Source organism: Ranitomeya imitator, chromosome 6 (assembly GCF_032444005.1).
Source record: "Ranitomeya imitator isolate aRanImi1 chromosome 6, aRanImi1.pri, whole genome shotgun sequence".
NCBI classification, from domain to species: Eukaryota; Metazoa; Chordata; class Amphibia; order Anura; family Dendrobatidae; genus Ranitomeya; species Ranitomeya imitator.
The window spans coordinates 106,419,889-106,996,604 of NC_091287.1; the positions used below are offsets into that span (position 1 = coordinate 106,419,889).

General features: G+C 43.4%; 1 protein-coding gene and 1 long non-coding RNA gene across 2 annotated transcripts; one reads left to right on the forward strand and one right to left on the reverse strand.

The window, feature by feature from the left end:
• Nucleotides 1-163,860: 163,860 nt before the first annotated feature.
• Nucleotides 163,861-475,718, forward strand: LOC138642070 (ubiquitin-conjugating enzyme E2 E2). Its single transcript, XM_069729987.1, has 6 exons — nt 163,861-163,949; nt 190,916-191,100; nt 235,741-235,791; nt 428,559-428,691; nt 447,733-447,880; nt 475,035-475,718. Exons 2-6 carry the CDS (start codon nt 190,925-190,927, stop codon nt 475,130-475,132), a joined length of 606 nt encoding a protein of 201 aa, XP_069586088.1. The 5' UTR covers nt 163,861-163,949; nt 190,916-190,924; the 3' UTR covers nt 475,133-475,718.
• LOC138642071 (uncharacterized) lies at nt 170,720-267,813 on the reverse strand. The gene is made up of 3 exons (XR_011313992.1): nt 267,596-267,813; nt 246,406-246,601; nt 170,720-170,837 (listed from the first exon to the last, which is right to left on the reverse strand). It is a non-coding gene; the product is annotated as an uncharacterized lncRNA (long non-coding RNA).
• Nucleotides 475,719-576,716: the final 100,998 nt, after the last annotated feature.

The window sequence follows — 576,716 nt, forward strand, 5'->3', positions numbered from 1 at the left end:
ACGTGCATTTGTGTAACGAGGGGGGGTGGGTGAGGTCTAAGTATATCAACACTTTTTATGAAGTAGATTTATTAGGCAATTTGTTTTCCTCAGTTAAAAGGGACCAAATAAGAAATTTAACTCACTGGGCCAAGAAATATCTGAGGTTTTATAGACTGATGAGATGAGAGTGATACTTGACAAACCAGATGGATGTGCCCATGACTGGGTCCACAGACCTCCACTTCGAATCAGACGCCAACAAGGTGGAGGTGGGATCCTGCTATTGGCTGGAATTATTACAGATGAGCTTGATGGACATTTTCAGGTTGAAGGTGGTCTCAAAATCAACTCCCACACCTACAGCCAGTTTTTAAAAGACACTTTCTTCAAGCAGAAAAAAAACATGATTTTTATTTATAACAATGCTCCATCAAATGCATCAAAGTCTGCACTGCTTGACTGCTAGTAAAGGCCTTAAGGATGAAAACATAATGGCATGGAGCCTTCCTCACGTGACTTAAACCCTATAGAGCACTTGTAGGCCCTTCTGAAATGGGAGATTTAAAGGGAACCTATCACCCTCCCCCCCCCAGGCATTTGTAACTAAAAGAGCCACCTTGTGCTGCACTAATGCTGCATTCTGACAAGGTGGCTCTTTTAGTTCGGGTCCCTGGCACTGCTGCAATAATCACTTTTGAAATTTGTCCCTCATACCTGTGAAACCGTCCGTGGGGCAGGTCTTTCCCCCTAATCCAGACCCCTCACACCCGTCACTCATGGCCTATGCATGCCGGGCGCCACCTACTCTTCTTTCAGTGGCGTCCCCGGCACCTGTGCTGTAAGTTCGAAGGGCAGCGCAACTGCCCATAACAGCGCAGGCGCCGGGAACGCTAATGAAGGAAGAGGAGGCTGCGCCCGGCGCGCAGAGACCATGAGTGACGTGTGTGAGGCGTCTGGATTGGGGGGAAAGACCTGCCCCCGGACGATTTCACAGGTATGAGGGACAAATTTCAAAAGCGATTATTGCAGAAGTGCCAGGGGCCCGGACTAAAAGAGCCACCTTGTCAGAATGCAGCATTAGTGCTGCAGAAGGTAGCTGTTTTAGTTACAAACACCTGGGGGGGTGACAGGTTCCCTTTAAGGTGAAGAAAAACAGTCACCTCTCTGGAAAGTGTCTGGGAGGGAGACTGTGGTTGATGCTGCCCAAACAGTTTATCGCAAACAGATAAAAAAAAACCTGAAACTCCATGAATGGAAGGCTTGTGACTGCAATTGAAAAGAAGGTTGGCTAAATTTATATTTAAAAAAAAAAATGTCAGAAATTGTATTTTTGTACATTTTGAGTTGTATGGTTATGATTCTCACTTTTACAGATGAAAACAAACATAGAAAGGAAAATCATGCCTGCACACGTTCAGCATTAAATTAATGTACAGGTGCACAAATCTGCTATCATTATTATTATTTTTTATTATTATAGCACCATTTATTCCATAGCACTTTACCTGTGAGAAGGGGTATACATAATAAAAAACAAATACAATAATCTTAATCAATGCAAGTCACGACTGGTACATAAGGAGAGAGGACCCTGCCCGCGATGGCTCACAATCTACAAGGGATGTGTGAGAATACAGTAGGTGAGGATAGAGCTGGTTGTGCAGCGGTTTGTTCTATCGGTGGTTACTGCAGGTTGTAGGCTTGTCTGAAGAGGTAGGTCTTCAGGTTCTTTTTGAAGGTTTCCAGGTTAGGCGAGAGTCTGATATATTGGGGTAGAGAGTTCCAGAGTATGGGGGATGCGTGGGAGAAATCTTGTATGCGATTGTATATAAATATATACATACATTACACACTGTGACCCCTTAATGACCACCAATACCTCTTTTTACTGACCTGAGATATAAGAGACTAGCATCCCCATACAGCTGATAATCCAGCAGCTGTCGGCTGTACACTACAGCTGACAGCTTGCTATATCAGCCACGATCAGTGTTGGCACTGTCAATACCGTATTTTTCGGACTATAATACGCATCAGACCATAAGACACACCTAGGTTTTAGAGAATGAAATTAGGAAAAAAATTGAAGCAAAAAAATTGTCAATTCTGTACTCAATATCCTCTATCCTGGTATACAGTGGGTACGGAAAGTATTCAGACCCCTTTAAATTTTTCACTCCTTGTTTCATTGCAGCCATTTGGTAAATTCAAAAAAGTTCATTTTTTTCACATTAATGTACACTCTGCACCCCATCTTGACTGAAAAATAAACAGAAATGTAGAAATTTTTGCAAATTTAATAAAAAAGAAAAGCTGAAATATCACATGGTCATAAGTATTCAGACCTTTGCTCAGACACTCATATTTACATTACATTCTGTCCATTTCCTTGTGATCCTCCTTGAGATGGTTCTACTCCTTCATTGGAGTCCAACTGTGTTTAATTAAAATGATAGGACTTGATTTGGAAAGGCACAAACCTGTCCGTATAAGACCTAACAGCTCACAGTGCATGTCAGTCCAAATATGAATCATGAGGTCAAAGCAACTGACCAAGGAGCTCAGAGACAAAATTCTGGCAAGGCACAGATCTGGCTAAGGTTACAACACAATTTCTGCATTACTCAAGGTTTCTAAGAGCACAGTGGCCTCCATAATCCTTAAATGGAAGAAGTTTGGGACCACCAGAAGTCTTCCTAGACCTGGCCGTCCAGCCAAACTGAGCAATCATGGGAAAAGAGCCTTAGTGAGAGAGGTAAAGAAGAACCCCAAGATTACTGTGGCTGAGCTCCAGAGATGCAGTAGGGAGATGGGAGAAAGTTCCACAAAGTCAACTATCACTGCAGCCCTCCACCAGTCGGGCCTTTATGGCAGAGTGGCCCAACTGAAGCCTCTTCTCAGTGCAAGACATATGAAAGCCCGCATAGCATTTGCTAAGTGACACATGAAGGACCCCCGTCACGTAATCGGGGTCAGCGATGCATCAGCATGACAACCAGAGGTCTATTGAAGACCTCTATGCTTTTTGATGCCGGATTGCTCTGAGCGCCACCCTGTGGCCGGCGATCATGGCAACGCTGCAATTCTACTACATAGGATCTGGGCATCAATCCTATGTAGAGCCGATCGAGTTGTGCCAGCTTCTAACCTCCCATGAAGGCTATTGAAGCATGACAAAAGTAAAAAAAAATTTAAAAAAATATGAAAAAAATAAAAACAATATAGGGCCGGGATCACACATATGCGAGATACGGCCGAGTTTCACAGGTGAAAACCCAGCTCTGGCGCCGGCACTCCGGAGCGGAGCGTGCAGCTCCATGTATTGCCGTGCGGCGCACGCTCCACTCCAGAGTGCCGGCGCCAGAGCTGGGTTTTCACCTGTGAGACTCGGCCGTATCTCGCGTATGTGTGATCCCGGCCTAAAAGTATAAATCATCCCCCATTCGCCCCATTCAAAATAAAACAATAAAAAAAAAAAAAACCTACACATTTGGTATCGCCGCTTTCAGAATTGCCCGATCTATCAATGAAATAAAGGATTAACCGGATCACTAAATCAGCAACAAAAAAATTCGAAACCCCAGAATTTCATTTTTTTGCTCGCCATGACATTGCATTAAAATGCAATAACAGGCGATCAAAAGAATGTATCTGCACCAAAATGGTAACATTAAAAATGTCAGCTTGGCACGCAAAAAAATAAGCCCTCGCCCTACCTCAGATCACGAAAAATGGAGACGCTACAGGTATCGGAAAATTGCGCAATTTTTTTTTTTTTTAGCAAAGTTTGGAATTTTTTATTACCACTTAGATAAAAAATAACCTAGACACATCTGGTGTCTATTAACTCATAATAACCTGGAGAATAAAAATTGCAGGTCAGTTTTACCTTTTAGTGTACCTAGCAAAAAAGCCAAACAAAAAACAAGTGTGGGGTTGCACTTTTTTTGCAATTTCACCGCACTTGGAATTTTTTCCCCGTTTTCTAGTCCACGACATGCTAAAACCAATCATGTCGTTCAAAAGTACAACTTGTCCCGCAAAAAATAAGTCCTCACATGGCCATACTGACGGAAAAGTTAAAAAGTTATGGCTCTGGGAAGGAGGGGAGCGAAAAACGCAAAACTGAAAAAAGCTGCGGTCATGAAGGGGTTAATGAGAAAAAAATAACTTTTTTGAATTTACCAAATGGCTGCAATGAAGGAAAGAGTGAAAAATTTTAAGAGGTCTGAATACTTTCCGTACCCACTGTATATGGTCCGCTCATCCCCATTCTGATACACATGATACCCTAATCCTTATCTTGGTATGCATGGCCCCCTCATCCCTATCTTGGTATGCATGGTCACATCCTTATCCTGGTATGATTGGCACCATCCCGGTACTGGTATGCATGGTCCCATACCCGGCCCTAGTGTGGTTGGCCTTATCCTTATCGTGGTATGATTTGCCCCATCACAGTCCTGGTTTGATTGGTCCCATCCTTATTCTGGTATGATTGTCCCCATCCTAGTCCTGGTTTGATTGGTACCATACTTAGTCTAGTATAACTGACCCCATCCCATTCCTGGTATGATTGGTCCCATCCTTATTCTGGTATAATTGGCCCCATCCCGTTCCTGGTGTGATTGATCCCATCCTTATTCTGGTATGATTGTCTCCATCAAGGTCCTGGTATGATTGGTCCCATCCTTATTCTGGTATGATTGCCCCCATCAAGGTCCTGGTATGATTGGTCCCATCCTTATTCTGGTATGATTGCCCCCATCAAGGTCCTGGTATGATTGGTCTCATCCTTATTCTGGTATGATTGGTCCCATCCTTATTCTGGTATGATTGCCCTCATCAAGGTCCCGGTATGATTGGTCTCATCCTTATTCTGGTATGATTGGTCCCATCCTTATTTTGGTATGATTGCCCTCATCAAGGTCCTGGTATGATTGGTCCCATCCTTATTCTGGTATTATTGCCCCATCAAGGTCCTGGTATGATTGGTCCCATCCTTATTCTGGTATGATTGACCCCATCATGGTCCTGGTATGATTGGTCCCATCTTTTTCTGGTATAAATGGCCCCATCCTGTTCCTTGTATGATTGGTCTTATCCTTTTTCTTTGATAATTGGCCCCATCCCATTCCTGGTATGCATGGCCCCATCAGGAAAAATTAAAAAAAATGCTCTGATGCCAGCAGCAAGCATTAATTGTAAGCATCACACAGCAGGGACATCATACGCTGCTCCCAAGCAGAGCACAGCTGCCAGAATACTCACAGGGACCGTTCATCGCTGAGAGCAGTGAGTATCCATTCCTCCTCAGTAGTGCGCAGTGTCAGCCAGCGGCTTCCTGCTGCTGCAGTGGTCACGTGTGCCGATACTTAAGAGAAATGAATATTCAGAATATTCATTTCTCTTAAGTACTGGCACACATAACCTCTGACAGCAGCAGTCTTTGGCTGACACTGCGCACTACTGAAGAGGAATGGACACTCACCGCTCTCTGCGATGAATGGTCCCGGTGAGTATTCCGGCAGCTGCTTGCACTGGAGCAGGACACTGTGATGGAGGGAAGGAAGGTAAGTGTAATGTTTTTTTTTTTTAATCTTAACTGATGGGACCAATCATACCAGCAACAGGATGGGGCCAATCATACCAGAATGCCAGAAAGAAATGCATATTCATTGCCCTCCACATCCATGGGTGTGAAATGCAGTGCATATTCATTTCTCTTTAGCAGCGAGCACAGGAGTTAGCCAGAGCTGCCGGCTCCAGCCTCCTGTTACCCAATGCTCTGCCGAAACTGCTCCCCACCACAGCCAGAGTCCTTACATCTGGACTATAAGACGCACCCCCCATTTTTCTCCACATCTTGGGAGGAAAAAAGTGCATCTTATAGTCCAAAAAATACGGTATCTGCTTAACCCTTTAGATCAGGGGTGTCAAACTGCATTCCTCGAGGGCTGCAAACAGGTCATGTTTTCAGGTTTTCCTTGCATTGCACAGGTGATAATTGAATCACCTGCAGAGAATGATTCCAGCACCTTGTGCAATGCTAAGAAAATCTTGAAAACATGCATGGTTTGAGGCCCTCGAGGAATGCAGTTTGACACCCCTGCTTTAGATGCTGCTGTCTATAGTCACTACATCATATAAATGGTTAACAGAGTGTTGGGGCTTCCTCTTTATCCCCATCGGCACCCTGAGATCATGATTGTGTGGTTCTGATGTTTACCATGGCACTTCACGAAATGGTTGCCTTAGAGTCTGCCGGCTACAGTGACCTGTTCAGAAGTAAGTTACATTTAGGTTCCAAAATATACTTTTTCATTCATGTCATGTCACTTTGTATTAATTCCTGAAAAGCCTCCAAATAGTTACCGTATATACTCGAGTATAAGCCGAGACCCCTAATTTTGCCACAAAAAACTGGGAAAACTTAATCACTCGAGTATAAGCCTAGGGTGGAAAATGCAGCAGCTACCGGTAAATTTCAAAAATAAAAATAGATACCAATAAAAGTAAAATTAATTAAGACATCAGTAGTTTAAGTGTTTTTGAATATCCATATTGAATCAGGAGCCCCATATAATGCTCCATAAAGTTTATGATGGGCCCCATAAGATGCTCCATATTAAAATATGCCCCATATAATGCTGCACAAATGTTGATTATGACCCCACAAGATGCTCCATACAGACATTTGCCCCATAGAATGCTGCACAAATGTTGATTATGGCCCCATAAGATGCTCCATACAGACATTTCTCTCATGTAATGCTCCACAAATGCTGATTATGGCCCCATAAGATGCTCCATAGAGACATTTGTCCCATATAATGCTGCACATGGCCCCATAAGATGCTCTATTGAGATATTTGCCCCATATAATGCTGCACATGGCCCCAAACAGATATTTGCCCCATATAATGCTGCACATGGCTCCATAAGATGCTCCATACAGATATTTGCCCCATATAATGCTGCACATGGCCCATTACAGATATTTGCCCCATATGTTGTTGCTGCGATAAAAAATAAAAAATTACATACTCACCTCTCAGGCCCCCGGCACTTGCTATATTCACCGGTTAAACCGACGGCCACCGCTGTGTCTTCCCCGTCCTCTGCACTGACGTTCAGGCAGAGGATGGCGCGCACACTAATCGCGTCACCGCACCCAGAGGATGGGGAAGACGCAGCGGCGGCCGTCGGTGGAACGGGGAACAGGTGAATATAACGCACTGTGCTATACTCACCTGCTCCGGGCGCGGTGCAGTCCCTGGTTCTCTGGGCACCGGCAGCTTCTTCCTGCATTGAGCAGTCACATGGTACCGCTCATTACAGTAATGAATATGTGGCTCCACCCCTGGGAGTGGAGCCGGGTCCATATTCATTACTGAGCGGTACCATGTGACCGCTCTCTACAGGAAGAATCTGCCAGCACCCGGAGAACCAGGGACCGCGCCAGGAGCAGGTGAGTATTATTAGACAGCTGCCGCTCCCCCTCCCCTGCCGACCCCTGGGTATGACTCGAGTATGAGCCGAGAGGGGCAATTTCAGCCTAAAAAATGGGCTGAAGTTCTCGGCTTATACTCGAGTATATACAGTAATATACTACCTGACAGCAGTTTTCAATTTGTCAGGGGGTGCTGTTTTTAAAATGGCATTACTTTTGGAGGTTTTCCAATATTTAGGACCCCAAAGTCACTTCAAACTGGAATAGGCCCCTAGAAAAATTAATTTTGTAAATTTCCTTGAAAAAAGAAAAAAAATGCTGCTACAATTTTAAACCTCCTAAAAGGCTGACAAAATAAAATAACATTTTACAAATGCTGCTGATGTAAAGCAGACATGTGGGAAATACTATTTATTAATGTTTTTCTGTGGTATGATTATCTTGGTAAAAGGGATAATCATTCAAAGTTTGAAAATTGAAAATTTTTTTTACATCTTTGTAAAATTTCTGATTTTTTTTATAAATAGACACAAACATATTGACATAAATTTACCATTATCATAAATTATAATGTATCACAAAAAAAATCTCAAAATGACTGGAATTTGTTGAAGCGTTCCCGAGTTATTACCACATAAAGTGACATTGGTCAGATTTAAAAAATGTGGGCAAGTCACTAAGCGGTTAATGAACACATGAAGTCCTCTACTGCTGTAAACTTTTAAAACATAAGGTATTTATTAGTGTGTTATTTTTTAATCAAAGATCGCAAAAGCTATCCAACCACATCAAGGTGTATCTAAATATGGATGATACCTATCACTATTGTCCTTACTTTAAGTTTTTAATGTTTAGAGCAATAGCAGAGATCATGCATTCATTAACCACGTTGTGCTGATGCATAGGGAATGCATATGTCTGTATATTGGCCACATAGCGTACTGTGCACCTGTACATTAATGTAATACATAAGGTGTGGGGGCCCTATTTTTAATTTTTTGTAGTACATATTTTGGTGGTCGAGGTCCCTTCCAGGACTCAGCACCATTATCCATTCATCTTTCCCACATAAGGTTTTAATTGTGAGTTATGCCTGGTCCCTTTCACTTCCCCAGTTCAGATGAGGCCTAGCTTCGTAGATGGAGAGGTAGAACGTTAGTCAAAGGCACCATCCATATTTAGGCACACCTTGATGTAGTTGTATGGCTTTTGAATGCTTTGATCAAAAACACTAAGTAACTTACTTTTTGAACGTTTACAGCAATGGCAGAGTTCCTGTATGCACAGTGTATGTATAAGGAAATAAACAATTGACATGGGAAAATTTATATTTTTCATTTAGTTGCATAATAAATCTGCACACTAATAGATATTCTCCTAAGACAAAACCTCACTTTATCTTTCCTAAATTTTCACGTTTAAGATTTATGAACATTTTGGATTGACCAATAGCACTGTAGTTGTTCAATGATGAAATTAATCAAATATAGAAATTGCCTAATAATTGTGTACATAGTGTAATTGCATCTTTATTGGTGATAACTTACTTATCTACTGGTGAGAATTAAAGAAGTTCATGAAATCATATTAGATTTGCTGTAGTTATCGATGATTTCTATGCCCAGGAGCTCTTGTTTCAACTAATGCGCCCCTGCCTTGGAGGACTTAATAAAGACAATAGAAAGCTTGGTTAAAGGGAACCTGTCACCCCGAAAATCGCGGGTGAGGTAAGCCCACCGGCATCAGGGGCTTATCGACAGCATTCTGTAATGCTGTAGATAAGCCCCCGATGTAACCTGAAAAGGGAGAAAAAGGCGTTATATTATACTCACCCAGGGGCGGTCCCGCTGCTGGTCAGGTTGGATGGGCGTCTCCGGTCCGCTGCGGCGCCTCCTATCTTCTTTCCATGACGTCCTCTTCTGATCTTCAGCCACGGCTCCGGCGCAGGCGCACTTTGCTCTGCCCTGTTGAGGGCAGACAAAGTACTGCAGTGCACAGGCGCCGGGCCTCTGACCTTTCCGGCGCCTGCGCACTGCAGTACTATCCTCTGCCCTCAAGAGGGCAGAGCAAAGTGCGCCTGCGCCGGAGCCGTGGCTGAAGATCAGAAGAGGACGTCATGGAAAGAAGATGGGAGGCGCTGGAGCGGACCGGAGACGCCCATCCGACCTGACCAGCAGCGGGACCGCCCCTGGGTGAGTAGAATCTAACGTCTTTTTCTCCTTTTTCAGGTAACATCGGGGGCTTATCTACAGCATTACAGAATGCTGTAGATAAGCCCCTGATGCCGGTGGGCTTACCTCACCCGCGATTTTCGGGGTGACAGGTGCCCTTTAAGCTGGCACACAGCTAGCTGCAAAAAGGGCCTGATTATACAAAGTGGGACCCTGGGCAAAAGGTAAAAGTGAGGTCCCAAATGCTAATATATCACACAGAAACACACAAAATGAGTTCAGGCTGTTAACCCCTAAGGCTACTTTCACACATCAGGTTTTTTGCATCAGGCACAATCCGACGAATTTTTAAAAAAACGGATCTGCTTTTTTTGCGCCGGATCCGTTTTTTTCTCATAGAGTTGTATTAGCGCCGGATTGCGCCTGAAGTCCCAACGTTTCATCCATTTTTGCCGGATCCGTCAAAAATAATTTTTCCGGCGGACGGAGAAAACATCCAGAGCAACATTTTTTCTGTCCGGCGGGAAACCGCACAACGACTGATCTGGCCAAAAACGTATGAAACGCAGGTTTAAATGGCCGAATCCGGCGACCGGATCCAGTTTTTAACAAAAATCATGCATTTTCCATTCTCTCTCTCTTCCGCCCCGGAACAGGAAGTCACTGTATTCCAGGGTGAAAAACAAAAAACCGATCAGCACAAAAACGGATCCGTCGCATCAGTTTTTTATTATTTGCGATGGATCTGTTTTTTATAAAATTAGCAGGATTGTTTCTGAAACAAAAAACCTGATGTGAAAGTAGCCTCAAGGTACCTTCACACATAACGATATCGTTAACGATATCGTTGCTTTTTGTGACGTAGCAACGATATCGTTAAGGAAGTCATTATGTGTGACAGCGACCAACGATCAGGCCCCTGCTGGGAGATCGTTGGTCGCTGAGGAAAGTCCAGAACTTTATTTCGTTGCTGGATCTCCCGCTGACATCGCTGGATCGGTGTGTGTGATGCCGATCCAGCGATGTCTTCACTGGTAACCAGGGTAAACATCGGGTTACTAAGCGCAGGGCCGCGCTTAGTAACCCGATGTTTACCCTGGTTACCAGCGTAAACGTTAAAAAAACAAACACTACATACTTACCTTCAGCTGTCTGTCCCCGGCGCTCTGCTTCTCTGTACTCCTCCTGCATCCTGTGTCAGCGCCGGCCAGCCAGAAAGCACAGCGGTGACGTCACCGCTCTGCTTTCCGGCTGACCGGCGCTGACAGTGCAGAGGAAAGCAGAGCGCCGGAGGACAGACAGCTGAAGGTAAGTATGTAGTGTTTGTTTTTTTAACGTTTACGCTGGTAACCATGGTAAACATCGGGTTACTAAGCGCGGCCCTGCGCTTAGTAACCCAATGTTTACCCTGGTTACCGGGGACCTCGGGATCGTTGGTCGCTGGAGAGCTGTCTGTGTGACAGCTCTCCAGCGACCAAACAGCGACGCTGCAGCGATCGACATCGTTGTCGGTATCGCTGCAGCGTCGCTTAGTGTGAAGGTACCTTTAGTGACAGAATCAATTTGGTATTTAATGACGCAGCCAATTTTTACAATTCAGACCACTGTCACTTAATGAGGTTATAGCTCTGGAACGGTTCAACATATCCCACTGATTCTGACAATGTTTATTCGTGACATATTGTACTTCAGGTTAGTCATAAAATTTCTTCAATATAACTTGCGATTATTTATAAAAAAAAACAGACATTTGGCAAAAATTTTGAAAATTTAGCAATTTTCAAAATTAATTTTTTTAAAAACTTAAATCAGAGTGATGTCACACAAAATAGTTAATAAATAACATTTACCACATGTTTACTTTACATCAGCACAATTTTGGAAACATAATTTTTTTTCTGGTTAAGACGTTATAAGGGTTATAAGCGATTTCTTATTTTTCCAACAAAATAAAGAAAATACCCAAAAGTGAGGCCATTCTAAAAACTGCACCCCTCAAGGAGCGCAAAGCCACATTCAATAAGTTTATTAACCCTTCAGGTGCTTCATGAGAACTAAAGCAATGTTGAAGGAAAACATTAACATTTTATATTTTTCACAAAAATTTACTTTGAAACCAATTTTTCTTATTTTCACAAGGGTATCTGTTATGCTCACGCCCTGATTGGGTGGCGTGAGCGAGGGGATTGTGGCCCCACTGTGCCACAAACCAGACTACCCTGGAAGGTGCGTGACTAAGCAGCTACCTTCGTGTTCGATGGAGCCTCTGATGGTGAGGTCAGGCTTGTGCGGTAGGTAGCTGTCATGTACCATTCCAGGGCGGTGTCTGGCTGTGGCAGCTGATACAACTGAGGGACTGAACACTATTAACAGGTGAGAGCAGGTATGGATGAGCACGACTGGCACTCTGGCGGGCACGGCTGGCACTACTGGTACTCTGGCAGGTACGCGGGCATGGCTGGTACTCTAGGTAAGCAGGCTGGCACTCTGGTAGGTAAGCGAGCACTCTGGCAGGCAGACGGCATGTCTGGCACTCTGGCAGGCAGGCGAGTACGGCTGACACGAAGGCAGGTGGGCATGGCTAGCACTCAGGCAGGCAGGTGGGCATGGCTGGCACTCAAGCAGGCAGGTGGGCACGGCTGGCACTCAAGCAGGCAGGCGGGCACGGCTGGCACTCTGGGCAGGCAGGCAGGCATGGCTGGCACTCTGGGCAGGAGGTCGGGCATGGCTAGCGGGACTGGAACTGGCTCGGGTAGGACAGGAACATAGGCAGGTACGTGTGGGATAAGGGAACAGGTAAGGACCAGTTCAGACTAGAGGCATAAAGGAACAGGTAAGAACTAGTTCAGGCTGTAGGGACAAGGACGCACAGGGCGTGGAGCAGGAGCTAAGTCGCCGGATACAGCGAGCAGGACAGAGCTGCAGGAGGCAAGACGGGAGTAGAGCAGAGCCACAGATAGCGGTGAACAGAGTAGAGCCACAGGTAGCGGCAAGCAGAGCAGAGCCCCGGGTAGCGGCGAGCAGGGCAGAGCCACGGGTAGTGGCGAGCAGGGCAGAACCATGGGTAGCAGCAAACAGAGCAGAACCGCAGGATGCGGAGCAAAGAGCAGAGCCACAGGTTGCATAGCTAAGAGCAGAGCTGTAGTTTGTGAGGCAAAGAGCAGAGGCAAAGGTAGCGGAGAGCAGAGCTGCAGGTAGCGGCGAGCAGAGCCGCAGGTAGCGGTGAGCAGAGCCGCAGGTTGCGGAGCAAAGAGCAGAGCCGCAGGTTGTGGAGCAAAAAGCAGAGCCGCAGGTTGCAGAGGAAAGAGCAGAGCTGCAGGTTGCAGAGCAAAGAGCAGAGCCGCAGGATGCAGAGAAAAGAGCGGAAGAAGTGAACACAAAGAAACACACGGCGGGATAGGAAAGGTTACAGACAGGGATACAAACGGACACAGATAAAGGACTTAATTCAGACAAGGTCAGGTATGGGATAAGGTACAGGAACAAAGATACAGACCAAGGTATGCAGCCTCCTGGGAAGGCAGAAATGAGAGACACATAACACAGGTACAGGCCAGGGTATGAAGCCCCACTGGGTCGCTGAAACGAGAGATAAAGCAAGACTGGACTTGGCAACTCAGTAGCAAGACACTAACTGAGGAAGTACATTGCTCAGGCATCCTCCTAGGGGTGGAGAAGCCTTAAGTACCTGAGGCCTCTTGGCAATTGGTTGGGGACACCTTAGGAAGGTGCACATAGTCACTATAAGAAATAGGAAGTGCCGAGGCCGCCACCCTAAGCATACAGCCAGGAAGTATGCAACAAGCAAGGACATGAGGCCCAGAGCATGGAGCCGGCAGAGGTCAGAACTCACAGAATGGCCCGGAGTGGTGAGTAAGAGGGGAGATGGGAAGCCATTCAGTGATGCCGGCAGGGATGTTACAGTATCAGGAGAAAAAAGACCACAATATTTGTTGTGCAATTTCTCCTGAGTACGCCGATACCCCATATGTGGAGAAAAGCAACTGTTTGGGTGCATAGCAGGGCTCAGAAGGGAGGGAGAACTGTTTGACTTTTTGAACGCAAAATTGGCTGGAATCAATGATGGTGCCATGTTGCATTTGGAGACCCCCTGATGTACCAAAACAGTGTAAACCCCCAATTCTAACTCCAACCCTAACCCCAACACACCCCTAACCCTAATCCCAACCCTAACCATAACCCTAACCACAACTCTAAACCCAACACACCCCTAACCCTAATCCCAACCCTAGCCACAAACCTAACCCTAATCCCAACCCTAATCATAATCCCAACCCTAACCCAAGCCCCAACCCTAACCCTAACTTTAAACCCAACCCTAACCCTAATTTTAGCCCCAACCCTAACCCTAACATTAGTCCCAGCCCTAACCCTAACATTAGCCCCAAACCTAACCCTAAATTTATCGCCAACCCTAACCCTAACTTTAGCCCCAACTTACTTTAGCCCAACACTAATCCTAATGGGAAAATGGAAATAAATACATTTTCTTTATTATATTATTTTTCTCTAATTTAGGGAGTGATAAAGGGGGGTTTGATTTGCTATTTTTTTTATTTTGATCACTGTGATAGGGTCTATCACAGTGACCAAAATCAACCAATAGGAAAAAACTCCTATTGTTGCTGGGTGCCGGTAGGCACATCTCGGCGGGCGCACTGTGCATGTGCCTGCCATTTTCTCCTGGAAGAAGACACCGGCAGCCCGGGGGTCTTCACGGGGGGATGCTGAAGGATCCAAGGACAATGGAGGTATCAGGAGCATCGGGGGACCCTACTTCTCTCTTCTTTGATGTGCAATCACATCAGAGGAGAGAGAAATTAATTGGAAAATCTGACTTTCTTTGCGGTCGCCGTTATACCATTAATAATGGCGATTGCAACACCGAGGTTGGTAAAACCAAATCATGTTTTCTGGGGTCTCAGCTACCCCCGGTAGCCGATACTTCAGGAGAAATTCTGACTCTGGGGGGCACTATACCCTTTTTCCTCAGTGCCGTAAGGGCGCTGTTGTTTATGTGCCCTTAACTGCCACTGTTAAAAGGCATATCGGCGGTCATTGAGGGGTTAAACGAGCATTATTGGCTGCATTGAAGTTGTTCGGCACTTATTTACCATCCACCTCTTAACACAGGCTGACAAAGAATGATGGGGACAAATTGATTCATTTTGCTCCTATTATTATCTTCATGTTATCAGCAGCATATCTCCTGTTTACATAAAGGGATGTGCTGCCAAAAACAAACATTTTTGTTCTGGCATAAACAATCCAAGAATGGGTGCTTGGTGATTAAGTGGGCCTCAGAGTCCCTGCACTACTATTTGCTCAGGCGCCAGTTTCAGTTGATCGGCAGTTTTCCCCTTTACCTATCCACCAAGATTTATTATACAGTGTGGATAAAATCCGGGATGAGGAAGTGGAACAGCTGGTAGTGCCCCAATGCTACTGTTGGGCGGTGTTCGAAATGGCTCAAACCCACATGCTGGGAGGGCACTTGGGGCCAAAAAGACGCAGGAGAGCATACTGCAGTGTTTTTTTGGGCCTGGGGTCTACACAGAGCTCCAAAGGTACTGTGACACATGTCCGGAGTGCCAACTAACCTCACCCATCGCAAACTACTGGTGTCCATTGGCACCTCTGCCCAACATAAAGGTACCATTTGAGCGCATAGCAATGGATCTAGTGGGACCTATAGTGAAGTCTGCCAATGGCCATCAACATATTTTTGTCATAGTGGACTATACCATGCAGTATCCAGAGGCGATACCTATCTGCCACAGCTCGGCAAAACTAACCCTGCAAGCTGTTTGCCATGTTTTGTCGCCTTGGGTTACCAAAGGAGATCCTCACAGATCAGGGGACTCCTTTTATGTCCAAGGTGACCAAAAAGCTATGTAAGCTGCTCCGGATCAAACAGCTACGCATGTCAATGTACTACCCACAAACTGACCGGTTAGTAGAGAGACTTAATAAGACCCTTAAATCCATGCTTAAAAAGGTAGTCTCCAAGGATCGGAGAGACTGGGACATGTTATTGCCCCATCTAATGTTCGCTATCCTTGAGGTGCCACAGGCATCCACAGGTTTCTCACTGTTTGGGCTATTGTATGGCAGGCATCCAAGGGGACTGCTCCACATAGCTAAGGAGACATGGGAACAGGAGCCTACTCCCCATTGGAGTGGGATTGAGCATGTGGCAAGTATGCAGGATTGAATTGCGGCAGTCAGGCCCACAGTAAAGGAGCATCTGATGGATGCCCAGGCCGCGCAAAGCCGCACGTATAATAAAAGAGCCACGGTTAGGTTCTTTAAAGAAGGGGACCAGGTGTTGGTACTAGTACCCACCACAGAAAGTAAACTCGTGGCCAAGTGGCAAGGGCCATATGAGATACAGGGGGAAGGTGGGAGAAGTAAATTATAGAGTGTTCCAACCTGGATAGAGGAAACCCGAACTGTACCATGTAAACCTGCTTAAAGCTTGGAAGGAACAGGATTGTTTGCTCAAAGAGGTGACAATGGTCGTACCAACGGGGAACCCTCTGGCACCGGCCAAGGATGCAGCCGTGGGTCAGTTTAAATTAAATCATGCTCTCATCAAACAACAGCTACGGGAGGCTCGGGCTCTGGTGCAATAGAATATGGATGTATTCTCCAAGCTGCCGGGGCGGACCTCGGTGATCCAGCATGACATAGTCACCGAGCCCTGGGTAAGGGTACGAATGAAATTGTACCGTGTGCCAGAAGCCCAGAGGCAAGCCATCACCGCCAAATTGAAGCATATGCTTCAGTTGGGAGTCATCAAGGAGTCTCAGAGTGGGCAAGCCCCATTGTGCTAATACCAAAGCCAGACGGGTCATTACGATTCTGTAATGACTTCAGAAAATTAAATGAGGTGTCAAAATTTGACCTCTATCCAGTGGCCCGGGTGGACGACCTCATTAAGAGACTGTGGGAGGCCCGGTACTTCACTATGCTCGATCTCACCAAAGGTTACTGGCAGATCCCATAACAGAATCGGCGAAAGAATAGACCACTTTCATAACGCCAGAGGGTCTCTATCACTATGTCGTCTTGCCTTTTGGATTACATGGGGCTTCGGCCACATTCCTGAGGCTGATGGACATAGTGTTAGAGCCTTATAGGAAATATGCGTTGGCATATTAAGATGACATAGTCATCTTTTGTACCAACTGGGATACCCACCTGTCCCAGGTACAAGCAGTGCTGGATTCTCTCAGAAATGTGGGATTAACAGTGAACCCGAAGAAATGTGCGATAGGACTCACGGAAGCTCGGTACTTAGGATACGTGATTGGCCATGGTTTTATCAAACCCCAAATAAACAAGATCAAGGCCATCTAAAACTAGCCCAAGTCGTTAAGTACCAAACAGGTAAGGGCATTCCCCGGCATCATTGGGTTCTTCCACCAGTTCATACCCAATTTTGCTGGGAGATCGGCACCCATAGCTGACCTGTTAAAAGGTAAAAAGTCGGTTATTGTCCGGTGGAATCCTCAAGCTGAGGAAGCATTCCAGTCCCCGAAGTCAGCGTTGTGCAGACAGCCGGTCCCCATCAGCCCCAACTTCAGGAAAACCTTCTTCATACAAATGGATGCCTTAGAGATAAGCCTAGGAGTGGTACTGTTGCAAGAGGTGAACGGGGATGAACACCCAATCACCTATTTGAGCAGAAAAATAACCCCGGTGGAGAAAAATTATAGGGTAGTGGAGAAGTGGTGCTTGGCGATTAAGTGGGTCTTGGAGTCCCTACACTACTATTTGCTCGGGTGTCAGTTTCTGTTGAAAACGGACCATTCACCCCTCCTCTGATTGAGCAATGCAAAAGAGAGGAATGCTCGAGTCACCAGATGGTTCCTGTCCCTGCCAAACTTTAGTTTCTCAGTGGAACATCAGGTGGGGAAGTCGCAGGGAAATGCGGATGCCCTGTCACGGGCCCCCTGTATGGTGACAAGTGTTCAACCCCACAAGTTTGAACAAGGGGGGTATGGGAGGCAGTGACCAGTGCTATGTGTGAGGGTTGCTGTGTGTCTCCCAGGATGCGCACAGAAGCATATTGAGGCAGCGGGAGTGCATTGCAGTCACAGGCATAGCTGTGATTGCTGTGCAAAATAAAAGTAAGTGTTGGTCTTGGGCAAGCTACTTGCCCAAGGCAGATTTAAGAAAACCTGCCATGGGCTTTTATTTTTGGAGCAAACTCCATAATGGTAATGGGGCTGACCGCTTTCTCTCAGCCATCTTACAAGTGGCTTATGGCCACAGGTTCCTTGTGAAAAACCCTGCAGCAAAGAGTCAAGTGTGTCAGTCTTGATTTGCAAACTGCAGAGCAGGTGGCTCTGCAAAACTTCACCCTGTGTGCAGTGACATGAAGCCAAGTGGAGCCAAAAGGTCTGGCACCCCTTAGCATACACGGCGGTGCAGTCGCCCATGGTAACGGGTCTCAGATATGGACTGTCTTGTTTCTTGGCTGCAATCCAGAGGATACCATTTGCTTTCTGTTTGTGAGTATACTGAACAATAAAAGAGACTTTGCTTGGAACTTTCCTGTGGTCACTGCCTGTCTGTCACACTGCAGCAATCCTGCTGCACTACATTGTATGCAGAGGTAGAGAAAAAGTCACATCATTGTGATAGGGCATGTGACAGAGCAGGCAGGGACAGCAGGCCGATGAACAATCCAACAACTTTTATTGAGACGGGAAAATATAACACCAAACATAGATTCGTTAGCGTCTGCAAGGAGGCGACACAAAAGGGACAAATTCGGAGGCCCCACCCAGTAATCCAACACTAAGTATTATGCAACAACAGTCTCGAGATTCGGTCCTCAAATCCAGCAGGGTGATGAGACAACACAATCCACATGGCAAATGATCTCCAATCTCCAAACACGGCATAGGTCCTGGCCACAGCTGCAGATCCTCGCCCTTCCCAAGACACAACATCAACTAACGCAACATGTTGCTTATTGTCCAACCTCTCTTGGGATCAGCCCCCTTGTTGGGCAGAGATACTAGCACCCTCCCCCTGAAACATAGCTCCAAGGATTAAGAATGTTCCAGAAACCCTGTCTGCAGGTTTGTGTATTCCTGGATGCCCCTGCAGAGAGGAACAAAGATAAACATGACCCCAGCAGATGCAGGACAAGAAATTCTACTGTAGGCCTGATTTCAATATGGTCCATGTGTACAGGCTGGGGGGTGACACGCTGATACAATTAAACATCGGCAAATAACACATACATATTTTGCATCCCTGTAATCGTAACAATCCACACAAGACAGCGATCAGATTATTTACAGGGATTGGTAAATGACGTAAATAATGAATGCTGCAGTTTTTTCTACTGCTTTTTTTTCCTGCGCTTTTTCTGCAGGTGTCTGCACCACATGACACTTTAACAATCTTCTATAATTATTGCCTGTTTGCTGCGTTCATTTTATACTTGTTTCCCCATATTTGATATGGTTTTGGTGCAGATATAAAGCAGAGTTTTTAACACTTTAAGGCCGGACTCACACTACCGTATAATACGGACGAGTGCTATGCGATAAAAAAATCGCATAGCACTCGGACCAGTATTCCTCTATGGGGCAGCTCACATCACCGTTTTTTTCCTCGGCCGTTTTCAGTGTGCATGCTGCGATTGTCACCGACACTCGGCCTAGTCTCGGCTCACTCGCACACATATAAGCCTATGGGTGCGAGTGAGACAAAGCACATCACTCCGATATCATCTGAGTGATGTGCGTTATACGCTGACCCCGGCAATGGAGGAGATGGAGAAATTAGTTTCTCCGCCTCCTCCGCAGCTGTGCTCCAATCTGCTCTGTGCGAGAGGCTCGGAGCACAGATGCATGACACTCGGCTCCCGCTCGCAGCAGAGCAGGAGCCGAGGGTCATTAGCATAGGCTTATATGTGTGCGAGTGAGACAAAGCACATCACTCCGATATCATCTGAGTGATGTGCGTTATACGCTGACCCCGGCAATGGAGGAGATGGAGAAATTAGTTTCTACTGGTGAGAATTAAAGAAGTTCATGAAATCATATTAGATCTGCTGTAGTTATCGATGATTTCTATGCCCAGGAGCTCTTGTTTCAACTAATGCGCCCCTGCCTTGGAGGACTTAATAAAGACAATAGAAAGCTTGGTTAAAGGGAACCTGTCACCCCGAAAATCGCGGGTGAGGTAAGCCCACCGGCATCAGGGGCTTATCGACAGCATTCTGGCCGTGGCTGAAGATCAGAAGAGGACGTCATGGAAAGAAGATGGGAGGCGCCGGAGCGGACCGGAGACGCCCATCCGACCTGACCAGCAGCGGGACCGCCCCTGGGTGAGTAGAATCTAACGTCTTTTTCTCCTTTTTCAGGTAACATCGGGGGCTTATCTATTGTATTGTATCATACAATTAGGTTCTGTAGAAGGACGTAGATCTGGGGATTTATTATGATGGAATATAGGCTGAACTGGATGGACAAATGTCTTTTTTCGGCCTTACTAACTATGTTACTATGTTACTATGTTACAGCATTACAGAATGCTGTAGATAAGCCCCTGATGCCGGTGGGATTTTCGGGGTGACAGGTGCCCTTTAAGCTGGCACACAGCTAGCTGCAAAAAGGGCCTGATTATACAAAGTGGGACCCTGGGCAAAAGGTAAAAGTGAGGTCCCAAATGCTAATATATCACACAGAAACACACAAAATGAGTTCAGGCTGTTAACCCCTAAGGCTACTTTCACACATCAGGTTTTTTGCATCAGGCACAATCCGACGAATTTTTAAAAAAACGGATCTGCTTTTTTTGCGCCGGATCCGTTTTTTTCTCATAGAGTTGTATTAGCGCCGGATTGCGCCTGATGTCCCAACGTTTCATCCATTTTTGCCGGATCCGTCAAAAATAATTTTTCCGGCGGACGGAGAAAACATCCAGAGCAACGTTTTTTCTGTCCGGCGGGAAACCGCACAACGACTGATCTGGCCAAAAACGTATGAAACGCAGGTTTAAATGGCCGAATCCGGCGACCGGATCCAGTTTTTAACAAAAATCATGCATTTTCCATTCTCTCTCTCTTCCGCCCCGGAACAGGAAGTCACTGTATTCCAGGGTGAAAAACAAAAAACCGATCCAGCACAAAAACGGATCCGTCGCATCAGTTTTTTATTATTTGCGATGGATCTGTTTTTTATAAAATTAGCAGGATTGTTTCTGAAACAAAAAACCTGATGTGAAAGTAGCCTCAAGGTACCTTCACACATAACGATATCGTTAACGATATCGTTGCTTTTTGTGACGTAGCAACGATATCGTTAAGGAAGTCATTATGTGTGACAGCGACCAACGATCAGGCCCCTGCTGGGAGATCGTTGGTCGCTGAGGAAAGTCCAGAACTTTATTTCGTCGCTGGATCTCCCGCTGACATCGCTGGATCGGCGTGTGTGATGCCGATCCAGCGATGTCTTCACTGGTAACCAGGGTAAACATCGGGTTACTAAGCGCAGGGCCGCGCTTAGTAACCCGATGTTTACCCTGGTTACCAGCGTAAACGTTAAAAAAACAAACACTACATACTTACCTTCAGCTGTCTGTCCCCGGCGCTCTGCTTCTCTGCACTCCTCCTGCATCCTGTGTCAGCGCCGGCCAGCCAGAAAGCACAGCGGTGACGTCACCGCTCTGCTTTCCGGCTGACCGGCGCTGACAGTGCAGAGGAAAGCAGAGCGCCGGAGGACAGACAGCTGAAGGTAAGTATGTAGTGTTTGTTTTTTTAACGTTTACGCTGGTAACCATGGTAAACATCGGGTTACTAAGCGCGGCCCTGCGCTTAGTAACCCAATGTTTACCCTGGTTACCGGGGACCTCGGGATCGTTGGTCGCTGGAGAGCTGTCTGTGTGACAGCTCTCCAGCGACCAAACAGCGACGCTGCAGCGATCGACATCATTGTCGGTATTGCTGCAGCGTCGCTTAGTGTGAAGGTACCTTTAGTGACAGAATCAATTTGGTATTTAATGACGCAGCCAATTTTTACAATTCAGACCACTGTCACTTAATGAGGTTATAGCTCTGGAACGGTTCAACATATCCCACTGATTCTGATAATGTTTATTCGTGACATATTGTACTTCAGGTTAGTCATAAAATTTCTTCAATATAACTTGCGATTATTTATAAAAAAAAAACAGATATTTGGCAAAAATTTTTAAAATTTAGCAATTTTCAAAATTAATTTTTTTAAAAACTTAAATCAGAGTGATGTCACACAAAATAGTTAATAAATAACATTTACCACATGTTTACTTTACATCAGCACAATTTTGGAAACATAATTTTTTTTCTGGTTAAGACGTTATAAGGGTTATAAGCGATTTCTTATTTTTCCAACAAAATAAAGAAAATACCCAAAAGTGAGGCCATTCTAAAAACTGCACCCCTCAAGGAGCGCAAAACCACATTCAATAAGTTTATTAACCCTTCAGGTGCTTCACGAGAACTAAAGCAATGTTGAAGGAAAACATTAACATTTTATATTTTTCACAAAAATTTACTTTGAAACCAATTTTTCTTATTTTCACAAGGGTATCTGTTATGCTCACGCCCTGATTGGGTGGCGTGAGCGAGGGGATTGTGGCCCCACTGTGCCACAAACCAGACTACCCTGGAAGGTGCGTGACTAAGCAGCTACCTTCGTGTTCGATGGAGCCTCTGATGGTGAGGTCAGGCTTGTGCGATAGGTAGCTGTCATGTACCATTCCAGGGCGGTGTCTGGCTGTGGCAGCTGATACAACTGAGGGACTGAAAACTATTAACAGGTGAGAGCAGGTATGGACGAGCACGACTGGCACTCTGGCGGGCACGGCTGGCACTACTAGTACTCTGGCAGGTACGCGGGCATGGCTGGTACTCTAGGTAAGCAGGCTGGCACTCTGGTAGGTAAGCGAGCACTCTGGCAGGCAGACGGCATGTCTGGCACTCTGGCAGGCAGGCGAGTACGGCTGACACGAAGGCAGGTGGGCATGGCTAGCACTCAGGCAGGCAGGTGGGCATGGCTGGCACTCAAGCAGGCAGGTGGGCACGGCTGGCACTCAAGCAGGCAGGCGGGCACGGCTGGCACTCTGGGCAGGCAGGCAGGCATGGCTGGCACTCTGGGCAGGAGGTCGGGCATGGCTAGCGGGACTGGAACTGGCTCGGGTAGGACAGGAACATAGGCAGGTACGTGTGGGATAAGGGAACAGGTAAGGACCAGTTCAGACTAGAGGCATAAAGGAACAGGTAAGAACTAGTTCAGGCTGTAGGGACAAGGACGCACAGGGCGTGGAGCAGGAGCTAAGTCGCCGGATACAGCGAGCAGGACAGAGCTGCAGGAGGCAAGACGGGAGTAGAGCAGAGCCACAGATAGCGGTGAACAGAGTAGAGCCACAGGTAGCGGCAAGCAGAGCAGAGCCCCGGGTAGCGGCGAGCAGGGCAGAGCCACGGGTAGTGGCGAGCAGGGCAGAACCATGGGTAGCAGCAAACAGAGCAGAACCGCAGGATGCGGAGCAAAGAGCAGAGCCACAGGTTGCATAGCTAAGAGCAGAGCTGTAGTTTGTGAGGCAAAGAGCAGAGGCAAAGGTAGCGGAGAGCAGAGCTGCAGGTAGCGGCGAGCAGAGCCGCAGGTAGCGGTGAGCAGAGCCGTAGGTTGCGGAGCAAAGAGCAGAGCCGCAGGTTGTGGAGCAAAAAGCAGAGCCGCAGGTTGCAGAGGAAAGAGCGGAAGAAGTGAACACAAGGAAACACACGGCAGGATAGGAAAGGTTACAGACAGGGATACAAACGGACACAGATAAAGGACTTAATTCAGACAAGGTCAGGTATGGGATAAGGTACAGGAACAAAGATACAGACCAAGGTATGCAGCCTCCTGGGAAGGCAGAAATGAGAGACACATAACACAGGTACAGGCCAGGGTATGAAGCCCCACTGGGTCGCTGAAACGAGAGATAAAGCAAGACTGGACTTGACAACTCAGTAGCAAGACACTAACTGAGGAAGTACATTGCTCAGGCATCCTCCTAGGGGTGGAGAAGCCTTAAGTACCTGAGGCCTCTTGGCAATTGGTTGGGGACACCTTAGGAAGGTGCACATAGTCACTATAAGAAATAGGAAGTGCCGAGGCCGCCGCCGTAAGCATACAGCCAGGAAGTATGCAACAAGCAAGGACATGAGGCCCAGAGCATGGAGCCGGCAGAGGTCAGAACTCACAGAATGGCCCGGAGTGGTGAGTAAGAGGGGAGATGGGAAGCCATTCAGTGATGCCGGCAGGGATGTTACAGTATCAGGAGAAAAAAGACCACAATATTTGTTGTGCAATTTCTCCTGAGTACGCCGATACCCCATATGTAGAGAAAAGCAACTGTTTGGGTGCATAGCAGGGCTCAGAAGGGAGGGAGAACTGTTTGACTTTTTGAACGCAAAATTGGCTGGAATCAATGATGGTGCCATGTTGCATTTGGAGACCCCCTGATGTACCAAAACAGTGTAAACCCCCAATTCTAACTCCAACCCTAACCCCAACACACCCCTAACCCTAATCCCAACCCTAACCATAACCCTAACCACAACTCTAAACCCAACACACCCCTAACCCTAATCCCAACCCTAACCACAAACCTAACCCTAATCCCAACCCTAACCCTAATCATAATCCCAACCCTAACCCAAGCCCCAACCCTAACTTTAAACCCAACCCTAACCCTAATTTTAGCCCCAACCCTAACCCTAACATTAGTCCCAGCCCTAACCCTAACATTAGCCCCAAACCTAACCCTAAATTTATCGCCAACCCTAACCTTAACTTTAGCCCCAACTTACTTTAGCCCAACACTAATCCTAATGGGAAAATGGAAATAAATACATTTTCTTTATTATATTATTTTTCTCTAATTAAGGGAGTGATAAAGGGGGGTTTGATTTGCTATTTTTTTTATTTTGATCACTGTGATAGGGTCTATCACAGTGACCAAAATCAACCAATAGGAAAAAACTCCTATTGTTGCTGGGTGCCAGTAGGCACATCTCGGCGGGCACACTGTGCATGTGCCTGCCATTTTCTCCTGGAAGAAGACACCGGCAGCCCGGGGGTCTTCACGGGGGGATGCTGAAGGATCCAAGGACAATGGAGGTATCAGGAGCATCGGGGGACCCTACTTCTCTCTTCTTTGATGTGCAATCACATCAGAGGAGAGAGAAATTAATTGGAAAATCTGACTTTTTTTGCGGTCGCCGTTATACCATTAATAATGGCGATTGCAACACCGAGGTTGGTAAAACCAAATCATGTTTTCTGGGGTCTCAGCTACCCCCGGTAGCCGATACTTCAGGAGAAATTCTGACTCTGGGGGGCACTATACCCTTTTTCCTCAGTGCCGTAAGGGCGCTGTTGTTTATGTGCCCTTAACTGCCACTGTTAAAAGGCATATCGGCGGTCATTGAGGGGTTAAACGAGCATTATTGGCTGCATTGAAGTTGTTCGGCACTTATTTACCATCCACCTCTTAACACAGGCTGACAAAGAATGATGGGGACAAATTGATTCATTCTGCTCCTATTATTATCTTCATGTTATCAGCAGCATATCTCCTGTTTACATAAAGGGATGTGCTGCCAAAAACAAACATTTTTGTTCTGGCATAAACAATCCAAGAATGGGTGCTTGGTGATTAAGTGGGCCTCAGAGTCCCTGCACTACTATTTGCTCAGGCGCCAGTTTCAGTTGATCGGCAGTTTACCCCCTTACCTATCCACCAAGATTTATTATACAGTGTGGATAAAATCCGGGATGAGGAAGTGGAACAGCTGGTAGTGCCCCAATGCTACTGTTGGGCGGTGTTCGAAATGGCTCAAACCCACATGCTGGGAGGGCACTTGGGGCCAAAAAGACGCAGGAGAGCATACTGCAGTGTTTTTTTGGGCCTGGGGTCTACACAGAGCTCCAAAGGTACTGTGACACATGTCCGGAGTGCCAACTAACCTCACCCATCGCAAACTACTGGTGTCCATTGGCACCTCTGCCCAACATAAAGGTACCATTTGAGCGCATAGCAATGGATCTAGTGGGACCTATAGTGAAGTCTGCCAATGGCCATCAACATATTTTTGTCATAGTGGACTATACCATGCAGTATCCAGAGGCGATACCTATCTGCCACAGCTCGGCAAAACTAACCCTGCAAGCTGTTTGCCATGTTTTGTCGCCTTGGGTTACCAAAGGAGATCCTCACAGATCAGGGGACTCCTTTTATGTCCAAGGTGACCAAAAAGCTATGTAAGCTGCTCCGGATCAAACAGCTACGCATATCAATGTACTACCCACAAACTGACCGGTTAGTAGAGAGACTTAATAAGACCCTTAAATCCATGCTTAAAAAGGTAGTCTCCAAGGATCGGAGAGACTGGGACATGTTATTGCCCCATCTAATGTTCGCTATCCTTGAGGTGCCACAGGCATCCACAGGTTTCTCACTGTTTGGGCTATTGTATGGCAGGCATCCAAGGGGACTGCTCCACATAGCTAAGGAGACATGGGAACAGGAGCCTACTCCCCATTGGAGTGGGATTGAGCATGTGGCAAGTATGCAGGATTGAATTGCGGCAGTCAGGCCCATAGTAAAGGAGCATCTGATGGATGCCCAGGCCGCGCAAAGCCGCACGTATAATAAAATAGCCACGGTTAGGTTCTTTAAAGAAGGGGACCAGGTGTTGGTACTAGTACCCACCACAGAAAGTAAACTCGTGGCCAAGTGGCATGGGCCATATGAGATACAGGGGGAAGGTGGGAGAAGTAAATTATAGAGTGTTCCAACCTGGATAGAGGAAACCCGAACTGTACCATGTAAACCTGCTTAAAGCTTGGAAGGAACAGGATTGTTTGCTCAAAGAGGTGACAATGGTCGTACCAACGGGGAACCCTCTGGCACCGGCCAAGGATGCAGCCGTGGGTCAGTTTAAATTAAATCATGCTCTCACCAAACAACAGCTACGGGAGGCTCGGGCTCTGGTGCAATAGAATATGGATGTATTCTCCAAGCTGCCGGGGCGGACCTCGGTGATCCAGCATGACATAGTCACCGAGCCCTGGGTAAGGGTACGAATGAAATTGTACCGTGTGCCAGAAGCCCAGAGGCAAGCCATCACCGCCAAATTGAAGCATATGCTTCAGTTGGGAGTCATCAAGGAGTCTCAGAGTGGGCAAGCCCCATTGTGCTAATACCAAAGCCAGACGGGTCATTACGATTCTGTAATGACTTCAGAAAATTAAATGAGGTGTCAAAATTTGACCTCTATCCAGTGGCCCGGGTGGACGACCTCATTAAGAGACTGTGGGAGGCCCGGTACTTCACTATGCTCGATCTCACCAAAGGTTACTGGCAGATCCCATAACAGAATCGGCGAAAGAATAGACCACTTTCATAACGCCAGAGGGTCTCTATCACTATGTCGTCTTGCCTTTTGGATTACATGGGGCTTCGGCCACATTCCTGAGGCTGATGGACATAGTGTTAGAGCCTTATAGGAAATATGCGTTGGCATATTAAGATGACATAGTCATCTTTTGTACCAACTGGGATACCCACCTGTCCCAGGTACAAGCAGTGCTGGATTCTCTCAGAAATGTGGGATTAACAGTGAACCCGAAGAAATGTGCGATAGGACTCACGGAAGCTCGGTACTTAGGATACGTGATTGGCCATGGTTTTATCAAACCCCAAATAAACAAGATCAAGGCCATCTAAAACTAGCCCAAGTCGTTAAGTACCAAACAGGTAAGGGCATTCCCCGGCATCATTGGGTTCTTCCACCAGTTCATACCCAATTTTGCTGGGAGATCGGCACCCATAGCTGACCTGTTAAAAGGTAAAAAGTCGGTTATTGTCCGGTGGAATCCTCAAGCTGAGGAAGCATTCCAGTCCCCGAAGTCAGCGTTGTGCAGACAGCCGGTCCCCATCAGCCCCAACTTCAGGAAAACCTTCTTCATACAAATGGATGCCTTAGAGATAAGCCTAGGAGTGGTACTGTTGCAAGAGGTGAACGGGGATGAACACCCAATCACCTATTTGAGCAGAAAAATAACCCCGGTGGAGAAAAATTATAGGGTAGTGGAGAAGTGGTGCTTGGCGATTAAGTGGGTCTTGGAGTCCCTACACTACTATTTGCTCGGGTGTCAGTTTCTGTTGAAAACGGACCATTCACCCCTCCTCTGATTGAGCAATGCAAAAGAGAGGAATGCTCGAGTCACCAGATGGTTCCTGTCCCTGCCAAACTTTAGTTTCTCAGTGGAACATCAGGTGGGGAAGTCGCAGGGAAATGCGGATGCCCTGTCACGGGCCCCCTGTATGGTGACAAGTGTTCAACCCCACAAGTTTGAACAAGGGGGGTATGGGAGGCAGTGACCAGTGCTATGTGTGAGGGTTGCTGTGTGTCTCCCAGGATGCGCACAGAAGCATATTGAGGCAGCGGGAGTGCATTGCAGTCACAGGCATAGCTGTGATTGCTGTGCAAAATAAAAGTAAGTGTTGGTCTTGGGCAAGCTACTTGCCCAAGGCAGATTTAAGAAAACCTGCCATGGGCTTTTATTTTTGGAGCAAACTCCATAATGGTAATGGGGCTGACCGCTTTCTCTCAGCCATCTTACAAGTGGCTTATGGCCACAGGTTCCTTGTGAAAAACCCTGCAGCAAAGAGTCAAGTGTGTCAGTCTTGGTTTGCAAACTGCAGAGCAGGTGGCTCTGCAAAACTTCACCCTGTGTGCAGTGACATGAAGCCAAGTGGAGCCAAAAGGTCTGGCACCCCTTAGCATACACGGCGGTGCACGCGCCCATGGTAACGGGTCTCAGATATGGACTGTCTTGTTTCTTGGCTGCAATCCAGAGGATACCATTTGCTTTCTGTTTGTGAGTATACTGAACAATAAAAGAGACTTTGCTTGGAACTTTCCTGTGGTCACTGCCTGTCTGTCACACTGCAGCAATCCTGCTGCACTACATTGTATGCAGAGGTAGAGAAAAAGTCACATCATTGTGATAGGGCATGTGACAGAGCAGGCAGGGACAGCAGGCCGATGAACAATCCAACAACTTTTATTGAGACGGGAAAATATAACACCAAACATAGATTCGTTAGCGTCTGCAAGGACAAAAGGGACAAATTCGGAGGCCCCACCCAGTAATCCAACACTAAGTATTATGCAACAACAGTCTCGAGATTCGGTCCTCAAATCCAGCAGGGTGATGAGACAACACAATCCACATGGCAAATGATCTCCAATCTCCAAACACGGCATAGGTCCTGGCCACAGCTGCAGATCCTCACCCTTCCCAAGACACAACATCAACTAACGCAACATGTTGCTTATTGTCCAACCTCTCTTGGGATCAGCCCCCTTGTTGGGCAGAGATACTAGCACCCTCCCCCTGAAACATAGCTCCAAGGATTAAGAATGTTCCAGAAACCCTGTCTGCAGGTTTGTGTATTCCTGGATGCCCCTGCAGAGAGGAACAAAGATAAACATGACCCCAGCAGATGCAGGACAAGAAATTCTACTGTAGGCCTGATTTCAATATGGTCCATGTGTACAGGCTGGGGGGTGACACGCTGATACAATTAAACATCGGCAAATAACACATACATATTTTGCATCCCTGTAATCGTAACAATCCACACAAGACAGCGATCAGATTATTTACAGGGATTGGTAAATGACGTAAATAATGAATGCTGCAGTTTTTTCTACTGCTTTTTTTTCCTGCGCTTTTTCTGCAGGTGTCTGCACCACATGACACTTTAACAATCTTCTATAATTATTGCCTGTTTGCTGCGTTCATTTTATACTTGTTTCCCCATATTTGATATGGTTTTGGTGCAGATATAAAGCAGAGTTTTTAACACTTTAAGGCCGGACTCACACTACCGTATAATACGGACGAGTGCTATGCGATAAAAAAATCGCATAGCACTCGGACCAGTATTCCTCTATGGGGCAGCTCACATCACCGTTTTTTTCCTCGGCCGTTTTCAGTGTGCATGCTGCGATTGTCACCGACACTCGGCCTAGTCTCGGCTCACTCGCACACATATAAGCCTATGGGTGCGAGTGAGACAAAGCACATCACTCCGATATCATCTGAGTGATGTGCGTTATACGCTGACCCCGGCAATGGAGGAGATGGAGAAATTAGTTTCTCCGCCTCCTCCGCAGCTGTGCTCCAATCTGCTCTGTGCGAGAGGCTCGGAGCACAGATGCATGACACTCGGCTCCCGCTCGCAGCAGAGCAGGAGCCGAGGGTCATTAGCATATTGCATCTGATGGTCTCGCATCAGATGCAATACGCTAGTGTAACTCCAGCCTAATAGTGCAGAAAAGCTTTGATTCTGCACTTACAAAGGCAACAGCAATTTTTTTCATATGTTTTTTTCAGAAAAAGCCTTTAGAGAAAAAAATGCACCAAAACCGCATTTTTCTGATGCTTTTTTTTTTGCACAGAAGTTCTGCTGTGTTTAACTGTCCAAGCAAAAGACCCTGCTGAACTGTGCAGTTTTGCTGCTTTTTTCCTCCGGAGGCTTCTACAGTATATGGAGTTTAACAAAACACGTGTAAAAAAAAAACTGCAGCTACTTTATTAAATGCAGAACCAAAGCTTTTCTGTACTATAAAAAAAACACATTAAAAACGCAGCTTTACATCTGCACCAAAAACGCATCAAGAGGAACTGGCCTAAAATATAGTAGTTTGGTGCGGACACCTGCAGAAAACAAAAAAACACACTATTTATGCTATGTGTGATCACGGCTTTACAGACACACACAAAAAAACAGGCGTTGTATAGTGAAGCTACATAAAGATGAGAAAGTTCTCACGGCTCCAACTGTGAATGAAAGAACAAAAAATAAATCCACAGATCCCAACTAGAGATGAGCAGGATGCACAGATGACATCACGCCAGCCCTGGCTCATCAAAAGCCGCATCGGGGACGCCAGAAGGTAAGAGAGTCATGGTGGTCACCTGTCCAGCCGCCAGGCAGAACTGACCGGAATGCTGGACCAGAGTCCCGTGAATCGATGCCCTCATCTTTAGTCCCAACTGTTATGAATACAGCAGACAATCCTAGATCTGGGTCTACACTCTGCAGTCTCGAGCATTTGCTGAATTTACCTCACTGCTAGCGCCCCACTGACATCTTCTCTTGCCAGGGTAGAAAATAATGGTAAATGGGTGTGGAATGGGGTGTGGCCAGGGCTGTGGCCAGATTTTACTGTGGAGCGCTACATGCGATGTATTATTTTTCCCTCTTTCTATTCGTCAAAAGTTGGGGGGTATGGCTAATATCGTTTTTTGCTTTGTAGATGTTTATAGTGAACTCATCAATTATGATTTTTAAAAAGTAAAACTTGTTTTCTACAAATATATTCCAGTTACCCTCTGGAGTAATTTTAGGTATTTCAGAATTTATTTTGGAGGGGTAAATTTTGCGAGATTTTAGTGGAAAATGTGACTCTTTGCTCTAAAAATGTGTGTAAAAAACACAAATAAAGAGCATTTTTGATTGTGCGGTGCAAAATTCATGAACCATGTCTTCCGTTTTGAAGAATGTGATACAAGAAAGCATTAAAGAATAACACAATACGAAAAAATGACTTTAAAAAAAATACAAATTATGAATCGAGCCCTGTATTATTTTCAATAAGCAAGGAGGACCAAAAAGAATAGCAGCGATCGCCCTATTGCTAATATTCCTTCAGAGTAGGCATGTTGCTCTTTTTTTAAACTAAATAAGTGCAGTACTCTTTAAAAATGCTGGGCACAATGACCCTAATTCATCAAAGTGTTTGTACTATACATTATACGTAATTAAGTTTGAGAATTTTGTGACTTTTAGCGTTTTTTTGGCTAGTTTTGTCCAGATCTGAGAAAATGGGTAGGGCTGGGGTGGGATTAGGGCAAGACAGGGTGTGGCAATTTCATGTCTAGCTGTGGCTCATCTTACACCACAAATCCACAAGTCCACAACTGACATAAAATTTGTGGGGAGCCACAAGGATAAATCAGGTGCCACAGACTCCTCATGAATCGGGGCCTTTATATTTATGTTAACAGTTGTGTTGGGGACAGGATTGTGTGCTACTTACTAATATACATGAATTTCAGGTTGTCTTCCTTTTTGAAGCATCACTCCTTGTTAGTAATTTACTAATTTGTTGTAAATACGAGACCATTTTTTGATATTGTCTAAAACATAAAAATAACTAGACACTAGCATTTGTTTCAGTCCCATTATAAGAGCAGAAAACAAAATGAATAATTGTAAATACGAGACCATTTTTTGATATTGTCTAAAACATAAAAATAACTAGACACTAGCATTTGTTTCAGTCCCATTATAAGAGCAGAAAACAAAATGAATAACAGTGCTGCATCCATTACATGGAAGACACCATGGGCACTCGTTGGAACCTATTGACATTAATAGAATCTGCTGGGTTTCCATTGCAGTGTCTCTAATTTTACACGAAATAAAAAATGCAAACCATGCTACATTCTTTTTCCTAGTATTTTGTTTGCTGGACTTTGTCTCCAAGGGAAATGTGAACCTAGCCTTAGGCATCTCTCTATCTCACATGGCTGAGAGCCACTTGTCCCCCTAAGAAACTAGGCGCGGGGGTTGCTTAACTAGTTAGCATGCCGGAGTCTCGTTTATTATCGCAATTAACCAGACATATCGCTCCACCAACTAAGAAAGGCCATACAACAGCACCCATCCAGCCTTAGGTATGGTAAATATCAGTAGTAATTATGGTACACAACCGAGCATGAAATGTGTCTGTTCTGTTGAATAGCTATCATTACCGCCTAAATAAACTATAAATTGCTAACATTTAACAAATACTTGTCAGTTACCCCAGAATTGTTTTATACTTTGTATTGTTTTAAAACCACAGATCAAAACGAATGAAGAGGCTTTGTCTCACGGAGCGACAGAAGACATTCTATGCTTTAATATGAAAAGAACAATTAAAGAAACAATTGAAAAGCAATTAAGAATAATGATTACATTAATTGCAGAACTCTTCACATGGCATAGTCCAAATGAGCTTACTAACAGTATAATGTGCAGTCAGTGCCAGGAGCGGGCCTTAATAAAGCTGTTAAATGTGTTGTGAGCAGAGAAGGCAGTTGGCAAAAAACAACATATTGTTCCTGAATATACTTCTGTGGATCATCATAGTAAAGAAAACCTAGACCTCACCTCTGATATATGTGGCGCCCCAGGGTCCTGGTCATCACAGTGGCATTGCTTTCCTCATGGGGAGAGTGATGTTACGTTTGGAGGCAAGAAGGGATAACTGTAACCAGGTAAACACAAGCATGCAACACATTCACACTCCAGGCCACCAGGGGGAGCTTTTGATCCTATTTAATAGGTGACTCCCCATATATAAGTTTTTGGAGGGAAAGTCAGTCAGTTCCAGGAAGGTCCAGTCAGTTCCTGTCAGAGAGACAGAGGGAAAAGAGCAGAACTGTTCCTGCCAGGAAACAGACTGGATCAGTCTGAGGCAGAAGAGGGTTTACGGAGCTGTGTAGCCGCAGTGCAGCAGTTCCTGGAAAGAGATAGACAGAAAGCCGAATAGATTGCGGAAAGCGTGCAGGAGAGAGAAGCACAGGAGAGGATTCTATTGGGAGACCAGCCATGAGCAGGCTGCCTCCATCTGAGGCGCAGAGACCGGTAGCTGGAACACTGAGGTTGTAAAGCCCTCTACGACTTACAACAGAGACGGGCAGGACAGCTGAACTTCACGTTACCTGTCCGCCTTAATACCCAGAAGACACGGTGACATCTTTAGAGCCCAGGGCATGCTAGAGTCCCTATAAACAGACTCAAGTCACCAGTCATGCAGGTTATGTCCTATCCTATACGGGGGACAGAGAGAGAACATCTGTGAGGACCTTATCTGAAGCCATAGGCAGTAAGGGACTACAACACTACAGTGCTGGAGGAAGGCTTTGATTTCCACCTGGATAAGGGGACTCCTAACTTGTCTCCAAGCCGGCCGGACCCTGCCTGCCCTGTGATCTGGTGCCCTGGACTGTAGCTGCCTGAAGTCTTCAGTAAACAAGGTAAAGAGACTGCAAACCTGTGTCCTCGTTCTTTACTGCACCATTCACCATCTTCCATCTACACCCCAGGAGTCCTGGGGATATACTTCACTTGTGGGAAAGTATACCATCTAGCTGCCATAACAGCACCCCAGAGGACCCCTTAAAGCAGCATCAGTCCCCACTGACAGAATACCACAGGTGGCGTCATGAACATAAACTTTATTCCCTTTAAAGACCTTCCCCTTTTACATGGGCATCCTGGGCTACAGACCGGGTCACCACCGTGACATCCCCCTGTGAAATACCAGACCCGGTACCGAGTACCCCACGGCCCTGGTAGGGCAACTCATATACATGCCTCCACATTGAAATTGCAAGGAAGGAAAAGTTATGAAAAGTACAGGATAGATAGACATGTTAATGATAAGCAAATTATTTAAAAAATGGAAACAATTTTCAAAACAACTCAATTTATTTAATATTGAGTATGAACACCACATGAGGAAATATATGAACTCATATGAACTCGAGCCTGGAAACTTTTCAGAATATTTTCCCACACTCGAGTTCATATGAGTTCATCCAGCAGAGGGCGCATCACCACGACTCGAGGTAACTACAGTACATTCCCCTGCATTCCATTCATTCACCAAGTTTTACAGTCAGGGGCGGCTGCATTAGCAGAGCTCCTGGGTGTAAAATGATTTAAACCCTTCAGATGGATTTACAGCGTGGGACAAGACTGTAACGACGGAAGGTATAGAATATTGTTGTTTGTTTTTTTCTAACTTTGTTTCAGGTGACAAGGGTCTTCAGGTGGATTAAGAGTATAATAAAATATTAAAACACCATGTGTCTTTATTTCATTAAAATACTTTTTAATAATGTGTGTGTGTCTTATTAACCATTTCGTACTATTGGATTAATAATGGATAAGTGTCATAATTGATGCCTCTCCATTATTAACCTTGCTTAATGTCACCTTACAATAGCAAGGTGACATTAACCCTTCATTACCCCATATCCCACTGCTACACAGGAGTGGGAAGAGAGTGGCCAAGTGCCAGAATAGGCGCATCTTACAGATGTGCCTTTTCTGGGGTGGCTGGGGGCAGATGTTTTTTCAGCTGGGGGGGGGGGGGGCAATAACCATGGTCCCTCTCTAGGCTATTAATATCTGCCCTCAGTTACTGGCTTTCCCATTCTGGCGGAGAAAATTGCACGGGAGCCCACGCCAATTTTTTCCGGGATTTAACCCTGTAATTTAACACAAAGACACTTCTTACATTGCTAAAGAGGAATATGTAATAAAAGAAGGGATATGAGATGGTTTACTGTATGTAAACCATGTCTCATATCCTGTCGGGTTTGTGAAGGAGATAGGAAAAGCCGGCAAGTAAATTACCGGTTTTTCTGCCATCTAGCGCTGAATTAAATATAAATATATATATATATATATATATGTGTGTGTGTCTCACTGACATATATATATACAGTGGGGCAAAAAAGTATTTAGTCAGTCAGCAATAGTGCAAGTTCCACCACTTAAAAAGATGAGAGGCGTCTGTAATTTACATCATAGGTAGACCTCAACTATGGGAGACAAACTGAGAAAAAAAAATCCAGAAAATCACATTGTCTGTTTTTCTAACATTTGATTTGCATATTATGGTGGAAAATAAGTATTTGGTCAGAAACAAACAATCAAGATTTCTGGCTCTCACAGACCTGTAACTTCTTCTTTAAGAGTCTCCTCTTTCCTCCACTCATTACCTGTAGTAATGGCACCTGTTTAAACTTGTTATCAGTATAAAAAGACACCTGTGCACACCCTCAAACAGTCTGACTCCAAACTCCACTGTGGTGAAGACCAAAAAGCTGTCAAAGGACACCAGAAACAAAATTGTAGCCCTGCACCAGGCTGGGAAGACTGAATCTGCAATAGCCAACCAGCTTGGAGTGAAGAAATCAACAGTGGGAGCAATAATTAGAAAATGGAAGACATACAAGACCACTGATAATCTCCCTCGATCTGGGGCTCCACGCAAAATCCCACCCCGTGGGGTCAGAATGATCACAAGAACGGTGAGCAAAAATCCCAGAACCACGAGGGGGGACCTAGTGAATGAACTGCAGAGAGCTGGGACCAATGTAACAAGGCCTACCATAAGTAACACACTACGCCACCATGGACTCAGATCCTGCAGTGCCAGACGTGTCCCACTGCTTAAGCCAGTACATGTCCGGGCCCGTCTGAAGTTTGCTAGAGAGCATTTGGATGATCCAGAGGAGTTTTGGGAGAATGTCCTATGGTCTGATGAAACCAAACTGGAATTGTTTGGTAGAAACACAACTTGTCGTGTTTGGAGGAAAAAGAATACTGAGTTGCATCCATCAAACACCATACCTACTGTAAAGCATGGTGGTGGAAACATCATGCTTTGGGGCTGTTTCTCTGCAAAGGGGCCAGGATCACTGATCCGGGTACATGAAAGAATGAATGGGGCCATGTATCGTGAGATCTTGAGTGCAAACCTCCTTCCATCAGCAAGGGCATTGAAGATGAAACGTGGCTGGGTCTTTCAACATGACAATGATCCAAAGCACACCGCCAGGGCAACGAAGGAGTGGCTTCGTAAGAAGCATTTCAAGGTCCTGGAGTGGCCTAGCCAGTCTCCAGATCTCAACCCTATAGAAAACCTTTGGAGGGAGTTGAAAGTCCGTGTTGCCAAGCGAAAAGCCAAAAACATCACTGCTCTAGAGGAGATCTGCATGGAGGAATGGGCCAACATACCAACAAGAGTGTGTGGCAACCTTGTGAAGACTTACAGAAAACGTTTGACCTCTGTCATTGCCAACAAAGGATATATTACAAAGTATTGAGATGAAATTTTGTTTCTGACCAAATACTTATTTTCCACCATAATATGCAAATAAAATGTTAAAAAAACAGACAATGTGATTTTCTGGATTTTTTTTTCTCAGTTTGTCTCCCATAGTTGAGGTCTAGCTATGATGTAAATTACAGACGCCTCTCATCTTTTTAAGTGGTGGAACTTGCACAATTGCTGACTGACTAAATACTTTTTTGCCCCACTGTATATATATACCTATACTATGTGTACACATTTATTCTACCTATTCTATTCTATTCTGTCACTGTGATTTTACTGTACACCGCGCTGAATTGCCAGCTTTTCTATAGAACACGGCTGCGTATTTCTCACAAGTCACACGCATGGTCCGTAATTTTCTCGCCCCCATAGACTTTCATTGGCGTATTTTTTGCGCAATACGCTGACAAGCTGACGGATGCGTAATATACGACAGATAGGAGCTGCCCCATAGAGAATCATTGGGCCGTGTGCAATGCGTATTTTCTGGATGTATTTTCTGCTCTCATACGTCCGTAAAACTCGCTAGTGTGACGCCGGCCTTATAAGTTGAATATAACGCTGAACATTCTTCCCTACTCGCGCTGATCGCAGGCAAAGCAGGGGAGAACGATATAAGCGATCTTCAGCACCCGGCGCCTGGGAACAGCGTAACTGTACTGTTGCTTCCCAGGCGCCAGTACGCATGGATGTCATCCGTGTGTCATCAGTGTGCACGTGTACGATATGTTTTGTGGCCCGTGTGGCTGTTAAAAAATGAGCATGTCCGTGTATTTTGCCCACGGACACACTGTCTGTGGAAACACACTGACATGTGCACAGATCCATTCACTTGAATGAGTCTATGTGTGTGTGTCTCCAGTACGTGCGAAAACTGTCACCATATGTACGGGGCACACTGACATCTGAAACAGGCTAAAATGAGCCTTTATAATTTTTGACACATTTTTTTTTTAAATACATTTTTGATTTTGTTTTCTCAGAGCTGTGACATTTTTCACTACAACTTTTTAATATATTGTATGTTTTAAACAGAAATCAAACAGATTTATTTGCTTTCTGTTTATACCCAAAGGCTGAAAACACTGCAGACATTATTCTTAGTACAGTTGAGAGGCAATTACAGATATATTCAGTCTAGACAATTCTCAGGGTGTTAAGCAGAGAGGACTAAAGGCTGCTGAATTCTACTTAAACTAATATAGCAAACTGCGAAAAATAGAAGTATTTGTATTGTTTTTCTATTTTGCTGGCAAAAGAATTATTCAGACCAGGAGTCAGCAACCTCGGGCATTTCAGCTGTTGTGATGCTACAACTCCTGGCAAGCCAAAAGGAAGGCTGCCAGGGCACAGGGGAAGTTGTAGTTTAGCAACAACTCGAAAGTTGCTGGTTGTAAACTCCTGGTCTACACTGTAGAAAATACTATTATGTGAGAAGAATTAGGTCTATACATATTTTCAGCTCATGGAATGTGCAAACAAATTTTGCTATTCACTGATAGCAAGCAGAGGTCATGCAATATGTAAGGAATCAAAAAACAAAAAATATTAGAAAACTAAACAAATTTGGTAACGTAATGTCTGTCAGAGGCCTACAAAACACTACGTTGGACAGGCTTGGTGCTGGTCAGTCCGTCTGGCAGATTCCAGAACAACACCAGTCTTCGCTTTTTAACCCTTGTTCAGGGATCTGGAGTTACAACCAGGGTCAACTGGATTGCTTCCATTGAAGGGCTGGCCGGAGGAGCAAGCCAGAAGCAAGAGAAGTTAAAGAAGCTGGGTCAGTATCAGGAGGGCAGTCAAAGTACAAAATAAGAAGACAAAGAATAGTCAGATAACAAGAATTCTATAAGCAAGCAAGAGCAGATAGCATAAGACAGAGCCAGAGAAGAGAAACTTTAACTGGCAGTGAGAGTCAGAGGTGCAGGCGTTTAAATAAATGGCAGCTCCGCCCAGGACTCACAGAAAGGGTCCAGGAATTAAACCCATAGCTCCCTGACTGAGCAGCTCCAACAGACCCAGGAATTAAACATGACTGCTGTGGCGGCACCCAGGGTCGCCTGCAACAAATGTGACCAAAGTGGAAACAGGTTATAGGCCCTGACCTGGATGTTACATATGATAGTTATTAAAAGAAATATAAATTCAAATAAAAAAATATTTAAAGGGAATCTGTCACTTAAATTAATGCTACCTGAACCGAGGCCACTATGAATCAGAGTCTAGCTGTATGATTGCAGCAAGGCAAGTCTTAGGCCACGCTCCCACTTGCGAAGTAATCGGACTAGTGCAATACGATAAAAAATCTTAACCTATTGGGAAGCTCATATCTGCAATTATTTTCTCATGCTGATTCAATTGCATCTGTGAATCAGATCACACGCACCCATGTAAGTATGTGGGTGAATGGGAAACATTGCACTGCCCTCAGATATCACGCAAGTGCAATGTGATTCCCACCAACGCCGGCAGCTGGGGAGATGGAGCAAATAATTTCTCTGTCTCCTGCGAAGATGTGCTGCGATATTCCCATATGAGAGGATCGGAGCACAGAGCACTGACACTTGGCTCATGCTCGCCGCAGAGCAGGAGCCGAGTGTCGTTAGCATATCATATCCGATTCTCTCATATCCAATGTGATACACTAGTGTGTCGCTGGCCTAACTCTGGAATGCTGAAGTGTTACAGAGAAAAGACATTTTGAAAGTCTGGAGAGACCTGACTAGTCTGGTGTAGGGCCCGGCCACCCTGGCCAGCTTTTTCCTGTCCCAATTCAGTTAAATTTAACAGTTTTGCTCCATGACAGTATATTGGGAGAAATCTGGCAATCAACTGGAAAAATGTTTTACCTGAAATAACAGAGCATTTAAGAGAAAGACAAAGCAGGCTACAGTCACGTAGCCGGGCTTTGATAATATCAGGTTCCCTTTCATTCAAATATTTTGCCATGGCTGATGCCCCCCAGTGTGCTACATCTATATGCACAATGGTTTGTGATTATATTTTAACTAGACGGTGGCCCGATTCTAACGCATCGAGTATTCAAGAATATGTATACAGTTTATTTATGAAGATTTAAGAATAATGCAATGAATACACAGGATTTTCCAGGTAAAATATATACATTATGAGTGAAACGGTGTTTAAATCCTGCGCCAATATCACTGATTGGTCGCGGCCGGCCGAGCGCGACCAATCAGTGCAGCGGGGTTTAAATCTCGAGCCAATATCGCTGATTGGTTGTGGCCGGCCGGGCGCAATTTGAAGCATGGTTCAAATCCTGGGCCAATTCGCGGCCAGACTGTGGCTGTCGCTGATTGCTCACGGCCGGCCATGACCAATCAGCGAAGCGTGGTTCAAATCCCATGCCAATTCGCGGCCGGACTGCGCCAATATCGCTGATTGGTCGCAGCCGGCCGGGCGCAACCAATCAGCGAAGCGTAGTTCAAATCCCGTGCCAATTCGTGTCCGGACTGCGCCTGTCACTGATTGGTCGCGGGCAGCTGGCGAGACCAATCAGCAACACGGGGTTTCCGTTACAGACAAACATACAGAATTAGACGACTATATAGTAGACTAGATGGTGGCCCGATTCTAACGCATCGGGTATTCTAGAATATGTATGCAGTTTATTTATAATAATAATAATAATAATAATAATAATAATTTTATTTATATAGCGCCAACATATTCCGCAGAGCTTTACAAATTATAGAGGGGACTTGTACAGACAATTGACATTACAGCATAACAGAAATCACAGTTCAAAATAGATACCAAGAGGAATGAAGGCCCTGCTCGCAAGCTTACAAACTATGAGGAAAAGGGGAGACACGAGAGGTGGATGGTAACAATTGCTTTAGTTATTCGGACCAGCCATAGTGTAAGGCTCAGGTGTTCATGTAAAGCTGCATGAACCAGTTAACTGCCTAAGTATGTAGCAGTACAGACACAGAGGGCTATTAACTGCATAAAGTGTATGAGAACATGTTGCGAGGAACCTGATTATGTTTTTTTTTTTTTGAATGGGCCACACAGGGATAGTTAGGTTAATGCGTTGAGGTGGTAGACCAATCTGAACAAATTAGTTTTTAGGGCAGGCTTAAAACTGTGGGGATTGGGGATTAATCATATTAACCTAGAATCGGCACAGCACGTGTAAAGTCCTAGAGACGGGAATGGGAGGTTCTGATTATTGAGGATACTAACCTGAGGTCATTAGCGGAGCGGAGGGCACGGGTAGGGTGGTAGACTGAGACCAGAGAGGAGATATAGGGTGGTGCTGAGCCATGGAGTGCTTTGTGGATGAGGGTAGTAGTTTTGTACTGGATTTATGAAGTTTTCAGAATAATGCAATTTAAACACAGGATTCGTCCGGCTGGGCGCGACCAATTAGCGAAGCGTGGTTCAAATTCTGCGCCAATTCGCGGCCGGACTGCGCCTGTTGCATGGCTGGCCGAGCGTGACCAATCAGTGAATCCAGGGCCTGCTCCAGATTTTTGAGGGCCCCAGGTGAAAGAATCTCAGTGAGCCCCCCTCTTTAACACATACCACGATTCATGATGCACAGATACAGCAGAGAAATATAGCACAGCCAAGTAGCATATAACACAGCCCACATAGCATATAACACAGCCCACGTAGCATATAGCACAGCCACGTAGTATATAGCACAGGCCACGTAGTATATAACACAGCCCATGTAGCATATAGCACAGCCCACATAGCATATAATACAGCCCACGTAATATATAGCACAGCCCACGCAGTGCATAACACAGCCCACGTAGTATATAGCACAGCCCACGTAGTATATAACACAGCCCATGTAGTATATAACACAGGCCACGTAGTATATAACACAGCCCACGTAGCATATAGCACAGCCCACATAGCATATAGCACAGCCATATAGCACATAACAGCCACGTAGTATATAACAGCCCACATAGCATATAACACAGCCCATATAGTATATAGCACAGCCGACATAGTATATAGCACAGCCCACGTAGTAGATAGCACAGCCCACGCAGTGTATAACACAGCTCACGTAGTATATAGCACGGCCCACGTAGTATATAACACAGCCCACATAGTATATAACACAGGCCACGTAGTATATAACACAGCCCACGTAGCATATAGCACAGCCCACATAGCATATAGCACAGCCACATAGCATATAACACAGCCACGTAATATATAACAGCCCACGTAACATATAACACAGCCCACATAGTATATAGCACAGCCCATGTAGTATATAGCACAGCCCACGTAGTATATAGCACAGCCCACGCAGTGTATAACACAGCCCACGTAGTATATAGCATGGCCCATGTAGTATATAACACAGCCCACGTAGTATATAACACAGGCGATGTAGTATATAACACAGCCACGTAGTATATAGCACAGCCACGTAGTATATTGCCCAGCCACGTATATTGCACAGCTACGTAGTATATGGCACAGCCCACATAGTATATAACACAGACACATAGTATATAGCACAGCCCACGTAGTATATAGCACAGCCCACACAGTATATAGCACAGCCCACGAAGTATATAACACAGGCCACGTAGTATACAGCACAGCTCAAGCAGTATATAACACAGCCACTTAGTATATTGCCCAGCCATGTAATATATTGCACAGCCACATAGCATATAGCACAGCCCACGTAGTATATAGCACAGAGACAGTATATAACACAGCCCATGCAGTATACTGTATAACACAGCCCATGCAGTATATAACACAGCCCACGTGGTATCTAACACAGCCCATGTAGTATATAACAATGTTTCAAAAAAAAGAATTAAAATAAAAAATAGCTATATACTCACCTTCTGGAGGCTCCCGGAACCAGGACAGGCATTTAGCGATGCTCCTCGCGACGCTCTGGTCCCAAGAATGCCTTGCGGTCTCACGAGATGATGACGTAGTGGTCTCGCATGGACCGGAGCATCACGAGGAGCGGGAAAGGCACTGGAAGGTGAGAATAAAATGATTTTTTATTTTTTTTATTATTTTTAACATTAGATCATTTTACTATTGATGCTACACAGGTAGCATCAATAGTAAAAAGTTGGTCACACAGGGTTAATAGCAGCGTTAACAGATTGCGTTACACCGTGGCATAACACGGTGTAATGCAGCCATTAACCCTGTGTGAACGCTGACTGGAGGGGAGTATGGAGGGGGCACTGACGGAGAGTAGGAAGGGGCGAATTCACGGCCGGACTGCCGGCCGCAACCAATCAGTGACGCAGGATTTCCATTACAGACAGACAGGAAGTACCCCTTAGATGATTATATAGATAGATACCCGATGCGTTAGAGTCGGGCCACCATCTAGTATTCATATAAACATTGATGCTTACATTTATGTTTTAACCCATTAGACACACTGCCATTTCTTCTGTCTTTATTTTAAGAGTCTAAACTTTATAAGTCATCTATCGCTAGATGACAGCTTGTTTTCTTATAGTTTTCAAAGACACCATTTACCGTATTTTACCATATGATAAACTTAAAAAAGGGGAAAATATTTATTATCTCCCTTATACACTGTCCTCCATGTTGTTCTTTCCCTCACAGACTGTCCTCCATGCTATTCTCTCCCTCGCACACTGTCCTCCATGTTATTCTCTCCTTCACAGACTGTCCTCCATGTTATGCTCTCCCTCACAGACTGTCCTCCATGTTATTCTCTCCTTCACAGACTGTCCTCCATGTTATTCTCTCCTTCACAGACTGTCCTCAATGTTATTCTCTCCCTCACAGACTGTCCTCCATGTCATTCTCTCCCTCACAAACTGTCCTCCATGTTATTTTCTCCTTCACACACTGTCCTCCATATTATTCTCTCCCTCACAGACTGTCCTCCATGTTATTCTCTCCCTCACAGACTCTCCTCCATGTAATTCTCTCCCTCACAGACTGTTCGCCATGTTATTCTCTCCCTCACAGACTGTCCTTCATGTTATTCTCGTTTTAGTATATGTATGTAGTTTATTTATGGCCGGCCGGGTGCGACCAATCAGCAACTCGGGATTTCGGTTACAAACAGGCCCTTAGACAAATATCTATATAGACTAGATGGTGGCACGATTCTAACGCATCGGGTATTCTAGAATCTGTATGTAGATTATTTACAAAGTTTTCAGAATAATGCAATTTACACACAGGATTCAGCCGGCCGGCCGCGGGCAGTTAGCGAAGCATGGTTCAAATTGCCACGTAGTACAATGCCCAGCCATGTAGTTTATTGCACAGCCATGTAGTATGTAGCACAGCCCACGTAGTATATTGCCCAGCCATGTAGTATATTGCTCAGCCACATAGTATATAGCACAGCCACATAGTATATTGCCCAGCCGCGTAGTATATTGCACAGAAACGTAGTATATAGCACAGACACCTAGTATATTGCCCAGCCACGTAATATATTGCTCAGCCACGTAGTATATTGCTCAGCCACGTACTATATTGCCCAGCCACGTAGTATGTAGCACAGACACATAGTATATTGCCCAGCCACATAATATATTGCACAGCCACGTAGTATATAGCACAGAGACGTAGTATATAACACAACCCATGCAGTATATAACACAGGCCACGTAGTATATAGCACAGCGATGTAGTATATTGCCCAGCCACATAATATATATCACAGCCACATAGTATGTAGCACAGCCACGTAATATATTGCGCAACCACGTAGTATATTGCACAGCCACGTAGTATATAGCACAGAGACGTAGTATATGACACAACCCATGCAGTATATAACACAGGTTACATAGTATATAGCACAGCGATGTAGTATATAGCACAGACACATAGTATATTGCCCAGCCACGTAATATATTGCCCAGCCACATAGTATATTGCCCAGCCACGTAGTATATAGCACAGACACGTAGTATATAGCACAAACACATAGTATATTGTCCAGCCAAGTAATATATTGCTCAGCCATGTAGTATATTGCCAGCCACGTAGTATATTTCTCAGCCACGTAGTATATTGCCCAGCCATGTAGTATATACCACAGACACGCAGAATATTGCCCAGCCACGTAATATATTGCACAGCCACGTAATTTATTGCACAGCCACGTAATATATTGCACAGCCACATAGTATATAGCACAGAGACGTAGTATATAACACTGCCCATGCAGTATATAACACAGGCCACGTAGTATATAGCACAGCGAAGTAGTATATTGCCCAGCGACGTAATATATACCACAGCCACATAGTAGATAGCACAGCCACGTAATATATTGCGCAGTCACGTAGTATATTGCACAGCCACATAGTATATAGCACAGCCACTTAGTATATAGCACAGCCACTTAGTATATAGCACAGAGACATAGTATGCCCATGCAGTATAGAGCACAGCGATGTAGTTTATTGCCCAGCCACGTAATATATTGCCCAGACACATAATATATTGCCCAGCCACGTAGTATATAGCACAGTCCACATAGTATATAGCACAGAGATGTAGTGTATAGCACACCCCACGCAGTATCTAACACAGCCCACGTAGTATATAGTAATGTGGGCACCATATCCCTGATAAAAAAGAATTAAAATAAAAAATTGTGATATACCTACCCTCCGTCAGCCCCCGGATCCAGCCGAGGCATTTACCGATGCTTCTCGCGACACTCCGGTCCCAAGAGTGCATTGCGGTCTTGCAAGACTGCTATTTCATCATCTCGCGAGACCGCAATGCATGGACCGGTCACCGAAGCATCGCGAGGAGCGGAAAAGGCGCCGGAAGGTGAGTATATGATGATTTTTTTTTATTATTATTATTTTTAACATTAGATCTTTTTACTATTGATGATGCATACGCAGCATCAATAGTAAAAAGTTGGTCACACAGGGTTAATAGCAGCGTTAACGGAGTGCGTTACACCGCGGCAAAACGCGGTCCGTTAACACTGCCATTAACCCTTTGTGAGCGCTGACTGGAGGGGAGTATGGAGCGGGCACTGACTGCGGGGAGTAAGGAGCCGCCATTTTGCCGCTGGACTGTGCCCGTCGCTGATTGGCTGTGGCTGTTTTGCCGCAACCAATCAGTGACTTGGGATTTTCGTGACAGACAGACAGAAGGACAGACAGAAAGACGGAAGTGACCCTTAGGGTATGTGTCCACTTTCAGGATGGCCGGCGGTATCGTCGGAGCGGCTTTGCTGCTCTGCGGTAAGCCCCGCCCCCTTTCTGAGACGCGATGATGCCGGATGTGTTCATAGCATACATCCGGCATCATCGCACCCATCGCATAGGGCCCTGTGCTATATCTTGCGGCGACGCAGCGTCGCCGCAAGATATACAGACATGCTGCGATCTGAAAAGACACGCAGCATGTCCGGAGTCGCAGGGCCGCCGCGTGCGTGTTACCACGCATAGTGGAGACGGGATTTCATTAAATCTCCTCCACTATGCTGTAACATCTGGACGCTGCGTGTCTGACTCTGCGGCTCTATGCAGCATCAGACATGCAGCGTTTCCTGCACGTGGAAACATACCCTTAGACAATTATATAGTAGATAATCAAGAAAAAAAAATGACTATTTTGTAGTGATGTTTTGTGAGAATTATCTACACATTTCTCATTGCTACATACGCAAAGTGATCTTCTGTTTTTCTCAAACCGATCTTTCAAAGAATGTCTCGCATTACGTTGCATTGCACATTCTAGGCTAATTACAGTCATTAGGTCATTGCCACATTTTTCCGTCTTAGGCCGGCGTCACACTTGCGAGTTTTACGGACGTAAGAGCGCAGAAACTACGTCCGTAAAACTCGCAAAAAATACGGCACAATTATTCTCTATGCCCCTGCTCCTATCTGCCGTATTAAACTGATCAGTATTATATGGCTTTCTACGGCCGTAGAAAATCGCAGCATGCTGCGTTTGTCACCGTATTGCGCAAATAAAACGTCAATGAAAGTCTATGGAAGCCCCAAAAATACGGATTCCACATGGACCAGCAGTGTGACTTGTGAGGAATACGCAGCGCTGTTAGAGAGAAAAGCCGGTAATTCAATTACCGGCTTTTGCTTTCTCCTTCCTAAACCCGACATGATATGAGACCTGGTTTACATACAGTAAACCATCTCATATCACCATTTTTTTTTGCATATTCCACACTACTAATGTTAGTAGTGTGTATGTGCAAAATTTGGCCGTTGTAGCTAGTAAAATAAAGGGTTAAATTGCGGAAAAAATTGGCGTGGGCTCCCGCACAATTTTCTCCGCCAGAGTAGTAAAGCCAGTGACTGAGGGCAGATATTAATAGCCTGGAGAGGGTCCATGGTTATTGCCCCCCCCTGGCCAAAAACATCTGCCCCCAGCCACCCCAGAAAAGGCACATCTGGAAGATGCGCCTATTCTAGCACTTGGCCACTCTCTTCCCATTCCCGTGTAGCGGTGGGATATGGGGTAATGAAGGGTTAATGCCACCTTGCTATTGTAAGGTGACATTAAGCCAAATTAATAATGGAGAGGCGTCAAATATGACACCTATCCATTATTAATCTAATACTAGTAAAGGGTTAACAAAAAACACACACACATTATTAAAAATTAATTTATTGAAAAAATCACAAAGGCTGTTGTATTAATTTATTCTACTCTCAATCCACTCACTGAAGACCCTCGATCTGTAAATTAAAAAAAAATAATAAACCAACAATATACATACCTTCCGAGGATCTGTAAGGTCCAACGATGTAGATCCATCTGAAGGGGTTAAAATATTTTGCAGACACGAGCTCCGCTAATGCAGGCTGATCATTTCTGCAAAACCCCGGCGAATGAAGCTAAATATAGATCAATGAGCTATATTTAGCTTCATTTGCGGTGAGGCGCCCTCTGCTGGCTGTCCTCATATGAACTCAAGCAAGGGAGCTTTCTAGGAAAGTTCCCACGATCTAGGAACAGCCAGCAGAGGGCGCCTCACCGCAAATGAAGCTAAATATAGCTCATTGATCTATATTTAGCTTCATTCGCCGGGGTTTTGCAGAAATGAGCAGCCTGCATTAGCGGAGCTAGTGTCTGCAAAATATTTTAACCCCTTCAGATGGATCTACATCGTTGGACCTTACAGATCCTCGGAAGGTATGTATATTGTTGGTTTATTTTTTTTTTTTAATTTACAGATCGAGGGTCTTCAGTGAGTGGATTGAGAGTAGAATAAATTAATACAACAGCCTTTGTGATTTTTTCAATAAATTCATTTTTAATAATGTGTGTGTGTTTTTTTAACCCTTTACTAGTATTAGATTAATAATGGATAGGTGTCATATTTGACGCCTCTCCATTATTAATTTGGCTTAATGTCACCTTACAATAGCAAGGTGGCATTAACCCTTCATTACCCCATATCCCACCGCTACACGGGAATGGGAAGAGAGTGGCCAAGTGCCAGAATAGGCGCATCTTCCAGATGTGCCTTTTCTGGGGTGGCTGGGGGCAGATGTTTTTAGCCAGGGGGGGGGCCAATAACCATGGTCCCTCTCCAGGCTACTAATATCTGCCCTCAGTCACTGGCTTTACTACTCTGGCGGAGAAAATTGCGCGGGAGCCCACGCCAATTTTTTCCACCATTTAACCCTTTAATTTACTAGCTAGAATGGCCAAATTTTGCATAGACACACTACTGACATTAGTAGTGTGGAATATGCCAAAAAAAATGGTGATATGAGATGGTTTACTGTATGTAAACCAGGTCTCATATCATGTCGGGTTTAGGAAGGAGAAAGCAAAAGCCGGTAATTGAATTACCGGCTTTCTGCTATCTCGCGCTGTATGAAGCAATAATATATATACATATATGTTTCTACTGACATATATATATATATATATATATAGAGAGAGACAGTATATATGTTTTGTTTTTTTTTAACACATGGATCCCTTGTATAGCGGTATGTCGGTTTTGCAAGCCTGCGCTAAAAACACGCATTACGGCTGCCATACGGATTACATATTGAGGATGCCATGCGCAAAAAACGGTGACACACCCTGCCTACGGAGGAGCTACGGACCACTATTTTCGGGACTTTTCAGCGTATTACGGCCGTAATATACGGACCGTATTTTCATACGCTGTGTGTGACGCCGGCCTCAGGGACACTTACCGCATCTCGAAACAGTTTCTCTTTCACTTTAAGCCATCTGAGAATCTAAATCGTATAGTAGCTGCATAAAATTATCAGGTGAACAGATGAATATTACTGCAATTAGATATGCTGTGTTTTTACAGACAGCGACACAAAAGTAATTTGAGTTTAAAACGTGTGACATATGCTAATTTAGGAGACATTTGGCTAACAGTAGATCTTCAAATCTCACTCTTAGACCGGCGTCACACTGGCTTTAAAAACGGCCGAGTGCAATGCGATAAAAAATCGCATTGCACTCAGACCAATGTTAAGCTATGGGGCATTCCCAGCAGCCGACTTTTTGTCGGCCGTTTTCCTCGGTCTGAGACAATCGCAGCATGCTGCGATTGTCTTGGACCGAGGAAAACTCTCGGCTCACTCGCACCCATATAAGCCTATGGGTGCGAGTGAGACAGCACACACCACTCAGATATCATCTGAGTGATGTGCGCTATAAGCGGACCCCAGCAATGGAGGAGATGGAGAAATTCATTTCTCCGCCTCCTCCGCAGCTGTGCTCCGATCCTCCCTGTGCGAGAGAATCGGGGCACAGACGCATGACACTTGGCTCCTGCTCTGCTGCGAGCAGGAGCCGAGTGTCATTAGCATATCGCATCCGATGATCTCGTATCGGATGCGATGCGCCAGTGTGACGCCGGCCTTACTGAACAAATGTGTATTAACCTGTCTCATATTTCTTAGTTCTGAGAAGTTGAATAATTCTGTCCTCTGATAGATTGCTGATCCAAGTTTAATTTGCTTTACAAGACTAAAACACATATAGATTGTTTATGTGCGTTAATTTTAATAAAGCACAATTTTCTACCAAGTATAACTATGAAAATATTAACAAAAATGAAAATGTATCAATTTAAATAAGTAAAACACTAATATATACATAGATATTTACGGTACTATGTCATGTATTCAGCATTGAGCTTGTTTCTAAAACTGGCATCAAATTTACCTGCATTTTTGCAGGTAAAGACGTTTTGCCTTCACCTACTACTACTAAGATCAACTTCGTCAAGACGACTCATAGTATGTTGCATATTTTAGCTTTCAGTAGACTCATTCAGCAGTCAGACATTGTGGGAGAATGAACTGTTTTGCGTGGGACATACAGCAGGCTTTATCTACTTCATAACAACATGAACAAATATGGGAAGAAAGCTGCTACAAACAAACGAAAAAGTTCACACAGTAGACTATTAAACTACATTGCAGCATCTGCTGTTAGCTCAAGATACTTGCTCCAGCATAAGCATATAAACTTGTAATTCAACAACCTACTCAACAGCTTAAGGTACCTTCACACTAAACAACTTCACAACGATATCACTTGCGATCCGTGATGTTGCAGCGTCCTGGCTAGCGATATCGTTGTGTTTGACAGGCAGCAGCGATCAGGCCCCTGCTGTGCCATCGTTGGTCGCTGCAGAAAGTCCAGAACTTTATTTCGTCGCTGGACTCCCTGCAGACATCGCTGAATCGGCGTGTGTGACGCCGATCCAGCGATGTCTTCACTGGTAACCAGGGTAAACATCGGGTTGCTAAGCGCACTTAGTAACCCGATGTTTACCCTGGTTACCATCGTAAAAGTAAAAAAAAAAAACACTACATACTTACCTTCTGCTGTCTGTCCCCGGCGCTCTGCTTCTCTGCACTCCTCCTGCATCCTGTGTCAGCATCGGCCAGCCGGAAAGCAGAGCGGTGACGTCACCGCTCTGCTTTCCGGCCGCTGTGCTCACAGTCAGTGCAGGAAAGCACAGCGCCGGGGACAGACAGCGGAAGGTAAGTATGTAGTGTTTGTTTTTTTTACTTTTACGATGGTAACCATGGTAAACATCAGGTTACTAAGCGCGGCCCTGCGCTTAGTAACCCGATGTTTACCCTGGTTACCGGCATCGTCGGTCGCTGGAGAGCTGTCTGTGTGACAGCTCTCCAGCGACCAAACAGCGACGCTGCAGCGATCGACATCGTTGTCGGTATCGCTGCAGCGTCGCATAGTGTGAAGGTACCTTAAGGCCGGAGAACATTAGCCTATCTTATCTGATGTGAAAACATTGGATGGGATATGCTAATGATTCTCAGCCTCTGCTCTGCTGCGAGCGTGAGTCGTGTGTCAGTGCTCTGTGCTTCGATCCTCTCGCATCAGAGAATTGGAGCACAGCAGAGTAGGAGACGGAGAAATTAATTTCTCCATCTACTCTGTTGCGAGCATCACAACTGCACTCGGGTGATACTTGAGTGCAGAGCAATGTTTTATAGACTTATATGGGGGCATGTGATCCAAATTTCACATGCAATTGAAACATGCTGTATTTTTTTTCAGTCCAATCTCGATCCAATTGGAGCAGGAAAAATAATCTCATTAAGAACACAAGCCTAGGATTAAATTGGTAGGAATGCAATTGATGATTTTTAATCGGATTGCATTCGTCCGATATAATTGAAAGTGGGAGTGAGCACTAAGGCTGAATAAATTAGGCTCAGCCTTTTCTTCAGTCCAAAATGTCTATCTTTTCAGTCAATGGCTTTGCAAAATAATATCCACAGTCATGACCTCAGCTAAGCAAAATTGTAAACACTGAAGTAATTTTTCGTAAAGATCCCTCCAAAAAGTGATCATTATTATTATTTTATTATTATTTATTTATATAGCACCATTAATTCCATGGTGCTGTACATGAGAAAGGAGTTACATACAGGGTTATAGATATCGATTACAGTAAGCAGGTTTACATTGACAGACTGGTACAGAGGGGAGATCATCACATCTATATGTTTAATTCTTGGGTTGACTCTTCCCATTAGTGAAAGTGCTGACATCCTTGGCTACTATGAATAAACTTCTTCCTTCTGAGGTCTGAGATTTGTCTTCCCATAATGTTGGTTCATACAGTTGTGCTCAAAAGGTTACAAAGCCGGCAGAATTTTTGCTTTCTTGGCCTTTTCTTTCAGGGAATATGAATGATAACACCAACACTTTTTCTCCACTCATGGTTAGTGGTCGGTTAAAGCCATTTATTGTCAAACTACTGTTTTCTCTTTTTTAATCATAATGACAACCCAAAACATCCAAATGACCCTGATCAAATATTCACATACTCTGGTGATTTTTCCCTGATAACATGCACAGAAGTTGACACAAATGGGATTGAATGGCTACTAAAGGTAACATCCTCACCTGTGACCTGCTTGCTTGTAATCAGTGTGTGCATAAAAGCTGAGTGAATTTCAGGGATCCAGACAGACTCCTGAATCTTTCATCCAGCCACTGACATTTCTGGATTGTGAGTCATGGGGAAAGCAAAAGAATTGTCAACGGATCTGCGGGAAAAGGTAGTTGAACTATATAAAACAGGAAAAGGATACAAAAGGATATCCAAGGAATTGATAATGCCAGTCAGCAGCATTTAAACTGTGATAAACAAGTGGAAAATCAGGGGCTCTGTCAAAACAAAACCAAGGTCAGGTAGACCAACAAAAATGTCATCCACAACTGCCAGGAAAACTGTTCGGGAGGCAAAGAAAAACCCACAAATAACATCAGCTGAAATACAGGATTCTCTGAAAACTAGCGGTGTGGTTGTTTCAAGATGCACAATAAGGAGGCACTTGAAGAAAAATCGTCTGCATGGTCGAGTCACCAAAAGAAAGCCAATACTGCACAAATGCCACAAAGCATCTCGCCTACAATATGCAACATAGCACAGAGACAAGCCTCAAAACTTCTGGAACAAGGTAATTTGGAGTGATGAAACCAAAATTGAACTTTTTGGCCACAACCATAAACATTACATTTGGAGAGAGGTCAATGAGGCCTATGATGAAAGGAACACAATTCCTATTGTAAAGCACAGAGGTGGATCTCTGTTTTAAGGATGTGTGAGCTACAAAGGCACAGGAAACTTGGTCACAGTTGAAGGAAAGATGAATGCAGCACATTATCAGCAAATACTGGAGGCAAATTTGCACTTATCAGCCTGGAAGCTGCGCATGGGACCTACTTGGATGTTCCAACATGACAACGATCCAAAACACAAGGCTACGTCGACCTGTCAATGGCTACAGCAGAACAAAGTGAAGGTTCTGGAGTAGCCATCTCAATCTCCTGACCTCAGTATCATTGAGCCACTCTGCGGAGATCTCAAGAGCGCAGATCATGTTAGACAGCCCAGGAATTTACAGGAACTGGTGGCTTTTTGCCAAGAATAGTGGCAGCTTTACATCTGAGAAAATAAAGAACCTCATCCACAACTACCATAAAAGACTTCAAGATGTAATTCATGTTAGAGGGGGCAATACACGGTATTAAGAAATGGGGTATGTGAACTTTTCATCAGGGTCATTTGGATGTTTTGGGTTGTCATTATCATTTAAAAAGAGAAAACACAGTAGTTTGACAATAAATAGCTTCACCTAACCAGTAACCAGTGGATAAAAAGTTTTGTGGTTATCATTCATATTCTCTGGAAATCCAAGAAAGAAAAAATTCTGCCGAGGTATGTAAACATTTGAGCACTTGTGAAAAGCAGTAGTGTATGAATTCAACATAATCTACAATGCCATACACCTTCAGATTATTATTTATTGTTAAGGGTATCATTATTCTTATTCAGTCTTTATCCTTTTGTGCATTGCACATTATGTGTAGATTTCTGTGCATAATAAATATATCAAAATAAAATAATCGTGACATTAATATGAACCATAGCACACTTCAATATTTGAAAAGGAGTGAATGGCAAGTAACAATTCATCAATCTTTAATGCCTGGTATTGCTGAGATGCATTATTCCCACTGACTCACTTTTTCCTATCTGCCTAAGGCGGATTATTAACCCATTCTCAACTTTCAGTTTAAAATTGGAAAATTGGTACAAATCATAAGACATAAATGTTTTATATATTGAGTCAGTGCCAAAGTTATCAAATAACTTATTATGTATGATGACTCATATCATCACAGCCCCTTAATATTGGGCATATTATCAAGTGTTGAAAAAATAATTGTATGCTTTTTTGCATGTAGAATACCGGCATCACTGATTTCTATCCTTGTTTAAACCTTACATGAGACTAGGTTACAGAGGCACTCCAAAAACGGACAGCTGCAGACAGTATATTAGTAAGGGTACGCGCCCACGATCAGGAAAAGAGCATTTGTACTGCTTCCAAACTGCTGCATTCTACAGTACAAGATGGGATTTATATAAATCCCATGCCCACTGTGCATTTATTTAAAGCTACATAAACTCAGCCGCGGTGCGGGTTTACGAGCTGCAGCATGTCAATTTCTGTAGAGGAGACTAACGCTGTGTATTTTGACCAATAGAATTATTATTATTATTATTTATTATTATAGCGCCATTTATTCCATGGCGCTTTACATGTGAGGATGTCATTACATGCGGTAAATCCACGTGTACTAAATAACAAGTGCGGTAATTAGAACGCAGCGTTTTGGACGCAGCGAAAATACGCTGCTTCCAAAACGCTACTATTCCTGATCGTGGGCACATAGTCTTATGTGCATGTAAACTGCACATAATTAGTAAGCAGGGAATATGGCCAAAATATGTCTGCAAAGAAAGAAATTGTCACAGCAGAAACATTTTTGTCTCGTTCTTTGGAGGACTTACTTTGATTGAACCATCCAAGTGAATTGCCTCGTAAGGAGAAAAAAAACCTAACTTACAAAGGGAGCTGAGAATTTTTACAGAAAAATGTGTACATATTCAGGGCTGGCTCCAGGTATTTGTGTGCCCCGGGAGACAGAGTCTCAGTGGACCCCTTTACCACATATCATGATGCACAGATACGGCAGAAAAATATAGGTATAGTACAATGCCAAAGATTTCACTTACTTATTACATTACATGAATGATATCTATTGTACATTCTACAATAGCTCAGAAACTAGACAGTATGGTCCTCCATACAGTATTATGGGCACCATATAGCGCTCCATACAGTATAGTGAGCCCCATATATTCTTCCATACTTTATACTAAGCCACATATATTGCTCCATAGAGTATTATGGGCACCACATTGTGCTCCATACAGAATAATGAGCCCCATATAATGATCCATACAGTATAGGATTGGCCCCATATATTGCTCCTGCATACAGAATGGGCCCCATATAATGCTCCATACAGTATATGATGGGCCCCATATATTGCTCCATACAGAATGGGCCTCATATAATGATTGCTGCAGAATGGGCCCCATAAATAGTGGGCCCCATATAATGTTCTATATATAATGTGCCCCTATGATGCTCAATATATAATGGGCCCCATATGATGCTCCATATATAATGGGCCTCTTATGATGCTCCATATATAATGGGCCCAAAATGATGCTCCATATAAAATGGGCCCCATATGAAGCTCCATATAAAATGGGCCCCATATGAAGCTCCATATAAAATGGGCCCCATATGATGCTCCATATATAATGGGCCCATATATGATGCTTCAGTGTATGATGGGCCCATATAATGCTACATATATAATGGACCCAATATATGATGCTCCAGTGTATAAAGGGCCCCATATATAATGCTCCAGTGTACAATGGGCCCCATATATAATGCTCCAGTGTATAATGGGCCGCATATATGATGGTCCAGTGCATGAGTGGCCCCATGTATGATGCTCCAATGTATGAGGGGCCCATATATTGTTCCAGACATAGAAAAATAAAAATGAAACGCTCACATCTCCATGCTGGCCGCTGCACTGCTCCAGACTGCTCGGTGTCTGCATCTTCCGGCTGTCTGCACTGTGACTGTTCAGGCAGAGGACACACAGACGTGATGTCACATCGCACCCTCTCACTTGAACATCAGAGTGCAGAGGGCCGGAAGGTGCAGCAGTGGTGGAGAGGTAAGTATCGCAAGGTCCGAGGCCCTGAACGCTGGCACTGACACAGGTACCAGGGCTCCATATTGCACCGGTGTCCCTGACAGAGAGTGGGCTCCCCACCTGCTCAGGGCCCCCGGTACTTGCCAGGTGCATCGGGTGCTGATGCCAGCCCTGTAAATATTGTACAGTTTTATTCACTCAGCTGCGGTTGAGGCAGGCACAGGAAAACGGTTTCATTAAAATGTTCAGACAGGATTATTAAGACTGCATAATCTACTCATGAAACCAAACAAAAAAACAGCCTTTTCTGGCAAAAAGTGAAAACACAAAGTTAATAGTCCTTACAGGATTGCGAGTTCGCCTGCTCAGGTTACTGTCCAAGTTCTTAAGGCGGAGGACAGACCAACATACAGGAGATCCACACATCTCCAGGCCCAGACACTGAATGAGACACTTGGTCTCCATTTTATCTGCTAAACCATGCCCCTGAGGTGGGAATATGTGAGCAGCCACTCCAACCCATCTCTTTGAATGTAAAACTCGACCCTGATACGCCTTGTTAACTCTCTCAGCACTATACATGCTGGAGCATGCTTTTCCAGGCTTACATTAACTAAACTACCAACCTCGATGAAACATATCTTCTCTGAAGATATCTGATTGTTTAGTCTGACGACCAAAGTCCTTATGATAACACTAAATTAGCAGAAAAGCAGGAGGTATTGCCATGGGGATACATGCATGAAATCTCTTCTCAGATGATGCCAGCAACTCAGGACACACAAAACATAAAAAATGAGAAACGCGTGGAGACATCTTGTATTATCTAATAGTTCTGTTATATGGTAATAATTATTATTATATTATAAATGCAGGATGGCAAGGCAATAATAATCTGACACGATAATACTTAGTCCCCATTACATCATTAAATACTCTTCCTATTTAATAACATTTCAATACGTTAACAACAACAGTGCTCACATGTTACAGTCTGGCCAGTTAGCGTTCTCCCTTCCTTTAGCTATTACTAGGTTATAGAGTAAAAGGGACAGTACTTTCTATCTTTATAGATAGAGGATTTCGACTGAGGAGTGTTATCTATCCTTTTCTATAGTATCGGGAAATTATAGTGTATGGAGACCTTTCTATTGTGAGTGGAATAATATTGAATTTTATATTTTAAAAGTTATAGTAAAATCGACTTTTACTAATATTGTTTTTTTTTTCACTTTTATCTGAGATATTTTCAGTATTTGATGGATAGTATACAGTATATCCTGCAGCACATGCTCCTTCAGTGATAAAAGTATCTAAGTAGGCAATAAGTAACTAAATGTCCTATTTCGAATTTAGGAAATGAACGTTGACCTTTGGTTGTTTTTGGCCATACAGAAAAATGGGTCTTATCATTAATTACAAGAGTTTGCGTCACCCTAAAGGGTTTGATTGTGTAAGGGACTAAATAACAGAGAACCCGAGTTCTTCACAATTATGATATCAAGCCTATAAAACATCAGAAGTAACGTTGCTGAAAAGGACACTTCTAATTACATACAATAGACAACATTGGTACAAGATGCTCATCCTGAATGATCTGTCATAATGTGTGAAAATGACAACCATTAAATCCAAAGTGCTTCACAGACATCATAACTGCTGTCCCCAATGGGGCTCACAATCTAAATTCTCCATCAGTATGTCTTTGGAGTATGAGAGGAAACTGGAGAAGACCCATGCAAACACGGGGAGAACTGTTATGATCCGGTGACCTTGGAGCCGCATGAAACTTTCTCTGGAGTAGGTGGAACCTGTACTGACCGCAAATCCTGAACTGACACCGCAACTAGAAGTAGCCGTGGGGTGTGCCTGACAAACCCTAGACACCTCGACACAGCCGGAGGACTAAATACCCCTATAGATGGAAATAGGAATTCTACCTTGCCTCAGAGCAGAACCCCAAAGTATAGGCAGCCCCCCACAAATATTGACTGTGAGAAGGAGAGGAAAGACACACGCAGGCAGAAAACAGGATTTAGCAAAAGAGGCCACTCTAGCTAAAAAGGAGAGGATAGGACAGAATACTAAGCGGTCAGTATTAAAACCCTTCCAAAAATATCCACAGCAGATAATACAAAAAATTCCACCATCTAACTAAAGACGTGGAACGTATATCTGCAACTCCTGAGAATCCAACAAGACTGAGAAAATACTGACACAATCTAAGCTGGACAAGAAAAAAAACAAATGAATAGCACTGAATTATCAAGCACACAGCCTGTGTGCCACAGAAACAAAACCAGACACTTATCTTTGCTGATTTGGCAGCAAGGCAGGAGGAACCAGACAGAGGTCTAAAACCTCCCAGCAACCATGGACAACTGGCAAGGACTAATGAATCCTGCAAACCTAAATACCCCAGTCAGAACTGCAATTAGCAGATACACCTGACCAGGACTGCAATCCAGGGACAACTGCATTACCACCTACAACCACCGGAGGGAGCCCAAAAGCAGAATTCACAACAGAGAACAAACAAACTCCTTGGAGATGTTGCCCTTGGCGTGATTTGAACCCAGGACTCCAGTGCTGCCAGACTGCAGTGCTAACCACTGAGCCATCATGCTGCCCATATGATCTATATGTCCACTGCAAATGGGATTATTTTAACAGTGACAGTCCCTTTTTATATTACATCTAAATGCCACTATGTCCATCACCCGGAACATGTATCTCTTAGCTGTGTCCATCAGACAAGCCATTTAAGTAAATTCAGAGATTCGTTATGTACTACAGCATTCAGAGAAGTTCTAGATCTACTGCAGAGAAAACAATGATTTACATCTCTGGAATCAGGATCTCTTCCCCTACCTTATGCTGCTCTCAGATGGGATAAATAATAATAATTATAATAATAATAATAATTTTATTTATATAGCGCCAACATATTCCGCAGCGCTTTACAAATTATAGAGGGGACTTGTACAGACAATAGACATTACAGCATAACAGAAATACAGTTCAAAACAGATACCAGGAGGAGTGAGGGCCCTGCTCGCAAGCTTACAAACTATGGGGAAAAGGGGAGACACGAGAGGTGGATGGTAACAATTGCTTTAGTTATTCGGACCAGCTATAGTGTAAGGCTCAGGTGTTCATGTAAAGCTGCATGAACCAGTTACCTGCCTAAGTATGTAGCAGTACAGACACAGAGGGCTAATACTGCATAAAGTGTATGAAAACATGATGCGAGGAACCTTTTTTTTTTTTTTTTTTATTATAAATAGGCCACACAGGGATCGTTAGGTTAATGCATTGAGGCGGTAGGCCAGTCTGAACAAATGAGTTTTTAGGGCACGCTTAAAACTGTGGGGATTGGGGATTAATCGTATTAACCTAGGTAGTGCATTCCAAAGAATCGGCGCAGCACGTGTAAAGTCTTGGAGACGGGAGTGGGAGGTTCTGATTATTGAGGATGCTAACCTGAGGTCATTAGCGGAGCGGAGGGCACGGGTAGGGTGGTAGACTGATACCAGGGAGGAGATGTAGGGTGGTGCTGAGCCATGGAGTGCTTTGTGGATGAGGGTAGTAGTTTTGTACTGGATTCTGGAGTGGATGGGTAGCCAGTGTAATGACTGGCACAGGGTAGAGGCATCGGTGTAACGGTTGGTGAGGAATATGATCCTGGCTGCAGCATTCAGGACAGATTGGAGCGGGGAGAGTTTTGCAAGAGGGAGACCGATTAGTAGAGAGTTACAATAGTCCAGACGAGAATGAATAAGTGAAACAGTCAGAGTTTTTGCAGAGTCGAAATTAAGAAAAGGGCGAATTCTAGAAATGTTTTTGAGATGCAGGTAAGAAGAGCGAGCCAGTGATCGGATGTAGGGGGTGAATGAAAGGTCAGAATCAAGGATGACCCCAAGGCAGCGGGCATGTTGCTTTGGAGTAATGGTGGAACCGCACACGGAGATGGCAATGTCAGGCAAAGGTAGGTTAGTAGAGGGAGAGAACACGAGGAGTTCAGTTTTTGACAGGTTTAGTTTCAGATAGAGGGAGGACATGATGTTAGAGACAGCGGTAAGACAATGAATAGTAAAAACCTGTTGACAGATTCTATTTAAACGTATCCACATTTAGCCTAATTTCTCCACCCAAGCCTCCAGCCTCCACAAATCCTTCTGTAATATTATATTATCTTACATTACTAAAATGTCAGGTTCCTTTTTATTCCTTTTTAGATATATAACTTAATCTCTCAATGGTAAAAAGGAAAGATGCGCTTGGAAGACTTCAGCAATGGACAAATGCCCAAAGGACCTGAGAAGACAATTTTTCATGTTAGTTTCTGACAAAACAGTCACCATTCACAGATCAAAGGAATGGCAGACATTTTCACAACCTTGTCTGTGTAAATCATACATACTCAGATGGAATAAGACAAGAAGAAGTGTGATTTACTGCCTCATAAGTGTAACCCCCAGGTGGTCACAAGGTGCTGGAGCAGTGGAGAATAACTTTCCGTAAGACTAAAAGCCATAACGTTTATTCCTTGGAGATTTTCTTAGAAAATGTTAAAGCAGTCTAACACTGCAGGATGCAGCGCACACATTACAATAGTAGGGGCGTCCTAAGTAGCCATGGTGTTTTCACTAGCTGTGAGAGGCGTTTCATAGATTTTCTTTTCTTGGAGCTCAGCCATTGTACACACATTTGTTGGATAACATTTCATAGAGACGTTAAAGATAATTAACTCCATGAGATATTGCTGAGGGAGTTCCGGGAGAATACACTGTTTAGTGTAAAAAGCAATTCTACCAAGAATATACAGATTCATTTTTTTTACAGAAATCCCCTTGAACACATCAAAACCAGATTATATAGTAAACTATAGTGCGATTCATGTAAATATAGTTTTCACATGTTGCAGAATAAATCCACAGCTTGCTCTGTTCTATTGCAAAAACATGGGGGATTTTATTATGGATTCCACTCCGGCTATTTGAATAGGAGAAATCTGCATTAAGAAAAATGTGTCAGCTCCAAAATCTGTATTGAGGTAATCTCCAGACCTTGCACTAAGGGCTCTTACCCATTTGCGAGAAAAACGGACGAGTGCAATCCGATAAAAAATTGGATTGCACTCGGACCAATGTTATTCAATGGGTGACATCTCATCTGCGATTTTTTCTCAGCTGAAAACTGAGAAAAAAATTGCAGCATGCTGTGATTTGCTGCGTATCTCAGAAGAAACTCGCCAATGCAAGTCAATGGATGCGAGAAAAAAACTCACAGCACTCGTCCATCTATTATGCACCAGTGTCCTTTGAAAAGCTTGTAATTCATGTGCTGCATTAAGTAAAATCACACTGACAGATTAGAATAGATAGAATAGAAATATACACATAGGATACATAAACTGTATATATATATATATATATATATATATATATATATATATATACAGTTAGGTCCATATATATTTGGACAGAGACAACATTTTTCTAATTATGGTTATAGCCATTACCACAATGACTTTTAAACAAAACAATTCAGATGCAGTTGAAGTTCAGACTTTCAGCTTTCATTTGAGGGTATCCACATTAAAATTGGATGAAGGGTTTAGGAGTTTAAGCTCCTTAACATGTGCCACCCTGTTTTTAAAGGGACCAAAAGTAATTTGACAGATTCAATAATTTTAAATTAAATGTTCATTTTTAGTACTTGGGTTGAAACCCCTTGTTGGCAATGACTGCCTGAAGTGTTGAACTCATGGACATCACCAGACGCTGTGTTTCATCCTTTTTGAAGCTTTTCCAGGCCTTCACTGCGGTGGTTTTCAGTTGCTGTTTGTTCGTGGGCCTTTCTGTCTGAAGTTTAGTCTTTAACAAGTGAAATGCTGCTCAATTGGGTTGAGATCAGGTGACTGACTTGGCCATTCAAAAATATTCCACTTCTTTGCTTTAATAAACTCCTGGGTTGCTTTGGCTTTATGTTTTGGGTCATTGTCCGTCTGTAGTATGAAACGACGACCAATCAGTTTTGCTGCATTTGGCTGGATCTGAGCCCACAGTATGTCTCTGAATACCTCAGAATTCATTCGGCTGCTTCTGTCCTGTGTCACATCATCAATAAACACTAGTGACCCAGTGCCACTGGCAGCCATGCATGCCCGAGCCATCACACTGCCTCCCCCGTGTTTTACAGATGATGTGGTATGCTTTGGATCATGAGCTGTACCACGCCTTTGCCATACTTTTCTCTTTCCATCATTCTGGTAGAGGTTGATGTTGGTTTCATCTGTCCAAAGAATGTTCTTCCAGAACTGTGCTGGCTTTTTTAAATGTTTTTTAGCAAAGTCCATTCTAGCCTTCTTATTCTTGATTAGTATGAGTTGCTTGCACCGTGCAGTGAACCCTCTGTATTTACTTTCATGCAGTCTTCCCTTTATGGTAGATTTGGATATTGATACCCCTACCTCCTGGGGAGTGTTGTTCACTTGGTTGGCTGATGTGAAGGGGTTTCTCTTTACCATGGAAATTATTCTGCGATCATCCACCACTGTTGTCTTCTGTGGGCGCACAGGTCTTTTTGCATTGATGAGTTCACCAGTGCTTTATTTCTTTCTCAGGATGTACCAAACTGTAGATTTTGCCACTCCTAATATTGCAGCAATTTCTCGGATGGGTTGTTTCTGTTTTCGCAGCTTAAGGATGGCTTGTTTCACCTGCATGGAGAGCTCCTTTGACCACATGTTTACTTCACAGCAAAACCTTCCAAATGCATGCACCACACCTCAAATCAACTCCAGGCCTTTTATCTGCTTAATTGAGAATGACATAACGAAGGGATTGCCCACACCTGTCCATGAAATAGCCTTGGAGTCAATTGTCCAATTACTTTTGGTCCCTTTAAAAACAGGGTGGCACATGTTAAGGAGCTGAAACTCCTAAACCCTTCATCCAATTTTAATGTGGATACCCTCAAATGAAAGCTGAAAGTCTGAACTTCAACTGCATCTGAATTGTTTTGTTTAAAATTCATTGTGGTAATGTCTATAACCAAAATTAGAAAAATGTTGTCTCTGTCCAAATATATATGGACCTAACTGTACATGTCAGTAACACACATATATATATATATATATATATATATATATATATATATATATATATATATATACAGTATATATGCATATATATATGTATTTATATTGCACAGAAAGATAGATAGTAGAAAAGCTGGTAATTCATCTGCTGGCTTCTGTACAATCACTGCAGGAGCTGACAGGATAGAAGAGATGGATTAGATACAGTAAATACATATAAAATAGGTAGATATATAGATGTCAGTGACAAATACAATTAGTACAGTGTGTGTGCCAATTACTGGACATGTATTTAATTAATAAAAGATTATTTATTGGAAAAAATAGAGTGGGCTCCCACACAATTTTCAAAACTAGCAGAGAGAAAGCCAGTGACTGGGGGCAGAAATTTATAGCCTGGGAAGGGGGTAATACCCATGGAGCTTCCCAGGCTATTAATAGAAGCTCACAGCTGTATACTTAGCCTTTACTGGCTATTAAAATGGGGACCCTCAAAAAAATGATGTGGGGTTGCCCCATAATTAATAACCAGCAAAGGCTATGCAGACAGCTGTGGGCTAATATTACTAGCCTAGGAAGGGGCCATGGATATTGCCTCTCCGGCTAAAAACATCAGCACTCAGCCGCCCCAGAAAAGGCAAATCTCTAAGATGCGCCGATTCCGGCTCTTCGCCTCACTCTTGCCACTTGCCCTGTAGCGGTGGCAAGTGGAGTAATAGTTGTGGGGTTGATGTCTCCCTTGTATTGAAAGGTGATAACAAAGCCCACGGTTTAATTATGGAGAGGTGTCAATAAGACACCTATTCATTACTAATCCTATAGTTGGTACATGTTAAATAAAGACACAGCCAGAATAAAGTCTTTTAATGAAATAAAACACAACACAGTTTCCCCATTTTTATTGTACTCCTAATCAATGTGACGCCCTTGATCTCCTGTAATAAAAGTAAAATAATTAATCAACAATATACCCATACCTGTCCTTTGTTGTGTCTCACGCCACAATACATAACTGGGGTATATACAGTTTTCAACCAGAACGATGCCAAGATGCGACCGCCCCAGCTGAAAACCACAAGGTGAAAGAGGAGTTGCTGCCAGCACAGCTTCAGTGACTAGCGGTGCCATCACTGAAGCTTCATTCCCTCACAGCCTGACCTGCGTTGAACTCTGGAGCATGGGAAAATGAACTGGCATTTAGGTGGTCTACACTTTCAGTGGACAGCCAACTTCGCTTATCTGTCAGGACACCAGCAGCAGTGCTCAAGACACGTTCTGAGAGAACGCTGGCTGCTGGGCATGATTAAACCTTCAAGGCGAGCTCAGGCCACTCATCTATTTTTGAAGACCAAAATGTGAAAGGTTCCAAACCCTCCCTGATGGTATTGTTATTCAGTTTAGATACTCCTGCACCATCCTCTCCATTCGTTCACCACGTGTAAGACTTGGAATCTGTTGTGCTGGTGCATGAGCTAAAAAATTGTCAAAGGACTCACAGAAATTGCTTCTTTCACATACACTACTGAAGCTGCTGCTGCAGCTGCTGTTTTGGGGTGGACGAATTGACATGCCAGAGGTTGGAAGTTTAGAGCTGTGATGCGCACTGTGTGCCTCACTGCTATCTTGGGGAAAATCTCTCTTAAGGTTGTGTAAAAGCGTACTTCGATACTCCAGCATTCGCGGGTCCCTTTTCAAGTCATCGTGTGAGGATGGGCTGCACAAGACTGGAGAAGATGGAAGTCTGCAGAGACGAGCTGTGAATGCAAAAACTCATTGTGGCGTCTGGACAAGATGAAGAAGAAAAGAAAGAAAAGAAGAAAAGAAAGAATGACTCCAATCAGAGACAACATCATCTATAAAATATTTGAAGGGTTTCTGAGGGATGTTATTCTGGATTATCTCAATGAGAATAACTGTTTAACTCCATATCAGCATGGGTTTATGAGAAATCGCTCCTGTCAAACCAATCTAATCAGTTTTTATGAAGAGGTAAGCTATAGGCTGGACCACGGTGAGTCATTGGACGTGGTATATCTCGATTTTTCCAAAGCGTTTGATACCGTGCCGCACAAGAGGTTGGTACACAAAATGAGAATGCTTGGTCTGGGGGAAAATGTGTGTAAATGGGTTAGTAACTGGCTTAGTGATAGAAAGCAGAGGGTGGTTATAAATGGTATAGTCTCTAACTGGGTCGCTGTGACCAGTGGGGTACCGCAGGGGTCAGTATTGGGACCTGTTCTCTTCAACATATTCATTAATGATCTGGTAGAAGGTTTACACAGTAAAATATCGATATTTGCAGATGATACAAAACTATGTAAAGCAGTTAATACAAGAGAAGATAGTATTCTGCTACAGATGGATCTGGATAAGTTGGAAACTTGGGCTGAAAGGTGGCAGATGAGGTTTAACAATGATAAATGTAAGGTTATACACATGGGAAGAAGTAATCAATATCACCATTACACACTGAATGGGAAACCACTGGGTAAATCTGACAGGGAGAAGGACTTGGGGATCCTAGTTAATGATAAACTTACCTGGAGCAGCCAGTGCCAGGCAGCAGCTGCCAAGGCAAACAGGATCATGGGGTGCATTAAAAGAGGTCTGGATACACATGATGAGAGCATTATACTGCCTCTGTACAAATCCCTAGTTAGACCGCACATGGAGTACTGTGTCCAGTTTTGGTCACCGGTGCTCAGGAAGGATATAATGGAACTAGAGAGAGTACAAAGGAGGGCAACAAAATTAATAAAGGGGATGGGAGAACTACAATACCCAGATAGATTAGCGAAATTAGGATTATTTAGTCTAGAAAAAAGACGACTGAGGGGCGATCTAATAACCATGTATAAGTATATAAGGGGACAATACAAATATCTCGCTGAGGATCTGTTTATACCAAGGAAGGTGACGGGCAAAAGGGGGCATTCTTTGCGTCTGGAGGAGAGAAGGTTTTTCCACCAACATAGAAGAGGATTCTTTACTGTTAGGGCAGTGAGAATCTGGAATTGCTTGCCTGAGGAGGTGGTGATGGCGAACTCAGTCGAGGGGTTCAAGAGAGGCCTGGATGTCTTCCTGGAGCAGAACAATATTGTATCATACAATTAGGTTCTGTAGAAGGACGTAGATCTGGGGATTTATTATGATGGAATATAGGCTGAACTGGATGGACAAATGTCTTTTTTCGGCCTTACTAACTATGTTACTATGTTACTATAAGGTACCTGTGCTCTGCCCATTCATGAGCAGCAAGATAAATTCATAGAATAGTACCAGTTACAACTTTTAGAGGTCATTAGTTAGCCATTCATCCTGTTTCTACATACATGAGTATTTTCTCCTTTAAAGGGACACTCTCACCTGAATTTGGAGGGAACAATCTTCAGCCATGGAGGCGGGGTTTTTGGGTGTTTGATTCACCCTTTCCTTACCCACTGGCTGCATGCTGGCTGCAATATTGGATTGAAGTTCATTCTCTGTCCCCCGTAGAACACGCCTGCGCAAGGCAAGATTGCCTTGTGCAGGCATGTACTACGGAGGACAGAGAATGAACTTCATTCAAATATTGCAGCCAGCATGCAGCCAGCGGGTAAGGAAAGGGTGAATCAAACACCCAAAAACCCCGCCTCCATGGCTGAAGATTGTTCCCTCCAAATTCAGGTGAGAGTGTCCCTTTAAGTAAGCCGTGTGTTCGGGTTAGAACCGCCCCCTCATCTCTCCGAGGAGAAAGAGTTTTGCAGACATATTTTGCTGGGCTTTCTGAAGAGCTACACGTGTGTTCCTTATAGAGAAAAAGAAAATGACGAACGGCTTCACAGGAGCGCCAAGCTGGTGTTAGGGGTTGTTAAAACTGAAGATACGCTGCAGTTCCAGCAGGATGCCTCGTAAGAAGATAAAACAAGAAGGGACAAAAAAAGGTCATAGGAGCGCATGCGAGACGGTGAGTTGATATAAAATCTTAATTTATTAGTTTCCACAACGCATTTCAACAGAATAGCTCCGTCTTCCTCAGGTAACAGTACTGCCACCTGAGGAAGACAGAGCTATTCCGTTGAAACGTGTTGTGGAAACTAATAAATGAAGATTTTATATCGACTCAACATCTCGCATGCGCTCCTATGACCGTTTTTTTTGTTCCACACGTGTGTTCCTGGCTCTCTCTCTCTTCAATATTATCACTAATCCTTACCAGTGGTTCCTGGTAAGAGTCTAATGCATTTGCATTTATGTGTTTGTGTTAGTATCTGTACATGCCAGCCATTGTGCAGCCACCATGTAGTGTATATTGTGCTCTGTGTCCTTACAATGCTCTTTGCACTGCATACAGATAGATCCATTTCTGTATAGAATAGAGTGGTGCTAGCAGCATGAACTTTGCCATAAAAGCTTTTCTGTGTTGTACTGTTACTGTGCAGCCTCTGTAATGTGCCAGTACTGATACCCTGTTTATTTATTTGTAGTTTTTGCCAATATCATCCACTATTATCATCCACCATTATTGCTCACCGTTTTCGTCCACATCATCATCTCAATAAATATAGACTTAAGAATCCATACAGTCTGTTTACTGGGAAGTGGATGAGGGTTTAACCGTATGCTGAAATCCACACAGCATCATACGTGGAGGGAGGCAGAACAACCTGAATGTAAATGTTTTTTTCTGATCCTGACTGATTCTCATATGTTTATGTTAGGAGCATTAAAGGAGTTGTCCATTTTTGTGATGAGTCTGCAGTCATTCTATGTGACTGCAGAATTCTGAATTCTCACAGTGCTCACTGCAGGCTGTCAGGATTGTCTCATGCCAGCGATTTGCATACATGCATTCATGTGCCGACAAGACATGGGTGGCCTGACTGAATGAAAATGAATGGAGCAAGGCCGGACATATCTAGTCGGAATGTGGTCAGAACTTGAAATATACAAATCGCATACTTGTGCTCACGCTCTTCAGACAAGGAAGAATCCTAAAAGTGTGCAGTGCATGCGCTGTGAGAATTCAAAAGCCTGCAATCACATAGAGCAGGGGTGTCAAACTGCATTCCTCGAGGGCTGCAAACAGGTCATGTTTTCAGGATTTCCTTGTACTGCACAGGTGATAATTTAATCACCAACTCATTATTTGTGTAGGTGATTAAATTATCACCTGTGCAGTACAAGGAATCCTGAAAACATGACCTGTTTGCAGCCCTCGAGGAATGCAGTTTGACACCCCTGACATAGAGTGCAGACTTTCATCTCAAACCTGGAAGAGCCCTTTAATTGTAAAAGGAAACCCTGTATTTTGCACTCTGAGAAAACACTGCTGTGTATTCCTCAATCCAGTAAATCTTACAAAAAAAGCAGGCAATTCATATAAAGGAGAAAAAAGCCTCCAATTACACTCTCAATAGAAATTTCTGTGATCTGTCTTTACAACACAATAACGAGCCCTGATAATAATCTGAGTCATTTTCATGACCAACCTTTTTCTAGCTTCCAGTGCTCTTCTTGCCAGCAATCCTTGCCTGGTTTGTCTTACTCATTGTGACAAGCTGATGAGAATGAGATCATGGTTACTGCTCTTGTGCTAATCCCCTTTTACCATAATACAGACACTAAAAGATTTACAGTGGCTATAGCCATTTCCTGAACATTATACACGCCATGCCAGAATTTCACTGATCACAAGAATGTTGTTGAGTCCAAGCCTGAAAATCATATCAGCTTCACCTTCCAGTGATCTATGCATGCTCAGAAGATATTTAAGGGAATTGTCTGGTTTAGAAAATCCATTTTCAAATACCTAGAGAATTTTGAGACAGTCAAAAGGGTTCCCTCGTTCAGGACCTTCATCAATTAGTCAAAGCACAAAGCAGCTACAATATGCTTAATTTTTCCTGTGGTTGCTCTGCAAGAGTCACGGGGAAATGTCACTTGCTGACAAGTTTCCCAATAGGTTATAGCTGATCAATACAGGTACCATATCCAAACATGTTGTGATCAGCTTAATATTAGGGGATCATTCTAACAAAATTAGATTGTTACAGGCCCCTACTTAATGAAATGTGGAAGCGTCGCTTACAATGTGCAGTGATTCCAATATTAATAAGCATCATAAAAATATCTTGTCCACATCTACCTTTTAAATACACTAGCAACAAATCACCAAAGCCAATTTGTAATGTACATGTAATACTGGATTCGCACCCTCAATAAATAGTCTTAAACCCAGAAAAAAAACCAAAAGGTGCTACAAGAAGTCTCACGTAGAAAAAAATGCTTTATTGGTATAAAGACAATATTTCAATAACAGCATTTTGATAAAGAGGCAGAATGACTGGATGGAGGGCCACATACGTTACACCCTATATACAGCTCTGGCAAAAATTAATAGACGACCACATCAAAAACCTGTCATGGGCAGCCCAATCTCTAGACCTGAACCTCGCTGAAAACCTCTGGAATGTAATCAAGAGGATGATGGATAATCACAAGCCATCAAACAAAGAAGAACTGCTTACATTTTTGCGCCAGGAGCAGTGTGAAAGACTGGTTGAAAGCATGCCAAGACGCCTGAAAGCTGTGATTAAAAATCATGGTTATTCCACAAAATATTGATTTCTGAACTCATCCTGAGTTAAAACATTAGTATTGTTGTTTCTTAATGATTATGAACTTGTTTTATTTGCATTATTTGAGGTCTGAAAGCACTGGGGGTATTTTTTATTTTGATCATTTCTCCTTTTCAGAAAAAAAAATACAACATTTACTGCTAGGAAATTCAGAGACATGTTGTCAGAAGTTAATAAAATAAAAGAACAATTTACATTTTACTCAAAAATATACCTATAAAGAGAAAAATCAGACAAACTGAACATTTTGCAGTGGTCTCTTAATTCTTGCCAGAGCAGTATATTAGGTATATTAGTGCCTAAAATATAAATCACAGTAGATGGTGTAACACAAAGCACATTTATAAAAATCACTTATACAATCTAATGTAATGGTTGAAAGACCTGGTTGTAATGTAACCCTGGCGCCCCAACACACATTTCACCCTAGCTTTGTCAGGGGGTGTCACTCATAATCTAAATTCCCTATCAACATGTCTTTGGAATTAGGGAGGAAACTAGAGTAGACCTACCAAACATAGGGAGAATATAAAAACTCCTTGGAGATGTTGTCCTTGGTGGGATTTGAATCCAGGACCCCAGCTCTTCAGTGCTAACCACTGAGCCACTGTGCTGCCCTGTTCACAAGCTAAATTCCCTATCAGTATGTCTTTGGAACGTGGGAGGAAGGACACTGTACACAAAATGAAAAAAATGCTTACATCAGTCTGTGTCTTTGCTAGAGGTCAAAATCCTAATAGTTTCCCTATAATTTAATTTTTTTTGAGCATTTACATGCTTTATGAATTGGGTCTATATTATACTGTATCTATGATAAGTCATTCATCTATGATACTGATATTATTTTTGGGAACAATGTTTTGCTTTTTATTGCATTGGAACTTTACGGATAGTGAGAAGCAAAGTAAACAAAGAAGAGCCCTGAAAACCCATTAAACGGCTGACTGATGGATAGGACAACAGTTTTAAAAACCTGGATATACCTTTTAATCCTATTACCAATAATGTGATTTATAATGTTTATAGTGTAATCTAAGGTTCATTAAGGAACGGCAGTGTTATTTAACATGACGATACCATGGAAACCGAAAAGGTCTCATGAGAGGCACTGGGTTCTTTTAAGGGCTCACTCACATTAGTGTATGAAACATAACTCTGATGTTGCTCCTGAAAAGTTGAAAGAGTGGAATTTGCATGGTTCAATTTATGTCATGCGAGTCTTATGCGAGTGTGCGATTTTTTTCCTCACCTAGCATTTATATGACATGCTTATGCAATCCATATGAGATCTCTATGTGATGCGTTTTCCTGCATCTTGTCTCAAAATAAAAAAGCCTATTACAAATTGTGTTTTGTGATTGGTAACCCTATAAAAAGAGCCTAGGAATGTCCAAATGCTGAGCACATCCATATTTTTTGGTGCACAACTAAAGCACTTTGCTGCTGCAGCGGCTGTTAGGGACTTTCCTACCCAGAGATAGGGTGTAAAATAATCATGAGGATGGTCTGAGTGCTCGAAGTCCACAGATGGGTGTTGTGCTCACAGCCCAACACCATGCATGACGACTGGCATTTGCCACAAAACACGGGATAGGCAAATTTGCAACTGGCGCCCTGTGCTCTTCACAGATGAAAGCAGGTTCACACTGAGCACATATGACAGATGTGACAGAGTCTGGAGATGCCGTGGACAGCGATCTGCAGCCTGCAACATCCTTCAGCATGACCGGTTTGGCAGTGGGTCAGTAATAGTGTGGGGTGGCATTTCTTTAGAGGGCCGCACAGCCCTCCATGTGCTCACCACAGGTAGCCTGACTGCCATTAGGTACCAAGATGAGATCCTCAGACCCTTTGTGAGACCATATGCTGGTGCGGTTGGCCCTGGGTTCCTCTTAATGCAGGACAATGCCAGACCTCATGTGGATGGAGTGTGTCAGCAGTTCCTGCAAGGTGAAAGCATTGAAGCTATGGACTGGCCCGCACGTTCCCCAGACCTGAATCTGATTGAACACATCTGGGACATCATGTCTCGCACCATCCACCAACGTCACATTGCACCACAGACTGTCCAGGAGTTGGCGAATGCTTAAGTCCAGGTCTGGGAGGAGATTCCTCAGGAGACCATTCGCCGCCTCATCAAGAGCATGCCCAGGCATGTGGAGGCTGCACACACTGCTGAACATCATTTCCTTGTCTTGTGGCATTTCCAATGAAGTTGGATTAGCCTGTAATTTGATTTTCCAGTTTGATTTTGAGTATCATTCCAAATCCAGACCTCCTTGGGATATTCATTTTGACTTACATCGATCATGTTTTATTGTTCTCAACACATTCCACTATGTAATGAATAAAGATTTGCAATTAAAATATTTCAGTCAGTGATATCTAGGATGTGGTATTTTAGTGTTCTCTTTTTTTTGAGCAGTGTAAATATATATATATATATATATATATATATATATATATATACAGTACAGATTAAAAGTTCAGACACACCTTCTCATTTAAAGATTTTTCTGTATTTTCATGACTATGAAAATTGTACATTGACACTGAAGGCATAAAAACTATGAACTAACACATGTGGAATTATATACTTAACAAAAAAGTGTGAAACAACTGAAATTATGTCTTAAATTCTAGGTTCTTCAAAGTAGCCACCTTTTGCTTTGATGACTGCTTTGCACACTCTTGGCATTCTCTTGATGAGCTTCAAGAGGTAGTCACCAGGAATGGTTTTCACTTCACAGGTGTGCCCTGTCAGGTTTAATAAGTGGGATTTCTTGCCTTATAAATGGGCTTGGGACCATCAGTTGTGTTGAGCAGAAGTCTGGTGGATACACAGCTGATAATCCTACTGAATAGACTGTTAGAATTTGTATTATGGCAAGAAAAAAGCAGCTAAGTAAAGAAAAACTAGTGGCCATCATTACTTTAAGAAATGATGGTCAGTCAGTCCGAAAAATTGGGAAAACTTTGAAAGTGTCCCCAAGTGCTCTGGCAAAAACCATAAAGCGCTATAAAGAAACTGGCTCACATGAGGACCGCCCCAGGAAAGGAAAACCAGAGTCACCTCTGCTTCTGAGGATAAGTTTATCCGAGTCACCAGCCGCAGAAATCGCAGGTTAACAGCATCCCAGATTAGAGACCAGGTCAATGCCACACAGAGTTCTAGCAGCAGACACATCTCTACAACAACTGTTAAGAGGAGACTTTGTTCAGCAGGCCTTCATGGTAAAATAGCTGCTAGAAAACCACTCCTAAGGACAGGCAACAAGCAGAAGAGACTTGTTTGGGCTAAAGAACACAAGGAATGAACATTAGACCAGTGGAAATCTGTGCTTTGGTCTGATGAGTCCAAATTTGAGATCTTTGGTTCCAACCACCGTGTCTTTGGGTGATGCAGAAAAGGTGAACGGATGGACTATACATGCCTGGTTCCCACCATGAAGCATGGAGGAGGAGGTGTGGGGGTGTTTTGCTGGTGACACTGTTGGAGATTTATTCAAAATTGAAGGCATACTGAACCAGCATGGCTACCACAGCATCTTGCAGCGCCATGCTATTCATCCGGTTTGCGTTTAGTTGGACCATCATTTATTTTTCAGCATGACAATGACCCCAAACACACTTCCAGGCTGTGTAAGGGCTATTTGACCAAGAAGGAGAGTGATGGGGTGCTACGTCAGATGACCTGGCCTCCACAGTCACCAGACTTGAACCCAATCGAGATGGTTTGGGGTGAGTTGGACCGCAGAGTGAAGGCAAAGGGGCCAACAAGTGCTAAGCATCTCTGGGAACTCCTTCAAGATTGTTGGAAGACCATTTCCGGTGACTACCTCTTGAAGCTCATCAAGAGAATGCCAAGAGTGTGCAAAGCAGCCATCAAAGCAAAAGGTGGCTACTTTGAAGAAGCTAGAATATAAGACATAATTTCAGTTGTTTCACACTTTTTTGTTAAGTATATAATTCCACAAGTTTTAATTCATAGTTTTGATGCCTTCAGTGTCAATGTACAATTTTCATAGTCATGACAATACAGAAAAACTTTTAAATGAGGTGTGTCCAAACTTTTGGTCTGTACTGTGTATATATATATATATATATACTAGATGGTGGCCCAATTCTAACGTATCGGGTATTCTAAGATATGTATAGTAGTATATAGCACAGCCACGTAGTATATAGCACAGCCACATGGTATATAACACAGATACGTAGTATATAACACAGCCACGTAGTATATAACACAGACAGCCACATAGTATATAGCACAGCCACATAGTATATAGCACAGCTACATAGTATATAGCACAGCCACGTAGTATATAGCAGCCACATAGTATATAGCACAGCCCACATAACACAGACAGCCCCATAGTATATAGCACAGCCACGTAGTATATAGCAGCTACATAGTATATAGCAGCCACGTAGTATATAACACAGCCCACATAATATATAGCACAGCCCACGTAATATATAGCACAGCCCACGCAGTATATAGCACAGGCCACGTAGTATATAACACAGCCCACGCAGTATATAACACTGCCCACATAGTATATAGCAGCCAGGCAGTATATAACACAGCCCACATAATATATAGCACAGCCCACGTAGTATATAACACAGCCCACATAGTATATAACCCAGCCCACGCAGTATATAACACAGCCCACGTAGTATATAGCAGAGTGGGCACCATATCCCTGTTAAAAAAAAAAATTAAAATAAAAAATAGTTTTATACTCACCCTCCGGCATCCACCGAAGCTGTCCCGATGTGCGCGATGCTGCCGCCAGCTTCCGTTCCCAATGATGCATTGCGAAATTACCCAGATGACTTAGCGGTCTCGCGAGACCGCTAAGTCATCTGGGTAATTTCGCAATGCATCACTGGGAATGGAAGCTGGCGGCAGCATCGCGTGCATCGGTGGACGGCGGAAGGTGAGAATAGCACAATTTTTTATTTTTTTAAATTATTTTTAACATTATATCTTTTTACTATTGATGCTGCATAGGCAGCATCAATAGTAAAAAGGTGGTCCGGGATGGGGCGACACACTGGCGCTGACTGGAGCGGAGTAGGGAGGGAGCACTGACTTGAGGAGAGTAGGGAGGGGCCAATTCGCGGCCGGACTAAGCCTGTCGCTGATCAGCAACGCGGGATTTCTGTTACAGACAGAAAGACAGACAGACAAACCGACGGAAGTACCCCTTAGACAATTATATAGATAGATATACAGCTCTGGCAAGAATTAAAAGACCACTGAAAAATGTTCAGTTTGTCTGATTTTTCGCTTTATAGGTATATTTTTGAGTAAAATGTAAATTGTTCTTTTCTAATATATAATTGCCTAGAATACTACTTCCTGCAATTTGTGCCAACTTCCGTGGCTTTGTCCGGAGCTAATGTCCGGAGCTAATGTCCGGAGCTAATGTCCGGAGATAAGTGACGTCAACAGTGTCCAGTGTCTGATTGGTTGCCGCCTGCTGCGAGCGACCAATCAGAAACGTGCCGTACTGTGACACACTCCGCCCGCCATTTTGGTGTGATTTTTGAAATTTTACCTCACAGAAAGTTTCTACTGCGTGGAGGCGGGCCCAGTGACGTTGGTCTTCAAGCTCCTGCCGAATTTCGTCAAAAAAATGATAATATCATTTACCAAAACTATATATATTTAGTTGTGAAGTGGTTCAGTGACATTTTCACACCAATTTTGAACTTTTGTTTGGTGTTTTCTCCATATACTGCCTATTATTTTTGTTCTTTCTTACTATTATTTATTAATTGTATTATTCTTACATTTGAATAAATAAAGTATATATGGATTCTAGACTCCCGATTCTTTAGAATCGGGCTGCCATCTAGTATTCTATAAACTTCTGACAACATGTCTCTGAATTTCCAAGCAATACATTTTGTATTTTTTATCTGAAAAGGAGAAATGGTCAAAAAGTAAAAACCAAACAAAACAGTGTTTCAGACCACAAATAATGCAAAGAAAACAAGCTCATAATCATTTAGAAACAACAATACTAATGTTTTAACTCAGGAAGAGTTCAGAAATCAATATTTTGAGGAATAACCATGATTTTTAATTCAAAACAGTCAGAAATGGTGCACTCCTTAGTCAAGAGGATGGTGCACGAAGGAAAAAGTTTAATATAAGAGTGATAACCCTCGGCACTCAGTCACAGAGAAATTCAAGTTTCAAAAGATTTCAAATTTAATGAACAGCCAACATAATTGGATATCAGACATATTTCCATCCGACGTTTCGGCACCATTGCCTTTATCAAGGAAGTCTATAAACATTCAAACACAAATGAACAACATATGATTAACATCATCATACAGAATTGATCCTAAAACTGGATGCAAACAAAGAAAAAGGCAAATCCATAATAAGAAATTAAAATCTAAGATACCAACAGTGGCTGTAAATTTTCAAATAGACAAATTAAATCAAATGTCAGAGAGAGGTAATAAGATTAGCACCCAAAACTAGTCTTTGTAATTATAGGAAAAGACCAGAAGAGCAAGAGTAAAAAAATAGATACTAAAGTAAGTGAGCTTAGGAGGTATGAGATTAGGAAACAGTAATCAATAAAACTAAATTAAAAATTTAAAAAAGTAAAAAAATGAAACATAAAAAAGATCCCAGTATCATGATCCAGAAATACATACCAAAAAATAATTACCAGAAAAATGCATGCCCAACAATACCCTTCAAAAGGGAATGGAGAACCACCAGATAAGCAAACGAAAAACAAAAACAAAAGAAAAATAATGCCAAACCACCAAGAGGTAGTTAAACAACATGCATAAATACCTGTGCAGAATATATGATGAATTTTCAATACAGTTTGGTACGAATCATGCCAATAAGCATTAGGTGGAGACAGCCCTAGAACCCCATATAGGAAGATATAATATAACAATAGCATTATCATATCTAGATAGATAAAATATTAAGCAAGTGTAGCTGATGTGCTCCTACACTCATAAAGGCTCTGAATAAAGTGCTAAGCTATGAAAAACTAAGGAGCGTAATACAGTCATCCATAGACCCTTGAAGGCAGCAACTGGAGGGCTTCATTAAAATATAATTCAATGTGTAGTTGATGTACTACTACACTCATAAAGGCTTGGGACAAAGTGTAAAGCCAGGAAAAAACTAAAAGTAGAGTCATCCAGTCATCCAAAGACCGTTGAATGCAACATCTGGCGGGCCTCATTTAAATATCGAAGATTACAATCACTTTATGTGCTGCTGTCATCTGGTGGTGTGGAGAAGTTGGGGCTAATCCAAGCTTTGTTCATTTTTTATCAGAGTGAGCTTGTAAGCACTTTCTTTTGACAGCCTGTCTGTTTTGACCTCCCCCTCAGTGGCACTAAAAACAAGCTCAGACAAGACACTAGTGGCAGTGCAGCACAACACCTCCAAGGCATAGTGGGACAATTCATGCCAGGTGTCCAGCTTTGAGACCCAATACCTGAAGGTCACAGAGGAATTAGGGAGTATGATGGTTTTGTCAGCCAGGTATTGCTTGACCATTTTTAAAAACTTTTCCCTCGTCAAAAATTCCAAGCCATCAGGGTCTGGACGCTGGGATGGTGTCATGGAATTGGCCCAGGCCTTTGACAGTATACCCCTGCTTCTACTGTGTGTCTCTCTCGCCTCTCCTCTTTGGTTGGGCAAGGAAGCTTGCCCCCTGCCGCCAGTGTTGTCTGATGGGAAATTTTAAAACATATTTTCCACAATCGCCTTCTGCTATAGAACCATTTTAGTAGACCTCTCCGACTCAGAAAAGACAGATGCAAGGGTCTCCTTGTAGCATGGGTAGGTTGAACAGCAATTACTCTTTTTTGGCCAAGATGAATGTAACGCCAAGGTCACGGTAAAGTCACTTCAGCAAATACTTCCCTGTCTCCTCCATGATGTCTGCTCTCCATCTCCTCCTCCTCTTCTCCTCATTCCTCTCCTCAACCTATCCATGTGGGAGATACGAGAGGAAGCTTGTGTGCGTACTAGCTTCTGTTGTGCCATCAACCAGCTTCTGTTCCTCCTCCTCAGCCTCCATGTCCTCACTGTTACCCAATCCACACTGAGGAGATGAGATGAGGCTGGGATGGGTGCTAGCTCCATGTCTCATGTATTCCTCCATCTCCACCTGTTCGACATGCAAAGCTTCATGCTTAATTTTTCAGCACAGACTGCTTAAGTAAGCACAGAAGCGGGATTGTTGCACTGATGCTGGTGTCATCGCCACCCACCATCTTTGTGGAGTCCTCAAATTCTTGCAGAACTGCACAAATGTCAGACATCCATGCCCATTCTTCAGTTATTATGTGAGGAGGCTGACCAGAATACCAACAGCATGTTGAAGCTGGTATTACACAACTGGCTTCTGCTGCTCACAAACCCTTGCCAGCGTGTGCAGTGTAGAGTTCCAGTATGTGGGCACGTCACTACCAGTCAGTAAGCTGGCATTTGCATGTGCTGCTATAGCACTGCCAGAGCAGTGGCAGTTGTAGCTGACTTGCAGAAATGGCAGCTGACGTGGCGTACCTTGAAAAGAAGTTCTGGCTAATATGGATAAGTTGTCAAAAACTACCAAGTTGAGCACGTGGGCCAAGCATGGCACGTGTGTAAGCTTGCAAAGCTTCACTACCGCCACCAGGATACACCCATTATGACACAAAACCATGCCTGGTTGTAGGTTCAACGGCGAGAGCCACAGATCTGTCTGGTCTGTTATTCCTTTCAATAACTGTGCTGTGTTATGTGGCTGGTCTCCTAAACAAATTAGCTTCAGCGGAGCATGTTGCAGCTTCACTGAGGCAGTGCTGCAGATCTTCCAGCTGATATGTTCTCAGAGATAGCACATCGGAGATGGAGGATGAGGAGGAGCAAACCAACAAAATTTCACATAAAGCAGGTTTTACAGTATACAGTGGGTACAGAACGTATTCAGACCCGTTTAAATTTTTCACTGTTTGTTTTATTGCAGCCATTTGGTAAATTGAAAAAAGTTTATTTGTCTCACATTAAAGGGAACCTGTCACCCCGAAAATCGCGGGTAAGGTAAGCCCACCGGCATCAGGTGCTTATCTACAGCATTCTGTAATGCTGTAGATAAGCCCCCAATGTTACCTGAAAGAGGAGAAAAAAACGTTAGATTATACTCACCCAGGGGCGGTCCCACTGCTGGTCAGGTCGGATGGGCGTCTCCGGTCCGCTGCGGCGCCTCCTCCCATCTTCATTACAAGACGTCCTCTTCTGATCTTCAGCCACGGCTCCGGCGCAGGCGTAATTTGCTCTGCCCTGTTGAGGGCAGACAAAGTACTGCAATGCGCAGGCGCCGGGCCTCTGACCTATCCAGCGCCTGCGCACTGCAGTACTATCCTCTGCCCTCAAGAGGGCAGAGCAAAGTACGCCTGCACCGGAGCCGTGGCTGAAGATCAGAAGAGGACGTCTTGTAATGAAGATGGGAGGCGCCGCAGCGGACCGGAGACGCCCATCCGACCTGACCAGCAGCGGGACCGCCCCTGGGTGAGTATAATATAACGTCTTTTTCTCCTCTTTCAGGTAACATCGGGGGCTTATCTACAGCATTACAGAATGCTGTATCTGGAGGGTTCCTTTGTTCTAATTCTGCAAAGACAATATGACGAATGAAAAAAGGTACCGTATATACTCAAATATAAGCCCATTTTTTTGGGCTGCAAGTCCCCCTCTCGGCTTACATTTGAGTCATACCCAGTGGTCGACAGGGGAGGGAGAGCGGGGGGCTGTCTAATTATACTCACCTGCTCCTGCCGCGGTCCCTGCAAGTCCCTGCTTCCCGGTGCCCCAGCTTCTTCCTGTACTGAGCGGTCACATGGTACCACTCATTACAGTAATGAATATGCTGCTCCACCTCCCATAGGGGTGGAGCTGCATATTCATTACTGTAATGAGCGGTAACGGTGACCACTCAGTACAGGAAGAAGCTGCCGGCGACTGAGAAGTAGGGACTGCACAGCGACAGGAGAGCAGGTGAGTATAACGGGGAGCGCAGGGCTGCGCGATATTCACCTGCTTCCTGTTCTGGGTGCAGCTCCATCTTCAGCGTCTTTTGCAGTGACGCTCAGGTCAGAGGGCGCGGTGACGTGGTTAGTGAGCGCCCTCTGCCTGAACGTCAGTGCAGAAGATGCTGAAGACGGAGCGGCGCCGGAACGAGGAGCAGGTGAATATTGAAAGTGCCGGGGGCCTGAGTGACGGAGAGGTGAATATGCGATTTTTTTTTTTTATCGCAGCAACAGCAAATGGGGCAAGTGTCTGTATGGGGCCATAATTAACGTTTGGGCAGTACTATTTGGGGCAAGTGTCTGTATGGGGCCATAACGTTTGTGCAGCACTATATGGAGCAAGTATCTGTATGGAGCCATAATTAACGTTTTGGCAGTACTATATGGGGTAAGTGTCTGTATGGGGCCATAACGTTTGTGCAGCACCATATGGGGCAAGTGTCTGTATGGGGCCATAACGTTTGTGCAGTACTATATGGGGCAAGTGTCTGTATGGGGCCATAACGTTTGTGCAGCACTATATGGGGCAAGTGTCTGTATGGGGCCATAACGTTTGTGCAGTACTATATGGGGAAAGTGTCTGTATGGGGCCATAACGTTTGTGCAGCACTATATAGGGCAAGTGTCTGTATGGGGCGGTAACGTTTGTGCAGTACTATATGGGGCAAGTATCTGTATGGGGCCATAAGGTTTGTGCAGCAATATATGGGGCAAGTGTCTGTATGGGGCTATAACGTTTGTGCAGCACTATATGGGGCAAGTGTCTGTATGGGGCATCTTATGGGGCCATAATCAACATTTGTGCAGCATTATATGGGGCAAATGTGTCTATGGAGCATCTTATGGGGCCATCATAAACTTTATGGAGCATTATATGGGGCTCCTGATTCAATATGGATATTCAAAAACACTTAACCTACTGATGTCTCAATTAATTTTACTTTTATTGGTACCTATTTTTACTTTTGACATTTACCAGGAGCTGCTGCATCTCCCACCCTAGGCTTATACTCGAGTCATTAAGTTTTCCCTGTTTTTTTGTGGCAAAATTAGGGGGGTCGGCTTATACTCGGGTCAGTTTATACTCGAGTATATACGGTGAATTTGTGCTCCAGTTGTAGATCCTTCTCTTCTGTGCCTTGTTGTTTGACCAAACAGTAGTGTACAACCAAATATTGAGGATTGTTAGGCTATGTGCACACGTTGTGGATTTTGATGCGTTTCCGCAGCGTTTTTGGATGCGCGGAATTGCCTCAAATCCGCAGTGCATAGTGCACACAATGTTAATCAATGGGAAATACAAAAATGCTGTGCACATGCTGTGAAAAAAACCGCGCGGAATCGCAGCTTTTTATTTTCCGCAGCATGTCAATTCTTTTCACGTATCTGCAGTATTTCTGCACCCAATGACTTCAATTGATTCAGTCAAATCTACAGCAAAACCGCAGGATCTGTGGTTCTGCTGCGGAGTTGCCTGCGAGAAACGCTGCAGATCGGGAGGGGGAAGAGTGTGTGGGCGGAGACTATGTGTGTGGGCGGAGACTGTGTGTGGGGGAAGATGTGCGTGTCTGTGTGCGGGTGTTTATGTGTATCTGTGTGTGTCTACAGGGCGGCTGTGCTGGGCTGTGCGGGGGTCTGTGGAGCTGTGCTGGGGTCTGTGGGGTTGTGCTGGGGGTCTGCGGGGCTGTGTCAGGCTGTGTGGGGGGTCTGCGGGTCTGTGCCGGGTTGTGCAGAGGTTTGTGTGCAGGGGTCTGTGGGGCTGTGCTTGGATGTGTGGGGGTCTGCGGAGCTGTGTGTGGATGTGCGGGGGTCTGCAGAGGTGTGGGGGGTCTGCGGGGCTGTGTTGGTGTGCATTGGTGTGTGCGGGGCTGGGTGTGTGCGGTGTCTCCAAAGCCCTTGATCACCTGTAATAAATATAAAAATAATAAACCAACAGTATACTCCCTGATCCGTAATAATCCACGTAATAACGATTGTCCCATGACGATCTCCCATGGAGAGCTGTCACATCAGCAGATTCGACCACTCTCCAGGGGTTCCGGCAATACAATGACGGAAGGTATCCTTCCGCACTGTATCCCTCCGCCGCTGTGAGTACATTATAGTTCATACTGACACTTGCGGCACAGCTGTGTGGGAAAATTCTCATACAGCAGTACCGTAAAGTGAGAGCAATGAACTAATTGAACCCTCAGTGATAACACTGCAGGAGCCATTGTCTCCTGTCAGTGTGGCCAGGGGGGCCAATATCCGTGGGCCCTTCCTAGGCTATGAATATCAGCCTACAGCTGTCTGGGTAGCCTTTCTGGCTATAAATTATGACCCCACGTCATTTTTTGGGGGGGAGTCCCCCTATTCTAATAGCCAGTAAAGGCTAAATATACAGCTGCGGGCTGATATTCATAGCCTGGGAAGATCCATGGGTATTAACCTCTTCCCAGGCTAGAAACATCGGCCCCCAGTTGCTGGGTTTCCCACTCTGGACTTGAAAATTGCACAGGAGGCCACGCAATTTTTTTGCCATTTTTTAAAATTAAACAGATATTGCGTTTAAGGCCGGGTCACACTTGCGAGAAACTCGCACGAGTCTTGCACCTCAATACCCGCCGGCACTCAGGACCAGAGTGTGTGGCTGCATGTATTTCTATGTAGCTGAACACTCCGGTCCCAGTGCCGGGTATTGAGGTGCGAGACTCGTGCGAGTTTCTCGCAAGTGTGACCCCGGCCTAACGCAGATTTTGTGTGTGTGTCTTTATTTAACTCTTTATGTACCATTTTATTATGTTTATTACTAAACATCGGGCTTGGTATTATCTATCTATCTATCTATAGATATATCTATCTATAGATATATCGATCTATAGATCGATATATCTATCTTTAGATAGATATATCTATAGATATAGATATATCTATAGATATATAGATATATCTATAGATAGATGGTTAGATATATCTATAGATAGATAAATAGATATATCTATAGATAGATAGATAGATGGAAAGATATATCTATAGATAGATAAATAGATCTATCTATAGATAGATCTATAGATAAAGAGCAAAAAATTGGAACAGCACACATATAAAAGTACTATGGGTGCAGGGCCTCTCAGCAAGGAGTCCCCTCCATGCAAAAGGAAAGGCTCATTGTAGCCACCAGGGCTATTAAAGTCTTTTTTGCCCCTTTTGAGTCCCTTTTCTATTTTTGAAAATACTGGGGTGCTGCCTCTTTTTTTCTGAATCTAGATCGATAGATACATAGATCTAGAGATAGAGCTATCTATCTATCTATCTATCTATCTATCTATCTATCTAGCTGTGTCTGTAAACATTATTCTTCAATGTAGTATGTAAATGAAGCAGTTGGACAAGAAATGACATCACAATTCTTTTTTTTTGTTCAATAATAGATCTTTATTTAGCTTTCAAAAACGCATACAAATCCACACAAAAACCGCCTCAAAAACACACCAAAAACGCGTCGATTTTTAGCTGCGTTTTCTGGCAAGAGATGCAGATTCTGTGTGGAAAAATCCGCAGGCAAATCCGCAACGTGTGCACAAAGCCTTATACTCTGGAGAAATTGACTAATAAATTACAGGTTACATTGTGTCTTATTACTTCTTGTAGAAAAGAAAGACACTGAGCTAAACCTGACTTTTATTGTAACAGTAGCAAACAAAAATGTTCATTTTCATAGACCAATTATAAATAAATCTGTGAAACACCCATGTAGTAAAAATATTAAATACAATAAACCCCTAGATTAATTCCTTGAGGGGTGTAGTTATAAAAGTATTGTGAGTTCTGGGGGTTATCCCTATACTAATAACTCTTGGATTCTGCAAATGCAATATGGCGAATGAACACCAATTCAGAAAAATTTGCACTCCAAAATATAAATGGCCATCCTCTTCTAAGCCGTGCTGTGTGCCAAAATAGTAGTCTAGGACCACATATAAGGTACTGCCATACTAGGCAGAAATTATGTAACAAATTGTGTTTTTTTTTCTCCTGAATTACTACTTTGAAATGAAAAACGTGAGGCATATTAATTGAAAAATATAGAATTTTTCACTTTTCCTTTCTAGTTTTCGTTAGTTTATGTAAAGCACTTGAAGGGTTAACAAATTTCCTAAATACCATAAGGGGTATTCTTTATAAAATTGGGTGGCTACCAATATATTGTGGGTTTTTTTTTTTTAAATGGTCTCAACAGTTCTGATGCTTTCATAAAGGTGTGTAAAGTGTAGACATAGGCCTAGGTGGTAAGTATGGACTATGAACGTATACAACTTACATTTTTGCAAGTTGTGGTATTTTTCATTTTCGGCTCCGGCGCAGGCGTACTTTGCTCTGCCCTCTTGAGGGCAGAGGATAGTACTGCAGTGCGCAGGCGCCGGAAAGGTCAGAGGCCCGGCGCCTGCGCACTGCAGTACTTTGTCTGCCCACAACAGGGCAGAGCAAAGTACACCTGCGCCGGAGCCGTGGCTGAAGATCAGAAGAGGACGTCATGGAAAGAAGATAGGAGGTGCCGGAGCGGACCGGAGACGCCCATCCGACCTGACCAGCAGCGGGACCGCCCCTGGGTGAGTATAATCTAACGTCTTTTTCTCCTTTTTCAGGTAACATCGGGGGCTTATCTACAGCATTACAGAATGCTGCAGATAAGCCCCTGATGCCGGTGGGATTACCTCACCCGCAATTTTCGGGGTGACAGGTTCCCTTTAACTCTATCATTGTGTGAAGGGATAGAAGGGATTCTCGGCTTTGTTTTTCTAGATTCAAACTGCTTCCAGCATTACATTCTGTATGAATGTCTATACAATTTCATGCTAAACTATGTAAAATTAAGGGCATTCAGCATGGTAAATGTTTTCTTGCATCTATTTCTTTTGAACGGCAAGCAGTCAGGGCCAAAAGTTTTGAGACTGACAAATTTAGGTTCGTTGCATTAGCATTTTAGCTCTTTTAAGCAGATGTTTCTATGGTTACTGAAGTACAATTATAAGCAATTTATATGTTTTTAGATGGTCATTAACACCGACATAAAAGTTTGTGCAAAGACTCAATATTTACAGTGTTGATCTTTATTTTTCAAGACTTCTGAACTTTGCCCTGGCAGCTGGATATCAGCTTCTGGCTCAAATCCTAACTGTTGACACCCCATTCTTCCCTAATCAGTGCTTGGAGTTTATCATAATTTCTGTAGTTTTTTCATTGGAGTTAAGATCTGGGGAGTTTTCTGGTCATGGATCCAAAATTTCAATGTTTCATTGACCAAACCTCTTAATTATCACTTCTGCCTAGTGACATGGTTATGTTGGAAAAAGCCTTGTCTATCACCAAATTGCTTCTGGATAATTAGAAGTTGCTCTTTTAGGATGTTTACATCCCATTCATTATTCGTGGCAGTGATCTTAAGTAAAATTGTACGTGGGCCCTCTGTCTTGTAGGAAAAGCAACCACATGCATAAATAATCTCAAAATGCTTTACTGTTGGCAAAATACGGGATTCATGGTAGAGCTCATCTTTTCCTTTCTGGACAGCCATTCTTATATATGTCCCAAACAGTCTGAAGGGGGCTTCATCAGAGAAAATAACAGCAGGAAGCGCAGAGTTTGGACTGTCGAAGAACGTGGTAAAGTTATGTTTCCTGATGAATCCTCCTTCAGACTGTTTAGGACATCTGGAAGAATGACTTTTCCCGAGAAGAAAAAATGAGCACTACTATGAATCTGTAATGAGCAGGGTGCTGGAACCACTGTGTCGGGGCCCAAGAAAAGCCTGGAGGAGCATAACTAGGAACCTCACCAAATCCGACTTTGGATATACAGCAGCCCACAATAAAAAAAAACACACAGAAATGGAACTTGATTTAAGTTGGTAAAAATGCAGCACATAAACGCATGTTCACTTTGGCCATAAAGCATACAAAACCTACAAGAAGCAAAATAAACGTAACCCCTACTGTAACTAAATAAGTAAAAAGCAAAAATGCATTTAAATAACACAGGGTTCTTAGTAATAATGTTTTTGATAAAAAAAATAGCATAAAAGCCATCCCCCCCGTCGACAAGGTGACCCTGATTGGGATGGTCCTACACTGTCTAATATGAAAAACCTTACCATGTGTCAGAGTTGACCTTAATGTGTGCATAAGGGCAGATAAAAGGACCGGGTCCCGATCTGTGGACAGCAGTCTAGGCAAGGTTTAAATGATATTTCCAGCTCTGGAGAGATGGAGGCCAAAACCCCGCTTTCTTAGAATGCAAAAACAGAAAGAAAAAAACACAGAAATTAAGCTTGATTTAAGTTGGTATACATGTTCACTTTGGCCATAAAGCATACACAATGTACAAGAAGGCTTTTGTTTGCCCTTATTCACACATTGAGGTCAACTCTGACACATGGTAAGGTTATTAATATTAGACAGCATAGGACTGTCCCAATCAGGGTCACCTTGTTGACGGTGGGATGGCTTTTATTCTATTTTTGATCAAGAGTGTTAGGAGCAAACTTACAATGTTGATCAGGCACCTCCCACCAGGTGAAGGTGCCTTAAATAATAATTGTTCCCCAGTGATTGGCTGTGGACACTTTAAGATGGCGTGTGCTGTCCCGGATCACACTCTAAGCTCAGCGCTAGCGGATCTGCAAGCAGTGCGCAGACCCCAGGCAGTCATTTGAGGATGAGGATGGGGCGTGGGACCGCACAGGTGAGTATGTCAGACATACTGATAGGGAATTTAGATTGTGAGCCCCATCGGGGACAGTGATGATAATGTGTGCAAACTGTAAAGCGCTGTGGAATATGTTAGTGCTATATAAAAATAAAGATTATTATTATATTAGTATTTCTGCTTGGGGAGGGGGCAGAGTGCAGAGACACTGAAGCCATTACAGGCAAATCAGGAGAAGGAGGGGGAGGTTCGGGGCTGCGGCAGTGAGAATGTCAGCGTCTCTGCTGAGGAAGAGGGTGCAGAGTCACTGGCATTACAGAATACTGTGTCATGCTAACAGTAAAGCATACTGAGACCATTCAGGTTGTATTTCATCCAAGGAAGTGATCTCACTCACAATTTTTGCCTAAACACATTGCAAGGATGACACCTGAGAGATCAAAAAGATCCCACCGCTGCCACCAATTGTCAAAGATCACAGCCTGGGGAGTCATGCTAAACCACCCTGCTGTTACCTTTGTGGCACAAACAGCCCTCTGCTGCCCCCTATCATCAGGACAATTACTTTATTGGCCGACGATTAACTAATGGAGCTGCGGCTGTTACCACTAATAGGCCGGTTATTGGAGAACTAACAGTGAGCGTATGGTATATACACCACCGATTCCAATGTATGGAATATACACTGCTCAAAAAAATAAAGGGAACACTTAAACAACAGAATATAACTACAAGTAAATCAAACTTCTGTGAAATCAAACTGTCCAATTAGGAAGCAACACTGTTTGACAATCAATTTCACAAGCTGTTTGGCAAATAGAATAGACATCAGATGGAAATTATTGGCAATTATCAAGAAACACTCAATAAAGGAGTGAGAACCACTCCTTTATTGAGTGTGTCTTGATAATTGCCAATAATTTCCATCTGATGTCTATTCTATTTGCCAAACAGCTTGTGAAATTGATGAAGTTGCAGAACGCAGGTGGGGACCACAGACCACATCTCATTACCAATGCTTTCTGGCTGAAGTTTTGGTCACTTTTGAATGTTGGTTGTGGTTTCACACTTGTGGTAGCATGAGACGGACTCTACAACCCACACAAGTGGCTCAGGTAGTGCAGCTCATCCAGGATGGCACATTAATGCGAGCTGTGGCAAGAAGGTTTGCTATGTCTGTCAGTGTAGTGTCCAGAGGCTGGAGGCACTACCAGGATATAGGCCAGTACACCAGGAGATATGGAGGGGGCCATAGGAAGACAACAACCCAGCAGCAGGACCGCTACCTCTGCCTTTGTGCAAGGAGGAACAGGAGGGGCACTGCCAGAGCCCTGCAAAATGACCTCCAGCAGGCCATAAGTGTGCATGTGTCTGCACAAACGATTGGAAACCAACTCCATGAGGATCGTCTGAGTGCCTGATGTCCACAGGTGGGGGTTGTGCTCACAGCCCAACACCGTGCAGTGTTATGATTAGGCAATTCAGTACCACAGTGAACATAGAGGTCAGAGCACATACAGTGATCTGACAATAATCCAAAAACATAGAACGAGCTCTGAGACGTGGGAACTCTGTTGACCGCAATCCCTAATCCTATCCAACAACACTAGAGGCAGCCGTGGATTGCGCCTAACGCTACCTATGCAACTCGGCACAGCCTGAGAAACTAGCTAGCCTGAAGATAGAAAATAAGCCTACCTTGCCTCAGAGAAATACCCCAAAGGAAAAGGCAGCCCCCCACATATAATGACTGTGAGTAAGATGAAAAGACAAACGTAGAGATGAAATAGATTTAGCAAAGTGAGGCCCGACTTTCTGAACAGAGCGAGGATAGGAAAGGTAACTTTGCGGTCAACACAAAACCCTAAAAACCACGCAAAGGGGGCAAAAAGACCCTCCGTACCGAACTAACGGCACGGTGGTACACCCTCTGCGTCCCAGAGCTTCCAGCAAACAAATAGATAAGCTGGACAGAAGAAAAGCAAACAAAATAGCAAAAGAAAACTTAGCTATGCAGAGCAGCAGGCCACAGGAACGATCCAGGAGGAAAACAAGTCCAATACTGGAACATTGACAGGAAGCCAGGATCAAAGCACTAGGTGGAGTTAAGTAGAGCAGCACCTAACGACCTCACCACATCACCTGAGGGAGGAAACTCAGAAGCCGCAGTACCACTTCCCTCCACCAACGGAAGCTTACAGAGAGAATCAGCCGAAGTACCACTTGTGACCACAGGAGGGAGCTCTGCCACAGAATTCACAACAGTACCCTCCCCTTGAGGAGGGGTCACCGAACCCTCACCAGAGCCCCCAGGACGACCAGGATGAGCCACATGAAAGGCACGAACAAGATCGGGAGCATGGACATCAGAGGCAAAGACCCAGGAATTATCTTCCTGAGCATAACCCTTCCACTTAACCAGATACTGGAGTTTCCGTCTTGAAACACGAGAATCCAAAATCTTCTCCACAATATACTCCAACTCCCCCTCCACCAAAACCGGGGCAGGAGGGTCAACAGAAGGAACCATAGGTGCCACGTATCTCCGCAACAATGACCTATGGAATACGTTATGTATGGAAAAAGAATCTGGAAGGGTCAGACGAAAAGACACAGGATTAAGAACCTCAGAAATCCTATACGGACCAATGAAACGAGGTTTAAACTTAGGAGAGGAAACCTTCATAGGAATATGATGAGAAGATAACCAAACCAGATCCCCAACACGAAGTCGGGGACCCACACAGTGTCTGCGATTAGCAAAACGTTGAGCCTTCTCCTGGGACAAGGTCAAATTGTCCACTACCTGAGTCCAAATCTGCTGCAACCTGTCCACCACAGTATCCACACCAGGACAGTCCGAAGACTCAACCTGTCCTGACGAGAAACGAGGATGGAACCCAGAGTTGCAGAAAAATGGCGAAACCAAGGTAGCCGAGCTAGCCCGATTATTAAGGGCGAACTCAGCCAAAGGCAAAAAGGACACCCAGTCATCCTGATCAGCAGAAACAAAACATCTCAGATATGTTTCCAAGGTCTGATTGGTTCGTTCGGTCTGGCCATTAGTCTGAGGATGGAAAGCCGAGGAAAAAGACAAGTCAATGCCCATCCTACCACAAAAGGCTCGCCAAAACCTCGAAACAAACTGGGAACCTCTGTCAGAAACGATATTCTCTGGAATGCCATGTAAACGAACCACATGCTGGAAGAACAATGGCACCAAATCAGAGGAGGAAGGCAATTTAGACAAGGGTACCAAATGGACCATCTTAGAAAAGCGATCACAGACCACCCAAATGACTGACATCTTTTGAGAAACGGGAAGATCTGAAATGAAATCCATAGAGATATGTGTCCAAGGCCTCTTCGGGACTGGCAAGGGCAAAAGCAACCCACTGGCACGAGAACAGCAGGGCTTAGCCCGAGCACAAATCCCATAGGACTGCACAAAAGTACGCACATCCCGCGACAGAGATGGCCACCAAAAGGATCTAGCCACTAACTCTCTAGTACCAAAGATTCCAGGATGACCAGCCAAGACCGAACAATGAACCTCAGAGATAACTTTATTCGTCCACCTATCAGGGACAAACAGTTTCTCCGCTGGACAACGATCAGGTTTATTAGCCTGAAATTTTTGCAGCACTCGCCGCAAATCAGGGGAGATGGCAGACACAATTACTCCCTCTTTGAGGATACCCGCCGGCTCAGATACACCCGGAGAGTCGGGCACAAAACTCCTAGACAGAGCATCCGCCTTCACATTTTTAGAGCCCGGAAGGTATGAAATCACAAAGTCAAAACGGGCAAAAAACAACGACCAACGACCTTGTCTAGGTTTCAACCGCTTGGCGGACTTGAGATAAGTCAAGTTCTTATGATCAGTCAAGACCACCACGCGATGCTTAGCTCCTTCAAGCCAATGACGCCACTCCTCGAATGCCGACTTCATGGCCAGCAACTCTCGGTTGCCCACATCATAATTTCGCTCAGCAGGCGAAAACTTCCTGGAAAAGAAGGCGCACGGTTTCATCACTGAGCAATCAGAACCTCTCTGCGACAAAACAGCCCCTGCTCCAATCTCAGAAGCATCAACCTCGACCTGGAACGGAAGCGAAACATTTGGTTGACACAACACAGGGGCAGAAGAAAAACGACGCTTCAACTCTTGAAAAGCTTCCACAGCAGCAGAAGACCAATTGACTACATCAGCACCCTTCTTGGTCAAATCGTTCAATGGTTTAGCAATACTAGAAAAATTGCAGATGAAGCGACGATAAAAATTAGCAAAGCCCAGGAACTTTTGCAGACTTTTCAGAGATGTTGGCTGAGTCCAATCATGGATGGCTTGGACCTTAACAGGATCCATCTCGATAGTAGAAGGGGAGAAGATGAACCCCAAAAATGAAACCTTCTGCACACCAAAGAGACACTTTGATCCCTTCACAAACAAAGAATTAGCACGCAGGACCTGAAAAACCGTTCTGACCTGCTTCACATGAGACTCCCAATCATCCGAGAAGATCAAAATGTCATCCAAGTACACAATCAGGAATTTATCCAGGTACTCTCGGAAGATGTCATGCATAAAGGACTGAAACACTGATGGAGCATTGGCAAGTCCGAATGGCATTACTAGATACTCAAAATGACCCTCGGGCGTATTAAATGCAGTTTTCCATTCATCGCCTCACTTAATTCGCACAAGATTATACGCACCACGAAGATCTATCTTGGTGAACCAACTAGCCCCCTTAATCCGAGCAAACAAATCAGATAACAACGGCAAGGGGTACTGAAATTTAACCGTGATCTTATTTAGAAGGCGGTAATCTATACAAGGTCTCAGCGAACCATCCTTCTTGGCTACAAAAAAGAACCCTGCTCCTAATGGCGACGATGACGGGAGAATATGCCCCTTCTCCAGGGACTCCTTCACATAACTGCGCATAGCGGCATGCTCAGGCACAGATAAATTAAACAATCGGCCTTTTGGGAACTTACTACCAGGAATCAAATTGATAGCACAATCACAATCCCTATGCGGAGGTAGGGCATCGGACTTGGGCTCATCAAATACATCCCGGTAATCAGACAAGAACTCTGGAACCTCAGAAGGGGTGGATGACGAAATTGACAGAAATGGAACATCACCATGTACCCCTTGACAACCCCAGCTGGACACCGACATGGATTTCCAATCTAATACTGGATTATGGACTTGTAGCCATGGCAACCCCAACACGACCACATCATGCAGATTATGCAACACCAGAAAGCGAATAACCTCCTGATGTGCAGGAGCCATGCACATGGTCAGCTGGGTCCAGTACTGAGGCTTATTCTTGGCCAAAGGCGTAGCATCAATTCCTCTCAATGGAATAGGACACTGCAAGGGCTCCAAGAAAAACCCACAATGCTTAGCATACTCCAACTCCATCAAATTCAGGGCAGCGCCTGAATCCACAAATGCCGTGACAGAATACGATGACAAAGAGCAGATCAAGGTAACGGACAGAAGAAATTTTGACTGTACTGTACAAATGGTGGCAAACCTAGCGAACCGCTTAGTGCGCTTAGGACAATCAGAGATAGCATGAGTGGAATCACCACAGTAGAAACACAGCCCCTTCAGACGTCTGTGTTCTTGCCGTTCAACTCTGGTCAAAGTCCTATCGCACTGCATAGGCTCAGGTTTAAGCTCAGGTAATACCGCCAAATGGTGCACAGATTTACGCTCACGCAAGCGTCGACCAATCTGAATGGCCAAAGACATAGACTCATTCAAACCAGCAGGCATAGGAAATCCCACCATGACATCCTTAAGGGCTTCAGAGAGACCCTTTCTGAACATAGCTGCCAGCGCAGATTCATTCCATTGAGTGAGCACGGACCACTTTCTAAATTTCTGACAATATAACTCTATCTCATCCTGACCCTGACAAAGAGCCAGCAAATTTTTTTCTGCCTGATCCACAGAATTAGGCTCATCGTACAGCAATCCGAGCGCCAGGAAAAACGCATCGATATTACTTAATGCAGGATCTCCTGGCGCAAGAGAAAATGCCCAGTCCTGAGGGTCGCCACGCAAAAAAGAAATAATGATCAAAACCTGTTGAACTGGATCACCAGAGGAGCGAGGTTTCAAGGCCAGAAATTGTTTACAATTATTTTTGAAACTCAGAAACTTAGTTCTATCACCAAAAAACAAATCAGGAATAGGAATTCTTGGTTCTAACATAGATTTCTGATCAATAGTGTTTTGAATCTTTTGTACTCTTGCCGAGAGCTGATCCACACATGAAGACAGACTTCTAATGTCCATTGCTACACCTGTGTCCTGAACCACCCAAATGTCTAGGGGAAAAAAAAGGCAAAACACAGTGCAGAGAAAAAAAATGGTCTCAGAACTTCTTTTTTCCCTCTATTGAGAATCATTAGTACTTGGGCTTCCTGTACTGTTATGATTAGGCAATTCAGTACCACAGTGAACATAGAGGTCAGAGCACATACAGTGATCTGACAATAATCCAAAAACATAGAACGAGCTCTGAGACGTGGGAACTCTGTTGACCGCAAACCCTAATCCTATCCAACAACACTAGAGGCAGCCGTGGATTGCGCCTAACGCTACCTATGCAACTCGGCACAGCCTGAGAAACTAGCTAGCCTGAAGATAGAAAATAAGCCTACCTTGCCTCAGAGAAATACCCCAAAGGAAAAGGCAGCCCCCCACATATAATGACTGTGAGTAAGATGAAAAGACAAACGTAGAGATGAAATAGATTTAGCAAAGTGAGGCCCGACTTTCTGAACAGAGCGAGGATAGGAAAGGTAACTTTGCGGTCAACACAAAACCCTAAAAACCACGCAAAGGGGGCAAAAAGACCCTCCGTACCGAACTAACGGCACGGTGGTACACCCTCTGCGTCCCAGAGCTTCCAGCAAACAAATAGATAAGCTGGACAGAAGAAAAGCAAACAAAATAGCAAAAGAAAACTTAGCTATGCAGAGCAGCAGGCCACAGGAACGATCCAGGAGGAAAACAAGTCCAATACTGGAACATTGACAGGAAGCCAGGATCAAAGCACTAGGTGGAGTTAAGTAGAGCAGCACCTAACGACCTCACCACATCACCTGAGGGAGGAAACTCAGAAGCCGCAGTACCACTTCCCTCCACCAACGGAAGCTTACAGAGAGAATCAGCCGAAGTACCACTTGTGACCACAGGAGGGAGCTCTGCCACAGAATTCACAACAGTGCAGGACGCTTGGCATTTGCCACAGAACACCAGGATTGGCAAATTCCTCACTGGCACCCTGTGCTCTTCACAGATGAAAGCAGGTTCACACTGAGCACATGTGACAGACGTGACAGAGTCTGGAGACGCCATGGAGAGCGATCTGCTGCCTGCAACATCCTTCAGCATGACCGGTTTGGCAGTAGGTCAGTAATTGTGTGGGGTGGCATTTCTTTGGACGGCCGCACAGCCCTCCATGTTCTCACCGGAGGTAGCCTGACTGCCATTAGGTACCAAGATGAGATCCTCAGACCCCTTTATAGACCATATGCTGCTGCGGTTGGCCCTGGGTTCCTCCTAATGCAGGGCAATGCCAGACCTCATGTGGCTGGAGTGTGTCAGCAGTTCCTGCAAGGCGAAGGCAGTGAATCTATGGACTGGCCCACCCGTTCCCAGGCCTGAATTTGATTGAACACATCTGGGACATCATGTCTCGCGCCATGTACCAATGTCACATTGCTCCACAGACTGTCTAGGAGTTGGCAAATGCTTTAGTCAAGGTCTGGGAGGAGATCCCTCAGGAGACCATCTGCCACCTCATCAGAAGCATACCCAGGCATTGTAGAGAGGTCATACAGGCACATGGAGGCCACACACACTACTGAGCATCATTTCTTTGTCTTGAGACATTTCCACTGAAGTTGAATCAGCCTGTAAGTTCATTTCCACTTTGATTTTGAGCATCATTCCAACTCCAGACCTCCTTGGGATATTAGCTGTGATTTACGTTGATAATTTTTAGGTTTTATTGTTCTCAACACATTCTACTATGTAATGAATAAAGATTTACAACTGGAATATTTCATTCAGTGATATCTAGGAAGTGGGATTTTAGTGTTCCCTTTATTTTTTTGAGCAGTGTATTTTCCTTCAACAAACTGTGCAATTTCATAATGTTTTATTATACTACTGAGATCATTCTCTGCTGTTCCTCCTAGAAATGCATAAATAAATTGACAACTGGGAGATGCATGTTGGGTTTTTATCCCTAAACAGTCTGGTACAGTCCAGTCAGTGTCCATCTGTGTAGAGACACATCCTCCCTCCCCAATGACTAGAGGAAATTGTAACACCTTGATGTCAATTTATCCAAAAATTTAAAGGAGGAATTACAAAGATATAAACAATAAATTATAGAAAAGATGCTCTAGAATACTATTTCATTGGGAATACAAGTGTTTAGTGAAAAGGGCATGTCAGGGGAGCTGGTGATTTCTCTTATGGAATATGATTGTATTTCCTGCGCCATGCAGAAAGGATCTTGCTTAATTTATTTGCATACAATTCTTTGATCGCCCGCTCACCTTCTGAACTATATTGCACAACTTTGTGTGAGAGATGTTAACAATGACTCCAGGTTTCAGCAGGTTTATGTTTTTGTTCTCTCTACACTTTTTTTGTGCGTTGTTCTCCAGATTTGGCACAGCAAACATAACAGGTGTGAAAGAAATGTAGATTACAGTACACAGCATTGAGTTCTCCTGGATTTTTCCTGCTGTGAATTATTGTTCTTTGAACTGATGTGATGAATAGGATGTTAAAATCCCATTTGAATTATGATTTCTAAGTATACTGGTTTTACTGCCTTTGACAAAATAAAGAAAAACTATGATGGAGTGCACTTACCACTGAAATGTAATTCTTTGCTGTGATTTAATGTGGATGTGTCAGGCTCAGAATGTTGTATATCTTATAAATCGATCATCTATTTTCTGTTTTGTCGCTGAGCCATCGGATGGATTCACAGATATGACTGCTGAATGATAAATCTGTTAGTAAATAAATCATTATGGAGTGGAGCCATGCTTTTATTCATCGAGATTTTTAAGAATTCCTCATAAACCGAACAAAAGCCCTATGTATCGATAAAATTATGGAAGCCATTAGGGAAACCCTTCATTTACGCTTACAAGAATCACTGCCAGCAGCTGTAGATGTGTATTAGATGTAGCGCAGACCAGAATTGAGTGTAACTGGTATTTTGGGGTGACTTATTCTTGTTTCAAAATGCATGCATATTTTCTGTGCCTATGCCTGCTGAGTAAGGGTAGGTGCCCACGATCAGTAAACGCTGCAGGTTGGATGCTGCGTACATGTGCAGCATCCAACCCACAGCATAGTGGATGGGATTTCAAGAAATTCACTGCCCAATATGTGTCCAGAGACTCCCTCGGCTCAACCGCGGAGACGGACATGTGGCGCGTCTTTCCAGACCACAGTATGTCAATTTCTCTTGCGGAGACGCTAGTCAGCATAAGAAAAGTTTCACCAACAGAATATGTTGGACATGGTGAATCCGCATGGTTCAGTGAACACATGTGGATTCATCTGTGTTCAATAGCTGTCAGCGATTTGAATGCAACGAACATGCGATCGTGTGCACCCGGCCTAAGGAGACTTCACCTGGTGTGAGAATCGTGTTGGGTCACCCTCGTATCCCACAGCATGCAGTCTCACAGACACAGAGATGAGGAGTGGAGCAGTATCTACATCACTAGCCCCCATTGCATCTTACTGTACGAGTTTACATGATCTGACATCCATTCTGCAGCTCAATTCATGGCTCTATTCCTTGGCATTGACAGAAAAACCCTAAAGCTAAATATAAAGCAGTTACTCTAGTCCAGTGTTTCCTAAACCCCGTCCTCATGGCCCCCAACACACCATGTTTACAGGATTTCTTTAGAATTGAACGGGTGAGAGAACCTGTGGCAATTTCCGATGCCTTAATAATAACTCCACCTGTGCAAGACTAACCCCTTTGGGGTTTTGAGGACTGGAGTTTGGGAAACACTGTTCTTGTGAAACTACAAATCCATTAAGTTTTGTTTTCTTTCATTTGAGAAGGATCCATTTTTTGCTCACAGGATCTGTGTCAAATGGAAGGTAATTATCCTTCAGTTAACGGATCCATTGTCTATAGACAATATATATACAATATGTACAACTTTTTTAGCTAACAGATTTCTAAGCTGGAACCATTCTAATGAATGACTACTGGAGATGTGAACATAGCCTGTCATTATGTAGCCACAGTTTTATTGATCCCTTAGCACTTGAAAAAATGTCCATATATTTGGGGTTCGCCTCCTTTAGACCAATAGCAGTCAACCTGCAGACTAACAGGGAGAGCTAATCTCTTACTGTATATTACAAAGATTTGGTGTTCTGCATTTATATATTTTACTCACTTTTAGGCTGCTGTCACACTATCAGTATTTGGTCAGTATTTTACATCAGTATTTGTAAGCCAAAACAAGGAGTGGAACAATTAGAGGAAAAGTATAATAGAAACATATGCACCACTTCTGTATTTATCACCCACTCCTGGTCTTGGCTTACAAATACTGATGTAAAATACTGACCAAATACTGCTAGTGTGACGGCAGCCTTATAGCGATGAAAACCACTTTACCAAGGATGTGTGTCATCCAGGTAATAAAGAAGAAGTATGTAAGTTGTTTTAAAATCATACATTTTTATTTTACAATAACATATAAAAATTCATTAAAACTGACAAATAGACATAGAAAGGTGCTGGAAATGAAAAGGAAACAATTGCCAACATTGTGCTAGATATTCAGAAGCAGTCTAGGTAGATAGGGAGATGCTAGACATTTCTTGCTGTGATCAGCTTCATGCTCTTCATTGTAACCCCTCCCTAGTTAGACACTGTTTTAATGTGGCTGACAGTCATAGAGATTTTGGACAATAGTAAAGTGCTAATGCTAAAGTGCATGAAGTGCCTTTCTGATTAATGAATAAGTGGACTGTCTCATAGTTCAGGAAAAGTTTCCATTATCTGCCTGAGATGAGCTGCTATGCACACGATGGTGTCCCGCGCATTTCATTACGCTTATTCATTTTGCTCTGCTTCTTCTCTTAAGGTACCGTCACACTTAGCGACGCTGCAGCGATACCGACAATGATCCGGATCGCTGCAGCGTCGCTGTTTGGTCGCTGGAGAGCTGTCACACAGACAGCTCTCCAGCGACCAACGATCCCGAGGTCCCCGGTATCCAGGGTAAACATCGGGTAACTAAGCGCAGGGCCGCGCTTAGTAACCCGATGTTTACCCTGGTTACCAGCGTAAAAAAACAAACAGTACATACTTACATTCAGCTGTCTGTCCCTTGCCGTCTGGTTCCTGCACTGACTGCTGGCCGTAAAGTGAAAGTGAAAGCACAGCACAGGGGTGAGTCACACAGCGGTGACTCACCGCTGTGGCTGTGCTCTGCTTTCACTTTATGGCCAGCAGTCAGTGCAGGAACCAGACGGCAAGGGACAGACAGCTGAATGTAAGTATGTACTGTTTGTTTTTTTTACGCTGGTAACCAGGGTAAACATCGGGTTACTAAGCGCGGCCCTGCGCTTAGTTACCCGATGTTTACCCTGGTTACCAGTGAAGACATCGCTGAATTGGTGTCACACACGCCGATTCAGCGATGTCTACGGGGAGTCCAGCGACGAAATAAAGTTCTGGACTTTCTTCCCCGACCAGCGATCTCCCAGCAGGGGCCTGATCGCTGCTGCCTGTCACACTGGACGATATCGCTAGCGAGGACGCTGCAACGTCACGGATCGCTAGCGATATCGTCTAGTGTGACAGTACCTTTACTGTATATTACAAAGCTTTGGTGCTCTGCATTTATATATTTTACTCACTTATATAGCGCCATTAATTCTGCAGTGCTTTACAGACATTATCGGCAATATCCCCATTGGGGTTCACAATCTAGATCAGTGTTTCTCAACTGCAGTCCTCAAGACCCCACAACAGGTCATGTTTTCGGGATTTCCTTAGTATTGCACAGGTGATAATTTCATCACTTGCTCAAGCATTAATTCCATTGCCTATGTAATACTATGGAAATCCTGAAAACATGACCTGTTGTGGGGTCTTGAGGACTGGAGTTGAGAAACACTGATCTAGATTCACTATCAGTATGTCTCTGTATTGTGGGAGGAAACTGGAGAACCTGGAGGAAGCCCACACAAACATGAGAAGAACCTAGAAACTCCTTGCATCCCTGTGTTTCTTCTGCATGTGCTAGTGACAGGCCTATATAATTTGTTCTGTCTCATATAAAGCAGTGTATTCCTCCATAGACAAAGTGGGATATGTACACAAGCCTCGAGTTACTGAGTTTTGCAACAAATGTTTACTGCATCAAATAGGATCAGGTTTAGGATAGGTCAGATAAAACAGTTATGCCATAAGATAAAGAAAAGAGTGTGGTTCATTGCATTCAATTTTTCCATAACAAGTATGCTTTGACTGTCTGTTTTTCTGAATGGATGTTGTTTAGCAGGGTCATTAGCCTATTAAATTTGGGTCATGCAATAAAAAAATTAACTGCCAAAGCATGTTTGTTTGTCTTTTTGTTGTTTTTTTTTTGCAAAAAAAGACATGCAAAAAACTTTCTGCCAAAAATTGACAGTGGCATATAAAGATAGTTTTGCAGCAGAGAATTGTTTAAACCAAACACAGGCGCTCTTGGGGTGGACAAACATGTAAGTGCACCTTCTCTCCTACTTGTTTTCCATCTGTCTCCCATCGCTGGTATTGCAGGCAGATGCCAGCTGTCTAACACAATTGGCCTTTGCCAGTTTTGGTGCAGGCTCAGCTATTGAGCCTGCTATAGAAACTTGACATAGAATTTACAGTATCTATATGGTAAAGGTTAAAAGAAACTTTCCAGTTGTTATGAGTAAGTCTTAAATGGATTCTGGCAGTTTTAATTTGTAAATAACATAGTATAGAGCAGTGTTCCCCAACTCCAGTCCTCAAGAGCCATCAACAGGTCATGTTTACAGGATGTTCTTAGTATTCCCACATCTTCCTCCCCCTCCACGCACATGACAGATGATTTAATCTATCGTCCGGAAGCGCATTATTCATGTGTCATCGTGATGTCTGGGGGTCGCCCATGGCTGTCATTCATAGGAAATTATGATTTCTGCTATACCTAGGAGTGCTGATACAGTTATGTATAGCACAGGCGCTCAGACAATCACAGCCTCAAGTCCCTTAAGGGGGCTAACACAAACAGTAAAAAGTGAGAAAAAAGTTTTAAAAAATATTCAAAAATAAAAAAACACAGAAGTTCAAATCACCCCCATTAATAAACTATTATATCATCAGGTCAGTTTTACCATATAGTGTATACAGTAAATAAAAAGCCCAAATAATCATTGAGGAATTGCACTTTTTTGCAAATTCAATGCACTTGGAATTTTTTTCCCCATTTTCCAGTGAATCACATGATAAAATGAATGTTGTCATTCAAAAGTACAACCTGTCCTGCAAAACACAAGCCCTTATACAGCTATGGAGACAGAAACATAAAAAAGTTACAGCTCTTGGAAGAGGGAGAGGTAAAAACGAAGGGGCAAAAATGGAAACTTGCAAAGTCATGAAGGCGTTAATCACAGGTTAGGACCGCCTCTTTGACTTTTAAAACCAGCTGATATTTCAAAGAATTAAATATAAGATATACTGAATCCTTTCCCACAAGCTTAAAGCATCCCTACACTATTGTTTTCCCACATGATCTGACGGGGTGTGAAGCTCCTGCACACGGGGTCTTGTTCTAATTATCTGAACCCATGCATAATATGGCACAGTTTCCATGGTAACTGTACCACCCAGCGTGCGGCAGCGTTGCACCACGCCAGATGGAGAGATTGCCTGTGAGAACAAAAGTGTAGGTACATTATATACATCAATCTGTTCAGCGCCTCCTGCTCTTTATCATTCTCCTGGCAAATCAAACTGCATGTTCAATGTCATACCGTTGTGGTCAACATTGTTAGCACTCTTGATTTTTCATTATAAAAAATGCTGATATCTTCATACAAATTATAAATCATTGGAATATTTTAATAGTATGTCCACACATATTCAACACAAAAATGAGGACCTGTTACCATAAAAGCAGTTATTTAAAGGGAACCTGTCACCTAAATTTGGCGGGACTGGTTTTGGGTCATATGGGCGGAGTTTTTGGGTGTTTGATTCACCCTTTCCTTACCCGCTGTCTGCATGCTGGCTGCAATATTGGATTGAAGTTCACTCTCTGTCCTCCGTAGTACACGCCTGTGCAAGGCAAGATTACCTTGCGCAGGCGTGTACTATGGAGGACAGAGAATGAACTTCAATCCAATATTGCAGCCAGCATGCAGACAGCGGGTAAGGAAAGGGTGAATCAAACACCCAAAAACTCCGCCCATATGACCCAAAACCAGTCCCGCCAATTTCAGGTGACAGAGTCCCTTTAAATCAGGGGTCCCCAACTCCAGTCCTCAAGGCCCACCAACATGTCATGTTTTCAGGATTTCCTTAGTCTTGCCCAGGTAATAGTTGCATCACCTGTGCAATGCAGAGGAAATCCTGAAAACATGACCTGTTGGTGGGCCTTGAGGACTGGAGTTGGGGACCCCTGATTTAAAGAATAGAAAAAATAAATAAAAAAGAAACATTATATATGGCATCAGCAGGATTCAAAGCACCTTTCCCCAATACTTGGTTGTACAACATTTGGCAACAGTAAGGACAGCGTCACACTAGCAGTATTTGGTCAGTATTTTACATCAGTATTTGTAAGCCAAAACCAGGAGTGGGTGATAAATGCAGAAGTGGTGCATATGTTTCTATTATACTTTTCCCCTATTTGTTCCACTCCTGGTTTTGGCTTACAAATACTGAGGTAAAATACCGACCACATACTGCTAGTGTGACGGCAGCCTTCCACTGACATTATCTCAATCTCTTGTTTGTTGCACGGCTCCTTTTCTCAATAGCAGATTTTTACCCTCCATAGATTTTCAATTGGATTGAGATCAGGGCTCTTTGCTGGCTGCTTAAAACAGTCTATATGTCTCTTCTTATGGCTTATTCAGATGTCAGTTTTTCTCATACAAGTTATATCCATGTTTCTTACGCATTGAACTCGTACCTATTAGTCTATGGAGCTGTTTACATGTCTGTGTATGGTTGCAGCCCGAGTGGTCCGCACTAGAGAAGAGCTGATTTTATCAAATTCAGGTTTCCTGGTTTTGCTGAACTTTCAGCCCCCCCCCCCCACCAAAAAAAAAAAAATCAATTTACAGCGTATAAATTCACGCAAATTTCAATATAGGAAAAGTTTGTAATTGCTCAAAATATACACGTGGGAGGGAGGAAAGAACCTAGCTGGCGATAAGAGCTTACACTTTATAGGAGAGAGACAAAAAAGGAAGAGAACCTTCCTGACCATAAGAGCTTATACTTTATAGGAAAGAGAACCCTGCTGACCATAAGAGCTTACACTTTATAGGAGAGAGAGAACCCCACTGACCATAAGAGCTTACACTTTATAGGAGAGAGAGAACCCCGCTGACCATAAGAGCTTACACTTTATAGGAGAGAGAACCCCGCTGACCATAAGAGCTTACACTTTATAGGAAAGAGAACCGCGCTGACCATAAGAGCTTACACTTTATAGGAGAGAGAATCCCGCTGACCATAAGAGCCTACACTTCATAGGAGAGAGAATCCCGCTGACCATAAGAGCCTACACTTCATAGGAGAGAGAATCCCGCTGACTATAAGAGCTTACACTTCATAGGAGAGGGAATCCCGCTGACCATAAGAGCTCATACTTAATAGGAAAGAGAACCCCACTGACCATAAGAGCTTACACTTTATAGGAGAGAGAATCCCGCTGACCATAAGAGCTCATACTTAATAGGAAAGAGAACCCCACTGACCATAAGAGCTTACACTTTATAGGAGAGAGAATCCCGCTGACAATAAGAGCTCATACTTTATAGGAAAGAGAACCCTGCTGACCATAAGAGCTCATACTTTATAGGAGAGAGAATCCCGCTGACCATAAGAGTTCATACTTTATAGGACAGAGAACCCCGCTGACCATAAGAGCTTACACTTTATAGGAGAGAGAATCCCGCTGACCATAAGAGCTCATACTTTATAGGACAGAGAACCCCGCTGACCATAAGAGCTCATACTTTATAGGAGAGAGAATCCCGCTGACCATAAGAGCTCATACTTTATAGGAGAGAGAATCCCGCCGACCATAAGAACTCATACTTTATAGGAGAGAGAATCCCGCTGACCATAAGAGCTCATACTTTATAGGACAGAGAACCCCGCTGACCATAAGAGCTCATACTTTATAGGAAAGAGAACCCCGCTGACCATAAGAGCTTACACTTCATAGGAGAGAGAATCCCGCTGACCATAAGAGCTCATACTTTATAGGAAAGAGAACCCCACTGACCATAAGAGCTTACACTTTATAGGAGAGAGAATCCCGCTGACCATAAGAGCTCATACTTTATAGGAAAGAGAACCCCGCTGACCATAAGAGCTTACACTTTATAGGAGAGAGAGAGAACCCCGCTGCCCATAAGAGCTCATACTTTATAGGACAGAGAACCCCGCTGACCATAAGAGCTCATACTTTATAGGAGAGAGAACCCCGCTGATCATAAGAGCTCATACTTTATAGGAAAGAGAACCCCGCTGACCATAAGAGCTTAAACTTTATAGGAGAGAGAGAACCCCGCTGACCATAAGAGCTTACACTTTATAGGAAAGAGAATCCCGCTGACCATAAGAGCTTACACTTCATAGGAGAGAGAATCCCGCTGACCATAAGAGCTCATACTTTATAGGAAAGAGAACCCCACTGACCATAAGAGCTTACACTTTATAGGAGAGAGAATCCCGCTGACCATAAGAGCTCATACTTTATAGGAAAGAGAACCCCGCTGACCATAAGAGCTTACACTTTATAGGAGAGAGAGAACCCCGCTGACCATAAGAGCTCATACTTTATAGGAGAGAGAATCCCGCTGACCATAAGAGCTCATACTTTATAGGACAGAGAACCCCGCTGACCATAAGAGCTTACACTTTATAGGAGAGAGAATCCCGCTGACCATAAGAGCTCATACTTTATAGGACAGAGAACCCCGCTGACCATAAGAGCTCATACTTTATAGGAGAGAGAATCCCGCTGACCATAAGAGCTCATACTTTATAGGAGAGAGAATCCCGCTGACCATAAGAGCTTACACTTTATAGGAGAGAGAGAGAACCCCGCTGCCCATAAGAGCTCAGACTTTATAGGACAGAGAACCCCGCTGACCCTAAGAGCTCATACTTTATAGGAGAGAGAATCCCGCTGACCATAAGAGCTCATACTTTATAGGACAGAGAACCCCGCTGACCATAAGAGCTCATACTTTATAGGAAAGAGAACCCCGCTGACCATAAGAGCTTAAACTTTATAGGAGAGAGAGAACCCCGCTGACCATAAGAGCTTACACTTTATAGGAAAGAGAATCCCGCTGACCATAAGAGCTTACACTTCATAGGAGAGAGAATCCCGATGACCATAAGAGCTCATACTTTATAGTAAAGAGAACCCCACTGACCATAAGAGCTTACACTTTATAGGAGAGAGAATCCCGCTGACCATAAGAGCTCATACTTTATAGGAAAGAGAACCCCGCTGACCATAAGAGCTTACACTTTATAGGAGAGAGAGAACCCCGCTGACCATAAGAGCTCATACTTTATAGGAGAGAGAATCCCGCTGACCATAAGAGCTCATACTTTATAGGACAGAGAACCCCGCTGACCATAAGAGCTTACACTTTATAGGAGAGAGAATCCCGCTGACCATAAGAGCTCATACTTTATAGGACAGAGAACCCCGCTGACCATAAGAGCTCATACTTTATAGGAGAGAGAATCCCGCTGACCATAAGAGCTCATACTTTATAGGAGAGAGAATCCCGCTGACCATAAGAGCTTACACTTTATAGGAGAGAGAGAGAACCCCGCTGACCATAAGAGCTCAGACTTTATAGGACAGAGAACCCCGCTGACCCTAAGAGCTCATACTTTATAGGAGAGAGAATCCCGCTGACCATAAGAGCTCATACTTTATAGGACAGAGAACCCCGCTGACCATAGGAGCTCATACTTTATAGGAAAGAGAACCCCGCTGACCATAAGAGCTTACACTTTATAGGAGAGAGAATCCCGCTGACCATAAGAGCTCATACTTTATAGGACAGAGAACCCCGCTGACCATAAGAGCTTACACTTTATAGGAGAGAGAGAGAACCCCGCTGACCATAAGAGCTCATACTTTATAGGACAGAGAACCCCGCTGACCATAAGAGCTCACACTTTATAGGAAAGAGAACCCCGCTGACCATAAGAGCTTACACTTTATAGGAGAGAGAATCCCGCTGACCATAAGAGCTCATACTTTATAGGAAAGAGAACCCCGCTGACCATAAGAGCTTACACTTTATAGGAGAGAGAGAGAACCCCGCTGACCATAAGAGCTCATACTTTATAGGACAGAGAACCTCGCTGACCATAAGAGCTCATACTTTATAGGAAAGAGAACCCCGCTGACCATAAGAGCTTACACTTTATAGGAGAACCCCGCTGACCATAAGAGCTTACACTTTATAGGAGAGAGAGAGAACCCTGCTGACCATAAGAGCTTATACTTTATAGGAAAGAGAACCCTGCTGACCATAAGAGCTTACACTTTATAGGAGAGAACCCCACTGACCATAAGAGCTTACACTTTATAGGAGAGAGAGAACCCCGCTTACCATAAGAGCTTACACTTTATAGGAAAGAGAACCCTGCTGACCATAAGAGCTTACACTTTATAGCAGAGAGAAAGAACCCCGCTGACCATAAGAGCTTACACTTTATAGGAAAGAGAACCGCGCTGACCATAAGAGCTTACACTTTATAGGAGAGAGAAAGGAAGAGAACCCTGCTGACCATAAGAGCTCATACTTTATAGGAAAGAGAACCCCGCTGACCATAAGAGCTAACACTTCATAGGAGAGAGAACCCCACTGACCATAAGAGCTCATACTTTATAGGAAAGAGAACCCCGCTGACCATAAGAGCTTACACTTCATAGGTATAGAGAGAGAGAACCCCGCTGACCATAAGAGCTCATACTTTATAGGAAAGAGAACCCCGCTGACCATAAGAGCTTACACTTTATAAGAGAGAAAGGAAGAGAATTCTGCTGACCATAAGAGCTCATACTTTATAGGAAAGAGAACCCTGCTGACCATAAGAGCTTACACTTTATAGGAGAGAGAGAGGGAGAGAACCGCGCTGACCTTAAGAGCTTACACTTTACTTTATAGGAGAGAGAACCCCGCTGACCTTAAGAGCTTACACTTTACTTTATAGGAGAGAGAACCCTGCTGACCATAAGAGCTTACACTTTATAGGAGAAAGGAAGAGAACCCCGCGTTGCTTGCTCTTATTCCTGTCCACGATTTTTTTATTGCTTTTTGATGGAATAAAGATTACTTTGAAAATTTTACCAGAAGCTGGAACATTTTTTCTTCTTGTTGCAATTGCTACACATGAGTGGTCCGCTCGTGATTCTGTGGATGTTGGACTCCTATAAACTTCAACAGTGAGCTAGCATTATCCTTTCTGTTTTCTAGCTTTATTGCTACATGGCTAATGGAGGAAGAAGAGTTGGTATGAGGAGAGTTTAAAAAGTTATTAGCGACTGTTGCTTGGCTTGTACGCATGGTAATTCCTTATCCTTCTCTATTTTGGTTCATTCCCCTACCTTCACACCCCAGTGCATTCCTCTGTTATATGTGAGTGAATATTTTGTATGCCTGGAGTTTTCTGTTAAACCTTGTTTGTGTTGCCTTGTTTGTCGGGTTAGTGTACAATGGTGCACAGTAGCACCTTCTGTTTCCTGGGTGGAGAAGAGTACAGACGGAGGGCTAACTCAGGAGATAAGGCAAGGGCGGAGGCCCCAGAATCTTCACCATTTGAAGTATCCTGGGGAGTAAGGTGAGCTAGGGCGTCCCCTGGTGTTAGGGATAGGGAAGGAGCTCCTGGTCCCGGGTCACTGTCGTGACAGCATGTAGACAGAGACAGACCCCACACTACACATAGAGGGCATGTAGACAGAGACAGACCCCGCACTAGACATAGCATGTAGACAGAGAAAGACCCCACACTACACATAGAGAGCATGTAGAGAGTGACAGTCTCTGCACTACACATTGAACACAGGTAGAAAGTGACAGACTCCATACTATACATGGAAGACCAATGGAAAAGTTACAGATTACAAGGTACACATGGAGGACAGTTAGAGAGTGACAGAGACGGTAGGTATAAAGTGACAGACCCAGAACTGAACTACACATGGAGGGAAGGCAGAAAAAGACAGACCCTGCAATACATATGGATGGCATGTAGGGTATGACAGATGCAGTGCTCATGTGATAACCCAGCTCCGTCGTTCCAATTACTGCAGGGTAGAACTTTTGTGCCATGAAATCTTGTTTGCTGTTTCTGTTGTGAAACCTTGGTCACTGCGAGTGAAGTCACAACAGTCTTGGAGGGTTCAGATGTTCGTCTCTTATGGTGTGTGTGGAGTGTGGCTGCAAGAATTGGACTATATGCTGTGAACAGTGAGTGGGAGTAGTTAGTGTACAGAGTGATGGCTTCCACTTTTCATTAAACCTCGGTGGACGATGTTATACTATTAATATACTATATTACAACAATTATAAACACCTGGTGCTGCATAGTATTGTATATTATCAGTGTTATAATTATGTTTTTATACGCAGGATCAAATTTATCATTAACTGAAGAATTATAATTCCCAGAATGTCATTTCTGTAGTAAAATTATTTGCTGTTACTTATAGTTCCGTCACAAAAAAAGAAGAGGGTTGCATGTGCTGTCCTGATCATTGACTGCACTAAATAAATGGTAATGAATTCCCTGATCTTGTATCACACTCTAACAGAAGAGAGCGGTAAAGTTACGATAAAGCATGCCTATAATGTATTCAGAATGTGTGTAAAACACATACTTAATGTAGTGCAGAGCACTATAGACAATTTATTGGCACAAGTATTGAAGTAAATTAAACCAAACATACCAGAGAAGTCATACAGTTTATAATTAACAAACTCCAACAACAATTCACACAATAGCATAAGCCTGCAGCTATTGTATTTGCCAACAAAAATAACCCACAGTTCTGGCATATGTAGCTTAGGATCTTGACATTTGGGGTCATATATTCTCACATTTGGCACAACAAACGTTTCTGAATGGACCTTCATCTGCTTTATATTAGAAGACTGAAAAGTTATGGATTAAAAAAAGACAATGGTTCAAAAAGTTTAATAAAGTTTTCCATTTTCCATCAATATTAGATCAGTGGGATCCAACTGCAGCTGCAGTGCAAGTTATTGAAGCAAGGTCTCATTCATTTCCACAAGATAACAATGCAAAACCCAGCACCGCACCTACTAAGGGCTCATGCAAAGGTCTGTGGATCTCGGACTGATCACAGTCCGCAATGTATGGACTGGTCAAAGGTTTCCTGACTCGAGCGTGACAGCCTCATAGAAAAATTTGAAGCTGTTATGCTCTGGCCGGGAAACCCGTGATCAGCCTGTGCACTGTGGTCTGTGATCAAACCGAATTGAACTGAGCAGGTGGACTGCAAGATATCAACAATAAGGAGACTACAATACAACCACATCAAGCTGAGGATAGCCGAGGGTGTGAAATGTCATACCCCACTGCTCTAATAATGATGAGATAAACTATGGACATGTCATCAATATTGTAAACTGAGAAAACCCCTATAACCTCTTACCAATCAATTACACATCATCCAATGTCATATTCATTAGCTTAATTACCCTTTTATGTCATGAGATTGTTAACACTTTGGATTAGGCCTTCATATCTGCTTGGCAATGTACAGTGGCATGTAAAAGTTTGGGCACCTCAGGTCAAAATTACGGTTATTGTGAACAGATAAGCAAGTTTAAGATGAAATGATCTCTAAAAGGCCTAAAGTTAAAGAAGGCACATTTCCTTTGTATTTTAGGCCAAAAAATATATATTTTCATTCTTACAAAAAGGAAAATGGACAAAATTTTGGGCACCCTAAATGTTTAGTGACTAGTAGAACGCCCTTTTGCAAGTATAACAGCTCATACAATAAATGCTTTTTGTAGACAGACCAGAGTCTTTCAATTCTTGTTTGAGGGATTTTCATCCATTCTTCCTTGGAAAATTATTCCAGTTTTGTGAGATTCCTGGGTCGTCTTGCATGCACTGCTACCTTGAGTTCTAGCCACAAATTTTCAATGCTGTTCAGATCAGGGGACTGTGAGGGCTATTGTAAAACCTTTAGCTTGTGCCTTCTGAGGTAGTCTATTGTGGATTTTGACGTGTGTTTAGAATCATTATCCATTTGTCGAAGCCATGCTCTTTTCAAATTCAGCTTTTTTACAGATGGCGTTATGTTTGCATCAAGAACTTGTTGAAATTTTATTGAATGTATTCTTCCCTCTGCCAGTGAAATTTTCCCTGTGCCACTGGCTGCAATACAACCCCAAAGCATGAATGATCCACCCCCATGCACAACGGTTTCGAAATTCTGTGCATTTTTTTCTCCACACATACCTTTGATCATTGTGGCTTAAGATTTCTATTTTAAACAGCATCATGCTTGTTTAGATGTTCTTTTGCATACTTCTGTCTCTGAATTTTAAGGTGAGGATGCTGGAGAGGTTTTCTTCTGATGACTTTTCCACGAAAGCCATATTTGTGCAGGTGTCTCTGAACAGTAGAGCAATGTATCACAACTCCAGAGTCTGCTAAATCTTTCTGAAGGTCTTTTACAGTCAAGCAGAGGTTCTGATTTGCCTCTCTAGCGATCGTATGAGTAGATGTCACTGAAATTTTGCTTGGTCTTCCAGACCTTGTTTTGAACTCCACTGTTCAGTTTAGAACTGAGGAAAGGGCAACTTGAAAATGCTTTGCCATTTTCTTATAGCCTTCTCTTGCTTTGTGGGACGCCACCATTTTTATTTTCAAAGTGTTAGGCAGCTGCTTAGAAGAACCCATAGCTGTTGTTTTTGGCACAAGGCTAGAGGAAGCTGTGTTTTTTTAAACTGGGAAATTTGCATCACCTGGCCTTTCCTAATGATGATAGTGAACAAGCCATAACCCTTTACAGGCTAATTGAGGTCTGAAACCTTGGTTGAAAATATCTGAGTACTCTAATCTCCAAGGGTGCCCAAACTTTTGCATTAGCCCATTTTCCTTCTTGTAATTTTTAACATGCAAAAGATGAATATGTATATATGTGTATATATACATCTACTATATAATTGTCTAAGGGTCACTTCCGTCTTTCTTTCTTTCTGTCTGTCTTTCTGTCTGTCACGGAAATCCCAAGTCGCTGATTGGTCGCTGTCAAACGGCCACGACCAATCAGCGACGGGCACAGTGCGGCCGCGAAATGGCCGCTCCCTACTCCCCTGCCGTCAGCGCCCGCTCCATACTCCCCTCCAGTCAGCGCTCACACAGGGTTAATGGCAGCATTAATGGACTGCGCTATGCCGCAGTGTAACGCAGTCCGTTAACGCTGCCATTAAACCTGTGTGACCAACTTTTTACTATTGATGCTGCCTATGCAGCATCAATAGTAAAAAGATCTAATGTTAAAAATTATTTTAAAAAATTAACCCCTTCCCGACCTTTGACGCCACGTAGGCGTCATGAAAGTCGGTGCCAATCCGACCTATGACGCCTATGTGGCGTCATGGAAAGATCGCGTCCCTGCAGATCGGGTGAAAGGGTTAACGCCCATTTCACCCGATCTGCAGGGACAGGGGGAGTGGTAGTTTAGCCCAGGGGGGGGCTTCAACCCCCCCCCGTGGCTACGATCGCTCTGATTGGCTGTTGAAAGTGAAACTGCCAATCAGAGCGATTTGTAATATTTCACCTATTAAAACTGGTGAAATATTACAATCCAGCCATGGCCGATGCTGCAATATCATTGGCCATGACTGGAAACACTAATGTGCCCCCACCCCACCCCACCGATCGCCCCCCCCCCCAAGCCACCAATCTGTCTGGTACACTGCTCCGGCTCCCCTCCGTCCTGTGCTTCGCTCCCCCCGTGCTCTTGTCCGCTCCCCCTGTGCTCCAATCACCCCCCCCCCCATGCTCTGATCCAACCCCCCTGCGCTCCGATCCACCCCCCGGTGCTCCGATCCACCCCCCGTGCTGCGATCCACCCCCCGTGCTGCGATCCACCCCCCCATGCTCCGATCCAGTCCCCCGTGCCCCCCCCCACCCCATCATACTTACCGATCCTCCCGGGGTCCGTCCGTCTTCTCCCTGGGCGCCGCCATCTTCCAAAATGGTCGGGCGCATGCGCAGTGCGCCCGCCGAATCTGCCGGCTGGCAGATTCGTTCCAAAGTGCATTTTGATCACTGAGATATAACCTATCACAGTGATCAAAATAAGAAGAATATTAAATGACCCCCCCCCCCTCCCTTTGTCACCCCCATAGGTAGGGACAATAAAAAAATAAAGAAAAATTTTTTTTTTCCACTAAGGTTAGAATAGGGTTAGGGTTAGGGTTAGAGTTAGGGTTTCGATATGTGCACACGTATTCTGGTCCTCTGCGGATTTTTCCGCTGCGGATTTCATAAATCCGCAGTGCTAAACCGCTGCGGATTTATGGCGGATTTACCGCGGTTTTTCTGCACATTTCACTGCAGTTTTACAACTGCGATTTTCTATTGGAGCAGTTGTAAAACCGCTGTGGAATCCGCAGAAAGAAGCGACATGCTGCGGAATGTAAACCGCTGCGTTTCCGTGTAGTTTTTCTGCAGCATGTGTACAGCGATTTTTGTTTCCCATAGGTTGACATTGAACTGTAAGCTCATGGGAAACTGCTGCGGATCCGCAGCGTTTTCCGCAGCGTGTGCACATACCTTTAGAATTAGGCTATGTGCACACGGTGCGGATGTGGCTGCGGATCTGCAGCGGATTGGCCGCTGCGGATTCGCAGCAGTGTTCCATCAGGTTTACAGTACCATGTAAACCTATGGAAAACCAAATCCGCTGTGCCCATGGTGCGGAAAATACAACGCGGAAACGCTGCGTTGTATTTTCCGCAGCATGTCAATTCTTTGTGCGGATTCCGCAGCGTTTTACACCTGTTCCTCAATAGGAATCCACAGGTGAAATCCGCACAAAAAACACTGGAAATCCGCGGTAAATCTGCAGGTAAAACGCAGTGCCTTTTACCCGCGGATTTTTCAAAAATGATGCTGAAAAATCTCACACGAATCCGCAACGTGGGCACATAGCCTTAGGGTTAGGGTTGGAATTAGGGTTGTGGTTAGGGTTGTGATTAGGGTTATGGCTACAGTTGGGATTAGGGTTAGGGGTGTGTTGGGGTTAGTGTTGGAGGTAGAATTGAGGGGTTTCCACTGTTTAGGCACATCAGGGGTCTCCAAACGCAACATGGCGCCACCATTGATTCCAGCCAATCTTGTATTCAAAAAGTCAAATGGTGCTCCCTCACTTCCGAGCCCCGACGTGTGCCCAAACAGTGGTTTACCCCCACATATGGGGTACCAGCATACTCAGGACAAACTGCGCAACAATTATTGGGGTCCAATTTCTCCTGTTACCCTTGTGAAAATAAATAATTGCTTGCTAAAACATCATTTTTGAGGAAAGAAAAATGATTTTTTATTTTCACGGCTCTGCGTTGTAAACGTCTGTGAAGCACTTGGAGGTTCAAAGTGCTCACCACATATCTAGATAAGTTCCTTGGGGGGTCTTGTTTCTAAAATGGGGTCACTTGTGGGGGGTTTCTACTGTTTAGGCACACCAGGGGCTCTGTAAATGCAACGTGACGCCCGCAGACCATTCCATCAAAGTCTGCATTTCAAAAGTCACTACTTCACTTCTGAGCCCCGACGTGTGCCCAAACAGTTGTTTACCCCCACACATGGGGTATCAGCGTACTCAGGAGAAACTGGACAACAACTTTAGGGGTCCAATTTCTCCTGTAACCCTTGGGAAAATAAAAAATTCTGGGCTAAATAATTATTTTTGAGGAAAGAAAACGTATTTATCATTTTCACGGCTCTGCATTATAAACTTCTGTGAAGCACTTGGGGGTTTAAAGTGCTCACCACACATCTAGATCAGTTCCTTTCGAGGTCTAGTTTCCAAAATGGGGTCACTTGTGGGGGGTTTCTACTGTTTAGCCACATCAGGGGTTCTGCAAACGCAACGTGACGCCCGCAGAGCATTCCATCAAAGTCTGCATTTCAAAACGTCACTACTTCACTTCCGAGCCCCGGCATGTGCCCAAACAGTAGTTTACCCCCACATATGGGGTATCACCGTACTCAGGAGAAACTGGACAACAAATATTGGGGTCAAATTTCTCCTGTTACCCTTGGGAAAATTAAAAAATTCTGGGCTAAATAATTATTTTTGAGGAAAGAAAACGTATCTATTATTTTCACGGCTCTGCGTTATAAACTTCTGTGAAGCACTTGGGGGTTCAAAGTGCTCACCACACATCTAGATAAGTTCCTTTCGGGGTCTAGTTTCCAAAATGGGGTCACTTATGGGGGGTTTCTACTGTTTAGCCACATCAGGGTCTCTGCAAACGCAACGTGATGCCCGCAGAGCATTCCATCAAAGTCTGCATTTCAAAACATCACTACTTCACTTCCGAGCCCTGACATGTGCTCAAACAGTGGTTTACCCCCACATATGGGGTATCAGCGTACTCAGGAGCAACTGGACAACAACTTTTGGGGTCAAATTTCTCCTGTTACCCTTGGAAAAATAAAAAATTGCAGGCTAAAAAACCATTTTTGAGAAAATAATTTTTTTTTTTTATTTTCATGGCTCTGCGTTATAAACTTCTGTGAAGCACTTGGGGGTTCAAAGTCCTCACCACACATCTAGATTAGTTCCTTTGGGGGTCTAGTTTCCAAAATGGGGTCATTTGTGGGAGATCTCCAATGTTTAGTCACACAGGGGCTCTCCAAACGTGACATGGTGTCCGCTAATGATTGGAGCTAATTTTCCATTTAAAAAGCCAAATGGCGTGCCTTCTCTTCCGAGCCCTGCCGTGCGCCCAAACAGTGGTTTACCCCCACATATGGGGTATCAGCGTACTCAGAACTGGACAACAACATTTGGGGTCCAATTTCTCCTATTACCCTTGGCAAAATAGGAAATTCCAGGCTAAAAAATCATTTTTGAGGAAAGAAAAATTATTTTTTATTTTCATGGCTCTGCGTTATAAACTTCTGTGAAGCACCTGGGGGTTTAAAGTACTCAATATGCATCTAGATAAGTTTCTTGGGGGGTCTAGTTTCCAAAATGGGGTCACTTGTGGGGGAGCTCCAATGTTTAGGCACACAGGGGCTCTCCAAACGCGACATGGTGTCCGCTAACAATTGGAGCTAATTTTCCATTCAAAAAGTCAAATGGCGCGCCTTCCCTTCCGAGCCCTGCCGTGTGCCCAAACAGTGGTTTACCCCCACATATGAGGTATCTGCGTACTCAGGAGAAATTGCCCAACAAATTTTATGATCCATTTTATCCCATTGCCCATGTGAAAATTAAAAAATTGAGGCGCAAAGAAATTTTTTGTGAAAAAAAAGTACTTTTTCATTTTTACAGATCAATTTGTGAAGCACCTGAGGATTTAAAGTGCTTACTAGGCATCTAGATAAGTTCCTTTGGGGGTCTAGTTTCCAAAATGGGGTCACTTGGGGGGGGACACGGGGGCTTTCCAAACGTGACATGGTGTCCGCTAAAGAGTGGAGCCAATTTTTCATTCAAAAAGTCAAATGGTGCTCCTTCCCTTCCAAGCCCTGCCGTGCGCCCAAACAGTGGTTTACCCCCACATGTGAGGTATCAGCGTACTCAGGACAAATTGGACAACAACTTTCGTGGTTCAGTTTCTCCTTTTACCATTGGGAAATTTAAAAAATTGTTGCTAAAAGATAATTTTTGTGACTAAAAAGTTAAATGTTCATTTTTTCCTTCCATGTTGCTTCTGCTGCTGTGAAGCACCTGAAGGGTTAATAAACTTCTTGAATGTGGTTTTGAGCACCTTGAGGGGTGAATTTTTTAGAATGGTGTCACTTTTGGGTATTTTCAGCCATATAGACCCCTCAAACTGACTTCAAATGTGAGGTGGTCCCTAAAAAAAATGGTTTTGTAAATTTTGTTGTAAAAATGAGAAATCGCTGGTCAAATTTTAACCCTTATAACTTCCTAGCAAAAAAAAATGTTGTTTCCAAAATTGTGCTGATGTAAAGTATACATGTGGGAAATGTTATTTATTAACTACTTTGTGTCACATAACTCCCTGGTTTAACAGAATAAAAATTTAAAATGTGAAAATTGCAAAATTTTTAAAATTTTCGCCAAATTTCCGTTTTTATCACAAATAAACGCAGAATTTATTGACCACTGACATGAAGCCCAATATGTCACAAAAAACAGTCTCAGAACCGCTAGGATCCGTTGAAGCGTTCCTGAGTTATTACCTCATAAAGGAACACTGGTTAGAATTGCAAAAAACGGCCAGGTCATTAAGGTCAAAATAGGCTGGGTCATGAAGGGGTTAAAAATCATTATATACTTACCTTCCGGGGCCTTTCTTGCTCCTCGCGATGGTCCGGTCCATGCATTGTAGTCTCGCGAGATGAAGGGCTGTGTTATACGCTACTTGGCTGTGCTATATACTACGTGTCTGCTATTTACTACGTGGGCTGTGCTAAATACTACGTGGCTGGACAATATTCTACGTGGCTGGGCAATATACTACGTGGCTGTGTTATATTCTACGTGGGCTGTGCGATGCGAAGAAAAAAAGATATTGCTACCAGCTGCATCCTACGCTGGTCGCCACATCGTCAAAACGACGCATGCGGAAGCATCCGCATAGAGCTGCACGACCTGCGTACCTAATGTTAAAGATAGGTACGCAGGCCGCATGCAGGCCATATTCAGAAGTAGGCTGAGCTAGCGGCGGAGGTGCGGCTGAGGGTGGGGCTTCACAGAGGAATTCCGCAGCCCTCCGCAGCTCCTCAAAACCCTAATGTGAAACCGGCCTAATACAGTGATCACCGGTGACATTATGCACAGGAGCTCTGCATATAGTTTATAATGTAAAGGTAATACAGTGATCACTGGTGACATTGTACACTGGACCGCTGTATATAGTATACAGTGTATAGTGTGGGTGTACAGGTAACAAACTGACACACCAGTGACTTCTCTAGGTGAAGTCCTTCATCTTCGCTTTTAATCTTCATCCACCACAGACTGCCGTCACTTCTTCCAGCCAGGGCTCGTCTCTGCAGGGAATAACACAGTCATCTCGACCACCGCTTGCAGAACACATTACTTATTTTTTTCCCAAATTCTAAACTACACAGATGAAGAAAAAAAGCGACAGTGTTGCTCTGCACAGTAACAGGACCGCCCCATTTAAAACAGTATCATCAGGAAATAAAATAAATACATCATTGCAGTAATAATATGCCTTAAGTAGCCTCTATGGTAATAATATCCCCCATCCTGGCCCCCATGTGTCTCATTCCTGGCTCCAGCCATATGTTCTCCTATCCTGCCCCATGTGATGTCCCATCCTGCTCCATATGATCTCCCCATCCTGCCACATCTGTCCCATGATCCTGCCCCATCCGTCCCATGATCCTGCCCGAACTGTCCCATGATCCTGCCCCATCTGTCCCATGATCCTGCCCCATCTGTCCTATGATCCTGCTACATCTGTCCCATGATCCTACCCCATCTGTCTCCATCATATCCATTCTGCCCCATGATCCTACACCATGTCTCCATCCTGTCCCATCTGTCTCATGATCTTGACTCATGATCCTACCCCAGCTGTCCCATGATCCTGCTCCATCTTATCCATCCTGCCCCATGATCCTGGACCATGTGTCTCCATCCTGCCCCATCGGTTTTCATCCTGCCCCATGATCCTGCATAATCTGTCTCCATCCAGCCCCATCTGTCTTCATCCTGCCCCCTGTGTCTCCATTCTGCCCCGTGTCTCCATTTTACCCCATGTTTCCAATCCTGCCCCCGTGTCTCCAATCCTGCCCCCGTGTCTCCAATCCTGTTCCATGTCTCCATTCTGCCCCCCATGTCTCAATTCTGCCCCCTTGTCTCCATTCAGCCCCCGTGTCTCCATTCTGCCCCGTATCTCTAGCCTGCCCCCGTTCCTCCATTCTGTCCTGGATAGAATGGAGACACATGGTCCATGTGTATTATCCTGCCAGTGAAACATAGTGCAGCTTGCCGCTTTCAATAAAAATAAAAAAAAACTTTCCTCTTACCTAGCAGCGCTCCTGTGGCGATGATCCCTCCCGGCGTTTCAATTGCGCATTGACGTGCGCACTGACGTCAGCTGCCAGCCTCTGATTGGCTGGCTTCTTTAACTATTGCCATGCGGGCGCACGTAGACACGTACAAACACCCATTATAATCTATGAGGCAGCACACAAGTGTATATTTTTTTCTGGTGGCACAGATGACAATGTGTACTACACATGGATGACAAAGTGTGACATCCGTGTGACTTGTACTGGAATAGAAAGCAGAATAGAAATTACAGATATTAAGGCGTTAAAGATGTGCAATGATTATGGATAGATAGATATCCGTGAGACATATACCATATTTTGCGGATTATAAGACACACCGGATTATAAGACGCAACCCAAATTTTGAGGAGAAAATAGGAAAAAAACCTTCTATTCATATAATTACAATGCCTTGTAATGTTTTCATATCCTGTTCTGTCCAGATGTCACCGTATAGCAGAATTCCAAGCGGAGGAAGTTCACCAACCGCCATATTGGGACACCCAAGTGATAGGTGTCTCAATATGGAAACTGCTGCTGGTACCAACCTATTGCGTGGTACCACCAGCGGAACACCGTTGCACCACACACACACACACACTCTATATGCCATACGTGCCACACACACACTCACTTTCACACACTCACACTCTCACGCAACCTCTTGCGCAGTACCACCAGTGGAACACCATTGTGAAAACGCTGTCGCCGGGATCAGCTGAATGATTCACGGACTGCCGCCATCTTTGTACAGCAGGAGTGCATGCTCAGTTAATGTGACCGCCGCTATCTGTCTGCATAAAGATGGCGGCGGTCTGCTTTACTGCGCCTGCGTGAATTACGCACAGGTGCAGTGAATCATCTGCAGATGCGCGACGTGTCTACAGGCAGAGGAAGCCGGTCACATTCAAGGCGTTTCCCACAAACGAAAGTTCATTTTAAAAATTGACTGTGTCTGACCGTGTACGGAGCATTCCACATCACCTGAGCAGAGGAGGAAGCAAAAGACCATACTGACATTACAGCAGGATTATAATAGGGTAAATCTGGGCGGTAACCCAGGGCCCAGTGGTGTGGGGGGGCCCTGGGCTACTGCTCAGATTGCCCGCCGCCATCAGGGCATTACTGCCCTGACTGGTGTATGGGCCCAGTGGGCAGAGGGGGCCCGCATCGGGCCCCGTCTCATCTGCTCAGCGGGCCCCTACCGGCGGTGCGGCACTTAAACGCTATTGATGTGCGGGCGTGCGCCCGCACAACAATAGTTAACAGCCGCCAACCAATCGGAGGCAGGCAGCTGACGTCAGCCACAGCGCGCACGTTGCTGGCGTCTGATGTCATTGTCAGTCACCGGTGAGTGCGTGCTTCAGCTGCGAGGAGAGAGCTTCGCTGCTGGAGCGCGGACAGGTGAGGAGAACTCGTTTTTTTTCATTGCTTTTTTTTATTGCGAACAGGCGGCAATCCGGGGGTCCGGGCCAGTATGCTGGACACTGGGGGCAGAGATGATGGACACACTGGAGGCAATATACTGGACACACTTTGGGCAGGATGCTGGGCACACTGGGGGCAATATGCTGGACACACTGAGGCAGAATGCTGGACACACTGGGGGCAATATGCTGGACACACTGGGGGCAATATGCTGGACACACTGGGGGCAGAATGCTGGACACACTGGGGGCAGGATGTTGGACACACTGGGGCAATATGCTGCACACACTGGGGGCAATATGTTGAACACACTGGGGGCAATATGCTGGACACACTGGGGCAGATTGCTGGACACACTGGGGGCAATATGCTGGAGACACTGGGGCAGATTGCTGGACATACTGAGGGCAATATGCTGGAGACACTGGGGGCAATATGCTGGACACACTGGGGGCAATATGCTGGACACACTGGGGTAGGACTGGAGGCATGGGTAGAATGTGGATACGGGGCATGATTGGAGAGACGGGGCAGAATGAAAGACATGGGGCAGGAATGGAGATAGATCGGGTAGGATCATGGGGCAGGATGGATACTATGGAGACAGATGGGGCAGGATGGGGAGATCATATGGGGCAGAATCATCTCATGAGGGCAGGATGGGAGAACACATGGCTGGAGCCAGGAATGAGATACACGGGGCCAGGATGGGGGATATTATTATTACCATAGGGGCTAACTAAGGGATATTATTACTGCAGTGATGTATTTATTTTATCTTTTGAGGACACTGTTTTAAATGGGGGGGGGGGCGGTCCTGTTACTGTATAGAATGACACTATGTTGCCTCTTTTTCTTCATGTGGTGTAATGTAGAAGTTGGGAAAAATTAAGTAATGTGTTCTGCAAGCGGAGCTCGAGATAACTGTGTTAATTCCTGAAGAGACGAGCTCTGGCTGGATGAAGTGATGGCGGTCTGTGCTGGATGAAAGATGAAGGACTTCACCTAGAGACGTCACTGGTGAGTCAGTGTTACCTATACACTGACACTATACACTGTATACTATATACTGAACTAAAGGGTAAATTGACTAGATCAATGGATGTTTGACAGGTTATAGTTTCACACAGCAACTATTTTTCGGGAATAATCTGGTTCAGGTATATGATGACCCCACCGTATGACCCCATCGCATGACCCTGTCACATGGCCCCATCACTTGACCCCATTACATTACCCCGTCACATGACCGGGGGGCCAACAGTGTTTGAACAGCCCGCGGCCCTGGCTACCCTTAATCCACCCCTGCCTGCAGCCGGTAAGGTATATCCGCATTATAAGACGCACCCCCATTTTCCCCCAAAATTTTTGGGGAAAAAGTGTGTTTTATGATCCAGAAAATACGGTAATTAGTGCCGTGCATGTGTTGGTTACTGTACTGTCATGATCCCAATGGCAGGGGATCACTAAAGGACAAGCACAGATACAAACAAGCTCTAGGGCGATGGAACCTGAGCTGACCGCGACCCTGAACCTAACACACAAATAAAAGTAGCCGGGGAACGTGCCTACGATGATCCTAGACGTCTCGCTCCAGCCGAAGATCTAACTTCCCTTATTAGAAGAAACACAGACCTCTCTTGCCTCCAGAGAAATCCCCTACAGAAATAGCAGCCCCCCACATATAATGACGGTGAAATGAGAGGAAAGCACATACGCAGTATGAAAACAGTTTCAGCAAAATGAGGCCCGCTAAAGCTAGATAGCAGAGGATACAAAAGTGAACTGCGCGGTCAGCGAAAAACCCTTCAAAAAACCATCCTGAAATTACTTGAACTCATGTGCCAACTCATGGTACATGAGGAGCAATTTCAGCCCACTAGAGCAACCAGCAGCAAGAATCACATATCTGCAGGCTGGACTAAAAACCAAATAAAGCAAAACACCAAAACAGGAAAATCCAAACTTAGCTTGACCAGAAGGTTCTAGGAGCAGGGAGCAGAGGTAACAAGACACACTGGATACATTGATAACCGGCGAGGAAATGCCAGCAAAGCCAGGTTAAATAGGAAACTCCCATATGCTGATGGAACAGGTGGAACCCAGAAACCCAGGAAAGACAAGTCACCCAGTACCATCAGTAACCACCAGAGGGAGCCCAAAAACAGAACTCACAACAGTACCCCCCCCTTGAGGAGGGGTCACCGAACCCTCACGAGAACCACCAGGGCGACCAGGATGAGCCCTATGAAAAGCGCGAACCAAATCATCAGCATGAACATCCGAGGCAACCACCCAAGAATTATCCTCCTGACCATAACCCTTCCACTTGACCAAATACTGGAGTTTCCGTCTGGAAACACGAGAATCCAAGATCTTCTCCACAACATACTCCAATTCTCCCTCCACCAGCACTGGAGCAGGAGGCTCAAGCGAAGGAACAACAGGTACCTCATACTTCCGCAACAACGACCGATGGAACACATTATGAATAGCAAACGATGCCGGGAGATCCAAACGAAACGACACAGGGTTAAGAATTTCCAAGATCCTATAGGGACCGATGAACCGAGGCTTGAACTTAGGAGAAGAGACCTTCATAGGAACAAAACGAGAAGACAACCACACCAAGTCACCAACAAGAAGTCGAGGACCCACGCGGCGACGGCGATTAGCAAACTGCTGAGCCTTCTCCTGGGACAACTTCAAATTGTCCACCACATGACTCCAAATCCGATGCAACCTATCCACCACCATGTCCACTCCAGGACAATCAGAAGGTTCCACCTGACCAGAGGAAAAACGAGGATGAAACCCCGAATTACAAAAGAAAGGAGAAACCAAGGTAGCAGAACTAGCCCGATTATTAAGGGCAAACTCGGCCAGCGGCAAAAAGGTAACCCAGTCATCCTGATCAGCAGAAACAAAACACCTTAAATAAGTTTCCAAGGTCTGATTAGTTCGTTCAGTCTGGCCATTCGTCTGAGGATGGAATGCAGATGAAAAGGACAAATCAATGCCCATCTTAGCACAGAACGTCCGCCAAAATCTAGACACAAACTGGGATCCCCTGTCAGAAACGATGTTCTCAGGAATCCCATGCAAACGAACCACATTCTGAAAAAACAGAGGGACCAACTCAGAGGAGGAAGGCAACTTAGGCAAGGGTACCAGATGAACCATTTTAGAAAAGCGATCACACACAACCCAGATGACGGACATTTTTTGAGAGACAGGGAGATCCGAAATAAAGTCCATGGAAATGTGCGTCCAAGGCCTCTTCGGGATAGGCAAAGGTGACAACAATCCACTGGCCCGAGAACAGCAAGGCTTAGCCCGAGCACAAACCTCACAAGACTGCACAAAAGAACGCACATCCCTCGACAAGGAAGGCCACCAAAAAGACCTGGCCACCAAGTCTCTAGTACCAAATATTCCAGGATGACCTGCCAACGCAGAAGAATGGACCTCGGAGATGACTCTACTGGTCCAATTATCCGGAACAAACAGTCTCTCAGGCGGACAACGATCAGGTTTACCCGCCTGAAACTCCTGCAAAGCACGTCGCAAGTCTGGGGAGACAGCAGACAAAATCACCCCATCCCTAAGGATACCAGAGGGCTCAGAATTTCCAAGGGAGTCAGGCACAAAACTCCTAGAAAGAGCATCCGCCTTCACATTCTTTGAACCTGGCAGGTATGAAACCACAAAATTGAAACGAGAGAAAAACAGTGACCAACGAGCCTGTCTAGGATTCAGACGCCTGGCAGACTCAAGGTAAATCAAATTTTTGTGATCAGTCAAGACCACCACACGATGTCTAGCACCCTCTAGCCAATGACGCCACTCCTCAAATGCCCACTTCATGGCCAAAAGTTCCCGATTACCAACATCATAATTCCGCTCAGCCGGCGAAAACTTTCTAGAAAAAAACGCGCATGGCTTCATCACTGAGCCATCGGAGCTTCTCTGTGACAAAACCGCCCCCGCTCCAATCTCGGAAGCATCAACCTCAACCTGAAAAGGGAGCGAAACATCTGGCTGACGCAACACAGGAGCAGAAGAAAACCGGCGCTTAAGTTCCTGAAAGGCCTCCACAGCCGCAGGAGACCAATTAGCAACATCAGCACCCTTCTTAGTCAAATCCGTCAAAGGCTTAACAACACTAGAAAAATTAGTTATAAAACGACGATAGAAATTAGCAAAGCCCAAGAACTTCTGTAGACTCTTAAGAGATGTAGGCTGCGTCCAGTCACAAATAGCCTGAACCTTGACGGGATCCATCTCAATAGTAGAAGGGGAAAAAATATACCCCAAGAAAGAAATCTTCTGGACTCCAAAGAGACACTTTGAGCCTTTTACAAACAAGGAATTGGCCCGCAGGACCTGAAACACCTTCCTGACCTGCTGAACATGAGACTCCCAGTCATCAGAAAAAACCAAAATATCATCCAAATACACAATCATAAATTTATCCAGATATTCACGGAAAATATCGTGCATAAAGGACTGGAAGACTGAAGGAGCATTAGAAAGTCCAAAAGGCATTACCAAATACTCAAAATGGCCCTCAGGCGTATTAAATGCGGTTTTCCACTCATCACCTTGCTTTATTCGTATAAGATTATACGCACCCCGAAGATCAATCTAAGTGAACCATTTAGCCCCCTTAATGCGAGCAAACAAATCAGTCAACAATGGCAAAGGATACTGATATTTTACGGTAATCTTATTCAAAAGACGATAATCTATACAAGGCCTCAAGGAACCATCTTTTTTGGCCACGAAAAAAAAACCTGCTCCCAAAAGGGGACAAAGATGGACGGATATGTCCCTTTTCCAAGGACTCCTTAACATAATCCCGCATAGCAGTATGCTCTGGCACTGACAGATTGAACAAACGACCTTTAGGAAATTTACTGCCTGGAATTAAATTTATAGCACAATCGCAATCCCTGTGAGGAGGAAGCGAATCACCTCCTGATGAACGGGAGTCATACGCATGGTCACTTGTGTCCAGTACTGAGGTTTATTCATAGCCAAAGGTGTAGAGTCAATTCCCTTCAAAGGAATAGGGACTTCCAGATGCTCCAGACTAAACCCACAGCGATTGGCAAATGACCAATCCATAAGACTCAGGGCAGCGCCTGAATCCACATAGGCATCGACGGAAATGGATGATAATGAACAAATCAGAGTCACAGACAGAATGAACTTAGACTGTAAAGTACTAATGGCAACAGACTTACCAACCTTTTTTGTGCGTTTAGAGCATGCTGATATAACATGAGCTGAATCACCACAATAAAAGCACAACCCTTTTTTCCGCCTATACTTTTGCCGTTCACTTCTGGACTGAATTCTATCACATTGCATTATCTCAGGTGACGGTTCAGACGACACCGCCAAATGATGCACAGGTTTGCGCTCCCGTAAACGCCGATCAATCTGAACAGCCATAGTCATAGACTCATTCAGACCAGCAGGCGCAGGGAACCCCACCATAACATCTTTAATGGCCTCAGAAAGGCCATTTCTGAACTTTGCAGCCAGAGCGCACTCATTCCACTGAGTAAGCACCGACCACTTCCGAAATTTTTGACAATAAATTTCTGCTTCATCTTGCCCCTGAGAGAGGGCCAACAAAGCTTTTTCAGCCTGAATCTCTTGGTTAGGTTCCTCATAGAGCAAACCCAATGCCAGAAAAAACGCATCCGCATTAAGCAACGCAGGGTCCCCTGGTGCCAATGCAAATGCCCAATCCTGAGGGTCACCCCGCAGGAAAGATATAATTATCTTGACTTGCTGAGCAGGATCTCCAGAGGAGCGAGATTTCAAAGAAATAAACAACTTGCAATTGTTCCTAAAATTCAGAAAACGAGATCTATCTCCAGAAAAAAACTCTGGGACAGGAATTCTAGGTTCAGACATAGGAGCATGTACAACAAAATCCTGTATATTTTGAACCTTAGTGGCAAGATTATTCAGGCTGGAAGCCAAACTCTGGACGTCCATGATAAACAGCTGGGATCAGAGCCATTCAAAGATTAAGAGGAGGAGGAAGTAGCCAGGCTGCAATAAGGCTAGGCAGCAAACTCTGAGGGAAAGAGAAAGAAAAGAAAAAAAAAAAAAAAAAAAAAACTTCCTCAGACTACTTATCCTCCTACTTCAGCCAATACAATTAACACTTTTTGGGCCGGTTATACTGTCATGATCCCAATGGCAGGGGATCACTAAAGGACAAGCACAGATACAAACAAGCTCTAGGGCGATGGAACCTGAGCTGACCGCGACCCTGAACCTAACACACAAATAAAAGTAGTCGGGGAACGTGCCTACGATGATCCTAGACGTCTCGCTCCAGCCGAAGATCTAACTTCCCTTATTAGAAGAAACACAGACCTCTCTTGCCTCCAGAGAAATCCCCTACAGAAATAGCAGCCCCCCACATATAATGACGGTGAAATGAGAGGAAAGCACATACGCAGTATGAAAACAGTTTCAGCAAAATGAGGCCCGCTAAAGCTAGATAGCAGAGGATACAAAAGTGAACTGCGCGGTCAGCGAAAAACCCTTCAAAAAACCATCCTGAAATTACTTGAACTCATGTGCCAACTCATGGTACATGAGGAGCAATTTCAGCCCACTAGAGCAACCAGCAGCAAGAATCACATATCTGCAGGCTGGACTAAAAACCAAATAAAGCAAAACACCAAAACAGGAAAATCCAAACTTAGCTTGACCAGAAGGTTCTAGGAGCAGGGAGCAGAGGTAACAAGACACACTGGATACATTGATAACTGGCGAGGAAATGCCAGCAAAGCCAGGTTAAATAGGAAACTCCCATATGCTGATGGAACAGGTGGAACCCAGAAACCCAGGAAAGACAAGTCACCCAGTACCATCAGTAACCACCAGAGGGAGCCCAAAAACAGAACTCACAACACTGTACATGTATTAAGCTAATAAATTAATGAAAAAATGATGTGGGGGTCACGCTTATATTTGTAAACCAGGAAAGGTAAAGCAGACAGCTTTGAGCTGATATTATCAGGCTGGGAAGGTACCTGGTTATTGGATCCTTACCATTATAAAAATACCAGCCTGAGGCCACCCCAGAAGTGGCGCATCACATTAGAATCTCCAATCCTGGAGCTTTGCCTCAGCTCTTCCTATTTGCCCTGGTGCGGTGACAGTGTAATGGTAGTTAGGGTTGAGGTCAGCTGTGATTTGTCAAAAATCACAGCTGGCACCAAGGCCTGGTGTTAGTAATGGACTGGTGTCTATCAGACACTCCATTACTAACCCAGTAATTAAAGATAAAAAAAATCACACAAAACATACTTTCCTGGTTCACCATGCAGGTCTGACTTAGTCCACAAATGAAATATAACAGCTAAATCCAAAGTTCATTGCTCCCTGCTGATTCTCCTGGATCTCTCTGCCGCATTTGACACTGTGGATCACCAGCTCCTCCTCACTATGCTCCACTCTATAGGCCTCAAGGACACAACCCTCTCCTGGTTCTCCTCCTACCTTTCTGACGGCTCCTTCACTGAATCTTTTGCCGGCTCCTCTTCCTCGCCCCCTTACTATCGAGGTTCCGCCGGGCTCAGTCCTAGGCTCCCTCCTCTTCTCTCTATACACTGCCCCTATTGGACAAACAATCAGCAGATTTGGGTTCCAGTATCATCTCTATGCTGACAACACCCAATTATACACTTCTTCCCCTGACATCACCCCTACCCTAATTCAAAATACCAAGGATTGTCTGTCTGCTGTCTCTAACATCATGTCCTCCCTCTATCTGAAACTAAATCTCTCCAAACGAAACTTCTTGTGTTTCTCCCTTTTACTAACCTCACTCTACCCAACATCGAAATTACCCCGGAGTGTTCAACCATAATTCCAGAGCAGCATGCCCACTCTCTTGGGGTCATATTTGACACCGAACTTTCTTTTACTCCCTATATCCGATCACTCACTCGCTCTTGTCACCTGCATCTTAAAAACATCTCCAGAATCTGACCTTTTCTCACCTTTGAAACTGCTAAGACTCTTACTGTCGCTCTTATTCATTCTCGTCTTGACTACTGCAACTCTCTTCTGATCGGTCTCCCTCTTACCAAACTTTCTCCTCTCCAATCCATCTTGAATGCGGCAGCCAGGGTCATATTTCTGTCCAGCCGCTTCACCGATGCCTCCATCTTGTACCAATCATTACAATGGCTACCCATTCGCTACAGGGTCCAGTATAAACTCATCTCTCTCACCCACAAAGTTCTCCACAGTTCTGCACCGTCTTATATCTCCTCTCTCAGCTCTGTCTATCGCCCTACACATGCCCTCCGTCCTACAAATGACCTAAGACTAACATCCCCCGTAATCCAAACCTCGCACCTCCGTCTCCAAGACTTCTCTTGTGCTGCGCCAGCTCTCTGGAATGTACTTCCCCAGACGATCAGACTGATACCTTTCCTGGACCTATTCAAGCGCGCTTTGAAAACCCATCTTTTCAAACAAGCCTACCACATCTACTTCTCAGTAAACTAATATAGAACCAGAAACACACGGGCTACTTGCACATTGAACAAGTCTGTAGGAACCTGTTCACACACCACCAAGAAACTTGAAGACACAACAGAGCACAGTGAGGTCAAAAATACTCTGTTGTAAAAAAAAATCACATTAATAAGCAAGTGCTAGTCAAAAATGGAAAAAAACAGGGTATTTAGTTGATACGTTCTTTTACAACAGAGTATTTTTGACCTCACTGTGCTCTTTTGTGTCTTCAAGTTTCTTGGTGGTGTGTGAACAGGTTCCTACAGACTTGCCCAATGTGCAAGAAGCCCATGTGTTTCTGGTTCTATAATTCTCTTGTTTCTACAAGACTAGAGAGTCCACCACTCCTTATGGGTCATTTGCATCAAAGCTGTTCCATCCAGCATGTCCACATGGATATTCCCTCTCTGAACCCTGCTTATACAGTTACTATACAGATGATCAGGTTTTTAAATACATCAGATAGGGATTATATACATTAGTTAGGACTGCTCTATATGGGTATACCTTGACGATTGGTGGAGCAGCTTAGTATACATTTTTTTGCAAAGAAACGTATCAACTAAATACCCTGTTTTTTCCATCTTTTGACTAGCACTTGCTTATTACTTACTTATTACTTATTTTTTTTACAACAGAGTATTTTTGACCTCACTGTGCTCTTTTGTGTCTACTCAGTAAACTAACTTTGACCTGTTCCCTCCTACCAAATATTATTCTGAATCTGCACCCTACTATTCATCTGTTTCCACACCCTCCATGCACATGATAACTGCCCTTGATACTTGACTATTGCACTTAAACACACGGGCTGGTGACCGGATCATGCAGCTTTATATGAAAATCCCTAACTATCTATATAGTCGTCTAAGGCTACTTTCACACTTGTGTTGTGTGACGTACGTCGCAATGCGTCGTTTTGGGGAAAAAACGCATCCTGCAAAGTTGCCTGCAGGATGCGTTTTTTCTCCATAGACTTGCATTAGCGACGCACTGCGACGTATGGCCACACGTCGCATCCGTCGTGCGACGGATGCGTCTTGTTTTGGTGGTCCGTCAGCACAAAAAAAGTTACATGTAACTTAATTTGTGCGTCGCATCCGCCATTTTCGACTGCGCATGCGCGGCCGATACTCCGCCCCCTCCTCCCCAGACATTACAATGGAGCAGCGGATGTGTTGAAAAACTGCATCCGCTGCCCCCGTTGTTCATTTATTTCACAACGTGCGTCGGTACGTCGGCCCGATGCATAGCGACGGGCCCGTACCGACACAAGTGTGAAAGTAGCCTAAGGGTCACTTCCGTCTGTTTGTCTGTCATGGAAATCCCACATCGCTGATCAGTGACGGGCACAGTCTGGCCGCGAATTCGCACCTTCCTACTCTCCGTCAGTGTCCCCTCCAGTCAGCGCTCACACAGGGTTAATGGCTGCGTTACACCGTGTTATGCCGCAGTGTAACGCAGTCCGTTAACGCTGCTATTAACCCTGTGTGACCAACTTTTACTATTGATGCTGCCTATGCAGCATCAATAGTAAAAAAGATCTAATGTTGAAAATAATAAAAAAAATAAAAAATCATTATATACTCACCTTCCGGTGCCTTTCCCGCTCCTCGCAACGCTCCAGTCCCAAGAATGCATTGCGGTCTCACGAGATGATGATGTGGCTTGATCTATATACTACGAGGGCTGTGCTATAAACTACGTGGATGTGCAATATACTACGTGGCTGTTCTATACATTACGTGGCTGTGCTATATACTATGTGGCTGTGTTATATACCACGTGGGCTGTGCTATATACTACGTGGCTGTGCAATATATGTGGCTGGGCAATATACTACATGGCTGTGCTACATACTATGTGGCTGTGTTATATACTACGTGGGCTGTGTTATATACTGCATGGGCTCTGCTATAGACTATGTGGGCTGTGCTATATACTATGTGGGCTGTGCTATACACTGCATGGGCTGTGCTATATACTACATGGCTGTGTTATATACTGCGTGTGCTGTGCTATATACTATGTGGCTGTGTTATATACTACGTGACTGTGTTATATACTACATGGCCTGTGCTATATACTACGTGGGCTGTGCTATACACTGCATGGGCTGTGCTATATACTATGTGGCTGTGTTATATACTACGTTGCTGTGTTATATACTAAGTGGCCTGTGCTATATACTATGTGGCTGGGCAATATACTACGTGGCTGTGGTATATACTACGTGGGGTGTGTTATATACTATGTGGGCTGTGTTATATACTGTGTGGGCTGTGCTATATACTACGTGGCCTGTGCTATATATTATGTGGCCGGTGCTTTAAACTGTTGTGAATTCTGTGGCAGAGCTCCCTCCTGTGGTCACAAGTGGTACTTCGGCTGATTCTCTCTGTAAGCTTCCGTTGGTGGAGGGAAGTGGTACTGCGGCTTCTGAGTTTCCTCCCTCAGGTGATGTGGTGAGGTCGTTAGGTGCTGCTCTACTTAACTCCACCTAGTGCTTTGATCCTGGCTTCCTGTCAATGCTCCAGTATTGGACTTGTTTTCCTCCTGGATCGTTCCTGTGGCCTGCTGCTCTGCATAGCTAAGTTTTCCTTGCTATTTTGTTTGCTTTTCTTCTGTCCAGCTTATCTATTTGTTTGCTGGAAGCTCTGGGACGCAGAGGGTGTACCTCCGTGCCGTTAGTTCGGTACGGAGGGTCTTTTTGCCCCCTTTGCGTGGTTTTTAGGGTTTTGTGTTGACCGCAAAGTTACCTTTCCTATCCTCGCTCTGTACAGAAAGTCGGGCCTCACTTTGCTAAATCTATTTCATCTCTACGTTTGTCTTTTCATCTTACTCACAGTCATTATATGTGGGGGGCTGCCTTTTCCTTTGGGGTATTTCTCTGAGGCAAGGTAGGCTTATTTTCTATCTTCAGGCTAGCTAGTTTCTCAGGCTGTGCCGAGTTGCATAGGTAGCGTTAGGCGCAATCCACGGCTGCCTCTAGTGTTGTTGGATAGGATTAGGGATTGCGGTCAACAGAGTTCCCACGTCTCAGAGCTCGTTCTATGTTTTTGGATTATTGTCAGATCACTGTATGTGCTCTGACCTCTATGTTCACTGTGGTACTGAGTTGCCTGATCATAACAGTACAGGAAGCCAAAGTACTAATGATTCTCAATAGAGGGAAAAAAGAAGTTCTGAGACCATTTTTTTTTCTCTGCACTGTGTTTTGCCTTTTTTTTCCCCTAGACATTTGGGTGGTTCAGGACACAGGTGTAGCAATGGACATTAGAAGTCTGTCTTCATGTGTGGATCAGCTCTCGGCAAGAGTACAAAAGATTCAAGACACTATTGATCAGAAATCTATGTTAGAACCAAGAATTCCTATTCCTGATTTGTTTTTTGGTGATAGAACTAAGTTTCTGAGTTTCAAAAATAATTGTAAACTATTTCTGGCCTTGAAACCTCGCTCCTCTGGTGATCCAGTTCAACAGGTTTTGATCATTATTTCTTTTTTGCATGGCGACCCTCAGGACTGGGCATTTTCTCTTGCGCCAGGAGATCCTGCATTAAGTAATATCGATGCGTTTTTCCTGGCGCTCGGATTGCTGTACGATGAGCCTAATTCTGTGGATCAGGCAGAAAAAAAATTTGCTGGCTCTTTGTCAGGGTCAGGATGAGATAGAGTTATATTGTCAGAAATTTAGAAAGTGGTCCGTGCTCACTCAATGGAATGAATCTGCGCTGGCAGCTATGTTCAGAAAGGGTCTCTCTGAAGCCCTTAAGGATGTCATGGTGGGATTTCCTATGCCTGCTGGTTTGAATGAGTATTTAAGTAAATAGGGCAGCACACTGCAGCGCCAAAACATGCAAACTTGAAAACACAAAATTTGAACTGCATTACTGCACTGAAAATATGAAAAATGAGAGCTTTTAGCGCATAAAAATGGCCAATTTTATGTGTACCTCGTAGCCACGATAAGGCATCTCTCTTATACGAGGCCCTACGCTTGACCTACCTCTCTGAGAATAAACGTCTCCATCTGAATGGGTACATGTGAAACCTCTCCTTGGACTCAAATTCTCTCTCACTGTGGAGGGGTATTGGACCTATTATAATTAAAACACCTGAAGCTAGGAGGCGGGGAGTGCACGATCAGAAGGCTAGAGAATACATTTCAAAAAACCTGATCTGCACATCCAAACATAGACACAGTGTGAACAGGTGCTGAACCCAGAGTCGCCAACTCGTATATATTTAAGTAAATAGGGCAGCACACTGCAGCGCCAAAACATGCAAACTTGAAAACACAAAATTTGAACTGCATTACTGCACTGAAAATATGAAAAATGAGAGCTTTTAGCGCATAAAAATGGCCAATTTTATGTGTACCTCGTAGCCACGATAAGGCATCTCTCTTATACGAGGCCCTACGCTTGACCTACCTCTCTGAGAATAAACGTCTCCATCTGAATGGGTACATGTGAAACCTCTCCTTGGACTCAAATTCTCTCTCACTGTGGAGGGGTATTGGACCTATTATAATTAAAACACCTGAAGCTAGGAGGCGGGGAGTGCACGATCAGAAGGCTAGAGAATACATTTCAAAAAACCTGATCTGCACATCCAAACATAGACACAGTGTGAACAGGTGCTGAACCCAGAGTCGCCAACTCGTATATATTTAAGTAAATAGGGCAGCACACTGCAGCGCCAAAACATGCAAACTTGAAAACACAAAATTTGAACTGCATTACTGCACTGAAAATATGAAAAATGAGAGCTTTTAGCGCATAAAAATGGCCAATTTTATGTGTACCTCGTAGCCACGATAAGGCATCTCTCTTATACGAGGCCCTACGCTTGACCTACCTCTCTGAGAATAAACGTCTCCATCTGAATGGGTACATGTGAAACCTCTCCTTGGACTCAAATTCTCTCTCACTGTGGAGGGGTATTGGACCTATTATAATTAAAACACCTGAAGCTAGGAGGCGGGGAGTGCACGATCAGAAGGCTAGAGAATACATTTCAAAAAACCTGATCTGCACATCCAAACATAGACACAGTGTGAACAGGTGCTGAACCCAGAGTCGCCAACTCGTATATATTTAAGTAAATAGGGCAGCACACTGCAGCGCCAAAACATGCAAACTTGAAAACACAAAATTTGAACTGCATTACTGCACTGAAAATATGAAAAATGAGAGCTTTTAGCGCATAAAAATGGCCAATTTTATGTGTACCTCGTAGCCACGATAAGGCATCTCTCTTATACGAGGCCCTACGCTTGACCTACCTCTCTGAGAATAAACGTCTCCATCTGAATGGGTACATGTGAAACCTCTCCTTGGACTCAAATTCTCTCTCACTGTGGAGGGGTATTGGACCTATTATAATTAAAACACCTGAAGCTAGGAGGCGGGGAGTGCACGATCAGAAGGCTAGAGAATACATTTCAAAAAACCTGATCTGCACATCCAAACATAGACACAGTGTGAACAGGTGCTGAACCCAGAGTCGCCAACTCGTATATATTTAAGTAAATAGGGCAGCACACTGCAGCGCCAAAACATGCAAACTTGAAAACACAAAATTTGAACTGCATTACTGCACTGAAAATATGAAAAATGAGAGCTTTTAGCGCATAAAAATGGCCAATTTTATGTGTACCTCGTAGCCACGATAAGGCATCTCTCTTATACGAGGCCCTACGCTTGACCTACCTCTCTGAGAATAAACGTCTCCATCTGAATGGGTACATGTGAAACCTCTCCTTGGACTCAAATTCTCTCTCACTGTGGAGGGGTATTGGACCTATTATAATTAAAACACCTGAAGCTAGGAGGCGGGGAGTGCACGATCAGAAGGCTAGAGAATACATTTCAAAAAACCTGATCTGCACATCCAAACATAGACACAGTGTGAACAGGTGCTGAACCCAGAGTCGCCAACTCGTATATATTTAAGTAAATAGGGCAGCACACTGCAGCGCCAAAACATGCAAACTTGAAAACACAAAATTTGAACTGCATTACTGCACTGAAAATATGAAAAATGAGAGCTTTTAGCGCATAAAAATGGCCAATTTTATGTGTACCTCGTAGCCACGATAAGGCATCTCTCTTATACGAGGCCCTACGCTTGACCTACCTCTCTGAGAATAAACGTCTCCATCTGAATGGGTACATGTGAAACCTCTCCTTGGACTCAAATTCTCTCTCACTGTGGAGGGGTATTGGACCTATTATAATTAAAACACCTGAAGCTAGGAGGCGGGGAGTGCACGATCAGAAGGCTAGAGAATACATTTCAAAAAACCTGATCTGCACATCCAAACATAGACACAGTGTGAACAGGTGCTGAACCCAGAGTCGCCAACTCGTATATATTTAAGTAAATAGGGCAGCACACTGCAGCGCCAAAACATGCAAACTTGAAAACACAAAATTTGAACTGCATTACTGCACTGAAAATATGAAAAATGAGAGCTTTTAGCGCATAAAAATGGCCAATTTTATGTGTACCTCGTAGCCACGATAAGGCATCTCTCTTATACGAGGCCCTACGCTTGACCTACCTCTCTGAGAATAAACGTCTCCAACGTCTGCATGTTTTGGCGCTGCAGTGTGCTGCCCTATTTACTTAAATATATACGAGTTGGCGACTCTGGGTTCAGCACCTGTTCACACTGTGTCTATGTTTGGATGTGCAGATCAGGTTTTTTGAAATGTATTCTCTAGCCTTCTGATCGTGCACTCCCCGCCTCCTAGCTTCAGGTGTTTTAATTATAATAGGTCCAATACCCCTCCACAGTGAGAGAGAATTTGAGTCCAAGGAGAGGTTTCACATGTACCCATTCAGATGGAGACGTTTATTCTCAGAGAGGTAGGTCAAGCGTAGGGCCTCGTATAAGAGAGATGCCTTATCGTGGCTACGAGGTACACATAAAATTGGCCATTTTTATGCGCTAAAAGCTCTCATTTTTCATATTTTCAGTGCAGTAATGCAGTTCAAATTTTGTGTTTTCAAGTTTGCATGTTTTGGCGCTGCAGTGTGCTGCCCTATTTACTTAAATATATACGAGTTGGCGACTCTGGGTTCAGCACCTGTTCACACTGTGTCTATGTTTGGATGTGCAGATCAGGTTTTTTGAAATGTATTCTCTAGCCTTCTGATCGTGCACTCCCCGCCTCCTAGCTTCAGGTGTTTTAATTATAATAGGTCCAATACCCCTCCACAGTGAGAGAGAATTTGAGTCCAAGGAGAGGTTTCACATGTACCCATTCAGATGGAGACGTTTATTCTCAGAGAGGTAGGTCAAGCGTAGGGCCTCGTATAAGAGAGATGCCTTATCGTGGCTACGTGGTACACATAAAATTGGCCATTTTTATGCGCTAAAAGCTCTCATTTTTCATATTTTCAGTGCAGTAATGCAGTTCAAATTTTGTGTTTTCAAGTTTGCATGTTTTGGCGCTGCAGTGTGCTGCCCTATTTACTTAAATATATACGAGTTGGCGACTCTGGGTTCAGCACCTGTTCACACTGTGTCTATGTTTGGATGTGCAGGTCAGGTTTTTTGAAATGTATTCTCTAGCCTTCTGATCGTGCACTCCCCGCCTCCTAGCTTCAGGTGTTTTAATTATAATAGGTCCAATACCCCTCCACAGTGAGAGAGAATTTGAGTCCAAGGAGAGGTTTCACATGTACCCATTCAGATGGAGACGTTTATTCTCAGAGAGGTAGGTCAAGCGTAGGGCCTCGTATAAGAGAGATGCCTTATCGTGGCTACGAGGTACACATAAAATTGGCCATTTTTATGCGCTAAAAGCTCTCATTTTTCATATTTTCAGTGCAGTAATGCAGTTCAAATTTTGTGTTTTCAAGTTTGCATGTTTTGGCGCTGCAGTGTGCTGCCCTATTTACTTAAATATATACGAGTTGGCGACTCTGGGTTCAGCACCTGTTCACACTGTGTCTATGTTTGGATGTGCAGATCAGGTTTTTTGAAATGTATTCTCTAGCCTTCTGATCGTGCACTCCCCGCCTCCTAGCTTCAGGTGTTTTAATTATAATAGGTCCAATACCCCTCCACAGTGAGAGAGAATTTGAGTCCAAGGAGAGGTTTCACATGTACCCATTCAGATGGAGACGTTTATTCTCAGAGAGGTAGGTCAAGCGTAGGGCCTCGTATAAGAGAGATGCCTTATCGTGGCTACGAGGTACACATAAAATTGGCCATTTTTATGCGCTAAAAGCTCTCATTTTTCATATTTTCAGTGCAGTAATGCAGTTCAAATTTTGTGTTTTCAAGTTTGCATGTTTTGGCGCTGCAGTGTGCTGCCCTATTTACTTAAATATATACGAGTTGGCGACTCTGGGTTCAGCACCTGTTCACACTGTGTCTATGTTTGGATGTGCAGATCAGGTTTTTTGAAATGTATTCTCTAGCCTTCTGATCGTGCACTCCCCGCCTCCTAGCTTCAGGTGTTTTAATTATAATAGGTCCAATACCCCTCCACAGTGAGAGAGAATTTGAGTCCAAGGAGAGGTTTCACATGTACCCATTCAGATGGAGACGTTTATTCTCAGAGAGGTAGGTCAAGCGTAGGGCCTCGTATAAGAGAGATGCCTTATCGTGGCTACGAGGTACACATAAAATTGGCCATTTTTATGCGCTAAAAGCTCTCATTTTTCATATTTTCAGTGCAGTAATGCAGTTCAAATTTTGTGTTTTCAAGTTTGCATGTTTTGGCGCTGCAGTGTGCTGCCCTATTTACTTAAATATATACGAGTTGGCGACTCTGGGTTCAGCACCTGTTCACACTGTGTCTATGTTTGGATGTGCAGATCAGGTTTTTTGAAATGTATTCTCTAGCCTTCTGATCGTGCACTCCCCGCCTCCTAGCTTCAGGTGTTTTAATTATAATAGGTCCAATACCCCTCCACAGTGAGAGAGAATTTGAGTCCAAGGAGAGGTTTCACATGTACCCATTCAGATGGAGACGTTTATTCTCAGAGAGGTAGGTCAAGCGTAGGGCCTCGTATAAGAGAGATGCCTTATCGTGGCTACGAGGTACACATAAAATTGGCCATTTTTATGCGCTAAAAGCTCTCATTTTTCATATTTTCAGTGCAGTAATGCAGTTCAAATTTTGTGTTTTCAAGTTTGCATGTTTTGGCGCTGCAGTGTGCTGCCCTATTTACTTAAATATATACGAGTTGGCGACTCTGGGTTCAGCACCTGTTCACACTGTGTCTATGTTTGGATGTGCAGATCAGGTTTTTTGAAATGTATTCTCTAGCCTTCTGATCGTGCACTCCCCGCCTCCTAGCTTCAGGTGTTTTAATTATAATAGGTCCAATACCCCTCCACAGTGAGAGAGAATTTGAGTCCAAGGAGAGGTTTCACATGTACCCATTCAGATGGAGACGTTTATTCTCAGAGAGGTAGGTCAAGCGTAGGGCCTCGTATAAGAGAGATGCCTTATCGTGGCTACGAGGTACACATAAAATTGGCCATTTTTATGCGCTAAAAGCTCTCATTTTTCATATTTTCAGTGCAGTAATGCAGTTCAAATTTTGTGTTTTCAAGTTTGCATGTTTTGGCGCTGCAGTGTGCTGCCCTATTTACTTAAATATATACGAGTTGGCGACTCTGGGTTCAGCACCTGTTCACACTGTGTCTATGTTTGGATGTGCAGATCAGGTTTTTTGAAATGTATTCTCTAGCCTTCTGATCGTGCACTCCCCGCCTCCTAGCTTCAGGTGTTTTAATTATAATAGGTCCAATACCCCTCCACAGTGAGAGAGAATTTGAGTCCAAGGAGAGGTTTCACATGTACCCATTCAGATGGAGACGTTTATTCTCAGAGAGGTAGGTCAAGCGTAGGGCCTCGTATAAGAGAGATGCCTTATCGTGGCTACGAGGTACACATAAAATTGGCCATTTTTATGCGCTAAAAGCTCTCATTTTTCATATTTTCAGTGCAGTAATGCAGTTCAAATTTTGTGTTTTCAAGTTTGCATGTTTTGGCGCTGCAGTGTGCTGCCCTATTTACTTAAATATATACGAGTTGGCGACTCTGGGTTCAGCACCTGTTCACACTGTGTCTATGTTTGGATGTGCAGATCAGGTTTTTTGAAATGTATTCTCTAGCCTTCTGATCGTGCACTCCCCGCCTCCTAGCTTCAGGTGTTTTAATTATAATAGGTCCAATACCCCTCCACAGTGAGAGAGAATTTGAGTCCAAGGAGAGGTTTCACATGTACCCATTCAGATGGAGACGTTTATTCTCAGAGAGGTAGGTCAAGCGTAGGGCCTCGTATAAGAGAGATGCCTTATCGTGGCTACGAGGTACACATAAAATTGGCCATTTTTATGCGCTAAAAGCTCTCATTTTTCATATTTTCAGTGCAGTAATGCAGTTCAAATTTTGTGTTTTCAAGTTTGCATGTTTTGGCGCTGCAGTGTGCTGCCCTATTTACTTAAATATATACGAGTTGGCGACTCTGGGTTCAGCACCTGTTCACACTGTGTCTATGTTTGGATGTGCAGATCAGGTTTTTTGAAATGCTGGTTTGAATGAGTCTATGTCTTTGGCCATTCAGATTGGTCGACGCTTGCGTGAGCGTAAATCTGTGCACCATTTGGCGGTATTACCTGAGCTTAAACCTGAGCCTATGCAGTGCGATAGGACTTTGAACAGAGTTGAACGGCAAGAACACAGACGTCTGAATGGGCTGTGTTTCTACTGTGGTGATTCCACTCATGCTATCTCTGATTGTCCTAAGCGCACTAAGCGGTTCGCTAGGTCTGCCACCATTGGTACAGTACAGTCAAAATTTCTTCTGTCCGTTACCTTGATCTGCTCTTTGTCATCGTATTCTGTCATGGCATTTGTGGATTCAGGCGCTGCCCTGAATTTGATGGACTTGGAGTATGCTAAGCATTGTGAGTTTTTCTTGGAGCCCTTGCAGTGTCCTATTCCATTGAGAGGAATTGATGCTACGCCTTTGGCCAAGAATAAGCCTCAGTACTGGACCCAGCTGACCATGTGCATGGCTCCTGCACATCAGGAGGTTATTCGCTTTCTGGTGTTGCATAATCTGCATGATGTGGTCGTGTTGGGGTTGTCATGGCTACAAGTCCATAATCCAGTATTAGATTGGAAATCCATGTCGGTGTCCAGCTGGGGTTGTCAGGGGGTACATGGTGATGTTCCATTTCTGTCAATTTCGTCATCCACCCCTTCTGAGGTTCCAGAGTTCTTGTCTGATTACCGGGATGTATTTGATGAGCCCAAGTCCGATGCCCTACCTCCGCATAGGGATTGTGATTGTGCTATCAATTTGATTCCTGGTAGTAAGTTCCCAAAAGGCCGATTGTTTAATTTATCTGTGCCTGAGCACGCCGCTATGCGCAGTTATGTGAAGGAGTCCCTGGAGAAGGGGCATATTCGCCCGTCATCGTCGCCATTAGGAGCAGGGTTCTTTTTTGTAGCCAAGAAGGATGGTTCGCTGAGACCTTGTATAGATTACCGCCTTCTAAATAAGATCACGGTTAAATTTCAGTACCCCTTGCCGTTGTTATCTGATTTGTTTGCTCGGATTAAGGGGGCTAGTTGGTTCACCAACATAGATCTTCGTGGTGCGTATAATCTTCTGCGAATTAAGCGAGGCGATGAATGGAAAACTGCATTTAATACGCCCGAGGGTCATTTTGAGTATCTAGTAATGCCATTCGGACTTGCCAATGCTCCATCAGTGTTTCAGTCCTTTATGCATGACATCTTCCGAGAGTACCTGGATAAATTCCTGATTGTGTACTTGGATGACATTTTGATCTTCTCGGATGATTGGGAGTCTCATGTGAAGCAGGTCAGAACGGTTTTTCAGGTCCTGCGTGCTAATTCTTTGTTTGTGAAGGGATCAAAGTGTCTCTTTGGTGTGCAGAAGGTTTCATTTTTGGGGTTCATCTTCTCCCCTTCTACTATCGAGATGGATCCTGTTAAGGTCCAAGCCATCCATGATTAGACTCAGCCGACATCTCTGAAAAGTCTGCAAAAGTTCCTGGGCTTTGCTAATTTTTATCGTCGCTTCATCTGCAATTTTTCTAGTATTGCTAAACCATTGACCGATTTGACCAAGAAGGGTGCTGATGTAGTCAATTGGTCTTCTGCTGCTGTGGAAGCTTTTCAAGAGTTGAAGCGTCGTTTTTCTTCTGCCCCTGTGTTGTGTCAACCAGATGTTTCGCTTCCGTTCCAGGTCGAGGTTGATGCTTCTGAGATTGGAGCAGGGGCTGTTTTGTCACAGAGAGGTTCTGATTGCTCGGTGATGAAACCGTGCGCCTTCTTTTCCAGGAAGTTTTCGCCTGCTAAGCGAAATTATGATGTGGGCAACCGAGAGTTGCTGGCCATGAAGTGGGCATTCGAGGAGTGGCGTCATTGGCTTGAAGGAGCTAAGCATCGCGTGGTGGTCTTGACTGATCATAAGAACTTGACTTATCTCGAGTCCGCCAAGCGGTTGAAACCTAGACAAGGTCGTTGGTCGTTGTTTTTTGCCCGTTTTGACTTTGTGATTTCATACCTTCCGGGCTCTAAAAATGTGAAGGCGGATGCTCTGTCTAGGAGTTTTGTGCCCGACTCTCCGGGTGTATCTGAGCCGGCGGGTATCCTCAAAGAGGGAGTAATTGTGTCTGCCATCTCCCCTGATTTGCGGCGAGTGCTGCAAAAATTTCAGGCTAATAAACCTGATCGTTGTCCAGCGGAGAAACTGTTTGTCCCTGATAGGTGGACGAATAAAGTTATCTCTGAGGTTCATTGTTCGGTCTTGGCTGGTCATCCTGGAATCTTTGGTACTAGAGAGTTAGTGGCTAGATCCTTTTGGTGGCCATCTCTGTCGCGGGATGTGCGTACTTTTGTGCAGTCCTGTGGGATTTGTGCTCGGGCTAAGCCCTGCTGTTCTCGTGCCAGTGGGTTGCTTTTGCCCTTGCCAGTCCCGAAGAGGCCTTGGACACATATCTCTATGGATTTTATTTCAGATCTTCCCGTTTCTCAAAAGATGTCAGTCATTTGGGTGGTCTGTGATCGCTTTTCTAAGATGGTCCATTTGGTACCCTTGTCTAAATTGCCTTCCTCCTCTGATTTGGTGCCATTGTTCTTCCAGCATGTGGTTCGTTTACATGGCATTCCAGAGAATATCGTTTCTGACAGAGGTTCCCAGTTTGTTTCGAGGTTTTGGCGAGCCTTTTGTGGTAGGATGGGCATTGACTTGTCTTTTTCCTCGGCTTTCCATCCTCAGACTAATGGCCAGACCGAACGAACCAATCAGACCTTGGAAACATATCTGAGATGTTTTGTTTCTGCTGATCAGGATGACTGGGTGTCCTTTTTGCCTTTGGCTGAGTTCGCCCTTAATAATCGGGCTAGCTCGGCTACTTTGGTTTCGCCATTTTTCTGCAACTCTGGGTTCCATCCTCGTTTCTCGTCAGGACAGGTTGAGTCTTCGGACTGTCCTGGTGTGGATACTGTGGTGGACAGGTTGCAGCAGATTTGGACTCAGGTAGTGGACAATTTGACCTTATCCCAGGAGAAGGCTCAACGTTTTGCTAATCGCAGACGCTGTGTGGGTCCCCGACTTCGTGTTGGGGATCTGGTTTGGTTATCTTCTCGTCATATTCCTATGAAGGTTTCCTCTCCTAAGTTTAAACCTCGTTTCATTGGTCCGTATAGGATTTCTGAGGTTCTTAATCCTGTGTCTTTTCGTCTGACCCTTCCAGATTCTTTTTCCATACATAACGTATTCCATAGGTCATTGTTGCGGAGATACGTGGCACCTATAGTTCCTTCTGTTGACCCTCCTGCCCCGGTTTTGGTGGAGGGGGAGTTGGAGTATATTGTGGAGAAGATTTTGGATTCTCGTGTTTCAAGACGGAAACTCCAGTATCTGGTTAAGTGGAAGGGTTATGCTCAGGAAGATAATTCCTGGGTCTTTGCCTCTGATGTCCATGCTCCCGATCTTGTTCGTGCCTTTCATGTGGCTCATCCTGGTCGGCCTGGGGGCTCTGGTGAGGGTTCGGTGACCCCTCCTCAAGGGGGGGGGGGTACTGTTGTGAATTCTGTGGCAGAGCTCCCTCCTGTGGTCACAAGTGGTACTTCGGCTGATTCTCTCTGTAAGCTTCCATTGGTGGAGGAAGTGGTACTGCAGCTTCTGAGTTTCCTCCCTCAGGTGATGTGGTGAGGTCGTTAGGTGCTGCTCTACTTAACTCCACCTAGTGCTTTGATCCTGGCTTCCTGTCAATGTTCCAGTATTGGACTTGTTTTCCTCCTGGATCGTTCCTGTGGCCTGCTGCTCTTCATAGCTAAGTTTTCCTTGCTATTTTGTTTGCTTTTCTTCTGTCCAGCTTATCTATTTGTTTGCTGGAAGCTTTGGGACGCAGAGGGTGTACCTCTGTGCCGTTAGTTCGGTACGGAGGGTCTTTTTGCCCCCTTTGCGTGGTTTTTAGGGTTTTGTGTTGATTGCAAAGTTACCTTTCCTATCCTCGCTCTGTTCAGAAAGTCGGGCCTCACTTTGCTAAATCTATTTCATCTCTACGTTTGTCTTTTCATCTTACTCACAGTCATTATATGTGGGGGGCTGCCTTTTCCTTTGGGGTATTTCTCTGAGGCAAGGTAGGCTTATTTTCTATCTTCAGGCTAGCTAGTTTCTCAGGCTGTGCCGAGTTGCATAGGTAGCGTTAGGCGCAATCCACGGCTGCCTCTAGTGTTGTTGGATAGGATTAGGGATTGCCGTCAACAGAGTGCCCACGTCTCAGAGCTCGTTCTATGTTTTTGGATTATTGTCAGATCACTGTATGTGCTCTGACCTCTATGTTCACTGTGGTACTGAGTTGCCTAATCATAACATTAAACTATGTGGATGTGCAGTATACTACGTGGCTGTGCTATATATTACTATATATACTCTGTGGCTGTGTTATATATACTATGTGGCTGTGCAATATATGTGGCTGGGCAATATACTACGTGGCTGTGCTATATACTACATGGCTGTGTTATATACTACATGGCTGTGCAATATACGTGGCTGGGCAATATACTATGTGGCTGTGCTATATACTATGTGGCTGTGTTATATACTATGCGGCTGGGCAATATACGTGGCTTGGCAATACACTATGTGGCTGTGCTATATACTACGTGGCTGTTATATACTACGCGGCTGTGCAATATACGTGGCTGAGCAATACACTACGTGGCTGTGCTATATACGTTTCTGTGTTATATAATTTGTGGGCTGCGTTATATACTGCGTGGGCTGTGCTATATACTACGTGGCAGTGTTATATACTGCGTGGGCTGTGCTATATACTACGTGGCTGTGTTATATACTACATGGCTGTGTTATATACTATGTGGCCTGTGCTATATACTACGTGGCCTGTGCTATAAACTATGTGGATGTGCAATATACTATGTGGCTGTGTTATATATACTACGTGGCTGTGCAATATATGTGGCTGGGCAATAAACTACGTGGCTGTGCTATATACTATGTGGCTGTGTTATATACTACGTGGCTGTGCAATATACGTGACTGGGCAATAAACTACGTGGCTGTGCTATATACTATGTGGCTGTGTTATATACTGCGTGGCTGTGCAATATACGTGACTGGGCAATATACTACGTGGCTGTGCTATATACTACGTTTCTGTGTTATATACTTTGTGGGCTGTTATATACTGCGTGGGCTGTGCTATATACTACGTGGCTGTGTTATATACTACGTGGCTTGTGCTATATACTATGTGGGCTGTGCTATATACTACGTGGGCTGTGCTATAAACTACGTGGATGTGCAATATACTTACGTGGCTGTGCTATATTACGTGGCTGTGCTATATACTATGTGGCTGTGCTGTATACTTTGTGGGCTGTGTTATATGCTATGTGGGCTGTTATATACTACTTGGCTGTGTTATATGCTACATGGCTGTGCTATATGCTACGTGGTCTGTGCTATATGCTACGTGGGTTGTGTTTTATACTACGTGGCTGTGTTATATACTGCGTGGCTGTGCAATATACGTGACTGGGCAATATACTACATGGCTGTGCTATATACTACTTTTCTGTGTTATATACTTTGTGGGCTGTGTGATACACTGCGTGGGCTGTGCTATATACTAGGTGGCAGTGTTATATACTGCGTGGGCTGTGCTATATACTACGTGGCTGTGTTATATACTACGTGGCTGTGTTATATACTACGTGGCTGTATTATATACAACGTGGCTGTGTTATATACTATGTGGCTGTGTTATATACTATGTGGGCTGTGCTATATACTACGTGGGATGTGCTATAAACTACGTGAATGTGCTATATACTATGTGGCTGTGCTGTATACTTTGTGGGCTGTGTTATATGCTATGTGGGCTGTTATATACTAATTGGCTGTGTTATATGCTACATGGCTGTGCTATATGCTATGTGGGCTGTGCTATATGCTACGTGGGTCATGTTTTATACTACGTGGCTGTGTTATATACTGCGTGGCTGTGCTATATACGTGACTGGGCAATATACTACGCGGCTGTGCTATATACTACATTTCTGTGTTAGATACTTTGTGGGCTGTGTTATATACTGCGTGGACTGTGCTATATACTACGTGGCAGTGCTATATACTGCGTGGGCTGTGCTATATACTACGTGGCTGTGTTATATACTACGTGGCCTGTGCTATATACAACGTGGGCTGTGCTATATACTATGTGGGCTGTGCTATAAACTACGTGGATGTGCAATATACTTACGTGGCTGTGCTATATACTACGTGGCTGTGCTATATACTATGTGACTGTGCTGTATACTTTGTTGGCTGTGTTATATGCTATGTGGGCTGTTATATACTACTTGGCTGCGTTATATGCTACATGGCTGTGCTATATGCTACGTGGGCTGTGCTATATGCTACGTGGGTTGTGTTTAATACTACGTGGCCTGTGTTGTATGCTATATGCTGCATGGGCTGTGTTATATACTATGTGGGCTGTGTTATATGCTACGTGGCTGTGCTATATTTCTCTATATCTGTGCATCATGAATCGTGGTATGTGTTAAAGAGGAGGGCCCACTGAGACTCTTTGGCCCAGGGCCCTCAAAAACCTGGAGCAGGCCCTAGCTTCACTGATTGGTCACGCCCAGCCACGAACAATCAGTAACAGGTGCAGTCCGGCCGACAATTGGCGCAGAATTTGAACCACGCTTCGCTAATTGGTTGTGCCCGGCCGGCCGAATCCTGTCTATAAATTGCATAATTCTGAAAACTTCATAAACTACATACATATTCTAGAATACCCGATTCATTAGAATCGGGCCACCATCTAGTTTATTATAATTGCCAGACCTGAAATAACAAGCACTTTTCACCTATTCTGAAATACTATACTGTAAACTATACTGTAAGCTTGCGAGCAGGGATCTCACCCCTAATGTCACTGTTTAAATTGTCCTAACTTGTATTGAATTTATTGTCTGTACATGTCCCCGCTTAATTGTAAAGTGCTGCGGAATATGTTGGCGCTATACAAATAAAAATTATTATTATATAAATAAAAATTATTATTATTATTATTATTATTATTGTTAAATGAAAACCTGAAAAACAGAAAAAGGGAGAAATGAAAACAAGACACTGTCCCTCGATCAACAATTAATTTAAAAAAAAAATAACCCTATTCACAGTCGCCGAGTATAATTTTTTTCATATATTAGCTTAATACATGTACAGTAAAACACACACCAACAAAGAAATGCAAGGCACTAATTATATATCTCACAGATTTCTATATACCTCATATCTAACCCTTTAGGAGGTTTGGCTGCCTCCAGCCTAACTCTGCACTCCTCCCATTGACATGCAGGTGATCAAAATCCGTTCTACTTGCCCATTTGAACTGTAGAATCATAGCCCATGAGAGACATGTTTATCCATTTAACTGTAGGTTGATAGCCTAAGAATTACATGTACAGTAGAATAGGACCCATCAGAGGGAGGTCACCTTGCCATGGTTCATGGGCACACATGAATTGGACAACTTATGTGCTAAGAACCTTAATTTTTGTAAGTACATATTTTTGAGTAGCAACATAATCTAGATTTAATGTTTTCAGATAGCTTGGCTTATGCAGAGCACTGCTGTGTTCTTTTTCTACTCCATATCTATCTATTTATCTATCATCTAATTGGCACATATCATATTTATCTCTATCTTTACACATCTTTTATACCTTAACAGCTGTAATATCTATTCTGCAGAATATTCCGACCTGACATTGAAATTCTATTCTAAGGAGGATAAGTCATTATTATTGTATGCCCAGAGAAGCTTTAAGCAGCTTTCTTCATTAATACGATGCAGCATGTGACAGAGAAAAATGTACGGAAAACGTACAAGTGTATTTTCATGTAATACTGTGAATATAATGAAAAAGGAATGAATATTAAAAATTGGGATATCTGCTTGATTTGATTGCCTGCTACTATATCTTAGTAATGGACTACATCAGGGTTGTCAAATGTCCAGGAATGTCTGAACGGCCCATAAGAAAAAAAAATGATGCTTCTGTGATTGTTTTTGCAGCTGGAGTAATCTGCTTAGATTATTATACCTGTAATTATTACCATTTTACACATCAGGGTGAGTGCTGCTAATGTGTAAATATCAGAATTATGGCCTGTAGACATGTCACTTAAAGGGAATCTGTCACCTCATTTTGCGCCTAAAACTGCGGCCACCGCCATCAGGGGCTTATCTACAGCATTCTGTAATGCTGTAGATAAGCCCCGATGTAACCTGAAAGATAAGAAAAACAAGTTAGATTATACTCACCCTGGGGCGGTCCGGTCCAATGGACGTTGCGGTCCGGCGCCTCCCATCTTCACACAATGTCGTCATCCTCCTTGCTTCTGTTGTGGCTCCTGCGCAGGTGTACTGATTTGCCCTGTTGGGGGCAGAGCAAAGTACGGCAGGGCGCAGGCGCCGGCAAAGCTGAGGGGCCCAGCGCCTGCGCACTGCAGTACTTTACACTGCCCTCAACAGGGCAAATCAGTACGCCTGCACAGGAGCCACAACACGAAGCAAGGAGGATGACGACATCGTGTGAAGATGGGAGGCGCCGGACCAGGACCCACGACGCCCATCGGACCCGGACCGCCCCTGGGTCAGATAAAGCAACATGGCTGCCATTACTAGCAGTATGTGGCCAGTGTTTTATATCAGTATTTGTAAACCAAAACAAGGAGTGGAACAATTAGAGGTAAATTATGATATTAACATAAAAACTAGCACCTCTGCCTTTATCACCCACTCCTGGTTTTGGATTACAAAAACTGATATTAAATACAGATCAAATACTGTCAGTTTTAGGACAACCTTGGTTTGGAGAGGAAAAAGATAGGAGACATGGTCAACACAACCAACACTAAAGTTTATTAATGTGAATATTATTATCATTGTAGAAAATTACTGGTACAGATATAATTACAACAGGACATTTACACAACATAGTCCTGCCATGACACACGTCCAATATCTGAATAAAAAAAGTCAGCAAATTCGTCCCGCATGTGACCAACGGCTGCAGTTGACCGCAGCGGGTGATGCTGGAAATCGGGCAGTGGGTGTGCAACTGGTTCATCCAGTTCAATGTTGGGTCGCTCCTTAGTCATTATGTAATTGTGGAGAACCACACAGGCTTTGACCACCTCGTCGACTGTTTCCACTTTTAGATTTATGGTTGATGCAAGAATGCGCCATTTAGCGACCAGAATGCCAAAGGTACATTCTACTGTTCTTCGGGCCCTGGTCAGTCTGTAGTTAAAGATCCTTCTAGTGTGGTTCAAGTCCCGACTGGAATAGGGCTTCAGTAGGTTTTCACACATCTGGAAGGCCTCATCCCCAATCATAACAAATGGCAGCGGTGGACCTTGACTGTTGGGGAGAGGCTGTGGCGGGGGAAAATTGAAACTTTTGCCATACACACGCCGGTCCATATCCGAGTTCTTGAAAGTCTGGGAATCGTTGCCACGGCCAAAAGCTCCAATGTCCACGGCGATGAAGCGACAGTCCGCATCAGCTATTGCCATGAGCACAACAGAAAAATATTTCTTATAGTTAAAAAACTCCGATCCTGTTCTGGCAGGTTTGATAATGCGGATGTGCTTTCCATCCACCGCTCCTAAACAGTTGGGGAAATCACACACATTCCAGAATTTTTCTGCTATTTCACGCCACATGTCCGCGGTGGGTACGGGTATAAACTCATCCCGGAGTACATTCCACAAAGCCCGACAGGTGTCCACAACTATTCCGGACAGGGTGGATATTCGAAGCCGGTATTGGAAGTGGAGGGATGATAAACTCTCTCCTGTGGCCAGAAATCTGGAAGAAAAACACACACAAAAAAAACCATTACAATCTATTCTTTTTATGGCGTGGTTACAATAAAAAAAAAAAGGAAAATACACAAAAAATACATGTCAGAAAAACCTAAATTTGGACTGTCATTGGTTTAGATTTTGAACGTACCTTAATGTCACCAGCAGACGTTCCTCGGGTGGAATCGCTCTACGGAGCTGGGTGTCCTGTCGCCGTATGGCTCCTTGGACACGAGAAAGCAAATCCCGGAACGAGTCTTGCGACATTCGCGTGTACTCCTGGAATTTCTCCAGGTTGGCATTCAGCTCGGCATAGAGCGTGATAGGCTCCACGGCTCTCACGTAGTTCAATAATGGGGTGCCTCCAAAAACGCCTATGTTTTCTCCTTCTCCATCTTTCGCGATTTCTGTCTTGCTCCCAAGCAAAAGCACAGGCAAGAAACAGCTTGAAGCTGAAATCCAGGTTGAAATAAAAGCTCTCCATGCGAAGATCCATCATGACACAGGATACAGTAGCAAACTGTTAAAATTTCAGTAGCCCTAGGGTCTATATATAGAGATCCCATCATATACGCCCTCTCTAGTCCCATTGGCGGTGTCTGGTTATCTTGATTTTTCTCTTGTGAAATTTCTGTTCTTGCGCACCAAAAACGCAAACGCAGGAAAAAACGCATGTAAACGCATACAAACGCGACGTTTTTTAGCCGCATGCTTCAACGCATGCATCTAAAAAACGCAGCGTTTGTACGTGTTTACATGCGTTTTTTCCACCACTTGCGGATGCATTTAAAACGCTGCAGATTTAAACGCAAATGTGAAACCAGCCTTAAAGGGAACCTGTCACCCCCAAAATCGAGGGTGAGCTAAGCCCACCAGCATCAGGGGCATATCTACAGCATTCTGGAATGCTGTAGATAAGCCCCTGATGTAACCTGAAAGATGAGAAAAAGAGGTTAGATTATACTCAACTGGGCGGGCGGTTCGATTCGATGGGCTTCACGGTCCAGTCCGGGGCCTCCCATCTTCTTAGGATGACGTCTTCTTCTTGTCTTCATGCTGCGGCTCCGGAGCAGGCGTATTTTGTCTGCCCTGTTGAGGACAGAGCAAAGTACTGCAGTGCGCAGGCACTGGGCCTCTCTGACCTTTCCCGGCGCCTGTGCATTGCAGTACTTTACTGTACCCTCAACAGGGCAGACAAAGTACGCCTGCGCCGGAGCCACAGCGTGAAGACAAGAAGAGGACATCATCGTAAGAAGATGGGAGGCCCCGGACCGCGATGCCCGTCGGACCGGACCGCAGCGGGACCGCCCCTGGGTGAGTATAATCTAACCTCTTTTTCTCATCTTTCAGGATAGATCGAGGGCTTATCTACAGCATTACAGAATGCTGTAGATAAGCCCCTGATGCCGGTGGGCTCAGCTCACCCTCGATTTTGGGGGTGACAGGTTCCCTTTAAAGGCACTTGATGGCTGATTAACTCTTCCATCTGTGGTGAAAGATGTGGGCTCCAGCGTCAGAGCCCATATTAAAGGCAGGGATGCGACCTTTGACGTAAATATACGTCAAAGGTCATGAATGGGTTAAACAGAGGGCAGGTGTGCACAGGTGACTTATAATTAGTGTTGGGATTCACCCATGGCAATGGGGAGGTAATGGTAGACTGGGAATGCACCACCAGGAATTCATTCGAAAAGAGAGGCAGAGACCGCTTGCAATGTATGCAATATGACCCCAGATGACGTCATCAGTCAGGGAAATCCGGAAGAAGAGGACTTGTACAGCTTGTAGTAACACAGCAGCGGAGACATCTTGGAGCAGGGCATGCATAGGGAGAAATGTTATCTAACTGCCCAAATTACAGGGACTGCTATAGAGGCGATACTTAGCACAAAAGCAAGTGGTAAAAAGGTAATAAATAACCATACAGGCTCACAAAGGGGAGGATGAAACCAAAACCAGGGAATCACCATGGTATAACCCAGTGAGCGTAAACCTCATAGTGCTCCATGGGCAATAAGGAGGAAAACAAAGATTCATATACATGGACAGGAGCCCCCCTAAACACTCTGGACCATACCCCAGACACAATTCTGTTATACCACATATATAAAAATATGAAGTGTATCGATATATAGGGTAGTCCAAAAGTAGGTGGACAGTATGTGTAATAGGGTTATGAAGGGGGAGATTTATCAAACATGGTGTAAAGGGAAACTGACACAGTTGCCCTTATCAACCAATCAGATTCCACTTTTCATTCTTCACAGACTCTTATCGTCCACGTCTAATTCATGGTTTATTGGAGGATGATCCAGACAGGCGGCTGCAATTTAGTGAGATTATGCTTAACGAAATTGAAGAAAATCCAGTAATTTTAGATAACATTATGTGGAGTGATGAAGCTTCTTTCAAATTATCTGGCCATAATAACAGACATAATTGTATTTACTGATATAATGAGAACATGCATTTAACATTAGAGCAACAACTAAATGAGCCTGGTGTCAATGTTTGGGGTGGTATTTCAAGTTTTGGTGTTTTTGGACCATTTTTTTTTTTGATGGAACAGTTACAGGAGATAAGTATCTCGAAATTCTAATGAATCAAGTTGTTCCCCAGTTACAGCAACAGCCTAATTCAAATGACCTTTATTTCCAACAAGATGGGGCCCCTCCACATTAATCAAGAGTGCGAGTATCTTGATGAAACTTTTCCTAATAAATTGATTGGCCGAAGAGGCCCACTTGATTGGCCGACACGTTCACCAGACTTGACCCCAATGGATTTTTTCTTTCGGCGAGTACTCAAGGACAAAGTTTATAGTCAAAAACCAAAAAGTGTCAGTGATTTGAAAGATTATATAAGAGATGCATTTCAAGAAATACCCAAAGAGACTTGTGCAAAAATGTTTGTCGAAGCCTAAGAGGCAGACTTCAAAGATGTGCAAATTGTGATAGAAAACAGTTTGAGCACCTCCGTTGATAAAATTTAAGGGCTTTTGTATTATTGTTCAGAAAAGAATGTAATTGTCAATGTTATGCTTGTGTTAGTAAATATAATTCTATATATTGCATACTCGAGTATAAGTCCCCCTCTCGGCTTATACTCGAGTCATACCCAGGGGTCAGCAGGGGAGGGGGAGTGGGGGCTGTCTAAGCATACTCACCTGCTCCTGGCACGGTCCCTGCAGGTCCCTGTTTGCCCGACGCCCCAGCTTCTCCCTGTACTGAGTGGTCACTTAGGACCGCTCATTTCAGTAATGAATATGCAGCTCCACCTCCCATAGGGGTGGAGCCGCATATTCATTACTGTACTGATCGGTAACGGTGACCGCTCAGTACCGGAAGAAGCTGCGGTGCTGGGCAAACAGGGACTGCACCGCACCAGGAGCAGGTGAGTATAATGGGGAGGGGAGCGCTGCGCGATATTCACCTGCTCCTCGGTCCGGTGCCGCTCTGTCTTCAGCATCTTCTGCAGTGACACTCAGGTCAGAGGGCGCGATGACAAGGTTAGTGCGTGCCCTCTGCCTGAACATCAGTACAGAAGACGCTGAAGATGGAGCGGCGCCGAAACGAAGTCAGGTGAATATAGAAAGTGCCGGGGGCCTGAGCAACGGAGAGGTGAGTATGTGATTTTTTTTATCGCAGCAACAGCAAATGGGGCAAGTGTCTGTATGGAGCATCTTATGAGGCAATAACGTTTGTGCAGCATTATATGGGGCAAGTGTCTGTATGGGGCCATAATCAACGTTTGTGCATTACCATATAGGGCAAATGTCTGTATGGAGCATCTTATGGGGCCATAATCAACATTTGTGCAGCACTATATGGGGCAACGGCAGAACGGTGGCACAGTGGTTAGCACAGCAGCCTTGCAGTGCTGGAGTCCTGGGTTCAAACCCCACCAAGGACAACATCTGCAAAGAGTTTGTATGTTCTCTCCGTGTTTGCGTGGGTTTCCTCCGGGTACTCCGGTTTCCTCCCACATTCCAAAGACATACTGATAGGGAATTTAGATTGTGAGCCCCAACGGGGACAGCGACGATAATGTGTGCAATCTGTAAAGCGCTGCGGAATAAAAATAATAAAATAAAGATTATTATTATTATTATATGGGGCAAATGTCTGTATGGAGTATCTTATGGGGCCATAATCAAGGTTTGTGCAGCACTATATGGGGCAAATATCTTTATGGAGCATCTTATGGGGCCATAATCAACATTTGTGCAGCATTATATTGGGCAAATGTGTCTATGGAGCATCTTATGTAGCCATTATTAACCTTTATGCAGGATTATATGGGGAATCTATATATATAATTGTCTAAGGGTTTTTCCGTCTGTCTGTCTGTCTGTCCTGGAAATCCCGCGTCTCTGATTGGTCGAGGCCATCGTCACCATGGCAACCATTATGACATCATCATCACCATGGCAACCGTTATGACATCATCATCGCCATGGCAACCATTATGACATCATCAGCACCATGGCAACCATTGTGACATCATCGACGGGCACAGTATCGACGTAGAAACCCGCGTCTCTGATTGGTCGAGGGACATGCATATTCTAGAATACCTGATGCGTTAGAATCGGGCCACAATCTAGTATTTAAATATGGAGCATCTTATGGGGCCATCATAAACTTTATGGAGCATTATATGCGGCTCCTGATTCAATTTGAGCCTGTTTCAGAAGAAGAAGTTTCCAAGCTCCTCACTTCTGCTCAGCCTACAACCTGCAACAGTGACCCTATTCCTTCACCTCTCCTGCAGTCTCTCTCACCAGTGGTCACCACTCACCTGACTAAAATATTTAACATCTCTCTTTCTTCAGGTATCTTTCCCTCCTCATTTAAACATGCCATCATTACCCCTTTACTTAAAAAGCCATCCCTGGACCAGAACTGCACTGCTAACTACAGACCTGTCTCTAACCTTTCCTTCATCTCTAAACTCCTGGAACGCTTGGTCCACTCCCGTCTAATCCGCTATCTCTCGGATAACTCTCTTCTCGACCCCTTACAATCTGGTTTAAGCTCTTTACACTCCACTGAAACTGCCCTCACTAAAGTCTCTATTGATCTAATAAGAGCTAAATCCAAAGGTCATTGCTCTCTGCTGATTCTCCTGGATCTATCTGCTGCATTTGACACTGTGGATCATCAGCTCCTTCTCACTATGCTCCGCTCCATAGGTCTCAAAGACACAGCCCTCTCCTGGTTCTCCTCCTACCTCTCTGACCGCTCCTTCACTGTATCTTTTGCTGGCTTTTCTTCCTCTCCTCGACCCCTTACTATCGGGGTTCCACAGGGCTCAGTCCTGGGCCCCCTCCTCTTCTCTCTATACACTGCCCCTATTGGACAAACAATCAGCAGATTTGGGTTCCAGTATCATCTCTATGCTGACGACACCCAATTATACACTTCTTCCCCTGACATCACCCCTACCCTAATTCAAAATACCAAGGATTGTCTGTCTGCTGTCTCTAACATCATGTCCTCCTTCTATCTGAAACTAAATCTCTCCAAAACGTAACTTCTTGTGTTTCTCCCTTCTACTAACCTCACTCTACCCAACATCGAAATTACCCTGGAGGGTTCATCCATAACTCCCAAGCAGCATGCCCGCTGTCTTGGGGTCATATTCGATACCGAACTTTCCTTTACTCCCTATATCCGATCACTCACTCGCTCTTGTCACCTGCATCTTAAAAACATCTCCAGAATCTGACCTTTTCTCACCTTTGAAACTGCTAAGACTCTTACTGTCACTCTTATTCATTCTCGTCTGGACTACTGCAACTCTCTTCTGATCGGTCTCCCTCTTACCAAACTTGCTCCTCTCCAATCCATCTTGAATGCGGCAGCCAGGGTCATATTTCTGTCCAGCCGCTTCACTGATGCCTCCATATTGTGCCAGTCATTACAATGGCTACCCATTCGCTACAGGGTCCAGTATAAACTCATCTCTCTCACCCACAAAGCTCTCCACAGTTCTGCACCGCCTTATATCTCCTCTTTCATCTTTGTCCATCACCCTACACGTGCCCTCCGTTGTACAAATGACCTAAGACTAACATCCCCTGTAATCCGAACCTCGCACCTCCGTCTCCAAGACTTCTCTCGTGCTGCGCCAGCTCACTGGAATGCACTTCCCCAGATGATCAGACAGATACCTAGCCCCGACCTATTCAAGCGCGCTTTAAAAACCCATCTCTTCAAACAAGCCTACCACATCAACTACTCAGTAAACTAACTTTGTCCTGTTCCCTCCTTCCAAATATTATCTGCATGTGAATCTGCACCCTACTATTCATCTGTCTCCACAACCTCCATGCACACGATTATTGCACTTGATACTTGACTATTGCACTTAAACACACGGGCTGATGACTGGATCATGCAGCTTTATATGAAAAATCCCTATTTATTATAATTGCCAGACCCGAAATAACAAGCACTTTTCACCTATTGTGTCTCCCCCATTTCTATAGATTGCAAGCTTGCGAGCAGGGACCTCACCCCTAATGTCACTGTTTAAATTGTCTTAACTAGTACTGAATTTATTGTCTGTACATGTCCCCGCTTAATTGTAAAGTGCTGCGGAATATGTTGGCGCTATATAAATAAAAATTATTATTATTATTATTATTATTAATAATATGGATATTCAAAAACACTTAACCTACTGATGTCTCAATTAATTTTATTTTTATTAGTATCTATTTTTACTTTTGACATTTACTGGTAGCTGCTGCATTTTCCACCCTAGGCTTATACTCGAGTCATTAAGTTTTCCCAGTTTTTTGTGGAAAAAGTAGGGGGGTCGGCTAATACTCGGGTCGGTTTATGCTCGAGTATATAAGGTAAGTCAAAATAAATGTTCTGTCCACCTACTTTTGGACCACCCTGTATACTTATATAAAAATTTATTAATGAATGGTCTCCTCAAACAGTTGGATAAAACCCAGCAAACCACTAAAAAAAGGCCTCATTATTAAAAACAAGCAATGTAATCTCTTATAGGGAAAATGGCATTCCAGGGTGAATCATACACGGTGAGTAAAAGTGTTATCTATGAAAAAATATAAAAAATAATATAATAAATGAACACACAGCTACCCTGTGAGAAGAGGGCACACCAAGATAAAACGCAGGGCAATGCAGACCTCGCAACACCCTCGAAACACATTCTGAAATAGTATGGAGTTTAAAGTCTACAAACCAACGTTACAAGGAAATGACAAAGTCGGAGTCACGTTATAAAGTGTCTAATAGAATGTAGTAATATCACTGGAGTCACATTCTGCCCTAATACACAGACTCCTGGGAGTTACATTTAGGAGGAGGAGGATTAGGGCTCTGTCTCCTTAGAGGATCATGAATAAGACGTGTCCATTCGCTGCCAGATGCAGACATTCCCACACATGTTTTCCTCCAGGTCACAATTGCATTTTCTCCTTTTCGTCTCCTCCAGATCAGAACGAAGTTTCTTAGTCTTTCTTATCCCGTGCATCAATGGATTCCTTAAGGCTGTGTGCGCACGTTGAGGTTTTTTCACTATAAAAACGCGATAAAAACGCATAAAAAACGCATATATATGCATCCTATCAATTAGAATGCATTCTGCAATTTTTGTGCACATGATGCATTTTTTTCCGCGAAAAAAATGCATTACGGTAAAAAACGCAGCATGTTCATTTATTTTGCGTTTTTTTCGCGTTTTTCCCGCTATATAATGCATTGGGAAAGCTCTGGAAAAAAAACGCAAAAAAAAGTGGTAAAAACACGAAAAAAACGCATGTAGATTTCTTGCAGAAAATGTCCGGTTTTCTTCAGGAATTTTCTGCAAGAAATTCTTACGTGTGCACATACCCTAACTGCAGTCCGGTCCTCAGACGACAAAACACTAATGAGATGCGACTCCTGTCACTCACAGCACATGGCAGACCCTGGATTTCCTGTTGCATGAATTCTACATTTTATTGTTATTAATGTCATCTATATAAAGTTCGTATTTTTATTCCAAAATCTTTAGATTACAATGCACCTTGTGGTAAAACGCCTTTAGCTTCTTAAAGGGAATCTGTCACCCCTTTTTTTCGATTTCAGATAAAAATATGGTTCAACTGTGCCTGAGCTCTGCTTTACAGCAGTACCTTTCATATCCCCCGATTCCCCACCTTTGCTGAGAAAATACCTTTGTAATCTCTCCCTTTTCGTTTGTAAATTACCCTGCTCTGGTCCGATGGGCGGAGCCTATTCACCATTTCTCCCCACCTCCTGCCTTGCTCCAGGCTCTTTTTTCCTGCGTTGGCGTTGTTTTCCGGTGCCTGTGCATGGAAGTGGCCTTTCGCACTTGCGCAGTATGTTTTGCCCAACAGAGGGCAAAGCATAAAAAACATTATTGCATATGCGCCATTTTACATTACGTTCTGTGCCATGCAAGGGGGCATAGAACGTAATGAAAAATGTGGGCGCATGCACAATAGTGATTTTATGCTTTGACCACAGTTGGGCAAAGCATACTGCGCAGGCGCTAGAGGCCAATTCAATGAGGACGCGCAGAAACTGTACAGGATCTGAGCTATTCACAGATCTCGTTGCGTCGAGAACGCCGAGGAGCGGGGGGAGAAATGGAGAATAGGCCCCACCCATTGGACCGGGGTAATTTGCATACGAAAACGGAGAGATTACAAAGGTTAAAAAGGGGTGACAGAATCCCTTAAAGTGCCGAGAAAGATAAACGTAGGCACTCAACTTACTGTAAGTGAAGTTTTTGTAGTTTTTTGCAGTCATCAAAATTAAACGTTTCGGCCTCAATGCCTGGCCTTCTTCAGTAACTACATATGAGAAAAAGTGTATTTACAAAAATTATAAACAAACAAACCGTTAGGCCATGTTCACACTTTGCGGTTTTTACCGCGATTTTGCCGCTGCGGGTCCGCTGCAGTTTCCATTGCGTTTACAGTAACATGTAAACCCTATGGAAACCGCAAACTGCTGTGCAAATGCTGCGGGAAAAACCGTGCGGGAACGCAGCGGTTTACAACCCGCAGCATGTCACTTCTTTGTGCAGAATCGCAGCGATTCTGCACCTATAGGAATGCATTGATCCGCTTACTTCCCGTATGGGGCTGTGCCCACCATGCGGGAAGTAAGCGGCTAATGTGCAGCTGGTACCCGGGGTGGAGGAGATGAGACTCACCTCCAGGCCCCGGGAACCATATTTGTGCAAAAAAAAAAGAATTAAAATAAAAAATAATGCTATACTCACCTCTCAGCGCTGCACGCGGCTGTCCGGTCTCAGGTTTGCTATGCGACCAGGACCTGCGGTGACGTCGCGGTCACATGATGTCATGAAGGTCCTTCTCGCACAGCATCTTTGGAACCGGACCGCCGCCTGCAGCGCCGAGGAGATCGGGACGTCAGAGGGTGAGTATATCATTATTTTATTATTTTTAACATTACTATTGATGCTGCATATTGCTGCATATGCGGCATCAATAGTAGGAGTAAATCCCGCAGCGGAACCCGCAACACAAACCGCGATAAATCTGCAGGGATAACTGCAGCGGGTTTGCCCTGCAGATTTCGCTGCGGGAAAACCCGCGGGAGAACCCGCAGCCCCCTTCCTAGGTGTGAACATAGCCTTAGACAACCGAAGTCTAAACAGTGTACAACAAAATATAAAAATAAATAAATAAGGTATATACAAATTAGAGAGAGATATATGTGGCCAAATAGAAGATATAAGATACATGAAGAACAGGGAAAAAATGTATTCTTGCTCAGAAAACCTAGTGTAAAGATGAAAAAAATGTTTTTTTCAGCTAGAGCCTATAGTGACACCAAATGGACAGAGTTATAGTCGCGAAGTAGACCGGATGAATAGATAGATGCATGCATCTATAGATCTATCTATATGTAGATCTATCTATCCATCTCATCCATCTATCTGTCTATCTGTGTGTGTAATGGAGTGTGGGTTGGACAAATGTAAAAGAGGATGTTGGACAATAATGACATCACAAATCTTTTTTTTTTGTTCAATAATACATCTTTATTTAGCTTTCAAAAACGCATACAAAAAAGCATTAAAAAACGCACAAACCGCATAAAAAAACGCGCAAAAACCGCACCAAAATCTGCATCAAAAACGCATCAAAACTGCACCAAGAAATGAATCAAAAATGCACAAAAACTGCATCAAAAACGGAATCAAAACCGCACCAAAAACTACATTAAAACAGCGCAAAAACCGCACCAAAAAATGCATCAAAACTGCCAAAAAACTACATCAAAAATGCATCAAAACTGCACCAAAAGCTGAATCAAAAACGCATCAAAACTGCACCAAAAACTGAATCAAAACCGTGCAAAAACTGCACCAAAAAAGCACCAAAAAACCGTACCAAAAACTGCATAAAAACCGCACCAAAAACTGCATCAAAAAACGAATCTAAACCGCGCAAAAACGCATCAAAACTGCATCAAAAGCTGAATCAAAAACGCATCAAAACTGCACCAGAAACGGAATCAAAACCGCACCAAAAAAGTATCAAAACCGCCACAAAACTTCATCAAAAACGCATCAAAACTGCACCAAAAAGCTGAATTAAAAACGCATCAAAACTGCATCAAAAACGGAATCAAAACCGCACCAAAAAGCGCATCAAAATTGCACTAAAACTGCATTAAAAAAAGCATCAAAATGTGCAAAAAAATCGCAAAAAAGCAGCTGCGTTTTCTGCCAGGAGATGCAAATTTTGTGCAGAAAAGTCAGCACCCAAATCTGCAATGTGTGCACACAGCTTAAAACTGACCTGCCATTATGATTCTCCAGGTGATTACGAGTTCATAGACATCCAACATGTCTAGGTTATTTTTAATCTAAGTGGTGAAAAAAAATTCCAAACTTTGCTAAAAAATAAATAAAATAATTGCGCCGTTTTCTGATACCCGTAGCGTCTATATTTTCGGAGATATTGGGTTGGATGAGGGCTAATTTTTTGCATGCTGAGCTGACGTTTTTAATGATACCACTTTTGTGCAGATATGTTCTTTTAATCGCCCATTATTGCATTTTAATTTTTGAATTTGTTTTTTTTTCTCGCTACGCCGTTTAGCGATCAGGTTAATCCTTTTTATTTTTATTGAAAACAGCTGACATTTGCGGCATTGAAGTGGGCTCACCACCGGAGCCCACTTCAAAGCAGGGGATACTGCCAGCTGACGTACTATTCCGTCAGCTAGCAGAAAGGGGTTAATGAACAATATGTTTCAGTTAAAAAAAAAATGAAAAAAAAAATGTTGTGGGCTCCCGTACATTTTTCTGCGGCAGAGGGGGAAAGCCGACGGCCGGGGCCAATATTTGTAGCCTGGGAAGGGGTTAATACCCATGGCCCCTCTCTAGGCTATGAATATCAGCCTGCAGCTGTCTGCGTAGCCTTTACTGGCTAGTAAACTAGGGGTACCCCACAAAAAAATGATGTGGGGGTCCCCTATATTTTACAGCCAGAAAGGCTACACAGACAGCTGCGGGTTGATATTCATAGCCAAGAGAGGGGCCATGGATATTGCTCCCTCCCGGCTACAAATACCACCCTACAGCCGCCCCAGAAATGGCGCTTCTGGAAGATGCGCCAATTCCGGCACTTAGCCCCTCTCTTCCCACTCCCGAGTAACGGTGGGATATGGGGTAATAAAGGGTTAATGCCACCTTGCTATTGTAAGGTGACAGTAAGCCCGGTTAATAATGGAGAGGCGTCAATAAGACGTCTATCAATTATTAATCCTAGAGTAGTGAAAGAGTTAAAAACAAAATAAAGACACAGCCAGAAAAAAGTATTTTATTATTTTTAATTTAACCATACTTACCATACTTCAGTGCTTGCAAAAAACATAAAATAATAAACCGTATACTCCCTGTCCGACGCAGTCCAATTAATAACGAGTGTCCCAGGACGATCTCCCCTATAGAACAGTGACATCGGGTGATATCACTGCTCTATAGGGCCTTCAGTGACACACTGACAGGACACAAGGGCTCCTGCAGTGCATCACTGAGGTTACCTTAGTTCACTGGTCTCACTTTATGCCATTGCTGCGTGGGAACTTTCTCACACAGCAGTGCCAGAAGTGAGACTAGGGATTATTTTCTCACAGGGGCGTAGGAATACATTGTGGGGAATACATTGTGGAAGGATACCTTCCATCATTGTATTCCTGGAGCCCCTGGAGAGCGGTCACATCAGCTGATGCTGCTGCTCTCCACGGGAGATGATCGTGGGACTCTTGTGGATTTCTGCAGATCAGGAAGTATATTGTTTGTTTGTTATGTTAATATTTTTTACAGGTGACACTGGCTTCGGGGATCAAAGTGACAAGTGATGCTGAGTATGTACTCTATGTTATATGTACTGTATGTCTATATGTATGTATTGTTTATAATGTATGAATGTATTGTATGTAGTATGTATGTACTGTATGTGGCATGTTGCATGTCTTATGTTGCATGTTGTATGTCACATGTTGCCCGTCGCATGTTGCACGTAGCATGTTGCATGTCACATGTTGCATGTCACATGGCGCATGCTGCATGTCGCATGATGCATGTGGCATGTCGCACATCATATTTTGCATGTCACATGTCGCATATCGCATGTCACATGTTGCATGTCACATGTCACATGTTGCATATCGCATGTTGCACGTCACATGTTGCATGCTGCATGTTGCATATCACATGTTACATGTAGCATGCTGCATGTCACATGTTGCATATCGCATGTCACGTGTTGCACATCACATGTCGCATGCTGCATGTCGCAGGTTATATGTTGCATGTTGCATGTCACATGTTGCATATCGCATGTCACATGTTGCATATCGCATGTCACGTGTTGCACATCACATGTCGCATGCTGCATGTCGCAGGTTATATGTTGCATGTCGCATGTCACATGTTGCACGTCGCATGGTGTATGTTGTATGTCTGTATGTACTGTATGTTGTATGTACTGTATATGTGTATGTGTTTGGTTTTTTTTTACATTCCACACATTAGCCGGATGATGGGACTACTACTGTCCCATCATTGGCTAATGTGTCAATCACTGTCACTGTAGCAGGCATAGCCCGATGGGACTTGTAGTCCCCTTGGACTATGCCTGCACACAGAGACACACACACCAATGACCCCCCCGCCCGAAGCAGACCCCAGCACAGCCAACAGACCCACCGCACACACCCGCAGACCCCAACACTGCCCGACGCCTGCACATCCCAGTGCAGCCACACCGCCCGGCACCCGCATGTCCCGGCGCAACTGCGCCGCCTGGCGCCCGCACATCCCGACGCAGCCGCACCGCCCGGCACCTGCACATCCCAACGCAACCATGCAGACCCCCCCTGTGCCTGCACATCCCAGCACAGCCCCGCCCATCACAGCACAGCGTGCACATCCCTGCCGAGCCCCACCCTGCCGCCAGCACAGCCCTGCAGCCCCCAGCGCCGCCCACAGTCCGGTCACTCTTGATGAGTGACCGCTGTCTGTGGAGGCTGGATCACGCCTGCTGCTGACGTCACGTCAATTTCCAGAGTCTGGAAATTGACGTGACGTCGGCGGAAATTAGCGGCGGCTGCAGCCTGGGGGTCACGTGACCCGGACTCAGCCACCGGCATAGCGCCACTCACAGGTGAAAACGGCAACATAAGGTATTTGCAAAATTCATTAGGGGCCCCGGGGGAATGCATTGGGGGGTTAATTGAAAGTAGTGGACAACCCCTTTAAGGCTCCGGAGGGTTTGTGGTAAAATGCTGGTATAGAAAAGGTGCACACAGAGTAACGGTGTAAAGATGAGTAGGTGGACAATGTCACAAAATGTCACTCAGTATAAACGACTCTGCAAAGAAGGACACATACATTAGTGTCATGCTGCATGCATAATACAGTAAACTATTAAGAAGGCACATTATAATGGTATATTCACGCTGTATGAACAAAATTCAAACGAGATTAGACATAGAACAATGTATATACTAAGGACACTTGATTAGGGCACCTGAGGGATTTTATTCATAAACGGGGAATGCAGGATCATAAGAGAACAATCTGTCGTAGGTAAATTAAACAAATGACAAGAGATCATAATCCCTGTTTAACCCCCGAGGGTGCAAAGTATTCAGTGTATGTATTCAGTATGCCTGTCTTTGTTTCAATAATCTAATACGATCCCCACCTCGCCTAGGGGTAGAAACTTGTACTATGATCTGGAACCTCAGTTGTGAGACTTTATGATTATGATCAGCGAAGTGTTTGGGAATGGGTAGTAAGAGATTTCTACACCTAATAGTGGACTTGTGCTTCGATATCCGATCTTTTATAGGCTGAGTGGTTTCGCCTACATAACCAAGGCCACATGGGCATTTGATTAGGTATACAACATAAGGAGTGTCACATGTGTAGTAATCCTTAATCTTAAACTGTTTACCAGAATAGGGGTGAAAAATGGTGTTACGCTTCTGTACGTTGCCACACTGATTACAGTGTAGGCAAGGGAACGTGCCGCACCTAGGCGGATGTAGTGTCAATTGACGTGACGGTAAAGAGTCTCTTCCAAGATCAGCTCTTACCAATTTATCTTTTATGTTGGGCACCCTTTTGAAGCAGGGGAGAAACGGTGAATTAAACTCAGGAATATTGGGGTGAGCCTCACCAAGAAGATGCCAATGGCGACATATAGTCCTATGGAGAATGTTTGCGAAGGGGTGTACGAACGGAATACGATTGTCTATTTTAACTCTTATCCGTTGACTCTGCAGGAGTCAAGAATATGGTCAGGGTGACCTCTCTCCCGGAACCTAGTGTGTAGTTCGCTTCGACGTTGCTCGCGTACTGTGTCGTCAGAAACAATGCGATCTACTCTCTGTGTTTGAGACTTCGGAATTGATTTTTTGACAGGATTGGGGTGAAAGCTTTGGTAATGCAACAAGCTGTTGCGATCAGTGCTTTTGATATATAGATCTGTGAAGAGACATCCTTCATCATCATCAGCCGGCACACTTCCTTTGGTAAGTTATACCACTATCACTCACTGTGATTGTACAGTTATCGCTTACCCTAGCATCCGGAACCTGGATTAAAGGACCCGCTACATTATTTACGTTAATTTTCAGATACCATATTTATATTGGACAATCCAATCTGGACAGCATATCTCTGAGCAGTTTTCACTGGTAATATTACCATGTTCTATGCGGCCACGTTTGCACCATCTATTTGTACAAGCCGCCACTTACCATTCTTGTATCTTTCACCATTACAGCACTAGTGCCGCTGACCTTGCACCACGTTCATTAGACGCTTTTTTGTCTCCTCTATGGAACTGGTAGGTTCCGAGTACAATGGTTTCTCTTACTTTTATCCGGTCTACCTCGCGACTATAACTCTGTCCATTTGGTCTCACTATTGGATCTAGCTTAAAAAAATTTTCTGCATCTTTACACTAGGTTTTCTGAGCAAGAATACGTTTTTTCCCTGTTCTTCATGTATCTTATATCTACTATTTGGCCACATATATCTCTCTCGTATATACCTTATTTATTTTTATAATTTGTTGTACACTGTTTACACGTCGGTTGTCCAACGGTTTGTTTGTTTGTTTATAATTTTTCTAAATACACTTTTCCTCATATGTAGTTACTGAAGAAGGCCAGGCACTGAGGCCGAAACGTTTAATTTTGATGACTACAAAAACTTCACTTAAGTTGAGTGCCTAAGTTTATCTTTCTCTATATATGGTTTTGGACCATATTTGGATAGTGCATGCGGTTTCCTCTCATCCCTTTAAGTGCTGACATAACACAGAAACCCCAACCTTACATCCTGGACTGGCGCAGCCAGTGTCGGACTGGTGTGCCAAGGTTCCACCAGTAACACTGACTTTGGGGGTCCACTAGCATACAAATATTACACTACCCTCGCTCACAAATTTGGCTATATCTCTATATAATAATAAACTGGGTAGTTTGATTAATGAATGATGAGATGCTGCTTTTTTCTCTACAGAATCAATAGAATTATGCCAAGTACTGCTCATACAGTGGGGTTGGGGGCCCAGATCTGCACAGGGGCCCACCGGGGGGTTCCCCTGTTACCTTATAGTCCAGCTCCTGAGCAGTGTTGCTGTGATACCTGGTCACGTGATTTCTTCAGCTAATCAGCAATCACTGTTCGTCTGCAGTCTTGGTAAGTCCAAGCGCTGCAGCCAATCATTAGGGTGTCATGTGACAGCTGACATCACAGAAGCAGCACAGTTCTGGGAGTTACGTGTTTTCTTATGCTAAATGGACACTTAAGCAGTTAATCAGGGGTTGCTCACTTTAATGAAGAATGCAGCTTACAATTTTAGATTTTTTCTATTACTATTTTCCGTCTCTGAGCTTTATCCATTGGCACCGACTTTCCCCCTCCGGGTAGCCTACATGCAGTACGTACCCCCAACCATCACATGCAGCCCCCGCCGGCCCACTGCGCACGCGCGAGCAATTCTCGCGTCACCAGTAATTACTGAAGAAGCGAGACTTCCCTGCGCATGCGCGGTTCGCTGCTGGGGATGCGCCGGGAAGTGTCGAGTCCCCAGCAGTGATCGGCGGTGAGCACGGTGAGTTCCCGAGAGGCGCTGGGACTTGTGGTTCCCCTGAGCCTAGCCAGCAGCCCAGAGCTAAATACAGTCGTGTGGTGATCCACTGAGACGTGCTGAGCGCATTGTCATTGGCTGGCAGTGTGTGATCCATCAATGTCACGTTGGACGGATCCCCGCACTGTGTCCTGGATCCCGGCTTCTGTACAGTTCTAGAATGTGGCCGATGGTCGCACGCTGCATGTTTGTGTGTGATCGTGTGTCAGATGAGTGCGCTCCCTCCTGTGTCATCGCCACAACTCCCGGCGCCACCGCTCGCCCTGCCGGAGCGGATCGCAGCGCTGTGCTCTGGGGTTTCCATTGCTCGGGGGCACTTTCTCCCCTGCTGCACAACCTCCAGTGATGGGGCTGCTGGGACCCCAGGGCAAGTGCTCCAGGGGGCCCCATAATCCGCCATTTATACTTGTGACAAATTATTTAAAAATTCCATTGTAATCCAGAGTATTCTCCTCCGGATTCCCTGTGTGCAGTCTGTACAGGCCGTGTAGCTGTATTCACATGGTGCTCCGAGCAGCAGGAGCCGCCTTCCCACTGGTGGCCCAAACTAAAGCATCCTCTGTGGATCTCAGTGGATCAGTCCATGTGCCGTACACACACAGGGGCCATATGGTACGTGCCGTCCAACGTGGCGGGGACGCATGCCATACACACGGGTAGGGGCCATATAACACACACCGTACACACGTGGAGGGGACGCATGCCATACACACGGGTAGGGGCCATATAACACACACCGTACACACGTGGAGGGGACGCATGCCATACACACGGGTAGGGGCCATATAACACACACCGTACACACGTGGAGGGGACGCATGCCATACACACGGGTAGGGGCCATATAACACACGCCGTACACACGTGGAGGGGACGCATGCCATACACACGGGTAGGGGCCATATAACACACACCGTACACACGTGGCGGGGACGCATGCCATACACACGGGTAGGGGCCATATAACACACACCGTACACACGTGGAGGGGACGCATGCCATACACACGGGTAGGGGCCATATAACACACACCGTACACACGTGGAGGGGACGCATGCCATACACACGGGTAGGGGCCATATAGCACACACCATACACACGTGGAGGGGACGCATGCCATACACACGGGTAGGGGCCATATAACACACACCGTACACACGTGGAGGGGACGCATGCCATACACACGGGTAGGGGCCATATAACACACACCGTACACACGTGGAGGGGACGCATGCCATACACACGGGTAGGGGCCATATAACACACACCGTACACACGTGGAGGGGACGCATGACATACACACGGGTAGGGGCCATATAACACACACCGTACACACGTGGAGGGGACGCATGCCATACACACGGGTAGGGGCCATATAACACACACCGTACACACGTGGAGGGGACGCATGCCATACACACGGGTAGGGGCCATATAACACACGCCGTACACACGTGGAGGGGACGCATGCCATACACACGGGTAGGGGCCATATAACACACACCGTACACACGTGGAGGGGACGCATGCCATACACACGGGTAGGGGCCATATAACACACGCCGTCCAACGTGGCGGGGACGCATGCCATACACACGGGTAGGGGGCCATATAACACACACCGTACACACGTGGAGGGGACGCATGCCATACACACGGGTAGGGGCCATATAACACACACCGTACACACGTGGAGGGGACGCATGACATACACACGGGTAGGGGCCATATAACACACACCGTACACACGTGGAGGGGACGCATGCCATACACACGGGTAGGGGGCCATATAACACACGCCGTAGACACGTGGAGGGGACGCATGCCATACACACGGGTAGGGGCCATATAACACACGCCGTACACACGTGGAGGGGACGCATGCCATACACACGGGTAGGGGCCATATAACACACGCCGTACACACGTGGAGGGGACGCATGACATACATACACGGGTAGGGGCCATATAACACACGCCGTACACACGTGGAGGGGACGCATGCCATACACACGGGTAGGGGCCATATAACACACACCGTACACACGTGGAGGGGACGCATGCCATACACACGGGTAGGGGCCATATAACACACACCGTACACACGTGGAGGGGACGCATGCCATACACACGGGTAGGGGGCCATATAACACACACCGTACACACGTGGAGGGGACGCATGCCATACACACGGGTAGGGGGCCATATAACACACACCGTACACACGTGGAGGGGACGCATGCCATACACACGGGTAGGGGCCATATAACACACACCGTACACACGTGGAGGGGACGCATGACATACACACGGGTAGGGGCCATATAGCACACACCGTACACACGTGGAGGGGACGCATGCCATACACACGGGTAGGGGCCATATAACACACGCCGTACACACGTGGAGGGGACGCATGACATACATACACAGGTAGGGGCCATATAACACACGCCGTACACACGTGGAGGGGACGCATGCCATACACACGGGTAGGGGCCATATAACACACACCGTACACACGTGGAGGGGACGCATGCCATACTCACGGGTAGGGGCCATATAACACACACCGTACACACGTGGAGGGGACGCATGCCATACACACGGGTAGGGGCCATATAACACACACCGTACACACGTGGAGGGGACGCATGACATACACACGGGTAGGGGCCATATAACACACACCGTACACACGTGGAGGGGACGCATGCCATACACACGGGTAGGGGCCATATAACACACACCGTACACACGTGGAGGGGACGCATGACATACACACGGGTAGGGGCCATATAGCACACACCGTACACACGTGGAGGGGACGCATGCCATACACACGGGTAGGGGCCATATAGCACACACCGTACACACGTGGAGGGGACGCATGCCATACACACGGGTAGGGGCCATATAACACACACCGTACACACGTGGAGGGGACGCATGCCATACACACGGGTAGGGGCCATATAACACACGCCGTACACACGTGGAGGGGACGCATGACATACACACGGGTAGGGGCCATATAGCACACACCGTACACACGTGGAGGGGACGCATGCCATACACACGGGTAGGGGCCATATAGCACACACCGTACACACGTGGAGGGGACGCATGCCATACACACGGGTAGGGGCCATATAGCACACACCGTACACACGTGGAGGGGACGCATGCCATACACACGGGTAGGGGCCATATAGCACACACCGTACACACGTGGAGGGGACGCATGACATACACACGGGTAGGGGCCATATAACACACGCCGTACACACGTGGAGGGGACGCATGCCATACACACGGGTAGGGGCCATATAACACACGCCGTACACACGTGGAGGGGACGCATGACATACACACGGGTAGGGGCCATATAACACACACCGTACACACGTGGAGGGGACGCATGACATACACACGGGTAGGGGCCATATAGCACACACCGTACACACGTGGAGGGGACGCATGCCATACACACGGGTAGGGGCCATATAGCACACACCGTACACACGTGGAGGGGACGCATGCCATACACACGGGTAGGGGCCATATAACACACGCCGTACACACGTGGAGGGGACGCATGACATACACACGGGTAGGGGCCATACACACGTGTAAGGGCCATATAACACACGCCGTACACATGTGGAGGGGACGCATGCCATACACACGGGTAGGGGCCATATAACACACGCCGTACACACGTGGAGGGGACGCATGACATACACACGGGTAGGGGCCATACACACGTGTAAGGGCCATATAACACACGCCGTACACGTGGAGGGGCCGCATGCCATACACACCTGTGGGGGCCATACGATGCGTGCCATACACATGGGTAGGGGCCATACGACACGAGCCGTACAAACGTGGACGGGCCATATAACACGCCGTACACACGTGGAGGGGACGCATGCCATACACACGTGTGGGGGCCATATGATGCGTGCTGTACACACGTGGAGGGGACGCATGCCATACACACGGGTAGGAGCCATAGGACACGTGCCGTACACACGTGGAGGGGCCATATGACACACGCCGTACACACGTGGAGGGGACTCATGCCATACACACATGTAGGGGCCATATGACACGCGCTGTACACACGTGGAGGGGATGCATGCCATACACACGTGTAGGGGCCTTACGACGCGTGCCGTACACACGTGGAGGGGCCATATGATGCGTGTCGTCCACACACTTAGGGGCCACATGCCGTACACGTGAAAGGGCCATATGATGCGTGTCGTCCACATACTTGGGGGCCACATGCCGTACACACGTGGAAGGGCCATATGACACGCGCTGTACACACGTGGAGGGGATGCATGCCATATACACATGGAGGGGCCATATGATGCGTGTCGTCCACACACTTAGGGGCCACATGCCATACACACGTGGAATGGCCATATGGTGCGTGTCGTCCACACACTTAGGGGCCACATGCCGTACACACGTGGAAGGGCCATATAACACGCGCTGTACACACGTGGAGGGGATGCATGCCATATACACATGGAGGGGCCATATGATGCGTGTCGTCCACACACTTAGGGGCCACATGCCGTACACACGTGGAATGGCCATATGATGCGTGTCGTCCACACACTTAGGGGCCACATGCCGTACACACGTGGAATGGCCATATGATGCGTGTCGTCCACACACTTAGGGGCCACATGCCGTACACACGTGGAAGGGCCATATAACACGCGCTGTACACACGTGGAGGGGATGCATGCCATATACACATGGAGGGGCCATATGATGCGTGTCGTCCACACACTTAGGGGCCGCATGCGGTACACACGTGGAGGGGCCATATAATGCATGCTGTCCACACACGGAGGGGCCGCGTGAGGCATGTCATAAACACACAGAGGGGTCACAGGCCGTTTGACGTATGCCATACACATACATAGTGGTCGTATGATGTGTGTTGTCCACACACGGAGGGGCTGCATGATGCATGCCATGCACATATGGAGGGGCCGCATACCATACACACATGGAGGGTCTGTATGACGCCGTATGACGTGTACCGTACACTCGTGGGGCAGGGGACCATAATCATATGTGCCGTACACACGAGGGGCATATCACGTGTGCCGTACACTGGGGTAGGGGCTGTGTCACCCGTGTCGTCCGTCGGGGACCTGTATCATGCGTGCTATACACACGGAGCTATTTCATGTGCCACTGGTAATAACGAACGTCCTAGACAGATGAAGTTTGGGTGTCGTGATCTAATCAAGTGGTGGCCCGAGATCTGCATTGTCTGATCCACTCACAGTATGGAGCCCCTGTGATCGTTCTCATCATTGTCTACCATCAGTACCCCCCCCCATCAATCCACAGAAAGGGATACTGGTTCAGTACTGAAGCCCCTTCACTGCTCTTTCCCTCACATCAGTGGGCGCTTCTAATCATCTGTGCAATGAAAAAGTTTGAAGGAATATAGTGCAAAATCAGAGATGCAATGCTTTTAAAGAGGTTTGTCTGGCTTTGAGGACAATTTTCTTTTTTTTCTACTAAGGCTACTTTCACACTTGCGTCGTTTGCTGTATGTCGCAATGCGTCGTTTTGGAGAAAAAACACATCCTGCAAAGTTGCCCGCAGGATGCATTTTTTCTCCATAGACTTGCATTAGGCTACGTTCACATTTGCGTTGTTGGGCGCAGCGTCGTCGGCGCAACCAACGTAAAACACAACGCTGCGTTTTTTGACGCATGCGTTGCCATAAACTAGTAATGTTCTTGGATTTTGGTGCAGGGAAAATGCTACAAGTAGCGTCTTCCGCTCCCTGTCTGGTGCGTCAAATTGACGCATGCTTCGTAAAACGCAATACAACGCATACCGGCGCATGTCCATGCGCCCCCCATGTTAAAGATAGGGGAGCATAACGCATTCGTCGGTATGCGTCGACGACGCTGCGCCCAACAACGCAAATGTGAACGTAGCCTTAGCGACGCATTGCGACGTATGGCCACACGTCGCATCCGTCGTGCGACGGATGTGTCGTGTTTTGGCGGACCGTCGGCACAAAAAAAGTTACATGTTCATTTACAAAGTTACATGTTCATTTATTTCACAACGTGCGTCGGTTTGTCGGCCCGACACATAGCGACGGGCCCGTACCGACGCAATTGTGAAAGTAGCCTTAATTGCATGTATTTGGGGTTAAAAATCATTGGGTTTTATTAAAAAATTTGCACTGTTTGCCTTCTATAATCCCTGTGTGAGGCCACATTCACACCTCAGTATGTGGTCAGTATTTTACCTCAGTATTTGTAATCCAAAACCAGGAGTGGCACAATCAGAGGAAAAGTAGAATAGAAACACGTCACCACTTCTGGATTTATCACCCACTCCTGGTTTTGGCTTACAAATACTGAGGTAAAAAACTGACCAAACACTGAACGTGTGAACATGGCCTACGGCTGCCGTCACACTATCAGTATTTGGTCAGTATTTTACCTCAGTATTTGTAAGCCAAAACCAGGAGTGGAACAATCAGAGGAAAAGTAGAATAGAAACACGTCACCACTTCTGGATTTATCACCCACTCCTGATTTTTGCTTACAAATACTGAGGTAAAATACTGGCCAAATACTGAACATGTGAACGTGGCCTTACTCTGTATATTGCTGACTGCAAAATGGGTTACCTGAGAAGCGTCAGTGAGCTTGTTCTGATGGCCTGATAGGAGAATTTGCAATTCATTTATCTGTCATTTCTGAGCTCCTGATTTATGGCCACTGAAATCATCAAAGTTGATTGTAGAGGAAACTGAATCTGTGACAGCCAAACGGTGCAACGTGTTTACTGAAAAATAATAGAAACAAATATTTTTAGCCCAAAATACATGCAGTTAAGTAAAAAAATATTAAATTATTGCCAAAGGTGGATAATCCCTAATTCTCACTATCATTCATGGACCTAGAAGTCTGACCCTACTGATCACAAAGCGATGGCATGTCCTAGCTGTGACTTACCACATGGCACAAAATGTGTCCAGCAGTTCCTGATTTGTGGCACATTTGCTTAGTGTCGCCCCTTGGGGTCAGTTTTGTTTGACATTGCGTGCCACATGGGAGGTTCGCTGCTGCATCTGTGGTGCCACATTGATGCCCATGATGTGAGTCCTGTTAATCTTTCCACCAGTATGAACAGGACTGAGGTGGGAGGAGGGGAAGAGAAAAATATATATCTTCTCTGCTTTAAGGGATTCTCCCTAAGTGACATTCTCTCCTACCTGGACCCTGTAGCACAGTCACATCATCTCATTTTCCTACCAATCCACCATTCCCCTCATTGCAAACTTGGAGATTTGTAGTAACAAAGCACCGTAAGTCTCCGATGACTTTCCAGGTTAACAGTATAGTGGTTGTGACATTTGTAAGTTCTCCCCCCCCTTGTAATGTGAGACTTTAAACCATGATGCCAGTGAATGCAAACCATTGTAAACAGCCATGATAACTGGCAGGAAGTCCAGAAAAATGTCTGCCCCCCTGATCACTACTCTGTCTGACAAATCTCCCATTCTGAGACCCTCCAGGATGTTTTTAGGCCATGTGCACACGTTGCGGATTAGGCTTAGGAATTTCTGGTGTGGATTCTGCCTCTCCTGGCAGAAAACGCACCTGCGGTTCCGCAGCGTTTTTTGTGCGGTTCCGCAGCGTTTTTTGTGCGTTTTTGCTGCGGTTTTCTTGCGGATTTGCTGCATTTTTTACCCCTGCGGTATTCTATAATGGAATGGGTACAAAAATTTTCCGCAAAGTGAGCACAGCATTTTTTTTTTCTCATTGATTTACATTGCACTGTAAATCAATTGCGGATCTGCAGCGTTTCTGCGCCGCAGACAATCCGCAACGTGTGCACATACCCTAATACATCTGTGCATAATATTAGCAGCGCTGTGTGCCACATTCACTGTTGTGAGGCTCTTCTCTTTTTAGGTTCCGTGCCCCTTTAAGGAGCATGTAGAGCTGCATGGTATAAGAGTGGTCCTACCAGCCCGGTGCAGTTACTGGCATGCTGCGTGGTTACCAGGGTTGTGATCGCTGACCTGATAACTTGCTCGAAAAATCCGACTGATTCATCTCTATGACAACTACATGGAGCGCACATTCGGATTTTGCATAATTTGTAGGGGCGTCATTATTTACATCCTCTGTTCTCACTTTATTCTTTCCTTTTTATAGTTCCTCTTGTCAGACTCTTGGATTCATCAAATTCTAGTTAGTTACGTGACCAATATTGTTCAGAGAAGCCACACAGGCTGTAATAGGATCAGTCACCCGCAGTTATATGGATGTTCCAGGACCCACATGGCTTTTTCTAAAAGGGTCTGTCTACTTTTACGATCTCTCTCCAATGTCCCCTAGATGTTTTATTGTCTTATGCTTCTTACTGCCTATCTCACCACCCGTTGGCGGGCACTTTTCGTCTGACTGCAATATTCCTCACGCAGACTTTTTAACTAGCGCTGGCTCATCTGGCAAAGCAGGGCTGTGGAGTCGGTAAGCCAAACCTCCGACTCCTCAATTTCCATGACTCCGACTCCACCAAAATGGGCTCCGACTCCACAGCCCTGCGGCAAAGCTGCCGTGTCTCATCCCTTCCACTCCGACTCATCATTTATGACTTCCTGTGCACAGGTCTAAAAGGGATTGTCCAGCCTAGAGCACATCACCGATCCACAGTATCGGTGGGTGACGCACTTCTGAAACCGCAACAGATTGTCAGATCGGTGAAATTTTATCCCCAACAGGGAATTTTTATTCCTGTGCCGCGGCTGGTCAGATGCCCGGCTGCCTCTCCTTTCATTCTCTATGGGACTGACCGAAAAAGCCGAGCACAGCACTAGGAGCCCAATAGAGAGTGACTAGAGCGCAGGTCACATGGACTCCCTGCCGCTCCATTCTAAGGGTGCTTTCACATTGCCTTTAGTTACACGCTCGGTGGTCCTGTTTTTTGCAAAACAAGATTTGCACGTTTTGCAGGGAGAGTGGGGGTTTGGACGCACCGTGCGTGTGACTAAACGCAATGCGAGAGCACCCTAACAGGAATCTACTATATAATTGTCTAAGGGTCACTTCCGTCTGTCTGTCTTTCTGTCACGGATATTCATTGGTCGCGGCCTCTGTCTGTCAAGGAAATCCAAGTCGCTGTTTGGTTTCGGCAAAACAGCCACGACCAATCAGCGACGGGCACAGTCCGGAAGAAAATGGCCGCTCCTTACTCCCCGCAGTCAGTGCCCGGCACCCGCATACTCCCCTCCAGCCACCGCTCACACAGGGTTAATGCCGGCGATAACGCTTACCGCTGCTATTAACCCTGTGTCCCCCCAACTTTTTACTATTGATGCTGCCTATGCGGCATCAATAGTAAAAAAAAATGTAATGTTAAAAATAATTATAAAAAAAAAACCTGCTATACTCACCCTCCGTTGTCCGACGATCCGCTCGCGCCTGCCGCCGTCTTCCGTTCCCGGCGATGCATTGCGAAATTACCCAGAAGACTTAGCGGTCTCGCGAGACCGCTAAGTCATCTGTTTAATTTTGCAATGCATCCTGGGAACGGAAGATGGCGGCAGCCACGCGCATATCGCCGGAGCTTTGGTGGATCCCAAGGGGTGAGTATATAACTATTTTTTATTTTAATTATTTTTTTTTAACAGGGATATGGTGCCCACACTGCTGTATACTACGTGGGCTGTTACATGCCGCTTGGCTGCTATATACTACATAGACAGTGTTATGTACTATGTAGGCTGTGTGATATACTCCGTGGCCACTGTTACATACTGTGTGGGCAGTGTTATATACTACGTGACTGGGCAATATACTACGTGGCTGGGCAATATACTACGTGACTGGGCAATATACTACGTGGCTCTGTGCTGTATACTACGTGACTGGGCAATATACTACGTGACTGGGCAATATACTACGTGACTGGGCAATATAGTACGTGGCTGGGCAATATACTACGTGACTGGGCAATATACTACGTGGCTGGGCAATATACTACGTGACTGGGCAATATACTACGTGACTGGGCAATATACTACGTGACTGGGCAATATAGTACGTGACTGGGCAATATACTACGTGACTGGGCAATATACTACGTGGCTGGGCAATATACTACGTGACTGGGCAATATACTACGTGGCTGGGCAATATACTACGTGGCTGGGCAATATACTACGTAGCTGGGTAATATACTACGTGGCTGGGCAATATACTACGTGGCTGGGCAATATACTACGTGGCTGGGCAATATACTACGTAGCTGGGTAATATACTACGTGGCTGGGCAATATACTACGTGGCTGGGCAATATACTACGTGACTGGGCAATATACTACGTGACTGGGCAATATACTACGTGACTGGGCAATATAGTACGTGACTGGGCAATATAGTACGTGGCTGGGCAATATACTACGTGACTGGGCAATATAGTACGTGACTGGGCAATATACTACGTGACTGGGCAATATACTACGTGGCTGGGCAATATACTACGTGACTGGGCAATATACTACGTGACTGGGCAATATACTACGTGGCTGGGCAATATACTACGTAGCTGGGTAATATACTACGTGGCTGGGCAATATACTACGTGGCTGGGCAATATACTACGTGGCTGGGCAATATACTACGTGGCTGGGCAATATACTACGTGGCTGGGCAATATACTACGTGGCTGGGCAATATACTACGTAGCTGGGTAATATACTACGTGGCTGGGCAATATACTACGTAGCTGGGTAATATACTACGTGGCTGGGCAATATACTACGTGACTGGGCAATATACTACGTGGACATGCATATTCTAGAATCCCCGATGCGTTAGAATCGGGCCACCATCTAGTAAGGAATAAGAGTCCCCAGTTCCCCCACCAAGTAATATGTTATCAGCAACAGGATGAGGTTATATCTTTAACTGCTCCTTTAAAAAGGACCTTTCACTTGATTTTTTTCTTGGTCACGTAATTTGCATCCGTCTAAGAACACGTTCACACGATCAGCATTTGGTCAGTATTTTACCTCAGTATTTGTAAGCCAAGTCCAGCAGTGGGTGATAAATACAGAAGTGGTGACGTGTTTCTATTATACTTTTCCTCCGATTGTTCCTCACCTGGTTTACTGATGTAAAATACTGACCAAATACTGAACATGTGAACGTGGCCTTCAACTGAGACCTGCTTCCAATTGATGCTGCCCCACTGATTCTGGAGCAGTTTTTCTTCTGTGCCTCCTTCCCAAATTTATGCCCCCGGAAATAAAGCACATTGTCCAATCCTGAGGGGCTGGATAAGATTTCTAACGATTGATTGACAAAAGAAGGCTGCAGTTTGTCTTAGTTTTTTTTATAGTAACGACCTATAAAAGAGAAATGTGCCTGGATATTGCAGTGCACCCACGTTCAGTTGTGGAAGTGTGACAGAGTCGATGGCCACAGCAGGTACGAGATGTTAAAGGGGTGTTCCCATCTCCAAGATCCTATTCCCAGTGTGTAGTAGGTGTACTAATATTAGCAGATACCTCCAATTAGAAATGTAGTCTAGTTTTTCTGATTCACTGTCTCTTTCCCCATGTGCAGGCTTTGCAGGACCTTGGGTATTCGTGGTTTCGACCGCTAGCAACTAGATAACTGTCACCGTATCAGTGGTCGTAACCATGGTTACCTAAGGTCCTGCACATGAGGAAACAGACATAGCTAATCAGAAGAACTGTATTACATTTCTATATTGGGATAGGATCTTGGAGATGGAAATACTCCTTTAAGGATTGATGCCTCCGAGTCCAGTGGAGCCAGGTGGGGAGGAAAGCCTGTTCTGCTCAGGGAGTTCTGTGACGACTGTGATTTCATTAGTGATTTGTTATTTATGGCATATCCAGCTATTATTGAGCATTATGCTAAAAAACTCAGAAACGCTCTTAAACACAATAGTTGTTTTGTCAGATGAAATCGACTTGTTAGAACGCTGCATCCGTAGATATGTCCGAGTGTTCTCTTCACAGCTATTGTGAGTCTTTTTGTCCAGTTGCTCTCCAGTCATTGTCTCACGATTGCTCATTTATTACAGTCGTTTGCCGCTTCATACATTGTAGTCATGACTTTGTCACTCTTTGATGTTTTGCTTGTCAGGTTGTAAATCAGTCTTGTCAAACTCCTGAGAAATCCTGAGGAGATTTTCTGGATGTTTCCTAATGACTTTATATATCTGATATTCTTTAAGAATGTGCAGCTTGCAGGATATTACCTGAAGGTGACTACTGTCCTTAAGTGCTAGAAACACATACTGCAGCCATGTACAAATACAGTGGGGGAAAGAGTAAGTGAACCCACAGGAATAACCTATTGTTCTGCAGGATTACTATTAAAATGCTGTGTCACAGTTATACATAGGCACAGTCTAATGAACCTCATAATCAACTCATTCACACTGTTCATTTTTTTTATTAAACGCTTTGGGTGAGAATCCACATTGGAGGGAGATAAAGTAAGTGAACCCTGATTGAAATAGCCTGGAAATCCTCTATTTGCTGCAAATAAGATTTACAAAACATTGGAGAGTAATTTTGCACTATTCTTCACTTAATCAGCACTTCTAAGATGTCTTTTGTGCCTATCCATTTGTCTAAACAGGCAGCCGATCTTCCTCTGAATGAGAAAAGTGCTCGTTCGTCGGGTGAAATGATTTTTAAGCTTGCTTATCATTTCCCAGCAACACATTGTCTTATGTCCTATCATCTGCCGAGAACAATGATCATCTATGCGCACAGAATGATCACGTTACCGATCGTTCTGTGCACCTGGAAGTGATGTAGGCCTGCCTAAACAGGCTATTAAACGATAATTGGCTCCATGTAGCTGATCAACAGTTGTTTAAGGCCGGCGTCACACTAGGCGTATGAAAATACGGTCCATTTTTTACGGCCGTAATACGCAAAAGTGTTCCCAAAATAGTGATCCGTATGTCATCCGTAGGCAGGGTGTGGCTGCGTATTTTGCGCATGTCAACCTCCGTATGTAATCCGTATGGCATCCGTACTGCGAGATTTTCTCGCCGGCTTGCAAAACGGAGATACAATGGATCCATGGGCTCAAATATTCGTTAAAACACATATACAGTCTATATATATATATATATATATGTCAGTGATATATATATATATATATACCGTATTTATTTCATACAGCGCTAGATAGCAGAAAAGCCGGTAATTCAATTGCCGGCTTTTCCTATCTCCTTCTCAAACCCGACATGATATGAGACATGGTTTACATACAGTAAACCTTTTCATATCCCTTTTTTTTTGTTTGCATATTCCTCACTGCTAATGTTCATGTGTATGTGCAAAATTTGGGGACTCTAGCTGTTAAAATAAAGGGTTAAATTGTGGACAAAAATGGCGTGGGCTCCCGCGCAATTTTCTCTGCCAGAATGGTAAAGCCAGTGACTGAGGGCAGATATTAATAGCCTAGAGAGGGACCATGGTTATTGGCCCCCCCCCCCCCCCCCGGCTAAAAACATCTGCCCCCAGCCACCCCAGAAAAGGCACATCTGGAAGATGCGCCTATTCTGGCACTTGGCCACTCTCTTCCCACTCCCGTGTAGAGGTGGGCTATGGGGTAATGAAGGGTTAATGCCACCTTGCTATTGTAAGGTGACATTAAGCCAGGTTAATAATAGAGAGGTGTCAATAAGACACCTATCCATTATTAATCCAATAGTAGTAAATGGTTTATAAAACACACAAACATTATGGAAAAAGTATTTTAATGAAATAAAGACACAGGGTGTTGTAATAGTTTATTATACTCTCAATCCAATTGAAGACCCTCGTTCTGTAAAAAAGAAAAAATAAACAACCAACAATATCCCATACCTTCCGTCGTTCAGTCTTGTCCCACGATGTAAATTTCTGAAGGGGTTAAATAATTTTACAAGCAGAAGCCTGCTAATGCAGCCGCCCCTGCCTGTAAAAACCCGGGGAATGAATGGAAACAAAGTTAAAATAAAAAAACAACAATATCCCATACTCCGGGCCTGTGCGCACCGGGCGCCGCCTCATCAGCGCTGTTTTCAAATGAGCCGGCGCCTGCGCTCTTTTCTCATGCCTTGGGCATGCGCAGTGAGCGCTGCCCGTCATCTGTTCTCATTTGCAGTCTAGCTGACTGCGCCTGTGCGGCCGCCCTGCTTGAATAAATCAGAAGACACTGCGGGGTGGGATGTCTGGCAGGGCGGCCGCACAGGCGCAGTCAGCTAGACTGCAAGTGAGGACAGAGGACGGGCAGCGCTCACTGCGCATACCCAAGGCATGAGAAAAGAGCGCAGGCGCCGGCTCATTTGCAAACCGCTGAGGAGGCGGCGCCCGGTGCGCACAGGCCCGAAGTGACGGCTGTGCTGCGTCTGATTAGCAAGGAAAGACCCGCCTCCGGGAACATTTCAGGGTAAGAGGGGGCACATTTTATAAGTGATTATTTCAGCGTGTGCAGGGAGCATAACTAAAAGAGCCACCTTGTCAGAATGCAGCATTTGTGCTGCACAAGTGGCTCTTTTAGTTACAAACGCCTAAGGGGGGTGACAGGTTCCCTTTAAGCTATAATTGGCAATGACTTCTTCATATATAAAGTCAATTACGTCGTTCCACCCTAGCTAGTGAGGCATGGAGCAGTGATCTGGTTACTGTATTAGTAATGCTTTGTGACTCCGAGAAAGTACCAGAAATCACAAGAGCGCTTGCAGGGTGGGGAAGACTATTCTTTTTAAATTAATATTTGACGTAATTTGGTATTTAAAAATGAAATATGTTTATTTTGTAGTAGTTATTGCTGCCTGATATTTTACATTTTGACAACTTGCGTTATATTACTATTCTTGATGGTAAGAGCTGTTAATATAAATCTTACTTTAATGAGCCAAGAGCATGCTTTCCCTACCTCTTAGATGAACTTCCAAGGACATCAAAAGTGCTTAATGTCTTTTTAGATAAAACGAAACCTGCATTGAAATGCAATGACTCTCAGTTAGTGATCCTTCCACGTAAAAGTGATAATATATCATTAAAAATACATCAGTAATGTCTCACTTCACCCTATGTCAAGTCATTATAGGGCGATAAGGACAGTTTTTAGAAACTGTTCTTGAAAAATCTCATAGATCAAACCTCTATGATCGGGCTGCTATTATTACATGTATCATAATAAATTAGATTTAAGAATCAGTGGGTTCCCTGAACAGACTTTCGGCATTTTTTTTTTGCTTTCAAAGTTCAGATTCTTTTAGTCTGAAAATATGTTCTGAAACATCTCTGCAGAGTTGTCCTGTGGATGGCCCGGTTCATTGTGTTAGTAGGAAATGGAATTAAATGGATTTTCCCAGAATTGATACTTATTCCTTCTCCACTTAGTGGTAGTGGTAATAGTGTGATTTAGCCTGACCCTTGGAACGCCCACTGTTCACGAGAATAGGGGTCCCAAGCCCTCGCCTCTTTCTATACACTGCATGTGATGAGGAGGACGTACATGGAGCTACCATTCAAAGTCTACAATGCGTCACTGCCCGAGTGCAGTGTTCTCAAAGGCGTATTCCCACAATTGAAAGTTATCTCCTTTAGGCTACTTTCACACTAGCGTCGGATTCGGCCCGTCGCATTGCGTCGGGCCGAGATTCCGACGCTAGTGTTTGTTGTGCCAAACAACGGGTGCAGCGGATGCATTTCTCCGGCGCATCCGCTGCCCCATTGTGAGGTGCGGGGAGGTGGGGGCGGAGTTCCGGCCTCGCATGCGCGGTCGGAAAAAGCGGTCCGTCGGCTGCAAAAAATGTTACATTTAACGTTTTTTGCTCCCGGCAGTCCGCCACAACACGGCACAACCGACGTGTGTCAATACGTCGGTAATGTAACTCTATGGGGCAAAAACGCATCCTGCAAACAACTTTGCAGGATGCGTTTTTTCCCCTAAATGACGCATTGCGACGTATTAAAAAAACCGCTAGTGTGAAAGTAGCCTTACTGACCGCTAGCACTGGTTAAAAATGGTGGTAGGCGAAAAAACCACTTCCAGTTGCAGTGTTCCCTCAGCTTGTGAGCTCACTCGTCTGGGTTTCATTTGGGTTCCACTTCCTGGCCAGCTCCTGCGGCCGCACCTGTAACAGGGGTACGTTTCTCCTCCGCAACGATAGCACTTAAGCATCCATAACTGCCTCTGAGCTGCTGTAGCCGAGGGTATAAACTTTGCCTTTCTTGCCAGTGCCAACAATTAGGGCAAAGGAGGAATTGGGCCACCCTTCCGATAAGTTGTTCTCCCTGACCACCACAGAGAAAGCATGCGTGACTGGTAGAGGCCTGGCCTCTTCTGCTCAGAGAGTGGGGTTCTGGAGCAGTTAGAAGGGCAGTACATGTGGTCAGTAACCCCCACTACATAGTCACCAGGCTCCTGCACTGGTCAGGTGTCAGGGACTAGACCCTTGGTTCACATCCTAGCTCTCTGACTGCTACCTCACTGTATTATTTGCCGACTGTTCTTCCTCTAATATTCCCCTTACTATCGGGGTTCCTCAATTCTCAGTCCTAGGCCACCTTTTCTTCTCTTTACACAATGTCCCTATTTTGTTGGAGTGATCAGGAGGATTTAGTGGTGGGACTCATCACTCCCACTCCCTCTCCAGTAGGGGTAGTACCGGAGGCTTTGCCAGCTCAGCTGAGAGAGGTCAACTCATTACAGACGCTGAAAAGGCTGAAGGAAAAGATTCAGAGAGAGAGTCAGCTTCAGGATTGATATGGTGTACTTCTGCGAAGGATATGCCCGGCAGTTAAATGTGCTAAACGCTGAGTTTAGGTATGTTGTATTAGTTAGCTTGTAGCCGGGCAAGTCTTTGTTGTTTTTTTTCAGATACTTTATTGTTTACCGCATTTCGGCTGCAAATAAAGCCCCATGCTTTCCTTGTATGGACTCTGCCTGCCTATGTCACTGCCACGCTGCCCGCCATCGCGCGTTACTATATATATATATATATACACTGTATATAATATACCCTGTGTAGGTTATTTTTAGTCCTTTATAAAGTTTATTATTGGCAGGGAGAATATTTTTTTTTCCAGGGTCTCTTAAAGGCCGTTTATGGATGATAACTTCCATTCTTGGGAATACCACTTTAAGTGATCTGTGCTGTTAGTTATGCAAATACGTGCCATTGGTTATATAGGGGTCAATCTTGGTTCAGAAAAGTTCTGCATGCAGTACGTTTTTCGTTTGTGGGGAGTGTCAAACGGATTGTCACCAGGGGGTGGGAGCTGCACTCACTCGAATGCAGTGTCTATCGCCCCTCCTGGAACAGGATGTAATCAGGGAGCAGCACTGCAGTTACTCACTACTGCTTCTTGATCCGCCTCCCTCTGAAGATGTCGTGGATCCACGGTGATAGAAGCTGTGGAAGAGGTGAGTGCAGCGCTTGCACTCTGCTTCTGTCTCCACCACCACAGCTTCTAACTGTGAAAGAAGACGTCAAGGGGCGGTGATAGAAGTAGTGACATCGGCGCTGCCCACCGCTTCTAGCACCGTCCTCGAATAGTCACCAAGGGTTGGTGATAGAAGCAATAAGTAACATCAGCGCCTCTCCCTGATGACATCTCATTTTAGGGAATTCTAGAAGCTGTAGAGCGGTGCTTATGTCACTTACTGCTTCTATCTCCGGCCCCTGACGACATCTTCTTTCACAGAAGATGTACCGGCGGAGACCGAAGCAGAGTGCGGGTGCTGCGCTCACATCTCCCATGTCTTTTTTCGCAATGACGATGGATCCAGGACACCTTTAGAGGGTGGTGATACGAGGAACTAAGTACCGTAAGTAACTGCAGTGTTGCCCCATGATGATGTCTTGTTCAAGGAGGGGCGATAGATGCTGCAGGAAAGCGAGTGCAGCCCCAGCCTACTGCGATGTGCCACGTGTGACTCCTCGCAAAAGAAATGTCTCAGGAAGTGCAGTAAAAAAAGACCCAGGGAGAAGTGTAGGGTATCTTATGATAAGGCTAATGTAGTTAGGGTGTAAAGATAGATATTTAGAAAGGGTGTTTTAGTTGCTGGACCACCCCTTTAAAAAAGATTGCAACTGGATCAGTTTTTTTTTTTTAAATATTGAGACCTAGAAAATGGATCCGGAAATAGACAGCTGTTTTGCTTCCATTTTTAACTAATCCATTTTTGTTTTTTTTGCTTACTGGATCTGTTTCATGCAGATAATTGCTGGACAATGTGAACTTGTGACTGTTGCAGCCAGTTACTGTAGCAGGAAACAGTGCACGATGGCAGCAGCGAAGAAAGCAGATGTGCTGCTGCAAAGTGACAGCTTCAGACAGACGCTTTGCTCTCATCAGTCAGAGTTTTAATACTCCTTCCACGCTGTTAAACTTTACTACCACTATCTAAATTCTTCACCAACGTCCATAACTCGCTTTCCTTACCGATCTGCGACGGCGTTTAAAGTTATATTGCCCAGAAATATTGTAGGGTGCCATAGACCAATGCTTCTGCGTGTGTGCGATATAAAATCTCAGCCTTTCTGCTGGCCCTCCTGGGCCGTCTGATTTATGGCTCATGATCCAGGGCTGCGGTTTATGGGCAGCACCACAAGCTGCAAATCTCGCCTAAAAATGTGCGTCTTGTATGAAGGCAACATTCCATTATTTATTCTCTATTTGTGTATTTCTAAGCACAAGAGCTATGATTTTTATAAAGCCATTATGTTCCAGTAACTTCTAATGTCTTTCCTCGGAGAGAGCGATTTTACTTATTTTACGACACAACTCCAGTGGAGTGTGACTTGAAGGAAATCCTTTTTTTTTTTTTTTCTTTTACAGTTGCAAACCCAAAACCGTTACAAATCGACCTCCACAGTTAGAAAGACATAAAGATAAGGCGTTTAAAAGATACTCTGTTCTCAAATGACTCAATTACATACTAATGAAAAAGGGGTGGTGAAAAGGAGACAAAGATTTCACAGTGCAAACTGGATACATTATTTAAAGGGAATGTGCAGGTTTTGCTGTGGAATCTGAGAGCGGCATGATGTAGGGGCAGAGACCCTGATTCCAGCAATGCATCACTGGGCTGCTTGATGCAATTTTGATACAATTCCTGTTTTCTCTGCTGTAGATGTAGCAGTGCTCAGAATGCTGAGCTTTGTAGAACTCCGACCACACCACTATTTGGCAGCTTTCTGTGTATACTGTACATTCTCAGGAAGCTGCCAATCAGTGGTGAGGGCAGGGTTACACAGGTTAGCTAGTCTGCGTGGCACATGACAACTAGTCCTGCAGTAATTCCTGATAAAACACTGATTGTTTTTAAACTAAGCAAGCTGCTGAGCAAGTGACACATCCCTGGAATCAGGATCTCTGTCCCTACATTATGCTGCTCTCAGATTAAATAGCAATTGCCCGCTGAGAGAATCCTTTAATGTCTTAGACCTAATGAGGGGATTTTACATTGAAAATCTAAGGGCCCCTTTCCACTTGCGAGGAAAACGGCTGAGTGCAATCCGATAAAAAATCGGATTGCACTCGGCCCAATGTTATTCAATAGGTGACATTCCATTTGCGATTTTTTTTTTTTTTTTTTTTTCTCATCCGAAATCGGACTGAGAAAAATCTGTGTCGGCTGAGAAAAAAATCGCAGCATGCTGCGTATTGCTGCGATTCTCTGACGAGACTCGCCAATGCAAGTCAATGGGTATGAGAAAAAAAACGCACAGCACTCGCACCATGCGTATGACATCCGTTTTTTACGGATACCTTACCATTCTGTGGCACAGAACACTGTAAATAGTCCTGTAAATGACTGTATAAAAATAGTTGCAGAGAAATAAAACGGATTGCATACGGATGTCATACGGATGTAAAACGGATAGTGCGATTAAAAAATCGCATTGAACTCGCATAACAAATGCATGACAAACGCATACTTTTCATCCCTTTTTTCGGTCCAGATTACGGACCGTTTTTTTGCTCACAAGTGGAAAAGGGCCCTAAGGGCTTGTTTTCACTTGTGAGGAACACGTCCGTGTCTCGCATGTGGAAACAAAGCTCTGGCGCCGGCACTTCGGAGCGGAGCGTGCGGCTCCATGTGTTCCTATGCGGCCGCACGCTCCGCTCCACAGTGCCGGCGCCAGAGCTTCGTTTCCACATGCGAGACACGGACGTGTTCCTCACAAGTGAAAACAAGCCCTTATAGTCATAAAATCCTCATATCATCATCTGCAGGACCGCTGTGACCTGTGATTAGCTGCAGTGGTTAGATGATTACAGGCTGCAGCTGTCCTGCTGCTCTGGTGGAACAGTGAAGTTTCTTTTTCCTGTGTCGGCACAAACCATGGAGCGGATTGTGCTGGTTCTGACATGTGAATATCACTTTATTTATTCCATCTTCCTGCCCCTCGGGAACTTTGTTTCTTTGCCTGGACAGCCCCTTTAATACGAGCATATAATGAAATAGTTCTTAAATCCAAGTGTATTCAGTTAACACCCACCCTGCCTGACGGACAGCTGCAGCTTGTACTCAGCAGTGAGAGATCTCCGCAGTAAGTGGAGGAGCTGTCAGTCAAGCTAGGCTGGTGAAGATTAAGATGAACTTTCATGAATGATTATACAGCCATTCTGTCCTGGATTGGATTATACTAGTAAATACAACAACCTCATCAGGTCTATTTATGTGTGCAGTAGGTATTGTAAATTCTTATCACAGATCTGCTTTTGGGACATCACTTCTTATTACTCAACAAAGGATGTCCTGGCACTAGGAGAGCTAGAGAAAATTGGTCTGCCACTTAAAACTACTGAATCTGAGAGCTGCATAATGTAGCAGCAGAGACCTTGAATACAGCGATGTATCACTTGGGCTGCTTAGTGTCATTTTTATAGAATCATTCCTTTATCAGATTATCACTACTTGGCCAGTTGGCCTGCTGCCAGGTAGCCAACCACACCCCCACCATTGATTGGCAGCTTTCTGGCTATGAACAGCGTACACAAAAAGCTGCCAATCAGGGGTGTGGGCCGGGTTATACAGAGCTCAGCATTCAGAAAACTTGTAGATCGTCTTTAATCAAAACTGCAGCACCCAGTAAAGTAAGTGATACATCGCTGGAATCAGGGTCTCTGCCCCTACATTATCCTACTCTCAGATGGGGTAGCAAAAACATGGTGACAGACTCCCTTTTAGACAAAAAGGACGATTAATCATTCTCTAGCACATTGGAAAGCTGAACTCAGTGTGAACTGGCACCGATGGTTTTTCCCCACTCAGAAGTGTCTGATAGGTTCATTTTCCACCTCTAGGACCTGAACCTGGATCCAGAATAGGGATTTCCTGACCGCTGATGTCTTTGACTTTGTTCACTTGTTAATTTTAGTAAACATGTTCATTTTTCCAGAATATGACAATTTTCAAGCATCTCTTTTTTTTTTTGTAACTTTGCATTGTGCTGTTCCTCTATTATTCCTCCTGCAAGCTTCTGAATAAACTGACACTTGGATGTAACTGTGTCCCTACTACAAACTAGGCTATGTTCACACGTTGCATTTTCCCTGAGTTTTTTTTATTGCAAGTTAAGGCTATATGCACACGTGGATTTACTGCGGATCCTCAGCGTTTTTTTCCCGCACAGAAACGCTGCAGATCCGCAAGTGATTTACAGTGCAATGTAAATCAATGGAAAAAAAATGCTGTGCTAATGGTGCGGAAAATCCTGCGGATTTAAAGAAGGAGCACGTCATTTATTTGTGCGGATCTGCAGCGTTTTTGTACCCATTCCATTATAGAAATCCGCAGGGGTAAAAACGCATGAAATCCGCATCTGCATTTTCTACCAAGAGATGCAGAATCTGCACAAAAAATTCCAGAGGCAAATCCGTATCGTGTGCACAGAGCCTTAACCTGCTTACAAAAAGTAGTTTTTGCTGCTTTTTCGTTAGGTAACATTTGTCTCTTGTGCGTGCTTATAAAGATTAGTGCATAAAAACAAAAATCTGATTCAACTTCATCAGGTTTTGGCACCAAAAATGCAGCAAAACCTGATACCTGCGTTTTTTGCACTACCCATAGCTTTCACTGGGTGAAATGCTGATAAAAGTGGCATTCTGCAAAAACACAGCTCTTTGGCAAAAGTCAGGAAAAAAAAAACAAGCTGTGCATGAGATTTCTGGAATTGCATAAACTTTGCTGGTAATGTGAAAGCAGATGAAAATTTGCATAAAAAACAAAACAAACAAAACGCTGCAAAAAGCAACTTGTGAACTCTGTCCAAGAAGTGTTCAGACTGCCTGCAGACTCGCCCCATTGAATGTTCCCTGGGGAAATACCCAGCAGGAATAATACAGGCTGAGAGTATTGTGCACCATTTCTACTCCTTTTAGAGACTTTTAAAAAGTTTTATTTTCCATTAGAGGGAATGTATGTACCGTACTTATTTCTCCCCAATAGTGAATGTTATACACCTCATCTGAATGTGTTGTGTTTGGCACATAAGAAAGCTGAAGGAGCATAAAACAGCTGAAAAAGGTGTGCGATATGGGGCAAAGCCAAGGGAGGAGCTGGGAACTCCGCAGATCTGGAGAGGGGTCACATACAAGAGCTGGGGAAGGTGGGACCTGGCACCTACAAGAGCTGGGACGGGCGTTCTGGAACAGAAGAGTTGGAAGTACAATGGTCTAGAATAGCGCAGAGCTGGAACATGTAATAGACCGTGATATTGGCCCCCACCCTCACTCACGAATACAGCTTGATCGTTAAATTGTACCTAACCCCTTAAGAACCAGGGGTATTTCCGTTTTTTGTGTTTCCATTTTTTTTTTTTTGCTCCCCTTCTTCCCAGAACCATAACTTACCTATGTTATTTTTTGGTCAATGGCCATGTGAGCCCTTGTTTTCTACGGGACGAGTTGTACTTTTGAACAACACCATTGACTTTACCAGATCGTGTACTGGGAAAATGGGAAAAAAAATGTTAAAGTGCGGTGAAATTGCAAAAAAGTGCAATTCCACAATATATATGTTTTTTTTTGTACAATGTTCACTAAATGCTAAGACTGACCTGCCAATATGATTCTCCAGGTCAATACGAGTTGATGCCAAACATTTCTAGGTTCTTTTTTAAGTGGTAAAAAAAAAATACAAAGTATGTCCAAAAAAAAAAAAAAAAAAAGTCGCCATATTCTGAGACCCATAGCATCTCCATTTTTCAGGATCTGGGGTCGAGTGAGGGCTTGTTTTTTGTGCGTCGAGCTGATGTTTTTATTGATACCATTTTGGTGCAGATACGTTCTTTTGATCGCTTGTTATTGTATTTTATTGCAATGTTGCAGCGATTAAAAAACCCTTATTTTGGCTTTTTGATTTTTTTTTCTCGCTACGCCATTCGGCGATTGGACTAATTCTTTTCGTATATTGATAGATCAAGCGATTGTGAACGCTATTATATCATATGTGTGTATTTTTAAATTTTTTTAATTGTGTTATTTTGAATGGGGCGAATCGTGGGTGATTTGAAGTTTTATTTTTTTATTATTTTAATATTTTTAAAAACTTTTTTTACTTGCTTCAACAGTCTCCATGGGAGACAAGAAGCTGTGGTTATCCAATTACCTGTGCTGCATAGAGCAGGAACACAGCCCTACTCAGTGTTGCAGAAATGCTCACTTGCTATGAGCGTTATCATGCCAACCCATCGGCGGCCTGCGGTCATGTGACACGTGCACCAATGGGCGGGGTTAATGACGCGCTTCCTGCGCGTGCATGTTACATGCCGGCTATCAGTTTGACAGCGGCATTTAACATGTTAACAGCCGCGGGTGGATCACAATTCTACCCGCGGCTGTTAGGGGCACCTGAGAGCTGATCAGATCACCTGTCATGGGTCAGAAAAGGTGCGGGCTCATCACCGGAACCTGCACCAAACGGGGAGGCGTCCAATGTCGAATATATCCGTCATTGGATGTTAAGGGGTTAAAGACCCCCTTCTGAAGCCAATACAACCCATAACTAGTAATTTACTAGTATTTTGCCATATAAAACCTTGTGTAGGCTGCCGATGAGCTGACAGAGAAGCCTCAGGGGTATTCAATTTCCCCTAATTCCCTACTTTATTATCAGAGTTTCCGCTTCCAAAGGGACCAAACAGGGAACTGCTATTTATGCACATCGTCGTCCATTAGTGAAGGGTGAACCTACAATTCTGCATCTAGCAATCAAACACATAGCCCAGATGAGAAAACCTATGCAGAGACCTATAAATATACATTGTCTGTGCTGATCCTCCGTAAACAGTACATAACACGGTGCCTCCACCATTTCCCCTCCACGATCTAATGAAGGAGGATGATTTCCTGCCAGGGTGATATTCGGGGCTGCGGCTGCATTAGAATTTACCATAGTGAGCCGGAGAGATAACTACGGTATCGCAATCTCTTAACAGCTTGAATAATGAGAGGACAGGAGTAGGATGACTGTCATTACGTCTCCGAGAATGCTCGCTTGCAATACAAAGGTGATTTTTTTTTTTTTTGTTTCATAGGATTGGTGAGTTAAAGGAACTGTCCAGGATGAGAAAAACAAGGCTGTCCTTGATTTGTGTCTGGAATTGCATATTATCGCCATTAGGCTACTTTCACACTAGCGTTGTACTCGGCCCGTCGCAGTGCGTCGGGTCGACGTACCGACGCATACTGTGGAAGCGCCGCACAACGGGGGCAGCGGATGCATTTTTCCAACGCATCCGCTGCCCCATTCTGAGCTGCGGGGAGGAGGGGGCGGAGTTCCGGCCGCGCATGCGCGGTTGGAAATGGCGAACACAACGCACCAAAAAACGTTACATGCAACGTTTTTTGGTGCCGACGGTCCGCCACAACACGACGCAACCGTCGCACGACGGTTGCGACGTGTGGCAAAGCGTCGCTAATGTTAGTCTATGGAGAAAAAATGCATCCTACAAGTAATTTTGCAGGATGCGTTTTTTCTCCAAAACGACGCATTGGGACGTGCGTCATACGACGCTAGTGTGAAAGTAGCCTTAAAGGGAATGTGTCAGTAGGTTTTTGCTTTGTAATCTGAGGGCAGCATAAGGTAGGGGTTAAAACACTGAATTCAGCGATGTATCACAGGTCAAGCTGTGTGCTGTTTACTTAGACGGAAGGTTTAATCACTTGATTAAGATTGCTGGGACTAGCAGGCACATGCTTCCAAGTCTGACTCCGCCCCCTTCTGTAATAAGCAGCTCGCTTTCTATAGACTGTGTACACTGAGAGCCTGGTGTGGGCGGGGGCAACTTTCTCAGCTCTGTTGCATTACTAAATCTAAAAACTTGTCAGACCTGCTGCACCCAGTAAACTAAGTGATATATGGTTGGATACAGCTTCTCTTTTCCTGCATCATGCTGCTGTCAGATGAGGTAGTAAAAAAACTTGTGACAAATTCCCCCTAAAGTCAATGGATCTGAACTGCAATACCACAAATCGTGGAAGAACAGTGGCGCTCTTTGTAGAAGACCGATAGCAGCCCTGCTTTTGTAATCCTGGATTGTGTCTCCTTAACCCTTTAAATCTGTGCAGTGACACAGAGGAGTAGTAGCATAGGAGTATTTGGTGAATGTAGTGGTTGAGAAGCAGCAGACAAATCCCCATCTTCATAATAAGTAATCAGCAGCCACCAGATCACACTATTCCAACCCCCCTTTAGCATATATTCTTTTCACCATCATTATACTCTTAATATAAAAAATGTGCAATGTTAAATTACTTATGTTATAATGTTCTTACGATACAGGACGGAGTTGCATTCACTATTTTGATATTTTCCAGAGTTCTTTTGAATTTGCATCATAAATCCAAAACAAAGCCATTATGATGTATCAGCTCATACAAAAAAAAATCAGAGCGTCACTTTGGGTGATAACATCAGGGCTATTGAGATGGATGGAAAGAAAGGTTCTCACCTTGTCAGGTTGTGATACGCCACAACTGCATTGTGCTTAATGGGACTGTTCAAACCAAGTACAAGCACACGGTGCACCCTTGGTGTGGCCAAACATTGAAGTGCACCCTTGGTGTGGCCAAACATTGAAGTGCACCTTCCTCCTTATTTGTTTTCTATCTAGCTCTGGCCTTTTTCTGGCTCTATAAAAGACATGGAGGGACAGAAGTAGGTGGAAATCTGGAGCTTAAAATTTGGCCACTCCAAGGGTGCCTTGAGTGCCTGAGCTTGGTTTGAACAGTTATTTTGTGCTGTCCCTTTAAAGTCTGTTTTCAGCAATTCTATAGCCTGTGTGCCCATATTAATAGTTTGGTGACTGATTGTCTTTAGGATCAGGCATTTAGAAATGTGAAATATTAATTATTTATTTGGCAAAAAACCCCAAAACAAATAGTCCAAACAGGGTTCTAGCACTTCATAACGAAGAATAGATTTTATTATCTAGAAAATATCTGTTTTCAGAGGCATTCCCATTCATCAGATAACAATAAACCATTTTTGTATTGTGTGTTTATTTTGTTATACAAATAATATTTCACAAAGCTGAGCTATTAGTGATACATGCTCAAAAGCATTGTAGACTGACGCTAGTAGGAACCAGCAGAAAGTAATGCGATGGGTATAGTTTTATGTGTTTTAAGCTATTGGTGTTTTTTTCATTGTGTTTATCAACTATATTTTATTGTAATCTGCCTGAAAATGAAATTGAAAAATTGAACATGAAAACTGAAGGCATTACGGTTGCAGTGCAGATACAAATAAAAGTTAACTGAGCTGTTTTATGCCCCTCTTGTTTATCAGAACACATTTACGTTTGTTTTCTGTTGTGAATATTTTATGTATTTTACCTTGTAGAACCTGAAAATGTCAACCGAAGGTCAAAGGGTGGATGATAGCCCAAGCACTAGTGGAGGAAGCTCTGACGGAGACCAACGGGAAGGTGTTCAAAATGAGCAAGAGCGGGAAAAGGTTCAACCCAAGAAGAAAGAAGGGAAGATATCCAGCAAAACAGCTGCCAAACTGTCCACGAGTGCCAAAAGGTGAGCTATTCCTCAGTAATCCTACCACTGTACGGTATAGTCAGACATTGGAGATCACACATAAGAATCTCCGTTAATGTACAGTGACTGTTACTTTTCCATTGGGCAGAGATAAAGGTTCGTCAGTGAAGACCGTCAATAGTCTTAATTGAAGAACCTTTATCTCTATAGCTTAAAACTCATCTGCAAATTGAGTTGTGTTTTTTTGTTGTTATTATTATTATTATTATTTATTTAGACATTGTTGTTATATTACTTATACAGGTTGCCTGGTAGGAATGACATTACTGTTCCCACAAGGATTATTATTTGTATGAAGGTTAAATATCTGCTCATATAGGCAACTTTGCCCCTTAGGTGACTTGCACAGTTAAGTGACAAGCCCTGTGGTTGTGCCATCAGGAGAGAAAGGAGCACTTTTGCTGATGCAGTGATATATTATAATAATTTTACATCGTATAATGTTTCATTTCCAAGTCCTTTAATTTGCATGTTCGGGGTGACTTTACCAGGAGTCACTTTCTCTCGCTGTGTATCCCTCATCTGACAGACACTTGACCACCAGCAGATTTAAAAGATAATTACCATATATACTCGAGTATAAGCTGAACCGAGTATAAGCCGACCCCCTTAATTTTGCCACGAAAAACTCCCTATGGGAGTGGAGTCCATATTCATTACTGTAATGAGCGATACCATGTGACCGCTCACTACAGGAACAAGCTGTCAGCTCCAGGGAACAGACGTGTAGGGACCGCGCCAGGAGCAGGTGAGTATAACGCAGTGCGCGATATTCACCTGCTCCCCGTTCCACCGCCGGCGCCACTGCATCTTCCCCGTCTTCTGCACTGGCGCTCAGGTCAGAGGGCGCAATGACTCTGTTAGTGCGCGCCGGGGAATATTAGACAGCTGCTGCTCCCCATCCCCTGCCGACCCCTGGGTATGACTTGAGTATAAGCCGAGAGGGGCAATTTCAGCCTAAAAAAATGGGCTGAAATTCTCGGCTTATACTCGAGTATATACAGTATCTTACAATTTTTTTTTTTTCTTAAATTACATTTTTAACCCTTATTTGAATGGGTTCTAAAACTCATTTCCTGAGACAGCATATCTTTATTTATTCCATACTTATTTTTTGGTATTTTTTTTTCTTGATGCACACAAATCTTTTATTCAACTCTGGTGAATGTGTACTTTTTAATTAATTTTCTTTATCATTTTCCTTTTTACGATAATTACCCAACATTGTAAAAGTTTTCTTCAGGTGAAAATGAGAAAGTTTCTATATTAGTTTAGGTTGTGGTCAGTAGAAATGCTTGGGTTCATTGGAGACCTGCTGGGGTCCCACCAATCTTAAAAATAACAGTGAAATGCTGTGTCCAGTTGATGGTTTTTCTCAACACGTTGGAGATCCAGGGAGCTGGCTTTTGACTTAGAGGGCCAGGATCGCTCTTGTGCATGGAAATAACAGTAGAGGTCCTGCAGAGCTAAACCCACCTTGAAAGCCCTTTCATTTTAAGGATCAGTGGGAGTCACATCCTAATGTATATACTAACCATCACTTGATGAAATTAGTATAATCTATTTCCTTTTGAGGCCAAGCTTACACGCCCAAGTATGGACCGCAATGTTGAGACCGGCTGTGGGTCACTTGCCCAGAGCTCCACAACTTCATAGACTATGGGTTTATTGAGTTTGGGAAAGGAGAACTGTGACCAGCCCGGAAATCACGGTCTGTACTTGGGCTGTGAATGTTCAACTTGTGAAACCGGTCAAACTTTTATCTGAAGTCTAAAATGTTATGATTGACTGTTAACTTGAAATCTAGATTTTAGAAGAGGGACAAGGAATGAGACCATTATCCACCATGTCCTCCATATTAATGATTTCTCCTTAAGAAACGTTGATTTAACATGGGGTAATTAGGAGGTAGGTTATGTCACCATGACGTTAAGGAGTAGAGTAGGATAATGACATGGGGTAATTAGAAGGTAGGTTATGTCACCATGCCGTTAAGGATTAGGGTAGGATAATAACCTGGGATAATTAGGAGGTAGGTTATGTCACCATGACGTTAAGGAGTAGAGTAGGATAATGACATGGGGTAATTAGAAGGTAGGTTATGTCACCATGCCGTTAAGGAGTAGGGTAGGATAATAACCTGGGATAATTAGGAGGTAGGTTAGGGTAGGATAATAACCTGGGATAATTAGGAGGTAGGTTAGGGTAGGATAATAACCTGGGATAATTAGGAGGTAGGTTATGTCACCATGACGTTAAGGAGTAGAGTAGGATAATGACATGGGGTAATTAGGAGGTAGGTTATGTCACCATGCCGTTAAGGAGTAGAGTAGGATAATGACATGGGGTAATTAGGAGGTAGGTTATGTCACCATGACGTTAAGGAGTAGAGTAGGATAATGACATGGGGTAATTAGGAGGTAGGTTATGTCACCATGCCGTTAAGGAGTAGAGTAGGATGATTACAACGAGGCTTCTCAGACGTCAGATATTCGGGTGGGGAGCATGTGAAATGATGGACCTGGCTGTCTGCTCTTGGTAACTGCTCTTCTATACCCATGGTAGTAAATAACCCCCACACTGTTGATTTATAGGGAAATACTAGGAGGGAGCAGATGTTCTCATGGAGTCTTCAGGGTGTGTGCTGGCTGATCTGAATGTTTAGCAACTCGCTAGAAACACCAGGGGATTTTGCATTTTCAGTGAAGCGGCCTGCTGCAGTGTAACCATTACTGGCAAATGTATAATGTCAGAGCAGCAAGAACGTTCTCCAAGTGTTATCTCGTACACTTGGCGCAACAAGAGCGTGCGCAGGAATACAGACTCCTTTTATTGTAATTAACTGAGGAGGCTTTTGTAAAATAAAAAGTAAAAATAAAACCAAAAGCAGCATAAAAAATACAATTGTCTTTACATCGTTTCAATGCATGCTTTGCTATGAGCGCAGAAGTGTAATATGGTTTATGTTTTCAAGATGTATGGGCTAGATTTATTTAAATTGTTTCATCAGTCTTTTTTCATCGATGCTATATTTTAGTTAGTGTTACATTGTCTATTTCCTAAATTTAATTTACCATACTCATTTTTTTATTTAATGCTTATCTGTGCTTGTCTACTGCCTGCAAAGCCACTTCATATTATATCTTAATGGAACGCTAAACCTAGAAATTAATGTTTACATCAAACAAGAAATATGTGTCCTCACTCTTAGTCTGTAGCAATTTCTGCAAGATCCTTAAAGGCCAGGGTTTGCTCGAAAGTCTGCAGTCACTCTATGCGACTACAGACCTTTAAATCCTCACAATGTGCTCTGAGTATTCTCCCGTACTTGCGTCAGTCACGTGTCCGCAAGTACAGTATTTATGCATACTTACAACCACATTCCCACTAGACGTGTGTGGTCTCACACGTCTAGTCGGTATGTCGCCGCGAGTATGCATATCTTATATTTGCAGTCATATGACCGCGCACTCATGTTGCAGGCATGGGAGAATACTGACATTAAGCGCTGTGAGAATTCACAAGTCTGCAGTCACATCGAGTGACTACAAACTTTCATGCCAAACCTGGACAACCCCTTTTAAACAGTTGGTCCCAATTCATCATTTGCATTTTTTTTTTTTTTAGTTTTGTGCATTTTCTAGTTTTCTTTTAAGTCAGAGGACATGTGCGTGGGTTGTTATGTGGTCGTCTTTGTTGTAGTTGTACCATTCTAAGTAGACGCAGACTGGTAGCCGGTACGAAGTGAGGGGTGGACAGTTGGAATTGAGACATACCGGTATCTCCATATACTTGTTTGCCGGAGGACACAAGAACAACCCTCATTAATTTCAAAAGTGAGTCTATGGTTATAACTAGTGTTGAGCATTCCGATACCGCAAGTATCGGGTATCGGCCGATACTTGCGGTATCGGAATTCCGATACCGAGATCCGATACTTTTGTGGTATCGGGTATCGGTATCGGATACATAGAGATGTGTAAAATAAAGAATTAAAATAAAAAATATTGATATATTTACCTCTCCGGCGGCCCCTGAACTCAGCGCGGGTAACCGGCAGGCTTCTTTGTTCAAAATCAGCGCTTTTAGGACCTGAGAATCACGTCCCGGCTTCTGATTGGTCGCGGGCCGCCCATTTTAAAAATGAGCGCGTTAATAGCTTGCGGTGACGTCGCGGCTTGTGATTGGTCGCGGCTACGCGACCAATCACAAGCCGCTACGTATTTGAAAGCCATTAACGCGCTCATTTTTAAAAATGAGCGCGTTAATAGCTTGCGGTGGCGTCGCGGCTTGTGATTGGTCGCGTGCCGGTCACATGGGCGGCCCGCGACCAATCAGAAGCCGGGACGTGTTTCTCAGGTCCTAAAAGTGCTGATTTTGAACAAAGAAGCCTGCCGGTTACCCGCGCTGAGTTCAGGGGCCGCCGGAGAGGTAAATATATCAATATTTTTTATTTTAATTCTTTATTTTACACATCCCTATGGATCCCAGGGCCTGAAGGAGAGTTTCCTCTCCTTCAGACCCTGGGAACCATGAGAATACCTTCCGATACTTGATGTCCCATTGACTTGTATTGGTATCGGATATCGGTATCGGCGATATCCGATATTTTTCGGGTATCGGCCGATACTATCCGATACCGATACTTTCAAGTATCGGACGGTATCGCTCAACACTAGTTATAACTTTCGGCCCCATTAGGCTACGTTCACATGTTGCGGATTTTCCACGCACATTTTCCAATGGCAAATCCACAGTGTAATACAGTAACGGCAATGTATATATGTAACAACTCTGATATTTTCTGTATGGAAATTGACTTTCAGTATGAACCTTACTAATATATAAGTATTAGTGATGAGTGAGTGTACTCGTTGCACCGGTTTTGCCGAGCACGCTCGGGTGACCTCCGAGTATTTATGACTGCTCGGAGATTGTTTTAATCACGGCAGCAAATAAATTTACAGCTAATAGCCAGGCTGAGTACATGTGGGGGTTGCCTGGTTGCTAGGGAATCCCCACATGTAATCAAGCAGACTAGTAGCTGTAAATCATTCAGCTACCCCAATGAAAACTACATCTCCGAGCAGTCATAAATACTCGGAGGTCACCCGAGCAACGAGTACACTCGCTCATCACTAATAAGTATCATAGGTTCTTCTCTCGGACTTGTTAGTGCACCTTTCACCACGTTCTCCTGTGGCCGTCGCTCATGGAGGAGCATCTGACCAGTCTAATCCAGCAGAAACACACTGTACATGGGAAACCTGTATTTCTATTGGAGGAGGCTGATGGACAGGTTCGGTCACATGCTCCTCTCTCGGCAGCCATTTTGAGCAGAGTAGCTGCCTGTACAGGCCTATGCTGCCTGTAGGGAAGACTGCACAAATAAATCTGTAACACTTCACAAAGGAGGATAGCCTGTAATACTTATATTAATAATCATGTCCCCAACACACTTGTTAAAATAAAGCGGAAAGCCCCTTGAAGTTCAAAGATGTCATCTATGACAGCAATGGCCACCTGCCCTCACACAGCAACTGAATTAGGACATTGTATGCTTTACCTGCCTGTTTCAGGCACAAATCTTTATAAGCCATTTTCATAGATGAGCCAGTTAGACTTTTGTGGTGAACATGTAGGTTTTATAGTGTTTTGACAATATAGTTGTCCTCATAAACTGTTAATCCCATGGACAGGAGATCGTACGTGTCCCCCTATGTCAATGTATGCTGTCCACGTAATGTCAGTGTATCCTGTCCCCCTATGTCAGTGTATCCTGTCCACCTATGTCAGTGTATCCTGTCCCCCTATGTCAGTGTATCCTGTCCACCTATGTCAGTGTATCCTGTCCCCCTATGTCAGTGTATCCTGTCCCCATATGTCAGTGTATCCTGTCCCCCTATGTCAGTGTATCCTGTCCCCCTATGTCAGTGTATCCTGTCCCCCTATGTCAGTGTATCCTGTCCCCCTATGTCAGTGTATCCTGTCCACCTATGTCAGTGTATCCTGTCCCCCTATGTCAGTGTATCCTGTCCCCCTATGTCAGTGTATCCTGTCCCCCTATGTCAGTGTATCCTGTCCCCCTATGTCAGTGTATCCTGTCCCCCTATGTCAGTGTATCCTGTCCCCCTATGTCAGTGTATCCTGTCCACCTATGTCAGTGTATCCTGTCCCCCTATGTCAGTGTATCCTGTCCCCATATGTCAGTGTATCCTGTCCCCCTATGTCAGTGTATCCTGTCCCCCTATGTCAGTGTATCCTGTCCCCCTATGTCAGTGTATCCTGTCCACCTATGTCAGTGTATCCTGTCCACCTATGTCAGTGTATCCTGTCCCCCTATGTCAGTGTATCCTGTCCACCTATGTCAGTGTATCCTGTCCCCCTATGTCAGTGTATCCTGTCCCCATATGTCAGTGTATCCTGTCCCCCTATGTCAGTGTATCCTGTCCCCCTATGTCAGTGTATCCTGTCCACCTATGTCAGTGTATCCTGCCCACCTATGACAGTGTATCCTGTCCCCCTATGTCAATGTATCTTGTCCCCCTATGTCAGTGTATCCTGTCCACCTATGTCAGTGTGTCCTGTCCACCTATGTCAGTGTGTCCTGTCCACCTATGTCAGTGTGTCCTGTCCACCTATGTCAGTGTATCCTGTCCCCCTATGTCAGTGTATCCTGTCCACCTATGTCAGTGTGTCTTGCTCACCCTTGTCAGTGTACCTCGTCCACCTATGTCAGTGTATCCTGTCCACCTATGTCAGTGTATCCTGTCCACCTATGTCAGTGTGTCTTGCCCACCCTTGTCAGTGTACCTCGTCCACCTATGTCAGTGTATCCTGTCCACCTATGTCAGTGTGTCCTGTCCACCTATGTCAGTGTATCCTGCCCACCTATGACAGTGTATCCTGTCCCCCTATGTCAATGTATCTTGTCCCCCTATGTCAGTGTATCCTGTCCACCTATGTCAGTGTATCCTGTCCACCTATGTCAGTGTATCCTGTCCACCTATGTCAGTGTATCCTGTCCCCCTATGTCAGTGTATCCTGTCCACCTATGTCAGTGTATCCTGTCCCCCTATGTCAGTGTATCCTGTCCCCATATGTCAGTGTATCCTGTCCCCCCTATGTCAGTGTATCCTGTCCCCCTATGTCAGTGTATCCTGTCCACCTATGTCAGTGTATCCTGCCCACCTATGACAGTGTATCCTGTCCCCCTATGTCAATGTATCTTGTCCCCCTATGTCAGTGTATCCTGTCCACCTATGTCAGTGTGTCCTGTCCACCTATGTCAGTGTGTCCTGTCCACCTATGTCAGTGTGTCCTGTCCACCTATGTCAGTGTATCCTGTCCCCCTATGTCAGTGTATCCTGTCCACCTATGTCAGTGTGTCTTGCTCACCCTTGTCAGTGTACCTCGTCCACCTATGTCAGTGTATCCTGTCCACCTATGTCAGTGTATCCTGTCCACCTATGTCAGTGTGTCTTGCCCACCCTTGTCAGTGTACCTCGTCCACCTATGTCAGTGTATCCTGTCCACCTATGTCAGTGTGTCCTGTCCACCTATGTCAGTGTATCCTGCCCACCTATGACAGTGTATCCTGTCCCCCTATGTCAATGTATCTTGTCCCCCTATGTCAGTGTATCCTGTCCCCCTATGTCAGTGTATCCTGTCCACCTATGTCAGTGTATCCTGTCCACCTATGTCAGTGTATCCTGTCCCCCTATGTCAGTGTATCCTGTCCACCTATGTCAGTGTATCCTGTCCCCCTATGTCAGTGTATCCTGTCCCCATATGTCAGTGTATCCTGTCCCCCTATGTCAGTGTATCCTGTCCCCCTATGTCAGTGTATCCTGTCCACCTATGTCAGTGTATCCTGCCCACCTATGACAGTGTATCCTGTCCCCCTATGTCAATGTATCTTGTCCCCCTATGTCAGTGTATCCTGTCCACCTATGTCAGTGTGTCCTGTCCACCTATGTCAGTGTGTCCTGTCCACCTATGTCAGTGTGTCCTGTCCACCTATGTCAGTGTATCCTGTCCCCCTATGTCAGTGTATCCTGTCCACCTATGTCAGTGTGTCTTGCTCACCCTTGTCAGTGTACCTCGTCCACCTATGTCAGTGTATCCTGTCCACCTATGTCAGTGTATCCTGTCCACCTATGTCAGTGTGTCTTGCCCACCCTTGTCAGTGTACCTCGTCCACCTATGTCAGTGTATCCTGTCCACCTATGTCAGTGTGTCCTGTCCACCTATGTCAGTGTGTCCTGTCCACCTATGTCAGTGTATCCTGCCCACCTATGACAGTGTATCCTGTCCCCCTATGTCAATGTATCTTGTCCCCCTATGTCAGTGTATCCTGTCCACCTATGTCAGTGTGTCCTGTCCACCTATGTCAGTGTGTCCTGTCCACCTATGTCAGTGTGTCCTGTCCACCTATGTCAGTGTATCCTGTCCACCTATGTCAGTGTGTCCTGTCCCCCTATGTCAGTGTATCCTGTCCACCTATGTCAGTGTATCCTGTCCACCTATGTCAGTGTGTCTTGCCCACCCTTGTCAGTGTACCTCGTCCACCTATGTCAGTGTATCCTGTCCACCTATGTCAGTGTGTCCTGTCCACCTATGTCAGTGTATCCTGTCCACCTATGTCAGTGTGTCTTGCCCACCCTTGTCAGTGTACCTCGTCCACCTATGTCAGTGTGTCCTGTCCCCCTATGTCAGTGTATCTTGTCCCCCTATGTCAGTGTATCCTGTCCACCTATGTCAGTGTGTCCTGTCCACCTATGTCAGTGTGTCCTGTCCACCTATGTCAGTGTGTCCTGTCCACCTATGTCAGTGTATCCTGTCCACCTATGTCAGTGTATCCTGTCCACCTATGTCAGTGTGTCTTGCCCACCCTTGTCAGTGTACCTCGTCCACCTATGTCAGTGTATCCTGTCCACCTATGTCAGTGTGTCCTGTCCACCTATGTCAGTGTATCCTGTCCACCTATGTCAGTGTGTCTTGCCCACCCTTGTCAGTGTACCTCGTCCACCTATGTCAGTGTGTCCTGTCCCCCTATGTCAGTGTATCTTGTCCCCCTATGTCAGTGTATCCTGTCCACCTATGTCAGTGTGTCCTGTCCACCTATGTCAGTGTGTCCTGTCCACCTATGTCAGTGTGTCCTGTCCACCTATGTCAGTGTATCCTGTCCACCTATGTCAGTGTGTCCTGTCCCCCTATGTCAGTGTATCCTGTCCACCTATGTCAGTGTATCCTGTCCACCTATGTCAGTGTGTCTTGCCCACCCTTGTCAGTGTACCTCGTCCACCTATGTCAGTGTATCCTGTCCACCTATGTCAGTGTGTCCTGTCCACCTATGTCAGTGTATCCTGTCCACCTATGTCAGTGTGTCTTGCCCACCCTTGTCAGTGTACCTCGTCCACCTATGTCAGTGTATCCTGTCCACCTATGTCAGTGTGTCCTGTCCACCTATGTCAGTGTATCCTGTCCACCTATGTCAGTGTGTCTTGCCCACCCTTGTCAGTGTACCTCGTCCACCTATGTCAGTGTGTCCTGTCCCCCTATGTCAGTGTATCTTGTCCCCCTATGTCAGTGTATCCTGTCCACCTATGTCAGTGTATCTTGTCCCCCTATGTCAGTGTGTCCTGTCCCCCTATGTCAGTGTATCTTGTCCCCCTATGTCAGTGTATCCTGTCCACCTATGTCAGTGTGTCCTGTCCACCTATGTCAGTGTGTCCTGTCCACCTATGTCAGTGTGTCCTGTCCACCTATGTCAGTGTATCCTGTCCACCTATGTCAGTGTATCCTGTCCACCTATGTCAGTGTGTCTTGCCCACCCTTGTCAGTGTACCTCGTCCACCTATGTCAGTGTATCCTGTCCACCTATGTCAGTGTGTCCTGTCCACCTATGTCAGTGTATCCTGTCCACCTATGTCAGTGTGTCTTGCCCACCCTTGTCAGTGTACCTCGTCCACCTATGTCAGTGTGTCCTGTCCCCCTATGTCAGTGTATCTTGTCCCCCTATGTCAGTGTATCCTGTCCACCTATGTCAGTGTGTCCTGTCCACCTATGTCAGTGTGTCTTGCCCACCTGTCAGTGTATCTTGCCCACCTATGTCAGTGTGTCTTGCCCACCCTTGTCAGTGTACCTCGTCCACCTATGTCAGTATATCTTGTATGTGCCACATTTATGTGTTCTATCCTCACAGAAGTAGGCCCCAAAGCATCTCTGGTGAGTTGTCATTCATCACACAGCTGCGGCACCTATGAATTGTGTCTCTCCCGGCCGCTGGCTTACTAGTCGCAGCTGTACAGCGCGCTAATGTCTCACAGTAGGGTTTTATCATACAAATGCTGGAGCAGATGTGTGAGGGGTCAGTGCTGGAAGACATCTTGTCTGTAGTATCAGAGACATTTATCATGGGGTATACAAAGTGTAAAAAATGACCATGGATTTTGTTTAGTGGCAGAACTTGTCACAGCTGCTGTATTCATAGGCCTCACTCAGACGTCCGTGAGTTTTCTTGTACATTGAAGCATGGACAGATTTTCATCAGTGTTTTGGATCAGGATTTCATCAGTGTTTGGTCATCGTGTCCGCTTTACCTCAGTGATTTTCTAGTATGCAAAATAAGTAAGTGAATAAATTGCAGAGCTTTTACCAAGTGCAATTTTAAAAACAGACACCCCACGGATGGCCTCCGTGTGCGTTCTGTGCTTTTCACAGACCCTTGTACAGGTGATTTTGATCTGGGACTCGGATCAAGAATGATTTTCTTTTTGCGGACACACGGTATATAGAAAGCACGGACGTGTGAACAGCGCCATAATGGGTGCTTGTTCCATCCGTGAAAAGCATGGATAGATTAGGACACGTATGTGAAAAACGGACTCCTGAATGAATCATTGTGCTATTTTAAGATAAACCTCTCCTCCCCGACATATACAAAGAAGATGTTGTTTATCATAAAACATGATTATTTTTGAAAGGCAGCATGAAAGACATAGTCAGAACAGGCTAAAAACTATTAAAAAGTACCCAAAATTGTACACCAGGAAGCTTGGGCCTTGATAAGCTGTGCCCTTAATAATAATAGCGATAAACGTAAAACTACTGATCAAAGTAGATCAATATATAAAAGTAGCGGAGGGATAGTCCATGCATATTGCCAATAAACATGGCTTCCTCAGGGACTTGCATGGTATTCTGTTATAGGCTTTCTTATATATTGATTACGGTAGCTAGCCGCAGTCTTTAGTGATGAGCAAACATGCTCTAATAAGGTGTTATCCCAGCATGCTCCGGTGCTACCCAAGTGATTTTGGCATATTTGAATAATATGTTTGAGCCCCTGCGTCTTCTTGTCTCGCGGCTGTTCGACACCTGCAACACATGCAGGGATTACCTAACAAACAGGCAATGTGTTGCTGCTGTCGAGCAACCAGGAAACATGAATCCGCAGGGACTCGAACCTATTTTTCAAACACGCCAAAGTCACTGGCTAGCACCCGAGCATGCTCAGATGTCTCCTTATCTAACCACATTCGCTCATCACTAGTAGTTTTATCTTCAGTGTATCCTGGCTTATACTCGCTGTGTGGTTTTAGTACTAGTTTTTTAGCTTTTTCTGTCGGTTTTCTTCTAACTGACCTTAGGATGTCATTCAGACATCCTTGAATCACATGTGCTTTTCACTGCTAAATCTCGTACCCATTATAGTCTCTGGCTGTTTACCGTATTTTTTTGTGGACCACGTGGTCTGGAATTATTAACGGAGACGCATCTGTTTTTGATTGGCGCCATATACCATAATTAGCCATACAAGTCTATGGGTACAGAAAAGATCCCTGATAGCCAGCTATGTTATCCGTGTGCTGTCCATTTAGTGTCTGTGATTAACATTGTACTGCATAGAAGAAGCTTTGCAATTTATTTTTTATACTAGAAAACCAATGATGAAATTCTGATGGTTAAAACTGAAATGCTGATGAATATTGAATAAAAAACATTGATGGAAATCAAAGCGTATTTTGCTTATCAGAAACATCAGTGACATCTGACTGAGGCTTTAAGAGGTTGTCCCAACTCGGGACATTTATGGCATATCTGCATAACGCTTAATGTCTTGCAGATTTGGCTGGACATGCACCTTTCCCTCTGATCATTTGCATGGTAGCTCTGAAATCTGTAAAAAATACGCGTTCTGTGATTTAAAAAAAAAAAAATCTCCTAAAGAATTGAATAGAGAGAGAGCTTAGGCATGGCCTTCTCTCCATTCCCGGTGGTGCCGGATATTGCACTGTGTTCAGGTATAATGTGGGAAAATCTAAAATATCACCTTTGTTAATAAATGTAGGACGTTTCATTTTTCTTCAATTCTTCCTTCTATGTACAGAATATGGTTTGGATATGATGCACTAATAACAAACTGAGGATTGCTAGACAACATATTTAAAAATCTATAATATATATATATATATGTGTGTGTGTATATATATATACCCCGTATAAGCTGTGATTTTCTTCCCTTTTTTTAGGCTAAAAGTGCCCCTCTCGGCTTATACTCGAGTCATTGTCCCAAGGGGTCGGCGGGGAGGAGCGTCGGCTGTCACATCATACTCACCTGCTCCCGGCACGGTCCCTGCTTCTCAGATTGTCTCTGACGCCGGCAGCCTGTTCCTGTGTTCAGCGGTCACGTGGTACCGCTCATTAAAGTAATGAATATGGACGCGACTCCACTCCTATAGAGGTGGAGCGCATATTCATTACTTTAATGAGCGGTACCATGTGACCGCTGAACACAGGAACAAGCTGCCAGCGCCAGAGACCATTGCATTGGAGATGCAGGGACCTTGCCAGGATGGCGAGTATGACGGGGGGAGGGTGAACCATGCGATATTCACCTGTCCCCGTTCCACCACTGTGCTCTGTCTTCCGCGTCCTCTGGCTGTGACGTTCAGGTCAGAGGGCGCGATGACGTGGTTATTGCGCGCCCTCTGCCTGAACAGTCACTGCAGAGACCCAGAAGACACAGCGGCGCGTGGCAGTGGAACGGGGACAGGTGAATATCGCAAGTGCCGGGGGCTTGAGCAATGAGAGGTGAGTATGTCATTTTTTTTTTTTTAATCGCAGCAGCAGCATACGGGGCATAATATGCTATGGAGCACCTTATGTGGCCATCAACCTTTGTGCAGCATTATATGGGGCATAATCTATGGAGCATCTTATGGGGCCATCAACCTTTGTGCAGCATTATATGGGGCATAATATTCTATGGAGCATCTTATTGGGACATCAAACTTTGTGCAGCATTATATGGGGCATATTCTATGGAGCATCTTATGGGGCTATCAACCTTTGTGCAACATTATATGGGGCATAATATTCTATGGAGCATCTTATGGGGCCATCAACCTTTGTGCAGCATTATATGGGGCATATTCTATGGAGCATCTTATGGGGCTATCAACCTTTGTGCAGCATTATATGGGGCATAATATTCTATGGAGCATCTTATGGGGCCATCAACCTTTGTGCAGCATTATATGGGGCATAATCTATGGAGCATCTTATGGGGCCATCATTAACCTTTTATGCATCATTATATGGGGCATATTTTAATATGGAGCAACTTATGGGGCCCATCATGAACTTTATGGAGCATTATATGGGGTGTATTTTGTATGGAGCATCTGATGAGGTCCATCATGAACTGTATGGAGCATTATATGGGGCTCCTGATTCAATATGGATATTCAAAAACACTTAACCTACTGATGTCTCAATTAATTTTACTTATATTGGTATATTTTTTTATTTTTGAAATTTACCAGTTACTGCTGCATTTCCCTCCCTAGGCTTATACTCGAGTCAATAAGTTTTCCCAGTTTTTTGTGGCAAAATTAGGGGTCTCGGCTTATACTCGAGTATATACGGTATGTATTTAGAATTCTAAAAAATCTAATTCAGCAGAAAAAAGCTCCACAAGTATTACTAGAATTATTTATTATTCCTGATATATGGAAATCTTCACCGCACTCTTTGCACACTGTTTGCCTCCTTCTCGCTGATGTGATGATGATGTGATTGATTAGAAAGAAAATTCTGTGGGCAACACTGCACAGAGCAGCTGGGAGCATAGACCGCTACCTGCTGTGCCATTGTCTCTTCATTTATCATCCTTCATATGTTGTTGGATTCCTCCAGGCAGCGGCTGTATGCTACCGAGATTTTTTCATGTGCGGCTATAAATGCCATTTATATATCGTACCATGTATGCTATTGTCCAGGTGAACGTGTATCTATCTGGCTAAGTAACATCTTTTGTATAACAATCTATTGTTTTCATAACAATTTGTATATGTACATATATCTGCATCTTTCTGATTTTATGTCTAGATAGAATGATCTAGATACACATTGTTATGAGTTATTGATTATTACAAAATGGTTTAAAAAAGAGGAGTCCATTATAAGCAAAATCATGATTGTTCTTGTTTCTTACTTTTTCATCAATTGTTTGCTTTTAATCCCTTTTCTGCCGTTTATAGACAAGTTTATTACTATTTAATGGAGCTTGCAAGTATTTCCATACACTGCAAGCTGCACTGTTCCCTTCTTCCCCAAATCTATCAGTGTAGCTTTGTCGGGTGCCTCTCCTCTCAGTTTGTGACTGCACACTTTTGAACATGGTAATAGTTTTGATCAGTGTTGGAACCAATGGAGATGCCAGTTTTCCGCCACCCCTTTCTGTAATCCTGTTGTTCTCTCATTCTGATAGGGAATCTGCCTTTAGCCGACAGCTGCCGATCCCAGTTAGTAAATGAAGCGTTAGGCCATCGGTCTAAGAAAGCAGCAGTGGTCCCCTTGACAATGACCCGTAAACCTTAAAACTCGGAGGAAGACATACAGTGACATGTCAGGCTATGTGCATACGTTCAGGTTTTTTTCGCGGTAAAAACGCTATAAAAACTCATTAAAAATTCATTAAAAACACATACATTATGCATTCTATAATTTAGAATGCATTCTGCATGTTTTGTGCACATTGATGCGTTTTCTTCCGCTTAAAAAACGCATCGCGGTAAAAAAAATGAGCATGTTCATTATTGTTGCGGATTTTCGTTGTTTTTCCCGCAATTCTATGCATTTGGGAAAAAAACGCGCAAAAAACACGTCAAAAACCGGGACAAAAACGCATGCGGATTTCTGGCAGAAATGTCCGGTTTTTGTCAGGAAAATTTCTGCAAGAAATCCTGACGTGCACATACCCTCAAAGTTTGGGCACCCCTGGTCAATAATACTATTATTGGGAACAGTTAAGCAAGTTGAAGATGAAATAATCTGTAAAAGGACTAAAATTAAAGATGGCACATATTCTTTGCATTTTAGGGAAGAAAAAAAAAAAATAAAAAAATATATATATATAGACATTTTTTAAAATTGGAAAAAAAAAGGAAATGGACCAGTGCAAAAGTTTGGGCACCCTGCAGGGAAGATTTTCTTTTGATGACTCTTCCATGAAGGCCATATTTCTGCAATTGTCTCTGAACAGTAGAACAATGTACCACAACTCCGGAGTCTGCTAAATCTTTCTGAAAGTGTTTTGCAGTCAAGCGGATGTTCTGATTTTGCCTCTCTATTAATCCTACGAGCAACTCTCACTGAAATTTTGCTTGGTCTTCCAGACCTTATCTTGACCTCTAATGTTCTGGTTAGCTGCCATTTCTTAATTATGTTTTGAACTGAGGAAAAGGAAACTTGAAAACGCTTTGCTATCTTCTTATAGCCTTCTCCTGCTTTGTGGGCCTCCACCATTTTCATTTTCAGAGTGCTATGCACCTGCTTAAAATAACCCATGGCTGCTGTTTTTGGCACAAGGTTAGAGTAGTCTGGGTTTTTATAAAGCTGGGAAGCTTACATCACCTGGCCTTTCCTAATGATGATAGTGAACAAGCCATAACCCTTTACAGGCTAATTGAGGTCTGAAACCTTGGTCAAAGTTATCTGAGCACACAGATCTTCAAGGGTGCCCAATCTTTTGCATTGTCCCATTTTCCTTTTTGTAGTTTTTAAAATGTAGATCACTTCAACTTGTTTATCTGTTCACAATAAAAGTAATTTTGAAAAGGGGTGCCCAAACCTATACATGCTACCTTAGGCTACTGTCACACATCAGGTTTTTGCTGTCAGGCTCAATCCGGCTAAATTTAAAAAAAAAAAAACGAATGTTGCCGCCGGATCCGGTTTCTTTCCCATAGACTTGTATTAGTGCCGGATTGCGCCAGATGACATTGCATTTTGTCCAGTTTTCGCCGGCAAATCTGCCGGTTTCAGTTTCTGGAAAAAACGTCCATAGCAACGTCTTTTGTCTCCGGCGACAAAGCCGGAAGTGCCGGCGCTTCCGGCTGTTTGCTAGAATGGAAGCCTATGGGAGCCGGAAGGTGCCGGAGCTGGAAAATGATGGATTCCGGCGCCGGATTCCGTTTTTTAAACTGAGCATGCTCCAAATTTTAATTATCCGGATATGCAAGTTGGATCCATCGAAATAATGGATCTGTCGCATCAGCTTTTCACAATCTGCGCCGGATCCGTTTTTTCCAACATTCGCCGGATTGTGCCTGATGCAAAAAACCTGATGTGTGAAAGTGGAAAAGGGAGGCAGACAGAAAAAAGTAAATAAATCATACATTGTACTTATTTTCACCTAGTCAATTTAACTTTACCCACTTCACAACATGGGAGTAAAATTACTCTTTGCCTTCTTGGAGAAGCTTGTAGTGCGCCACCACTAAATGAAGCGGGCTCAGCTCCTGAGCCTGTGGGGGACGGCTGAGTCATCGAGCGAGCGCAGGAGAGGGACAGCTGCACAGTTTAGCCTTAGATGATGCTGTCAATCATGACAGTGGCATTTTGGAGGTTAGGTACAATGGGAGGATTTATCTCCCGATGTCAGTCACCCTCCCTCGATCACGCGGCACCGATTAGTTGTAATAGTCTGTAGTGTGAAGGGGCAGAAAGAGTCGAAAATGCAGCTCAGCTTCAGCAAGGAATAGTTACCAAATTGGCATTGAAATAAAATTGGAAAAACCTCCTGAAGAGCCCCTTAGTTAGCTGTCTCCCAACATTTGGCTGTGACATTCTAGAATAATTCCTCTGAAATCTGAGGCTGGAGGGTTCGTAGGAGTCCAGCACAGTTCTGGGATCACAGCATTACTTTTATTGCTCCCATTAGTTATGCTTCTGGAGGATTTTTCCTTTTGATACCGACTCTCTTGTTCCCATTATCTATTTTGTGCGGACAATAGCGTAGTTAATGCATGTACAGAAGTGTACTACACGGACTAGCAACATGAATATTACATGGGCACATGTGTCAAGCACAGACACGGTTCATTTAAAGTAGTAATTAATATTTTAGGATGGATATGTATGATGTTTGCAGAGTGTTTAATGGATGCTTTAATGGATGTCCCTTATAAAGGTGCACAAACACTCTGTCCATTGTTGAAGGCGCCCGTACACCTTAGATAACTGTCAGCCGAACACTTGTTCAGCCAATGACTCTCTCCCCATCCTCCCCCATACACAATGTGGCCCATTCAGATAACCTTACTGTGGCCGTCATAAAATCATACGTTCTCATTAAATAAGCCAATCAGCAGCTGTTTACACAGGCCGACCAGAATTCTCTGCCCCAGAACAGTCGTTAATACAATTGTTCTGTGCACATTGAGCAATCATCATTATTGGCATCACTTCACGTTGTTTACACAGGACAGTATGCTGTTGAGAACAGTGACTTAATGGCCGGCAGGAACTCTTCAATCTCCCAATGACAGGACATTTTGCTCGTCCCTCGGCTGATGACCTGGCATGTTTACACAATCCGATGTCAGAGCACCATGCTGCTTCCAGCAATGCCTTACTAGGCTACTTGCTTTGGTTTTGATCCAATCATTGTTATCTGCTGCAGATCTAGCAGCTGCAGGTCCTTCTCACAAAATTAGAATATCATCAAAAAATTAATTTATTTCAGTTCTTCAATGCAAAAAGTGAAACTCATACATAATATATAGTCATTACAAACAGAGTGATCTATTTCAAGTGTTTATTTATGTTAATGTTGATGATTATGGCTTACAGCCAATGAAAACCGAAAAGTCATTATCTCAGTAAATTAGAATACTTTATAACACCAGCTTCAAAAATGATTTTAAAACCCGAAATGTTGGCCTATTGAAATGAATGTTCAGTTATGCACTCAATACTTGGTCGGGGCTCCTTTTGCATCAATTACTGCATCAATGCGGCATGGCATGGAGGCAATCAGCCTGAGGCACTGCTGAGGTGTTATGGAAGCCCAGGTTGCTTTGATAGTAGCCTTCAGCTTGTCTGCATTGTTGGGTCTGGTGTCTTATCTTCCTCTTCACAATACCCCATAGACTCTCTATGGGGTTAAGGTCCAATCAAGCACCGTGATACTGTTGCTTTTAAATCAGGTATTGGTACTTTTGGCAGTGTGGACAGGAGCCATGTCCTGCTGGAGAATGAAATTCCCATCTCCAAAAAGCTTGTCGGCAGAGGGAAGCATGAAGTGCTCTAAAATTTCCTGTAGACGTCTATGCTGACTTTGGTCTTGATAAAGCACAGTGGACCTACACCAGCAGATGACATGGCTCCCCAAACCATCACTGATTGTGGAAACCTCACACTAGACCTCAAGCAGCTTGGATTGTGGCCTCTCCACTCTTCCTCCAGACTCTGGGACCTTGATTTCCAAATGAAATGCAAAATTTACTCTTGTTTTAAAACAACATCTTGGACCACTGAGCAACAGTCCAGTTCTTTCTCCTTGGCCCAGGTAAGATGCTTCTGGCATTGTGTATTGGTCATGAGTGGCTTGACACAAGGAATGCAACACCTGTAGCCCATGTCCTGGATACCTCTGTGTGTGGTGGCTCTTGAAGCAATGACTCCAGCAGCAGTCCGCTCCTTGTGAATCGCCCCCAAATTTTTGAATGGCCTTTTCTTAACAATTCTTTCAAGGCTGCGGTTATCCCAGTTGCTTGCGCACCTTTTTCTACCACACTTTTTCCTTCCACTCAACTCTCCATTAATATGCTTGGATACAGCACTCTGTCTTACACTCCTTGTGGAGTGTGTGAAGGACTGCCTTCTGGGCATCTGTCAAGTCAGCAGTCTTCCCCATGATTGTGGAGCCTACAGAAACAGACTGAGGGAACTTTCTTAAATGCCTAGGAACAGCTTGTTTACATGTTAGCCAGCTTGTTTACATGTGGGGATTCCCTAGCACCCAGGCAACCCCTACATGTACTTATGCTGGCTAACAGATGTACCGTATATACTCGAGTATATGCCGAGATTTTCAGCCCAAAATTTTGGGCTGAAAGTGCCCCTCTCGGCTTATACTCGAGTCACGGTGGGCGGCAGGGTCGGCGGGTGAGGGGGAGAGGGCGCTGAGGCATACTCACCTAGTGCCGGCAGTCCTGGCGCTCCCCCTGCCCGTCACACGGTCTTCGGCGCTGCAGTTCTTCTCCTCTTCAGCGGTCATGTGGGACCGCTCATTAGAGAAATGAATACGCGGCTCCACCTCCCATAGGGGTGGCGCCACATATTCATTTCTCTAATCAGCGGTGCCGGTGACCGCTGATAGAGGAAGAGGCTGCGGCACCGAAGACCGTGTGACAGGCAGAGGGAGCGGGACGCCGGGAGCAGGTAAGTATGTCATATTCACCTGTCCCCGTTCCACACGCCGGGCGCCGCTCCATCTTCCCGGCGTCTCTCTGCTCTGACTGTGCAGGTCAGAGGGCGTGATGACACGTATAGTGTGCGCGGCGCCCTCTGCCTGATCAGTCAGTGCGGAGAGACGCCGGGAGCTGCAAGCAAGAAAGGTGAGTATGGCATTTGTTTTTATTGCAGCAGCAGCAGCAGCAATGGCACAGCTTTCTATGGCACATCAATGGGGCAATACTGAACGGCGCAGAGCACTATATGGCAGCTATGGGGCAATACTGAACGGCGCAGAGCACTATATGGCAGCTATGGGGCAATACTGAACGGTGCAGAGCACTATATGGCAGCTATGGGGCAATAATGAACGGTGCAGAGCACTATATGGCAACTATGGGGCAATAATGAACGGCGCAGAGCACTATATGGCAGCTATGGGGCAATACTGAACGGCGCAGAGCACTATATGGCACAGCTATGGGGCAATACTGAACGGTGCAGAGCACTATATGGCAGCTATTGGGCATTAATGAACGGTGCAGAGCACTATATGGCACAGCTATGGGGCAATACTGAACGGCGCAGAGCACTATATGGCAGCTATGGGGCAATAATGAACGGTGCAGAGCACTATATGGCAGCCATGGGGCAATACTGAACGGCGCAGAACACTATATGGCAGCTATGGGGCAATACTGAACGGCGCAGAGCACTATATGGCAGCTATGGGGCAATAATGAACGGCGCAGAGCACTATATGGCAGCTATGGGGCAATAATGAACGGCGCAGAGCACTATATGGCACAGCTATGGGGCAATACTGAACGGCGCAGAGCACTATATGGCACAGCTATGGGGCAATAATGAACGGCGCAAAGCACTATATGGCAGCTGTGGGGCAATAATGAACGGTGCAGAGCACTATATGGCACAGCTTTATATGGCACATCTATGGGGCAATAATGAACGGTGCAGAGCACTATATGGCACAGCTTTATATGGCACATCTATGGGGCAATAATGAACGGTGCCGATCACTATATGGCACCGCTTTATATGGCACATCTATGGGGCAATAATGAACAGTATGGAGCATTACATGTGGCACAGCTTTATATGCAGCATCTTATGGGGCCATAATGAAAGGTATGGAGCATCTATTTTTATTTTTGAAATTCACCGGTAGCTGCTGCGTTTCCTACCCTAGGCTTATACTCGAGTCAATAAGTTTTCCCAGTTTTTTGTGGCAAAATTAGGGGGGTCGGCTTATACTCGGGTCGGCTTATACTCGAGCATATACGGTAAATCATTTAGCTGCGGCAAGAATAACTAATTCTCCGAGCACTAAAAGCATGCTCGGGAAATCTCGAGTAACGAGTATATTCGCTCATCACTACTAGGAAGCCTTTGCAGGTGTTTTGTGTTAATTATTCTAATTTACTGAGATAATGACTTTTGGGTTTTCATTGGTTGTAAGCCATAATCATCAACATCAACAGAAATAAACACTTGGAATAGATCACTCTGTAATGACTCTATATAACATGAGTTTCACTTTTTGTATTGAAGAACTGAAATTAACTTTTTGATGATTTTCTAATTTTGTGAGGAGCACCTGTATCTGAATGCTGAGCTCTGTTTAACCCTGTGCACACCGCTGATTGACTGTTTTCTGTGTACTATGCGCATAGACTGGGAACTGAAAATTAGTGGTGGGATTATACAGAGCTCATGAATATGTAGGACTACATGGCAGCAGGTTTACTAGTCCTCTAGTGATAATCTCCTGCTGATAAATCAGTGATTTTATAAACACTATAGTAAGGAGCCCAGGAAGTCACTAGATTCAGGGGCTCTGTCTCCACATTATGTTGCTCCTTGATTAAAGAGGACCTTTCACAACTTTTGAGTAACTGAATTGATCATAGTAGCAGGAATGTAGATAAAAACACTTTCCCGTTTTTTAATTTTTATACTCTGTTGCAGAGACACAGGGCACCGAAATTACTGGCATGTAATGTGTTAAATTCTTTAGCATTCAGCTGGGCGTTTTATTTCTTTAGGCTCTGTGGATGTGTACTTTCATCCCACTATGACACCCACAGAGCTGAAAGAAATGAAACCACAGGTTGAAAGATAAAGAATTTAACTCACTCAGCGCCAGTAATTATGGGGCTCCTTATCCCTTCAACGGAGCGGAGAAAATAAAAATGGAGGCAAGTGTTTGTATCTCCATTCCTGCTACTATGTACATTGTATTTGGTCAAAAGTTGTGAAAGGTCCTCTGTAAGTGGCCAAGTCCTGGTGCCAGATTGCCGGTAAGCAGCTATCGGACTCCTCGCAGGCACCGTCTCCCTGGACCGTCCTGTGGTCTTTCCTCTTATTTCTATGGAGACCTTTGTTGTGTTTGTGGTGTTTCCGCTTATAGTGTAACTACACTTATAGATATTGTTTGATCTGTTGTAGTACTGATGATCGGTGGGGTCCTGAAAGGTCATGGCTGCATACAGAAAGGCTATAGATCTGTACATAGGTCTGCTTATGTGCATGCATAGCAGATCGCTACTGCTGTATTGGGACACAGCCCCCATTGATGAACAATACTTAGTTATTCCTACTTAGAAGTTATCACTTAACATTGGGATTGGTGATTTTTTTTTTTTTATTGTTGGGGGTCTGACTGCTGGCTCTGCAGAATGAAAGCTCTGAATGGAGCAATGGTAGACATTTACACCACCACTCCATTCATTCTCTATGGAACGTCCGGAGATAGCCAAGTACATCACTCCACTATGTCCTGCTGGCCCCTAGAGATTGAACTAAGTTTTGGTGTGCGTATTCGGCCACCGAAACTTTCAATTGGGGCTGAGCCCCGTTATCGGTATCTGTGCCAGTACAAGTGGTTGGATCCTCACAAATCAGCAAATTACAGCATATCCAATGTATGGGTGATCATTTGTAAATGTGGGAATGTCCCTTACAACAATATATTAGCGACAATATAATTATGCTTTCAAGGGAATCAGTCAGCAGGTTTTTGCTATATAATGTGAGGACAGCATGAGTAGGGGCTGATTCCAGCGATATGTCACTTAATAGACTGTGTGCTGTTGTTTCAATAATGAGTGTTTTATCAGCAATAGATTATCACTGTCCTGATTTTTGCCCGCTTGAGACCTGGTCTAACCACATCCCCGCCACTGCTTAGTCATTATATAATGTATACAGATTTCTCGAGCATTTTTTAGTGCTTGGAGTTTTAGTTTTTAGCACCGCAGCTGAATGATTTACATCTGTTAGCCAGCATAAGTACATGTGGGGGTTGCCTGGTTGCTACGGAATCCCCACATGTACTTATGCTGGCTAACAGATGTAAATCATGCAAATGCGGCGCTAAAAACTAAATTTCCGCGCACTAAAAAATACTCGGAGGACACTCGAGCGTGCTCAGGAAATCTCGAGTAACGAGTATATTCGCTCATCACTAGCTAAATACTCTGTGTGACGACTGCTGCACCCAGTAAACTAAGTGACACACTGCAATCAGGGTCTCTTTCCCTACATTATGCTGCTCTCAGATGAGGAGGCAAAAACCTAGTAAGAGATTCCCGTTAAATCATGAATGGCCCCAGGATGATGTGGTCTCACATGTGAACCATTACTGCTAGCCCTTCAGGTTATCTCTTTTTTTCTCAGTAGGAAGTGGTTTAGTGTTTTCTTTTTATTTTCATTTTGAACATTTTTTTACTTTTACAATGAAATAATAATAATTTACTACTGATGACCTCATGACCTCTTGAGTGTTAGAATATGTTCTCTGTCAAGGAAGATTGAACTTGATGGACCTATATCTTATTTATACCTACAGTATGTAACTATGAACCTTAAAGGAAACCTGTCACATCCATAAATGCTATTTACCTGCAAATATAGGAGGAATCTATAGGTGAATCGCCTGATTTCTGGAGCAATGGCTGGAGGCAGAGAATGTAGTTATTCTCCATGTTTAAATGTTACATACCGGCAGATTAACCCTATATCTGCAGGTACCGTATATACTCGAGTATAAGCCGACCCGAGTATAAGCCGACCGCCCCCCTAATTTTGCCACCAAAAACTGGGAAAACGTAATGACTCGAGTATAAGCCTAGGGTGGGAAATGCAGCAGCTACCGGTAAATGTCAAAAGTAAAAATAGATACAAATAAAAGTAAAATTAATTGAGACATCAGTAGGTTAAGTGTTTTTGAATATCCATATTGAATCAGGAGCCCCATATAATGCTCCATACAGTTTATGATGGCCCCATAAGATGCTCCATATTAAAATATGCCCCATATAATGCTGCACAAATGCTGATTATGGCCCCATAAGATGCTCCATACAGACATTTTCCCCGTATAATGCTCCACAAATGTGGATTATGGCCACATAAGATGTTCCATACAGATATTTGCCCCATATAATGCTGCACATGGCCCCATAAGATGCCCCATACAGATATTTGCCCCATATAATGCTGCACATGGCCACATAAGATGACCCATACAGATATGTGCCCCCATATAATGCTGCACATGGCCACATAAGATGACCCATACAGATATGTGCCCCCATATCATGCTGCACATGGCCCCATACAGATGCTCCATACAGATATTTTCCCCCATATCATGCTGCACATGACCACATAAGATGCCCCATAGAGATATTTGCCCCATATAACGCTGCACATGGCCACATAAGATGCCCCATACAGATATTTGCCCCATATAATGCTGCACATGACCACATAAGATGCCCCATACAGATATTTGCCCCATATAACGCTGCACATGGCCACATAAGATGCTCCATAGAGATATTTGCCCCATATAACGCTGCACATGGCCACATAAGATGCTCCATAGAGATATTTGCCCCATATAACGCTGCACATGGCCACATAAGATGCCCCATACAGATATTTGCCCCATATAACGCTGCACATGGCCACATAAGATGCCCCATACAGATATTTGCCCCATATAATGCTGCACATGGCCGGATAAGATGCTCCATACAGATATTTGACCCATAAGCTATTGCTGCGATTAAAAAAATTACATACTCACCTCTCAGGCCCCCGGCACTTACTATACTCACCTTTCCCGTTCCACTGCTGAGCACCGCTGTGTCTTCCCATCCTCTGCACCGACGTTCAGGAAGAGGGCGGCGCGCACTAATCGCGTCACCGCGCCCTCTGACCTGAGCGTCACTGCGGAAGACACAGCGGCGCCGACGGTGGAACGAGGAGCAGGTGAATATCGCGCACTGCCCCCGTCATACTCACCTGTTTCTGGTGCCGTCGCTGCAGGTCTGTTCCCCGGTGCCGCATTTTCTTCCTGTAGTGAGCGGTCACTCTTACCGCTCATTACAGTAATGAATATGCGGCTCCACCTCTATGGGAGGTTGAGCCGCATATTCATTAACCATTACTGTAATGAGCGGTACCATGTAATTCCGCAATAAAAAATACTCACTTTGCTCAAAGATTAGAATAATGCTTTATTTGTCTCCGCTGGCAGTGCTGACCTCTGCACTAAGCACCCACATGACGTGTTGTCACTAGTGATGAGCGAGCGTGCTCGGATAAGGTGTTATCTACATAGTAACATAGTAACATAGTTAGTAAGGCCGAAAAAAGACATTTGTCCATCCAGTTCAGCCTATATTCCATCATAATAAATACCCAGATCTACGTCCTTCTACAGAACCTAATAATTGTATGATACAATATTGTTCTGCTCCAGGAAGACATCCAGGCCTCTCTTGAACCCCTCGACTGAGTTCGCCATCACCACCTCCTCAGGCAAGCAATTCCAGATTCTCACTGCCCTAACAGTAAAGAATCCTCTTCTATGTTGGTGGAAAAACCTTCTCTCCTCCAGACGCAAAGAATGCCCCCTTGTGCCCGTCACCTTCCTTGGTATAAACAGATCCTCAGCGAGATATTTGTATTGTCCTCTTATATACTTATGCATGGTTATTAGATCGCCCCTCAGTCGTCTTTTTTCTAGACTAAATAATCCTAATTTCGCTAATCTATCTGGGTATTGTAGTTCTCCCATCCCCTTTATTAATTTTGTTGCCCTCCTTTGTACTCTCTCTAGTTCCATTATATCCTTCCTGAGCACCGGTGCCCAAAACTGGACACAGTACTCCATGTGCGGTCTAACTAGGGATTTGTACAGAGGCAGTATAATGCTCTCATCATGTGTATCCAGACCTCTTTTAATGCACCCCATGATCCTGTTTGCCTTGGCAGCTGCTGCCTGGCACTGGCTGCTCCAGGTAAGTTTATCATTAACTAGGATCCCCAAGTCCTTCTCCCTGTCAGATTTACCCAGTGGTTTCCCATTCAGTGTGTAATGGTGATATTGATTCCTTCTTCCCATGTGTATAACCTTACATTTATCATTGTTAAACCTCATCTGCCACCTTTCAGCCCAAGTTTCCAACTTATCCAGATCCATCTGTAGCAGAATACTATCTTCTCTTGTATTAACTGCTTTACATAGTTTTGTATCATCTGCAAATATCGATATTTTACTGTGTAAACCTTCTACCAGATCATTAATGAATATGTTGAAGAGAACAGGTCCCAATACTGACCCCTGCGGTACCCCACTGGTCACAGCGACCCAGTTAGAGACTATACCATTTATAACCACCCTCTGCTTTCTATCACTAAGCCAGTTACTAACCCATTTACACACATTTTCCCCCAGACCAAGCATTCTCATTTTGTGTACCAACCTCTTGTGCGGCACGGTATCAAACGCTTTGGAAAAATCGAGATATACCACGTCCAATGACTCACCGTGGTCCAGCCTATAGCTTACCTCTTCATAAAAACTGATTAGATTGGTTTGACAGGAGCGATTTCTCATAAACCCATGCTGATATGGAGTTAAACAGTTATTCTCATTGAGATAATCCAGAATAACATCCCTCAGAAACCCTTCAAATATTTTACCAACAATAGAGGTTAGACTTACTGGCCTATAATTTCCAGGTTCACTTTTAGAGCCCTTTTTGAATATTGGCACCACATTTGCTATGCGCCAGTCCTGCGGAACAGACCCTGTCGCTATAGAGTCACTAAAAATAAGAAATAATGGTTTATCTATTACATTACTTAGTTCTCTTAGTACTCGTGGGTGTATGCCATCCGGACCCGGAGATTTATCTATTTTAATCTTATTTAGCCGGTTTCGCACCTCTTCTTGGGTTAGATTGGTGACCCTTAATATAGGGTTTTCATTGTTTCTTGGGATTTCACCTAGCATTTCATTTTCCACCGTGAATACCGTGGAGAAGAAGGTGTTTAATATGTTAGCTTTTTCCTCGTCATCTACAACCATTCTTTCCTCACTATTTTTTAAGGGGCCTACATTTTCAGTTTTTATTCTTTTACTATTGATATAGTTGAAGAACAGTTTGGGATTAGTTTTACTCTCCTTAGCAATGTGCTTCTCTGTTTCCTTTTTGGCAGCTTTAATTAGTTTTTTAGATAAAGTATTTTTCTCCCTATAGTTTTTTAGAGCTTCAATGGTGCCATCCTGCTTTAGTAGTGCAAATGCTTTCTTTTTACTGTTAATTGCCTGTCTTACTTCTTTGTTTAGCCACATTGGGTTTTTCCTATTTCTAGTCCTTTTATTCCCATAAGGTATAAACCGCTTACACTGCCTATTTAGGATGTTCTTAAACATTTCCCATTTATTATCTGTATTCTTATTTCTGAGGATATTGTCCCAGTCTACCAGATTAAGGGCATCTCTAAGCTGTTCAAACTTTGCCTTCCTAAAGTTCAATGTTTTTGTGACTCCCTGACAAGTCCCCCTAGTGAAAGACAAGTGAAACTGCACAATATTGTGGTCGCTATTTCCTAAATGCCCAACCACCTGCAGATTTGTTATTCTGTCAGGTCTATTAGATAGTATTAGGTCTAAAAGTGCTGCTCCTCTGGTTGGATTCTGCACCAATTGTGAAAGATAATTTTTCTTGGTTATTAGCAGAAACCTGTTGCCTTTATGGGTTTCACAGGTTTCTGTTTCCCAGTTAATATCCGGGTAGTTAAAGTCCCCCATAACCAGGACCTCATTATGGGTTGCAGCTTCATCTATCTGCTTTAGAAGTAGACTTTCCATGGTTTCTGTTATATCTGATCATGCTCGTGTGCTAACTGAGGGTCTTAGGCGTACTCGAAAAATCTGTTCTAGTCCCCATGGCCGCATATCTCTCGGCTGTTCGACAGGTGGAACGCGTTGTTTATTAGCCAATCTCTGCATGTGTTGCTGCTGTTGAACATCCACGAGACATGCAGCAGTGGGGCCTCAAACAGATTTTTTGAGCATGCTGAAGACCTTTGGTTAGCACACAAGCATGCTCAGATAACACCTTGCTCGCTCATCACTAATGGTCACCTGTGACTTCTGCAGACATATAGCTGTGATCAAGCGTATGAAGGCCAATGGAGGTGTTTGTTTTTTTATCTTTATTTTTATCACTTTCGTTAGCAGCTAATCTGTGGCAAAATTTGTGCGATTTGGTGTGAATTGGTCACTGTGTAATTTTCTGCTTCGCTTACGGATTTATTGAGAAACGTGTCAGCTGATAATCCAGTATATCCGTGAAATATTGAGCATTTTTGGCATTTTCATGCTGTAATTAAGGGCGCACATGTAATTTGTTGCAATATCTCATTTAAAACGCTACATTTCTGATGCAGGAGAGTGAACATTTGATGAGGTTTTTTTTTGTAACTCGGAGAAAACTTTTTCCAAAGTTTTTTGAGGTGTATTTTTTTTTATATTTCCTATAACTTTTTCCTGAAGCTGTAAAAAAAAAAAAGAGAAAAAAAAAAACTTTAATCATACGAAATACAAGTGGATTTTCCATTGAACAAATTTTGAAGAGTGTTCTGGTCATTTTTGGGGGGATTTTGGAGCAGATTAGCTTTACATTCGTTCTCTAACAACTCCGTGTAAGCCGAGCCTAGAGACCCATGAGCGTGACATGGCCGCGGTGCAGAGGGTCAGACCCTGGTGATTGCAGTCCGCTTCTCTCCATTTCTGGGCCATGCACGGTAATGAATATCCTACCATTCCTGAACCCAGCAGATAAACATATGGTGTGCGACTGCCATGTTGCTCTGACTGGGGGGATATTTCACCCAATATTGGAATTTGTATTGAATTTTACAATAATAATAATAATAATTTTTATTTATATAGCGCCAACATATTCCGCAGCGCTTTACAAATTATAGAGGGGACTTGTACAGACAATAGACATTACAGCATAACAGAAATACAGTTCAAAACAGATACCAGGAGGAATAAGGGCCCTGCTCGCAAGCTTACAGACTATGAGGAAAAGGGGAGACACGAGAGGTGGATGGTAACAATTGCTTTAGTTATTCGGACCAGCCATAGTGTAAGGCTCGGGTGTTCATGTAAAGCTGCATGAACCAGTTAACTGCCTAAGTATGTAGCAGTACAGACACAGAGGGCTAATACTGCATAAAGTGTATGAGAACACTTTTTTTATTTTTTTTATAAATAGGCCACACAGGGATCGTTAGGTTAATGCATTGAGGCGGTAGGCCAGTCTGAACAAATGAGTTTTTAGGGTACGCTTAAAACTGTGGGGATTGGGGATTAATTGTATTAACCTAGGTAGTGCATTCCAAAGAATCGGCGCAGCACGTGTAAAGTCTTGGAGACGGGAGTGGGAGGTTCTGATTATTGAGGATGCTAACCTGAGGTCATTACGGATACAATTTGTATCCGTATAAAAGCAGACTGGAGGTGTTAGTTGGAAACGCGTCCCCTTTCTACACCGTGGTTTAGATTTTGCTCCTTTCTATCTTCACCATTGCGAAAACAGAACTGAAATATACATTTCTGTGAGATGAAGCGAGACGTGAAAATAATCTAATTGTGTTTTGTCCAAATAAATCCATTCAACATCTTCGTTTAACCCCTTCATGACCGGGGGATTTTTCGTTTTTCCGTGTTCGTTTTTCGCTCCCCTCCTTCCCAGAGCCATAACTTTTTTATTTTTCCGTCAATTTGGCCATGTGAGGGCTTATTTTTTGCGGGACGAGTTGTACTTTTGAACGACATCATTGGTTTTAGCATGTCGTGTACTAGAAAACGGGAAAAAAATTCCAAGTGCGGTGAAATTGCAAAAAAAGTGCAATCCCACATTGGTTTTTTGTTTGGCTTTTTTGCTAGGTTCACTAAATACTAAAAATGACCTGCCATTATGATTCTCCAGGTCATTACGAGTTCATAGACACCAAACATGACTAGGTTATTTTTTATCTAAGTGGTGAAAAAAAATTCCAAACTTTGCTAAAAAAAAAAAAAAAAAATTGGGCCATTTTCCGATACTCGTAGCGTCTCCATTTTTCATCATCTGGGGTCGGTTGAGGGCTTATTTTTTGCGTGCCGAGATGACGTTTTTAATGATAGCATTTCGGTGCAGATACGTTCTTTTGATCGCCCGTTATTGCATTTTAACGCAATGTCGCGGCGACCAAAAAAAACGTAATTCTGGCGTTTCGAATTTTTTTCCCGCTACGCTGTTTAGCGATCAGGTTAATACTTTTTTTTAATTGATAGATCGGGCGATTCTGAGCGCGGCGATGCCAAATATGCGTAGATTTGATATTTTTTTTATTGATTTATTTTGATTGGGGCGAAAGGGGGGTGATTTAAATTTTTATGTTTTTTTTATTTTTTTCACATTTTTTTAAACTTTTTTTTTTTTTTAACTTTTGCCATGCTTCAATAGCCTCCATGGGAGGCTAGAAGCAGGCACAGCACGATCGGCTCTGCTACATAGCAGCGATCTGCTGATCGCTGCTATGTAGCAGAATTGCACGTGTGCTGTGAGCGCCGACCACAGGGTGGCGCTCACAGCGACGGGTAATCAGTAACCATAGAGGTCTCAAGGACCTCTATGGTTACCATTCACAAGCATCGCCGACCCCCGATCATGTGACGGGGGTCGGCGATGACGTCATTTCCGGCCGCCCGGCCGGAAGCGGTAGTTAAATGCCGCTGTCTGCGTTTGACAGCGGCATTTAACTAGTTAATAGGTGCGGGCAGATCGCGATTCTGCCCGCGCCTATTACGGGCACATGTCAGCTGTTCAAAACAGCTGACATGTCCCGGCTTTGGTGCGGGCTCACCGCGGAGCCCTGCATCAAAGCAGGGGAGCCGGCATCGGACGGTATAGTACGTCCGATGCCGGTAAGGGGTTAATAAATGTGAAATCTCAGTATCAATATGTATAGATTACTTTTCATGTATTAATATGTAACCGTCACAGCTTTGTGTCTCTGCCTAATGTTACAGGGCAGCCAGGCATAGCCCCCCATTTGGATAAGCCACTATGCCTCTTTCGGTGGGGGTTGGATTCCCACCAATTAAACACTTTTGGTCTGTTTTAAAGGATTTTGTACTAAGATGTAAAGTTATCCCTTCTCCTTTTTACTGGAAGCAGAATGATGTAAGTGCAGAGACCTTGATTCCAGTGATGTGTCACTTACTGGGCTCCTTGCCGCAGATTTGATAAAATCCCTCTTTTCTCTGCTGCAGATCTAGCAGTTCTCTGAATGCTGAGCTCTGTATAACCCCACCCACACCACTGATTGGCTTCTTTCTGAGTACACTGTGCATAGGCAGAAAGCTACCAATTGGGGCTGAGTCTCGTTACACAGAGCTGTTGAATATGGAGGACTACATGACAGTAGGTTCGCTAGTCCTCTACTGATAATTTCCTGATGATAAAACAGTGATTTTATTAAAGCTACAACAAGCAGCCCAGTAAGGGACACATCGCTGGAATCAGAGTCTATGCCCCTACATTATGCTACTTTCAGATTATGTGACAACATTCTGGTGAGAGATTTATTAGACTTAAAGAGTAACCATCGTTTTAATTTTATAAATCAATAGTACACATGAAAATAACATCCTTTATAATATATCTTATCAGAGAAATCTGCTTCTTTCTCCACCAAGACTGAGCATTCATTTTCTAAGTTCTCAATTAAAAATTCTCATTTTCCTTGTTAAGGCTGTGTGCACACTTTGCAGTTTTTTCGTGGTTTTCCCCGATAAAAACGCTATAAAACCGCAAAAAAAGCCGCATACAATAAGCATCCCATCATTTAGAATGAATTCCGCATGTTTTGTGCACGATGCGTTTTTTTTCAGCGAAAAAAACGCATCGCGGTAAAAACCACAGCATGTTGATTAATTTTGCAGGTTTTTTTTTTGCGGATTTCCCACTACAAAATGCATTGGGAAATGTCCAGAAAAAAACATGGCAAAACCGTGGCAAAACGCATGTGGTTTTCTTGCGGATTTCTTGCAGAAAATGTCCGTTTTTTTTCTCAGGAATTTTCTGCGAGAAATCCTGAACGTGTGCACATAGCCTAAATCTGTGTTCCTTGATGTCAGATTTTGACATTACTGAGATAGGAGATGGCACTTGGTGCTGATAAGATTCTATGTAGGGAAGAGGCGCAGGAAGGAGCAAGGAGCAGAGCTCCTCTCCCCTCCGCAATGTAACAACATCCTGTCTTCACGGAACACAGATTTTACATTTTGAAATGATCAGTTTTGGTTGAGAAAGAAGCAGATTTCTCTGATAAGATATCTTATACAGATTCTTATTTTCCTGTGTACGATTGATTTGTAAAATAAGAATTAAAACAAAGGTTACACTTTAAATGAAGGGGATAGAAGTTGAATCTTTGCCCACAAACCTCTATCACGTTCATCTCGTTCTATTCTACAATGGGATATAACGACAGATAGCGTTGTGCACCGCTGCGTCGGCAACGCACGCAAAAGCGCGGAAAAACGCTGCGTTTTGCGACGCATGCGTCGTTTTTTGCCGAAAATCGGACGCAAGAAAAATGCAACTTGTTGCGTTTTCTTGGTCCGACGCTTGCGGCAAAAAAGACGCATGCGTCGCACAACGCAACAAACAAAAACGCATGCGTCCCCCATGTTAAATATAGGGGCGCATGACGCGTGCGTCGCCCGACGCTAACCCGACGCACACTAGCATAACGCTAGTGTGAACGTAGCCTTAGTGAGTCACTGTGAGCAGACATCGAGAGTCCAATATTTATTCAGACCTGCAGTATAAATATACCTACACATTACATCTGATAAATATTTGCAGGCTCCCGATCACCGGCTTTGTAGCCAATACTGTACACAGAGCGATGCCTGAGCATTGGGGTAATGTACTCCAGCTGTTCTACGTTCCCCATAAACATTATTTATTTAAATGATAGCTTTTATACTGCCGCATTTTCTTTTTTTTTTTTGCTACTCTCCAATAGATCAAATTACAGCACTTAAAATGACATTTCCACTGCTCCGTAACAACATAAACAGACTAAGTGATACGACAAATGTCAATTTCGGCTTCATTGCACTAAATAAAGTATATCCCACTGTTCTGGCCGTGGAGTCGGAGTCCCAGTCGGTGTCTATTGTGGTGGGGTCGGTATAAAATAGACCGACTCCTAAAATGTATAATAAATTGGGTGCAGTAGTACAGTGCAGGATTATTTATTTTTTCATAATTTGAGAAAGTTATGAAATGTCCTATTTGTCTGTTTTGTTTCTGATCTAAGATCTCGGCTTTTTGTTGAGATGAATCTGTGCTGCACTTTATGCACATGCTCAGTAGTGACCAGCGCTGGGGAGTCGGAGGTTTGGTTTACGGACTCCACAGCTTTGGTTCTAGGAAGCTAATGCATAACCCAGAACAGAGCAGTGAATGCTACCATCCAAATAGTGCATACAACTTTTATTAGATGGATATAACATGTTCAATAAATATCAACGAGTAAAAACATTTTAAACAGAGGTGCCTCATAGAGCTGGGAAGCGGTGAAAGCCCGAGGGTGTAGATCAGGGGTGGGGAACATCAGGCCAGTGGGCTGTTTATGGTCCACGATGACCTTTTCACCAGTTGCCGGGCAGATACCTGGCGTCCACAGTGCTTGGGCTGGCAGCTGTGTTTTGATGGCTGCCGGCCCTTTAATTTCTTTTTGCTCTGCGAGCATGCGTACACAGCGTTCACAACTGAAAGCTGTGGCGTGTGCAATGAAAGATTGTCCTCAAGCTGGTCAGTGCCAGCATCTGGATGCACTTTGTGGGTGGAGTTAGCGCGTGATGCACTCATGTCCCACAGTAGAAGATGGCAGTGTCTCCTGTGATGTCTATGCCTCAGCTCCATGTCTGCTGTTATGTATAATAATAATTTTATTTTTATATAGCGCAAACATATTCCGCAGCGCTTTACATTTTTGCACACATTATCATCACTGTCCTCGATGGGGCTCACAATCTAAATTCCCTATCAGTATGTCTTTGGAATGTGGAAGGAAACCGGAGTGCCCGGAGGAAACCCACGCAAACACGGAGAGAACATGCAAACTCTTTGCAGATGTTGTCCTTGGCGGGGTTTGAACCCAGGACTCCAGTGCTGCAAGGCTACTGTGCTAACCACTGCGCCACCGTGTCGCCCATATATACTGCAGCCCCAAAGTTTCATGTGTTGTCTAACTTCATGCCTCGTATGATATTTATACCACCGCCCTATGTCTCCTGTTATGTCTATGCCGCAACCCCATGTCTCTTGTGATATATATATATATATATATATATATATATATATATACACACACCGCAGCCCCATGTCTCCTGTGACGTATGTACAGCAGATTCAGTGTCTCCTATGTGATGTATATACAGTAGTCTGTGTCTCCTATGTTTTGTAGACAGCAGTCTCGGTGCCTCCTATGTTATGTATACTGCAGATCTCCCACTTCTTGAGTTCTCTAAATCAATGTAATGTGATCAGTGATGGATTTCCCAATGTGAAGTGTTGTGGATTCTGTTTTTGGGCTCCCTCTGGTGGTTACAGATGGTACTGGGTGACTTGTGTTCTCTGCGGTCTCTGGTGTCCACCTGTTCTATTAGGATATGGGAGTTTCCTATTTAACCTGGCTTTCTTGTCATTTCCTCGCCGGCGATCAATGTAATCAGTGTGTCTTGTTACCTCTGCTTTTCCGCGTATAATCTTGTGCGGATTAAGCAGGGTGATGAGTGGAAAACCGCATTTAATACGCCTGAGGGCCATTTTGAGTATTTGGTGATGCCTTTTGGACTTTCTAATGCTCCTTCTGTCTTCCAGTCCTTTATGCACGATATTTTCCGTGAATATCTGGATAAATTTATGATTGTGTATTTGGATGATGTTTTGGTTTTTTCTGATGACTGGGAGTCCCATGTTCAGCAGGTCAGGAAGGTGTTTCAGGTCCTGCGGGCCAATTCTTTGTTTGTAAAGGGTTCTAAATGTCTCTTTGGAGTCCAGAAGATTTCTTTTTTGGGGTATATTTTTTCCCCTTCTACTATTGAGATGGATCCCGTCAAGGTTCAAGCTATTTGTGACTGGACGCAGCCTACATCTCTTAAGAGTCTACAGAAGTTCTTGGCTTTGCTAATTTCTATCGTCGTTTCATAACTAATTTTTCTAGTGTTGTTAAGCCTTTGACGGATCTGACTAAGAAGGGTGCTGATGTTGCTGATTGGTCTCCTGCGGCTGTGGAGGCCTTTCAGGAACTTAAGCGCCGGTTTTCTTCTGCTCCTGTGTTGCGTCAGCCAGATGTTTCGCTTCCTTTTCAGGTTGAGGTTGATGCTTCTGAGATTGGAGCGGGGGCGGTTTTGTCACAGAGAAGCTCCGATTGCTCGGTGATGAAGCCATGTGCGTTCTTTTCTAGAAAGTTTTCGCCCACTGAGCGGAATTATGATGTTGGTAATCGGGAGCTTTTGGCCATGAAGTGGGCATTTGAGGAGTGGCGTCATTGGCTTGAGGGTGCTAGACATCGTGTGGTGGTCTTGACTGATCACAAAAATCTGATTTACCTTGAGTCTGCCAAGCGTCTGAATCCTAGACAGGCTCGTTGGTCACTGTTTTTCTCCCGTTTCGATTTTGTGGTTTCATACCTGCCAGGTTCAAAGAATGTGAAGGCGGATGCTCTTTCTAGGAGTTTTGTGCCTGATTCCCCTGGAAATTCTGAGCCCACTGGTATCCTTAGGGATGGGGTGATTTTGTCGGCTGTCTTCCCAGACTTGCGACGTGCTTTGCAGGAGTTTAAGGCGGATAAACCTGATCGTTGTCCGCCTGAGAGACTGTTTGTTCCAGATAATTGGACCAGTAGAGTCATCTCCGAGGTCCATTCTTCTGCGTTGGCAGGTCATCCTGGAATATTTGGTACTAGAGACTTGGTGGCCAGGTCTTTTTGGTGGCCTTCCTTGTCGAGGGATGTGCGTTCTTTTGTGCAGTCTTGTGAAGTTTGCGCTCGGGCTAAGCCTTGCTGTTCTCGGGCCAGTGGATTGTTGTCACCTTTGCCTATCCCGAAGAGGCCTTGGACGCACATTTCCATGGACTTTATTTCGGATCTCCCTGTCTCTCAAAAAATGTCCGTCATCTGGGTTGTGTGTGACCGCTTTTCTAAGATGGTTCATCTGGTCCCCTTGCCTAAGTTACCTTCCTCCTCTGAGTTGGTCCCTCTGTTTTTTCAGAACGTGGTTCGTTTGCATGGGATTCCGGAGAACATCGTTTCTGACAGGGGATCCCAGTTTGTGTCTAGATTTTGGCGGACGTTCTGTGCTAAGATGGGCATTGATTTGTCCTTTTCGTCTGCATTCCATCCTCAGACAAATGGCCAGACGGAACGAACTAATCAGACCTTGGAAACTTATTTAAGGTGTTTTGTTTCTGCTGATCAAGATGACTGGGTTACCTTTTTGCCGCTTGCTGAATTTGCCCTTAATAATCGGGCTAGTTCTGCTACCTTGGTTTCTCCTTTCTTTTGTAATTCGGGGTTTCATCCTCGTTTTTCCTCTGGTCAGGTGGAGCCTTCTGATTGTCCTGGAGTGGACATGGTGGTGGATAGGTTGCATCAGATTTGGAGTCATGTGGTGGACAATTTGAAGTTGTCCCAGGAGAGGGCTCAGCAGTTTGCTAATCGCCGTCGCCGCGTGGGTCCTCGACTTCGTGTTGGGGACTTGGTGTGGTTGTCTTCTCGTTTTGTTCCTATGAAGGTCTCTTCTCCTAAGTTCAAGCCTCGGTTTATCGGTCCCTATAGGATCTTGGAAATTCTTAACCCTGTGTCGTTTCGTTTGGATCTCCCGGCATCGTTTGCTATTCATAATGTGTTCCATCGGTCGTTGTTGCGGAAGTATGAGGTACCTGTTGTTCCTTCGCTTGAGCCTCCTGCTCCGGTGCTGGTGGAGGGAGAATTGGAGTATGTTGTGGAGAAGATCTTGGATTCTCGTGTTTCCAGACGGAAACTTCAGTATTTGGTCAAGTGGAAGGGTTATGGTCAGGAGGATAATTCTTGGGTGGTTGCCTCTGATGTTCATGCTGCTGATTTGGTCCATGCATTTCATAGGGCTCATCCTGGTCGCCCTGGTGGTTCTCGTGAGGGTTCGGTGACCCCTCCTCAAGGGGGGGGGTACTGTTGTGGATTCTGTTTTTGGGCTCCCTCTGGTGGTTACAGATGGTACTGGGTGACTTGTGTTCTCTGCGGTCTCTGGTGTCCACCTGTTCTATTAGGATATGGGAGTTTCCTATTTAACCTGGCTTTCTTGTCATTTCCTCGCCAGCGATCAATGTAATCAGTGTGTCTTGTTACCTCTGCTTTCCGCTTCTGTAATCATCAGGACAAGCTAAGTTTTTGATTTTCCTGTTCCACGTTTTGCTTTATTTTTGTTTTAGTCCAGCTTGCAGTGATGTGATTCCTTGTTGCTGGTTGCTCTAGTGGGCTGATATTACTTCTCATGTTCCATGAGTTGGCACATGAGTTCAGGTAATTTCAGGATGGTTTTTTGTAGGGTTTTTCGCTGACCGCGCAGTTCACTTTTGTATCCTCTGCTATCTAGTTTTAGCGGGCCTCATTTTGCTGAATCTGTTTTCATTACTACGTATGTGCTTTCCTCTCATTTCACCGTCATTACATGTGGGGGGCTGCTATTTCTGTGGGGTGTTTCTCTGGAGGCAAGAGAGGTCTTTGTTTCTTCTAATAGGGGAAGCTAGTCCTTCGGCTGGCGCGAGACGTCTAGAATCATCGTAGGCATGTTCCCCGGCTACTGCTAGTGTTGTGAATTAGGTTCAGGATCGCGGTCAGCTCAGTTTCCATCACCCTAGAGCTTGTTCTGTTTTTTGTGTGCTTGTCCTTTTGTGATCCCCTGCCATTGGGATCATGACAGTGAAGAGATCTGTGGTATAATATACATCTGTGTTCGGTACGAGTTACTGATGCGAGTTCTGTACAAAACTTATCACAAAGAGGAGTCGTCTGCGTTCCAGACTGACGCAAATCTGGAAAAGCATTTACGAGTAGCAGTATCATCCATGCCACCAAACATGACAGCCACACCAAAGAGAAGTTTCAGCCATCATATTAGGGGTGACTTAATTAAATATTTGACCAAATTTAGCCAGGTAATTTCCAAGTTGATAATTTGTACAACCCCTGGAGGATGGTATAAATATCCAAATGGCCCTTGGCAGTAAAAGGTCCCCCCCCCCACCCTTGGTGTAGATATAGAAAGTAATAGGACTATACTGGTGTGCCTGCTGGAAATGGTATCGCTCACAAGATGAGATACTACACACATATATTAAAAGGTAGCAGTCCAACGGAACACCAATATTAGTTGGTAATGTTACCTGTATGATAGGATCCATGTGAGCTGCAATTACCAGGCTCCGCTTCCTTCACCTTGGCGTGCCTTCCGGGGGCATGTTGTGAAATTGTCAATGTCCATTTCTGCTTCATTCTGCAGAACTCTGCTCATTGTGCTTTCAATGGATTTTTTTTACACTTTTTTTTTTAAATGCCAGTCTGTTAATCTGGTATTTAATCCAGCACCAAATATTTTCATATTATTAAGTTTCTGTGGAATAGGAGCTGGAGATTCAGTAGACAGGACTAGTTAGGGGACTTTTCCCACATTTCAAACTTATGACCATCCACAGGATAGGTGATATGTTTCTGATTGCTGATGGTCTGCTTATACCCCCAGCGGTCATGAGAAAGGGTCTTCAGTGTCTACAGAGTGGTCAGAGGTGGTCATGTGTGTTTGCTTGAATCGTCAAGGGCCTGGCCTAGTAGGCTATGCCTCCGGATGCCATGACATTGCACCTTGTGTTGCCTCAATTACTATTGGCATTTAAGAAGTTAAATTTCCACAATTAGACGTTTCTTTGACCCAGACCGTTAGAGCTCCTCCTAATGATTACATAAATGTAAGCCTTGTGTGATCATTGTGATGTAAATATGTATCATGGTATTCAAGTGTAATTCCCAAAAAAGAATAACTTGGTGCTTATCTCTCATAGTTTAACTTCTGGGACACCAGATGTTCCCAACAACAATAATGCAGCAGGAGACCGCATGTTCAGCCTCACCTCCATTCAGCTGATTATGGGACTGTTAGAGAAAGTTGAGTACAGCACTGGGTCTTTTCCTGCAGTCCAATAGGCAGTGAATGGAGAGTAGCTCAAGCATGTGTACCTCTGTTTTATTCAAAATGGGCTGCATTGCCCCATTCTCAGCATTCCAGAACCACGTTTTATGCATCTCTTGACGTCCCACTATTCAGTCCCCTTGTAATCAGCTCATCAAGGTTTTGGAAGGGAATAGCCCTTTAATGCTTTTCAGTGACACTCAATCTTATAAACGTATATACAGTGGCATGTAAAAGTTTGGGACCCTCTGGTTATTGTTAGCAGTTAAGCAACTTGAAGATGAAATGATCTGCAAAAGGTCTAAATTTAAAGATGAAACTTTCCTTTGTATTTCAGAAAAAAAAAATTCAAAACATTTTAAAAATCGCAAAAAGGAAAATGGGCTGATGCAAAAGTTTGTGCATCCTGTATAGTTAGTAACTAGTAGTACCCCCTTTTGCAAGTATCACAGCTTGTAAATGCTTTTTGTTGCCAGCCAATAGTCTTTCAATTCTTGTTTTAGGGATTTTAATCCATTGTTCTTTGGAAACTTCTTCCTGTTCTCTGAGATTCCTGAGTCGTTTTAAATGAACTGCTAATTTGAGGTCTAGCCACAGATTTTCAATGATGTTCAGATCAGGGGACTGTGAGGGCCATTGCAAAACTTTCAGCTTGCGCTTTTTTAGGTAATCTATTGTGGATTTTGGCATGTATTTAGGATCATTATCCATTTGTAGAAGGCACACTCTCTTTTCAATTTCAGCTTTCTTACAGATGGTGTTATATTTGCATCAAGGATTTGTTGAAATTTCATTGAATCCATTCTTCCCTATACCCATGAAATGTTCTCTGTGCCATTGGTTGCAACATTACCGGAAGCATGATTGATCCACCCCAGTGCTTAATGATTGACAAGATGCTCTTTTCATGAAATTCTGTTCCTTTTTTCTCCACACATACCTTTGATCATTGTGGCCAAAGAGTTCTATTTTAACCTCATCAGTCCACAGGGCTTGTTTCCAAAATACCTCAGGCTTTTTTTTAGATGTTCTTTTGCATACTTCTAACACTGAATTTTTGGGTGAGGACGCAGGAGAGGTTTTCTTCCGATGACTCTTCCATGAAGGCCATATTTGTGCAGGTGTCTTTGAACAGTAGAACAATGTACCACAACTCCGGAGTCTGCTAAATCTTTTTGAAGGTCTTTTGCAGTCACGCGGGGGTTCTGATTTTCCTCTTTAGAAATCCTATGAGGAGCTGTCACTGAACTTTTGACGACCTCCATCGTTCCTGTAACATATAATACACTGCTCAAAAAATAAAGAGAACACTTAAACAACAGAATATAACTCCAAGTAAATCAAACTTCTGTGAAATCAAACTGTCCACTTAGGAAGCAACACTGATTGACAATCAATTTCACATTCTGTTGTGCAAATGGAATAGACAACAGATGGAAAATATTGGCAACTATCAAGACACCCTCAGTAAAGGAGTCGTTCTGCAGGTGGGGACCACAGACCACATCTCAGTACCAATGCTTTCTGGCTGATGGTTTGGTCACTTTTGAATGTTGGTTGTGCTTTCACACTCGTGGTAGCATGAGACGGACTCTACAACCCACACAAGTGGCTCAGGTACTGCAGCTCATCCAGGATGGCACATCAATGTGAGCTGTGGCAAGAAGGTTTGCTATGTCTGTCAGCGTAGTATCCAGAGGCTGGAGGAGCAACCAAGAGACAGGTCAGTACACCAGGAAACGTGGAGGGGGCCGTAGGAGGGCAACAACCCAGCAGCAGGACCACTACCTCAGCCTTTGTGTAAGGAGGAGCACTGCCAGAGTCCTGCAAAATGACCTCCAGCAAGCCACAAATGTGTATGGTTAGAAATCGACTCCATGAGGATGGTCTGAGTGCCCGACGTCCACAGATGGGTGTTGTGCTCACAGCCCAACACCGTGCAGGACACTTGGCATTTGCCACAGAACACCAGGATTGGCATATTCGCCACTGGTGCCCTGTGCTCTTCACAGATGAAAGCAGGTTCACACTGACCATATGTGACAGACGTGACAGAGTCTGGAGATGCCGTGGAGCACGATCTGCTGCCTGCAACATCCTTCAGCATGACCAGTTTGGCAGTGGGTCAGTAATGGTGTGGGGTGGCATTTCTTTGGAGGGCCGCACAGCCCTCCATGTGCTCGCCAGAGGTAGCCTGACTGCCATTAGGTACCGAGATGAGATCCTCAGACCACTTGTGAGACCATATACTTTTGCGGTTGGCCCTGGGTTCCTCCAAATGCAGGACAATGCCAGACCTCATGTGGCTGGAGTGTGTCAGCAGTTCCTGCAAGATGAAGGCACTGAAGCTATGGACTGGCCCACCCCCTCCCACAGACCTGAATCCAATTGAGCACATCTCGCACATCATGTCTCGCTCCATCCACCAAGGTTACGTTGCACCACAGACTGTCCAGGAGTTGGCGGATGCTTCAGTCCAGGTCTGGGAGGAGATTCATCTCAGGAAACCATCTGCCGCCTCATCAGGAGCATGCCCAGGCGTTGTACAGTAGGGAGGTCATACAGGCACATGGAGGCCACACATAATACTGAGCATCTTTTCCTTGTCAGGAGGCATATCCACTGAAGTTGGATCAGCCTATAATTTGATTTTCCACTTTGATTTTGAGCATCATTCCAAATACACACACACACACACACACACACACACACACACACACACACACACACACACACACACACATATATACAGTGGGGCAAAAAAGTATTTAGTAAGTCAGCAATAGTGCAAGTTCCACCACTTAAAAAGATGAGAGGCGTCTGTAATTTATATCATAGGTAGACCTCAACTATGGGAGACAAACTGAGAAAAAAAATCCAGAAAATCACATTGTCTGTTTTTTTAACATTTTATTTGCATATTATGGTGGAAAATAAGTATTTGGTCAGAAACAAACAATCAAGATTTCTGGCTCTCACAGACCTGCAACTTCTTCTTTAAGAGTCTCCTCTTTCCTCCACTCATTACCTGTAGTAATGGCACCTGTTTAAACTTGTTATCAGTATAAAAAGACACCTGTGCACACCCTCAAACAGTCTGACTCCAAACTCCACTATGGTGAAGACCAAAGAGCTGTCAAAGGACACCAGAAACAAAATTGTAGCCCTGCACCAGGCTGGGAAGACTGAATCTGCAATAGCCAACCAGCTTGAAGTGAAGAAATCAACAGTGGGAGCAATAATTAGAAAATGGAAGACATACAAGACCACTGATAATCTCCCTCGATCTGGGGCTCCACGCAAAATCCCACCCCTTGGGGTCAGAATGATCACAAGAACGGTGAGCAAAAATCCCAGAACCACGCGGGGGGACCTAGTGAATGAACTGCAGAGAGCTGGGACCAATGTAACAAGGCCTACCATAAGTAACACACTACGCCACCATGGACTCAGATCCTGCAGTGCCAGACGTGTCCCACTGCTTAAGCCAGTACATGTCCGGGCCCGTCTGAAGTTTGCTAGAGAGCATTTGGATGATCCAGAGGAGTTTTGGGAGAATGTCCTATGGTCTGATGAAACCAAACTGGAACTGTTTGGTAGAAACACAACTTGTCGTGTTTGGAGGAAAAAGAATACTGCGTTGCATCCATCAAACACCATACCTACTGTAAAGCATGGTGGGGGAAACATCATGCTTTGGGGCTGTTTCTCTGCAAAGGGGCCAGGACGACTGATCCGGGTACATGAAAGAATGAATGGGGCCATGTATCGTGAGATTTTGAGTGCAAACCTCCTTCCATCAGCAAGGGCATTGAAGATGAAACGTGGCTGGGTCTTTCAACATGACAATGATCCAAAGCACACCGCCAGGGCAACGAAGGAGTGGCTTCGTAAGAAGCATTTCAAGGTCCTGGAGAGGCCTAGCCAGTCTCCAGATCTCAACCCTATAGAAAACCTTTGGAGGGAGTTGAAAGTCCGTGTTGCCAAGCGAAAAGCCAAAAACATCACTGCTCTAGAGGAGATCTGCAGGGAGGAATGGGCCAACATACCAACAACAGTGTGTGGCAACCTTGTGAAGACTTACAGAAAACGTTTGACCTCTGTCATTGCCAACAAAGGATATATTACAAAGTATTGAGATGAAATTTTGTTTCTGACCAAATACTTATTTTCCACCATAATATGCAAATAAAATGTTAAAAAAACAGACAATGTGATTTTCTGGATTTTTTTCCCTCACTTTGTCTCCCATAGTTGAGGTCTACCTATGATGTAAATTACAGACGCCTCTCATCTTTTTAAGTGGTGGAACTTGCACTATTGCTGACTGACTAAATACTTTTTTGCCCCACTGTATATATATAATGTGTGTAGAAATGTGTCATCTTTAACTTTAGCCCTTTTCAACATAATTTCATCTTCAACTGTTCACAATAACAGTAATTTTGACCAGGGCTGCCCAAACTTTTACATGCCACTGTATATCTCAATCTGCTCAGCTCCTTCTGTCCTTCTGGTCCATATCCTTCTGACAAGTAATATGTGATAGGTTCAATTTAAGGGAATTTTGATGTATGATGTTTTACTTTTATACAAAGTGATTTGTTAATCATAGGGTAATTCTACTTTTAAGTAACTTTTCAGAATACATTTCAGTGATTGTCTGTTTCCAAGAGGAATAACACCGCTACTGCCCATTTTATGATATGCGTACTGCATTGCTCACCAGTTTCCCTTCGGCAGGCTCTATCACTAATTTGCAATCAACTCTGAACTAGAAGGTGGACATTAGCTGCAATTATATTTTCCTTCCACTGCACACTAAAGGGAATTGCTGCTATTCTTTCCTTTGGTAACCCACAGACAGAAGCATCAGAGGCATATAGGAAATTACACAAAAGTACAGAGCAGTGTAACTGTGAATACAGCTCTGACATGAGCTAATATACTAATATAGTTGCTGCCTGACTTTACATGTCTCTCCTTCTACTTCTCCGATCTCCATAGGTTTCAGTATAGTGATTGACAAGTTTAGGAACAAGTGTGTGTGTGTGGGGGGGGGGGGGGAAGTGGATCATAAGCGGAGAAATAAGTAGGTTCCTCTGATAAACCATACAAATTTTCTTCTTTTCACCTGTGCTAATAAGTTATGCATTTTTTTTAAAGTATTGTGCCCTTTTAATTGTTACTTTTATGTTTAGTATTAACCCTATATGACATGATTGTCTTTAATTTTCTTTAAGAATTCAGAAAGAGCTTGCGGAAATAACACTGGATCCTCCTCCAAACTGCAGGTAGGTTATATTTTATTTCATTCTCTTGGCAGAATTATTCTTATGAGCTTCATTGTAATGTAATGTGGCCGAGCTTTTGCGTTCCTACCTTTTAAAGAGATTATCTAAGATTATTTCTTTTTTTTTTTACTACGGGCCTAAGAACTAGCAAGCAGCTAGTTGTGATAGACCACTACTGCTGGCTATTCAGCGACTTCCGTAGATATCACATTGTCAGAACAGCGGCTTCTCTTCTGCTCGGCTCTGTTGACGGGGTGTGACTGCCGAAATCATGCTGATTGACAGCCGGCTCTTTGCTACCTAACAGCAGAGAGCGAGCTTTCAATTCGCATGACGTCGGCAGTCACGTCCCTTTGACAGAGCAGTCCAGAAGAAGAGCTGCTCTGTTTCGTGGAGCAGCTGAATCTCCGGCAGGAGTGACCACTCTGGCCTGGTGCCTGGTAGGACAGGCAGGTAGCTAGGCCTATGTTAGCAACTCCCTGCCTGTTAGGCTACGTTCACACTTGCATACCGGGGCTTTACGGATGGCTGCATACTTCCTCCTTGAAGCTCTGCCCACTTCCACACTTCTTCTGTTTAGCTCCTCCTACTTCTGCATGCGTCCTGCGTACCTATCTTTAAGATTGGGTATGCAAGACATCCAGATGTATGCGGATGTGTCATTTTGACGCACCCGCTGACTGCACAGGGATGCAACAAGTTGCGTTTTGTGCGGACAGGGGGCACCTCAAAACGACGCATACGCGTACATCCGCATGTCCTGTTTATCCAATGTTAAAGATAGGTACGCAGGATGCATGAAGAAGTAAGCGGAGCTAAACGGAAGAAGTGAGGAAGAGGGCGAAGCTTCAGGAAGGAAGTACGCAGCCGTCCACAAAGCCCCGGTATGAAGTGTCAATGTAGCCTTAGTTAGTTTTTTAGGACATAGTAAAAAAATATATGTTCCTGGACAACCCCTTTAGCATGACACCATGTTATGATGTTTATAGTCAATAAATATGGAACCAGCAGAGTTTTGGTTGGATTTGTAATGGAATTATCCAGAGGAATTGTGACCTGAGCATTAAACAGTCATCAGATCAAGAACATTCTACTCTTGAGTCTTGAACAGTCAGTCATAGTCAGTCATTGTGATCCTTTGCCTTCATAAATTACTACACTCTAACATTCTTGGTCTTGTCATTCTACAAATTGGTAGATGTGGACCCAGCTGAGGACATCCTAGCTCGTGGTAGTTGTGTATAATGTCCAGCCTTCTCTTGGCTTACTTGCCTGTGTGACTTTTCATTGTGTTCTGCTTTGCATTTTATTGGTTGTATGTTATATGATGTGCTGTTTGTTCCTTCCTATTTCCGCTTTGAATATTTTACAATATTTGGGGCCATTCTGTTTGAAATGTTAAATTTTTATAATAACTGTAATATCAGTGATATGTTGGGAATAATATGACTAGAATAATAAATGAATAATATGATAAGTTTCCATGTAGATGTGAATTAGAAGGAGAAAGACTGTCCTATTAAAAAACAATATGTGCTTGGGGAAGGGTCTCGTGGTCCAGACTTCTAGGGGTAGGAACCTCAGCACCATAAAAGATAATAAGACTGCAGGTCTTGCTGCGGTGACAGTTTATTTTGATCCGGCAAGGAGTCAAAAACAGATATGGTCCATCTTCTCGAGCGGGAACGGTCTTTGTCAAGGACATCTGTTACGGGTGCAGATTGGCAGAAGTCTAGTAGGGCAATAACGTAAATCATTAGATATTTCATGTCAAGGAGGACCTGTCCGGAGCAGGATCCGATAATCGGGAACCGCTGCCAGCAGGGTATAAGCCGTGGGCCAATGTATGTAGATGTGCTTTCATGTGGAAAAGCTTCTTGACTGATGTGCAGGTTCACATTTTACTTCTGTTGAAAAGACAATTTAACACAAATATTTGTGGAATATAATTTCCAAATATATTGTTGTTACCTCAGATGACCGAATTCACTAGCTTTCATAACGTAGTCAGGAGGACCCCTCCAGTAGCTTTCTACAGTGGTCTGGTCCACAATGTACTGTTTATATCTGCCCAATGACTGTGTCACTATGGGGCAGACCACTTCACACAGAGGGATTCTGAATACACTGAGGTACAATTTGGGAAATTGATTACTTAAAGAGTTATCCACTTTCAGCAAAGTAGCCCCCAAATACTGGCAAGTATGTAATAATAATAATATAATTACATTTTATTTATATAGCTCTAGTATATTCAGTAGCACATCACGATTAAATAGGGACATGTACAGACACAAGAGAGTTTCAGTAGTCCATGTGAGAGTCAATAAGAGTGACCATAAGAGTTTTTGCAGTTTCAAAGGTGAAAAAAGGTCTGACTCTGGAGATGTTTTTAAGGTGAAGATGAAACAAGCAAGTGAGTGATTGAATATAGGGAATAAAGGAAAGTTTTGGGTCAAATATGACATCAATACAGCGAGCTCGCTGTTTAGGAGTTATGGTTGAACCACCCGAGGAAATTGAAAAGTTGGGTATAGGTAGGTTAGTAACTGGACTCCGAAACACAAGGAGTTCAGTTTTGGAGAGCTTCAGTTTCAGATACAGGAAACCCATGACGTTAGAGACAGCAGACAGCCAATCCCTGATATTTTGTATTACATCGGGGGTGATGTCAGGTGAAGAGGTGTATAGTTGGGTGTCATCAGCATACAGATGATACTGGAAACCAAATCCTACTGATGGTTTTGTCAATAGGGGCAGTATATAAGGAGAAGAGGAGAGGACCTAGGACTGAGCCTTGAGGAACCCTAATAGAAAGGGGAAGATTAGAGCACGAAGATCTGGCAAAAGATAGAGTGGTAAGAGAGGAGGAGAACCAGGAGAGAACGGTGTCCTTGAGGCCGATAGAGCGGAGTATGGTGAGGAGGAGCTGCTAATCCACAGTGCCAAATTCTGCAACAAGATCAAGGAGAATCAGCATGGAGTAGTGACCATTGGATTTTGCTTTTAATAGGTCTTTATAGACTTTAGTAAGGGCAGTTTCTGTAAAGTGTGAAGTGCAGAATCCAGATTGTAAAGAGTTGAGAAGGGCATTTTCCGTGAAATAGCGGATGAAATGGGAACGGACCAAGTGTTCCAGAAGTTTGGAGATAAAGGGTAGATTAGAGGCCGGTTGGTAGTTAGCAGCGCAGTTATGGTCCAGAGATGGCTTTTTAAGTAAAGGGGTTATGATGGCTTGTTTGAATGAAGAGGGAAAGATACCCGAAGAAAGAGAGAGGCTAAATATCTTAGTTTGATGGGTAGTGACATCTGGGGAGAGGGACTGAGAGAGATGTGAGGGATTAGAGTCCTATAATGTGAAATAACAAAGCCAGCTTGTACTCGCCCTCTCCAGCTTGTTCTCGCCCTCTCCAGCTTGTTCTCGCCCTCTCCAGCTTGTACTCGCCCTCTCCAGCTTTCTGGTCTCTGTTTTGACTGCAGAGGTGCTATCGTGTTGACAGTGGGCATCACTGCTGCAGCCATTCATTGAGCTCACTGGTTCATGTTGTTTCTGTCAGCAATACCGATGATCTCAGTGATTAGCTACAGCGGTGATGCGATTTGTTGACTTAAAAGGGAATCTGTCAGCAGTGAGACCGGAGCAATGGCAAAGATTCGATGTTAGATCCATCTAGTGTAGGTCTGCACCAGCTAACATTTTATTTTATACGCTTGCCAGCATTTTTTCAGTCCAATTTTGCTGCAAGAGAAAAATCACTTTAAGGGTATGTGCACACGTCAGGATTTCTCTGCCAGAAATCCGCAAGCGTTTTACTGCGATTTTACCGCGTTTTTCACGCCTTTTTGACACGTTTTTTGGTGCGTTTTTTATGCGTTTTTTCCCAAATGGATAAAATAGCGGGAAAAACGCAGAAAATCTGCAAAATTAATGAACATGCTGCTTTTTTTTTTTTACCGCGATGCGTTTTTTTTGCGGGAAAAAACGCATCATGTGCACAAAACATGCAGAATGCATTCTAAATGATAGGATGCATAATGTATGTGTTTTTAATGCGTTTTTACCGCGAAAATAACGCGAAAAAACCTGAACGTGTGCACATAGCCTAAAATAGGATTTTCTTTTTATTTCTGTTTTCCTATAGACTGCAATACAAGGCAGAAGCAAGCAATGTATAAATGACATTACATAATTTTTCAATTTTGTGCAAAAAGGAACCCATATAGAACTGTCATTATCCTCCGTTCATTAAAAATGTGTTCTTGGCTGCAGACCCATCTTCATTCTATAGTTTCTCAGTAATTTGTTGAATGCAGGCTATTGTAAATGTCTACCTCTGCCAAGAAAATGTGAAGCTGCCCTCTGCAGATTACTCTTGATTGTGATGATGGGACAACCTGTCAGCAGGTTTTTAGACTGTAAACCAATATCATCTATGTGAAGTCCTTGTAATGTTGATGACATCCATACCTATGTTTTATAAGTCCGTGCCTCCGTTTTACAGAAATCCATCGGCAAATTTTTATTCAAATCAGATCCCAGTGCCGGCCTCCACTTACAGTCCTTCTGCATCTCTCTTTCCCCGCCTGCCAGTAACTGACAGATCACTACTAGTGATGAGCGAGTGTACTTATTGCCCGTGTTTTCCCCAGCACACTCGGGTGACCTCCGAGTATTTGTTAGTGTTCGGAGATTTCGTTTTCATCGTGGCAGTTTAATGATTTACAGCTACTAGCCAGGCTGAGTACATGTGGGGGTTGCCTGGTTGCTAGGGAATCCCCACATGTAATCAAGCTGTCTAATAGCTGTAAATCATTCAGCTGCAGCGATGAAAACTAACAAATACTCAGAGATCACCCGAGCATCGAGTACACTCGCTCAACACTAATCACTACTCTTTGTGAGGTGCTACCCTACCCAAGATTTCGCACAAACACCCAGGGGTGGCAAGTGTGACCCTCTATGGCCCAACTCTCGAGTGTCATCAGGACTTTACTGCGCATTCACCGCCCCCAGTAATGACGGCACTTACACTAAATCTCTTGCGGGATAGCAGGTCAAAGAGAATAGTGATGTCCGTCCCTGACTGGAGGCCAGCAGTGGACATAGAAAGAGACAGAGGGCCAGAGAGTTGTAAGCACAGAGCCAAGATCCCTGCACTTGGGACGCATTTGCATGATAATTCACATTAGGACTACAAGATCCCAGGTACTTTCAGCTGCGTCACTCCTAATTATTTGTACTAAATGTCCAACTGGGGTCTGTATGTGGGGGAGACAAGGCAAAAGCTTAGAACAAGAATGAATTCTCACCGCCACACAATAAGAGAAAAAAGAATGGTTCTACCTGTGGCAATACATTTTTGTCTCCCAAATCATAACATTATGGACATGAAATGACATGAAATTACTTGTGTTAAAAGATAGCTTCAAATCTCAGAGAGACAGAAGAGTTTGGGAATATAAACTGATGACGACCTTTGACAGTCTAAATGCAGGAATGAATGCGTCGCATGGATTTATGTCTTTTTACATCAACTAAGGAACTTGCCCCTCAGATTATGAGGGGTCATCACAACAGAACCAGACCCCAACAAAACAATCCTTATCTAAGAACTGGCCCAATATTTATGGACTTAACTGTTTATCACTCATGGTAATTCTGCTTCATGTCACCTGTCTTATCCATGGTCTGTCTTATACATGGTTTTTCCATTTTTTTTTCTGTGCTATGTTGTGCATAAATATGTAATTCTTCAGAATTTCTTTTAGTCTTTGCCTGATGAAGAGACCTGTGTAGTCTGGAAAGCTTGCAATTTGTTACCATCTTTTCAGTTAGCCATTAAAAGGTATCAACCGCTGAGGATTCTCAATTCTAAATATTGTTCATGATAATTAGGTGATGGATTTCTATAAAAAGCAGGCACAGCCTTGGGGTATGTTCACGGCGCGTTGCGTGTTTTTCACCATAGAAAGCAAAAATGTTGCAAACCATATGTTTTTGCTGCTTTTTTGGTGAATTAAACTAACTTAAGGAAACATGTACTGTGGACAAATGACACATATAATCTGTACTAAAAACGCAGCTAAATAAACCCTGCAGCAAAACATGCTTTTTATAAGCAGCTTTTTATTGCCAAGAGAGCAGGTTTTGGCTGCAGAAATAAAAGCAATGTGTGAATGTAGCCTTATAAAACAAAGGTATGGACGTCATCAACATTACAAGGGCTTTACATAGAGGATGTCAGTTTGGGGTCTGAAAACCTGCTGACAGGTCCCCTTGATGCAACTATATTGATGGAGCCTTACTTTAACGATTAACCTTTTGCTAATGTTTATTTCTGTTTTTTTTTATAAATAATTTTTTTTATATATTTTGCCAACTTTGTTTTTGATGCTATAAAAGCTAAAGTCAAGTAATTTGTTATCAGCCGCATTGCCTGTTGGGGAACAAGCCTTTCTGTTTCTGTGCGGCTGGTAAATATGGTGACACTTCTTCTCCAAGTAGACGAGTACCAAACGGGAAATGACCTTTGTAGTAATTGCCTTTGATTCATATTTCAGTGGATCAACGCTTGTTCTCTAGATAAATCCTCATTTGAAGAGCGCATACATAGTGTGTCAGCTTTCAGACAACCGGCTGCCCACGTTCTTGTAATATCACTTTTTTTTCCTACTAGACGGGTAATTTACACAACAATGTGCTAACGACGTGGCCAGATCTACACAAGGCACAGTTGCTGGAGTAAAATGTGTTTTTTTTTGTACATCAATAACCGCTTCAGTTGCGGAACTAAAGGTCAGGACAAAGCATTTATACATAGAAAACCATTACTGGCGGCTTTTTTTTTTTTTTTCAGTCTGAGAGATAAATTGACTGTTTCCTGGAATAAACTCTTATGTGTGTTAATACTAAACACTTTGGGAAGATTCAGATCAAGGTTGCGCATTGTAACTTGTTTTTTCTCTGATGTCAGTTTGTTTTCTTTCTCTTCCATTGCTTCAGGGATATGTTAGGATTCTGCCGAACCTTAGGAGACATCTGAGGCTATTTCTTGTTTAGAATGTGCATTTAGTGTTTGTGCCCGACATACGAGCTAAACATGTCCACAGACTTAGATTAGCCAGAAGAAGGAATGTCCTTTTGGTGTCCGCCTGGCTTTGTATACATCAGTAGAACAAAATAAAAATATGGATTTCCAAATAACTGCGTCCAGGCCCCTTTGAAAGGGAGCTATAATCAGAAATTGACCTATTAATGAAATCAGATTTTCGTGTTAAATGTATTTATTATTTTACGTATCACAATCTGTAATACGAATAAAAACTAGAAATCTTACAATTTTTATACTGGCCACTGGGGCTTTTTTAGTCTTTTTTTCTGTTTCAGGAAACAATACATGTACATTAGCCACAATGGTCAGACACCGACCGTATATTTTGTATTGGAGTGTCTAATGACCATTTGCAAATATCATTGTGAGCAGGATCAACTGTTGTGATCAGTGGATCCTGTGTTATTGACTGTGTTTAGAGGTATTACCTGTCACTATAATCCTGTCTCTTCTGTTTCAGGAAACAATACATATACATAAGCCACAATGGTCAGACCCCCTACACTATCTTTTGTATTGAATTGTCTAGTGACCATAGCAAATGTCATTGTGAGCAGGATCAGTTGTTATATCATCTATTGTGATTGGTGGATCCTGTGTTGTTAGCTGTGTATAGAGGTATTACCTGTCACTGTAATCCTGACTCTACCGATAAGAAAACTATTCAAGAAAAGACAGGAAGAATGAGTCTACAAAATGCCCCAATGGCCAGTGTGAAAATTTCAAGATTACAAATTTTATTTTTATAATAAAAATTTTAATATGGTAAAAAAAAAACATTGTCCATAATGTATTAAAATACTTGTTTGTATATCAAAAGCCTGATTTAACAATTGTTAATTTTCTGATGATATCTTCTCTTTAAATGCGCAGATAATCATGCAATCTATTGTTATCCTGTGGATACTAGTCAGCAATCCGCCAGCTAGCAAAATATTCATTCAGGTCCAAAAATCCTCATTGTCGACATCACATCTCTGTGCAAATATGGATCTTCCGCTGTTAACCTTCAAGCTCTATGGGGTGTCAATTATTGTGTTCATGGTTGTTCATGTGTAAAGTGGCCTTAAACTATCAGTAATCAACATGCTGTATAGACTGAGAGCTCATTATAGGGAGTAATCTGCCACTGTAATAATAACCGGTCATCAGCCGGATCACTTCAAAGCCATTAACAATACAACTGACCAGTATATTTGGACAATTAGCTAAAAATATGCAGGCAAGGTTCGCCAAGAGGGTTTGTTTTGAACTTATGATATTTCGGATCTAAAGGAGAGAATATCCCATTTATCGCAGACCTCCAAATGTACTGTAAGGGCCAAACATGCTCTAATTGTCCACTTGGGTCCACCAAGCCAATAAATAAACACCGATAGGCGGTATACAAGGGTTACTGGCCTGTTTACAGAGAGAGAATCAGTGACGGGGACAGAACGAGCGCTGATATGATCATTCTGTCCCCATACAGTGTCATGTTATCGGTAGTAGATCTCTAGTTACAGGTTGTGATGTGCCCCTGATAATGGTGATTTTTTGCTCCAGATGAACTAACATTTTTCCTGTTTGTCTGGGGATTGCCGGGTTGATATTTGGAAACTGGCGAACTTACATATTATTTTTTTGCCTTGTTAAAATAGACCAGAACTTGGTGAACCTGCAGCTCAGTACAAAATTTAGAACAGGTTCTACAACCATGATGTGCCACTGGTGTTTTTTTTTTTAGTGGGTGAGGCATTAAGGTCACCATACACATTAGACTAAGGGCGTCCAGATGAGCCCATATTGGTTGAATCGGCCAACGATCTAATGTGTTTAAGGCCTCCTAATGCTCCCTCAGATGATGTCGGGAGAGAAAAAATACAGTCATTGGAATTTCAACATCTGTTCCATTTGTTTGGGGATATAAGCTGCTGCCAAACTTGTCTGGCAGTGGCTCTTTCATAGAGAACATCAGAGTGAAAGATTGTGATAATAGCTGTCAAATCATTTGCGCCAACAGCTTTCTAATGTCAGTATGGGCTCTTTGATTTCATAAATATTACATAACCTAAGGATATATAAATTCATTTATTTCAGTCTTTTAATTTACGGTATTTTTAGCAATTTGTGATTACTTGTATGTGAGCCACAGAAAGAAAGAAGCCAAGTACCAGTCCAGGTTTTCAATCTTCTGCTAGGTCAGGGGTGGGGAACCTCAGGCTTGTGGGCAATTTACGGCCGATGATGACCTTTTCTACGGCCCCCGGGCAGATTCTTGGAGATCACAGTGGTGGGACAGGCAGCTGTGTTTTTATGGCCACCAGCATTTAAATTTCTGCTTACTCTGTACGAACTCAGCGTTCACTACTAGTGATGAGCGAGTATGCTCGTTACTCGAGTTTCTCCGAGCATGCTCTGGTGGTCTCCGAGTATTTCAGTGTGCTTGGAGATTTAGTTTATGTTGACGCAGCTGCATGATTTGCGACTGCTAGATGGCTTGAATACATGTGGGGGTTGCCTGTTTAGTTAGGGAATCCCCACATGTATTCAAGCTGTCTAGCAGCTGCAAATCATGCAGCTGCGTCGACATAAATCTCCAAGCATGCCGAAACACTCGGAGACCACCCTAGCATGCTATGGAAATCCCGAGTTACGAGCATACTCGCTCATCACTATTCCCTACTGAGGCGTGTGCAATGAAAGATTACATCCTGACACTAGTGCCAACGTCAAAACCTACTTTGTGGGTGGAGTTGGGGTACAATTTGTACGGCCACCCAAGGATGAATTAAATGTTCAATTTCCCTTGGCAGAATTAAAGTTCCCCACCCCTGAAGGAGGTGGAATGGGAAGAAAGGTCACTCCTATTATTTTTTTTCTTCTCAGGAACGGTGACACCCTTGTTATTGTCAGGTCTAGTATTACGTCTTAGCCACATTCATTTTAGTCAAAGGGAATTTCTTGATGTCAGTAATCCAAGATGTATCGTTTCTCCTTACGGAGAGTGACATGTTAAGCATGTCGAGGTGAGGAGACTTAAAGCCGGGAAATATGCAAATTGTCTTTTCAGAGAGGAAAAGGACTAGAACTCTAGTGCCACCTATTGGAAGTAGCCATCCTAAAAGTCAATGTTGACCCTTTAACGAGCTCTGCAAATTGAAATTGTGTTTTGGCTTTTATCCCAAGTCATGTGACAAGGCTTGTTAAAGGGTCAACATTGACTGTTAGGATTGCTACTTCCAATAGGTGGCGCTAGAGTTCTAGTCCTCTTCCTCTCTGAAGAGTCAGTTTGCTTTATGTCAGTAAGTAATCTGAAGATTCTTCTTTGCCTAAGAGGCGTACAACGCATTCCAGCTGTGTAGCGGTATAATTAAAGAGAAAATGCCGGTAAATGGCCTGAAATGTGCACAGTTGTACATACGTTGGTATGATGCCCTGCTTGTTTCCCGAGCAGTCAATCATGCCCGGATTGTTTCTGTTCCGGTGCATAGATGTAAATGTTATTTAAATGTCCTGTTACCTCAGATGGCTTCCTGAGCCTGGCAGCGCATTCGGGAGCTGTCACAGCGGGCACCATCACCGCTACGTGGAAAGTGACAAGCCATCACTCGTCAGCCGCTTTTCTCTGGTTGGCAATGTAAGTTGAAGCTTGTAAAATTGAAAGCGATGATGACATATCTTCCCGCTTCCATAAGCAAGTTATTGCTGTTTCATTTCTGCAACAAAATGAGAAATAATTGAGCTCCGTATTTGATTTTGCTAGAAAATATATCAGCACCAGGAGGTGCAGGAGCCGCGCTCACTATGGGAGAGGTATTAATTACTCTGGTAAATCCCTCCAGTGTATGCCAGGGAAAATTCACTATTTTTCATGGGCTGAAACCCAAGTATTAGACTTTTGGAATTCAAATCTGTATTTGCATTAATAAGTCTCCTCGGCGTGCACAAGGTCATGTTATGGCTCCAGTGTGTGTGACGCTGTCCTAGGGCTCCATAAAGGTGGATGAGACGTCTGCTGTATCACAGGACTCTGATCTCAGTTATACACAGGCTTTGTGTTCTGTTAGTTTCCGTTGGAATTGACCAGAACAATATGTCCGACCTGGTATATGTGTAATTAATCTATCATTGAACCAGTACACCCCACGTCTGACGGAGCCTGAACCGGAGTGCGTGGAGGCTGTATGGTCCCCGTATAAAGGAGGGCTCTGCTGGCTACGGCTACATAAGTGGTGAAGGGGGTTTTCCGTAAACTACATTTTTACCGGCTGACCAATCATAATGCAGGGTTCTCAGTCCCATGGTTGCACATGCTCACTACTGCTCCATTCACACAGAGTATCCCCTTTCTTGTGATAAGGGAGGATCCCAAGGGTCAGACCCCCAGCAATCACATATTTATCCATACATTTATGGCCAGCACGGTGGCTCAGTGGTTAGCACAGCAGCCTTGCAGCATTCGGGTCCTGGGTTTAAATTCCACTAAGGAAAACGTCTGCAAGCAGTTTGTATGTTCTCCCCGTGTTTGCGTGGGTTTCCTCTGGGTTCTCCGGTTTCCTCCCACATTCCAAAGACATACTGATAGGGAATTTAGTTTGTGAACCCCAATGGGAACAGTGATGATGATGTCTGTAAAGTGCTACAGATTATGATGGTGCTATATAACGAAGTATAATATATAAATAAAATACATTTATCCTGGGGATAGGTGACAAATTAACATTAAACACTATTTCTTTGTAGAATCCGCTTATTTCTTTAAAGTTTTTTTTTTTTCATTATTACATTTCTGTATACTATAAGGTTGCAGAGGTTAAAAATGGCAAAACTGTCAAACTACGCTGCTCTAACATGGTCTTTCTGCCATCGCCCCTGGTCTTTGTTGACAGGGTGCAGTGGTGATGCCACAACTACAGTGACTGTGACCACTGCAGCCAATCACTGGGCTGAGTGGTCTTATGCCGTCTACATCAGTTTGACCTCTGCGCCCAGTACACAGCAGCAGCAGCCATGTGTATACCACTGTAGCTAGTTGATGAAGACAGACCAGCTGGGTAGAGCCAGCATTGGAGCAGCAGAAGGTGAGACATTTTGATGTAATCAGTGTATGGAGACAAAGACACAGCGCCCCGTACAGTGTTTAGGGGCTGCCGGGGAGGGCAGTACTCACCAGCATCCATGGTGTTTGCTCTGTACACTTTTTTATAACTGGCCGTTGGAGAGGGATAACAACTGATTGGTGGGAATGCTGGGTGCTATCAATATAAAAGTACAGGACAGACTTTTACTGTTTTCGGTCTTATACTGCTCATCACCATTATTGGCAATGCTTCATTTTTTCATAAACTGTACATTATCTTCAGAAATAAATGGAAATGTTCCAAAGTTATTTCCTCAGGATTTTTTAATTAGTGGTCCAAAGAAATACAACAATAGACCATTGTTTTTCAACTTACATGTTGCAATTTCAAAATAGAAACAGAGTAAACAGCATGTATAGCAATAAAGGCACCCCAGATTAATACTTGTTTGTGCACCCTTTGGCATTGATGACATCCTCCAAATGTTTCTTGTAGCCATCTAGAAGCTTCTTGCACTTCCCAGCTGGTATTTTCTCCCATTCTTCCTTTGCAGGTTGTTCAAGCTCTTGAATATTTGCAGGGTTTATTTTTCCAATGGCAGATTTCAGCTCACACCAAAGATTTTCAATGGGATTGAGGTCAGGACTTATTGATGGCCATTTTAAAAAACAGTCATTTTTTTCTTTTTCAACCAATTCCCGTGTACTTTTGGATATGTTCTTTGGGTCATGTTCTTGCTGGAGGACCCATGATCTGCGACTCAAACCAAGTTTTCTTGCGCTGAGTAGGACATTCTGCTCTAAAACCTCTTGATATTTATCTGATTACATGATTCCTGTGATATGGTAAAGGCCTCCAGTACCAGACGCAGCAAAACAACCCCTCAGTATTATGGATCCTCCACCATGCTTAACTGTTGGTAGGGTGTTCTTTTCCTTATAAGCTTCATTGCGCCGTCTCTAAACAAACTGTTGCTTTGCACTGACAAAAAACTCTACTTTTGTTTCTGTCCAAAGAACTTTTTCCCAGAAGGATTGTGGTTTGCCAAGGTACTCTTTGGGAAAGATGAATTGTTCCTTTTTATATCTTTTCTTCAGCAATAGTGTCTCCTTGACCTTCGCCTATAAAGCTCTGCTTGATTTAGTGTGCGGCGTATGGTACTTGTTGAAACCATAACCCCATACTGTTCCAGGTTGGCCTTCAGGACTTTTTTGGATGTTTGACTTTCTGTTTTTTTTTCCACCATTTACACCAACCTTCGAAGACATTCCTTGTCAATTTTCCTCTTTCCCCCACGTCTAGGGAAGTTCTTGATGGTTCCATAACGGGCAAACTTCTTATTAACTGTTGAAACTGGGATACCAAGCTCTTTGGAGATGGCCTTATACCCTTTGGAAGGCTTGTGTGTGCTAATAATAGCAGATCTGATGTCCTCAGACAGCTCCTTTGTCTTCACCATTGTGATGAATAAACAGGGCCTACCATGTGGCTTTTTAAAACACTGAAGTCATCATTCATTGGCTAACTCATGTCACATGGGCACCGACAATTGATTACAGGTGATTCTCATTTGTGATTTCCCACAGGCGACTGATACTGTGTTTCCCTACTAATTTAATGTAAAGGGTGCCAATACCAGTGTCATAACAAGCTTTAGGTTTTTCTAGTTTTCTCTCCATTGTTTTTTTGATTTAAATGATCATTTATCATTTCAGAAGTGCTCTATACAAGAAAACTGTTTCACTTGATTTATTTTTTCAGGAGTTATTCCACATTATGTACTTACACTTCATGGGTGCCAATAGCGATGAGCAGGACTGTATGTAATGTACCTTTTAGGTTGGCGAGTAAGCACTCAACTTTGTCTGTGCGACCACCTTTTGAATGAAAATTAGTTCTTCAGGATAAAGAAAGCTGGTCCTCCATCACAACCTATTGGGGATGGCTGCCCTACTGGCTGGCCACCGGAAAGGGGTACTCTGTGTGGAGGCCACCAACTAGCATATGGCGACGTAAAGACCAGGCATGCAAGTGGTAGCTCTTCACTAAGAGGTAGAAAGCTTTCTCTCTGTTGCCACATGAGCTGTCAATCACTGTTTAGATCCACCCAATGGACTCCCAAGCAAAGTAAAAGACTAGTTGCGCTGAATCTTTTCGCACAGGCCTACATATCAATCTCCTAGATTCCCTTTAAGCTAATTGTGTACTGAGTGAGAGTTCAGTGATGACATTTTCTAACAAGCTGTGTAAGGCTTTGATATCTTATTTGTATATGGTTCACTACACTGTCACACTATTAAACTAAATGATGTGCATTTTTATCAGAACACATATTTTTGTTTTTGGAAGTTGATAAGTTATTTGATTGGAAATTGTGCCGATAGCTCAGTTTTGTATGATATTTCAGTTGGAATAATAGAAATCGTTTTGTAGTGATATTTTTCATGTGTAAATTGGATAAAGACGTGTATTGTGTGGGGACCGGCCTAAGAAAAATTACAGGAATTCCTATGATGCTGATCCATAGCTATTGTAAGTAAGGATTGCTGTATGTAAATGCTCTCGTTAATCGATAACTACATCACAATCAGCTCATCCATGGTATTCAATAGAGCTCTGTTTAATTATGTTATGCTTTGTACTGCCTGTGGGTGGTACTACAGGGGGAACTCTAGTATGGACAGCACAAGTCAGGACCTGAGACCAGCTGATCAAAATGGCTTCTCTACAGTTTGATCCCTTAAATCGGGAAGGGCACTACTGTACAAGTGATCAGCTATATTAAGATTAGCCCTCAAACCCACATTTTGGGGACTGCAGGTGGAGTACATAGAGGGTTGTTTCTTATATAGCAAGTTAGATGACTATAGAGTCTTTGAGTCTTCACAGCACCTTTTAGATACACTTTCTCCCATATTAAAGACCTATACACATTAGACTAAACACAACTGAACCTGCTGATATTGACAGGATCCGCTGACAGTCTAATGTGTTTGAGGTACTCAGGTCTCTTCACCCAAAAGATGATGTCGAAGGAGGGAAATATCTCATTGGATTTCCAACTGCCGATCCTTTTCATCTCCAAAAAGTAAGCGGCTACCAGAGGCGTATGTTGTGGACTCTCTCATGGTGAACACAGGTGCATGGCCAAACCAAGTATTCCTGGGTATAGGGGAAGGTAATGGAGATAGTTGTGTATTAGGGAGTCAGGGGAAGAAGCTGTGTGTATGGGGGAAGGGAGCTGTGTTTATGGCAGAGTCGGGGTAAGTAGCTGTGTATGAGGGAGTTGGGAGAGGTAGCTGTGTATGGTGGAGTCGGGGAGCTAGCTGTGGATGGTGGAGTGAGGGGAGGTAACTGTATGGGGAGTGGGGGGAAGTAGCTGTGTATGGGGGAGTCTGGGGATTTGGATGTTTATGGAGTAGTCAGGGGAAGTAGCTGTGTATGGTGGAGTTGGGGAATGTAGCTATGTATGGGGGAGTGAGGGGAGGTAGCTGTGTATGGGGAAGTAAGGGGAAGTAGCTATGTATGGGGGAGACAGGGAAGGTAGCTGTGTATGGGGGAGTCGGGGGAAGTTGCTGTGTATGGTGGAGTCGGGCGATGTAGCTTTGTATGTTGGGGAAGCTAGCTGTGTATGGTGGAGCCGGGTGAGGTAGTCGTGTATGGAGGAGTGGTGGGAGGTAGCTCTGTATGGTGGAGAGGGGGGATGTAGCTGTGTATGGGGGGGATGTAGCTGTGTATGGTGGAGGGAGGTAGCTGTGTATGGTGAAGTGGGGGGATCTAGCTGTGTATGGTGGAGTGGAGGGATCTAGCTGTGTATGATGGAGTGGAGGGAGTTAGTTGTGTATGATGGAGTGGAGGGAGTTAGTTGTGTATGATGGAGTGGAGGGAGTTAGCTGTGTATGGTGGAGGGATCTAGCTGTGTATGATGGAGTGGAGGGATCTAGCTGTGTATGGTGGAGTGGAGGGATCTAGCTGTGTATGATGGAGTGGAGGGAGTTAGTTGTGTATGATGGAGTGGAGGGAGTTAGTTGTGTATGATGGAGTGGAGGGAGTTAGCTGTGTATGGTGGAGGGATCTAGCTGTGTATGATGGAGTGGAGGGATCTAGCTGTGTATGGTGGAGTGGAGGGAGGTAGCGGTGTATGGTGGAGAGGGGGCATGTAGCTGTGTATGGTGGAGGGAGGTTGCTGTGTATGGTGGAGTGGGGGGAGGTAGCTGTGTATGGTGGAGTAGAGAGAGTTAGCTGTGTATGGTAGAGTGGAGGGATCTAGCTGTGTATGATGGAGTGGAGGGATCTAGCTGTGTATGATGGAGTGGAGGGATCTAGCTGTGTATGGTGGAGTGGAGGGAGGTAGCGGTGTATGGTGGAGAGGGGGCATGTAGCTGTGTATGGTGGGGTGGAGGGAGGTAGCCGTGTATGGTGAAGTGGGGGAAGGTAGCTGTGTATGGTGGAGCCGGGGGAGGTAGCTCTTTATGGTGGAGCTGGGGGAGGTAGCTCTTTATGGTGGAGCCGGGGGAGGTTACCTCTTTATGGTGGAGCCGGGGGAGGTAGCTCTTTATGGTGGAGCCGGAGGAGGTAGCTCTTTATGGTGGAGCCTGGGGAGGTAGCTGTGAATGGTGGAGTGGGGGGATGTAGCTGTGTATGGTGGATTGGGGGGACATAACTGTGTATGGAGAACTCTGGGGAGGTAACTGTTTTTGCAGGAGCCGGGGGACATAGCTGTGTGTGTAAGGAAGTCTGCCTACAGATATCTAATGTATATGGAGGCCTTCAATGCTCAATTAATTGCACTGCAAAGTTTGAGAGGTATAATTTTAATTATTTTTTTTTTTGAATGAAAGAAGACAGCCCTTGTAATAGCTGATTTTTCTGACTTCATTCCCAGAGGTGTCCTAGTTTGCTCCTTTCATGATAGCATATTTCAATTGTTGTTCCTGACCTAGCCTATAGAAGTATGCAAGGATTGCTCACGATCCCCGCCTGCTAAATATACAAGGTAATGAGGGTTAAATAAACTGTTCTGTGTGTAACACCTCACAGTTATGTACTGTAAAATGAAAACCTACACTTAGATTTCTTTTTTGCATGTGTTAATTGTCTCTTCAGAGAGACAATTTGCTTATTTCCCAGAGGAGCATTGCGGCTTTAAGTCTCCTCACCTCGACATGCTTATCATGTCACTCTCCGCAAGGAGAAACGATACTTGTTGCATGTGTTAAGAAAGTTAACAATTATTACAATACTAGTTACCATTACTGGTGTGAGAACTAGGCACATCTGGCTGCAAACCTAAAATTCATAAAGTATTCCTTGATAAATGTTTTCTTATAATGTATTTATAAGGCTCTGTCCACAGCACGTTAATGTCCTCTGCCCAATGTGTCTGCCAGGACTTATACGTTATACGTCATACATTGGTGTCAGTCACCCAGAGTGTTTTACTTTAAATACCTTTTTTTTTTTTTTTTTTTTTTTTTTAACCTTTTTACTATTTTATAACTTTGTGTACTATGGTATTTTATGCCTTTTTTATACAGGTGATCACCACTTTAGACAGAAAAATAGCTGTAACTTCTAGAAAAGGTCTATCGTAGTGAAATTTGGACTATACTTACATTGGTTCATGAGAAACTGATGTTTTAAAGTAAGTGTTGAAAATGTCCACCATTCAACATCCAAGCACACATGAAAGCGCCATTCCATATTGTTGAATGTATTCTGCAGGACTTCTGGGGTCATAGCCTGAATTTCTCACTGTATGTTCTCTCGGCGTGCCTGTAATGTTTGCGGCTTGTTACTCTACACCCAACCCTTCAAATGACCCCAAAGGAAAAAATCCAGCGGTGTTAATTAAATCAGGTGATCTTGGTGGCCACAGTCCCTTGGAGATTACTCTGTCATTAAGAAAAGCTTCTATACACAGTTTGGGCGGTGGATTTCGACCTCCACACTTCTTTAGAAATGAGCACTTTGGCGCCTCTTTAAAGGGAACCTGTCACCCCGAAATTCGCGGGTGAGGTAAGCCCACCGGCATCAGGGGCTTATCTGCAGCATTCTGTAATGCTGTAGATAAGCCCCCGATGTTACCTGAAAAAGGAGAAAAAGACGTTATATTATACTCACCCAGGGGCGGTCCCGCTGCTGGTCAGGTCGGATGGGCGTCTCCGGTCCGCTGCGGCGCTTCCCATCTTCATTACAAGACGTCCTCTTCTGATCTTCAGCCACGGCTCCGGCGCAGGCGTACTTTGCTCTGCCCTGTTGAGGGCAGACAAAGTACTGCAGTGCGCCGGCGCCGGGCCTCTGACCTTTCCGGCGCCTGCGCACTGCAGTACTATCCTCTGCCCTCAACAGGGCAGAGCAAAGTACGCCTGCGCCGGAGCCGTGGCTGAAGATCAGAAGAGGACGTCTTGTAATGAAGATAGGAGGCGCCGGAGCGGACCTGAGACGCCCATCCGACCTGACCAGCAGCGGGACCGCCCCTGGGTGAGTATAATATAACGTCTTTTTCTCCTCTTTCAGGTAACATCGGGGGCTTATCTACAGCATTACAGAATGCTGTAGATAAGCCCCTGATGCCGGTGGGCTTACCTCACCCGCGATTTTCGGGGTGACAGGTTCCCTTTAAGGACTGTTCATTGTTACAAATGAACAAGGAATTTCTCAGGAGTGAAATGCAAGCACCACACAAACGACTGAATGGCAGAAAGGCGTTCAGCAAGTCTATCTCGTAGTGGAGATGACCGGCGGGGCGACAAGTAAGTGAGAAGACTTGACGCAAGGATGTTTCCCATCTCTGAGGTTCATTGCACTCTCACTTTTCATGAACCAAAGTACGTACAGTCCAAATTTCAGGACGGTTGACCGTCTCTCTTAGAAGTAAAGGTACCGTCACATTAAGCGACGCTGCAGCGATATAGACAACGAGCCGATCGCTGCAGCGTCGCTGTTTAGGTCGCTAGGAGACGTCAAACACCGGCAACAGCAGAACGATGCAGGAGCGATCCAGTGACGTACTTATCTTTCTCGCTGGTTAAGCTCCATGAAAAACCATTGCAGGCATCGTTGCTTTTGCTGTCAAACATGACCAATCACGCCGACCTGACGACCAAATAAAGTTCCGGACTTCTAGCTCCGACCAGCGATATCACAGCGGGATCCTGATCGCTGCTGCGTGTCAAACACAACGAGATCGCTATCCAGGACGCTGCAACGTCACGGATCGTTGTCGTTCTCGTTGGAAAGTTGCTCAGTGTGAAGGTACCTTTACAGAAATTTTTCCGGGCAAAGTGATTTATACAGGCCAATCGGAGGGAGGAAGGAATTTTGGCAGCTCTCAACCTCAATTAACATTTAAGACATGATTAGCATTTAAAGATAAATTGCAAACAGGATGAGAACTCGGCCTAATGTAAAGATTGCTGAAAATCCTACTCCTTGAATTCCAGTAATACCATATGGCTCTATTCTGCTGGATTATATATATATATATATATATATATATATATCTCCCCTCCAGTACTTTGCCAGTGGCTTTGTCCCAACACATTAGGCAGAGTTCACACAGCCATTGTAATAACTGAGCTAGTCGCAGCCACAAACTGTGGAGATGACTGGGTCTGGGTGCTGATGTATAAAATGGACCAGAATAATGCACGTAGTGGCTTCTTTCACGAGGACCTTAGTGAAAAACGCTTATGTATACTGTACATGAGGTCCACTTGGTGCCCACATTCGGCCCGTCGCCCATATGGATGAACAATATGTACTAAGGTTATGTCCAGGCACGGAGTGTGATGTTCAGGCTGGCTGCGGGGTTCCTGAACCGAACTCAACAGCCTCATATATTATTATGAGGGTGTTTTCTTAGGAGACCCCGTGGCCGTATATCACGGTCCGTACCGAGCGTTTGATACACGGATTTGTAAATCCCGTTTGCGAGTTCTCTGTTTTCAATCAGCGGTTTGCATTTTGGCTGCTAGGAGTATGGACCTGTGGTTATAATCTGCGGTCCTTACATAGACTACAAGTTCCAGCTGACAGATCTGCTCAATACTTCTACGTTATCCTTCAGCACTGCTTGTATGTAGAACTATTCAGAACAAGCATATAGAGGTTATTTTGGTATTGGCAGTGATATACTTGACCATTATCAGCGTTTGCTTAGTCTTGATAAAATTCAAAATGCTCCAAATGTCCCATAATTGTATAATGAATAGTGTCTCTGGGATCATGCGCAGTAATGCATAGTCTCATACTGTGCTTCTGCCAAGAACGTGACAATGGCCTCTCTCCAAGGCTCATATTTACCATCCAATACAGAGCTGCAATTGTATGAAACTCATTATAGGGCTGTATTTACACAACCCGGTCTGAAATGGCCCAAAATGCAAAAAAAATTGGAGCTATGTTGTTGGAGCTATGTTCTTCAGTAGTTAGGAAATGGCCATTATAGTGCTGTCTGTGGTTAGTGGCTATAACTCGATTATGATTCCAGTCTGCCGCTTGTACAGTACAGAACTCCGGCCGCTCAATCCATGGCAATAGAAGCAGAGCATAAACTTGGGGCAAATCCATTTGTAGAAATCGTAAACTTTGACTATAAAGGCTGAGATTCACTGAATTTTATCAGTTTCTAATGCTGGATGATAAATGTTGTGTATCTGTAGATACTTTGGCCCCATTCATGAAGATCGGTGTTGTCTTGTTGGACGGTCTTAATAAGAGGTTGTCTAAGAGTCAGACACTCCTTATTCATGAATTAGATGAGCAGGTGTCGCCCGACCCATCCTGTACCATCCGCCCCAGCTGGCTGAAGCTGGCATGAAAACACCAAAGGTCGCAATATTTTTGCGCTACCACACATTGTTCAAAAACTTTGCCAATTTTCAAAGCCTATTGCACCAGTTTTCTGGCTTGGTTTGATGTGTCTAACTTTGCAAATAACATCTTGTTTTCATGGCTGACCTATTTTAGCACAATTATTTGCACTAAAATGTTGCTGTATATTAAGCTTTACCCCCTTTACAATCAAACGGCACCCAAGTAATAGAGAAATTTAAACAAGACAGACAATTTGTACCAAAATTTGGCACGTTGTCTGCCAAGGTAGAAGAACACTCACAGTAGTAAAGCCACCTCTATAGTCTCAAATTTACACCTTCAATCACACCACAGAGATTATGAAGGCATTCCCTATTAGAAACTAAACTCCAAATAGATTCAGCCTCAGACCTGCTCCTCATGGCTCCAGTTATCTAAATTACCAGGTTTATAGAGGTTGCAGCTCTGCTCCTTTCATTCTCTATGGGACTGTTGGAGATAGCGCTTTTTCCGGCAGTTCCATTAAGTATGAATAGAGCAGAGATGCACAAACCTGGCTAATGTTCCATTGAGATGGGGCATTTCAGAGCCCCTTTCTCAGGATCGGTGGGGTGCCAGCATTTGGAACCTTCTGATAGTATATCTGATGACTCGTTTTGGTCCCAATCGGCTTGCAGGACCCAGTTCAGCAGCCTGGGCAGTAATCTGTAGCCCTCAAATTGGAGCCCTGAGAACTTCCTCCTACTATATAGCATCTGTGGCTCTTCTTTTGGTTTCCCGGCCTGGGGCAACGTCATTGTGAACCACATGTGGTGTCGTGCCAAGCTGGCTAATCAGAAGGAGAGCCGTGGATACCAGAAGGTAGGAGGCCCTTCTCAGACCTCCCACTGACCTTGCCGCTGACCTGCATTGTAGTGATAGCGTCTATAGATGGGGATAATCCTTTAAGACAACCGTCCACATTTCCTCATAGATTATAGCAGAAATCGCGATGTATCTTACAGAACACAAATTAGACGAGCACATTAGATACCTTTCATCTTCTATAAAACACGGTCATAAAATGAGCACAACCAGCACAAATATCTGTGACCGGTGTAATTTTTCGACCTTGTAGTGTATGCACGTAATGCTATTAGTAATGGATGTCTCCCATCCCAGGATGATGGCGTTGTTGATGTAGTCCTCAGTGAGAGCGACCGTTCTCCTATTTCACATAACGGTTTATTTGGGCGTCACTTCAGAAACGTGTTCACTTTTTTATGCGATTGCTTGGTGAGGGGATATCGCTCCTTTCATTTACGGTTTTTATATTGTGTGGAAACAGACTATAACCTTGTACTTTACAGTCGCCTTTGAAGAACGCTCCATTCTGCGGAGAAATAGTTCAGTGCGCGCCGTCTTCAGTAAATGCCTTTCATGTGGTGAATCCATGTTTATTTTTATTGTAGATGGCAAGTGAACCATTATTGTTCATGCATTGTGATAGCGGACCAGGGGATGGTGGCACTGTTTACATGCTGCCATTAGTGTCAGCGCTACAGCGCTAAGTGTAAAGTACAGACTGAAGTTGTGCTAATGTTTGGCCTGGTGCCATGACTGTTGGCTCAGATAAGGCCTGACTGTGAAAACAAATGGCAATCTGCAGGTGGCGCCTCAGACTGTGCTGAGGCAATCAGGGCAGGACTGCAGGAATGACAGTCACGGCGGCGGCATACCGGGCGACACTTCCTACTGGCTCAAGTGATAACATCTGTCTTTGAATTAGCGTTCGCTATTACTGAAGGGCATACTGAAATAAAATCATCTGTGGAAAAGGCTTTCATTGTTCATTTGTTACATGTTCTGGGAAAACTGGCAGATAACCAATATGGCTGCCAATATGGCTCCAAGTAGGATTTCTTACTCCATTTTCAAGGCTCCTGTCACTTGGTATAAATATTTATTATTCTTTTTACCTGGTGTAAATGACGTTGTTTTTCTTTTGTTCCTGTTCCTCACCATTTCTGGGATGTGGTCCTCTCTTCGCTGTATGTAAATCTAGTTTTGTTAATCAAGGGGGCGCAAACTTTAGTTCTTCACTGTGGGCGTCTTCATGAGAATCACATCCCCTTGGATAACAAGACTAGATTTACATTCGATGAAGAGAGGACCAAAGCTCAGGGACAGGCGCAACCTAGCCCCCCGAAACAAAGAAACGCCATATACAGGAGAACAGACAATGACCTCTCCTCTGACATGACTGATCGATGTGGGTCTCGGACTAGTATTCTCCAGTCTCCCTTGGCCACAAGACTGTGGCTAGGAGAAGGTACATAAATTGGAATGTCGCCCATGCACCCTGCCGCGCCATTCAAGGGATTCACAAGGTTAGCCAACTGCAGTGCTCAGCTGTCTTCAGGTCCTTTGCACCCAGCTACTTCATTTGCCTCCTCCTGGCCTTGGTCTTGCAGCCAGTAAACCACCTAACAGTTATCACCTATCCAGTCTGGAGTACCCCTTTAATTAATGGAGTACTCTGGGGAGATAAATGTATATTCCTATTGATATAGCTTCTTAGACTATAAAGGCTTACCACCATTCAGAACTATTCACTGTGATGGAGACGCAGCTGATGAGTGTCCCCCCTCTCATTTCGATGTTGTCACAGATCAGGGGGCATGGTCTGCTCCTGGTCTCTATCACATTCAGCCCCCTTGATAATAGCTTCGTCTATGCAGTCAGATCAGGGGTCATGGCTTATTGTGCTCACACAAGCATATCAATAAAGCTTTGTCAATGCCAAACACCAGGAAGTATCCAAAACAAAGCAACTTTATTTAAAACAAGACATACCACAAAGAGACATAAAATGTAGCGTCAAAAGCACCATAAAAGCTCATGTGAGAAACCGCAAGTAACCTAATTTACATAATAGGTGCAGAAAATCTGCAACATCAAAAACTCTCCATTGTGGGAAAGCAACCTACTGGTGTTGACAATTACCCCTTTTCCCCCATGGTTTTTCATGGTAGTGTCTTACATAGTAACATAGTTAGTAAGGCCGAAAAAAGACATTTGTCCATCCAGTTCAGCCTATTTTCCATCATAATAAATCCCCAGATCTACGTCCTTCTACAGAACCTAATTGTATGATACAATATTGTTCTGCTCCAGGAAGACATCCAGGCCTCTCTTGAACCCCTCGACTGAGTTCGCCATCACCACCTCCTCAGGCAAGCAATTCCAGATTCTCACTGCCCTAACAGTAAAGAATCCTCTTCTATGTTGGTGGAAAAACCTTCTCTCCTCCAGACGCAAAGAATGCCCCCTTGTGCCCGTCACCTTCCTTGGTATAAACAGATCCTCAGCGAGATATTTGTATTGTCCCCTTATATACTTATACATGGTTATTAGATCGCCCCTCAGTCGTCTTTTTTCTAGACTAAATAATCCTAATTTCGCTAATCTATCTGGGTATTATAGTTCTCCCATCCCTTTTATTAATTTTGTTGCCCTCCTTTGTACTCTCTCTAGTTCCATTATATCCTTCCTGAGCACCGGTGCCCAAAACTGGACACAGTACTCCATGTGCGGTCTAACTAGGGATTTGTACAGAGGCAGTATAATGCTCTCATCATGTGTATCCAGACCTTAAGGCTTAAGGCGCTATATCCTTTTTGCAGCAGTTCTCTGCTTGGCTATTAGTCCTAGTCCCTCCTAAGGGAAGGGGGTTTACTACATATATAAGATTATATCAGCTACGTCCTGCCAGTGCAGAAATAACATCCTTGTAGTGAATCCGAACCTTGGTGGCAATCTCGCGTGCTCCCATTCCCGTATGTGTATCCTTCTGTGTCCATTGCGTTCATCCTTCCCTATTCTTTTACTTCTGCTTCATTTATTATCATCACATTCTGAGAAGAGACTAAATGGAATTTTTAATTTCTTGGCAGAAGAAAAAAGTCAAAGATTATTATTATTAGGGAAAAACACTCTTTTAAGTGGCGTCTCCTTGATATTGCGTCGTTCATTCTGGAGGGCTGCCTTCTCTGCTGCTACTTTCTTTGATGTATGAATGTTTACATTGATCAAAGTGGAGAATGTAATGGAAGGCTGCGACCTCCGCGGTCCTGTTTCCAGTTAATCCCATGTATGTTAGATGGTCCGCTATCTGAGCATTAGAATTTATTCATTGGTTTTATTGGCGCTCAATATACAGGTGACCTGGAAAGTTGTAGGAAGCCTCTGAGTTCAGCTCCTTTCTAATAGCTCCGCTTAAGTGCTATAAGGGAACATTGTCCGCTGTGCTGCATTAATACTCGGCCATGTAGTGTCCATTGTGTACCAGAGTGCAAGCCACGTGTACCTATTCTGTGCCGTGCGGGAAACACTTAGAGATTTCAGCTCTGAAGCCTGCAGAACTGTTATTGCAATCCTGGGCTATAATTTGTACTGTAGTTCAGGACTAGTACACAATAAGTTTACATTCTTTTTATCATTAAAGGGAATCCGTCAGCAGGCTTTTTGCTATGAAATCTGATAGGTAGGGACACAGACCCTGATTCCAGTGATGTATCACTTAGTGGGTGCTGCAGTTATGATGCAGTCACTGTTTTCTCTGCTGCAGATCTCAAATGTTGAGCCCCATAGAACCGCGCCTTCACCATTTATTAGCAGTTTTCTGGTACAATGTATAGTGACAGAAAGCTGCCAGTCGGTATAATCCTGCCTACACAGCAGTTATCGATTTGAAATAATACAGAGCAGGAGGACTACGTGGCATGAGACAACTAGTCCTCTTGTGATAATTTCCAGCTGATAAAACACTGTGTTCAAACTGAAAAGCAGAGCCCAGTAAGTGACACATCGCTAGAATCCGTCTTTCTGCTCCTACATCTTGGCTCTCTGACTACATAGCAGAAACCCGCATACAGATTTCCCTTAATGTTTGTTGTCAAAAATCTGCACTAATTGGGGACGGTTTTTGTTTTTCTCTTTGTCTGCACAGTCTAAGGCTGGTGAAACACATGTGAATTTCCTGGTCTGGGTACAAACCATGATGTATGGACTCCTGACCTGAACTCGTCGTCCTCATCTCTGCCTATGAGACTGTTTAATTCAGGTCAAGAGTCTGTACTCCGACTGCGAAACATGGATGTGTGATACCAGCCTAAGCGGTAGCTATGAATGGCTTGGAAATCAGTGTTGGATCTGCCGGGGTCCGACACCTAGCACCCCCCGCCAATCAGCAGATATCAGTAACGGTATTATCCGGTCCCGGTCTACTTTGTTGTTACATACTGATGACATAATTTATATTAGTATATATATTTATTGGCTGTGATTGCCTGCAGCATTAAACGACACCATCCTTTTAATGCCAGAAGAACAATGAGTTTGGGGGTATTTTTTGCGGCTCCGGGTATAGAGGTGGCTGCTGAGATGACTTTTCGTCAAATTTTGCTTGATTTTGTTAATTGTTGATGCCTTTTATTCAGCGATTGAGCATGAGAAAAATAACCTATTTCCTCCAGACGTAGCATTCATTGCAGCATTTTGCGGTCACGTTGCCATTTGGCGCCACGTCCATTTCTCAGCAATAACGCCGCCCCTACAGAGCAAAGTCAGTGACGGCCGCGCTATGCTGAAGCTTGTGTAGCGCGGTCACTTATTTTCTTGCCACATCTGTATATTCTATATAGTTTGCAAACTTGAAGAATGCAAATGTCCATGATTCACAGTGAGAGAGGTGAGATGTCATACAGCCCCATGTGTTCTCTGTTCATTTTCCTGCATCACCGAAGCCACGGTTCATTCCAAGGCATTCTGCGCCATTGTATGGGCACAAAGGGAGGCTTATCTCGTCTCCACAGTTTGCCATAAATGTGTCATGCTTCTTTGCACCCCTTTGTGCAGTGCACTTCAGCATTTCATGTGTAGAGCTGGAAATAAACATAAAGTAAATTGCATTTTGCAAGGAAATAAAGGCACGTGATCGTACTTAGGGGCAAGTGTAACACGTCCTTCTTAAGGAAACTGTTTTGTGTGTGTACATACAGTGTGTGTGTATGTATATATATATATATATATATATATATATATATTTATTAGTGATCGACATAGCTCACTGAACACGAGGAATCTTCCAAATTTTGATGAGTGCTTTTTATAGAACTTTTTTATCCTAGGAAATGAAAGTAATGCTAATAATATTGGCTAACTTCATTACAAAATCTTCAGCTTTACTCAAATTAGTCCATGCAATAATGAATACAAACTACGTCAAAAACTACTCTAATCTAGTATTTTGTATGACCACCATGGTTATAACGTGCACATGGTGAGTATTTGGTGATTTTTTCTTCAGTGTTTATAAGCCAAAATCAGGAGTGGAACAGTATAAAAGTATAATAGAAACATATGCACCACTTCTGCATTTATCACCCACTCCTGGTTTTGGCTACAAATACTGATGTAAAATACTGACCAAATACTGAACTTGTAAACGTCGCCTGAAAGAGAATTTGTCAGCAGGTTTTTTTGCTATGTAATAATCTGAGAGAAACTCAAAATGACAAATATGTGCCAGGACTAAAATATATGCAAATATTTAAAAAAGTGATTTCTATAAATGACATATAATTATTTATTATTATAGCGCCATTTATTCCATGGCACTTTACATGTGATTTAAAAACATCATAAATGTATCGCAACATGACAAAGATAATCACTATGCAAAACAATAAATGCAAAGAGTATTTGTATATAGTATATTCAACAGATGGCTAATAAAAATGAAATGTCAAATATACATATTCACACAGTAATTCAGAGTGGGGTACCCAGTAAATAATCTCCTGAAAATGTAATCACATAAAGTGCAGATAGTGCATATAGCCAAAACATATAAGGCTCACTCCCCACACCCGACGTGCGTTTCACAAATGCTTTATCAGTCATTTTTATAAATGCATGGTGCCTACAGTGAAACATGTTGGTGGCAGTGTCCTTATGTGGGCTTAAAGGGAACCTGTCACCCCGTTTTTTCAGATTGAGATAAAAATACTGTTAAATAGGGCCTGCGCTGTGCGTTACAATAGTGTATGTAGTGTACCCTGATTCCACACCTATGCTGCGAAATACATTACCAAAGTCGCCGTTTTCGCCTGTCAATCAGGCTGGTCAGGTGGGCGTGGTGACATCGCTGTTTCTTCCCCAGCTTTCCGTTGGTGGTGTAGTGGTGTGCGCATGTCCAAGTGCCGAATCCACTGCGCGCAGGTGAAGAAAAAGCGCGCGATCTGCGCTATTACCCTTGTCATCGGTGGGGACGGCCATCTTCCTGAGGCCGCGCATGCGCAGATGGAGTGCTCTGCTGCACGGGGCTTCAGGAAAATGGCCGCCGCGATCTCCATCTGCGCACGTGCGGCATCCCGCGGCCATTTTCCTGAAGCCCCGTGCAGCAGAGCACTCCATCTGCGCATGCGCGGCCTCAGGAAGATGGCCGCCCCCACCGATGACAAGGGTAATAGCGCAGATCGCGCACTTTTTCTTCACCTGCGCGCAGTGGATTCGGCACTTGGACATGCGCACACCACTACGCCACCAACGGAAAGCTGGAGAAGAAACAGCGATGTCACCACGCCCACCTGACCAGACCAGCCTGATTGACAGGCGAAAATGGCGACTTTGGTAATGTATTTCGCAGCATAGGTGGGGAATCAGGGTACACTACATACACTATAATAACGCACAGCGCAGGCCCTATTTAACAGTATTTTTATCTCAATCTGAAAAAACGGGGTGACAGGTTCCCTTTAACTGAGTAATGCTGGTGTCGGGGGAGCTAAATGTAATCGATGAATTCCTAGATGTACTGCTCTATATTGAAAGAGAAGATGTTACTATCACTTTGTTCCCTTGACATGCACTTTTTTCCAAAACGACAATGATCCAAAACAGACATTTGTTGCATTTCTGAAGAACAAGGTGCAAGTGACTCAGTGGCCAAGTGTCTCCTGATCTGAATCTAATTGAACACTGGGGAATTCTGAAGAGACAAGTTAATAATCTTTCTCCATCCAGCGTCCAGGCTCTAAAAGACGTTGTTCTTGAACAATGGAAAAAGATAGATGGTGCAATATGTCTCCATATTGTTCATTCCTTGCCTAGAAGACTTGGTGCTGTCCTTAAAAATCATGGAGATCATACAAAATACTAGATGTAGTAGTTCCTGATGTGAAGTGAATTCATTTTTCCATCAAGTAATTTGTGTAAAATTGAAGACTCTGTAATGAAAGTTACATTAATAACGTTACTTTCATGTAAGTATAGTATGTTTAACCATAACAATTCCTGTCCCTATCAACACCATGACCCCCATTTGCTTTGTTTTTTTGTCTTGAGGTATTCCCTGTGTCTTATTAAGCCAAATGAATCACAAAGGCGCACACAATTTCTACATTTGGCCAAAAGTAAAGCTAAAGAGCTCTTCTTTTCGGTCATTAACCATGCTTGCAGATTTATTATTTCAGCAAAAAGTCGTATCTTTTTCAAGTTGCAGTACAGTTGCCCCAAATTTTGGTAATTTTTAAAAAGTCACAATTGAATCCGATCTGGAATCGGTAAACTCTGTCCAGAAAGCAGAAAACCCAAAACACTTGTGAGCTCATATAAAATAGGCTCAAAACTAGACAAAAACAAGTGCAACCGGGGCCTCTGGTCATACCCTGCATCTATTAAAGGCACAGGACTGAGGCCTATTAGCATGTGCCTCCCGGAGGACACGGATCGGAGGCCCTTCGAATGTAGCATAAAGGTGGCGGCACACTGCCCAGGACTAAAATATGCTTTCTAAGAAATGTTACCGGGTATATGGATTAATAAATGTCAGCTGGAGAGCATATGTGGAACACACACAGGCGGGAGCAAGGTTCACTGCTCCATAAGTAAATCATAGATCTCATGTCAGAGATCATTAAGCTGCATGTCTAATGTCTGCCTAAGACATTGTTACAAAGCTTTACCCCGATCAGAGATGATGATTTCCAGAAACCAGGTTCAGTGGCATCTGGGTTCATTCACAGCAAAATAATACACACACCAATATACCCAACCGCGTGTTCTATGAAATATTACCATTGCTCAGATACATACAGTAGATACCCTAGAAATTTCCCATGCAAAAGAATGCAAAATATACTTTTTTTTATCAAGTTATTGATATTTTATGACTTATTTTGACATTTTAAAATGGAATCTGTCAGCAGGTTTTATTGTTGAATCTGATGAAGGTGCTGAGCGCCTGATTCCCACGATGTGTCACTTACTGGGCTGTGTTTCGCTGTTTCAATAAAGTAATTGTTTTATCAGCAGGAGATTATCACTACAGGACTAGATGCCTCATGCCTCCTAGTCCTCGCGCTCTGTTACCCTGCCCCCAACCACTGATTAGCGTTTTTTTCACACTATATAATGAATGCAGAAGGCTTACAATCCGTGGAGGTGAAGCTGTACAGAGCTCAGCGTTCTCAGCCCTGCTACATGTGCACTGGAGAAACGACCCATTGCTGGAATCAGGATCTCGGCCCCTACATCATGCTGTTCTTGGATTACATGGCAAAAAAAAAAAACCTGGACAGATTCTCTTTAAAAGGGTTATCGAGCCTTTTAAAATGCAGTGCCCATTCTTAAAATAGGTCATCAACATTAGACTAGTGGGCATCCAACCTGGCACCACTGGCGGTCAGCTGTTCTCCCTCATGCCACGTCTGCAGGCTCTTCAGTGCTACTTCACACTGGCAGTGTCTGGAGTGGCGGAGTGAAGAATTGCTGCTTTGTATCCATTCAATCAATTCTATGTCTTTCCCTGCACAATGATGTAAGGCTACGTTCAGACTAGCGTTGTGCTAGTGTGGGTCGGGTTAGCGTCGGGCGACGCAGCGGCGACGCATGCGTCATGCGCCCCTATGTTTAACATGGGGGACGCATGCGTTTTTGTTTGTTGCGTTTTGCGACAAATGCGTCTTTTTTGCCGCAAGCGTCGGACCAAGAAAACGCAACAAGTTGCATTTTTCTTGCGTCCGATTTTCGGCAAAAAACGACGCATGCGTCGCAAAATGCAGCGTTTTTGCGTGCGTTTTGCCGCGTTTTTGCGTGCGTTGTGCGGCCGACGCAGCGGCGCACAACGCTAGTCTGAACGTAGCCTAAGTGAATCTGCTGGGAATGAGGTCCGACATTAAACAAAGGCCACCGGCCGCTGTGGCACCATCTTATGTCCGTCTACCCTGATATACAGCAAACTTCTAAACACTGAAGTTACAGAAATAGATTTTAAGGAACACTAAACAGAAAATTCACAAAAAAAAGAATTCCCAGCAGTTCCTTCCCTTTCTCTGAATGTGTTTTGTGCCATCTTTTAATAATGCCAATCTTTCAGGACATCCACCACAGCCCTCTCCCTTAGGCTAGGTTCACATTAGCGTTTCTGTGCGCAGCCTATCATCTGCACGCTTACGCCGCCGCCGCATCATCTTACGCACGGCGCAAAGAAGAAAGCGCGTGCATGTGTTTAAATGCGTTTTGGCAAGCGTTTGTTAAGAAAAAAAACCCATCAGATCCATCTTGATTAGAAGTATTCCAAGGCATGCCGGATTTACAGGAGGGGGTGCGTGTTGCATTCTATTATCACAAATAGCGCAGTTAAGGGGTTAATGTTGCTTTGAAATGATTCTGTTTTCGAGTAGAAAAAAAAGACAGTGCATTATTTTCCAAAAACCTTTGCGAAATAAAAAAAAAAATATATAATTATATTATATTTTTATTTACCTTTTTTATTTTCTCTTTGTGGAAGCAGAGGTGACCAGTGTTGATATAATCGTCCCGGCTGTTTTCTTATCTTCAAGCTCTAACCTTCCCTTTGCATCTTTACAAGAATAAGAACAATATTTTGGCTTGAAATGAGATTCCCGCGGAGTTTCTTGAAGGCCGCGGTGTGATTCCCATCATGTAGCAGCTTCATGGCTCATGTGCCGTCGTACACACGATAGTGGTTTATGGGGGGTTCAGTGTGGATGATTATTAAGCATTTAGCATCAGCGCATTTGTTGTGCTCGTCTTTTATTGAGATCTCATCTTGATTTTCTTTCGAGGCGGAAAGATCTGTGACTTAATGTTTCTTCATATTATCTGAAATGACACATCTGTTTGTTTAGTGCGGCTCACCCAGCAGGTGCAAGGAGCGGAGCGCTCCACAAATTGCCGCTACACCCCCTTTTATCGCATCTGGCTCTGTTGCTTACATCCTAGTCTTGTCTGATCACAGAATAGTAATTGAGACACATTTTTGTAGCAATCACTTTTCTATTTAATATCCTGATCGTTGCCAAATATTTGATTTCACATCAGCTGAAGGACTCTGAGGGTATGTGCACATGTTGCGGATTCTCTGCGGAAACGCTGCGGTTTAGAAGAAGTAGCATGTCCATTCTTTTTTGCGAATCTGCAGCGTTTTTGTACCCATTCCATTATAGAAAACCGCAGGGGTAAAAAAATGCAGCAAATCCGCAAAAAAAAAAAAAGCACAGAAACGCTGCGGAACCGCACAAAAAACGCGACAAATCCGCAGGTGCGTTTTCTGCCAGGAGAGGCAGAATCCGCACCAGAAATTCCTAAGGCTAATCCGCAACGTGTGCACATAGCCTCATTTCTCAAATCTGAAAATGTTATCAATTTACAATTCCATAAGGGTTTTATTTTATAGTATTTTATTAAAAATATAATTTTGAATATTATCATGTAAAGTTCAGCAAAAAGATTCAATATGATGATGTCATTCCAGAAGAGTCACTGGGGATACCTGCATACAGGCTCTGGTCCGGCAGCCACGGACTACTGATGTGGCCCCTGGACCAAGGGCATATGAATCCCTAGACTAAAGGGAATGTGTTGTCCACTGATAGACACAGACAGATGAGGGCCCCTGTGCAAGAACAACATATGGGCCCTTTTCAGTCCAATAGCTCATCATAATGCACAATCTTGACTGCTTTGGAGGTAGAAATGGGCGCCCTTACCTCTTGAGCCCCTGTGCGGCTGCACAAGTTGCACCAATGATATGTCCGCCCCTGGTGTTGTCAAAAATGTCCTATTGTTTTTACAGTGGCCTGGGGATTTTATCTCCTGATCTTTCAGGAAGAGTTTACAGCAGTTTCCTTATCAGAGACAGTATTGCAATGACAGATAACATCTCTATACCCAGCTGATGACACAAGATTCACCAATCACAATAGGCGCGTTCACAGCTCACTTCCTCCCCTCCCTTCACAATGACCTTTGCACACACTCATTAGAAGCTTCAGGACAAAAGAAAGGGTCAGACTCTGTTCATTGCTGCTGATGTACATGTGAATTTCCTGAAACAGTAGTAAGTTAGTGTAAAAAATCTGCAGTGGTTAGTGTAAATATTGCAAGACTTATTTTTTCTAATAAAGATTGTGATATGAAAAAAAAAGTGCCCGAAACAAAAAATATCTATAGTCCTGTTTAGAAAGTGTACACTGCAAGGAGAGGAAAGAGGAGAGAGGGAAATAATCTTATTCTTCGAACTATATTACGCACTCCCCCCCCCAAAGTTAGGCGATTCTTCGGGCCCTGGGCTGGGAGGAGGGAGTGTTTGCCGGTGCGATGCTGCGAGTCCCAGGCTGGTAGGAGTGAGGTGTTCGACATTGCCGGGGGCTGCGCTGACATTTCATCAAAGTCCAGATCCCCCACGATTACATGGTTTCAATGCAGTGGACTGCGGGAGAATGGCCGCCAGAGCCAGCAAATGTGCAGATCTCTGCATCGAAATCTCATCTCCTGAGATCAAAATCTGCTCGTGCGCAACCTCCGGCAGCCATTTTACTAGGGTCCACTGCCTTGAAACCATAGAAGTGCGGGGGCCCCCGGCCTTTCACTAAATGTCAGCAGAGCCCCCACACTGCCGAGTTCCGCCAAACACCCCCTTCTACCAGCCTGGGACAGGACTCACAGCATCATCCCGTAGCGATGCACCTTCAAACACCCCCTGTGACCCCGCTCCACCACCGCCCACATCCCCCGGTAAGCTGAATTTGGACTGTAAGATGGACCCCCATTTGAGGCATTACATTTTTCCCCCCTATTTTCCTCCTGAAAATTTGGAGTGCGTCTTATAGTCTGAAAAATACAATATGAGAAGAAAAAAATATATAAAAAATCTCACTACATCATTAAAGAGAGTAATACATTTCTATCTGTGTGAATGAAATAGTAGCCAATGTCCCTTAAAATTAGTTAACCATTTGTTTACTATCGGTGACTAGCCAGTTCTCATAAATGTATATGGATGTGACAGCTAATTATAGGGAGATGGCAATGAAATACGGTGATATTGAACTGTCTCCGATAACACTGGCTGTCCCTAGCTAGCGCTGAGACTGTGTCCCTGACATGCGTTTCGCCAATAAGTGTTGGCTTTCTCTGAGGCCTAACTAAAAAGATATTTTACAATGGCTAGGACGCAAAGATAGTTTATGCTTTCAAATATATAATCTTGTTTATTCACAAGGAGGTCCAGGAGGTTTTCCAGCAGCCATATTTGAAAATAAGGATATTTTATAAAAAAAAAAAAAAAAACCACAACAAATATACACAAAACCATTAGATAGCTCTTGACTAAATGTTTCACTAGAATTGTTTCTAAATATCCTAAATACCACATGGACTAGATTAAGCTGAAATGGTCTACTGCATAAGAAGACATAATGGAATAATTCCTTCCCCTGTGCCAAATTTAAAGCTTTTAAATGTCGAGAAAGATTTTTGTGGTCTTATGAAACCTGAAACCACAGAAGATGACATGCAGGCCGCACATCTCTATAGAGACATTTAATGTTTAAAAAAAAAAAAAAATCAATTTTTCCTCACTGTAGATTCCAACAAGTACAGTATATCACACGTCAGATGATACTTTATGTTATTTTGGATTTTATACACAATCCTTAAAAAAAGTTAAACCCTTGTTTTATTATATATATATTTTTTTTTTTTCGGCCTCCCCATTGTATTAAGCATGCATCTTGGTTCTGTAGGACTTCCAACATCCGTAGAAATAAGAGAGTGCCACACGCTGAACATATTATTTGTTCTCCAAGGATACGTTGCCACGATGATCTTTTGATGCTGCAGTTTTTCTGCAACATTCCAGCAGCCATCAAGTAATAAAGTTGGTTACTTGCATTTATTTTTTAAATACACAGCTTAAAAAAAATCACCAAAACCTCAAAGTGGGAAAATAGCCTAAAAGGTGACTTTGTGGGACCTCTTGTGTTGAGCCTTTTAAAAAATCAATCCTTTTAAAATGCAAGTGCCCGTTAAAGGGAATCTTTGCTACCTCATCTGATAGTGTAGGAAAAGAGACCCTGATCCTAACAATGTATCACTTAGTTTACTGGGTGCCGAAGTTGTGAAATAATTAGAATCCTTAGATGTGGAATGAAGCAGAGCTGAGTAAGCTAACCCCGCCCACAGCAGGCTCGCTATGTACATAGTCTATTGACAGTGAGCTGCTTATCACAGAAGGGGAGTCAGACAACTTGGCACTAGGCCTCTAGTCCCAGCAATGATAATGCCCTGGTGATAAAACCTTCACTGTAAGTAAACAGCTGAATTCAGTGTTTTAACCCCTACCTAGTGCTGTCCTCAGATTATATAGCAAAAACCTGCTGACAGGTTCCCTTTAAATGCTTGAGAGATTCTTAACTTTGCGGCCCCGTCTAATACTTTCTCTTTATAGAGTTTTTTTAACAAATCTCAATGCCGAGGTCCCACTGAGAGCAAGGAAAGCATGCAAATAAATGCGTCAGTGACCGTGAGCCCCTACTGCTGACACCCTTCTAGCGCCGGCACAGTCAGACGTCTGCCATGTGCGATGATCATTACCGTGGGGCTTTGAGAAGCTTTCTCTGCCGATACGTTTTTCTGTTCTTTTGAAGGGAACTTTTCTAACAAATGTAATATTCCTCTGTAGACTCTGCATACAGCCCGAAGTCACCGCAGTGATAAAAGGCACCGCAGGTCTTTATATTCCCAGTGTCTACATCCATATCCAGGGGTCTGAACGTTTTCTGAAATATTTTACTGTAATGTAAAGAGGACCTTCAAGCACCCCTTTAAACTTTAGCTCATGTGATGTGTATTTAGAGCATTGTGAACGATACCAAAAGCTTAAAAAGAGGTGCTCCCTTAGGCTTCCGCTCTCTCCCAGAAAACAATTTGTTTTGGGCTTATAACTCTCTGCAGAAAAAGTATCTGCTGCAAAACTACATGGTAACAACATGATCTAGAATACGTCCATCATCAAGAAGCTCAGGAAATGACAGGCTGTTGTGTCCTGACTGACGATGAACATACACTAACGTGGCCCTCCAGGCTCCCGGAGCCTCCCTGGCACCAGTATACACTCGCGTATCACCTGATAGTCATCGGCTCTAATATAAGGGAATAAGCTCTCCATGCACTGACCTGCTGGTGGAGCTGTGATTGGCTTGTCTAATACACAGCAGCCAATCAGAGGGGACAGAGCAGCGATGGGCGGGAGAGAGTAGCAGCCTGAACCAATGATTAGGCAGGAGGTGTGTCTCAGACTGCACCCCTCTGTGGCCAAACTGTAGTCCGAGATCACAGCTGTGCCCTAATAGTGCTGAGCTTAAAAGCAATTAATGAGGAAGTACTGAAGAAAATATATAACAGGTAAGCTTCACTTACACGGAGCTAATGATCAGTGTTACGCTAAACAATGAACAGTTATTTCAATTTTCTTCTTACCTTTTCTGCATTGGTTGTCATGAGTCATTTTTTCTTTTTTTACTCATTAATTAAAGAACATTTGGTATTTTGTGTCGTCTGCTATTGAGATTCTTTTGGGATTCCTTTAGATCCTTCAATTACATTGTCAATCGGGTCATCGCCTCACTTTTTTTTGAGTATCAATGAGGGTTTTTATATATTGCCCATATTTTATTTGAGTTTAAAATGGTTTAGATAGCGATCTATCCTTCAATTCATCTATTATCTATCTACCCATCCATCCATCTGTCCATAATTTATCGATCTACAGGTGCTTCTCACAAAATTAGGATATCTTCAAAAAGTTCATTTATTTAAATTTATTTCAGTTCTTCAATACAAAAACTGAAACTCAGATATTATATAAAGTTATTACAAACCGTGATCTATGTCAAGTGTTTATTTTTGTTTATGTTCATGGCTAGATCTATCTATCATCTGTCTATCTATCATCTATCTCAGAGGTCCCCAACCTTTTTTGCCCCAGGGACCGGCTTTAAGCAAGACCAGTTTTCCATGGCCCGGTGGGGTGGGGGTGGGGCAGGGGTGGGGCTCTGGTCATATGGGGGTGGAGTTATGGAGGGGTGGAGCTTAGTGCATACTTATCATGTAATTATGACATTTATAATGAGAATTTGATTCACACATTCACACACACACATTCTCACACACACATTCTCACACACACACATTCTCACACACACACATTCTCACACACACACATTCTCACACACACACATTCTCACACACACACATTCTCACACACACACATTCTCACACACACACATTCTCACACACACACACACACACACATTCTCACACACACACACACACACACATTCTCACACACACACACACACACACACACACACACACACACATTCACACACACACTCTCACACACACACATTCACATTCTCACACACATTCACACACACATTCTCGCACACACATTCTCACACACACATTCACACACCCCTCTCACCTCTCCTCGCACTCTACCACAGCATCTCATTGCCTTCCTCTGACACAGCCGGCCGCTGAATGATGACGTCATCCAGCGGCGCGTCTGTGTGAGAGGAAGCAGGAAGACAGATCGCTGGGCAGCGGAGCTGCACGGATTTCTCCCTGCCTGCCGCAGCCACCCTGCAGGGGCTCCCCTCCACCTCTGCACACATTGGGATCCGGCGCTCTGCAGCTTCTCTGTGCCGGCTGTCAGCTTGACAGTCGGCACAGAGAACAGCTGACTCCCTGACCGGGGACGGCAGAATGCAGCCGCCGGGGGGAGACACTGCGGACCGCCGAATGAGGCGGCCCGACTGCGCCCCTCCCTGCCGGCTGCACCCGGGGCAAATGCCCCGGCTGCCCCCCCCCCCCTAGATACGCCACTGGGCGTGTCAGTGAGGAGAGCCTGCCGCCCCACCCCATCAGGAACACACCATGCTGCGCAGGAGGGCTGCCCCCTCGTCCTGCATAATGTTCTCTGCCGGGAGCTGCGAGCTGTCACAGAGCGTGCTCTGACCAGGCGCAGGGCCGCGAAGCTAGCTGTCAGCGGCGCCGCGGACCGGCTGAAAAACCTCAACGGCCCGGTCCTGGTCCGCGGACCGGCGGTTGGGGACCTCTGATCTATCTAATGTATGTATTCTATCTAGCTATGTATCTATCATCCATCTATCATCTATCTATCTAATGTATGTATTCTATCTATCATCTATATATCTAATGTATGTATTCTATCTATCTATCATCTATCTACAGTACAGACCAAAAGTTTGGACACTCTTCCTCGTTTAAAATTTTTTCTGTATTTTCATGACTATGAAAATTGTAAATTCACACTGAAGGCATCAAAACTATGAATTAACACATGTGGAATTATATGCTTAACAATGTGTGAAACAACTGAAATCATGTCTTATATTCTAGGTTCTTCAAAGTAGCCACCTTTTGCTTTGATGACTGCTTTGCACACTCTTGGCATTCTCTTGATGAGCTTCAGAGGTAGTCACCGAGAATGTTTTTCACTTCACAAGTGTGTCCTGTCAGGTTTAGTAAGTGGGATTTCTTGCCTTATAAATGGGGTTGGGACCATCAGTTGTGTTTATCCGAGTCACCAGCCTCAGAAATCGCAGGTTAACAGCAGCTCAGTTTAGAGACCAGGTCAATGCCACACAGAGTTCTAGCAGCAGACACATCTCTACAACAACTGTTAAGAGGAGACTTTGTGCAGCAGGCCTTCATGGTAAAATAGCTGCTAGGAAACCACTGCTTAGGATAGGCAACAAGCAGAAGAGACTTGTTTGGGCTAAAGAACACAAGAAATGGCCATTAGACCAGTGGAAATCTGTGCTTTGGTCTGATGAGTCCAAATTTGAGATCTTTGGTTCCAACCAGCGTGTCTTTGTGCGACGGAGAAAAGGTGAACGGGTGGACTCTACATGCCTGGCTCCCACCGTGAAGCATGGAGGAGGTGTGATGGTGTGGGGGTGCTTTGCTGGTGGCACTGTTGGGGATTTATTCAAAATTGAAGGCATAGTGAACCAGCATGGCTACCACAGCATCTTGCAGCAGCATGCTATTCCATCCGGTTTACTTTTAGTTGGACCATCATTTCTTTTTCAACAGGACAATGACCCCAAACACACCTCCAGGCTGTGTAAGGGCTATTTGACCAAGAAGGAGAGTGATGGGGTGCTACGCCAGATGACCTGGCCTCCACAGTCACCAGACCTGAACCCAATCGAGATGGTTTGGGGTGAGCTGGACCACAGAGTGAAGGCAAAAGGGCCAACAAGTGCTAAGCATCTCTGGGAACTCCTTCAAGATTGTTGGAAGACCTTTCCCGGTGACTACCTCTTGAAGCTCATCAAGAGAATGCCAAGAGTGTGCAAAGCATTCATCAAAGCAAAAGGTGGCTACTTTGAAGAACCTAGAATATAAGACATAATATCAGTTGTTTCACACTTTTTTGTTAAGTATATAATTCCACATGTGTTAATTCATAGTTTAGATGCCTTCAGTGTGAATGTACAATTTTCATAGTCATGAAAATACAGAAAAATCTTTAAATGAGGTGTGTCCAAACTTTTGGTCTGTACTGTATCTATTATCTATCTATCTTTCTATCATCTATCTATCTAATGTATGTATTCTATCTGTCTAATCTTTTATATGTGTATTATTGGGCTTTACTGTGCATTTCATTGTTTCATTCCAGAGACATTTGTGCCCTGCTGTATTATTATGGGAAGGATGAATGGCTAAATGATGTTAGCCGGAGAGCGGTTTCCGCGTCTCATGCCTGTACTGGCCGGCTGCCAAGTTCCCTTTAATAGTGTAGCAGAATATTTACCTAGTGATAAAGCAGCATTCATTTAGGAGACCTACTGTGATGGCTTTATAAATAGCACTTGGAAAACCCAGTGTTCTCATTGGTATTGAATAATATAATCTTTATTTGTAGCGCACCATGTGCTTGTTCTTGATCATCAGAAGAACGTACACTCTCAGTTGTGAAATTTGTATATAGATTTTGTCAATGTAAAGAAATACACTGTGTGGTTTAAATGATTCATTTTATTATTGCTGGAAACACATGTAACACTCATTTACATTGTAAGTCCATCTCAGATGAACCTAGAAATGTTAGATAACCAGCTTGGTAGATGAATAGATGGAGGTGAGATGGATATAGAGATTGACTAGAAACACAAAATACTGTATTTAAAGCAGTTTTCTGCCCCTTTCTTTAGCTTGTCATTTGGCCACAGCTTTAAAAAATACTAGTAGCGTCTACTTTTTTGGCCTCCCACTATCACTCCGCCATCCTTTGCCTGTCACTCCTGCTGGCCTACGCTCCTCTTATGGTGGGGTTAGTGCTTGACCGCTGCAGGCAACGTGCACTTACTGTATATATAAAGGTTCAGTGGATATTTAGCTACAATAACCTGCAAAGAATGAATAGCCAATCAGAAAATAAGTAGCCATTCAATGTTATTAAAGGGAACCTGTCACCCCGAAAATTGCGGGTGAGGTAAGCCCACCGGCATCAGGGGCTTATCTACAGCATTCTGTAATGCTGTAGATAAGCCCCCGATGTTACCTGAAAGAGGAGAAAAAGACGTTATATTATACTCACCCAGGGGCGGTCCCGCTGCTGGTCAGGTCAGATGGGCGTCTCTGTTCCGCTGCGGCGCCTCCCATCTTCATTACAAGACGTCCTCTTCTGATCTTCAGCCACGACTCCGGCGCAGGCGTACTTTGCTCTGCCCTCTTGAAGGGCAGAGGATAGTACTGCAGTGCGCAGGCGCCGGAAAGGTCAGAGGCCCGGCGCCTGCGCACTGCAGTACTTTGTCTGCCCTCAACAGGGCAGAGCAAAGTGCGCCGGAGCCGGAGCCGTGGCTGAAGATCAGAAGAGGACGTCTTGTAATGAAGATGGGAGGCGCCGCAGCGGGCCAGAGACGCACATCCGACCTGACCAGCAGCGGGACCGCCCCTGAGTGAGTATAATATAACGTCTTTTTCTCCTTTTTCAGGTAACATCGGGGGCTTATCTACAGCATTACAGAATGCTGCAGATAAGCCCCTGATGCCGGTGGGCTTACCTCACCCGCGATTTTCGGGGTGACAGGTTCCCTTTAATGTATAAAGTAGTCAGCAAAGTTATGCTAAAATATGTGGGAGCGTCTCCCTAAAGAATGTTCTTGGAAAATGTATCCGGTGTGGGTGTAGAATGTATGGTCAGTATTCTGCTGTATCATAAGTAAATGGCGGTTCATTAAACACATAGTATTGACAAAGTAGGGTATGATAATGAACAGGTAATGAACATGTGGGCAATATGGTGGCTCAGTTGTTAGCACTGCTGCCTTGCAGCACTGCGGTTCCTGGGATCAAATCCCACCAAGGACAACATCTGCATGAAGTTTATGTTCTCCCCGTGTTTGCGTGGGTTTCCTCTGGTTACTCTGGTTTCCTCCCACATTCCAAATACTTACTGATAGGGAATCTAGCTTGTGAACCCTAATGTATGTTTCGCCTTGGCTTTCTTAGAGTCTTTTTCAGTGCAGACAATGATTGCCTGGAGCGTTCATATGACAACCGCATTGGAAAAGGAGAGGAAAGACTGTGTGGGAAGTGGGATGGAGAAATGACAGGGGTTTGATAGGTGAGTATATGCCATTTCTTAACTTGGTTTGCAGCCATACAGTTAAGTCCATATATATTTGGACAGAGACAACATTTTTCTAATTTTGGTTATAGACATTACCACGATGAATTTTAAACAAAACAATTCAGATGCAGTTGAAGTTCAGACTTTCATTTGAGGGTATCCACATTAAAATTGGATGAAGGGTTTAGGAGTTTCAGCTCCTTAAGATGTGCCACCCTGTTTTTAAAGGGACCAAAAGTAATTGGACAATTGACTCCAAGGCCATTTCATGGACAGGTGTGGGCAATCCCTTCATTGTGTCATTCTCAATTAAGCAGATAAAAGGTTTGGAGTTGATTTGAGGTGTGGTGCTTGCATTTGAAAGGTTTTGCTGTGAAGTAAACATGCGGTCAAAGGAGCTCTCCATGCAGGTGAAACAAGCCATCCTTAAGCTGCGAAAACAGAAAAAACCCATCCGAGAAATTGCTACAATATTAGGAGTGGCAAAATCTACAGTTTGGTACATCCTGAGAAAGAAAGAAAGCACCGGTGAACTCATCAATACAAAAAGACCTGGGAGCCCACGGAAGGCAACAGTGGTGGATGATCGCAGAATAATCTCCATGGTGAAGAGAAACCCCTTCACAACAGCCAACCAAGTGACCAACACTCTCCAGGAGGTCGGTGGATCAATATCCAAATCTACCATAAAGAGAAGATTGCATGAAAGTAAATACAGAGGGTTCACTGCACGGTGCAAGCCACTCATAAGCATCAAGAATAAAAAGGCTAGACTGGACTTTGCTAAAAAAACATCTAAAAAAGCCAGCACAGTTCTGGAAGAACATTCTTTGGACAGATGAAACCAAGATCAACCTCTACCAGAATGACGGAAATAGAAAAGTATGGCGAAGGCGTGGTACAGCTCATGATCCAAAGCATACCACATCATCTGTAAAACACGGCGGAGGCAGTGTGATGGCTTGGGCATGCATGGCTGCCAGTGGCACTGGGTCACTAGTGTTTATTGATGATGTGACACAGGACAGAAGCAGCCAAATTATTTCTCAGGTATTCAGAGACATACTGTGTGCTCAGATCCAGCTAAACTGGTCGTCGTTTCATACTACAGATGGACAATGACGCAAAACGTAAAGCCAAAGCAACCCAGGAGTTTATTAAAGTAAAGAAGTGGAATATTCTTGAATGGCCAAGTCAGTCACCTGATCTCAGCCCAACTGAGCAGCATTTCACTTGTTAAAGACTAAACTTCAGACAGAAAGGCCCACAAACAAACAGCAACTGAAAACCACCGCAGTGGAGGCCTGGCAGAGCATCAAACAGGAGGAAACACAGCGTCTGGTGATGTCCATGAGTTCAAGACTTCAGGCAGTCATTGCCAACAAAGGGTTTTCAACCAAGTACTAGAAATGAACATTTTTTTTTTAATTATTTAATCTGTCCAATTACTTTTGGTCCCTTTAAAAACAGGGTGGCACATGTTAAGGAGCTGAAACTCCTAAACCCGTCATCCAATTTTAATGTGGATACCCTCAAATGAAAGCTGAGTCTGAACTTCAACTGCATCTGAATTGTTTTGTTTAAAATTCATTGTGGTAATGTCTATAACCTAAATTAGAAAAATTTTGTCTCTATCCAAATATATATGGACCTAACTGTATGTGAAGTTAAAGGGATGGAAAGCCCCTTTAATGCACACTTATCCCCCCCAAAGCACATATAGCAGTGCTTGCAGCTTCAAGGTAAAACTGCCTGTGGTGCACATAGGAGTCTAATAAGTCCATAAACGGTCATATTCTGTTCTGTCCCATAGACATTGATTGGACTGGAGATACACAGGTTAGACCTCCGCTCCATTCAGACAATCACTGGATCGTATGGATAGGGGATAACATACTATGTTGGGAAAATCCCTTTAACTGGATGGATAGGGCATTCAGGGGATAATGATCCTGGAACGTCCATTCTTATTACTAATAGCAGCGATACTTGTGATAAGACTTATAAAATAGAATAAATTGGGTTCAGTAGTACAATGCAGGATGTCATGAAAATTTTTTCATAAGAATTTGGGAATTTATGAAATGTCCTATAAATGTCTGCTCTGTTCCTGATCTAAGGAATTACGTCTCTATTGTAATAAGACTGATGACGATTCAAGTTTGTTTTTTTTATTAAAGTCTTGGAGCAATGTGAGCAATGCTGATAGAAATTCCTCATTATTATAAATCAGCACAATGCTTGCCAAATATTTGTTTCTGTTGGTGATGAATTTTTAATTTTGTAAATGACAGGAAGCTGAAAATGCAGTGCTGACACGGCGATTATTACAGTTGAAACATCTCGACAATAGATGGATTTTCTGAATGATTGTTTTAACAATTTTTTTATTTTGTTTTTAAGTACAATATTCTCACAATAAAAAAACAGAATACAGTATAATTACATGAAATCTGTGATATCGATGGAGCTAAGCCCAGATGAACTATAAAGGCCTGAGACCGTTGTGCATATATGGCCCAAAAGCTGACACCATGAACAAGCAAATTAAAGAGGTTGTCAATGTTCCAAAGGAGAAAAATAAGAATCTAAAAACAGAATAAAAGCATTTCTCCTCTCTTTTCTTTTCTTGGCAATCCAATGCTTAAGTTTTAGTAGCCCTCCCATTTTTTTCATGTGGCCAGCATGTTATTACCTCTCCCAGCCTGTAATTAAGTTTTAAGCTACAAGTCTACGCCCAATCAGCGCTGGCGTCACTGTCCCCGCCTTCGGACTAATCGATCAAGAGGAAGTCAGAGAGCAGCCGTAGCCCTGACTTCCTGTTGATGTTTGATTTGTCTAAAGGCGGGGACAGTGACGCCAGCGCTGATTGGGTGCAGGGCTTGTGTGTAGTAACAACCACTCATGGGACCCGGGAACACGAGTAATGCTGGAAAGGCACCCGCGCAGGAGGTGAGTATCTGTTTTTTTTTTTTTTTTTTTTTACAGGGACAAACATTCAGTTTGAAAAAGGGTTGTGCTAGTAGCGGACAAGCCCTTTAAGAGAACGAGTGACTTGTTAGTTTTATGGTTATAACAATTTGTGTTTTCACCAAGGTGCGATGGAGCAGATGATTTCCCTCCCATGCCAGCATCTGATTCTAAGAGCATTATGTAACCGAAGGGTCCACAGGCTGCCGATGTCCTCAGTAAAGTGAGGAGCAAATTGAAGAAGGTTATTGCGATTAAGTCTGCTTCACTCAGTTACGGGAAAACCCACTTCTGTGTCTGTTTGCTAAAATGGTAGAAAAGCTGGATGTACCGCTGTTATAGTTGTAAGGCGGCCATTCTGTTAAGATAGCTGCTGGCCAAGTCCGTCACGGACAAGAGCAGTTCTTCGGCTGACCGTGCATGGTTTTTATAAGGGAAGAGACAGATAAACTCCTGGGAAACCCTTCTGATATAGGGCTAGTGCAAACCAGGGCTGTGGAGTCTGAGTCGGAGCCCATTTTGGTGGAGTTGGTGTCATGGAAATTGAGCAGTCAGAGTCGGACGTTTGGCTCACAGACTCCACAGCCCTGGTGCAAGCGAATATAGTTTCAATCCTACTGTGATCACACTCGGACCAATGTTATTCAGTTGGGTTGTGCTTATGTCCGATTTTTTATTTTTTTCCCATTGGATGAGGTGGTCCGAGGAAAAAGGTTGCAGCATGCGTAATTTGCCTCCAAACGAATGGCACTCGCCTATTCATGTCTATGGGACAAAATATTGGAACGCACTCGGATTACATTACAGATGGACAGAAATCGAGAAGATGGAATTTTTTTTTTAAATTCTTCACTTTCGAGAAAAACGGATCCCACCCTGATCAAGCTCTAATCAGTCTGATGAGGATGTGATTATTATAATCGGACTGTTTTTCTTGAATGGACAATATACGGTTTTCTGTATTTATTGTTTAAAAGTTGCAGAACGTTTACTTATTAAGAGATTAAAACGGCATTCCAGTGGCCCATGTAAAGCCACGGAAATACGTCCGGATCAAATTCAGCCGTGAAAGTCCATGAAAGTATTGGACAGCACTCTGATGCCATCTGCATGCTGTCTGCCACTGACTAATAGAAAGGAGAAGATGGAAGTGATAATAACTGATGAATCTGACCAAACCTCGATGAAAATCACTGATTTCTCGTACGTCAGAAAAACTGACATCTGAATGAGGTGTAACAGTTCTCAGGATTTCTTGTTTTTCTACAATAGTAGATACAAATCATATAAATAATTCTGATCTGCGTTGGGGTTATATGCATGTTAGTTTTTTGCATCTATTAGATCTATTCTTCTTCTAGGCATGTGGAGCATGTGTGTGTTTGCCGCAGAGCGTGTGGTTTGTGGTTAGTGAACTTTGTGTCCGGAGGATGTTTTCAGTGATCGTACAGTTGGGTGTTACACACCTCCTAGCTCTACAACACTGAGCTTTTCATTGATTTGCAAACACTTCCAAAAAATGAGAGTACAGTGCTTCCTGGTCCAGCTTCCTCCAACCTCCTATATCGTGTAATCCTCCTATTTACATAGATGTAATACTTGTTGGCACAGTGATACAGTGGTTATTGCACATTAGATCTTGCCAGACCATCGTGACAACTGGTTGTCATATCTGGAAAATCTAGTTTTAATCATCTCGTAGAATTCAAGCAGCAGCATAAAATACCATAGTTTACTGAAGTATAAGGTGACTATTAGCCCGACATCACACATTTTACTTCTCTACTTTTATCATCGCATTGACAAAAAGTCAATAGTGACCCTGCTTGGCTGTGAACTTTAGAAAGTTAATACCAATGTGCAAATAACAATATTTGTTCCATTCGCACCAACACATATTACTGAGCCACCGGGCTTCCATAGGGTTAGTAGGTGTAAGTTGATCCCTTACTGAAGACAGATCTGTAGACAGATTTGAGCTGTTCTCGAGAATGAACGATGAGTGCAGGAGACGGTGGCAAAGAGGCATTTACCTCTAATAAGATACTCTATGGCTCCTGAACGAGCACTAACAAGACACGTGTAATTCACTAAAGAAGCACTCGGCAAAAAGCAGCTTATAAATGGCAGATCCACAATGTTAATGAATAGAGGTAACAAAGGGAAAGACCTGAAAAAAATCCTGTCATCTTAAACGGATGATGGCGTAAAAAAAGGACCTACGACATGAATCACTTTTTTGTGTTAAACCATCGTTTTTCAAATTCTAAATGTAAATATATTTATACAATTTAAATTATCAGTCTCGGGTAAAAAGGATTTTCTTTTTATATTTTCACTATAAATATATCGTTAAAAAAATCTTTCAATTTTCACTCTGACTGCTAAGCTTAATGTTACAACAATCTGTTCTGTAGAGATCACTTTTCTGCAATCATCTCATTTAAAGGAGGAACTTAATTGAAATGTACCACTTCCATAGAGAGAACACTGGATCCACCACTAGGCGTTGGTCACAGCTCACCTCCTCCCACTCCCTGCACAGTAAACTCTGCACAGATTACAGAACATGCCTAGAAAATCCCCATATACAGGGAAACGAACATTATGCTGTATATGATCATTGTTCCTGCTCTGCAGCTGCTTTTACATCATGTGTCCAGTTCAACATGAAAAACGTTGTGAAAAATCCTCTTTGACAGCCTTTTTAGAAAAATAACATGGGTGGGTTATGCTTTTCTTGCACTTCCATTATTTTCTATTTGTGATAGCAACGCAGTCACAACTTTACCCCTATAATCCGCATATAAAATGAGTCCTTATTTTTGCGCTCTAATTTTAATATTTACATGTGACAAATGTTACAGGACAGTGATTCCGTAAAAGAGATTTCAGAATATAATATTCCTAATATTCAACTTTTGTCCCATCTTTCTCATTTGTACACTTGATTTCCAACCAATATTAAATGTAGTCCTCTTTTAAAACTTCATGCGGGCAGTCACATGTTGTGAGACTATCACAGATGCGGATTTTCTAACAGTTTCGTATGATTAGAGCGGTAGTTTTTATGCCCGTTCCACCTGGCCTGGTGCACCACTCTTCCTTATTTATATGTCTGCTCCATTACCAAACACATCTGTGTCCCCCACAGCTGAGACCACTGCAAACTATTCTCCAAAAGGACATTAGAGGAGGCAGATGAAAGCTCAGAGTCCTCACCGAGTGACCTTATCTTGTTTATTGCTAATTATGAGTCCATAGATTTCACACCGGATAGTGCTACTGCATTCACAGCTGAGCACCGCTTGTATTTCATAACCATCTACAGGGAAGATCTCTTTGTCAAACCCTGTTCTATTAATCATAAGCTGTAGAAGAATCGTATTGCACGGAGTCAGCCCCCAGTATCCGAATTGGATTAGTGTGAAATTATGCGTATCTACATGACACAATTAACATTCATTTAATCATTTAGGCCACAAGCTTGGCTTTGTGCACCACTAGAATCCTGTCCTCTAGCTACAAAAAAAATCTTGATCTTTTAAATGCACACAAAGTATACAGTGAGGAAAATAAGTGCTTGATACACTGCCGATTTTGCAAGTTTTCCCACCTACAAAGAATGGAGAGGTCTGTAATTTTTATCATAGGTACACTTCAACTGTGAGAAACAGAATCTGAAAATAAAAACCAGAAAATCACATTGTATGATTTTTTATATGGTTAATTTGCATTTTATTGCATGAAGTATTTGATCACCTACCAACCAAGTTTTTCTTTAAGAAGCCCTCCTACTCTGCACTCATTACCTGTATTAATTGCATCTATATCAACTTATCTGTATAAAAGACAACTGTCCACACACTCGATCAATCACACACCAACCTCTCCACCATGGCCAAGACCAAAATGCTGTCTAAGGACACCATGGATAAAATTGTAGACCTGCAAAAAATTAGACAAGCAGCTTGGTGAGAAGGCAACAAGTCTTGGCACAATTATTAGAAAATTGAAGAAACACAAGATGCTGTCATGATCTTGCCATGGTGGGGAAGAGGGAGGAGGAAGAATGATTCTGTGAAAGGTCAAGAATCAGCCCAGGACTATACAGGAGGACCTGGTCAATGACTGGATGAGAGCTGGGACCACAGTCTCAAATTACCATTAGTAACACACTACGCCATCATGGATTTAAATTCTGCATTTAACGCAAGGTCCTCCTGCTCACACCAGCACATGTCTAGGCTTGTTTCAAGTTCGCCTATGACCATCTGGATGATCCAGAGGATGCACGGGAGACTGTCATGTGGTCAGATGACACCAAAATAAAACTTTTTGGTATCAACTCCACTTGCCGTGTTTGGAGGAAGAAGGTTTCGTACAACTCCTAGAACACTGTCCCAACCATGAAGCATGATGGGGGAAACCTCATACAGTGGGGTGCTTTTCTGCAAAGGGGACAGGACGTCTGGCACCATAATGGACGGAGGATGGATGGGGTCATGTATTGCAAAATTTTCCCTCAGTAAGAGCATTGAAAATGGGTCGTGGTTGGGTCTTCCAGGATGACAAAACATACAGCCAGGACAACTAAGGAGTGACTCCATAAGAATCATTTCAAGGTCCTGGTGTGGCATAGCCAGTCTCCACACCTGAACCCAATAGAAAATCTTTGAAGGGAGCTGAAACTTAATGTTGCCCAGCGACAGCCCCGAAATCTGAAAGATCTGGGGAAGATCTGTATGGAGGAGTGAGCCAAAATCCCTGCTGCAGTGTGTGCAAACTTGTTCAAGAACTACAGAAAACGTCCGACCCCTGTAATTGCAAACAAAGGTTTCTGTACCAAATATTATTTTTTTTTGTATTGTATCAAATACTGATTTCATGCAATAAAATGAAAATTAATTATGCAAAAATCATACCATGCTATTTTCTGGTTTTTATTTCTAAATTCTGTTTCTCACAGTTGAAGTGTACCTACGATAAAAATTACAGACCTCTCCATTCTTTTTAGGTTGGAAAACTTGCAAAATTGGCAGTGTATCAAATACTTATTTTCCCCACTGTATATATATATTTATGTATTTTTTTTAATTTACTTTGTTCTCTTGGCCATTATTGTGCTAAAAAGACAATGAATGCAGTTTTAGCTGTTCAAAAAGCCAGCATAGGATAAACCATAATTATTATCAGATTACCAAATGACAATTACGGTAATCCCTATCTAGAGACCATTAAAATGTAACTTTAATTTTTATTAGTTAATAGGAATATATAGTGCACTAAAATTAGAGGTCCGTACATGATTCATTAGTATATTAGAGGATAGTACCAATCTCAATCACATACAGAATTCACTCTATTTATTAAGGCACCCCCTAATTCGCATAACTTTTGAACTCGGAATGCAGCCAAGTGCCGCTGTGGTTCTGCACTATACTGTAGTACTGTCTTTACTTATTGTCCATACAACCGACGTATGCTAATTAAAAGGACAAACCCTAAGCCCCACCCAAAATGTTTCACCCGGATTTGCGTCATCAGGGGATTGAGGCTATAATGATGTTAGGGGTACGGTTAAATCAGCTGACGTGCCGGAAAAGTTGTGTGCTCATCACCGGGGCCCGCAGCTAATGGGGAGGCGACCTTGGACGTACCTATATGTCCACAGTGGTAAAGGAGTTAAATGGGATATCCGACTTTTTAAAAATAAAAAAGGCATGTATGTATTTGCTAACAGAGGCAACGATCTGCCTTTTGTGCCCAGCGACAGTCATTGACCGCTCCTGCCAGAGATTCAGCTACTCCCCAGTCAACAGAGCAGCAGTTTCTCTTCTTGTTGACAGGGCGGGACTACTGGTGTAATGCTGATTGACAGCTGGCTTCTATTTAGATAGCGGGAGTCGGTTGTCAATCAGCATGACACCAGTAGTCCCGTCCTGTCAACTTTAAGAGGAGTAGCTGAATCTCTGGCAGGAGCGGTCATTGTCCGGTAACGGGTACAACAGACAGGTGCGTTGGGTTAGCAACTACTTGCCTTTTTTTCCAAAGTCCTGGACATTGTCTTTATATGGACAATCTGCTGTATCAGGCATAGCCTATTGGAAAGAATGGCGCTGTTTCTGAAAGCAAAAATCCTAGACCATCCTTTTAATTGAGCCTATGAAAACCATTCATTTAATATTTCTGATCATAATTTTATTATGACCAGCCAGTTAGATTGGTGAGCAATTTCACTGACGTAACTGATTATCCAGTGTAAAAGGCTGTGGAGTTTATGTATTGCTCTATTATTAACAGTACAGCTTTGTAATAAGGCTTGATGGACATCTGCCATATAATCACAATTACACCCAGTTCTATAATCATTGAGACAACATTTACTTTTTTCATTATTTTAACCGTTCACGCCATTCATAATTTATTTGATTATGTATTCATTTTTTTTTTTTTTTTAATGATTTTAATCCTTTTTCATTGTTCGGCTACAAACAAAGACGCCTGGCTGACAAGGCTATAATAATACTTTGACCATATCAAGCATGCTTCCCTAATAATGTCTGACATTATCAGATTGATTAACTCAGCATGGGGCCTTAATCAGATTCAATGAATGCAAGCAGCTGCACTCCACAAGAATAGGCAGCTCCAAGTCGGATACTTGCAAGGTATTTTATAGCGCCTTTATTAAGTGAATTATCGTTTCTTCGAACACAATAGTTATAGTGTCTGTTGCACAGAATTTATTATAGACTGGAAGCTGCTCCATTTCCTTTAAATTGACTGTTTTTAGTAGTAATGACTGCAGGAAAATTATTGTAGAATAATTGCAGTGTACTTCTGGCTTCTCATTTCCTGTAAAGACACGGCTTCCTCTTTTGTCTGGAAAATGTAAAATATTAGAATTTTTATTTAACACTTTGGCACAAATTTTAGTTATTAACCAATGTCTAACTGAAACCATAATCATTTACGGTATATTTCTGGAAACTATTACTCTTAGACTAAGTACCTTATATATGCGTGTATAAGCAGAGTCTCTCAGCACATTTTTATGTGCTGAAAATGCCCCCTCGGCTTATACACGAGTCATTGTCCCAGTTTACAGCGGGGGAATGGTGAGTTACAGGAGGCAGGAGCCAGCGGCTGCGACTAACGCCTGTGCCCGCTGCTAAAGAGAAATGAATATTCACTGCACTGGCAATGAATATTCATTTCTCTTATAGCCTGCACAGTTACGTCCACAGCCGCCGACTTCCAGTATATAAAAATAAAAACACTTACCTTCCCAGTGTGCCATCGCAGCATCTCGTTTCAGCTTCCAGCAGCTCCTGCGGCTGGGCGATCCCGTGTCACCGCTCATTAAGGGAATGAATATTCATTCCACTCCACGCCTATGGGAGTGGACAGGTGAATATTCATTATCTTAATGAGCGGTAACACGTGATCGCCCGGCACCAGGAGCTGCTGGAAGCCAGAAAGAGATGCTGCAGGGACACACAGGGAAGGTAAGTAGGATGTTTTGAGGTTTTGTATGCTTTTCTCACAGGGACCCTGCAGACAAGGATGGGAATAAGGAGCCATGCAGACAAGGATGGGAATAAGGAGCCATGCAGACAAGGATGGGGAATAAGGAGCCATGCAGACAAGGATGGGGATGAGGAACCATGCAGACAAGGATGGGAATAAGGAGCCATGCAGACAAGGATGGGGATGAGGAACCATGCAGACAGGGAAGGGAATAAGGAGCCATGCAGACAAGGAGGGGAATAAGGAGCCATGCAGACAAGGAGGGGAATAAGGAGCCATGCAGACAAGGATGGGAATAAGGAGCCATGCAGACAAGGATGGGAATAAGGAGCCATGCAGACAAAGATGGGGATGAGGAACCATGCAGACAAGGTTGGGAATAAGGAGCTATGCAGACAAGGATGGGGATGAGGAACCATGCAGACAAGGAAGGGAATAAGGAGCCATGCAGACAAGGAAGGGAATAAGAACCATGCAGACAAGGATGGGGATGAGGAACCATGCAGACAAGGAAGGGAATAAGGAGCCATGCAGACAAGGATGGGGAATAAGGAGCCATGCAGACAAGGATGGGGATGAGGAACCATGCATACCAGAATAGGGATTAGGGGACAATACATACACGGCTTATACTCGAATCAAAATGTTTTCCCAGTTTTTCGATGCAAAATTAGGTGCATCGGCTTATACTCGGGTCAACTTATACATGAGTATATATGGTATATGTTTTTGTCGCAGATTTTTCCTCAGCATATCTGTAGAAAAATTCTTGCCGATTTCTGCACATAAAATTGACACACTGCAAATTTTGCAAACCGCACCACATATCAATTTGTGTGTAGAAATTTTCCTGGATGTGTGAATGAGATTTGTTGGAATTTCATGCACTTGGCTGGCACCATAGAACTCTCTCTGTAATTTTTCTGCAAATCTGTGCCAAGATACAACATGTGAACTAACATTACAATGGAAATTCAAATTGAAGTGCAATGGCTGAATGCAAATCAGCTGTCACAAAAATCATTTTCATGCTGACTTTTTTTTTATTTATAATATCTTTTAGGAAAACAATCAAAACTGAATAAAAACAACAGATTCAAAACAGAACCCAATAAATTTAACTGAATTTATACCAAGATTTTGAAATACATTTAGTATATATATATTTTATTTTTAATGGCCTTTGGTTGTGTCTCGGACCATGGTGACTTGATGGATGAATCTCTGTTGGAAGATCGATATTGTCCAAGCCTAGATGGGTCAACCAGGGGCCTCTCCACTGTTATCTTGATTGTATCAAGCTATCCGGTTGCTGGTCTTACTCTTTTCCTTTTTCTTTCTATTCTTTCGACCATGATGTCCCTAAGGGTATGTTTCCACGGTCAGTATTTGCTGCGGATTGGACGCTGCGTACAGCCTCGGCGTCCAATCCGCAGCGGCCAGATGTTACAGCATAGTGGAGGGGATTTTATGAAATACGATCTCCACTATGCGTACAAAGATGCAGGTGGCAAACCTGCTTATACGCACATGCGGCGCGTCTTTATAGACCGCAGCATGTCTATTTTTCTTGTGGAGACGTTCCGTCTCCGCAAGATAAATATCGTTCTATGTATAGGATGCGGTGATTCAGTGAACACATTAAGAATTACCGCACTTACAAAAGCGGCAGCACTTTGGACGGGGCGGGTGTCCTCTGCGTCCAAAGCGCTGCCATTCTGGACCGTGGAAACATACCCTAAAGGGGTTGTCCACTACTAGGACACCCCTTTCTTATACTAAATGTTCAGGCCTGATAAAATAATAAAAGCTATACTCCCCTCCCGTGCTGGCGCTGTTCACACGGTGTCGGCACTCGCTCTCCCCAAGCTGAGATGCGGTGTTGTGACACATGACCCGGTACCCAATCAGTGCCGGTGTCACTGTCTCCTCCTTCATACGAACTGAACATGAAGAGGAAGTCAAGGCTGCAGCTTATCCCAGACTTCCGCTTCATGTTCAGTTTGTCCCAAGACGGAGACAGTGATTCAAGTGCTGATTGGACGCCAGCGTCACATGTCACAAAACCACTTCACAGCCCTGGATGAGTGAGTGCTGACACCGCGGAAACGGAGCTGGCATGGGAGGGGAGTATAGGCTTTATTATTTTACCAGTGCAGAACATTTAGTTTAAGAACGGGCTATCCCTAGTAGTGAACAACCCCTTTAAGTAAAATAGATTTGTCTGTAGATTTCAAAGCTATAGCTACATGCTTCTTTCTGACCTTTTTTTTATGTACCGCTACATAAAGGGTTTTCCAGTTTCAGAAAAGGAATGTCCCCAGGCACAGTTTGTCACACAACTAATTGTGCTTTTCTCACCATGCCCAGTTCCAGCACCAAGTCTCCTTCTGCCCCGGTCGTTGTTGTCTGGAGCGCTGATGTCGCCTTCTACAGTGCTGCAGCCAATCGCAGAGCTCAATAGCTTGTGCCTTCTATATCCATACAAGTGGATCTGCGGCTACATGAAGCAGCAGCTGAGTAAATGGTTTAATATGCATTATTTCTAGGCACGACCTTTTCTTCTCCCGAATCCCATCACGTACCTCTAAATACCAATGAAGTGCTAAGATCCAAACTGTCATATCTACAAGTGGCTACCAAAGCTTGGAGAACGGAATAGATACAAAGCGTTTGTCCGACTGCCAAGATCACCGTCAGGTTTCTGCAGAAGATCAGTGTGTATGTAATATGAATCGTGTTTTCACGTCCAGTAATTGACATTTAGATAGTTCTGCAAATACTTTCTTGAGTTGTATGTTTGTCTGCCAACTAAACACCCGGTAATGTGTCGAAATAAGTAACAAATGCCAAAAGCATTCAAGTGTCGCTCAAGTTCTGCTGTTCTTGACCAGACTATTTACTCCCGCTAACTAATACTCGTATATCCCGTGTGTGCAGTAACGTGACACTCAGGGTTGGGTTTCCAAAAGAGCAACTCATCAAACCACAATCTCATTAGTGTGTAAGCCCTCTACTAAGGGCTAGTGTGTTACACATAAGCGGCTGCTCATGTTCCTATGGCCTGAATTGCATTTTAGTTACAGGTTGAAAAAAGACCTAGGACCGTCAAACTCTTCCTTTCTCCACAAATTAAATATAATCTATCACTAGCTTATCTATAACCCACAATGCTATTTGTTGGGAAAACCACCCAGCCCTTTTTTTAAAAGCTGTTATAGTATCTGTCATTACTACCTCTTGTGGTAGGGCATGCCACAGTCTGACTGCTCTAACTGTAAAGAACCCTTTCCTGTTTAGCTGCCGTAATCATTTTTCTTCCACCCATAATGAGTGCCTCCTGGTTCTTAGTATGTTCTTTGGAAGAAATAAGTCTGGTGCCAGTCCTTTGTTATGACCCTTAGGAAAGACAATTAAATTAGCTTTAAATAAAAAAGCCCACCTCTCTGGAGCCATACAACAATTTTTAAAAAAAGATTTAAAGAAAATAAAGAAATAATACTCAGGCTAGCAATGGGAATAAAATTGTAAAATTGCAAAACTGGACACTGTACTTGGTTGCTGGTTTGCTTTAAAGGGAATCTGTCAGCCCAAAATTCGCCTATAAGCTAAGGCCACCGGCATCAGGGGCTTTTCTACAGCATTCTGTAATACTGCAGATAAACCCCCGATGTAACCGGAAAGATAAGAGAAACAAGTTAGATTATACTCACCCAGGGGTGGTCCCGGTCCGGTCCGGTCTGATGGGCGTCGCGGTCCGGGTCTGGCGCCCCCTATCTTCATGCGATGACATCCTCTTCTTTGCTTCTGCCGCGGCTCCTGTGCAGGCGTACTTTGTCTGCCCTGTTGAGGGCAGAGCAAAGTGCTGCAGGCACCAGGAAAGGTCAGAGAGGCCCTGCGCCTGCACACTGCAGTACTTTTCTCTGCCCTCAACAGGGCAAATCAGTATGCCGGAGCCGGAGCCGCGGCAGGAAGCAAAGAAGAGGACGTCATCGTATGAAGATGGGAGGCGCCGGACCTTGACGCCCATCGGACCAGACCGCCCCTGGGTGAGTATAATCTAACTTGTTTTTCTTATCTTTCAGGTTACATCTGGGGGCTTATCTACAGCATTACAGAATGCTGTAGATAAGCCACTGATGCCGGTGGCCTTAGATTATAGGCGAATTTTGCGGTGACCGATTCCCTTTAAGAACAGTGACCTTTAATTTACTTCTGTGTTTGTGTGAGGCTGTTCACTCAGCATTAATGGCCTATTAGTCGTATTTCATTTAAAGGGACACTGTCACCTGAATTTGGAGGGAACAATCTTCAGCCATGGAGGCGGGGTTTTTGGGTGTTTGATTCACCCTTTCCTTACCCGCTGGCTGCATGCTGGCTGCAATATTGGATTGAAGTTCATTCTCTGTCCTCCGTAGTACATGCCTGCACAAGGTAATCTTGCCTTGCGCAGGCGTGTACTATGGAGGACAGAGAATGAACTTCAATCCAATATTGCAGCCAGCATGCAGCCAGCGGGTAAGGAAAGGGTGAATCAAACACCCAAAAACCCCGCTTCCATGGCTGAAGATTGTTCCCTCCAAATTCAGGTGACAGTGTCCCTTTAACAGCACATTGGTGGAAGTAAGAAGCCACGTTAAACATTTTCACCTTATTATTTGTGTGTGGGATTTGTGCTTTGATTAATACAAGGAATGGACCATAATTTCAGTGACGGTGTGTCCGGTGTAATACATTGCATTAGTACTGAAGGATAAACTCGGCAAGATTCGGGTACATAAAGCCTGTCACACTAATGAAAAAACAAAGCACTGTGCCATCAAAAGCAGTTTTTTTTGCAGTTTTTATTAAAATTAGGTAGAAAATGTTCACCTGATTCTGAGAAACCAACATTGCAGAAATTATGGCAAGAAGAACTGGGGAGTCCAGGCTTTACATTCAGACTATGGATGGTTACCATACCGTTAGGGTATGTTCACACATGCCATTTTTGCAGCGCTTTTTTTTTTCTTTCAGCAGGAAAAACATGTAAAATACGCACGTGCGCTTTTGATTCTTTTCTCCATTCATTAGAATGAGTGAAAAACGCTAAAGGAATTGACATGCTGTGGATTTAATAAACCCCAGCAGCTCAAAAACGCGTGTGCATGACATTTTTAAAATCTCATTCACTTTTTTGAACCTGTAAAACACATTTTAAAGCACAATGTAATCCCCGACACCTTCATTGGCATCCTACTCTACAGTGTATGTGTACAGAGCAGGCAGTCAGTCAAGGTGCAAGGTTAGTGATTACAGCAGCGAGCTCATTGTATCATGGGTGGTGACTGTATCTGCCCCCTGGGCCTTCCCAGTGACTGGAAGTCAGCAGCTGCAGGGAGAATATAACTTCATTTTCTTCCTGCAGCCGCTCTTACAGTATACCAGATTGCAGGTTGTCTTTAATCGAGATATAAAGTGTATAAGGAAATGGTGTACAGTATAAATAAATATATTCTGTGTGTGGAATACTCCTTTATTAAGTATCTCAGCTATCACAGTGAACACATCTCTACAGAGTTTTACCCTGTAGATTATAATATATTTGCAATTATTCGTCACATACTGCCTGCAGTTTTTCCAGCCGTTTTGGCCACTGATGGCTTTGTGGCATTCACTAATTTTTCTCCTGCTATAAATGATAAGCTCGGAGTCATTGTTTGCATGGATATATTGACCCGAACTATGAAACCACTTCCTGTAAATTTCCATTATACAAAGTAGTAATGCATAAGGATCAATGGCCAGAAACTCATTTTATTTGCTGAAGAGAGTGCGTTGCTTAGGCCATAATGTCTTACTTGACACCTGACACATTACATGCGTTGTTTTCAGCTTTCCGCTCAATTCCTAGACAGATGATTAATTTCCAACAGGCAGAACATTCGCTAAAATGATGTCTGGACGGCTTTAACGGCTAAATAATTTGTAGGAGCTTCAGCGTATTGCCCAAGGCTTATATCTACTTAAATAAGTATCATATTACGCTTGTTACCTGATCATTTACCCTGGTGAGACAGTTAATCAATGTAGGCTTAGAAATCCTCCAAGAGCGTGAGTATTAGATGTGTCTAAAATGTTATCAATTTACGTTAGTCCTTGTTGCTAAAATAATGGAAATCTAATGACATCGATCTTAAAGGTATTCTCCACTTTAGACGTCTTACTTACTTTATAGAAGGATCTCTAGACAATCGGCCGACTATAGAAATTCATCCTGCCAGAATGTCAAAACCTGGCAGAAGAGTTGGATTTACACTGCTAGATCATCGAGAACGAGCTTTTCCAGGAACATTAACGAGTAGTTCTCGAGAAGAATGATCTTTTGGTTCTTATAAAAAGATTGTCTTTCTTGGCAGCTCATCTTCTTGTGTAAACAGGACTTGTGCTGCCGAGAACAGTGACAGTCTACGAGTACTAAAGGATCCATTACACATCACTCGGTGCTCGTCATTGAGAGCTATCTGATGTATAAACCGGCAATAAAACGACATGCAATTGGTAAATATTTACACATCAGCGGTCGTTTAACGCTACCAAATTGGGTGATGTAAACCCACCCTAAGTCTTTAGTTTCCCTTCTTTGCAGTCTGGTCACTGGTCTTGCTTCAGAACCTCCTGTCTCCTTGCAATTGCTTGCTTTATGTGGATGACCAACGACACCCATCTGACCAGATCTCCCCTTATTGGGGATAGCACAAGGTGTTTTTGGGGCTAAGCAGAGGGGATATGGGACTTTAAGTTTGTGTCAGGAGACCCACGTCCAGAGTATGCATTTTGGTCTGTACTTGAACCACGAAACATGATCGTGTGAGTATGGCCTTTATTCCTCACTTTTTCTTCTGTCATTTTTTTCCTTTTGTTATATTGAGGCTATGTGCACACGTTCCGGATTATTCGCAGATTTTTCGCAAGTTTTTTCGGCGGCTTTCCGCGGCAAAAACGCTTAAATAACGCATACATTAAGCATCCCATCATTTTTAATGGTTTCCGCAATTTTTGTACACATATTGCGTTTTTTTTTCCACTAAAAATGCATGCGGAAAAATACGCAGCATGCTCATTAATTTTGCGGATTTGCCACTATATTATTGTATTGGGAACCTCCGGAAAAAAAAGTGAAAAATCCGCAAAAAAAACTCAAAATACGCGCAAAATACACAATAAAAACGTGACATAAACGCGTGCAGAATTCCTGTGGAAAACCTCAGGATTTTCTCAGGAAATTTCTGCATACTTTCCAGACGTGTGCACATACCCTTAAACATAATGAAGTCTTCCAAGGCATTACAAACAATAGACAGAGTTATTGACATTGAGTATAGCGAGCAGATTGGTGAAGATAAATATGTGTCCTACAGATAGATAAATAGGTACCGTATATACTCGAGTATAAGCCGACCCGAGTATAAGCCGACCCCCCTAATTTTGCCACAAAAAACTGGGAAAACTTATTGACTCGAGTATAAGCCTAGGGTGGAAATGCAGCATTTACCGGTGAATTTCAAAAATAAAAATAGATCATTATTTCCCCATAGCTGTGCCCCATATAGTGCTCTGCACCGTTCATTGTGCCCCATAGCTGTGCCATATACGGTGCTCTGCTCCGTTCATTGTGCCCCATTGCTGTGCCATATACGGTGCTCTGCACCGTTCATTGTGCCCCATATCTGTGCCCATATACGGTGCTCTGCACCGTTCATTGTGCCCCATATCTGTGCCCATATACGGTGCTCTGCACCGTTCATTGTGCCCCATATCTGTGCCCATATACGGTGCTCTGCACCGTTCATTGTGCCCCATTGCTGTGCCATATACGGTGCTTTGCACCGTTCATTGTGCCCTATTGCTGTGCCATATACGGTGCTCTGCACCGTTCATTGTGCCCCATAGAAATCTCTGCCGCCGCTGCTGCAATAAAAAAAAAAACCACATACTCACCTCCCTTGATTGCAGCTCCCGGCGTCTCGTTCCGGCGCCTCCATCTTCCCGGCGTCTCTGCTCTGACTGATCAGGCAGAGGGCGCCGCGCACACTGTATGCGTCATCGCGCCCTCTGCCTGAACAGTCAGAGCGCAGAGACGCCGGGAAGATGGAGGCGCCGGCCGGGAAGATGGAGCGGCGCCCGGCGGCTGGAACGAGGACAGGTGAATATGCTATACTTACCTAGTCCTGGCGATCCTCGCGCTGTCCCTCTGCCTGGTCTTCGGTGCCGCAGCTCTTCCTGTCAGCGGTCACCGGCACTGCTGATTAGAGGAATGAATAGGCGGCTCCACCCCTATGGGAGGTGGAGCCGCTTATTCATATCTCTAATGAGCGGTCCCACGTGACCGCTGAAGAGGGGAAGAAGCTGCAGCACAGAAGCCCGTGGGACGGCAGGGACAGCGCGAGGATCGCTGGGACTAGGTAAGTATACCTCAGCGCCCTCACCCCCTCACCCGCCGACCCTGCCACCCACATTGACTCGAGTATAAGCCGAGAGGGGCACTTTCAGCCCAAAAATTTGGGCTGAAAATCTCGGCTTATACTCGAGTATATACGGTATATCTATAGATAGAATTGATATATCGATAGATAGATATATAGATACATCCATAGATAGATAATACCAATCCCAATGTTTAGTAATAAACATAATAAAATGGTACATGAAGAGTTATATAAAGACACACACACACACAAAATCAGCGTTAGGCCGGGGTCACACTTGCTAGAAACTCGCATTAGTCTCGCACCTCAATACCCGGCAGTGCCACCGGCACTCGAACCAGAGCGTTCAGCTGCATAGAAATACATGCAGCCGCACACTCCGGTCCTGAGTGCTGGCAGCAGTGCTGGGTATTGAGTTGCGATACTCATGCGACTTTCTCGCAAGTGTGACCCCAGCCTTAAACGCAATATCTGCTTAATTTAAAAAAAAAATTACAAAAAAAATGTTGTGGGATCCCGTGCAATTTTCCAAACCAGAGAGGGAAAACCAGTAACTGGGGGCTGATGTTTCTAGTTTGGGAAGGAGGTAATACCATGGAGCTTCCCAGGCTATTAATATAATCTCACAGCTGTATACTCAGCCTTTATTGGTTACTAAAGTAAGGGAGCCCCCCCAAAATGACGTGGGATCCCCCTATAATTAATAACCAGAAAAGGCTATGCAGACAGCTGCGGGCTGATATTAATAGCCTAGGAAGGAGCCATGGATATTTGCCCCCCCCCCCCCCCCCCCCCCCGCTACAAACACCAGTTATCAGCTGCCCCAGAAATTGCGCCAATTCCGGCACTCAGCCTCTCTCTTCCCACTTGCCCTGTAGCAGTGGCAAATGGGGTAACAGTTGTGGAGTTGATGTCACCTTTGTATTGTTTGGTGACATCAACTTCCCGGCTTAGTAATGGAGAAGCATCAATAAGACACCTATCCATTACTAATCCTATAGTTGTTACGTGTTAAATGAAGGCATCCATAATAAAGTTTTTTAATTAAATAAAACACAACACCGTTTCCCATATTTATTGTACTCCTAATTCCTGCAACACCCTTGTTCTCCTGCAAAAAAATAAAATAATAAACCAACACAAATACTCCCTGTTCCAATATAATACATTTAATAAAGAGTGTCCCATGAAGATCTCCCATGTAGAGCTGTCACAGCAGGAGATGTGACCGCTCTACAGGGTCCTCCTATGGCACACTGACCAGAGATAATACTCCCACAGTGTATCATTGGAGTTTGGGCTCTCACTTTACAGCACTACAGCTGTGTGAGAATTTTCTCACGCAGCGGTTCCGCAAGTGACCGAACGAACTCCGGTGACCTCTAGGTGGCGGAGTGATAGTGCGGGAGTATTATCTCCGGTCAGTGTATCACCAGAGCCCCTGTAGAGCGGTCACATCGCCAGATGTGACAGGCTGAGGGCAGCGAGTCATGTGGAGACACGGGTGAGTGTGCACGGTGAGAGGGGGAAGATGCGGAGAAGTGGTAGCGGCGGTGTCCCCCTCTATATAAGGATGGCATGGGCATAAGACAGGAAGGTGTCCCCCTCTATATAAGGATGGCATGGGCATAGGACAGGAAGGTGTCCCCCTCTATATAAGGATGGCATGGGCATAGGACAGGAAGGTGTCCCCCTCTATTTAAGGATGGCATGGGCATAGGACAGGAAGGTGTCCCCCTCTATATAAGGATGGCATGGGTATAGGACAGGAAGGTGTCCCCCTCTATATAAGGATGGCATGGGCATAGGACAGGATTGTGTCCCCCTCTATATAAGGATGGCATGGGTATAGGACAGGAAGGTGTCCCCCTCTATATAAGGATGGCATGGGTATAGGACAGGAAGGTGTCCCCCTCTATATAAGGATGGCATGGGCGTAGGACAGGAAGGTGTCCCCCTCTATATAAGGATGGCATGGGCGTAGGACAGGAAGGTGTCCCCCTCTATATAAGGATGGCATGGACGTAGAACAGGAAGGTGTCCCCCTCTATATAAGGATGGCATGGGCATAGGACAGGAAGGTGTCCCCCCTCTATATAAGGATGGCATGGGCATAGGACAGGAAGGTGTCCCCCTCTATATAAGGATGGCATGGACGTAGAACAGGAAGGTGTCCCCCTCTATATAAGGATGGCATGGGCATAGGACAGGAAGGTGTCCCCCTCTATATAAGGATGGCATGGGTATAGGACAGGAAGGTGTCCCCCTCTATATAAGGATGGCATGGACGTAGAACAGGAAGGTGTCCCCCTCTATATAAGGATGGCATGGGTATAGGACAGGAAGGTGTCCCCCTCTATATAAGGATGGCATGGACGTAGAACAGGAAGGTGTCCCCCTCTACATAAGGATGGCATGGGCATAGGACAGGAAGGTGTCCCCCTCTATATAAGGATGGCATGGGTATAGGACAGGAAGGTGTCCCCCTCTATATAAGGATGGCATGGACATAGAACAGGAAGGTGTCCCCCTCTATATAAGGATGGCATAGTAACATAGTAACATAGTAACATAGTAACATAGTTAGTAAGGCCGAAAAAAGACATTTGTCCATCCAGTTCAGCCTATATTCCATCATAATAAATACCCAGATCTACGTCCTTCTACAGAACCTAATAATTGTATGATACAATATTGTTCTGCTCCAGGAAGACATCCAGGCCTCTCTTGAACCCCTCGACTGAGTTCGCCATCACCACCTCCTCAGGCAAGCAATTCCAGATTCTCACTGCCCTAACAGTAAAGAATCCTCTTCTATGTTGGTGGAAAAACCTTCTCTCCTCCAGACGCAAAGAATGCCCCCTTGTGCCCGTCACCTTCCTTGGTATAAACAGATCCTCAGCGAGATATTTGTATTGTCCCCTTATATACTTATACATGGTTATTAGATCGCCCCTCAGTCGTCTTTTTTCTAGACTAAATAATCCTAATTTCGCTAATCTATCTGGGTATTATAGTTCTCCCATCCCCTTTATTAATTTTGTTGCCCTCCTTTGTACTCTCTCTAGTTCCATTATATCCTTCCTGAGCACCGGTGCCCAAAACTGGACACAGTACTCCATGTGCGGTCTAACTAGGGATTTGTACAGAGGCAGTATAATGCTCTCATCATGTGTATCCAGACCTCTTTTAATGCACCCCATGATCCTGTTTGCCTTGGCAGCTGCTGCCTGGCACTGGCTGCTCCAGGTAAGTTTATCATTAACTAGGATCCCCAAGTCCTTCTCCCTGTCAGATTTACCCAGTGGTTTCCCATTCAGTGTGTAATGGTGATATTGATTCCTTCTTCCCATGTGTATAACCTTACATTTATCATTGTTAAACCTCATCTGCCACCTTTCAGCCCAAGTTTCCAACTTATCCAGATCCATCTGTAGCAGAATACTATCTTCTCTTGTATTAACTGCTTTACATAGTTTTGTATCATCTGCAAATATCGATATTTTACTGTGTAAACCTTCTACCAGATCATTAATGAATATGTTGAAGAGAACAGGTCCCAATACTGACCCCTGCGGTACCCCACTGGTCACAGCGACCCAGTTAGAGACTATACCATTTATAACCACCCTCTGCTTTCTATCACTAAGCCAGTTACTAACCCATTTACACACAATTTCCCCCAGACCAAGCATTCTCATTTTGTGTACCAACCTCTTGTGCGGCACGGTATCAAACGCTTTGGAAAAATCGAGATATACCACGTCCAATGACTCACCTTGGTCCAGTCTATAGCTTACCTCTTCATAAAAACTGATTAGATTGGTTTGACAGGAGCGATTTCTCATAAACCCATGCTGATATGGAGTTAAACAGTTATTCTCATTGAGATAATCCAGAATAACATCCCTCAGAAACCCTTCAAATATTTTACCAACAATAGAGGTTAGACTTACTGGCCTGGGCATGGGCATAGGACAGGAAGGTGTCCCCCTCTATATAAGGATGGCATGGGCATAGGACAGGAAGGTGTCCCCCTCTATATAAGGATGGCATGGGTATAGGACAGGAAGGTGTCCCCCTCTATATAAGGATGGCATGGACATAGGACAGGAAGGTGTCCCCCTCTATATAAGGATGGCATGGACATAGAACAGGAAGGTGTCCCCCTCTATATAAGGATGGCATGGACATAGGACAGGAAGGTGTCCCCCTCTATATAAGGATGGCATGGGCATAGGACAGGAAGGTGTCCCCCTCTATATAAGGATGGCATGGGCATAGGACAGGAAGGTGTCCCCCTCTATATAAGGATGGCATGGGCATAGGACAGGAAGGTGTCCCCCTCTATATAAGGATGGCATGGGTATAGGACAGGAAGGTGTCCCCCTCTATATAAGGATGGCATGGGCATAGAACAGGAAGGTGTCCCCCTCTATATAAGGATGGCATGGGCATAGGACAGGAAGGTGTCCCCCTCTATATAAGGATGGCATGGGCATAGGACAGGAAGGTGTCCCCCTCTATATAAGGATGGCATGGGCATAGGACAGGAAGGTGTCCCCCTCTATATAAGGATGGCATGGGCATAGGACAGGAAGGTGTCCCCCTCTATATAAGGATGGCATGGGCATAGGACAGGAAGGTGTCCCCCTCTATATAAGGATGGCATGGACATAGGACAGGAAGGTGTCCCCCTCTATATAAGGATGGCATGGACATAGAACAGGAAGGTGTCCCCCTCTATATAAGGATGGCATGGGCATAGGACAGGAAGGTGTCCCCCTCTATATAAGGATGGCATGGGCATAGGACAGGAAGGTGTCCCCCTCTATATAAGGATGGCATGGGCATAGGACAGGAAGGTGTCCCCCTCTATATAAGGATGGCATGGGCATAGGACAGGAAGGTGTCCCCCTGAATATATCAGTGGATTAAAGAGGAGTCTGCACGGAGAGACTTTGTATTGTTAGTTGTTCACCTGAGTAAAGTTAGGAACTCCTTTTCCAAGCGAAAATATTTTGGAGAATTATGGTGCAATTGTTTCTTGGCTTCAATGTCACAATTAATCTTTAATGTTAAAGATATCAGCAAGGGAACATGACGAAAGCATTGCCTCAGAGATTATTTGCCAAAACCCTTGACAGAGCTGAAAAAGGAGATATCTTACCATCGTGATCCCCTGACGTGCCGTAGTGTCACTTGTGAGGAAACACGAGGCCGGACTCCGTGTCACAGAATTCCCCTCGGGATCTTTTGTGCCTAAAGTTGCTGAATCTGCACTTCTGGACAATGTAACATTTTCCCTATATGTGAGCCCTCTTTATAACTGCTCCTTTGTGGAAAATGGAAACATTTTAGTTAGTGAAATTCAGAATGTGGAACATGATTTTTTTTATTATTTTCTTTTTCAATTTAGTTACTGTAAATTCAGCCGCTGCCACGAGAGGTGTTTTATTTGTATTTATAGCTTTAAGTCGTTGTGCCTCCATGCATCTCTTTTAATTTTGGTCTCGGGTGCTTAAAGGGCATCTGTCATCAGGTTTTTGCTACCCCATATGAGAGGAGCATGATGAGGGGCAAAGACCCTGATTCCAGTGATGTATCACTTACTAGGCTGCTTATTGTCATTTTGATGAAATCCCCATTTTCTCTCCCTGCGTTCTAGCAGTTCTCTAAACGTTGAGCTCTGTGTAAACCCACCCACACCACTCATAGCCGCCATTTAATGTTGGGGACGGGTATATAGAGAGCTCATGAATATGGAGAACTATATGGAAGCAGATTTACTAGTCCTACGGTGATAATCTCCTGCTGATAAAACAGTGATTGGATCAAAACTACAGCAAGCAGCCCAGTAAGTGAAACATCACTGGAATCAGGGTTTCTGCCCCTATATTATGCTGCTCTCAGATTGGGTGGCAAAACACTGGTGGCAGATTCCCTTAAATAAGTTATCAAGTAGATGCTATTGTACACGCTAGTAATAGAGAACGTAATTTTTCCTTTAATGCGCTATTAGTTCGCTCTTACTATCTTAGGCGATAAACACAGGCATTAAAACTTACCTTGTCACCTGGGTCAAAGAATGGTGAAAAGTTTACTACAATTTCTGACATATTTTTTACTTTTCTATGGAATAATCAGATCATATAGGTTTTGGTCACATTTTTCTACTGAAGCTGAGGTTTCCATCATCCTCACTGTCGGAGCCTAAGTGAGCCAAATTCCCAGATGTGACCCCGCAGTGTTCCTTTCTCCAGCGCCGGTGATTTAGTATTATGGAATCCGGTACCAATAACCATCTGATACATGTTATGGTGGCCAATCTCTTCTATGTAGATGTATGTAGCCTTCTATGTAGCCTTTAGGAGTTGACTGAGCTTCAAATATATAGGTTTCTAAATGTAACAACTGCTATATTATATTATATATTCATTTTTGCCACTGTCAATCGCTGAATTAGCAATTACATGGAGCAATCTGCTCTTTACCCGCCATCGACCTCTGGGTGCCAATGGGTTACGATGGCAGCTATGACATACTGAAGGTGTAACAGCAATGTAGAAATTTTTTTTTATTATTTCATTTACCATTTCATCCAGTTCCCATATATCTGTGCCAATGAAAAATAAAAATATAACCCTTGGATGAAGTGGTGGTAAAAGCAAAATGTGATGTTACGGTAATTCCGTCACAAATACAATATTTGCTTCTAGCTGCCGAACATTATTGGACGCACATCTAGAAAGTGCGACACTACCGTTGGATTCTGCCGCCCTTTACAGCCCCTATTGTTACAGAATTGCAGCCTTTTTGAGCACTGCCCCCTGTAGAGCTTTTTGGGCTGTATCCAGGAGTAATAATCTTCTAATCTCTCTTGACTTTTCCTCTGCTCTTATTGTACATATATATTTGATCTCGGTGAATCATTTTGGGAATTTGTCCTGATGTACGTTGTGTAGTAGCGTCCATTACACTTTAGATTATTGTACTCAAATAATTACACAAAATCTAGTTTATGACCCACAAATGATAACGCAATTACAAACTCAATTCTGCTATCCGTAAACATTGGCTTTACCCATCCGGGACCCATGATCATTTTCACCTGCTGATTATTGTGCATTTGGGCAGAAGCTAACGTGTTAAGCCAATTACGGTCTCGTATCACGCCGCTGTAATCAAACTAAGCTCCGTGCTAAATCCTGTGTAATCACCCCCTAACATGTTTTCTTTTTATATAACAACTGCGTGTTTTTCTGTTTACCGCACACTATGGAATCTGCCTATATTCTTGTGGCTGGGACATAGGAGCATTGAATCGATTAAACGTTATACGATAATGAAAATCAGTTTTAAGTAATCGAGAAAAATAAGTTCTATATTTTTTTCATTAAAAAAACATATCTGCAATGTGGTCCAAAAACTTTTATAGATAACTGTCATTTATGGTATATTGTCTGGACATAGTCGATTTTACAAAATGAAGATCTTGTTTCTGCTCTGAAATTTCCTGTGACCATGTAATCCAGGTTAAGTGGATCCACTGAGCTTCTAAACTCGAGTGTTTGAACGACTCCTTAATACACAAAGATACCAGATGTGTGGGAACGTCTCGTGTCTTTCCTACGGTGCAGGCCTGCTCCGTCCTAGTTGGATTTTAGAGATGTTTAGAAACGTTTTGCAGGGATATATTCATCAGATGTGCGGATTTTCAGTGTTTAGCGTAGGATTATATATGCAGAATACACTGAGGGACAACTTTGGCCCCTATCGATCATTGCCTTTGCTTCTATTTTTGTAGTTTTCTGCTTTTTTGTGCACCCAGTTCATTGTTTTATTTGCACCTTTTTAAGCATATTTTTTAACACTTGTCGCCTTTTTTGTTTTTCATTTTTTTCCACTTTGTGGTCAGACTTTAGCAATTCCGGACGTTTTGACCTGATTCAGCCGTTGCTACTTTTTTCAAAGTCGCTAAATTTGACTCAACATCACGACAGTCCACCCCTTTGGTGTATTTTTGAGCACGCCAGAATTTTACCAAATGTTCGAATTTTGGCACCAAACAGTCACAAAGCAGTTTGTCAGAAAAAGGACCATTTTCGACTTTGAACCAAATTCATGAATTCCATTCACCATTTTGGTGGCAAAAATGACAACTAATGGTACAAGTCAAAAAAGGAAAGTGGCTTAAAAAATATACAAATCATGAACTGGGGCCTATATCCTTTAACTGCTTCTAATAAATTTTAGGACTGGTGCTGGTCCACCTAGTGACACTGGAAGACACTGGTTTCTATGTCCCTTTGAAAAACAGTTGAGCATGCTTTTGAGTATTCCCATTCAGGAAATGGCTGGGAACACCATAGCGTCTATCCTTTACACAAGTTAGATATGTTTGATAACTTATGCGTTTACGTTTTAAATGCCTATACACTTCCTAGAAAAGTCTCGTGGAGCTACTGCTACATTGTACACTTGGTCATCGGAGGTTGAACTCTTCCCACGTTGAAGAGCTTGGCCTTTATATTAATTCGTTTACAAATATTGATAATTGGGATTTTACTCCTAATTATTAGACCCCGTAGAGCAACATTGGCATGATGTCGTGGGGCTGAGCCTACTAACAGGTGCTGAAGGTTGTAGGTGGTTCTCAGGGCTCTGTGGCACAAGGGTCTTTCCAATCTTTTTGCTCAACTCTAGTTATCAATTCCATAGAAGTAGTTGCTTATCAGGAAGGGAAGAGGACACCTTTGTATTGACGTTTTTGTTGGCTGGGCCAAGCCTGTCATCTTTCCTTCTTTTTTGGAGCTGAGTATAAAGAAAAAAAAAATCATAAACTGAATAGTTTGCTTTGTGAGTTTCCTTTGATTTTGAGCGATTCACGTGCAGTAGTTGAGTCCTGCCAAGAAAGACAGCCGGAAAAGCTTTTATCTCTATTTCCTATCATAATGGGCGTGAAGCTGGTTGTTTTTATCTAATCTAATATATTCCAAAAATAGGAAGTTTAACAGGGGGCATTACATTTTCTCCTGTAGTTTCATTGTGTGCTTTGAAATTAAATCAACAGGTACCATTTTGCTTTGAAGATTGAAGAAGTCAGTATGTCTTTTACTGCCAGTAAATCTTGGAAACCAACCAGGAACATGTTATTTTTTGCATTGTTGCAGTGCTGTGACTTTGTAAAAATACATAGACATTTGAGTTATAAATGCAGATTATTGAAGGATATTTAGAATAATATTTGAACTGTAATAGGGAACAGATACAGATTGAGATTTACATGTGAAATAAAAAAACAGAAATACCTATTGTATTTTATTGTTTTCTTATCTTGATTAAAATGTATTTATTTGGCCAAATCTACTAATTTAAAGTGTAAGGAAATCTGTCAGTAGGATCATCCCTCCTAAGGGTCTATATGGCCATATAGGTCATAGGAAGCTGAATAAAATGGTACCTCAATATTAGTGACCCGCTGTCTTATTCCAGAGAAATCTGCTTTTTTTTCTTAATATGTAAGTTAGCTTTAGATCTATGGGCAGGACACAGATCTCCCTGAGAATCTGCCTTATTATTAATGAATGGGGGCTTCACCAGTGTGATCGGCAGAGTAGACTGTCTGTCATTACATGTCTCATATTCGTAACTCCCCAGTCCACTCTTACACAGGAGTATCTACCGTTAACTTTTACGTAGTTACATACGTTGAAAAGAGACATAGGTCCATCAAGTTCACCTTTTCTTGAGTTACATCAAGTTACAGAATTTGGCCTTATGCCAAGTTAATACAGTCTTATGCCATCCTGCCATCCATTCCAAAAATGACACCTTAAACATATTAGCCCCGATTCATCAAAGATTTGAGTTCATCAAAAAGCTTTGAAAAGTCACTACTTTTTAGCTTAATACAAGGACACGCTAAAATTGTGTGAATTATGGGGTTCTCGCATCATTTTCATCCTGCTCTGACAAAACGGATGGGGTGGGGCATGACAACCTCCACTCGGCAAATTCATGACAATTGGCAGCATTCTTTACTCTACAAATCTTGGTGTCATGACGCACACCACTCTTCAGACACTCCTGGTCCATCAATCAATCAGGATCATCTGACTGCAGCTCACTATCATTAAGCTCTATGTGAAAAACACCTGTCTTGACCAATCGTGTCAAACTTTCTAGAATACAAGAGCCTATGAATGATAGGTAGCCATTACTTTGTATGTGTTTGAGTGTTTTTTTTTACTGTCTTGTGCAGTGTATAGTTAGTAGGATATACAGGTGCTTCTCACAAAATTAGAATATCATCAAAAAGTTAAATTATTTCAGTTTGTCAATACCAAAAGTGAAACTCGTATATTATATAGAGTAATTTCAAACAGTGATCTATTTCAAGTGTTTATTTCTGTTAATGTTGATGATTATGGCTTACAGCCAATGAAATCTCAAAAGTCATTATCTCAGTAAATTAGAATAATTTAAAAAAAATGACCTGCAAAGGCTTCGTAAGCATTTAAAAATGTCCCTTAGTCTGTTTCAGTAGGCTCCACAATCATGGGGAAGACTGCTGACTTGACAGATGTCCAGAAGGCAGTCATTGACACACTCCACAAGGAGGGTAAGCCACAAAAGGTCATTGCTAAAGAAGCTGGCTGGTCACAGAGTTCTGTATTCAAGCATGTTAATGGAAAGTTGAGTGGAAGGAAAAAGTGTGGTAGAAAAAGGTGCACAAGCAACCGGGATAACCACAACCTTGAAAGGATTGTTAAGAAAAGGCCAGTCAAAAATTTGGGGAAAATTCACAAGGAGTGGACTGCTGCTGGAATCATTGCTTCAAGAGCCACCACACACAGACATATCCAGGACATGGGCTACAAGTGTCGCATTCCTTGTGTCAATCCATCTCATGACCAGTAGACAACGCCAGAAGTGTCTTACCTGGGCCAAGGAGAAAAAGAACTGGACTGTTGCTCAGTGGTCCAAGGTGTTGTTTTCAGATGATAATTTCATTTGGAAATCTAGGTCCCAGAGTCTGGAGGAAGAGAGGAGAGACAGACAATCCAAGCTGCTTGAGGTCTAGTGTGAAGTTTCCACAATCAGTGATGGTTTGGGGAGCCATGTTATCTGTTGGTGTAGGTACACTGTGTTTTATCAAGACCAAAGTCAGTGCAGCTATCTATCAGGAAATTTTAGAGTACTTCATTTAGAGCACCTCTAAGAACTCATCACGTTAAGAGGCCGCTACTGCGAGCAAAGTGCACAAATCCAAACCAACAAAATCAACACCAAATTGCGTGGATGTCCACATTGCCCATGGTACTAGCAGGCTCAGGGGGGGCTACTGTAGTGGGGCTGTAGTCACATCCAAGGCATGGAGCCTTGAAGACCCATTTGAGAAAACTAATACTTTTAAATATCTTTGATAATTGGGGGCCCTGTTGGAGATTTTGCATTGGGTCCCGACATCTTCATGTTACTCCACGGCCATCAGCTTTGTTTCTTTGAGATACCTAGAAGGATGGCACAGCGAAGGGGGTAGACAACCACTGATATCCACATACTGACGGGAAATGGCATGTGATGCAAGCGTATACAATCGTTGGCCACAGCTGTGACCCACCTCAGCCAGTGATTGAGTGGGCAATTCTAGCCATTTTTAGTGTATTTAGAAGGGAGTAAGAAAGAGAGACCAGTGGAGACTCGATAAGTCTCAGAATGGGGGCTGTGTGTTACTTTTTTTCTAACCAGCCTGAGCCGTTGAAAGATATTTTTTCCCCCTGGATAACCCATTAACCCCTTAACGCCGAGTGATAGATATAGCATGAGCGGGTGTCAGTTCTTGCATCATTACGTGCTATGTCCGTCATGACTTAAAATTGTCACTACATTTAAATCAACTGAGCAGCATAGGAATCTGGTATCGCTGTAATCGCACCGACCCAAAGAATAAAGTAGCCTAATCACTTATACCGCACAAGGAGAGGTGTAAAAAATAAATAAAACCAATTCTTCACTTCTGTTAATTTTTTTCATTCTGTCTCACAAACATCGCGGTAAGGCTTGGCAATCATTTATCTTGCGCTGGGGTTTCCTTGTAAATCTCTGAAATTCATGATTTAGCTAGAACCCCTTCCCCCCCCCCCCCCGGTGGAAGATTCCCTATAATGAGGCAGATGGCGGCACTGTGGACGCCATGGGACCTGTGATCCGGCATTATCCATCTTTTTAGGCATGCATAAAAATGCTAATGACCACAGTTTTGTACACTTCTGAAAAGAAGGACACTGCTGAACATAGGCCAGATGAAGTCCAGAGTATTTCTGCTGTCTCATTATAGTGAGTGCCTCTTTCGGGGGTTTCATCTGAATCATGTCACTAGGAGATTGAAATGGAAGCTCCTATATCAGGGGTGTCAAACTGCATTCCTTGAGGGCTGCACACAGGTCATGTTTTCAGGATTTCCTTGCATTGCACAGGTGATAATTTAATCACCTACAGAGAATGATCCCAGCACCTTGTGCAATGCTAAGGAAATCCTGAAAACATGACCTGTTTGCAGCCCTCGAGGAATGCAGTTTGACACCCCTGTCCTATATAATTGCTCAGAGTAGAACGTCAGATAAATGTGATTCAGTATGTTACGTAAAATGTTCCCAACAAAAGCTTCAATTCAATCCACAAAAAAAGCAGGTACCCACTCAGGTCTTTCATCTTTCAATGGAAATGTAAAAGTGCTATAGTTCCTCGCCCCCAAAAAGAAAGTCAGCGAATTCTGTCTCCCAAATCCAAATGCCCCCCCTCCCTCCTATGCATGTTTGGCACGGGTATTATTTACAAATAATTTGAGTGCGGTATTCTGCTTTTCTATTACTCTTAATTCTTCTGTCTATGGAACCCGCAAACTATTCTAGAAAAATCTGAGCTCCAGAAGACTCTGTCCTCTCAAGTCTTGCCGTGTGGCTAAGTAGTATTTTGCAGCCACATATGAGGTATTCCCATGTTCAGCAGAAATTGTGTGACAAATTTTTACCATTTCCCCTTGTGAAAATGTAAAATCTGGGGCTAAAACAACATTTTTGTAGTTAAAATTTAATTTTTTTTCACTGCCCAATGGTATAATATTCTGTTACACACCTCTGGTGTCAATATGATCACTGCACCCCTAGATGAATTTAATGAGAGATGTAATTTTTAAAATGGTGTTACTTGTGGTTAGTTTCCACTGTTTAGTCACATCAGGGGTCAAATGCAATATGGCGTCCGCTCTCGATTCCAGACAAATTTGCATTCAAAAAGTCAAAAAGTGCTCCTTCTCTTCCGAGCCCTGACATGTGCCCAAACAGTAGTTTTCCCCCACATATGGGTTATCTGCGTACTCAGGAGAAATTGAACAAATTTTAAGGTTTATTTTCTCCTGTTATCCTTGTGAAAATTGGGGCTAAATTAAAATTTGTGAAAAAAGTAAATTATTTTTTTTCCTTCCACATTGCATTAATTCCTGTGAAGCACCTGAAGGGTTAATACACTTCTTGAATGTGGTTTTGAGGACTAAAGGCCCCTTCACATTGAGCGACGCTGCAGCGATACCGACAACTATCCGGATCGCTGCAGCGTCGCTGTTTGGTCGCTGGAGAGCTGTCACACAGACCGCTCTCCAGCGACCAACTATGCCGGTAACCAGGGTAAACATCGGGTAACTAAGCGCAGGGCCGCGCTTAGTAACCCGATGTTTACCCTGGTTACCATCCTAAAAGTAAAAAAAACAAACAGTACATACTTACCTACCGCTGTCTGTCCCCGGCGCTCTGCACTCCTCCTGTACTGGCTGTGTGAGCACAGCGGCCGGAAAGCAGAGCGGTGACGTCACCGCTCTGCTTTCCGGCTGACCGACGCTCACAGCCAGTGCAGGAGGAGTGCAGAGCACAGCGCCGGGGACAGACAGCGGTAGGTAAGTATGTACTGTTTGTTTTTTTACTTTTAGGATGGTAACCAGGGTACACATCGGGTTACTAAGCGCGGCCCTGCGCTTAGTTACCCGATGTTTACCCTGGTTACCAGTGAAGACATCGCTGGATCGGTGTCACACACGCCGATCCAGCGACGAAATAAAGTTCTGGACTTTCTTCAGCGACCAACGATCTCCCAGCAGGGGCCTGATCGTTGGTCGCTGTCACACATAACGATTTCATTAACGATATCGTTGCTACGTCACAAAATGCAACGATATCGTTAACAATATCGTTATGTGTGAAGGTACCTTTAGGCTAGTTTCACACTAGCTTTTTGCTGATGCACATGGAAAGAAAAATCCAGCGCCAGGAATAAAAAGTATCAAAAATGTATTTAAACATATTAAAATATGGAAAACTGCTGACAAGCGAAAAATTACATCATTTGGATGGAAGCTACCATGTAGTCGCTGCTAGTCCAGCGACTACATGGTAGCTTCCATCCTAATGATGTAATTTTTCGCTTGTCAGCAGTTTTCCATATTTTAATATGTTTAAATACATTTTTGATACTTTTTATTCCTGGAGCTGGATTTTTCTTTCCATGTGCACAAGTTTCAACGTCAGACAGAGATGTTTTTTATTTGCTTGGACATTATGTGGACTACAGACGAATGTTTCTACTGGGTGAGCTGAAAAGTTTTTCTGTTTTTCTACTAAGCTTTTTGCTGAGCTGTGGAGGGATGCGGACTTCCTCTGTGAAGCCCCGCCCACAGCTGCCCAGCCCCGCCTACAGCTGCTCAGCTCCGCCCACTTCCACATGAGGCCTGGTGTCTATCTTTAACATTAGGTACGCAGGTCATGCGGATGTATGCGGATGCCTCCGCATGCATCGTTTTGACGATGCAGCAACCCACGTAAAACGCAGCTGGTTGGAATTTCTTTTTTTCTCTGCAGCATCAAAATGACGCATGTGGAGGCATCCGCATACATTCCCACGACCTGCGTATCTAATGTTAACCCCTTCCCGACCTTTGACGCATACGCTGCGTCATGAAAGTCGGTGCCATTCCGACCTATGACGCAGCATATGCGTCATGGAAAGATCGCGTCCCTGCAGATCGGGTGAAAGGGTTAACTCCCATTTCACCCGATCTGCAGGGACAGGGGGAGTGGTAGTTTAGCCCAGGGGGGGTGGCTTCACCCCCTCGTGGCTACGATCGCTCTGATTGGCTGTTGAAAGTGAAACTGCCAATCAGAGCGATTTGTAATATTTCACCTAAAAAAATGGTGAAATATTACAATCCAGCCATGGCCGATGCTGCAATATCATCGGCCATGGCTGGACACACTAATGTGCACCCACCCCACTCCTCCGATCGCCCCCCCAGCCCCCCGATCTGTGGTCCGCTCCCCTCGGTCCTGTGCTCCGCTCCCCCGTCCTCCTGCCCGCTCCCCCCGTGCTCCAATCACACCCCCCCGTGCTCCAATCACACCCCCCCGCACTCCGATCCCCCCCCGCACAGCGATCCCCCCCGCACAGCGATTCCCCCCCCCCGCACAGCGATTTTCCCCCCCCCCGTGCTCCGATCCACCCGCCCGCACAGCGATCCCCCACTCCGTGCTCCAATCCACCCCCCCGTGTTCCGATCCACCCCCCCCTGCTCCGACGCCCGCCCCCCGTGCCCTGATCTCCCCCCCTGGCCTCCCGGGGACCGTCCGTCTTCTTTCCTGGGCGCCGCCATCTTCCAAAATGGCGGGCGCATGTGCAGTGCGCCCGCCGAATCTGCCGGCCGGCAGATTCGTTCCAGAGTGAATTTTGATCACTGAGATAGGTTATATCTCAGTGATCAAAATAAAAAAAAAAAAGTAAATCCCCCCCCCCCCCTTTTGTCACCCCCATAGGTAGGGACAATAAAAAAAATAATTTTTTTTTTTTTCCACTAAGGTTGGGGTAAGAACTAGGGTTAGGGGTAGGGGTAGGGTTAGGGTTAGGGTTTCGGTATGTGCACACGTATTCTGGTCCTCTGCGGATTTTTCCGCAGAGGATTTGATAAATCCGCAGTGCTAAACCGCTGCGGATTTATAGCGGATTTACCATGTTTTTTCTGCGCATTTCAATGCGGTTTTACAACAGCGATTTTCTATTTGAGCAGTTGTAAAACCGCTGCGGAATCCGCAGAAAGAAGTGACATGCTGCAGAATGTAAACCGCTGCGTTTCCGTGCAGTTTTTCCGCAGCATGTGTACAGCGATTTTTGTTTCCCATAGGTTTGCATTGAACTGTAAACTCATGGGAAACTGCTGCGGATCCGCAGCGTTTTCCGCAGCGTTTTCCGCAGCGTGTGCACATACCTTTAGAATTAGGCTATGTGCACACGGTGCGGATTGGCCGCTGCGGATCCGCAGCAGAGTTCCATCAGGTTTACAGTACCGTGTAAACATATGGAAAGCCAAATCCGCTGTGCCCATGGTGCGGAAAATACCACGCGGGAACGCTGCGTTGTATTTTCCGCAGCATGTCAATTCTTTGTGCGGATTCCGCAGCGTTTTACACCTGTTCCTCAATAGGAATCCGCAGGTGAAATCCGGACAAAAAACACTGGAAATCCGCGGTAAATCCGCAGGTAAAACGCAGTGCCTTTTACCCGCGGATTTTTCAAAAATGGTGCTGAAAAATCTCATACAAATCCGCAACGTTGGCACATAGCCTTAGGGTTAGGGTTGGGTTGGAATTAGGGTTGTGGTTAGGGTTATGGGTGTGTTTGGGTTACGGGTGTGTTGGGGTTAGGGTTGTGATTAGGGTTACGGCTACAGTTGGGATAAGGGTTAGGGGTGTGTTAGAGTTAGAATTGAGGGGTTTCCACTGTTTAGGCACATCAGGGGGTCTCCAAACGCAACATGGCGCCACCATTCATTCCAGCCAATCTTGTATTCAAAAAGTCAAATGGTGCTCCCTCACTTCCGAGCCCCGACGTGTGCCCAAACAGTGGTTTACCCCCACATATGGGGTACCAGCATACTCAGGACAAACTGCGCAACAATTACTGGGGTCCAATTTCTCCTGTTACCCTTGTGAAAATAAAGAAATGCTTGCTAAAACATCATTTTTGAGGAAAGAAAAATGATTTTTTATTTTCACGGCTCTGCGTTGTAAACGTCTGTGAAGCACTTGGGGGTTCAAAGTGCTCACCACATATCTAGATAAGTTCCTTGGGGGGTCTAGTTTCTAAAATGGGGTCACTTGTGGGGGGTTTCTACTGTTTAGGCACACCAGGGGCTCTGCAAACGCAATGTGATGCCCGCAGACCATTCCATCAAAGTCTGCATTTCAAAAGTCACTACTTCCCTTCTGAGCCCCGACGTGTGCCCAAACAGTGGTTTACCCCCACACATGGGGTATCAGCGTACTCAGGAGAAACTGGACAACAACTTTTGGGGTCCAATTTCTCCTGTAACCCTTGGGAAAATAAAAAATTCTGGGCTAAATAATTATTTTTGAGGAAAGAAAACGTATTTATTATTTTCACGGCTCTGCATTATAAACTTCTATGAAGCACTTGGGGGTTCAAAGTGCTCACCACACATCTAGATAAGTTCCTTTCGGGGTCTAGTTTCCAAAATGGGGTCACTTGTGGGGGTTTTCTACTGTTAAGCCACATCAGGGGCTCTGCAAACGCAACGTGACGCCCACAGAGCATTCCATCAAAGTCTGCATTTCAAAACGTCACTACTTCACTTCCGAGCCTCGGCATGTGCCCAAACAGTGGTTTACCCCCACATATGGGATATCAGCATACTCAGGAGAAACTGGACAACTTTTGGGATCCAATTTCTCCTGTTACCCTTGGGAAAATAAAAAATTCTGGGCTAAATAATTATTTTTGAGGAAAGAAAACGTATTTATTATTTTCACGGCTCTGCATTATAAACTTCTATGAAGCACTTGGGGGTTCAAAGTGCTCACCACACATCTAGATAAGTTCCTTTCGGGGTCTAGTTTCCAAAATGGGGTCACTTGTGGGGGGTTTCTACTGTTAAGCCACATCAGGGGCTCTGCAAACGCAACGTGACGCCCACAGAGCATTCCATCAAAGTCTGCATTTCAAAACGTCACTACTTCACTTCCGAGCCTCGGCATGTGCCCAAACAGTGGTTTACCCCCACATATGGGATATCAGCATACTCAGGAGAAACTGGACAACAACTTTTGGGATCCAATTTCTCCTGTTACCCTTGGGAAAATAAAAAATTCTGGGCTAAATAATTATTTTTGAGGAAAGAAAACGTATTTATTATTTTCACGGCTCTGCATTATAAACTTCTATGAAGCACTTGGGGGTTCAAAGTGCTCACCACACATCTAGATAAGTTCCTTTCGGGGTCTAGTTTCCAAAATGGGGTCACTTGTGGGGGGTTTCTACTGTTAAGCCACATCAGGGGCTCTGCAAACGCAACGTGACGCCCACAGAGTATTCCATCAAAGTCTGCATTTCAAAATGTCACTACTTCACTTCCGAGCCCCGGCATGTGCCCAAACAGTGGTTTACCCCCACATATGGGGTATCAGCGTACTCAGGAGAAACTGGACAACAACTTTTGGGGTCAAATTTCTCCTGTTACCCTTTTTAAAATAAAAAATTGCAGGCTAAAAGATCATTTTTGAGAAAATAATTTTTTTTTTTTATTTTCATGGCTCTGCGTTATAAACTTCTGTGAAGCACTTGGGGGTTCAAAGTCCTCACCACACATCTAGATTAGTTCCTTTGGGGGTCTAGTTTCCAAAATGGGGTCATTTCTGGGGGATCTCCAATGTTTAGGCACACAGGGGCTCTCCAAACGTGACATGGTGTCCGCTAATGATTGGAGCTAATTTTCCATTTAAAAAGCCAAATGGCGTGCCATCCCTTCCGAGCCCTGCCGTGCGCCCAAACAGTGGTTTACCCCCACATATGGGGTATCACCGTACTCAGGACAAACTGGACAACAATATTTGGGGTCCAATTTCTCCTATTATCCTTGGCAAAATAGGAAATTCCAGGCTAAAAAATCATTTTTGAGGAAAGAAAAATTATTTTTTATTTTCATGGCTCTGCGTTATAAACTTCTGTGAAGCACCTGGGGGTTTAAAGTGCTCAATATGCATCTAGATAAGTTCCTTGGGGGGTCTAGTTTCCAAAATGGGGTCACTTGTGGGGGAGCTCCAATGCATAGGCACACAGGGGCTCTCCAAACGCGACATGGTGTCCGCTAACAATTGGAGCTAATTTTCCATTCAAAAAGTCAAATGGCGCGCCTTCCCTTCCGAGCCCTGCCGTGTGCCCAAACAGTGGTTTACCCCCACATATGAGGTATCGGCGTACTCGGGAGAAATTGCCCAACAAATTTTATGATCCATTTTATCCTACTGCCCATGTGAAAATGAAAAAATTGAGGCAAAAAGAATTTTTTTGTGAAAAAAAAGTACTTTTTCATTTTTACAGATCAATTTGTGAAGCACCTGAGGGTTTAAAGTGCTCACTAGGCATCTAAATAAGTTCCTTGGGGGGTCTAGTTTCCAAAATGGGGTCACTTGTGGGGGAGTGCCAATGTTTAGGCACACAGGAGCTCTCCAAACGCGACATGGTGTCCGCTAACGATGGAAATAATTTTTCATTCAAAAAGTCAAATGGCGCTCCTTCCCTTCCGAGCCTTACCATGTGCCCAAACAGTGGTTTACCCCCACATATGAGGTATCGGCGTACTCAGGAGAAATTGCCCAACAAATTTTATGATCCATTTTATCCTACTGCCCATGTGAAAATGAAAAAATTGAGGCTAAAAGAATTTTTTTGTGAAAAAAAAGTACTTTTTCATTTTTACGGATCAATTTGTGAAGCACCTGGGGGTTCAAAGTGCTCACTATGCATCTAGATAAGTTCCTTGGGGCGTCTAGTTTCCAAAATGGGGTCACTTGTGGGGGAGCTCCAATTTTTAGGCACACGGGTGCTCTCCAAACGTGACATGGTGTCCGCTAAAGAGTGGAGCCAATTTTTGATTCAAAAAGTCAAATGGCGCTCCTTCCCTTCCAAGCCCTGCCGTGGGGCCCAAACAGTGGTTTACCCCCACATATGAGGTATCAGCGTACTCAGGACAAATTGGACAACAACTTTCGTGGTTCAGTTTCTCCTTTTACCATTGGGAAAATAAAAAAATTGTTGCTAAAAGATAATTTTTGTGACTAAAAAGTTAAATGTTCATTTTTTCCTTCCATGATGCTTCTGCTGCTGTGAAGCACCTGAAGGGTTAATAAACTTCTTGAATGTGGTTTTGAGTACCTTGAGGGGTGCAGTTTTTAGAATGGTGTCACTTTTGGGTATTTTCAGCCATATAGACCCCTCAAACTGACTTCAAATGTGAAGTGGTCCCTAAAAAAAATGGTTTTGTAAATTTCGTTGTAAAAATGAGAAATCGTTGGTCAAATTTTAACCCTTATAACTTCCTAACAAAAAAAAATTTTGTTTCCAAAATTGTGCTGATGTAAAGTAAACATGTGGGAAATGTTATTTATTAACTATTTTGTGTCACATATCTCTCTGGTTTAACAGAATAAAAATTCAAAATGTGAAAATTGCGAAATTTTCAAAATTTTCGCCAAATTTCCGTTTTTATCACAAATAAACGCAGAATTTATTGACCTAAATTTACCACTAACATGAAGCCCAATATGTCACGAAAAAACAATCTCAGAACCGCTAGGATCCGTTGAAGCGTTCCTGAGTTATTACCTCATAAAGGGACACTGGTCAGAATTGCAAAAAACGGCAAGGTCTTTAAGGTCAAAATAGGCTGGGTCATGAAGGGGTTAAAGATAGGTATGCAGGCAACAAGCGGACATGAATGGAGCTGAGCGGTGGAGGTCCGGCCGTGGGCGGGGCTTCACAGAGGAAGTCCGCAGCTCAGCAAAACGCTAGTGTGAAACTAGCCTTAAAGGGGTGCAGTTTTTAGAATGATGTCACTTTTGGGTATTTTCTGTCACTTCAAATGTGATGTGATCCCTAAAAAAATGGTTTTGTAGATTTTGTTGTTAAAATGATCAACTTTTAACCCTTCTAAGGTTCTTCCCCCCCAAAAAAAAAGTTTCAAAAATTGTTCTAATGTAAAGTAGACATGTGAGAAATGTTATTTTCGTGTGACATAACTCTCTGGTTTAAGGGCATATGAATTAAAAATTTTAAATTTATGACTTTTCAAAATTATTGCCAAATTTCTGATATTTTCATAAATAAACGCCAGTTATATCGAACAAATGTAATCACTTTCATGAAGTACGATATGTTTCTAAAAAACAATCTCAGAACCATTAGGATGCGTTGAAGCGTTCCAGAGTTATAACCTAATAAAGGGACACTGGTCATGTTTGAAAAATGAGGCACCGTCATTAACCTACAAAATGGCTTGGTCCTTAAAGAGTTAAACAATGGAAAATCCGCTTCAGGCCTATATACAAAGCCTATGAGAAATCGCCATGTCTATAAACAGTTTACTTTCAAAAGTTTGGAGATTGTAGCATCTAAAATAGATGCTACTCTGTTAGCCTTGAGTTATAGAGGAAGTCAAAAGTGACACGGTTTAGCTCTTATTTTTTTCCCTTTTTTCCCCTAAGTATTCAACTTTTTTAATCCACCGTATGGTTCTACAGATTTTGGCCTTTTATTTAGTGCTAATTTTTATAGGGTTTTTCAAGGGGGCGTGGCTAACAAGTTAATAATACAGAGCAGCCTAAAAGCACGCCCCCAGGGAATCATGTCGGCCTCTCCCCTCTTGTAAAGACCATAAACATCAGCACTAAATAAAAAAGCCCTAATCTCTGAAAGTATATGGTGGATTTAGTAAAATAAAGTGAAAGATTCAGTGACGCAACGAGAATAAAATAAGAGCTAAAACTGGTCCCTTTCTGACATGGTGACAGGTCCGCCTTTAAAAACTTGTCTTGTATGTGAGCCTTAGATGTATTAGTCCAAGCTCCATACATATCCGTAGAGCGGCCATATGCCTTGTGCACTGACAATATAAATGCCAGCTTATATTGTTGAATATCTCCATAGCAAAAGATTGCATAATTCGAGAGATGAATGCGGAAAACCGGGATTATGTCCCAACAATATTGCTATCCTGCAGTGACAGTGTAATCTGACTTTTAATGTTTAACCAGTCATGTCGGAGCTCCCTGAATGGTTTTATTAGAGAGCATTGTCCAGAGACATGGATGGCACACCTGAAGCTCTCCGATATCTGCCGGCATATGACTGATGGTGTGCGCTCACTAGCATCTTGTGCAGTTACCAGGGCTTCAGTGGTGTCACTGAATCTGTGCTGGATTATTAAAGGGAAGGTATGGGAGCCAGGGTGCAGGTATAACTGGTATTTAATGCAGAATTGTGCTGAGCGGCGATATTTATTATATCTACAGTAAATGTGGTTACAAAGATAAAGAGCGTATTTAGCTGTGAGCGCATGATGGTAGCCTTGGAATCACAGGCGTCTAGTGTCATTTTCCCTCTGTTATTCCTATACTGACAAGATATGGCAATTAGAATATTGTCTGCCATTATTCCCCATGTAGTGTGCTCTCTGCAGAATCTCACCCTGCTCTGTCTCGGCAGTGTCAGAATAATATCATATCTTCCGATAATTTGACCTCAAGCCTTATTTTCTTTTTTTCCTATGCAAAGGAATTCTGTTACGTGCGATACAGATCGCTGAAGTTAAGGACGTCTTTGTAGGGGATACGAGTGCCTTGAATAAACACTCTCTTTCCACCGTGTGTGTACAAGGAGAAATCTAATAGTTCAGAATACAATTTATACATACCGCTAAATGCTTTTCATCTTGTGCAAACATATTTTATACAGTACATCCTTACCTTTTATTCTCGTTTTTTTTCCCCCTCTACTAATGTCTTCTCTGCTACAAATGCAGAAAAGAATCACAATTTACAGACCTTGTATTTGTGAACCCACCGGGTCCTTTCTGCTAAGAATGTGTTAAATAATTTAATGAATATTGTGGTAGTCCGACTCGCGTGGCGTTATACAGAGGTAGAAAATAGAAACACCGTCTCTTTAAATCCTCAGTTGGTTTATTGTATTGCGGCATAAACTAACAGGAAGGGAAAATAAATGCAGCCTTTATGGCTAAAATGGAAAACACCAAAAAAACAAAACACTGCAACACAGTCCATACGCATGCGCGTGGCATCCCGCTCTGGAACATTTCAGGGTCATTCTTTCTTCAGATCTCAAAAACGACTGGAAACTCCACTCGCCAGCCTAGCTGAACCCAGACGGCCTGTAGAGCTCGGTTATTTACATCCAAGACCATGTCACTCCTTCGATCATGTGACTGACCACATGATCAGGACATCACACAGGTCCTGGTAGCTCTGTCGGTGGAGATAAAGTGCAAATGGATTATAGTAAAAGGTGGTTTAGTAGTGGAGCGCCAGGAGGTAGACCCAGAGAGGGAAGAAAAGGTGCAGAGTCCCCCGCAGCTTCCAGCCGAACACCTCCAGTGGAGGATGCGATAGAAGGGAAAATGAAGATAGGTCTCAGGAGCGCAGAAAGAAGACTCGAACACCAGGTTGTATTTGAACCACTCACTGGAGTGGTGGAGATAAAGTGGACCTTCTCACTCCCACTCTATGAAGGTCCACATGAAACCAGCCCATTATGCAACTTAACTTAACCCTCCCAACACATAGTGTGCTGGAACAACATACTGGTTTCATAACACTGACGCCATTAAGCGCAGTGACACATATCTCCCCTCTATTACCTTACCAATGACTTTGTCACAGTATGCATTAATCGAAAAAAAAATCTAGAAATAACACCCACCCACATATATATACACGGTATATATAAGTGTGAAACACATATATAACTAAAATAAAAATATATGCATTAGGCCTTTAGTAGCATTCACACAGGCAATGCATTTTTGATCAAATAACATGCAGTTTTTATTGCTTTCCACAGGTTGCACAGCCCCAAAGCAAACTCAAAAACAAAAATCCCTGTTCAGGCACTAACTAAACAAAATAGACCCTGGCTACTCATGCACGGCTGAGCTAGCCCCTGCTCTGTCAGACAAAGCAATTATTGTCCATAGAAACGAGAGATACTTGTGGTTCTCTGCACACGGCCTCTGCAGACTCTTCTCAGAAAGGGATTCTGGCTGGTCTCTGTTCAGCTCCAAGACGCATCCAGTCTGGTCTGCGTCCTTGAGCTGACTGCCTTAGATGAATACCTAGCCTGTTTATATGCAGAGCCACCCAGGTGATCTAATGAGAATTTGTAGAGGGAGCAGGTATGGTAAATTTGGTGTCATCACTTTCACACCCTCTCATACTGGTCATTGATGAACAAATTTATCGGTTTTCATGAAGTTAATGCTCTGTTCTGAGCAATCCGCCAAGGGGCTTTGCTTGAATACCTGTGACGTGCAAAAAAAAAAACCACAAGTTTAATCTTTTGAACTCTGCTTGATTGAAGTGAATGTATACACAGAAGGGCATGTGTAAATACCATTTTTGCCTCTTCAAGGGTAACCTTGAGGAGGAAAAAATGGAAAAAAAAGCGCTGTATATCATGTATACCAGGTCTCTCTACCTCTTAGGCGCGTCGTTTTTTGACCAAAATCGGACGCACAGAAAATGCAACTTGTTGCATTTTCTTGCGTCCGACGCTAGCGTCGGAAACGACGCAAGTGTCGAAAAACGCCACCCTAAAAACGCACGCGTCCCCTATGTTAAACAACAGCGACGCACATTGGCGGAACGCCAATGTGAATGTAGCCTTATAGCTGTATTAAGCATAGTTTTGTAAAACTAAAAATAGATGTAAAAACTCTTTAGGAATATAATCATGTATGTGCAGGGATTTTACTCTATTCTTCAATTTATACATCAAAGCAAGAATTTTATCAGTTTCCAGGGTGAAAGGTTGAGGTTGAGCAGAGGTAACATTTTTTTTCCATTGACTTGAAATTAAAGCAGCAGCGCTCAGGCTGTCAGCCCACATATTTTCTAAATTGAGATAGTGAGTGAAAAATACTCCAGCTTGAGGTCAAAGCCCTTCGGAAGCTGGCGGAGGTGCAGAAATGTAATTGTGTGCTGCACCTGTAAACACTGCAAAAATATGTCACCGTTTGTTCTAAAACTGTAACTGTGAAGCAGACGGCCTGTAAAGGAGAATGGTGCAAAAGCAAGACATAAGGATTTATTTAACACCCCCTAAGGACATTGCCTCTTTTTAACCTTGAAGATGTAGATGATGTACATGTACGACACTTTGATTTAGAGCGTTTAAAGACCAAAGCATATTGTATCTAATCTGAGTCAGCTTACCCCCAATACTACTATCTTACCCATTACTATATACTAAAAGGACAGTTTTAGGTAAAGATGGGCAATTCAATTCACACTGCCGTGGTGCGTCGTGTAGCCCTGTGGTCCGTCGTGTAGCCCGGTGGTCCATGGCAGCTGGACTTCACATCTTCACCCAGGGCGCCTGGGCGTCTTTGTTGTTTATTAACCCCTTCATGACCTTGGGATTTTTCGTTTTTCAGTGTTCGTTTTTCACTCCCCTCCTTCCCAGAGCCATAACTTTTTTATTTTTCCGTCAATTTGGCCATGTGAGGGCTTATTTTTTGCGGGACGAGTTGTACTTTTGAACGACATCATTGGTTTTAGCATGTCGTGTACTAGAAAACGGGAAAAAAATTCCAAGTGCGGTGAAATTGCAAAAAAAGTGCAATCCCACACTTGTTTTTTGTTGGGCTTTTTTGCTAGGTTCACTAAATGCTAAAACTGACTTGCCGATATGATTCTCCAGGTCAGTACGAGTTCATAGACACCTAACATGACTAGGTTATTTTTTATCTAAGTGGTGAAAAAAATTCCAAACTTTGCTAAAAAAAAAAAATTGCGCCATTTTCCGATACTCGTAGCGTCTCCATTTTTCGTGATCTGGGGTCGGTTGAGGGCTTATTTTTTGCGTGCCGAGATGACGTTTTTAATGATAGCATTTCGGTGCAGATATTCTTTTGATCGCCCGTTATTGCATTTTAATGCAATGTCGGGGCGACCAAAAAAATGTAATTCTGGCGTATTGAATTTTTTTCCCGCTACGCCGTTTAGCGATCAGGTTAATGCTTTTTTTTAGTTGATAGATCGGGCGATTCTGAGCGCGGCGATACCAAATATGTGTAGATTTTATATTTTTGTTATTGATTTATTTTGATTGGGGCGAAAGGGGGGTGATTTAAACTTTTATATTTTTTTTATTTTTTTAACATTTTTTCAACTTTTTTTTTTTTTTTTTTACTTTTGCCATGCTTCAATACTTTCAATAGAAGCAGGCATAGCATGATCGGCTCTGCTACATAGCAGCGATCTGCTGATCGCTGCTATGTAGCAGAAATGCAGGTGTGCTGTGAGCGCCGACCACAGGGTGGCGCTCACAGCCACCGGCGTTCAGTAACCATAGAGGTCTCAAGGACCTCTATGGTTACAATGGAGACGCATCGCCGACCCCCGATCATGTGACGGGGGTCGGCGATGACGCCATTTCCGGCCGCCCGGCCGGATTTGGTAGTTAAATGCCCCTGTCTGCGTTTGACAGCGGCATTTAACTAGTTAATAGGTGCGGGCAGATCGCGATTCCGCCCGCGCCTATTACGGGCACATGTCAGCTGTTCAAAACAGGGCTCCGCGGTGAGCCCGCATTAAAGCCGGGACATGTCAGCTGTTCAAAACAGCTGACATGTCCCGGCTTTAATGCGGGCTCACCGCGGAGCCCTGCATCAAAACAGGGGATCTGACCTCAGACGTACTATCCCGTCCGAGGTCAGATAGGGGTTAGTCCTCGCAAGGTCACTCAGTATCATGCAGCGCCATGATGATCTTCATCTTGACTTTGTGGGTAAGCATCAGAGACTCCCAAGTATGCCAGGCTGAAGATGCCAGCCAGAGAAGTAAAGCCTAGCTATCAGAGAAGATTGGACTGGATGCTGGACCATGGCGGCAGAAATTGGATTGCTGATCTCTAGTATGAGCACAATGGGGATCCTCCCTGGAGAAGACATGTTGTGTAACTCCTTGGGTTCACATACCACGTGTTGAGAACTTACACTCAGGATGGTGTTTTCCAAGTAGTAGTCCATATAAAGCAAGTCATACAGCTTAGTATCCTTATATTTTGTGCCCAATTTAGAAATTGATCCTATTATCGAAGAACAGGGAATATTTTCATATACTTTGCCTTGGATGTCTTCACTGATTTGTCCCGACAGGATCCCATGTTGTTTTTGACACTGAGTATTGGACTGCTTTATAAGTATCTGTCATATGGGGTCTTGTACAGATCTTGATAATAAATCTGTCTTCACTAAGCTCCCCCTAGTGGTGGCTGCAGCCATTTGGAAAAGTTATAATGTAACACTATGACTATGCAGAAAGGGATCTAAAGCTTTGTAAAAGAAAAGAAAATGTTTTGGGCATTGTGAAGATTTATTATTGAATTATCAGCACAGAATTATTCCGCTATTCCGATAAAAAAAAAAACGAATGAACCCCCCCACTATAAAATACGGTAGGTACTTTTGCACCATAGTATTTATTTAAAAAAATCACATCCAAGATCTGGTCCAATACTACCCTATAATCATGATCCGCAGAGCTCAGTCTGTGATTCTGTTTGGCAATTTTTTTTTTATAACTGTAATTTTTATTATTAAACTTGATAGTTTTAACATTTGAAAACAAGAATCCAAACAACTACACATAGAAAACAATTTTAGCAAAAACAACTTTTAGAAACCTCAAAGATGGAGTACAAGTTTGGTGAATTTTTCACTTTTAAGAACTTCTTCAGCGATTTCTTTTCTGCCTCGAAAAGTAACATAGAAAAAAAATGGATCCAATTATTGAACCCAGTGATCTCTTTAACACGTTAAAATCATTTACTGATGTTCTAACATTGAGGCATGCCAGCACTGGTGGGGTATGTGACTGGGGGCCCCACTGATAACTTGGTAGAAGAGGGCCCATGGGAGGCTTCTTAGATTTTAAGCCATGAAGTTGCCATCAGTGGGTCTAAACATGGGTCCGAGAATTTTTTGAAATATCTCACGGAGTCAAATTTTTTTTTTCCCCACAGTGTTTCCATATAAAGTAACAACCATAAGACTTTAGACTTATAACTTGCGTTTGGCTGGTACTTTCTTGCCTCATTCATGGTTAGATTTGTAATCAAAACTAAAAGGTCCCATCACTTATAATTGTGAATTTCGAAGACTTTTCAGTCTTGCTTTGGACAGTTTTGCACAAATGTACTGGGTTGTCAGCCCCGAGTTTGACCCCTGTAAAAATCTCATTTTGTCTGTAGCGATGTCTTATCTGTGGTTCTGTCACCTTAATTTACTGATTGCCTGAGCTATACGGTAAAGCTGAGTGGCTGTGACAGCGCTAGGAAGGAGCTGCAGGGCACTCATGTCTCACACTCCCTTCTGAAGATATCATAGCTGCTCGGGGAAAAAGACTATGGAAGAAATCTTATAAATGCATTCAGTCTTATTCCATGAGATGAAAAGTCCTGGACGGACACAGAAGGGGGCCCCTGTGCAAGAACAGTATATGGGCCCTTTGCCGTCCAATCATAATGCTCCCCTTTTTGTATCTGTGACAGAAGCTGATTGCAATTCGTCAGGTGGAAGTGGGCGCCTTTACCTCTTGGGCCCCTGTATGGTAAGTCCACCCCTTACCTGACTTTATGCTATTGGCATGTACAGAGTTCCAGATATTCTGTATTTCCCAAACTTAATTGTTCCTGCTCTTTCAATAGCCTGCTACATTCAGCCATTTTTGTAGACCCCTTTGAAGCTGTTTCGCTCCAAAACCCATCTTAAAAATTGCTTCAAAAACTCTTGAAAGACTCTTCTAATTAAATTCAGTGTTAACCAGTTCATGACATAATATGTATTAGTACATCCCATGTTTAATCCCCGTGTCTGGAGCAGGCTCAGAAGCTGAGCCCGCACTAAACCTATTAGATGCCGACTGTGTGAAACAGCCGGCATCTGCATGCAAGAACAGCGATCAAATTTTGTTCCAACTGCTGTCGTTTTAACCATTTAAATGCCGCTGGGTGCAGGGATGTCAATGGATTGGTATGAGAGCCCGGTGCCCCATGGCTGTCAGCTGTGGCCATCAGGCTGGCCTTCATAGAAGTACAACATACTGCATCATATATAACACAGATATAATAAAACTTCAGCTCACGTAGCAGAAAATGGCTCCACAAACCAATTTTTCTCTTTATTATTTCCAATTATTTTTTCCTTACTTAAAAAAAATTCGGTATATACGAGTTTGATATTGCTGAAATCGTACTGGCCTAATATTTGGTAATTTTAACCACACATTGAACTCCATAAAAAAGGCAGAATTGTGTTTTGTTTTTGTTTTTTTGTTTTTTTTTCTTTTCACCATTTCACTGTACTTGGAATTTTTTGTTCCCGTTTTTCAGTACATTATATGGTAAAGTAAACTGTGTCATTTAAAACTATAACTCACCCCACAAAGAAAACAAGCCCTCATATGGCCATTTTGTCAGGAAAATAAAAAAAGATGATTCTTGGAAGAAGGGAAGGAAAAGTAATATTGGTTGTGGCAGCTGGGTGTTATCAACTTTGTTGTTCACTTTTTTCAGCTGTAATTTCCTCTTCATGTTTTGTTGAATGCCTGGTAGGAAAAACATGTGTCACGTCTTTGAGCTAGATGCCTCCTATAGTCTGTCTCTTCCAACTGGACCCTGTTCCCACATAACGTAAATTCTGCATTTTTTCCCGCTGTGCTTTTGATGCAGAAAATCTGCTGTGTTTATCTGTCCAAGCAAAGTTGATATGATCTCATGCACACTGTGCGTCTAAAGATGCAGCAAAATTGGGCATTTTTGGTGCTTTTTTTTTTCTTTATAGGCTTCTATAGGGAGCCTGAAAAATACACATGTAAATAACAATGTTGCTTTTTTACATATAAATTCAAAGCTATTCTAAACTTAAAAAAGGACCCAAAATAGACTATTGAAACTAGTGTAAAGTTTAAAAAAATATAAAAAAGTTCAAATCACCCCCCATTCTCCTCATTCAAAATATAATTAAAAAAAAATACACAAATTTGGTATCGTCGCATTCAGAATCGCCAGATCTATCAAGATATAAAAAGAATTAATCCGATTGGTAAACAGCATAGCAAAAAAAAAGTCAAAACGCCAGAATTGTGGGTTTTTTTGTCTCCGCAACATTGCATAAAATGCAATAATGGGCAACCAAAAGATCATATGTACACCAAAATGGTATCAATAAACACTTCAGCTTGGCACACAAAAAATAAGCCCTCATCCAGCCCCAGATCACGAAAAGTGGAGTGTCTTGAAAAACGACGCAAATTTTTTTTTAACAAACCTTTGATTTTTTTTTTTTTAACCTCTTAAATAAAAAAAGAAACAACCTAGACATGTTTGGTATCTACGAACTCGTAATGACCTGGAAAAATGATAATGACAGTTCAGGTTTAGCATTTGGTGAACAAGGTAAAGAAAAAAACAAACAGTTGTGGGATTGCACTTTTTTGGCAATTTCACTGCACTTGGATTTTTTCCCCCTCATTTTCCAGTGCAAGATATGGTAAAACCAATGGTGTCATTCAAAAGCACAACTCGTCCCGCAATAAACAAGCCCTCACACGGCCATATTGACGGAAAAAAAAAAATGTTATTGCTCTGGGAAGAAGGGGGAGCAAAGAACAGAAATGCAAAAATGAAAATGGGTTGCAGCGTGAAGGGGTTAGCTGCCCAAGCTATGATTTCATGAACTCATGCACACTGTACGTCTAAGTCTAAGTTCACATTTGCGTTGTGCGCCGCAGCGTCGTCGCCACAACGCAAACAAAAACGCAGCAAAACGCATGCAAAACGCAGCGGTTTTTTGAAACGCAGTTGCGTTTTTACCAAAAAGCGCAGCGTTTTTCGACGCATGCGTTTTTAGTGCAGTGAGTCATTCTTCATCCCCCTCCCACAAAAAAAGTGTCTACACAATAGATAAGGACCACCAATGGCTAGAAGAGGGTTGGTGTTAAAAATGTGTATATACCATGGCAGAGATGAATTCCTCCCATTTTGCTGGTATTCATGATGGAGCGAACCATGGACAGTATCTACATGGATATGGAGATGGAATTTGCCTTGGCTCATGCCTATGCTGTTTCCTGTTTTAATCAAAGGGAAAGGGAAAAACGGAGATGGAGTCGTCGCCGCTTTTGGATACACCCTATCGTTGAAGTCAGGGAGAGCCGTGGAGCATACCATTGCTTGTTCGGCGAACTGAATGACAACCGGGAAAAATATTTCAAATATACCAGGATGTCACAGGACAGCTTCCGCTATCTTCTGCGTCGGGTGGAAGGATCCATTAGCAGGCAGGACACGCAGCTCCGGAGAGCTATTTCCACAGAGGAACGGCTGCTGGTGACTCTACGGTACGTTGCTGTTTGAATGACTGTGATATGTATTTACTTTTTATTTTATTTATTATTTTTTTTTTAATTGTAATGGTCAATGTACTTTTATAAATTACAATGTACTTTAATCTAAATTTCTTTATCTTCTTGGCAGTTTCCTGGCTACCGGAGAGACGTTGAGATCACTTCATTTTCAATTCCGGATTGGAGTCTCCACTCTTTCCGGAATTATTGCTGAGACATGCCGCGCATTGTGGGATAATCTCCGGGAGGAATTTTTACCCGTCCCTACAAGCGAAATCTGGGAGGCCAACGCACAGAAATTCGAGCAAGTGTGTTCTTTTCCAAACTGTATTGGCGCAGTGGATGGAAAGCACATTCGGATTACCAAGCCTGCGAAAAGTGGATCCCTTTTCTACAATTACAAAAAATACTTTTCAACTGTGCTCATGGCAATTGCCGGTGCGGACTGCCGTTTTCTAGCAGTGGACATTGGTGCATTTGGGCGTGCAAATGACTCGCGCACATTTAAAGAGTCGGATATGGGCCAAAAATTATATGGCAACAATTTTAATTTCCCACAGCCACAACCTCTTCCCCACACCGAAGGCCCTGCAATGCCATTTGTTGTGGTTGGGGATGAGGCATTCCAAATGTCTGCCAACCTATTGAAACCCTACTCCAGTCGGGGCTTGGACCATACAAAAAGGGTTTTCAATTACAGACTGTCCAGGGCCAGAAGGACTGTGGAATGCGCCTTTGGCATCCTTGTCTCCAAATGGCGGATATTAGGATCCGCCATCAATCTTAAAATTGAAACAGTGGATGAGGTGGTGAATGCTTGTGTGGTTCTCCACAATTTCATTATGGCCAAAGAGAGACTGAATGTGGAACTCGATGAACCCATAGCCAACCCATTTGCCCGATTACCATGATCATCCTCTGAGGACAAGTGTGGAAATTGCGCAGATGCGTGATCGTTTTGCGGCCTATTTTGTGTCAGATGTTGGCCGTGTGTCATGGCAAGATCAAATGGTGTAGTAATGTTACTGTTGGACTGTGTTCTGATTGTAACTACACCAATAATACCCCTACTGTGACTGTGCTAACAATGTATGAAAATAAAGTAATTCTCCAGTAAATGTGCAATAAATGTTCCGTTTAGGTTGGTTGGGTATATGTCAAATTTGGCATCTAACTATAGTTCACAAATTTAATGTGCCTATAAAAAACTGGAACCCGTTGTTTTTAAAATGTTGTTGTTTAATAAATTTTTTTTCTAATTTTATAACGATTCAAATAACATTTTTATACCATACCATAACATATTTACTTGTTTGTCTGATCACCGTGTATCTTTGTGTTTTACAGCAAAAGCAACGATAACAGCGATGTTTTGCAATGGTAACCAGGGTAAATATCGGAAGCGTGGCCCTGCGCTTAGCAACATGATGTTTACCCTGGTTACCCGTGGGCCTCTGCATCGTTGGTCGCTGGAGAGCGGTCTGTGTGACAGCTCTCTAGTGACCAAACAACGACGCTGCAGTGATCTGCATCATTGTCTGTTTCGCTGCTGCATTAAGTGTGAACACCTCATACTCTTTAGTGTTTGTGAACACCTCATACAGCAATGAGAGACACCCAAAAAAAGGCAAACTAACAATTGTAAAAATAGTGTCTGACATTGCATATATGAGGTGTTTGAAGCACATAATATGTGTAGACAGCACACGGCGTGACTTGCCGAGAAATATTCTGGAAAATAAGAACAAATATTGTTTTTTTAAACCAAAATTTTTTATTTGGGGGTAAACAGAAAAAAAAGGGGGAAATAAACTTAGGGGATTTCAACCTGTGCCACCAGGGGGGAATGGTATGTGTCTTGTTTGGAATGGGGAGAGGAAGGGGAGGATGATGATGAACAGGAGGATGATGTCCTATAGTCCAGGAGGCTCGATGGCAGGTCCAAACCCTCCGCAGGGTATACTGGGGAAGAAACCGCCACCTCTGTAGGGGAGGGAGGAGGCAACACAAGCCTTTGAGTTTTTCTTGGTTGGCCCTGGCTGCTCCTGCTGCGGCTAGAGCCCCGACGCGCACTTGGTGTCTGTACTGGAGCAGCCAGAGCCTCAGTGTGTGCCTGAGTGTGTCTCCTCTTCCTTTTTTTGTGTTTTTTTGCTCCCGCGGCAGCTCCCCCAGAATGACGCCTACGGGAGGATGAGGGCATGGCAGGAGCAGGAGTCGGCGGCACTATGCTATGGTGCCTGTGGTGGCGTCGCTCGGCACGTGGACCACGGTGGGGTGGCTGGAGTGGCTCTCCAGCAGGAGTCGGAGTCATGCTTGCCAGCGACGGCACTACAGGCATTGTCGCTGACTGCATGACCCGAGCCTGCTGGAGAGCCCTCACGTAGGTAGTGTTGCAGGCCTGCATCACCGAAATCTGGAGTTCCGGCGTAAGGTGTTCCACCATGCCCTTAGCAATGGTACTAAAGAAATGTTTGGCCGGACTCGAGAGCTCGGATTCCATAGTTTCAAGGCGCCGGTCGATATTGGCCAGACGAGTGTCCATTTTATCGCTCAACTCCTTGAAACAGTTCTGGAAAACCGTGCTCAAATGCAAAAATTCGGGCATGGCTGGCCTGTCCGAGGCCCGCTGGCGCTGTCGGGAATTCCCAAACGAAGGTGCGCCAGAGGCCTCGGGCAGGGGAACACCTGATGTACCGGCTGCCGGTTCTCCAGATGGCGGTGCAAGCCTGCTGTCGCTGTGGGAGGGCTGTGATGGGTCAGATGGCGATTCATGAAGGTCCGCTCCTGCGGGGCGAGCTCTCTCGAGGGTGCTGCTGTGTGTCCTGTGAAAAGATAATGGAAAAATTAGTCTTCAATTAATAACCTATCCCATACGCCAACTCCTGGAATAAAAATAGCATTACATTACACAACAATACAAATCCTCTGTCTCTCAGTCTGTGTGGCCTATAATAAATTGCTGATTGTTATCGCCAGCTGACCGTTATGGCTGACGATAACAATCATGGACATTCCCGCTGCCAAAGCCTTTTGACCGCATACCACTGTGGGTTAAAAAAATTTTGGAATCGAAAACTCTTTCTTGACGCTGCCTATGCCGCAAAAATATTCTAAAATTTAATGTCAAGATAAAAAAAAAAAAAAAAATACACAGTGATTTCGCTGATCTGATTGCAGGAACGACCATGACGTTAGGATCATGTGATTGAGACTTCATCATTATTCCTGCGATCAGAACTACCCTGACTCAGAACTGAACCTGTCATGGACTACAAGGACTCACGCTTAACCCAAAAAATAACTAATGGCCTATATACCATTTCACTAGGGATAAATTTACGAGGATGGCCAATATGTTACGCTGACTACATGGATGGCCAATACACTATGTGCCTGGGAAATATACTATGTGGATACGTGGTTAGAACGTGTACTATGTGGCTGCGATATAGTGCCCTGCCAATATACTATGTGGATGCACAATGTACGTGACTGGGCAATGTACTATGTGGCTGTGCAGTAGGCTATGTGGCTGGGCACTGTAATGTGGCTGTGCAATATGGTTTGTGGACAAAATACTTACTGTCGGCGGCCAAGGACCGGTCTTAAGAACTGTAAAGCCTTGCCGTATTTGTATGGCACAGACTTAGCCGCAGCAGCACCACTCTTTGATCGCTCCTCCTCAGCCCGGATCCCCTTATTGAAACGGTCCTTCATGGATCGCCATCTGATCCTCAACCTTTTAACTGTGAATGCAAAGAAAAAAAAAAGGTTACATATTTAGCATTTTAAAAGGATAAAACAACCGTGTGCGATGCAAACTTTAGGCGTTGATTGCATCACACACGGTTGTGTTTATCCTGGAAAGATGGGTCATAGCAGCATATCAGCACGGCGTATCAGCAATACTCACCAAAGTTGGCTTTGTCCTTGGCTGGAGCAATGTCAAAGCCCTCCCACAGCGACTTTGCCACCTCTACCCACAAACGCCTCAACACCACCTGGTCCATGTGCCGGGAGTCACGGCTGTCCCACAACGGGCCACGCTCTTGGATGCTGGAGATCAGGAGCTCCACGTCAATTACTCCTTGGTCCCGTTGTGAAACCTAGAAAAATTACAAACCAAAAAGGTTAGAAATATGCAAATATTAACAACCAACAGCACCTGTCATGATATGTACCTTGGCCCTATCCTTTGCCATTTGATATATGTATATTGATGGTTTCTACACCTGTATTTTGGAATGTTTTTGTTCTGAAAGTTTCACCTTTGTTACCTTCCCCCAATACTTGATACCCTGAAAAGTTATAATGTAAGCTTACTAAACATCCCTAGTGAAAGCAGGATGCTACTCAAATGTAATGTTCCGCACAGCAGGATGCTACTCAAAAAAAAAAAAATTGTTAAAAAAAAATACTCACTCGCCGTCCTGACGCCACACCTTTGCCCTGACCTCGCTGCTCCCGCTGACTGCCTTCCCCCTCACTTGAAGAAGCCTGTAAAAATTGTATAAAGAAATTATTGTCAATGCTACAAATGACAGCGAATAGTAAGCAAATGGACATAATTACTCACCGCACTCCCCTGCGCCGATTGGCTATGTTCAGAATCACTCGCCATTCTTGCAAGTTTGTTCTGCCATGAAAAAATGGAATAAAAAATCACATCCAAACCTAACTATGGCACATACAATAAAATAGGCCCAAAAATTTAAACAACCACAATTGACTGTTGACTGATAGGACAATGCAAAAATCAGAAAGCGACACCACAACGCCATACATTGCAAGAGAAGACAATAGAAGAAACTATACAAGAATAGACCCAAACAAAATTAAGCAAAAATAGACACCTATGTCCAAATTTTTACATATCATAACTTTCCAAAAAAACATTACAGGCACAAAAAAGGACAATGAAATAGCAAAATAATGAACGCCATACTTTACAATTGCAACAAGACATGATCCAAAAAAACACCATCTGGTGACAAAAGACATCAGAAAAAGGCAATAAATACCATTCTAGATAATAAGCAATAAACATTACGGGACAACCGCTGTAAAAATATACAGCAACCCAAAGATAAACCATAGTCAAATAGAAAAGAAAACACATGAAATTTTAAAAAAGGGCACCACCCAAAAAAAATAAAACAAAAAAAAATTATACTACACACTTGGCAATGCAAACAGTCAATGAAGGAAGATATATGCCATACGGAAAACGACGTAAAAACATCAGAGTTTTTTTTTTTTAAATAAAGGGAAAGTACAATTGAAACTATAATGGCATAGCAGCACGGAACTATACAATACAAATGAGACATCATAAATGTAGCCCCCCCACCAGCAAGAAAATACACTCAAGGAAAGAAAAAATAAAGCCAACAGCATAATAAAAACACAGCAAGACAGGAGCCAAGAAAATGCCACACAGTTATCACCAACAATAGAAACCAGAAAAACATGCACCTGAAATTTTACAAGAAAAAATAAGCCAAAATCAAGACATTGAACAACCACATGACACAAGAACAAAACACAAAACCAATCCAAAACCAACGTAAAAAAAAAAAAGGCCAAAGACAATAAACGCAATCATATAAAGCCAGAAGAACATCAGAACCAGAAAAACAATTTTTCAATAACAACCCATAACCGTAAAAAATAGCACAGACCAAACATTGCAAAAATAAATAAAAATCAAGAAATAAAACACAGAATACAAAATGTGCAAAGAGAAATATATACTTACAAGTTTGGAAAGCAGATTCTCTCCAGATTCTCTCTTGGTTGATGACTTGTGAAAGACAATGGCAAACCCCTTTTTCTTTTATATATATATAGGTTGTTTTTTTTTGTGTCTAGACAAAGTCTAGACAATGTTTTGCATTTTTTATTGGAAAACGCATGCGTCGTACAACGCACCACGACGCAGGTACTTGCGTTGTCTGCGTTGTCAATACAAGTCTATGGGGGAAAAGGCGCATCGACGACGCAAACACGACGCATGCGTTTTTTAAAAGGTCGGCGCCGCCCGAAAAATGCAACATGTTGCGTTTGCCGCGCCCAGACAGGTGCGCCCTAACGCCGCATGCGGCGTAAAACGCAACACAACGCATGCACATGCGGCCCCATGCGGCGCCAATGTTAAAGATAGGGCCGCACGGCGCATGCGTTTTGTTGCGGCGGCGACGCTGCGGCGCAAACCGCAAATGTGAACGTACCCTAAAGATGCTGCAAAATTGGGCCTTTTTTAAAAGATTTTTTTCCTACATAAGCTTTTAAACCTTAAATATACACATGTAAGAAATACTAAGAAAATAAAAACTCTTCAAAATCTTCTTAAAAAAAGCATTTTTTGAAGCAATTTTCCAAGCACTCAACAATGGCTGAGATTAAATTCCCACAATGAGTTTTTGGTGAGTCTAAAACGCAGCACCTTAAAGTTTTAGCAAAGCCGATGGGATTTATAGAAATCTCATGCCCACTGTGCTTTATTTACGCAGCAGAAAATGTGCAACATCAAAAACTCATCAAATACTCATCGTAAGAGCATAGTCTTAAGCTGGCCGTCAGCCATCTTGGCAGAGTCTCGCATACACAGGAACGCCCGTTCTGCCGAGTTCTCCTGTGTTCTCTATGAGACCAACTGACAAGTCAGCCGGCAGCTTAACTGAGGGAGAACAGTGCAGTCGGCAGTCCGAAATCGGACCAACAGCTCTCCCAACCATCGTTCTGCTGGTGCCATCATACACTTTAGAAAAGTGGCCAATTCTGTTGGTATCAGCAGGTTCAGCCAACATAAGCCTTCTGTGTATGGGCGCCGTTAGCCTTTGGTACCCGTATCGCGTTTGTAGTAAAGTTGCATTTTCATTCAGATTACCATTAAACCCTGTGGTTTTATTCATCACCAACGGTTTGGTACCCTAAGGAAAGCTGAGAACCTTTTTTTTTTTTTCGAGAAACAGCGCCACCCTGGCCCAAGAGTTATGTCTGGTATTGCAACTTATTCAAATTCAAAACAGACCCTTTACTCTAATACCTAAAAGACCCCGTTATTTATTGCTTTCATCACTATCCAATAATTTGGTCTGATTTATGGCTTTTCTTTTTAGAATATCTTTTTTTTTTTTTTTATTATTCATCAAAAGCGTAATGACTGGCGAAATATTTTTCAGTGCACTGTACAATTGTATAGTTTGAGTGAATCTAGCTAATAAATTACTAGAAGCTGCTAATTTAATTAGTTAACCAGCTATTTAAGAGTACGGTGTAAAAAAACTGCCTTTGTAATTAATGATGTGAAAGCCTTGAAAGTGTAAACGGAATGATTTGTTCTCCTGTAATAACACGAGCGCCGCTGAGCACGGCCTTTCACGGCCTAATTATTGCCGCCATTGTGTCCATTAGTGGGGGATTTCTCTAAGCTTTGAATGTACTTGACTCGCACTAGACCAGTTGCCTCACGCTGCTCCGACTCACTGCCTGTATCATTGCAGCAAATTGTATCTCTGTAAGCCATTGCCAAGGGTTTGTCTTTATGAAAAATAATCACTTTTAAATGATTCTGGGTGGAATTTTTTAGTTTTTTGGCTTTTACAATCCCGTTATGCTCCCTTCTACATTATACTAGAATAGCTTTTATTTTTGGAGATAATTGATAATTGCATACATATATCTTAATTTAGAAATATTTAATTTAGGATTATTTCTCCGGCATAGACGAGGTTTTTGTTTTTCATGATTAAGATATGGTAATTTCTTCAAGAAAATGCAACAAATCACTACAAAACTATGGCAGTTTTAAATAAACATTGCCAAATTACCACAGTGGAAAAAAATAAAAAAGTGACCAAAACTGTTGAAGAAAATGCTTTTGACAGTGTAAGGCCGGCTTCACACTCAGCGTATGAAAATACGGTCCGTATATTACGGCCGTAATACGCTGAAAAGTCCCGAAAATAGTGGTCCGTAGCTCCTCCGTAGGCAGGGTGTGTCAGCGTTTTTTGCGCATGGCATCCTCCGTATGTAATCCGTATGGCATCCGTACTGCGTGGTTTTCTCGCAGGCTTGCAAAACCAACATACCGCTATAGAAGTGATCCATGTGTGCCAAAAAGAAAAAAAAATATATATATACTGTATATATATATATATATAAAGCCTTGAAAGTGTAAACGGAATGATTTGTTCTCCTGTAATAACACGAGCGCCGCTGAGCACGGCCTTTCACGGCCTAATTATTGCCGCCATTGTGTCCATTAGTGGGGGATTTCTCTAAGCTTTGAATGTACTTGACTCGCACTAGACCAGTTGCCTCACGCTGCTCCGACTCACTGCCTGTATCATTGCAGCAAATTGTATCTCTGTAAGCCATTGCCAAGGGTTTGTCTTTATGAAAAATAATCACTTTTAAATGATTCTGGGTGGAATTTTTTAGTTTTTTTGGCTTTTACAATCCCGTTATGCTCCCTTCTACATTATACTAGAATAGCTTTTATTTTTGGAGATAATTGATAATTGCATACATATATCTTAATTTAGAAATATTTAATTTAGGATTATTTCTCCGGCATAGACGAGGTTTTTGTTTTTCATGATTAAGATATGGTAATTTCTTCAAGAAAATGCAACAAATCACTACAAAACTATGGCAGTTTTAAATAAACATTGCCAAATTACCACAGTGGAAAAAAATAAAAAAGTGACCAAAACTGTTGAAGAAAATGCTTTTGACAGTGTAAGGCCGGCTTCACACTCAGCGTATGAAAATACGGTCCGTATATTACGGCCGTAATACGCTGAAAAGTCCCGAAAATAGTGGTCCGTAGCTCCTCCGTAGGCAGGGTGTGTCAGCGTTTTTTGCGCATGGCATCCTCCGTATGTAATCCGTATGGCATCCGTACTGCGTGGTTTTCTCGCAGGCTTGCAAAACCAACATGCCGCTATAGAAGTGATCCATGTGTCCCAAAAAGAAAAAAAATATATATATACTGTCTATATATATATATATATATATATATATATATATATATATGTCAGTAGACACATATATGTATATATTAATATTTTTCCAGCGCTATACAGCTTGAAAGCCGGTAATTCAATTACCGGCTTTTTCTTTCTCCTTCCTAAAACCCGACATGATTTGAGACATGGTTTACATACAGTAAACCATGTCTTCTCTCCTTTTTTTTGCAGATTCCACACTACTAATGTCAGTAGTGTGTATCTGCAAAATGTGGCCGTTCTAGCTAGTAAATTAAAGGGTTAAATGGCGGAAAAAATTGGCGTGGGCTCCCGCACAATTTTCTCCGCCAGAGTAGTAAAGCCAGTGACTGAGGGCAGATATTAATAGCCTGGAGAGGGTCCACGGTTATTGGCCCCCCCTGGCTAAAAACACCTGCCCCCAGCCACCCCAGAAAAGGCACATCTGGAAGATGCGCCTATTCTGGCACTTGGTCACTCTCTTCCCATTCCCGTGTAGCGGTGGGATATGGGGTAATGAAGGGTTAATGCCACCTTGCTATTGTAAGGTGACATTAAGCCAAATTAATAATGGAGAGGTGTCAATTATGACACCTATCCATTATTAATCCAATTGTAGTAAAGGGTTAAATAAAACACAAACACATTATTTAACCCCTTTCTGCCATTGGACGTAATATTCCGTCCATGTGGGGTGGGCCTTAATTCCCAAGGACGGAATATTACGTCCAGCGCGATCGGCCGCGCTCACGGGGGGAGCGCCGCCGATCGCGGCCGGGTGTCAGCTGCTTATCGCAGCTGACATCCGGCACTATGTGCCAGGAGCGGTCACGGACCGCCCCCGGCACATTAACCCCCGGCACACCGCGATCAAAGATGATCGCGATGTGCCGGCGGTGCAGGGAAGCATCGCGCAGGGAGGGGGCTCCCTGCGGGCTTCCCTGAGACCCCCGCAGCAACGCGATGTGATCGCGTTGCTCCGGGGGTCTCCTACCTCCCTCCCTGCAGTAAGTCCCGGATCCAAAATGGCCACGGATCCGGGTCCTGCAGGGAGGGAGGTGGCTTACCAAGTGCCTGCTCAGAGCAGGCACTTGGTAACGCTGCACTGCTCTCAGACAGATCGGTGATCTGCCAGAGTGCTGTGCAAACTGGCAGATCACCGATCTGTATTGTCCCCCCCTGGGGCAAAGTAAAAAAGTAAAAAAAAAAATTTCCAAGTGTGTAAAAAAAAAAAAAAAAAAAAAAAAAATCCTAAATAATGAAAAAAAAAAAAATATTATTCCCATAAATACATTTCTTTATCTAAATAAAAAAAACAAAACAATAAAAGTACACATATTTAGTATCGCCGCGTCCGTAACGACCCCACCTATAAAACTGGCCCACTAGTTAACCCCTTCAGTAAACACCGTAAGAAAAAAAAAAAAAAACCCAGGCAAAAAACAACGCTTTATTATCATACCACCAAACAAAAAGTGGAATAACACGCGATCAAAAAGACAGATATAAATAACCATGGTACCGCTGAAAACGTCATCTTGTCCCGCAAAAAACGAGCCGCCATACAGCATCATCAGCAAAAAAATAAAAAAGTTATAGTCCTGAGAATAAAGCGATGCCAAAATAATTATTTTTTCTATAAAATAGTTTTTATCGTATAAAAGCGCCAAAACATAAAAAAATGATATAAATGAGGTGTCGCTGTAATCGTACTGACCCGAAGAATAAAACTGCTTTATCAATTTTACCAAACGCGGAACGGTATAAACGCCTCCCCCAAAAGAAATTCATGAATAGCTGGTTTTTGGTCATTCTGCCTCACAAAAATCGGAATAAAAAGCGATCAAAAAATGTCACGTGCCCGAAAATGTTACCAATAAAAACGTCCACTCGTCCCGCAAAAAACAAGACCTCACATGACTCTGTGGACCAAAATATAGAAAAATTATAGCTCTCAAAATGTGGTAACGCAAAAAATATTTTTTGCAATAAAAAGCGTCTTTCAGTGTGTGACAGCTGCCAATCATAAAAATCCGCTAAAAAACCCGCTATAAAAGTAAATGAAAAAAATGTATTTATTTCCATTTTCCCATTAGGGTTAGGGCTAGGGCTAGGGCTAGGGTTAGGGCTAGGGTTAGGGCTAGGGTTAGGGCTAGGGCTAGGGTTAGGGCTAGGGTTGGGACTAGGGTTAGGGTTGGGGCTTGGGTTAGGGCTAGGGTTAGGGCTAGGGTTAGGGCTAGGGTTAGGGCTAGGGTTAGGGTTGGGGCTAGGGTTAGGGCTAGGGTTAGGGTTGGGACTAGGGTTAGGGCTAGGGTTAGGGCTTGGGTTAGGGCTAGGGTTAGGGCTAGGGTTAGGGTTGGGGCTAGGGTTAGGGCTAGGGTTAGGGTTAGGGTAAGGGCTAGGGTTAGGATTAAGGCTACAGTTAGGGTTGGGGCTAAAGTTAGGGTTTGGATTACATTTGCGATTGGGATTAGGATTAGGGGTGTGTCTGGGTTAGAGGTGTGGTTAGGGTTACCGTTGGGATTAGGGTTAGGGGTGTGTTTGGATTAGGGTTTCAGTTATAATTGGGGGGTTTCCACTGTTTAGGCACATCAGGGGGATCTCCAAACGCGACATGGCGACCGATCTCAATTCTATCCAATTCTGCATTGAAAAAGTAAAACAGTGCTCCTTCCCTTCCGAGCTCTCCCGTGTGCCCAAACAGGAGTTTACCCCAACATATGGGGTATCAGCGTACTCAGGACAAATTGGACAACAACTTTTGGGGTCCAATTTCTCCTGTTACCCTTGGGAAAATACAAAACTGGGGGCTAAAAAATAATTTTTGTGGGAAAAAAAGAGATTTTTTATTTTCACGGCTCTGCGTTATAAACTGTAGTGAAACACTTGGGGGCTCAAAGTTCTCACAACACATCTAGATAAGTTCGTGGGGGGGTCTAGTTTCCAACATGGGGTCACTTGTGGGGGTTTCTACTGTTTAGGTATATTAGGGGCTCCGCAAACGCAATGTGACGCCTGCAGACCATTCCATCTAAGTCTGCATTCCAAATGGCGCTCCTTCCCTTCCGAGCCCTCCCATGCGCCCAAACGCTGGTTCACCCCACATATGGGGTATCAACGCACTCAGGACAAATTGGACAACAACTTTTGGGGTCCAATTTCTCCTTTTACCCTCGAGAAAATACAAAACTGGGGGCTAAAAAATAATTTTGAGGGGAAATTTTTTATTTTATTTTCACGGCTCTGCGTTATAAACTGTAGTGAAATACTTGGGGGCTCAAAGTTCTCACAACACATCTAAATAAGTTCCTTAGGGGGTCTAGTTTCCAATATGGGGTCACTTGTGGGGGGTTTCTACTGTTTAGGTACATTAGGGGCTCTGCAAACACAATGTGACGCCTGCAGACCATTCCATCTAAGTCTGTATTCCAAATGGCGCTCCTTCCCTTCCGAGCCCTCCCATGCGCCCAAACGCTGGTTCTCCCCCACATATAGGGTATCAGCGCACTCAGGACAAATTGCACAACAACTTTTGGGGTCCAATTTCTCCTGTTACCCTCAGGAAAATACAAAACTGGGGGCTAAAAAATTATTTTTGTGGGAAAAAAATTTTGTTTTATTTTTACGGCTCTGCATTATAAACTTCTGTGAAGCTCTTATTGGGTCAAAGTGCTCACCACACATCTAGATAAGTTCCTTAGGGGGTCTACTTTTCAAAATGGTGTCACTTGTGGGGGGTTTCAATGTTTAGGTACATCAGTGGCTCTCCAAACGCAACATGGCGTCCAATCTCAATTCCTATCAATTTTGCATTGAAAGGTCAAACGGCGCTCCTTCCCTTCCGAGCTCTCCCATGCGCCCAAACAATGGTTTACCCCCACATATGGGGTATCAGAGTACTCAGGACAAATTGTGCCACAACTTTTGTGGTCCAATTTCTTCTCTTACCATTGGGAAAATAAAAAATTGGGGGTGAAAAGATAATTTTTGTGAAAAAAAAATGATTTTTTATTTTTACGGTTCTGCATTATAAACTTCTGTGAAGCACTTGGTGGGTCAAAGTGCTCACCACACCTCTAGATAAGTTCCTTAGGGGGTCTACTTTCCAAAATGGTGTCACTTGTGGGGGGTTTCAATGTTTAGGCACATCAGTGGCTCTCCAAACGCAACATGGCGTCTCATCTCAATTCCTGTCAATTTTGCATTGAAAGGTCAAACGGCGCTCCTTCCCTTCCGAGCTCTCCCATGCGCCCAAACAATGGTTTACCCCCACATATGGGGTATCAGAGTACTCAGGACAAATTGTGCCACAACTTTTGTGGTCCAATTTCTTCTCTTACCATTGGGAAAATAAAAAATTGGGGGCGAAAAGATAATGTTTGTGAAAAAAAATGATTTTTTATTTTTACGGTTCTGCATTATAAACTTCTGTGAAGCACTTGGTGGGTCAAAGTGCTCACCACACCTCTAGATAAGTTCCTTAGGGGGTCTACTTTCCAAAATGGTGTCACTTGTGGGGGGTTTCAATGTTTAGCCACATCAGTGGCTCTCCAAACGCAACATGGCGTGCCATCTCAATTCCAGTCAATTTTGCATTGAAAAGTCAAATGGCGCTCCTTCCCTTCCGAGCTCTGCCATGTGCACAAACTGTGGTTAACCCCCACATATGGGGTATCAGCGTACTCAGGACAAATTGTACAACAACTTTTGGGGTCCATTTTCTCCTGTTACCCTTGGTAAAATAAAACAAATTGGAGCTGAAGTAAATTTTTTGTGAAAAAAAGTTAAATGTTCATTTTTATTTAAACATTCCAAAAATTCCTGTGAAGCACCTGAAGGGTTAATAAACTTCTTGAATGTGGTTTTGAGAACCTTGAGGGGTGCAGTTTTTAGAATGGTGTCAAACTTGGGTATTTTCTATCATATAGACCCCTCAAAATGACTTCAAATGAGATGTGGTCCCTAAAATAAAATGGTGTTGTAAAAATGAGAAATTGCTGGTCAACTTTTAACCCTTATAACTCCCTAACAAAAAAAAATTTTGGTTCCAAAATTGTGCTGATGTAAAGTAGACATGTGGGAAATGTTACTTATTAAGTATTTTGTGTGACATATCTCTGTGATTTAATTGCATAAAAATTCAAAGTTGGAAAATTGCGAAATTTTCAAAATTTTCGCCAAATTTCCATTTTTTTCACAAATAAACGCAGGTAATATCAAAGAAATTTTACCACTATCATGAAGTACAATATGTCACGAGAAAACAATGTCAGAATCACCGGGATCCGTTGAAGCGTTCCAGAGTTATAACCTCATAAAGGGACAGTGGTCAGAATTGTAAAAATTGACCCGGTCCATAACGTGCAAACCACCCTTGGGGGTAAAGGGGTTAAAATTATTTTAATGAAATAAAAACAATGGTTGTTGGAGTAATTTATTCTACTCTCAATCCACTCACTGAAGACCCTCGTTCTGTAAGTAAAAAAAACATAATAAACCAACAATATCCTTACCCTCCGCAGATCTGTAACGTCCAACGATGTAAATCCTTCTGAAGGGGTTAAAACATTTTGCAGCAAGGAGTTCCGCTAATGCAGGCTGCTCCTTGCTGCAAAACCCCGGGGAATGAGGCTAAATATAGATCAATGATCTATATTTAGCTTCATTTGCGGTGAGGCGCCCTCTGCTGGCTGTTCCTAGATCGTGGGAACTTACCTAGAAAGCTCCCAGGCTTCCTGATTGTGGGAACGTAGCCTAAGAAGATCTCAGCCTTTTTAATGTTCTGTACCTTCTTAGTCAAAATTTTGTATTTTTAACTAGAATTTTTGATTAAAGGTATTTAGGAATTTTATTTAAGATGTTTCCTTTAATTCCTTAATTTTTTTCTGCTCCTGAGAATCCCTCTCAGTGTAAGGGTATGTGCCCACAGCTTTTTTTTTGTTTGTTTTAAAGCTGCTTCCACCGGGATCCCGCTTGAAAAAAGCACTCAATAAATCCGTAAAATAATAAACATATGCAAGGCAATGTCAAAAGGAATTGCTGTGCATATGTTCAGTCTTTTGTAACTTTCTTTAACTCCTTCAAGCTTCGTAAGCCTTAGGCCATGTTCACACGTTCAGTGTTTGGTCAGTTTTTTACCTCAGTATTTGTATGCCAAAACCAGGAGTGGGTGATAAATGCAGAAGTGGTGACGTATTTCTGTTATACTTGTTCCACTCCTTGTTTTGGCTTACAAACACTGAGGTAAAAAACTGACCAAATAATCTTGTGCACGTGGCTTAAAAGAGTGACCCGGCCATTAGAAAAAATAGATGCTGTCGACCAAGCCACCGCAAAGATGACAAAGACGACGCTTAAGGAAAAACACTGTCAGCATTTTCCTCAAGTGTCTTCTGCTTCAAAAACTCAGCAGATACATCGGCATCTAAAATATGTCCTGTGCACATGTCTCAAGGATGCAGCCTAGTTTGAGCCTTAATGGGGTATTCCCATATCCAAGATCCTATCCCAATATCTAGTAGTATCTAGTAGGTGTAATAATAAGAATAATAGTAGCAAATACCTCCAATTAGAAATGTAGTATAGTTTTTCAGATTTGCTGTGTCTCTTTCCTCATGTGCAGCCATTGCAGGACCTTAGGGTACCGTCACACTATACCATTTCGATCGCTACGACGGTACGATTCGTGACGTTCCAGCGATATCGTTACGATATCGCTGTGTCTGACACTCAGCAGCGATCAGGGATCCTGCTGAGAATCGTACGTCGTAGCAGATCGTTTAGAACTTTCTTTCATCGCTGGATCTCCCGCTGTCATCGCTAGATCGGTGTGTGTGACACCGATCTAGCGATGCGATCCAGCGATGCGTTCGCTTGTAACCAGGGTAAACATCGGGTTACTAAGCGCAGGACCGTGCTTAGTTACCCGATGTTTACCCTGGTTACAAGCGTAAAACTAAAAAAAAACAAACAGCACATACTTACATTCTGGTGTCCGTCAGGTCCCCTGCCGTCTGCTTCCCGCACTGTGACTGCCGGCCGTAAAGTGAAAGCAGAGCACAGCGGCTGTGCTTTCACTTTCACTTTACGGCCGGCAGTCAGTGAGTGCGGGAAGCAGACGGCAAGGGACCTGACGGACACCAGAATGTAAGTATGTGCTGTTTGTTTTTTTTTTGTTTTATGCTTGTAACCAGGGTAAACATCGGGTTACTAAGCGCGGTCCTGCGCTTAGTTACCCGATGTTTACCCTGGTTACCCGGGGACCTCGGCATCGTTGGTCGCTGGAGAGCTGTCTGTGTGACAGTTCCCCAGCGACCACACTACGATTTACCTACGATCACGGCCAGGTCATATCGCTGGTCGTGATCGTAGGTAAATCGTATAGTGTGACGGTACCCTTAGGTATCCATGGGTACAACCACTAGCAATTAGCTAGCAATTAGCTAACTGTCATTATATCAGTGGATACATAAAGTCCTGCAATAATAATAATAATCTTTATTTATATAGCGCCAACATATTCCGCAGCGCTTTACAGTTTAACAGTTTCAATCACAACAGTCATAAGTAACAATGTTAACAATACAATAATTAAAGCAAAACAAGACGACCCTGCTCGTGAGAGCTTACAATCTACAATGAGGTGGGGGAAATACAAAGTACATGTGTGTATTCACAATGATATATTTACAATGATGGTCCAGCCATCTTCAGGGGGTGGGGGATAGATGGAAGTAGTGAATGGGCTACACACAAACAAGGGAACGTGATAGGCCACTCTGAACAAATGTGTTTTGAGCAAGCGCCTAAAACTATGCAAATTGTGAATGGTCCTAATTTCTTGGGGTAGAGCATTCCAGAGGATTGGCGCAGCACGGGAGAAGGCTTGTAGTCGGGAGTGGGAGGTACGGATTAGTGCAGAGGTTAGTCGAAAGTCATTTGCAGAGCGCAGAGGTCGGTTAGGCCGATAGACAGAAATGAGGGAGGAGATGTAAGGGGGTGCCGCACTGTGAAGAGCTTTGTGGGTGAGCACATGAGAAAAGAGACAGCGAATCAGAAAAACTATACTACATTTCTAATTGGAGATATTTGCTAATATTATTCTTATTATTATTACATCTAATAGATATTGGGATAGGATCTTGGAAATGGGAATACTCCTTTAGGCAAAGTGCACACGTTGCAGAATTGCCGCGGAAATTTCTGCGGCAATTCCGCAACTTCTGCCACGGGTATATTGCATGTGGAATTGGCATGTGTATTCCCGCTAAACACGAGCGTTTTGCAAGCATTTTTAGCTTGCAGAATGCTAGCGTTTTCCAAGAGATTTGTAGCATTGCTTGGAAAACTGATTGACAGGTTGGTCACACTTGTCAAACATACTGTTTGGCCAACTTTTTTACTATTGTTGCTGCCTATGCAGCATCAACAGTAAAAAGATAGAACGTTAAAAAAAATAAAAAAATCGTGATATTCTCACCTTCCGGCGTCCCCGGCAGTCTTCCTGCTCCTCGCGATGCTTCCGTTCCCAGTAATGCATTGCGGCAATGACCTCAGATGACGTAGCGGTCTCGCGAGACCGCTACGTCATCACAGGTCATTTTCACAATACATTATTGGGAACGGAAGCATCGCGAGTAGTTGGAGCGCTGCGAGGGACGCCGGAAGGTGAGAATATCATGATTTATTATTTTAATTCTTTTTTTTTTTTTTTTAACAATAATATGGTTCCCCGGGCCTGGAGGAGAGTCTCCTCTCCTCCACCTTGGGTACCAACCACATATGATCCGCTTACTTCCCGCATGGTGGGCATAGCCACATGCGGAAAGAAAGCGGATCAACGCATTTCTGTGTGTGCGGAATCCCTGCGATTCTGCACAAGGAATGAACATGCTGCGTTTTTTTCCGGAATGCGATTCCGCCGCGGAAAAAAAAGCAACATGTGCACAAAAATTGCGGATTGCATTCTAATAATAGGATGCTTAATGTTTGCGTTTTTTTGCGGTTTTCTTGCGGTTTTATAGCGAAAAACCGCAAAAAACCACAAAAAATCCTGAACGTGTGCACAGCCTTAAGGATGCAGCTATGCAGAGTGAAGGATATAACTTTTTTTATCCTTTCATCATACAGCATGTCAGCACTTTTTGAGAGCTGTAATGAATAAAAAGAGTTTTTCTAAGGCTGGGATCACACATGCGAGAAACACGTCCGTGTCTCGCATGTGAAATCCAAGCTCTGGCGCCGGCACTGTGGAGCGGAGCGTGCGGCCGCATAGGAACACATGGAGCCGCACGCTCCGCTCCACAGTGCCGGCGCCAAAGCTTGGATTTCACATGCGAGACACGGACGTGTTTCTCGCATGTGTGATCCCGGCCTAATATTGAAGATCCGATCATCTCCGTTCCAGTAGTGACCTAAAGCGAACATCCTCGGGGTTTGCGTCCAAACCCCCCCCCACCCCCCCCCCCGCAAAAACGGGATTCCCACATATGCGTCAACGGGGCCATAGACCTGATGAAAACCACCCACACAAGTTTATTGGTCAGTGGCTGTCAGTGTGCTGTCACTTTTTTTTTTTTTTACATTTTAATGGATTGGAGAAGGTGTGCATGTTAATTTTCTCTTGGGGTTGGGAATCCATACAAGAAAGTCACTGTAAAAACTAACTGAAGTGATCAAACACTGATAAAAATCCAAACTGAAACACTGATGAAAATCGGTCCGACAAGAAAAAACTGCCCTACTCAATGAGGCCTAAATTATAGTTTTAATGATGAAGGTAATTTATTATTACTATTGTTCTTATTACATTTTGTTATAATTTACATTTTCTCATATAAGCACTTCCCAACTTACGTACGACTTAGTTACAAATGTATGATGTAAAAAAAAAACTTATAGAGTACATGGCCATAATCAGGAACTGATCGGGTTTGATTCTGCTTATTTAACCCGCAAAGGCCAACTGTGACAGCATAATGGATGGGATTTCTAGAAATCCCATGTCCACTATTCGTGCATAGTCGCCTGCCGATCACCCGTGGAGACTGACATGTGGAGCATCTTTCCAGACCGCAGCATGTCAATTTCTCTTGCGGAGACGCTAGTCTTTGCAACAGAAATTTCACCAATGGGATGTATGGGATGTGGTAAATCCGCATGGTTCAGTGATCACATGCAGGTTTACCTGAGTCCAATAGAAGGCAGCACTTTGGACACAGCGAACATATGTTGAGTTCAAAGCGCTGCTAATTCCGGATCGTGCGAACGTGCCCATACCCAATCAAGCACCTCTCACCCTTGTTTGCTGCTCACTGTCTGGTCCACTTCTTTCCTTTGTTACGTGCCGCATCTCTTACCTCTGCATGTTGTAAGATAGTGACATCAAGACTTGTGTAGCAATCATATGGCTGCCGTCAGACTATCAGTATTTGGTCAGTATTTTACATCAGTATTTGTAAGCCAAAACCAGGAGTGGGTGATAAATGCAGAAGTGGTGCATATGTTTCTATTATACTTTTCCTCTAATTGTTCCACTCCTGGTTTTGGCTTACAAATACTGATGTAAAATACTGACCAAATACTGCTAGTGTGACGGCAGCCTATAACACGCAGTGACCCCGAGGTCTGGACAGAGCCGGATGTTCTATCCTTTGGTGAAGAATGCAAAGATATGATGTGCAACATCAGAAAGAAGAGGATTGGATTAGATCCTCATTGTGAGACCATATGCAGGTGCACTGGACCCGGAGTACCTTCTGATACATGACAGCGCTAGTCCTCATGTGGCTGAAGTGTGTCAGCAGTTCCTGCTATATGAAGGCATTGATGCTATGAACTGGCCCGCCTGTTCCCCAGACGTGAATCCAATCAAGCACATCTGTCTCGTTCCATCCACCAACGTTACGTTGCACCACAGACTGTCCAGGAGTTGACTGATGCTTTAATCCTAAGTTTGGGAGGAGATCCCTCAGGAGACCATCCGCCGCCTCATCAGGAGCATGCCCAGGCGTTGTAGGGAGGTCATACAGGCACATGGAGGCAACACACGCTACAGAGCATAATTTCCTTGTCTTGAGGCATTTCCACTGAAGTTGGATCAGCCTGTAGTTTCATTTTCCACTTTGTCTTTGAGAATCAGGCCAAATGCAGGCCTTCATGAGATATTAATTTTGATTTGAATTGCTAATTTTGATGTTTTATTGTTCTCAAGGCATTCCACCGAGTAATGAATGAAGATTTGCAACTGGACTATTTCATTCAGTGAGGGCCGCCTCCAGGTTTTCATGGGCCCTGGGCGAAAGAGTCCCGGTGGGCCCCTTTAACACATACCACAATTCATAATGCATGGATACGGCAGAGAAATATAGGTATAGTACAATGCTAAAGATTTCACTTACTTCTTACATTACATGAATGATATCTATTGTGCATTTTACATTAGCTCAGAAACCGGACAGTATAGTCCTCTATACAGAATAGTGAGCCCCATATATTGCTCCAAACAGAATAATCAGCCCCATATAGTGCTCCATACAGTATAATTGGCACCACAGAGTGCTCCATACAGAATGAGCTGCATATATTGCTCCATACGGAATTTACCCCATATAATGCTCCATACAGTATAGCGATCCTCATATAATTCTCCATACAGTATATGATGGGACCCATCTATTGCTCCATATATAATGGGCCTCATATAATGCTCCATACAGTATACTGAGTCCCATATATTGCTCCATACAGAATGGGTCCCATATAATGCTCCAAAAATATTTGGCCCCATAAGATGCTCCATGTATAATGGGCCCCATATAATGCTCCATATAATTGGCCATATAAAATGCTCCATATATAATTAGTCCCATAAGATGCGTCATATATTATTGGCCCTATATACTGCTCCATATGTAATTGGCCCCATATACTGCTCCATATTAAATTGGCCCCATAAGATGCTTCATATTAAATTGGCCCCATATAATGCTCCCTATAGAATTGGCTTCATAAGATGCTCCCTATATTATTGGCCCCATAAGATACTCCATATAGGACTAGCTCCATATATTGCTCCAAATATTAAAAAAAAAATGAAATACTCACCTCTCGTTGCTTGACGCTGCTCTTCTCTGGACTCGGCGTCTTCCTGCTCTCTGTGCTGCGACTGCTCAGGCAGAGGGCGCGCACTGGTGACATCATCGCGCCCTCTGACCTGAATGTCACAGTCAGAGGATGGAAGACGCTGCAGCGCTGGAACCGGGAGAGGTAAGTATCGCAAGTGCCGGGGCCCGGAGCAGGCGGGGGGTCCACTCGCGGGGGCCGGCACTATAGCGCGCCAGTGTCCCCGATGGCGAGTGGGCCCCCTGCCTGCTCAGGGCCCCGGCACTTGCCATGCATTCAGTAATATCTAGGATGTGGGATTTTAATGTTCCCTTTATTTTTTGAGCAGTGTATAATGTACATAGACAGTGTGGGGCTCATCACAGGAGGAGGCGCTGCGGACCAGGAGGCAGGTGCTGTTGTGTCCAGCATGATAAGCTCCTGGTGCTGAAGCAATCTTGGCAAGCAAACAGAACCACACAGAGCCTGATAAGAGAGGCATTGCAGAAATCTGTCTTCTAACCCCTATAGCATGCTGTCTTCCGATTACATAGCAAAAACCTGCTGACAGATTTCCTTTAAATTAATAAGTTTTCCCCATTGTGGATTAAGGACTTTTTATTTTGCTGCCGACTAGCAGAAAACATCTGGTCTTTCTTCATTATTTCTTTCTATTTCTGAGCCTCTTGTTGTGACCTTTCATCCAGATTGGATCCTCTTCCTTTAACCTGTTATGATCAAGAGTCTGTACGAGGTTTGTAGTCTGACGGTTTCAGGCAAGAAAGCTGTGTAATCGTCTTGGCATCTGAGTAATAGCCGTTCCTATCCATCTGATACTAGCAGGTCTCCTACTGACACAATAGTTGTAGGTCAGATGGATTCTGTGTTTTCCAAGTTGGCCAAAAAGTGTGAGATTAGGGCCCAAGGACAAAACCTGCAATTCAGCTCATCCTTCCTCTTTATAGCTCCTCTACTAATCTATTAAAGCTTTTAGCAGGCTTCTGGTGGCTTGGGTTACCTATTCTTGTTATTTTTTCTGGCCTTGCTGACCTCTAGCTCCATACGGTTAAATTCTTTTGATAATGTGATTGCATTTATAGAGCCGTGACTGTAACTGAAGCCATCAGAGGAGTAAGCACGTCCCTAGGTTACATCGTATGGCCATAGTTTAACACGCTTTCTAATAAAAACATGCCCTAATGAAGTGTTGTGCTTGGAGATATGAAAGAGGTTGTAGATTATATACTTGTGTGTACGGTACTTACGGATCGAGTAGGATTCATTGAGATAAATGGCGGAATCAAGCATCTCTGATAGGGAGAACTGGAGTGCATCAATTAGCATAATTAAAGACGTAATGTCTCCTAATACCTATACAGGGTACAGCGAGTCGTGAATTATTTCAGGAAACTATCGGAATAAATAAATCCGCAACCTCTGCATTATCTTTGGAACTATGAGGCCACACAAAGCTTTTGTATTGCATCTTAAATCATATTCAGCAGTTTGAAGTTTGTTTGTTTTTAGTTTATGAAATTTTTTATACCTGAATTTTGGTAATCTTTTATACCTTGTCAATACATGAAAGGGTGCTGTTTGAGATATTTTGATATTTTAATGGCCGAGAAAGCTTGAAACATCCCATATTTTGAACCCAAAAAGCTGTGAATCGAAAAGTAGACATTTCCATATTTTACTGGAGACTGTGAAAAAAGCACATAAATAAAAACGCCTCCAAATTCTGGAAAGCCAACTTAATTCGTTGTGTCTCTTTTTTGTAGTGATTTTTTTTTCCCACAAGGGGTCAATTTCATGTTTGCATCGGTTTTTGCCATATTTTTTTATTGCATAGTATTCGATATCTATCCAGAATTTTTTGGTGAATTTATCATTCAAGATCTTTCCAAATGTAGCAATTTTTGCTCAATTATACTCCAGTATCCTAGTTTTTTTTTTTCCCTGTACTTTTTTTTTTACAATTGAAAACTAACATGCACAATTTAATTGATGACAAGCGGCAGCTTTCCCGTCTCTGTTCACGTCTCAATGAATCGGGGTCTTTGTGTCCAATTTTGAGGAATATGGTGTAAAAACACAAAAAGAATGACTTAAAAAATGCATCTGATAAATCATGGCAATAGTTTTGTCTACTGAATTATGGCATAGCAGCCTACACTATTTAGTACTGTAAAAAAATGATATCCAAGCTTGAACCTTTTTAACATAAGGGCGATCCTACGCCATTCATTGGACACTTGTGAGAACGTTTCAGTTTACAACATTTTTGACTGTGAGATCTAGGTTCAATATTAGGAATCCAGCCTGGGCCCTAGTGCCCAAGTGGGACCCCTAAGACCGCCTGTCACATAAGTAAATGGCACATGGTAAGAGGGGACCATGTGACAGATTTTGCTTTGGATCCCCGGAGCTAGATGCTGAGCCTCTGATCTGTAGATGTCTCTGTATTCATATCTCCATTCTGCGGCATTATTTGTTGAAAACCGTGTCACAGTCCTAATCCATCCTACCGCCTAATGTGCCTTTCCCGCAGATAATTAAAGCTCCATACTGATGTGTTTTCCTGTCTAGTTAAGCTGGTCATGAAATCAGATACCTCTCATCCAAATAATGGTATTGCTGACAGCTATTTTCCCCGGCTCACCATTAGGATGCACATCCGTCTTGTTTATTGCCGGCATTGAGCACACTGTATATAAACCACATTTCCTACTGAAACAATAGTGGCTGCCTGCCATTCCCAGGATCTTTGTGGCTTTTTGACAGGTGTAAAGATCTTGTTGAATGTCACCTTGTCGGCTGTTGTTTGTCACCTTGTCGGCTGTTGTATGTCACCTTGTCGGCTGTTGTGTGTCACCTTGTCGGCTGTTGTGTGTCACCTTGTCAGCTGTTGTGTGTCACCTTGTCGGCTGTTGTGTGTCACCTTGTCGGCTGTTGTGTGTCACCTTGTCGGCTGTTGTGTGTCACCTTGTCGGCTGTTGTGTGTCACCTTGTCGGCTGTTGTGTCACCTTGTCGGCTGTTGTGTGTCACCTTGTCGGCTGTTGTGTGTCACCTTGTCGGCTGTTGTGTCTCACCTTGTCGGCTGTTGTGTGTCACCTTGTCGGCTGTTGTGTCACCTTGTCGGCTGTTGTGTGTCACCTTGTCGGCTGTTGTGTGTCACCTTGTCGGCTGTTGTGTGTCACCTTGTCGGCTGTTGTGTGTCACCTTGTCGGCTGTTGTGTGTCACCCTGTCGGCTGTTGTGTGTCACCCTGTCGGCTGTTGTGTGTCACCTTGTCGGCTGTTGTGTCTCACCTTGTCGGCTGTTGTGTGTCACCCTGTCGGCTGTTGTGTGTCACCTTGTCGGCTGTTGTGTCTCACCTTGTCGGCTGTTGTATGCACGCCTTGTCAGGTCCTATTCCCGCATCTCTACTGCGTTTTGAAAGGATCTGTACTACTGGGACACAAAGACGGTGTGTGATATTTATCAATTACAGGCTGCACAAACAAGCGCATTACATTGTAAAATAATCATGAGCACAACTGTATTACTGGCTATATGGAGGATAACTGCCAGCAAATGAGCCCACGTCCCTAGAATGGCTGCATATGTAATGCGTGTCAAGTCAGAATGAAATCTGCTGATGAAAGTGCAGTACAGCAGCGGGAAGACAATGAGATCACCCTGACAGGTGCCATTACCGCAAGCTTACGCTCCACACCACTTAAATACCATAACATGCATTAGCTGCAATGAAAACACCGATCCAGTCACCTCTGAGGTAAAGTCAAACAACCAATTGTAGCTCGTAAGCATTGTGACACCATTGGTAAGCATTGGTACACCATAAGATGGTACACCATAAGATTCCTGTCTGAGTCGTCATGAAGGATTCACCCAGAAAATAAAAAAATGTGTCTCTTAGGGTGGTTTCACACTTGCGTTTTTGTCTGTAGCATTTTTTGCAAAAAAAAACGCATGCGTTTTTTTCCCTATATTTAACATTGAAAGCGCATGCATTTTTTGGTGTACGCGTTTGCATGCGTTTTTGAACGCATGCGTTTTTTTACTGCATGCGTTCATTTTCAGAAATGCAACTTGTAGTATTTTTGAGAGGCGTTTTTTGGACCAAAAAAAACACATGCGTTTTCATGCGGTTTTTTTGGGGTCAAAAAATACATTGGAGTCAATGGGGACGCATGCGTTTTTTGCGTTAAAAACGCATGCGTTTTTCTATTAAAAAACCAGAAAACACACTGATATGCCACCCCCCAACATAAAGGTGATAAAGGGATCCTAACCCTACCCCTAACCTTACCCCTAACCCTAAACCCTAAGGGATCCTAACCCTAACCCTAAGGGATCCTAACCCTACCCCTAACCCTAATCCCTTTAGGGGTAGGGTAAGGGGTAGGGTTAGGGTTAAGATCCCTTAGGGTTAGCGGTAGGGTTAGGGTTATGATCCCTAACCCTAACTATTTCTGTTTATAGTGGGTTTTTTACTTTATTTTGATGATTGGCAGCTGTCACACATTTCTCAGCATGCGTTTAAAAAACGCAAACGCATGTAAACGCGTCAAAACGCCACGTTTTTTTCACCACATGCAAAAACGCATGCGTCAAAAAACGCAGCGTTTGCACGCGTTTACATGCTTTTTTTCACCATGCTTTTTTTGCGTTTTTTACCGCAAAAACGCCCTGAAAAAACACAAATGTGAAACCAGCCTTACAGGGCCTGCTTTTTACTTTTGCTTCATAGGTTGTTTGAAATAAGGAATTAAGTGACCAAGTAAACTCATTTTTTTTGCTAATTAACCCAAGATTTTAATAGGGTTATCCAAGAACTAAAGAAAAACAAATAGCAACACATGTAAAAAAAAAAACCTAAAAATGCCCACAATGCGTTATTCCTCAATCTTTACCCTCTTGTTCCAATTACTGGCTGTGATAGCCATGTGCTGTTCTTTCTGACATCACTGCTGAGGCCATTGGCGGGGGAACACAGAAGCGTTGGCGCTGGATTGATGGGAGTTTGAGGCGAGTTTTGTGTGGTTTGCCTTACAGGGAAACATCAGCAGATTTTTGCAGTTTAATCCATAGATATGTCACTAACTGGGCTGCTTCTTTTACTTTCAAGAAAATCACTGTTTTATCAGCAGGAGATTATCACTAGAGGACTAGTTGTTTTTTACCATGTAGTCCTCGTGCTCTGTGTAACCACGCCCCCCACATCACTGATTAGCAGATTTCTGCCTATGCACAGTATACACAGAAAGCTACCAATCAGTGATGGGATTATACAGAGCACAGCCACTGGTAGATCTGCAGCCGAGAAAATAGTGATTTTATAAAAACTACAGGAAGCAGCCCAGTATGTAACACATCCCTGGAATCAGGGTCTCTACTCCTACCTTATGCTGCGCTCAGATTACATTTCAAAATCCTGGTCACAGATTCCCGTTAATACATCTGCTTTTTTTAAACCCCTTTACAACCTATGTACGTCATAGGTCACCTCCCCCTCTGTTGCAGGTTCTGGATCTGAGCCTGCACGTTTTCAGGCACATGACAGCTGACCGGACTTGATGGTTGTTAACATGTTAACATGCCTCGGTCAATGTCTGACAGTGGCATTTAACATGCCCAAGCCAGAAGTGTGTCACTAGCTCCGCCCATCCACGCCCCTGTCACTTGATCACGAGGCGCCGATAGGTTGGCATGACATCCCGGGGTCTGCAAGATACCCCAGTGCATATCATTGACGATCTGCTATGAGCGCCGCCCAGTGGCCAGCGTTCATAGCAGACAAGCATTTCTGCTACTTATGTGTAACACAAGCGATCCAAAGATCGCAGCTTCAAGTCTCCCGTAGAAACTATTGAAGCCAGTAAAAAAAGAAAAAAAGTTTTTAAAAATATTAAAATAAAAAAGCTCAAAGCACCCCACTTTTGCCCCTTTCAGAATAAAAAAATAAAAAATAAATATTTTTGGCATTGCCGCTTTCAGAAACGCCCGATCTTTCAAAATGTAAAAAGAATTAATCCGATCAGTAAACGGCGTAGTAAAAAAAAAAAAATCAAAAATCCAGAATTATGTTTTTTGGTCGCTGCAACATTTCAATAAAATGCAATAACAGGCTATCAAAACATTGTATCTACACCCAAATGGTATCAATAAAAACGTCAGCTCAGCACGCAAAAAATAAGCCCTCAACTAGCCCCAAGTCCCAGAAAATTGAGACGGTACAGGTCTCGGAAAATTTTGCTTTTTTTTTTTTTTTTTTTTCACAAGTTTTGTATTATTTTTTTTTTACCACCTAAATAAAAAAAGAACCAATACATGTTTGGATGCTCCGAAATCGTAATGACCTGGAGAATCATAATGGCAGGTCAGGTTTAGCATTTGTTGAACATGGTAACTATTGTGGAATTGCATTTTTTTTTTTTTTTGCAATTTCACCACACCAAATTTTTGTCTGTGTTCCAGTACATCATATGGTAAGATTAATAGTGTCGTTCAAAAGTACAACTCATCCGGCAAAAAAACAAGCACTCACACGGCCATATTGATGGAAAAAATGGCAAAAATGTTGCAGTTTTATCTTCTTTCATTTTTTCTGCTACGTCCAAATATTGTCTGGAAGTTATTAGGAAAATGTGTTGTATTTTTGGGTGTGTTGTATATTCAAACGTTAAAAAAGATACTTGTAAAAAACCTGAAAATTGTTTTTTTTATCTATGAGCTGGGAAAAAAAACTGTGAATAGAACAACGGAAGCCAAAGGATGCGCTAATCCCATGTTTATCTCATTCATACAGTAAGCCTTCATCTCCAAGAGACGCTATCGCCGCGTTATTACATATGGCGCTAGTGGCATGGCTGTATCGTTGACTGGTCCCTTATGAATATGATCTGCTGGCAGTCATGAGAAATTTTGCATAGCAGCCGTATGCAGATCAGGCTAGAAGTGTATTGGGGGTCTCGGTACAATTGGACGGCTTCCTCCATATATATTGGCACTGGAATTTACTCAATTTATTAACTGTACCTTAGCATTTCTGAAAGAAGCCATTGTACAGCAGGAGATGGGTCTGAACGTCTGGATTGTGGGATCCTTTCATGCTCCGTTTGTTCCCACGATCCTCCATGGCCGCCCTTTCTGTCAAAACGTAAAATCTTACATGTCATGCTGAGATCTTGTGACTTTAAAGGGCTAGTCTCCTTTTATTATATGGGTAAACTTTCAAAGTGCTTGGGAGCAAAACAAGCCACTTTGTCATTAACTTATTAAAAATCCTTTTTGTTAAAGAACATAGATTTTTAATTTAATTTTTTACTGTTCGTTACCTAGGTTTCCGGCAACTGCTACAGTCTGTCAGCGGTGGACGGTTTTGTAGGCAAGGAGTGCAGGCAGCACTTACAATCTCTTTTTTTATTGAGCTTGTAAGCCCTGCTCTGAAGCTGGCCGGAAGGACTATTAGCTCCTGGTGCGGCCAGCCTCAATGCTCCTGCATTCTCCTGATGCCGCCGACGCACAACTGCCTTTGGTTGCGCCATCACACATCTGGGCCAGCAGCGCAACAGTGCTTCTGTTGTGTACTGTCAGTCAATAAAAAGTGGACCACCTCCGGGCAAGCAGGAAGTTTGAAGGAAAAGGAGCGGTGCACTCTTAACAAAAAGATGAAACAATCCCTTTAACTAAAGCAGCGCTGTGTCCTTCATTAAAGGGACCCTGTTAGTTTTATGCTGCCCAAGCCATTGGTGGCATGAATCCGAGCCAGGCTGCATTATTATAGCCAGATGCCTTCTCTGAAACACTCCAGAGTCTAAGGGCCCCGTCACACTTAGCGACGCTAAAGCGATCCCGACAATGATATGACCTGTCAGGGATCGTTGCTGCGTCGCTATGTGGTCGCTGGTGAGATGTCAAACAGTGAGATCTTCCCAACGACGCAGCAGCGATGCGGCGACCTGTAGCGACCTGTACAACGATGTCGTTGGTCGTTGTGACCCTGTCACATGGCAGCTATTATGACAATTCAGACCTCGATGAGGGACATCCTGTGTGACGTTGTAGTCACACAGGCGTGCATTTGTGTTGCCTTTTCCGCGCCCATTCAGTTCCGATTGGTGGTCGCTACTGCTTTCTGATTGGTGGCGGCCTTGCCTTATGAGGCGACACAATAGCCCTTCGGTGGGAACGCATTTGAGACCCCAAACGATACCTACCGTGCACAAAAGGTGTCAGAAGAACCGTTGAAGAATAGATAAATCGAAGAGGAGTCGCAGGCCGGAGAACTCTACATTGATCTGCAAACCACCACGTGGTCAGGAACAAAGGATGGAAGCGCTACTACGTCGCCTTCTGTTGACCGCCAATCAGAACGTAGAAGCGACCACCAATCGGAGCGGAGGGGTGCGGGAAAGGCAACGCAAATGCACGCCTATCTGTCGGTGTCTGAGTCGTCAACGAGGTCGTTGGTAAGGTGTCAAACACAGCGATGTGTGCTACCCAGCGGGACCTCAATGATCAAAAAAAGGTCCAGGCCATTCCGACACGACCAGCGATCTCACAGCAGGGGCCTGGTCGCTGCTACGTGGCAAACATAGCGAGATCGCTACTGAGGTCGCTGTTGCGTCACAAAACTTGTGACTCAGCAACGATCTCGCTAGAGACCTCGCTTAGTGTGAAGGTACCTTAAGAGAAAACAGTTTAAAGATCTGGCCATTGACCAAGACGTGTTTTACTCTGCCCGAGACCAGACTGTCCCCACGTCGCTCCAGGTGACTAACAGTTCTCACCCTATGTGTACACATGGGAGACATCTGATTATCACCCTGAAGAAGCCGGCCAGAGGCGGTGCCGGACTAGTCATGTCTATTCCTATGGTCCCCGGTATGCCAGGGCGTATCAATGAAGACATACATGGCCGCAGTCATCCTCACAGACTCTGATGATACGCTGGCTGTGGTTTGTGCAGCACGAGTCGTCTGTCAAATTCCTTTTTATCATAGAAGTTGCTGATTAGAAACATTATTACTGTGGTTAGTGATCAGTAATTTCTATGTTAATGAACTGTTAATAAATATTACATTTATGACCATCAATTAAATTTAAATAAATTAACAAATAACAAAAAAATAAGATAAATATATAACATCTAAGCCTCTGAGGAATAGATGATATTTCATTGGTGTTTTATGTCCCGTTGTGCTTAATGTGGAATAGAGGAGCTGGGGTTGGTAAGAAGCGATACTGATCATGACTTAGATCAGAAGTCAGCCGGCCCGGAACATGGCAGCGCATCAACAATGCTACAAGAGAGATGGTCCCTGCGGCATAAACCTATTATCCTCCTCAAGGTATGAAAAGCAAAATTGGCTTTCTAGCAAAGGTTTTTCTGCAGTAATTGCTCACTGTGGCTACCGCCTTGTTCACCTCGGCATGTGGTAGGCAATCTCACAGTGCTCTGGACAGCAAATGTTTGCAGGAATGTATGGACTTGTCTAAAATGAGATCTTGCAGTCTTAACTTGAAATATTACCGAAACATCTTTTTACCTTTTATTAAGGCTGGTTTATTGCTTAAAGAAAAATTGTCACCTTTTCTAATTGATATTATCAGAAATAGCACATTATGGGTAAAATGACAACAAGGAGCACCGTGTAGTCATATCCAGGCTTGTGCTGGCCCACAGGAGAATCGTACATTATGGGTAAAATGAGCTGCTTTGTAAAATCACAGGACAGCGTCATCTGTTCTTCTTGACTCTGTGTGAGAAAGAGATAAGCAGGAAGCAAAAGGGGCAGGCTTGACAACAAGGAGCACCGTGTAATCATATCCACATAGCAGAACTGAATATCAAGGTTAAAAAACCCACAATAAATGTTGTCACTAGGGTTGAGCGACTTTTACTTTTTTAGGGTCGAGTCGGGTTTCGCGAAACTCGACTATCTCAAAAGTCGAGTCGAGTGAAATCGGCCGATTATCGCGAAAAGTCGGGGATCGACCAAAACACGAAACCCAATGCAAAGTCAATGGGAAATTGTCTCTCTCTCCCTCTATCTCCCCCCTCCACTTTCTCTCTCTCTCTGAAAAAATGGCACCAAACGCGTCATACGAAACGCGACTTTGGCGCGAAGATCGCCGACCGCATGGCCGATCCCACACTAGGATCGGGTCGGGTTTCATGAAACCCGACTTTGCCAAAAGTCGGCGACTTTTGAATTTGTCAGATCCGTTTCGCTCAAGCCTAGTTGTCACAACTTTTAGGTACTGCGTGCATCTTGAGAACCCACGAGCAGTTTGTTCAAAGCACCACTTAGTAAATAGGGGCCATACATATTAGATGAATTTCGACCAAGTTCACAGATTTCATCGTGACCAACCTATTATCGAATGTACAACCACAGTCAGGGTACAAAGTACCCAGGAAAACGCCACTCAAAGAGTATAAAAAATATGTAAATTTATTAAAGAAACAATATAAAAAGACATGAGCCAAAGGATAAAATGGACATGTAAGAGGATTCAAAAGGGGATGAAATCAAGTAAATAAAGGTGTGGGAGAGGTTATATACAGTTATATGAAAAAGTTTGGGCACCCCTATTAATCTTAAGCTTAATGTTTTATAAAAATTTGTTTTTTTGCAACAGCTATTTCAGTTTCATATATCTAATAACTGTTGGACACAGTAATGTTTCTGCCTTGAAATGAGGTTTATTGTACTAACAGAAAATGTGCAATCTGCATTCAAACAAAATTTGACAGGTGCATAAGTATGGGCACCCCACCAGAAACGTGACATTAATATTTAGTAGATCCAATCCTCCTTTTGCAAAAATAACAGCCTTTAGTCGCTTCCTGTAGCTTTTAATGAGTTCCTGGATCCTGGATGAAGGTATTTTTGACCATTCCTCTTTACAAAACAATTCCAGTTCAGTTAAGTTTGATGGTCGCCGAGCATGGACAGCCCTCTTCAAATGATCCCACAGATGTTCAATGATATTCTGGTCTGGGGACTGGGATGGCCATTCCAGAACAGTGTAATTGTTCCTCTGCATGAATGCCTGAGTAGATTTGGAGCGGTGTTTTGGATCATTGTCTTGCTGAAAGATCCATCCCCTGCGTAACTTCAACTTTGTCACTGATTCATGAACATTATTGTCAAGAATCTGCTGATACTGAGAGGAATCCATGCGTCTCTCAACTTTAACAAGATTCCCGGTGCCGGCATTGGCCACACAGCCCCTAAGCATGATGGAACCTCCACCAAATTTTACTGTGGGTACCAAGTGTTTTTCTTGGAATGCTGTGTTTTTTGGCCGCCATGCATAACGCCTTTTTGTATGACCAAACAACTCAATCTTGGTTTCATCAGTCCACAGGGCCTTCTTCCAAAAAGAAATTGGCTTCTCCAAATGTGCTTTTGCATACCGCAGCCGACTCTGTTTGTGGCGTGCTTGCAGAAACGGCTTCTTTCGCATCACTCTCCCATACAGCTTCTCCTTGTGCAAAGTGCATTGTATAGTTGACCGATGCACAGTGACACCATCTGCAGCAAGTTGATGCTGCAGCTCTCTGGAGGTGGTCGGAGGATTGTCCTTGACTGATCTCACCATTCTTCTCTGCCTTTCTGATGTTTTTCTTGGCCTGCCACTTCTGGCCTTAACAAGAACTGTACCTGTGGTCTTCCATTTCCTTACTATGTTCTTCACAGTGGAAATTGACAGGTTAAATCTCTGAGACAGCTTTTTGTATCCTTTCCCTGAACAACTATGTTGAATAATATTTGTTTTCAGATCATTAGACAGTTGTTTTGAGGAGCCCATGATGCCACTCTTCAGAGGAGATTCAAACAGGAGAACAACTTGCAAGTGGCCACTTTAAAGGGAACCTGTCACCTGAATTTGGCAGGACTGGTTTTGGGTCATATGGGCGGAGTTTTCGGGTGTTTGATTCACCCTTTCCTTACCCGCTGGCTGTATGCTGGCTGCAATATTGGATTGAAGTTCATTCTCTGTCCTCCATAGTACACGCCTGCACAAGCCAAGATTGCTTTGCACAGGCATGTACTATGGAGGACAGAGAATGAACTTCAATCCAATATTGCAGCCAGCATGCAGCCAGCGGGTAAGGAAAGGGTGAATCAAACACCCGAAAACTCCGCCCATATGACCCAAAACCAGTCCCGCCAAATTCAGGTGACAGAGTCCCTTTAAGTAGCTTTTCTCATGATTGCATACACCTGGCTATGAAGTTCAAAGCTCAATGAGGTTAGAAAACCAAAAAAAGTGCTTTAGTAAGTCAGTAAAAAGTAGGTAGGAGCATTTAAAAAAAGAAAATGATAAGGGTGCCCATACTTATGCACCTGTCAAATTTGGTTTGAATGCAGATTGCACATTTTCTGTTCGTACAATAAACCTCATTTCAAGGCAGAAACATTACTGTGTCCAGCAGTTATTAGATATATGAAACTGAAATAGCTGTTGCAAAAAAAAACTATTTTTTATAAAACATTAAGCTTAAGATTAATAGGGGTGCCCAAACTTTTTCATATAACTGTGTGTATATATATATATATATATATATATATATATATAAAATCGTGCAGTATAATATTAGGTGACAAGTATAATAAAAAAGCTTAATCAGTCCATATATAATATAAAGGTAGTATAGAGCTTACCCATGTTAGTGAAAAGACCACCCCACATACAGCCACCTGTGCCCTGATGTGCGTTTCGCTGTTAAACTTTCTCAGAAAGTGTATACTATTCTGAGACTCTCCTAGCCGCACATGTCAGTGAAATTTTGGACTTCAAGATGCCCCATCCTTGTGTTTCATGTCTAATTGAGACTGTGCCTCATGTAAACTAAAAAGAACATATTCTTAACTCTTGGGGCAACGCTCTTCCGACACTTATTTGATGTGAGTGGCCACTGATGGGCTTCAGCAGTCACACTGTCCAAGGATGAAACGGTTACGGACAAGGGAAGTGACTAGTGATGAGCAAGCATACTCGTTGCTCAGGTTTTCCCGAGCATACTCGGGTGTCCTCCGAGTATTTGTTAGTGCTCGGAGCTTTAGTTTGTGTCGACGCAGCTGCATGATTTGTGGCTGCTAGATAGCCTGAATACATGTGAGGATTCCCTAACAAATAGTCAACCCATATTTGTATTCAGGCTGTCCGACAGCTGTAAATCATGCAGCTGTGTTTACAAAAACTTAATCTTCGAGCAGTTACAAGTACTCGGAGGACACCCGAGCAACGCGTACACTCGCTCATCACTAGAAGTGACATAACTGTGTCACCCGAGTGCCCACATACACAGCACAGATGTTCCTGGGATGGCACCGGATTGAGTGATGAGTATATTTTGCTTTTATCTTACATAGAGTATTGCTTCAAGGAGATAAGGTGGCTCCAGAGATGCCCATCAGTCCCCTACTACATTTTCCTTTTGAGAACACATGCATGCTCAATCAAGACATGAGCTGGTAGGAAAGCACGGAGACAAAGTGTCTGATCTACCTAATCATGGCAGCAGTCTGGGTCATAAATGCATTGTATAGTGGTTTTGTAGTTTGTACAATAATGTAAAAATGTGTATGAGGCATGGTTGCCACAGGTTTTTTTATTGCCACCTTAGTATAAATTTGTTGTGTTTGGGTCTTCATCGTATTCAATGGAAGGAGCAATCAGGTTGAAAACCCTTAGAAGATACGGACAGACATTCAATTTTTTTAAAACAAGCTTGGAATAAATTGCTGGATAATGCTAATACACAAAGCTGTCTTCATTTATCACAGTCCGGACTCTGGCAAGCTAATAAGTCCCACTGCTAATAGCATATACTGACAGCACAATCCCGGGGTCACTAAGGAAGGACAATATGGTGTCTCTGCTCCTCCATATATCTTCCAGCATGCGCCGTTCATGATTCCATGAATGATACAGAGAAGATGTTTTGCATTATTCATGTGACTGCCATATTGGAGAGAGCATGCCCAGAGGCTACCGAGTGAGCGCTATCTGGTATCTGTAAAGGCACTTGGCGTTTTATACGGAGCCATAATTTGGGTCTATATTTGTACATTAGCTCTCTACTTGCACTTTTGTCTCCCTCTGGTATCAAACATCAGAATGGTGATTTCTTACAAATACTCACCAATATCTACTATTTTACATTGGTCATACTTGAATATTTCAGATCATCAAACTATTTTTAATACTTAACAATGATAAACCCAACAAAATAAAAAATGCTGTTTTAATGCTGTTCAGTACTGCCTGGCCCGGTGTGAATAGTGATCCTCCCTTAGCTATAAAATCACCTAGTTAACCAAATTCAATTGAAAATTAGTTTCTTTTTCACCAGCCACATCCATGATCACTGCCGCCCTCTTGAATCTAAAGGTACCTTCACACTGAGCAACTTTACAACAAGAACGACAACGATCCGTGACGTTGCAGCGTCCTGGATAGCGATCTCGTTGTGTTTGACACGCAGCAGCGATCAGGATCCCGTTGTGACATCGCTGGTCGTAGCTGAAAGTCCAGAACTTTATTTGGTCGTCAGGTCGGCGTGATTCATCATGTTTGACAGCAAAAGCAACGATGCCTGCAATGTTTTTTCACAGAGCTAACAACCAGCGAGAACGATAAGTACGTCACTGGATCGCTCCTGCATCGTTCTGGAGTTGCTGTGTTTGACATCTCTGCAGCGACCTAACAGCGACGCTCCAGCGATCTAGTTTAGGTCGGATCGTTGTCTATATCGCTGGAGCGTCGCTAAATGTGACGGTACCTTAACCATCACTTTAGTAGAACTAGTCCAGCAATGTGATGCCACTCTAAGGTCTCAAAATCCAGCACATGATGCCACTTTTTTCTGAGGTTCAAATACAGATACAAAGCAAAGTCACTGAGCAACCAACCAGTCTGGAAGGTGTAATAAAGACATCCGCAAATTAAAAAACCTTGGAACAGCGGTGGTTTACCCAGGATTGATCCCCTACTAAAAGTAAACCAAAAGTGCATCAACAACTCATTCAGGGGGTCACAAACAAAAACCCAACCAGATGAAAATGTAAAGAACTGAAGGTCTTGGTAATTCTGTAGAGTGATGAGTCAAATGTGGAACTTGTTAGAAGACCAGGCTCCCGTTATGTCAAATGTAAAGCTACCACCACATACTACCATTAGGACTTCATATCAATAGTCAAACGTGGTGGTAGAATGATGACGTGGGGCTGCTCTCTGTCAGTAAATCCTGATGGAGACTGTCCGACCTTCAGTTTTTTAGCTCAGGTGAAATTGGGTTTTGCACCAGGATAACGATACGATCTCATAAGCAAGTAAAACCTCTGAATGGCTAAAAAGAAGTCCAAGTCCTGACTTGGGTCTTATTGAGATGTTATGGTAAACCTCTGAGCAGGCAGTTCATGCTCGAAATCCCTATAGCGCTGCTGAAATAAAGCTATTCTGCAAATAAGAATTGGGTTAAATTCCTTAATAGTGATGTAAAAGTTTCATCATGAATGATCTCAAATGTTTAACTCCAGTATTTATTAATTTTATTTATTTATTGCTTATATAATGCCAGCATATTTCTCAGCGCTTTACAGACATTATCAACACAGTCTCCATTGGGGTTCACAATCTAAATTCCCAATCAATGTGTCTCTCGATTGTGGGAGGAGTTGGAGAACCCGGTGGAAACCCACACAAACATGGGGAGATCATACAAATTCCTTGCAGATGTTGTCCTTGGTGAGATTTGAACCCAGGACCTAGGGGCTTAGCGACCATGATCACAACAGTTGCCACTGCGACCGGGCCTAGCCGGCGAGGGCCCACTGATGCTGACAAATACTTCAGCTGGATGTGCACCCTCGGACGCATATTCAGCTGAAGTGTATTGCAGCACACATACCCGTATATATATAATCAGGGGCCCATCAGACTCTAGTTACACCACTGCCAGGACCCCAGCACTGCAAGGCTAAAGAGCTAACCACTGAGTCACTGTGCCGCCAATGTACTACTACCCATGTTCAATCAGCACAACCAGTTATTAGCTTTAGGGGCACAATTGCATTTTCTCATGGATAATAAAGCTGTTGAAAAAAAATAGTCTTCTTTAAATTGAACTTTTAAAAGATAAATTTTGTGTTGTGCTTCTCATACTGTCATTGTTAAATTGAAATTAATTGAATGATCTGAGACATTTATATATGACTCAGGGAGAAAAAAAGAAATTACAGGGCACAAGCATTTTTTTCACAGCTCTGTATTTTCCCCCTAGAAGTATTACTACTGACGAAGAATGTCTCCATCAGCAGAGGTGCTACTAAAGAAGACTGACATGCATGTGCCAGTGTGCATGAGCTCTTTATCTGATGTTTATGTGCCAGTGTGCATGAGCTCTTAATCTGATGTTTATGTGCCAGTGTGCATGAGCTCTTTATCTGATGTTTATGTGCCAGTGTGCATGAGCTCTTTATCTGATGTTTATGTGCCAGTGTGCATGAGCTCTTTATCTGATGTTTATGTGCCAGTGTGCATGAGCTCTTTATCTGATGTTTATGTGCCAGTGTGCATGAGCTCTTTATCTGATGTTTATGTGCCAGTGTGCATGAGCTCTTTATCTGATGTTTATGTGCCAGTGTGCATGAGCTCTTTATCTGATGTTTATGTGCCAGTGTGCATGAGCTCTTAATCTGATGTTTATGTGCAGAAACGCTGCAGATCCGCAATTAATTTACAGTACAATGTAAATCAATGAGAAAAAAATGTTGTGCACACTTTGCGGAAAATCTGCTGCGGAAACGCTTCGGTTTAAAAGAAGTAGCATGTCACTTCTTTTTTGTGAATCTGCAGCGTTTTTGTACCCATTCCATTATAGAAAACCGCAGGGGTAAAAAGAGCAGAAAATCCGCAAGAAAACCGCAGCAAAAACGCACAAAAAACGCTGCGGAACCGCACAAAAAACACGACAAATCCACAGGTGCGTTTTCTGCCAGGAGAGGCCGAATCCACACCAGAAATTCCTAAGCCTTATCCGCAACGTGTGCACATAGCCTAAATCTGATGTTTCAGCCTGATTAAGGAGGATCGTTTTTGCTAACATTTATCATCTGTGTGCTCTGTATGTCTGAACCACCTACAGATGATGGCTATGGAAGAAACTGCTCAAAATTGGGAAGTGAAAACATTTAATATCTGCCGCTGGCAAACACAATCTACAGGTGGTCCTGCCACAAGGTGGGAGTTGATGAACAGCACGATGACGAACAGTTCTTTAGTCTCAGCTTGTGTCGGCAGTCTGCTTTATAAGTGACAGGATCATACCTTCTTTAGAGCAGGAGCAACTCCCCTCAAATTATATATACGATAATTATTAGTATTTTTCACAATGTTGTAATGCTTTTAATCTATTAATGAGGAAACTCTTTAAATATAGTAGTTGCTAAGCATTAGGCTAAGCTCACACTAGGCTTTTTGCTGCATTTTTTTAAATGCTTTTTTATATAAATTCTCAGCTGCGTTTTACAATACCAGCAGAATCTGAGATTCCAGAAATCTCATGCACAAACACTGGCTTTTTTGTCATGAAAAATTTTATACTTTGCATGGTTTTTTGGACCTAGAGCATGCCACTTTCAGTGTTTTTCAGCATTTTTCACCCTTTGACTTGAATAGGTCGTGAAAAATGCTGAAAAAGCACAAGTGTCATTTTTTACTGTGTTTTTTGTGCCAAAACCTGATTCTTTGCAAAAGGACTTTTTTGAATTCTAAACTTTATCAGCATGCAGGAGAGACAAATCTAGCATGCCAAAACCGACAGAAAAAAATGCAAGAAAAACCAAGGAAAACATGCTTTTTTTCTTCAGCTTGTTTTCTGCCAAGAGATCAGGTTTTGCTGCAGAAAAAAAAAGCTGGAAACAACCTCTAGTGTGAACTTACCCTTAGAGAGGCTGATCACCGGCTCATGAGATCAGATCCTACTACAAGTATTGGTCAAATGTCGTACAGTTAACAATTCACTGATATCACTGGCACTTTTGTAGAATCTGTCACCAGGTTTTTTTTCTTCCTCATCTGAGAGCAAGCATAAGGGAGGCTTCATATTTCCACTTCTGTGTCTTGTTCGGTGGTGGTGGAGTTTCATCCTTCCTTACCTTGGCCATGTCTCTCAGCACCGAACACTGGTACTTCTGGGCTGTCCATGGGAGGTGCAGCTCTAGAAGCACTCAGGGATAATGGGTTCCTGGTCGCTTCACCTTTAGTTCTTCTCAAATCGTCTTTTTAACTCAACATATTTTTTGTGACCCTATTAACTATTTGCAACAACACTTTTGATGTTTCTGTGATCACGCCTCAACCAGGCTTGCCAATTTGACATTTTATTTTTTCTAGACCGTTTATCAAAAACTCACATACAGACAATATTATTTACGGACACATTGTAAAACCATAAGAAATAATTACGATTATAAGTGATCCATGTCTATAGCCCATAATTCTCATAAGACATCAGCTGCATTGACTGTAAACTTTGAAATGATAATTACAGTCAAAATAATCTGTATAAGTTTATTCAGCCTCAAAACAAAATCATGGACTCGTTAATTTTTTTAAGAACAGGACAAAAAAGTGCCCAATTTTAGCCGACTGTCCAGGAATTTCTAGACGGTGGCAACCCTGGACCCTACATCTTAGCAATTTCATGAGTCCTGCATCCCTCCGAGAGACTTGTAACAATTTTAACTTTTCAGAGTCAGTTAAATCTCTTTTGGTCCATTTTGCCGGAGGAAAACAATCTCCCTAATAATTCTACAGACCTTGATAACGGGTGTTGTGTCCTTAGGCCTCACCCTCCTCAGTACACAAATACACATCACCTGATCTGCTTCATCCAATAAGCATCAAGTTTGTACAGCTTGGAGTTGGAAAATCTGTATAATTATGATGATATGTTGAAAATGCTCACTTCTCTAATAATTCTGCACATAGTGTAGAATTCCTTCATTTTTACACAGGTTTATTTATGAAAACTAGAGCAAAGATAAAGTGAAGCAGGTGCTGCCCTGTTGTTTTCCGACTTGTAGAAATGCCCACGGAGACCAGATACCTCTTGTTCCATAACATTGTAATATCTATAGACTACATAGAAGACTTGAATCCTCCACTGAAGTAGACGCTCCTAAAGAGCAGCGCTCTATTCTGGCTCTTTTTCTAGTTTGTTCCTGAGCTAAGGAGCCCCTCTATGATGTTCATATTGCATAATAAGGCATGTTGGCATGGTGTCGCGATTCCACTACTCAGTGTCCATGAGACACTGTGAATGACAGCTCTGTGATCCTATGGGATCGAGGGTAGGCCAAGCTGTCAGGATTGGACGGTAGAGCTGTCAATCTGAGGCAGAGGTGTTAATATTGAATGATCTGGCTGAGTCTGTTGGATCTGCTCCAGGTGTCATCCGTTCTGGGTGATTGCAGGGCTATTTAGCACACTGCCAATTGTCAGAACTTTGCTAATTGTAGCTTTGCTCAGTTGCTATTCAGGTTTGCTCTGTACTCTTAGTTGTACTCTGATCTCCATTGCCGAACTGGGATTTACCATTTTGACCATCAGTCTGACTTATTCCCTTGTATTGATCCGCTACCTTCCAGATTCTACATAGTTACATAGTTATTAAGGTTGAAGGAAGACTTTAAGTCCATCTAGTTCAACCCATAGCCTAACCTAACATGCCCTAACATGTTGATCCAGAGGATCTCTGACCTCGAACTGTTTTGTTTCAATCCCCTGTTTATTATGTAACCCTCTTGGTAAGCCCCTTGGACCTCTAGACTATCCTGCCTCATGGTAAGTCCATGAGTAGCGACTAGCGTTACATTGAGTAGTTATTAGTGTCATACATGGGTTATCCTCATGAGGCGACTTCTTTAAGGGCTAATCAAATTAACATATCAATCACGCTAGTACAGTTTTATTGATAAAGTACTTTTTATTAAGGGTTTTTTTTACATAATTTGGGAAGACACGTGAGTAATAGAAGACATTCCAAAGTAGTTATATCAGAATAATACCAATACTTGTCAGCCCTACTATATGAAGGAGGGAAAGGAAGGATAATAAAGGGTTAGGGGATAGATGGGAGAGGAATGGGTATGGACAAGGGGGTAAAGCACAGGGATGTGTGAGGAGTGGCAGACCTATCTGTCAGGCTATGTACACACGTTGCGGATTTTGCCGCGGATCCGCAGTGTTTTTGACGCTGCGGATCTGCAGCAGTTTCCCATGAGTTTACAGTTCAATGTAAACTTATGGGAAACGCAATCCGCAGTGCACATGCAGCGGAAAAAAACGTGCGGAAACACAGTGGTTTACATTCTGCAGCATGTCAATTCTTTGTACGGATCTGCAGCGTTTCTGCACCCATTGACTTGCATTGAGTGGGGCAATTCTGCAGCAAAACCACAGATATAAAAAAGATCTGCGGTTTAGCTGTGGTGAAACGCTGCAGATCGGGAGGGGAGAGGAGTGTGGGCGGTGTGCGGGCAGAGACTGCATGTCGGTGTGTGCGGGCGGGGTCTGTGCGGGCATGTCGGGGGGTCTGTGCGGGCCTGTTGGGGGGGTCTGTGCGGGCCTCTCGGTGGTCTGTGCGGCCCTCGGGGGTCTTTGTGTGTGTGTGCAGGCATCGTCCTATCGGGCTATGCCTGCTACAATGACAGTGATTGACAAATTAGCCAATGATGGCACAGTAGTAGTCCCATCATCCGGCTAATGTGTTGAATGTAAAAAAAACACAAAAAAACAAACACACACATACATACATACAACATACTACGTACATACATACAACTTACTACATACGACATACCACATGCATTCTACTGTACATACTACATACAACATACTACATACATACTACATATATACATACATACATGCTACATACAGTACAGACCGAAAGTTTGGACACACCTTCTCATTTAAAGATTTTTCAGTATTTTCATGACTATGAAAATTGTACATTCACACAGAAGGCATCAAAACTATGAATTAACACATGTGGAATTATATACTAAACAAAAACGTGTGAAACAACTGAAATTATGTCTAGGTTCTTCAAAAAGCCACCTTTTGCTTTGATGACTGCTTTGCACACTCTTGGCATTCTCTTGATGAGCTTCAAGAGGTAGTCATCAGGAATGGCTTTCACTTCCCAGGTGTGCCCTGTCAGGTTTAATAAGTGGGATTTCTTGCCTTATAAATGGTGTTGGGACCATCAGTTGTGTTGTGCAGAAGTCTGGTAGATACACAGCTGATAGTCCTAATGAATAGGCTGTTAGAATTTGTATTATGGCAAGAAAAAAGCAGTTAAGTAAACAAAAACGAGTGGCCATCATTACTTTAAGAAATGAAGGTCATTTAGTCCGAAAAATTGAGAAAACTTTGAAAGTGTCCCCAAGTGCAGTGGCAAAAACCATAAAGCGCTACAAAGAAACTGGCTCACATGAGGACCGCCCCAGGAAATGAAGACCAAGAGTCACCTCTGCTTCTGAGGATAAGTTTATCTGAGTCATCAGCCTCAGAAATCGCAGGTTAACAGCAGCTCAGATTAGAGACCAGGTCAATGCCACACAGAGTTCTAGCAGCAGACATATCTCTACAACAACTGTTAAGAAGAGACTTTGTGCAGCAGGCCTTCATGGTAAAATAGCTGCTAGGAAACCACTGCTAAGGACAGGCAACAAGCAGAAGAGACTTGTTTGGGCTAAAGAACACAAGGAATAGACATTAGACCAGTGGAAATCTGTGCTTTGGTCTGATGAGCCCAAATTTGAGATCTTTGGTTTCAACCACCATGTCTTTGTGCAATGCAGAAAAGATGAGCGGATGGACTCTACATGCCTGGTTCCCACTGTGAAGCATGGAGGAGGAGGTGTGATGGTGCTTTGCTGGTCACACTGTTGGGGATTTATTCAAAATTGAATGCATACTGAACCAGCATGGCTACCACAGCATCTTGCAGCAGCATGCCATTCCATCTAGTTTGCGTTTAGTTGGACTATCATTTATTTTCCAGCAGGACAATGACCCCAAACACACCTCCAGGCTGTGTAAGGGCTATTTGACCAAGAAGGAGAGTGATGGGGTGCTATGCCAGATGACCTGGCCTCCACAGTCACCAGACCTGAACCCAATCGAGATGGTTTGGGGTGAGCTGGACCGCAGAGTGAAGGCAAAAGGGCCAACAAGTGCTAAGCATCTCTGGGAACTCCTTCAAGATTGTTGGAAGACCATTTCCGGTGACTACCTCTTGAAGCTCATCAAGAGAATGCCAAGAGTGTGCAAAGCAGTCATCAAAGCAAAAGGTGGCTACTTTGAAGAACCTAGAATATAAGACATAATTTCAGTTGTTTCACATGTTTTTGTTAAATATATAATTCCACATGTGTTAATTCATAGTATTGATGCCTTCAGTGTGAATGTACAATTTTCATAGTACTGAAAATACAGAAAAATCTTTAAATGAGAAGGTGTGTCCAAACTTTTGGACTGTACTGTACATACTACATACAACATACTGCATACTACATACATACATACAACATACATGCACACAATATACTACATACATACATACTACATGCAACATGCTACATGCATACTACATAATACTACATACAACATACATACTACATATATACATACTACATACATACTACATACAACATACTACATACATACTACATACAATACATACATATAGACATACAGTACATATAACATAGAGTACATACTCACCATCACTTGTCACTTTGATCCCCGAAGCCAGTGTCACCTGTAAAAAATATTAAAATAACAACAACCAATATACTCCCTGATCTGCAGAAATCCACAAGTGTCCCACAACGTTCTCCCATGGAGAGCAGCAGCATCAGCTGATGCGACCGCTCTCTAGGGGCTCCAGGAAGACAATGAGGGGAGGAAGGTATCCTTCCGCACTGTATTCCTCCACCACTGTAAAAAATAGTCCCTAGTCTCACTTTTGGCACTGCTGTGTGAGAAAGTTCCCACGCAGCAAATGCTATAAAGTGAGACCAGTGAACTACAGTAACCTCTCAGTGATGCACTGCAGGAGCCATTGTCTCCTGTCAGTGTGTCACTGGAGGTCCTATAGAGCAGTGACATCACCCGGTGTCACTGTTCTATAGGGGAGATCGTCGTGGGACACTCATTATTAATTGGACTGCGTCAGACAGGGAGTGTACAGTTTATTATTTTACGTTTTTTGCAGGCGCTGAAGTATGGTTAGTATGGTTAAATGAAGAATATTAAAATACTTTTTCCTAATGTGTGCGTGTTTTGTTAACCCTTTCTTACTATTGGATTAATAATGGATAGGCGTCTTTTTGACGCTTCTCCATTATTAACCCGGCTTAATGTCACCTTACAATAGCTAGGTGACATTAACCCCTTATTACCCCATATCCCACCGCTACTCGGGAGTGGGACAGATGCGCCATTTCTGGGGCTGCTGCGTGCTGGTATTTGTAACCGGGGGGGAGGGCAATATCCATGGCCCCCTCTCTAGGCTATGAATATCAGCCCGCAGCTGTCTGCGTAGCCTTTCTGGCTATAAAATATAGAGGGACCCCACGTCACTTTTTTTGGGGGTGTTCCCTTATTTTAATAGCCAGTAAATGCTACGCTGACAGCTGCGGGCTGATATTCATAGCCTGGGAGGGGGCCATGGGTATTACGCCTTCCCAGGCTACAAGGGGTTAATACCCCTTCCCAGGCTACAAATATTGGCCACCGGCTTTCCCCCTCTGGCGCAGAAAATTGCGCGGGAGCCCACGCCATTTTTTCCCTTTTTTTGTAATTTTTTTTTATTAAACGCTCATTAAGAAACAGCGGCCTTGCTATTATACAGTATATGTATGGCTATATCGAACTATAGATATATTTATAGATAGATATATCTATAGATACATAGATGTATCTATCCATATATTTGGCTGCTTTCACACATCATGTTTTTGCCGTCAGGCACAATCCAGCGAGTTTTGAAAAAAACGGATGTGTTTTTTTCAAAACTCGCCGGATTGTGCCTGACGGCAAAAACTTGATGTGCGAAAGTAGCCTAACTATCCATATATCTATCCTACATCTATCTATCTCATTCCTTCTGTCCATCTATGTACCGTATCTATCTATCTGTCTATCTATGTGTGTAATGGAGTGTGGGTTGGACAAATGTTAAAGAGGAGGTTGGACAAGACATGACATCACAAATCTTTTTTTTTTTGTTCAATAATACATCTTTATTTAGCTTTCAAAAATGCATACAAAATTGCATCAAAAACCGCGCAAAAACCGCATCACCCTGCGTTTTCTGCCAAGACCTGCTGATTTAGTACAGAAAAATCAGCAAGCAAATCTGCAACGTGTGCACATACCCTTATACTGCTGGTGTGACTTCTCTACAGTTGAAGGCTCCTCTGTGCGCTTGCAGAACAAGGCTGTCGAGACCATATAGTGCTGAACGATATAAACCTTCTCTCTAGAAAATACTGACATCTCTGTGATATTTGGAGGAGCTCCAGGGCTTTGCGCAGTTTTCTCTTTATTAAGATATCCTTGGGTTTCTTTATAACTGCAATTCACAGACATTTGGAAGTCAGCTCGCTGGCAGCATTCAGCCTTGTAATATATGCTTTTTCGTTAGATTGTGTTTAAGTGTCAATGTTTCTCCATTGCGTACATTCCTAATGTCAAAACTTCATTTCATTTCCCGAAAAGTAACATGAAACATGACACAATTTCCCGTTTTTATTTAGCGGCAAAAATGTGTTGTACTCCATCAGACAGTCATGCTTGCTGTACTTTATCCTTCACCTCCATGCCACTCGAGCTCGCTTTTTACATTAAAATAATCAAGTTTTTCTCCACCAGCTTGACTGTAGAAATTAGTTTTCTGGCAACAATTCTGAAAACAAGAGATGTGCCCAAGCATCATATGTTTAGCCAGATCTGGGGAAAACTGAAGTTATATAGATCATCGCTAATCGTCAGCAAGATGGTGCAGAGCCAGAGATCGGGCTGAAGTCACAGGAGAGGCGCAGAATGCACCATGTCCATCAGCATGCCTGTCACTAGCAATATGCAATCTCCAGCCCACCGCCAGAGATGACTGGTTGTCCGTAGCCTTACATCATCTGTAGGAAGATTAATAAAAAGACGACTCAAAATTACATTACATATTTACATTAGAGATTTATAATAATCATTTGGGACAATATTCAGTGTTTGTACTTTTCCTTACCCCTGGCTGTCTAGTAGATAATTTCAGGAAAGACACACGATCCTAAGATTACCTACACCTTTGACTGATGGACGGTAATTACCTGTAAGTTGAGCAGAAATGGCCGGGGCTTTGTGTTGTCCATATACCAGTCTGCATAAGATATTAACTGACTAGTAGAGAATAATTATGCTTATATAATATTAGCTTGTCCAAATATGCATGCAGAAAGAATCGGAAATTCTTGCAAACACCTAATGTGCTCTATATATGGAATCCAAGCGGCAATCCTTGTGATGACAGACACATTATGTGGACATCGCAGCTCTGTATTTTGTGACGAATCATATGTTTTAACCATTTATTCAACATAATGAAGGGCCAAAACTAAATTTTGAAAAATCTGATCCTTGTTTTATGCTTTTAGAGAATGTGCCTCTGTACCTATAGAATCCGGTGGATTTAAAATACATGTGTAAATGAAAGGTGACTAAGTACATGTGGCTGTCCCCTTCACACTTCTCAGTACGTGACGTGGTATGTGCCTGCAAGGGTTAATTTATCGCCTCGCACTCAATCTCTGTTGTAGGCTATAAAGTGAACATAAATCACACCCAAATTACATAACGGGCTGGCACCATTCCCCAAAGTGTGTTGCTGTCAGACTATTAAAAAGGCCACACACTCTATGAAAGGCTATGGTTTCTGTACAACATACAAGGATCAAACTTATTAAAGATTTTAAGATTTAATTTACAGGTAATGAAGGAATAAATGAGTTAGTTCTGCGCTGCTGTGTATGAAGGATAAAGAATTGCAATCCAAGTATAATTGGTTTATTTGTTAATTCGTTTCGAAGTATATAAACTTTCTCAGGACAATGACGATCATGGTTGTCTTGAAGAAGTTTAGAGACTTTGAAACGCTTTGACAAATCAATTTACTTTGATTGGCATTCTTCATGCACGGAGCTCAGAATTAACCCATTTATTTCTCCATTACCTGCACTTTTATACTCTCGTTGGTCTGCAGCAGCCTTAAGCACCATTATGCTAGTCCTTTAACCTTGTTACCCAGATAAGACCCTATTTTGTACTTTGTGACTTTCCAGTCTTCCTTTATTAAACTTTAATTTTAAAATATAGTATATACCTCAAGTATTAGCCGACCCGAGTATAAGCCGAGACCCCTAATTTTTTCACAGAAAATGGCGAAACTTAATGACTCGAGTATAAGCCTAGAGTGGGAAATGCAGCAGCTACTGGTAAATGTCAAAAATAAAAAGATACCAATAAAAGTAAAACTAATTGAGACATCAGTAGGTTAAGTGTTTTTGAATATCCCTATTGAATCAGGAGTCCCATATAATGCTCCATAAAGTTCATGATGGGCCCATATAATGCTCCATAAAATTCATGATGGGCCCATATAATGCTCCATAAAGTTCATGATGGGCCCCATAAGATGCTCCATAATAAAATATACCCCTTATAATGCTCCATAAAGTTCATGATGGGCCCATATAATGCTCCATAAAATTCATGATGGGCCCATATAATGCTCCATAAAGTTCATAATGGGTCCATATAATGCTCCATAAAGTTCATGATGGGCCCATATAATGCTCCATAAAGTTCATGATGGGCCCATATAATGCTCCATAAAGTTCATGATGGGCCCCATAAGATGCTCCATAATAAAATATGCCCCTTATAATGCTCCATAAAGTTCATGATGGGCCCATATAATGCTCCATAAAGTTCATAATGGGTCCATATAATGTTCCATAAAGTTCATGATGGGCCCATATAATGCTCCATAAAGTTCATCATGGGCCCCATAAGATGCTCCATAATAAAATATGCCCCTTATAATGCTCCATAAAGTTCATGATGGGCCCATATAATGCTCCATAAAGTTCATGATGGGCCCATATAATGCTCCATAAAGTTGATTATGGCCCCATAAGATGCTCCATAGAAAATATGCCCCATATAATGCTCCATAATGTTCATGATGTGCCCCATAAGATGCTCCATAATAAAATATGCCCCTTATAATGCTCCATAAAGTTCATGATGGGCCCATATAATGCTCCATAAAGTTCATGATGGGTCCATATAATGCTCCATAAAGTTCATGATGGGTCCATATAATGCTCCATAAAGTTCATGATGGACCCATATAATGCTCCATAAAGTTCATGATGGGCCCATATAATGCTCCATAAAGTTCATGATGGGCCCATATAATGCTCCATAAAGTTCATGATGGGCCCATATAATGCTCCATAAAGTTCATGATGGGCCCCATAAGATGCTCCATAATAAAATATACCCCTTATAATGCTCCATAAAGTTCATGATGGGCCCATATAATGCTCCATAAAGTTCATGATGGGTCCATATAATGCTCCATAAAGTTCATGATGGGTCCATATAATGCTCCATAAAGTTCATGATGGGCCCATATAATGCTCCATAAAGTTTATGATGGACCCATATAATGCTCCATAAAGTTCATGATGGACCCATATAATGCTCCATAAAGTTCATGATGGGCCCATATAATGCTCCATAAAGTTCATGATGGGCCCATATAATGCTCCATAAAGTTCATGATGGGCCCATATAATGCTCCATAAAGTTCATGATGGGCCCCATAAGATGCTCCATAATAAAATATACCCCTTATAATGCTCCATAAAGTTCATGATGGGCCCATATAATGCTCCATAAAGTTCATGATGGGTCCATATAATGCTCCATAAAGTTCATGATGGGTCCATATAATGCTCCATAAAGTTCATGATGGGCCCATATAATGCTCCATAAAGTTTATGATGGACCCATATAATGCTCCATAAAGTTCATGATGGACCCATATAATGCTCCATAAAGTTCATGATGGGCCCATATAATGCTCCATAAAGTTCATGATGGGCCCATATAATGCTCCATAAAGTTCATGATGGGCCCATATAATGCTCCATAAAGTTGATTATGGCCCCATAAGATGCTCCATAGAAAATATGCCCCATATAATGCTCCATAAAGTTCATGATGTGCCCCATAAGATGCTCCATAATAAAATATGCCCCTTATAATGCTCCATAAAGTTCATGATGGGCCCATATAATGCTCCATAAAGTTCATAATGGGTCCATATAATGCTCCATAAAGTTCATGATGGGTCCATATAATGCTCCATAAAGTTCATGATGGGCCCATATAATGCTCCATAAAGTTTATGATGGACCCATATAATGCTCCATAAAGTTCATGATGGACCCATATAATGCTCCATAAAGTTCATGATGGGCCCATATAATGCTCCATAAAGTTCATGATGGGCCCATATAATGCTCCATAAAGTTCATGATGGGCCCCATAAGATGCTCCATAATAAAATATACCCCTTATAATGCTCCATAAAGTTCATGATGGGCCCATATAATGCTCCATAAAGTTCATGATGGGTCCATATAATGCTCCATAAAGTTCATGATGGGTCCATATAATGCTCCATAAAGTTCATGATGGGCCCATATAATGCTCCATAAAGTTCATGATGGGCCCATATAATGCTCCATAAAGTTCATAATGGGTCCATATAATGTTCCAGAAAGTTCATGATGGGCCCATATAATGCTCCATAAAGTTCATCATGGGCCCCATAAGATGCTCCATAATAAAATATGCCCCTTATAATGCTCCATAAAGTTCATGATGGGCCCATATAATGCTTCATAAAGTTCATGATGGGTCCATATAATGCTCCATAAAGTTCATGATGGGCCCATATAATGCTCCATAAAGTTCATGATGGGCCCATATAATGCTCCATAAAGTTGATTATGGCCCCATAAGATGCTCCATAGAAAATATGCCCCATATAATGCTCCATAAAGTTCATGATGTGCCCCATAAGATGCTCCATAATAAAATATGCCCCATATAATGCTCCATAAAGTTCATGATGGGCCCATATAATGCTCCATAAAGTTTATGATGGACCCATATAATGCTCCATAAAGTTCATGATGGACCCATATAATGCTCCATAAAGTTCATAATGGGTCCATATAATGCTCCATAAAGTTGATTATGGCCTCATAAGATACTCCATAGAAAATATGCCCCATATAATTCTGCATAAAGGTTGATTATGGCCCCATAAGATGCTCCATAGAAAATATGCCACATGTAATGCTGCATAAAAGTTGATTATGGCCCCATAAGATGCTCCATAGAAAATATGCTACATGTAATGCTGCATAAAAGTTGATTATGGTCTTATGGCCCCATATAATGCTGCATAAAAGATGAATATGGCCCCATAAGATGCTCCATCGAAAATATGCCACATGTAATGCTGCATAAAGGTTGATTATGGCCCCATAAGATGCTCCATGGAAAATTTGCCCCCTATAAGGCTGCATAAAAGTTAATTATGGCCCCATAAGATGCTCCATAATAAAATACGCCCGTTATAATGCTCCATAAAGTCTGAAACCCAGCAAAACGTAGTAGACTGCGTCTGGGTGTCTAGTACATGGACAAGCCTGAAAATGGTGCATGACAGAGCCCACGTTCGCATTGTTGACACCATTATAGTCTGTAGCCCTTGTCAGCACATACAGTGGGGCAAAAAAGTATTTAGTCAGTCAGCAATAGTGCAAGTTCCACCACTTAAAAAGATGAGAGGCGTCTGTAATTTACATCATAGGTAGACCTCAACTATGGGAGACAAACTGAGAAAAAAAAATCCAGAAAATCACATTGTCTGTTTTTTTAACATTTTATTTGCATATTATGGTGGAAAATAAGTATTTGGTCAGAAACAAAATTTCATCTCAATACTTTGTAATATATCCTTTGTTGGCAATGACAGAGGTCAAACGTTTTCTGTAAGTCTTCACAAGGTTGCCACACACTGTTGTTGGTATGTTGGCCCATTCCTCCATGCAGATCTCCTCTAGAGCAGTGATGTTTTTGGCTTTTCGCTTGGCAACACGGACTTTCAACTCCCTCCAAAGGTTTTCTAAAGGGTTGAGATCTGGAGACTGGCTAGGCCACTCCAGGACCTTGAAATGCTTCTTACGAAGCCACTCCTTCGCTGCCCTGGCGGTGTGCTTTGGATCATTGTCATGTTGAAAGACCCAGCCACGTTTCATCTTCAATGCCCTTGCTGATGGAAGGAGGTTTGCACTCAAAATCTCACGATACATGGCCCCATTCAATCTTTCATGTACCCGGATCAGTCGTCCTGGCCCCTTTGCAGAGAAACAGCCCCAAAGCATGATGTTTCCACCACCATGCTTTACAGTAGGTATGGTGTTTGATGGATGCAACTCAGTATTCTTTTTCCTCCAAACACGACAAGTTGTGTTTCTACCAAACAGTTCCAGTTTGGTTTCATCAGACCATGGGACATTCTCCCAAAACTCCTCTGGATCATCCAAATGCTCTCTAGCAAACTTCAGATGGGCCCGGACATGTACTGGCTTAAGCAGTGGGACACGTCTGGCACTGCAGGATCTGAGTCCATGGTGGCGTAGTGTGTTACTTATGGTAGGCCTTGTTACATTGGTCCCAGCTCTCTGCAGTTCATTCACTAGGTCCCCCCGCGTGGTTCTGGGATTTTTGCTCACCGTTCTTGTGATCATTCTGACCCCACGGGGTGGGATTTTGCGTGGAGCCCCAGATCAAGGGAGATTATCAGTGGTCTTGTATGTCTTCCATTTTCTAATTATTGCTCCCACTGTTGATTTCTTCACTCCAAGCTGGTTGGCTATTGCAGATTCAGTCTTCCCAGCCTGGTGCAGGGCTACAATTTTGTTTCTGGTGTCCTTTGACAGCTCTTTGGTCTTCACCATAGTGGAGTTTGGAGTCAGACTGTTTGAGGGTGTGCACAGGTGTCTTTTTATACTGATAACAAGTTTAAACAGGTGCCATTACTACAGGTAATGAGTGGAGGAAAGAGGAGACTCTTAAAGAAGAAGTTACAGGTCTGTGAGAGCCAGAAATCTTGATTGTTTGTTTCTGACCAAATACTTATTTTCCACCATAATATGCAAATAAAATGATAAAAAAACAGACAATGTGATTTTCTGGGTTTTTTTTTCTCAGTTTGTCTCCCATAGTTGAGGTCTACCTATGATGTAAATTACAGACGCCTCTCATCTTTTTAAGTGGTGGAACTTGCACTATTGCTGACTGACTAAATACTTTTTTGCCCCACTGTATGCCTGAATCCGGTTTTGCTGGTGGTTCGGACGTAAGCCCTGATGGGACCATTGAATGGGGGCAAAAATGGAGTGTGAAAGCACCCTTAGTCTAAATAGTATTTGGTGTTAGTTTTTGTGGTTGAGGTTTATTGACACGTGCCCCTCCACAATTTTTGACAGCAGTTTTGCTGGGGGTTCGGACGTAACCTCTGATGGGACCATTAAACGGGGGCAAAAATGGAGTGTGAAAGCACCCTTAGGCTAAATAGTATTTGGTATTAGTTTTTGTGGATGAGGTTTATTGACACATGCCTCTCCACAATTGCCATTTTGACAGCAGTAGTCCTTTACAGACACATTAGATGAATGCAAATCCACCAATACTAATGCTTTTGGCCCACACCCTGTGTATGGGGGCACCTGCCAACTGATTGTCAGAGGAGATATTGATCAGACATGTCTGATTTCGGACTGCACAACATATTGTTTTCCAATAGATAAGTATTCAGCAGATATGTCTGTTGGTGACTTTCCCGTAGAAAACACAAGCGCCCTCAGCTGAGTGAGGGTTCCTGTGCATGGGAGAGATGGCCATGATGGTATCTGACAAACAGTTGGACAAAGCATATTTTATCCCACAGCCATCTAATGTATATGACCAACTTAACAAATAAGCAGCAGTTCACAAAAAAAATGGCAGCAATAAACCTGTAATACGGTACTTATATATTAGATACTCCTCCCAACACATTTGTTAAAAGCAAGTGGACAAGCCATCATCTTTTCCTTCACTTTTGTTTATTCTGCTAACATTCTTGGCTTTGAAGCTGGATGATCCATATATTGATGCCTCTTACTTGCAAAGCTAAAAGGGACCATTATCAGCTGTAATTTATTTCTGCAGCTTCTTGACTCATATTAAAGGAGTTTTCCACTTTGAATAATCTCACCTTGTTAGAAGGTTATCTTGATTATCGACTGATCACAAGAAACCACCCCATGCTGGCTTCCTTCTGATCAACTGTGGGGGAACCTGGCAGTAAGTAGTTAAATGGAAATTGTGATCCATGAAGTGTTATCCCTTTATGGGTTTATTGAAATACCGTCCCCAGACATCGGTAGCCCTGTCTTCTTGTAAATGTGCTCAGATCACTTAATTTTCAAATTCTAAAGCGGATTCAATGAAAATAATCCACAAAAAACCCACTCACTTGATTTTTTGCTGCACGTCTTCTATACATACAGCTCTGGCAAAAATGAAGAGACGACTGCAAAATGTTCAGTTTGTCTGATTTTTCTCTTTATAGGTATATTTTTGAGTAAAATGTAAATTGTTCTTTTATTCTATAAACTTCTGACAACATGTCTCCGAATTTCCAAGCAATAAATTTGGTATTTTTTTTCTGAAAAGGAGAAATGGTCAAAATTTAAAAAAAAATAAAATAACCAGTGCTTTCAGACCCCAAATAATGCAAAGAAACCAAGTTCATAATCATTTAGAAACAACAATACTAATGTTTTAACTCGGGAAGAGATCATAAATCAATATTTTGTGGAATAACCATGATTTTTAATCACAGCTTTCACGCGTCTTGGCATGCTTTCCACCAGTCTTTCCCACTGCTTCTGGCACAAAAATGTAAGCAGTTCTTCTTCTTGATAGCTTGTGACTATCCATCATCCTCTTGATTATATTCCAGAGGTTTCCAATGGGGATCAGGTCTGGAGATTGGGCTGAACATGACAGGGTTTTGATGTGGCGGTCTTGCCAGAGCTGTATATATATTTTCCATACAGGGAAGCGCTGATCATGATAAAGCAAGTGTCTTATAAAGTGGCCATTCAATGTATTTATTAGCTTTAAAGAGGTTGTCCACTACTTTTACATTGATGACCTATCCTTAGGATAGTTCATATATGTGTGATCAGCTGGGGTTCGACATACTGCACCCTCACTGATCAGCTGCTATTGGTATCGGCAGCGGTAGCTGCCAGCCGGAAGTACCCACTTACGGAGCTGGCCATCTTCTGGTAGTGGCGGCCGCAGGGTACTACACATCTGCCTCCTATTGATTTGAATAGGAGGTGGATATGCAGTACCAAACCTTGGCCACTATCAGAATAGGGAGCAGCTCGGCAAGTGGTACTTCCATCCGGCGGACGCTGACACCGATAGCAGCTGATCTGCGGGGGTGCTGGGTGTTGGACCCCATCCGATCAAACATTGATTACCTAAACGAAGGATAGGTCATCCGTAATAATAGTAATGGACAACGATTGATTTGAAGACTGGCTTTGTTCATGCTGGTCTTGCTGAGATGCTAGATGCATATGCCTCTTAATGAATCAGGAGCATTGGACGAATAGTGTGCATTTTTGTGTGCGTCGTGTCACAAATCCTACTCAAGTCCCTGTTGGAGTAAAATTTGTGGTGTAGCAAACGCCACTACTTGTCCCACCCCAGTTCCACTCGCTTTATCGAAGCTACACGAAAATGGCTTGAGAATGCCAAAAGTCATAAAATTGTAGTAGAGCCTCAAGTTGTGACAAAATTGTGACTTTTTAAAGACTTTTACCCCAGAATACCAGGATAAATAGATGAATCTGTCCCATTGTTATTGTGCTAAGGATGAAAATCATAGACAGTATACTGCTTGCTTTCTATAGAGTCTCACAATGTGTTGGCCATGCAAATGATTATAACCCACCGCAATCCGGTCAGCCAGCGTGGAAAACGACTAGCTACACCAACTTTGTCTTTGGTATACATAGTCAGTCTATGTATTACAATGACCCTTATGTAGCAGGGAATGTACGGTTGACTACCAGGAATTAAGGCTACGTTCACATTGGCGTTCCGCCAATGTGCGTCGCTATTGCGCCGGCGACGCAGCGGCGACGCGCCCCTATGTTTAACATAGGGGACGCGTGCGTTTTTAGGGTGGCGTTTTTCGACACTTGCGTCGTTTCCGACGCTAGCGTCGGACGCAAGAAAATGCAACAAGTTGCATTTTCTGTGCGTCCGATTTTGGTCAAAAAACGACGCACGCGTCGCAAAACGCGCGCGTTTTTGCGCGCGTTGCGTCGCCGACGCAGGGCGGCGCAACGCTAGTGTGAACGTAGCCTAAGAACGTCAGATTATTACAAAAAGCGATTATCGTCATGAGATTTTGCATCACTGTGACCTTTTTTGTTTCATTTGGGTCTCTGTGAAGGGTTGAAAAGCATTTGAGTTATACTACAGGTCCTTCTCAAAAAATTAGCATATAGTGTTAAATTTCATTATTTACCATAATGTAATGATTACAATTAAACTTTCATATATTATAGATTCATTATCCACCAACTGAAATTTGTCAGGTCTTTTATTGTTTTAATACTGATGATTTTGGCATACAACTCCTGATAACCCAAAAAACCTGTCTCAATAAATTAGCATATCAAGAAAAAGTTCTCTAAACGACCTATTACCCTAATCTTCTGAATCAACTAATTAACTCTAAACACATGCAAAAGATACCTGAGGCTTTTATAAACTCCCTGCCTGGTTCATTACTCAAAACCCCCATCATGGGTAAGACTAGCGACCTGACAGATGTCAAGAAGGCCAGCATTGACACCCTCAAGCAAGAGGGTAAGACCCAGAAAGAAATTTCTCAACAAATAGGCTGTTCCCAGAGTGCTGTATCAAGGCACCTCAATGGTAAGTCTGTTGGAAGGAAACAATGTAGCAGAAAACGCTGTACAACGAGAAGAGGAGACCGGACCCTGAGGAAGATTGTGGAGAAGGACCGATTCCAGACCTTGGGGAACCTGAGGAAGCAGTGGACTGAGTCTGGTGTGGAAACATCCAGAGCCACCGTGCACAGGCGTGTGCAGGAAATGGGCTACAGGTGCCGCATTCCCCAGGTAAAGCCACTTTTGAACCATAAACAGCGGCAGAGGCGCCTGACCTGGGCTACAGAGAAGCAGCACTGGACTGTTGCTAAGTGGTCCCAAGTACTTTTTTCTGATGAAAGTAAATTTTGCATGTCATTCGGAAATCAAGGTGCCAGAGTCTGGAGGAAGACTGGGGAGAAGGAAATGCCAAAATGCCTGAAGTCCAGTGTCAAGTACCCACAGTCAGTGATGGTGTGGGGTGCCATGTCAGCTGCTGGTGTTGGTCCACTGTGTTTCATCAAGGGCAGGGTCAATGCAGCTAGCTATCAGGAGATTTTGGAGCACTTCATGCTTCCATCGGCTGAAATGCTTTATGGAGATGAAGATTTCATTTTTCAGCACGACCTGGCACCTGCTCACAGTGCCAAAACCACTGGTAAATGGTTTACTGACCATGGTATTACTGTGCTCAATTGGCCTGCCAACTCTCCTGACCTGAACCCCATAGAGAATCTGTGGGATATTGTGAAGAGAAAGTTGAGAGACGCAAGACCCAACACTCTGGATGAGCTTAAGGCCGCTATTGAAGCATCCTGGGCCTCCATAACATCTCAGCAGTGTCACAGGCTGATTGCCTCCATGCCACGCCGCATTGAAGCAGTCATTTCTGCCAAAGGATTCCCGACCAAGTATTGAGTGCATAACTGAACATTATTATTTGATGGTTTTTTTGTTTGTTATTAAAAAACACTTTTATTTGATTGGATGGGTGAAATATGCTAATTTATTGAGACAGGTTTTTTGGGTTATCAGGAGTTGTATGCCAAAATCATCAGTATTAAAACAATAAAAGACCTGACAAATTTCAGTTGGTGGATAATGAATCTATAATATATGAAAGTTTAATTGTAATCATTACATTATGGTAAATAATGAAATTTAACACTATATGCTAATTTTTTGAGAAGGACCTGTAGTATAACTCAAATGCTTTTCAACCCTTCACAGTGACCCAAATGAAACAAAAAAGGTCACAGTGATGCAAAATCTCATGACGATAATCGCTTTTTGTAATAATCTGACGTTCTTAGGCTACGTTCACACTAGCGTTGCGCCGCCCTGCGTCGGCGACGCAACGCGCGACGCACAGAAAATGCAACTTGTTGCATTTTCTTGCGTCCGACGCTAGCGTCGGAAACGACGCAAGTGTCGAAAAACGCCACCCTAAAAACGCACGCGTCCCCTATGTTAAACTTTGTTATGTTATTTTTGAGAAGGACCTGTAAATATGAAGAGACTTTTTTTTCGTGTTGAATTTACGACAAATTATTTCCAGTACAAATAAAATGTAATTGTTACCTATTTCATTATTCTAGAAAATAGTATAAAATATTATGAAAGACTAAGAAAACAATTGTACAATTATTATTTTTAACCTTATATAACTAAAGGTCTAGTTTTGGATTCTTCTGCGTGTTAACATAGCCAATTAGCGAAAAATTTGTTATTGATTTTGCTGTTCTTTTTATTACATTGGCAGTTTCTGGTCCTATAAAAATGTTGGCCGTCATCCAGCAGTGAAGGAGCAGTTGCACTCGCTTAGCAGGGTATGTCCCTCAGGGCATGTGGCAATAATGGAAGCTGTGTGTCCCACATTGTGAGATAAAGGAAACAAAAGGATGGAAATTTTGCATATTTTTGTACTTGCTGGGTTCTTTCCGCATGCTATTTCCATACCAATGGTTCACCAGGCAATTGAGTAAATTGTAATCATTCATCTGAGGCCATACTCAAATATTAGAGAACCGCGTGTACAGCGAATCCGAAATACGTTCTTATCATCCAAATAGCTTCCTTTACAATTGGGAGCAATGCAATAATTAGCTTGCAGGGTGACAAGTCATTTACAGTGATCAGGTCATCGGTCTGAAATGCACAGGAATCTGAAATCAATTTATGCAAGTCGTCTAATGATCGGATTATTCAGCGATGTACACAAGGATTACTGGTTCTGTCTGATAGTCTTGGTCTCATGGCAAGAACCTCTTTAAATTTGACCTTCCAAACATGCTCAATGTGTTACGTCCCATACATACAAAGTCTGATGAAGTATGCCACAGTTTTTTCTATCTGATTTGTATGTGATCTTGTAGAAAAAAATACTTTGACTAATAATAGATATATTCTTTATATTACCCTCCATTTGTGTTTTGGCTAATTCAGTATATGGAGCCACCTTTTCGGTACAGTGGTATACTAGTCCCCTGTATGTTCACTTCCCTCTTACAGATTTGTCCATACCTGGTATACATCTTACCATTCATGGCTGCCTTTACAATGTATATCTAAGTACCTCTAGTGTGTGGCGCTCTTTGGGCATAGATAAATGATCCAATACTTTCATACTTATATTTCTTTTTGTTCGGCCATGTTTTTCTGACATTTTCTGAGTTGTATTTCCATATCTCATCCTCTGTAGGCTCAGCAGTAACGGTCATTTCAAGTCCTTTGACAAAGCTGAGGATGTGAAACAATTGTTGCTGCTGTTGCACATTTATCTGCTTCACTTTATCCTGAATGCACCTTTTCTAAATAAACTGACTTTTTTAGGATTAATGAAGCACTTTTATCAAAATTTTTATCCTTTTAATATATTGCAATCATCATATTATATAGCATTGTGCACTTACAATGGCTCATTTTACCCTTGTACCCATTTAAAGGGGTTGTCCGGTCCAAATCGATAAGTCTGCACTTTGTGTTACTGCAGACTTATGAATCCTGCCAGCAAATGCACTGTACTCTGCGTGGATTCACCAGTTTCCAAGCTGGGATCGGAGGGTATGAATACGTTATACACACTCCGGGCCAGTGGGCATGGCCTCTCTCCATACACTTTTATTGAGCAAGGCTGCTCCAAGTCTAGTGATGCGGCCATCCTGTCAGCCTGGCTGACTAGAGGGTGAGGCCGCTCCCACTGGCCGGGAGTATTGATAACTCATACATACCTTTCTGTCCCGGAATAGAAACCGGCGAATCACACAAAGTGACTTCAGACTTCTCAATTTGGATAAGACAACCCCTTTAATTCATCTCTTTTCTTTTAGGTCTATGGCATCATGTGATTAACCCCTTCATGACCCAGCCTATTTTGACCTTAAAGACCTTGCCGTTTTTTGCAATTCTGACCAGTGTCCCTTTATGAGGTAATAACTCAGGAATGCTTCAACGAATCCTAGCGGTTCTGAGATTGTTTTTTCGTGACATATTGGGCTTCATGTTAGTGGTAAATTTAGGTCAATAAATTCTGCGTTTATTTGTGATAAAAACGGAAATTTGGCGAAAATTTTGAAAATTTCGCAATTTTCACATTTTGAATTTTTATTCTGTTAAACCAGAGAGATATGTGACACAAAATAGTTAATAAATAACATTTCCCACATGTTTACTTTACATCAGCACAATTTTGGAAACAAAAATTTTTTTTGTTAGGAAGTTATAAGGGTTCAAATTTGACCAGCGATTTGTCATTTTTACAACGAAATTTACAAAACCATTTTTTTTAGGGACCACCTCACATTTGAAGTCAGTTTGAGGGGTCTATATGGCTGAAAATACCCAAAAGTTACACCATTCTAAAAACTGCACCCCTCAAGGTACTCAAAACCACATTCAAGAAGTTTATTAACCCTTCAGGTGCTTCACAGCAGCAGAAGCAACATGGAAGGAAAAAATGAACATTTAACTTTTTAGTCACAAAAATTATCTTTTAGCAACAATTTTTTTATTTTCCCAATGGTAAAAGGAGAAACTGAACCACGAAAGTTGTTGTCCAATTTGTCCTGAGTACGCTGATACCTCATATGTGGGGGTAAACCACTGTTTGGGCCCCACGGCAGGGCTTGGAAGGGAAGGAGCGCCATTTGACTTTTTGAATCAAAAATTGGCTCCACTCTTTAGCGGACACCATGTCACGTTTGGAGAGCACCCGTGTGCCTAAAAATTGGAGCTCCCCCACAAGTGACCCCATTTTGGAAACTAGACGCCCCAAGGAACTTATCTAGATGCATAGTGAGCACTTTGAACCCCCAGGTGCTTCACAAATTGATCCATAAAAATGAAAAAGTACTTTTTTTTCACAAAAAAATTCTTTTAGCCTCAATTTTTTCATTTTCACATGGGCAACAGGATAAAATGGATCCTAAAATGTGTTGGGCAATTTCTCCTGAGTACACCAATACCTCACATGTGGGGGTAAACCACTGTTTGGGCACATTGTAAGGCTCGGAAGGGAAGGAGCGCCATTTGACTTTTTGAATGAAAAATTATTTCCATCGTTAGCGGACACCATGTCGCGTTTGGATAGCTCCTGTGTGCCTAAACATTGGCGCTCCCCCACAAGTGACCCCATTTTGGAAACTAGACCCCCCAAGGAACTTATTTAGATGCCTAGTGAGAACTTTAAACCCTCAGGTGCTTCACAAATTGATCTGTAAAAATGAAAAAGTACTTTTTTGTCACAAAAAAATTATTTTCGCCTCAATTTTTTCATTTTCACATGGGCAGTAGGATAAAATGGATCATAAAATTTGTTGCGCAATTTCTCCCGAGTACGCCGATACCTCATATGTGGGGGTAAACCACTGTTTGGGCACTCGGCAGGGCTCGGAAGGGAAGGCGCGCCATTTGACTTTTTGAATGGAAAATTAGCTCCAATTGTTAGCGGACACCATGTCGCGTTTGGAGAGCCCCTGTGTGCCTAAACATTGGAGCTCCCCCACAAGTGACCCCATTTTGGAAACTAGACCCCCCAAGGAACTTATCTAGATGCATATTGAGCACTTTAAACCCCCAGGTGCTTCACAGAAGTTTATAACGCAGAGCCATGAAAATAAAAAATAATTTTTCTTTCCTCAAAAATGATTTTTTAGCCTGGAATTTCCTATTTTGCCAAGGATAATAGGAGAAATTGGACCCCAAATATTGTTGTCCAGTTTGTCCTGAGTACGCTGATACCCCATATGTGGGGGTAAACCACTGTTTGGGCGCACGGCAGGGCTCGGAAGGGATGGCACGCCATTTGGCTTTTTAAATGGAAAATTAGCTCCAATCATTAGCGGACACCATGTCACGTTTGGAGAGCCCCTGTGTGCCTAAACATTGGAGATCCCCCAGAAATGACCCCATTTTGGAAACTAGACCCCCAAAGGAACTAATCTAGATGTGTGGTGAGGACTTTGAACCCCCAAGTGCTTCACAGAAGTTTATAACGCAGAGCCATGAAAATAAAATAAAAAAATTATTTTCTCAAAAATGATCTTTTAGCCTGCAATTTTTTATTTTCCCAAGGGTAACAGGAGAAATTTGACCCCAAAAGTTGTTGTCCAGTTTCTCCTGAGTACGCGGATACCCCATATGTGGGGGTAAATCGCTGTTTGGGCACATGCCGGGGCTCTGAAGTGAAGTAGTGACGTTTTGAAATGCAGACTTTGATGGAATGCTCTGTGGGCGTCACGTTGCGTTTGCAGAGCCCCTGATGTGGCTTAACAGTAGAAACCCCCCACAAGTGACCCCATTTTGGAAACTAGACCCCGAAAGGAACTTATCTAGATGTGTGGTGAGCACTTTGAACCCCCAAGTGCTTCATAGAAGTTTATAATGCAGAGCCGTGAAAATAATAAATACGTTTTCTTTCCTCAAAAATAATTTAGCCCAGAATTTTTTATTTTCCCAAGGGTTACAGGAGAAATTGGACCCCATAAGTTGTTGTCCAGTTTCTCCTGAGTACGCTGATACCCCATATGTGGGGGTAAACCACTGTTTGGGCACATGCCGAGGCTCGGAAGTGAAGTAGTGACGTTTTGAAATGCAGACTTTGATGGAATGCTCTGTGGGCGTCACGTTGCGTTTGCAGAGCCCCTGATGTGGCTTAACAGTAGAAACCCCCCACAAGTGACCCCATTTTGGAAACTAGACCCCCCAAGGAACTTATCTAGATATGTGGTGAGCACTTTGAACCCCCAAGTGCTTCACAGACGTTTACAACGCAGAGCCGTGAAAATAAAAAATCATTTTTCTTTCCTCAAAAATGATGTTTTAGCAAGCATTTTTTTAGATTCACAAGGGTAACAGGAGAAATTGGACCCCAGTAATTGTTGCGCAGTTTATCCTGAGTACACTGATACCCCATATGTGGGGGTAAACCACTGTTTGGGCACACGTCAGGGCTCGGAAGTGAGGGAGCACCATTTGACTTTTTGAATACGAGATTGGCTGGAATCAATGGTGGCGCCATGTTGTGTTTGGAGACCCCTGATGTGCCTAAACAGTGGTAACCCCTCAATTCTAACTCCAACACTAACCCCAACACACCCCTAACCCTAATCCCAACTGTAGCCATAACCCTAATCACAACCCTAATTCCAACCCTAACCCTAAGGTTATGTGCCCACGTTGCGAATTCGTGTGAGATATTTCCGCACCATTTTTGAAAAATCCGCGGGTAAAAGGCACTGCGTTTTACCTGCGGATTTTCCGCGGATTTCCAGTGTTTTTTGTGCGGATTTCACCTGCGGATTCCTATTGAGGAACAGGTGTAAAACGCCGCGGAATCCGCACAAAGAATTGACATGCTGCGGAAAATACAACGCAGCGTTTCCGCGCGGTATTTTCTGCACCATGGGCACAGCGTATTTGGTTTTTCATATGTTTACATGGTACTGTAAACCTGATGGAATACTGCTGCGAATCCGCAGCGGCCAATCCGCAGCCAAATCCGCACCGTGTGCACATAGCCTAATTCTAAAGTTATGTGCACACTGCGGAAAACGCTGCAGATCCGCAGCAGTTTCCCATGAGTTTACAGTTCAATGTAAACATATGGGAAACAAAAATCGCTGTACACATGCTGCGGAAAAACTGCACGGAAACGCAGCGGTTTACATTCCGCAGCATGTCACTTCTTTGTGCGGATTCCGCAGCGGTTTTACAACTGCTCAAATAGAAAATCGCAATTGTAAAACCGCAGTGAAATGCGCAGAAAAAAACGCGGTAAATCCGCCATAAATCCGCAGCGGTTTAGCACTGCGGATTTATCAAATCCGCAGCGGAAAAATCCGCAGAGGACCAGAATACGTGTGCACATACCGAAACCCTAACCCTACCCCTAGCCCTAACCCTACCCCTAACCCTAACCCTACCCCTAACTCTAACCCTATTCTAACATTAGTGGAAAAAAAAATTTTCTTTATTTTTTTATTGTCCCTACCTATGGGGGTGACAAAGGGGGGGGGGGGGGGGTCATTTATTATTTTTTTTATTTTGATCACTGAGATAGATTATATCTCAGTGATCAAAATGCACTTTGGAACGAATCTGCCGGCCGGCAGATTCGGCGGGCGCACTGCGCATGCGCCCGCCATTTTGGAAGATGGCGGCGCCCAGGGAGAAGACGGACGGGACCCCGGCAGGATCGGTAAGTATGATGGGGTGGGGGGGACCACGGGGGGGGGGAATCGGAGTGCGGCAGGCGTGGAACGGAGCACGGGGGCGTGGAACGGAGCACGGGGGGCTGGAACGGAGCACGGGGGGTGGAACGGAGCACGGGGGGGTGGATCGGAATGCAGGGGGGGTGATTGGAGCACGGGGGGGTGATTGGAGCACGGGGGAGCGGACAAGAGCACGGGGGGGGGGGGAGCGGAGCACTGGATGGAGGGGAGCCGGAGCAGTGTACCGGCCAGATCGGGGGGCTGGGGGGGGCGATCGGTGGGGTGGGGTGGGGGCACATTAGTATTTCCAGCCATGGCCGATGATATTGCAGCATCGGCCATGGCTGGATTGTAATATTTCACCAGTTATAATAGGTGAAATATTACAAATCGCTCTGATTGGCAGTTTCACTTTCAACAGCCAATCAGAGCGATCGTAGCCACGAGGGGGTGAAGCCACCCCCCCTGGGCTAAACTACCACTCCCCCTGTCCCTGCAGATCGGGTGAAATGGGAGTTAACCCTTTCACCGGATCTGCAGGGACGCGATCTTTCCATGACGCCACATAGGCGTCATGGGTCGGATTGGCACCGACTTTCATGACGCCTACGTGGCGTCATGGGTCGGGAAGGGGTTAAAAACAGAGTAGCTGAATCCTTTTAAGCTCTATGTAGAAACAGGATGTCAATATTCTCTGCACAAGTCATGAGTCACTACAAAAGTTCCTGGCTATGGAGAGGAGATGTGTCTGCTCTACACAGCCTCCGGTGATGCACTTAAAGTTCACCGGAGTTCGTGCTCTCACTTACGGCACTACCGCTGGGTGAGAATTTTCTCACGCAGCAGTGCTGCAAGTGATAGCTTGAACTCTGGTGACCTCTGACGGCTGCGCAGTGATACACTGCGGGAGGATACTGCCTGTCACTGTATCACTGGGAGTTGGGTAGAGCGGTCACATCTCCCAATGTGACTGTTCTACATTTGAGATCGCCGTGGGACACTAGTTATTAAATGGACTACGGCGGAAAGGTAAGTATTAGTGGTAAGCTAGTGTACTCGTTGCTCGGATTTTCCCGAGCACGCTCGGGTGACCTCCGAGTATTTATGACTGCTCGGAGATTTAGTTTTCATCTCGGCAGCTAAATGATTTACAGCTACTAGCCTGCTTGATTATATGTGGGGATTCCCTAGCAACCAGGCAACCCCCACACCTGGCTAGTAGCTGTAAATCATTCACCTGCCGTGATGAAAACTAAATCTCCGAGCAGTCATAAATACTCGGAGGTCACCCGAGCGTGCTCAGGAAAACCCGTGCAACGAGTACACTCGCTTATCACTAGTAAGTATATGTTCCTTTATTATTTAATTTTTTATTGCAGGAGATCTAAGGCGTCAGTGAAATAGGTGTTTGGCCAGTATGAATGTGTTTTGTTTTTTTGTTTTATAGTTGAACACAGTCGCCGGATGATGGGACTACTACTGTCTCATAATCGGCTCATGCTGTCACTTTTATATGTGACACCAGACATAGCAGGATGGGAGTAGTAGTCCCATCAGACGATGCCTTGCTACACACACAGATACCCACAGGCACACACACAGACACCCGCACACAGCCACAGACAGGCAGTCTCCCCACCGCCCCCCCACACAAATATTCTCTGCCCACACACTCTTCCGCCTTCCTTTCCGCAGCGTTTTTGGCACTCAAATCCGCAGCTAATCCACAGACCTTTTTACACCTGCGGTTTAGCTGCGAATTTGACTGACTCAATGTAAGTCAATGGGTGCAGAAATGCTGCAGATCCGCAAAAAGAATTGACATGCTATGGAAAATAAAACGCTGAGAATCAGTGCGGAATTTTCTACAGCATGTACACACCAATTCTGGATTCTCATTGAGTAAAATTGCCTGAGCTACCCTTTGCGGATTTGGTGCAAATCCGCGCTGAAAAAAATGCTGCCGATCTACAACAAAATCTGCAGCATGTGCACATAGCCTTAGAGAACCAATAATTAATGATCCAGGTGACCGTGTACATGAATATCAGCTTGTGTCTGCACTGTTTTTTAGCCCTTTAGCCCAATTAGGTTTTAATTTGTCTCTATTAATATATTAAAGCTTTGAAATTAAAGTTAATTGTTATATCACTCATTTGACGTATGCACAACCATTATAGTGACTGGTGACAATTTCTGGCTAGAGCAATATGCAAATTGCCTCTTCAGAGAAAAAGAGGACTTGAACTCTATAGCGCCACCTGTTGGAAGTAGAAATCCTACAAGTCACAATCAACCCTTTAACGAGTCTTATAATATGACTTAAGGTACCGTCACACTAAACGATATCGCTAGCGATCCGTGACGCTGCAGCGTCCTGACTAGCGATATCGTTCAGTTTGACACACAGCAGCGATCAGAATCCTGCTGTGATGTCGTTGGTCGCTGCAGAAAGTCCAGCACTTTATTTCGTCGCTGGACTTCATGCTGACATCGCTGAATCGGCGTGTGTGACGCCGATTCAGCGATGTCTTCACTGGTAACCACGATAAACATCGGGTTACTAAGCGCAGGGCCGCGCTTAGTAACCCGATGTTTACCCTGGTTACCAGCGTAAAAGTAAAAAAAAAAACACTCTACATACTTACCTTCCGCTGTCTGTCCCTCGGCGCTCTGCTTCTCTGCCCTGTGTAAGCACAGCGGCCGGAAACCAGAGCGGTGACGTCACCGCTGTGCTTTCCGGCCGCTGTGCTTACACAGGGCAGAGAAGCAGAGCGCCGAGGGACAGACAGCGGAAGGTAAGTATGTAGTGTTTGGTTTTTTTTTTTTTACTTTTACGCTGGTAACCAGGGTAAACATCGGGTTACTAAGCGCGGCCCTGCGCTTAGTAACCCGATGTTTATCCTGGTTACCGGGGACCTCGGCATCGTTGGTCGCTGGAGAGCGGTCTGTGTGACAGCTCTCCAGCGACCAAACAGCGACGCTTCAGCGATCCGGATCGTTGTCGGTTTCGCTGCAGCGTCGCTTAGTGTGACGGTACCTTTAGGATAAATAGTTCTAAGATTAGTGATTGTCTATCACACACCCTTGCTGCTGCTATACTTCTTAGCTGTCTCTGCATGGTCGGACACAGCCTTTACACAGTACACAGCAGGGGCACATTTATAAGATTATCTCAGCACAGGAATATTTTATTAAACATCTGATTGTGAAAATTATTATTATTCCAAGATCTATTAATTAAAATGTACTTTATTTGTGGGAAACCCCTTTTAACTGTAAAGCTCCCATACATGAGATGGCTGCTGTACAATCTTATGTGTATGGAGCACTTGTGCTAATAGACATGTCTAGAATGAGGTTTATTTGAGGGAGAACAAAAGGATTGAAAGTCCAAAATGAGCCTTGGCGGATTTATATCCCCCGACAATAAATTGTCTCAGGCTCCCTTACACATTAAAGTGTCAGCCGAACCTGTGGATACCGGGGAATTGGTTAACATTAGTCTAACGTTTATGGGGGCTTTTAGACAGCAGACTCTTGTCGCATCGTACGTACTATAATGACATTTCAATTAACTGAGGAAATAAGACCACAAGACCAAAATGATTGGAGCATTTTTACATTCAGAGGATGAACAGAGATTATCATAAAATAACATTAACATAAAATCTCTGTCTACAATTACAGACTAGATGTGATCTTTAACCTGACTAAACAATGGTTTAGGTGACCTTCAAACAGGCGCTAAAATAATACGGATTCATTATCAAACATGAGAAGTTACCCAGCCATGTAGATTTCAAGGTCTTGTGTGAATAACCGCTTCAGGGTGACATTTCTTCTACAGATTTACTCTTCAGTTCCCAACCTCCAAATGGGAAATTGATTGTTTTGCTGGTAGGTTTACTGGCCTGAATTTCTTAAGGTACCTTCACACATAACGATATTGTTAACGATATCGTTGCTTTTTGTGACGTAGCAACAATATCGTTAATGAAATCGTTATGTGTGACAGCGACCAACGATCAGGCCCCTGCTGGGAGATCGTTGGTCGCTGAATAAAGTCCAGAACTTTATTTCGTCGCTGGACTCCCTGCTGACATCGCTGGATCGGCGTGTGTGACACCGATCCAGCGATGTCTTCACTGGTAACCAGGGTAAACATCGGGTAACTAAGCGCAGGGCCGCGCTTAGTAACCCGATGTTTACCCTGGTTACCATCCTAAAAGTAAAAAAAAACCAAACAGTACATACTTACCTACCGCTGTCTGTCCCCGGCGCTGTGCTCTGCACTCTTCCTGCACTGGCTGTGAGCGTCGGTCAGCCGGAAAGCAGAGCGGTGACGTCACCGCTCTGCTTTCCGGCCGCTGTGCTCACAGCCAGTACAGGAGGAGTGCAGAGCACAGCGCTGGAGGACAGACAGCGGTAGGTAAGTATGTAGTGTTTGTTTTTTTTTACTTTTAGGATGGTAACCAGGGTAAACATCGGGTTACTAAGCGCGGCCCTGCGCTTAGTTACCCGATGTTTACCCTGGTTACCGGCATTGTTGGTCACTGGGGAGCGGTCTGTGTGACAGCTCTCCAGCGACCAAACAGCGACGCTGCAGCGATCCGGATCGTTGTCGGTATCGCTGCAGCGTCGCTTAATGTGAAGGGGCCTTTAGGACTGTGACGAGAGTGGAAAGCAAAAGGCCTAGATACACAAAGCGATTATTCAGGTGTGAATGTAATAATGGCAACTCCCTCTGTAAAAGCGCAATTGACTAATGATATGAAAATATAATGATCATTCCTCCCCAGACCTCCTTCTCTCCTCCACACTTACTTGATCCTCACCCAACCACCTCCAAGACTTCTCCTGAATATCCCCCATCCTCTGGAATTCTTTGCCCCAACACGTCCGACTATCAACCACATTTGGATCCTTCAGACGGAACCTGAAAACCCACCTCTTCAGGGACGCTTACAGCCTGCACTGACACCGCTGCCTCCTCACCACTACCGAAGCTACAACCTCACCAACACCTGAGTTCATGCAACTCTCTACATACTTGTCTCCTTCCCCACCATCCTGTAGAATGTAAGCCCCCAAGGGCAGGGTCCTCGCCACTCTGTATCAGTCTGTAATTGTTAGTTTGCTTACTGTAAGTGATATCTGTAATTTGTATGTAACCCCATCTCATGCACAGCACCATGGAATCAATGGTGCTATATAAATAAATAATAATAACAAAATGATTGTAAAATGTAAGCGATCACCTATTCACATGATGACGTATCTGTATCTTTCTATTCAATAAAGGGAACCTGTCCTGTTACTCATTCTGCATGAACCACATAGAGCATGAATCAAGGACTGTCTGCATTATTGCAGTCATGTATGTTTTCCTCTGAAATACCCCAGCATTTTGGGGACAACATCCTGTATATACTCGAGTATAAGCCGAGAATTTCAGCCCATTTTTTTAGGCTGAAATTGCCTCTCTCGGCTTATACTCGAGTCATACCCAGGGGTCGGCAGGGGAGGGGGAGCGGCAGCTGTCTAATAATACTCACCTGCTCCTGGCGCGGTCCCTGGTTCTCCGGGCGCTGACAGCTTCTTCCTGTAGTGAGCAGTCACATGGTACCGCTCATTACAGTAATGAATATGGACTCCACTCCCGGCGGTGGAATGGAGGACAGGTGAATATAGTAAGTGTCGGGGGCCTGAGAGGTATGTGATTTTTTATTTTTTTAATCGCAGCAACAGCATATGGGGCAAATATCTGTATGGAGCAACTTATGGGGCAAATATCTGTATGAAGCATCTTATGGGGCCATGTGCAGCATTATATGGGGAAAATATCTGTATGGAGCATCTTATGGGGCAAATATCTGTATGGAGCATCTTATGGGGCCATGTGCAGCATTATATGGGGGCAAATATCTGTATGGAGCATCTTATGGGGCCATGTGCAGCATTATATGGGGAAAATATCTGTATGAGTATGGGGCCATGTGCAGCATTATATGGGGCATATATCTCTATGGAGCATCTTATGGGGCCATAATCCGCATTTGTGGAGCATTATATGGGGCAAATGTCTGTATGGAGAATCTTATGGGGGCATAATCAACATTTGTACAGCATTATATGGGGCATATTTTATTTTACTATGGAGCATCTTAAGGAGCCCATCATACACTGTATGGAGCATTATATGGGGCATATTTTGTATGGAGCATCTTTTGGGGCCCATCATAAACTCTATGGAGCATTATATGGGGCTCCTGATTCAATATGGATATTCAAAAACACTTAACCTACTGATGTCCCAATTAATTTTACTTTTATTGGTATCTATTTTTATTTTTGAAATTTACCAGTAGCTGCTGCATTTTCCACCCTAGGCTTATACTCGAGTCATTAAGTTTTCCCAGTTTTTGGTGGCAAAATTAGGGGGTTCAGCTTATACTCGAGTATATACGGTACATTTGAAAGCCTGCAGGCCACCAAGTATCTCGGCAGACTAGTTTGAAGCGAGTCTCCAATTGCTTCTCTCCACCATGATGTTCTTAACTGACAGGTCTCTCCCTATACACACATGGCTAAAGATGTGTCAGTCATGGGGAGGGAGGTGGTGAGTAGCCATTGGCGACCTGTCTTGATCTAGTCATCCGAGACATATAGTTCCCGGCAGAGTTTTCAAGGTATGTTTTCCAAGAAACTATAAAGCGTTTCAGAGTATAACATACCTGGCTGCAATAACGTAGCCAGGCTCTGATCCATGTCTTCGGTGGTTCAGGTAGCATGAATCATATGGATTCCTTTTAACCCCTTCATGAGGTAATTTTCTATTTAGTGCTTCATTTTTTCTCCCCTTCTTTCAAGTGCCATAACTTTTTATTATTATTATGTTGCCAAAGCTATTTGAGGGCCTGTTTTGGTTATGGTTCTACAGGTAAGTATGATTTATGGCAATAGGAATTTTTTTTTATTCAAGTAGTGAAAACACATTAAATTTTGAAAAAAAAAATACTGAGACACTTAATGTTTTCATTTACACATCAATGAAGTTGTGCCAAGGCTTATTTTTAGCATGGTGAATACTGCTGGGCGAACCCATGGATGTTCGGGTACGGACGAACATCTAAAAAAAGATTGGTACATGTACCAGAACGGTGCCTGAACCTGGACCCCATTTGATGAATAATGAACATCCGTTGTTAGCCACACTGTCACCTGCGTGACAGTGCGGCAAACACGGTCTGTGATCGGCAGTAAGATGTTTACCTCCGGTCAGAAAGCTGCGGTTCCCACGCTGTCAGATGACAAAGTGTGAGCCAACAGCTGTGACCGGTGATAAAAAGGTTACCACCTGTCACAGGCGTCGTTGAAGAGAGTACTATTCTCATCAGCGTTCGGCAAGAGCAGGCGCCGCTGATGGAAGTATTCATCAGCCAGCTCCTGTGCTATAAATACATTTTTTTTTAAATTACATGGGGTCTCTTGGATTTTTGATAGCCAGCTCAGGCAAAACTAACATCTGTGGGCTGCAACCCTCAGCTGTTAGCTTTATAATGGCAGGTTGTATGGAATAGAGGGGTTCCATGCCATTTTTTAAAATGATTTAAATAAATCATTTAAAAAAACAGCGTGGGGTCCCCTCTCTTATTTTTGACAGCCAAGACAGCTGGGGGCTCATATTCTCACACTGGTAAGCGACAATGGATATTGCCCAGCCCAGCCTAAAAATACCAGCCCAAAGCCACCCCAGAAAAGGCGCATCTATTAGATGCGCCAATTATGGCACTTTGCGAGGCTCTTCCCACTTGCTGGTGCGGTGGTAAGTGGGATAGTAGGTTTGGGATTGATGTCAACTGTTTTATGGCTGCTAATATCAAGCGCAGAGGTTAGTAATGGAGAGGTGTCTATAAGATGCCCCCATCACTAACTCTATAGTTAGATTGCCAAAAAAGCACAGAATAAAATCCTTTAATTAAACTATTGATACAGATTCCTTTATTTGAAATAAAAATAAAAAAGCACAGTGATACTCACCTTTATGCCTAATCCATTGAAGCCCATGTCACCTGTAAAAGACAGAAAATAATAAACAACCATAATAATCACCTTTACACCTAATCCACCGATGCCCATGTCCCCTGTAAAGAAGAAAAAAGTAAACAACCATATCCCTCACCTGTCCGACATGAAGATAATTCATATCTGTCCCACGAAGATCCAAATGATTCGGATAGCTGTCAAATCAGTGATGTGACCGCTATCAACGCCAGCCAGCTCACACTGAGACAGGAGCATAATCACGCTGCTGCAGTGTGTAGCACTGAGCTCACGAGAGAAAAGTCACCGAAGTTCATTGCTGATGAACCTCTGTAACCTCACAACACCTCTTGCTGCATAGTTCTCACAGGTAATGTGGCTAATTTTAATTTCTAATTTTTTAATTTCGAAGATTTGGACTTTGAGCCAAAACGGTTTAATCAAAGGCACAGGCCCCAAAAATATCAAAAATAGAACCTATAGATAGGGCGCACCACCAGCAAAGGGGTGGATTAGATAGGTCAATTTTAGGTAGAAATTGTGTGGTACCAAATATGAATTTTGTACTGATTTTCTTTGTATGAAATACATGATGGGGTCTTAGCTGCTCTGGTCCAAACATTTCTCCACTCCACCACTGTTCTTGTTTTACCCAAATATTCCTCCCTCCCACTTGAGCATATAAGAATGTCTAGTTAAGGAATCTGTCTGGAGCCTGTAGAATATTGTAAATACTAGATATTAAACCTCTTGGTGTTGAACTATTCTTGCATTGCCTCTCAAAGGAGGTACAAATGAAGGCCTGTAGACCATGGAATACTGATGAGGCAAAGTGCCTAATCTTAATGTATTGGAATAATGAAGAGAGAATGGAGGGAATCTTTGTTTTCAGCTTATCATAACAATGTAAAATGTGCATTTTATAGTTGATTATGTCCATACCCCTGTCATTGAGTGGCTTAAGGTACCGTCACACTGAACAACATTACAACGATAACGATAGCGATCCGTGACGTTGCAGCATCCTGGATAGCGATATCGTTGTGTTTGACACGCAGCAGCGATCTGGATCCTGCTGTGACATCGCTGGTCGGAGCTAGAAGGCCAGAACTTTATTTCGTCGCTGGATCACCCGCTGACATCGCTGAATCGGCGTGTGTGACGCCGATCCAGCGATGTGTTCACTGGTAACCAGGGTAAATATCGGGTTACTAAGCGCAGGGCCGCGCTTAGTAACCCGATGTTTACCCTGGTTACCATTGTAAATGTAAAAAAAAAACCCACATACTCACATTCCGGTGCCTGTCACGTCCCCGGCGTCCGCTTCCCTGCACTCCTCCTGCATCCTGTGTCAGCGCCGGCCGGCCGTAAAGCAGAGCACAGCGGTGACGTCACCGCTCTGCTTTACGGCCGGCGCTTACACAGGATGCAGGAGGAGTGCAGGGAAGCGGACGCCGGGGACGTGACAGGCACCGGAATGTGAGTGTGTTTTTTTTTTTACATTTACAATGATAACCAGGGTAAACATCGGGTTACTAAGCGCGGCCCTGCGCTTAGTAACCCGATGTTTACCCTGGTTACCCGGGGACTTCGGCATCGTTGGTCGCTGGAGAGCTGTCTGTGTGACAGCTCTCCAGCGACCACACAACGACTTTCCAACGATCACGGCCAGGTCGTATCGCTGGTCGTGATCGTTGGAAAGTTGCTGAGTGTGACGGTACCTTTAGACTTTCATGGAAATTCGAATGGAAAAGAAAGGAAGGAATTGCTGAGTCCAGTGATGCCAGATTTAATTTTTTAGAACAGACCTTCCATATATTTCTGGTGTACATCATTGGACCTAATTGGTCTATTGAAGAGGGATTGTAAGCCCCATTCCAGATCAGGGAGTTGGGTATGACCTGGAACTAACCATAACTTGATGAAATATGTGCTTCATGATCGAGTCGCCAGAAGAAAGCCATTACTGCGCAAATTGCCACAAAGTATCTCTCCTACAATACTCAAAATAGCACAGAGACAAGCCTCAAAACTTCTGGAATAAGGTAATTTGGAGTGATGAGACCAAAATTGAACTTTTTAGCCATAACCATAAACATCACATTTGGAGAGAGGTCAAGAAGGCCTATGAAGAAAGGAACACCATTCCTACTAAAAAGCACAGAGGTGGATTGCTGATGTTTTGGGGATGTGTGAGCTACAAAGGCACAGGAAACTTGGTCAAAGTTGAAGGAAAGATGAATGCAGCACGTTATCAGCAAATACTGGAGGCAAATTTGCACTCATCAGCCTGGAAGTTGTGCTTGAAACCTACTTGCACGTTCCAACATGACAACGATCCAAAACACTCAGCCAAGTTGGCCACATCATTGGCTACAGCAGAACAATGTGAAGGTTCTGGAGTGGCCATCTCCGTCTCCTGACCTCAATATCATTGAGCCACTGCTATACGCATGCTATACAGCCCAGGAATTTACAGGAACTGGAGGCTTTTTGCCAAGAAGAGTGGGCAGCTTTACCATCTGAGAAAATAAAGAACCTCATCCACAATTACCATAAAAGACTTAAAGCTGTCATTGATATTAGAGTGGGTAATACACAGTATTAAGAAATGGGTTATGTGAACTTTTGATCAGGGTCATTTGTATGTTTTGGGTTGTCATTATGATTTCAAAAGAGAAAACACAGTAGTTTGACAATAAATGGCTTCACCTAACCACTATAGTGGAGAAAAAGCTTTTGTGCGATCATTCATATTCTCTGAAAAAAGGCCAAGAAAGCAAAAATTCTGCCAGGATATGTTAACTTTTGAGTACCACTGTATGGGAAGCAATGGCTATCATGATAAGGGTTCATGCAGACAGCACACTTACCCATGTTATTCAATAGGGCTGTTCAAACAAACGATTGTTCTCTCGGCCCTACTGTCTATAAGAAAACAATCGCAGCATGCACTGCTTTCTTCCAAGTTTTGGATGAGACTTGTCTGTTCAAGTCTAAGGGTACCGTCACACTGAAACGACGCTGCAGCGATACGACAGCGATGTTGATCGCTGCAGTGTCGCTGTTTGGTCGCTGGAGAGCTGTCACACAGACAGCTCTCCAGCGACCAACGATCCCGAAGTCCCCTGATAACCAGGGTAAACATCGGGTTACTAAGCGCAGGGCCGCGCTTAGTAACCCGATGTTTACCCTGGTTACCAGCGTAAACGTAAAAAAAAACAAACATTACATACTTACATTCCGTGTCTGTCCTCCGGCGCTGTGCTTTCCTCTGCACTGTCAGCGCCGGTCAGCCGTAAAGCAGAGCGGTGACGTCACCGCTGTGCTTTCTGGCTGGCCGGCGCTGACACAGGATGCAGGAGGAGTGCAGAGAAGCACAGCGCCGGGGACAGACAGCTGAAGGTAAGTATGTAGTGTTTGTTTTTTTTACGTTTACGCTGGTAACCAGGGTAAACATCGGGTTACTAAGCGCGGCCCTGCGCTTAGTAACCCAATGTTTACCCTGGTTACCAATGAAGACATCGCTGAATCGGCGTCACACACGCCGATTCAGCGATGTCAGCGGGAGATCCAGCGACGAAATAAAGTTTCAGACGATCTGCTACGACGTACGATTCTCAGCGGGGTCCCTGATCGCAGTAGCATGTCAGACACAGCGAGATCGTAACGATATCGCTGGAACGTCACAGATCGTGCCGTCCTAGCGATCAAAGTGCCACTGTGTGACGGTACCCTAAGGGTGAATAAAAGAAATTTGGATCTCACACAGAACATCCGAGAGACATCCGATTTTTATGGACACCACTGTTTTATAAACCTTAGAAACTGTACTTGAGCATGTACATTTTTTTGTGTAGGCACAGATCGCACGCGGACGTAAAAAAAAAAAAGGGACACGCGGGTGGCATTTGAGTTTTCTGGATGAAAAGCAAATGATTTCTTATACACTCGTCTGCAGGGGCCCTAAAGGTACCTTCACACATAACGATATCGTTGACGATATCGTTGCTTTATGTGACGTAGCAACGATATCGTTAAGGAAATCGTTCTGTGTGACAGCGACCAACGATCAGGCCCCTGCTGGGAGATCGTTGGTCGCTGAACAAAGTCCAGAACTTTATTTCGTCGCTGGATCTCCCGTGGACATCGCTGGATCGGCGTGTGTGACACCGATCCAGCGATGTCTTCACTGGTAACCAGGGTAAACATTGGGTAACTAAGCGCAGGGCCGCGCTTAGTAACCCGATGTTTACCCTAGTTACCAGCGTAAAAGTAAAAAAAAAACAAACACTACATACTTACCTACCGCTGTCTGTCCCCGGCGCTGTGCTCTGCACTCCTCCTGTACTGGCTGTGAGCGTCGGTCAGCCGGAAAGCAGAGCGGTGACGTCACCGCTCTGCTTTCCGGCCGCTGTGCTCACAGCCAGTACAGGAGGAGTGCAGAGAAGCTGAGCGCCGGGGACAGATAACCAGCGCTTAGTAACCCGATGTTTACCCTGGTTACCGGGGACCTCGGGATCGTTGGTCGCTGGAGAGCTGTCTGTGTGACAGCTCTCCAGCGACCAAACAGCGACGCTGCAGCGATCCGGATCGTTGTCGGTATCGCTGCAGCGTCGCTTAATGTGAAGGGACCTTAAGTCAAATTGTGTAACCATTATGATGATTTTATTACTTTGTCAGCAGAATATCTTTAAAAAAAAATGCTGTGTGTGAACATATTTTTTGGCCGGATTCCCACGTTGCATTTGTAATTTGTTTTTAGTTGTGCCTTCATAAAAATAACTTCAATACAGCTGCGACATGTGCCCAGAGTCTTATTGCTTATAGTAGTTTATTATCTTTGTCATTATTTGTAGATAGTAGATACAAGTTTACTTTTGTTCTTCAGATAATCACTAGAAAGTCTTCTTACACCACATTTGACTCTAAAAATAATAAGAACATTTTGCATGATAGTAAAAGATATTGTAATATGAAGAGGGTTATCTAAAGGGGCAATCCGGGGTCACTCATTTCCACATCAGGTGGGTCTGGTGGTTTGCGGCGCAGTTGGAGTAGGTCAGTTGTGCACTAGACCTGACAGCACTGGCCCCACTGACCACCCGAAGGAGACGTGAGCGGGGCTGGATTATCCCTTTAATACTTTAGTGATCAAATGGAATTGTATTTGTTATTCCGCAGTAAACTACATACAGTCCTCCATGTTTCTATTGTCGTTCTTATTGTCAAGAATTTTTATTGTTCATGTTTTTGTGAAATTGGTGATTACCCATTCGCCTCTCCTGGCCTGAAAGGAGCGCACTACTAGTCAGTCCTCTTCCAGTAATATGTTTGCTAATATCCGTGTTGATGACTGAGCCATCCAAAGCTGTGTAGGTGGTTTTAATTATTCATTACTTGGTTTGTTCTTTATAGCGTTCCCAGCTGTGCTTTATTATTCAAAGGTTAATGCAAACTGAGGCCGAGTAACCCTGACAGCTTAAGTCAGCCTTCAGCAAAACCTTTAGGTAACAACCAATTTTATTATGTATCTGCTAACCTGACACGCCAAATGCGTTCATTCTCCAATAGCTATAACTATAGTTTAGATAAATTTGGAGGGGAACTAAATCACACGTACCTATTATTCCAGAATAATTTTCCAAATGATGGGAATTCATCAAGACTCCCACTTCATTTTCCATAGTGAAACTAAATCCTGAAGTAAGTTGCACCAAATTTATTAGTACATTTTGGCGCAAATTGGACTGTTCATGTGCCACAAACTACCGTAATATCCACCCTAGGTATTCGTTTTCGTAGATGTTCATTACAATTTATGCCAATTTCTGATGAAAATGAGTTAATATGGGCAGCACAGTGGCTCAGTGGTTAGCACAGCAGCCTTGCATCGCTGGAGTCCTGGGTTCAAATCCCACCTAGGACAACATCTGCAAAGAGTTTGTATGTTCTCCCCGTGTTTGCGTGGGTTTCTCCGGGTTCTGCGGTTTCCTCCCACATTCCAAAGACATACTGATAGGGAATTTAGATTGTGAGCCCCAACAGGGACAGTGATGATAATGTGTGCAAACTGTAAAACGCTGCGGAATATGTTAGCGCTATATAAAAATAAAGATTATTAATCTGCTGGACAACCATTTTCCATCAATACTGCCCACTTTTTTAAAAATTGTTGAAGCAGCATGAACAAAAAAATTTAAGTTTTTTGTCTAAAATGGGGCATTTGCCAAAATTTTTTACTTTTTCACCGTAAATCTTTTAGAAAGTCTTTATAAATCCCCCCCTATATAGTGGGGAAAATAAGTTTTTAACAAACTTCTGATTTTCCCACCCACAAAGAATGGAAAGATCTGTAACTTGTATGTAAAGAATCTAAAAATAAAAACCAGAAAATCACATTGTATGATTTTTTAAATAATTAAAATTGCACTTAATTGCATGGAATAAGTATTTGATCACCTACCTGGCGGCCAGGGGTCCTCCATGCAAGATCTCGCTTCATTTGGTAAGGATGATTCCGAGAATGGTCAGGAATCAGCCCAGAACTAGAGAGGCAGACATGGTCAATGACCTGATGAGAGCTAGAACCACAGTCTCAAACATTACCATTAGTAACACACTATGCCGTCATGTTTTAAAATCCTGCAGGCTAGGCAAAGTCCCCCTACTCACGCCAGCACATGTCCAGGCACATTTGAAGTTAGCCAGTTACCATCTGAATGATCCAGAGGAGGCATGGGAGAAGGTCATGTGGTTAGATGAGACCAAAATATAACTTTTTGGTATCAACTCCACTCACCGTGTTTGGAAAAAGAGAAAGGATGAGCACAACCCCAAGAACACTATCCCAACCGTGAAGCATGGTGGAGAAAGCGTCATACTTTGGGGGTGTTTTTTTGCAAAGGGGATGACACGACAACTGCATCATATTGAAGGGAAGATGCATTGGGTCAGGTATCTCGAGATTTTGGCCAACAACCTCCTTTCCTCAGTAAGAGCATTGAAAATGGGTAGTGGCTGAGTCTACCTACATGACAATGACCCAAAACAGACAGCCAGGGCAACTAAGGAGTAGCTCCGTAAGAAGCATTTCAAGGTCCCGGAGTGGCCTAGCTAGTCTCCAGACCTGAACCCAATAGAAAATCTTTGGAGGGAGCTGAAACTCCATGTTGCCCAGCGACAGCCTCGAAACCTGAAATATCTGTGGAAGATCTGGAGGAGTGGGCCAAAATCTCTGTCCAGTGTGTGCAAACTTGTCCAAGAACTACAGGAAACGTCTGACCTCTGTAATTGCAAACAAAGGTTTCTGTCCCAAATATTAAGTTCTATTTTTCTATTGAATCAAATACTTATTTCATGCAATAAAATGCAATCAACTATGTAAAAATCATACAATGTGATTTTCTGGATTTTTTTTTTAAAGATTCTGTCTCTCTCACAGTTGAAGTGTACTTGCGATAAAAATTACAGACCTCTCCATCCTTTGTAGGTGGGAAAACTTGAAAAATCGGCAGTGTATTAAACACTTATTTTCCCAACGGTATGTATAGAAACATAAATTCAGATGTGAATGTCACCTGTGTGATCCACATTTTAACAGTTTTGCCCTTAATTTTCCAATTTTCCCAAGTGAGGATGTCTAAGGTTTACACAGAGGTGATCTATTAGGCAAGTAAAATTGCTTTTCTCTATAATACACCATACAGCTCTGCTCTCAATATGATCGCTTTCAGGCCACATTCACATTTTTCTTGTAACATTTGCATTATGTTGTTTTCTTAGATATATTAGGCAAGTATTTTTGATTTTAAACATATTATTTGGGATTTTAGCTTGTTGTTTTTTCCTATGGGGTAAGAATTTACCGGCAAGTAGTTACTAATGACCTATAACCTAAAAATAATGTACATCTAATAATAAGTGTTAATATAGTAAAAACAGGTCTAAATAAAGAAAGACATAACAGGGATACCTAAGATATTATAATAAACTGTTTATTCAGTAGTCATCAACAAGGCATACAGTACAGACCAAAAGTTTGGACACACCTCATTTAAAGATTTTTCTGTATTTTCATGACTATGAAAATTGTACATTAATAGTGAAGGCATCAAAACTATGAATTAACACATGTGGAATTATATACTTAACAAAAAAGTGTGAAACAACTGAAATTATGTCTTATATTCTAGGTTCTTCAAAGTAGCCACCTTTTGCTTTGATGACTTCTTTGTGCACTCTTGGCATTCTCTTTATGAGCTTCAAGAGGTAGTCACCGGGAATGGTTTTCACTTCACAGGTGTGCCCTGTCAGGTTTAATAAGTGGGATTTCATGCCTTATAAATGGGGTTGAGACCATCAGTTGTGTTGTGCAGAAGTCTGGTGGATACACAGCTGATAGGCCTACTTAATAGACTGTTATAATTTGTATTATGGCAAGAAAAAATGCAGCTAAGTAAAGAAAAACGAGTGTCCATCATTACTTTAAGAAATGAAGGTCAGTCAGTCTGAAAAATTGGGAAAACTTTGAAAGTGTCCCCAAGTGCAGTGGCAAAAACCATCAAGCGCTACAAAGAAACTGGCTCACATGAGGACCGCCCCAGGAAAGGAAGACCAAGAGTCACCTCTGCTTCTGAGGATAAGTTTATCCGAGTCACCAGCCTCAGAAATCGCAGGTTAAAAGCAGCTCAGATTAGAGACCAGGTCAATGCCACACAGAGTTCTAGCAGCAGACACATCTCTACAACTGTTAAGAGGAGACATTGTGCATCAAGCCTTCATGGTAAAATAGCTTCTAGGAAACCACTGCTAAGGACAGGCAACAAGCAGAAGAGACTTGTTTGGGCTAAAGAACACAAGGAATGGACATTAGACCAGTGTAAATCTGTGCTTTGGTATGATGAGTCTAAATTTGAGATCTTGGGTTCTAACCACTGTGTCTTTGTGCGATGCAGAAAAGTTGAACGGATGGACTCTACATGCCTGGTTCCCACCGTGAAGCATGGAGGAGGAGGTGTGATGGTGTGGGGGTGCTTTGCTGGTGACACTGTTGGGGATTTATTCAAAATTGAATGCATACTGAACCAGCATGGCTATCACAGCATCTTGCAGCGGCATGCTATTCCATCCGGTTTGCGTTTAGTTGGACCATCATTTATTTTTCAACAGGACAATGACCCCAAACACACCTCCAGGCTGTGTAAGGGCTATTTGACCAAGAAGGAGAATGATAGGGTGCTACGCCAGATGACCTGGCCTCCACAGTCACCAGACCTGAACCCAATCGAGATGGTTTGGGGTGAGCTGGACCGCAGAGTGAAGGCAAAAGGGCCAACAAGTGCTAAGCATCTCTGGGAACTCCTTCAAGGTTGTTGGAAGACCATTCCCGGTGACTACCTCTTGAAGCTCATCAAGAGAGTGCCAAGAGTGTGCAAAGCAGTCATGAAAGCAAAAAGTGGCTAATTTGAAGAACCTAGAATATAAGACATAATTTCAGTTGTTTCACACTTTTTTGTTAAGTATATAATTCCACATGTGTTAATTCATAGTTTTGTTGCCTTCAGTGTGAATGTGCAATTTTCATAGTCATGAAAATACAGAAAAATCTTTAAATGAGAAGGTGTGTCCAAACTTTTGGTCTGTACTGTATGTATGGAGAAAAATCTGCAAAAATACATACGGTATACATCAGGATATAGATGAAAATTGTGATCAACATTAGATCAGTAGATTCCTGACTGAAATAGACCAGAAATCCCACAAAAAATGTTTCCCCAGCAATGATAATAATATTAATGGGAAACTTGGCTTTATAAAAATGGATGAGATAATCTCAAAGTAGATACACTTGATCAGACAGATAAAGTTGTATAGATGAATATATACCGTATACAAAAAATAGGTATCCAGACATATATCCAGACATACCCTCACCTACTGTATCCTCACCCATCCCTTGTAGATTGTGAGCCCTCGCGGGCAGGGTCCTCTCTCCTCCTGTACCAGTTGTGACTTGTATTGTTAAAGATTATTGTACTCGTTTTACTATGTATACCCCTCCTCACATGTAAAGCGCCATGGAATAAATGGCGCTATAATAATAAATAATAATAATAATAATAATATATGCCCATATATGCAAAAGTGTGAACAAGGTTCTAAAACACCAATGTTGTAACCTAATAAAGGTCATATGCATATCATTCTTGTAGATTGTGAGCCCTCGTGGGCAGGGTCCTCTCTCCTACTGTACCAGTTGTGACTTGTATTGGTTAAGATTATTGTACTTGTATTTTATTATGTATACCCCTCCTTACATGTAAAGCGCTATAGAATAAATGGCGCTATAATAATAAATAATAATAATACATCAAGATTTGATAAGACCATATGGAATATACGACTCATATAAAGATAGTGACACTAGTACTAATATAAACAAATTAAATGCATGTTAGGAGTCATTTATGGGATATGCTGCAAATTACAGCAAATAGATCACATGTAATAAATTAAGTGCATACAGTGCGTCAGCAAAGTGGCTACAAAGATTGATGATTGCCTATAGGCATGGTGAAGCCAATATAGATTCACTGGGGAAAAACACAATTGGTGGGGCAGAAGCACCTCAACGCGCGTTTTACTCCGCTGGGCTTCGTCAAGAGGCTTGGCTGCCTGCCTGTGCTGCCCTGTGACGATCTCTCCCGGCTCAGTGTGATCGTAGACCGCACTTACTGGTGATTCTGTGGCTTCATGTGAGCTTAGAAAGAACTCTCTTGATGTGAGGTCAAAGGAAATGGGCGAATCACTGCCTGAGTCGGGAGATCATCACAGGGCAGAACAGGAAATTAGTTATGCAACTACCTGCCAGTAAGTTTTTAGCCCTATAGGTAAAAATAACAAAAAGTTTTGGATAATCCCTTTAATTAAGAAGCAAAACATTGAGAGAGGTTCTGCTGATAATTGTGTACAGACTAAAATGAATGCTAATAACCACTTTTGCCTTATTACGCCGCTCTGCTTCAGCTTGCATTTCCCATTTATGTGTTCCACCACATTTTTCTTACATTGCAGAAGCAGTAAAGCGATCCAATGTACATTATTTAAAAAGCACTTTGGGGATTTGACTCTTAAAGCTGGATTTGGTCCTTGATTGTCATAGCTTTTAATGCTGATCAAGCTCCAATGTGCGATGCTCTTCTTTCCTCTCCTCCGGAGACCTGTCATTAGCTGTAGAATATGAATTGAAATAACATCAGCAGTTTAAACCAGATTTGTCTTTGCAAGCTTTACATAAAGCCTGCACATGATCAGAGCTGTTTCTAGCTAAATTAGTTCCCAAGGAAGCAACTTTTACATGGGTGTCTTCATTTGCGCGGCTTGAACTGAGCTGACCTGTCAAGACCCTGGCGTTTAATTGGAAATATTTTTATGACTACAGTATTTTGATGAACTATGGAGAGATGGTAATTCCTCTGTTATTGTATGTACCTAAAACTGAGGACCCTGCACGGAAAATAAGTATAGTTTTTAAACTGAAAAAAAAAATGTATGCACCCCACAATTAGGGTATATTCGCACTGGGCTAATAATACACTGCAGATTACAGTACTAGAAATGTGTATTAAAAAATTACCTGGAATGGGGATTTTTTAGTGTGAATGTGAGTTAAGGTACCGTCACACTAGACGATATCGCTAGCGATCCGTGACGTTGCAGCGTCCTGGCTAGCGATATCGTCCAGTGTGACAGGCAGCAGCGATCAGAATCCTGCTGTGATGTCGCTGGTCGGGGAAGAAAGTCCAGAACTTTGTTTCGTCGCTGGATCTCCCGCTGACATCGCTGAATCGGCGTGTGTGACGCCGATTCAGCGATGTCTTCGCTGGTAACCAGGGTAAACATCGGGTTACTAAGCGCAGGGCCGCGCTTAGTAACCCGATGTTTACCCTGGTTACCATCGTTAAAGTAAAAAAAACAAACGCTTCATACTTACCTACCGCTGTCTGTCCCCGGCGCTGTGCTTCTCTGCTCTGGCTGTGAGCACAGCGGCCGGAAAGCAGAGCGGTGACGTCACCGCTCTGCTTTCCGGCTGACCGGCGCTCACAGTCAGAGCAGAGAAGCACAGCGCCGGGGACAGACAGCGGAAGGTAAGTATATAGTGTTTGGTTTTTTTTTACTTTAACGATGGTAACCAGGGTAAACATCGGGTTACTAATCGCGGCCCTGCGCTTAGTAACCCGATGTTTACCCTGGTTACCGGCATCGTTGGTCGCTGGAGAGCTGTCTGTGTGACAGCTCTCCAGCGACGAAACAGCGACGCTGCAGCGATCCGGATCGTTGTCGGTATTGCTGCAGCGTTGCTTAGTGTGACGGTACCTTTAGCGCTGCAGACTTTCACAGCAAATTTCATTTGTTGCAATATATACATACAAAGGCAGACTGCACTGCATCAGGGTAATGGGATTATCGGCTGGTGTCAGCAGCTGTCCCTGACACCAAGCCCTAGGTTTAGTAATGAAGAGGTGTCAACCAGACACCCTGATTATTTAACTCTACTTACAGGTTGAATAAACAGACAAGCACTCAGAATATCACACACCAAGAGTATAGAATTGTAGCATGCTGTGAGAGAAAAAAAATGCACATCATTTTATCTGCCGCGTACTGTAAAATCACAGTGTGACCTGACAAAATAGAATAGATATTTACTCATAGAATAGATAGATATAAAGATGTCAGTCACTGCGTGTGCAGCTTAGTGTACATGTATGTAATTAATAAATTGATATTTTTCTGAAAAAAAATGGTGTGGCCTCCTGCATAATTTTCATAACCAACAGAGGGAAAGCAGACAGCTCGTTGCATATGTTTATAGCCTGGGAAGGGGGTAATACCCACAGAGCTTCCCAGGCTATTAATATCAGGTCACAGCTATATGCTAAGACTTTCCTAGTTATTAAAATGGAGGACCCCCTCCCCCCCCCAAAAAAAAAAATGATGTAGGGTCCCACTATATTTAATAACCAGTAAAGGCTAGGCAGACAGCTGTGGGCTGATATTAATAGCCTGTGATTGGGTCCATGAATATTAGTCCCAACCCAAACTAAAAACATCAGTTCTCAGCAGCCTCAGAAAAGGCGCATCTATAAGATGTGCTAATTCTGGCACTTAACATCGCTCTTCCCGCTTACCCTGGTGTGGTGGCAAATAAGGTGTTGATTGGGGGGTGTTGATGTCACCTTTGTATTGTCAGATGACATCAAGTCTGGAAGTTAGTAATGGAGAGGCATCTATAAGATACCCCCATTACTAACCCCTCATTGATATTATAAAAAAAACTGTGAAGGTGCCCCATTTTTACAGAGGTTGGATCCCGATTAGTGATGAGCGAGTGTACTCTTTGCTCGGGTTTTCCCAAGCATGCTCGGGTGACCTCCGAGTATTTATGAATGCTCGGAGATTGTTTTCATTGCGGCTAGTAGCTGTAAATCATTTAGCTGAGGCGATGAAAACTAAATCTCCAAGAAGTCATAAATACTGGGAGACCACCCGAGCGTGCTCGGGAAAACCCGAGCAATGAGTACACTCGCTCATCACTAATCCAGTCATCATAAATTGAAGTAATAGCTTATTTTGGCAACTTTCAGTCTCTTTGTAAAGTTAGTTGATCTTTTATCATTATACCTATGGGTTCAACATTTTTAAATTTTATACATTTTTTTGCAATTTTTTTAATTACCTTAAAGTAGCTTAATTTTCTAATAGATTGAAATTCCTCGCGAAGAGAACAATATATATATGATTACCTGCAACACCACTAGATGGAGCTTACTACATACTGTTACTGTTTAAAACAGTGTTCCGTAAGCTCCCCCTAGTGGTGGCTCTCAATAAATAAAAATACAGCACTTGAAAAGGTCGCCACAATGACATACCTTGTAAGTAATAAAATACTTCTAGCTTCGTCATTGTGACATATGCTGTATACTGATTCAGTGTATGACAGACATGATGACAAGTTTATTCCTTTTTGTCATCACAACAGTTTACCCTCTTTAATCTGCACTCAGTGACACTTTGACATTCAATTGTAATTGATAATAAAATGTCTGCTATCTCTAGTGCTATATCAGCGGTGTGGCTGCCGTGACGATCATACATTATGACTCTTACTTGGATGTTATAGTGAGAGACAGTAAAGCGTATATGAAGCCTTGTTTTAATCTTGCTCTCCGGAAGGCTTAGACTGTCAGAGTCGGCGTATGTCTTGCTATATATCAGTGTCACCCTGTCAGCTGGATCAAAAAGCCGATGACATTACATTAACATGGTCGGAATGGGCGATCAGAGCTGTCACTTTATTACTTCTACACCCACCAGCCGCAATGTCCTTCATGCACTTTTTCCGTCTCGTTTTAATTCAACATAGTGAAGGCCATTTAGCATTTCTCTGCTTTTGTCACTCCGTCTCTCTAATATCCGGACTTCATATAATTGCGGGAAGACTGTCATGTCCCATGTTGGAAAAGTCTTTGCACATATTGACAAGTTCATGTTCTCATTACTGAGAGCTGGTCCTACTAAAATAGTTAGGTGTCTGTTCAGATCTCCCTGCTCGCAGCGTCGGGGTGGATTTTGGAAAAAAAAAAATGACCCGTGACTGAGTGAAATAAGGATAGGGTTAGAATCCAGAACCAAGTAGAATAGTATTTATAAAGAACGGCTCCAGCCACAATTTATATTAAAGAAGTCTCATGTAAATTAAGTTTAATCTCTTAGGGATGGGCGGACCGGTGGAAATTTGGGTTCTGGTACTTGACACAACCTTTATTTTAAAAGTTCGGTTCGGATACCAGAACAGTACCCAACAGTACCCAAACTTCTACCCAAGCCCCATTGATTGATTGATTCTCCCTGACGAAGCAACGTGTGAAACGCGCGTTGAGGTGTGGGGCAGCAGCACCACGAGGGAAATGAATCCCGGTTAGTATATGGATGTGTTCATTTTGTTCTAGTCATTCTCCTATTCGGGATTACTATAGGTAATTTATTTATGTACACTTTATAAAATATTTGGGGCTATATGTACCCTGCTATTCATGCACGTTATATTATACTACTTGGATTTGATATATATTGCTAGGCACTTTATTAATTTATTATGAGATTGATAATATGAAATGTATGCTTCCCTATTTATGATAGTTGGATCTGTATAGCATTATACGCTATTTTGGCAATTTGTTCGGATTACGGGTGGTGCTCTGTTCCCCTTATTTTTTAGATTTGTCCTATGTGTGTTTAATCATTTTTGTGTGTTAAATTGGATTGGTGCCTTCAATAAATGTATTTATATTTTGAATATACTTGTTTCCGTGATTATTTTTGGTGTTATATATATTTTTTATTTTTCAAGTGGTTTTTCTTTGGTATATCTTATCTAGATCGTTATATATTATTATACAGTGTTGCTCAGATTTAATTACGGTAGCTCAGACATGGAACTTTCATCATATAGTGAATTAGCTCTACTTATATTAAACCATAAACCAGATTTAACACATACAGGCTCCCATTTATTAGTTGCATTTATTTTTTTTAATTGACCTTTGTCTTATGTCTTGTGGTATTTGTTGACAGTTTTTGCAAAATATTTTTCAAAATGGCGCACACGAGTTGTTGAATTTTACTCAAAACGAAAGATGTTCTTTTAGACATTTTCCTTTTTTGTGCCTTATGATAAATTCCTAAAAGAAATAAATGGAAATATAGCCTACATGCCTTTTATCCATGAGTTTCACAAAGCAAACAAGCAGATAGACCTGAGCGTGTGCACAATTAGCAGATTTTACTCTTATTTATTCTTTAGGAAAATGATGATAAACCATTGAATATAAACGACTGCTGATCATTTGGATTTCACCAAACCTAAACTACAAAGCTTCTACAAGCTAATGTGTAAAAATATTGCTAATCACATACATCCACATACAGTATGCAGATGCACGGCATTTTTTTTATGTAGTGATCATTGGGAGCCGTTATGTCAGCAGAACCGTGCATTCATCTATCTAGCGGCATAGAATTCTGATATTTTCTTTAAGGCTTTTTCCAGTAGTTTAAGTAAATCAGCCAAGAGAAGACAACGCTATAAAGCAAAGAATTAACCCATTCTTACCCATTGCTTTCCTGCTGGTTCCAGCGATGTTACTCCAGTAGCCTCCACCGGTCTCTGCGTAAATCCTGTAACCATGATATTGTCCATCTACAACTCACTGCTGCTATCAGTGGCCTCAGATGTGATGGCAGCATTGGCACCAATGGGCACTAAAATGGGTGGGTGTATGTGGACTACTGCGTTACTTCATAACATTTCTTGCTTCTGGCCTATTTCCTTAACACACTGGAAACCCCCTTTAAGAGGCAGGCTTGCATGTATTAAGTTGTGTTTTCTATATTTTGTTTTGGTGCTAAAATCCTTCTAACGACACATTCTACATTATTATTGCCCCAACACAATTTAAAAGATTATAGTGTTTTGCCTATGCAGCCCATTGGCAAACCAGTGTCTCTCCATGGTTTTATATTATAAACAAAAGCCCGTTTGTAACCTGATCCTGTATTCATGTGGTGTCCCCTTTTTTCCACTGTATATTGTTACTTGCTCACCCCATGAGGTGGATTCTTTATCCCGTAGGTCAGGGTGAGTAACATGGACTGGAGGCAGTTACTATTGATGTATAGTCAGTCTAGGATTTGTATTGAATTTTATCAGCAGACAGATGGTCAATGGCAGAGACGTAGACGCAGATAGCAATGGTGAACTAGCAACTGAATACTTGCTTACAGAGAAGATACACAGCATTGTATTGTGAACAGCACTAGTATTAACTAAGAAGAGTTTGTTATGCTTACAGCAGAAGAATGGTTAACCACAGTTCTGAGCCAGGAAGTAAATGTAGATAGATAGATGATGAACAAAAAAGAGTTTTAGAGACTATTCGCTATCTGAGAGAAACGGATGGTGAGGCAAACTCCAGAAACTGAAGGCAAAGCTTACTGAATACTTAGCACATAGCTCTTTTAGTTGGCCTTTAAAGACCTTGGGTGATGTCAAAGGATTATAGACTACAGCAAAGGGAGGTGGCCATAGCAAATGGTAGCATGGCCCGGCAAAGGTAGGACAACTGAGTAACATATAGATTATCAAGAATGGTGCAAACTGTGTAATTAGACTACCCAAGTGGTTTCTTATAGTTTATAACCATAAGGACACACAGATCTGCATCAGGGACGTATACGGTATATACAAAACAGCGCAAGATTTTAAATTAAGAACATTTGTAAAATACTTCTTCTACACTTAACCCTGAACCAATACAGTATTGCTACATGTTTTATATATTTGTAGGCCTCCTGCTCAGCAAATTAGCATTCTCCAGGCAGTAGCTCTCCTGTAAGCCAATGTCTGATCATTTATTACAGGCCAGCTATCTACACCAGGAGTCACTAGCAAGGTACCTTTTTCCATCCCTTCCAGGAAGCGCCATCTTGTTAGAGAAACAAAAATGGTCTCCACCAAGATGCGCAGTAGCATCTATCAGCGATCCAATAAAAAACAAGCCCTTACATGGCCGCATTGACCTAAAAATAAAAAAAGTTAGAGCTCTGGGAAGAAGGGGAGCAAAAAAAGAAACCGCAATAATGGAAAATGTCTCCGGGGTTAAGCAGAGTCAGTCCCTTCTGTTCTGTAAGATAATCATTTTTTTATTTGGGAAAGTTCATTATTGTGGTATTTTTGCTTTGTTTCAATTGTTTTTATGACACTAAAGCTGGGTTTTAGATTTCGGTCTTTTTTATTATAATGGTTAGAATGAGCCATCTGATTTTCTTTAATCAATAATCATTTGATTCATTAGCCAGTGTATGGCTCATTAAGCAGTCTACTAGGCAGCGGTTCTATCAGAGGTCCTACGGCTTAGACTACTGTGGAGTGAAGCTGTGTAGAGGTTTCCTACTGACTGCAGGTTTCATTAGAGTTTGGAAAACACAGCAGCTGCCAAGATTTTGTTTTTGTACAATTCCAACCTGGATCTTCGTGAAAACTTATATATAGCATGTCAGGGAGTAATAGCACTTATATATAGTGTGCAACATGGCCAAGAATTGAATGGCAAAACAGAATGCCGGTACTTTCTACCATAAATTGCTGCATGATTTTTTTTTACAGGTGAGAAACATTAAAACACTTATACTTAACCTGAAAAGTCTATATGGAAAGCCTCCAGATAAGCAGATATTTGTCTCTTCCCATGTATGAGATGAGATTGAGTACCACGTGCAGAAACATACACACTTACATTCCTTGACTGATTGCACTTGAGCGCTCAAATCATCAAGAATCGCAGCTGGCAGGTCACCTTTGCGATGGGAGACAAGTCCGGATAGTCTGTATAATATGGATAGCATGTTTAGGCCATGCAGTCCGCTCACAGACACACGTCACCGCTAGATAAATCTCACCCTTTCAATGTATTGGATGCAGTGATTCTGAACTGTTCAATGAACACATTCGGAATCACCTGCGTTCAATAGCCGGCAGCGCTTTGGACGGAGTGGGCATGTGCTGTGTCCAAAGCGCTGCCGATTAATGAACGTGGGCACATACCCTTAGTGTAAGTGGAATGAAGACAAGAGGTGTCCTGCCATCGTACATTATGCCACCCTATGCCATAATCTAGCTTCATGGCATTACCCTTGTCTCCAGACCAATATCTGATTATCATTGTGCCGACAACAAAAGCGGGTCTCACGCTGAAGAGGATAGACCTCTATGACAGCCTACATTGTCTTCTTGCCCTGCACCATGATAGCCTTTGAAAGTGTTGGTGTGAGGTCATTGGAACGCCTGCTCCACATAGCTCATATCCTATGTAGTGCAAATGCCTTTTGATGGTTTGTGGAGACACTGTTTGATGACGAATCGTGCCGTCGTAGCGATCAAAATGCCACTGTGTGACGGTACCCTTAGGCTTTGTATGCGTATAAGACATCCAATTTCACTTGCGGTACACAACAATGCCAGGCCACATGTTGCTCGTACTACTATTCGCAGCCTGCTTGGTTTGAAAGTAATACCATGGCCTGTAGAGTCTCCAGATTTGTCTTCTATTGAGCATTTGGGATGTCATTAGTTGGCAATTGCGAAGGGAGCTGCCAGCAGTGGATTTTGATAATTTGCATGTCAAAGTTCAGAACAATCCTCAGAAAACCATTAAGTGCCTTCAGCGCTTGTCCTGTGTTCAAATCCCACCAAGGACAGAATCTTCAAGGAGTTTGTATACTATACTATACTATTGTATATAGTTGTAACTAATAGGGAATTTAGATTGTGAGCCCCAATGGGGACAGCGATGATAATGTCTGTAAAGGGCTGAGGAAATAATGGCGCTATATAAATTAGTAAAATCAATTTAAATAAATAAAAATAAATTATGATTTGCATAAATAAAAAAACAATTGCACCATTTTTATTTACCTCGTTTACCAATCACCATAAATAGTATGCTGAATGTATTGTACGATTTGTTCCAATTACAGAAATACCTAATGTGTCCATTTTATGTACTGGTTTGCAATGTTTAAAAAAAAAAAAGTGTATAAAAGTGATTGTTTTTGCAGCATTACTTTTGACATTTTTTACTGTACAATGTTCACATCATAACTGTATATTTTGCCTTTTGAGAAGAGTACCATTTATATCTCCAAGCAGAGAAAAGTCTCTTACAAAGAACAACACTGAGTTATAGAAAGGCAGAAAAAAAGCATGCTGACCTCCCAAACTAGTGCAGCTTCTTCACGATGAGCACTGTCCAGATCTAGATCCCACTGACCACCTGCACGATGAGCGATGAGCACTGTCCAGATCTGGATCCCACTGACCACCTGCACGATGAGTGATGAGCACTGTCCAGATCTGGATCCCACTGACCACCTGCACGATGAGTGATGAGCACTGTCCAGATCTAGATCCCACTGACCACCTGCACGATGAGCGATGAGCACTGTCCAGATCTGGATCCCACTGACCACCTGCACGATGAGTGATGAGCACTGTCCAGATCTGGATCCCACTGACCACCTGCACGATGAGCGATGAGCACTGTCCAGATCTGGATCCCACTGACCACCTGCACGATGAGTGATGAGCACTGTCCAGATCTGGATCCCACTGACCACCTGCACGATGAGCGATGAGCACTGTCCAGATCTGGATCCCACTGACCACCTGCACGATGAGTGATGAGCACTGTCCAGATCTGGATCCCACTGACCACCTGCACGATGAGTGATGAGCACTGTCCAGATCTAGATCCCACTGACCACCTGCACGATGAGCGATGAGCACTGTCCAGATCTGGATCCCACTGACCACCTGCACGATGAGTGATGAGCACTGTCCAGATCTGGATCCCACTCACCACCTGCACGATGAGTGATGAGCACTGTCCAGATCTAGATCCCACTGACCACCTGCACGATGAGCGATGAGCACTGTCCAGATCTGGATCCCACTGACCACCTGCACGATGAGTGATGAGCACTGTCCAGATCTGGATCCCACTGACCACCTGCGCGATGAGCACTGTCCAGATCTAGATCCCACTGACCACCTGCACGATGAGTGATGAGCACTGTCCAGATCTGGATCCCACTGATCACCTGCACGATAAGCGATGAGCACTGTCCAGATCTAGATCCCACTGACCACCTGCGCGATGAGCGATGAGCACTGTCCAGATCTGGATCCCACTGACCACCTGCACGATGAGTGATGAGCACTGTCCAGATCTGGATCCCACTGACCACCTGCGCGATGAGCACTGTCCAGATCTAGATCCCACTGACCACCTGCACGATGAGCGATGAGCACTGTCCAGATCTGGATCCCACTGGCCACCTGCACGATGAGCGATGAGCACTGCCCAGATCTAGATCCCACTGACAACCTGCACGATGAGCGATGAGCACTGTCCAGATCTAGATCCCACTGACCACCTGCACAATGAGCGATGAGCACTGTCCAGATCTAGATCCCACTGACAACCTGCACGATGAGCGATGAGCACTGTCCAGATCGGGATCCCATTGACCACCTGCACGATGAGCGATGAGCACTGTCCAGATCTAGATCCCACTGACCACCTGCACGATGAGCGATGAGCACTGTCCAGATCTGGATCCCACTGACCATCTGCATGATGAGCACTGTCCAAATCTGGATCCCACTGACCGCCTGCACGATGAGCGATGAGCACTGTCCAGATCAAGATCCCACTGACCACCTGCACGATGAGCGATGAGCACTGTCCAGATCTAGATCCCACTGACCACCTGCACGATGAGCGATGAGCACTGTCCAGATCTAGATCCCACTGACAACCTGCACGATGAGCGATCAGCACTGTCCAGATCGGGATCCCACTGACCACCTGCACGATGAGCGATGAGCACTGTCCAGATCTAGATCCCACTGACCACCTGCACGATGAGCGATGAGCACTGTCCAGATCTGGATCCCACTGACCACCTGCACGATGAGCACTGTCCAAATCTGGATCCCACTGACCGCCTGCACGATGAGCGATGAGCACTGTCCAGATCAAGATCCCACTGACCACCTGCACGATGAGCGATGAGCACTGTCCAGATCTAGATCCCACTGACCACCTGCACGATGAGCGATGAGCACTGTCCAGATCTGGATCCCACTGACCACCTGCACGATGAGCGATGAGCACTGTCCAGATCTGGATCCCACTGACCGCCTGCGCGATGAGCACTGTCCAGATCAAGATCCCACTGACCACCTGCACGATGAGCGATGAGCACTGTCCAGATCTAGATCCCACTGACCACCTGCACGATGAGCGATGAGCACTGTCCAGATCTGGATCCCACTGACCACCTGCACGATGAGCGATGAGCACTGTCCAGATCTGGATCCCACTGACCACCTGCACGATGAGCGATGAGCACTGTCCAGATCTAGATCCCACTGACCACCTGCACGATGAGCGATGAGCACTGTCCAGATCTAGATCCCACTGACCACCTGTGGAGAGATCTTTACATTGCTGTTGGGAGACGGTGCCTTCAAATATGAGAGATCAGGAGCAGTTTGTAATGATTATAGGGAGAGATTGATTGCAGTAATTTATTCTATAGGGTGTGCAACCAAGTATTAAGCTGAAGGTGCCAACAGTTTTGTCCACCCATTTTTGGGATTTTGTGTGAAATTACCGTATGTTCATTTTGCCTTTTTTCTCTTTTTTTGTGCTGTTCTAAACATGTTTATTTCCTTTGTGTTTATTAGAACAAAACATGTAATTGCAATAATTTTCTGGAACAGTTGTATGGGTGACAACACGTTTGACTGTATCACATGGCCCCCAAATTTATTTATTTTACTCACATAGCGCCATTAATTCCAAAGGGCTTTGCACACATCATCATCACTGTCCCCATTGGGGCTCACAATCTAGATTCCCTATCAGTATGTCTTTGGAGTGTGGGAGGAAACCGGAGAACCCGGAGGAAACCCACGCAAACATGGGGAGAACATACAAACTCCTTGCAGATGATGTCCTGGGTGGGATTTGGACCCAGGACCCCAATGCTGTGAGGCACCAGTGCTAACCACTGAACCATCGTGCTGCCCAAATGTGATGTTAATCGATCCAAACATGTTAAGGTTTAATGTCTACTCTTGGATATTTTATATTAATCTATTATTTTAGCTTAGGATCACTGTACGCTAGTCGTTGCCTTGTACTCTTCCAGGCTTATCACTTGTATAGTACTTAGGTCTCCTATTCTGCAGTATGGGGACTTTTAGGCCATGTTCACACAGTGCGTTTTTTTCTGCGGAACCGCAGCGTTTTTGCCGCTGCGGTTCCGCAGCTGTTTTCCATGCAGGGTACAGTACAATATACCCTATGGAAAACAGGAACCACTGTGCACATGATGCGGGAATCGGGAAAAAAAAGCCGCGCTGAATAGCCGCGGTAAAAAAGAAGTACCATGTCACTTCTTTTTTCGGAGCCGCAGCGGTTCTGCACCCATAGACCTCCATTGTGAGGTCAAACCCGCAGTAAAACCCGCAGATCAAAAATATATCTGCGGGTTTTATTGCGGTTTGTGGTGCCGAACCGCTGCAGCAGGAAGTGCGGGGAAGCGGGCGGAAGTGCGTGGGCGGAGTGTGGCTGCCCCGATCCCACCCCCCCATGCTCCGATGCCCCCCCCCCATGCTCCGATGCCCCCCCGTGCTCCGATGCCCCCCCCCGTGCCCTAATCTCCCCCCCCTTATACTTACCCGGCCTCCCGGTGTCCGTCCGGCCGTCTTCTCCCTGGGCGCTGCCATCTTGCAAAATGCATTTTGATCACTGAGATATAACCTATCTCAGTGATCAAAATAAAAAAAATAGTAAATGACACACCCCCCCCCCCCTTTGTCATGGGGGATAGGTAGGGACAATAAAAAAATTAAGATTTTTTTTTTTTTCCCCACTAAGGTTAGGATAGGGTTAGGGGTAGGGGTAGGGTTAGGGTATTTTCAGCCATTTTAACCCTAAAAAACTTCCTAGAAAACACACAGACTCTGCATAGAAAACTGCATCAAAAAACGCATCAAAAACGCATCAAAAAACGCACCAAAAAAGCACCAAAAAAAGGACCTGCGTTTTCTGCAAAGAGCTGCGGTTTCAGTCCTGAAAAAAAAAAGATGGAAATCAGGAACGTGTGAACATACCCTCAGTCTGACTTTTACTCTTACTTTTTTCACGGCCTGGTGTTGTGGCTACAACATTTCTTTGCACATGCACTTTATTACTTATATTACTATTTTTTGTAGCGGCAAATATTATAGATATGTGAGTCACAAGGCTCCTTTTACCTGTTGAAAGTATTTGTGGTGATTTGCCAAACTGACATTTACTATATGTACCCTGAAATAGACATACAAGTTTTTTCATCTGGAGTCTTTCTACCTTACTTTTGCACACTAGTGCAGTTTCTTAGATATACAAACAAAATTACATGTATTCACTTTAACTTTTATGAGTACATTGACTCTTCTTTTGTATAATTATCACACTTAGTGATTTATTCATGCTTTGTGTTCATTAATGTCGGTATTTTATGACCTTTTTTCTTTGTGGTCACTTTTTGTGTTATGGGCAGATATACATTTTTTGTTGTTAGCATCCTGTTATCATCTTGTGCTTCCCTCTTCTTTGTCCAAAATAAATCTTTTTGTACTCCATCCAAGCATTGGTTTCCATTTTTTGTTAATTGGACCATATAGTTGTTTTTTTCTCCCTTGTATATATTTATCTCCCGAATGGTCTGCCATTCACTCCAGAATTAAGCTACATATTATTATTATTTTATGGGCATCACTTGATGGGTATCTGCAATCTTACATATTCACTTTCTTGCTTTGTTCAGTGTGTAATTTTTAACAAACACAAAGGAAATAAAGTGAAATAAGAAAAAAGAAAAAAAAATGGACCCGTAGAAGCGTGTAAGACGCGAAACGGCCGTAGTCCTCTTCTTGTACCAGCATTTTCTGCAAACGTACTGCCCTCAGTAACCATGTCCATACCATTTTGTAAGAAATAAAGGACAAAGGTTTTTTAACCACATGGAAAGTTGGAGTGGTGCGGCTTTTTCTTTTTTTGGGGGTATATACAAAGGAAATAAACATGTTTAGAACAAAACATATAATTGAAATAATTTTTGGGGAGAAATACTTCATTTTCTGGGACAATTTTAAGAGTGACAACACGTTTGACCTTGACTGTATCACATGGCCCCCAAGTTTATTTATTTTACTCACTTACATAGCGCCATTAATTCCGCAGCGCTTTACACACATTATCATCACTGTCCCCGATGGGGCTCACAATCTAAATTCCCTATCAGTATGTCTTTGGAATGTCGGAAGAAACCGGAGAACCCTGGGGGAACCCACGCAAACATGGGGAGAACATACAAACTCCTTGTAGATGATGTCCTTGGTGGGATTTGGACCCAGGACCCCAATGCTGTGAGGCACCAGTGATAACCACTGAGCCATCGTGTTGCCCAAATGTGATGTTAATCGATCCAAACATGTTAAGGTTTCATGTCTACTCTTGGATATTTTATATTAATCTATTATTTATTTATTTATTTTTATTTTTGTATTTTTTGTAAATTTGTGTCTTTTTCTCCGTGAAGAATTTGTATTGTCAGAACTTTATTTACAACCCTGAAGAGCGTAGCATAGGAAATCTGATCGTCTGAGCCCGGGAATTCCCAGAGGAGTCCGCCTAGTAAGAAATCTGCTGACATCAATACAGTCTGAGGAGGTGTCTGCACTTTATTCCGCGGTTTATACAGGCCTAATATATTTACCAGCGATAAGGGAAGGAGGGAGCAAATGCCACCGAATATTTACCCTGAGTATAGAGGCTTATGTGTGTGTAGTGTAACTATTAATTCATAGCACGTGTCTCCTGAGAAGCCTAGAAAGCCTCCAAGGGTTGAATGAAATAATAATTCCTACAAATATTAAAAATTAATTCATCTGAGTTTCTCATCTAGAAAGCCATAGACAAATGACCCTGGTAGTAGAGGCACGTCCTTCAGCAGATAATAACCTTTTTTTGGGGACTCAAACAGATTTTTCTAGCACACGGAAGTCACTTGATTAGCACCCGAGCATTCTCCTATAAGACCTTTTCTGAGCACATTAATTCATCACTAGCTATTATCTTTTGTTGTTTTTTTTTCTGTAGATGCACTATTGGTTTGTTTTTCCTTTTTTTTTTTTTTGCTGTTAATTGTACTATGCAAATATTATTGTAACTACATTCTACAGGTACCGTAGTTACATTGAAGCCAATTCCAACAATATGTGCTCTGTTTATGCATCATCTGCACAATAAAAGCATTTTTTAAACCCTTTTTTTCCCACTTTATTTTTTCATCCACTAAGGTGTATGAGGGCTTGTGTACTGCAGGACAAGTAATGTTTTTCCTTGGTGCCATATTGGGTTTATGATAAACCTGCCAGTAGCCATCAATAGTGTTAACAAACGAACGAAACTATGAGACTATATCAGATATAGTCTCACCGGCTACTTGATTGATCTTGAAACAATTGTTTAGTAAAGCAAGAAGTACTAAAGAAGCTTTAATTTATATTCTTACCTTCAGTGGGTTGTCCAGTGACAGCATATTTGTATCCTACCCTAGGATAGCACATCAATAATATTAGGTTGGGAATCTGACACCCAACACCCCCACCAAAAATTGTTGTCTGCTCCAGCTTGACACTGCAGAACACATCATATTATTTTCAAAACGTTTACATCCAATGGAACAAATAACAGCTGATCAGTGGAGGTGCTGGATGTGGGAACCCTTCTGATCTGAAATGAATGGGCTACCCTAGTGTTAATCATTAATATGCTGTGATTGGCCAACCCCCGTTATGGCTGGCTATCCTATGCTGAAGCACCACCTGACCTTCTCTAGTAAATAGTACAGAAAGAAAATGAATCTGAAATGTTTAGGTAAAAAGAGTACTCACTGTGTCACTTGTTTGAGAGAAAGGGTTATAATTGGTATAGATTCATATTGGGGTTTTTTAATATGTACAAAATGTGTAGTGTGTTCATGCATTTCTGCAATGTGTTATTACATACAAAATATATTCGGATTCCAGCTTTGGCATAGAACAAAAAAAAGATGAAAATGGGGTATGTTTTCATTAGCTCATGACATCATCCTTGGATAGGATGACCCAGCCCTTGTTACTCCCCCTGAACATTCTTTGTATGAGAGGGGTAGAGTGAGTATGGTGAACCATGTGTAAGAGGATATTTTGCTCAAGCGGATGACGTGCGCAGGAGGATGATGTGTGCAGGAGAATGATGTGTGCTGGAAGATAACGTGCTCAGGAGAATGATGTGCGCAGGAGGATGACATGCGCAGGAGAACGACGTGCAGGAGGATAACGTGTGCAGGAGAATGACATGTTCAGGAGGATGACGTGCACATGAAAATAATGTGTGCTGGAGGATGATGTGCGCATGAGGAGACCATGTGCAGCAGGATAACATGCACATGCGCAGGAGGATGACGTGCAGGCAGATAACATGTGCAGCAGGATAACATGCGCAGGCAGATAACGTGCAGCAGGATAACATGCGCAAGCAGATAACGTGCAGCAGGATAACATGCACAGGAGGATAACATGCGCAAGCAGATAACATGTGCAGCAGGTTAACTTGCGCAGGAGGATAACATGCGCAGGCAGATAACATGTGCAGCAGTATAACATGAACATGTGCAGCAGGATAACATACGGATGCGCAGGAGGATAACATGTGCAGCAGGATAACATGAACATGTGCAGCAGGATAACATGCGTGGGAGGATAACATGCGCAAGCAGATAACGTGCAGCAGGATAACATGAACATGTGCAGCAGGATAACATGCGCAGGAGGATAACATGCCCAAGCAGATAACGTGCAGCAGGATAACATGAACATGTGCAGCAGGATAACATACGGATGCGCAGGAGGATAACATGTGCAGCAGGATAACATGAACATGTGCAGCAGGATAACATGCGCGGGAGGATAACATGCGCAAGCAGATAACGTGCAGCAGGATAACATGAACATGTGCAGCAGGATAACATGCGCAGGAGGATAACATGCCCAAGCAGATAACGTGCAGCAGGATAACATGCGCAGGAGGATAACATGCGCAAGTAGACAACATGCGCAGGCGGACAGTAGTAGCCTGAGCTTCACGCTCTTATTTGTGACCCATACAGCAGTTGCCGTACAGCCTTTATCATGTCTACATCCTTAGCTATTAATCAGTATTTCAGCAGGATCGATGACTTACTGGAGATTACTGGTATAGAAAGTAAAGTGAAAACAAATCCTAACTATACCACGCATCCTTGCCATGATATAAAATAGTGCTGTGTAAGCTTCTAGATCACACTGTTTCTATATGAATCTTGTGTCGTTTTATACATTTATCAGATGCTCTGAATGTTTCTGATATTTACGCGTCCCACTTAATATTCCATTGTTTGTCTCTTTGCAGTGCTGGACCCAAAGGAGATAACATATATGAATGGAGATCAACTATACTAGGTCCTCCTGGTTCTGTATATGAAGGAGGGGTTTTCTTCTTAGATATCACATTCTCACCAGACTACCCATTCAAACCACCAAAAGTAAGTGATTCTCCATTAAGTCACCAATTTGTAGCTTATATTATTTGTAGAAACAGAGGATGCGCTGATGTCACTAAGCAATTTGTATGGGGGCCGAAGTATGCTATAATCAGAAAATGACCTACTTTGTAAAACAGGTAAATATTGGCAATTTTTCTTTTCATATCACAATCTGTTTTTTAAAAAAAATAGGAATCTTGCAATTTTCACACTTGTCACTTGGGGTAATTCAGACTTTTATTTCCTGTCCTTTCATAAAGAGTTTCCTGCAAGGCTCCATATTATCACAGCCAGGATTACAATGACAGGTAACACTTTCACCCACAGCTGATAGCACAGAATCCACCAGTCACAACTTACTCCGCTGCCCCTCACATAACAGTCACCCTAACACATGATCATTACATGCTTCAATACAAAAGATTAGGTATGACTGATCATTGTGGCTAATGTTCATGTGCTCATGAAACAAAAAAAGAATCTAATAAAACCCCATTGACCAGTGTGAAGATTGCGAGATTTCTGTTTTTTATTTTTAATATAGATTTTTCATATTTAAAAAAAAATTGCAATTTTTTTTTTTTAAGAATACATTTAAGAAAAAATGACCAGTAGGTCATTTATGTGATTATATGTTCCCTTAAAATATTGAGGAATCATTTGCTGGTGTTGTATAGATCATTTTCCTCTTGCTAAGTGTAAGCCAATGGTTAGATGACAAACGACTATTATGTCCTACACACTCAGAACATTAATTGCTTTCAGCAAAAGAAAAAACAAAATCTTGTAGATATGACACCTTTTAATGGCTAAAAAAATAAAATAAGTGATGCTACACAGCAAGCATTAATCAATTCTTTGGTCTCTTCATTATATATATATATATATATGTTAGATCTGCTACATACACACAAGTGAACCACTCTAATACACACAGCTTTGCTATATATACACATGCACACACAGCTCTGATCCATACACACATATACGCACAACTCAACTACGCACACAGCTCTGCTACATACAGGAACAGCTCAGTTGCATAATAAAAAAAAACAGATATACACAACACACACACCTCTGCTGCACACTGTGTATACACTACCACATATTGACGTTCCCGCGGGTGTTACTGATCACATGACTTTAAGGGTATGTGCACACGTTGTGGATTTGGCTGCAGATTCGCAGCAGTTTTCCATGAGTTTACACCGCAGTGCCCTTGGTGCGGAAAATACCACGCGGGAACGCTGCGTTGTATTTTCCGCAGCATGTCAATTCTTTGAGCGGATTCCGCAGGGTTTCACACCTGCTCCTTAATAGGATTCCGCAGGTGTAAAACCGCAGGTGGAATCCGCACAAAAATGCTGGAAATCCGCAGGTAAAACGCAGTGTGTTTTACCGGTGGAATTTCCAAAAACGGTGCGGAAAAATCTGCACACGAATCCGCAACGTGGGCACATAGCCTAAAGGTCCTTCATCCAACAGTCAAGATCCACAGAAATCATGCAACTTTAGGGTAAGTTCACAATAGGTGTTTTTTTTTTTCTGCAGCAAAACCTGATCTCTTGAAAGAAGGTGCAGAAGAAAAAGCTTGTTTTTTCTTTGGTTTTTCGCAACGTTTTTTTGTGGTGGTTTCGTCATGCTAGATTTGTTTCTTCTGCATGCTGAGTATTTTAGTATTGGAAAAAAGTCCCATTCCAAAGAATGAGGTTTTGGCACAAAAACCGCTGCAAAAAATGATACCTGCCTGTGTTTTTGTTACGTTTTTTCACCACCCATTCAAGTCAATGGGTGAAAACGCTGAAAATAGTGACATGCTCTATGTCCAAAAAACCATGCAGAGTACAAAATGCTGATGACAAAAAAACGATGTGTGTGCATGAGATTTCTGAAATCTCATAGGCTTTGCTGGTACTGTAAAAAGCAGCTGAAAAAACTGTCAAATGTGAACTTGTCCTTAGAGATGTACAGGTCCGTGTAGTTTTCTCCCCGATCCTGCACCAATCAGCCTGATCAGAGTCGGGGAAGAGGAGAGAGCGCAGTTTTCTCAGTGATTGTGAAGGACGCTGTGTCCGAGTTTTCCTCCATCACAGGAGCTACCTCTGGACTATATATACTATGAATATTTTCTGTGGAAAATCATTTATTTTCTTTTTTTTAGCATTTATACGTATCATATCTACAAGATTAATATTTTCTTACTGCGTGCAGTTAATAATCTTACAACTGGCTACCATTTGCCAAAGCCCTATTGTTTCTACACACCTAGATGACTGATAAACCAGATTACATGGTATAATGTCAGACCAAGTGGTGCTCCTAGTACTAGGACACTGACGACCCATCGGAGAATGTCTGCGAGGACAGGATTGTCCTCCCTTCTTACTAACGTTGACTTTGGCTCTGGAATATGCTACGGCTGCTTTTATCGATGTAACTTGCCTGCAGTGTAATTTACCAGTGTAGTAAGAAATGAAAACCTTTATGGACGTTGAAAACATCACATAATCTCACATATAATATCGTTTTGGTTTTTTTCCTCTCACCTTTCACATATACATAAGAAGTTTGCTACAAAACTTATGTGGAACGTATGGCCTTAAGAAATAACTATATGGCATAAGGGGATCCTAGATGTGGTGGCTTTAAGGATTTGTGGTTCAAGTCCTCAGCAATGTGGATGAGGTTTTCATTGTATAACTAAAACCGTGCAATTTTTTTGTCAGAATTCCCTTATATTGAAAAGAGTAGTAAGCTATGCTTGTATACCTAGTTATAAAAAGTTACGCCTGTGCACGCTGCCGAATATGTGACACAATTCCACTTTTAGTATAGTGGCTGTATTGTGGTGCCTTTTACTGCTGCCCACACATTCCATAATGCTCCGAGACAATCAGAGATCTCCTCATTTCAGCTCCTTCTCCCCTCTCACAGCATAACAAATATATTATACTTACGGTACTTACTGGTATATGCCGCCATTAATTCCACAGTAATCACTGTCCCCAATCTAGATTACCCATCAGTATGTTTTTGGAGTGTGGGAGGAAACCGGAGAATTGGTGGAAACCCACACAAACACGGAGAGAACATACAAACTCCTTGCAGATGTTTTGATTAGTGGGATTCGAACCCAGGATCCCAGCTGCAAAGAGAAACTGTAGCTCCATTCAATCATCAATACATCCACTTGTCTATCAGTTACTATATCTGTGCTGAAATACAGTTAGGTTCATATATATTTGGACAGAGACAACATTTTTCTAATTTTCATTATAGACATTACCACAATGAATTTTAAACAAAACAATTCCGATGCAGTTGAAGTTCAGACTTTCAGCTTTCATTTGAGGGTATCCACATTAAAATTGGATGAAGAGTTTAGGAGTTTCAGATCTTTAACATGTGCCGCCGTTTTTAAAGGGACCAAAAGTAATTGGACAGATTAAATACCGTATTTTTCAGACTAAAAGACGCACTTTTTCCCCCCCAAAAAAGGGGGGAAAATGGGGGGTGCGTCTAATAGTCGCAATGCAGGCTTACCTAGGTGGCAGAGGTGCGGTGGCTGAGGTCCGGTGGCAGAGGTGTGGTTGCGGGGGTGTGGCGGCAGAGGAGGCGCAGTAAGCGGGGTCCCTTTCCCCGGTATGGTGATGCAGCAGGCCCGGTATGCAGCAGAGCCGGGTGAATCCTCTTATCGGTGGTGGCGGCCATTTTCCGGAGGCCGCGCGTGCGCAGATGGAGCGCTCTGCTTCCCGGGGCTTCAGGAAAATGGCCGCCGCGATCTCGCGGCCATTTTCCTGAAGCCCCGGGAGCAGAGCGCTTCATCTGCACACGCGTGGCCTCAGGAAGATGGTCGCGCCCACCGATAACAAGAGGATTCACCCGGCTCTGCTGCATACCAGGCCTGCTGCATCACCATACCGGGGATAGGGACCCCGCTTACTGCGCCTCCTCTGCCGCCCCGCCACCGCACCTCTGCCACCGGACCACTGCCACCGCACCTCTGCCACCTAGGTAAGCCTGCATGGTAAGCCAGGGACCCCTCTCACGCCATACCTCTCACTGCACCTCCTGATCCCAGCACCTCCTGATCCCAGCACCTCCTGATCCCAGCACCTCCTGATCCCAGCACCTTCTCATCCCAGCACCTTCTCATCCCAGCACCTCCTGATCCCAGCACCTCCTGATCCCAGCACCTCCTCATCCCAGCATCACCCCACCTCTGCCGACACCTTGCCTCCTGTGACCCTGCTCTGCCACCGCCATCCCTCAGGTAAGATACTGTAAATTCGGACAATAAGACGGACCCCCATCTTATAAAAAATCTTTTTTTCTGCAATTTTCACCCCAAATTTGGGGTGCGTCTTATGGTCCGGTGCGTCTTATAGTCCGAAAAATACGGTAATTTTAAATAAAATGTTCATTTCTAGTACTTGGTTGAAAACCCTTTATTGGCAATGACTACCTGAAGTCTTGAATTCATGGACATCACCAGACGCTGTGTTTCCTCCTTTTTGATGCTCTGCCAGGCCTTCACTGCGGTGGTTTTCAGTTGCTGTTTGTTTGTGGGCCTTTCTGTCTGAAGTTTAGTCTTTAACAAGTGAAATTCATTCTCAATTGGGTTGAGATCAGGTGACTGACTTGGCCATTCAAGAATATTCCACTTCTTTGCTTTAATAAACTCCTGGGTTGCTTTGGCTTTATGTTTTGGGTCATTGTCCATCTGTAGTATGAAAAGACGACCAATAGGTTTGGCTGTATTTGGCTGGATCTGAGCACACAGTATGTCTCTGAATACCTCAGAATTCATTCGGCTGCTTCTGTCCTGTGTCACATCATCAATAAACACTAGTGACCCAGTGCCACTGGCAGCCATGCATGCCCAAGCCATCATACTGCCTCCGCCGTGTTTTACAGATGATGTGGTATGCTTTGGATCATGAGCTGTACCACGCCTTCGCCATACTTTTCTCTTTCCATCATTCTGGTAGAGGTTGATCTTGGTTTCATCTGTCCAAAGAATGTTCTTCCTGAACTGTGCTGGCTTTTTTAGATGTTTTAGCAAAATCCAGTCTAGCCTTTTTATTCATGATGCTTATGAGTGGCTTGCACTGTGCAGTGAACCCTCTGTATTTACTTTCATGCAGTCTTCTCTTTATGGTAGATTTGGATATTGATACGCCGACCTCCTAGAGAGTGTTGTTCACTTGGTTGGCTGATGTGAAGGGGTTTCTCTTCACCATGGAGATTATTCTGCGATCATCCACCACTGTTCTCTTCCGTGGGCGCCCAGGGCTTTTTGCATTGATGAGTTCACCAGTGCTTTCTTTCTTTCTCAGGATGTACCAAACTGTAGATTTTGCCACTCCTAATATTGTACCAATTTCTCGGATGGGTTGTTTCTGTTTTCGCAGCTTAAGGATGGCTTGCTTCACCTGCATGGAGAGCTCCTTTGACCGCATGTTTACTTCACAGCAAAACCTTCCAAATGCAAGCATCACACCTCAAATCAACTCCAGGCCTTTTATCTGCTTTATTGAGAATGACATTAAGAAGGGATTGCCCACACCTGTCCATGAAATAACCTTGGAGTCAATTGTCCAACTACTTTTGGTCCCTTTAGAAACAGGGTGGCACATGTTACGGAGCTGAAACTCCTAAACCCTTCATCCAAGTTTAATGTGGATACCCTCAAATGAAAGCTGAAAGTCTGAACTTCAACTGCATCTGAATTGTTTTGTTTAAAATTCATTGTGGTAATGTCTATAACCAAAATTAGAAAAATGTCTCTGTCCAAATATATATGGACCTAACTTTATGAATTATATATAGAGAGAGAGATGATCTTTTTTTATTTTGGGGGAGGGTGAGAGGGGCGGAAATGGAATTATTTCATTTGATAAAATTCACTGCATTCACATTCTGCTGAATTATACAAAAATAAGTATGTGAATGTATGTCTTAGTAATATACCACTGATGGTGTGCCAGCATTGTTAGAGCCTGTTCACATCCCGAGTTTCCTCTACATAAATGTGTCCATAGCCGTTAATTGCCATAGACACACTGAATGCAGAGTCTTGTCTTACAGACAGTCCTTCATGGGAGAAAGCTATACAAATTAGCTCTTCTTCCTTCCTAACAAAAAACCTCTGGAGCTGTCGTGCAAGTTCAGAATATGGTGTAATGCCTTTCTAAATTTTGCATATATTAAAACCAAACCATTTTTTGCAGCCAGACCATATTGTAGAAAGCAGATGCTTTATTCGGAGCCTGGATAGTGTTCTCTGTGGTGTCACATGTTGTATTTTGGCAGTTTGTAAAGTAAATTAACCAGATTCTATTTTCGGATGTTGTGGTTTGGTAAGTGTTACAGTGTTTATGAGCAGCAGAGTTTGCACATACGCCTCCAGTTTTAGTGTTATTTGACCACTTTTAAAATACTTTAGTTAAAGGGAACCTGTCACCAGAAAAAGCGCTATTAACCTGCATATATGGGGATAATCTGCAGTTTAATAGCGTTATTAATCTGCCTGGTGCCCGCAGTTAGCGTACGCTGCAGGGAGAAAATTATCTTTTTTCCTATCGCCACGACAGCACCCATACGAGAGAGGGGATCCGCCCACCATCTGGACAGGAACCTACAGGATTTAAAGGGGCGGTCCCCCTCACCACTCCAGTTTGGGTTCCTGTCCGGATGGTAGGACCCTGCAGGATGTCTCTTACCCAGGTCCACCAGGCCTCTGCGCGGTATCCTTGAGAACGGCAGAATCGGGGACTCTGGAAGCAGCGTCGGGGGTGTTCTTTTTCAGACCCCTCCTCGTCTGGCCGTACGGATGCGATCCCAGGGGTCGGGCAGTGCCGCCCTGGGTCGCGTGAGCGCGGCTGGCTCAGCGTCCCTTCATACCGATGACCCGGAAGTGGAAGGTAGGACTTCCGGGGGAGGCTGGGGGAGGAGGCGCGGCTGCTGGTATTAAGCGGCAGAGGCTGCAGAGCAACGTGCGGCAAAGAAATGTCCTCGGTTGCGGACACAGAGCACCTTCAGGTGGAGGTGCCTGACCAGCGCAAGAAGAGCGACAGCAGCCGCTCCAAAAGCAGCAGCAGTGTGGTACGGGGGCAGCAGCATGCGGGTGCCTCAACGTCACATACGGATTCCCCTCAGAGACCGGTACTGCTCAGTTCAGCCTTGGTGAGTGTCATGACGAAAATCACCTGGTAGCTGATATAGTCTGTCTGTCATTGTGCTTTGTTTTAGGCAAAGAAATCAGCCAAATCTAAGCACAGGCAATGTGCCCTATGTACAGTTCCCTTACCTGATAGTTATCAGAAAAGGCTCTGCCAAACTTGTATTTGCCAGACCTTAGAAGAAGAGGCTCCCCTTCGTGCATCAGATCTCAGAGCAGTTATAAGGGAGGAAATTGATTGTTCCCTTAGAAGCAGTCGGCATGAGAGATCCAGGGAAGTATCACCAGGATCCAGTCCGTTGTTGCAGGAAGGTGAATGCTCACGTTCATCATCACCGTCCTCTTCGGACGAAGAAGGGAGACCTTGTTTTTCAGTAGATGGAATGGACGTACTGGTTAAGGCAGTTCGCACAACCATGGGGGTTGTAGAGAACAAAGAGCCAAGGTCAACCCAGGACTTAATGTTTGCAGGGTTGTGCCAGAGAAGCCGTAAATCGTTTCCTGTGGTAGATACTGTGAAGGACCTTATTAAGCGTGAGTGGGACAAACAGGATAAGGGTTTCCTACCATCATCAGCAAAGAGAAGGTACCCTTTTGATGATAAAGTCCTAGCAGAGTGGGTGAAAAATACCTAAAGTGGATGCGGCTGTGGCCTCCACATCTAAATCAAGCACCTTACCACTGGAGGATGTAGGTCTTCTGAAAGACCCTTCGGATAGGAAAGCAGACATGTTTCTTAAAAAAGTTTGGGAAGCATCGTCAGGTGCTTTTAAACCAGCAATCGCAGGTACCTGCACAGCCAGATCAGTTATGGTCTGGGTAGCCCAGCTGGAGGAGCAGCTTAAAACTAAAATACCTCGTGATAAGTTGCTGGATTCACTGTCCCAGATTCGGGATGGTGTGGCGTATTTGGCGGATGCCTCGGTGGATTCCTTGAAACTGGCGGCCAGATCAGCAGGACTTTCAAATGCTGCCCGGCGGGCTTTATGGCTTAAAACCTGGAAAGGAGACGCACAGGCTAGAGCTAAACTATGTACCATTCCATGCAGGGGTGAGTACTTATTTGGCCCGGTGCTAGATGACATCCTAGCTAAGGCTGAGGATAGGAATAGAGGTTTTCCTAAAGTGTTCAATCCCACCTTTAGGAATACCTTCAAGAGACGCTTCCCGTACCGGAGACCCTACTCAGCCCGAAATTGGGAGGCGCCAGAGCCGAAGAAGAGAAGTTCAGACTTCAATACATCATCTTCCTCAAGACGTAGGCGAAACTATCGTTAATTCAAATCTTCCTGTAGGGGGCAGACTAAAACATTTCTATACTCAGTGGGCCAGGATAACTTCCAGTAATTGGATCCTGGGTATAATTAGGTCAGGATTGAGATTAGAGTTCCGGGAAAAACCTTCAAATTATTATATATTGACTGCCCCTGGTTCCTTAGACCAACAGAAGGCCCTGGAAAAAGAGATTCAGACACTGAGACAGAAAGAAGTTATTGTAGAGGTTCCAAAAGAGCAGGAGGGGGAAGGATTCTATTCCCCTTTATTTTTAATCTCCAAACCTGATGGTTCCTTTCGAACCATCATAAATTTACGGAAACTGAACAAATTCCTACAATACCATGCTTTTAAGATGGAATCAATTAAATCAGCGACTAAACTTCTTTTTCCCAGGTGTTATATGACAGTCCTGGATCTAAAAGATGCGTACTACCATCTGCCCATTCACGAAGATCACCAACGGTTCCTCAGAATGGCGGTGTGCTTAAACAATCAGGTCAGGCACTTTCAGTTTACGGCAATGCCATTTGGATTATCTATGGCGCCAAGAGTGTTTACTAAAGTCATTGCGGAAGTAATGGCTCATATCAGAGAACAGGATACATTAGTTATACCCTACTTGGATGACTTCCTAGTAGTGGGTAATTCGTTTGTTCAGTGTAAAGATCGCCTAAACTGTATAATATCTTCCCTACAGGACCTAGGTTGGCTGGTCAACTTAGAGAAGTCAAAACTAAACCCATCAACAAATCAGATTTTCCTGGGTATTTTGCTAAATTCAGAACATCAGCTGTGTTTTCTTCCAGAGGAAAAGAAGCAGAAGATTATACACAAAGTCAGGGCTGTGATAAAGAAACCGGATCTGACCTTAAGAGACGCAATGTCCCTATTGGGATCGTTAACATCATGCATACCGGCTGTTCAGTGGGCTCAATTCCACACTCGGATATTGCAAGCCCAGGTCCTGGATACAGAGAGGAGTCTTCAAGGTCACTTAAGCGGAAGACTCAAGCTATCTACCACCACTCTAAAGAGTCTAGAATGGTGGCTAAATATGAAACATCTGGCAAAAGGGGTACATTGGGAAATAGTTCCAGACAACACGGTCACAACCGATGCCAGTCCAATAGGATGGGGAGCTCACATAGGAGAGGTTTGGGCTCAAGGACAATGGTCTCGCTTAGAGGCCCAAAGATCCTCAAATTGGAAGGAGCTTATGGCAGTAAAAAATACCCTGCTCAGATGGCTACCGTTCCTGCGGGGCTCGCATGTAAGAGTTCAGTCGGACAACACGACAGTGGTCGCATATCTCAACCATCAGGGAGGAACGAGGTCAAAGTCTCTGATGATCACCACCGCAGACATATTCAACATAGCCGAAGCTCATTTTCATTCTCTTTCAGCGGTTCACATACGAGGAGAACACAACATAGAGGCAGATTACCTCAGCCGTCATTCTCTGCGTCAGGGAGAGTGGGTCCTAAATCGGCTAGTTTTCAAACAGATAGTGGGTCTCTGGGGGTTACCTGTTATAGATCTGTTTGCTACGAGGGAAAACAGACAAACCAAGAAGTTTGCATCCCTTCGGGTAGCGGACAAACCTTCTGTAGTAGACTCCCTTCAGATTCATTGGGATTTCCCTCTAGCCTACGCATTTCCCCCGCTATGTCTGATCCCTCTAGTTCTCAGGAAGATCAGGAAGGAGGGGGCGAGAGTAATCCTAATTGCCCCCTTCTGGCCCAGAAGGGCATGGTTCTCCTTACTCAGGGCAATGTCCGTGACCGACCCCTGGGTGTTGCCGGTGAGTCCGGAACTCCTTTCTCAGGGTCCATTTCGTTATCCGAATGTGGAATCTCTGCATTTGACGGCATGGAATTTGAGAGGGAATTATTAAAAAGGAGGGGTTTTTCTGACGCTTTAATATCTACCCTTTTAAGTAGCCGGAAAGAAGTCACTACTAAAATTTACTGTAAAATCTGGAAAAAATTCCTTGCCTTTTATCAACAGCCCTTTACGGATAAAATTCCAATTCCGGCTATTCTGGAATTCTTGCAGAAAGGCCGAGAATTGGGTTTGGCGGTAAATACCCTTAGAGTTCAGGTATCTGCCCTGGGGGCATTATACAATAGCAATGTGGCAGGAAATAGATGGGTATCTAGATTCATGAGAGCTATGGAACGTAGTAACCCTGTACATATTGTTAGATTACCGCCATGGGATCTAAATTTGGTTTTGGATGCTTTAACAGAACCCCCCTTTGAGCCATTAGATTCTGTCTCCATTAAAAATTTAACTTTAAAGACGGCTCTGCTAGTGGCCTTGACTTCTGCTAGAAGAGTGAGTGATATGCAAGCGTTGTCGGTAGACCCTCCTTATCTAATGGTCTTTCAGGATAGGTTAGTTTTAAAACCGGATCCAGCATATCTGCCAAAGGTAGCTTCTAAATTCCATAGAAGTCAAGAAATATATTTACCATCATTTTGTGATAATCCAGTTTCAGCAGAGGAGCAGAAATGTCATATGCTAGACGTTAGAAGAGCAGTATTACAATACCTGCACAAAACAGAACCTTGGAGGCAGAGTAGGGCTCTGTTTGTTTCCTTTCAGAATCCAAGGAAGGGGGCGAGTGTAACAAAGGGCTCTATTGCCAGATGGATCAGAGATGCGATATGCCTTGCCTATACTGCCAAAGGTCAAATTCCACCAGAAGGCATCAAGGCCCACTCCACCCGAGCCATGGCCTCATCCTGGGCGGAGAAAACGGACGTCTCCATAGACGTGATATGTAAGGCGGCAACATGGTCATCTCCTTCCACCTTTTATAATCATTACCGTCTTGATCTATCATGTAAGGCCAATTTAGACTTTGGCCGTTCAGTACTTAGTGCTGTAGTCCCTCCCAGGTGATTGGTCTTTTAAAGTCTCTCGTATGGGTGCTGTCGTGGCGATAGGAAAACCGGTTTTTACGTACCGGTAATAGGATTTTACAGAGTCCACGACAGCACCCGCACATTCCCCCCCGTAGTTAATCACTGGTTTCCTGCACTCTATTGGAAGGTGTGCTTTTAATTGTCACTCTCTAGAAGGTGATGGTATTTAGTAATGTTTAAGTATTTATGATTGTGTACTAACTCAATGGCGGTGTCCCTTATACTCTGAAACACAAACTGGAGTGGTGAGGGGGACCGCCCCTTTAAATCCTGTAGGTTCCTGTCCAGATGGTGGGCGGATCCCCTCTCTCGTATGGGTGCTGTCGTGGACTCTGTAAAATCCTATTACCGGTACGTAAAAACCGGTATTCCCCCCCCCCCCCCCCCCGGCAACGTTCGGATTCATTCATGTGGACGGTGCGGGCGCCTGGCAGGTTACTAATGCTATTATCCTGCAGATTCTGCAAGGGTTAATAGCATTATTTCTGGTGACAGGTTCCATTGAAATGTCTTTTACCAATTATGATGTGTGAATAGGGAACATACATTTTGTGCAGAATTATTAGGCAAGTGAGTATTTGGACCATATAATCATTTTCATGCAGATTTTCCTACTCTAAGCTGAATAAACTTGATGCTTATTGGATAAAGCAGATCAGGTGATGTGTAGTGATGAGTGAATATACTCGTTACTCGAGATTTCCCGAGCACGCTCGGGTGACCTCCGAGTATTTTTTTAGTGCTCGGAGATTTAGTTTTCCTCACCTCAGCTGAATGATTTACATCTCTTAGCCAGCTTGATTACATGTGGGGATTCCCTAGCAACCAGGCAACCCCCACATGTACTTATGCTGGCTAATAGCTGTAAATCATTCAGCTGCGGCGATGAAAACTACTGTAAATCTCCGAGCACTAAAAAATACTCGGAGGTCACCCGAGCGTGCTCGGGAAATCTCGAGTGACGAGTATATTCGCTCATCACTAGTGATGTGTATTTGTGTAATGAGGAGCGTGAGGCCTAAGGACACAACTCCCTTTATCAAGGTCTGCAGAATTATTAGGGAGCTTGTTTTCCTGCGGCAAAATGGACCAAAAGAGATTTAACTGACTCTGAAAACTCAAAAAGTGTTACAATTCTTACAGAAGGATGCTACTCTCACGAAATTGCTAAGATAATGGGGTGTGATCACAGATAGTCAACAAGGTCACAAAAAAGGTTGAGAAAAATTGATGCACATTAACTGACAAAGATTTGAGGAGAATCAAACTTGAAGCGACCGGGAACCCATTATCCTCCGGTGCTGTCACATTCCAGAACTGCAACCTCCCCAGAGGGCCCAGAAGCACAAGGTGTTCTGTGCTCAGAAACATGGCCCAGGTAAAGAAGGCTGAAACCAGACCACCACTGAACAAGACACAAGTTGAAATGTCAAGACTGGGTCAAGAAATATCTGACAACAGATTTTTCAAAGGATTTATGAACGGAGAGTGACTCTTGATGGACCAAATGGATAGTCCCATGGTTGGATCAATAATAATAATGCACACAGACCTCCCCTTGAACCCCATGAAGTTGGGGAACTGGTGTGGGCTGGTATTATTATAGATGAGCTTGTTCGACTTTTATGGATTGAAGATGGATTTCAAATTAACTCACAAACATACTGCCAAGTTTTAAAAGACTTTTTTCCAGCAGTGGAACAAGTCTACATATTTCAAGAAATCCATGATTTTTATGAAGGACATGCTCCATCGCATGAATCCAAGTAATCTACTTCTTGGCTAGCTATTTCTTAAACCAGTCTTGAGGTTTCAACTTCTGTGTCTTGTTCAGTGGTGGTCAGCTTTCATACTTCCTTACCTTGGCCGGCCATGCCTCTGAGCACTGAACACTTTGTACTTCTGCGCATAATGTAGGTCCTACGTCTCAACCTGTCCTCTAAAATCACTTTACTGCATGCAATATATATTCTGTCAGCTTTTCTTACGCTTCAATTACACAGGAGGAAAACACCTAGTGTTCAGCTATTTGGAGTGATTTTTTTACTTGTATAAAAATCATTTGATTTGAGAACCTTTAATTTTTATTGCTTTTACTACCATTTTTGTTAATTGGATGAACAGAAAAAAACACTTTTTGCCTGTTTTTAATGGTGTTAACAATAAGGGTTAACTAATATAACATTTCAGTAGCCGGAGTCATTAAGACATGGGACAATAAAGTGGCTGCCATCCAAGCAGACACCATTTTAATCATTATGGTCCATTTGGTATTGTTTTTTGTCAAAGGGTAGCACGGTGGCGCAGTGGTTAGCACTGCAGCCTTGCAGCGCTGGAGTCCTGGGTCCCACCCAGGACAACATCTGCAAAGAGTTTGTATGTTCTCTCCGTGTTTGCGTGGGTTTCCTCCGGGCACTCCGGTTTCCTCCCACATTCCAAAGACATACTGATAGGGAATTTAGATTGTGAGCCCCATTGGGGACAGTGAAGATAATTTGTGCAAACTGTAAAGCGCTGCGGAATATGTTAGCGCTATATAAAAATAAAGATTATTATTATTATTATTATTAAAGGGTGGATCTATTTCTTGCAGGAGTTCTTTTTTTTTTTAATCTCCAGCCACAGTCCCCCTATCCTCAGCCACAGTCCCCCTATCACCAGTCACAGTCCCTCTATCGCCAGTCACAGTCCCCCTATCGCCAGCCGCAATCCCCCTATCGCAAACCGCAGTCCCCCTATCGCCAGCTGCAGTTCCCCTTTCGCCAGCCACAGTCCCCCTATCCCCATATCGCCAGCCGGAGTCCCCCTATCGCCAGTCGCAGTCCCCCTATCGCCAGCGGCAGTCCCCCTATCGCCAGCCGCAGTCCCCCTATCGCCAGCCGCAGTCCCCCTATCGCCAGCCGCAGTCCCCCTATCGCCAGCCGCAGTCCCCCTATCGCCAGCCGCAGTCCCCCTATCGCCAGCCGCAGTCCCCCTATCGCCAGCCGCAGTCCCCCTATCGCCAGCCGCAGTCCCCCTATCGCCAGCCGCAGTCCCCCTATCGCCAGCCGCAGACCCCCTATCGCCAGCCGCAGTCCCCCCAACGCCAGCCGCAGTTTCCCTATCGCCAGCCGCAGTCCCCCTATCGCCAGCCGCAGTTTCCCTATCGCCAGCCACAGTCCCCCTATCGCCAGCCACATTTGCTTTGTACTGAAGATTACAAACCTTTACGGAAACTCATATTCTCCATAATTTCTAATAGAAAGAAAAATCCTCCTTCCAGCTATAGCCACAATTTGCATGAAACCCTGCCATGTAAATTCATTATTGACGATCAACTTCAGTGATTTACACTCCAGACATCTTAATTACAAAGATAATAATGAAGTTACATGTAATGAAAAATGCTTCAGCAGCTCCGCTATGTAAATGTAATTATTTCTCCATCATGTAGCTAATGTATAGGCTCTTTGGCCTGCTATTGCTTCATTTCATATTCATTGTGTTTTCCTCCAGCTATTTAGCATCGCTGCTGTTTTAAATCTATGGCTCTAATTTACTGATTAGAAACCGTTGTAGTCTAAAAAGTGCCACATAGTCAGATAGGCCAACATGATCTGCAGATAACCTGTATACACACTGAAAGGTCACTTTATTACCGACGCCCATCTAGTAGCACATTGGACTCTCTTTGACCTTCACAACCGCAGCAATTTGTTGTATTGGTGTCTGTAAAGCACTGTGTAATTAATGGCGCGATATATGTGAATAAACAAAGATGTCTTATATAGTACAGTACATAGATTAAAGGGAACCTGTCACCCCCAAAATGGAAGATGAGCTAAGCCCACCAGCATCAGGGGCTTATCTACAGCATTCTGTAATGCTGTAGATAAGCCCCCGATGTATCCTGAAAGATGAGAAAAAGAGGTTAGATTACACTCACCAAGGGGCGTTCCCGCTGTGGTCCGGTCCGATGGGCGTCGCGGTGCGGGGCCTCCCAACTTCATACGATGATGTCCTCTTCTTGTCTTCACGCTGTGGCTCCGGCGCAGGCGTACTTTGTCTGCCCTGTTGAGGGCAGAGCAAAGTACTGCAGTGCGCATGCGCCGGGAAAGGTCAGAGAGGCTCGGCACCTGCGCACTGCAGTACTTTGCTCTGCCCTCAACAGGGCAGACAAAGTACACCTGCGCCGGAGCTGCAGCGTGAAGACAAGAAGAGGACGTCATCCTATGAAGATGGGAGGCCCCGGACCGGACAGTGACGCCCATTGGATCGGACCGCCCCCCAGGTGAGTATAATCTAACCTCTTTTTCTCATCTTTGAGAATACATCGGGGGCTTATGTACAGCATTCCAGAATGCAGTAGATAAGCCCCTGATGCTGGTGGGCTTAGCTCATCTTCCATTTTGGGGGTGACAGGTTCCCTACATTCTCTTATTGCTAGAATTATTTATGACCTACTATGCCATTTGTTGTGAGAAAAGCATCCAGCCCTTTTTATGAATGCTGGATGCTCTAACTGTAAAGAACCCTTTCCTGGTTAGATGCCTGAATCGCCTGGCCCTGATAATAAATGTCCGCTTGCCTTTTGTAAGATCTATGGAAGGAATAAATTATGTGCAAGTTCTTTGAATTGACCACTTGTATTTCTACATGTAAATGAGATTTCCTCTGAGGCATGGTTTTTCCAAGCCCAACTTTTCTAACCTCTCATTCTAGGAGAGGCCTTCCATATCATGTAATAATCTAGTTGCCTGGCACTGACACTTTGTCTCTTTCCCATCCACATGGTCAATAATAAAGAGAAGAAAACAAGGGTAGGTCCTATCCTGACGCTGATCCTTGAGGTGCCCATTGCTGACTGTAGCTATTTAGAGACTGCTTGATCTTGTTCTGTTACAGTTTTCTACCCATTTGCATATAGTTTCCTCTGATCCCTGCTTCTGGAGCTTCAGTACTAGGATGTTATGTGGAACTGTATCAAATGCCTTTGCAAAGTCCAGATATATCTGGACGCATTACCAACATCCAGATTTGCACATATTAGCTTATTACTAGGTTCATGAGTCCGAGGCAGGTCAACTGTGGCTACTCACCCCCCACCCGTTTTACTGACTGCTTGGTGTGCATAGGAGAAACCTGTCAGTCTCGATGAGCAAGGCATGAAGAAGCCATCCAAGACCTGACTCAGACTAGTAAACTTGTTCCTGGACGATTTTTCAAAGTATATTTTTTTCTGAAACTCCTTTGCTTTTCAGAGTAAAATATACATAGCTGCAGTAACGGAGCCAGTCTTGCATCAATCAGTTGTCATGTTTTCCCATATAACCCACGGCCACCACCTTTCAGCCCCGTGTGACAGCATTCTATAATGCTGCACATATGACTCAAATTCGCCCTGCTTTTGTGCATGTGCACTTCTCTCTGCCCTGCCAAAGACAGAGCAAAGTACTGCAGCGCTCATGCATCGGGAAAGGTCAAAAGAGCACAGGCGCGAAGAAGAACACTGTGTGCATGAAGTAGGAGGCATCAACCATATGAAGCACAGAAGGATGATGGAATCGCAAGAGAGGAGGCAGCGGACCAAGACCAGCGACGCCCATCAGACGACTGCCCCATAGGTGAGTACAACAAAAGGTCTTTTTTCCTTGTACGACGAATTGGATTCATATGTGCAACATTATAGAATGCTGTCATATGGAGCTGAAAGGTGTTGGCCGTGGGTTACATCAGAAAAAAATTGTGACAGGTTATCTCTAACCCATTTATGACCTGTGATGTATAGGTATGTCTTAGGTCACCTCTCTTTGATGCAGGCTCCGGCCCTGAGCCCGCATCTCTTCAGGCACATGACAGCTGATCTGATAAGCTGACATGTGCCCCTAACAGCAGTGGGTGGAATCGTGATCCACCCGCGGTTGTTAACATGTTAAATGCCGCTATCAATCTCTGACATGAGTGTGCTGGAGGCAATCACAAACCCCCCACATTGGAGCCCCAGTAACATGATCGCGGGGCGCCGATAGGTTGGCGTGAAACCGGGAGTCTGCAGGAGACCCCCATGCTTGTCATTCTAGATCTGCTATGAGCGCAACCCCGTGGCTAGCGTTCATTGCAGATGAGCAATTCTGCCACACATAGGAGTGTTAAAGCCCTGTGTGTGTAACACAAGAGATCAGAAGATTGCCACTGCAAGTCTCCTACGGAAACTATTGAAGCAAGTCAAAAAAATGTTTTTAAAAATATTAAATTTTCAAATCTCTCCCTTTTTTCCAATTCAAAATAAAACAATAGTAAAAAATAACGCTGTGTTCAGAAATGCCCGATCTATGAAAATTTAAAAAAAATAATTAATCCAATCGGTAAACAGAGTAACAAGGAAAAAAAAAATCAGAGATCCAGAATTATGTTCTTTGGTCGCCGAAGCATTGCAGTAAAATGCAATAACGGGCAATCAAAACATTGTATGTACCCAAAATGGTATCAAGAAAAATGTCAGCTAGTCACACAAAAGAATTTGCCTTCACCCAGCACCAGATCCTGAAAAATGGGAACACAGGTCTCGGCAAATGGCATTATTTTTTTCTTTTTTACAAACATTCAATGTTTTTTTCACCATTTAAATAAAAAATGAACCTATACATGTTTGGTATCTGTGAACTCGTAATGACCTGGTGAATCATAATAGCATGTCAGTTTTAGCATTTAGTGAACATCATTAAAAAAAACTCAAAAATTGCACTTTTTTTTTTTAATTTCACTACACTTGGAATTTGTTTCCTGTTTTCCAGTACACTATATGGTAAAACCAATGGTGTATCTCAAAATTACGACTCGTCCTACAAAAAACAAGTGCTCACATGGCCATAATGATGGAAAAATAAAAAAGTTATGGCTCTGGGAAGAAGGGAAGTAAAAAAACAAAAAACGGAAAATCCCAAGGTTGTGAAGAGGTTAATCACGTATAACTTCTGTATATACTGGATTGGTATGGTACTAAATATATATTGTGTTCTATGATAAAGAAAATTAATGACATAGTCCGGAGCATGAAATCTCATATATAACAGCGGCGTAATCACAGCACAAGATCAGCAAGGAGCAGTGATTTGTGCCCGTCCCTTCCGACACCCCGGTCTTGTTTCAGCTCCTTACCTACCTTCTAGCAGTGAGATATCATTCTGGCCTGCAGATGTTCCTCCTCTTGTTTTCTAGTCTCAGTCCCTCCATGCATGTGACAGCTGGTTGAAGTTAGATTTCTGGTCGCTGTAGGCTACATAACCTTTAGGTGTTACTTGTTCTGGTCTGAAAGTAGTCCGCTTCTATTCTTCATTGACTCTCCATTAATACGAGTAGGAGCTAACCAACAATGATCAATCACTGAACTCTTTATCTCCTACTGATGAAAGGTGGGCTGTAGTTCTCACTGTGCACATTGTATCCCACCCCCCCCCCACCCCCGTCATTTTTTTTTATTTTAAATGTCAGACTTTAAAATGGTAATGAAGCATTGCATATAGCATATACTGTAAGATACCGTAATAAAATCCTACACTTAAAGGGAAGCTGACAGCTGATACTTGCTGCCCCAGCCATTATTCGATACGGTATTTATTGTAAATGTTACAAGTGAAAATTGAACAGCCAACTATAATTATTTTTTAGGTGACGTTTCGGACAAGAATCTATCACTGTAACATTAACAGCCAAGGTGTCATCTGCCTTGATATCTTGAAAGACAACTGGAGCCCAGCACTAACCATTTCTAAAGTTCTCCTCTCCATCTGCTCTCTGCTCACAGACTGCAATCCTGGTAAGATATTTATTTTTTTTTATCTATACCTGGTAAAGCTATAACTAGTGTTGATCGAATAGCTTCAGCTCCATCCTTATCCGAATAGCTATAGCGCTTACCGAATAGCTGCACCGGTAACCCGGATACCGGGAGCGCTCCCGATAATCAGCAGTCCGGTGCCGCTGCTGCATGTGTCGCGGCTGGTGATATTCACATGCATGGAGAGCCCAACAAACGGGCAACACATGCATGGAGAGCCCAACAAACAGGTAACACATGCATGTATTGTAACTGTCACACAGCCGCGGCACATGGAGCTGCGGCACCGGACACCTGATTATCGGGAGCGCTCCAGGTATCCGGGCTCCCGATGCAGCTAGTTGGATACGGAGTTATCCGAAGCTATTCGTTCATATCTAGCTCTAACCTTTAATATTTCTATACTTATTGATACTGGTCATATTTATTTAGCTCAGTTGGCCAGTAATGTGGACGCTTTGAACTTTTCATGGATTACCTTGTTAAGTGTCTACCTTTTATTCTCATGGTCCATGAAGTAGCAGATACATCAGCCATGATAAGCAGCTCTGGTACCGTGGATATAGTTATGTTGCATGGTGACATGGATAATAACTAAGAAAACTAAGGTATCTAGCCACTGGGATCTAAAGATATAAAACTTTCATTTATTTGTATAGCTTAAAAGGTTCCTGGTGCATTAAAAATATTGTATCAAGGCAAAAACCAACGGGCTTCGGGCTTACAACTGTCCTTAGTCATGGATTATGCTCTCTCCCATTTTCCCTCTTCTCTGTACATGACTTCTCTTGTTACATTTTACACCATATTCATTATGGTGACTAATTCTGTATGTGATCCTAGGAGCAGTGTGTAGATGGCACATGGCTAACACTGGCCATCAGGTCTTCTGCAGGCGATATCAGTTATTCATAGTGTTCACTAATTATATTGTAGTCATCGTATCGTCGTTATGCAGTACCTGTTAATAGACAAAAAGCTCTAAAACGTGAATGCCGCATGTCGCACTCAGATGGACTCTAAAGGGATTTTATGTAAATCTATACAAAATTTTAATGCTGAGCCCTGTGCTGTCAAGGACATTGATAAAATATGCCATAAATGTCCAATAGATGTGAGTCTTGAGAGCAATACCCCGATATGCGCTTGCTGGCATGGAGAGATGACTGCACATGCATGGCACGCTCCATCTTTATTGGAGCTCCAAATGATTGTTTAATATAAATGCCCCAAATGAGGCAAGTACTTTAAATTGTGAATTTTATATAGAAACATTTAATTTGTGTAGAAAAATACTTCTTGTTAGTTATCTTACTTGATACTTTTAACCCATTATCTACCAATGTCCTTTTTTGGGGACACCTAATCTTTTGCTTCTAGCAACTAAAATTTTTATAATTTTTATAATTAGGTCCAATTTTTTGCATTGTTTGTAAAATGAATGTTTTCAAAATAGGAAATCATGTCATTGTCATTTTTAATTGAATATTGGGACCCCCTTTTCTGAAAAATCCATAAAATGAAAATGTCTAATTTGGCAAGTAATGGGTTAAATACATATTTAAAGGGGCTATCTGGCTTAGATGACTGGTCCTGAAGGCTTTATCTTTCTTCCTGATCCTTTTCAGTCTGTGGGCAGTACACAACTTTGATTGACAGTTCAGGCCCACAGCGCTATGATGTATCCAGTGCTCTCTTCCGGTTTGCCTTAGCGGCATAGGACACTCCCTGTTTGTTCTGCTGCTCTATAAGGCCAGTCTCACACGTCCAGATAATTCCGGTACCGGAAAAATCGGTACCGGAATTATCCGTGTCCGTGTGCTTACGTTGAACATCAGTGTGGCACATGTGCGGCAGCCGTGTGCCGACTGAGGACCACACGGACCGTGCAGGAGACAGCGCTAGAGTTAAGCGCTGTCCCCTGCGTGCGGTGCTGAAGCCGGTATTCATCCCTTCTTCCCAGTAGCGTTCGCTGGAAAGAAGGAATGAATAAACTTTTTTTTAAATTTATTTTTGTTTTTAAAATAAAGTTGCCGGTAATCTGCTCCCTCCCACCCCCTGTGCGCACACCCCCCCCCCCCCCGGTATTAAAATACCTACCCAGCTCCCTCGGCGCTTACATCCTCTCAGCGTCGCTGCTTGTCCTGTATAAGCGGTCACGTGGTGCCGCTTATTACAGTAATGAATATGCGGCTCCACCCTTATGGGAGGTGGAGCCGCATATTCATCTCTGTAATGTGCAGCACCACGTGACCGCTCATACAGGACAAGCAGCGACGCTGAGAGGATGTAAGCGCCGAGGGAGCTGGGTAAGTATTTTAATGCCAGCGGGGGGGCGCACAGGGGGTAGGAGGGGGCAGATTACTGGCAACTTTATTTTAAAAACAAAAATAATTTAAAAAAAAAGATTATTCATTCCTTCTTTCCAGCGAACGCTGCTGGAGAGAAGAAATGAATGGGGCTTCAGCACCACACGCGGGGGGGGGGACAGCGCTTACAGTAGCGCTGTCTCCTGCACGGCACACGGACTACATCCGTGTGCGGTACGTGTTTTACACGGACCCAATGAGTTTAATGGGTTTGTGTGATCCGTGCGCTCCCACGAACACTGACGGTCCGTGAAAACACGCTGACATGTGCAGAGACACATTGATTTTAATGTGTCTACGTGAGTCAGTGTCTCCGGTACGTGAGGAAACTGTCACCTCACGTACTGGAGCCACTGACGTGTGAAACTGGCCTAAAACAGGTTAAGGGTTTCTGCACATTGCCTGGTCCCACCCTATAGACCACAATAGAGATTCCGTCGCTGCTAGGTCTCCCCGCACCCCACATTTCTAACACCACTTGCCAACAGATTATCATCCAGGAAACTTTGAAAAAAAAAATCTACCAGTGTCTTTAAAGTATAAAACTTGTATCTCCATGCTCGAGAAACTTGTTCCTTCTGTTATGTCCTGATCGTTATAGAGTTGTCCTTTTACAACAAAAAAATGGACAAAAATAGTGCTTAAAAATAACAAAATATGCATTACTTACCTATTGAAGCCGCTGCAGTGCCTTCTCTGCTGCTTGAGAGTCATTGGCAATGATGACGTTTGGTCTACAGCATCTGACCTTAGCAGCCAATCACTAGCCTAAGCAGACAGGACTGGAACGCTGAGGCCAGTGATTGGCTGCAGCAGTCACGTGTTGTAGAAACAAGGTGACCGCTGCAGCACTGCAAAGAAAACGGCAGAGAGCAGCAACGAGGCAGCGCTGATGCAACAGGGGGCTTAATAGGTAAGTGATGATTATCTTGTCATTTTCAAGCATTACTAGCTGAGTCCATTTTTTTTTTTATGGAAAACCACTTTAAAATCCCAACATTTCCAGGGGCTATAAATGACATTACCACCATTGCAAAGTCGCTTGGAACATGGCTCTGTATTCACACTGGGAGCCGTAAATCTCCTGTCACAGAGACATTCATTACTAAATGTGCTTGTATCCGTTGACAGGTTAACGTTAAGATTGTGAATTGTGCAGTAAAATGTTATGATAATCCAGACCGATAATCTCATTGTAAGAACAAGGACCTCAGGAACAATAATTAAAATAACATCACTCCTTTGTAATAGCGCTGGCAGGAGAGCCGGCCATCATCTTCGCGCAGGCTTGTCTCCCGGATGTGAGCATGTACCTGTACAATTATATTGAACTGTTGTAATGTGATAAAAGGCTCACGGGAGAGATATTATTATGTTCACATTTTTCTCTTTGAGAAGCCGTAGCCCTGGATAGAAGCCACGTCTTCATTTCCATCCACCCCAGAGGCTGGCTTTTAGGTGACTCTCCTAAATTCATTTCATGTTTATTTGCCTCGCGCCCTTGAGTTGTAGCACAATAGCAATGACATGAGGTTTAGACATCAGATAGGAGCACAGATAAAGTCCAAGCATTGACCCTTTCCAGATCTGGAGCTGCTCATTGTAGCGGGCGATTACCATATGAATGCTGCCCTGCTTTATCTGATCTAATTGCTTTCTTTCTGAAGCTTTTACATGAGCTTCCAAGTGAAGCCAGGCCTTTTGTTTCTGCTGCACAGAGGAGCATGGCTTTATGTTCATGACCATTATGTTCTTTTCATCTTGGCAAAGTTTCTTGTGCAGTTAAACAAACAATTGGAGACATTTGAAGAAGAAAAAACATCACTATTGCTGCTGTAGGTTAGATATTTAGTGACAAAATGATCTATGATAAGACAAGTTTACTTTGCACTGGTTTGTATAGTTTGTCCACCACTTCATCATATTGTCCATAGACCATAAGGACTGTGCTGTTTATACGCATGCACGAATATTCTGCTATAAACATAAGGGTGGGACCAAAATCCTATCTGGACTGTAATGGAAATTGGAAGGATAGACTCATAGGATGGTAGAGTTGGAAGGGACCTTGAGGGTCTTCCTGTTTATAACCCCCTGCTCAGTGCAGGAATCACTAAACCACCTCAGGCAGATGTCTGTCCAGCCTCTGTTTGAAGACTTCCATGGAAGGAGAACCCACCACCTCTCATAGCAGCCTGTTCCACTCATTGATCACTCTCGCTGTCAAATAGTTTTTCTAATATCTCTGTATCTTCTTCCTTTCAGTTTCATCCCATTGCTTCTCGTGTTTCTGTGTGCAAATGAGAATAAGGATGATCCCTCTACACTGTGACATCCCTTCAGATATTTGTAGACAGCTATTAGGTCTCCTATTAGCCTTCTTTTTTGCAAGCTAAACATTCCCAGTTCCGTTAACCGTTCCTCATAGGACATACTTTGCAGTCCGCTCACTATCCTGGTAGTTCTTCTGTAAACTTGCTCCAGTTTTTCAATGTCTTTTTTAATATGTAGTTCCCAGAACTGGACAGAGTATTCCAGATGAGGCCTGACCAAGGAGGAGTAGAGGGCGATAATTACTTCACGTCATCCAGACTCTATGCTTCCCTTAATACATTTATGCTATATTTATACTCTCAGTACAAGCCCTGGAAGATTGCTTAGAAATAGTGAAATGTGAGAGATGTCCTCTGGTGAGGTTGCATATGTTTTCCTAAATTAGTCCCTTGGGTGATGCTGGTTAAGGAAATCTAATTCTGTTATTCTCAGCCAATCAGACACTACCTTGCAATGTATTGTCCATGCATCTTTTTAATTTTCTTCTTGAAAATTCTTTTTTCATATGTACTTTGGCCGATGATTTCTGATACCTAAAGGCCACCACTCCCCATTAAGCACCTGAAGTTTTAGAGCCCAACACTTTTGTCTTCAAGGAGATAAGCCGCTGCCAAAGCTGCGTGACAGTGGCTTTCCTATCTCTCCCTGTCAAAAACGCATTCAGCAGGACACTCGTGTATGGAGGTGAGAACTGTCTGCCAAACAAACGTATGGCCAACAACTATCTTATGTGTATGGCCAGCTTAAAGGGGATATTCAGGGGTTCAGTTCTGCAGTTGCTCTATGGGACTGCAGACTTGTAAATCCTCAAATTGCGCACAGTGTGCACTGTCCGGATTCTTCGGTACTGGCGGTCATGTGACCGCTAGTATGCCAAATAGACTTGTCCACACTTACGCAATTCACTAGTATTGAGCAATGCTTCTCACATCTAGTCACATGTGTGACTGCATGTATGGAAATCACACACTCGTGGTCACATGCCCACCTGCTCCAGCACCGGAGAATCCTAACGGCGCACAGTGTGCATGCTGTGAGGATTCGCAAGTCTGCAGTCACATAGAGTAACTGCAGACTTGAACCCCAAGCTTGGACTACCCATTTAAAGAGGACCTGTCATCAAGTTAAAAGTGCCCAGTTTTTGCTCTTATTTTATTCCTGCTGCTTCCATGCACACAGTATTTTTTTGTTTTGTTTTTAGTGGGTTTTTTTTGCTTTTTTTTTTTTTAATCTGCCATATGGTTCCATAGATATGGGCTTTTTTTAATTTATTGCTAATATTTATAATTTTTTTAGGAGTGGGTCTGGCTCTTGAAATTCTATGGGGGCATGTATTTAGGCTGCCCTGCAGTAATACCCTGTCAGTAACACCCCCTTGGTAATGACCATAACATTAGCACTAGATAAAATGGTGCATATCTCTGAAACATTATGGCAAACTTAAAAAATGAATGAATAAAACGGAATACTCAGGGGAGCAGCAGGGATAAAAGAAGTGTAAAAACTGGTCACTTTTGACCACCTAGAGACAGGTTCTTTTTAAGGAACTCTTGAACTGTGGTATGTTATGATGAATATTCAATGGAGTGCTAGAGCATGAGCTTTTAAACCCTTGGAATGGAAACCACTCTTCCCTGCAGCTCTCGTGGCTTTTATAAAGGGGTCCCAATAATGGATCCTGTATATGGAATAGAGTTATCCAGATTGAACTACCTTTAAAGTTTTCTTTTCGGAAGTATTTAAAAGCATTTATCATGTATCAACCAAAATAGTGGCTAAATGGTAGATCAGTAGACCCCGTGATCAGTAAACCCCCATTAGATAGTGGATAAATACTAGATTAGTGAACTCAGCAGTCAGACCCCTCCAGTGTAGCATTCATTGCCTTCTGTAGGCAGGTGATAAATACTTTAGGGTGGAATAAGCCCTTTAAGTAGACTTCATTTTGAAGGGCCCTGTATAGAGCACACTTAGGGGCCCCATACACATACGACTATAGTAAGCTAAACCAGCCAATATTGTTGAGATTGGCCCACAGTCTGTTGTGATTGGGTGGTCCTGACTCTCCCCTTTAAATGATTTTGGGAGAGAGATTTATATTCTATTTGGCGTGAATCTAAGCCTGTGCCAGATGATTTTGGCAGCAGCTTTCTCAGAGAACACAGGAATGCTCAGCCAAGCATCCAGTGTATGGAGGAGTCAGGAAGGATAGCTGGCAGCAGAACCATTTCTTAATGTGTAGCAGGGCATTTAGCATCTATCCACTATGAGATTTTTCTGATCTGTGTGTAGATAAATCTGCTCTTTGACAGATCGGTTTCAACAGCTGACAATAAAGATTTGTCACTTTTAACAGCTAATAAAAAAGGCGCAGTTACTTTTTCTGGTTTCATTTTGGCGAGTATAGATCTGTCTACATTATCTCGTCTGAGACGAGTGTCGCACAGTAAGATCTGCTTTGCTTCCAGTGCAAGTGATGCAAAATTCATCAATGACAAATTACTCCCATTGTGACATTGAGTGAGCAGGAAGGAGTGTATTTAAAATATATGCTCTGCACGGGTGGAATAGGCAAGTATGTGGGATCAGAACGTGCAGCTGCACTCGGAAAAAGTGTGTGTCATGTGAATCTGCCGCATCAAGAAATTGTCCAGAATGTAATGTGTTTGAGAAGTGTGTCACTTAGGGTACCGTCACACAGTGGCACTTTGGTCGCTACGACAGCACGATCCGTGACGTTCCAGCGATATACTTACGATCTCGCTGTGTCTAACACGCTACTGCGATCAGGAACCCCGCTGAGAATCGTACGTCGTAGCAGATCGTTTGAAACTTTCTTTCTTCGTCAAGTGTCCCGCTGTGGCGGCATGATCGCATCGTGTAACAAAGTTGTGCACGATATTCTCCACTTCCTCTGCTGATTCTACATCGCAAATACGTCATGAAATTATCGCTCCAGCACCGTGCATTGCGAAGTGTGACCGCAGTCTACGACGCTGGAGCGATAATGGAGCGACGCTGGAGCGTCACGGATCGTGCCGTCGTAGCGACCAAAGTGCCACTGTGAGACGGTACCTTAGTGTTATTTGATAGGAAGATGACATCAACATGTAATTGATATAATTTAATGGCAGTCACCCCACTGGCTTCACTTATATCAGGGAAAGTATTAGGGTCAGGCTGTTTCTTCTGGAACTAGATTGTCTTGGTTTCATCTGCTCAAACAAAATATGAGCGCTGCAGCCGGTCAGCTCCAGAGATCTGGTTAAATGGTTAAAATATCTGCCTGGGCTCGCACACACAAACCGGCTTTCTCAAACGAGTACAGTCCATTGTTTTTATTACATTTTTCAGAATATAACAATTGAAAATAAGAATTCAAACAATTACATTCAGAAACATTTTTTCAAAGGACAATTTGAAGAAATTTTAGGCTATGTGCACACGTTGCGGATTAGGCTTAGGAATTTCTGGTACGGATTCTGCCTCTCTTGGCAGAAAACGCACCTGTGGATTTGTCGCGTTTTTTGTGCGGTTCTGCAGCGTTTTTTGTGCATTTTTGCTGCGGTTTTCTTGCGGATTTGCTGCGTTTTTTACCCCTACAGTTTTCTATAATGGAATGGGTACAAAAACGCTGCAGATTCACAAAAAAGAAGTGACATGCTACTGCTTTTAAACCGCAGCGTTTCCGCAGCGGATTTTCCGCAAAGTGTGCACAACATTTTTTCTTTCTCATTGATTTACATTGTACTGTAAATCAATTGCGGATCTGCAGCGTTTCTGCAAGAAATGCTGAGAATCCGCAACATGTGCACATACCCTAAAGGAGCTTCGAAGACAAAAAACAGTAAAATGAAATATTAGGGATCGCTCCCCCCCCCCAGTGGCGAGAAACCAAAATCTAGATTGATACAGCAAATACCAAAATTCATATATATATATATATATATATATATATATATATCTGCGCTGTAGGTTCCAGAGGAGAACAATTAATAAGAGAATTTTCTGCATATATTGTCCATCATAAAATGTATCCACAGTTACCTAGTTGAAGATTATTAATGCGTTATTAATGCGTTATCTATCGTGCATATAAGATGTTGATAATTACCGGTTGTGTCGCAGTCAAGGTCTCCTGAATAGGTGCACAACGGTAATATGTTCAACCGCTTTACTTCCAAAGAATATGCGAGGAAAGGGTGTAAAAAACCTGTCCCGGCCGGTAGATCGTTTTTGGTACTGTGTGCACTCCGTTAGCCGTTCACGTGAAACATCACGTGTATGTGACGTCACGCGAGGTCCTGCAGCTTCACTGCACCTCGCCGGCAACTAGCGTGTGGGAGCGCGGGCTCACGCTGAAGACCCAGGAGCACCATCGGTGAGGTAAGGGGTGACTGTCACCGGCCGGGACAGGTTTTTTACACCCTTTCCTCGCATATTCTTTGGAAGTAAAGCGGTTGAACATATTACCGTTGTGCACCTATTCAGGAGACCTTGACTGCGACACTCCCGGTAATTATCAACATCTTATATGCACGATAGATAACGCATTAATAACGCATTAATAATCTTCAACTAGGTAACTGTGGATACATTTTATGATGGACAATATATGCAGAAAATTCTCTTATTAATTGTTCTCCCCTGGAACCTACAGCGCAGATAGATATATATATATATATATATATATATATATATATAGATATACATATATATATATATATATATATATATATATATATATATATATATATATATACGGTATATATATGATCATAGGTGTTTTTTCTCTGTACATCGGACATTTTCGGTAGTTATGTCCGTTTATCTGCAGCAGTAGAATTACCAGTACAAATATATATTTTGTGTGCAGCGCCCGTAGTCGCTTTTATATTTTAAATACCAAAATTCAGCTAAGCCTTCTAATAAAGTTATATGTGCCACCACTGTAAACTATCTCTGTTCATCAATTTACTAGATAATATTTAATAACTTAACTACACATGTAAAGACAAGACTGACACAAGGTAGGATGGGGGAAGAAGCACAGGTCCGATAGTATTAAGAAGAGAGAAGAGACCTAGGCACTATTCTGAGCCCAATAATAGTCCCAAAGGGCCCAAACAGTGTTGAATCTGTCCACTCTCGCTCATATTAAGGCCGTCATATATTCCGTCCTACGAATGTCTGCAATTCTGTTCAATAAATGTTAATGAGAGGGAGAACAGGTCTGCTTCCAGTGAAGAGCTATCGAGCACCTGCGAATGGGGAGTAGCAGTCTTATCTGAGGTCTTTCCCATCCCTTTAGGTGAGACGGTTAGAAGGTAGATAACTGGATCAAACCAAACCTCCACAAAGAGAAACCTGTGTATCAAGGATATCACATCCTCCAAAATCCAATGATCTTCAAACAAGACCAAAAGATGTGGTATTGAGAGCCCACCTTTGAACCACAGTTCTAACAGAGGTTTGAGACATGAGGATTCAATCTGTGGAGGAGCTCTGGGGTGTGATATCAGAACATTATTATTTTGTACTGATTCTCCTTATAAGGAGTGTAGATAGAGGATTTTTTTCCCAGATGATCTGCCAAGTTTGGGGTGACAGTCCCCTCCAAAGAATAGACTCCCTGCTCATATGTGGATGTTTTAACTGTTGGCCCCCCTGAGGATAGTTTATAATCCTATATATACAGTCATGGCCAAAAGTATTGACACCCCTGCAGTTCTGTCAGATAATACTCAGTTTATTCCTGAAAATGATTGCAATCACAAATTCTTTGGTATTATTATCTTCATTTAATTTGTCTTAAATGAAAAAACACAAAAGGGAATGAAGCAAAAAGCAAAACATTGATCATTTCACACAAAACTCCAAAAATGGGCCAGACAAAAGTATTGGCACCCTCAGCCTAATACATGGTTGCACAACCTTTAGCCAAAATAACTGCGACCAACCGCTTCCTGTAACCATCAATGAGTTTCTTACAATGCTCTGCTGGAATTTTAGACCATTCTTCTTTGGCAAACTGCTCCAGGTCCCTGATATTTGAAGGGTGCCTTCTCCAAACTGCCATTTTTAGATCTCTCCAAAGGTGTTCTATGGGATTCAGGTCTGGACTCATTGCTGGCCACCTTAGAAGTCTCCAGTGCTTTCTCAAACCATTTTCTAGTGCTTTTTGAAGTGTGTTTTGGGTCATTGTCCTGCTGGAAGACCCATGACCTCTGAGGGAGACCCAGCTTTTTCACACTGGGCCCTACATTATGCTGCAAAATTTGTTGGTAGTCTTCAGACTTCATAATGCCATACACACGGTCAAGCAGTCCAGTGCCAGAGGCAGCAAAGCAACCCCAAAACATCAGGGAACCTCCGCCATGTTTGACTGTAGGGACCGTGTTCTTTTCTTTGAATGCCTATTTTTTTCTCCTGTAAACTCTATGTTGATGCCTTTGCCCAAAAAGCTCTACTTTTGTCTCATCTGACCAGAGAACATTCTTCCAAAACGTTTTAGGCTTTTTTTGGCAAACTTTAGCCTGGCTTTTTTATGTCTCGGGGTAAGAGGTGGGGTCTTCCTGGGTCTCCTACCATACAGTCCCTTTTCATTCAGATGCCGACGGACAGTACGGGTTGACACTGTTGTACCCTCGGACTGCAGGGCAGCTTGAACTTGTTTGGATATTAGTCGAGGTTCTTTATCTAACATCTGCACAATCTTGCATTGAAATCTCTTGACAATTATTCTTTTCTGTCCACATCTAGGGAGGTTAGCCACAGTGCCATGGGCTTTACACTTCTTCATGACACTGCGCACGGTAGACACAGGAACATTCAGGTCTTTGGAGATGGACTTGTAGCCTTGAGATTGCTCATGCTTCCTCACAATTTGGTTTCTCAAGTCCTCAGACAGTTCTTTGGTCTAATTTCTTTTCTCCATGCTCAATGTGGTACACACAAAGACACAGGACAGAGGTTGAGTCAACTTTAATCCATGTCTTCTGGCTGAAAGTGTATTTTAGTTATTGCCAACACCTGTTAGGTGCCACAGGTAAGTTACAGGTGCTGTTAATTACACAAATTACAGAAGCATCACATGATTTTTTCGAACAGTGCCAATACTTTTGTCCACCCCCTTTTTTATGTTTGGTGTGGAATTATATCCAATTTGGCTTTAGGATAATTCTTTTTGTGTTTTTAATTTAAGACAAATTAAATGAAGATAATAATAACAAAGAATTTGTGTTTGCAATCATTTTCAGGAAGAACATGAGTGTTATCTGACAGAATTGCAGGGGTGTCAATACTTTTGGCCATGACTGTATCCGATATTAGTCCCTTAGTCAACGGGCCCCTTTTGCAAATTCTTTCAAAATCGGTCAGTAAAGACACCTTCAATAGACTAAATCGCGAAGAAGCAAAATGTTTAATCTGCTAAATTGTGAACCATATACCATTAAGAACCATATTTCCCAGGAAAAATCTCCTGGTCCAGGGTTACTCTGTGGACCAAACTGAACCCACTAGGGGGCGGGGCCCAGAATTTGACTTGTGCAATGGCGAGAAAAAATTCTCTAGTAAGAAGGAAAATAACTCCTTTCCAGCAGGGCAAAACCAAGACTCCTATGGACTAATGTTGTTGAAACCTTGAGGATAGTTCAGCATAACATGTAAGCAGCTCAATATATCTTAAGTACTAATATATGAGGGTACCTGTACCGGCTCGTACTAGTGAAGAGAAATAAAGGACAATAATATACCAACATCTACTTATTATAAGGCATTAAACATCAGATTTGTCTAACTCTAATGAGGGTCATCTCAACGAAGTCTATTAGAAGGCAATCCATCCTGTCTCCTTTCCCTCCTCGATCTCTTCTTTTTTTCTGAATCCAAACTGGAGGTGGTGGTGTAGCTCCCTCAGGAAAAGGAGCATCCCAGTCCACAATCTTGGGGATCTGCAGCCCAAGAGCTTCACAAAACGTTGGTAGGTCTTCCAAGGAGCATAGTGTCGCTGAGATTCCTTCACTGCGAGCAGTTAAGGCAAAGGAGAATCCCCATCTATATCGGATATGGAGGTCTTTCAAGATGAGTAATAAGGGTCTGAGGAGCCGACTTTTCTGAAGGGTGAAACGGGACAAGTCTGGAACAACTGAATCACAGTACCTGAGTAAGAAATCTCTTTCTGTGACCTGGCCTTTGCCATGATCTTTTCCTTGGTTTCATAGTCATGAAGGCAACAAATTATGTCATGTGAGTATGGTGTTGAACCTTTAGGTTGCAAGGCACAATGAGCTCTGTCAAATTTGATGGGCGTTACAGTAACGCTCTCCCAAGAAGGAATTAAAGATCTCCTGAAGAATTGATTTGGCTTTTGCTTGATCATTAGATTCTGGGATACCCCTCGCCATGATATTACACTTCTGTTTCACACAAGCAAACTCAGACCTGCAGGTCTCTTTGACCTCTGCAATTAGGGATTTGAAATCTTCCTTGGAAGGAAATTGTGAGAGAAATTTCTTCAAAGATGGTAAAGGGAGACCACCCATTTGACCCTCTTCCTCCCCAGAGGACACCCCTGTGTAGTCACTCAAGTCCCCTTCATTGTTAGCAGTATGATATAAATTGGGGGGACCTTTCAGAGAAAGTATCGCTCCTACTTCTCTATCTGTTCTGTTTCTTCTCATGGGTGTCTTCTTAACTCTGGTGGGCAATGGGGACCCGGATACATGACATTGCTGATGGGGAGGGGAGAGGTGACCTCCTATATCTCCCCGTGGCGGGCCACCATCTTGGGGATCGTGTTGCACATGTGAGCCCAGCTCAATCTGCTCATCCAGGGCCTGCTGTTGCTGTGATGTATAACCCACACGTCTGTCTTCCTTAACCCCTCCAAGACCGCAGCCTTGGGGTGCAGTCTGCAGCACCACTCCTCCCATGCCGCCAAGCATAATGTCCTCCTCATGCTGTACAGTCACCTCCTTCTCCCGGAATGATGGCGCCCGAACCTCCTGTGCTTGCCTGCTCTCGCAGAAGAAAAGTGTCCAGAGCCGATTCGAGTGCCAGATCAAAATCAGCAATACAAGTCTACGGATTCTTGGAAAAATCAGACTGAAGACAGATGACATCTGGGTGCAGTGCGATTTTCACGGATTGTAATTGTTATCCCGTCTGATGATAATGAGATTTTTGTAAAGTTTTTCTGCTGAGAACAGAAACGATAAATGGCCTGTGTGAAAATTTCTGGTGAGATTTAAATGTTCTGTCCTGAATAGGAACAATAAGTCTAGTATTAGCTTTATTGACCAGAGTGAACATACGTTGCTCAAATTCTAATTCCTAGATATCACTGAATAATATATTCCAGTTGCAAATCTTTATTCATTATATAGTGGAATGCGTTGAGCACGATAAAACAAAAATGATAAATGTCAATCAAAATTAATATCCCATAGACGTCTGGATTTGGAATGATGCTCAAAATCAAATTACATGCTGATCCAACTTCAGTGGAAATTCCTCAAGACAAGGAAATGATGTGTGTGGCCTCCACATGCCTGTTTGACCTCCCTACAATGCCTGGGCATGGTCTTGATGAGGCAACGGATATTCTGAGGGATCTCCTTCCAGATCTGGATTAAAGAATCAGTCAACTGGACAGTGATGTTGGTGGATGGAACTGAGATATGTCTCAGATATGTTCAATTGGATTCAGGTCTGAGGATCTCATATCGGTACCTAATGGCCATCAGGGTACCTCTGGCTAGCACATGGAGGGCTATGCGGCCCTCCAAAGAAATGACTCCGCACACAATTACTGATCCTCTGCCAAAATGGTCATGCTGGATGTTGTAGGCAGGAGCACATTCTCCTCGGCGTCTCCAGACTCTGTCACGTCTGTCACATGTGCTCAGTGTGAACTTGCTCTCATCCGTGAAGAGCACAGGGCACCAATGTCGAATCTGCCATTCTTGGTCGTTGGGCCCTCATACCACCATCATGGAGTTTGTTTCTGACAGTTTGAGCAGACACATGGATGTTAGTGGCTTGCTGGAGGTAATTTTGCAGGGCTCTGGCACTATTCCTTCTGTTCCTCCTTGCACAAAGAAAGAGGTAGCAGTCCTGCTGCTGGGTTGTTGCCCTCCTACGGCCTCCTCCACTGCTCCTGGTTTAATGGCCTGTCTCCTGGTGTCTGGTCCATGCTCTGGACACTGTGCTAACAGACACAGTATGATTTAGAAAGTGAAAAAAAATCACAAGAAAACCTGTTTTCAACTGTAGCTAATTTTTTTACCCATTTGCTTTAAGGGGAATCTGTCAGTAGGATCAACCCTCCTTAGCCACCTATATTGGAATGCAGGTCATATGTAGCTGAACAAAGTTTTATTCTGATATCTGTGATTTCATGTTTTATACCATAGAAATCCACATTTTTCTAATATGTAAATGAGCTGTTAAGAGCTATGATCCGGACACTGATCTACATGAAAATCTGCCTCCAGAGCTTGTTCTAAATGAAAGGAGGAGTTACCAGTGTGAGACATGTAGATCAGGAGAGCAGACTGTCAGTCATTACATGTCTCACATTGGTAATGCCCCCTTTCATTTAAAATATGCTCGGGAGGCAGATTCTCAGGGAGATCTGTGTCCAGACCACTGCTAATTTGAATATTATGAAAAATGTGGATTCTCTGGAATAAGATATCAGATCGATGATATCAAGGTATTATTTTATTCAGCTTTCTATGACCACTATGCCTATCTAGACAGCTTAAGGTAATTCTAACGACAGATATCCTTTAAGCATTATGTAATTGATTCCTAAACCAGTCAAATATTTGTCCAGGCCCGTGTAAGCGCATTTTATAAATTCCTATTTATTAACACTACGTAGCTGATCACTACAGTAAAAAAAAAAACACCCTGTGTGAAATCAAACTAAAAGTTTTATCCCTTATCCTCTAGATACCTTTTTTATTTCATGGGAAAACTTTAGAAATTACACAGTAATCACTATATATGAAGCTGTGTGTGTCAGAAGAAAACACAATGGGGTAATTATCAGATAAAATCCCATCACGTTTAACACAATTATGGAAATATATTTTATAATTAGCATAAGAGGCTTTTACCGTGCAATTGCTGGCACTTCCCTAAGACCTGGCAAACATGGAAAAGCCAAGCAGAGCTGTTAAATAGTTTTTTAAGTATTTGCTGTAAGTAAATTGCACCTAAGGGTAAAATATGCATTAACGAGTTGACTTGATTAAATATTAATTGAATTTATCCAATATCTTCTAACCTCACTGCAACTTAGGTAAAAATATTCACTGACTTGTCCACATGGCTAGAAGCCTTATATTGTCAGGTTGCCGGTCTATTAAAAAGGATGTCATAATTGTTTAACTATGGGAAGAGTGATATTAAAGAAACTCTGTATTATGTCTTTGTCTTTAGGGTTAGTACATGACTTCTCTTCATGCTGGTCTTTAAATCTTCCACCACCGGTTCAGACCTTGTACGAGGCATGACATGTTAGTACAATAATCCTCATTTTAAGGCAGAAACATGACTGTGTCCAACAGTTATTAGCTATATGAAACTGAAATAGCTGTTGCAAAAAAAAAAAACAATTTTTATAAAACATTAAGCTTAAGATTAATAGGGGTGCCCAAACCTTTTCATATAACTGTATGATCACCATTTGAACATATAGTGCCACTGCAGTTATTTTGGTTTTATTCGCATCAAAAAAAGTTTATATTTTATTCCACATTCTAGTCCACCCTTTTCCCTTCCCAATGGTGACTATGGTTCGTAGTATAGACTTTTAGCTTAGTTTTTAGTTTATGCAGATTCCTGGATAATTCTTTGGAACTTGATTGAGTCTGTTATCCACCTCTTCTGTCCATGTCCAGGGAGATTAGCTACAGTGCAATTGGTTATTAACTTCTAGATTATCTTGCTCACCATGGACAAAGGAACATCAAGATCTCTGTAGATGGACTTGCAACCATGAGATTGTTGATATTTTTCAACAATTTTGGTTCTCAAGGCCTCAGACAGTTGTCGTCTTCTCTCTCTCTGTTCTCCATGCCATAGTGTGGCACACACAGACACAGAATGTAAAGATTGCGTCAACTTCTCCCCTTTTTATCTGGTTTCTGGTGGGATTTTCATATTGCCCACACTTGTTAATTGCCACAGGTGAGTTTGAATGAGCATCACATGCTTGAAACAATCGTTTTACCCAATTATGAAAATGTGACAACAGTTATGTTTTAGCCCATTTTGGGGGTTTTGTGAGAAATGTTGTCTAATTTGCCTTTTTTTCCCTTTTTTGTGTTGTTCCAATACACACACAAAGGAAATAAACATGTGTATGACAAAAAGTGTAATTACAATAATTTTCTGGAACAATTTCAAGAGTGCCAACACTTTTGGCCATAACTGTATAAGCAACACAAAATAAAATGTAACAATATAAGTTTATTTAAGTTACTCAATTTTAAAGCGTCATTAATTTGCAGTGCTGTACAGACATGATCATCACTGTGCCCAATGGGGCTCACAATCTGGATTCTCTATCAGTATGTCTTTGGAGTGTGGAAGGAAACCGGAGAACCCGGAGGAAACCCACGCAATCACTGGGAGAACATACACACTCCTTGCAGACGTTTGTCCTTGGTGGGATTTGACACCAGGACCTCAAGGTGTAAAGGTACCGTCACACTAGACGATATCGCTAGCGATCCGTGACGTTGCAGCGTCCTGGCTAGCGATATCGTCCAGTGTGACAGGCAGCAGCGATCAGGCCCCTGCTGTGATATCGCTGGTCGGGGAAGAAAGTCCAGAACTTTGTTTCGTCGCTGGATCTCCCGCTGACATCGCTGAATCGGCGTGTGTGACGCCGATTCAGCGATGTCTTCACTGGTAACCAGGGTAAACATCGGGTTACTAAGCGCAGGGCCGCGCTTAGTAACCCGATGTTTATCCTGGTTACCATCGTTAAAGTAAAAAAAACAACCACTACATACTTACCTACCTCTGTCTGTCCCCGGCGCTCAGCTTCTCTGCACTCCTCCTGCACTGGCTGTGAGCACAGCGGCCGGAAAGCAGAGCGGTGACGTCACCGCTCTGCTTTCCGGCTGACCGGCGCTCACAGCCAGAGCAGAGAAGCAGAGCGCCGGGGACAGACAGCGGTAGGTAAGTATGTAGTGGTTGTTTTTTTTACTTTAACGATGGTAACCAGGGTAAACATCGGGTTACTAAGCGCGGCCCTGCGCTTAGTAACCCGATGTTTACCCTGGTTACCGGCATCGTTGGTCGCTGGAGAGCTGTCTGTGTGACAGCTCTCCAGCGACCAAACAGCGACGCTGCAGCGATCCGGATCGTTGTCGGTATCGCTGCAGCGTCGCTTAGTGTGACGGTACCTTAAAACTTTTGTGAAGTCTACTAGAAATGAAGCAACATATTATACAAGTCCATTGTATGTTAAATTGTCTGCATATATTATGTGTTTGCTAGTACATGAATGAGATAAAATGTAATCATAATATAATAATTTAATATGCTCAATACCTTGGAAAAGTGATCACGTCATGAAATATTGTAACAGGAAGTGTTTAACCCTGCTGTTTTGTTCGCATTTACTATACACTTGTAGTGTTCCGGGTCACTATGACCCGGCTTATTAAACCTTGATTTTAGACACTCTAACTCCATTTTTTTTATACTTTTTGCTTACTAGACTGTTTGTGAACATGTTTGGTAGTAAAAAAAAAAAAGAAAAATGAACTAGAAATCTTTTTTTTTTTGTTTTTATTCTGAAAAAACAGATCAATGAGCAAAACGAAAATAGAAAACTACACATATTTTGTAATAAAAAAAAACCTTTGTAAGTAAACAATAATAATAAAGTCTGAGAAAAAAAACAGCTTCAAAAACAATAAGAGCTTCTATACTACATCAAAGCATACCAGTGCTCAATATCCAGCAATCTATCATGCTAAGTGTAGAGCAGTGTATCACACAGTAATAACACTAATTACATGTAATGAAATAAAATAAAAGTATTCCTTTACAATATACAATCTATCAATAAAATTGATTAGTAAAAGCATAACAAGCAACATACCTGTAGAAAACCAAGATACTGCCTGGAACAGAGATATCCTGGAACAGAGGTATGTACACAGCTGCTCTCCAAAGAAACTGAAACGTAACATGTCTGGGCTAGCATATGTGTACTGATCAGAGCAGAGAAGATAAGAACCCTTCTGAAAACAAGCAGATAAGCCAGGAAGACAGACTAGCTTTACAAAAAAAAAAGTCTTAGACAGCGCGTTCTGAGCAGTCCGTTCTGCGCATAATATACACATGTAGTGCACACCTAGTGATTTCTCCGGATGCACTCTACATTTTAGAATAGACTGCGCACCAAAAATAATCAATATAAAGCCATTTTTATGGTGCGCAGATCTCAATGCATACCCCCGGTAGAGCGCGTGTACGACCCCATTGAAATAATTTAGGAAATAAATCAATTGATATACAATAGTAGATGCAATAAATAGACCCAACTGAGGTTATAACTCCTTTATTTCACTGAAAATATGGCCTCACAGCTGTAAAAAACGATGTCGGGTCATTATGACCCGAACACAACAAGTGTAACTTTTTGCGTGCAGCAAAAAGTAAATGAAAGAAGAAAAAAAAATACTCATAGGTAGGTCCCCCCAAATGAGGAAAAGTCAAGGAGTCTCAAGTTTTAGAGACTTACAGAAAAAAATCTACAGGGCCGCAAAAAGTCTGTTCGGGTCACTATGACCCGAACAGAACATCAGGGTTAATGCATTGGTATATCTGTATTAACATGTCTGCGATGATATGGAAGACGTATTTTTAAATCTTTGTGGTTTCCTACTTTGGTCTGACTCTAGTACAAGACTGCAATCAGAGAGGGCCAATAATTTTTACTCATTTTAATTTAAAAAAAAAAAAGCTGAATTTTTTAGGCAGATTGTGATTTTTTTTTTTTTTTAAATTACATGTTATTATAGTTTTATTCGTGAGAAACGTTGCAAAAATGCCACACAAATATGCTGTTTTTTGCACTTTCTAAAAAAAAAACACATTTTAAAAAAACGGTAAAAAAAACATTTTGAAAATCGGTAAAAAGCACAGGTTTTCAAAAATGCTGCAGTGCTCAAATTCAGTTAGGAACCAAACAACTGAGTGTTCATGAGATTTCTGAAATCTTAGGCTGTGTGCACACGATGCAGATTTGGTGCAGAAAAATCTGCTGCAGTTCTGCACTAAATCTGCATCTCCTGGCAGAATCTGCAGGTGCGTTTTTGATGCGTTTTTGATGCGTTTTTGATGCGTTTTTGATGCGTTTTTTGAGCACAAATCTGCACAAAAAACGCATCAAAAACGCACCTGCAGATTTCTATTATGGAGGGGTGCAGAAACGCTGCAGAACTGCACAAAAGAAGTGACAGGCACTTCTTTGAAATCTGCAGCGTTTCTGCGCAGATTTTTCTGCACCATGTGCACAGCTTTTTTTTTTTCACATTGATTTACATTGTACTGTGATCACAGTGCAGTTCTGCAGCGTTTCTGCTGCAGAAAAATCTGCTGCAGTTCTGCACTAAATCTGCATCGTGTGCACATACCCTTAGCTTTAACTGGATTGTAAAATGCAGCTGACTTTCCGGAGAAAAGAAAACCTACAAAAACGCCGTGTGTGTGAGTGAACACAGGCTACTTTCACACTTGCGTCGGCCCGACGGACAGTGTGTTAAATGTAGCACAACGTGGGCAGCAGATGCAGTTTTACAACGCATCCGCTGCCCATTGCGATGAGCGGGGAGGAGGGGGCGGAGTTTCAGACGCGCGGTCGAAAATTGCGGACACGACACACAAAAAAAGTTACATTGGACTTTTTTTGTGCTTCGCGTCCGCCAAAAACACGACGCATCCGTTGCACAACAGATGCGACGTGTGGCCATACGTCGCAATGCGTCGGTAATACAAGTCTATGGAGAAAAAAAGGCATCCTGTGGGCAACTTTGCAGGATGCGGTTTTTTCACCAAAACGATGCATTGCGACGTACAGCAAACAACGCAAGTGTGAAAGTAGCCTTATAGAGTTATAGATCATATAAGAGGAGCTCAGAAAAAAGTTACATGCTTTCAATCGCTGATGGATTCTCAGTTAACTCATTCTGTAGCTTGCAATATATAGTGCATCACAGAGTTTGCAAAAGGTGCATTTTAATGAAACCTCATTGAAAAAAAAAAAGATTTTTAGTCCCAATTTCATGCAGTTAAAATAGAAAATAAATAATTGCCCCCAAAGGTGGAAACCTCCTTTAAAGGGAATCTGTCACCTCAAAAATCGTTATATTAAAATTGTTAGATAAAAATCGGAGCCACGGCAGGAAGACAAGAAGAGGACGACATCGTATGAAGATAGGAGGCGCCGGACTCGGACCGCGACGCCCATCGGATCGGACCGCAGCGGGACCGCCCCTGGATGAGTATAAAGGTACCGTCACACATAACGATATCGTTAACGAAATCGTTATGCGTGACAGCGACCAACGATCAGGCCCCTGCTGGGAGATCGTTGGTCGCTGGGGAAAGTCCAGCACTTTATTTTGTCGCTGGACATGTGTGACGCCGATTCAGCGATGTCTTCTTTGATAACCAGGGTAAACATCGGGTTACTGTAAGCGCCGGCCGTAAAGCAAAGCACAGCGGTGACGTCACCGCTGTGCTTTACGGCCGGCGCTCAGTCAGTGCGGGAAGCTGAAGGCGAGGGACGTGACCAGACACCGGATTATAAGTATGTAGTGTTTTTTTTTTTTACATTTACAATGGTAACCAGGGTAAACATCTGGTTACGAAGCGCGGCCCTGCACTTAGTAACCCGATGTTTACCCTGGTTACTCGGGGACTTCGGGATCGTTGGTCGCTGGAGAGCTGTCTGTGTGACAGCTCTCCAGCGACCAAACAGCGACGCTGCAGCGATTGACATCGTTGTCGGTATCGCTGCAGCGTTGCTTAATGTTGATGGTACCTTAATATAACCTGTATTTCTCCTCTTTTAGGATATATCGGGGGCTTATCTTCAGCATTCCAGAATGCTATAGATAAGCCCCTGATGCCGGTGACCTTATCTCATATACGATTTTTGGGGTTGCCAGAAAATTCCAGACTCGGATGTAGTCATCATTATAGGGTCCCTCGTAATAACTTGTAGGCCTAATATTTGATAAATCAATTTCCTTGTTTGGGGCTGCACAGTCGGCAATTCAAGGCCTTTGTCGGAAACTTTGCCTCATATGACTGTATCTCATTATTATTATATGCGGCGGTCTTGTGCTGGTAAGATATATGGAAACCTTGAACAACACTCATTAACTGCTCAGTTACACATTTAATGATGGCCCAGGAAACCAAGGTGATTAAAAAAGAAGGAATTGTACTGTATCATTTCAGTTCTGCTGTTTACCAGCAGCATCTGATATCTTCAGCTAAGCGGCTGCCTTTCTACTTGTAAATATTTTATAACTGCCGCTCAGCGATAAAACAGATGTAAAATGATGACGTATTGATCTGAAGATTGATGGTTTTAACCTGACCTAACAGGTCCTGGCCTAACTGACCTGGCCAGTACCTGACCTGGCTTAAGGTACTGTCACACTAGACGATATCGCTAGCGATCCGTGACGTTGCAGCGTCCTCGCTAGCGATATCGTCCAGTGTGACAGGCAGCAGCGATCAGGCCCCTGCTGGGAGATCGCTGGTCGGGGAAGAAAGTCCAGAACTTTATTTCGTCGCTGGACTCCCCGCAGACATCGCTGAATCGGCGTGTGTGACACCGATCCAGCGATGTCTTTGCTGGTAACCAGGGTAAACATCGGGTAACTAAGCGCAGGGCCGCGCTTAGTAACCCGATGTTTACCCTGGTTACCATCCTAAAAGTAAAAAAACAAACAGTACATACTTACCTACAGCCGTCTGTCCTCCAGCGCTGTGCTCTGCTCTCCTCCTGCTCTGGCTGTGAGCGTCGGTCAGCCGGAAAGCAGAGCGGTGACGTCACCGCTCTGCTTTCTGGCTGCCCGGCGCTCACAGCCAGACCAGAGAAGCAGAGCGCCGAGGACAGACAGCGGTAGGTAAGTATGTAGCGTTTGTTTTTTTACTTTTTAGAATGGTAACCAGGGTAAACATCGGGTTACTAAGCGCGGCTCTGCGCTTAGTTACCCGATGTTTACCCTGGTTACCGGGGACCTCGGGATCGTTGGTCGCTGGAGAGCGGTCTGTGTGACAGTTCTCCAGCGACCAAACAGCGACGCTGCAGCGATCCGGATCGTTGTCGGTATCGCTGCAGCGTCGCTATGTGTGACGGTACCTTTAGGCTACGTTCAGACTAGCGTTGCGCGCCGCTGTGTCGGCGACGCAACGCACGACGCACACAAAAACGCGGCAAAACGCACGCAAAAACGCTGCGTTTTGCGACGCGTGCGTCGTTTTTTGCCGAAAATCGGACGCAAAAAAATGCAACTTGTTGCGTTTTCTTGGTCCGACGCTAGCGGCAAAAAAGACGCAAGTGTTGCAAAACGCAACACACAAAAACGCATGCGTCCCCCATGTTAAACATAGGGGCGCATGATGCGTGCGTCGCCGCTGCGTCGCCCGACGCTAAGGCGACGCACACTAGCAGAACGCTAGTGTGAACGTAGCCTTATACCTATGAAGAGTTGGTTTCCTTGCACTATCCACTTATCATTGATTTAGATGTCCTTCCTGATCATTTGGTTTATAGGAGACTAGTTGGCCCGTGTGAAATTTTCACACATTGGTAGTCGGGGGCACAGGCAATTTCAGGAAAATCAGGCTGGTCAACTGTAAATGTATTTAATGAGATGATGAACACAGAGAGGTATGTGTGTTACTGACATATATATATATACCGTATATGTGTTTTCAGGAATATTTGAGCCCATGGATCCATTTTTTGTCCATTTTGCAAGCCGGCGAGAAAATCCTCGCCATATGGATGTCACACGGATGCTTACATGCGAGAAAAATCGCATCCTCGCACTGCATACGGATGACATACGGATCTCTGTTCAGGGAACATTCCTGCGATTGTCGTCCATGTATAACGGACCGATTTTTTAATACGTTGTGTGTGACTCCAGCCTAATGGAGATCCCCCAACATTAAACATAATGGTATTTTACTTACTGATCAGAAGGGGTCTGATTGTCAGGACCTTGCAAAAGAACAGCAGCAGCAGCATTTTTCCCCCTCCACAGCAGCACTGCCATCTATCTGCAGTGTAGGGAAGTGCAACACAGCCCTATGTATGTGAACGGAGCAGCTCCCTGGACAGCAGTGCCACTTTGACAGTAAAAATTATGAAGGAGAATTGACCCCATAACTGATCGTATTTACACTATTGTATAATAATTGGGAATATCCCTATAAAAAAGGAATATCTGCAGATTATTTTACCTTTTTTTCCCTACGGTTGGATTTTTTTTTTCAATTTTTGCAAGGATGTTTCCACCAATCTCTCCCATTGGGAAACAATGTACAGTCTGAGTTATGTCAACACTGCAGTTTTTTACTTGGAACCAGGGGTGACTCCAGGTCGCCAATAAGCTGCAACCTTAGAAGGAAGATACACTTTTCAAAGATTGTCCAATTATACGGGAAATCTGATGGTTCAGAACCTGTCCGGTCCCTTTTAGGCTGCATTCATTTATATCTTCAGTTTTAAAGCTGAAGTCTTAAACAGGTAAAGTTTTACTTTTATTCTACTTCCACATATGTAGCAAATATTTTATATGTACCTGTCTGAAATGGGCTGGGCAAGGAGCTCAGCAAGCTGGAAAGCCCCCAAGGCAAATGTTAGGATTTGTTTGAGCTTTGTGGTATTGTGCTTTGGGATAGTGTGGTGCCATCTGCAGGTAATTTTTCCTTACTGCAGTTTTATGAAAATTAATGTTTAAAATGTATTTTGTGATAACATCGTGGATGTGTGGTTTGTTTGGCTATTTTCTTGCTGAAGGGGGCAAGTTTACCTTTCAAATGGTGTATCACTTGTGTGTGTGGGTGCAGTATGAACGGAGATACAAACTAATCACCGAAAAAGAGTGTTTTGAAATAATATAGAAGGATTGGAGGATTGCCACTTTTTCTACTTCATTGAAAATGTTCGGTGGGATTTGTAATTAATGGATTAATGCCCTGGTGTATTATTTTTATTATGGTTAAACAGGTAAAATTCAGAATGTGATGTTATGGAGTGGATATAGGATAATTTACAGTAAACTGTGTTACACTATAAGAAAGAAGGTGTGTGTGGGGGATGTTAACACTAATTGCAAACAAGTGCGAAGCTGGATCATTCTTTGGATCCTTCAGAGACCCTTTGTTTTGGTTCCCACCAGTCAGCAGGTCATAGAACATTGTGGTGTGAAAGCATGAAAAGCCTGTTATCATCGTGTGACATCTGATCATTTTTATCTCTACATCTAAAACATTTGTTCTTGAGCGCATTAAGTGTGCGTATCAAAGTACAAAGCACCGAGACATTGTGCTCTAATTTAATGTTAAAGATACTAGTTATTGTTCAATTGGACTGCCACTATGCCTCTTCTAAGGGTACCGTCACACAGTGCAATTTTCATCGCTACAACGGTACGATCCGTGACGCTCCAGCATTGTAACAATATCGCTCCAGCGTCGTAGACTGCTGTCACACTTTGCAATCTACGACGCTGGAGCGATAATTTCATGACGTATGTGCGATGTAGGAGCCGTTGGTTACTATGCGCACATCGTATACGATATATGTTACACCATGCAATCATGCCGCCACAGCGGGACACTAGACGACGAAAGAAAGTTTCAAACGATCTGCTACGACGTACGATTCTCAGCGGGGTCCCTGATCGCAGGAGCGTGTCAGACACTGCGATATCGTAACTATATCGCTCGAACGTCACGAATCGTGCCGTCGTAGCGATCAAAATTGCACTGTGTGACGGTACCCTAAGTGTGTCTTGGACGCAGGGAGTGACAGCTTTGCTACCATATGGAATCAGGGTGGTGCTAGGCTGTCAGTTTGGTGAGTGACAGCTCAGTTGACTGGTCTAGTGCAGAGTCGCGCTGAGCTGTCGGTATTTTGTTTGACAGCTCAGTCATTCAATCTATTGCAGGGACATGCTGAGTTGTCAATATTTGAACAGTCAACTCAGCCATCTAATCTGAGACTGGGTGGTACTGAACTTTTTTCAGTTCTGTGTTTTTAGTGATTACCCAGCTTTTTAGCTAAGCTGTCAGTCGCAGACCTCTGGGAGTTGTAGCTATCAGCTCAGTGGTGTGTGCTCTAAACTCAAACATTCTGATCTTTTGTTGCCGGATCTTGATCTGCCTTTTGAGTATCCGTTTGTGTTACCCCTTTGGACTCTGACCTTGGAATTGTTATCCCGGACTGTGACCTGACCATGCCTTTGTCTCTTCCCTCTGTTTATGATGTACCCTCGTGGCTTTAGTCCTCAGACTCTTTGACTCCTCTCACTCACGACTTGTCCCTGAGAAGTGACTCCGCCTCACAATGACAAATAATGAAATTATGTAAATCCCCAATTAATATTCTGACTATCATCATGTAATATATTACGCCTTATACTGTATATTAAAACAATCTAAAAGTAAAAATGTCTAAGTTGCCCATATTAGAGAATCACTCCCACCTATGTTTTTTTTAATTAACTGTGTGTATATCTGCATGTAGGTAAAGTGCCACCAAATAATCGTGCTCCTAATAGAAAGTTTAGATCTCACCCATAACTGATGTAGTCATACTGTAATCCATGGATCATCGTTGGTATCAGTGGCAGGAGACAAAGAATATTGGTATTATCCAACATCCCTGTCGGGCCCCGTGTAGTAGCTCCCACACTTACAAGGGCAGTACCCAAGTGTTATATTGAACCTTGTAATAAACACCCCCAAAAAATCACTAAGGTGTTTATTACAAGGTTCAGTATACCAGTTGGGTACTGCCCTTGTAAGGGTGGGAGCCACTACATGGGGCCCGACTGGGATGTTGAATAATACCAATATTCTTTGTCTCCTGTAAGACCTATTCTTTCTAGTTGGAGCACGGCTATTTTGTGGCACTTTTTCTAATCTTTGAATGTGTGACCTATGGTAATGGCCTCAGTAATTCTGGATTTTTGCCTTCCCATTATTCTATGCGGTTTTTTAATCTGTGTGTTTGTGGGCTTATCCACAAAAATTTTTTTTACATTTAATTAAGTTATATTTTACCTAATTCTCTCTGTGCTGTAGTCTATATGTCTTTTATGTGTAGTAGTGATATGTGTCTTTTGTTTGCCTTGCAGCTGATCCTCTCGTTGGAAGTATCGCCACTCAGTACATGACCAACAGAGCCGAGCATGACCGGATGGCCAGACAGTGGACCAAGAGATACGCTACATAGGATTTATTACAGTGGACCTGAGCAAGCACATTCACTAAGTGCATCAATAGCTCCTTTATTTGTTTTCTTTTTAATTTTTCTTATTTTATTTTATTTTTTTACATTTTGTGACAAGATACTGTATGTCCTTTTTATTCAGACTTTGTTAACTTGAACTCCCCCGAAAATATACGGGGATTTTAGTTACTGTGTAAGAATTGTTGAACATGTGATAGTATAGAGCTTTGTTTGAAAGCCTTGTATCAATATTTGTGTTTTTTTAGGACAATGGGGAACTATAATTTAAATTTCAGTTACCTCCTCTCTATATTTGCTTATTGTTAGATTTAATTTTTTTTTATATTTTTTTTTGTATTAAGTCTTTCATGGTGGGTGCATGCTCCAGGGAAGAGTGTTTTATAAATAACATTTAAAGAATGAATCACTGTGCAAAAAATATGCTGTGTTTACCCACTAAGGACTTTCTAAATGAACAAAAAAGGGTATTTTGGGCTATTTAAAATTGCTTGTAAATGACTTTAGCAGTATGTGAAGCGGTTAATGTACACTTGTTTTATGAAACACTCAATAAAAACACTGCAAAATATGTGTATTTCCTGGAAGAACAGCATTGAACACAACTTATAGATACAGAAAACTTGGATGCCTGCAAGCAGAGGTCTTAAGTAGAAAATTATGGAACGAAAGTCATTTTTTTGTGTAATGAGCATTAGTGTCATGCAACCCAATGAAAATAAAAGTGCCAGATGTATGTTTCATGAAAGGTCATCTTGGAACGTTCCCAAAAATAATTTGCGATCATATTGAACAGATTTTTCTTATAACTCAAAAGACGAAGTGAGCTTGTACAGATGTCAATAAAGTGAGCCATCAGATCAAATTCTCAAAGCAAAATATCAAAAAACAGATTTATAAAATATTGTTAGCTCTTTGTGTTGCGAAGCTTACAATAAGTCTCTTACCAAAATTTCATTGTGTGTGACGTTGCTTGCTGTGGCATTCATTTTTGCTAACCACATATGTCACCTTTGACCGTAGCCTGATGAAACCATAAGGGCTCTCCTAAGGATATGGTGACCCAGGCACAGCTCCCATGTGGTCAACATCGAGCAGTCAAGCCAGCCATTGTGGTTTTCTGATAGATTGCTAACTAATTGCTTGCTATTGATGGTCCCGTGATTTTTAAAGTTAACAAATTCACGCTGTTGGAAGCCATTTATTGACCATTTTATTAGACAATTGTGGAGGATTGCATGGGAATGCAGATTTCGGCCATTCCATGTATTTGCAATGAAGGAGCCATTTGTCATTGTGCACATGTGGATTGATGACTGCAGGCGCAAGTAAATATTAGAAAATGTTAGAAAAAACTCCTTTTGTGCATACACTAAAAAAAGACTACATTCTATTTACTAGACTTTACTTACCTCCATCTACAAAATGCCATGTATTGAAGGAAGGAGTACCGAACCTGCTGATGATATTCACCTGAATAACCACATTTCTTTGCTTCCATTTAAAAAAAATCAGTGGAGCATGCCTCATTTGGCTTCTTACCGATTTCAATTGGATTCAACAAGAAAACTGGACTTGTAGAGGTAGACACAGGTAGAAAGCAGTATGTGGACACTGTACTGCAGAGAGGCGCAGGGCTGTGGAGTCGGAGTTGTAGCCCATTTTTGTGGAGTCGGTGTCATGGAAATTGAGGAGTCAGAGGTTTGGCTTACCGACTCCACAGCCCTGGAGAGGCGTGCACTGATTGGCCATCACTTTGTCCAATCACAGGCGTTATCCAGTTTAAATGCACCTGTCGATTGTCTAGATCCTGCTGCAAATCGTGTACACCACTGAGTTTGTCTAGAGGAGAAACAGGCAGGAGGCTACAGTGTATGGCTACGTTCACATTAGCGTTTTGCGGGGCTGCGTCGGGCGCAGCCACGGCGACGCATGCGTCATGCGCCCCTATATTTAACATGGGGGTGCATGGACAAGCGTTGTCGTGCGTTTTGTGACGCATGCATCTTTTTTGGCGCAAACGTCAGGGCACAGAGGATGAAGCAAATTGCATTTTTTTTGCGTCCAAAATCATGCCAAAAAAGGACGCATGCGTCACAAAATGATGCGTTTTGCATGCGTTCTTGTTTGCGTTGTGCGTTGCGTCGCCGACGCAGCACCGCACAACGCAAATGTAAACGTAGCTTAAGTGAAGATTGCCGTTAGCTACTTAAAGGGAACCTGTCACCCCCAAAATCGAAGGTTAGCTAAGCCCACCAGCATCAGGGGCTTATCTACAGCATTCTGTAATGCTGTTGATAAGCCCCTGATGTAACCTGAAAGATGAGAAAAAGAGGTTAGATTGTACTCACCCAGGGGTGGTCCCGCTGCGGTCCGGGTCCGATGGGCGTCGCAGTCCGGGGCCTCCCATCTTCTTACGATGACATCCTCTTCTTGTATTCACATTGCAAATCCACATGGAGAGAAGTAGAACCGGAGAATAGAAGCCGCGCAGACCACAATAAAGGTATCAGAGTTACACACACACTCTGTTTATTAGACACACACATTGCGGCTCCGGCGCAGTCGTACTTTGTCTGCCCTGTTGAGGGCAGAGCAAAGTACTGCAGTGCGCAGGCGCCGGGCCTCTCTGACCTTTCCTGGCGCCGGAGCCACAGCGTGAAGACAAGAAGAGGATAACATGAACATTTTCCTCACCTCTCACCAGGAGTTTGAACTTTACTTCACACTTAAAGGGGTTGTCCCACAAACAAAGTGCATGTTATTCAATAGATCTTGGAATACAAATAAATTACACTATTGGATGTGTTAAAACATGTTCCTGTGCTGATATACGGTAATCTTATAAATATGCCCCTGCTGTGTACTGTTTAATGGCCGTGTCTCAAAGTGCATGGAGGAAGCAAAAGAATATACAGACAGGACAGCTTGGGATCGCACATGCTGGTTACTGTAAGGAAAAAAATTCCTGCCTGTTTAAAAACTTCTTTTACCTCATAGAAAGAATGAGCTGTGATCCCATGCTGTCCTGTCTGTATACTCAGTTTTGCTTCCTCGCCTGCCCAGGAGATGTGGTATGATCAGACCATTTTCCTCCATGGTCAGACACAGCCATTACACAGTCACAGCAGGGGCACATTTATAAGATTATCTCAGCACAGGAACATTTTTACACATCTAAATATGGAACTTATTGTTTTCTAAAATCTATTAATATTTAAGCATCTAAAGATTTAATCTACAAAAGACAAAGGCAGTCTTAATTAATCCCGAAGTAAGGCTCTTCAGAAGATAATGTTACATTTCTTCTTCCATTTTGTCTCATGTAATTACCACAAGAATATTTTTTTTTACAGAGCAGAAACTTAAGATCTACATCTTCCAAGGGTTCAAAGAGTCTTTTAACTGATAGTAAAACCTAAAGGTACCTTCACACTGAGCAACTTTAGAATGATAGCGATCCGTGACGTTGCAGCGTCCTGGATAGCAATATTGTTGTGTTTGACACGCAGCAGTGATCAGAATCCTGCTGTGAGATCGCTGGTCGGAGCAGGGCCGCGCTTAGTAACCCGATGTTTACCCTGGTTACCATTGTAAATGTAAAAATAAAAAACAGTACATACTTACATTCCGGTGTCTGTCGCGTCCCCTCGCCGTCAGCTTCCCGCACTGTCAGCGCTGGCCGGCCGTAAAGCAGAGCACAGCGGTGACGTCACCGCTCTGCTTTACGGCCGGCGCTTACACAGTGCAGGGAAGGTGACGGCGAGGGACGCGACAGACACCAGAATGTAAGTAGTGTTTGTTTTATGTACATTTACAATGGTAACCAGGGTAAACCTCAGGTTACTAAGCGCGGCCCTGCGCTTAGTAACCCGATATTTACCCTGGTTATCAGGCATCGTTGGTCGCTGGAGATCTGTCTGTGTGACAGCTCTCCAGCGATGCTGCAGCGATCGGCATCGTTGCCTATATCGCTGCAGCGTCGCTTAATGTGACGGTACCTTAAGAAGGAACAGGCAACTTGACAAGAGTAAAAAACAAATCTCACCAATAAGTTGTTGTAGAATTTCTTATCATTTGCCTTGCTGAATTAATTGCAGAAAAAGGAACTTTTAGAGTTGAGATATGGATGGAGATGGAGAAGAAACCAGGAAGAGAATTGACTCAGTGCATATAGCTATTGTCTAGTCATAGATGACCTTATAAATTACAACTTGATTGCATCTGCTGCCAGAATTTTTTTTTTCCTCAGATGTTTCCAATCAGATTGCAGGCATAAAGGTGGAATGTTACTGGATTCAGATTAAACTAGCTTTTCAATACAAGAGAAAACCAGGTTCTGCAGAGGCAAAATGGTAGAATAACAATAACTTCAGTCTGGAAAACAATCCTTTATTTTGCAGATATTGGCTCTGCGGAGCCACCCTGATTGATCCCACCTAGTTTGATGAGAAATAGAAATGAATCTGTCTTGATTGATAGATGTATTACATTTATGCAGAATATGCCTGATATGTGCTCTGGCCCAAAGGTCTTATTCAAGAAGAATAGCATAAAACTTAGGATACTCATTTCTACTCTTACACTTACGTAAGAAAGACTAAATATTTCAGACGTCTCTAAGGACCTTGTGAGTCCTCCCTTCTCACAGAGTTAGGATCATAGATTCTGAATTAATGTTGAAAATCAGAAATTTGCTTTAACAATTAATGGTGAAGCTGTCGTGAGACAAGGCATCTATGATCAGATTGAGTCAATGAATCGAGTCTCTCTGAAAGTGACATTGAGAAACCAATCATCCAGGTAAAGTATAACAAACACCTGTTAAAATCTGAGTGAGGTTGCCAGGAATACTATGACTTTTGAAGAAAAACCTTGGGATCTATGATAGGCCAAATAAAAGATAGGTGAATTAGTATTTATGTATCATATTGTTGTGGACAACAGCGAGACTGAGAAACTTGTGTTACTGGAGAAAAGGAATGTAAAGTAGATATGTTTCAAGTGTACAATTATGTGGTGGCCACCTGGTTAAAGAATTATCTCCATTTGAAATCTTTGGAAGAAACTTTTTCAGGAAGGTTAAGTCTATAACACTATAAGACTAGTTATAAGTCTATAACAAGACGTATACTGCCTTTTTGGGTAATGCTTAAACAATTGCATTTTGTTGGCTATTTTATAAAGCTCATTTTTCATAAAGTCCTGAACTAATTGGAACACTGATCTCCTCTATTGATGAACAAAGTAATTTGAGGAAGTTCCTGATAGTATTGTCTCTGTCACAGAGTATTCACTGTATAGTCCAGTGAAGTTTTTAGCTAAGCTGATGAAGACATTGAGAATCTCATGCCAACTTGAGGAGACATAAGCTTGTCACCAAAGGACTGAATCCTTGGAACCAACATGAAGTGACTTCTTGTGCAAAAAACAGGTAGCTTCACTTAGGTTTTAGACATCTAAACTGTAACTTTCTTGGGGCACGAGGAAAAGCAACACTTGCCCTCACTGAGAGATTTAAAAATATTCTTCAGCTGTGGCCCAAATAAACTCCCAAGCTAAAGCAGTGGAGAGCAAAAGTGGTAATTGGGTTTAACCGTAGAGCAAGTTTAGCAGAAGTAGACAAGGTAAGTACTTTAAAGCTTTATCTAATTGCATCCAGGGGATGATCAGGAAGAAATTCAGTTACCAATTTCGTTTCTGTTATAGACTTTAGGATTTCATCTCTGGGAACTTCGTCCTGTAGGTCTCCGTCCAACATGACTCGGCAATATTCTTATGTCTTGCAACTGGGATGCCACACAGCTTTAAAAACAAAATAAGCTATGATTAATATCTTTGCCCAGTCTGCGTCCTGGATGTGATTTGTTTTCGTTTAAATTGTTGATTGTATTACTTGATATAACTTTTAAAAAAAAAATGATATATTAAAAAAACTGCAGAATACATTTTTTTAACCCCTGAATGACTGTGGCCTGAAAGAGCCTTAATTACCAGCCATTTTTGTTGTTTTTGCCTCTTTGCTTTTCAACAGCGATAACTTTTAGTTTTTCAAGGATGTGTCTGTATGAGGCTTTGTTTTATTCAGGCTAAGTTATATTATTTTTAGTGCTCTTTTGGGGTACATGAAAATTGACATGTAATTTATTTTCATTTTTTTGCAATGCAAGTATAGAACGAAAAATCTGTTTTTTGCCTTAATTTTTTATATATTTTTTACTGTTTTCATATCAAATAGTCTGTTGAACAAATGCTCCAGGTTATTACAATCCTGAGAATACTCAATATGTATGGGGTTTGTTTGTTTTTTCAAATGGATATAATAACACTAGATGGTGGCCCGATTCTAACGCATCGGGTATTGTAGAATATGCATGTCCACGTAGTATATTGCACAGCCCACGTAGTATATTGGCCAGCCACGTAGTATATTGGCCAGTCACGTAGTATATTGCCCAGACACGTATATTGCACAGCCCATGTAGTATATTGCCCAGCCACACAGTATATTGCCCAGTCACGTAGTATATTGCCCAGTCACACAGTATATTGCCCAGACACGTAGTATATTGCACAGCCCATGTAGTATATTGCCCAGCCACACAGTATATTGCCCAGTCACGTAGTATATTGCCCAGTCAAGTAGTATATTGCCCAGTCAAGTAGTATATTGCCCAGACTCGTAGTATATTGCCCAGTCTAGTATATTGCCCAGCCACGTAGTATATTGCCCAGTCACGTAGTATATTGCCCAGTCAAGTAGTATATTGCCCAGCCACGTAGTATATTGCCCAGACACGTAGTATATTGCCCAGCTACGTAGTATATTGCCCAGCCAGGTTTGTCACAGGTGAAAAAATAAACATATACTCACCTTTCCGAAGGCCCCTTGTAGTCCACGGCAGCTTCCGGTCCCAGCGTTGGTATGGACGCAGGACCTGTGATGACGTCGCGGTCACATTACCGTGATGTCATGGCAGGTCTTTCTAGCGCAGGGCCTGTGATGACGTAGTGGTCACATGACCATGACGTCATGGCAGGTCCTTGTCACGCAGGGCCTGTGATGACGTCACGCGGTCACATGACCATGATGTCATGGCAGGTCCTTCTGCCATACCATCTTTGCCACCAGAAAGTGCAGCGGAAGATGGCGGCCGGCGGAAGCGGCTCAGCGGACTACAGAGGGTGAGTATAGTAGGTTTATTTTTTTTATTATTTTTAACATTACATTTTTTACTATTGATACCACATAGGCAGCGTCAATAGTAAAAAGCTGGGGACACACAGGGTTAATATCAGCGGTAACGGAGTGCATTACCAGCTGCATAACGCGGTCCATTACCGCCGGCATTAACCCTGTGTTAGCGGTGACCGGAGGGGACTATGTGGGCGACAGGCACTGACTGCGGAGAGTAAGGAGTGGCCATTTTCTTCCGGATTGTGCCCGTCGCTAATTGGTCCTGGCAGCCATGACAGGCAGCTGGCGAGACCAATCAGCAAATGAATAACCGTGACAGACAGACAGAAGGACAGATGGAAGTGACCCTTAGACAATTATATAGTAGATTACATTTTATGTAGCTAGCAAAATATGGAAGCATGACAAAGACTTTTCCTTCTTACATATCCTGTAGGCAATCAGATCCCATTAGGGCAGAGCCTGATTGGCTAACTGTCAGTCAATGGCTGACTGTGAAAATAATGTACTGTAGTTCATAAGTACTAAAATGTATTAATGTGATCAAAGGATAGCAGGTCCATGTCCCTTTGTCAGACCAGTAAGTATTGTTAATATACAGTATATATACACGTGTGTAAAAAATGTATAAATATGGAAAAAACTAATCCCTATTTTAATAATAAATTATTAAATTGTAAAAAGAAAAAAAACATCCTAACAAAAGCAACTCATTTTTAGTATCGCCAATTTCGTAACGACCTATACTATAAATCTTTTTATTAAGAAAAAGTGACAATATTGTTACCCCCCCCCCCCCCTCAAATTTATTTTAAGGGGTTTTTTTTTTTTTTCAAAAGTGGCAAAACATAAAAAAAACTGTATAAATTTTGTATCCGCATGAATGTACTGACCCGTAGAATAACGATAACAACAATTACACCAACCAGTGAACAATGTTTAAAAACAAGAGATTAACCTAATTTAGAGTTAAAAAAATTTTTTGTCAATTTTGTTTCCAAAAGAATGTAGTAAAAAGTCATCAAAAAGTGACATGTACTACAAAATGATGCTAATTAAAACTAGTTTGTTACTCAAAAAACAAGCCCTCATACAGTTTTGTTGATGTAAAGTTATATAACTTATGACTTGGAATACAGCGTCAGAAAAACATGATTTTTATGCAAGTGGGTATTTATAGTACAAAATAGTAAAACCATAGAAATTTGTTATAGCCTTATTCTTATTGACCCACAGAATAATGTCAATGCTTTACTAATGTAGCATGATGAATAGCATACAATTTAAAATGCAAAAAAAAAACAGTGGTAGAATTGTTGTTTTGCTTATATTCCTTCCCATAGTTAATAAAAGTTTACTTCACATGTACCCAAAAATGACGCTAATACAACTCGCCCCAAAAAAACAAGCACTCATATGGCTGTCACTGGAACGCAACAATAGAAAAGTGAAAAAAATGGTCTGACATAAAGGCCAAAAGTGGTTGTGACGCCTCTAAAGGACTAGACTTTCTAGCAAAAGCTTTATCAAAACACAAGATCTTGTGTACATGTGAGATCTCACACACTAAAGCAGCGCCTTGGCCTTATTAGCACAACAGTCACTGATCAGTAACATAATTTCAGCAGCTACTGGTTGACAACCGCTGGGATAAAGATACCACAGCGCTGTTTGTGTTAAAAGCTTGAAATCTTGTGGTCACAGATGAGATCTGGTATATTGACAGTAAGGGATACCGAGCGTGGTTATGGGATCTCGCTCAGGATGTCAAGATCTCAAAAGTAGAAAGTTCGGACCCCAAATTTACTAGACTGTCTTCTTAATCGCCTTCATTAAATTAGTAACTCATTCAGAAGTAAATAGTGCTCATGCCAGTGTCACAATTATCATAATCGAGACTTCCCTAAACCAATTTAAGCTCCCTCTCCGAGAAAACAGACAGAAGAAGTGACTTTACATTTTTTAAGCGCCATTTACGCTGAAAGAGTATTGGGAACGAGCTTTCTTAAACAGGTTCATTTCATGATTATCTTGCCGTGTAAACAGGCTGCTGATCATCAGCAAACACTTGTGCATTGGATGAAAATGATATCTTGTGCAGCGCAAAAGCTCAATCTTGGCAGTGCTTCATCCTGTGTAAACAGCCCTTGCACTGCCGAGAACCATGGCAGCCTATGCCTATGCGCACTGAGCAATCTACTAAAGATCGCTCAGTGCACGTAATTTACAACAGTCTAGCTGTATGAACAGTCTATTAAACAACCGCCGATCAGAAAAATGTTTACCGATCAGTGGTCATTTAGTGCCACTAGTCCATCCTCATAAATGGACCTTTACCATAGATTTAAATTCATGAAAAGCTTTAGCAAATTGAGACTTTAACCATACAAAAATAATCATGGCCTTCAGCTTGAAAACACAGTATTTTATATGGAGAGGAACATACTTGACAGATATGTGTTTGCATCATCTTATTGAGGTTGGGAATATTTAACAAACTGGTGACTTTTTTTTTTGCAGTTTCAATTTGCTTGGAATTTTTTTCCTGCTTTCCAGTGTATCATGATAAACTGAATGATGTCATTCAAATGTACACGTGTTTCGCAATAAACAAGCCCTCATACGGCAATGGAGAAATAAAAAAGTTATGGCTCTTGGAGTAAAAGCAGGAAAAAATGAAAGCGCAAAAATGGAAAATAGTATGGTCAAGAAGGGGTTGAGTACCTTAGCCAAACAAAAGATACCACTGCTTTACTGGGCATCATAGAATAGTGACAGAACGCACATTTTTCACATACTGACCAGAAGTATCAGAGAAAGGAGGTTGGATGTAACTGGTGGATGTGGACCCACTACGCCATGAGCTGTGCTTAACCTAGAGGGGCGAGACTAAGTGTCTACTGGGTCTTCACTAGGGCCTCTGATGGTGAGGATAGGCTGGGCTGCTGGTAGACACCAGGTACCAATTCAGGGAAGTCCCTGGGTCTGCAGCATCTGACCGGAGGGACAGAGGCGGGGGTACGAAGTACAGGAGAGCACGTCATAGGCATAGTTATACAGTCCAGGGTTAGGGCAGGCAGCACATGTTTACAAAGCAGTCAGGGATGGAGAAGTCAAACAGCAGGTAAACAGGCCAGGTTGATAACAGGAGATAGAATACTGTGAAATGCATGCTAGCGGGCTCGGAACAAAGAGTGGTGGGAGGAGCTTCTTAATATAGACCCTTCTGACACAAGATAGGCCGGGGAACCCAATCTCTGCAGGACACAGCAGAGTTAAATTCCTGCAGAGACAGATAATACCCCCCTCTAAATCTAAATGAAAACTACATGCTGATTAAGCAGTGCAGAGGAGTGCTGCAAAAGGCAACACAATGAGATGGACTGACACGAGGAAGCGCTACATGGTGACCATGGTGAGTAGGGCGGCACTGTGCGGGCATGCAAGTTACAGCTGTGACACTGGGGCATGTTCGGAACATCTGAGAAGACTGGAATCCAATGCACATGTGCAACTCTAATGACTAGACATGCCACGTGGTTCATTCCGTAGAATGCAAGCTTAACTAATCCAAAGAGGCTGTCTTGGAGCCATAATATTCGTTGAGGCAGAGTTGGACATGAGAAATGTATCTGCTCACCAAATTAGCTGCAGCAGAACTGGAGGTTGTATGTTGTGAATTCTGTTGTCGAACTCCCTCCTGTGGTCGTGAATGGTACTTCGGCGAGTTCTGTCTATGGGCTCCCTCTGGTGGCTATGAGTGAAGCTGCTGCTTCTGAGGTTCCTTACACAGGTGACGTGGTTTATCCTTTGGTTGGCTTCTCTATTTAACTCCACTCAGATCGTTACTCCATGCCATCTGTCAATGTTTTAGCATTGGTTCAGTTCGCTCCTGGATCTGCCTGGTGACCTGTCTTCTCCTGCAGAAGCTAAGTTCCTTATTGTTATTTTTGCTCATTGTTTCTTTGTCCAGCTGGTTATCCTGATTTTGTCTTGCTAGCTGGAAGCTCTGGGATGCAGAGTGGCCCCTCCCCCCCCCCCCCCGCACCGTGAGTCGGTGCGGTGGTCTTTTTTGCACACTGTGCGTGGTCTTTTGTAGGTTTTTGTGCTGACCGCAAAGATTTCTTTCCTATCCTCTGTCTATTTAGTAAGTCTGGCCTCTCTTTGCTGAAACCTATTTCATTTCTGCATTTGTGACTTTCATCTTTTCTCACAGTCATTATATGTGGGGGGCTGCCTATTCCTTTGGGGAATTTCTCTGAGGCAAGGTAGGCTTTATTTTCTATCTCTAGGGCTAGCTAGCTCTGAGGCTGTGATGAGGCGCCTAGGGAGCGTCAGGAGCGCTCCATGGCTATTTTTAGTGTGTGTGATAGGATTAGGGCTTGCGGTCAGCAGAGCTCCCACATCCCAGAGCTCGTCCTGTATGAGTTTAACTATCAGGTCGGGTGCTCCTAACCACCAAGTCATAACACAGCTGGCCCAAAGTATTAATGCATCTCAATAGAGGGATAAGAGGACTTCTGAGACCATTTTTTTTTCTTTGCACTGTGTTTTGTCTTTCTTTTCCCCTAGACCTTTGGGTGGTTCAGGACACAGGTGTAGAGATGGACATTCAGGGTCTATCCTCTTGTGTGGATCATCTCACTGCAAGGGTACAAAACATTCAAGATTTTGTGGTTCAGAATCCTATGTTAGAGCCTAGAATTCCTATTCCTGATTTATTTTCTGGGGATAGATCTAGATTCTTGAATTTCAAAAATAATTGTAAACGGTTTCTAGCTTTGAAACCCCGCTCCTCTGGTGACCCCGTTCAACAAGTAAAAATCATAATTTCTTTGTTGCGTGGTGACCCTCAAGACTGGGCATTTTCCCTTGCGCCAGGAGATCCTGCATTGCGAGATGTAGATGCGTTTTTTCTGGCGCTTGGATTGCTTTATGATGAACCAAATTCAGTGGATCAGGCAGAGAAAATCTTGCTGGCTTTGTGTCAGGGTCAAGATGAAGCGGAGGTGTACTGTCAGAAGTTTAGAAAGTGGTCTGTGCTTACTCAGTGGAATGAATGTGCCCTGGCGGCAATTTTCAGAAAGGGTCTTTCTGAAGCCCTTAAGGATGTCATGGTGGGATTTCCCACGCCTGCTGGTCTGAATGAGTCTATGTCCTTGGCCATTCAGATCGATCGGCGCATGCGTGAGCGCAAAGCTGTGCACCATCTGGCGGTATTCTCTGAGCATAGGCCTGAGCCTATGCAATGTAATAGGACTTTGACTAGAGCTGAACGGCAAGAACACAGACGTCGGAATGGGCTGTGCTTTTACTGTGGTGAATCCACTCATGCTATCTCCGATTGTCCTAAGCGCACTAAGCGGTTCGCTAGGTTTGCCACCATTGGTACGGTACAGTCTAAATTTCTTTTGTCCGTTACTCTGATTTGCTCTCTGTCGTCCTATTCTGTAATGGCATTTGTGGATTCAGGCGCTGCCCTGAATTTGATGGACTTGGAGTTTGCCAGGCGCTGTGGGGTTTTTTTGGAGCCCTTGCAGTATCCTATTCCATCGAGAGGAATTGATGCTACGCCTTTGGCCAAGAATAAGCCTCAGTACTGGACTCGATTGACCATGTGCATGGCTCCTGCACATCAGAAGGATATTCGCTTTTTGGTGTTGCATAATCTGCATAATGTGGTCGTTTTGGGGTTGCCATGGCTACAGGTCCATAATCCAGTATTGGATTGGAAATCTATGTCTGTGTCCAGCTGGGGTTGTCAGGGGGTACATGGTGATGTTCCATTGCTGTCAATTTCGCCTTCCACTCCTTCTGAAGTCCCTGAGTTTTTATCAGATTACCGGGATGTATTTGAAGAGCCCAAATCTGGTGCCCTACCTCCTCATAGGGATTGCGACTGTGCTATTAATTTGATTCCTGGTAGTAAGTTTCCTAAGGGCCGTCTGTTTAATTTATCTGTGCCAGAGCACGCCGCTATGTGGAGTTATATAAAGGAATCCTTGGAGAAGAATGTATAATAATAATATTTGTCCGTCGTCGTCACCATTGGGAGCAGGGTTCTTTTTTGTGGCCAAGAAGAATGGTTCTTTGAGACCTTGTATTGATTACCGCCTTCTTAATAAGATCACGGTCAAATTTCAGTATCCTTTGCCGCTGCTGTCTGATTTATTTGCTCGGATTAAGGGGGCTAGTTGGTTCACCAAGATAGATCTTCGAGGGGCGTATAATCTTGTGCGAATTAAACAGGGTGATGAATGGAAAACAGCATTTAATACGCCCGAGGGCCATTTTGAGTACCTGGTTATGCCATTCGGGCTTTCAAATGCTCCATCTGTGTTTCAGTCCTTTATGCATGACATCTTCCGAGAGTACCTGGATAGATTTATGATTGTATATTTGGATGACATTTTGGTCTTTTTCGGATGATTGGGAGTCTCATGTGAAGCAGGTCAGAATGGTGTTCCAGGTCCTTCGTGCGAATTCCTTGTTTGTGAAGGGGTCAAAGTGTCTCTTTGGAGTTCAGAAGGTTTCATTTTTGGGTTTCATTTTTTCCCCTTCTACTATCGAGATGGACCCTGTTAAAGTTCAGGCCATTTACGATTGAACTCAGCCGACATCTGTGAAGAGCTTGCAGAAGTTCCTGGGCTTTGCTAATTTTTATCGTCGCTTCATCGCTAACTTTTCCAGTATTGCTAAACCGTTGACTGATTTGACCAAGAAAGGTGCTGATGTGGTCAATTGGTCCTCTGCGGCTGTAGCGGCTTTTCAGGAGTTGAAGCGTCGTTTTGCTTCTGCCCCTGTGTTGTGCCAGCCAGATGTTTCGCTCCCTTTTCAGGTGGAGGTTGATGCTTCTGAAATTGGAGCAGGGGCTGTTTTGTCGCAAAGAAGTTCTGATGGCTCGGTAATGAAACCCTGTGCCTTCTTTTCTAGAAAATTCTCGCCTGCTGAGTGCAATTATGATGTGGGCAATCGGGAGTTGTTGGCCATGAAGTGGGCATTTGAGGAGTGGCGACATTGGCTTGAAAGGAGCTAAACATTACGTGGTGGTCTTGACGGATCACAAGAATTTGACTTATCTCGAGTCTGCCAAACGGTTGAATCCTAGACAGGCTCGATGGTCGCTCTTTTTCTCCTGTTTTGATTTTGTGGTTTCATACCTTCCGGGATCTAAGAATGTGAAGGCTGATGCCCTGTCAAGGAGTTTTGTGCCTGACTCTCCGGGTGTTCCGGAGCCGGCGGGTATTCTTAAAGAAGGGGTAATTTTGTCTGCCATTTCCCCTGATTTGCGGCGTGTGCTGCAAAAGTTTCAGGCTGATAGACCTGACCGTTGTCCTACGGAGAAACTGTTTGTCCCTGATAGATGGACTGGTAGAGTTATCTCGGAGATTCATTGTTCAGTATTGGCTGGTCATCCTGGAATCTTTGGTACCAGAGATTTGGTGGCTAGATCTTTTTGGTGGCCTTTGTCACGGGATGTGCTTTCTTTTGTGCAGTCCTGTGGGATTTGTGCTCGGGCTAAGCCCTGCTGTTCTCGTGCCAGTGGGTTGCTTTTGCCCTTGCCGATTCCGAAGAGGCCCTGGACGCATATTTCCATGGATTTTATTTCTGATCTCCCTGTTTCTCAAAAGATGTCGGTCATTTGGGTGGTTTGTGATCGCTTCTCTAAGATGGTCCATTTGGTACCCTTATCTAAACTGCCTTCCTCCTCTGATTTGGTGCCTTTGTTTTTCCAGCATGTGGTTCGTTTGCATGGCATTCCGGAGAACATCGTCTCGGACAGAGGTTCCCAGTTTGTTTCGAGGTTTTGGCGGTCCTTTTGCGCTAAGATGGGCATTGATTTGTCTTTTTCTTCGGCTCTCCATCCTCGTTTCTCTTCAGGGCAGGTTGAGCCTTCGGACTGTCCTGGTGTGGATGCGGTGGTGGACAGGTTGCAGCAGATTTGGACTCATGTGGTGGACAATTTGACATTGTCCCAGGAGAAGGCTCAACGTTTCGCTAACCGCCGGCGTTGTGTTGGTCCCCGACTTCGTGTTGGGGATTTGGTTTGGTTGTCACGTTCCTATGAAGGTTTCCTCTCCTAAGTTTAAGCCTCGTTTCATTGGACCATATAAGATTTCTGAGGTTCTTAATCCTGTGTCATTTCGTTTGGACCTTCCAGCTTCTTTTGCCATCCATAATGTGTTCCATAGGTCGTTGTTGCGGAGATACGTGGCGCCTATGGTTCCCTCCGTTGATCCTCCTGCCCCGGTGTTGGTCGAGGGGGAGTTGGAGTATGTGGTGGAGAAGATTTTGGATTCTCGTGTTTCGAGACGGAACTCCAGTACCTGGTCAAGTGGAAGGGTTATGGTCAAGAAGATAATTCCTGGGTTTTTGCCTCTGATGTTCATGCTGCCGATCTTGTTCGTGCCTTTCATTTGGCTCATCCTGATCGGCCTGGGGGCTCTGGTGAGGGTTCGGTGACCCCTCCTCAAGGGGGGGGTACTGTTGTGAATTCTGTTGTCGAACTCCCTCCTGTGGTCGTGAATGGTACTTCGGCGAGTTCTGTCTATGTGCTCCCTCTGGTGGCTATGAGTGAAGCTGCTGCTTCTGAGGTTCCTTACACAGGTGACGTGGTTTATCCTTTGGTTGGCTTCTCTATTTAACTCCACTCAGATCGTTACTCCATGCCAGCTGTCAATGTTTTAGCATTGGATCAGTTCGCTCCTGGATCTGCCTGGTGACCTGTCTTCTCCTGCAGAAGCTAAGTTCCTTATTGTTATTTTTGCTCATTGTTTCTTTGTCCAGCTGGTTATCCTGATTTTTGTCTTGCTAGCTGGAAGCTCTGGGATGCAGAGTGCCCCCCCCCCCCCCCCGCACCGTGAGTCGGTGCGGAGGTCTTTTTTGCACACTGTGCGTGGTCTTTTATAGGTTTTTGTGCTGACCGCAAAGATTCCTTTCCTATCCTCTGTCTATTTAGTAAGTCTGGCCTCTCTTTACTGAAACCTATTTCATTTCTGCGTTTGTGACTTTCATCTTTTCTCACAGTCATTATATGTGGGGGGCTGCCTATTCCTTTGGGGAATTTCTCTGAGGCAAGGTAGGCTTTATTTTCTATCTCTAGGGCTAGCTAGCTCTGAGGCTGTGACGAGGCGCCTAGGGAGCGTCAGGAGCGCTCCACGGCTATTTTTAGTGTGTGTGATAGGATTAGGGCTTGCGGTCAGCAGAGCTCCCACATCCCAGAGCTCGTCCTGTATGAGTTTAACTATCAGGTCGGGTGCTCCTAACCACCAAGTCATAACAGTTGTCTAAGCTGAGAGCCTTCAGTGGTCTCTTTAGAGGACCCTACTAGAATTATCTGTTGCAATAGTGGAGTGACTGTTGAGCCTTTTCTATGCTGCTGAAAGACAGTATGGAAATTGTATGTTCATATAGACATGTCAGTTATTAGTAAAAGCATTTCTTCAATACAAGTAATTCACAGCCTCCAAGATATTCATTAAAGGCCGCACACTGGAAAAGACAAGGCTTCACACATATTTAATTATCATTTTCTTCATCTAGAAACATATGTAAACATAATTCCATTCTCTCAGCATAGTACCATGCTGTTCCATAGCTCATCATCATTATGAATGCATAATATATTGACTCCACTTATAATTGCTTCATTAATGGAATAATGATGATGATTATTTTGTCTTTTGCTATTTTTTGTTTATGCAGTTATAGCATAATATTAAATGAGATATACCAGATATCACAGTGAATCCCCTAATTATATATATGTATGTGATTTTTTTGTCTTAAAAAGAACCTGTCAGCACGATTTAAGAAAGCTGATTTCAACAAATTAAGGTAAGGGCTTAATTCTATAGACTGGGACAACGTCATGGTAAATGGGGATACCGAACATAAATAGGGGCATTTTTAAGGATATACTACTAGAATCCTGCAGAAAACTTATACCCACCAGTAATAAAATGTCAAGGAATAAGTTGAAACCATTATGGATACATAAAACATTACCGCTGTGCTCTGCTTTACAATGGTAACCAGGGTAAATATCGGGTTACTAAGCGTGGCCCTGCGCTTAGTAACCCGATGTTTACCCTGGTTACCCGGGGACTTCGGCATCGTTGGTCGCTGGAGAGCTGTCTGTGTGACATCTCTCCAGCGACCACACAACGAATTACCAACGATCACGGCCAGGTCGTATCGCTGGTCATGATCGTTGGTAAATCATTTAGTGTAACAGTACCTTAAGGAGATGGGGAATCCCAGACCAAAGGCAGGGGGATGGGTTGGGGGAATCACAGACCAGAGGCAGGAGAAGCGGCTGGGTAATCCAGACCGGAGAGAGGCAGAGGGGTCAGGGAATAACATACCGGAGGCAGGAGAAGGGGCTGGGGAATCCCAGACCGGACGCAGGCGGAGGGGCCGGGGAATCACAAACCGGAGGCAGGAGAAGGGGCTGGAGAATCACAGACCAAAGGCAGGTGGAGGGGTTGGGGAATCCCAGACCTGTGGCAGATGGAGGGGCTCAAGAAATCACAGACCGGAGGAGCGAGGAATCACAGACAGGAAAAAAGACACAGTGCAGTCCGGCCACTGTGCACCTAAATCTAAATACAAGTGCTTCTCACTAAATTAGAATCAAAAGACCCCAGAGAACATGATTCAGGTCTGTTTTCACCATCCCGGGTCTTGTGATCGCCGTTATTCACTGAATAACAGCGATGGAAAAAAAGTCAGATTTCCCATTCATTTCTCCTCTGATATGTTCTAGCATACCAGAGGAGAGAGAAAAGGAGTCCCATGAGCCCCCCGGTACCTCCGGCATCCCTGGACTCTCTGTCTCTGTCCCTTGGTCCTCAGTTTACTTTGCCTGAAGAAAATGACGGGCACATGTGCAGTGCACCCGCCAAGATCTGCCGCCACCCAGCAACAATAGATTTTTCCTATTGGTTCATATAGATCACTGTCATAGACCCTATTACAGTGATGAAAAGAAAAAAATAGTAAATAAAAAAACCCTTTCTCACTCCCTTAGGTAAAATTAATAAAATTAAAAAAATGTCTTTGGGGTTAGAATTACTGTACGGGTTAGATCTAGGGTTAGGGTTGGGGCTAGAGTTGGGGTTAGGGTGGGGCTAGGGTTAGGGTTGGGGTTAGAGCTAGGATTATGGTTGTGATGGGGTTACAGTTGGGGTTACGGTTGTTTTGTTGAGGTTAGGGTGGTGCTGGGGTTGTGTTGGGGTTATGGTTGGGGTTGGGGTTAGGGCTGTGTTAGGGTTGGTGTTAGAAAAGGGGAATTGCCACTGTTTAGGTACATGATGGAGTCTCCAAACGCAACATGGTGCCTGTCATTGATTCCAGACAATTTTGCATTCAAAAAGTCAAACAGTTCTCGCTCCCTTCTGAGCCCTGCCATGCACCCAAGCAGTGGCTTTCTCCCACATACAGGATATCGGCATACTCAGGAGAAATTGCACAACAAATTTTGTAGTCCATTTTCTCCTGTTACCCTTGTAAAAATAAAAGTTTGGTTCCAAAGTAATTTTTTTTATTTTTTAAAGTAAAATGTTCATTTTTTCCTTCCACACTTCTTTAGTTCTCGTGAAGCACCTGAAGGATTAATAACCTTCTTGAATGTGATTTTGCAAACCTTGAAGGGTTCAGCTTTTAGAATGGTGTCACTTTTGGGTATTTTCTGTTATATTGACCTTTCAAACTCACTTCAAATGTGATGTGGTCCCTATAAAAATGGTTTTATAAATGTTGTTGTAAAAATAAGAAATCGCTGGTCAACTTTTAACCCTTATAACTTAATAACAAAAAATGTTGTTTAAAAATTTTTGCTGATGTAAAGTAGATATTTGAGAAATGTTATTTATTGAGTATTTGTGTGTCATATCTCCCTGATTTAAGGGCATAAAAATTCAAAGTTTGAAAATTACCAAATTTTCAAAAATTTTGCCAAATTTCAATTTTTTGCACAAATAAACGCAAGTCATATCAAAGAAATGTTACCACTATCTTGCAGTACAATATGTCATGAAAGAACAATCTCAGAATCCGCGGGATCCGTTAAAGCGTTCCAGAGTTATAACCACATAGATTGACAATGGTCAGAATTGTAAAAATTGGCTTGTCATTAAGTTCAAAATTGGCTCTGTCAGTAAGGGGTTAAAAATAACAGTATCACTGTGCTTGATTGGGCAGCAAACTCGCCTGACCTTAACCCAATAGAGATTCTATGAGGTTTTGTCAAGAGGAAGATGAGAGACACCAGACCCAACAATGCAGACAAGCTGGAGGCTGCTATCAAAGCAACCTGGGCTTCCATAACACCTCAGCAGTGCTACAGGCTGATCGCCTCCATGCTACGCCGCATTGATGCAGTAATTGATGCAAATGGAGCCCCGGCCAAATACTGAGTGCATTTACTGAACATACATTTCAGTAGGACAACATTTCGGATTTTAAAATCATTTTTCAAGCAGGTGCTATAAAGTATTCTAATTTACTGAGATAATGACTTTTGGGTTTTTATTGGCTGTAAGACATAATCATCAACATTAACAGATATAAACACTTGAAACAGATCACTCTGTTTGTAATAAATTAACTTATTGATTATATTCTAATTTAATGAGAAGCACTTGTAGCAGAAAACTTCAAATGGTGATTGCAGGAGAATAACAAAGTGTATTTCTTCACTGAAGGTATCAATTTAATCTGTATTATAGCACCATTACAGCCATGGTCTTTACAATCGAAAACCGTGTTGACAGGTTCATTTTAACCCCTTCATGACCTTGGGATTTTTCGTTTTTCCGTGTTCGTTTTTCACTACCCTCCTTTTTTCATCTCACTGCAAGGGTACAAAACATTCAAGATTTTGTGGTTCAGAATCCTATGTTAGAGCCTAGAATTCCTATTCCTGATTTATTTTCTGGGGATAGATCTAGATTCTTGAATTTCAAAAATAATTGTAAACTGTTTCTAGCTTTGAAACCCCGCTCCTCTGGTGACCCCGTTCAACAAGTAAAAATCATAATTTCTTTGTTGCGTGGTGACCCTCAAGACTTTGACAGCGGCATTTAACTAGTTAATAGGTGCGGGCAGATCGCGATTCTGCCCGCGCCTATTACGGGCACAAGTCAGCTGTTCAAAACAGCTGACATGTCCCGGCTTTGATGCGGGCTCACCGCCAGAACCCGCATCAAAGCGGGGCTTCTGACCTCGGACGTACTATCCCGTCTGAGGTCAGAAAGGGGTTAAGCTTTTAAATTAAAGTCAATATCCTGAAAAGAGGAGGTCATAAAACAATTAATTACAATTGGTATGTTAATTTTTGTTCAGAGTTTCCCTTTAAAGTTATTGTCCATCTTTGGAAGTTTTGCAACACTTTAATTTTATTGTAATTAAATGACTTCTAAAATCCTGTGCAATTAATTTCACAGCATATATTTGTACAGGTCAAAGCTGTTTTTCTGTTACATAGCTCCAGGTCCCATGTATAAATAGCCATACAACTTCTTTTAGACTCAGTAATAAATCAATATGCCACAAGCTCTAGAGCTCCACCTAGTGGTGGCTGGCGATAGACATAATTTTTTCCTTATAACTTTATTGGGGAATTTATGTAGACTGGAAATTTATATACTGATCTTAATAAAGAGCTCATTGGAGTAAGAGATCAGTAATTTATTATGAGGGGCACACGCCAGCGAATGACAAACATTTAAATCTATGTCACCTATGGGCTGATGTAAATTTGTGCTACAGTTTTTACCAAAATCTAGCATGAATTATAGTCAGTTATCAAGCCAGTGTTTGCCATGCATATTCCTGCTAAGCTGACAGTAGTCAGGCTAAAGTATAAGCATAAAATATTTGAGCAACTGCGATAGGCACAAAAATCTGCAACTTTTTTAAGCTTTAAACTCACATTAAAAAATGCTACACGATTGTACTGGCAGCAGGAAGCACCGTGACTCAAAAGGTGCCCTCTCCTTCTGTCCTCACTCTCCACCTGGGTTATGCAGGGGTGCATATTAACCCTTGCAGGTTAGTGGCCGCTTAGCTGTGGTTAATCCTTTACCCTGTGTTGACTCACTGGTCATGCTCATGTGCGCTCCCTTTCTCTTGTTTTTTGCATTAGTTGAAAAAATGACACTGACTCCTTTAATATTCTCAATTAAACCATACTTACTGCATCGCCTAATTCCAGCGAAACCCCTGATCTCCTGTAATAAAAATAAAATAAAAAAACAATATACCATACACTGAGGCTGCTCTTGCAGCTGTTCATTCACCAGTGGTTTTCAACCTGGACGGTGGCATCTTGGCACCGTCCAGATTGAAAACGAATTATCTCCCAGACAAGGATCATGGCATGGGACAGAACGATGGACAGGTATGGTATATTGTTATTTTATTTTTGGTTTATTATAGTAAAATGAGGGCTTCGGTGAGGTTTGTTAGTATGGTTTGATTGAGATTATTAAAGGAGTCTGTCATTATTTCAATTAAAGGACTTTATTCTGGGTGTCTGTGTTTTTATACAACATGACTATGGGGTTAGCAAGGGGCTCGTCTTATGGACGCCTCTCCATTACTAGCCTTGGGGCTTGATGTCACCTGATGGTGACATCAATCCCCCCAACTATTACCCCACTTGCCACCGCTACAGGGCTGGGGTGGCTGAGAGCTGATGTTTTTAACTGGGAGGGTGGGCAGTATCCATGGCCCCTTCCTAGGCTATTAATATCAGCCCTCAGCTGTCTGCATAGCCTTTGCTGGTTATTAGTTATCGGGGGACCATACGTCATATTTTTAGGGTCCCCAATTTTAATAGCCAGTAAAGGCTAAGCATAGAGCTGTGATCTGATATTAATAGCCTGGGAAGTTCCATGGGTATTACCCCCTTCCCAGGCTATAAACCACTGCCCCCAGCCATCGGCTTTCCCTCTGCTGGTTATAAAAATTACGCGGGAGCCCACCCCATTTTTTTCAGAAAAATAATCTTTTATTAATTAAATGTACAGTAATGTGCACTCCCACTGTACTAATTGTATTTGTCACTGACATCTATTTATCAACCTTTTCTATTTGTATTTACTGTGTGTAATCCATCTCTTCTATCCTGTTGGCTCCTGCTGTGATTTTACACTACCGCGGCTGCTGAATTACCGGCTTTTCTATCTATCTATCTATCTATCTATCTATCTATCTATCTATCTATCTATCTATCTATCTATCTATCTATCTATCTATCTATCTATCTATCTAATACATATATATGTGTGTGTGTGTGTCACTGGCATCTATCTATATATATATATATATATATATATATATATATATATATATATATATTTATACAGTACAGACCAAAAGTTTGGACACACCTTTTCATTTAAAGATTTTTCAGTATTTTCATGACTATGAAAATTGTAAATTTACACTGAAGGCATCAAGACTATGAATTAACATATGTGGAATTATATACTTAAGAAAAAAGTGTGAAACAACTGAAAATATGTCTTATATTCTAGGTTCTTCAAAGTAGCCACCTTTTGCTTTGATGACTGCTTTGCACACTCTTGGCATTCTCTTGATGAGCTTCAAGAGGTAGTGACCGGGAATGGTCTTCCAACAATATTGAAAGAGTTCCCAGAGATGCTTAACACTTGTTGGCCCTTTTGCCTTCACTCTGCGGTCCAGCTCACCCAAAGCCATCTCGATTGGGTTCAGGTCTGGTGACTGTGGAGGCCAGGTCACCTGGCGTAGCACCCCATCACTATCCTTCTTGGTCAGATAGCCTTACACAGCCTGGAGGTGTGTTTGGGGTCATTGTCCTGTTGAAAAATAAATGATGGTCCAACTAAACGCAAACCGGATGGAATAGCATGCTGCTGCAAGATGCTGTGGTAGCCATGCTGGTTCAGTATGCCTTCAATTTTGAATAAATCCCTAACAGTGTCACCAGAAAAGCACCCCCACACCATCACACCTCCTCCATGCTTCACGATGGGAACCAGGCATGTAGAATCCATCCGTTTACCTTTTCTGCATCGCACAAAGACACGGTGCTTGGAACCAAAGATCTCAAATTTGGACTCATCAGACCAAAGCACAGATTTCCACTGGTCTAATGTCCATTCCTTGTGTTTTTTAGCCCAAACAAGTCTCTTCTGCTTGTTGCCTGTCCTTAGCAGTGGTTTCCTAGCAGCTATTTTACCATGAAGACCTGCTACTCAAAGTCTCCTCTTAACAGTTGTTGTAGAGAGGTGTCTATTGCTAGAACTCTGTGTGGCATTGACCTGGTCTCTAATCTGAGCTGCTGTTAACCTGCGATTTCTGAGGCTGGTGACTCGGATAAACTTATCCTCAGAAGCAGGGGTGACTCTTGGTCTTCCTTTCCTGGGGCGGTCCTCATATGAGCCAGTTTCTTTGTAGCATTTGATGGTTTTTGCAACTGCACTTAGGAACACTTTCAAAGTTTTCCCAATTTTTCGGACTGACTGACCTTCATTTCTTAAAGTAATGATGGGCACTCGTTTTTCTTTACTTAGCTGCTTTTTTCTTGTCATAATACAAATTCTAACAGTCTATTCAGTAGGACTATGAGCTGTGTATCCACCAGACTTCTGCACAACATAACTGATGGTCCCAACCCCATAAGGCAAGAAATCCCACTTATTAAACCTGACAGGGCACACCTGTGAAGTGAAAACCATTTCCGGTGACTACCTCTTGAAGCTCATCAAGAGAATGCCAAGAGTGTGCAAAGCAGTCATCAATGCAAAAGGTGGCTACTTTGGAGAACCTAGAATATAAGACATATTTTCAGTTGTTTCACACTTTTTTTCTTAAGTATATAATTCCACATGTGTTAATTCATAGTTTTGATGCCTTCAGTGTGAATTTACAATTTTCATAGTCATGAAAATACAGAAAAATCTTTAAATTAGAAGGTGTGTCCAAACGTTTGGTCTCTACTGTATATATATATATATATATATATATATGTATTCTATGTGTATATTATCTATTCCATTCTAACCTGTCAAGCTGTGAGTTCACTGAACACGGCACTTTAATTACCGTCTTTTATTCTATCTTTTACCAAATGTTACTGACTTTTTCTGATTTTAGGAAAAATGCTCATGTTACCGACCACGAATCTGAATGTACTATATTCATGCCGAATATATGTTTATGAGCATTTACCCAACATCTCTACATCTGAGAGCATGACCCCTCAGATTTCTGATGGCAGCAACGATCTACTGGTGGTAACGTTGCCGCCGATCAGACGCGCTACCCGGTGTTTCCCATGCAATGATACAGAACTGTTACAGAACTGAAATTTATCCGTTAAAATCAGATGTACTATGGCTCCATATGGCTCCTGATTTTTTTTTTTTGCGCACCCATAGACTTGAATGGTTGAGTCTCATCTGATGTATGGAAATTATTAGTACATGCTGACATTTTTTCACATGCAGATTTGGTCAATGAAAAAAGCCATCATCGGCACTGCCCCACTGAATAACATTGGCCCGACTGCTGTCCGTTTTTTTTTCATGGACAACACATGGACTGGAAATAAGGTCGTGTGAATGAGTTCGAACTGGGATTTTAATCCAAATGCTTAAAAGATACTGATGTGGCCAGCGACTGGCTCCCACAGTTTTATGGGACATCCTGGATCAGCGCAGAAATTGGATTTTTTATAAATCTCACCCAACTTGTCAGCTGCAATATATATATATATATATATATATATATATATATATATATATATATTTCAATTTAAAATAATGTGCAGTTTTTTTGTCAATTTTATTTAGTTTTTGTGTGTATAAATATATATTGTATATATAATTTATTTTTTTATTTTTCAACACATAGACACTGCTTTCTCTAACATGTGCAGCCTAGAAACTATAGAGTTAAAAAAAACCTACGCTCTGCAGACTTCCAGTTCAGTAATTGGGCTCCTGTAGTCTTCCTTATTATGTTGCTTTAACTCTTTCCTTTCCAGATTGCTCAGCTTAGAAGGAACACTGCTCAGAAAATACTATATCATATTCTCTCGGGTAATATAATCTATGTTTGTTTACTTCCTATAATGTGAAACCTGTTCAAATAAAAAAAAATGGATCCATTGGTGGAAGATTTGTATCTAGGCAAGGCCTTGGATTTGACATAGCCTGGGGTTTAATATGTCTTGACAGTGTTTCTGCAAAGTGTAGCTATAAAAAGATTTCTAACTTCCTGGAAGGTAGATAACAGAGAGCAGAATTCTCCCTACTCAGCGCCATCGCATGCACGTCATGCGCTCAGCACACGGGCTCGTGTAAAGGTCTTTTCCCTGAGACGACGTTTCTGTTTGCTTACGGATTACATTACAGTCATTAAAGAATGGCGGCTGACTGCCAGATTGTTAGAACTCTCTATAATGTGAATATAGTTATGTAAGACGTGGTAATCCATAAAATATGTGTAAACCAGAAATCTGTTTACATTCGTGTAAAAAAAAAAAAAAAAAAAACTATTTTCCCCCTCCAGGAGTCCTTTATTTTTACACATTTCTAACTGTTTTACAGTCAACGTCTTTGGACAAAAAAAAATCACGTGGCCTTTAATGGATTGATACTGATCACAAAGCCCTTTTTTCTGACAATATTGTAATTATCAAAGCTATTGATGTAAATGGAGCTGACCTGCAATGCCAGTCATGATCCACAGTCAGTGGTGGCGCTGTTTGGGAAAGAAAGCAGCCGTGTTTTTTTCTAATCCTGGATAAAATTTCATGTTACTACAGTGATTAAACCAGCAGAACTGGACTTTATCTTATAGTTTAGCAAAAGTTTGAAATTGCTTCATTTGACATCACCTGAAGGTTTGTACAGAAAAATGGCGTAAACAGGATTTTAAACTTTATATATAGAGACGACCTAGAGCCTGACTATACTGCAGATTTTCTGCATCTGATCGTTTTAGCCATAGCAACTTTATCTTTTGCCTTGCAGTACCACTCGGCTCCAGGAAAATCAATATTAGTTCCTAGCTCTTTTATTAAAAAATATTGTTCAAGTACAACTAGTCCCTGTGCTCCTCTAAAATATTATTGCTACATGCAAGTTACGGAGGGCGGATCATCACTATTTTGAATTTTTTTTTGTAATTTAATTCAGAAAATATTTTTAAATGGCATTAGCTCTTTTCTTACAAATATACTATACATTCCTTTCATTTGTTTCAATTTGTTATATATGACTTTTTCTTTTCTAGATTTCCTACAAAGGTTTTTAGTTTTTTATTTTCCTTCTAATAAGAGTTAAAGGGGCTGTCCAGTCAAAACATATAAGTCTGCAGTCACTCTGTGACTGGAGGGTATGTATGAATTATACATTCTCCGGGCAAGTGGGTGTGGCTTTGCTCTCCATACATTTGTATGGAGCGAGGCCACGCCCTCTAGTTGGACATGCCCACTACATGGCTGTGTCACTAAATGGGGCTCAGCCTCGACGCAAAACAAGTGTATAGAAAGCCAGGAGGCACCCACTGGCTGTATAACTCATACATACCCTCCAGTTCCGGGTCTGAAACTGGTGAATCCCCGCAGCACATGGTGCATGCACAGGAGGGATTCATAAGTCTGCAGTCACACAGAGTGACTGCAGACTTATCTGTTTTGACTGGACAACTCCTTCAATATACCGACACATCACATCTTTTAGTATGGCTATACTATCACATGACCGAGGGTATTGTCTCCGGCTTAATACCGGAAATACTAAATCAAGCACTTTGTGTGATATGAATCTGATCATAAATGACATTAACCCATTATCTACCAATGTCATTTTATTGGGACGCCTAATCTTTAGCTTCTAGCAACTAAGATTTTATAATTTTTAGAATTACGTCCAATTTTTTGCGTTGCGTTTGTAAAATGAATGTTTTCAAAATAGGAAATCATGTAATTGTCATTTTTAATTGAATATTGGGACGCCCTTTTCTGAATAATCCGTACTTGTAAAAATTTTAATTTGGCAAGTAATGGGTTAATAACATTCCTCCAAAACAATTTTAGAGAAGCACTGTAAATTGAGTGGGTCCAGCATGGCCACAACTACCAGCACCCAGGTCCTAAGCCTCTAGCCGAAACATCCTGACAACGTCATACTATTCCCCAGGAACCATCTCTGCAGGAAAACAAAATCCATATGTCATAAAGAAAGGTGACCACACCACTGAAGGGCCCCGATCACATTAATCTTCACCACTACAAGCTGGAGCAACATCTTGTGCCTGTGAATCCTACCAAACCATGACCGCCTTCTAGACGTCCTCCTGAAGTGTCAAACTCCAAATATATGTTCCCACATCATTAAAGGGAACTGGTCTCCTCTGATAATGCTATTAACCTGCAGATATGGAGTTAACCTCCAGGTTAATAGCATAAGACAGATGCCCAACTGTCATACTGAAAGTGTGGCTTCTGGGAGAAAATTAACTTTATTACTCCTGGAAGCCTTTGGCCCTCAGTTATACAGGTGCGCTGGCGCGGCTTCAGTCACCACTCACAGCACTGTGAACGGCAGCTATAAGTGCACCCCTTCTCTAAACTGGTTCAGTTCAATCTGTCTGCTGCAGAGGCAAAAACTACAAAGAATTCGGATAAACATGGATGAAACATTTCCAACGTGTCTCCTGGGAATAAAGTTTGGCTCTCCACAAAGAACACATGACTTAAAACAGCTTGCAAGGCACTTGCCCCATGATTCATCGGCCCATTTCAAATTATTAATCACAGTGATTTGCTCAATTTTCTCCTATAATTGCCTATAACTTTGAAAATTCTCAATTATTCCATTTTTCTCTTCTCTTTACATTAAAATTTGTTCTAGAAATGTATTTACCCTGACTCCATTTTAAAGGGAATCTGTCAGCAGGTTTTTGCTTCTTCATCTGAGAGCAGCATGATGTAGGCAAAAAGAAGTTAAATCCAACGTTGTATCACTTAGATTACTAAGTGCAGCTGTTTTCACACAACCAGGGGATCGTCTGATATTAGTCTAATGAGTATGGGGGCCTTCTGTTAGAATCAAAGTTTGAGTCAAAACCAAGGCTTTTATGCCACAGACCTCTCAGACCTTCAGGAAGTCCCAGAAGAAGACATCAATTGTGGGGCAAAACCTTTGATTGGGCTGCACATTCGGCATCTGCAACGGGTTGGACTGCACCATGCATTTGTTTTTAAGCACTGTTTTAATTACTTTTGCAAGTATAATAAATACATTTCTCTGTTTATCAAGTCTAGTAGATCAATGGTATATTCTTTTTATTAGTTTAGCTACCTTGTCACCTGTAGAGTTGAGTGAATTTGTTCGGTCGCTGAATCTGAATTTGCCATATTCGTGACATATTGGTTCCCTATATGTGCCGAATGTATGTTTGTTGACCGGTTTGGTAATTTCTACTCCCATTGATTCTAATGACGTTCGGCTGTGTTTGACAAATATTGCAAAAACAACATTCGCTGCCGATCGTATTCGGAACCGAATCCGAACAAATTCACTCAACTGTAGTCACCTGGATTTATCCACTTTACTTCATCTGAATCAAGACATTTACAGGAATACCTACTGTTTCATAATGGATTTTCTTCTGGACTGATTACTTGGAAACCGGTGACTCTGCTCACATTATCCTTTATCTGTATTAGGTGGCGAGCTCTCTCCCATTTCTGCTCAATATTGTACCATAGTGGGATTTTTGTAATTTTAAACATTTAATCTTTGATATTGAAGGACTGATCCCGGAAACCACATTAGCTCCATTGGATCCTGTTGGATAAGACAATTCATTTATCTTCAGTTTGGACTGGTGTCTTATCAATGAATTGGGATTGAAGCGCTCCTCTGCTGATATTCCTGAGGACACATCATATTGTATCGTATGTAACATACTACCTGATGAAGCCATGTGACTTTCATTACGAGCAGCTCTATCTGCATTTGTCTTTCCATGTTATCTCTATCGATCACTACAAGGCAATTTACCAATGTGGTCATTCTTAAAGTTTCAAAGATATCACAATGAAGAAGGCTATTCCCAGACAAAGCAGACAACACCAAATAATACAAATTCAATGGCTTTATTGTGTGGCGGTAACTTTCTCTGCAGTGATATCTTTCTTGTGTGTTCGGGTTCATTTTCAAGAGCAGTAAATCATTTAAGTGATGAAGAATGTGACCTTACCTCCCGACTAGCGAACAACGTCAGACAAATGTTTGTTCAGTACGAGAATCGTGAACGAAATGGCCGAATAGTCATCGTTACATAATGACTTTGATCATCGTGCACTATGTTCACACAGATAATCTGAGGTGTATTTGTGTTCAGCCTTCACATCCCATAAGTGATACTAATTATTTTGAATGTGTGAATTCATAAAAGACTGTACAAACATTTCCATTGATACAAGTACACAGGTAAAATGTTTGATGAATCATTTCATGGATTTATATGGACAGTAACAGTAGAATGTCTACATCTGTACATATATACATTAAATATGCTAGCTAATAAGTGGAAATGGTGTGATCATAATGACAATGACTAAAGTCAGATACTTTCGCAAATTGACAGATTTTTTTGTGTTGATCATTTGGACGTTTGCTTGATTCGCTAAGGGCTAAAATATTAACTTGTACTTATCCATATATGCATGGAGAATTGTAAAATAATATTTCAAGGCAATCTGTTAACAAAAAATCCATTTAAAGGGGCTGTCCACTACTAGGACAAGATCTTCTTCATCTGAATGTTTGCCCCAATGAAAATAAAAACACCTATACTGGCCTCCAGTGGCGGCACCATTCCAGCGGTGTCGGGACTCGTGTTCCCGGGGCTCAAGTGAGCTTGTTATGACACATGAGCCCTGTGCCCAATCATTGCCAGCGTCACTGTCCTCGCCTTCTGATGTATTAGTAATCAAGAGGAGGTGAGAGCACCACCCAGCACTCTGTGACTCCGTCTGCATCATGATAGTTAATGACACCATCAGCACATATGCTCAAATCTCATTTTGCAGGGTTCAGATGTAAGCCCTGATGGAGCCACTGAACATAGTGGCAAATGCTATGTGAACCCAGCCTAACCCAGAAGTGTACATCTCTGAGCAATATTAATGATATTACTAACATTAGTAGTGATACAAAACTTTGATAAATGTACATTACATAATTCCTAAATGGAACCTGTCACCAGGTTTTTGCTAACCTACCTGAGGGTAGAATATTGTAGTGGTAGAGACCCTGATACCAGCAATGTTCCACTTACTGGCTGCTTGTTGTCATATTCATAAAATCACTCTTTTATCTCCCACAGATCTACTAGCTATCTGAATGCTGGACTCTGCATGACCCCACCCACACTACTGATCGGCAGCTCTCTGCCTATGCACAGTGTACACAGAAAGCTGCCAATCAGTGGTGGGGGCGTGGTTATACAGAGGTCAATAAATATACTTGTCTACTTGGCAGCTGGTTTACTAGTCCTCTAATGATAATCTTCTGATAAAACATTGATTTTATGAAAATTACATTAAACAGCTGAGTAAGTGATACATAGCTGGAATCAGGATCTCTGCCTATATATTATGCTGCTCTCAGATTAGGTGGCAAAAACCTTGTGACCTTTTGGGACCTTAGTATTTAATGTGAATATTGAAAAGCTTCCCCAAGGAATAAATGCATTCTTTAGTCCTTGTGCGGCGCCCCAGGGTCCTGGTCATCGCAGTGGTATTGCTTTCCTCTCGGGGAGAGTGATGCTACCTTTGGAGGCAAAGAAGGATAACTGCATCCAGGTATCACAAACATGCAACATGTTCACACTCCAGACCAGAAGGGGGAGCTCTAAGCCTGTTTAAGGTGAACTCCCCTATAAGAACATCCTGATCTGGAGGGAAGGAGTTCAGATCCTGTGAGAGAGACAGAGGGAAAGGAAGGAGAGAAGCCGTGTAGCCTGAAGTGCTACAGCTCCTGGGAAAAGACATATTGAATGGCAGAACTGTATTGCACCGAGCGTGAAGGAAGTCGAAGCAAAGGAGAGGATACCAGAAGGGAACCAGCCCCGAACAGGCTGCCTCCTTCTGAGGCGCAGAACACCTGTAGCTGGGACACCGAGGTAGTAAGGACCTCTATGCCTTACTTCAGAGACCAGCAGGACAGCTAATTGCAGGTTACCTGTTCGCACCTACACCTAGAAGGCATGGTAGCACCCCTCAGAGGCCGGGGTGTGCTAGAGTCCCTATAAACAGCCTCAAGCCACCAGTCATACGGGGTTTGTCTCATCTGGCTACGGGGACAGAGAGAGAGACACCACATCTGTGAGACCCTTATTTGAAGCTTATGCAGTAAAGGACTACACCACCATAGCGCAAGGGAAGGCTATTGATTTCCACCTGGACAAGGCGACTCTGGACTTGCCTCCAAACTGGCCGGACCCTGCCTGCCCTGTGGTCTGGTGCTCTGGACTGTGGACGCTGAAGTCTTCAGTAAAGGTAAAGAGACTGCAACCTTGTGTCCTCGTTATTCTCTGCGCCATTCACCATATGACCATCTACACACTGGGAAGCCCTAGGGATATACGTCACCTATGGGAAGGTATATCATCTAGCTGCCATAACATCACCCCGGTGGACCCCTTAAAGCAGCGTCGGTCACCCTGACCGAATACCACAGGTGGTGTCACGAACATAAACTTTATCCCTTTAAATACCTATCCCTTTTACACGGACGTCCCAGGGCCACGGACTGGGTCAGCCACCGTGACATCCCCCTGTGAACCGCAGGGCCCGGTACCGAGTACTCCACGGCCCTTGGGGGGCGATCCACTTGCCTCTAGCAGGTTGTTAACTTGTTTCAGGCCAAAGAAACAGAAGCAAATAAATGGCAAGAAACTATGTAGGAGAAATAGGGAAAAACAAACCAACACAAAGAAAGAAATGGAAGAAAGCTATACAGGAGAATAGCATAGCACACTAGTCAGGGCCAAATCAATTTCCCCAGGTTGTCAAGACATTCACATATGTAGTAGTAATTGAAGGATATTCTCAGTATGCTAAATTATAATAAGCATTGCATTATGGGTAAAGGAATGAGCAAATGTTAAGCCTATAAATGCTCAAGCCAAGAAGATACAGTAATCATGGTGTAACCTCCTTTGATTTAAGCTGTTAGGTTTGCATGCCAGAAGCTGAGGAAGCTAATTTTATGTTCATGTCAGCAATTCCAGCTATTGTTTAAGATAAAATAGATTTGTAATGACACAGAGGGAAGAATGCAGTCATTAGGAGCAAAATAAATCATGTGTATTGAAACAAGCCCACGTACCATGTCATATTTATAAAATTAGTGCAATATAATGCACAAAAACTTTGTGTTTTTACCTTCAATATTTAAAGAAAACAAGACATTTCAGAAATTTAGTGGATCAGAATTACCATTTATATCTTCAAGGTAACAGGAAAATAAATGTTAAATGAGTTGCTTAATATTAGAAAAACATACCTGCTTAATTCTCAGGTAAAACAGTGCATCCCCTGGAAGTTAAGGGCTCGGCTCAAATCTATGGTTGCAACAGCTTTTTGTACTATAAAAAAATTGTTAAAAGAGTACAAAAGTAAAAGTACGCATTTCAAAGCTGTACAGGCCTTCAGGTCTGTATATGCATAGGGAATAATGGAACCTATATAAAATGGAAGAACGTGACGTCTAAAATTAGGTGAAGTCATGGTAAATATTTATATGAACTATGATTTGCTAATAAAACTTAATAACAAAGTTAATCAATTTACAAAAGTAGAATCAGGTACAAACATACGAATCAATAACAGTTTTAAAACATCTTATGTAGAATAATACCAGCTGCAGGTTAATTAACCAAATAATGAAATATTATGAGTGTGATGAACCCGCACCTTGCCACCCCACTTGACATCGCTATTATGTCAGAAGGATCATTATGTCAGTGCGGTCGACCCACTTGCATCACCATAACATTCCGCACAACCCGGGGACATGTAAGGTCAGTTTGGCACAGTTTTATACAAATACCACACAGGCCCAGGGAGGCATGAGGAGTAAGGATGTGGACCACACAGTTACTGACATTACACCAATTTTGCCTATAACCCTGACAGCTGAGAGGCCCCTGTCACTAGCACAAGTGAAACAGCGTCTGGTCAGCCCAGTAAGACTGCCATGTTAGATATAAGACCGGTTGGTGAACAGGATTATATCGGGCCAGAAACTATCCACAGTAGCATGGAAAGTTAAACCGAGAATACGGACGTGTGGATTCATGGATCGAGATAAAAGAACAGCTCAAGGTTAAATTATATATTTAATAGCATTAAGGGCACACAAGACAAAACACGGTATACACAATTATACATATACAATGGTCAGATATGCAAATACAATAGTGGTAAGACAAAGTATACAGAATGAGTCAGTTACCAGGCAGATGAAAGGCCTGGTTTGTGGAGAGGGGATTTGTGCGAGGCTGGTGTTCCCCTCTGTTCCTTGACTTCTCCCCACACGATGTGTTGTTGCGATCTTCCTAGAGAAAAAGCAATAGGCCATGCTTTATACAAGCATATAACCCCTTTGGGTCACTGCCTTCCTGCCCTCTGGGGGGAATCTTAATCCCCTCCCCTTGCGTCGGGCAGCTATAAACTCCGAAATCTAAGATGTGTCATATCTTCTTAATGGACGGTCCTACGGAGGCGTTTTGGCGCCATTGGATCTAGATGGGCTCCTTCTACACATTGAGCGCAAACACAGCTTTGGCTCGTACTAGGTGTTCTACGTATCTCTCCACCCTGGGGTGATAAAATGAATGGAGTCCCTGGAAGGCATTTGACCAGTTCCAGAGATCTTGAAAATGTAACTGGTGTGTGGCTAGGACGTACAATAACTCCATATGTTCCTTATGAAATCCTAGCTGTCTGAATAAAGCAGTTACACCACATAGACTCCATACTGCAAGGAAGCCTTTTGTCATGAGCATAGCCTGCTCAAGGTGTGAGATATGTCACTTACAGCCTTTTGTGGCTTGACCACCCGGTGTCCTTAATACAGCTGCACAAAGGAAGGAGGTTTTATAATCCCATGCCAAATAGTATGCAGATGATTTGCATGAAATTATATTTCCATTATTCTTTACATTGAGTTTCAGAACAGTAGTGGCCTTCATAACCATCTATTGTAACTTGAAAATCCTGTATCATCAAAGCGGAACAAGTAGTGTACTAACTAGCTCCAATTTTGGAAGTATGCCTTTATATTGCCAGGGAAAAGACAAAAAACTGACTGGCACATCCAGACTAGTGTGAATAGGTGCATACCAGGAGGAGCTACCTCCATATACAATATACAGAAAAAGGTTGCACTCTATCATGCTACAGCATGTCAATTTGAGACAACCTTATATATATAGAATCTTTTTGTCTACTTTCATGGAGATTTCTTGAGGTCCCCACTCTGGGGAGATCTCAAGCGTGCAGTTCATTCTAGACAGCCCAGGAATTTACAGGAACTGGAGGCTTTCTGCCAAGAAGAGTGGGCAGCTTTACCATCTGAGAAGATAAAGAACCTCATCCACAACAACCACAAAAGACTTTAAGCTGTTATTGATAATAGAGGGGGCAATACGCGGTAATAAGAAATGGGGTACTTGAACTTTTGATCAGGGTCATTTGGATGTTTTGGGTTATCATTATGATTTAAAAAGAGAAAGCACAGTAGTTCGACAATAAATGGCTTCACCCAACCACTAACCATGAGTGGAGAAAAAGTTTTGGTGTTATCATTCATATTCTCTGAAAAAAAGGCCAAGAAAGCAAAAATTCTGCATGTGTATGTAAACTTTTGAGCACAATTGTAAATGGCATTGGTAGATAATGATGAATAATGCAGAAGTCAATAACATGATCCATTACCTGAGGCCAAGATGAAATAGATGTATGGGTTGCTCACCAGCACCTCGACACGCGTTTCACCACCTCTGCAGTTTTGTCAAGAGGTAGAGAAGCGCTGTAGTTAATGGTGTTTTACAGTGTATGTAATTGGTAAGCCAGATATATGTGTTGGTGCATCCCCGCCATGTTACCGTGTTGCAGAAGAGACGGCGCTCAACGTGCATGTCACCCTGTCACATGATCCAGTCACATGACAGACCTGTATCCAGGTTATATTATACTCATCCAGGGGCGCTCCCGGTGCGGGCAACAAGTCACACTATAGGAGCGTCTCCTCACTGCGGCTCAGCAGTGCATGCGCGGTACGTACTCTCAATGCCTGCATAAAATATGAGAATCATTGAAAGTATAGCGCGAATCTTAAAGATTAAATCCAAATTAAATTGGATAATAGATTTAACCCCTTCCCGACCTTTGACGCCACGTAGGCGTCATGAAAGTCGGTGCCAATCCGACCCATGACGCCTATGCGGCGTCATGGAAAGATCGCGTCCCTGCAGATCGGGTGAAAGGGTTAACTCCCATTTCACCCGATCTGCAGGGACAGGGGGAGTGGTAGTTTAGCCCAGGGGGGGTGGCTTCACCCCCTCGTGGCTACGATCGCTCTGATTGGCTGTTGAAAGTGAAACTGCCAATCAGAGCGATTTGTAATATTTCACCCATTATAACGGGTGAAATATTACAATCCAGCCATGGCCGATGCTGAAATATCATCGGCCATGGCTGGAAATACTAGTGTGCCCCCACCCCACCCCTCCGATCGCCCCCCCACCCCCCCGATCTGGCCGGTACACTGCTCCGGCTCCCCTCCGCCCTGTGCTCCGCTCCCCCCCGTGCTCGTGTCCGCTCCCCCCGTGCTCCAATCACCCCCCCGTGCTCCAATCACCCCCCCTGCACTCCGATCCACCCCCCCCGTGCTCCGTTCCACCCCCCCGTGCTCCATTCCAGCCCCCCCGTGCTCCGTTCCACGCCCCCCGCGCTCCGTTCCACCCCTCCCGCGCTCCGATCCCCCCCCCCCGTGCTCCGATCCCCCCCCCGTGGTCCCCCCCCACCCTATCATACTTACCGATCCAGCCGTGGTCCCGTCCGTCTTCTCCCGGGCGCCGCCATCTTCCAAAATGGCGGGCGCATGTGCAGTGCGCCCGCCGAATCTGCCGGCCGGCAGATTCGTTCCAAAGTGCATTTTGATCACTGAGATATAATCTATCTCAGTGATCAAAATAAAAAAAATAATAAATGACCCCCCCCCTTTGTCACCCCCATAGGTAGGGACAATAAAAAAATAAAGAAATTTTTTTTTTTCCACTAATGTTAGAATAGGGTTAGGGTTAGGGGTAGGGTTAGGGTTAGGGGTAGGGTTAGGGGTAGGGTTAGGGTTAGGGGTAGGGGTAGGGTTAGGGGTAGGGGTAGGGTTAGGGGTAGGGTTAGGGTTAGGGCTAGGGTTAGGGGTAGGGTTAGGGGTAGGGTTAGGGTTAGGAATGTGCACACGTATTCTGGTCCTCTGCGGATTTTTCCGCTGCGGATTTGATAAATCCGCAGTGCTAAACCGCTGCGGATTTATGGCGGATTTACCGCGTTTTTTTCTGCGCATTTCACTGCGGTTTTACAATTGCGATTTTCTATTGGAGCAGTTGTAAAACCGCTGCGGAATCCGCACAAAGAAGTGACATGCTGCGGAATGTAAACCGCTGCGTTTCCGTGCAGTTTTTCCGCAGCATGTGTACAGCGATTTTTGTTTCCCATAGGTTTACATTGAACTGTACACTCATGGGAAACTGCTGCGGATCCGCAGCGTTTTCCGCAGCGTGTGCACATACCTTTAGAATTAGGCTATGTGCACACGGTGCGGATTTGGCTGCGGATTCGCAGCAGTGTTCCATCAGGTTTACAGTACCATGTAAACATATGAAAAACCAAATCCGCTGTGCCCGTGATGCGGAAAATACCGCGCGGGAACGCTGCGTTGTATTTTCCGCAGCATGTGAATTCTTTGTGCGGATTCCGCAGCGTTTTACACCTGTTCCTCAATAGGAATCCGCAGGTGAAATCCGCACAAAAAACACTGGAAATCCGCGGAAAATCCGCAGGTAAAACACAGTGCCTTTTACCCGCAGATTTTTCAAAAATGGTGCGGAAATATCTCACACGAATCCGCAACGTGGGCACATAGCCTTAGGGTTAGGGTTGGAATTAGTGTTGGGGTTAGGGTTGTGATTAGGATTATGGCTACAGTTGGGATTAGGGTTAGGGGTGTGTTGGGGTTAGTGTTGGAGTTAGAATTGAGGGGTTACCACTGTTTAGGCACATCAGGGGTCTCCAAACGCAACATGGCGCCACCATTGATTCCAGCCAATCTCGTATTCAAAAAGTCAAATGGTGCTCCCTCACTTCCGAGCCCTGACGTGTGCCCAAACAGTGGTTTACCCCCACATATGGGGTACCAGCATACTCAGGACAAACTGCGCAACAATTACTGGGGTCCAATTTCTCCTGTTACCCTTGTGAATCTAAAAAAATGCTTGCTAAAACATAATTTTTGAGGAAAGAAAAATGATTTTTTATTTTCACGGATCTGTGTTGTAAACGTCTGTGAAGCACTTGGGGGTTCAAAGTGCTCACCACATATCTAGATAAGTTCCTTGGGGGGTCTAGTTTCTAAAATGGGGTCACTTGTGGGGGGTTTCTACTGTTTAGGCACACCAGGGGCTCTGCAAACGCAACGTGACACCCGCAGACCATTCCATCAAAGTCTGCATTTCAAAAGTCACTACTTCCCTTCTGAGCCCCGACGTGTGCCCAAACAGTGGTTTACCCCCACATATGGGGTATCAGCGTACTCAGGAGAAACTGGACAACAACTTTTGGGGTCCAATTTCTCCTGTAACCCTTGGGAAAATAAAAAATTCTGGGCTAAATAATTATTTTTGAGGAAAGAAAACGTATTTATTATTTTCACGGCTCTGCATTATAAACTTCTATGAAGCACTTGGGGGTTCAAAGTGCTCACCACACATCTAGATAAGTTCCTTTCAGGGTCTAGTTTCCAAAATGGGGTCACTTGTGGGGGGTTTCTACTGTTTAGGCACATCAGGGGCTCTGCAAACGCAACGTGATGCCCGCAGAGCATTCCATCAAAGTCTGCATTTCAAAACGTCACTACTTCAATTCCAAGCCCCGGCATGTGCCCAAACAGTAGTTTACCCCCACATATGGGGTATCACCGTACTCAGGAGAAACTGGACAACAAATATTGGGGTCAAATTTCTCCTGTTACCCTTGGGAAAAATAAAAAACTCTGGGCTAAATAATTATTTTTGAGGAAAGAAAACGTATTTATTATTTTCACGGCTCTGCATTATAAACTTCTATGAAGCACTTGGGGGTTCAAAGTGCTCACCACACATCTAGATAAGTTCCTTTGGGGGTCTAGTTTCCAAAATGGGGTCACTTGTGGGGGGTTTCTACTGTTAAGCCACATCAGGGGCTCTGCAAACGCAACGTGACGCCCACAGAGCATTCCATCAAAGTCTGCATTTCAAAACGTCACTACTTCACTTCCGAGCCCCGGCATGTGCCCAAACAGTGATTTACCCCCACATATGGGGTATCAGCGTACTCAGGAGAAACTGGACAACAACTTTTGGGGTCAAATTTCTCCTGTTACCCTTGGGAAAATAAAAAATTGCAGGCTAAAAGATCATTTTTGAGAAAATAATTTTTTTTTTTTTTTTCATGGCTCTGCGTTATAAACTTCTGTGAAGCACTTGGGGGTTCAAAGTCCTCACCACACATCTAGATTAGTTCCTTTGGGGGTCTAGTTTCTAAAATGGTGTCATTTCTGGGGGATCTCCAATGTTTAGGCACACAGGGGCTCTCCAAACGTGACATGGTGTCCGCTAATGATTGGAGCTAATTTTCCATTTAAAAAGCCAAATGGCGTGCCATCCCTTCCGAGCCCTGCCGTGCGCCCAAACAGTGGTTTACCCCCACATATGGGGTATCAGCGTACTCAGGACAAACTGGACAACAATATTTGGGGTCCAATTTCTCCTATTATCCTTGGCAAAATAGGAAATTCCAGGCTAAAAAATCATTTTTGAGGAAAGAAAAATTATTTTTTATTTTCATGGCTCTGCGTTATAAACTTCTGTGAAGCACCTGGGGGTTTAAAGTGCTCAATATGCATCTAGATAAGTTCCTTGGGGGGTCTAGTTTCCAAAATGGGGTCACTTGTGCGGGAGCTCCAATGTTTAGGCACACAGGGGCTCTCCAAACGCGACATGGTGTCCGCTAACAATTGGAGCTAATTTTCCATTCAAAAAGTCAAATGGCGCGCCTTCTCTTCCGAGCCCTGCCGAGTGCCCAAACAGTGGTTTACCCCCACATATGAGGTATCGGCGTACTCGGGAGAAATTGCCCAACAAATTTTATGATCCATTTTATCCTACTGCCCATGTGAAAATGAAAAAATTGAGGCGAAAAGAATTTTTTTGTGAAAAAAAAGTACTTTTTCATTTTTACAGATCAATTTGTGAAGCACCTGAGGGTTTAAAGTGCTCACTAGGCATCTAAATTAGTTCCTTGGGGGGTCTAGTTTCCAAAATGGGGTCACTTGTGGGGGAGCGCCAATGTTTAGGCACACAGGAGCTATCCAAACGCGACATGGTGTCCGCTAACGATGGAAATAATTTTTCATTCAAAAAGTCAAATGGCGCTCCTTCCCTTCCGAGCCTTACCATGTGCCCAAACAGTGGTTTACCTCCACATGTGAGGTATTGGTGTACTCAGGAGAAATTGCCCAACACATTTTAGGATCCATTTTATCCTGTTGCCCATGTGAAAATGAAAAAATTGAGGCTAAAAGAATTTTTTTGTGAAAAAAAAGTACTTTTTCATTTTTACGGATCAATTTGTGAAGCACCTGGGGGTTCAAAGTGCTCACTATGCATCTAGATAAGTTCCTTGGGGCGTCTAGTTTCCAAAATGGGGTCACTTGTGGGGGAGCTCCAATTTTTAGGCACACGGGGGCTCTCCAAACGTGACATGGTGTCCGCTAAAGAGTGGAGCCAATTTTTGATTCAAAAAGTCAAATGGCGCTCCTTCCCTTCCAAGCCCTGCCGTGCGCCAAAACAGTGGTTTACCCCCACATATGAGGTATCAGCGTACTCAGGACAAATTGGACAACAACTTTCGTGGTTCAGTTTCTCCTTTTACCATTGGGAAAATAAAAAAATTGTTGCTAAAAGATAATTTTTGTGACTAAAAAGTTAAATGTTCATTTTTTCCTTCCATGTTGCTTCTGCTGCTGTGAAGCACCTGAAGGGTTAATAAACTTCTTGAATGTGGTTTTGAGTACCTTGAGGGGTGCAGTTTTTAGAATGGTGTCACTTTTGGGTATTTTCAGCCATATAGACCCCTCAAACTGACTTCAAATGTGAGGTGGTCCCTAAAAAAAATGGTTTTGTAAATTTCGTTGTAAAAATGACAAATCGCTGGTCGAATTTTAACCCTTATAACTTCCTAACAAAAAAAAATTTTGTTTCCAAAATTGTGCTGATGTAAAGTAAACATGTGGGAAATGTTATTTATTAACTATTTTGTGTCACATATCTCTCTGGTTTAACAGAATAAAAATTCAAAATGTGAAAATTGCGAAATTTTCAAAATTTTCGCCAAATTTCCGTGTTTATCACAAATAAATGCAGAATTTATTGACCTAAATTTACCACTAACATGAAGCCCAATATGTCACGAAAAAACAATCTCAGAACCGCTAGGATCCGTTGAAGCGTTCCTGAGTTATTACCTCATAAAGGGACACTGGTCAGAATTGCAAAAAACGGCAAGGTCTTTAAGGTCAAAATAGGCTGGGTCTTGAAGGGGTTAAAGGTAGGATAGTGATGTCAGTATAGATAATAATTGCATTGATATTATAAAAATTGGATATGGATCATGATATTGATATTTAGTACTTGACAGTCAGGATGCCTAAGTGTAGTAGAGACATATTATAACGGATAATATTGCCAAGATATATAAATCACACATATAGCACTTAAAACAGTACTGAGTCCAGAGTAAACGGCATAAGTTACAGATACATGCATTCATATATCATGTGACCGAAATGTGAGAACATATATATTTAACCAAAGAAAAATGCAATAGTGCTACATGAAGAAATTATAATACAAAGAATTCTTCCTCACCCTATACTTCATATATATGTGCTCTTAATCATCATGGGAAAACAATGTATAAATATATAAAAAAAAGGTGTCAATCATAAAATAGGCACTGATGGAAAATATGCTGTATAAATAATTATGTGCTAGAAGTATGCCCAATTTATATACATCAAGATATGGAGGTCCCAGCAGTCGGACCACCAGACAGAATGTATATATTTATTTACCACTGGGAGATGCAATAAGATACAGAAAAAGGCAAAAAATATAATATTTCAAGTTGCAGCAAGCCTACACATCAAAGTCAACTATAAAAATGCTCCTACTCTGAAAAGCATGAAAGGATTAATTATATTAATCAAATCTCTGTGCTAACTAATAAACCTCTATTATTTCTTACCAGGAAAGCTTTTCTAGATCTCATTGAGTTTAAACCTTGATCCGGAAATCTTGTAATCCTTATTATCCGTCTAAATAAATCCCCGTAATAATAATAATAATCCCAATTAGATTTATAATTATATGCAGGGTTATGAACTGCATTTTCATCTCAAAGAAGATGATAACATTATTATATCACTGCTGCTCTGATCTTATTAATAATGTTAAATATAATGTAGCTGTAAGGGTTAAATGCCATGAAGGTAAAGTGATAGGTGTTTAAAGGGAATCTGTCATCCCAAAATTAGCCTCTAAGCTAAGGCCACCGGCATCAGGGGCTTATCTACAGCATTCTGTAATGCTGTAGATAATCCCCCGATGTAACCTGAAAGAGAAGAAAAACAAGTTAGATTATACTCACCCAGGGGCGATCCCGCTGCGGTCCAGTCCGATGGGCGTCACGTTCCGGGTCCAGCGCCTCCTATCTTCATACGATGATGTCCTCTTCTTTACTTCTTGCTGCGGCTCCTAAACAGTTGTACTGATTTGCCCTGTTGAGGGCAGCGTAAAGTACTGCAGTGCGCAGGCGCCGGGCCTCTCTGACCTTTCCCGTCACCTGCGCAGTGCAGTACTTTCCTCTGCCCTCAACAGGGCAGACAAAGTACGCCTGTGCCGAAGCTGCACCAGGAGGCAAAGAAGATGAAATCATCGTATGAAGATAGGAGGCCCTGGACCTGGACCGTGACACCCATCAGACCGGACCGCAGCGGGACCGCCCCTGGGTGAGTATAATCTAACTTGTTTTTCTTATCTTTCAGGATACATCGGGGGATTATCTACAGCATTACACAATTTTTTTTACTTTACTTTACTGGGTAGGGGCTGGAGTCTGAATAGGCTGAAATCTTCAGGTTATATTCATATGGAATTAACGAAAATATATATTTTTTTACCTAGCATCAGGGAAAAATGCATAATTAATGAATACATTATCTTATTGTTTTATTTATTTTTATTTTATCACATCAGAGTTGTAATCTTTCATTGGAATGTCTCAAGTTTTCATTTTAGATTTATTAAATAAATTCATCAACAGGATGAAAAATAACAAATTTGTTAAAGTGAACCTGTCAGCAGGATCGTGCTCAGTAAACTACACACAATGGCTGGTTGGTGCTGTTATACTGATTAAAATGATACCTTGGTTGATGAAATCCGTCTTTTGGTTGAAGTTTAATTTTTATTTGTAGTTTTCAATTAATGAGATTCTCATACTCTGGGCGGGGCTTTATGTGGTGCACTGCTTAGATATTCATCCTTATGGGCTTATGACAGGTCACTGATCCCTCAGTGACCTGTCCCCTATTTTACATACTTCATAGAATTATGCACACTCAGTGGTGCCTGCGCTGTAGCATGATAAGGTGGATAATATAGCTGTTTTCATGGTATTTAGAAATATAGTTTTGTTAAAAAAAATAAAAATCTGAAATTAAATGGCGCCGGCAGCCCCGCCTTTGCAATAGCATCTATTGCAGTCCAATAGAAGCTACTGCACAAGCACCATTTTGCTAGAGAAAAAAAAATTAGGCACCACCATAATGGCTCTGGTGGTGCCTTCTTAGTAGCATCGTTCCGATAGATCCTACTGTGCAGGTGCTGCCATCGCCATCTTGATGGCTTTCTAAGAATGTTTGTTCACTATCATTTTTCAATATCTTTCTGTATTGGCTGTATGGACTCTGTAAGTGGAAGCTCACACTGCATGCCAGCTGAGATGGAAGGGGATAAATTGACCGACAAAGGTTATAGATTTTTTAAATAGGTCTGCAGCCATATTTGATGCAGATGTTCGAAGATCAGTAAATTACCATGAGACTTGTATAGATGAGGCTTATTTAACCCTTTAATGAACTAGCCAATTTTGACCTTAATGACCAAGCCAAATTTTACGCTTTTGTGATGATTATTCGTGAAATATTGTACTTCATGGTAGTGGTAAAATTTCTTCGATATGACTTGCGTTTATTTGTGAAAAAATGGAAATTTGGCTAAAATATTGCAATTTCAAACTTTGAATTCTTATACCCTTAAATCACAGAGATATGTTACACAAAATAGTTAGAAAATAACTTTTCTCACATGTCTACTTTACATCAGCACAATTTTTGAAACAAACTTTTTAAGGAAGTTATAAGGGTTAAAAATTGACCATCGATTTCAAAGTTTTCCATCAAAATTTGCAAATCCATACTTTTTAGGAACCACCTCGTATTTGAAATGACTTTGAGGGGACTATATGATAGAAAATACTCAAAAGTGACACCATTCTAAAAAACTGCACCACTCAATGTGCTCAAAACCCCATCCAAGAAGTTTATTAACCCTTCATGTGCTTCACAAGGATTTTTAGAATGTGGAAAAAAATTAACATTTAACTTTTTTTTCACAAAAAATGACTTTAGACTATTTTTTTTATTTTAATAGGAAAAAATGTACCTCAAAATTAGTTGTGCAATTTCTCCTGAGCATACTGAGACCCCATATGTGGGGGAAAATCCACTGTTTGGGCGCATGGCAATTCTCGGAAGGGAAGGACCCCCATTTGACATTTTGAATGGAAAATATGCTGGAACAAATAACAGATGCCATGTGGCATTTGGAGAGCCCCTGATATGCCTAAACAGTGGAAACTCCCCACAAGTGACCCCATTTTGAAAACCACAACCCTCAATAATTTATCCAGGGGTATAGTTAGCATCTTGAACCCACAGGTACGACACAGAATTTGATAACATAAGGTTGTCATATTGAATACGTCGTCATTAGTGTTAAGCGCAATTGCTCGCTACTACAGTTTGCATTGGGTGCTCAAGTCCCAGTTTAGACAGGCACTCTCCTTCCGGTATACCTGGTTTTTGCATGTCTTACAGCCTATTTCTATTTTAAATGAATACTATTAAAGTTAGGTGATTTTATCTATTGGAGCTGGATTCCCTTTTTTCCACATGTGCTCGAGTCCCTGCCCCATATGTTTCACAGCTGTTAGACACTGTGATAGAGTCACTGGCACAGTATGTGAAGGAAGATACGTGTCACTACGCATACTGCGGTCAGTGATGTAAAGTCAGCGTGTTTTTTCGTCCAGCATGCTAAGTGCTAAGAGGGTTAATAGGAACAACCTATGTTATGGGCTGGTTTTAGTAGACCTTCATAGAGTGGGTGAGCGGAGGTCCACCATATCTCCACCTGCAGAGTCCTGACAGGACCTGTGATGTCAAAGTCATGTGACGATCACATGGACATGAAAGTCAGGCGTGGTTCGTGTCTTGCAAGAGAAGGAACTCCCACATAGCTCCCGGAGGAGCTAAGGACTGTGCGGGTTAACTGCACGTGAACCCTACAGGGAATGGACTCTTATGGACTGTGTTTTGTTTGTTTTACCGTTATGTCAGCAAGACTTTTCTTTATTTTGCGGAACCCTGCCAAGGTTTATGCTATCCACAATAAACCAGCAAGTGATCTTCTACATGAATGATTCCTGTGTCTACCTGGTAAAGCAGCTGTGTCACAACACTCCCAAAAAAAAATTGCAACTCGCATCGGATGCCATACGCTGGTATGACTCCAGCCTATAAAACATCGTATGTATATGCTGGTATAAGCGACCCCTAACTCTTCTAGCCCGTTAACCCCCAGAGCTTTTTTCGGTTTTGCGTTTTCATTTTTTGCTCCCCTTCTTCTCCGAGCCATAACTTTTTTATTTTTCAATATGGCCGTGTGAGGGCTTGTTTTTGTGGGATGAGTTGTACTTTTGATCAAAACTATTGGTTTAACCATGTTACCATGTACTACAAAACGGTAAAAAAAATTCCAAGTGTGGTGAAATTGCAATAAAAGTGCAATCCCACACTTGTTTTGTTTGTTTGGCTTTTTTACTAGATTCAGTAAATGCTAAAACTTATCTTCCATTATGATTCTCCAGGTCATTACGAATTCATAGACACAAAACATGTTTAGGTTTTTTTTATTTATGTGATGAAAACATTTTCCAAACTTTGTTAAAAAAAATTGTGCCATTTTCCGATACCAATAGCGTCTCCATTTTTTGAGATCTCTGGTTGGGTGAGGGTTTATTTTTTTGCGTGCCAAGCTGACTTTTGTAATGATACCATATTGGTGCAAATATGATATTTTGATCGCCCGTTATTGCATTTTAACGCAATGTCGCCGCCGACAAAAATGTAATTCTGACTTTTTTTCGCTATGCCATTTAGCAATCAGATTAATCCTTTTTGTCATTAATAGATCGGGCAATTCTGAACGCGGCAATATCAAATATGTGTATGTTTGATTTTTTTTATTGTTTTATTTTGAATGAGGCAAAAGGGGGTGATTTGAACTTTTATATTTTTTTATTTCTTTTATATTTTTGAAAACTTTTTTTTTAACTTTTAGCATGCTTCAATAGTCTTCATGGGAGACTAGAAGCTGCCATAACTGTTGTGAATTCTGTTATCGAACTCCCTCCTGTGGTCATGAATGGTACTTCGGTGAGTTGTGTCCATGGACTCCCTCTGGTGGCTGTGAGTGGAGCTGCTGCTTCTGAGGTTCCTTCCACAGAGCTGGAAGCTCTGGGATGCAGAGTGGCACCTCCGCGCCGTGAGTCGGTGCGGAGGTCTTTTTGCACACTCTACGTGGTCTTTTTGTAGTTTTTTGTGCTGACCGCAAAGATGCCTTTCCTATCCTCAGTCTGTTTAGTTAGTCTGGCCTCCCTTTGCTGAAACCTGTTTCATTTCTGTGTTTGTGACTTTCATCTTAACTCACAGTCAATATATGTGGGGGGCTGCCTTTTCCTTTGGGGAATTTCTCTGAGGCAAGGTAGGCTTTATTTTCTATCTCTAGGGCTAGTTAGCTCTTAGGCTGTTAAGAGGCATCTAGGCCGAGTTAGGTACACTCCACGGCTATTTCTAGTGTGTGTGATAGGATTAGGGGTTGCGGTCAGCAGAGCTCCCACTTCCCAGAGCTTGTTCTGTGTTAGTTTAACCATCAGGTCGTTCCGGGTGCTCCTAACCACCAGGTCCATAACACATAACCCGATCAGCTCGGCTACATAGAGGCGATGATCAGATCGCCTCTATATATAGCAGAATCACTTGCTATGTGCGCCAACCTCTGGGTGGTGCTCACAGCAAGCTGGCACGGACAACCATAGAGGTCTCCAGGAGACCTCTGGTTGTCATGCCAACACACCGGTGACGCGGGTCACCGGTGGGCGGATTTCCGGCGTGATTGCCGGAAATGCTTGTTCAATGCTGCTGTCAGCATTTAACTGGTTAATAGCCTCGGGTAGATCACGATTCCACCTGCAGATATTGCGGGCACATGTCAGCTTTCAAAACAGCTGACATGTCCTGGGAAAGATGTGGGCTCACTGCCGGAGCCCACATCAAAGGTAGGGAGTCCGACATCGGCGTAAATAGACGCCCAATGTTGGAAAGGGGTTAAACAACTTAACCTAAGAAGTGAATGTGTGATATTTTCCAGCCGACAACCATTTCTGATGTTTTGAGAGCACACACCATCATCATCTATTGACTTTTTGGTAACTTGTGGTAAAGTCCACCTGCGAATTATGTAAATGCACATCATAAATGGAAAAGGATTAAGATGTTAAAAAATATACATGAAAAAGTAATATAATGTATAATATATAATATATACCACAATTTATATTATATTTATAATTATAATATAATAATAATAATAATTTTTATTTATATAGCGCCAACATATTCCGCAGCGCTTTACAAATTATAGAGGGGACTTGTACATACAATAGACATTACAGCATAACAGAAATACAGTTCAAAACAGATATCAAGAGGAGTGAGGGCCCTGCTCGTAAGCTTACAAACTATGAGGAAAAGGGGAGACACGAGAGGTGGATGGTAACAATTGCTATAGTTATTCGGACCAGCCATAGTGTAAGGCTTGGGTGTTCATGTAAAGCTGCATGAACCAGTAAATTAATTTTTTTTTTTTTTTTTTTTTAATATAAATTATTGATGTAAAGGGAAGGAATTTTTTTAACAAATACAATATTATAAATGATATCTGGCCTCAACATTCTGATATTTACTCACGTTTAACAGATTCTTTTAAGTCTCACACTTAATTGTAGAATGAAGCTCTTTAATCTCCCATAGGATACATTAATCCCTCCACCCTAAGACATTCTTTCATTTGCGCAACAGATTTATTATTCCCCTTAATATCTCTCCATTTCTTGATTTTCTGCAGTTGGATTAAAGTGTGAAGAACTTTGGGCATAATTTATAATGAAGGGAATGTTTGGAAATATTTGCACCTAAAAGTGTAATAAACTAGGTGAATCTTTAGATGTAACACTTCAGTCCAGAACAGATTTTCTACTATTTACACTCAACCTACTGGAACCTTGTAACTTTTTCGCTCAAGTCATAAATCTAACTTAAATGTTATTTGTATTACTAGCGTCGATAGCAAAAGTCAGAAATATTTGTTCCACAATATCAAACAACTTTTTTTTAGACAAAAACTTTCTCAAATCCCTCGATAAATTCCCCTATTTAACTTGTAGATATTGAATTTGCAGCTATTGAATGCCAGACATTGTTATTAATGTTAAACCCTTTGAAAAATATGGCCATCAGGTTAAAGGGGTCAAATGTTGAATTCTATTGCAGCATTTGGGAATAGGCAGAGGGAAGACAGCCCCTCTGCCCTTGGTTCGTAAACCCCATGACGTTATCGAGGGGTCCCAATCATTGCCATGTTGCCCTATGTCGTCATGACCCGACGTCATCAGCAACTTTGTCAGTCCAGCGCTGACAGTTTGCATAGCATAGGGATGCTGCTGCATCCCCTTGCTATACACGCAATCAACCTGCAAAAAATGAAAGTCCCATAGTGAGACATAGTAAGCAAAGTAAAAAAAATAAAGGTTTTAAATAATTGAAAAAATAAATAAAAAATTATAATTATGATTTTACATATGTATATATATATATATATATATATATATATATATATATATACACTACCGTTCAAATGTTCAGGGTCTCACAGACAATGTTGTGTTTTCCATGAAGACTCATACTTTTACTAATCAAATGAGTTGCCGGATGAATTGAAAATCTAGTCCAGACATTCACAAGGTTTGAAAAAAAGATTTTTATTTGAAATAATAATTTTCTACTTCAAACTTTGCTTTCACTGAAGAATGCTCCCTTTGCAGCAATTACAGAATTCCTGACCTTTGGCATTCTAGCAGTTAATTTGCTTAGGTAATATGGAGAAATTTCACCCCATGCTTCCCGAAGCCCCTCCTACAAGTTGGTTTGGCTTGATGGGCACTTTTTGCGTACCATACGGTCAAGCTGCTCCCGCAATAGCTCAATGGGGTTGAGATCTGGTGACTGCGCTGGCCACTTCATTACAGATAGAATACCAGCTGCCTGCTTCTTCCCTAAATAGTTCTTGCATAATTTGGAGGTGTGGTTTGGGTCATTTTCCTGTTGTAGGATGAAATTGGCTCCAATCAAGCGCTGTCCACAGGGTATGGCATGGCGTTGTAAAATGGAGTGATAGCCTTCCTTACTCTATATCCCTTTTACCTTGTACAAATCTCCCACTTTACCAGCACCAAAGCAACCCCACACCATCACATTACCTCCACCATGCTTGACAGATTGCGCCAGACACTCTTCCAGCATCTTTTCAGTTGTTCTGCATCTCACAAATGTTCTTCTTAGTTGATCCAAACACCTCAAAGTTGGATTAGTCTGTCCATAGCACTTTTTTCTTTCTGCCCATATTAATCTTTTCCTTTTATTAACCAGTCTCAGATATGGCTTTTTCTTTGCCTCTCTGCCCTGAAGGCCAGCATCCCGGAGTCGCCTCTTGACAGAGATGTTGACACTGGCATTTTACGTGTACTATTTAATGAAGCTGCCAGTTGAGGACATGTGAGGCGTCGATTTCTGAAACTACAGACTCTAATGTACTTGTCTTGTTGCTCAGTTGTGCAGCGGGGCCTTCCACTTCTCTTTCTACTCTGGTTAGAGCCTGTTTGTGCTCTTCTCTGAAGGGAGTAGTACACACCGTTGTAGGAAATGTTCAGTTTCTTGGCAATTTCTTGCATGGAATAGCCTTCATTTCTAAGAACAAGAATAGACTGTTGAGTTTCACATGAAAGTTCTTTTTTCTGGCCATTTTGAGCCAGAATGGTTTAATGGAACCAACAAATGTAATGCTCCAGATTCAGCCAAACTATTCAAGGGTATTCTAACCATCCATTAGCCTTCTTACACAGTTAGCAAACACAAAGTACCATAAGAACACTGGAGTGATGGTTGTTGGAAATGGGCCTCTATAAACCTATGAAGATATTGCATTACAAACCAGACGTAAATAGAATAGTCATTTACCACATTAGCAATGTATAGTGTGTATTTCTGAATCATTTAATTTTAGCTTCACTGGCAGGATTTACAATGTCATACCATAACCATACAAGTAATTTTACATAATTGTTAATCCCACCGAGTAACAAATGCTGCATATATACTCTGGATTTACAAACCTTGTGATTGAATCGGTTGATTTTGAAGATGTGGGAATGGATTGCGAATTTGACCTTTTCCAAAATGGCGATATGAGCCTTTTGGTTGCCCATGTGCATGTGCGGGTATATGGAACTATGGGAAAGGTTTGTGTTATCACAGACATGCGCAATGGAATTATATGGACACAAAGGACACGGCGTGCAGCGTTATTTGGAACATTTGAGTGCGGCTCCTATTAGGATGCGACACCTAGAACCGTTTAACTATTTATGAAATTTCACTTGTACTGTGCACAATATTGGAGATGTATTATTGTAACAATGATATATTATGAATGATCACTTATATATGTACTGAGCACTTTTTATATTTTTTCATATACTCTGTATGTTTTTTAATATTTTGTGATTAAGTGAAGAACTTCTATGTCTGCATTTGGATTATACTCATTGCTTGAGAAAGGATTATATCCGAAACGTCGCCATGCCATTTGGGCATTAAACATCACCTATTTTTGGAAGTGTGCTGTGCTGTTTCCCCTTTTTCTTTCATTATATATATATATATATATATATATATATATATACATATATACAGAGCTCAAAAAAATAAAGGGGACACTTAAGCAACAGAATATAACTTCAAGTAAATCAAGCTTTTGTGAAATCAAACTGTCCACTTAGGAAGCAACACTGTTTGACAATCAATTTCACATGCTGTTGTGCAAATGGAATAGACAACCGATGGAAATTATTGGCAATTATCAAGACACACTCAATAAAGGAATGGTTCTGCAGGTGGGAACCACAGACCACATCTCAGTACCAATGCTTTCTGGCTGATGTTTTGGTCACTTTTGAATGTTGGTTGTGTTTTCACACTCGTGGTAGCATGAGACGGACTCTACAATCCACACAAGTGGCTCAGGAAGTGCAGCTCAGCCAGGATGGCACATCAATGCGAGCTGTGGCAAGAAGGTTTGCTGTGTCTGTCAGCGTAGTGTCCACAGGCTGAAGGCATTACCAGGAGACAGGCCAGTACACCAGGAGACGTGGAGGGGGCCGTAGAAGGGCAACAACACAGCAACAGGACCGCTACCTCAGCCTTCCTGCAAGGAGGAACAGGAGGAACACTGCCAGAGCCCTGCAATATGACCTCCAGCAGACCACAAATGTGCATGTGTCTGCACAAATGGTTAGAAATCGACTCCATGAGGATGGTCTGAGTGCCCGATGTCCACAGATGGGGGTTGTGCTCACATTCAGTCTCAAACCTAACGATCCCTGTGTGGCCTATTTATAATAAAAAAAAAAAAAAAAAGGTTCCTCGCATCATGTTCTCATACACTTTATGCAGTATTAGCCCTCTGTGTCTGTACTGCTACATACTTAGGCAGTTAACTGGTTCATGCAGCTTTACATGAACACCTGAGCCTTACACTATAGCTGGTCCGAATAACTAAAGCAATTGTTACCATCCACCTCTCCTGTCTCCCCTTTTCCCCATAGTTTGTAAGCTTGCGAGCAGGGCCCTCATTCCTCCTGGTATCTGTTTTGAACTGTATTTCTGTTATGCTGTAATGTCTATTGTCTGTACAAGTCCCCTCTATAATTTGTAAAGCGCTGCGGAATATGTTGGCGCTATATAAATAAAAATTATTATTATTATTATTATTATAAAGTGTCATTATAATCTCATTATCCATTTGAGTTCTTTTCTTTTTACTCTCTGAATGCGATTGCCTCCCCTCCTCATGACTGGAATTACATCAATAATGCAAAATCGCAATTGCTTCTCTGTGTGGAGTTTTTGGAGTTTTTCCGTAAAATGTTTAGAAACTGGTAAATCCATCCTCTTCTTCCTTTTGGTATGTTGGTGTTGATTAATTCTAGTTTTCAAGTCACAAGTAGTTTCACCAACATACCACAAGGAACAAGGGCACTGCAACAAATACATAACGTAATCGTCAAAAAATGTTGAATATTAAATTCTTCATTTGTTACAGGATGTGAAAATTTGGAACCCTTAATCATAAGGTAACAATTGACACATGACAAACAGGGGAAACATCCCCTTCTGTCACTCCCAGTCCATGTAGTCTGATAAGACTTCCTAAATGTTCCAATATCAGATTTCATCAAATTGGAACCAATAGTATGGTTCTATTTGTAAGAAAAAATAGGAGATATTTTAAATTCTTCAATATGTGGCAAACATCTTTTTAGCATGTTCCAATGTTTATGGACTATTCTTGCAATCATTTGGCTCTCTTCACAATATGTTGTGACAAAGGGAATACGGTTACGTTTTTTAGTAATATTCTTATTTTGAAATAAATCATCCCTGGTTATTTCATCTACCTTTTGTTTTTGTCATTTTCACAAATTTTTAGGGTAGCCTCTATCAGAGAATTTCCCAATCATAGTTGTCATTAATCTCTCTTGTGAGTTCTGATTACTCTCAATATGTTTAACTCTCATCAGTTGACTAAGAGGAATTGCTTCTATCATCTTTTTAGGATGTTGGCTCTTGAATGATAACAAATTATTCTTATCAGTTGTTTTAGTGTATATCTGTGTAGCAAAACCATCACCCACAATTTTTACATCCACATTTAAAAATTGTATATTGGTGTCTGAGTGGACCAGGGTAAATTTAATCATTTCATCAATGGTATTCATATATTCGTGAAACTCCAAGAGCATCGTTTCTGTTCCAGTCCAAATGAGGAAGATGTCGTTTATGTATCTCCACCATGCAGCAACATCGCTGAAGTGGTGGGACACATAGACGAAATCCTCTTCAAGAACACTCATGACTAAATTAGCGTACGCAGGTGCCATATTTGTGCCCATGGCGATTCCGCGCAGCTGGAGATAATAATTATCCCCAAACAAAAAATAGTTTTTAGTCTAAATCAGTTTCAAAAGTTGTAAAATGAATTTCCTTCCTGTTCAGAGAATTCAGTGTTTCTCAACTTTTTGTTTACTGCATTTATCCCCCAAGAATGGTCAATAAAAGTATATAATGACGTAATGTCAAAAGAGGCCACAATTATCTCACCTGATATACTGACTTGGTTGATTTACTGCAAAAAGTCAATAGTATCCTTGACAGAAGAGTCAGTACAACTAGCGATTGGATTAAGTATTTTATCTAAATAAACCCCAATATTAGACAAAATAGCATCACATCCTGAGACAATGGGTATTCCTGGAGGATCCACGAGAGACTTATGATTTTTTGGGAGGGTATATATAACCGGTGTAGTTGGATTTTCAATAATCAAAAAATCAACCAATTTTTATCAGTTATCTGCTTGTTTAAAGCTTCATTCAAAATACTTTTAATCTCTCTCTCGCAATTCAAATTTAGGGTCATATGTAAGTCTCTCTTATACCTCCAGGTCCCCCAACTGTCTTTCAATCTCTTTAATATAATTCTGGCGATCCATGATTACTACCGCGCCGCCTTTGTCGGCACTTTTTATAATAATTTCCTCATTATGCGATAAATCATGTAAAGCCTGAATTTCACCTTTTGTCATATTTGGGTTTTTAAGTTTTTCTCACAATTTTTTTTCAAAAATTCAATATCTCTAGTGACAGCAGTTATAAATGTTTCTATCACAGGTGGACTATTTGGTGGCACAAAACTACTTTTATTTTTCAATGATACTTCTTTCAGTTTAAGTTCACCAACTGAAGCTGTTTCTGTGATCAATCTATTGCTAAACCATTCTTTGAGTTTAAAGGTACCTTCACACTTAACAACTTAACAATGATATCGCTAGCGATCCGTGACACTGCAGCGTCCTGGATAGCGATATCGTTGTGTTTGACACGCAGCAGCGATCTGGATCCTGCTGTGACATCGTTGGTCAGAGCAGAAAGGCCAGAACTTTATTTTGTCGCTGGATCTCCCGCAGACATCGCTGAATCGGCGTGTGTGACGCCGATTCAGCGATGTCTTCACTGGTGGCTGCGCTTAGTAACCCGATGTTTACCCTGGTTACCAGTGTAAATGTAAAAAAAAAAAAACACTACATACTTACAATCCGGTGTCTGTCCCCCGGCGTTCTGCTTCCCTGCGTTCTGCTTCCCTGCACTGACTGAGCACCGGCTGGCCTTAAAGCACAGCGGTGACATCACCGCTCTGCTTTACGGCTGGCGCTTACACAGTGAAGGGAAGCAGAACGCAGGGAAGCAGAACGCCGGGGGACAGACACCGGAATGTAAGTATGTAGAGTTTTTTTTTTACATTTACACTGGTAACCAGGGTAAACATCGGGTTACTAAGCGCGGACCTGCGCTTAGTAACCCGATGTTTACCCTGGTTACCCGGGGGCCTCGGAATCGTTGGTCGCTGGAGAGCTGTCTGTGTGAAAGCTCTCCACCGACCACACAGCGACGCTGCAGCGATCGGAATCATTGTCTAGATCGCTGCAGCATCACTAAATGTGACGGTACCTTAAGAGATCTAAAAAAAATCTTTAGATCAACAGTCAGTTGAAACCAATTAGCTTGTGTACTTATTCTAAAGGATAATCCCTTGTTCAACACAGATTTCTCATCAGCAGTTAAAGGTACCATCACATTTAGCGACGCTGCACGATCTAGACAACGATGCCGATCGCTGCAGCATCGCTGTGTGGTCGCTGGAGAGCTGTCACACAGACAGCTCTCCAGTGACCAACGATGCCGAAGTCCCTGGGTAACCAGGGTAAACATTGGGTTACTAAGCGCAGGGTCGCGCTAAGTAACCCGATGTTTACCCTGGTTACCAGTGTAAATGTAAAAAAACCAAACACTACATATTTACATTCCGGTGTTTGTCGCGTCCCCCAGCGTTCTGCTTCCCTGCACTGTGTAAGCGCCAGCCGTAAAGCAGAACAGTGACGTCACCACTGTGCTTTACGGCCAGCCGGCACTCAGTCAGTGCAGGGAAGCAGAATGCAGGGAAGCAGAACGCCGGGGGACAGAATGTAAGTATGTAGTGTTTGTTTTTACATTTACCCTGGTAACCAGGGTAAACATCGGGTTACTAAGCGTGGCCTTGCGCTTAGTAACCCGATGTTTACCCTGGTTACCAGTGAAGACATCGCTGAATCGGCGTCACACACGCCGATTCAGCGATGTCTGCGGGAGATCCAGTGACAAAATAAAGTTCTGGCCTTTCTGCTCCGACCAACGATGTCACAGTAGGATGCAGATCGTTGCTGCGTGTCAAACACAACAATATCGCTATCCAGGACGCTGCAACGTCACGGATCGCTAGCGATATTGTTGTTAAGTTGTTCAGTGTGAAGGTACCCTAACACTTTTTATAAATATTTACAATTAAACCTGGTCCTCGCTCCTCCTCACCACTTGTTTTTCCACTCCTGATTTGTTTCTCCCTTCTCTTTCTTTTTTGTTGTCTCCGGAGTTTCTTTCCTCCACTTTTCCTGATGGTTATTGTTTGTCTTTTTGAGGACTCATATCTAGAGAAATCAAAGCTAGTCAGTCACAACATAATCAGTGTTATAATTAGGAAAAACTTTCTTCTTTTTAGAGCATGGACCTTTCTTTCTCCAGTTTCCTGGACCTTCCCTTTGCCAGGTATATATATTGCCCAATTTATAATCATCCATATCGCGGATCCATTTCTTCTGTTTCACATCCTCCAACTCCAACCGTAGTTTATCAATCTTATTATCTACCACCAGTTTAAAATTATTCCATTCATCTTCTTTCAAAAGCCGTTTAATTTCCCATTCCACAGGGAGCAATTCTAATTGATATTTCTTCAACTCTTTTTGTAAATACTCGATATTCAACAATATTAAATGCAAACCATATTTGTTAGAAATCATACAAAACTTCAAACAAAAAGATGAATCACTAGTCATGAGGTTAGGACGAATGTTAGAGTGTAGTCCCCTAGGAAACTTCTTTGCGCTATAATACTCGTTTAAAGTTGTCAAATGCAATGTCAATGATTTCTTTAAATTATTTTCATGTTTAGTTTTCAGATCAAATAAAGATCGAGTACTTAAAAATGTGGCATCTACTTCTACATTCCCAAGTATTCTCGCCTGATTTTCATTAGTAAATGCAAAAACGTGGACTCAAATGAGTTATTATCCATAGTCCAACGAACAGCCAAAAATGTGGCTAAGAAAATGGTGCAAATTTCCACAGAAAAATATTTAGTAAAAATTTTTTGGAACCGCACCAGACAAAACACCTTTACAAAGTGCACGCATCCCCAGCCAGCAGTCCCAGAAGGCTTCTCTAGATAATGAAAGAAAAAGGGGAAACAGCACAGCAGACCTCCAAAAATAGGTGATATTTAATGCCCAAATGGTGTGGCGATGTTTCGGATACAATCCTTTCTCAAGCAATGAGTATAATCAAAGAGCAGACATATATAGGTGCTTAATTCATCAATTCAGTACATCAATTAATCCCAAAACATTAAAAAATATACAGTGTATATGAAAAATATAAAAAGTGCTTAGTGCATATATAAGTGATCATTCATAAAATATCATTGTTACCATAGTACATCTCCAATATTGTGCACAGTACAAGTGAAATTTCATAAATAGTTAAACGGTTCTAGATGTCGCATCCTAATAGGAGCCGCACTCAAATTTTCAAAATAACGCTGCACGCCATGTCCTTGGCATCCATATAATTCCATTGCGTATGTCTGTGATGACACAAACCTTTTCCCATAGTTCCATATACCCGCGCATGCACACAAGCAACCATGAGGCTCATATCGCCATTTTGGAAAAGATCAAATTCGCGATGTAGGGAGGTCATACATGCACCACACACACAATTGAACATCATTTTCTTGTCTTGAGGCATTTCCACTGAAGTTGGATCAGCCTGTAATTTGATTTTCCTCTTTGATTTTGAGCATCATTCCAAATCCAGACCTCCATGGAATATTCATTTTGATTTACATTGATCATTTTTATGTTTTATTGTACTCATTCCACTATGTAATGAATAAAGATCTGCAACTGAAATATTTCATTCAGTGATATCTAGGATGTGGTATTTTACTACTCCCTTTATTTTTTTTGAGCAGTATATATATATATATATATATATATATACAAACAGGCAAAGGAAGGCAGCACTCCAAATGTCATAAAGTGAAAAGTAGTGAGGTTTATTCAGCCCACATCCTCATGCAGCGACGTTTCGGCTTGAAAAAGGCTCAGTGTGAGCCGAAACGTCGCTGCATGAGGATGTGGGCTGAATAAACCTCACTACTTTTCACTTTATGACATTTGGAGTGCTGCCTTCCTTTGCCTGTTTGTATACATTTGGGGATAGTGGACCACTTGACCCAGGAGGCCGGGCACCCACCGGTGAGAATTGTGCTGTTCCATTTTTGTCTTTATATATATATATATATATATATATATATATATATATGTGTATATATATATATATATACTAGCTATTGAACCCGTTCTACGCCCGGGTGGCGAGCATTTATATTGGTATATGGTCTCCATCCTGGTATGTGCTGCTCCATTCTGCGTCCCCATCCTGTCATGTGCTGCTCCATCCTGCGCCCCCATTCTGTCATGTGCTGCTCCCATCCTGCGCCCCCGTTCTGTCATATGCTGCTCCCATCCTGCGCCCCCGTTCTGTCATGTGCTGCTCCCATCCTGCGCCTCCATTCTGTCATTTGCTGCTCCCATCCTGTCATGTGCTGCTCCCATCCTGCGCCCCCATTCTGTCATGTGCTGCTCCCATCCTGCGCCCCCGTTCTGTCATGTGCTGCTCCCATCCTGCGCCCCCGTTCTGTCATGTGCTGCTCCCATCCTGCGCCCCCGTTCTGTCATGTGCTGCTCCCATCCTGCGCCCCCGTTCTGTCATGTGCTGCTCCCATCCTGCGCCCCGGTTCTGTCATGTGTTGCTCCCATCCTGCGCCTCCGTTCTGTCATTTGCTGCTCCCATCCTGTCATGTGCTGCTCCCATCCTGCGCCCCCGTTCTGTCATGTGCTGCTCCCATCCTGTGCCCCCATTCTGTCATATGCTGCTCCCATCCTGCACCCCCGTTCTGTCATGTGCTGCTCCCATCCTGCGCCCCCGTTCTGTCATGTGCTGCTCCCATCCTGCGCCCCCGTTCTGTCATTTGCTGCTCCCATGCTGTCATGTGCTGCTCCCATCCTGCGCCCCCATTCTGTCATGTGCTGCTGCCATCCTGCACCCCCGTTCTGTCATGTGCTGCTCCCATCCTGCGCCCCCGTTCTGTCATGTGCTGCTCCCATCCTGCGGCACCGTTCTTTAATTTGCTGCTCCCATCCATATGCCCCATACGCTGCTCCATAAGATGCTCCATAGTATATGCCCCATATCAGGTGGCGTAAGTAACAAATAGCTGTGGAAAGAAGTGCCACGGCCTCATGCCACAGCAATTTGTTACTTGCGCCACCTGATTCCTTTCCGTCGCCATTTTCTTGGTCCTCCTGCTGGCGGAATTGGCGCCTGCTCAGTCCGCGCTTTCCGGCACCATTTTCTTGAAGACACACCTGCAGTGTGTCTTCAAGAAAATGGCGCCGGCAGTGTGTCTTCAAGAAAATGGCGCCGGAAAGCGCGGACTGCGCAGGCGCCGATTCCGGCAGCAGGACCAAGAAAATGGCGGCGGAAAGGAATCAGGTGGCGTAAATAACAAATTGCTGTGGCATGGAGTGCCACAGCTTCATGCCACAGCAATTTGTTACTTACGCCATTCCTTTCCGCCCATTTTCTTCGTCCTCCTGCTGCTGGAATCGGCGCCTGCGCAGTCCGCGCTTTCCGGTGCCATTTTCTTGAAGACACACCTGCAGTGGAGCCGGAGTGTGTCTTCAAGAAAATGGCGCCGGAAAGCGCGGACTGCGCAGGCGCCGATTCCGGCAGCAGGAATCGGCGCCTGTGCAGTCTGCGCTTTCCGGCGCCAATTTCTTGAAGACACACCTGCAGTGGAGCCGGAGTGTGTCTTCAAGAAAATGGCGCCCGAAAGCGCGGACTGCGCAGGCGCGGACTGTGCAGGCGCTGATTCCTGCTGCCGGAATCGGCGCCTGCGCAGTCCGCGCTTTCCGGCGCCATTTTCTTGAAGACACACCTGCAGTGGAGCCGGAGTGTCTTCAAGAAAATGGCGCCGGAAAGCGTGGACTGCGCAGGCGCCGATTCCGGCAGCAGGAATCGGCGCCTGCGCAGTCCGCGCTTTCCGGCGCCATTTTCTTGAAGACACACTCCGGCTCCTCTGCCTGTGACTGGTAAGTCAGAGGGCGGTGCCGGCGCGCATTAAGCGCGTCATTACGCCCTCTGAACTGTCACAGCAGAGGAGCCGGGAGACGGAGCCGCACGCAGCGCTGGAACGGGGAAAGGTGAATATACTTACCCTCCTGGCGGTCCCTGACTCTCCGGTGGAGATCGCGGTATGCGTTCAGTGCTTACGCATACCGCGATCAGCTTCATGCCACAGCAATTTGTTACTTACGCCATTCCTTTCCGCCCATTTTCTTCGTCCTCCTGCTGCTGGAATCGGCGCCTGCGCAGTCCGCGCTTTCCGGTGCCATTTTCTTGAAGACACACCTGCAGTGGAGCCGGAGTGTGTCTTCAAGAAAATGGCGCCGGAAAGCGCGGACTGCGCAGGCGCCGATTCCGGCAGCAGGAATCGGCGCCTGCGCAGTCTGCGCTTTCCGGCGCCAATTTCTTGAAGACACACCTGCAGTGGAGCCGGAGTGTCTTCAAGAAAATGGCGCCGGAAAGCGCGGACTGTGCAGGCGCCGATTCCTGCTGCCGGAATCGGCGCCTGCGCAGTCCGCGCTTTCCGGCGCCATTTTCTTGAAGACACACCTGCAGTGGAGCCGGAGTGTCTTCAAGAAAATGGCGCCGGAAAGCGTGGACTGCGCAGGCGCCGATTCCGGCAGCAGGAATCGGCGCCTGCGCAGTCCGCGCTTTCCGGCGCCATTTTCTTGAAGACACACTCCGGCTCCTCTGCCTGTGACTGGTAAGTCAGAGGGCGGCGCCGGCGCGCATTAAGCGCGTCATCGCGCCCTCTGAACTGTCACAGCAGAGGAGCCGGGAGACGGAGCCGCACGCAGCGCTGGAACGGGGAAAGGTGAATATACTTACCCTCCTGGCGGTCCCTGACTCTCCGGTGGAGATCGGGGTATGCGTTCAGTGCTTACGCATACCGCGATCTCCTGGGAGCGTCACTCTGTGGGGGCCAGACTGCGCCGGCGCTTGCGCCAGCGCAGTCTATAAAGGCTTCGGACAGAGTGACGCTCCCAGCGTTATATTATATATATATATATATATATATATATATATATAAATATATATACATACAGTTAGGTCCATATATATTTGGACAGAGACAACATTTTTCAAATTTTGGTTATAGATATTACCACAATGAATTTTAAACAAAACAATTCCGATGCAATTGAAGTTCAGACTTTCAGCTTTCATTTGAGGGTATCCACATTAATATTGGATAAAGGGTTTAGGAGTTTCATCTCCTTAACATGTGCCACCCTGTTTTTTAAGGGACCAAAAGTAATTGGACAGATTCAATAATTTTAAAGAAAATGTTCATTTTTAGTGCTTGGTTGAAAACCCTTTGTTGGCAATGACTGCCTGAAGTCTTGAACTCATGGACATCACCAGACGCTGTGTTTCCTCCTTTTTGATGCTCTGCTAGGTCTTCTCTGCGGTGGTTGTCAGTTGCTGTTTGTTTGTGGGCCTTTCTGTCTGAAGTTTAATCTTTAACAAGTGAAATGCATGCTTAATTGAGTTGAGATCAGGTGACTGACTTGGCCATTCAAGAATATTCCACTTCTTTGCTTTAATAAACTCCTGGGTTGCTTTGGCTTTATGTTTTGGGTCATTGTCCATCTGTAGTATGAAACGATGACCAATCAGTTTGGCTGCATTTGGCTGGATCTGAGCACACACTATGTCTCTGAATACCTCAGAATTCATTCGGCTGCTTCTGTCCTGTGTCACATCATCAATAAACTCTAGTGACCCAGTGCCACTGGCAGCCATGCATGCCCAAGCCATCACACTGCCTCTGCCGTGTTTTACAGATGATGTGGTATGCTTTGCATCATGAGCTGTACCAAGCCTTTGCCATACTTTTCTCTTTCCATCATTCTGGTAGAGGTTGATCTTGGTTTCATCTGTCCAAAGAATGTTCTTCCAGAACTGTGCTGGCTTTTTTAGATGCTTTTTAGCAAAGTCCAGTCTAGCCTTTTTAACCTTGATGCTTATGAGTGGCTTGCACCGTGCAGTGAACCCTCTGTATTTACTTTCATGCAGTCTTCTCTTTATGGTAGATATGGATATTGATACGCCGACCTCCTGGAGAGTGTTGTTCACTTGGTTGGCTGTTGTGAAGGGGTTTCTCTTCATCATGGAGATTATTCTGCGATCATCCACCACTGTTGTCTTCCGTGGGGGCCCAGGTCTTTTTGCATTGATGAGTTCACCAGTGCTTTCTTTATTCTCAGGATGTACCAAACTGTAGATTTTGCCACTCCTAATATTGTAGCAATTTCTCGGATGGGTTTTTTTCTGTTTTCACAGCGTAAGAATGGCTTGTTTCACATGCATGGAGAGCTCCTTTGACCGCATGTTTACTTCACAGCAAAACCTTCCAAATGCAAGCACCACACCTCAAATCAACTCCAGGCCTTTTATCTGCTTAATTGGGAATGACATAACGAAGGGATTGCCCACACCTGTCCATGAAATAGCCTTGCAGTCAATTGTCCAATTACTTTTGGTCCCTTTAAAAACAGGGTGGCACATGTTAAGGAGCTGAAACTCCTAAACCCTTCATCCAATTTTAATGTGGATACCCTCAAATGAAAGCTGAAAGTCTGAACTTCAACTGCATTTGAATTGTTTTGTTTAAAATTCATTGTGGTAATGTCTATACCCAAAATTAGAAAAATGTTGTCTCTGTCCAAATATACATGGACCTAACTGTATTTTGTAACGTTGGAGAAATATTTAGATGAAAAAAATATATAAACAATAAAAGTACAAATATATTTCCGAAATGACCCGACCTATAAAGCTGTCCCACTAATTAACTCCTTCAGTGAACACCACAAAAACATGTAAAAAAAAGGCAAAAAACAATGCTTTTATCAACAAGGAGTGGAATAAAACTACATAAAAAAGACAAACATAAATAAACATAGTATCGCTGAAAACGAAATCTTATTCCGCATAAAACAATCCATAATACAGCTCCATCAGTGGAAAAATAAAAAAGTTATAGCTCTTAGAATAAAGCAATGCAAAAATAATAATTTTTTCTACAAAATAGTTTTTATTGTGTAAAAGCACCAAACCATAAAAAAGATATAAATGTGGTATCGATGTAATCGTACTGATCCGAAAAAAAACTGCCTTATCAATTTTACCACAAGCGGAACATTAAAAAAATTACTGAATTGCTGTTTTTTGTTCATTCTGCCTCCCAAAAATCAGAATATAAAGTGATCAAAAAATGTCATGTGTCTGAAAATGGTACCAATAAAATCATCAACTCGTCCTGCAAAAAACAAGACCTCACATGAGTCTGTAGGCTGAAATATGGAAAAATTATAGCTCTCAAAATATGGTGAATCAAAAACTACTTTTTGCAATAAATGCGTTTTTTCGTGTGTGACAGCAGCCAAACATAAAAACCCAATATAAATCAGGTATCGCTGCAATTGCACAGACCTGAAAAATAAAGTTGCCATATCACTTATACGACATTAGGAATGGCGTAAAAAATAAATAAAACCAATTCCTCACCTGCTGTTGATTTGTTCATTCAGCCTCCCAAAATATTGCACTAAGGCTTTGTGCACATTTATCCTGCGCTCTTCGCTGAGCACTTACCTCTGTGTTTCCATGTAAATCTGTGAAACATGTGATTCAGACAGAACGTCATCAAAATATTCCCAATAATGAGGCAGATGGAGGAACTGTGGACGCCATAGGACCTGTGATCTGGCGGTGTCCGTCTTTTTAGGATTGCATAAAAGTGCCGTCAGCCACAGTTTTATGCACTTCTGAGCAGAAGGATATCACTGAGCAGAGGCCAGACGGAGTCCAGAGTAACTCTGCTGCTTCATTATAGTGAATGGATGCATCGGGGGTTTCATCTGAATCACCTCACTCGGAGATTGAGATTTAGATGGAAACCCAGATGTAAGTGCTCAGTGTAGAGTGCCGGATAAATGTGATCCAAAACATTATGTAAAATGTTGCTAACAAAAGATTCAACTCAATCCACAAAAAAAGCAAGTCCTCACTCAGGTCCGTCATCTGTTAATGGAAATATAGAGGCTTCCACTTACTGGTAGCACAAAGGCTCTGGAAAAGCAAAATGGCTCCCCATCCCTCAAAAGAAATTCATCAAATTCTTTGCTCCCAAATTCAAATGCCCTTCCCTACTGAACCCCACAGTGTACCTAAACCACATATAGCATCCACATATTTGGCATTTCTGATGCGATTAGAGCCCGCCTAACTTATGGGTGCATGTATCTGGAAGCATGAGCTATGTATAATGTACTAGTCACTATAAGGCACTGGTCATGACAATGTACTTGGTACTACAATGTTCTGGTCACTACAACATACTGGTCACTGCAAATTTCACTCAGTAGAGAAGGTACATGTAACAAGTAAATCCTAATTTCACAATACATTTAGAGAAATAATAAAAGTAAGTCTATGTAACCGTGTAGCGTATAGGCTAGTACTGGACACTGGACAGTGAGGAGGGGAAACATAAAGAGAGACCATTTAAGCATAAAGTGTCAAGAGATGGTAGGGAAACATATTCACCTTGGAGAGTCTGAAGTGGCATCTCATCACCCCAATGCAATTTTGCCGCTGGCTTCTTCCAGGGGCGTTACATGTACCCTCCCTACTAACAGAGTATCAACAGGGAGTGTGAGGAACACGTTGTTTCAGGGCATTGAAATTCTCTAGCACTAGGCACTTTATTTACTTCAAATGACAGCTTAATCTTTCTAACTAAACTTGCAGCTAATTCCACTGATTTGGCCATTTCCACACTTATACCCCCCTCCTTGTGTGATTTTTTCTATTTTCATGGCTCAACATTATAAACTTCTGTGAAGCACCTGGGGGTTTAAAGTGATCATCACACATCTAGATACAGTAAGTTCCCTGAGGAGTGTGTTTCCAAAATGGTGTCACTTGTTGGTGGTTTCCACTGTTTAGCCACCTCAGGGGCTCTCCAAAAGTGATATTGCATTGGCTAATGATTACAGCAAATTTTACATTCAAACTCAAAACATCACATGATGTATCTTCCCTTCCAAGCCCTGCCATGCGCCCAAACAGAAGGTTTCTCCCACATACTAAGGAGAAATTGCACAACAAATTGTACAGTGCCATTTCTCCTGTTACCCTTATGAAAATGCAAAATTTGGGGTTAAATATTTTTGCGAGGAAAATGTGATTTTTGGTTTTTTTTCACAATTCAACGTTATAAACTTCTGTGAACCACCTGGGGGTTCAAGGGGCTCATCATACATCTAGATAAGTTCCCTGAGACGTCTAATTTTCAAAATTATGTCACTTCTGGGGGATTTTTACTGTTTAGGTACATCAGGGCAACTCCAAACGCGACATGGCGTATGCTAATTGTTCCAGGAAATTTTGCATTTAAAAAGTCAAATGGCTCTCTTTTCTTTCCGAGCTTTGCCCAGCTCCCAAACAGTGGTTTTCCCCCATAGGTGGGGTATCGGCATGCTCAGGAGAAATTGCACAACAAAGTTTGTGGTCTATTTTTTCCTGGGATCTGAAGTAAGTTTTTTGTGACAAAAAGTGAAATCTTCATTTTTTTCCACATTCCAAAAATTCCTGTGAAGCACCTGAAGGGGTAATAAATTCTTGAATGTAGTTTTGGGCACTATGAGGGGTGTAATTTTTAGAATGGTGTCACTTTTGGGTATTTTCTATCTACCCCTCAAAATCACTTCAAATGTGAGGTGGTCCCTAAAAAAATGGTTTTGTAAATTTTGTTGGAAAAATGTGGAATCGCTGATCAAATTTTAACTTCCCAACAAAAAAAATCTCGTTTAAAAAATTGTGCTAATGTAAAGTAAACATGTGAGAAATGTTAATTATTAACTATTTTGTGTGACATACAGTGGGTACAGAAAGTATTCAGACCCCTTTAAATTTGTCACTCTTTCTTTCATTGCAGCCACTTGGTAAATTCAAAAAAGTTCATTTTTGTTCTTATTAATGTACAGTTTGCACCCCATCTTGACTAAAAAAAAACAGAAATGTAGGAATTTTTGCAAGTTTATTAGAAAAGAAAAACTGAAATATCACATGGTCATAAGTATTCAGACCCTTTCCCCAGTATTGAGTAGAAGCACCCTTTTGAGCTAGTACAGCTCACCAGGATTTTGGGATCTTATGCCATTCTTCCTTGCAGATTCTCTCAAGTTCCATCGGGTTGGATGGATGAATGTTGGTGGACAGCCATTTTCAGGTCTCTCCCGAGATGCTCAATTGGGTTTAGGTCAGGGCTCTGACTGGGCCAGTCAAGAATGGTCACAGAGTTGTTCTGAAGCCACTCCTTTGTTATTTTAGCTGTGTGCTTAGAGTCATTGTCTTGTTGGAAGGTGAACCTTCGACCAAGTCTGAGGTCCAGAGCACTCTGGAAGAGGTTTATCTTCGTCTCATCAGACCAGAGAATCTTATTTCTCATAGTCTGGGAGTCCTTCATGTGTTTTTTAGTATACTCTGCAGGTTTTCATATGTCTTGCACTGAGGAGAGGCTTCTGTAAGGCCACTGTGCCATAAAGGCCCAATTGGTGGAGGGCTGCAGTGATAGTTGACTTTGTGGAACTTTCTTCCATCTCCCTACTGCATCTCTGGAGCTCAGCCACAGTGATCTTGGGGTTCTTCTTTACCTCTATCACCAAGGCTCTTCTCCCACAGTTGCTCAGTTTGTCTGGACGGACAGGTCTAGGAAGGCTTCTGGTAGTCTCAAACTTCTTCCATTTAAGGATTATAGGGGCCACTGTACTCTTAGGAACCTTGAATACTGCAGAAATTCTTTTGTAATCTTGGCCAGATCTGTGCATTGCCACAATTCTGTCTCTGAGCTCCTTGGCCAGTTCCTTTGACCTCATGATTCTCATTTGGTCTGACATGCACTGTGAGCTGTGATCTCTTATATAGACAGGTGTGTGCCTTTCCAAATCAAGTCCTATTAGTTTAATTAAACACAGCTGGACTTCAATGAAGGAGTAGAACCATCTCAAGTTGAAATTAACAGCATGTGACTTAAATATGAGTGTCTGAGCAAAGGGTCTGAATACTTACGACTAGGTGATATTTCAGTTTTTATTTTTTAATAAATTTGCAAAAATTTCTACATTTCTGTTTTTTTCAGTCAAGATGGGGTGCAGAGTGTACATTAATGAGAAAAAAATGAACTTTTTTGAATTTACCAAATGGCTGCAATGAAACAAAGGGGCAATGAAACAAAGAGTGAAAAATTTAAAGGGGTCTGAATCCTTTCCATACTCACTGTATCTCTTTGACTTAGGGGTATAAGAATTCAAAGTTTAGAAATTGTTAAATTTTCAACATTTTTGGCAAATTTCCATTTCTTTTCTCAAATAAACGCAAGTCATATCAATGAAATGTTACCACTATCATGAAGTACAATATGTCACAAAAAACTATCTCAGAATTATTGGAATCCATTGAAGCATTCCAGAGTTATTTTCTCATGAATAGGGTTGAGCGACCTTGACTTTTTTAGAGTCGAGTCGGGTTTCGCAAAACCCGACTATCTCAAAAGTCGGGTCGAGTGAAATCGGCCGATTATGTCGTAAAGTCAGTCGGGATCAACCGAAACACGAAACCCAATGCAAGTCAATGGGGCAGCATAGTCGGCAGTGAGTGGGGGCCAGGAAAACACCTAGAGTGCCCATTTTAATGGCAAAAACATCCATTCTTCTTAATGAAGCTTGTCAATCTTAATTTCCCTTACAATAATAGTTAGGCATTGGAAATTGGGGGTCATTTGGCTAAAGTTGTTGGGGGTAGGTCTGGTTCACGTATTTTGTGGGCCCAGGAAATCTGGACCACGTCACGGCAGTAGAGCAGGGCGAGGTAAGTATTTAAACTTTGAAAGTGCTGTGATCCTGAGCAAGCAGGGGGGGCCCACTCGTTGGCATTGGCACTGGCACAAGGCCCCTCAAAGTACAGCGGTGTGTTTGCACGGCGGGGGCACCTCCCACCGGCAGCGACACTTTTGCGTACTATCAGGGGCCCTGTGCCAGTGACGTCGCCAACGAGTATGCCCCCCCACCTGATGATGGAACTTGCACTTTCATCTTTACCTTCCTCTTTGTCCCCTTGTAAGGTGGTATAGTATGTGGGAAGGGGAACCTGAATTTCAGCAGGGTCAGATTCTGGCTGTGTAGCGTGCAAGGGGAATGTAGTGGTCTGGGGCAATGTACCAGCAGACTCATCTATCACTGGCTGGGCAATTGGCAGGATGAGGAGGAATCACAGATATAGGCCCAAAGAATAAAGTGGGCTAAATGCAGTTCAAAATTGGTAACAGGACTAACCAGGGGGCATTGCTTTGTTCAGTGGAGGACAACTGTAATGAGAGGCTGACACAGTGAGTAGGCCCAAATCAGTAAGTAGGCTAAATGCAGTTCAAAATTGGAAACAGAAGTAAACAGGCGGCACTGGTTTGTTCAGTGGAGAACAGCAAGGAGCGGCAGACACCGTTAGTAGGGCCAACAAAACAAGTAGGCCAAATGCATTGTTATATTACAAAATTTAACGAGAGCCTCAAAATTGAAGCTAAGGAAAGGCAACCTGGAGAACACCTTGGAGTGGCAGACACCGTTTCTAGAACCCAACCAAACAAGTAGGCCCACTGCAGTTTTTAAATTAAAAAACTCTTCAACGAGAGCCTGAAAATTGAAGCTCAGGAAATGCTACCAGGAGAACACCTTGGAGCGGCAGACACCGTTAGTAGGCCCTACCGAAGTAGTAGCCCCAATGCAGTTTTCAAATTCCTATAGGCTGAAAACCAGACAATTGACGCTCAGCTTTTTTCAGAGGAGGACAGCTGTATTGAGTGGCGCAGACAGACACAGGTAGTAGGCCTTAAACAAAAAAATTGGCTCAATGCAGTTTATAAAAGGTTACAGGGGTACACAGGCAGCATTGGTGTGGTCAGCGGAGGACAATTTGAATTAGGGACTGCAGACAGACTTAGTAGGCTGTCCCCTGTGGACCATGCATCCACCACATTAACCCAGTGCGCCGTAATGGACACGTAACCTTCCATGGACATGCCTACTGGTCCATGCGTCTGTTGTCAGGTGCACCTTTCTACTCTTAGATTGCCTGAGTGCATGGACTATGCGGACTTTTACATGCTGGTGGAGGGCTGGGATGGCTTTTCTCACAAAAGAAGTGTTGACTGGGTAGCTCGTACCGTGGTACAACGTAGTTCATCTGGGCTTTATAAATATAAAATAAAGAAAAAAAGTAGGCTCTATGCACTTTCAACTAGGTTCCAGGGGTACACGGCCAGCATTGGTCTGGTCAGTGGAGGACAATTTCAATTATGGACCGCAGACAGACTTAGTACGCCTACAATTAAAACAAGGATGCTCTATGCAATTTAAAATAGGTTCCAGGGGTACACGGCCAGCATTGGTCTGGTCAGTGGAGGACTATTGGAAGGAGGGACCGCAGACAGGCTTAGTAGGCCTAACATAAGAAAAGTAGACTGTAGGCACTTTAAAATAGGTTCCAGGGGTACACGGGCAGCAGTGGTGTGGTCAGTGAAGGACAATTTCTATTATGGACCGCAGACAGACTTAGTACGCCTACAATTAAAAAAAGGATGCTCTATGCAATTTAAAATAGGTTCCAGGGGTACACGGCCAGCATTGGTCTGGTCAGTGGAGGACTATTGGAAGGAGGGACCGCAGACAGGCTTAGTAGGCCTAACATAAGAAAAGTAGGCTGTAGGCACTTTAAAATAGGTTCCAGGGGTACACGGGCAGCAGTGGTGTGGTCAGTGAAGGACAATTTCTATTATGGACCGCAGACAGACTTAGTACGCCTACAATTAAAAAAAGGATGCTCTATGCAATTTAAAATAGGTTCCAGGGGTACACGGCCAGCATTGGTCTGGTCAGTGGAGGACTATTGGAAGGAGGGACCGCAGACAGGCTTAGTAGGCCTAACATAAGAAAAGTAGGCTGTAGGCACTTTAAAATAGGTTCCAGGGGTACACGGGCAGCAGTGGTGTGGTCAGTGAAGGACTATTTCTATTATGGACCGCAGGCAGACTTAGTACGCCTACAATTAAAAAAAGGATGCTCTATGCAATTTAAAATAGGTTCCAGGGGTACACGGCCAGCATTGGTCTGGTCATTGGAGGACTATTGGAAGGAGGGACCGCAGACAGGCTTAGTAGGCCTAACATAAGAAAAGTAGGCTGTAGGCACTTTAAAATAGGTTCCAGGGGTACACGGGCAGCAGTGGTGTGGTCAGTGAAGGACAATTTCTATTATGGACCGCAGACAGAGTTAGTAGGCCTAACATAACAAAAGTAGGCTCTATGCACTTGGAATTATCTTGCAGGGGTACACAGGCAGCATTGGTGTTGTCAGCGGAGGCCGATTGTAAGGAGTGTCTGACAGTTAGTACTCCCCAAAAATAAATAGATGTTAATGTCTCGCAATACAACAAAACCAAAAAACAAAAGGGTGGCATACTTAGGTAAAGGGGTGGGCTCCTCTGCTGAGTTTCAGACCTAGTAATTTGGCGCTAAGTATTTACTGGTGTAAATATAGGACACTGTCCCTGACTATTTTAAGTAGCATCATACATGTCAACACATTGGTATTGTCAGTGCCAGGCATTGAAGGATGTCAGCGCATAGACTAAACATTGGTGGAGCTGTGAGAGATAATTTTGCAAGTGGTAGAGCACTGTTTGAGCTGGGGGGAGAACTGTCTTGTGGCTGGCGGTACAGGCCCAGGGCCCCTCATGTTACAACGGTGTGTCTGACGTTGGTTGCGCGCCACCACCGCCAGAGACACTTTATTGTACTATGAGGGACCCAGTGGCAGTGCCGTCGACCAAAAGCGTGCACACCCACCTCTTCAGACAAACAGCACTCTCACGGGTGCTTGCACCAAGTGGCGAGACCACAGCCCCATGGGGGGAGTTTGCCCATTTAGGGAGGTGTAAACATGTCGTATGCAGGACAAACAGCTGCTGCAAATTACGAGATTGGAAAACTCAGTCAGACCAGTCCACAAGCAAGACCTTTTCATAGGAAAGCTAGGTCTCAGCCGGGAAAGGTGGGGAAAAATAATTCGAAATCCAGGAGTGGTTCATTTTAATGAAGGTTAGATCATCAACATTTTGGGTAGCCAGACGAGTCCTTTTTTCGGTTAATATTGAACCAGCAGCACTGAATACTCTTTCTGATTGCACACTAGCTGCTGGGCAAGCAAGCTCCTGCAATGCATATTCTGCCAATTCTGGCCAGGTGTCTAATTTGGATGCCCAGTAATCAAATGGGAATGACGGTTGAGGGAGAACATCGATAAGGGATGAAAAATAGTTAGTAACCATACTGGACAAATGTTGTCTCCTGTCACTTTGAATTGATGCTGCAGTACCTGTCCTGTCTGCGGTCATAGCAAAATCACTCCACAACCTGGTCAGAAAACCCCTCTGTCCAAAGCCACTTCTGATTTGTGCACCTCTAACACCTCTGGTCTGCTGCCCCCTGCAGCTCGTGTGAGAACCATCACCGGCGCTGTGTGCTGGGAATGCCTGAATCAAACGGTCAACAAGAATTGATTGGTTGGTTGCTAATAGGGTTGAGCGAAACGGGTCGGCCATTTTCAGAAGTCGCCGACTTTTGGCAAAGTCGGGTTTCATGAAACCCGACCCGACCCCTGTGTGGGGTCGGCCATGAAGTCGGCGATCTTCTGAACTGGAATCGGAATTCCGATACCGATTCCCAATATGTTTAAGATATTGGGAATTGGTATCGGAATTCAGATTTAAGTGTAAAATAAAGAATAAAAATAAAAAATATTGCTATACTCACCCTCGGACGCGCCTGTTGTAACCGGGAGCCTTCCTTCCTAAGAATCAGCACTTGTAGGACCTTTCGATGACGTCGAGGCTTGTGATTGGTCGCGTGAGCGGTCACATGGGCGTCACGCGACCAATCAGAAGCCATGATGTCATCGAAAGGTCCTTCAAGTGCTGATTCTTAGGAAGGAAGGCTGCGGGTTACAACCAGGGCGCGTCTGAGGGTGAGTATATACCTATTATTAATATACTCACCCTTGGACGCGCCCTGGTTGTAACCCGCAGCCTTCCTTCCTAAGAATCAGCGCTTGAAGGACCTTTCGATGACGTCACGGCTTCTGATTCGTCGCGTGACGCCAATGTGACCGCTCACGTTACCAATCACAAGCCGCGACGTCATCGAAAGGTCCTACAAGCGCTGATTCTTAGGAAGGAAGGCTCCCGGTTACAACCAGGGCGCGTCCGAGGGTGAGTATAGCAATATTTTTTATTTTTATTCTTTATTTTGCACATTAATATGGATCACAGGGCCTGAAGGAGAGTTTCCTCTCCTTCAGACCCTGGGAACCATTAGAAACCCAATACACTGCATTGGGTTTCGTGTTTTGGCCGACCCCGACCCGACTTTTCTATAGGATAGGCCGATTTCACTCGACCCAACTTTTGAAAAAGTCGGGTTTCGTGAAATCCGACCCGATCCTATAAAAACAAAAGTCGCTCAACCCTAGTTGCTAATATTTTTTCCAGGTTCTCATGTGGCATAATATTTTGCAATTTGCCTTTATAGCGAGGATCAAGGAGGCAGGCCAACCAGTAATCGTCATCGGTCAACATTTTAATAATGCGTGGGTCCCTTTTGAGGATACGTAAGGCATAATCCGCCATGTGGGCCAAAGTTCCAGTTGTCAAATCTGCGGTTGTGCTGGGTTGAGGGGCAGTTTCAGGCAAATCTACGTCACTTGTGTCCCTCAAAAAACCAGAACCCGGCCTTGCCACGCCACCAATTTCCATTGGCCCCCGGAGAAGCTTCCTCATTAAAAAATACTCATCCCCATCATCCTCCTCCTCCTGTTCGCCCGCTACCTCGTCCTGTACACTGCCCTGACCAGACAATGGCTGACTGTCATCAAGGCTTTCCTCTTCCTCTGCTGCAGACGCCTGCTCCTTTATGTGCGTCAAACTTTGCATCAGTAGACGCATTAGGGGGATGCTCATGCTTATTATGGCGTTGTCTGCACTAACCAGCCGTGTGCATTCCTCAAAACACTGAAGGACTTGACACATGTCTTGTACCTTCGACCACTGCACACCTGACAACTCCATGTCTGCCATCCAACTGCCTGTCCGTTTATGTGTATCCTCCCACAAATACATAACAGCACGCCTCTGTTCGCACAGTCTCTGAAGCATGTGCAGTGTTGAGTTCCACCTTGTTGCAACGTCGATGATTAGGCGATGCTGGGGAAGGTTCAAAGACCGCTGATAGTTCTGCATACAGCTGGAGTGTACGGGCGAACGGCAGATATGCGAGCAAAGTCTGCGCACTTTGAGGAGCAGGTCGGATAACCCCGGATAACTTTTCAGGAAGCACTGCACCACCATGTTTAAGGTGTGAGCCAGGCAAGGAATGTGTTTCAATTGGGAAAGGGCTATGGCAGCTATGAAATTCCTTCCGTTATCACTCACTACCTTGCCTGCCTCAAGATGTACAGTGCCCAGCCATGACTGCTTTTCTTTCTGCAAGAACTCGGACAGAACTTCCGCGGTGTGTCTGTTGTCATCCAAACACTTCATTGCCAATACAGCCTGCTGACGCTTGCCAGTAGCTGCCCCATAATGGGACACCTGGTGTGCAACAGTGGCAGCTGCGGATGGAGTGGTTGTGCGACTGCGGTCTGTGGACGAGCTCTCGCTTCTGCAGGAGGACGAGGAGGAGGAGGAGGGGGGGCGAACGGCTACAGCCAACTGTTTCCTAGACAGTGGGCTAGGCAGAACTGTCCCAATATTGCTGTCTCCTGTGGACCCTGCATCCACCACATTCACCCAGTGTGCCGTGATGGACACGTAACATCCCTGGCCATGCCTACTGGTCCATGCATCTGTTGTCAGGTGCACCTTTGTACTCACAGATTGCCTGAGTGCATGGACGATGCGCTCTTTAACATGCTGGTGGAGGGCTGGGATGGCTTTTCTTGAAAAGAAGTGTCGACTGGGTAGCTTGTAGCGTGGTACAGCGTAGTCCATCAGGGCTTTGAAAGCTTCGCTTTCAACTAACCGGTAGGGCATCATCTCTAACGAGATTAGTCTAGCAATGTGGGCGTTCAAACCCTGTGTACGTGGATGCGAGGATGAGTACTTCCTTTTTCTAATGAGAGTCTCATGTAGGGTGAGCTGGACTGGAGAGCTGGAGATCGTGGAACTAGCGGGGGTGTCGGTGGACATGGCAGACTGAGAGACGGTTGGAGACGGTATTCTTGCCGGTGCCCTACATGCAGTGTTTCCTACTACGAAGCTGGTGATTTCCTGACCCTGACTGCTTTGGCCTGGCAATGAAACCTGCACAGATACTGCAGGTGGTGCGGGAAATGGTGGGCTTACAGTGACGGAAGGGATGTAGCGTTGCTGACTAGCTTCATTGGCCGAGGGTGCTACAACCTTAAGGGATGTTTGGTAGTTAGTCCAGGCTTGCAAATGCATGGTGGTTAAATGTCTATGCATGCAACTTGTATTTAGACTTTTCAGATTCTGACCTCTACTTAAGGTAGTTGAACATTTTTGACAGATGACTTTGCGCTGATCAATTGGATGTTGTTCAAAAAAATGCCAGACTGCACTCTTTCTAGCATCGGATACCTTTTCAGGCATTGCAGACTGAGCTTCTTTAACCGGATGGCCACGCTGTCCTCCAACTGGTTTTGGCTTTGCCACGCGTTTTGGGCCAGATACGGGCCCGGCAGATGGAACCTGTTGCGATGTTGATGCCTGCTGCGGCCCCTCCTCCTCCGCTTCAGAACTACTGCCGCCTGCACCCTGTTCCCCCAATGGCTGCCAATCGGGGTCAACAACTGGGTCATCTATGACCTCCTCTTCTATCTCGTGTGCAACTTCGTCTGTGTCACCGTGTAAGCCGGTGGTATAACGTTCGTGATGGGGCACCATAGTCTCATCAGGGTCTGATTCTGGATCAGTACACTGCGAGGGCAATGTTGTGGTCTGAGTCAAAGGAACAGCACAGTAATCTGGCTGTGGCTGTGCATCTGTGCACTCCATGTCCGATTCAACTTGTAATGGGCATGGCATATTAACTGTTTCACTTTCTAACCCAGGAACGGTATGTGTAAAGAGCTCCATGGAGTAACCCGTTGTGTCGCCTGATGCATCCTTCTCTGTTGTTGTTTTTGCTGAAGAGGACAAGGAAGCGACTTGTCCCTGACCGTGAACATCCACTAACGACGCGCTGCTTTTACATTTACCAGTTTCAGAAGAGGAGGCAAAAGAGCTAGAGGCTGAGTCAGCAAGGAAAGCCAAAACTTGCTCTTGCTGCTCCGGCTTTAAAAGCGGGTTTCCTACTCCCAGAAAAGGGAGCATCCGAGGCCTTGTGTGGGCAGCACGGTGGCTCAGTGGTTAGCACAGCAGCCTTGCAGCGCTGGAGTCCTGGGTTCTAATCCCACTCAGGACAACATCTGCAAAGAGTTTGTATGTTCTCTCCGTGTTTGCGTGGGTTTCCTCCGGGTTCTCCGGTTTCCTCCCACATTCCAAAGACATACTGATAGGGAATTTAGATTGTGAGCCCCATCGGGGACAGTGATCATAATGTGTGCAACCTGTAAAGCGCTGCGGAATATGTTAGCGCTATATAAAAATAAAGATTATTATTATTATTATTACTTGTGTAGCCAGACGACGAACCTGGCTCCACAACTCGAGACTTAGGTGCTATATTGCTTTTCCCACGACCACCTGATGCTCCACCACCACTACCATCATTACCAGCTGGCAATGACCGCCCACGGCCACGACCTCTTCCACCAGACTTCCTCATTGTTTGCAAAACATAACCAAAGTAACGGTATTTGTTACTGTAAAACAACTTATAAGGTGAACTCTAACTTCTGTAGGATTTAGATATCCCTTTATAGGTGGGTGAGACTGCAAGGAAAATCAGGCACAATGTTACACACTAGGTTTTCTGTGGCACAAAATGAGAGAGATGCCACACACGCAGGACTGTCACTCAAGCACAAATGCCAATATTAATCTCCCACTAATTTTTTTTTTCAGGGAGAATTAAAAAAATAAAAATAAAACAGTATTATAGACACTAAATATGTCTAAAAATGAACCATAAGGCGCTGCTTAGTTGCTTCAGGTGAATAAGCAGCAAATATATGGACGAAATCACTCCCAATCGTCCCAGAAGTGGTTAATCAAAGAAAACTATATGTGATATTTGCGCTAAGTTCACCTATATGAAGCCATATAGACACTAGGCTTTCTGTGCCCCACAATTTGAGAGAGATGGCACACACGACTGGCACTCAAGCACAAATGCCAATATTAATCTCCCACTATTTTTTTTCAGGGAGAATTTTAAAAAAAATAAAATAAAACAGTATTAGACACTAGGCTTTCTGTGCCCCAAAATTTGAGAGAGATGGCACACACGACTGGCACTCAAGCACAAATGCCAATATTAATCTCCCACTATTTTTTTTTTTTCAGGGAGAATTTTTTAAAAAAAACAGTATTAGACACTAGGCTTTCTGTGCCCCACAATTTGAGAGAGATGGCACACACGACTGGCACTCAAGCACAAATGCCAATATTAATCTCCCACTATTTTTTTTTTTCAGGGAGAATTAAAAAAAAAAAAAACAGTATTATAGACACTAGGCTTTCTGTGCCCCACAATTTGAGAGAGATGGCACACACGACTGGCACTCAAGCACAAATGCTAATATTAATCTCCCACTATTTGTTTTTTTTCAGGGAGAATTTAAAAAAAAACAAAAAAAACAGTATTAGACACTAGGCTTTCTGTGCCCCAAAATTTGAGAGAGATGGCACACACGACTGGCACTCAAGCACAAATGCCAATATTAATCTCCCACTATTTTTTTTTAAGGGAGAATTAAAAACCAAAAAAAAAAAACAGTATTATAGACACTAGGCTTTCTGTGGCCCACAATTTGAGAGAGATGGCACACATGACTGGCACTCAAGCACAAATGCCAATATTAATCTCCCACTATTTTTTTTTTTCAGGGAGAATTAAAAAAACAAAACAAAACAAAACAGTATTATACACTAGGCTTTCTGTGCCCCAAAATTTGAGAGAGATGGCACACACGACTGGCACTCAAGCACAAATGCCAATATTAATCTCCCACTATTTTTTTTTTAAGGGAGAATTAAAAAACAAACAAAAAAAAAACAGTATTATAGACACTAGGCTTTCTGTGCCCCACAATTTGAGAGAGATGGCACACATGACTGGCACTCAAGCACAAATGCCAATATTAATCTCCTACTATTTTTTTTTTTTCAGGGAGAATTAAAAAAAAAAAGTATTAGACACTAGGCTTTCTGTGCCCCAAAATTTGAGAGAGATGGCACACATGACTGGCACTCAAGCACAAATGCCAATATTAATCTCCCACTATTTTTTTTTTAAGGGAGAATTAAAAAACAAAAAAAAAACAGTATTATAGACACTAGGCTTTCTGCGCCCCACAATTTGAGAGAGATGGCACACACGACTGACACTCAAGCACAAATGCCAATGTTAATCTCCCACTATTTTTTTTTTTCAGGGAGAATTAAAAGAAAAAAAAAAAAACAGTATTAGACACTAGGCTTTCTGTGCACCAAAATTTGAGAAAGATGGCACACACGACTGGCACTCAAGCAGAAATGCTAATATTAATCTCCCACTATTTTTTTTTTTATTTCTGGGAGAATTGGCAAGAAATCAGGCCCACTGTTAGACTGTATGTTTTCTGTGCCAGAAAATGAGACACAGATTCCACACACAGGACTGCCACTGATGCAGATTTGCCAATTTTAATCTGCACCCTTTTTTTTTTTATTCAGGGAGACTAGTGAATAAATGTGGGCCACTGTATTAGAGTATATTTTCTGTGGCAGAAAGTGGCTTGAAGAGATGTAACAAAAAAAAAAAAAAGGGACTGTCCTACAATTACTATCTCCCTGCAGTAATCTCAGCCAGGTATGGCAGGCAGCAATAACAAGAAGTGGACTGCTGCACAAATTAAATCAAAAGTGTGGACAAACAAACAAGATAGCTGTGCAGAAAGGAAGGAACAACAGGATTTGTGCTTTGAAAAAAGCAGTTGGTTTGCACAGCGGCGTACAAACAGCAATGCAGCTATCAGGGAGCCTTCTAGGGCAGCCCAATGAGCTACAGCGCTGAGGAAAAAAAATGTAGCTTCCACTGTCCCTGCAAACAAAAGGTGGTGTTGGACAGTGGAAATCGCTACAGCACAAGCGGTTTCGGGGTTAATGTACCCTGCCTAACGCTATCCCTGCTTCTGACGAAGCGGCAGCAACCTCTCCCTATGCTCAGATCAGCAGCAGTAAGATGGCGGTCGGCGGGAACGCCCCTTTATAGCCCCTGTGACGCCGCAGACAGCAAGTCAATCACTGCAATGCCCTTCTCTAAGATGGTGGGGACTGAGACCTATGTCATCACGCTGCCCACACTCTGCGTCCACCTTCATTGGCTGAGAAATTGCGCTTTTCGCATCATTGAAATGCGACTTTGGCGCGAAAGTCGCGTACCGCATGGTCGACCCCACACAGGGATCGGGTCGGGTTTCATGAAACCCGACTTTGCCAAAAGTCGGCGACTTATGAAAATGAACGATCCGTTTCGCTCAACCCTACTCATGAATTGACAGTGGTCAGAATTGTAAAAAATGACCTGATCATTAACATGCAAATCACCTTGGGGGCAAAGCGGTTAAATACAATAGTAGAAAGGTATATACAGATAATTCTGCTGAGCTGCTGGTCAGGAGATATCCAATGGAGAAGATGGTGTTGAATAGAGGGCAGTTTTATTTGTATATATATGTATTCCTTCATAAGGAAGAAAACCACAATCAATATGTTTTTGGATTAATGGGTTAGTAATGGGGGTGTCTCTACATTACCAACTATGTGATTTGGCAAAACTCACAGCTGACATCAACCCCATACCATTACCCTTATTGCCACCGCACCAGGGCAATCAGGAAGAGCCAGGCAAAGCACCAGATCTGGCACACCCATTTGATGCGCTGCTACTGGAGGAGCTGAGAGACTGTAATTTTAGGCTAGGAAGGGCTCAATATCCCTGGACCTAATATCAGCTCACAGCTGTCTGCTTTACCTTTCCTGGTTATCAAAAATAGGAGGGACCCCAGGTCATTTTTTCCAATTATTGATTTATTTATTTGCTAAATATATGTAAAATAAGCTACAAATGCAAAGTACGGATTATATATCTCATGGATATCTATCTATCTATCTATCTATCTATCTATCTATCTACCTACCGTATTTTCCGGCGTATAAGACGACTTTTTAACCCCTGAAAATCTTCTTAAAAGTCGGGGGTCGTCTTATACGCTGGGAATCGTCTTGTACGCTGGGTGTATATGGTGGGTGTATATGGTTAGAGTGGTCCCGATGACGGAGGGGGCGTCTCACAGGAAAGTGTGAGTGGAGTATGCCCCATTACCTCACATTATAATGACATACCAGAACTGACCATATAAAATGACCATATTATAAGGAAAACTCAAAAAAGCTATAGAGGAAACATCAGAAAACCAAGAGTCTTTAAATCCAAAAGTATAAACAAATACTAATAATAATGAAAAAAATGTCCAAGAAAAATAACTATCAAAAATATCTTCAATAATAATACAAAAACACACATAGGACATAAAAAATACATACAATACAATACAAAAAAAAAAAAAAAAAAACACAATATATAATTGGATCGGTCAGATGAACAATGATGCAAACTGGCGGAGGATAATCAATTTCACAATAAGAGGGAAAACAGGGTACTCAAAAAATATATAAATATATACAATCACTCCCAGCAATAATGTATATAGGCTGGGAAGCACAAATGTGCATAAATGCTGAAACGAGAGAGTAACCCTGCATGAGCCCTCATATCATGTAGAAAAGACACACCGGGGGTCACAGGGGCCACTCTATAATAATGTAAGCCATGTGGCAGGAAGATACAACCCCAATGACTCCCAGAATGAAAAGTGCCAATAGTGCGCACATGTGCAAAATAACGTATGTCTTACCACAAGAAACCAAACACCCGCCGCACAGGTACCCCAACGCGCGTTTCACCGCTGCTTCTTCAGGGGGCAGTGTGCAAATGTGCAGATTTCAGATGTTAAATACCCTCAAGAGAGAACCATAACCCAATCACGCGCATGGAGCAAAGCCCGCCCCAGCCGCGTCTAACGAGCGCATGTGGACGATGCCCATCCCAGCCAATCATCCCAGCCGGCGTCAAGAAGCGGTGAGTGTCGGGACAAGGTTCCCATAACAACGTGTACACTCACCGCATACAGGAGACGCCGCCGTGAATCAGAGGCAGAGGGGACATCAGAGCGCATGCGCTACCCGCGGCAGGAAGAGGGGGGGCATCGGATCAAATTAGATTTATTTCTACGTATAATAACAGGTGGAATGTTGTCCGTATTATTTTCAACAGGCATTGGCCCGTCCTTAAGACCGACCCTTTTCTTGGTGGGGTGCTCCCCGAGAGACCGCTGATGACGGCGAGGAGGAGTAATAATTTGAAGGACCTTTTGGTTCGGAGCCATTATGTCTCGACTCCCTCATTTCCCTTTTACACTGGGAAACCCAAACAAGGATGTTTCCCCTGCGGGTCATGTTTGGCCTGCCGCAATATCGAAAGAGCGTCGGAGTTCAGTTCATCTGATGGTACCAAGAAATTTGGTATCAGAGAATATATATCATGCAGCAGTGATTTCGTGGTGTATTTCGCCACGTGTCCCTGCGGCCTGATATATATAGGTCTTACTTCTAGAGCTCTGCGAGTCAGGACTAGGGAACATGTGAGGGATATCCAGGCGGCTAAATCAGCCCCTGATGTAGCGCTTTTGAAAACCATCCCTCGCCACTTCAGGCTGCGCCATGCTTCTGATCCCGATGGACTCAAGATTCGGGGTATTGATAGGATCCATGGTGGGGTTAGGGGTGGTGACCTCAAACGTAGGTTGGCGCAGCTTGAGTGTCGTTGGATTATTACGTTAGACACCATTACACCACATGGGTTAAATGAAAACGTCAGTTTTTCATCATTCCTATAACCGTGTGCGTCTGCTTGGGAGTTACCTCTGCTGTATATGTAAAAAAATCCTTTTGATTTGTATATATTTCTTTGATTATCTGCCCTTGGAGCCTGTGTTTTTATATATGTTTTTTAACCTTATGTGTGTTTGTGTGTTTTTTATTTATTAGTGTATGCCTCATTGGACTTACTGCCTACGGTTCTATACCCTCATTGTGATAATCATGCCAGTGAATGACGAAACTATCTGGGACCCTGTATCATCTTTTAAATCAGTTATACATTGAGGACAATTTGGACATCTGCCATCTTAAATGGAGTGGAGAACTATGTCATATTTACATATGGGTTGTGGCGCTTTTATGACTATACTATCTAAACTATTATGTTTATTTTGTTTGTTTTACAATGATGTTGCCCATGTATTACATGTTTGTTTTCTGGTTTCCGCCCTTTTATGTGTCCCTGTGGGCACTGTGCAGTAGGTTTGGGTCGTTGTCTTGGCGACCTCTCTCTCCTGCACGTATTATGGCGAGGTTATCTTTTTTGCAGTCAGCGCATGCGCCCTTATGTCTCACTTGCCCATATGATATATGTCCGCTCTGTTACTTCGGCCCTTCTCATGCGTCCTTCCGGGCGCTGTTTAGCTGGGTGTTCTTGTTATCTCGTTATTTCGCATGCAGCGTGGGGCGGTCACTTCCTGCCGCGGGTAGCGCATGCGCTCTGATGTCCCCTCTGCCTCTGATTCACGGCGGCGTCTCCTGTATGCGGTGAGTGTACACGTTGTTATGGGAACCTTGTCCCGACACTCACCGCTTCTTGACGCCGGCTGGGATGATTGGCTGGGATGGGCATCGTCCACATGCGCTCGTTAGACGCGGCTGGGGCGGGCTTTGCTCCATGCGCGTGATTGGGTTATGGTTCTCTCTTGAGGGTGTTTAACATCTGAAATCTGCACATTTGCACACTGCCCCCTGAAGAAGCAGCGGTGAAACGCGCGTTGGGGTACCTGTGCGGCGGGTGTTTGGTTTCTTGTGGTAAGACATACGTTATTTTGCACATGTGCGCACTATTGGCACTTTTCATTCTGGGAGTCATTGGGGTTGTATCTTCCTGCCACATGGCTTACATTATTATAGAGTGGCCCCTGTGACCCCCGGTGTGTCTTTTCTACATGATATGAGGGCTCATGCAGGGTTACTCTCTCGTTTCAGCATTTATGCACATTTGTGCTTCCCAGCCTATATACATTATTGCTGGGAGTGATTGTATATATTTATATATTTTTTGAGTACCCTGTTTTCCCTCTTATTGTGAAATTGATTATCCTCCGCCAGTTTGCATCATTGTTCATCTGACCGATCCAATTATATATTGTGTTTTTTTTTGTTTTGTTTTTTTTTGTATTGTATTGTATGTATTTTTTATGTCCTATGTGTGTTTTTGTATTATTATTAAAGATATTTTTGATAGTTATTTTTCTTGGACATTTTTTTCATTATTATTAGTATTTGTTTATACTTTTGGATTTAAAGACTCTTGGTTTTCTGATGTTTCCCCATTACCTCACATTGTAGCTGCAGCCAGCGTCAGCGTGGGGTGCTGGGGAGCGGCGGCGGCTGCTCCTCTTTGTGCCGCGTGGGTGCTGTGGGGCGGCGGTTCCTCTTGGTACAGCGTCGGGGCTCTGTGCTGTGGGGCGGCAGCGGCGGCGTATCTTCCCGCAGAGTCAGTCGGGGCTCCTCCCGCATCTCCTGAAAGCCCGGAGGCGCCGGCAGCTCCATTGCTGCGATGTGGTGGCCTCCGGGAAAATGGCCGCTGGGAGCGGCGCATGCTCAGATTCAGATCTCGTCTGAATCAGACCATGTCCCTGTTCGGTCAAACACGGCCATTACACAGAACACAGCACGGGCACATTTATACGATTATCTCAGCCTGGGACAATTTTTAACACGTCCAATTGTGGAAAATTATTTGAATTAGCACGTGTGAAATTATATACTTAACAAAAAAAGTGTGAAACAACTGAAAATATGTCTTATAGTATGGGTTCTTCAAAGTAGCCACCTTTTGCTTTGATGACTGCTTTGCACACTCTTGGCATTCTCTTGATGAGCTTCAAGAGGTAGTCACCGGAATTGGTTTTCACTTCACAGGTGTGACCTGTCAGGTTTAATAAGTGGGATTTCTTGCCTTATAAATGGGGTTGAGACCATCAGTTGTGTTGTGCAGAAGTCTGGTGGATACACAGCTGATAGTCCTACTGAATAGACTGTTAGAATTTGTATTGTGGCAAGAAAAAAGCAGCTAAGTAAAGAAAAACGAGTGGCCATCATTACTTTAAGAAATGAAGGTTAGTCAGTCCAAAAAATTGGGAAAACTTTGAAAGGGTCCCCAAGTGCAGTTGCAAAAACCATCAAGCACTACAAAGAAACTGGCTCACATGAGGACCGCCCCAGGAAAGGAAGACCAAGAGTCACCTCTGCTTCTGAGGATAAGTTTATCCGAGTCACCAGCCTCAGAAATCGCAGGTTAACAGCAGCTCAGATTAGAGACCAGGTCAATGCCACACAGAGTTCTAGCAGCAGACACATCTCTACAACTGTTAAGAGGAGACTTTGTGCAGCAGGCCTTCATGGTAAAATAGCTGCTGAGAAACCACTGCTAAGGACAGGCAACAAGCAGAAGAGACTTGTTTGGGCTAAAGAACACAAGGAATAGACATTAGACCAGTGGAAATCTGTGCTTTGGTCTGATGAGTCCAAATTTGAGATCTTTGGCTCCAACCACCGTGTCTTTGTGCGACGCAGAAAAGGTGAACGGATGGACTCTACATGCCTGGTTCCCACCGTGAATCATGAAGGAGGAGGTGTGATGGTGCGGGAATGCTTTGCTGATGACACTGTTGGGGATTTATTCAAAATTGAAGGCATACTGAACCAGTATGGCTACCACAACATCTTGCAGCGGCATGCTATTCCATCAAGTTTCAACAGGACAATGACCCCAAACACACCTACAGACTGTGTAAGGGCTATTTGACCAAGAAGGAGAGTGATGGGGTGCTACGCCAGATGACCTGGCCTCAACAATCACCAGACCTGAACCCAATCGAGATAGTTTGGGGTGGGCTGGACCGCAGAGTGAAGGCAAAAGGGCCAACAAGTGCTAAGCATCTCTGGGAACTCCTTCAATATTGTTGGAAGAACATTTCCGGTGACTACCTCTTGAAGCTCATCAAGAGAATGGCAAGAGTGTGCAAAGCAGTCATCAAAGCAAAAGATCGCTACTTTGAAGAACCTGGAATATAAGACATATTTTCAGTTATTTCACATTTTTTGATGCCTTTAGTGTGAATGTACAATTTTCATAGTCATGAAAATACAGAAAAATCTTTAAATGAGAAGGTGTGTCCAAACTTTTGGTCTGTACTGTATGTGGTTGACCTTGAGATTTTAGAATTATGGATGAATTGTCTGTACAATTGACTTATGAATGAAGGGAAGATCAGATTAAATAAATATAGGACATGACTTACAATTACTTATGACTGGAAAGGTTAATGAAAAACATTTCTTACTTTCAATTTGAAGAATATGTATTAAGCCTCCACCTCTCAACATAGACATCATTTTTTATAATTTATTTGCCTCATACATTACAAAATGCAGTTATATTGTTAAACTTAATATATACAGTATGTCCTACACAATAGAAGTCATTTTGTGTACGTTCCATTTTCAATAAGCATTATGAGATAACATTTTGGTATTTACTGCACATCTATATGCGGAGTTCCCTGAATACATTTTGATTTATTATTAGTGTAAAGCTGATGACTTGTTCTTTCTAGTCGCTGTACATTGTGACCTCCTAGAGTGACTCTCTACATAGATATGCAAATTGCCTCTTCTGAGAAAAAGAGGACTTAAACTCTATAGCGCCACCTGTTTTAATTAAGTAGCAATCCTATAAGTCACAATCAACCCTTTAACGAATCATGCAATATGACATAGTATAAAAGCCAAATCAGCATCTCAATTTGCAGACACGGTGTTTCGGGCTTTTGGCCCTCGTTAGTGCAAAGCATGAGAACTGATTTGGCTAGGTGAGAGGCTCTGGACTGGGATCTAAGGGGTAATGTTTCTCCTTATGGAGAGTGACATACCAGCTGGCTTGTCAAGGTAAGGAGGCTTATTCGCCATGCAATGCTCCTCTGGGAAATTAAATATGCAAATTGCCTCTTGTGAGAAAAAGAGGACTTAAATTCTATAGCGCCTCTTTTTCTCAGAAGTGGGTCAGTAATGGTGTGGGATGGCATTTCTTTGGGGGGCCGCACAGCCATCCATGTGCTTGCCAGAGGTAGCCTGACTGCCATTAGGTAACAAGATGAGATCCTCAGACCCCTTGTGAAACCATATACTGGTGTAGTTGGGCCTGGGTTCCCCCTAATGCAGGACAATGCCAGACCTCATGTGGCTGGAGTGTGCCAGCAGTTCCTGCAAGATGACGGCATTGAAGCTATGGACTGGCCATTCCCCAGACCTGAATCTAATTGAACACATAGGGGACATCATGTCTCGCACCATCCACCAACGTCACTTTGCACCACAGACTGTCCAGGAGTTGGAAGATGCTTTAGTTCAGGTCTGGGAGGAGATCCCTCAGGAGACCATCCGCCGCCTCATCAGGAGCATGCCCAGGTGTTGTAAGGAGGTCATACAGGCACGTGGAGGCCACACACACAACTGAGCATCATTTCCTAGTCTTGAGTCATTTCCACTGAAGTGGGATCAGCCTGTAACTTCATTTTCCATTTTGATTTTGAGCAGCAATCCAACTCCAGACCGCCGTGGGATATTAGTTGTGATTTACGTTAATAATTGTTAGGTTTTATTGTTCTCAACACATTCCACTATGTAATGAAGATAAAGATTTACAACTAGAATATTTCATTCAGTGATATCTAGGATGTGGGATTACAGTGTTCTCTTTATTTTTTTGAGCAGTGTATATATATATATATATATATATATATATATATATATGTATATATATACAGTCATGGCCAAAAGTATTGACACCCCTGCAATTCTGTCAGATAATACTCATTTTCTTCCTGAAAATGATTGCAAACACAAATTATTTGGTATTATTATCTTCATTTAATTTGTCTTAAATGAAAAAACACAAAAGAGAATGAAGCAAAAAGCAAAACATTGATCATTTCACACAAAACTCCAAAAATGGGCCAGACAAAAGTATTGGCACCCTCAGCCTAATACTTGGTTGCACAACCTTTAGACAAAATAACTGCAACCAACCGCTTCCTGTAACCATCAATGAGTTTCTTAAAATCCTCTGCTGGAATTTTAGACCATTCTTCTTTGGCAAACTGCTCCAGGTCCCTGATATTTGAAGGGTGCCTTCTCCAAACTGCCATTTTTAGATCTCTCCACAGGTGTTCTATGGGATTCAGGTCTGGACTCATTGCTGGCCACCTTAGAAGTCTCCAGTGCTTTCTCTCAAACCATTTTCTAGTGCTTTTCAAAGTGTGTTTTGGGCCAGTGTCCTGCTGGAAGACCCATGACCTCTGAGGGAGATCCAGCTTTCTCACACTTGGCCCTACATTGTGCTGCAAAATTTGTTGGTAGTCTTCAGACTTCATAATGCCATGCACACAGTCAAGCAGTCCAGTGCCAGAGGCAGCAAAGCAACTCCAAAACATCAGGGAACCTCCGCCATGTTTGACAGTAGGGACCATGTTCTTTTCTTTGAATGCCTTTTTTTCTCCTGTAAACTCTATGTTAATGCCTTTGCCCAAAAAGCTCTACTTTTGTCTCATCTGACCAGAGAACATTCTTCCAAAACATTTTAGGCTTTTTCAGGTAAGATTAGGCAAACTCCAACCTGGCTTTTTTATGTCTCGGGGTAAGAAGTGGGGTCTTCCTGGGTCTCCTACCATACAGTCCCTTTTCATTCAGATGCCGACAGATAGTACGGGTTGACACTGTTGTACCCTCGGACTGCAGGGCAGCTTGAACTTGTTTGGATGTTAGTCAAGGTTCTTTATCCAACATCCGCACAATCTTGCGTTGAAATCTCTTGTCAATTTTTCTTTTCCGTCCACATCTAGGGAGGTTAGCCACAGTGCCATGGGCTTTAAACTTCTTGATGACACTGCGCACGGTAGACACAGGAACATTCAGGTCTTTGGAGATGGACTTATAGCCTTGAGATTGCTCATGCTTCCTAACAATTTGGTTTCTCAAGTCCTCAGACAGTTCTTTGGTCTTCTTTCTTTTCTCCATGTTCAATGTGGTACACACAAGGACACAGGACAGAGGTTGAGTCAACTTTAATCCATGTCAACTGGCTGCAAGTGTGATTTAGTTATTGCCAACACCTGTTAGGTGCCACAGGTAAGTTACAGGTGCTGTTAATTACATAAATTAGAGCAGCATCACATGGTTTTTTGAACAGTGCCAATACTTTTGTCCACCCCCTTTTTTATGTTTGGTGTGGAATTATATCCAATTTGGCTTTAGGACAATTCTTTTTGTGTTTTTTCATTTAAGACAAATTAAATGAATATAATAATACCAAATAATTTGCGTTTGCAATCATTTTCAGGAAGAAAATGAGTATTATCTGACAGAATTGCAGGGGTAGTAGAATGAACAGCGCTCCATCCGGGTGTAGAAATCTTGAAAAAGTAGTTTATTCAGCCATAATACAGCAACGTTTCAACCGGTATACGGTCTTTGTCAAGCATACAATACAGCATGGGCAGCCATCTTAAATAGTGCAGGTGCCTCACAGTGCACCAATCGCCATCCAGCGCCGCCCCCCACATAAAACATAAAACCTCATAGAAAAAGCAGACATCAGTATCCCACATACATAAGTGTCACAAATATAAAACCTTAAACCATAAAAGAAATCACATTACGCCGCATATACGAGGAAATCTTCTTATGTTCATCCTGGATTCATGCGTCGCTCCTTCCTGTATGTCCATCTCCATGGGAACACCTAGCCAATCACAGCGTCCAGTCCCGGTGTGCGGTATCAGGGAAAAAGAACACCCAATAGCATCCTCCAACATAGATTGTTCCACAAAAGTCACCCAATAGACACCGCTCTAAGCCCACATAGTCCTCTATATTACATCCGGGTCACTGCTGCCCACGGCTAGACCGCCTAAAGTCACGCAAGCGCATAAGTGCCGGAGTGAGCCGACGCCCCCGGCCCCAGCGAGGGCCAGCCCATAAGACGCAATGCGCAGGCGCACCCACTTAGCACCCGAACATAGGTGCCTCATAGGCGCGCAGGCGCACCACATCCAGGACCAGACACCGCCGTCGATCCGGAGCGTCCGCCCACCCACGCATCCCAATGCGCAGGCGCCACTCCATCAGCCGTATAGTGCACTGGCGACGAGTACATGGAGAACAACCGCGGTGATGCGCAGGCGCGTCCCAGCCAGGGCGGTATCACAGGGAGCCCATCCCACGGCCTAGATACGAGAGCGCAACCACCGCAGCGGGCCCCCACCCGCCCACATCAGGCCTAAAGATATGGAGGGAATACCATCCCTAAAGTATTAATACGACTCATGCGTGGACCCATAATCACTATATACAATAAAAAGAATCACCCACATAAGTACACGGCAACATGGTGAAGACCAGAAATATATCCTATATACACTGCAATGAGACAATCGGGCAGCATGCATGGAGGCAGATACATCAATAAACATCCGTATCTTACTACATCTTACTAAGAGGAAAATTCCTTCACATAATGAGAAATCCATCTCCAACAGCCACCGACTGTCCCAATGCCTATAAGACAAAAAATAAAAACATGACACAACAATGTCAACTAACAAGTGTCCATTTAAAAACAACCCTATACTGACGGGTCAACTGACACAACGGGAAATGGCCAGGTTACACACATGACAACAAATTGAAATCCAAGTTCAACCCCTTTGGTTGTAACGTACCCAGCGTGTAAATCCATCTCATCTCTTTTTTCTTTAATATCTGTACCCTATCACCGCCTCTTCATAAGACGGGAACACTATCAATTACTCTGAAGCGAAGCTGGTTCACCGAGTGTCTCATGTCCACAAAGTGTTTCGGAATTGGTAAATCTGTTAAGCCTGTCCTTATCGTGCTTTTATGTTTGCTGATGCGGACTTTAACTGCTGTAGTCGTCTCACCTACATAAGCCAAGCCACATGGGCACACAATCATGTACACCACGTAACTAGACAAGCAGGTGTATCTCTCCTTCAAATAGATCTTTTTGCCAGTGTGTGGGTGATGAAAAAATTCACCCTTCAACAAATTATTACAGCAGGCACAACCCAGGCACGGAAAATTGCCATGCCTGGCTGTGCCAAAAAATTGTTGCGTAAGGGTCCTTTCGGAACCAATATCAGACCTCACCAATTTATCCTTCAAGTTCCGACCCCTTCTAAACGACATCATTGGAGGTGACCTGAATCCCACAACGGACGGCAGTCCCCGTTGGAGAAAAGACCAGTGTCTCTTCAACACCCGACCAATTTGATTGCTGGCAGAATTATAGGTGGACACAAAGGGGATACGCTCACATGGCTGTCTATTCAGTGACCTATTACAAATACTATCCCGTGATGTATCCCGGGCCCTCATCTTAAAGTCATTCACCACCGTCTTTGGGTAACCCCTCCTCAAAAATTTGCCACACATCTCCTCCAAACGTAAGTCCACCCTTTCATCATCCGATACAATCCGTCTAACACGTAGAAGTTGACTCCACGGCAAGGAGTCCACCATTCTCCTGGGGTGATTGCTGTTAAACAATAAAAGGCTGTTTCTATCAGTCCCCTTAATATAGATATCAGTCCTCAACAATTGCAGGGGTGTCAATACTTTTGGCCATGGCTGTATATATATATATATATATATATATATGTATATATATATATATATATATATATACATATATATACACAGTTGTGCCCAAAAGTATACATACCCCGGCAGAATTTTTGCTTTCTTGGCCTTTTCTCAGAGGATATGAATGAGAACACCAAAACTTTTTATTCACTCATGGTTAGTGGTTAGGTGAAGCCATTTATTGTCAAACTAATGTGTTTTCTCTTTTTAAATCATATTGACAACCCAAAATATCAAAAGTTTTCATACCCTGGTGAGTTTAGCCTGATAACATGCACAGAACTTGACACAAAGGGGTTTGAATGGCTACTAAAGGTAACATCCTCACCTGTGCCCTGTTTGCTTGTAATCAGTGTGTGTGCATAAAAGCTGAGTGAGTTTCTGGTTTCCAGGAAGACTCTTGCAACTTTTATCCAGCTGCTGATGTTTCTGGATTATGAGTCATGGGGAAAGCAAAAGAATTGTCAACGGATCTAGGGGAAAGGTAGTTGAACTGTATAAAACAGGAAAGGGATAGAAAAATATTTCCAAGGAATTGATAATTCAAGTCAGCAACGTTCAAACTGTCATTAACAAATGGAAAATCAGGGGCTCTATAAAAACAAAACCATGGTCAGGTAGACCAACAAAAATTTTGTCCACAAACACCAGGAAAATTATTCGGGATGCAAAGAAAAACCCACAAATAATATCAGCTGAAATACTGGACTCTCCAAAAACTAGCGGTGTGGCTGTTTCAAGATGCACAACCATTACTGCGCAAATGCCACAAAGTATCTCGCCTACAATATGCAAAACAGCACAGAAACAAGCCTCAAATCTTCTGTAACAAGGTAATTTGGAGTGATGAGACCAAAATTGAACTTTTTGGCCACAATCATAAACATTACATTTGGAGAGAGGTCAAAAAAGGACTATGATGAAAGGAACATTATTCCTATTGTAAAGCACGGAGGTGGATCGCTGCTGTTTTGGGGATGTGTGAGCTACAAAGGCACAGAAAACTTGTTCAAGGTTGAAGGAACGATGAATGCAGCATGTTATCAGCAAACACTGGAGGCAAATTTATAATCATCAGCCCGGAAGTTGCGCATGGGACGTACTTGGACATTCCAACATGGCAGCCATCCAAAACACAAGGCCAAGTCGACCTGTCATTGGCTACAAGAGAACAAAGTGAAGATCCTGGAGTGGTCATCTTAGTCTCCTGACCTCAATATCATTGAGCCACTCTGGGGAGATCTCAAGCGAGTAGTTCATGCTAGACAGCCCAGGAATTTACAGGAACTGGAGGTTTTTTTGCCAAGAAGAGTGGGAAGCATTACCATCTGAGAAAATAAAGAACCTCATCCACAACTACCGTAAGAGACTTCAAGCTGTCATTGATGTTAGAGGGGGCAATACACGGTATTAAGAAATGGGGTATGTCAACTTTTGATCAGGGTCATTTGGATGTTTTGGGTTGTCATTATGATTTAAAAAGAAAACACAGTAGTTTTACAATAAATCGCTTTATCCAACCACTAACCGTAACATGTGTGGAGAAAAAGTGTTGATGTTATCATTCATATTCTCTGAAAAAAGGCCAAGAAAGGAAAAATTCTGAAGGTGTATGTAAACTTTTGACCACAACTATATATTGCCAAGTTCCAGTAGCCATGACTTTCAGCCATTTTTTGGTACCATAGTTGTTACGAGGAATTGAACTCCACTTCCTCCAATCGTCAGATCAATTACGTAATTGGTTGATGAGTGATGGATGCAGCCGTGGCTTCATCCACTGGTAAGCTTATTGGAGAACTCACAGTGTGCATATGGTATATACACCATCAATTTTTATTGCAATTTTATCTGTCCATAGAGAGGAAACATGGCCTGTATAGTTCCATCCATCAGACCATTAATAAGTTGGAGAGCTTAGAATAGCTTTACGGTGATGTGTATGAATGCAATTGTTAAGATGACGAAAATATATCTCCTATAAATATCGGATTGATGTAAAACCCCAATATTCATCACTGACCATTGCCTCCAAAACATCTGAGAAGATTTTTTGATCTGAGTAAACTATATCCCTGGGAAAGGTACTTCTCCGCCTCTGTGTAAACAGATCTCAGACTTTTTGTCTTGTTTCCAGCAAATCTCCTTGCTGTAATTATCTGGTCGCTGCAAGAGGCCTCAATGGAGGTTGAAGTGTTAGCTCTCTTTCTCTTTTCCCAAATGTTCAATGTGAGCAGGACATGTCCCCTCCCTGAAGATGTTTGTATGGATTTTCATTTTTCTCCACCATAATAGTCATATGAGGGCTTCATTTTGCAGTTGAATCATTTTGGTATGCATAAAAACTTATAAACAAACTTCTATTAACACTTATAAGGAAGAATATAAACAAAACACTAATTTCACCAATGATTTTTTGTGCTTATTAAATATGTTTTGCAAAAAAATTTTTTTTTATTTTTGTTGTATTTTTAAAACATATGTGGGGAGAAGTGCTGATTGTCTGACAGAGGGAGTTCTCGCAAATGTCACAATCTCTATTCACTGTGGCATATGAGTAGTTAAAATGCTAGATCTGGTATTACAACTGAATCCCACTGCAGATCACATAGGCACAACACTTCTACCCATGCCATCCCTTGTAGATAAATATATATCCTAATGCAAGGACTTACTCCCTATCAATGTGTATATACAGTGGGGAAAATAAATATTTGATTCACTACCGATTTTGCAAGTTTTCCCACCTACACAAAATGGAGAGGTCTGTAATTTTCATGTTAGTTACACTTCAAGTGTGAGAGACAGAATCTAAAAATAAAAATCATAAAATCACATTGTATAATTTTGAAATAATTACATTGCATTTTATTGCATGAAATAAGTATTTGATCACCTACTAATCAGCATTAATTCGGGCTCTCACTGACCTGTTTGTTTTTCTTTAAGAAGCCCTACTACTCTGCACTCATTACCTGTATTAATCGCACCAGTTTGAACACGTTATCTGTATAAAACACACCTGTCCACACACACACAATCAATTACACTCCAACCTCTCCACCATGGTCAAGACCAAAGAGCTGTCTAAGGACACCAGGGACAAAATTGTAGACCTGCAAAAGTTTGGGATGGGCTACAGGACAATAGGCATGCAGCTTGGTAAGAAAGTGTAGGAGTGGTGGAGGTGATGTTCTACCACCTGACACCTTAAGTGGTTAAATGTATTTTATATTAGCGTATGTTGTCAAAGGTCAAACCTTCTGGGGTTGTGTAGATAGAGTTAACTGTAATGGCCAGCCCATGTCTGGGAGGGGAAACTGAGAGTTAGTGCCGAGTTCAGGAAGTGTCAAAGGTAGTTAGAGGAAGTGTGATGAAGAGACAGTGCTCATAGACAATAGGCTGCTTGGGACAATGTGCCTATTACTTGGGGCAGTGGAGTGCCATAGACCCCTTTCGTGCTAATCCATCTGTAAGCCTGGAAACCTTGAGATGGATGTCAGGGCTTTTGGGTGCACTAAGCCTGCGGAGCTGCAAGGACAGATGGACTTAAACTTTGAGAGGTGGGAGATGATGCAATCCGGCTGAACTGCTTGTGGTGGAGAAGAATTCATAGTGCGAGAGGAGTTAGCAAGAGGAATGCTCTACCCATACAGAGAATTAAGGCTATGGGCACACGCTGCGGATTTTGCTGCGGATCCGCAGTGCACATGCTGCGGAAAAAAACTTGCGGAAAAGCAGCGGTTTATATTCCGCAGCATGTCAATTCTTTGTGCGGATTCTGCAGCGGTTTACACCTGCTCCATAATAGGAATCCACAGGTGTAAAACCGTAGGTGGAATCCACGCAGTGCGGTCTACCTGCGGATTTATCAAAATCAGTGTGGAAAAATCCGCACACCATTCTGCAGCGTGTGCACATACCCTAAGGCTAAAGTTATGTCCGGTACCTGCGGGAAAGAATGTAACCCATTGGGCCCTATCCTATCTTCCCGATTGTAATAACCATAAGTTGCCAATTAAACGTTTGAATGTTTTTATTAATTCAAGGTCCCCTCGATTGTTTGCTGTGAAGGTTCTAGAAGATGCAAGCCTGGAGCCAGTGAATGCCTATGGGCCACAAGCAAATGTGATGCACCCCACACACAGCAGCATTTCTGGACTGGGACATGTTTTGCCTGTAGGGTGCCAAAGTGAGTGGGAGCAGCATCTCGATCATGTCTACCTCACCCAAGCACCTTACTTTTGGCATAGGCATCCAGGATGCTAGTTCTTCACACGAAGAAAGCTTGGAAGTGCAGACCAATGGTACAGATGGAAGAGTGCTGTTAGGCATGTGGCTCAAGATGGCGGTCAAAAGCATGGATTCCAAGATAGCGATAGCGGCGGGGAAAAGAAGAACCATCTATCATGGGGATGGACAGTGCCTGTGAACATGAAAATGAGTCCAGCATCCAAGAGTGTCGGTCAGAAGAACGATGTGCCCTGCAGCCAGGATTCAACCCAAAATGGGAGGTATGCTGCGGAAAAGGTAGCATAGGGCGAGGCTTGGCCCATCGAGTGGAAGATGGCAACGGCAGGGTGCAGCCAAAGGTAAAGTTGTCAGGAATGAAGTATGATGCTGCAGTTGTGCCAGACATTCATCCTAGGAAGAGGTGGAACTGGACTCGTTGGAAGTGCATCACCAGGAATCGACAGGCACCATTTTGTTTTCTGCACACAAGGAGTGAGGAGTGCAGCTGGAGAGCGATTGTCACTGCTAGGGGCCAGCATCACCGCCAAAGATTACAATCCAACAGACCGGAAAGTTGAATCCAGGACCTTGGCTGAGGGATGGAAAATCCAAGAGGCTTCCGGTATTGAAACAATGCCCCCAGGGGAGGACGAGTGCACCCCAATGTGGCTGGTCCACGTTCTGGTATTGGCCAGGGAAGTCCCTGAAGCATGCAGTGCTGTGCAAATTTATTGGGACAAAGTAAAAAACTAAAATGTTATAATGCACTGTTACATGCTAAATCTGAAAATTACTAGTGATCAGCGAGTATACTCATTACTCGGGTTTTCCCGAGCACGCTTGGGTGACCTCCGAGTACTTGTTGTTGCTTGGAGATATAGTTTTCATCGCCTCAGTTGCATGATTTATGGCTTCCAGATACGCTGAATACATGTGAGGAATGCCTGTTTGTTAAGGAATTCCCACATGTATTCAGCTTATCTGGAAGCCGTAAATCATGCAACTGAGGCAATGAAAGTTATATCTCTGAGCAATAACAAATACTCGGAGGTCACCCGAGCATGCTCAGGAAAACCCGAGCAAAGAGTACACTCGCTCATCACTAAAAATTACCTTTTTCCACTGGCTAGTTGACCAAGATTTATTTATTATATATTAAAACTGGTTTGAATCACTGACTGGTAACCAACATACGACTTTACTTAAAAAATGCTTTGTCCCAATTAATTTGCACAGTACTGTAGATAAGCACAGCCGAGCATGAGGCCAGCGTGGTGAAGTTAAGGTTGGGTGGAATGAAGGCCCCCTACGTGTATAGGGTGGACATACTTAACACCCCACCGACTGGCAGCCCTCCTGACTACCGTCTGTGGTGTTTAACTGAACGTTCACCTGAGATAGATGATCTGCTAGTCTGCAGAAAGTGGACTGACCTTTACCTGAGGGGGTGGCTGGAAGGGTCCAATGGTAATTAGTGGAAACAGATAGAAGATGACCAGACCCAAAGGCGAAGTCATAGAATTTGATATTAAAAAAGGATGTGTGTGCCTAGAAGAGGAGTGGACAGGGCATATACTTTACATAAGCCACGATGTGGTTAAATGCAAATATCTGCCAACCTGACTCCACAGTCAGTACCTGGGCAACATTATGAACTTTATGAAATGTGAGTGTAGAAGGAGGTGGTACATGGTGGCTCTATTTCATCCTCACACCAACGAGGACATATTAAAGAGAAACTGATAAGTTTTCCAGCTAAGAGCCCAGGAGGCCAGGCAGAAGCAGGCCGAAGAAGCCATCAGGGGTTCTTAAAAATCTCGAGGGCCAGGGACTCATGAGGGTGTAGGATGGTGGAGCCATGGCTGCTGTCATGGCCAACAGTAACCCCTGTATCACCCCCTGGCCCCCTCCCAGCACAAGATCATGTTTCCTTCTCTGAGTACCTCGGTCCTGCTTCTCTGTGTCATCTGGGATCTCCCGGCATGAGAGTGTATTCCCTACAGACGCAATTAAAGAGTCACAGTCCCGAATCACTTTAATTTCAACTCCTTTACTCAACTCAGCATTATCCAGGGCACAGTCATTCTTAACACTTGGCAACGTTATCCCTTGCTAAGCCTTCCCTGGGATGGTTCATTTCCTCCGGTCCCTCAATGTCCTCAATACCCAGAATTCCTGCCTCTCATGGGGGTATTCTCTGCTGTTTCGCCCCAATCCTTAGAATAGCGACCCACGCAAAAATCTGCCACATCTTGGATACCTTGCTCACGTTCTGCTTAGCCTTCTTCTCGTAGCACTGCAGTCCCACTTATACTGCACCGCTATCTCTGGTGTCGCTGTGCTTTGTTCTGTACTTTGGCCCCCTGGATACTAACTGCTGGGCCCACTCTTCTGACAAATGTTGTGAGGCATGGTGTTGTTCTGGGCTAGTCAGCCCTGTGTTCCACATGGGTGCCCCGGCCCCAACTGAACTAAACAGGGAAGACCTCACTGATTTATCCCACCATGCCCCCTACAGCTAACAATTTGTTTGCACTAACTTCACTATCTATGAGCTGTGAACATAGCCATGCCCCCCATCTAGTGGCCGACCTGTGGTAGTACACTGTCCTTATCCAATGAACATAAATTCATTAGACAGTGTTAGGACAAAGGATATACATGCAGAACAAATAAACAAATGAAGATTTAGTTCTCATAAAACAAGGGCCAGTGGAAGAAAACAGGGTCTTAGTGGGAAAAGTAGTTCACAATTTCTCGGTCACTAGCAGTAGTACTACCCAAGTTGGCTGCGGAAGCGCCACCCCCAGGGAAAAAGATCCTGGGACCATAAAGAGTCCTGATCATCCCTGGAAGTGGAAGAGACCACTCTCTCCCACCCTCTCCCACTGACTGGGCTGTGGCTGCGTTCATGGAGGAGAGGCGAAACGCTTGAAAGAATTCCTGAAAAGGGGGGTGGTCTGGGCTCAACGTGTTCGAGTGTTGAATTGTAAATTTTATAAGTAATCATCTTTATAGGCACAACATTAGCCTGTCACTTGGGGCAGTGGATTGCCATAGAACCCTTCTGTGCAAATCCATCTGCCGGTCTCGAAATCTTGAGATGGGCATCGTTCCCTTGGGCGCACTAAGCCTGCGGAGCTGCAGTGAAAGACAGAGTCAAACTGACAGAGGTGGAAGGTGATGCAATCCGAGTGGATTCCTAGAGCTTAAGGAGTCAGCAAGAGGGATGCTCTACCCATACCGAGAATTAAGGCTGACATTATGTCTGGTACCCGTGGAAAAGTCTATAACCCACATGGCTCTATCCTATATGCCTGATTATAATGACCATAAGTTGCCAACTAAAAGTTTGACTGTTTATACAAATTTAGTGTCCCCTGGATTACTTGCTGTGAAGGTTCTGGAAGATGGAAGCCTTGAGCCAGTGAAGCCTCATGGCCACAAGTAAGTCTGATGCACCCCGCACACAGGAGCACACTGGGACGCGTTTTGTCTGTAGGGTGATAGAGCAGGAGGAGCAGCAGCTCACCCATGACTACCTCGCCCAGGCAGCTTACAAAGGCAACAACTGTTGGCACACTTATTAGAAAATGAAGATGACTGTCAATATTCCTCAGTCTTGGGGCTCTATAAAAGATCTCACCTTGTGGGGTAAGGATGATTCTGAGAAAGGTCAGGAATTAGCCCAGAATTACATGGGTGGACCTGTTCAATGACCTGAATAGAGCTAGGATGACAGTCTCAAACATTACTGTTAGTAACACGCTACCCTGTCGTGGATTGAAATCTTGCAATGCACGCAAGGTCTCCCTGCTTACACCAGCGTGCGTAATTACAATTTAAAAAAATATATATATATTCCAGGTTGTAATGGAACAAACAGGAAAAACATCAAGGGTGCTGAATAATTTTTACAAGGCACTGAAAGATGTAAGGTTTTTCTACGTATTCATGTTTTTGGTAAACCCCAACACGGATTTGTCTAAATATATCCAATTGTCATGCATCCATTTGAATCCCCTGCCATGCCAATGGTTTAGTGGTGTCCAGCTGATCCTTCTTTACTTGGATACAACAGTCTCACTAGTCCCCCACTTTGGAGGGAACTGTGATATGGTACTATTCAGTTGAGTTTCGCTGTAGTGCAGTTCCCTGACGGCAGTTTTGCTGTACAGGAGAACAGCTGAAAGGACTTCTTTCTCTTTGTTCTCTGGATGGATAGAGGTCTCAGTGGTTGGCCCTTCAATGATAATGATAATAGAGCTCCATGCAATAATATTATGAGATGGGAATTCCTTTTAAGTGGCAGGAAAATCCCATATAAAGATATGTATGGTAAACTGTAGATGTTCTAAGAGTGTCCCGGATTATTTGCAGATGTTAATTCTGCTTCTCCTGTCCTCTTCATGACCAGCTTGTGAAATCCATCATTGCTCTCCTTGAGTCTCTTCCATTACACGACAAGGTTGTACATTCATCCTATTAGGACATGGCGTTTATTTAAAATGTATTCCCATTAGAGGGCCGCTCTTGGCATTTGCTCCAGCTGTGCATTTTGCTTTGCTGTAGCTCCGTCCCGGCAAATAGATACATTTGTGCCTAATACTTAATTACAAAGAATAATTACCTGTTCTGGAGAATAATTCTTTTAACGTCCTGAAAAGGCATTTAAAATTTAAAACCTCTCAAAATCCATCTTCTCTCTTACTTTATTGCTTATCTGTCAAAATGATTCTCCCACATTTCACATAAACACAATATATCAGGAAATAAAATAATATTAGCAGAGAAATGGTAAGTGTGGCACAGACAGGCTTTCACATCCCTGCTGAGCTCTTTCCTGTTATGAAGATCATTCTCACTCACTATTGCTAATGTCTCATGTCTATAAAGATAGCACAGGCCTGAGCTTTGGGATCATGATTCAATAGTGACCCATTATACTGAATAGTACATTAGGGACGATGTCATATGCTGTGACCCAGACGGCACAGTTGTCACATTGCCAAATCACATGTTATTGCCTTCCAAAGTCAAAATATTGCATCACATCCACCTAATAAAACTTGAAAGATTAAGGAGCCATGCATTAGGAAATATAATCTTAAGTGCCAATTTACACTAGCCGACAAATGCGAAAACTTGTGTCACGATAATTGGATTGTCAAAACAAGCTGGCAATTACCCAATGAAAGAGCAAAACAATCATTCATTGGGTGACATTATTTTTAAGCAACAGCCCATCGTCCTGAGAAAAAAGGACATGTTCTCAAAACATGATGCTCGATGACTACAGAACGATCATATTAACGATCGTTCTTTGTGCATGAAAACATGGTTGGCCTGTCTAAACATTAAACGACTGCCATTTAGTTGCATGTAGCTGATTAGTGATAGCTTAAAGGGGTATTCTCATATCCAAGATCCTATCCCAATATGTACGGTAGTTGGTGTAAAATTAATAACATTATGAAATATCTCCAATTAGATATGTAGTATATCTTCTAATAAGCTACTGTACCCCATGTGCAGGGCATTTCAGTAGCTCAGGTATCCATGGTTACGACCACTAACAACTGACCATCTCTATATGAGTGGTCGTACCTAAGCTACTACAATGACCTGCACGTGCTAGCCAAGTAATAAAAAATTAAAGGGCTTTCAGCTATTAAAACGCAGCTGCCGGCTCAAGCACTTGGTCCCCGGGTATCTGCCCGAGGCTGTAGAAAAAGTTCCCCGCCCTAGGTCTATATCTATGCACATAAAGAGCCTGGCATGGGTGGGGTTAGCTTCCTCAGCTCTGCTTCATTGCTAAATCGAAATGCTCTTATTGCATCAAATCAGCTGCACCCAGTAAACTAAATGATACATGGTTGGATTCAGGGTATCTTTCCCTACATTATGATACTCTCACATGAGACAGCAAAAACTTGCTGAAAGTCCCTTTAATAAAAAAACAAACCAGAGTATATTCACTTCCTGCTTTTATTTTAATTATCAGCATCGCTGTTCCCAGAGAGTGGTGTGACTTGTTGTGTCACGTGTAAGTTGCAGCTAATGAATGGCTATTCATTAACTGTAGTCTTTACTATTTTCATCAAAGTTAATTAATCTTTATAAGAGTGATTTTTTTTATCCGCATTACCACCTGCGTGAGCGCTCACTTTCCTTTGATTTTTTACATACGGTAGTTATCTCCTAGTTAGAGAAACTATTAGCTGACTAAACCTCATTTTTTTTCCTGATGCTTGCACTTAAAAAAGTTTCATTTCCTCTCCTATTTCCTCCCAGTGTTTGTTTTAAAGTTTTTCCATCTTTGAATAACTCAGAGGTAGATCACCCAGACTTCGCATTCAGTGTCAGCATGGCTGCCGTAGTCTGTCTCCGCACATAAACACTAAACATTGTACAGATTCACTATGGCATCTACTAAAACATGAGATTCATTATTGAAATTTAATGTTATGGATACTTTAGATGGGCATTCAGCACTGAAATCTTGTGTGCTGTATGAGCACCCATCATATTCTGCTAGCAGCTCAGAAAAGTCATGCACAGGTAACACAGGAAGCATGGGGTAAATACTCACAAGATGCAAAATAAGTAGTGTCATGCACTGTCATTTTCTCACAGTCCAGAGTTCATTGCAGTTCAGGCTGCGAGGGAGCGCACCTTCAGTGAAGTCACCACTAGTAACTGAAGCGCCTCTCTCATAAGCTCATTCACTATTGGTTTTCAGCCGGGATGGTCGCATCTTGGCACCGTCTTGGTTGAAAGCTGTATATCCCCCAGATATGGATTACTGCGTGGGACACAATGACGGACAGGTATGGGTATATTGTTGGTTTATTATTTTGCCTTTATTACAGGAGATCGAGGGCGTCAGGGAATTAGGTGTGGCAGTAAGTATGGTTTAATTTAGAACATTAAAGGAGTCTGTGTCTTTACTTGAAATACTGGATTTTTTACTGGGTGTCTGTTTTCTTAACAATTTGACTATGGGGTTAGTAATGGGGGCATCTTATTGACGCCTCTCTATTGCCAACCTCGGGACTTGATGTCACAAAGGTGGCATCAACCCCCACAACTATTACCCCATGTGCCACCGCTACAGGAAAAGTGGGAAGAGCAAGGCTAAGTGCCAAAATTGGTGAATCATAGAGATGCGTCTTTTCTGGGGTGGCTGAGTGCTGATGTTTTTAGCCAGTGGGGAGGCCAATATCCATGGCCCCTTCCTAGGCTATTAATATCAGCCCGCAGCTCTCTGCATAGCCTTTGCTGGTTATTAATTCTAGGGAAACCCCACGTCATTTTTTGGGGGGGCTCCTCTATTTTAATAGCCAATAAAGGCTAAAGTATACAGCTGTGAGCTGATATTAATAGCCTGGGAAGCTCCATGGGTATTACCCCCTTCCCAGGCTATA

What these genes read in the sequence shown, in the direction of transcription:
- LOC138642070 (XM_069729987.1), top strand. Translation starts at nt 190,925, where the DNA reads ATGTCAACCGAAGGTCAAAGGGTGGATGATAGCCCAAGCACTAGTGGA. An exon ending in CTGTCCACGAGTGCCAAAAG is followed by an intron (nt 191,101 to 235,740) that starts GTGAGCTATTCC and finishes ATTTTCTTTAAG; the next exon opens with AATTCAGAAAGAGCTTGCGG. An exon ending in GCTCACAGACTGCAATCCTG is followed by an intron (nt 447,881 to 475,034) that starts GTAAGATATTTA and finishes TTTGCCTTGCAG; the next exon opens with CTGATCCTCTCGTTGGAAGT.